General features: G+C 40.5%; 13 protein-coding genes and 2 non-coding genes across 26 annotated transcripts; 4 read left to right on the forward strand and 11 right to left on the reverse strand.

Annotated features, from left to right (window-relative positions):
- Positions 1 to 100,200: 100,200 nt before the first annotated feature.
- On the reverse strand, positions 100,201 to 149,682 carry LOC125882644 (neuroepithelial cell-transforming gene 1 protein-like). 2 transcript variants are annotated; one of them, XM_049566454.1, is made up of 11 exons: positions 149,526 to 149,682; positions 136,525 to 136,588; positions 123,230 to 123,292; positions 104,423 to 104,530; positions 104,139 to 104,303; positions 103,586 to 103,648; positions 103,179 to 103,352; positions 102,818 to 103,075; positions 102,556 to 102,726; positions 102,136 to 102,322; positions 100,201 to 102,027 (listed from the first exon to the last, which is right to left on the reverse strand). In XM_049566454.1, exons 1-11 carry the CDS (start codon positions 149,666 to 149,668, stop codon positions 101,579 to 101,581), a joined length of 1,845 nt encoding a protein of 614 aa, XP_049422411.1. In that variant the 5' UTR covers positions 149,669 to 149,682; the 3' UTR covers positions 100,201 to 101,578. The 2 variants fall into 2 exon arrangements, with proteins under 2 accessions (XP_049422411.1, XP_049422410.1); XM_049566453.1 differs by lacking the exons at positions 123,230 to 123,292; positions 136,525 to 136,588; positions 149,526 to 149,682 and adding an exon at positions 107,313 to 107,631.
- Positions 149,683 to 151,358: 1,676 nt separating this feature from the next.
- Positions 151,359 to 170,054, reverse strand: recql (RecQ helicase-like). 2 transcript variants are annotated; one of them, XM_049566451.1, is made up of 17 exons: positions 169,917 to 170,051; positions 169,625 to 169,789; positions 168,805 to 168,896; positions 167,864 to 168,100; positions 166,302 to 166,481; positions 166,046 to 166,152; positions 162,320 to 162,518; positions 161,536 to 161,702; positions 161,146 to 161,227; positions 160,831 to 160,979; positions 159,676 to 159,793; positions 159,434 to 159,572; positions 159,238 to 159,329; positions 158,909 to 159,125; positions 158,371 to 158,500; positions 155,280 to 155,417; positions 153,510 to 153,649 (listed from the first exon to the last, which is right to left on the reverse strand). In XM_049566451.1, the coding sequence occupies exons 3-16, from the start codon at positions 168,827 to 168,829 to the stop codon at positions 155,313 to 155,315; spliced, it is 1,947 nt and encodes a 648-aa protein (XP_049422408.1). In that variant the 5' UTR covers positions 168,830 to 168,896; positions 169,625 to 169,789; positions 169,917 to 170,051; the 3' UTR covers positions 153,510 to 153,649; positions 155,280 to 155,312. The 2 variants fall into 2 exon arrangements, with proteins under 2 accessions (XP_049422409.1, XP_049422408.1); XM_049566452.1 differs by lacking the exon at positions 155,280 to 155,417 and having other exon boundaries at positions 151,359 to 153,649; positions 169,917 to 170,054.
- A 2,471-nt stretch (positions 170,055 to 172,525) lies between these two features.
- On the forward strand, positions 172,526 to 181,265 carry golt1ba (golgi transport 1Ba). 2 transcript variants are annotated; one of them, XM_049566476.1, is made up of 6 exons: positions 172,526 to 172,698; positions 173,484 to 173,575; positions 175,445 to 175,623; positions 175,838 to 175,919; positions 176,430 to 176,464; positions 178,427 to 181,265. In XM_049566476.1, exons 1-5 carry the CDS (start codon positions 172,674 to 172,676, stop codon positions 176,436 to 176,438), a joined length of 387 nt encoding a protein of 128 aa, XP_049422433.1. In that variant the 5' UTR covers positions 172,526 to 172,673; the 3' UTR covers positions 176,439 to 176,464; positions 178,427 to 181,265. The 2 variants fall into 2 exon arrangements, with proteins under 2 accessions (XP_049422433.1, XP_049422432.1); XM_049566475.1 differs by lacking the exon at positions 176,430 to 176,464 and having other exon boundaries at positions 172,531 to 172,698.
- Positions 181,266 to 185,319: 4,054 nt separating this feature from the next.
- spx (spexin hormone) lies at positions 185,320 to 189,001 on the forward strand. Its single transcript, XM_049566477.1, has 6 exons — positions 185,320 to 185,403; positions 185,808 to 185,891; positions 186,063 to 186,120; positions 187,080 to 187,142; positions 187,320 to 187,406; positions 188,937 to 189,001. Exons 1-6 carry the CDS (start codon positions 185,398 to 185,400, stop codon positions 188,999 to 189,001), a joined length of 363 nt encoding a protein of 120 aa, XP_049422434.1. The 5' UTR covers positions 185,320 to 185,397.
- Positions 189,002 to 190,851: 1,850 nt separating this feature from the next.
- On the reverse strand, positions 190,852 to 211,915 carry gys2 (glycogen synthase 2). Its single transcript, XM_049566450.1, has 16 exons — positions 211,596 to 211,915; positions 209,312 to 209,493; positions 206,801 to 206,992; positions 206,451 to 206,636; positions 202,642 to 202,786; positions 202,375 to 202,492; positions 202,080 to 202,200; positions 201,776 to 201,882; positions 200,701 to 200,760; positions 200,493 to 200,571; positions 196,959 to 197,072; positions 196,728 to 196,854; positions 194,648 to 194,743; positions 194,307 to 194,470; positions 193,766 to 193,846; positions 190,852 to 191,481 (listed from the first exon to the last, which is right to left on the reverse strand). Exons 1-16 carry the CDS (start codon positions 211,717 to 211,719, stop codon positions 191,263 to 191,265), a joined length of 2,115 nt encoding a protein of 704 aa, XP_049422407.1. The 5' UTR covers positions 211,720 to 211,915; the 3' UTR covers positions 190,852 to 191,262.
- A 4,202-nt stretch (positions 211,916 to 216,117) lies between these two features.
- On the forward strand, positions 216,118 to 218,162 carry kiss2 (kisspeptin 2). The gene is made up of 2 exons (XM_049566478.1): positions 216,118 to 216,229; positions 217,897 to 218,162. The coding sequence occupies exons 1-2, from the start codon at positions 216,118 to 216,120 to the stop codon at positions 218,160 to 218,162; spliced, it is 378 nt and encodes a 125-aa protein (XP_049422435.1).
- Positions 218,163 to 219,565: 1,403 nt separating this feature from the next.
- Positions 219,566 to 232,206, reverse strand: ldhba (lactate dehydrogenase Ba). Its single transcript, XM_049566468.1, has 8 exons — positions 232,049 to 232,206; positions 224,749 to 224,885; positions 224,469 to 224,586; positions 224,174 to 224,347; positions 223,910 to 224,083; positions 223,664 to 223,781; positions 222,025 to 222,148; positions 219,566 to 220,507 (listed from the first exon to the last, which is right to left on the reverse strand). Exons 2-8 carry the CDS (start codon positions 224,875 to 224,877, stop codon positions 220,340 to 220,342), a joined length of 1,005 nt encoding a protein of 334 aa, XP_049422425.1. The 5' UTR covers positions 224,878 to 224,885; positions 232,049 to 232,206; the 3' UTR covers positions 219,566 to 220,339.
- Positions 232,207 to 252,973: 20,767 nt separating this feature from the next.
- Positions 252,974 to 263,724, reverse strand: slc25a3a (solute carrier family 25 member 3a). 3 transcript variants are annotated; one of them, XM_049566466.1, is made up of 8 exons: positions 263,572 to 263,724; positions 262,890 to 263,061; positions 260,227 to 260,348; positions 259,314 to 259,493; positions 257,648 to 257,829; positions 256,434 to 256,606; positions 256,039 to 256,149; positions 252,974 to 253,450 (listed from the first exon to the last, which is right to left on the reverse strand). In XM_049566466.1, exons 2-8 carry the CDS (start codon positions 263,029 to 263,031, stop codon positions 253,290 to 253,292), a joined length of 1,071 nt encoding a protein of 356 aa, XP_049422423.1. In that variant the 5' UTR covers positions 263,032 to 263,061; positions 263,572 to 263,724; the 3' UTR covers positions 252,974 to 253,289. The 3 variants fall into 3 exon arrangements, with proteins under 3 accessions (XP_049422423.1, XP_049422422.1, XP_049422424.1); XM_049566465.1 differs by lacking the exon at positions 260,227 to 260,348 and adding an exon at positions 261,578 to 261,699 and having other exon boundaries at positions 263,572 to 263,708; XM_049566467.1 differs by having other exon boundaries at positions 262,890 to 263,056; positions 263,572 to 263,692.
- On the reverse strand, positions 255,773 to 255,974 carry LOC125883254 (small nucleolar RNA SNORA53). The gene has a single exon (XR_007448480.1). It is a non-coding gene; the product is annotated as a small nucleolar RNA SNORA53 (small nucleolar RNA).
- On the reverse strand, positions 257,291 to 257,492 carry LOC125883255 (small nucleolar RNA SNORA53). The gene has a single exon (XR_007448481.1). It is a non-coding gene; the product is annotated as a small nucleolar RNA SNORA53 (small nucleolar RNA).
- Positions 263,725 to 267,320: 3,596 nt separating the features above from the next.
- tmpoa (thymopoietin a) lies at positions 267,321 to 299,186 on the reverse strand. Its single transcript, XM_049566461.1, has 6 exons — positions 298,681 to 299,186; positions 282,139 to 282,256; positions 279,972 to 280,127; positions 279,235 to 279,377; positions 270,491 to 270,591; positions 267,321 to 268,466 (listed from the first exon to the last, which is right to left on the reverse strand). Exons 1-6 carry the CDS (start codon positions 298,921 to 298,923, stop codon positions 268,046 to 268,048), a joined length of 1,182 nt encoding a protein of 393 aa, XP_049422418.1. The 5' UTR covers positions 298,924 to 299,186; the 3' UTR covers positions 267,321 to 268,045.
- Positions 270,622 to 275,966, reverse strand: LOC125882657 (uncharacterized). 4 transcript variants are annotated; one of them, XM_049566472.1, is made up of 6 exons: positions 274,092 to 275,966; positions 273,539 to 273,667; positions 271,921 to 272,013; positions 271,615 to 271,656; positions 271,271 to 271,468; positions 270,622 to 270,981 (listed from the first exon to the last, which is right to left on the reverse strand). In XM_049566472.1, the coding sequence occupies exons 1-6, from the start codon at positions 274,161 to 274,163 to the stop codon at positions 270,739 to 270,741; spliced, it is 777 nt and encodes a 258-aa protein (XP_049422429.1). In that variant the 5' UTR covers positions 274,164 to 275,966; the 3' UTR covers positions 270,622 to 270,738. The 4 variants fall into 4 exon arrangements, 3 of the variants coding, with proteins under 3 accessions (XP_049422429.1, XP_049422428.1, XP_049422427.1); XM_049566471.1 differs by having other exon boundaries at positions 273,539 to 273,670; XM_049566470.1 differs by having other exon boundaries at positions 273,539 to 275,966.
- A 798-nt stretch (positions 299,187 to 299,984) lies between the features above and the next one.
- On the reverse strand, positions 299,985 to 314,725 carry LOC125882656 (serine/threonine kinase receptor associated protein). Its single transcript, XM_049566469.1, has 9 exons — positions 314,272 to 314,725; positions 311,617 to 311,752; positions 310,756 to 310,837; positions 310,573 to 310,645; positions 310,229 to 310,328; positions 308,226 to 308,363; positions 305,520 to 305,656; positions 305,025 to 305,174; positions 299,985 to 300,730 (listed from the first exon to the last, which is right to left on the reverse strand). Exons 1-9 carry the CDS (start codon positions 314,381 to 314,383, stop codon positions 300,669 to 300,671), a joined length of 990 nt encoding a protein of 329 aa, XP_049422426.1. The 5' UTR covers positions 314,384 to 314,725; the 3' UTR covers positions 299,985 to 300,668.
- Positions 314,726 to 317,271: 2,546 nt separating this feature from the next.
- On the forward strand, positions 317,272 to 383,909 carry LOC125882639 (protein bicaudal D homolog 1-like). Of its 4 annotated transcripts, none has more exons than XM_049566445.1 (12): positions 317,272 to 317,902; positions 350,120 to 350,332; positions 350,548 to 350,703; positions 352,645 to 352,949; positions 353,855 to 354,029; positions 357,752 to 358,267; positions 358,352 to 358,530; positions 360,007 to 360,397; positions 360,509 to 360,703; positions 362,465 to 362,616; positions 364,729 to 377,040; positions 378,804 to 383,909. In XM_049566445.1, the coding sequence occupies exons 1-11, from the start codon at positions 317,669 to 317,671 to the stop codon at positions 365,750 to 365,752; spliced, it is 3,540 nt and encodes a 1,179-aa protein (XP_049422402.1). In that variant the 5' UTR covers positions 317,272 to 317,668; the 3' UTR covers positions 365,753 to 377,040; positions 378,804 to 383,909. The 4 variants fall into 4 exon arrangements, with proteins under 4 accessions (XP_049422402.1, XP_049422403.1, XP_049422404.1 ...); XM_049566446.1 differs by having other exon boundaries at positions 350,551 to 350,703; XM_049566447.1 differs by having other exon boundaries at positions 317,272 to 317,887.
- A 19,755-nt stretch (positions 383,910 to 403,664) lies between these two features.
- large1 (LARGE xylosyl- and glucuronyltransferase 1) lies at positions 403,665 to 561,533 on the reverse strand. The gene is made up of 15 exons (XM_049566449.1): positions 560,909 to 561,533; positions 523,142 to 523,328; positions 494,614 to 494,912; positions 488,812 to 488,894; positions 477,405 to 477,528; positions 477,012 to 477,183; positions 445,721 to 445,825; positions 440,750 to 440,862; positions 432,850 to 432,975; positions 428,215 to 428,370; positions 421,348 to 421,511; positions 413,720 to 413,998; positions 413,427 to 413,573; positions 410,689 to 410,884; positions 403,665 to 408,284 (listed from the first exon to the last, which is right to left on the reverse strand). Exons 2-15 carry the CDS (start codon positions 523,245 to 523,247, stop codon positions 408,087 to 408,089), a joined length of 2,268 nt encoding a protein of 755 aa, XP_049422406.1. The 5' UTR covers positions 523,248 to 523,328; positions 560,909 to 561,533; the 3' UTR covers positions 403,665 to 408,086.
- Between the last annotated feature and the right edge of the window lie 15,183 nt (positions 561,534 to 576,716).

A 576,716-nucleotide genomic window follows, 5' to 3' on the forward strand; every position in this document is an offset into this window, starting at 1 on the left:
CTGGCCGCATATCGCAGAGGTAAACCTGGAAACTAGAAACTTTTTGTGCACCAGGTGAAAAAACTCCAGTGGAATGAATGGGCGCTGTCTTGGGTCAGGTATCTAGTAATTATTATACATCTATGGTAGGTACAATCATTGTCAAAAACTCTACTAATCTCTCTATTTCATTACTTTCAAATGTATTAAAAGTGGAAAACCACAAAGTAATAAGAATGTTTAACTGTCAATCGTGTAGTAGCTCTCATTCATCTTCTAATTCATCTTCTAACCGCTTCATCCTCTTGAGGGTCGTGGGGGGGCTGGAGCCTATCCCAGCTGACATCGGGCGAGAGGCAGGGTACACCCTGGACAGGTCGCCAGACTATCGCAGGGCTGACACATAGAGACAAACAACCATTCACGCTCACATTCACACCTACGGACAATTTAGAGTTATCAATTAACCTAGTCCCCAATCTGCATGTCTTTGGACTATGGGAGGAAGCCGGAGTGCCCGGAGAGAACCCACGCTGACACGGGGAGAACATGCAAACTCCGCACAGAAGGGCTCCCACGCCCGGGATCGAACTGCAACCCTCTTGCTGTGAGGCGAGAGTGCTAACCACCACACCACCGTGCCGCCCAGTGTAGTAGCTCTCATTTGTTGCAATTTTGTAGAGTGTAATGTATTGCTGTGCTTACTTATAATAATTAATGTAAAATAATGGGAAATTTTAGGGCGGCACGGTGGTGTGGTGGTTAGCACTCTCACCTCACAGCAAGAGGGTTGCCGGTTCGATCCCGGGCGTGGGAGCCCTTCTGTGCGGAGTTTGCATGTTCTCCCCGTGTCAGCGTGGGTTCTCTCCGGGCACTCCGGCTTCCTCCCACAGTCCAAAGACATGCAGATTGGGGACTAGGTTAATTGATAACTCTAAATTGTCCGTAGGTGTGAATGTGAGCGTGAATGGTTGTTTGTCTCTATGTGTCAGCCCTGCGATAGTCTGGCGACCTGTCCAGGGTGTACCCTGCCTCTCGCCCGATGTAGCTGGGATAGGCTCCAGCCCCCCCGCGACCCTCAAGAGGATGAAGCGGTTAGAAGATGAATGAATGAATGAATAATGGGAAATTTACATCTGGGGGCCCGGACCCCTGGCAGGTCCCTTCCAAATCTGACTTCATGGGTACAACTTCCCTCACTGGTAGGTAGCTTAATGCTACTGTATCCGAGTTTAGAGTAATATTAACAGTATAGTTCTAGCCTCAGTCTTTTAGCATGATATCATGTATCATGAAGCACAGATATTTAAGATATTTTCACATGGTTCTCATTTTGAAACAAGGCAGCTGTAGAAAGCATTTTCAGACAACTCAAGCTAATGATAATTAGCTGGCTAGCTACGGCTACAGGTAGTGACACATCATTTCAGCCAGGAAAATCAGCACTAAACTAGACAAACATAACAAAGAATTGATTGCTAAACCTGCCACCATTATCACTGAGAGAATTAACAAGCAGAGTAACAGTTATACAGGTCAGTTGCCTTGAACGTGGCCCACTCTTTCTGTCCTGTATCTTTCCTTTTCACTTAGGCACCTCCCCCACAACAGTAGACTTACAATACCAACTCCAGCTGCATGAGCTGTGTTCCTAAATCACAAAAAATTGTGTGAATTATGACATCCAAACCTCTGACCTAACCTAATCTTTATTTCAGTTGTGATTCTCGGGCCAACCAACCACCATTCCTCATCAGCTTTGTCAACTTTAAAATGGTCTGTGGTGCAAAAAACGGCTTCTGTATAAAAAACAGGGTGACGTCATAGATTGAGCATACTGTTACATACATCATCACACATCACATGTTCATTATTAGAGGTGTTAATACTTACGCATCGGTTTCTTTTATCAGGTTGCAATCTGATTAACACAGGTACGTGGGTTTTGCAATAGAAACCAAATGTCTTGGCCATGTAAACCCCTAACCAGGATTTTAATGAGAACTTGTGATTGCAACAGTATAGCTGTGGTAGCAGTTGCTATGCCTGGAGGGCAAACCCAAGCACTGACTGTGTAATGAGCTGCTACTTCATAAATCAACTAGTAATTACATGCAGATTTTGAGTGCAAATTGATTAAAGACCCTGCACACATTTCCCCTGTACTTTCTGTACCGCTGCTGTGAACTAAATGAAGCTTTCAGAAAGTGAATTTTGCAGCACTAAATGTACTAAAACCTTCCCTGTCAGTTTTCGTTAGAGAATGATATGAAGAGAACACGCTGAACGCACAAATTGTACCAAATGTTTGCACATTTGGCCAAATGTGCAAACATTTGGCCAAATGGGACATTAGGTACCACGGTTTCCATTTGTAAAATAGTTTTCTGGCAGTGCTGAAAAACAACACTGGTTTTCAAATTTCTTCTTGTGGCCCACACTGTTCACTCATTGCAGTGATTTTGAGACACTCCTGAACTTCTTCCCATTGGTCACTTTGCATTTCTGCTAAATCTTTTCTCTGATAGGGCTGTTCAGCAGATAAATGAACAAACGACTCTGAAAAGCTCTAAATCCTCAAGGTCAACTTAATAGAATAGTAAATTATTTTTGGCACTGACCAAAGAAGAAGCTATTGATTGTTTCTGGCCACCTGATAAATGTAACTGTAGTATTGACTCCTCTTCTATCTCTGCTTTGGTCACCACCAAATCCTGACAAAAATATCTATCTCTTTAGCTGCAAAAGGATCTACTATGTTCACCAGCTAACTGTGTCTGTCTGCTGTTTGGGTGCATCAGAGCTATTTACGAAAAACTTCGGCCTTTAAAATCAAAACAGTGAGCTGAAAGAAGCTAAAATGCTCCATAGACCTGCAGTGTCACAGTGAGTTTGGCACTACAAAGGACAATTTTCACAATATACATACTCATTTCATCTATTGTTGACATAATACAACAGGCCTAGTTTATATTGAATCTAATAAGAATGTTGGAACCAGCAAGACTGACTTAACCACTGAACTGATATCAGTCAGACTGTCATGACATCACCACATTAAAGCTGTTTCACAAGCACAAATTCACATGGAATTATAAAAACTGATCTTGAATACTTGTATACCTCTGCAGAACATTCATGCAGGAGATTAAAATATTCATACAGACCTTTTCAGCGGATTTCCACCTGCAGAAAAATATATTTGACCAACAAAATTCTTTGTTATAGCCAATGTCATACCTCCAGGCTATAGCTAGCTTGCTGCCAAAATCGGGGAACATCTTATCAAATTGGTTTCTCAACACTTTTGTACAATAAAAACTGCAAAATGACACAGTAATGTAATTTTAGTTTTTCATGGTTCTCTCCTGCAACTTGACTGGATGCTGTTGGATTGGTTCAAATCATGTGGATCATCAGGGGAATCGAGTGTTGACTTGCTGGGAATTAAAATGTTAATGTTAGTTGATTCAGGAAATGAAGGGAGATGAATTGACTCATGGCACATGTTTTTAATTACATACTTTTTAATCTTAAGGCTTGGGAAAAGGTATCAAGTATTGTCAAGTAAATAGGTTCAAGTCCAAATGAACTCACTAATCATTGCTGTTAAAGTACGAGTTGAATTGCAAGTCCTGTTTGATTTTCTCAGATCTAAAGTCACCAGATTTGTGACTCGACTCCACACCTCTGACAGCAATGCAGATAATTTGCACCGGACCAAGTGTGCATAGTTGTCCTGTGGAAATTCACATGCAGATTTCTGAACTTCCACAACACATTTTTGCATCACACTTATGAAAAGGCTTTTATAATCAATAACCCAACTGACAAATTTGTGATTCAAAATAGAGAAGTGATTTGTAATTTCCACCTCTTTTTCTGATTAGTATCAAGCTAATTCATCTCTGTCATGGTAAGCAAGGTGGAGATCAGTAAAGATTATGAATTCCTTACTGCCCTTTGTGTTTGTTGACATTGAATTTCTTCTGCCCATGACTTTCCATCAAATGCCTACTGGGATACTTCTCCTTTTTCATTCCTGGCCTCACACCTCTCACTCTGTCTGTTCTGGTGTTTCCACAGTTCAATCTCTCCACTCTACCATGTCCATACCTTAAAGATGGAAAACAGCTGCCCGCCTACTGGATTTCCCAGCATCCCCTTGCTTTTGGAAGACTCCCTGGTCTGTCAGGCCTCACCTGCAGCTTTACACACTTTGCCGTCTGGTCGGAAACAATGACAGAACGCAGACAGATCCGCTGCTGGCCACAGCCTTTGATCCAGGGTTTAGCACCTAATGCCTGACACACATGCACACACACATACACACACACACACACACACACACACGCACACACACACACACACACACACACACACACACACACACACACACACAGAGGCCTGCCTTTCAATTCTCATTAGTCACAGGGAGCACTTTTCTGGAGAATTATGTCCAATGATTCATGGGGACTGGCCTCTTCCACCTCAGATGATTTACCAACATCACCATTTGACCTGATAAGTTGGTTGGTTTAAACTGAACAATCACTGTCGTTTATCTTATTTATGTCCTATGACATCATCATGAAGGCAAATCTGACTGTTGCTCCTCTTAAAATTCATTGTTACCACCTTTTTGTCTCCATGAACTGTTGCATCATATGATGAAGTGGGCTTGGTCAAGATTAATCGGGGCAAGATTTAGGCTACAGCCCCCCCTCCACACACACCCACACACACACACACTCTTCTTCAAGGCAGAGTTCAAAAGTACATGAACAGCGAGACGAAAACTTTGCATGCACAAACACACCTCACATCTAATTTTCTCTCCTTTCCTGTTTAAACTTTTACTTCCAGGCACATGCAGACACAAACAAACACACACACACACACACACACACACACACACACACACACGTCTTTCAGCCTCTGTCCAACATCTGCTTTGGCGAGACATTTAATTTCACTTGTTACGTCAGCCACACACTCCGACTTCCAGGAGAAGCCATTAGAAACATGACACTGGACAAGGTCTGAGGCTGCGAGACAAAGGAGGCTTTTCACTGCAGCATCAGGCCCGTTCACATCTCAGCATTACCTCCGACTGGAGTTGAACATCAGTGTTAGAACAACACTGTGCAGAAAATACACAGAGAGGTTTAACTGCTGCCGGACAGGATGATGAATATTTACTGGACAAAAGCAGAATTTGGAACGTACTCTGTCAGGATTTTAGTTTTCAGGGCTAAGAAGTTTTGGACAGAGGGAGTTTATATCTTTAGCGAATTTGGGATTTGGGACCTTTTAGTCATGCTTCTGTATTGTTTCAGCTTCTCAAAAGATATAAAGGGAGGCTTTCAAAGTACAAAATATTAATTTAATTATTAAATTGGTTTGAGTTGAAGGTGTGAGAAAGAATAGTATCAGTAATATTGTTAACACTGTGCTACATTACAGAGAAATACAAAACCGCACAAATGAACCTTAATTAATATAGGCCTATATTTTATCTACAAGTGCACGTCACACACTGAGCAAGCCGCCTGTTAACGACGCTGTTGGTAAAGCGGTAATGATTGTGCTAAGTGGCTAATGGGCACGTAGCTACTTACATGTTTCAGATGATACGTCATGTTTGTAGTCGACAAATGATGGGCAGATGTTTGCCTGCAGAGTTTACATATCACCATGGGTTTGTCCTTCACCTTCTCAAAATGATCCCACACTTTGGATTCCTGCCCGCCCCTAGCCTGTGTTTGTTTTTTGTTTTTTTTTCTGCGACTAAGCAACCAATTAAATGACCTTTCTGTTTGACTATTAGGGCGCAGCCCTACTAAATATTGAGGGGGATGTGTCCTTTGCATCCCCTGCCAAATCTACGTCTATGGTCATCAGCTGTTTTCAGTTAAAAGCTCTGATAAACTCACAGTGCACTACCTGCCCAGCATCAAACAACAGACACCAGCTGAAGTTGGTGGAGACCAAAACAGAGCAAAAAGGAGAGTAAATTTTGGACTCATATTCATCAGATTGACATAAACACAGTGAATTCTTATGCTGCTCTGTGTCTGCTGAATGTGAAAATATTCAACTGTTTGCTAACACATTTATCAACACAATTTCTTAAGGCAATATGTCAGTGTCATTGGCCAAAACCAAAATGTGTAATACAGGCCTGAAAGGTTAAGTGAGCCTCATTTTAAAAAGAGGTGGTACTGACACATTTTCAGATTTAGTGCTAAAGGAAGCCATAAACACATATCGATGTCATATTTAGTTGAGAGAACAAGTACACCACACAAGCCATTTTGTAGCTGTTCTTGGGCTTTTGATCACATTTCATGACCTTCATCTGCAGCTCAGTTTCCATCAGAATTTCTGGCCCATCATGGGGTTGATGGGCTTCAAAGTCCACAGACGTCCTCTCACCTCAGTGGCAGAGTTTATTCATGTCATATATGTCTTATGCAACTAAATAACTTATAATTAAAATGTTGATAATTTATTATTTTTACCTCTATGCCAACAAATGTGTTTTTGTGTTCCTCTTTTAACAACATCCTAACAAATTTTTGAATACATTGCAAAGCTATTTCATCATACATTATAGGAGCCTTAACTAAAATGACGAAAACATTCCCCAACCTCCACATGGAGCTCTCAGCAGCTCTGTCCATGGTCCCTCTGTGCTGCAGTCACCCCGAAACTTCCAGAGTGGCTTGAAACACAAACTGACTCCTGCTGACACAGTTGAGAAAGACAACACTGACTCAGGATGTGAGTAAACAGAAACATGAGAACACTCGTATGCTGTAAAGGCCTGTGAGGCAAATTGTGATTTGTGATATTGGGCTTTATAAATAAAATTGATTGAATTGATTGACTGGTTTCATGTGTGGATGCAGAGAAGTGGGTCAGGAGAGACTGACTTACACTGTTGGACAGAGGTAGACACTAGGTGAATACAGGTAAAGAGCAGCAGTGGATTGTGCAGCCAGTATCAGAGAGATATCTTTTATACTATTTTCACATTCTTGATCACTCCAAAATTCCTTGTACACCAACATGGTCCTGTTCTGGTTCATGCACCTAGTTTTGAACCGTTCGGAGGATTGTGACCACATAAATTTGTTAGTAACCTAAAAAGCTGGCTCAAAGGTGGCACCAAAAGGTAGCAGGTTTTCTATGACGTGAAGTACAAACTGTGACAACATCAGTGAGCATGTCAAAAGAAGGAAAGAGAAGGCAGCAAAGGAGGAAATTCTTCTTCTTGTCATTAATAGTTGGCCCCCGTTATGTTGGTGAAGATTCTCAGCCATCCTGGTCATGGAAATCCTAAGTGCTATATCATAAGCAACTGGACTTGCTTGAGTTCAGGTTCAAGTTCAACTAGGCAAATCCAGTTGCTTACAATATAGCACTTAGGATTGGGCCACACTTGTTTCTTGGATATAAACAAATGTCTGTGACAACACAAAGGAAGCTTGCAGGGAATCAGTGCTACCAGTCATCTTGCTAGTACTGTTTACTTCTGTTGTGTGTTGTGCAACGCTGTCCATCAGTGACACATCCTTGATTACGATGGTTCTGCTCAAAACTGGTCAAAATATGATCTGGTTTACTAGATAGTACCAAGGCTCAGAAGCTGAAACCGATGCCAGCCACTGAGGTGCAGCATGCCATGTGAGGCTTGTCGTGTCACACGCTGGACGCATTGCGCTGCAGCTCGTCAACAGACAACTACACAAGGTTATTTCTATGTTTACTGAAAGATCTGTATGTCCTTCACTTCTGCATTAGTTTAAAATCATCAAAATCATAATTACATTTGATTTCTCACTTGAAGAGACGATCTTCAGAGCTATGACTCGCCAGGCAATATCTTTTCACCACTGTCTTTATGACGGGATCAGGATATTTCTCGACGTCAACAATGATTTCTCCTCATCCTCTGCTGGTGTGTTTTGGCCTGGAGAAACCTGAACATAACCAGTTCATGACCCAGAGCTAATTTGGAGTAAAAAGGTGCAAGAATACTCCATTCATGGTACTCTGCTCTTTTTCTCTATTCACAAGTCTGTTTAAATGTATTTCATTGTGTGTTAGAAACAGTAAAAATCCTTGGTTTTAGTCTGACATGTATGAATAATGTTATTTTCCCAAATTATTCAAATCACAGTCCAGCCTGCTTGTAATGAGCGTAGCTGGAGAAGATGTTCGTCTCTACATTTGTAGAAAAGTGAATTTTATACACAAACCAATATAAATGGGTTTGTGTATAACTCACACTTCCCCATATCATTGTAAGATTCAGGACATCCCCAATTTGCACAAATCCATCTAGTTGATTTCAGTCATTTTTTCTTTCTTTTTCTTTTTTTTAAAACCAACCTGAGACTCCTGCAGACTTGGGGCCCCGAGGCTACAGCAAACACTGCACCAGAGAAGGATCCACTCTTGTTGGTTGGACCTACTATACTTAGTCTTGGACAACACTGGATAAATTCATGGAGTCTAAGACCTACAGTGGCAACAACTCTGTGTACAATCCCTCAACCGATCTGGCTGAATTTATCAACAACATCTTAAATAAAGTCCATAATATCCACTCTGTCTTACAGTTGTTTGACAGTGTTTTCATTACCAGCCACTGGCAGAAAATAAAGAGTCCGTCCTCCAGATTTTATTTGGAGTGGATTCGCTCGGGACTGGGGCATGTGACACCCAGGGGTGCTGGAACATCTGAGGGGCTGACAAGGGCTTTTTGTGAAGGGGGGGAAGGAGGGCATGTGCTGCTGGATCGAACTGGAAGCTGGAAAAAGACATGGTTGGTAAAAAAGAGGAGAAAGTTCTCAGTGGCGGTTGCGGTGTGGGATGTAACCGCCGTACAAGACGACAGGACTGCGTGTGTGTATGTGTGTGTGAGAGAGTGTGAGTGTTTGATGTGCCAGATCTGTGGGTCTATTAGCTGCTCTCAGAGGAGCAGGAAACCCAATCTTTTCATGGCTGCTGTAAGTCACTTAACCATGTGGAGCTGCCAGGGCCTTTAAACCTGTCTGCTGCATGCATTAGAAACAAGGTCATATAAATAACCCCTGGACCAGTGTTCTCTCTCTCTCTTTTTCTCTCTCTCTCTCTCTGTATGTGTGTGTGTGTGTGTGTGTGTGTCCGTGGTTCCCCAGCCTAGGAAATGAAAGCCCAATTAAAGTGGGCTGCGTCAGGCTTATTAGTGCAAAGTGTGTTTATACAGGGAGTGTTGAAGGGAAAGAAAAACAGAGAGGGAGTGTGAAAAGGAGCTTAGATCAGCAGCTGGGGCGTATTTTGACACAGCAACACATGCACACACACACACACACACACACACAAACATGCATGCACATGCACGTACGTTACTGTAACTGACACACTGATGTTCACTGAGACAAGACACTGCATCTGCGAGAAGATATGAATTTTTCAAAAGGTCTGACTGTTACTGCAGGATGTGTTACTGGTTAACTCATTTAGTAAAAACCTCAGTTTGGAAGTTGCTGTGTGCTTGTTTAATGTGCGTTCACGTCTGCGGTTAATGAGATGATGCCAAATTATGTGCTTTGTATGACTGTATGAATAGGGACTGGACAAAAATTATTAGAGAGAATGTTGATTCAGAAAAGGGGGAGAGCTGTATTTTTTTCTTTCTGCTAAAGAGAGGGTAACCCATTCTCATAACTCCAGGGTGGGTTTTACTTTAAAAAAAAAAAAAAGTCAAACAAAAGTTTGCCCCCCCCTCCTCTCCCCAGTAGTTTTGTACAGTCCATTAAAGATCCAGTTTGTAGGATTAAATGGCATTGCAGCCAAATGAAACTTCTCCTGTTCACCAAGCAGGAGGGAGAACTACAGAGACTGACGCGAAATCATGTATGGCGGACCCAGTGTTTCATTTGTTCGTCTTGGGCTACTGTACAAACAACATGGTGGACTCTGTAGAAGAGGACCTTCTCCATGTTGGGATATAAACTGCTTATTCAGCATTCCAAAATCCTACGCACTGGACCTTTAAAGTAAAAAAAAACAAAAAAAAAAAACAAAAACAGGACTTGGGCGCCCACTAGCTCACCTGGTAGAGTGAGTGCCTCATGTACAAAGGCTGTGTCGTTGCTGCAGCGGCCGCAGGTTCGATTCCAACCCATGGCCCTCTGCTGCATGTCATCCCCACCAAGACAGACACATATAGGAATGGACACAGGTTTAGCCAATGCATTCTCATCCTAACTCATCAAATACTATCATTTTGTCAGTGGACTTTAAAGGGATAGTTCAACATTTTGGCAAATTCGCCTATTGCCGTAATCCCTATAGTCATATGAGTAGGTACATTACCTTTAATTGTCAGTGCGTGCTGTTCTGAGATCGGTGGGGCAGAGCTGCCCGCTGAAATGGAGGTGAACGGTACAGCCCCCTCTCTCCCTCAAAACTAATCAAATACACCATCAAATGACTCCAAAACGCTCTTGTGGACAACTTGTAGCTTACACATTCACCACCTTATGAAATAATAATGTAATATTACGAGACAGAGTTGTTTTGAAGCCAAATGCACAGCTTTAACTACATTCCAGACATACAGTACTTGCTGGGCGGAGTGATTTCAAACAGCGTATGTTTAGTGCAGTTACTTCCGTCATCAAAACAACAAGTTTGTTGAGAAGAAGCCAGAATATACAGAGGAAGAGTTACGGGTTTTGGAAGAAGAGAGAGCAAGAAGAGAGGCTGAGGCTGCCAAGCAACCAGGTGCTGAGGGGAGACCCAGAGCCGGCATGGATTGGTGGTGTAAATGTGGGGCTTACTGGCCACTTTATTAGGTACACCTGTGCAATATAAATATAGAGTACGCCTCAAAATAATCACTGGAACACGGGGAGAACATGCTAACTCCACACTCATAAATCACCACAACTCCTGAGGGAACAACAACATAAAATGTTCCCTAGCAGTCTGTTTATTCCCAACAATGAGAAGTAATGCCAGTCACTTCACTATATGCTCTGGGCAAGCACTTATCCATAACATAACCACAACAACATTTGCATTTCATCCTTATTTACCATGCTTGGGTTATAGGCTAATGTTACTCAACATGGAGGTAACGTTACAGCAGAGAGATTGCTGAGCAAAATACACAACCATCACTTACCACGTCTGCTCGTTTTGTGATGCCGACAGATGGTATGACAGTATCTTTCAAGAAAGGAGTTTGAACCATTCCTGAGCTTCTGCGCTCCATCCTTTCACTGTAGTCCTCCGGTAAAAAATGGCAGGAGCACACAAACATTTTTCGGACCATTTCCACAGGCGTGTTGGGATCGATGTCCAGCACAAATAGCCATTGTCCGTATTACTGGTTGGAACTACGTGAAACTTCACTCTGCTCCATGTCTTCTGCTTGTTACTGCAAACTTTTACAATACATGTGTAAACCATGATTTACAACAACACTCTGTAAACTTTTCTCAAACCTTCTGGTGCGTCCAGCTGACGATACCGCAAATGGCTACAAGCAATAACAACAGCACTGTCTCAGCTGCGCACTGTGTCACTCCGCCCAGTGGTTTACTCAAGAAAGTAGTTCCAAGTATTTGCTTCATGTGTCGTAATGTTACTTAATTATACATTATTATTTCATAGCGTGGGGAATGCGCAAGCCATGTGTTTTCCACTAGAGCGTTTTGGAGTCATTTGATGGTGTATTTGATTAGTTTTGAGGGAGAGAGGGGGCTGTACCGTTCACCTCCATTTCAGCTGGCAGCTATGTCCCACCGATCTCAGAACAGCACGCAATGACAATTAAAGGTAATGTACCTACTCATATGACTATAGGGATTACGGCAATAGGCGAATTTGCCAAAATGTTGAACTATCCCTTTAAGGTCTATATGATGTACTAGGTATCCTCCTGCATCTGTTGCTGACACTCCAGGAGGCCATGTCAATTTTGTTGTCCCATGCATCGTGTCAAAATACAGCTTAGTTTTCACAGGAAATGTTCAGTTTCTGCCTGTTAGATACATAGTCTTTTTCTTACAGTCTAGATAAATCATCTGTTTTTACGTTTATATAACAGCAACAAAAGCATGTGGGTAGGTCTTGAAAAACATCATAGTGTTACCAGCTCACCCTTTTCCCTTTTAAGGGTGGTGGCCTTGTGGGCAACCTGTGAGTGTGTGACATGTGCTTCGTTGGGTGTGGTGTGGGAAGCAGTCCCTCTCTGGTGTGTCATGGTGAACATGGCATGCGTCAACCAGGGATGATAGCAAACAGAGTCAAGTGTCTAGATAGACCTGGGGCTATTGCTTAACCTCATGAAGAGGTGGTAGTCTGTAATGATAATTTTGTATAATTTCTCTGTGGATGCTAACAATAGCCTGTGCATGCCTGAGGTCTTGAGCACCAACAGAATCAGCGCCTATCATCGCTAATAATACCATCGGACTCTCTAAGTTATTGCTGAGGTCTGCACTGTAAAAATTAGTCAGATGGGTCAAGAAACATGAGAAGACAGACAACAAACCTCACAACTAACTTGGTAGAGAAAAGAGAGTTAAGGTTTACCTGTGCAGTTTTACTATCAACAATTCAAGTGCTCTCACTTGGTTGAAGCCCCATTTCCCACTGGACAAAGAACACACTAACACCCACTAATGTCTGGCTTTTGTTTTAAAGGGGAAAGGTTGCAGTACACATTCACTCCAAGGACAAATGACTCTGCAGTAGTCACAGGATTCTGCTCCGAACGTCTCCAATCAGCAGTAATGGAAACATAATACTTGGGTGGACCTTTTCTGGTGCAACTGTCATTAACCTCTGCCGCTCTTGTCATCTCAACCACAAATTCCGTCCATCTCCATCCAAGCAGTGCTCACACATCACTCCAAAATAGTTGGCACTAAGTTCAAAAGACAGGCTGAATTAGTCAGAGATATAAAAAGACATACCCACCATAACGTTTTCACTGGCCTCACTGTGCCTTTTTGCTGTTAACTCTGTTTTCCGGTATGGTTGTGACGTCAAAGGTGACACACCAGAAAGAAAAAAAAAAAAAAAAACAAAAGTAGAAAGGCATACTTGTCTACTGGCAGTGTGAAAGTCTATTGCCTATTTTTAGCTGGTGTTCTCCCACATATTCACAGGAATTTGTGTAGAAAAACTTGTCTGATCATCATAACAGATAGACATTAAGGATATATTGCTGGGACACATGGATGCCTCTGGAGTTTAAGTTCCCATCATGCAACAGATCTGTTAATCCTAAAGTCAAGACAACCTCCCAAACCCTAATGTATGCATCATAGATCCGGCAAAGTTTGCAGAGAGGATAACTGAGAGTGCATGTAAATATGTGAGCTGTGAATGAGTAACAGTAAGATGCAGATGATAAACCTGTCTGGATGACAGCTAGAGAAGAATAAATCTAACAATCCCTTGTGATGTGTTTGAGGGAGTCCGGCATGTTGTTTCGCTCATGTGCAGGCTGAACGCTGGCTGTCTTCCCTCCACCCCAGCCACCAGGGATCACTTTAACTAACTGTCAGCTGGAGGTCTCAGGCTGCCGCTACAACCGGCTACTGTCAGACAGGAGAAAAAAAAATTCCAGTCAGAAGCGGTCATCGCTGCGGGCGCGTTGGATCGGCAAGCCGCGCCGACCTCTAACAGCACTTAGAGAACCCATTTGGGACAGAGTTAAACACCAACACACACATGCTAGCACACGAGCAGATACAGTAGCTTTGAAAACAACTGCTCACACACACATACACAAAAAATGTCTGCCGGGATTACTCCATCCTGTGATTACAGCTCCATAGTCTGCCAGAGCGTGTCGGACGCCAGCCATTGTTCAGTGCTGCATGAGCTCCGTCTGTCAGAGCTCCAAGCCGCACTAACTGAGGACCTGAGGGAGGACGGTGGGGAGGACGAGGAGTGGGGTAGGGGGGTGCATTAAATTGTGCTCCCTGAGAGAGGATGCAGAGTAGAATGGTTGTTTGAGCCAACTGAATGGGGTTTGGGAGAATTCCTAGACATTCATTCCGCGGAGCCACGTGTGTTTAAAGGGAACAGAGAAGAAGAAGAACAGACTGACGAGGTTTGGATCAAAGCTCAGGCCGAGAAGTGCAACGTACTGACTACAGTTGCTTCCAAATAGCCAGAGGAAGCTTTTCTTTTCACAGAGGAAAGGCTTTTCAGACAGTCTAAAAAAAATGTTTCTGGGGTTCTTCAGAGTTGCCAACCTCCACAAAAACTCTTTTATATGAATCAAACTCACCAAACCCTATATTAGTTTGACATGTACTGTTTTTGACATTTTGGGTTTTGTAGTTTACAGCAGAGAGGGTGAGGGGAATGGCATGTGGGGATAAAAGTCAATACAGCTGCTTAAGGCTAGCATGATTCTTTAATGAAACACGTGTACTGTCTACATATGCTGAGGGGTTTCAGGGTAAGTGTGGTTTGGTGAAGCCGATGTGCTTGCCTCAAAAATCTCAGCTGACGCAGGGACCCACACAGTGAAAAACCCAAAGACAATTTGTGTACTTGTTTGAGTTTTCCATGGTTGAAAACAAGATTCATCTGCATTTTATCATCAGTTCTTCTTTATTTCATTTCTTGTTTTCTCATTTGTACTTTGGGCAAATGCAACACTGCCACATACAGTAGATTGAGACATTGACTTTCTCAACTCTGCCAGGTACACCCTTGGGTCCATCTTTACAAGTTCATACTGTGCAGACACTTTTCAATCCTGCAGAGCAGGACAACAATCTCCACTGATTTGCTTGTTCTGGAGCTTTTGACTGTATCACACTGCCTTTATCAGCAGAGGGAGTTCAGCTTTTTAAGCCTTTTATCATTTTTGTGTCAGAGTCATTAGTGATGGGAAAAAATGAACAAACAAATCTTTTTGAAACACTCTTTTTAGTGTCCATTATGTATCATTAAGCATGTTGAACTTCTAAAAGCTAATGAATCCCTAACATTTTGTAATGTAGTGCAGCAACAGTGCTGAATGAACTAGCAAGACGAGACCCCCCAGTTAAGCCTAATGGTGCATTAATGCATTCCTTGGATGGTCGTTCTTACGACTTCAGTGCGTTCAGAAGCTTTACTGTATGTGAAAACAACATAGATGCTCCAAGAAAGTGTTTTGTATTTTCTTGCTAAGAGTGTTTGAACAACAAGTTGATGATGAAGAACTTGGGAATTAGATCAGGTGAGTTACCAAATACAATGTGGAACTTTTTTTTTAATATTATTCCAACACCCCATGAATGCAGCAAAAGGCTGCGGAGGTAACTGGGACATCTGATGCTTGCCCAACAAAGAACGACAGATCAATGGTCAGTGACATTTTGTAAAATTGTATTGCACTTACATAACCTACCTACATACATGTAAGATGCTTAATTAATGCATTAAAATCAATATTTGATATTGATTAACGTAAACTTATACATAATGAAGAAAAATTTTGTGGGGTGGGCGACATTAGCTGTCTAATGTGCATGTGCTATAACGGATTGTCACAGAGCAACAGACACTGTATTTTGCAAAAAGTATCAAAACTCAAAAAGGCTGGATAGATTCACATGTATCAACTCAAAGGAACTGATGCAGTTAAAAGAATGGGACTGCCCATCACTGACAGCCATGGCCATCTCTCCCTTCTGTTTCCTAGTTTTCCACATCCCTGTCGTGTCTCCCATGCCTCCAGTTTGTCCCTCTGGGTGTTTCTCTAAGTCAAGGAAGGATCATCAAAGGCCGAATTTCAAGGAGACTACGTCATCAGACCCCAGCAAAGGACTGTTCCAATGTCAAGGATCCTTTTGAATTTCACAGAGGACTGAGTCCTTCTTTCAGAGAAGTGAAGGCGGGGCCTCTTCAATGAAACTTGTGCAAGTGGAGTTGGCAGGATTTAGATAAATGTGTCATTTATTTGGATTAATGTCTCCAGAAGTTTTTATCATACAAGCGTGAAAAAAAAATACTTTGAACTTTCCAAATAATGAGATTTCTAAAATAACGTGATTTAGATTAACCATAAATTTTTGAAATTGAGAGGCGGAGCGCTACCTCCCCACCTCCCCCCACTATTCACATGATAACCACATGATAATTGCTTTCATTCTGTCAGCTTCAATTGGTGTATTATTTGGGGGCATTGCGGTGAGAATGGCTACAGTAAACACATCAGCATATCCTGCAGATCAAAGCATCACTCATTTGTTCTGAGGTGAAGTATTTTAAAAAGGAGATTACACAGCAGTATCACTAACTATCGGCATGGTCAGCTGTTTCAGAGCAACACAGCTAATCTGTTCTCATTTCTGTAGCAGAGTGTGTGGTGATACACAGATAAAATACGGAAAACTTTGGAATCACAGTGTGAGTCTATGTCTGAGTCTGTGTTCACACTGTTGATGATAATTTATAACTTTTTTTCAGCTTTTGATTTTACTTTATTACACTACTTACTCTTAAGTATGATCCAGAAATATATTCTCCCTAAAAGTCACAAGACTGAAAATACTGCTTATATTTCTTTAAACTGTACAACAACATTAGAGAGTGCCAAAATTATCACAGTACCCTGAATCCCCCTGGAGAGCCTTCCTTGGAAGGACACATCCTACCAAGGATCCCTGACTTACTCTCTGTGTGCGTCTGTGTGTCTCGTTCCTGTCTTGCCGCTCACCTGCACCCTGCCTACCAGCACACCTGCCTGCAATCTGCTCATCACCCCTTCCAGCTCCCAGCTCAACACACCTGGCTACAATCAGCCCATCACCTCTCCTGCATGTCAACCCCAACTCTTCTTCCACGCGTGTACAGATCATTATCTTAACTGCTGTGATAGCAATGCTCTGGCCAAGCTGAATATCTCAGTGAATAGTGTTCCTCGTGTTTTTGTAACCTGTTTGTTACCTGCACTCCAAGATTCCTATTGGCTTGTTCGCCTACTTGCCAACCTACTCTCCCTTGCCTCCTCTGCTTCCATGCTGCTCTGCTGCTCTCCATTCCTCCTCTTTGCTCTGCCATCACAAGCCATCCCTTCTCTTTAATCCATCTCCATCTGCAGTAACATTATGATAAACCTGTCAACCCCCAGTTGCAACATGGTCAGTGCTCAGGTAACTATACAACAACATTTTGGGGAACTTTTGTCTTTATTAGATAGTTGATAGTAAAGAGAAGGACAGAAAATGGGGAAGAGAAAGGGAGAGTATGACATGCAACAAAGATCTCCACCTTGAATCGAGTGATGTTATGTGGCATGCACTCTAACCATTCCACTACCAAGGCACCCCATGAAGCTCATCTGTTTAGCCAATGTGAACTTTAAATCATGTATACTAATAATATTGCAGGCAGCCACTGATTTCCATTTATTCTTGTATGGAATGAAAATTATTAAGCACAGTTGTCTTCATCGTATTTTCTTTTTTTTTTTTTATGGGTTTCATGTCATATGGAAATTAATGAACCAATGAATGCTCGGCATAGTAAACAGGATACATCCAAATTTATAAAACATGGCAGCTTGGCTTGCAAAATGGTTAGTCGTAAGGTAAAGTGAGGGTGATTTGTAGTGAACTGGCCAAAATATGCAAAACACTGGTGCAGACCCTCAGCGTTACTTGCAATATAGTGACTTCAACAGTTGAAAACACCTGTTTACAGACACACTGATGCAGGGACATGGTTGTGATCACTATGGTGATCTGAGACATTTTAGAATTGCTGAAATGAAATGATGAGATACCCTCATCCATCAGACTATTGAATAATAACAGATGATTTGATCTGGTATGTGTATGCTTGTGGGTGTGTGTGTTTGTTTTTTGCTCCTTTTAACATTTGTATTTGTATTTTTAACTTTTTAACATTTGTATTTATCTATTTGTATTTATTTTGTTTAATATGCACTGTCGCTCTTCACAGACGAAGTTCCTAACGGAAAAATAAAGTTCTTTGAACAGAATTGAATTGAACAGTTAAACTTGGGGCTATATGTAGTTACACCTCCAAAAAAGGACCTGTCTGGAGAACTGTAATGGAACAGAAGGCAAAAACACTTCAGCTCCTTCAAGGTGCATAAGTCAGAGTGAACCTAAGCACATTCTGAAGCTGTAATGTGTATTCACTATCATGGTTTTTAAGAACTATTACAGTGAAAACATGCTAGTTTATAACATTACAGCTTTATCTAGAGCTCAGCTCCATGTGTCATGTGCTCTGATTCTACGCTTCGCTCCAGGCTGTCTGTGAAGGAGGCCATTGTTGTCCGAGGTATTTTGGCAGGTCACAATCTGTGCAACGACAGACAAATGGTACCTCTGGCTCACCTGCTTCAGCTGCTCACAAAGGGAGGATTTTGTGCAAGGAGTTGAGCTCCCTGCTTAGTTTACAGCCCCCAGTGGGAATCGGGAGAGTGAAGCAAGAGAGGGGGAGATCAGTAGATGGTATGGAGTAATGCTGCTTATCAGATAAAGCTGCACTTTCTGCCTGCCAGGTCATTACTCAACTGGCACGAAGAGATGCACAAAAACTAACACACACACACACACACACACACACACTGGTTCACGCTGGTTTCCAAAGACTGTATGCAGCTAAAACGATACATCTGCAGGTGGAGTGTATTTTTAAACATACTTATCATTTCTCTCTATCAGTCTCTCAAGAACATAAAAATGTTATATGGACACACAGCATGGAATGAGTCCTGAAATATGGAAATAAGTCATTTCTGCACTTCTGGTTCCCTTTCTCAAAGTCAGTAGGTTTTTTAAATGGGTTTTTGGTTTGTGACCGTGGTTTAGTTTGTTTATAGCCTGAAGTTAACTTTTTACTTCTGCTGATTGCATTTATGTTTTAAAAATAAAAGTGGTGTTCATTTAAGAAGATTATCTTGCTGAACAAAACATTGAAGTATCACAAACGTTTTTGTTTGCAGCATAGTTTATTTTCTGCAATAACCAAGATCAAATTGGGAAAACTCCATTAGGTTCTGACAAAGGAACCAGGGCGATGCTAACTTTCGCCTGTAAAAAAAACAACAATAAACATCCCTGAAGCACTCTATTTGACTCAGAAAGTGGAAGCTAGCACTCAAAAGTTGAAGCTAGTTAGCTTAGCTTGCTAACATTATCAAAGCATTAGCAATCCTGCTTTTGTGAGTTAAGAGGTGGTGAGGACTACACTGTCAGCTCAGCAAGTACAATCAGTCCTGTACCTTCACTCCGTAATTAATGTGATTTGAATTACAACAATGTATGTTGTAACATTACGGGTAACATATGGAGTAACATATGGAGTTACATATGGAGCGCTCAAATTAGTCTACAGCTAGCCTACAACTTTGGTTGGTTAACTGCTGCTGTGATTCGGAGTGTTCCATTTGCCTTGGAAGGTGTTCCCAGTTGTAAATTTTAACTGGACTGCCCCTTGAAATTGGATTTTCAACTCAGAAAGTCAAAGGAATTTCACCAACCCGCACACAGGAGACATGTTCTTTATAGGCTTTCTCAAAGAAAACACTTTCTGACAGGAATCTATTCATTTTAAATCAAACCATGACCTTTTTTTATCTTACCTTAACCAAAAGGTACTCTTTCTGGTAGAAAGCCCTCTAGGAAAATTTCTCCCAACTGCCACCAACCTGACCTTAAAATCCAAGATTGCTGCTTTGCGCATCAACAGTAGTGAACACTGTAGAAATACACCATTTATTAGCACTTATGTCTTAACTGTATCACATTAAATCAAGTAAAACTCCTATCTGTGCGCATCTTGTTTCAGTGTTTATTTGTGAAAAATGACCGACAGCTTAATATGTTGTTATCAACTGGTATCGCTATCAGTGGCTAACCTGGCTAGAACAGGTATTGCAAACAGTATCTTGGTTTTCCGACTTGTTGTACTGGAAGCGGTCAGCTCAGGTGTGATGTCATTCCCAGCTCTAACTTCTGATTTTCCAGGTAAATGCAACGCAGCAATTGAGAGCTATCTTGAAATGAAACACTCTCTAAGCTCAAAGAAGCTGTGACTTAAATAGACAACATTAGGTTTTCAAAGGAGAAACATGTCTGAGAATTCAGGTTCTTCTTGTCTTCCTGACTGAGTGAGAACGAGTCTCCTGACAGATAATTATAATATTTACACCAGAGCACTACCAGTAAAATAAAAGTACATTGAGCCATGCTTCTGCTATATCCTGCTATTATCCCTCAGTCTTGTTTGGCAGGTGTTACTATTTCGTGTTAAGGCTAAATCAGAGGTAATTGCCCTTCATTGTAACCCTGTGAATCACTGCAAACACGGCAAAGTGATGTGAAGTGTGCAGGCAGAGGGTGGCAGGGTTAAAGTTGGGACAACCACCTGTAATGCATCAGGCTAAAGGAGGCAGCAGTGCCTAGAATACTCACAACCCCACACAAATGAGAGGCCGATGAGAGGCCGTGATCTCTGATGAGTGAACAAAGGCAGCGATGTATGTGTGTGTGTGTGTGTGTGTGTGTGTGTGTGTGTGTGTGTGTGCGTGTGTATGAAGGGTGACAGAGTCCATGTGTGCAGTTGGCAGGTCAGAGTGTAGGGGGCAGAGGTCACCTTGACCTGCAGAGAAAGCAACTGATCTACTTAAAGCCCGGACACACACTTCCTGCAGCCAAGTGGGAAAAAATAGACTTCTGCTGTGAGGAGGGCACAAAAGAGAGAGAATCCCCAAAAACAAATATCATAGTGCTGAGCTTGGACAGATTTGAGCTGCCAAATACATGACCGGCTGCAACAAAGGAGAGAAACAGAGAGCAAAACAGCGGTGTGTGAGGATCTGGAAAGACTCAGTGGAGACAGGAGAGCAACACACCGCTCTGCGAGGGGCTGCTCTGAGTGTGTAAACATGCCACCGGCACCTGGATAGATCGATATGAACTTACCCACCAAGAACCCAGTGCTTGTACAACTGTGAACCTCTGTGAATAAATCAACTATGATACATTTGAATGCTTCAGCTGATAGAGATGAGCTCTGGGTCCCTTATTCAGTTCTCAAGAAAGGTAGGAAATTAGTTCTTGTGAACTTGTCTGCTTGGAATAAGGCTACTTCTTCATCTGGATGGCACAGTGTATGATTACTTCTGCAGTCTTCCCAGGAAAAAGAACTGCACAATGACGAAGCTATCCAAAGAACTATAACATTGCACACTCAGTGGTTGGATGCTATTCTTGTCATACTCAGTGACACCTTGTCCTTTACATTGCAAATAAAAATCAAAAAATGCTCAGCCTTGATTGTCTCTGTTGGCCCCACTCAGCCTGTGAACCAGTCAAGTCAAAGTTTGTCATTGGCTGTTGCTGTGTTCACATCATGCGGGAATTACGACATGTAAACACATCAATGTTAAATTTTTACAGATGGGGAAAGTCGCAACCAAGTGTTCTATCAGTGAATAATATGCTAACTAACTAGCTTCAGGTTTGATACACTTCTATGAATTGTTGCTAATGTTTGTGTGACTGTGGGTGCTTTGTCACATGAACTGTGGACAGTGTTCTAAGAATCAGGTCTGGACATTGACTGGAGTTTCTCTTTCACGCGTGTGCACACAACAGGAGAATGTCTGTGTCACAACCATTCTCACCCACTGGAAATACAGTTTGGTTTAGGGGTGGCGCCTGAGGAGAGCATGCTAATTTCATTGGAAATTTGCATGTAGGATGTTGATTGCACCACCGTCATGCAGCAAGTTCGTAATTGGTCATAAACTACATAGTCTCTTGCCACTCTTTGAATTTGTCTGACGAATTTGGCTTCCGCCCTCACTGATAGAAGTTCCCAAATCTTGTCATCTCTTGAATTAGTCATTTTTGTTGTCCGCTTTTGTAAATGACCCTTCATTTCCACCCTTGGATGTTTGCCGTCTTCAGTTTTCGTGCAAGCCACATGATAAAAACAACACACCTACTTGCCTGCTGTGAATTCGGCGGACCTGCACTATTCGCACATTGCATGGACTTTGTACTGGGAAACTGATCAATGGTATAACTTTCCAAAAAGTTCATGAAAAGTTGTCATTATTTGCTTTATTAATGGTGAATATTTACTACTGGAGATTCTATTTATATGACAACTTGTATTTATAACTGCAGACTAGATGGATGGTTCTCTGACAATTCTGACATTCTTTTTTTGAGTTAAGTAGCTTCTGGCAGGTTCTCAGCCTTTTGCTGTCAGACATTATGTTAAAATGAGAGAAGGAGGGGAGTATTGAATAGCACAAATCTCCAAGATCCAAAGTTACAGGTTTGAGTTTTGTGCTAAAAATGTCTGCACTCGTAGTGCACGCAGTCATCTTTGGACAAGTTCCACCAAAATCTACCAAATGCCAGACATTACAGGGAGAATAGGAGAGAAGAAAACGAGTCAGCACAGTCATCATCTCAGACGTACGAGTGGAGCTTAAACATATGGGATTTTTGGCAGTGAAGACAGACAAAGGCTTAGCACATCAGTGAGCCAAATGTGGGCTATTTTCAGGACAGTGTGCAGGAAATTAGAGTGTAAGAGTGAGTGAGGATGGAGGAGATGCAGTCAGGCCAGCATGACTGTCTGAGGCCTCAAGAAGAGGGGAGAAGGCAACAGAAGTAGTCAAAGTTGCGGGGTCTGCTTAAGAGAACTGGGTCGAAAGGAAAGGCCTGGACCACCGCTGTGCAGAGTCAACTCACTTCAGCTTTTCCTCAGGAAACAAGGGAAGGGAGGGAGCAGACATCGACCCTGTGCTCCGGCCTTTAGACGAAGTGCTAATTGAGTCCTGTGGTGGATGACTTTCAAAAATAAGCTTTCCCTTGTTCCAAAAACCCCCCTCAAAGGCTTCCTCACCGCATGGTTCAACAGAGAGTGCGTGTGTGTTCGGGTGAGTGTAAAGGTTATACAACAGCTCTGTAGGTGCAGGAGCCAGGGAGGTTTTTAGAGAGGCTTAGTGAAAACGCTGAGAGAGCTTTTCCTAAAGCTCTGCGCTGAACTACTTTCAAATTTGGCACCCTTCTCTTGTGTCAGCGTTCTCAGCACAGGCGGGGCCCCAGTCATACACCTCTGAAAATGACTTATGGATGATAACATTTTACCTACAGTACTTAATTGTTAATATAATAAAAAATATGTAAATGCCAACTGAATATTTTTAAGAAGTAGTTTTAAATTTCAGTAGTGTTTGGGCCCAGTCAGTTTAACATCTTATCTGCACTAGACTAAAGTCATTTGTTACAGTTACAGACTGTATAAAATAATGGACATAGCCACTGTGATGTCACCGATTGGTTGCAGACTCCCATTTGGAAGCTTTGAGTTTGGCATTTTGGCACCATCTTGTTTTTGTTTTTTTGAGCAAGAAGTTACCATATTTGGACAAGAGAGTTGAGATAACCCTAAAGGCTGTCAGTCAATGTGAGACCACCAGTAATTGTCTGTCACCCTAGCCTTACGGTGTGTCTTACTCCGTTGGCCCTCGTCGCCTTCTTTGTCAGCCGATTCAGCTTGTTGAATCAGCGTTGGAGACAGTGGAGCTACATTTAAATGAAATGAAATAAAATCACTCTGACTGGCAGTTCAGCTCAGTGCAAGAGAAGGGAAATGAAAGTGAGGAAAGTAAACAAAGAGCTAAAGTCAAGAGGGAGTGAAACCAAAAACTTGTTCCATGAAGTCAGATTATTTTTCTTTAGCACTGAGCTCTTTAGTAGAAATGTTTTGTGATGGTTTGTGTTGTTGTTCACTAGTGCATGGTAAATATTCTTTGTTCTTTCCACATTGGATTATATTGTTAATGTGCTAACCGGCATAAATAGCACCACCACAGTATCACGGTTTTCCTTTTTTAACAATTATAGACACTGGTATATCCAGAGATATTTCCTCTCACGCAGGTGCATAACGTACATGCTGGTCGGTTTTTGTTGCAATTAGTTCTTTAATATCACTTTGGTGTTTCTGGGCCTTAAGGCTAGCCACTAACTTAGTTAGCACTGTGCACCTACAGCTATGGTTTACTGTGTTAAAGGGGCAATAAGCGAAATTTATCATTTCTAGATTGAAGGAATTAAAAAATTGTTATGTGAAGAACTAGGGGTGTAATTTCAGAGGTAGAGGGAGGTGTGGCTCATGACACACTTTGTTTTGGTCTACAGGCAGTGCACAACAGCAAACCTAGCGGTGAAACGATTTTGCTTTTTGACCCTTTAATGCTACCGTTAATTTTTTGCTACCGAAATACAGGCTTAAAATAATGAAAACAAAATGGACTCAATAGAAAAACTCAACATCTGACTCCTTACAACATCCTGCTAAGTACAACCAAACACTGAACAAATTTTTTTTGGTCAACTGAAATGTTACAAATCGTTTTCATGAACTGAAAATGCACTGAAACAGTGACAAATATGCCTACATTCTTTGAATTTTGGTTACTCTATGGTTATGTTACATAACATTTAAATAGATGAGTTATATAAAAATTCACCTTCCGTAAAGTTGTCATGAATGACAAAATAAGTTATAGAGACCAAAGGTGTTTTTTTGTACCTGGCTGTAAACATGTTTATTTCTGCTGTAAAGCTGAGCATTTTAACATGGGGCTCTATGGGGATTGTCTCGGTCTTAGAGCCAACCTCAAGTGGCCATTTTAGGAACTGCAGTTTTTGTCGCTTTCGCGTTGGCTTGCCTTTTCAGCTCTGGAAGTTGCTGTTTGACGACAGTATGCAAGGTAAGTTGGTGTGTTTCTCTCTGTGTCACGTGGACGGGGTCGCTGTTAAACAGGACACCAGTTAGAATTAAGGTCTGTGTTTTACATTTACAGTGTTTTCACGTGAGCTCCTTGTATTACAGGCTTTAAAGGATTTGAAAGAACTCATCTCTCTGCCCCCCGGCTTTGTTTACAGAAGTATCATCTGTTTGCAGATGGATCAAGCTGAACTCCGGGTTTTTAAAAAGCTGCATGGCTGCTGCCTGGGTGGTTCGTGTTCGACTGTGTCGTCTACGTGGCCGTTCGTACCCCGTGACAAGAGAGGCCCACTTTGAGATGAGCTGCAAAGGGGGGGGGGGGGGGGGGGAAAACAATTTTCAGCAATAAAAAGTCAGTTACCCCTCAGTTTTCTTTTTCTCTCTACCTCCATCAGCCCGCCTCCAGACCCCCTCCTCTGCCCTTCCTCTCTGTCCTCAGCCTGTGTGTTGTCTTTTGACCCCCTCTGACAGAAAATCAAAGGCAGGCTTTGCTGTGTCAACATCACAGGCAGCAGGAGTATCACTGTTAGGCCGGGCTGAGATGGAAAGAATGAGCCAAAACAGATAAAAGCGGGGATCCTGTGTCAGAGCCATTAGGGCGGCTCTTTTGACAAAAGTCTGAATCACGGTTCAATGAACTCCTAGCCTTAAACATAAAAAACAACAAAAAAAGTCAGAACAATTTGTAGAGTGACTTTAAGTTTGGAAACTGTTTATTAGTCTAGACAGGGCACTATCTCTGCAGACAATTAACACCAAGGCTCACATGTCTGATGGTCAAATGTTTGAAAAGGTGTAATGGTAAGCTGGTATATAGATGTATTTGACCTTAACTTCCTTTACAATAACTTAAACCACAACATTTGGTGTAGTACAACCTCAAGCTTAATTGTATTGCTACATGCATGTTTAATATCCACTGATGTTTTAATTGTATTGATTTATGGCGGCCTTACACATAACAACTTTTCAAGCGATTTCACTGTTGCAGACAAATTTACAACGTCGCAATAAAGTCGTGAAAGTTTTACTTCAGTTGGTGTGCGCTCCTGTAATCTTAATCATTTGGTGTAAGGTGGTCTTAAAACTCAGTGTCTGTCTTAAGTTAGTCTCATGCTTGTCTTGAAATTCCAACAAAAACATGTATAAATGTTATGTAAGTTTTTTAGTTTTGGCTCAAACAAATATTGAAGTTGAAACACTTGAACATTGTCACCGAGAAGTAGGTGCACTTCCTCTGGCACTAGACAGGAAGCAGCTAACCAGGAAGACCATAAACATGGAGGGGGCGCTGGGGAGATGCAAGAACCAGCCCATTTTCTCTCCTAACTTGTCAAACATCACTGGTTCGTTTGGGGGTCTTGGCATCAGACACCAGTGCACGAAAGCACCCTTTGCAGTGTTATGAAACGCACTGGGCGTCGGTGTTACTGATTCAACAGGCTGCAACCCCTCTTGTCAAGTACCGCTGCTTTGTCACTGGACCTCTGCATCAGACACTGCCGCACATAGGCATTGTTTGCAGCGGAATAATACACACCGGGCAGCAGTTTGTGAAGCTGCCGGCCACCACGGTACAATAAAAAGCAAAAAAGTCTGAATGAGTTGGGGGGAGTGAAAATGGATGGGTCAACCTCCGGACTTTCACCCGAGAGCCTGCTGTTCATTTCCTGTGTGAAACTAAGTCAGTAGAGTTATTTTAATAACACCGTCAATATCACGATTGCTTTCTATGCAACCAATCGGCAAATCTCATTCAGGGCCAATTTAAACTGCTTTGACCTGCAACCTGCCTCCACCCCAGCTCCTCCTTCTCATGTTGTGACTTATCAATGTAATTTCTGTTTGTCATTGATGCTGGCTCTGTTCTGTTTCCGGGGGTCTTTGCTGCTGCTCTCCCTGGCTTAGGCCTTTCATATAGCCACATGGAAGAGCATTGAGGTGAGCTCTCTCTGCACCAGGCATTCCTTGTCTGCACGTGGAAGGGCAGGGAGGTTTGCTTTCTCCACATTAGGCTTTCCACCTAGGCCTGAGAAAAGGCAGAGAGGACAGAGCCTTATTGCCAAATATACTACTGTAAATGGAAATAAAGTTTTCTTTTACTAAAATGGTCCTGAACAAATTTTTTTTTAAAAAAAAAAAACAACTTGAATTCTCAAGAGCTTGGTCACATTTTTTTTTATTAGTATGCCAACTTCACCACCAAAACACTGAACAGTGCATCATCATTACAAATTGTGGTATTTGTAAAAGATACATAGGTCTTTTTCCAGACATTTTGACTCATTGTAGGAAAAGTGTAGCTGCAGCTTCAGTTTCAGAGTCCTGGTATCACACTGTCATGCCTTACTGGGACACTTGAATAGAAGAAACCCTATTATTAATGTTGTCTCTTACACCTGTGCTTTTCCTACTATGACAGCTACCTTGGCTGTAAACAAAGGGTCCCATGCTCCTGATACATGGAGGCTAAAAACATGTTGCTTCCTGGATATGCTCTCACCTGACACCGGTGGTACTGTGTATAAACACAAGGCTAATGAATCACTCTTAAACTCAGGTTATTTCCTCTCTCTTCAGCCCTCCCTGTCTGTTTTTCTGCCCTGCCAGGGAAGATCTGAGAGCCTTGCAGAGCAGATCTCCTCTGGATTAGTCAGGAATGCAGCTTCATAAGGGGGCTTCAAACGCACTTTTCATTTCCAGAGCGCTCGGCCTCTATCAATAGCAACCTGCTGTGAACCCAGTGCCTAAAAACAAACTGGACGCTTAGACTGGGGCTTATCACAGCAGTGGCCCGCTACTGTATGTACAACCCCCTGTTGAAATCATTTCTTTAAGCCCTTCAAGCAAAAACACACATTTTCCTCACATGCACACACACATATGGATAAAAAGGTACATGTGGGTGGAAAGAGACACAGTCAGACATTACTTAGACTTAAAGTGCTGTCACATTAAGTACCATTTATTTAAAGCCCAAATGGAATTACACTGCAAAATTTTTGTCTGCTACAGGTCTGCTCTGTAAATAACTTGTTACAGAAATCTCAAGCTCAGAGCTGGTCTTCTTCAAGGTGTGGCTTCTTAAGTGTATATTTAAGTATTGTCTGTGGGACAGATGTAAAGCTGAAGATGATGAACTTTAACTCCATAAAAAGTATAGACTAATATCTATGGAAGAAAGGAGAAATATATGTCAATTGTGATTGGTTGTCACATGACATGCGGTACATAATGCTGCATTTCAAAAGTTGAACTTTGGTTATTTGAGCACACACTTCTGAAAAACAGAAGCTTGAGAGCCACAACAGCGTCACTCTAACTTATGAGCATGTCTTCCATGCATCTATATTGACAATAATGGATTTAAGGGCACAAAAACTGCAGCATGTGTTCAGGCCTGAACACCGGCACACTCTGGTCTTGATGTTGTAACGTCATGTCCTAATGTGACACAGGCAAGCATTAGCAACAAAATCAGTTTGATCGCATGGCTGCAAGCGATGTAGCGCTGCACAGTCTGGTATGGCTAGCCCGTTCTAATCCCCAGGTCATTAAATACAGATTTGTCCTGCCTGGAATTCCAAGGTGGTTGGGTCAAACTAAACAAGATGTTTACCCAGAAGACTGCAGTTCATGTCATGTGTGAAACCAAAAGTCAATGTTGTTTTAATATAACATTATGTGATTTGTGTACCTGCATCCTGCGTAAAACCAAATCCCAATGTTGTTTTATTGTAATGTTATGTAAGGTATACCTAAGGGTTTTGGGCACTGACATCAATTGCGTGATATATTTATGTTGCGTTTTTATTTCGTAAGAAATACACTAATTATGACTCAGGACATGATATCTTTTAAACCTACCAAAGTAGTTTTGTTGCCTAAACCTAACCATGACCGTTTCACCACATTAACAATTTCGTATAATATGCCTCAGCTGTGTGTCATATAGAGACACTAAAGGGTGCTGGTGCATAGCTATAAGACACAGAGGTGCATAATATAGTGACGGTATGTGATGACCTGGGAATAAGAACGGGTTGTTGCAGAGCGTCGTTTCCAGCGGAAGTTTTGTTGGATGCCAGGTGTCTATTTACAGCTGTCCCTCACTCTGAACGCACCACAATGGACGAAGAACAGCTGGTTCATGAAGTTGAAATGAGGAGTTATCTTGAAGATGTCTCCTCATTTCACTACAAAAACCTAGCTAACTGGACTTGAAGTAGGCGAACAGAGGCACATATTTAATTAATTCAGTGAGAAGAGAGAGGGTCTGATGTGTGACGCAATAGTCGGATGCTTGCTTGCTGTCAGGACACAGTGTAACACTGGCACTCTGGCAGCCGGTCCAGCCAGCTGGATGGCTTTCTGGTATTTCCTCAAAGACTTTTTTCTTCCTTTTTAATAATAACTAATTCAACTAATTAATTTATATGAAGTATAAATGATACATGAAATAAACATGTTGGCATTCTTTTTGATTACAAACATGGATGACTGAATACGATTTTATTGGACTTTAAGCAGAAGCTTACCACTTCCTGTCTTGAAAATGACTAAAGGAAAAGTTAACATCAACATAAACAACAACATAAACATTCAAATCCATGGCAACAACATTAGACATACTTTCATTGACTGTATAAAGATGTGTGACAGTGTTACACAATCTCACATTTGTCACACTCCTTTTTACGTATTACAGATTTGTCACTAAGCACTGTTGCTATACACTACTCAGTGTGAGGGCCATCCCCCAGTGAGTGATGTCACTGCAGGTGTTCCCTGTCAGTCAGTCAGTCAAACAGAAAAAAACACCTGCTGTGACTGAATCGCTGTACTTCTGAGTCAGTGTGACTCCAGTCTATTAATTTGTAGTCAGACAGTGTGTACCCAAACATGTAGTAGAACAAACTTTTACACTGCGGTGCAGACCAAAGAAAACACCCTGAGATCAGGTTGAACCTGTAGTTTGACACAATGACTCATAATGTTGTACTGGTTTGATCCCCACAGGATCATCAGATGGGTTTTGCTGTGTAGCACTACTGTGATGCAGTTTTTGAGAATACTGACATGAGTCATTCTGTTTTATTTGGATGCAACAATTGAAAAAAAAAAGTTGTGTGTGGTCTGTCTCCGTGAAGAATGACACGTATGAGCTGTTTAACCATTCAGTGCTATTATTAGTACAAACACAGTTCTTGGGCCTGGTTACTCAAACATTTAAGACAATGACATTTTGTGTCAGAATCAGTTCATTTCAACAAAATCACCACAATCAGTGGAATTTTCTTGCAAAGATGGAGTAAATTTGCATGCACCCTTTGCTTAGAGTTCCACATTTGTAAAAACTGACACATAAATTCTAGCCATAGACCATGGTAAACAGTCAGGACAGTGCTGAACTATTAGGGTATGGAGTGAACCAGAGAGTCCAAAATGGAGGAAACTATCAGCTAAATCACATAATCAACCCTAATTTCAAACCCATTGCTGATTATTTAAGTAAACACACTGAGTTCACATTGTTTGCAATCAGACCACCACAAATATTCACCTAGCATTTTTTGTCAACCCACACTTATATTGGTTAATGTCAAACTGCATCCTCTTTAATGTCACAGCGCGAATACTTTTTCCTACTGTAATCACAGGTGTTACTGGTAGAGTGGAGGTGAAAAATCCATGTTTCTGAAGGACAGGGGGAAGCACACTTTTTAGTTGATATGGGCAATCAGAAGGGGGCGTTGAGAAAAAATAAAGATGTAGACGTATTTGTTCCTCAATATATGAAATGCCAGGTTTGTTCAGTGATTGTATAATGTACACAGCTTATCCAGGTAGCTTTTCCTAAGACTCAAGAAGTCAGCCAAAGTAGAAAGTAGACCAGAGGTACAAACTTATGAAACAATGACACAGAAACAAATGGATCAATCACATTAACCAAACAAACATTTCACCACATTGTTCTCAATACCGTTGGTCAATACAAACCTATTTAGCGGCTACTCCCAGTGTTTGCTTGGTGTGTTTCCTACATTATCAGTGGTGAGACTGTTACATCAGTGACCCAGGTGCTGCCATGCACTGTAAAAACATCTACATTCCCACTTTTCATCCATGTTATTTCAACCAGGCCAACCTATCTGGCTGAAAAATGGATCCAGAAACTTCTTAAAACTAAAGTTCCAAAAACTGCAGTTCCTAAAGTGGCCAGAAATAAACATGTTTATAGCTTGATAGGAAAATGATTTTGGTCCCTATATTTGATTTCCCTGTTCGTGACAACTGTATGGAGTATGAATTTTAATGTAACTCACCTGTTTAAATTTTATCAAGGCTTAAAGTTATGCGTAGTTAAGTTGGTGACTTAACTTTGAGTGGCAAGTGGGTGCTTCTCCATTGACACTTGGCTACCATGGTGAGGTTAGTTGGGTAACAATAACATTACCTCAGATTTACTGAGTATAGACGTAGCCATAGCTGTCGCTTTTTTAGTGTGTTTTCAGTTCATGAAAGTTAATTGTAACACAAGTCTTGTTTGATCGTACTAAAGGACCCTCTAAGGAGTCAGATGTTTCATTTAATGGTTTTAAAGGTAGTTTTTTGCTAGTAAAAATTAGCATTAGTGTTATTACAATTAAGCATAGTTGATGCACTGTGCTAACCAAGCTAGCAGCTAGTATTACAGCTATCTCAACCCTCATATCGAAATATGGTCATGAGGGTCCACAAACTAATGGATGATGTCATGGAGACTAGTATACAATGTCAGCATAGCTAGCTTACTGGTGTGGGTCTGTTGGAATTTCCACCCACAGAGATACTGCACCAATCAAATTACAGCACCAACACCGCAGGCTGTTTTCATACACTGTTTGTTTTCCTTCGAGAAGTAATGCACCTAAAATTCGTACATATCCCACATAATATGAGCCAGTAATTCATGCACAAGTCACACATTTTGGAAGGTTGTGATCACATGACCAATGCACTGATAGGAATAAAGAAGAAAGCCATCCCGAGCAGTCCTGTAAAGAGGCAGGTAGGGGTGATGGATTGGTCACAAAACACGGGACTTTCTCCAGGAGACCAGTATTCTGTCCCATGTGAAGTTTAAACAGTGTGAGGTACATCGTCACCATGTTTCCTTTCCCAAAACCTAACCACAGTAAATTCACTTGCCTAAACCTAACTTCCATAACTTTACATCAATTAAGTAAATTTACGTTAAGGAGGTAACATCATTCTTGGGCCACTAATTCATAGCCTATATGAATCGTTGTGTGTGCATTTATGTAGGGTATCATATGAACCTTTGTATGAGGATATACTGAACACTGTGAGATCCAAGACGTTACAGCGCCTGGGGTACACTAATGTAAGAGGTGTTATCGCTGTAGAAAAATAAGTAAATGGTAAATATAATTCGGACCAAATAAATACAAAAGTCAACAAACGTTAATTATATGTAATTATTTCTCAGCAAAAAATGAATTTTAATTTCACTTTGACTTGAAAGGTAAACAAGACTGTAAGCAATGGTAGCAGATGTTTTAATGTGATATACAAGATATTTTTTGCAGTGTAATGTGTCTTGCTGAGTGCAGCTCAGCTCTCTGTTGGCTCTGCTGCTGTGAAACCCGTTAGCCTTTGGCCCAGTAAGATAAGGGCACACAGGTCAGTTTCCCCTCCAACACTGAAACCTTTTCCTGCTCTCAAAGTAAAAAAAATGGTGAGACTTTGAGAGTCTGCTATTATCTCTGACAGACTTTAAGTAGGCAGTTCACTTAGTTAAACACAGTGCAGGCAAACAACAACGTCACCTCCAAACCTCTTAGAGAAATGTAGTTTCGAGAAACACTTAAGTGCCCCTGGAAGAGAAACTGACTTTCCAGGTTTCTTAAACTTAGACATGGAGAAGCTACACTTTTTTAAGATTGCAAATTTAGCTCTTATAATTGCTTAATGCAAAGATGCTTTTATTAAAGCAATAAGCACAAACAGTGATGTAGAATTGGTATGACTTGCCTGACAAAGACACATGAAAGGCATGTGCTAATTGCTTTAGTCTCTCTTGATTAAAGAATAAAAAAAAGTACGGTTTAAAAATCACAACATACTGGTCTTGGTTATATAGCCATTAGCTAGCACATGAAATGCTTATTAAAAAGTGAATTTCTTTGTCTTCAAATAAAAAGCATGAATTTAAGCCAACTTCTGACCACATGAGAAAGCTCTAAAAGCTTTTCCAAAACTTGGGAATCCATTACTAAAAATTTTCCTCGTATATGTGACATTAAGGAAATGTTCAGGAATCCTGCTTTTTCATTTCAAACCCACAGATGGAAACAAGCTCCATTCTCATTTTAGTGTTGGCAACATTTTACAAGTTGGCATAACATTTACTTGACAGTTGATGAGAAAAACAGGCCAAATTTGGCCTTGAGGAGCTCCACTGTTCTGATTGAAGTGAAGTTTTAAGGGAACCAAACAGGCTGTGTGGAGCTGTTATCCTGCCTTGCAACAGAGAGGGAGCACATGGGTCCAAACATGGCTTTGCTCACCATCACACACCCTCAATATCCACACACAAACACACCCTCCCGTAATTCACTGGAAGAGCTCTGGCAGATTCTCACATGAGAGGGTGGTCCTTCCCTATCACTGTTTGGATTAGCCCCCCATTATGCCGTGGCTCACGCTAATATACAGAGTGTGATGGAGCTGCAGTTTACATGAGCTCATACCTCGCAGATGATCTAAACCTCAGCCTGCTCACGTGAGCGGTGCTCAGGAGAAGGAGGAGGATGACTGAGGGGCAGTGGAGCATGAGGTCACCCAATTCCAAAACTGCACCCACAAACCAGCAGCAGGACACCCAGAGGGCTCTGACATCATCCATGACAAAGGAAGACATCATTTGCATTAAGATATTCACTGACTCTGCACACTTTTATCACCTGGAGCACTGAATATTCGAATTACAGAAGGTCAATGAACTGCAATCTCACACTTCAACCTTTGCTTCTCTGCTTGCCTTGACTAGTTTTCTTAGATGTACATTGCAAAGTTGAACAATATCCCAACGTGACTGAACATAGAAACATGGAAACCTCCCAGGCAATGTACAAATCCTATAGACCTTTTTATAGCCAGCATCATCAAAAATATGCACATGCATGTTTGCATGTTTTACCCCAGCCATCCAGACCAGTTAGGAAACTTAAAACACTGAATTAAGACTAGCAGCAACAGAATATTTGTTGCATGTTTGATTGTCAGGATTGATAGTCCAACAGCAGACTCAAGTTCTACAGAATTCTGATAGGATCAGGATAATTTCAGAGCAACAGGCATGACTCATACATACTCATCTGTATTTATTATCTTTGCCAACCATTTACGTAAGTTACTACGAGTAACCACAGATGTTATCTGGCTAAAAGTCACCAGTTAGCTGCTTCTATGGCTGCAAGCTATTAAACGTGTTGACAACCACTGGACTGAGGACACAATCAAAAATGCTCATGTTACTGCACACCTATATTATCGAGCTCAGTATTGTTCTAGTTAGCAAATCAACAACACAAAATAATACAACCCTGTGCAATTTCTTGTTAGGATGTAACATTAGTTTTCTGGTTTGTTAATTATAACCCAAGCGTCATACAGAGTGGTCTTGTTCTTGAGTCCTTGTCTTTGGCAAGGGAGAATTTCTGATTTCAAGACACAAAACTCTGTGTGGATATTTCATGTCTTGTACATGACCAAAGATTACATAGCATCTAGTGACTTGTATGGTCCTACTTTCTCGCTAGTGTACATACATTTATGTGTACATATCTGGCCACTGCCCCAAGCAATGAAGTTTACAAGAGTCTTGTTTATGAGTGAGGGTTGTATCTAACCATCGTGGTGAAGAGGGAGCTGAGCCGGAAGGCAAAGCTCATGATTTACTGGTCCATCTTTGTTCCGACCCTCACCAAGAGTCGTGAGCATTGGGTGGTGACTGATAGAGTTTCCTCTGGAGGGTGGCTGGCCTCAGTCTTACTGATAGGGTAAAGAGCCCAGACATCTGAGGGGAGCACGAAGTAGAGCTGCTGCTCTTTCGTGTCAAAAGGGGCCAGTTGAAGTAGTTTGAACATCTGATCAGGATGCCTCCTGGGCGCTTCCGGTCAGGTTTTCCGGGCATGTTTAACAAGGAGGAGACCCTAGAGTGGTCATAGATTACGCTAGAGGGATTTTATATCTCATCTGGCCTGGAATGCCTTGAGGTTCCCCAGGAGGAGCTGGAAAATATTGCTGGGGAGAGGGACATCTGGAATACCCTGCTTAGCTTGCTGCCCCCAAGCCCCAGAAAATGGATGGATGGATTAAAGGGTTTTTTTGGGGGGAGTTTTTCCTTATTTACTGTGAGGGTCCTAAGGACAGAGGGATCGTATGTGGTAAAACCCTGAGGCAAATTGTGATTTGTGATATTGGGCTTTATAAATAAAACTGAGTTGAATTGAAATTAAATTGAAATTGAATTGAGTGGATGGATGGATGGATGGATGGATGGATGGATGGCCACTGAATATTCTCAGCCCTGTGAAAGTCTGGCGACCTGTCCAGAGTGTACCCCGCCTCTCGCCCAGTGTCAGCTGGGATAGGCCCCAGCCCCCCCATGATCTCTAACAGAATTAACGGGTAATGAATGTATGAATGATTTAATTAATGTGGGTTTATCAGAAAAACACTGTCAGGACAGTAAGTAGTAAGATTGAGTCCAAAAATGTATAAAAAAAAGTAAACAAGACTAAAAGAGGTTATAACACAACCATACAGTATGTTGACTTTAATACAATATTTCATCTACAACTGAAACCCAAACTGTAACTAAATACAGCAAACCGAAAGCTGGCTGCTACATACAGCTGTGTTGGACGTTCAGAGTTCAGTAGATTTAGAGTAGCTTCGATCTCGACCATATGGAAGTGCCTCCAGCTTTTAGCCCAGTAGGTAAACGTGTGTGTCTGTGTATTAGCACGTAGTACGTGCAGGCAGACATTCTCACTGTAGGTAATAGCAGGCTAATCTCAGTCATATCTTTACACCTGTTGTGTTACAAGATGATGTCACAGTGTGATAGGGCAGGTGTGACTTTTACAACACCTTTAGTGTAGTTCAGCAGCAGCTACTGGGATGATCATCTCTCTTTTCCTGCTCGGAAAATAAACAACAGATAACATCACCTCCTGAAAAGCACAAGCTAAAACAGTATGGGTCAATGAATTTGTGTGAAGGTCATCTTCAGGCCACCTGTACAGAATTAAATTGAGAATGGACTACAGTGTTTGAGAGATAAGGACTGCTAGGCCTCTACTCTTCATCACTTTAACACACACAAACCAGTTGATATTCACTGAATCCACTTTGTCAGTTAAGTAATCCAGCCCTGAGAGAAACCAAATTTGTTAATTAAAGTGGCACATTTTCCCCTCTTCTTTTCTGCCACTTCGGGCAGTAGAATAAGTGGAAAATACAATGTTTGCACATTAGCACGTGCTAGCTATTTACACATCCACTACTCATGGTGCAGCATCAGCATTTATTTAGAGTCATGTCTCTGGCCACCTGATGACTCTAAAGTCCAATGCTGAGTTTTAGTTTTGCTTTTTTGTTCTGCACCAGTCTATCTGACTCTTATGCTGTTAAATGCTCCACTGTGTTTCCCTGTGTTTCACTGTGTTTCAGTGCAGGACAAACCCAGGTAATCCTAATCCTGCTACAATGTACTGTTGTAGTGAATAAATATGAGGCAAAACATAATTAACCCATTTTAAAATGGTTAGCATTTTAATGGATTAAAATGCTAACCTGACCTTAACTGCCTCTCTAATAGACTGTTAGGCTGACCAAATGTCCTCTTTTGCCTGGACATGTCCACTTTTCAAGTCCCGTCCGGGGCGTCCGGGGAGTTTTTATAAACTGATGATAATATCCGGTTTTCCGTGTGTGTGTGTGTGTGTTAGAGTGCGGCACGGGCCGCATGTTTCTGTCCGAACCCGAACCGAGCCCGACATTATTTAATGACCAAAGCACTGAGTTTGTGTCACACAGTTGTTACGGTTACAGGGTATTTAACAGGCCGGGCGTGCACCGTGGGTGCTCAGCAAAGAGGGAGACCTCCATGTTTGAGACGGGAGTGGGAGGCGGGATGTGCGACGCTTCCAGCGAGGGGAGAGGGAGACATAAAATAAGATAAAATAGGAAAAACCTGTCTCCCTCTTTTATTTTATTTTCAGCGTTTAATCAAGGCGGAGGCGGGCGGCTGGAGGTCCGAGGCTTCCAGCGAGGGGAGAGGTAGAAACAAACAGCCAATGTGTGTCTGTGTGTGTTATGTTCAGGTGTTGTCACGTAAATAACAGTGCCCAAGCAATAAACAGGACAGACAATAGGATTTTATTTATTTTTACACTACATTTTCACTGAAAGCTGACTGAACCTGACCCAAGCCCGAATACAATTTATAGCTACATTTTTGACCAAACCCAGCCCGACCTGTCAGGTACCGTCGGGCTTGGATCGCCACACTCTAGTGTGTGTGTGTGTCCCCTATAGAGGCCTATCTGAATTTCTGTCTTTGAGAGATATTATTTTGTAATATAACTGAATACCATACATATAAATTTTAAATATATTGAAATGATAAGGCATCTTTGTGTAAACTGTGAGTATCATTTAAATAGGCTATGTTGTGACCGGGCCGAGTGTCTTCTTTTTTGGAAATCAAAATATGGTCACCCTACTGTATATGAAGATGGACAAAGCGTCTGTACTTGCCCCCATTGTACAGAGGTGAAGCTAAAACATCCCGGATCCAGCTGCTGCCATCCTGCTCTGGTGATGTAATTCGGAGCCAGAATCTGTGCAGTACCGATCCTCATGGTATCAAGCTTCCTACCCATACCCCTGTTCGCGAGCAGCGTCTGGTCGAACAGCATCTCACCTTCAAATGTGAACCCACCAACTGGCTCACACAGTTGACAATCATGATGTCAAATCCCTGTTTTACAGCAACTACCTTATATGACATAAACCGTCTTTGGGAAAAATGTATTTGATGTATACTTTGAGTTTTTAGTTTGGCTCATGTCCCATCCACTAACATGGAGAGGGCAAGCTTCTATACTGCAGCCATTCCACCAGAGGGCAATTGAGGTGGTTTGGCTTCACTTTTGAGGAACTGTCATCCATCTTTATATACAATCTATGGCCTCTCTTTTAACCTAACACTTAAAAGCAAGCTAAATACTAACTAAGCATTCTCTTAAGGGCTTCTGTTAATGGAACAAGGGGTGAAGTGGACTGACATAGGTATGGTGGGCGAGTTATGTCTCTTGTAGTCAGGTCACGTAACTGCCCCAGCTGCACCTATGCCTACTCACTCTAGGGAGTCAGCATATGATTAAGGGCCGCAAAGTAAAATGAAACTACAAAGCTGTTCACCAAAATTGCTAACTTTAGCTAACAGCACTAGCTAGAACGTAATTCTTGCAACACTCATTATGTGCCACTAGTTGTCATGCAACCAGTAGCCCCCTACAAGTTGTAATTTCCTGAAGAGCCATACACATGCTGCATGTATTGTTTATGATGTAGATGCACAGCAGGTGTGTGTACAGACACCAGAGCAATGGCGTTGTGGCGCACATGTTCCAGAGTGCCTATTTTTAAACAGATAAACAGATAACAACTTTTGAAATGCAGCGACGCGCATCGCATGCCATGTGACTCAGTCCAACCAATTACAGTTGACAGATATCATTCCTTTCTTCAGTAAATATCAGTCTGTGATATGGAGAAGATTTTGATCATGTTAGTGCATGGCTGCCAGAGCTTTACATGTGTCCCACGGACAATAGGTTACACACAAACAGCTGAGGGAAGAAGAACAGCCCTGCACTCAGGATTTCAGGTAAATACGCTTTTACGTTGTGCTTGTTGAGGTTGCTTAGCAACCTAAGATGCTAAGAAGCTGGCACAGAAAAGACTACACAAGAGTAGCAGGGGTGCCTGACCTCACGTTTTCCAGGTGGTTGAAGACGTGGCATGTGTGCGGCCCCTAACCTGATAAACAGTGCAGTTTGATGTAGTAGCTGAATAGTGTATTAAATGTAAGTTATTGAAAGTGAAATAATTTAAATGGACAGTTGATGATTAAAATATGATGCATGCATTTCAAGTCTTGTTCGGGGGCCACACAAAATGCCTCTGAGGGCTGCCACTGGCCTGCAGGCCACACTTTGAGCAACTATGCACAATGAGTTTGGTGCTGAGCAATTAGCATACAATCTATTTATCAGCTAAAAATGCAGGCAGTCCAACTAAACAGCTGAAAAACCCGAAAAAGCTGTAGAGCTGAGGGGAAGTCAATCATCTGTGGGTTTGTCATCATAAGTGACACCTTTCAAACTACATATAGTCATTTGATCAATTGCTAATATAATGATATGGATAAGTGTAGCTTTAGAACTTCAAAAATCATGAACTTCTCATCGTCACTGCACTGAAGAGGTGGAAGGAACACAATACATTTTCTCAGCTGTCTGTACTTTACACACGCTCCCTAACTGTCTGGAGTGTCTCACAGTGGTCTCTGTAGTTTCAGGCAGACAGATATCTCGTTTACAAACCCAAATTTTTCAAATGTCTGAAAGGAAACCTATCGACCTCCTTCTGACCCGGCCCGATTCGTCTCGTTAACTCGACTTACAAAGTGAGAGGTGACTTTGTGACAACACAGCAGCTCTCACTGTTCTTCAGGCTTGATGAATGACAGTTCCCCTGCAGAGAGAGGCCACATGTGCATTCAATTCAATCTGCTCTGCTCACGTGAGACACACACAGGAAGGAACGTTAGTACGTGAGTGTGTATATGTGTGTTTCGTGTTTGCACAAGCACAAAAGAGCCTTTGTGGCCCTGCGGCACCACAGGTGAATGACATCATTGGTCCCACTGTGGGACTGCAGAGAGGTGGGATTAGAAGTGTGTGTGCTGTTTTGTGTGTGTGTGTGTGTGTGTGTGTGTGTGTGTGTGTGTGTGTGTGTGTGTGTGTGTGCGTCATTCGCTATCATTTTTCCCATGAGAAAAAATGCAAAGACACACAATCATAACTGATAGGCTCCCTAGTTCTAGTCATATCTCTTCAGGTAATACTAAAAGCGTGAACACATGTACACACAACACAAACAAACATGACTTCATACATGTTAAAGCAGCAGGTTGGGTTACGCACTGTAACTCTAACTCCAAACATGGGCACTGTTTCCTCCAGGCAAACAACAGATATACAATAGAATAAAATGTGAATAAATACATGGAAAAATACAAAGAAATTACTTTCATAAAAGTGAAACATATTTAGTCTTGTGAGTTTAACTCAACTGGTGTACAACTTAGCAGTCAGAGTTCCATGACTGGCTTAGCTTAGCATAAAGACGAAGCAGGAGGAAACAGCTGTCATGGCTCAGGCCAAAGTTCATGCATGCTGTGGAGAAGTAACAACTTGAAAGCTGTGATGCACTCATGGTGATACAGTTTCAAACCCTTTTCTAGCATGTAGGACAGCCTATTTGTGACTGCATCGTGTTTCTCCACTGGTAGCACATTCTGGAGGGCACTTTATCATGTTCTCCTGTACACTGTGCCAACGTAGAGGGCACTTTATGATGTTTATCGACCACAGGGGCATCCAAGAGAGCATCCCCTCCTAGGTCCACCAGTGCATAGGCATATTTCCCACATTAGTTAGAAAAGTTATTTATTAGTATTAGTCAGGTGAAGCAATATTTAAGTAGTTTTTGGGGATGTGCTGGTGCAGCAGCAAGTCTGAGACAAAATCTCTTTGTAATATAAAGCTTTAAACTTGCATCAACTGTCATCAACAACTTCCCAACTCAGAAAATGGGACCATCCAAGGAGCATGTGGATGCAGCATTAGACAAACAATTATTAAATTGACTTTTTCTCAGATTATTTGTGAGGGCTTTTATTTCCTTTATTTCAGACAGAGACACCAGCTAGAGCTAGAGGTAGCCCCAATAACTTTTTATTAAAAATTTACATCACAACGAACAATTGGTATACTGATCATGAATGTGCTACCATTGTGAGTGCTATTTTCCTTAAACATAATTCATAAATAATGTGTAATTATTTCGGCAGCCTAGTCACCTGATTAAACAACAGTGACATTTTCCAGCCACGATACAATATGATGCAATGTCATGTGATACGGTACGATGCGATGCGATACGATACGATACGATACGATACACTTTATTGTCCCAGTAGCAAAATTTGTCTTGGACTCAGGAGCTGCACAAGTTTTGCTGCCTTACAGTAATAGTCCAGAGGAAATAAAAAGCATACACCATAAAAAACAACATAAAAACATACTAGACATAACAGTATTGCACATCAGCCACTCATGTATTGCACATAACACCAGCACACAGCAGAGCACCATAAGCAGAGCATAACACAACCCCTGAAGCATCAAGCAACATATCTGTGGTTTGCAGAAATGTACAATACCAACATTTACTCTCGTGATTGGGTTGGTTTTGGAGTTTGCTGGTGAGGACTGATCTGAACAGAAAAACAGTTTTTACTGAAAAGAAAGGACAAAAATCAATCACAGTCAGCAGAGAACACAAAGAAACATTTGTTCAAACACAACTGTGTATGAATGAATGTAATGTCTTAGAGTCGTACTATCCGAATGACACAACACTAATCACACACTCATTCACACTGGGGTTGCTGCCGTTTATTCAGTTAAACCCTTCCTGTACACCAGACACCATGACACATGTGACTTCACCTATTCAGATACTATAATGCAGACACACCCACACTCACACTGACACACAGTGTCAGTGTCAGAATGAGGTCATCTGCACCTTTGCACATCAGTGCAAATGTTTGTTTTTCTGGGTTAACTCAGCGTGCTTTATTGTGTTAAGGTGTGTGTGGAGTCCACAGAACACACAATGAGATAAATGTGCATACATCCTGTGGTCTGCAGGTGACAATAAGTCAGTCTCAACAGTGAGATTTATGGTGTTTGCTTAGAGGATAGTGGATGAGTTAAGGGAGAATGCCACCATTTTTTTTAGGATTAATACATGGCAGAGCTGACAACTGAATCATGTGACTGGATGTAACCTGGTGTTATCTGAAGGCCTAAATGATTGCTCCACTGTATTGTGTTAAAAGCAAACAAACAATTGTAGCACAATAGTGAGTGAAAAACCTCACAGACCCTGTAACATGAATCATAGTGAGAAAATATCTGGACCAAGTTAACAGGGTTTGTCTGATAAATACAGTTATTCCTCTCCACCTTCTTCTCTTTAAGCACAGCAACCACAGGGAGGGAGGATGGAGCCGCAAGAAGGTCAATCAACGAAATGTCATCCACGCCCTGAGTCTCAACTCCCTGTTACTCCTCAACTTGACCTTCCAGTTTTCATCTTCTCACAACACCCATCTGGCTCTCAGTTCATCCCCAGCTTTCATCCTTAAGCGACAGATCTGTATGACTAAATCACAGTCACTTTGAGAAGCATGCCTGGTCATCCAGAGGGAAAATATTTTTAGATCCATGAAATTAAAGAAATGGAAGGTCGTTGGTGTTTTACTTCACATTAATAACACTATAGGACACAGGGCTGTTGGGCTGTTTCAAGACACTCTGGGGGCCCTAGACAAGAGGCACCTTGGAGCACCCCCCCCAGATACCAGTGAAAGTATGATACATATCACGGTTCTGAGTAGTATCACATACCACAGCAAAAATTAGGCAGATGTGCCTTTTGTCATTTATAAAAAGATAAATCACTTTCCTATAATACATCACTGATATTTCAATGGAATAAATTACTTATTGACTTATTCATACTTCAAAAACAGCATCAATAAGTGATTAACATAGGGGGGATCAAAATAAAATAAATAAATGAAATTAAAATCAACCAGCCACCCTCCTCCCCACAAGTAAAGAACAGTCCTTTCATAAGTAAAGAACAGTCCCTAAAGTGAGGTGACGTTTGTGAGAGAGAGAAATGTGAATGGCTCGTTTCTCCTCTGACACATCAGACCTGTGTGCCGCCACTGCTCGGCTGTTCAGGTACTTCTGGGCAGTCATGAAATCAACAAAGAGGAAATTATTGGACCTGGAGCCAGGCCTCTCCGTTGCCGGTAAGCCTTTTCTGGCAGGAATATGGTGTCTGTGCCCCCGTTCAACCCACAACTGGCAGGATTCGCCTTTAGTTTCTGTTGCTGGTTGAAATCTGTACTTGCTTGCGAAAGAGGGTGAGTGTCCATGCGCAACGGCCCTCTTGCAATTGGACTTTGAACTTATCCCACAGTAGTGGTACCGTGAGGTACCATAGTACTACGGCACTCCAACAATGCTAGCGTGGGTGGCAACCAATCATACGGGACATGGTCTCAATTTGCGTGACGCGTGAAAAGAGACAGAAATGCTGTGCACCCTACTAAGCCACTCGCAAGCAGCAGCTAGTAAGGGGCCCCATTAGGGGGGATTCCAACGTGTCGTTGTTGTTGCAGTGTCTATAGCGGTTCCATCATATTGTCATTGATATGGACCAATGTCAGCCGTCTCTGGGGGCCCCCTTCCAGCTCGGGGCCCTAGGCAATTGCCTAGTTTGCCTGTCTGGTAGCAACGACCCTGATAGGACACACTAACACACCAGTGTTCCTCCAGTTAGTGAAGTTATTTCTGCTGTTGGTGTACAGCATCGAAACACCATCATTTTCATTAATGTTTCCCATTCCCCGTGGTTTCAGAATAAACCTACCAACTTAGAACACCAAGACTGATGTTTATATTATGATGATGAAGTTTATATTACCGCATCATGCATTCAAATAGCCACCATGGGTAAAACATCACTAAAACTGGTACAGCATGTAATGTCAGTAGTAAAAGTAAATGCAAATTTATTTAGAGTTATTAAAGCAAACATATTAGCAAACAATTGCCTATTTATACATCCTGAACTGTGGTATTTTTCAACCTGGACCCTATTTTTGCATGTTTTTGTGTCTAAGTGACTTGTGGCAGGCAACCACTTAAAGCTGGTGCACCCCTTCAGTTTACACTAGAAGTGCCTGTTTTGCCACAGACAGGCTCAGATTGTTATTATGTACGCCGTTCATTTGCTTTCCGACGCAAAGTAATGCACTCAAATTCCTACATTACTCATGTATTGTGGAAGGCTACGATCATGTGACAAATGTGCTGATGGGAGTAAACAAGGAAGTGGTCCCGAGCGACTTCTTAGGGGGCAGGTTGGGGTGAAAATGGTGAATGGATCTGCACTTGTATAGTGCTTTCGAGTCTTCTGGCCACTCAAAGCGCTTTAACACGTCACATTCACCTATTCATACACATTCACACACTGTGGCCGAAGATATCATACAAGGTGCCACATGCTACTCAGTAACCATTCACACACACTCACACACCAATGGAACAACCATTGGCAGCAATTTGGGGTTCAGTATCTTGCCCAAGGATATTTTGACATGCCGGCTCCTCAAGCCGGGGATCCAACCACCGATCTTATGATTAGTGGATGACCCGCTCTAACTCTGAGCCATACCAATTTGGATAGGTCACAAAACCATGGACTTTCTCTAAGGGATGCATGTTTGAAGTCATGTAAACTCTGAGTGCACTTGGGTCATTTTGAGGTACGTCCTCACCAGGTTTCTTTTCTTTAACCTAACCACAGTAACTTTACTTGCCTAAAGCCTAGTTCACATTACATGATTTTCACTGCGATTTTGACATCACAGATGATCTTGAGAGCCACCTTGGGTTGGAGGTGAGTCAGCAGATAGTCTGCCACGTCGAGTCCTCATGTGTGAACAAGCCTATGAGCAAGTCGCCCCCTCGTCTGTGACAGGGACTGGATATCTGGCATGCTAGAAAGGCTGACATGACTGACAAAGAGCACCAGCCAATGAGAGGCGGGATACGTCCCACGTCAGCACGCAGGAGGATGGAAGAAATGTGAGAAAGACAAGCCATGGGGTTGCCACTTGCCAGGTCCGCTTATTAGCCGCGACTTTGGGCTTGTTTCTAAAGAGGAGTTGCTTATTTGGGCTTGCTCTCTAAATGTCACCTTCCTCTATATATATCCGTCTAATAAGTTATTTAAACGCATGATAGTCGCTTCTTTTGGGCTTGTTTCCGTAGCCCTGGATGCTTGTTTCTCTCCCAAGACCTAGCAACACTGACAAGCTGGCAAGCAACAACAACAATGGCAGCGTCCACAGGATCACGGGGGGCACGTTGTGTTTGGACCCAGGCCTGTCTCCAAGTTTGGTGACGTCACCGCCTTATCTGGGGCTTGGTGGAGCAATCTTGTGGTGTGCACACACAGGTTGTAACGCAGTTGGCGAGACTCCCGCTGACAGAAACACACGTCACCAGGTATGAACACTCAAAAGATTACGATAGTCTCCGCGACGCAAAATCAGGGTGAAAATCATGTAATGTGAGCTAGCCTTAAACCTTACCTCCGTGACTTTACGTTAATGTAGTGTCATTTGTGGGGAGAACTGTTATATGACGATATGTTGTACAATGATCGTCTGTGGCATCATTACGTAAAGGACCCTACAGAGAAGTGAAGTGTTTGCTTGATCAGGTCTGTTTTGTGTCCAAGTCTCGCTTACAAGAAGTATCATTCTGAAATTTTGTGAGAGGTGACTTATTGCAGGAAGACAACGGTGGAAACATTTGTGAGAGTGGAAGAGAAGAGTGCCAGGAAAATACTGTTGTGTTGGACTACAGAAAGCATATCTTACTCTTATCTAAAAGATTTTTAGTGACATGGCTGGATTTTTGGATGATTTTGACAAAGTGACAAAACCTGTGAATTTTCAGAATGAGATCTTTCCTTCAGTGGGACTTGGAAACAAAACAAAACGGAACAAGTGAAAGGTATTACTTGGCAGCGTCCTTTCCGTAACGTTTCATCACTAATGGCTGCAGCAGTCCGTCTAACATTGGAACAGTATTAAAAATTACAGCTACATAGAGCTGAGGCATTCTGCAGTTATGGGTGAATTCTCCTTGAGTTTGTCACTGAGTGGCTCTGTCACATTGAACAAAATCTAGAAAAAAAAAAAAGTAAACCAAACTTACATTATGCCCCATAATACTAATGAGTATTCCAGCTTTGTCACAGCAATCTGGTTATTTTTACCTCACAAGCCTCGCAGCAGCGTTTACATGACAATTGTAATGATCGGAATGTTGCCTGAATCAAGTTACTGTGAAAACATTAGCCTGCACGTGAACACACTGAACAGCAGCACACTGTACACAGTGGGCATACAGAGGAGGGATGTGGTTCAGTAAAGCTCCTGATGACAACAACAGCTGCTGCTCTCCTGCGGCTTGTAACCCAGCAGGAGTCACACTGATCCCACATCAAAGGCTGCCCAGGCATACACACACTTTAATCTACTGTATAAGATTCTACAGTGTGACCTCTGCTCGCCTTGCTTTTAAAACCTGCTGTATACGTTAAGCCTTCTTAGACATTGTAATGGCTCTAATCGTTGTTTAAAACCAGATGAGTGAATATGGCTTTGCTAAGTGGCCTAGCAGCACAGAGAGATTTCAAGTACAAAACTGCTTCACCTCAATTCTGTCCTTATTTTTAAATTCTCAAAAATCTCTTGCACCTGGTTAGGAGATTATATCTTCTACTTTGAGAAGTGAGCATGCATTAGCAGCTCAAATGTTTAGTCAATCCAGCTCAAAAAACACTTTTAAATCTTCAACAGGGCTCAACACAAATCACTTAATGTGACAAACTGTTGAAGTGGCTAAGTATCAGCTACAGAGGCTTGAAGCAAAGTGGGGGACAAATTAACTCATAAGTAAAGGTTGAACCTTCAAAAGCAGCAGATTAATGGGAGGAAAGCTGCTCTCCTCTGGCTCAGACCTGCTGGACTGGCTTTATTGATGGCATCCAGGCCTGAAATTCTTGGTTGACATGTCCCCAGCACATTCAGTTCCCACAGAGGTCAGGACAGCCCCATTTCCTCAGGTAGCAGACATGCTTTCAGTGTATATGCAACAGTTTATATGCTACTGCAGAAAATATGCAGGTTAAAGGTACAACCCCCCCCCCCCCCCCCCCAAAAAAAATCAAATAAATATGTTTTTCCCTCTTACCTGTAGTGCTGTTTATGAATCTAGTTTGTTTTGGTGTGAGTTGCTGAGTGTTGGAGAGTTCGGCTGTAGAGCTATCTGCCTTCTCTTCAATATAATGGAACTAGATGGCACTCGGCTTGTGGTGCTCAAAGAGCCAAAAATTGACATTTGAAAAACTCAACAGCAATGTCTCTCTCCAGATATCATGACCTGGTTACTCAAGAAAGTCCACAGACCTTGTTGTGAGCAGTGTCATGTAGGAACTTTTTTCCACCAACAACCATATCACTACGCAAAGGAAGCAGGCATCTACTCATGTATGAGAGACTCATGCTCATGACAGCGTGAGATATAGATAGAAATAATAATGGCATCCTCCTGACAGTGCTGATGAAAAATACTTTTTTTTCATTATGGTTGAACCGTCCTTTTAAAAAGTCCTCTTATCTTCATTATTCAGATATTTACAGTATGATATCTTCTTGGGCTGGTAACTTACTGCAGTAAACATGAGCCGCGGTACTGCTTTTGTGGTTACCTTCATACCACAGTACTCCGGCTACAGCGGCAGAATGGGGCCTGGCGGCCGGCCAGTCGGCTAACGTTTATACATAGCCTACTATATAATGTTTTATACACAATAATAGATGGATTGGCAACCGTTTTACTTCTGACGATAAATAGTTTCCATCCTAGACTTGTATGGCTTTTTAAATTGTTTTATTTAAGGTGCAAAAAAAAAAGAGAGAGAAGACAATACCGTGATATCATACCATCATCTCATCCCCCCAAGTAAAGTTTCTGTGGTTAGGTTTAGGAAAATACACATAGTTAGGACGTATCTTAAAATGACTCAAAGTTCACATGGTTCCAAACTCTGGATTCCCATGGGAAAACTCCTGTGTTTTGTGACCCATTCAGTGCCCCAACCTGCCCCCTAACTGAAACACTCTGGACCGCTTCCTCGTTCACTATCATCAGCACATTGGTCACGGCCAATGATCACAGCCTTCTAAAATATGTTGAATTACTAGCTCATCATCACGTGGGATATGTACAAATTTTGGTGACATTCTTGCATTACAGTCTGAGTTGGAGGACACACATAAAAAAAATGGCAAAAATCCAAGGAGCAGAGGCCAAGATAGCCTGACTTTTAGTCCCTTGGATGGGTTAAGTTCTAAAACTGGTTGATCCTACATTTCCCATAATGCACCTTGATGACATCTTTTGTTGGTAAACGTCCAAGTCTTTTAAAGTCAACGCCTCAGGTTGAAACACAGGCTTTCTTTTAAAATTTTGTAGTTTTCAAGCTCATGCTGAGATAATCATGATGACATCACTATGACATCATCAGTTATTATTTCCAGATTTGACAAAGAAAAAAGACTGTGACATGTAGCACGTCCCATGATGAGCAAACTAAACTTTATAAGTAACATTGGTGTCCCTTTGCGTTAACATGAAAACAATAGACTGCTATGTGAGTAGCATTATGTTGCATTATCATTTTCCAAACATGGTGTTATCTCAGTAGTTTATCACAGAGCAGAGGTTCTCTAACAAACAACAATAAACCATATCACACCTGTACCTTGTAGTATCGGCTGTCTGTGTGGGCTGTTTGTTTCTTAACAGATGATCACAGGTGACAAAGAAAGTTCCTTCGTTTCACCAACATCTCCTTAAAGACTGTACCTATTGTATTATATCTGTGCCCAGAGTTCAGGGCCTGATGGGTACCTGCAGCGACAGCAGCCAGACATTTGCCGAGACAAAAACAGCAGTGGGTCATTTGTTAAGTGGCAGACAGTGGAACGATGGTGGGGAGGATAAGAGACAGAAACCAGGGAGGGGGAAACACATCCTGCCTGGTGACACAGCAGCGACAGAGGATAGCGTGTCCATTTATAAACAATGAACTCATGTGGCTGCTTAGTGTGCGGGCATGGGCGTGCTTGTTAAGCACCCCGTCCTTCGGGACTGCATTGTTCTAAAACACCTTGCTAATACAAGCGGAGAGCTCAGTTGAAAGAAGAAGAAGTTTTCAGTGTGATGTAACCGGCTTTTAAAACACATCACTGACATTTGTGATGCTAAAATCAGTAGATGAGGTGTGTGTGCTCTATTTACGGAAGGTGTATTTCTGCTTGTGTCATCCTGTGTTGAGGTAATGATTCCAAAATAATACAGCAACACTCATTTTATGGGGTGATTATGAGAGGAAAAAGACGCAAAGAGAAACAGCTGCAAATAGATTTGATGTCTGCACTTTCACTGCAAAACAATTCCATCTTCTTAAGCTAGAGGACAGTAACAGGGCCAAAGTCAGGACATAGAACAACGTCAATATATTTTGAGGACAAAGGCAGCATGTGAAGTCATCAAGTGTTAGAGCAAAGGCTATATGTAACAAAATGTTGCATAGATTGTACCTAATGCATGTTCAGTGCATTTCCTGACTGTCCATTAACACTGTACAGTGACCTTTTCTTGCAATATTACAACTTCTATATCCTTTACAATTTTATTTTTTTCTTCTAAATATCTTGACTCCCCAAAATCTCATTTTTTTAATGATGCCTCTGATATAGAACTCTTTTTTTTGTAATAGTGGAAAAAGAATACATTAATGAGTCCTAAATGGTAATCTACTTTTTCCTTTGTTTAGTAGAGCTTTGTTTAGTTTGTTAAATTAACGTCTGTATCTTGAAAAAAGAAAGAATAGGATGCTGCATTATAATCCAAATAATACTTGAAATGAGTCGATTTCCATTAGAAACAAGTTGAAATGTTGCTACTGGTAGATTTTATCACCACTTTTTAAACAGAAGAAAATAAAATGTAAAAGCTGCATTAAAGCAGATCATGTGACCTGAGACATAGGTGTAGACACTGTATCTTGTGCCTTGCCTTGGTGCATTGAAAATAATTAGCCTAATGCTCTGTGCTGTGTTCTTTAACGCATCAATAATACAGTTTTGGCCAACTCAGTGACAGTGGAACAAGGTGTAAACACAGCATTTACATATTCACTAGGGATGCACCAATTACATTCTGGGCCAACATACCAATGTTGCAGATACCAGTGTTTTTTTGTTGTTGTTGATTTTGTTTTTGTTGTTATTCATTCCTCTTTTTGTGACACAGAAACAAAGAAATCATCATCAAATAACTGAATGAGCACAAATTCAATCATACAAATTTATGAAACAACCTTTAATATAATCTTTCACGTGAAAAAAACATCTTAAAAAATAACTGCTTCAAAAGCCTTTTCACTGTATTTATCATAATTCCCCCATAATTCCCTTGCTTAAATGTAATTTTAAGATTACATTTTAAGACATTGTGAGAATGTTATACTTTACTTTCACCCAATTCTTATTTTTACTGATTATAGCTTGAACTCATCATAATGTAACTCAGTGCAACCCCTGTTTGCTGTTAGTTTCGCCCACTGGCTGCTAATAGCTGACAGCTAACATTAACTCCCTCTCTTCCTGCTGATGGCAACACAGATTTGTTGTTCACAATCAGTATGTTTACATGCACAGTTAAGTTGAGCTACAGCTTTACTAGGCCATTTAATTGGACTACTGACCTTGTCCCAGTATACAAGCATGGGACCGGAATCAATTTATTGACCAAGTATGTCCGAGTCTGCTACAATAGGTGACAATATGCCCCCTTTCAGCTTGTTAGTATCGGGCCTTCTTTCTGTTGACCTTCTTTGTTTTCCTTCCATCCATGTATTTTAAAATATTTAACTCTTTCCACTGACACAGCATGAATTGTGTCTCTCCATCCATCCAAAAACGCATAGCTCTGGATGCAGATTTCACCATGCTGTATGGCTTCTCCTTCTGTTACACATTTAATGCTTTTGACTGCTGTGTTAGAGCCCGGGGTGGAAACTGGGGAGCATGTGCAGAGCGCCTCGGACAGTTTGGGTCCTATTGACTGTATACATGCAGGAGTAATTCCACACCTAATCCTGGGTGTGTTAGACCAACTTTAAAAAGTTTCGATTTTCGACCATTTTTAACATGTTTACATGTATTTCAAAAGTGTGGCTTTAGTCGTACTAACACAATCAATCGATTTTCTTTAATGCCATGTAAACGTACTGAATGTAGCATTATCAGGGAAAAGATAGGGTGCGTCCCCTGATACGTCAATAGCGAGTTAACTGTGTCCTTTTGTCCCATCAGCATTCTGATGAAGATCTCTGTTCATCCCAAATATGCTTTAAATTGTCCCCGGGACGATAGGACACTGAGTCTGGAGCCCTACTTTTTATTTGCCTGTGCAAAATTGATTTGACACAACAGAAGAAAACGTTCATTGGCGAATGTCATCTTATTTGCTGAGGTCATAGACAGTCAACAAGGTGAATACTGGCAAATACCGATGGTTAAAAATGTATATAATATTCAAATATATATGTGTATATATATATATATATAGATAGATAGATAGATAGATAGATAGATATAGATATATACACATATAAATTTAAAGGATATAACATGTTAGCAAATAGTTGCTTATATACACACCTAGCAGACACAAAGCAAAGTGAAACATTTATTCTCATTTTAGCTCCATTTTTAGTGAAAGAAGAGATAAATATCTCTTAAGCTGCTAAATGCTCCAGCAGCCTTAACAGCTGGTTGCTAACTCGGCCCATCTGCTGTTGGGTTCAGAGAGCTTTTTCACTGAAAACATCTGCCTGCTGCTGCTGCTGCAAACAAGGTGGGCAAATCAAAAAAGTTGTGGGTCCAGGAACCAAAACAATTATCTGCAAGACACTAAAACGCTCTGTTGATCTGAAAGGAACTGCAGAGTCAGCGATAATTTGATGTGGGTTTGTCACTATGAGCGTCACCCTTCACATAATACATCATCATCTGACCTGCTGTTCATATAAAAATACTGATCCCTGCAGCTTTATAGGATAAAACTTTAAGGACATCAATATTAAAAAAAAGCCTTGATAAGAAGATTTTTGCAGTGCACATGTCCTGCAGCAGAGACCTGAAGTAAAAGTAATATTAACCTGAGCTGTTTCAATATACAGCAGGCTGACAGAGCCTGTAAGCACATTTTCATCCTTTGCTTTGACTCCCGCTTTGATAAGAAATCTTGTGATGTGACAGGGTTAGAGTACAATATTGGTTTCCAGGTTTCCAGCTGATATTGTATGTTGTGTAAGAGTCAGTCGTGTCATCCACTGATATGCTGGAGGCTTTGCTACCAAATCAGACTGTAAACCCTGCAATGAAATTTCATTTTCTTGGGCAATTCGTTCAATTTTGCCACAATGCTCTGCTTTAAAGAGAGGCTGACCCTGAAGCAGTTTCATCAGTCTGGATTTCAGAGGATATCTTTGACCCACAATGGGCTAAAGACTGTTTCATAGGCTTTTCAACCCTGGCAAAAACAAAAACCTAAAACTGTCCTTACTGAAGGGCAAAGAACAGGGAACAACTGAATTATCAACAAATAGATACATAACATGCTACATCAATCTTACAACAATTAATCCATCAGTCATTTATTTGTTGCATGATGTCATCCAAGGTAAAACAACAAAGGTAGTTTTGGGTACAGATGCTTTTACAGTTTTACAAATTAAACCCACCACATTGAATTCATTGGTGCCTTTGGTGACACTGACGGTGGTATCCTGGAACAAACTCCAGACTCCGATTGGCTCCATCTCTCTCTTAGTAGTTTGTTTACACCGCTCTGCAGCCACCTCTGAATGGCATATAGCAGTGATCCAGAGTGTTTATTCCTCTTGTGGAGCAGGGCATGCAGGAACAGGACAGCACCTGACATTACGTTGAGGCTTCAGCCTTCAAATATTCAACAGTATTGGTCTCATTCAACTATTCATTGACATTCATACACATTAAAACCAGCACTGCAGTGTAGTGTCAGCTTTTCAACTACCTTTCATAACACCTTCAAACATTCCTCACATTCATACATGCATGGTGTTATTCAGCCTTTCAAGGTAGCATTGCAGTGTAGCGTAAGCTTTTCCAACAGCCTTCAAATATTCCTCATTCATACGTGCGTTGCATTATTCAACGTTTCAAGCGAGCATTGCAGTGTAGCGTAAGCTTATCAGCTTTCACATTCACACCCGCAATTTCTTCAGAAATTGCATTCTCTAGTTGTTTCTGAGGTCATTTTGAAAACTGAAGCAGGCATGGAGGTTCAGTTTAACGCCTGTGCAATGGCTAGCAGGATGCTAGTTTGGCAGAAAGATCCATGCGATCGGGATCAAGGCCATTGTTTGATTCCTCCAGGCTTGTCACGGTGCTTCCAATGTAGATATGGATGTAGAGATGGACATAGAAATAGTCTTGCTTGTCCATGTGGTCAGGGTTGTAGCTCGTGCCCATCTTCTCCAGCTTTTCCTCAGTGTTTACTGATGTTTACGTTTGAAAACCTCGGCCTGGCCCGCTAGCAGAGTCAGCAGAAGGACAGTTTACAGACTGGTGAGTTGATTTCCTCATCTTCATGAGCATCCCACAGCCACACACTACCACTATTCTATACTAACCACAAAAAGCACAACCAACAATTGTTTAGTGATATTACAGTAAAACTGTGGCTCAAATTTAGTGAAACTGATGGAGTGGTGACTGGAAATGTCCGAGCTTATGTCATAAACACATGTATGTTCCAAGATCTGCCGAGATACTATTTATTACTGCCCAGAATTTTTTAATGCTGGCTTTTTAGGTTGTTTTCATGCAGGGTTTGTACATATTCCTATGAAAAGTTATGCACCAAAATGTATATACTATGTGTCACATATTAGTGAGCCAGTAATGCGTGTATAACCCATGTATTTGGAAAGGCTGCAATCATGTGCAATCACACTGATGTGCGAAAAGAGGGAAACGCAAAACACAGGACTTTCCTGCAGGACACTGGTGTTTAAAACTGTTAATTTTGGTGGTGCGTTTGGAGATCCTCCAAGTGTCAGAGCACACTCTGGCTCAAACTAGACTGTTCGTAAATTGGGAGCACTGTTGAAATGCACCGTTCGGTTATGCAGAACAACACGTCTCAGAGCAGGAGAGATGGAACAGCAGCGCACCAATGAATGTTTGATTCGTCAGAGTAAATTTATGTTTGTACCTTTTGAGTGAACCTAGATTCATTTTACAGTACATCATCGCCATGTTTCTTTTCCTAAACCTAATCTACGTAACTTTACTTGCCTAAACCTAAAGACGCCCAGCCATGTTTCTTTCACTAAACCTAATCACAGTAACTTTGCTTGCCTAAACTTAACCTATGTACATTAAGTACATACTGTCATTTGTGGGGCACCAATTCTGTAGATATCATACAAACCATTGTATGGGGATACGTTGTGGCTTTTTGAGTGTTTCCGCTCTAAAATGAGCTTTAAAAAAACTTGAATATTTGAGTGTCTTTAACACAAAAAACACAGCTAAGATGGTGGAGGTATGTGATTAAAAACAACACCAATACATGCAAATGTGCAACAGCATATCTTTCAGCTTGAGAAAAAGCAAACTAAAAGCCAGATTGATGAACAGATGATTGTATAACCAAACCATTACTACAAAATGACCAAAAAAACAAAGCACAATCCGACAGAAATTAAGACCAAATGATCTAAAATGCAGCTTTGGTAAAAATAAGAATGTCACCAGGAGTTGATGGATGCATATGTGTTTCCATTCTGCATTTCACAGACAGAAAGAACAAAATAACGGCTCTACCTGGCAACCCGGCATGCTGATGTCAGCATGGGCAAAGAACGGTATGCACTCTCCTTTCTGCCAGAGGTAATCACCAAACCACAGCCACCACTCGGGCAGCGAAACGAGTAAATAACACCAGTGTGACGATATGGAAGGCTCAGGCTTTTGGTGCTCTCTGTGAGTATTCGGTCTTAACCTCAAGTAAAAGCAATATTTGACTTGGCTGTGTTTTGGCTTACGCTCGCCCCACTTAAGCCTCCCTGGTGTTACTAAAGCCAACAGTGGAGTGACTCATTGATGGAGGTAAGAAAGGATAAGAACACCACCGCTGCAGGAGAGCTCTTGCTTCACCTTGTGACCTCTCAAACACACAGATGTACTCACACACGCCTGTACAAGCAAGTAGTGGTGTTTAATATGTGGTGGTGAAACTTGGTGTTACTCAGTGTCAGGCAGACTGCAAAAACTCTGTGTCTCTCCTCAGAAGGAGTGCTGATGATCCTCTCACAAGTTACATAACTTAACCTAAAATCGATGAAAAGCATGAAAATGAAAGTGATTTAAAAACCTGAGCTCAATTAGAATGATGCGAAGGGTCCAACCCAAGCAGACAGATGTTATTTAAATGTTTTTAGAAACCTTTATATAATGATTATGAAAACAGAAATCAGGTTATTCCCATTCTTGGCATTTAAAATGTTGGAGCTGATTTCTAAGGAAAAGAAGTAGTGCGAGTGATCACAGGTTATATTCCAGTATATTATTTCATTATATCACACCTTAGTTTTGATATTGTTTAATGCTTTTTTTCAGCAGTGGTCCAACATGCATGCATTCTGTACTTGTTTTGTTTTGACTACCCACCTGACCTGCTGAACCAAAAGAACGATGCTTGCACTGGGAATTAAATGGAAGAAAAAAGCTGGTGCGTTTCATAAAATGGGAAAGCCAAGAAATGTCAGAGTGGGGAAAAGTAACATAGCTGTACGAAGAATAAAAAAAGAGCAACTGAGAGAGAAGTTTAAATCCTGCATTCATCAACACCTCTGCACACTGCTTCCAGTCACTTAATACCAAGATGGATTACCAGCCAAGGAAAGCAGGTAACTGCTCCAGAGCCTCAGACTTCAAGGGCCCCCAAAAGCTTCACTTTGATGACTGACAAATTTGTTTGGAAATTTGCACCACAAAAGTACAGTATCAACTGCATTATGATGTCATTTTGTGCTCAGCTATCTGCTAGAAAGTCACTGTGTGAAAATCAAGTTCCAAAGCATATTTTGTGTGCTCACATAAAATAAAGCTGCTACCCATCGTGTGTGTGTGTGTGTACTGACCTTAAATATATTGACATGACAGCATGAAGAGGGCATTCTTGTTGGAGGTTTTCGTCAATCTGTCAAGCACTCCACGTGGAGCAGTGTCGGGCTCTTTACTCAGAAAATGTAGTTACACATTAGTGGTTACTGTTTTTAAAAAGTAATGCATTAGTTTATGATGACTCCCTGTAGAAATAATTTGTTACACGACTCATAACATTACTTTTGTGTTACTCTGGAACAATGCCTGAGGCGCACTGTCATGTTACTGCTTCAAAGTCTTTGTGTCAAATTTGAAGAAATTCGGCTCTTGAGATGTTCGTTATTGATATCAATTCATTATACTTCTTGTTGCATTACTTTTGTGTTACACTGCAACAATGCCTGAGGCACACTGTCCCCTAATTGCCAGTTAACAATATAGCATTAAATCTTGCATATTGCCATTATGCAGATAATTGAACAATGTATGTAACCCAAGTAATGACATAATTGTTTGATTAGTAACTGTAATGTGATTACTGAACTTGGGAACAGTAGCCCATCACATTACTGCATTTGTGTAATGTGATTACAGTAATGCATTACAGTGGAATGTGTTAAACCCAACACTGGTTTGGAGTAAACTGATGCCTTAAAGATCTGCATCCTGCTGTCAGAACTATCAAACAGCCATTATTATTAGTCTGGAAATGTACGTGTGTAATTTAAACTGTAATAGACAGCCCAGAGCTCAGGTTATGTGCTGACATTGCTGCCAAATGTCTCAGTATAAAAGCACCTCTAATGCAGAAGAGGCTGACCATCAGCCTGTTTTTTCCCCTTCCCATACTCATTGTGAATTCACAACTTGCACTGCTCATCCAGGATATGAAAGCACTTTCATTACCCTACAAAACCGACACAGACCCAGACAGTGGCATCCGTCACCTGAGCAGGCCAGTGGTCCGCCAGCTACTAGAGTGAGACAGCCCAGAGGGAACTTTCTGCCGCCGTAGACTGACGGAGGGAGCAGCCCCTGCTGACTCAGAGTGTGAGGGGAAAACCCAGCCAGACGTGTGACAGCAGCACCCACCACAATCCCCCACTAACTTTAATGAAATCTGTCGGAGGAGATAAACTCTGCTGTTACACAACAGTTACATAAGGTGCACGGAGAAACATAGGTTTTAAATACGTAACTCTCATGAGGATGATTAAAAACATGTCTGCGATAGTTATCCTGCTATACTAAACTCTGCTATAAAATGTCTGCACACACAGGAATGTAATGGTTAATGCATATGTATGGTTTCCAGGCCATTACTTTTTTGCAGCTTTTCTTTTTTTCTACTTTGAATAGAGCCAGGCTAGCTGTTTCCAGTCTTTATGCTAAGCTAGCGTAATCATGTCTCCAGTGCTCCGTATTTGCTCATATTTGAGCGTTCAGTAGACTCTTTAATTGTGCAGTTTTCTTACCTGGAACAAAGTTTTTGGTTAAATATAAAATCTACTTAACCTCACTACCATAAACACACACCCTTCTGCACACACCTCTGCATTAATTAACGGAGCTCCTCGGCAGCCACGTCTCCAATTTAGGCAGCTCACTTCACTGGGGGTCGATGGGGCAACCTCCACTCAGCGCAGCGGGGGTAACATAATATCCGAGCCACCGCCAAGCTCCTTGATCCTCTGGGCCAGTCAGACAGGAAGTGCTTTAATCAAGGCTTCCTGTACTGCCTTGTTTTGTCTGAGAGAGAGAAGGAGAGAGAGGGGAGTAATGCAGCCAGCAGCTGTTGCAGGAGGCTCAGTGTCTTGGCTGAACAAGACAGGAGAGCTTCAACAACTTGAGCAAGAAGCAGACGGTTAAGATTTGTCCAAATGGCAAAAACCTTTCCAACACTGAGTCTCCTTTCTTACTGTAATATGGCCCTATTTTGAAATGTCTGGTGGAATCTATTGTCTACTGAAGAGGACAAACTACACAGACATATAAGACGTAAAACAGGACTCGGTGAATCGCCTGGAGGACCTTGATCCACATTCAAGACAGAGAAAGAGAGGCACAGCTGTGCTTGTGGGACACAAAGTGAATATTAGAGAGATGCAGTGGCTTTCAGTGAGTTTACAGTATTCACGACATCATTCCTCACAAAACTACTTCCTCCACATTTTTGTGTAGTTACATGAAACACCATGAAACGAAAATGTTGCAATTTGTAAGAATGACTGCATTTAAACTACAAAAACAGCAACAACAGATTTCTTGGAGAGAGATCAGAGAGGCATTGGGATGAACCAATGAACTCCACATTCCACTTCCAGTCTAGACATTCACATCAGGTAAAGACACCTGACTTCAGAGCTGTTTTTTAGCTGTTTCTCTCGGACCCTTTATACAATTTGTTCAAGAGATGTATGTAAGATTGACTTATTTCAGCTCAATTTTACTTTGCTTCTGTTAATGGATATACCAGTTCAGCATTCCTCATACAACGGTTTCCATGATTTTTAATGAATTAACACCCCATAAATTAGCGCTCCCACCACCTAATGTGAGGTTAAGGAAAAGAATCATGACTGGGTGTTTTCATGTTAGGTGCTTGACGTAAAGTTACCTTGGTTAGCTGTAGAAAATATTATTATGTTATGTGGGTTAGGGAAAAGAAGCATGGCTGGGCATCCTCATGTCATGTTAAAGTTACGTAGGTTTAGGGAACGCTTATGTAAGTTAGCCTTAGGAAAACATGCATGCTTATGTGTCGTCATGTTTTGTACTAAACATAGAGTTACATAGGTCAAGTGAAGGAAAGTTAAGTTATGAAAGTTAAGAAAAAGAATCATGGTTGGGCATTGTCATGGTATGTACTTTATGTAAAGTTGTGTACTTAACATAAAGGTCCTGTTAATACGACAACGATTTCAACCGAAAACGATAAACTTTAGTTGCGTTTTTAGCTCTTGTGAATGCTGTTTATAAGCTTCAAAATAATGCAGAGAGAAGCTGCAGAACCATGTCTGAGAGAAATCATGATTCTCCACATGGTAGAATGTGATCATAAGAGTCGACATGCACCCCTTGTGACTCTGCATGTGGGCTTTTAGCTTCCTTGTTTTGACTATCAAGTCTTCCCACTGGATCTTCATTGTTTTTTATTCGGCGGCTTGTCTGCAGTTCTGTCTTCAACATCTTACCGCAGTTTAACAACAAGCCCATTATCAGTAATAAATATCTGAGGCTGTGGCGAGACAAACTGGACAATGGACTTATTGTTGAGTGAGACATGAGCTCACGAACAGGCACATTTATCTCCACAAACCGGTTTTCTGACACATGATATGAGAACTTTACAGGGACAGTTAAGGTATGCAGAGAACTATTGCTTTAATAGCTTACAGAGAAAAAACACGTAGAAGTGGAAGGTTTGCTGGTTGAAAAGCTTTGAAGCTTTGGTTTGAGGAAGTGAATGAGAACCACATCTTCCTTCTTTTAAAAACCTACTGAACTCTAGACACGTCTAGTCATAGCCCAAATTTTTCTGACGATGCAGAGCCCAGTTTAACACAAACAACTAATATATTATCAATAATTCAAAAACTCATAAACAGCTAAATGTCAAAACAATTCACCAAATGCTTTATATTTGTTACAGAGCCCAGGAGATGTACTCTAACTCATGGACGTTTATTCAGTCTCCATTTTTAAACCACAAGTACCATTTTATCATCATTTTATCACCAAATGTAGACATTTGTTACCACTGACCATCTAAACAACATAAAATCACTTAACAGGCAGTTACAGTACGTGTCTCACTCAACAGCCAGGCTTGTGGTTTCACATTTCAAACAGTGGAGCAGAGGGAGAGTATTCTCACTCAGTGCAGTTTTGAATTTCAATAGTCATAATCTGCCTCATGCTCATACATACTAAGTTCTGTGGTGTGGCAGTCAGTGAATGGCTTTTAGATGTTGCATGTCTACATGCTGAATCTACGTGGAGAGATCTATACATTTACTCAGTAGCTGTTTTTCTTCCGTGTCTTTATGCTATTGTGTGATTTCAAAGAGCCGTTGAGATGTACGGGGGAGTACCCATTTGATTGACAGATCACTCTATGACACACACATTTGTGGTGGTTGTCGTTTTCTTGTCAGCTCCACCGAGGCTCCACCCTGTCACGCAGATTTTCACCTCAGAGTACATATTCAGTTTCAAAGGTCATGTGCAAAGATTCGTCAGTCCTGTTTATCAGCTGAGAACTACTGTATATCAGCTTGCTTTCTTAACCCTCTGGTTTGGAGGACACAATTTCCCCATGTAGCCTTCTGATGATTATCATTTCCTTTTTTTCTCAATTCTTATCACCAGTTACAGCACAGCTTTTAAAGGTCAATTATATCCATCTTCATTTTGTAATCCAGGCACTGGCTCTAATTTTCTTTTAAAATTTAAAATCAGGTCCATTACTATTAAACATTAATTAAATTATCTCCCGTTTATGTTGCTAAATTGTTTGCCCCCATGTACCAACTTGTTATCTTGAGTTCTGTGATAAACCTGTTTTTATCAGTCCTTACAATGACTCTGAACCAGAGGTGACTGAAACTCTGGAAACATTTGCCAAGAAAATCACGTCATAGATTACCAACTCAGATTTTATGACAGCAGCATCCAACACTTTGGTCCACACCAAAACATCTTTTTGTACAGATATTCATGGTCCCAGGAGAAAGAATCCCACCAAAGTTGGTGAGCCCTTGACTTTTCCTTAAAAGAGCTATATGTAATAAATCTAAAGCAAATAGTCATAAAATCCTCCTAATATGTCACAGAGACTAACTGTGCGTTCACACCAAACGCGAATTCGCAAATTCGCGCGTCAAGATTACATACAAAGTCAATGCAAAGACGCGATTAGACGCGAATTCGCGCCAGGCGACGCGATGGACACGTCTAGCGCGACGCGATGGACACGATAGAGGCGTTCAGCGCGGCGCGATAGACACGAAATTCGCGAGTTGAAAATATTGAACTTTTGAGGCGAATTCGCGTGACGCTGTGCCGCGAAAGCCAATCAGCGTTGAGATTCTCCTGACGTCACTGGCGTGTGTCAACAACAATAAACTGCTACTCACCGGAGACAGATGGACAGGCGCTCTGCAGCTGAAATGGAGCGGCTGTAGTTGGTGTCCTGCCGGGAGATCCTGGCGCCAACCCTCGCCAACAGGTCCTCAAACTGGGCCCCAGTCAGCCTGAAGTACTGCTGAAAGCGGCTATCATCCAGACGGAGTTCCTGGAGGAGGTGGTGAAACTCGCCGAGCTGGATGTGCTTCTGCAGGATAGGGTGAACCCAAAAACGACGGCGTTTGGCCCTCCGACGCATCTGGGACTTCCAGAGGAGGTAAACAACAAAGCAGCGATGGTGGTTATCTTGCCATGATCGTCAGTGACGTCTTGACGCCCCGACGTCCAGTTGTTGATGCCGAGATGAAGGAGAAACTTATCATTGCGGTGTGCAGCTACCCGGAGCTATATGATACTACGTGTCTACTCTGCAGAGACCGCAACAAAAAGGAGCAGGCTTGGGTGAAAGTTGCCAAGGAGACTGGTCTGCTTGGTAAGTTCTGTAAATATGTGTGTTTAATTAGTTTGCAGAATGGTTGTACTATGAACGTTAGCACTAGCTTAGCTCCAGTTAGCACAGCCGGCTTCCCCGCTACTCGCGCGAATGACGCAATGAAACGAAGGAACAAAATGGTCAGGCGTCCAAACTTGGGCGTTACAGGTGGCGCGTTACTCGCGTCACGCGCGTGCAATTCGCTTCACTCGCGTCCGGTGTGAACGCAGGGTAAGGAATAATGTTCTCACCGATCTCACCGACAACAATAGTACAGCCAGAATATTCGCATTTAAAAACATTTTTACAGTGCGCAAATCATGTTTATGTTTTGAATTTGTGTTTTGGCCTGTTGCACCACCCACTGCCGTCTACCAGTCACAGAGTCTCAGCATCAGTTACAGTTAGGATTGAGCTACAGCAGCACGGCAAGCAACGTTAGCAGTGTCCCGGTACATAACATTAGCAGCTGGCTCCTCCTCAGCTGTATCCCAGCAGCAGCGTTAGCAGCAGAAAAGCCGGACTTGCTCGAACGGTCCGCTGGAAAACCGAAGATCAAGGACGCGGTGAAGCAGCCCTGCCACGGCAGCCGCCTGTGGGCAAACAAATCAGTCTCCAGCGTGCTGCTGTCCAGTAACCTTGAATCTGTAGGGGAGGGGGGGCGGACACGACTCACGGCAGTATTTTGAATTTGAGTGCAGTAACCGTTTTGGCCTCTTTCTTACATACAGCGCCTTTAAGCGTAAACGTGAGGTTGACATTTTTGTTTCATGGTGAAATATCTCAACAACTCTTGGATTGATTGCCCTTAAATTTGGTAAAGACATTCATGGTTCTCACAGGATGAATCATAAAGATTTTTGGTGATCCCCTGTTTCTCTAGAACCACCATAAGGTTCATATTGTGATTTTAGAGAACTAGCTTGACAAGTTTATAAGCCTCTGCTGTACTTTGTGTATAATGCTAATTAGCAAACGTTAGCATGCTGACAACTAAGATGATGAGCATGGAAAACACAACACCTGCTTACTCTGGGTTCCAGACAACTTGGAAATTTCCAACTGTAGTCTGCTTGAGGTCTGAGAAGTACTGACCAATCACGTCTGAACAGCAGGTATACAGTTTGTGTGAGGAGATGGAATGCATTGACTGGAATGCCGTCTCAGAACCCATTAGCTAACATCTAAAGATGAGTTAGCCCACAGTTAGCTTTTAAAAAAAATCTGTATTCATATGTAGATATCTGTGTATAGCAATTAGCCAAAATGACCGGCATATGGAAGAGGACGTCTTGGCTGGTTACACCGGATGAGCCCGAAATATTGGCTTATGCTTCCAGAGGCTTATCGTCATCAGACTAACTGCCAGTGGTTTCCAAGCTTGGGTATGTGGTTCCAGTTTAACAATATATTGCCTATGAACTGCTGAGAGTTCAATTGTGTGCACATTTGACATAGAAACAACATTTTGTCACGGAGAGCCATGTTTATTGTTCATGTTTGGCGTTGTGCATCTTGAACACATGGAGATCAGAAGTTAGAATTTTCAACCAGGAAATTCTGACCTCTGACTTTGACTGGAATGCATGTTATTGTGAACGTGTTAGCATGTTGATGTTAGCCTTTAGCTTAAAGCACTGCTGTGCCTATGTACAGCCTCAAGGAGCTGCTAGCATAGCTGTATAAAGAGACCTAGATACCACGCTGAAGGCAGGACCCCTGTCATTCTTTTGAAAATTGGTCAGTGACACATGAAGCCAGAAATTTTTATCTGCCCAGAAATTACCCAGATGATTGGCTCTGCTTATTTATTTATTCATTTATTCATTTATTTATTTATTTATTTATTTATTTATTAGGATCCCCATTAGCTGATGCAGGACATCAGCTACTCTTCCTGGGGTCCACACATAACAAACAAACATGACAGTATACATTTACAATGATAGTGTGATCCACACTAATATTCCCATTGTTTAAGTAAATTTCCGCATCATTAGGCCTGTACTGCAAGCACAGTGCTCTGCTAACTTGAATGGGGATAAAATGATTTAATGTTACAGCTCTTCTAGACTATCTAAATGTTACTGGACCAAATGGATCAAATCCTGATAATGAAACAAGTCATTTCACGGGGGCTGTGACACTCAAAAAATGTATCTACTGATTTACAGATGTCTCTTTCACAATGTAAGTCAGTTTGGGCCCAGTGGCATCACATGATGGGCTTGGAAGTTGTAATTCTACTGTTAAGCCACTACGTAAATTGGCTTCAAAGCCCGGTGCACCTCCTGGGGGCCCGGTAGTATCTCTGTCAAATGCTGACACAGCTAGCCTCAGCATTGTCCCCTTCCTAAATGGAGCATGGATCATCCAAGTGCAGAGGGAAGGGCAGATTAGCATTGACTCAGTTTCTGAGTGCACAAATAGAGGACTGTTTTGGCATCAGCCTTTGACTGTTCTGTTCTCTGTGCGCTGAGAGAATGAAACATGCCGAGAGGTGTTTATCTTATCTAGTGATATGAAGGTTGTGGCCTTTTAATGACTCGTCCTCTTTCTCTCTTTCTCAGTCTTGTTATGTCTTTGTGTCTCTCGCATTGGTCTGAGTCACACCACAGCTCATCCTCCCTCTGTCCTTGCTCTGGAAAAGTTTAGCTCACAATAAAATGTTTTTTTTTTCCTAAATCATACCATTAGTGTAAATTACATTTGATGTGGTCCAGCATAAACCTTTTGTGTGTGTGTTTATTTATCAAATAAAGGCTGTGTTATCAATTGTCCCACATTATGAAAGTTAGAACTCATATTTTGAAGGTATATGGCTAATAATGCCACACGATTAAAGACTTTCAGCTTTAATTTAAGGATGTTTACCTCTACATTAAAGGAATCATCACACTTTTCACAATTTTAGGGAGCTAAATCAAAGACAATGTCAAATGTGCATAAAATAAGTCAATATAATTAATATTTGATTTGTTTTTTTGCCATTAATATCTGTCTAATGATCAACAGAAATCAAAAGATGCATGGCATTTTCCTCAGTACTCTTTATGCCTGTTTTGCTGCACAATTCTTACTTTTTTAAAGAGATTTTTTTAACCTCAGTCTGGTCTACATCTGGTGGTGGTTTAGCCAAAAATAATCCATAAAAACTTGTTTAAATGTTTAGGATCATTGTCCTGTTGCATTGCATTAAAATAATGTAAATGTATTACAATTACATATAATGAGCTACAAATCTAATGTGCTGTAAAAAACAAAACAGTTAAAAAGGTGTCACTAACATACTTCTGCACTGCATCACAAACTCACGTGACTTCTCTTTGTTAACTGTAACCATTGATGACGCACACCTTTGCTTCATATGTGGGAACTTTCCATTGGCTGTACAGTGAAGAGTTAAAGTGTGTGATTTTAATGTTTACATCTAAGCAGCTGATGACCTTCTGGTTTCTGAGAAAAGTTCCCACGCATCAAGTGCTCATATTCCCAGAAATCAGCAGAGTAAAAATATCAGACCATCATGACTCTGTTGACACATCACTGACCATGCAGGTGTCGTCCACATGTTGTCTGTCTCTAAAGCAGCATTAACACTGTCAATAGAAGTGCACTTGTCATGAGGTTTTCTTGGAAAATAGCAACTGAAAAGCACATAACATGAACAGTTTTATCAGGAAGATTGTACTATATTTTTCTAGTCTTTTCAAGACTGTATTCACATATAGTATTATGTCACAGGTAGTGTCGCTTTTTGTGTCTGAATATCAGTGTAGCACAGCATAGTACTCTGTCTGGTTGCAGAACTGATGAATGTTTCAGACACATGCCTGTGCTGACCCGGATCTCTCACCTCCTAAGTGTTACTTGAGCCTGAGCAACCTGAGTGCAGGAAGTAACTGATCCTGCTTGAATAGTTGCAACACTTGTCACCAGGCTCAATCAATGTGTCTGAGGTAAGTTAGTGGAAAAGGTACTGTCTACCTCATATATATCAAACTGAGTACACACATACTTACCCAGCCTTAAACAAGAGCAGTTGTTTCAGTTGTGGACCCAACCGCACACAAAATAGCTACAGTGGCATGCAAACATTTGGCCACGCCTGGTCAACATTTCTTTAACTGTGAATAGTTAAGTGAGTAGATAAATTGATCTCCAAAAAGCATGAAATTAGAGATGGAACATTTTAACATTTTAAACAAGATTACTGTATTAATTTTTGTTTTGTACAATTTTAGAAAGAAAAACAGGAAAGAGGCACCAATGCAAAAGTTTGGAAACCCCAAGACATTTGAGCTCTCAGACAACTTTTACCAGGGTCTCAGATCATAACTAGCTTGTTAGGGCTCTGGCTTGTTTCCAGTCATCATCAGGAAAGGCCAGGTGATTTCCTTCAAGTTTCAAAGCTTCAATAGTTCTCTTAATCCTGAAACCTTGTCCCAACAATCAGCCACCATGGGCTCCTCTAAACAGCTGCCTAACATGCAGGAGAACACTATAAGAAGATAGCAAAGTGTTTTCAGATAGCTGATTCCTCAGTTAGTAATGCAATTATGAAATGACAGTTAACAGGAACTGTGGAGGTCAAGTTGAGGTCTGGAAGACCAAGAAAACTTTCCAAGAGCTGCCTGTAGGATTGTTTGAAAGGCAAATCAAAACCCCTGTTTGACTGCAAAAGACCTGAAGGAAGATTTATTAGAGTCCGGAGTGGTGGTGCACTGTTCTACTGTGCAGTGACAACTGTACAAATATGACCTTCATGAAACAGTCATCAGGGGAAAACCTTTCCTGTGTCCTCACCACAAAATTCAGCATCAGAAGTTTGCAAAGGAACATCTGAACAAGCCTGATGCTTTTTGGAAACAAGTCCTGTGGAGTGATGAAGGTAAAACAGAACTTTTTGGACACAAAGGTATGTTTGGAGAATAAAGGGTGCAGAACTTCATGAAAAGAACAGTCATGCTTTGGGCTTGTGTTGCAGCCAGTGGCACGAGGAACATTTCACAGATAGAGGGAAGAATGGATTCAATTCAATTCCAGTAAATTCTGGAAGTAAACATCACACCATCTGTAAAAAAGCTGAAGATGAAGAGAGGATGGCTTCTACAACAGGAAAATGATCCTAAACACACCTCGAAATCCACAATGGACTACCTCAAGAGGAGCACGCTGAAGGTTTTACCATGGCCCTCACAGTCCCCCGACCTACATCTTTAAAAATCTATGAATAGACCTTTAAAGAGCAGTGCATGCAAGACACCCAAGAATCTCACAGAGCTAGAGGCCATTAGTAGAAAAAACAGGTCATCTTTTACTTGCTTAGCTATACACAGTAAATAACATTTTGACCAGGGTTGCCCAAACTTTTGCATGCCACTGTATCGTACATTGAATAGTATGGTTTCATCTGCTTGCTGTGTAATGTTAGTTATGTTAGGAGTTCTGGAGGACATGGTATTTTGTAACAACAAACATGTCCACAGTGGGCAAATCAGTCAAGTTGCTGGAAAAATCACTTTTCTTCATTTAGTACAGATAACATCCAACTTGAGTTTAAATGTCCTAATGTTACCCTCTGCCTGTTGGTTCATCCAACCCTGTTATGTAGTCATTTCCTCTATATCATATTTGCACAGTATATATATTTTCCATTTCCTTCCCTCAATCTGCATTTTTTGCCCCGTATTAGTCACATGATTACAAACAAGCTTTGGCAACTGCTTTAACAGTTGGCAATGAATACTTGCAGAACAAACATTTGTTCATATGAAACAATGTAGAATAAATGTTTAAATAATCCCTGTTGCAATGTTTTCTTCAGTTTCATGTTGATAGCCAGAAGTTGAGAAATGGCAGCTCAGTTAGCAAGTTAAGCCTGCAGCCAAACTGGGCAGCAATAGACAGATTTATCAACCATTGTTCTTTTGAAATAAAAAGCATCTGCTTTATGAATGCAAAATGTCACATGGTCTACACTAACAAGAAATGGAGCTTTTGTTTAACAAGATACCAGGTAAGACTTACACAACACTGAGGGTGATAAAGCTGAGCAGTAAACACTGATTGAAGCTGTGCCACAGCTGAATCAAATATTGTCACAACCCATCCAGAAGTGACACAATATCCTACCCCACCTTACCACCAACATATCAGCAATCAGTCCATATCAGCTTAACAATAGGCCTACATTCTCCCTCCTTATCCTGACAGTGCATCTGCAACCGCTGCAGGGCTCAACCAACCTGCTCCCTCTATGGTTCTCATAGCAGTGGATAGAGCTGAAAGGGAAAGGGAGTTTTCCCATCGCTTTTCTCACGCCGGTCATATCCACACCATAGAGGATTAGTTTACACCGACCCACCACTGCAACTTGGCTGTGGTGTAGTGCAGATCAGCTGCACCGATCAATCATTGCTCGATTGCTGGCAGTTAATTCAGAACAAAGGAGAGCACAGTGACAGCTCACGAATGAAGGTCACAGGACAGAGCAGAACAACAGCTACACTTCGGGGGAACATAGAGAACACTTACATGACACGCAAACTAGCACCTGTAGGTGAAGGCAGTGGACAACCTTTCTTTTATAGCTGAAAATGAGATCATCTATTACATATTGTGATTTCACTGTCCGTAATAGCATCAATAGATCAGAATGCAATGCAATCATGTGACATTTTTAGGTAAACAGCGTGATTTCTGATTATTCTCCTCTTCTCGTAAGCAGTGTAACCAAGAGCTGAATATAATGCTACATGCACATTCTCACGTTCCCATTCTGGTAAATGTAGGAAACCACTAGCCAAAACAAAAGTAGAGGACAGTTCCCACAGCATTAAGTGGTCACATGCATTAGCTGATTAGCGTCAGCTCCTTCATTCATGCTTCGGCAATTGCAGCTCACTCATCAGCTGTTTGGCTACCAGCTTACTAGAAACCTCCAATTATATTCACACAGGAGTAATTGTTATGACACTTCTCATTATTACTCTGCAGATATTTTCCTCATGACAAAACTGAGGCTGCCACAAGATTTGCAAATACTGCTCATACTGATTTACTCTATATCCTACAGGAAATTTAAATGTATTTAAAAATTCTTTGTATTTCAAAGTGGATCTGTTTTTGCTGTAATTGTTGTCTTATGTATAGTGGTACAGTTACAAATGTATATTAAATGTGGCCAGTGTTTCAAATAATGGAGGATAAGTATCCTACTGTTCTGAATCCTCTGTTTCCAACAGTTGTTTTCTGCTTTGGCTACAGTCAACATATACCCTTCTTTACCAAAATTAAAGTGTGTATGTCTTGCTAAAAATAGCTGACCGAATCCTTTTCCATTGCCAGTGGACTAGAGCTGTGCACACAGCTGAGTATGCCTTTCTGTGTTCATTTTTTTTTTTTTGGTGTGTCATATTCGACGTCATTGGTGGTCTGGAAAGGTTAGTAAACAGAAAGCAGCCTGAAGGTGACACACTTGTGATTTTTCATGTTAGAAAGTGCTGCTATTGGGGCATCGGTGGCTTAGTGGTAGAGCAGGCACCCCATGGACAAGGCTGTTGCCTCAGCGGCCCGGGTTGGACTCCAACCTGTGGCCCTTTGCTGCATGTATCTCCCTCTCTCACTCCACCTTTCACACTTCACTATCCTATCAATTAAAGGCAAAAAAAAAAATGCCCTAAAAAATATTGTTTTTAAAAAAAAAGAAAAAGAAGTGCTGCTATTCTCCGTTACAGTCATTCCCTGTCTGCAAGAACACTTCTAATGTACATTAAGCTACATGCTAATGTCAGAGAAACGTGATCTTGGTTGTTGATGTTGTTCATTTCTCCCTAATTTGGGATCATATTTCTGGTTATGTTTAGAGGCTTTATTGGACATGACTTTTTTCACAGTAGAAAATGCTGCTACTCTCTGTTACAATCATTTCCCAAATGCAGATACACTGCTAATGTAGACGTAGCATGTTAACATGTTGTGGTAGAAACCTTAAATATAAGTATGAACCTGAAAATGAGCAGACTAGATCCTCTTAACAGTTAATGAGGGTTGACTTCTTCTATAAAAGTTTTTTTTTTTTTTCAGATAATCCTGCTCATGTTCAGCCAAATAAAGCCTCTGTCACTTTAAACTGCAAACCTGCTGACTAAATCACAAACTGATGTAAATATGTGGGAGTCTCCCCAAACCCAAATCAGGGCAACGTTGCCAATTTTCTTCCCATGCTGTTGGAAACCAAGAGGAAATGAACAATGACTACTTTTTAATAATTAAAGCTAATAACATCCATCAGCCATGACTTCATCTAATGACCATTTAATGAAAAACAACATAGTGGGTATCGAAGCAATCTGCAAGCAAAGAAATGAAAATCTTAACCTTTCATTGCTGTTTTCCTTTTCCAGTTTTATGAGAATCCTCCAGGCTCCTATGAAAATAGTTTACCCCCACTGTCCACTTTATTAATGAGCCCATACTGTTGTTTTGGGTAGACGAGAGGTCACTGTGATTAGACTGATGAGGAACTAGCAGTGTGCTCATTTTTTTCTTCAATGTTTCCGTTTGATTTTTGCCAAGTTGGCTCAATTGCATCAGATTTCCTGACTAAATACCTGCATTATGTTGTACAGGTAATCAGTTGTGACATTTTGGACCGAGGGGACGGATGTAGAGATGTAGAGATTGTGTATTGATTCAGCCACTTATTTGGGGATGGAATGTGCATGTATGCCCTGTAAACACAACAGGGATGCTATTAGTGTTGTTAGTATTTCAGTACCAGGGCTGAAAAAAAATACACTGCACAGTTACACACAAAGTATTATTTGTTCCCATCTGTTTAGTGATTAAAGACCTTTGCACAATGAGTCTATCTCTTCGTATGTGTTTTTTAAATCTGTCATCTGGGGAAAAAAGCAAAAAACAAACCTGACAAACTAATTGACACAACATGAAGTCATATTTATTTTAAAATGTACAATTTCGCGCAAAAAAAGTAATTAGTATTCCTCTCTACAGTAGGCATAAACAGTCACTCCACTCAAGTATACAGCCTCAAAGTAAACATATTTAAGGAAGCTGTACACTAATGTGGTTTCACCTCTTACCCCTTTACACAAATACATGGTCCCTTATAATACAACGCATTGTTATACATTAAAATACCCAATAGGCAATGGGGTTTTACAGCTAAACCCCAGCCAGCTATAACACCATAATGCTTTTTATATGTTATCAATACATCAATAATAATAGTTCATTAACTATATGATAAAATAATGAAATAACACTCAACATAATAAATACTTTGAATTTTGACATGTTGTAAAATTCATGCTGTTTTCACACACTGTTTTTATGTATTCCTACGAAAAGTAACGCACCACAATTCATATGTATCCCATGTTAACACGAGCCAGCAATTTGTGGATAACCCATGTATTAGGGAAGGTTACAATTACATGACCAATGTGCTGACAGGAGTAAAGAAAAAAGTAGTATAAAAACCGAAAGTCTGTAAGGAGGCAGGTTGTGGTGGTGGATGGGTCAAACAAAACAGGACTTTCCCCCAGGAGACAGGTGTTTGGAACCTTGTGACACCAAGTGAGTTACCGTTAAAGTTCAATTAATATTATTTGCTTAAATCACTGAAATCAACAGGCTTATATTTGGGACATGTGTCTATATGGGACAGGCCTTCCTTTCACACTAAACTATTGTTCAGCAGGTTCAAATATAACTGAATTTTCCTATAAAGGGATTGTTTGGATTTTTGGAGATGAGGTTGTATAAGGTATTTATACATAGTCATTGTATTACCTTTAATAGCTGGTCAGACTTTAAGTGGTTTATGGAACAGACTTCAAATACAAGAAAATAAACACGCATGAATATAGGGTGATCATATTTTGATTTCCAAAAAAGAGGACACGGCCCCTGCCACGAGATAGCCTACTTAAATGATACTCGCAGTTTACTCAAAGATGCCTTATAATTTTAATATATTTAAAATATATATGTATGGATAGAAAATTCAGTTATATTACAAAATAATATCTCTGAAAGACAGAAATTTAGATTGGCTTCTCAGAGGTTACTCAACTTGCTTTTATTATGCCTAAAATAATAATCTTTTTACAAGTTTCAATTGTACAGAAATAAATATAAATGTAAAAATAAATGTAAAATCTCTAGAATTAAATAATGATAGAAATAATGTCTCTTCTGTATTAGAAAAATCAACTTATAAAATAATAGCTATCTTTTCAGGTCTTACTGGACAAATAAATAAATAATATGAAATAATGTTCTAAATAATACCTCTTCTGTATTAGAAAATCCAACTTTTAGCTCCTCGGCACTTTTATTAGACACAGAATCATCTGTGCCAGCTTTGCACACAGTGCACTCAGCCTCCCATGTATCCCGACCGGGTCGGGATGATAAGTTGGAAATGCACTTGCGCTTTGGCATCTTGGAAGCTTAGAATAATGCTGCGCCGCGGGTGTCTGCTGTTTCATTGATGTGAGTGTTGGAGATCCGCCGATAAGGCAGCCTCTAGGGGATTACGCACACACACACACACACACACACACACACACACACACACACACACACACACACACACACACACCACACACACACACACACACACACAAGGAAAACCGGACATTATCATCAATTTATAAACACCCCCCGGACGCCCCGGACAGGAAGTGAAAAGTGGACATGTCTGGGCAAAAGAGGACGTTTGGTCAGCCTACATGAATATGTCAACAATGATAAAATGTTCCCCGTAGAGACAAAAGGATACTTTTGTGAACTGAAGAACTTATATATACGAATACTGTCTGATTAAAAGGTAAAGCAGCAAATTATTGTCAGTATACTGAACACTTACAGTTATTGACTTTTTTAGGTGGGACTTGTTTTTAGGTGATTAAAATATGTTTTGCTGCCACCCCCCCTCCACCACAGTACATTGCTAAGCTTCCGTGGTGGCGCTATACACTGTAATACACTGAATATGGAGAGGCACCTCATACAACCCCACTTCAAGAAATCCAAACTATCCCTTTAAAGGCCCAGATGTGTCCTGGTTCAATTAAGGTTACAACTGTGTATTGTCATTGTAGCTCTGACTTTTGCACTCCCAGCTGCTGGTAGCTTGTGCTTTTGATGATCTTGGATATGAAACATGTTCTTACACCCAAAGACCTGAGTTGTTCTTTTACACTCACTCTAAGCTGCTTTGGCTCAACTCAGTGCTGTTTTTGGGCAAGAAAGGGCCTCAAACTTAAATACAGCAGAGACAGTGTGATCACACATGGACCTCATGACATCCTAGACTTCTCAGACAGATCCTTAACAGCAGTTTCAAAGTCTCGATTGAAAACAACAGTAGATCAATCTTTGTCTCTTAGACTTCGGAACAGTCTTTCTGATGAGCTTACGTTATCTCGGACTCTATCAGTTGTCAATCATTTCTTCAACCTCAGTTATCACTGAAGTATTGCACTGCTAGATTGCAGAAGTAGAGCAATAAAAGCTACAGTCTCCAACATGGCCATAGAGTCAATCAGTACTTCTGTGACACAGTTAGGAGTTATATCAGGACTGTTGTGTTGGACTGGTTTGTACAATTGACATAGAAACTGTTACTGATTGAGACATGATAAAAATTATCCATTAACCACTTCTTTCAAGTCATTTGAGTCAATTTCTTCTCCCATTCAACCCCTCTGCTCTACATTTTGGATGGAGCTAATCTCAGGCTTTCTGTATCTTCCTCCTGGTATTTACCTCATCACCCGTTCTGTCACTTAAGAGAGGCAGAGGAATAGGTGAGCCTGCTGAGAGACAAAGGAGACATTGTTCAAACCTGTCACAGAAACTTGCAGTGACACAAAAAGAGGTTTGCTGGCTAAGATGCAGGATGAGCCAGGTGTGGAGGTAGAGCCAGTGCAGGGTTGTTGAGTTCAACTCATATATGCTTTGAACCTCTCCGTGATATAAGCCTCTGAACGAACAGAAGAAAACACAAACATTTCCCTCAGGCAGAGATGCTCTTTCAGACAGAAAGTATTTCCTTGCTTCACGCAGACATCAACACGATTACCTGCACCTGACTGGATGAAGCAATTTTAAGACTGGAAAAAAAAAATACTTCCTTTGAATTACCCACCCAGTCAATTTCTGAATGTATCTGAGATCACACATACGGCATGTATTATGCTTAATTTATACCTGATTAAACCACAAACTGCTTTAAAGGACTGTACAAAAAATATAATTATCAGTGGGTTTTCAGCGTGACATGGCACTGAGCGAGCAGTAACCAGGTTCATCCAGTGTAGATAGACAGTCACAGCACAGAAGTACCTGCTGATCACAACACAGGGACGTTGATGGATAAAAGTACATCAAGCGACGGAAAAATGTCAACAGAATACAGCATGCAGAGATGAGCTGATATGGCCTGTTAGGATTTGGTGTATTAGCATTTTGCCAAATTCTGCTGGAAGCACAGCAAACACGTCCATCTTGTCAATAAAAGCTTCAAGTGCAAATGACTGTTTTTCTTTGAGCCAAAATATAACATCCAGTTCGCTCAATACTAAAGCAGTAGAGGCATCAACAGAAAGTCCCACATCAGTTGGGTTGTTTTCAAAAATGCTGACTGCTGGAAATTTGTCCAAAGTAGACATGACAGAGAGCACTGATAAACTAAGACGGCCCACTTCAGATCCATTGCCTGTATCTGTGTCACATGGGTTTCACCACTGCCCTGCCCGTGTGGGAGACTAGCGGCAGTCCTGAGTCTCCCCAACTCCTCTAAACATTCAGGAAGACAAATCAGGAGAAAACTAACTTTGTTCAACACATGCCTCTGTTTTAGCAACATACTCAAGTGAAATCTGGCAACAACTGACCTGATCTTACACTTGGATGATATCAGACATTGTAGATAAAAACAAGCAGAAAATAAGGAGCAATCATTAAATTTGTACTATATACAGTGTTGTATTGTTTGAATCTAATTTCATCCATTCACATGATGTTATTAACACTTCCAAATAAAGTTGGGGTATGCAGTGGAGAGACAATCATACCCACTTAGGATACCAGAAGTGTATACTATTTTGTACCACTGGCGCAGCCTGTAATGCCTTATCTTTTCTTAGAGAATATATTTGTCAGTGAGCATGCCAAATTGATTGAGACTTTGCATTTCCTAGGAAACAGAAAGCATAGACTGCCTTACTCTGTCTATCTCTGTCCTGATTGGCTGACTCTAACATTTTTACCCTAACCCTAACCAACCTCTCCTCTTGCCTAAACGTAACCAATCCAATAATGAAGGCAAGAGTACTAGCCAGTCAGAGGGGGTGTAGGGTGGGCCATGTCTTTGCTATCCTAGGAAACAAAAATTTTCTATTGATTTGAATCAAAATGTGCCTCATCTGTGAACAGGTTTACCCCGTGTTTTAACTGCCATACAGAGTGCATGCTTATGGGGTGTGCCATTTATTTTCCTTTGAATGGGTGTGTAATGTAAGTTGGCCCTAAAGGCATGTTCAGCATGTACACAATTGGACAGCTTTATCTGTATGTGTGCAATGCACAGGCACTAACCCTTCTACTGCAAACCAATTACTTCCTACTGGTACAAATAAAGTAACCTTACCTGCCCTTCGTTCATCCTCATGTAGGATCCTATACAGTTGTTAGCTGAAGCTTGCTAGCATTGTGCACACTAACAGTGTGTAAGTTTAATTTGTTCAAGTTTCTCTCCTTTTTCCTTTTAAGTCACCTCATTGCCTTTACATGCAATCGTTCCAAAAAACTGCCTCACATTCAGTCTGAACACGGCGGAACACCTTTGTGCCACACTCACTGTGCTTACGGTGAGGAAAATACCTACATGCCATATCCGGTTGCAGCAGTGACTGTTTCGTGAGAAAGATAATGATTCTATCTTTTTATTCAAAGGACAACATGCCTTGCAAGAGAAAGCTGATATAGCCTATAACATCAGACTGGAGCAGTGATACTCAACCCATATTTGGCCCGCCAATCACATTGTTTCATTGTACATTAACTGTAAATAAGGTGCCAGGGTGCATAAAACAGCTTCAAAATAGAGCTGGTTTGTAAGAAAATATGCCAGGATAATTATTTATATGTATATTAATTATTAATGTTTGTTTGTTATCTGGCACCTGGCCTCCCGTCACGCAAAAGTAGCCCCTGGGCAAGCAGGTGGACTATCCCTGGGTTAGAGGGAAAACAACAGTATTATAGGTTATGTAATGTAGGTTGAATGCAGTCAAATAGATGTACAGAAATCCTTGTTTTCATCATATTACAATCACTATCATCATATTTGTGTAACAGCCTTTAAGGAATCTGATATGTTTGTGGATGAGCTTTTTGATGTGGTAGCGCCTTTATGCTGAACTTGGCTTGTTGTTTTAGAAGTTACATAACTGTTTTGTTGATGGATTATTGTTGATGTGTTTCATTCAGCATCATCTTCGTCACTGGAGGGATGAAAAAAGTCCAGTTTTGTTTCGGCTCATCACCGCAGGCAAGAGGTGTGTTTGTTGGCAGGGATCTGCTCCGGCTGCACCAGCAGCGGCGGGGCTGTCTCACACAAAGATGCTGTCTGGTGTGAAATAAAGCAAGGGAGCAAAGGTGTGAGTAATACAGCGCCGGGGTGAGTAATGGCTTGAATAATATGGCGTGTTCCCTGAGGTGGTGGATGAGGTCCAGGTGGCTTGCAGGAGGCTGACACGCAACAGACTGGAGGAGAGCGCTTCACTGAAGTGAGGTCAGACCAGTAGAGTCAGCTGTAACCTTGCTGACGTCCAGGGTGGCTGCTTCCCAACACTGCACTAATGTGTTAAGACATGTTTACACCAAGAATTTATAGCGCAAGTTTTTTAAAACCTGGAGCGATTTTTCCTTCCCTTTGATTCATTAGAGCAGGTGAGAAAAATGTCATTCAGAGCTCCTGTGGCACTAAATAACTGAACATTCTGTGGGGTGGTTGTACCTAATAAAATGGTCATTTTGGAAGCCATAATCAGTGATAGGTTGTAGTGGACTGTATTATATCAAAAGGTAATTCTGACGTTTTGTACATCTTTATACACTGACAGTCACATGCAATACTAACACTAATGACGTCCAAGATGACTTTAGAGTTGCATCACCATCTCTCTGACACAGTCTAAACAGAAAGTGAACCTAATGAGCTTTATAAAGGGGGATTTATCACTGAGTTGGAAATTACAATGCATTGTAAAAGTATAGTGAATAAACTAATAACTTGGTATGAACTGGAGTCAGATCTGACTCCAACAATCACCAACATCTGCATCCTGACAGATTTAGAAGTTGGCAAAAAATCTGTGGACTAAACAAGTTGCTGATGAGTCAATATCACATGTTTTAAAAAGCCCTGAGTCCTTGGAAACTGGACAATTAACTAAATGAAGCTCAGAAGAAGTTCAGTAAGGAAGATCCTGTGCTCTTTTTTAATTCACAAATCTCTCTCTCTCTTTTTCAAGCTGACGTGACCCTCCTCCACCCCATTTGTCAGCAGTTAACTGTTTATCTGTTAACCGCTGAGAATATTTTTACACACGTTGGTCTATATGTTAATTTTGTTACTTTCATTTTACTGCACTGTGCAACACCTGGGTCTGGTAGGAGCTATCTCGTGTTAGCGGCACTGCTCATTCGGCCATTACTGCTAGTAGTGCCATCCTGACCCCACAGCGTTGCCGTGGAAACATTGTGCTCACCCTTTGGTCTTCCCCCAGCTCAGCCCTGTAAGTAAGCAGCTCAAGGGGAACAACCCAGGGGGAGACCAGAGGGTGGGTACAGTGTTTCCACAGCAGCGTGTTTTGCCACTCGGAAGGCATTACCAGCTGTGATCGCCGAATGAGCAGCGCTGCTAGCGAGCTAACATTAGCTCCCTCCAGAACTAGATAGTGTGCAGCGCAGAGCAGCCAAGGAACCAGTGACAACCAGATGGTGGACAGTGAGTACCATGTATCCACATGTTAACGTGGCAAGCCCGCTGTCTGACAGCAAAGCCAACAGAAAAAAAAAAATAAAAGGCAAAACATTTACATTGCAAAACATTATAATTTCAACATCTCTAACTGTATAGCGCTTTGCAATATGGCGCCAAAGCTCACTAAGTCAATGGAGCACCTGACTGAATGGAAGGGTTTCTGGTGTTTCACGTTTGTTTTTTGTTTTTTTCCTAAAACTTAACTGGTTAGCTACTGGTTAATGGATGTTGGCCTCGAAAACTAACCCTATTCATTGCCAGTGCTTATTATATCCAGCACCCAGGGTTGCTTCCACTGAGCAGAAATCACGCTCCACATCCCATCCATCCAGATCTTCCTCTTGGGAATGTTCCTGTACTATGTTCTGACATCACTGGCCACAAATAATGATGGCGTCGTAATGGGCTCTAATTGCCAAAGACTCTCCACACACAAAAGATCAATAGTACTCAATACTCAACTCATGTTGCACTGAATTTGGCAGGCAAACTTTTTTTTCACATGCCTCCACAATGTAACAACAGTAAACTATATCAAAACATCAATTTACAGTTTCTCATACCACTTGTGCAGTATAATCAAAGGCTCATTTTTCCAGTCATATGCTCAGTACTTTCTAAACACATGCATTTTCACTAAAACCCTAACATTTAAAACCCTTCCACATGAGCTGTGTTACTTGTCCATGAAATAGACTGTATTTTAAATAGTAAGGTTTTAGCAAAAATGCATGTTTTTTGGAAGTACTGAGCATATGACTGGACAAATGACACTTGGACTATACTGCCTGAGTTGTGTGACAGTTGGTAAACCAATGTTTTGATATAGTTTTGCTGTTGTTAAACACAGTCTCCTTTTTTCAATTTCATCACAACTGTTCACCATTTTTTGGATTCCTCATTCACACGTCAAGGCATGCAAGAAAAACAAAAGAAAATTCAAAAATAATCATTTGAGGGGTAAAGTATTTCTTTAAATGTTTTTTTTGCACACCTTTAACAAACTGAACTGATTGAACTATTGCAATCCACCCACATCTATGTTTATACCACAGTTCAGATAGCCAGTTCTGAATTTTTGCCAGTCCACTTAAAAAATGACCCTTTTCCGAGTCCATGTGGTTTTTAGACCAAGTCAAGACCAAAGAAACAAAAGAGTGTTTATTCAATACTTTTCATGCTGTTGTCTTACTGTTGGTCATAATGACAGTCAACTTTGAATGGATTTAGACAAGTCTGAAATGAGACAGGAAAAAGAGACAATCCAAATGTCCAAATGTTACACTATTTGCTTAAATTATTACAAATATTTCTAAGTATATTAGAGATTTTCTTACACAATGTTTGATACTAACTATACCCTCTTTCCCACTGGTCCATCTCCTTCCAAGCAGCGCTTGAACATCATTCCAAATTAGTCAGCACAGAGGTTAAAAGACAGACCAAATTAGTAACAAATATTAAAAAGAAGTAGCATCATAACATTTTCACAGGCCTCAATGCTGCTTTCTACTGTTTACTAACCCTTTTCTCCAGCATGTCCGTGGCATTGAACATGACACACACACACAAAAAAGCATAAAAGCATATTACTGGCAATTGGAAAGTAGTCTATAGCCTTTTTTCAGTGGGGTTTCCTGTGTTTAAAAACCTTTCTGTTCATTCAATATGCAATATATGAAGTGGGCGACTTTTACCAGGCGAAGTGGATGTAGCACAAGTAAAAGAGCCCAAATAAAACACACTGTGGCTGTGACTGAGACTTCTCAACCACACGCTGAACTGCTGACCATCATGACTGATGCTCTGTGTTTTGATTCTTCCACACTACGCACACCCAAACCCACAATCTCTCAAACACATACATGCAAAAACAAACATGACGGCGGCACAAGACAACCACATGTTTTTATGAGGCCAGTAGGTCACGGTGCGGATGCTGAGCTCAGTGTGGTTACTGATTACTGCATTTATCTAAATTCCTGCAGACGTGAGAACTCCTTTGTGGAATCTCAGTTTTGATTTATAAATCACTCATTCTGTAACTGCATAGTGCATACATACAGCTGCTTGCTTTGACTTGAGTCTTGTCCAACATTCCCCATTACTTTACCTTTCTGTCCCGTCAATTAATACCAAACAGTGAGCCTCTAGGCAAGATGACTTCCCACTGACCGTGAAATTGAAAAAACTGGAAAAACTTGCCTCCTGTCCACCTACGCTCCTAAACATCCTACCCTTCTCATATTTCCAGTAAAACCCCAACCCTCACCTCTCCACCTCTGGCCTTGACTCTTGACCTGTGCAGCTGCAGCTACATCCAATACCCCCTGGCCTCATGTGTAGGTGTTATGAAACCAGTCTTTCTGCATCTGTGTCAGTTTCTGACACATTTTAAAAGCAATGGTGACTTAGGTCTCCAGGCTAGCTGCTAGTTTGGACACTGAGTGTTTTGCCCAAGGACACCTCTGCAGGGTGGATGCTTGTAGAAGCCTGAGTTGTCTGGTTGAAGATAACCACCAGACCACCCTGATGTCCCACGATAGCGGGTTATATTCTTTCTTTTTAATGAGCTGGACTTGTTGTCCTGCTGTGCATCAAAGGAGCCTCTGTATTTTTTTTTTAGAAAAAAAAGAGGACAAACAGAGACAACACACTGCGCTAAATAAGTTTCAGTGTTATGTAAATCCCTGTTATGAAATGTAATTACTGCCAGTTTGTACTTTTCCTCTCTCCACACCCTGACAATTGAATATACTGTGTAAATTGGATTCCTGGTGGCTCAGCTGACTGGTGCGGGACAATGCTGATGGAATAAATAACTGACTTTAAAGGTGGAGCTACTGTTTGGCACCAGAGGCAGGTTTGTGAGACAAAGTGTCAGCCATCATTTTCCAATCACTGCTTTCATGAGTGACTGAATGACAGGTGGTATTTTACATCTGCATCTCTGGCATTTAGCTGCAGCTCACAGCAGTGTTCCCACGCTCATTGAGAAGTCTTGAATATACGTCCTGAAAGTGTGTGTTTGAGAAATAACGTAAGGCTTGAAGAGATTTTAAAAGAACAAATATTTTACATTTTATTCATCAGTATGGCTCAGCTCTGTTGGCCCGTGTTGACTTGGGTCCAAACTGAACTAACTGGGTCAGGCAGGGTCTCGTTGTTTGCAGCAGGTCCCAAAGCTGTGTGTCAATATGTCTTATACCTAATATAATATCTCATATTGGACATAAGTAGATCAGCTTTGGATGATTGGATGGGGTGAAATTATCCTAAGCTCTATCAAGATCACGTCTGACTGTCCTCAGGGCTTTTTCAGATGGTCTCCTGTGTTTTTGTCTTCTGCAAAAAAATGTCAGGCATGTCGGGCTTGGGTATGTTTCCCACTGCATCCTTTTAAATTTGAGTTGTAAAATCTTAGTTTAATGAATGAAGACAAACAGATGGAAATGTTTTTATGATACCACGTTTTGCATTTTCACATCGTAGATATATTTATGTTTGTATTTATTGTTACAAGTGTTGTCTTTTCAAAATAAACTTCCCTTTCACAGGAAATTTACAGTTGCTTGTCAAATGCATGCATTCTTTTTCAAAATTAACTTAGAATGTAAGTAAAAAACTTCATTTGTAGGTTTAACTCCTTAAGACGAATTGAGAATGAGACCAGGTTGTGTGGAGCACAGAGGCAGAGAGCATAGGCCAAATTGTAGCCTCTGAGTGCATCGGTTGTTGTGTGACAAAAATTTTGGCCTTTATTAGCTTTACTGGCTATTTGTAAAATAATCTGGTTGTAGACGTCGTCTCTCAACTCCAACTCGTCTCAAGTTGCTAATTGGAGTGTAAACAATTACTATTGCACAGAAGAAGTCTTTGCCAGAACATCCATTATCTGGATATCCACTGTTTACACCAGAACCCCTGAAATATTGGTTGTTGCCCCCAGTTTAAGTTCAATGCAAGCATTGGATACAGCCATATACACACATATAGGCCTACACTTACCCATACCTGGTGGTGATCTCCAATCTGAAAAATTATCTTTTTTAAAGGATACATCTGAGTTCCTTACAATATACGCACATTCATTTCCATGCACATTTTGCAAGAGAAGTTCATTGTAACTTGTTGATGATGTCACTCACAGCAAGGGGCTTGTTGAGAAAATATATTTTCAGGGCCTTTAAGTGACTTATTCAAATTTCACCATATAACCTTTCTCAGCTAATTAAGTTTACATACCTCTTATCTATTAAGCCAAATATGTTTTCAAGGAAACACAATTGTTTGTTTTATGGGTTTTCCCCGTGTAAGCTCCTCCATCTGCTGTAGACGTCACTGAACAAACAGTTGCAGTGATAATCCTGTATTTTAATGACCTTTGCAAGCATTCTACATTTTGACCTGAAGCAGTGATTTCTTGTCTGCCACAATGCAAATTGTGATAAAACTTTGGAGCTTGACCCCGAGTGGCTCGGACATATCTGACATTTCCTTTTTAAATTGTCCCTTGCTCCTAAGCTGGACTCCATTTAGCTGGCCTTGGCAACACGGCATTGCCTGGAAAGCTGATAATGAAACTGAAACAGGCAGAAAGAGAAAAGAGGGACCCATTCAGAGAGAGTGTAAAGACACAGAGAGGATTAGTTCTGCCTGCTGTGGCGTCGTCCTCGGAGACAATATGTCCCCCAGGTTTAATGGAGAATCCGTGGTCTTGAGGGAGGAGAGCACATAGCTTCACTGAAAGGACACCAGTCCGCTTTGATGTTGGAGAATGGAAATGGATCATAGAGTTTATGTAACTTTCAGTCACCTCATTTCACTTAGAACGAGAGGTAGAGTAGGGAGGAAGGAGGGGAAGGATGAGGCTAGTCGTGACAATGAAGACCATGTCCATATAAATACCTCTCTGTCTCTACCCCAGCTGTTTTACTGTCCGATTTAATGTTAAGAACATTTTTTTTTATTTACTTTACCTTAGTTCAGCCAATGGGTCTCTTCCTTCTAAATCAGTCAAATGGTAGCAACCTTTGGAAAACTGCCCTTTAATAAACATGCTTTCTCTTTTATTATTTTACAGTTCCTTTTTTATATTTTATATTGTGTATATTTTTCTATAGTAGCCTATTTTACTGTTAGTTTTACCAGTTTCTATTGATCTTATTGTCTTTTATTGTGTTTGATTTCTTTATGAACATGTGTTAAATATGACCAGTTATGCTCATTTTCAGTTCCATACTTGTATTTTGAGTATCTATTAGAACATGTCTACATGCATTATTTTCCAAAAAAAAGAAAAGAAAAAAAAAACACGACCTGTGTTCACTTTCTGTCTGAGACGCTCTGTTTTAGTGCCTGTCACTTTAAGCCCCCCTCCTAGTCTGCTCTGATTGGTCAGCATTTCTTTCATAGAGCAGATCTTCGTATCTCTGCATCTCTTCTATAGATTTTAATAATAAATAGATGCCAGACACCAAGATGACACCTATTCATGCCAATGGAATTGCTTGCTTGGCGCCTACACCAAAAAAGGTTTTCCAGCTTCTGGGTTTACTTCCGCAGTATGTGGCCAACTGAATATGTGCAGTAGTGTCTAGTGTCCCCCCGACTGGCCCAGCCCGCAAGTTCCCACTTTGTTCATAGGGGGATTTTTAAATCGCTTTTCTTGGCTTAAGGTAGCTTTGGACCAAGACGTTCATTGCATGAACGTCTTGAAAACGAACCCCATTTTTCGTGTGGGGGTTCCCGGTCTAGACCGATTTTGTGTATTGCACATTGATAGTACACCTCCCAACCGCTAACGTGGCGCTGTGGCGCAGTAGAAAGCTGGTGCACTCATTCATTGCAGGATGAAGAAGGGGTGAAGAAAATTTCAAGACATCCTGAGATAAAATGCATGTTTATTGAACAATAACGGATATACAAACATACGGCAACCCCCGTACAACTTCCTAACATCTGTGCCTATGAGGTGAGTACATTACATGTTTGATTTGAAAGTTTATGGAGACGTGAATCGGTCTAGACCGGGAACCCCCACACGAAAAACGGGGTTCGTTTTCAAGACATTCATGCAATGAACGTATTGGTCCAAGGCTAGGCTTAAGGAAAGCTTTATTTAACCATCATGGCTCAAAAATCAGAATAGAAAGAGTCATAATTTATCTTGTTTGCAGTTCAAGGTGTCCTGTCAACAGTTTTACAGACTTTTAGCTGTCTTTTATAATTAATTATTGATAAGGTCAATCATGAAGCTTTTTATTCTGAATATTGGAACTCTGAAGGTTTGAAAAGTAATTTAAAATTCTGTGACGTCATCTCAATGTAAAGATTATGAACCGAGCAGAAACTCACAGATGAGGCTAGCAGGAAAAACACTGTGTATATTCAGTGGGCCGCAAACGTTTTTGGTGTACAGTACAGGCCAAAAGTTTGGACACACCTTCTCATTCAATGCGTTTTCTTTATTTTCATGATTATTTACATTGTAGATTCTCACTGAAGGCATCAAAACTATGAATGAACACATGTGGAGTTATGTACTTAACAAAAAAAGGTGAAATAACTGAAAACATGTTTTATATTCTAGTTTCTTCAAAATAGCCACCCTTTGCTCTGATTGCGGCTTTGCACACTCTTGGCATTCTCTCCATGAGCTTCAAGAGGTAGTCACCTGAAATGGTTTCCACTTCACAGGTGTGCCTTATCAGGGTTAATTAGTGGAATTTCTTGCTTTATCAATGGGGTTGGGACCATCAGTTGTGTTGTGCAGAAGTCAGGTTAATACACAGCTGACAGCCCTATTGGACAACTGTTAAAATTCATATTATGGCAAGAACCAATCAGCTAACTAAAGAAAAACGAGTGGCCATCATTACTTTAAGAAATGAAGGTCAGTCAGTCCAGAAAATTGCAAAAACTTTAAATGTGTCCCCAAGTGGAGTCGCAAAAACCATCAAGCGCTACAACGAAACTGGCACACATGAGGACTGACCCAGGAAAGGAAGACCAAGAGTCACCTCTGCTTCTGAGGATAAGTTCATCCGAGTCACCAGCCTCAGAAATCGCAAGTTAACAGCAGCTCAGATCAGAGACCAGATGAATGCCACACAGAGTTCTAGCAGCAGACCCATCTCTAGAACAACTGTTAAGAGGAGACTGCGCGAATCAGGCCTTCATGGTCAAATAGCTGCTAGGAAACCACTGCTAAGGAGAGGCAACAAGCAGAAGAGATTTGTTTGGGCCAAGAAACACAAGGAATGGACATTAGACCAGTGGAAAGACCGATTTTGGGGATTTATTCAAAATTGATAGTACACCTCCCAACCAGCTAACGTGGCTACCACAGCATAGAAAGCGACATGCACTCATTCATTGCAGGATGAAGAAGGGGTGAGTTTCAAGACATCCTGAGATAAAATGCATGTTTATTGAACAATAACGGATATACAAACATACGGCAACCCCCGTACAACTTCCTAACATCTGTGCCTATGAGGTGAGTACATTACATGTTTGATTTGAAAGTTTATGGGCAGATGAATCGGCCTAGACCGACCTGAACCCAATCGAGATGGTTTGGGGTGAGCTGGACCGCAGAGTGAAGGCAAAGGGGCCAACAAGTGCTAAACACCTCTGGGAACTCCTTCAAGACTGTTGGAAAACCATTTCAGGTGACTACCTCTTGAAGCTCATGGAGAGAATGCCAAGAGTGTGCAAAGCAGTAATCAGAGCAAAGGGTGGCTATTTTGAAGAAACTAGAATATAAAACATGTTTTCAGTTATTTCACCGTTTTTTTGTTAAGTACATAACTCCACATGTGTTCATTCATAGTTTTGATGCCTTCAGTGAGAATCTACAATGTAAATAGTCATAAAAATAAAGAAAACGCATTGAATGAGAAGGTGTGTCCAAACTTTTGGCCTGTACTGTATGTGCCAGGCAAGAAAATCCATTGGAATAAATAGTCACCATCTTGGCATCTTATTCTTAAAATCTATGGTCTCTGCACCGTCACTGCAGCTGGTGAATGATGTAATGGATCATAGGGGTACTTCTTATTGTGAAAAATCACAAATAAAAAACAAACAAAACATGTTCCAGCAGTAATATGAACCAAAACTGTGCCAAAATGAAAAACATCAGCAACTAGGATTACATGTTTCCCTAACGTTAGCATAGCTACATGTGAGTTAGCATTGTACTTGCAGGTGGGGAATGACTGTACCACAGAATAGCAGCACTTTCTACCTAAATAATCACCAATAAAAGCTGCTGAACACAACCAGACTCGTTCCAGCAGGAATATGATCCAAAAACTGTGGTAACTTTACAACATCCGCAACCAAGTTGTGTTTCGCTAACATTAGCATGTAGCTTCATGTAGCAGTGTGGGCTATGTAACGTAAACACTTTGCTCACTGCAATTAGTTCTACATACATTTACCTCATTATCTGAAACTTAGGCCTCATTCAGTATGAACATCAGACGCTGTAACATTATAAGATACTAAATACAGAAAAGCATAAGAGGAAACTTTTGTGCCCCATTTAACTAAAGATCTGTACAAATTATTATTATTCAGTGTTTTGAGCCTGGCCTTTACAGTGCACTTGCAGGCTCTTAATCCATGTCTGTTATACACAAAAGCAAAGCACAGTGTAAGCAGACAAACTGTGGGTGGAGAGCAGAGCTACATGAGATTACAACACAACAATGTTCCCCTGGTTCACTGCCGCTCTACTGTTTTGTCTAACAAGAATACTGTTATGTACTGAGGAGTGGGACGGTGGAGAGGAGGAGAGACGGGGCCTCCAACACATTTTCCATGTTGTTTCCAGGCCTTTATTTGCTAACGGGGTCTGTGGCTTCTGACACGATCTGTGTTGGTGATGGATGAGAATTCGACTCTACCAGATGACTTTTTTGTCTTAATGGGTGACTTAACAATGGGGATATTTAGTGCAAAAATAAAGCCAGTCCTATAGATGTACGTTGGAGCCAACTTCATTTTTGCTAGGAAATCAGACTATATAGATAGCTAGTTTAGCAGTAGACCAGATAACGAGCCAACATTGTTAGATGTTTAAATCTCTTTGTATACTCTATTATTGTGTATTTTTTTGTGGCACAGTCCAATGGGTAAATCTTTTGCCTTTCAGTCTAGGGATGTGGGTTCACTTCCTGCTGAGAGTCAAATTGTCATGCTTTTAAAATCTTCAATGTCTATGAATCAGAAGTTGTCTTACCACTAATAATATAATAATTCTGTATGTAGGTACTGCAATTTTGGCTGAAAGCAACATATTTTTCAGCCAGTGGTGTTGTGGTATCTGATGAGGTGGGTGTACTACGAGGCAGATGGGTAGGTTTCCAGGGACAAAATGGGTATACTCGCCTAAATACTCCAATGGCCCTTTGGTGATAGCTAGGTTTACTGTAAACGGACAGAAAAAGAGGTGAGTATAAACCATATACTCGCATATACCCTCTAATACACCTGTTACTTTGGTTTGTAAGAGTAGCCTGTAGTGATGCTCGGGTCAAGATTTTTTAACACCCGCACCCACCCGACCCATTATAGGAGCCAATCTACACTCATTCACCCACAAACATGCGCGCTAAGCAACCATCTGAACCGCAAACCATCAACTTTATGAATTATAGTATCACATTTGTCAGGACTGTCGACTGAGACAAGGACAGAGACAAAGCCTAAGCAGCAGCATTGATGATAAAGCTACTTGTGTGTGTGTCTTAGAGTGACAGAGAGAGGGGAAGAGAAGGTAGAAGGTGGACTATTGCAATGTTTCTGCAAGTCATTTACAAACCTAATCACAACACTACTTTGTCAATTATTGACCTACCTGCCCAACAACCCCGATATTTTCTGATAAGCTTTCTTGAATTCACCCAACCCAGACACAAAATAGGCTACAAAAGTGATGTCTAGTAGAAATTTGTGTTAATGTAAACATTAGTACGCTAGGCTAATTAGCTTCAGCTTTTTGAGTGAAAACTTGTTAGCCTAGCTTGTTATGGGATGAAGAGGATTTATATTTCAGTTCGACTTAAAGACATGGAAAGTGTTAAACTAATCATCTGTGCTTAGACCTTTCAGACCTGCATGTTCATCCCTGCAGTTATCAGGAAGAGAAAGATAAGAAACTAGAGGCATTAAAGACACAAGAACAACATAGAAGCTTCAGGGCAGGATTTCAGTTGACACGGATCACTCTGGCTCAAGTCTATGCTCTATCCTCTCCCCCTGAACTCCTAACACCAGTTTGGACAACTGGCAAACACTAGGGGGATAAATCAGGCAGAGGGATCAGTGTTGAACATAGCTTGTAATTATGATAATCAGCCCCTGTTTTAGTTATAGATCTCAGTGTTTTGGGGGGACCACACAGCTCGGAGGAAATGCCTCTGGGGGGTTCATGCTTACAGATTTCCTCCTGGATCGAAGCACTCAGTCAGACACGGATCTGTGTGGTCTTGAGAGAGGCTCAAGCTCCCGTACGCATCTGTAAATTCAGCTCCAGATTTTCCACTTGTACCTCTCAGTGTTTTGTCTGTGGAATTATGTTTTAAAAAACATGACAGATGGTACATTTTAAACAACGGATTCCCCATTCCCCCAGACTTCCTTAAGGGGTAAAGCTTCATCTTTTATTTTTTTCCTGTTCTTACCCTATGTATGTTATAAGTCTTTACAGTACTGGATAGCTGTGGATCCCTTGTTTTGAGGTAATATGAGTCTGACCTTTGCCCCCTTGAATGTATTTCAGTGATGTAACAATTTAAACTTATTATACAGCTGCACTCAGACTACGTTACGTCAGGAAAAAGCCTAAAATCCAAATGTTAACCTAACAAACACATATTGTGTTTGGACCCTGCACAAAGGAAAGGATATGAAGACATAAATTGGTATCAAACAATGAAATCATGAAAGATTTACAAAGTGAGGTCAATTTATTACCATCATATAGCACTATAAACTTTAGGAAATATGAGAGTTAGAGTTTTATCAGATAAGCGTGTTTGAGTACTGACATGCTGTGTACACAGACCGAACTGTCATTCAAAACACAGATAAATCTCTTTCCAAATCCTTCTTTTATGAGACCATGTCCTCACAGACCTCCTCGTATATATACACAGCTTGCTCAAATATGAGCACACGCATAATTTTCTTGGAGGCCTTACATAATATCTTGATGCTGAGATAAAAGGAGTGTTCTCACCTCAATGAGTCAAGAGGCAGCTTTGGCCAAGATACTGTAAACAGCAACCTGTAATTAGATTTGAAACCAATTGTGATTAGGCTATCTGATTAGTTAATACGTTTATGCAATGTCAACAAAAACAGGTCAGGGGTGATGTAGACAGATTCTAAAATAAATGAGGTTTTTATATATAAATCAGTAGTTGTACAGTCCAAGTAAGAGTGTGTCAATCCCCATTGACCCGCGTGTTAAAAAGCTAAACTTTACAGCAAACATATTCATGTTTACAGCCTTGTAAACATGACGGGCGGGGGGGGAACAGGGTGACAGGGTGAGCTAGGAGTATAGGTGTAGTTCAAGAAAGACAATTGTGATTTTTGGTTGTCTAAAAGGTCTTGGCTAGCACTTGGTTGTACTAAAGTACCCTTTAAAAAGTAAGATGTTCAGTTTTTCCAGTAAGTACATTCTGTTGTAATGGTTTTTTAGTCTGTTTTTTGCTGGTGTAAATTAGCATTAGCATTATTACAATTAATAGTAGCTGTAAATATATCCTGAAATTCAAGCTGGCAGCTAGCACTAGAACTATCTCTGTCCAAATATGGTGATTTCAGGCCCCAAAACTCAAAGATGGTGACAGCAAAAATGCCAAACTCAAGGCCTCAAAACAGGAGGCCATAAACCAATGGTCATGGTGGCTACATCCATTATTTGAACAGCCTGTGCTTTCACCCCATATTCACCATACATGGTATGGTAGGTATTGATCTTCTTATAGAACTCTCAGCAAGAAAACAAATAAACATATTTCCCAAAATGTGGAATTATTCCTTCAGGCTTTAAGTCCTTGTGGGCAAGTCCAAGTCAGTCCAAGTCTTTGGTCTCTGAATGCTGGCCATCACCAAGTATAACTCCAGTTTATTACAATTTTTGCTCTTATTTTTGTAGTTTGGGTTATCACTTCCATCAGTAATGATAACACTGTACTCATCAGAGTAATTGCTGAAATCCTGGAACAAGGCAATGTCACTGCAATTAAGTGTAACAGGACAAGGCGCTCAAGCAGTCAAGCATTCAGACAGACTGTAAACATGGCAACTGTTTAGCCAAATTATCTTTATCAGTGGCAGTGGAATGTAACTAAGTACATTTACTCAAATATTGTACTGAAGCACAAATTTGAGGTTCTTGTACTTGAGTATTTTCTTTTCATGACACTTCTACTCAACTACATGTAAATACTGTACGTTTATTCAGCTTTAATTATTTCCCAACTGTTGTCAGCTCTTTACAAATTAAGACTTTTGCACACAAAACGTACAAAAATATACAGTTGCAGCTGAAATGATTACTCAGTGAAGCGATAGATTAAATAAATGAGCTATTATACTGATAAGCTTTTTTTGTGTATATGGAAATGATAGACATTCAAATTCTCAAATGAGGATTTGCTGCTTTTGCTTTTTAATATTTTAGCAACTTTATTTTTAATGATGTTGCAGTCTGGATTCTTGGTTGGACAAAACAAATACTGTGAAGGTGTCGCTTTGAGCATTGGGTAAATGTGATGGCATTTCTGACTGTTTTCAGAGGATGGAGGAAATAATCATCAGACTAATCCATAATGAAAACAATCATTAGTTAAAAACTGATTCAAAAAGTTCAAAACCTCAACCTACTGCTACAGGCAAACCCTGCTCTTACATAAATACATTAGTAATAATAATCTATGTCAGGCAGTGGCATCCCCAAAGGGGGGCAAGGCCCCTGATACAAATGTTGGTCCCCCTACTGTTATTACTGTCTTTAGGAGGCTGTAGTGCAAAGGTTATGACATCTAGTGAAACTAGACAACCTAAGGCATCCATTGGTACCAACCATATTGGTATAACTTGTTGGGAATTGGGCTAAATAACGAAATCAAGCAAAATTTCAGCAAGGTAACGACTGGCATGTCCAGTTTCAAAGGGGTCCCCTGCACTCTCACGTCAAGGTATGTGAATGAAAATGGGTTCTATGGGTACCCATGTGTTTCCCCTAAACTTAAAAAGGATTCTTCGCGGTCAATGTCCTGTTCCTCACAGATAATGTTCTTCTTCAATTCAAAGCAGATCAGCTCATTAGTAATATTAACTGTAAAATAAGAAACCAAAGTATTTCATTATACGATTCCTTAACTCTCCATATTGACAAAATTTCATCTAGCCTATAAACTTCCACACTATAACTGAATTTGTGAAATTCAGTTATGGCTTCAGTTATGGCTTTTGGTTTTGGTGTGTCACCTGACAATTTTCAGTGGCCCTATCTGGCCACCCCTATGAAAAATTTCTGGGAGCCCCACTGTCTACAGGGGGTTTTATTTTTAATTCTTTGTACATTTTCCTGATTATAGCCTACTTACATACTTTTAGTAACTGATTGGCTCATTTGTTCTAAGCTATCATATGGAAGAGTTTCATAACCCTAACTATTACCTGGGAATGTTGCTGCTTTAATTCCCACTGGAGCCATTAGCGAATATTTATGGAATTCATACTGTACCAGGTCCTGAGCCAGGATGCTGCTGGAGCGTCTCACATGGAAAATGAACCGTGGCTCCTAATGCAGACATGGAAAATTACAGGACCATTTATGGGTTGTGGTGCAGTGAGAAAGGGGCTATAGAGTACCCAGTCCTCATTACAATCTGAGATAATCTGAGATTCTCGAATTTCCTCTGAACTAGAGAGCTTGGTTTGTTCAGCTAATCTCTTCTCCAACATTTGGAGGCTTGGATGGAGAAGAGAACAGTAAACAAGCAGCTGACAGATTTTAAAACAAAGCGCTCACTCGGGGAGCATTCATACCTGACAGAGTGAGTCAGTCTGGTGAGGCAAGCAAGGAAGAAGCCAACCACTATTTTAGACTTTGCCTAATCTGTTAGTGAATGCTTGATATGTGGAGCAGATTCCTGTTTGATAGCTCTCATGACTGATGCAAAAGCCAAATCAAAGTGGAAGAATTCCACCCGATTATAACCTGCATGTGTGCTCTCACTCAAAGTAATACGAAAAAAAAATGCATCTTAAGGTGTTTGATAACAATCTCGTATGTAAGTTTTTATACCACTCTTGGCGGATCATGTGCCCTCAAAGCACTTCTGCTCTCCACTGCACTTCATCTCAGCCAATGTCAGCATATAAAGAGTGATTACTCACTCCAACAGACTCACAGCATGAAAAACACAGGGAAAGTTTGGCATCACTCATGTCCAAGCAAAACTCCAGTTAGCTCAGAGTGAGTGGTCACTGTCTCATTTCTCCAAAGCCCTGGGCCTCTTCAAGAGGAAATGAAAGAAAGTCTGAATCTCCCTCTTACACTGAAAGCAATATCTTGGAGGATATACCATTTCACTGAAAATCACATGCACTTCTACGCATTTGTTTCACATTTTCTTTCAACTGAAATGCTAGCTTATCTGCTGCGCACAGTAGCTAGCTTGTTAGCTTTAAGCCTCTAAGCAAGGTTAGCCGATGTTTGTTGGCAAACAGCCTTCTTTGGTCTGTTGTGAAGATGTTTTCACATCACATTCACATGTTTTAGTCTCTGGAAACATCTCATTGACCACGTACAGTTGCAAAGGTAGAGAAGAGGCACTAGCTGTGTTTTGGTAAATTTATCTTTATGCACACTCTAAGGTATTGAATAAGAAAAGTTGTCTTGATTAACTCCTTCAGTTGCACAAAATGTTTTTTGCTTGCTTGAGGTGGGTTTTGCCTTTGTTGAAAAAGAGATGATTTGCTAAATATGATGTGGAAATGCCTTTGCCAAATAAATTCAGACCTATTTAACTTACATGACTGATTAACTGTTTTCTATGTTGGCTTCTTCCCGCTTCTTGCCATAATGACATAATTCAACGTAAACTCATACAGCAGTTTGTGTGATATCTTCCGAAAACGTGCACACAATGGTTCATACACTATCTAACAAATTTGTGCCCTAAGAATGTAACATGAAGTTAAATAGATTAGGTTTAGGAAGAGAGACATGGTGACAACTAGGGATAAGTGAATACACCATTATCTGTATCTGTGTCTGTATCTGTAACCAAATAAGTACCGGTACCTGTACTTGGGGTGGGCGGAGTTTAGGCCGGACATTGGTAGGCTTGCCATAATTATTTTGTTTTTAAGAAAGGCATATGCAGAACAGCTACGCAAATGAGAATTTTCCTTCACCACAAATACAGATATTGACACATTTTACTTGTGTGATCCTCAGACTTGTAAAAAAATACATTATCTGTACCAGATACTTGTTTCATCTGAGGAATTCGGCTCAACCCTAGTGACGACGTGCATTAGAATGACTCATTTGGTTTCACATGGTTCTGAACAGTGGTCACCCGGGGAAATGTCCTGGAGCAAAGTCCTGTGGTTTGTGATCTATCCGCCACATCAACCTGCCTCCTTTTGGGGACTACTTACATCTTAACTCCCATCAGAGCACTGGTCATGTGATCACAGCCTACGTGGGTTATATACAAGTTACTGGCTCATGATATTCAAATTATGACCCATTACTTTTTGTAGGTACACAGACGAATAAGGCATAAAAACAGCCTGCATAATTTGTCTTCATCTGCAGCCAGCGTGAAACATGACCAGTAATAGCTGACATGGAAGACCAATTAAAACTTTCCCAGTTGAAACAAATTCCTGAACATAACTTGCATTTTTTTCTCCTAGATGGTGGCAAAGGAGACTTGTTTTGTTTCCTGTTTGCAACCTCTACTTCCTCTACTCTGTTTAGTAGCAGATTACAGCCATGTGTAAAGCGCGGTACTACCAACTTCTGACAAAAATACACTTTGCGTTTAATTAACTGCTCTAAACCAGTTGATGGCAATGCGTCTAATTTAACTTTCTTTCTTTGCCACATTTCAAAAGTTTGCCCGACAACTAAATGGAAACACCAATACTTTGATTAGGTAATGTCAGTTACACAGCAATACTTAGAGAATGTTTGCTAACATTTGCCAGCATTAGCCACAATAAGCTACTGTTCAACCCCTGAGTGTATTGCATGTTTGCAAAAACATGTGCATCCAGATGCAGCCAACTGTCTATAGGAAAAAAGGATAGAACTTTCGCACCCATATGCTACAGTTGTGGAATGATAGCGTAACCCTTCACACCAATACTATTAGCAAACAATGTACTGTACATCACAAGACGGTAGTAAAAGAGATAAAGACTTTGGCTTATGTAAGTTTGAAACAAGTTCTTGTTGTCAAGAACAACTGCCACTTGCAGCTCTGCTTTTGTTTTGTGTAAAACATCCCTGAGGAAAATCTTTTCCATCATCCTTTTAGAACAACCAAATATTTTAGTGAGCCATTAATTGATGTTCAAGGTTTTTTTTCTTTCCCACCCTCACATGTCATCTCCTAAGGCGAAAGGAAATCCATGAGACAAAGTGATATTTGTCTGAGAGTAAAGCACATTGAGCTGACAGCTCCTTTCGGCAGCCTTTGAGTGATGACTGAACAAGTTCCTGGTTTGTCAGGACCAGCAGAACTGAGTGTATTTTGACATAAACATGGAGTCCAGGTATTGATGGAGGGGTGCTGTGAACCTGTTTGACCTCCAGTCTTCTGAGGTTGCCCCCAAGCACTACTTTGCTGGTCAGATTTAATCTGGAGCTTATTGTGTTATTAGCTGTGGGTGTGGATTTGGTAAACTGATCTTAAAGTTTCATATCCAGGGAGTTTCCAGTGCCTTCTAGCATCTAGCCCACCACTAATAAATGGGATGTTGTTGCATTTAAGTGAAGCTTTAGAAGACACAGAGAAGCTACACAGCTTGTAAGTCTTCACATGTCTGCATGTTAATCTCATAGACAATCCCTCTGTTATATTATCTCCACTCTGTGTGGGGCTGTGTGGCCTTTTTACCATGCATGAGCCATGAGTAAATTAATTCATCGCCCACGTGGTCCACCAGCAGTGACAGAGGCCCTTCAACAAGTCGCACTGTGTTGTTGTGCTCTATGAAATATGCTTTAAATTCTTTTTCCGCAGCTGTTTTACTGACCACTTTTGCCAAAACAGTCCTTGCGTGTCAACCTTTTTGTCTGTAATTTTCTTCACTGGCAAGGCCGGCAATGTTGTGGCAGTTTAGACTGGCCTTTGTCCCGGCTAAATTAGCCTCGTGTACCTCTCCAAACAGCAGTATTTTCATGACTATGTGACAAACACATGTTCCTTCCTAATTCTCAGTACTGGATGAAGCCAGAATAATATTTATATGATTTCAGAGAATTTCTTGACAGCATCCTATTGTAGCATAATGACTGGAAACAGGGAAACAGCTAGCCTGGCTCTGTCTAAAGCTGAAACCAATAGATCTGCCTTCCAGTATCTTCGAAGCTTAATAAGTAACACGTTTTATCTTGTTTTATTTAATCTGTGGAATTATTTACTCGTCTAACTCTTGGCAAAAAAATGAGTCAGTGTATTTGTGTTATGTTCTCATTCCGAAGTTGTCAAATACTGCCGCTCTGTCAGGGATTTTGGTGTTAGATGCCATCACCAAAAACTACCTTTTGCAGTGGTATGATACACCGCAGGATGGCATCAATTTGAATGGCTTCTGGTGGCAGCGTTGGAAAGTCCTTATAGGGTGGATGGGAGGGGTGGTGGATGATGCAACAAACCTACCTTGTCACCTGGGAGCCTGGTGTTCAGGTCCCGTATCAATGTAGAGCCAAACCATGATGTTTTTTCCTAAACAGTTGCGACATCCCAGAAAGTCTGCAGCAAATACAGGAAGACACCTAACGCATAATATGTAGACGAAAGTCCACTAACAAAGCGGCGATATGTGACAACTTGGGATAAGAACGTGTTGACTATTCTGTTTATCAGCTGTGACATTTTAAAAACCTGGCAACATTGTTAGACGTTGATATGTCTAATGTCACCACCACAATGAGCGAGGCTGTAAAGCTGTGTTTGGCATGATGATTTTCTGTAGTCTCATTTAGCCACTTGTTAGCAACTGTCTTTTTTACGACCCATAAAAGCTTCAGCCTTCACCAGTGGGGTATTTACTGATGAATCTTATGTTGTAGAACACAACAGTAATATCTCTTAAGTTTGTGTTAACCACAGACCGTATTTCAGGCATCTAACCAAAAACCCATTGACTTTGACACAAGGGAACCAGGAGTGCTAAAATGCTAACTCATTTCTGGGTTTTCAGGACTCACTCCTGGAGCATTCTATTACAAAAGACCAAGCTCAAACATATTGAAAAATAGTAAGGCCACATGTGACTTACAGCCAACAAAGAATACTATATTGGTCCTATTCAAGGAATTCACAGTTTTAAGATGATGAACTGAAATGCTGACTTCATTTGGTGGTGATGTGTCATTTGGTATATCCGGAGGAATTAACCCAGTTCCCCTTATCGTGAATAGCAACTGCAAAGTCGAATAATATGGATGTAGATTTTATTTCTGAAACTAACTGCTTCCGACTGCTCAGAGAGGAGAATTCTGCCACCTCAGCTCAGTGTCACACTGGCCAAAGTCCAGAATTAGGTGTCACTTCCACATTGCATTCAAAAGAAAAACTGGGAGACTGAGTCAGGCCAGTCAGGGAAGTTTATCTGATCCTTTGTGGTGAGTCTCTTCTGCTGGCTGTGGCCATGGGGCAGCTCAGACGCTGAAGCTAAAGTCAGTTTGTAGCTGTCAGGGTGTGTTTGTGGAGTTTTTCAGTGGAGGGAGATAAGTGTCCAAGGATGTGGTGGTGATGGATCACTGACAGGAGGCTCAGCTGTCTGCGTCTGTCAACTCACAGCTCTTTCAATAGGACAGATGAGCTGCTGAGAGGGAAGTTTCTGGTACACTAGAGAAAGTATCTTGTTGTGTTTGTGTCTGAACTGATTCTCAGTTGAGTTATTTTGCTGTTTAAGCTTAAGAGAATGCTATGGTGCTGGTTAAAATCTCCATGTGTTGTTTCATAAAGTAGAAGATCTTCAAAAAAACCGCTTTGTTATGTAACAGCAGCTGCAGTTAATAGAGTATGGCATCCTTAAATCAACCTCAGCCACTTCATTCACTTCCTCAACAACACTTTGATTCAGACTCAACACTAAAATAAACAACCATGTTCTGTGTTTGCGTGGAGGAAAACAAAAGCAACACTAGGTTTAATTTAAGCCAGGTGAACGTTTAGCATGGTCCCTACTCAGTCAAAAGTCTCTGGGTGTTCATAAAAAAATGGTTGTCTTTTACCTTTAAACCACAATCAAGTCAGCCATCTCTTGGTGCTTCTCAAAGTTAAGACAGGATCCTTAAACGGCTGAATTTCAAGGAGGATATGTCCTTGAATCCTGCTGAAGGACTGTTCCAATGTCAAGAATCCTTGAAATTCTACAAAGGACAGAGTCCTTTCTTTAGAGCATTTTCAAGGATACATGAGTGTATCCTCAATGGGCATGAAGTGCCCGTAATTTTTGCTCACGATTTGCTGGAATCCAATTTGTGTTCACTGAACGTTAGGAGGGAGTCTTGCCTAGCCTCTGTAGGACCCAACTTGGAATGACCTCTCCTCCTTAAATCATCGTCATCATTATTAATCTTACATCGTCAGATCTGGCCAGATTATTCCAGGAGATTCAACTGGGAAGATTTGTTTTCCATCCACTGATTTTACTCCTCCACCACCAGTCTAGATTCTGCCAATCTTGGAAACTGTCGGTTGTGAGTCTTGTGACTTCTGTGGCACAGCCAATATTTTGGGGATTCTGACTGTGCACATCCAAGAACTTTTTAAGGCACGTGTTGGACAAAAAGATAGCAGTAAATAACATGAAAAAAGGTCCCCACACCGTAGCTCTCTTAAGTGCAGTTTATTGGCACATCTACCAGTGATGTTTCGAGCTGAATGCTAATTAGACTCCGGGTTCTAGTGTAGCCAGCGGATATCTGGGCCAAGACTTGTGCTTCCGTGCATTGCTTATTTTGGCTTATCTCTACAAACAGATATCTGCATATAAATTTAGATACATTTAAAAAGCTAACAGGCAGATATTTTCCCCCTCCATTTAAAAAAAGAATTATTTCCAGATGATCTTTGTTTCACAAAATATCTCCGTCCACATTTTCTCTTCCATGGCCTGTTTTCATAGGACAACAATCAAATGACAATTCTGGTTTATTATGACTTGGCAGTTTTTTCTTTTCTTTTTCTATTAATCTAATTCTCTTTTTTTTTTTCATTTTTGTTCTTTCAATCAGCCGACAGTCAAGACAAACAAGAAGGTCTTGCAGGCCGAATGGAACCAGGGACTTTGCAGGACACCCCAAGTTAATGTTGTGGTGTTGGTCTTTTTTATCTATTGGTAGTAACAAGATGGTACAGAGCAGCTCAACAGCTCTGATTTTAGGTCAAAGGTCATGTCAATGATATGGATATTTAATTGTATGAAGAATGATACCTATAAACACCATTAAATGACTGACAGTACAATGACTATTGTATTTTCTAAGCTTGCTTATTGACTTTAGTCACAGGCTGAGGTTCTTTGCTGCCCAGGAACTTAACAGTACCCATTTCACTGTAATGCTGGTACATGTTCAACTTACATTAAATTAAATGAACGATTGTGTGGAGAGCATGAGCGAATGTTTGGAGAATGCTCTCAGTTTCTGAGAGGCAGACATGAGGCCATTACTGGGTTCTGCCAAGCAGACAAATTAAAAGGGAAGAAAACCTGCCTCGCTCCAGCAAAGACTTAATGTTTAACAGTTAAAAAGCTCATGATGGCTGAAATGAAGCTGTCCCTCCTTGTTTTCTTTCAAGTGATCACTTTACTTATCTTGCATCATCACCCCGCTATACACCAACTGAGAGGCCTATCCAATTTTAAATCCTTTAAACCCAATCTGTTTATCAAAACCTTCAAGAGGCTCTTGTGGACCATTTGTCAGGTCTTCCAAATGGAAATCACAGACCTGACAAAGTGAGGGTATTCTTTCAAGACTCTCTAAAAACAAATAAGCTCATTCAAACAGGGACCAGGCAGCAATGTCGCAGTTTGAAAAACCAAATCTTGACTAATACCTTCACTGGAAATGTTTTTCTTGGCACCCAGAACTTACTGTTTAGTTAAGAATTAAGCAGAGTCATTAATCAGTGTATCTCCTCCTTCTGCCATCATTTGGTACACTCTTTTATTCAGTGTCATGTAAGCACTGACCTAACCCAATGTGGACGTGCAAGCTGCTGCGTATGTTTCAGAGTCTGTTAAAAGAACAGTTTGACATTTTCGCAAACACAGACAAACAAGTTAACTTGGTTTAGCATGAAAGCTGGCAGCTAGTTAATTCAGTTTAGCATTAAAGCTGGCAGCCGGTTAGGTTAGTTTAGCATGAAAGCTTACAGTCTGTTAGTTTAGTTTAGCATTAAAGCTGGCAGCAGCTCATCTTAGTTTAGCATTAAAGCTGGCAGTCTGTTGGCTTAGTTTAACATGAAAACTTAGTCTGTCAGGTTAGTTTAGCATGAAAGCTTGCGGTCTGTTAGCTTAAATTAGCATGAAAGCAGGCAGTTGGTTAGCTAACTTTAGCATGAGAACACAGTCTGTTAGCTTACATTAACATGAAAACTCAGTCTGTTAGCTTACATTAGCATGGAAGCAGGCAGTTGGTTAGCTTAATTTAGCATAAAGGCTGTGTAGACGGGGAAACAGCTAGCCTGACAGCATGCAGATCACTGATTTACACATTACATCTTGTCTGATTAATCCACTCAAAACTGATTAATGGTTTTACCACAGAACAGCAGAGACTTCATGCGTAACCACAGCTTGTCTTTGTACTTCCATCTACAGATTGAACAAACAAGACTGTAAAATTAATGAGCTTTACAGGTGCTTATATGATTTTGTCACCTTTGGACGGAGCAAGGCTAGCCATTTCTCTCTGCTTCCAGTCTTTATGCTAAGCCAGCTAATCGGCTAATACATCTAGCTTCATGGTCAGCATACAGACAGATATGAGACTAGTATCATTTTACTCATCCAGGTCAGCAAGAAAGCAAATCACCAGTCAGAATGAAAAAGATAAAAGACATGAAACAAAAGTTCAGTTGCAAATCTTACACAGATCTTTATTGTTCTTTTGTTACATACAGTTCGTAGCAGGCAAGTTGCCCTTTTCTCTTTTCTTTTTTCCATCTCAGCAACAACATTTAATGCACACATACAAAAAACCTTCTTGTTTACTTCTCTTCCCCTACGTACTTTTTTCCACCATTAACACTCACTTGATTTTTACCACCTATCATCAATCTGTAAGCAAGATATCACATCAACTTACACAGGAAGTTAATGGAGTTTAACCTCTTGCATTGACAGTCTATTTCAGTTCCAAAACACAGCTTTGTCTATCTTTTCTCTTTTCCCTTCAGCATTCAACAACATTCTCTTATGTCCATCAACCAGTCTTTGACATGTTTAACTGTCCTGTCCCTCAGGACACGTAAATACATCCTGCTGCCTGTACTGGTGCACGCAGTGTCCACAACTAAAGTTCCATGCAAGATGCTACGCTGAAAAGTGGTCTGTATCATTCTGAAAGGTCAGCTTTTTTTTTAAAACCAACATGGCTCAGTTCAAACTTTTGTTTTAAAACAAAACTTCTCATCTCTTGTCTGACATGATTTTGACATCAGATGATTTGCTACCACTATACTTCATAGTGATGTTTGTTCAAACAGAAAGACTGAAGTCTCATCTGTCACTGGATTTTTAAATTAATGCCTCCAACTGCACTACATGCAGAAAAATAAAAAAGATTCCATGTCCTAACATCTGTCATTAAAGGAATGTATAAAAATAAGACGCATTTTCTGATTAATGTAAAAATCAGACTTGTACAGAGACATTTGTAGCTTTGTGTCGTACATTTTATCTTTTTTCAGGGGGATTCTCCTCCTTTCTTGCCTGCTAAACATACTGAAAATTTCAAATTACTTCAACTAAAAACTAAAACAGTGCTCCTTTATGATACCTAAAAAAATACTACAATAAATTTTAAAATATAAAAATGTAAAACTTTCATTAGCCCCCCAAAAAAGGTCTAAAATAATGCTTAAATATCAAATTAATGGTAAACAGGATTGAATGCACCACCTCTATCTTCAAGAAATCAACAAACTCAGGACACACAGATTCATGTGTGAAAAATGGGTTTGCTTCTCATTATGCTTCCCTTTTAAGAGCCTGTGGAAGCCGTGCACGTCTCTCCAGAATACTGTGTCTCTGTGGGATGCACTTGGATGGAGGGGTAAGGTAAATAGCTGCCGAAGAGGACAGTAACACAGAACACTGTTGTAATAATACGCGCACACGCAGACACACATAAATACGAGTCCCACGCTTCTCCGTGTTGTTTTCTTAACATTTATGTACAAAAAACAAAATGTCCACCCAGGAGTCCATTTTCTCCTTTCACCTCAGCTCACACCATAGTCTCTTTTCTCTTCCCTAAAGAACACAAAGATTTCTTGTCCTTTTTGGTTTTGAGCAATGTGGGTGAGGAGAGCGGCGACGTCGAAGATGTCGTCGACAAAGACGATGAGGAGGAGCGAGATGAAGGGGACGTCGTGGTGGGGCTGGGGGTTGTGCTGTTGCTCGGTGAGCTGGGGGCAGACTGAGAAGCCGGCTGTGGGCAGTTCTCGTCTGCTTCCTCCATGTGGACAATGGCAGAGACAGAGGAGGGGCGGCGCTTGAAGCGGGAGTCGCTCACAGGCGGGGAGGGCGTGGAGGGCTCGCTGAGGGGCCGGTGGACGGAAATGGCGCTGCGGAGGCAGTTGAGCCACTGCTGTTTATGGAAAACATCGTTGACCTGCAGCGTGTGGGACTGCGCCTGGCTTGGGTCTTGGGGACGCACGCGGAAAATGTTCTTGGCTGTGGAGAAAGTGGAAAAAAGTTGAATTAGCAAAAAATTTTGACTGAGCACTGTCTATATTCCTATGTTAACCCCTGTAGACTTTTTGACTTGGACACAAGCCTCACCTTTATCTGCATTGCTGAAGGCGCCTCTGAAGGAGCCGCCCATTCTGACGTCTCCGTCCTGCAGGTCCTCCAACACAAGATCGTGCACTGGGATTGGCTGCCGGTAAACCTGGAAACACTGGCGCTCGTTCCTGGTGACAGGGCGGGTCAGAACCAGCAGCTCAGTGAACAGGAACACATGCAACTTCTGGAAAGAAACAAAAAACAATTATTAAAACCAGATATTTTACATAACCACCAATAAAGTTTCCTGCAAGATGTTTACTCTTATCAAAAGTTCATACTCGAATGGTTAAATCATGGGCTGGTTAGGGGTAAGTGAAGCAGACAGTTATAGCCTGATTGCCTTATATGGGATGTGAGGCTTGTGTTGATGAGTGAAGAGGCAGCCAAAGGGGCATTGTGTTGTGTTTTGCTCACCGTGCCGCTCTTGTTCCGCAGCTCCCCGTGACACAGTAGGCTCTTGCATTGCTCGATAAGAGGGTCCCTCTGCCTGTCATCCAGATACTCCAGCTTGTCGATGTAGTACTGGCACTCAGACTCTCCCTTCTTCATATTGATGTCTGACAGCACACCCTGCATGATGGTGATCTGAACACACAAAGGATCAAAATATTAACTTCAGCCATGTTTTATAAGCTCAATCTAAAGATAATGCCACAAATCTGTGTCCTTGACTTACCGCTTCTTCCAGGCTAGCGGCGTCTGGGTGCTCTAGTGGAGTGTGTCTCAGTATCTCTTTAAGCAGCAGTGGGTACTTGACCAGGCGGGAGCGTGGAATGTCCAGGAAGCTCCACAGGTCCAGCTTCCTGCTAAAGGGTGACTCAAGGCAGCGCTGCAGGAAGTCCTGTACCCTGCGGTCCTGCTTCTTCTGGTCCAGCAGCGCCTTGGCTGCCAGCTGTTTGCTGCAGTAGTCCTTGTAGGCGTTAAGCCTGGGCAGCTGGAGGGTGAGAGGAGACACTTACTAATGCTGCCTTTCTTACTGGAAACCAGCTGAACTTTAACAGAGTCAAAGAGGTTGAGGTACTTGACAGGATGCTTACCCAGCTCACGACAATCTGCCCGATCTCGCCCACGGTCCCATCCGGCCCTGTGGCTTTGGAAAGCTGTGCCAGGAGATCCTCGTGCAGAGGGATGTAGGCATCCAGGTTGCCGAAGATGTGAGTGAGCTCCTCCTCAGACATAATGGAGAGCTTCAGCATTGGGTCATGGTACGCCTGTGTACGGGAGAAAAGCCAAACAGTCAAACAACAACATCCCATCATGCCAAAAGGGGGTGGATGCTAAGAATAGCTCGTATAGAGCAGTAGGGGTACAAGAGAAAGACAGCGGAATAATTCCCGTCTTTTTTTAGTTCCTGGCTTGGCTGTGTGGAAGCCCTGCCAGATTTTGATTTAATCTGTTTGCTTAAAATGTACTCCCTCTGCCTCAGAGATTTACAAGTACAAACCTTGCGTGCGAGCTGGAGGTCCTCGATCAGGTCCTGTTCTCCACGAGACAGCTCAAATATGGCCTGAGGAAGGAGAGGAGGAACAAAAAGATACTTTTTTAGCCAAACACATGGATCAGGATGCCAATACATTATTGCAACTGATAGCCATTAGATTACATCTAAAACTGTGCTGGTGCCTAATGACTGAGGTCACCTTTGAAATCTTTCTGGCTGCTCTCTCCCGCTCTGTGTTTAAAACTATAAAAAGTTTATGGCTTCTGACAGTTGGCTAAGATGTCTGACATATGCAGGACAAGTAGGGAGGTAGGGCAGGAGAGCACGAGTTTGTTGGCTTGTCAGGTATATGTGAGACTGGGAAAAAAAGCCTGGGAAGGCTTTTTGCCCCATTTAGACTATTTGACACAAATACTACAGGGTTATGTTAAACTAGTGTGGCAGAATTTACCACCGTCTGGATTCCGTACTGAGCAAACTCATTTACCTGCCCCTGTACCCCTTGGTGTCCTCACCATGCTCTACTGTATGTTCATGTGTCAGTGCTGATTCTCACCTCCTGCCGCTTGATCTCTTTGGTGGAGAAAGTTCCCTTCTGGTGGATGTCTAGCGTCTCTGACCACAGCGTGCTGTTCCTCCTTTTGGGTGGTGTTGGGGCCGCCGCCTTGCTGCAAGGCTTCTGGGGCATGCCCGGCGACTTTCCATCGCCCCTGAAAGAGGCCTGCAGATGGGAAAGAGGAAGCCCCAGATGTCAGACGTGTTGCAACAGGAAGCCAAGTTGTTTGGTGCAAAGAGGTGCCCCTTGGTGTTCCCTTTCTGTGGAGTGTCACAGGAGCTTACCTGGATGGTTTGGCCGAAGCGCCGGACGGCCCCATTCTTCACCGGAGAGATGAGGTTGGCTAGCGACGTCACCCTGCCGAGAGGACGGACACGCTTTGTGCTGGGTTCCTAGAGAACAAGAGAAAAATGGTGGGAAAGATTAGTCAGGCAATGTCATGTCAAAGAAAAGCAGCACAGGGCAAATCCATCAGTAATGCCAACTGTGAGAGACCTCAGCAGTCAGTCCAGATGCTCCCTTGTGACTTCCTTGTGATGAAACACATCAAGTCAAGTCATAAATCCTCATTATTGACTCCACTCCCAGCTTTGGGGTGAGGAAATAGGAGTAGCTGGAGCCGAGGTCGAGCCGCAGCCAGACAGACTGGCGGAACAGTGGACAGACTGAGATACTGAGGAGGAGGAAGCCGCTCCAGCAGCTGTTGGCTCCATCATGTGAATGGTCTTGAGCCAGGCCAGCCCCACTGAGCACAAAGACCCTTTCTGACTGCTGATCTGGAGGGGAAGGGGGTCTGGAGGAATGCCAGGAATGCACGAGACCCTGCTCTCAGCTGTTCAGCACCCCTCCCCGCACACACTCTGCTGCTATCTGGCCTGACAACAGCTACAGCTCCACTTGAGAGTGGATCTGCTCCATCACTCAGTGTGACAGTGTGAGATAAATGCTTCCTGATTGCTGCAGCTCTTTAACTGCCTTTCCCAGGGACACAGTATGGAAAGTGTGGCAGTGTGTCAGGATTGTTCAGTAAAACAGACCACCGCTGTGAGTCGGGCAAAGGAGCAGTAGTCATAAAAAGTCAGTGAATCTGTCCCCTCTCGAGTGCTTACACAGTGCGGCATCGCAGGGGGTGCATGGTGGTGTTTATGGCTGCGAGTCGAGACAGGCTCCTCAACAGGCCTTGCGTGAGAGCAGTGCTACACCTGGGCCAGGTGACCCCCCTTCTCTCCTCCCCTCACCCAGCCCCGAGGCTGAGAGAAAGGAGAGAGCTACCTGGCCCCGTGCCAACAACAACAGGCTGCAGGAATCAAAGAGCTGAAGATCTGAGGTAATGATTTCAGCCCACAGAGCCTCTTCAAAAACATGACACGAGGAGACAGCCATAATTAGCATTCCCAAAGTTTGCACTCCCCGCAAAACATTTTGCATTTTAAGAACTTCACACTAATGAGGGCTTGCTCTCTGAAATTGAGCACCGCACTGCTAAAAGCCGTATGTGTTTTCTCCTGACTTAGGCCAAATTGGGTTTTGCCTTGGCTCAGCGAATCTGGGAAACAGAGCAGCCATTGAGGCTCCGGGCTCTGCGGACACAGCTGTAGAACAGATCCGCTCAGTCTGCTGTGGCCTGGGAGCTGCTGAGGCTGCGGTCGAGTCACCGTCTGCTCTGGGTCTCCAAGTTGGACCAGAGCAGCCTTGAAAACATAGCAAGCCCTCTAGTGGCGGAGTCACTGCTTTGACCGTGTTCCGCATGCAAAGACAGATCTTTCTTTTTTTACCTTGCCTCTGGGGACTTGACTTGCCTGAATCTTATTTTTGACCTTTTAATATCAGCAGACAGAGAGAGTAAAAGAGTTTCAGGTGGGTGGGGGTTCCAATGTCAACACTGGAAACGCATGCTGGTCATTCTGCCCTTCCTGTCCTTTAGGAACCAGCCCCAGAATAACAAAAGCCCACTAGTCCCACTCTTTGTTTATCAGCTGTAAAGTGAAAATGTGCAGACAAACGAGGGAAAGTTGCTATTCATGGCAGTTTGACTCATGCACTCTGTGGAGGTACGACGAATCTGGCTCACTTCAGGAAACCAGACAGATCCGGGGTTTGTAGTGCTGTGTTGGATAACTATTATCAGTGAAACACCGAGCCTCCAGACATACATACTGAACATGTGCAGCGCACTCCTTAAACTCCTGACCCAAGATTACAACCTTATAAACATCAGGAGTTTTTTTCAGGGATCCCACAAGTGATTCCTGTGCTTTCTCTTTGATGTAACCCTGTGTGTGCTGTGAGCTAATACTCCAGATGTGTTCCTGGGATTGCAGCACAGTTTGTGCTGATAGGTGCTGAGAGCAGACCACAAAGGAAAGAGTTGAGGTCACCAGTAAGCCAGCACAGGGTGTAAAACGAAAGGTTCTGTGAGAACAGGACTCACTTCATGAATTGTCCTTCTCCTTTATCATATGGTTTACTGTCAATGAAACCATCTTCCTGAAATCTCTTCCGAAAGAGAACTATGTATGCCTCAGAGAGGGAAGGAAGGAGCTGAAATACTACAGAAGGCACACCTGGGTTTCAACACTAATGTCCCTTTAACTGTGTCTGCAGCTGAAGGAATGCTCTCAGGCTGCTGTGTTGAATTTGCATTTCACTCCAAATATCAGAGTTAAAAAACAAGTAATTCTAGACAGGGTTGTTGACTGAGAGTTTACCCCCTGCTGCTTCAATGTTTGTAGTACTTTGAGTCTACCAACTGTCCCAATCCCTCCAATATCCCATCAAGACTGAGCTCCCTGCTGTGATGCATATTAAAGAACAGAATGGGAATACACAACACTGAGGGGGGTCTGTCCACTGTTTCAACTTCATAGGTACAGTGTAATCCAATGATTAACTTTTCCAGGTTAGGCAGTATCTCAAACCTGCCCAGGGACAAAGTTCAAAGTCTCATCTTACAGGTACAAGGCAATTGAAAGCACATGTACATTATCACACACAAACACTGTGTGCCCAAGTAAGATAAGAGCAGGGTTAGGCGCTGATTCACTCACAATCTGACACAAAGATATGACTTCATCTGAATGAGTTCCGGACAAACAATGACTTGGAGACACAGGCAACAGCTAAACAAAGAAGAAATATCAACCACCACCTTCACAGTGTGTTTTTGCATCTCACCTCTGACTCTTTGTTGGCTTGGTTCTGGTAGTCTATCACTTGCAGAGTCCGTTTGATAGGCACCAAGCTACCCAGTTCATCGTAAGCCACCATAGCTTTCAATAAAAACACAATATCCGTTTTCTTAATCCTGGCGAGTCAGCTTGAAGTAATCCACATGACAGAAAAAAATGTTGATCAAAATCAAGAGCTGTGTGAGTCAAAAAAATAAACTTAAATAAATAAATACACCTTCCCCCCTGTTCTTCTTGCCTCAGGGGCTAGAGCTCTCTGTGCGCTACCCTCAAACACGCTTTCTAATCTTTGGTCTGAGGTAAACTGAGTGAGGGAAGGCTTTATACCGGCAGTCCAGACAGGGGAGGAGCAAGCCTCTGCTCAGCCCTCATAGCTGCAGATGATGCAGGAAAGCTTTCCCTGGAAGTGGGGAGCAGCTGCCCGCAGGCTCTGTTGGTCCATCAACGCAGAATAAAAACAGTAGTGAGAATTTTACGATGACTGGAAGAGCTTACTGCTAGGAAGAGTTGATGTAAACAATTCTGATGAGGGTGCATTGATGTTGGAAAAAGAGTGAACCTTGTCTAACACAATATGGGTTATTCCTCATAGTTAAACTTTTGCTGTAAAGCCTAACAAGCCTTTTTTCGTTTTGACAATAACGCATAAAATATATCTGGAAATGATTCATCACAACTATTATGAAAGAGTACTACAAGGGATAAGCTGTTTTTGCTGCAATTCAGCAACTAGCTTTACAATCAAATTTACTTGGAAATGATTGATGATGTAACTGCTAGAGCTGGAAACAATTAATTGATAACAAATCCCAATAATTCAAACATCTTCAACTTTTTTGGGGAGAACTTGCAACACACACACACACACACACACACACACACACACACACACACACACAATATTAGCCTCTTGATATACCTGCCACAGTTATTTGTTCTTAAGCTTTTAAGTTCAACTGAATTTTAATTGTGAGTTAGACAGCTTAAGTTTTAAGGGCATAGGTTTCAGTTCAACACTGGCGGGGGCATATATAAAATGGCAGGGTTTGGGACCCTTAGTTTTCTCCTTAAGTATGACACTTAGGGCTTAATTCTTCATAGCTTAGGGACTTACACAGTTGCACAGAATCCCATAAAAGGTTTTGTTAGTTAAGAAAAAACGTTAGATTTTACAGTTTAGATTTTACAGAAAGTTTCCATGGAGATTGTATATTTAATTGTGAATTTGATCCCCAAATACCAGAAAACAATTGCAGGAAGAAATTGCGACAAAAATTAATTCAGTCAAATCTAATCAAGTGTAAAATCAAGTGTATCAATCTGGTTCTCCTGGTCCCAGAACACTCTTCTCTGAGAGTGATAAATGAGTTTTTTCATTTATCACCCTAAACTCGGTCATGTTGTAGTTAAGCTAGAGTCAGAGGTACCTCTTTTTTTTTTCTTTAACCTTGCTTTGGTCACTAAGGTCTTTTGTGCAACAGTCTGGGGATTCCTTAAGTAAAAAACCGAGACAAGGAGAAACCATAAACACTAAAGTGAACATATCTAACTATTTTACCACATCACTGTGATCAGTAATGAGTGTTACAGTCATGAGGAGATAAAAGTCCAATCTAGATCAAAAGTTTTAGTCCTAACACAAAAGGGGGATTATTCATTGCAGCTTTTACCGGGTTGGAATCAGGTACTAAAATGTTTGGAACTAAATTACTAATTCTGTACTAATTAATAAACTACAAAGTCATTATTACTTGGCCTCTTCTTGCCGGCTAATTATCAAAGCAGTCTCTGCTTTGGGGGGGGGGCAATGCTCTCTGCTCCCTGCTTTAAACAGAGCTGTTATCAGTCTCATCATTTCAAATGGGGGAGGTAATCAATTAGAATATCAATAGGGGAGCACTGTAACACACTCAGCCAGATGTTGAAACTGAAACCTGTATATTGAGCACCACTGGGGGGGGTGCAAGTGCCACCCATATGTTGATTGATCCAACAGTGGAGGAAAGGGCAACGTGTTGGTCAGTTTCAGCAAAGACAAAGAAGTTGAAATCAAATTTGTGTCTCTTTTTCATGCATGTGTGCACACCCAGACAGGCAGATGGCTGAGGGACAACCACACCTGAAGCCACAGATTCTACACACCCTTGCAGCTGGTGCACAAATGCACAGCAAAAAGTGGAGGTGTTAGGGCCTGATGGAGCAGCTAATGTGGAGGTGCTGCAAGGCAGGGTGTCACAATGTGTGTGTGTGTTTTGGGGCAAATGGACAAGCCTGATCATGGCTCTGCTTCATCCTCCTGGGTCAACATGGGGTGTGAAACAGGACACAGGCTTCATGCTGTTGCTGTGTGTGTGTGTGGGGGGGTGACAAAACACAGATGCTGATGGAGGCGTATGGATGTTGACACCTTGTTCTTTGGGTTTGTTGACGCAGCGGTCAGGAGGTCTCATTTGCTGCAGAACAACAGGACGCCAAGTTGGGATTACGTCACCCACAAACCACCAAAACAAAGTGAAGCGGGATCGGGAATGACTTCAGGCTCAGAGGGGAGAAAGTTCAGGAGCAAAATAAGACAGCAGAGCGAAAAACTTTGCAGACTGAGGAGTCAGAGAGGATCTAATAAAAAATGAATCTGTATGTCTGTGTGTAGTCTATGCGTGTCTTCAGAAGACACTGTGTGCAGTCCTGCTGTTACTCACTCTGTATGGGGAGACCTTGGGCTGATTCAGCTGTACGTCTGCCCCAGCCACTATAAAAACTCAACTCAACATGGCTCAGCCTGCCTGGCCTCGTAGCCTCTAGTCACACTGAGCTGCAGCTGGAGTGCAGCCGTGATTTACACTCCAAAACACACACACATGCCAGTCTGCGCTCAGAGTGCTGGAGTGGGATGAGTAATACAGTTTCACCGCTGTCTAACCTATGCCGTGCCAGGGACGGACTGAGCCCCGAGGCCTAAGGAGCTGAGCTCAACTTAAACTCCACATCAGCAGCAGAGGACAGGACGCACAGGGCCTAATTACAGCTTTAGGGGAAGGCATTAGCAGGCAGCTCTGGGCAAAGAAACACTGCCGAGTGCTGACTGGCTTAAAACAACAAGGAGGAGGTGTTGCCGCCCTCTGCTGATGGAGTTTAGCAACAGGAAGGGGGGGGACGACTGAAAGATTCATCTCTCTGAGTAGCAACAACCGACCTCTCAGATAAGCAACTTTTTATCAAGCCACATGATATCATTTATTTATCTTTCCCTCTGTTTCTGAGTTACAGTAAATTTGGAAATGTGCGTTTCATAAATGTTTGTGATGACTTCATTCAGACATGATAGGACTGTCACAGAAAGACCAGCATTGCCTGCATAACATCTTGCAAAGTATTTTAGTTTCTTGCTATTATTGGAGAAGAGGAGTGTTTACTGCTCTCTTGCAGGTTGCATCAGGCTTATTTTAATACTGATTCTTAAGCCTTAAAGAAATATTTTACTGCTGGAAAGATGGTCTTTTCATTAAACTAGGCTGTTTATGCAGCAGAAAGTAAATCTCCAGAGGCCCCACGATACGATGTTATCACGATAATTAAGTCATCATACAATATGATTGCAATGTAAAATGTTTTGTGATATGCTGGGTATAGCCATAACATATATTGCCATATACTGTAATATGATCTCTTTTGAACTGTAAATTATGTCCCTTATTATGTCATCTCACTTCAATCATGTTAATTCCAGCAAATGTATCAGTGTTAATAAGTTATACAATGAAAATATCAATACTTGTCATCTGTGTGTCCATACAATATTGCTACACAAAATATTGCTATAATGTATTGACTTTTTTGCCCCACCCGGAGAAAGATAAATGGTTTTGAAATTGGTGCTACATGTTCAGAGAAAACATAAAAAAAGACTGTGGCATTTGCTCTTGTTCTAAAGGTAGAAAACCTACAACTACCAGAATGCACTGCGCATTCTCCAAAAACAATGTGGCAGCCAGGTGGTAAGAAGTGACTTTGTATTGCAGCTAAACGGTAATTTGAAATGTTCCTAAAAACACCTGAGGTGAGGAATAGGCAATGCAGAAACAGAATTTCTCATATTTGATCAGCTTTACTGTTTACTGTTGGACCTCATTTTTTTAGCTTCCATTTACACAAAACAGGAAACAGTTTGGCACCCACTTTCTGTTCACAAATTTTTATATTTCAGATAAACAGTACACTACAATATGTTCCTAAAAACATTTTAGGCAAGACAGAGGCAATACAGAAACAGAAACTTGGTTTGTGTTAGATCAGCACTGCCTAGTGTTAAACTCTGACTGGAGTTTGTGTCAGTGGTTGCAGGCATATGAGAATGAGTAAAATCTGTAGTTTGAGCAACATCCTAAGTGACAGCAAAAATCTTCCAGGTGACACGTTTCGCTGGGAGATGAGCAGGGAGATCTGAGTGCTGGCAACATGAAGGGAAGTTTACGCACAATAGTTCATTTACACATACTACCCACATTGTTACAACACAAAGCTGGCCTCTGCTTATCACTGTCATTTAATACATAGTGTCATCCATTCCATCATTTAATATGGTCAGACAACAAACTCAGTCCTATTAGCTCACATTCTATATGAAAAGCATTTTGCTGGATATTCATTTATTTATCCATGCAGCTAAAATTTTGCATAAATTATTTTTTTAAATAATAAGGAATTGTTTGATTGCTATATGATTGAGAAACATTATTTTTTTGTACAGTGGAAGCATCTGCAGTTTATCTGACTTGAATCAGGGCTATGACGAGGAAATCTCTAACTGTCTTTGCCTGTAAAGTTCAAAACCAACCCCACCCCCTGAGGTTAGGGCGTGATTGAGAGAACTACTATTAATCCAGGAAGTTTCTGTTAAGACAACGAGTAACTATAAATACCTCCACTCCTCTGTGGCTGCAATTAAATACAGACTAAAGATGTAGACAGTGATCTAATCACACAAGAGCCTGTAGAAAAACCACAGTTCTCCAACCAGACTAACATGCTAGGGTTACTCAACACTGTTTTCTTTTTGCCAATGTTCACACACCCAGAGCTGCGCTGGTTGCTACCAAACACAGGGCAGTAACTAAGACTCACAGTGATACCGCCGACGCTTTGTGATACTGATAGATCTTCAGCCTACAGACACAAACATAAAAACACAATTTTCCAAGTTAATATGAAGTCCTTTGTCATGGTGGCCCACACACATATGGATAATTCATACTTGGATGTTCTGTAGATATGGCACATGGGTGACACAACACCACTATAGTGCAAAGGGAGACCTTAGCGAACAGTTGCCAGCTGATCATGTGCGTCTATGTTTTTACTGTAAACTACTAAGAGTTCAGCAGAAATATGACAGTGGAAGAGGTTTCATTATCGTTTTGAGGGTTCCAGGGAATTCATGTTCAAGTCACGTCTCATGTGACTCACGTCCATCATGTACAATGAAATTTTCATTGCAACATTCTGGTTCTGAGGCACCCACTCACAGGACACAGTTTGATAGTTCCGCGGTAGAGTGGGATGATAGTTATGATGATAGATTTCGCATCACATGAAATACATCATATTTCCAGTGGTAGTTATACTTCAATACCACACCTCTGGTGGCGGCAGTAGCTCAGTCCATAGGGACCTGGTTTGGGAACCGGAGGGTCGCCTGTTCGAGTCCCCGTCCGGACCAAAATATGGAGCGCGGACTGGTGGCTGGAGAGGTGCCAGTTCACCTCCTGGGCACTGCCGAGGTGCCCTTGAGCAAGACACCAAACCCCCCAACCGCTCGGGGCGCCTCACCAAGGGCAGCCCCCTCACTCTGACATCTCTCCACTTTGTGCATGTATAGGTCCTGTTTGTGCATGTGTGTGTCTTTTGGACCTGTGTGTAATTCACAAGCAAGAGTGAAAACATGTCTGGACTGTTTTATTCACTCACACTGACTCCTACCATTACATCCCTGGTTTCTCTAAGTAATTTAGAACTTAAAACTTCATGTCTGACTGTCCTAGTTCGTATCACCCCCCCTTGAAGATCCGCATATTTATTTGAACCCAACAGCAACAAAAAAAAAGCCTCTCTCTATATGGCTATTTAGCGATTTAGCGTAGCCTCAGTCGGGTCGGACACAGTGGAAGTCAGCAAACCAGAATATGGCACCCGGAGGTGGAAGTAAGTCTGCACACCCGCAGCGGCCCGCAGCCATTAAACCACAGAAGAAGAAGGAGCCGTGTTTACAGAGAGTGTTCTTCGAGTAAGCAGGACGCAACGGGCATTGCTCAACACATAACAGTTTTACCAGATGTATCTATAAGGACTTGGTTGTACTTTCGATGTCATGGCGAATAAAGAAGGAGCACCATCTAAAAGAAAAAGAACAGAAGAACAGAAGAAGGCTAAACAGGACAGTGATAGGGCTTTAGCCCAAACGCTGTAAACCTCGGCTGGGCGTTCACCAAGTGGAGAGAGCTGAGAGATTTGAAAGGTTTTAAAACTGATCCCGAGTTGGCCCTTTTCCTAATCGACAGGTATGTAATTTTTGTTTTTATTTAGAGAATATACCAACTTGTTAGACGTTGTTTCACTTCAATATATGACGACATGGAAGTTGTAAGCAAGCTAAATGTAACGTTAGCTGATGTGAACCGCCTTTGTTTATTAACGTTACAACAAACACCACAAAATTATCTGTGACTGTGACCATGAACACGAATATACAGCAGGCAGTTGTCCTCAGCTTATAAGAAATTCAGAGCTACACCAGAACATTTATGAACAGGTCTTACTTTACTACTAACTTGCGTGTAACGTTAGCATGTTAGCATGTTTCCACTAATTACTTGGACTGACCTAACGTTAGTAACGTAAGCTTTGCAAGCGAAGGCTGCAGCTAACAGCTTTGCTGTGTTAAGATTAGATCAGAACAGAAACATGACAGGAGAATTTACTGATTAATTTTGCTGTTTCCACTTGGACTGACCTGACGTTAGTAACGTTAATCCTCTCGCTCTCCAAAACAAATGCATGCGGTAATTGCCGGTTGCAGTCAAGATTTTACGAATGAAGCAGAATGCCGGTTGTAGTCGGAACAGCTGTGCGGAAGTTCCGCACAGCTGTTTTAAGTAATCCCTGTGAACCAAATAATTCAAGTTGACTTCCCCAAATACAGTCAGATTGAGCCTAAGTGTAAAGCATGTGTAGATCATATCTTTTAAAGTGTTAGTTCCACCTGGAAAGCTTCAGGGGATAGTGCGCCCAAAAATGAAAATTCAGCCATTATCTACTCACCCATATGCCAAGGGAGGCTCAAGATGAAGTTTTAGAGTCCTCACATCACTTGCAGAGATCCAAGGGGAGAGGTGTTAGCAACACAACTCCATCTAATGGAGGCTTATGGCGCTCCAGGACACTTGGATCACTACGGACGAGTAGTATGGAGATATTTTGTGGTTTCAATTATGTGTTTTTGGACGTTTGAATCTGGGGCACCGTAAGCCTCCATTAGGTGGAGTTGTGTTGCTACCCCTCTCCCCTGGGATCTCTGCAAGGGATGTGAGGATTCTAAAACTTCACCTGAGCCTCCCTCGGCATACGGGTGAGTAATGGCTGAATTTTCATTTTTGGGTGCACTATCCCTTTAAGCTGTGCAAAAGTTGTTTGTTAGATAAACCATGCTTGTCGGGTTAGCCTGTGGATGTTTAACAACATCAAAAGTTAAGGGAGTGGAGGCCCAAGTAAGGAAGGTGAGAGGGATGATGGATGGGACCAACATCCACAGGCTTTCACCCAGGAGGCCAGTGTTCACTTCCCGTAAGATTGTAAAGCCAAACCCTGTTATTTGTTATAGTGTACCGTGCTCCTGGCCCGTATTCTGAATTTTTATCTGAATTCTCAGAGTTTTTATCCAGTTTAGTTCTTAAATCAGATAAAGTTATTATTGTAGGCGATTTTAACATTCATGTCGACGTTGATAATGACTCCCTGGCTACCGCGTTTATCTCATTATTAGACTCCATTGGCTTCAGTCAGGGTGTACATGAACCTACTCATTGTTTTAACCATACCCTCGATCTAGTTCTGACGTATGGAATTGAAATTGATAACCTAAAAGTCTTTCCACAGAATCCCTCGCTATCGGATCATTATCTGATTACTTTTGATTTCTTTTTACTCGATTACACGCCACTCAGCAACAGTTACTATACTAGATGTTTATCAGATAGTGCTGTCGCAAAACTTAAGGAAAAGATTACTTCGTCGTTAAATTCAATACCAATACCTTCAGTAACACAGGTTTCCCGTGCCGACTTTAACCTCTCCCGAATTGATCATTTTGTTGATAGTAGGCTCGCACGAACAACGCCGACTCTGTAGCTCCTCTTAAAAGAAGTTAAAAAGCAAAGAAAGTTCGCTCCTTGGTATAACTGTCAAACCCGTAAGTTAAAACAAATATCACGAAAATTTGAAAGGAATTGGCGATTAACCAAACTGGAAGAATCTCGTTTAATCTGGACAGACAGTCTCAAAACTTATAAGAGGGGCCTCCGCAATGCCAGAGCAAACTATTACTCAGCTCTAATAGAAGACAATAAGAACAACCCCAGGTTTCTTTTCAGCACTGTAGCCAGGCTGACTGAGAGTCAAAGCTCTATTGAGCCTTGTATTCCCTTAGCCCTTAGCAGTAATGATTTTATGAGCTTTTTTAATGACAAAATTCTAACTATTAGAGGCAAAATTCATGACCTCCTGCCCTCAGATAGTACCTATCTAACCTCAAACACAGCTGTAAAATCTAATATATATTTAGATTGCTTCTCCCCAGTTTCTCTTCAAGAATTGACTGCAGTGATTTCTTCATCTAAATCATCAACGTGTCTCTTAGACCCCATCCCAACTAGGCTACTTAAGGAGGTCTTTCCTTTAGTTAACACTCATATATTAGATATGATCAATATATCCTTATTAACAGGCTATGTACCACAGTCTTTTAAGGTAGCTGTAATTAAACCTCTACTAAAAAAGCCCACCCTGGATCCAGAGGTGTTAGCCAACTATAGACCAATATCTAATCTTCCCTTTATGTCAAAGATCCTTGAGAAAGTAGTCGCAGCCCAGCTGTGTGATTTTCTCCAGGATAATAATTTATTTGAGGAATTTCAGTCAGGATTTAGAGTGCATCATAGCACTGAGACAGCTCTAGTTAAAATTACAAATGACCTTCTGATTGCTTCAGACAAAGGACTCGTCTCTGTACTTGTTTTATTAGATCTTAGTGCGGCGCTTGACACAATTGACCATCAAATTCTGCTGCAGAGACTGGATCACTTAATTGGCTTAAAAGGTTCAGCACTAAGCTGGTTTAAATCTTATTTATCTGATCGTTTTCAATTTGTTGACGTCAATGAACCATCCTTACGTACTAAAGTTTGTTTTGGAGTTCCGCAAGGTTCTGTGCTCGGACCAATCCTGTTTACTCTATATATGCTTCTTTTAGGTAACATCATTAGAAATCACTCTATAAATTTCCATTGTTATGCGGATGATACTCAGTTGTATTTATCAATAAAGCCAGAAGAAAGCAATCAATTAACTAAACTCCATAATTGCCTTAAAGACATAAAAACTTGGATGAGCACCAATTTCCTGATGTTAAATTCAGACAAAACCGAAGTTATTGTTCTTGGCCCCAAACAACTCAGAGACTCTTTATCTGATGACATAGTTTCTCTAGATGGCATTGCTCTGGCCCCTGCCACTACCATAAGAAACCTCGGAGTAACATTTGATCAAGATTTGTCTTTTAATTCTCATTTAAAGCAAACCTCACGGACTGCATTTTTTCATCTGTGTAACATTGCGAAAATTAGGCCTATCCTGACCCGAAAAGATGCAGAAAAATTGGTCCACGCTTTTGTTACCTCAAGGCTGGATTATTGTAACTCTCTATTATCAGGTAGCTCTAGTAAGTCCTTAAAAACTCTCCAGCTAATTCAGAATGCAGCAGCACGTGTACTAACAGGAACTAAGAAACGTGATCATATCTCTCCTGTTTTAGCTTCTCTGCACTGGCTCCCTGTAAAATCCAGAATTGAATTTAAAATCCTACTGTTAACTTATAAAGCTCTAAATGGTCAAGCTCCGTCATATCTTAGAGAGCTCATAGTACCATATTATCCCACCAGAACACTGCGCTCTGAGAACGCAGGGTTACTCGTGGTCCCTAAAGTCTCCACAAGTAGATCAGGAGCCAGAGCCTTTAGCTATCAGGCTCCTCTCCTGTGGAATCATCTTCCTGTTACGGTCCGGGAGGCAGACACCGTCTCCACATTTAAGACTAGACTTAAGACTTTCCTCTTTGATAAAGCTTATAGTTAGGGCTGGCTCAGGCTTGCCCTGTACCAGCCCTTAGTTAGGCTGACTTAGGCCTAGTCTGCCGGAGGATCCCTCTATAATACACCGGGCCCCTTCTCTCCTTCTCTCTCTCTCTCGTATCCTATTACTGCATCTAGCTAACCCGGCCATTCTGGATGTCACTAACTCGGCTTCTTCTCCGGAGCCTTTGTGCTCCACTGTCTCTCAGATTAACTCATATCACAGCGGTGCCTGGACAGCGTGACGTGTGTGGTTGTGCTGCTGCCGTGGTCCCGCCAGATGCCTCCTGCTGCCATTATTAGTCATTAGTCATACTTCTTCTGTTATTATACACATATGATTATTGTCACACATGTATACTGCCAGATATTAATACATACTTTCAACATATTGTACCGCAGTAACCAGAACTATAACTATAATATTATTACTTTCATTAATGTTGTTGTAAGATACTGTCATTACCTGCATCTCTCTCTCTCTCTCTCTCTCTGTGTGTCATATGGATTACTGTTAATTTATCATGTTGATCTGTTCTGTACGACATCTATTGCACGTCTGTCCATCCTGGAAGAGGGATCCCTCCTCAGTTGCTCTTCCTGAGGTTTCTACCGTTTTTTTTCCCCGTTAAAGGGTTTTTTTTGGGGAGTTTTTCCTTATCCGCTGTGAGGGTCTTAAGGACAGAGGGATGTCGTATGCTGTAAAGCCCTGTGAGGCAAATTGTGATTTGTGATATTGGGCTTTATAAATAAAACTGATTGATTGATTGATTGATATTTTTTCCTAAACCCAACTGTGTGCTTTTGTTGCTGAAGGAAAAAAGTGTTGATTCATGGTGTTATACCTACGTAGTGCATTTATTTTGAAAGAGACTATATGCAAACTGTACAAATCCTGTGAAATGGAAGTGTAGTTTGAAAACAGACAAGGTAAGTAACAGGCTGAAGTTGACATGGCATCCCAGATCGTCAATAACCAATGCAGCCAGGAACTTCGACCTAGACCTCGACATGGAAAATCAATGACCAAACCTTGATAAGTGACAAAATCGGAGTGAGAATATGTTGGCTCTGGATACGGTGATGATGTCCTTACAAAAGTGTTGGGGAGGAACTTCTTCTGGTGGAACATTTTCAAGTGGGGTGGTGAGCACTGTTACTATGTGGCTCTTGCAAAACATTATTTATTCTGACAATATCACAGAAGCTCACGCGAAGAGGAACGGATCGATATATTTGTGAGGTCACTGTCACTGGCACATGCTGCTGTTAGGGTAAGAAGATGGGGTAAATCTGCTCCGACTGGCTGTGTCAGAAAACAGATTAACATCAAGCATCCTGCGAGACGGAGTCTGGGCTTTACCAAGGTGCGTTCACAAGTTGTCTTATTTGTTGCACATCTTTACAATATTTGGCCGAAAGAACAAAGCAGGCATGCTTTACGGCACAATCCAAATCTTCATCACAACTCGCCATTTTCAGAGTGTAGGTTGTTAGTTCTGAGGGTTTTTTTTCCTGTAGCTAAGAGGATTTTGAAAATGTTAACACACACATAGCGCAAGGCAGGGAGAATGCCGACTGAAATCAGCACCTAATGGAAGGCTTATGGCCACAGTTTACATCTTGAGAGTACTAATGTCATAGTCTTCAGGTTTGGGTCTGTTGCTCAGGCAAAATGACTTATGAAGATGCTACTTTGGGCTCTGAGAAATTGTGATGGAAAATAAATCTGCAGACTGATCAGTAAGGACAGTAATTGTTTGTTGTAGCCCTAATCATGGCAAATGTTATTAAACATCACACAAAAATGAGATACTGTAAAAGAACTGTGTTCAAAGACCATTTCTTGCAGCTCTGAACCAAAGAACATCAGCATACCATCAGCCATATGGTTTTCTACTATAACTGCCTCTGAATGTTAAACAGAAAGTGCAGGGATTAGACTGCGCTGGAGGAGAAGAAAGTCAGAGCAGCACACTGAGCGCTGCTCTGATATGAATCAAGGAGTGGCCCCCAGGACTCTCCACAACACTGTTAAAGCTTTGTTTACTTAAATCAGAGCAACTGATCCAACTGGTTACAGAAGTCCAGGCTGTACGTCTCCGCTAATCCCTCTCATGTGGGCGCAGGACAAAAACAGCCTGTATGGAGTCAGAATAGATGGAGAGAGGCCACCGGTTGGCTCTAAACTGTTTGCACCCTCAGCACGAGAGGAGTTTTATACCCAAATATTTCTAAGAAGAGTGAGAGCAACCAAAAAATAAGATTTGAAATGAAGTTAGTCAAGTTTGAGACACTGTCAATGTATCTGGTTAGGCTAGGCTTAGAAAAAGAATCATGAGTTATGTAAGTTATGCAAGTTAGGTTGAGGAAAGAATCATGGTTGGGCTTTGTCACATTACATATTTAAGGTAAAGTTACACTCAAAGTAACGTGATGGCGTACTTTGTTTCACACGGAACATGAACATGTTCTGGTGAAAAGTCCTGTGTTTGTTTGACCTATCCACCATTCCTCATTCTGCATCCTTACAAAGACTTTCGGTCTTTATACTACCTCCTTCTTTACTCCTGTCGGCACATTAATCAACTCATTGCAGCCTTCACGATTATGTGAGTTATATATGAATTCTGACGCATTACTTTTTGTAGATATGCATGCTAACAGTGCATAAGAACAGTCTGCTTTGTACATGCAGAACACTGTCATTCAGATCAGCTGCATTGCTAGTAAAAAGGTGAAATGTGCCTGAAGCTAACTGTGTTCAGTTATGACGAAATTATCCTTCATAAAAATAGCACTGACGGATCTTTGTTCGCATACGTGCTCATTTCACACCCACACACTAAATGAGGTGTATTTTCCAACCGAGCCAGTCCTGCCTTTCAGTTACTCCAAAGCAGGTTCTTCAATTTAGAGATCCTACAACAGACCTCAATGGGCTCTTCACCAGAAAAACACAAGCTTTATCTAGATGTCTCTCTGTGATAAGCTTAGTCATAATGCTGATATGCTCTAAATAAACAGAGCAAGCACTGACTCCAGATACAGCAACACATCAGATATGGCCATCAGTTTTTAGTTACGCAACATGGTTGCTATCAGATGTGTCTTAACAACACAACAAACAAGAGTAACAAACAAGAGGGCAGATAGAGGAATTTATATATTTTACTACACGTGTCTAGAACCCTGCACAAACAACATTTTGTAGCAACTTCTGGTCACACAATTCAATTTCTTTAATCTACAAAGCCCAATATCACAAATCACAATTTGCCTCAGAGGGCTTTACAGCATACGACATCCCTCTGTCCTTTGGACCCTCACAGCGGATAAGGACCCCCCCTCAAAAAAACCCTTTTGGTCCGAAAATAAACACTTTGTTTATTACAGTTAATGATATAATAAGAGAAAAAACAACCCTGGATCTGCCATGACTGATCCAATCTCTTGTCCACTGAGATTTTGTCAGACAGCCGCTGTCATCCAGTCAGCCTCTCAAAAGCTCTCTGTGACTATATTTCCTTTTGGTGTAAGTGTCAAACCAGTTTGTTTGGTTATCCTTATGTTTTTTCTTGTTTATGTCATCCAAAACAAAAAACCTGTTTGCTCACACACTATAATGCACAGTGTTCTGTAGCCTGCAGAAAGACAAAAACCTCTGGTTTGTAGTTGGAGCCTGTTGCAGACAGTGTGGTGGACTACGGCACAGACTTCTGGCACAGATTCATATAACTGTTCTGCATGTGCTGCAGTCTGGATTGTACAAAAGTTTTCCATGAAATAAAATAATTTAAAATAAAGTCTTTGTATCATTTTTTTTTGTTTTTTGACATGTGGCAATACTTTCCTTCCTCTCCAAGTTTACTCACATTCAATAAAGCCCAACAGATGATTTAACAAGATGTATAAACAGTTATTTGATCATGGCTCATTAATGCTAATTAAAAAAAACTATAGATTTACAATAAAAATATTTATGGGTTCATTTTTATTTCATTGTTAATAATGATGTGAATGAGGAAACATCATTAAAAAATATGGGACTACCACTGGGACTTAGATTCATGCTGAGTGGATTGTAAGGGTATCACAAGTGTGTGGAAGAACTTTGTTAGAGAAAAATAACAAGTTTAAACATAATTTTGAAGTACAGCATATTATAGCATATATATACAGTCCTTTTATTCTGATGTAGTGTTTCTATGGCAGAGGGTCCAGCTTTCAAACACGGTAGGAAAGCAGGGTTGCTTGATCAACAGCATGAAAACTGATTAAACTAAGAAATTCTTAAAGGAAAACTTCACCTGCAAAATGACCTTTGTACATTAATTACTCATTGTGGTAATTACTCATTACCAACATTAATATCATGAAGAAAACTTTGTTTCTCTCGCATGCCTTAATGGTGAATGCAGAATCCAACATTCATTTAAAAACTCTCACATATCTCGTGCAGTGTCATCCAAGTCTTATTTATCCAGTTGTATGCTCAGTGCTTCCCAAACACATGTATTTTCACTAAAACATTACAAAATAAAACACTTTCACCTCTGAGTAGCGTGCCTGGACATGTGTGTGCGTATGAGCTCCACTAGGCACACTACTGGGACGTGCGTGAGAGTGTTTATGCTGCCGTGTTCTTAATCATGTTTTTAGCAAAAATGCATATGTTTAGGAAGCACTGAGCATACGACTGGATAAATGACACTTGGATTATACTGCATGAGTTGTGTGAGAGTTTGTAAACCAATGTGTTGAAATAGTTTTGCTATTGTAAACGTTGACCCCATTTACTTTAATTAATGGAGAATGTTCGACTTTTTTGGATTCTTTGTTCATCGTGGAGGCGTGCGAGAAAAACAAAGTTTTCTTTACAAATTCAACATTACACGCAGCGAGTAATTGATATACAAATGATCATTTTACGAGTGAAGTATTCCTTTAAGTTTGTATTGGATAGGACACCATTATAACAAGCCAGCTGTTTGTTAATTTTTGTGCAAAGCAACTGTTCTACTGGCCTGTTGCAATTGGGCCTACTACTGTAAAATGTTAGGCCATTAAAAATGCCTGAATTGGCTCTAATTTTGGATATAATGGCTTTGTTCTAAATTTATAATTTTGTGAAATAAAATGAATGGTTTATAGGTGAATCTTTGAATCCGCTGTGACTTCATGACAAAGAAGAACATGCAGAGCCCATTCACTGGTTCTCAAAGATGGCTTTACAGACACAGGGGTCTTTGACGCATGACAAAGGGGTCCTAGCAAACAAAACATGATTAATTCCTACAAATGCATAGGTTTCACTTTCCCTACTGTGAGTTTCAACTTTCTATAAAACACCATTACAAAAGCTTTCAAAAATAGGAGTTCCTGAAAAAAAAAATCTTACCATGGGTTTTCTCTAAAACACAGTTTTTCCTCTTTGCATCAGAGTGTGGAAAGCCCTGGTGTTTCTAACTGGAAATGAAACTGAATGTCTGCTGATGTGATTTACCTTGAAGTCAAAGCTGCAGAGGCTGACTGCGTCACCGTCATCCTTCTCTCTGCGTTTCCGCTTCTGTGGAGAGATGAGCAGATAGGATGTTAGCTGTAATATTCAACATGCATCACTGGAACATGTTGATGTGTCATTAAACATTCTTATGATGTGGAGTGTGTCAAAGACACAGACACTTACAAAAGTCTGGAAGTCTGGAATAAACACTCTAAACAGAAGAGGATTTTCCTCTCCAGGTCTATAGTAGCATTTTAAGTTGTTGTGCTCTATGCCAAACTTTGTATACAAAATGATCTCAGACTGGGAATATGGGCAAACATTTCTCAAATTCTTCCATTCAGTAACATCAGTATATGTTCTTCACTGTATGCCGGATTACACATCTCTGTCTGGGTGCCAATATGAGACTATCATGAAAAGCGATTTACGGCCACCTAAATCCCTGCTCGTACTTTAGGCCAATTATGCTCATTGCCCCCTTAGCTCCATTGTAAAACTAGACTAGACACTGCTGGAGGTCCTCTTGGGAACAGGAAATGGTTAATTAGGCAGCAGGACACTTTAACACCTGCATGTGGAATGACAGTAGGCTGGGAGAGTCAGTTTAGTTAGCAGGTGAGAACAGTAGTCTGGCCTGCTGAAGCTGAGGGTTGTAATAGCCCTGAGGAGCACTGGTGGCCTCTGGGACCCCTGGGGCTCTGTTACTGCGCTCCATTAACCATGGAGGCCAGACTGCTTCTGGCTGGACACACAGGACGTCAAGACCTGATTGACCAGCGAGGTGAGGAGGGCCAAAATGGACACATAATGGTCAGGGGTGGCTGACGATGAATGACTGAGCTATGTATTTGTTTGTGTTGGTGTAAGGCATTTCCTCTCTGACGGGTGAAACTGTTTGTTTTCCCACATCCGTAAAAACTTTAGAGCTATCTGCTCAACTATTTCTACTGGACAGCTTTAAATATATCCCCTTTGCATGCATTTCAGGTGGTGTTGTGACTGTTAACCTTAACACAGCAATGAATGGTAAGGTTTGTTTAAAGTTGGTTGCATCTCAATAGGAGGCAGAGCTGCAAGTAAGACAAGATTGTGTAATTCACTTCACAGCAACCTTTTATTCAGCGTCACAGCTGAGCACAGCAGAGAGGTTTCACCGATGGTTTTACAGCTAGCTAAGAAATAGACTGACAAGCTAACAGCTGGGGCTGGGCAATTTATCAATATTATATCAATATCATATCAATATCTGCATTTGAAAGTAGTTATCGTCTTATCTTTTGTATATTGTAATACGGTAAGTGTTGTCTTCTCCTGGTTTTAGAGGCTGAATTACAGTAAAGTGATGTAATTTTCTGAGCTTGCCAAACTGTTCTTGCTGTTATATTATATGCATACACCAACTTTGTCATTATATCTACATTACTGATGATTATTTAGCAAAAAGCTCATTGTGTAAACACTTTGTGAAAGCACCAATAGTCAACCCTACAATATTGTCTCAATATTGATATTGAGTACTGTAATTACTACTGTAATTACTAACAAAATTAGTTACGATACGATTTTCCTGATATAATCTTTGGACCAACAGCAGATGGGATTTGATTAAAGATGGGTTCCATCATTTCACGTAATTATGCCTACATAAGCCATTGACGGTGGGCAGTATTGACAAAATAATCTATCGAAACATGTCATTTTTATATCATATTGCAGTGGTTCCCCTGGAAAACCCAATATAGACCCTGTTGGTCAACTCTCAAGTATCTCTTAATTTCCAAAGTTGTAAAAATTCAGGAGACTGTCTTTATTTGCACTACTGCAATATGCTGCTCTGATTAATTACTGTGAAGTTAATGTCCAGTGTGATTGATCAAACAGCTGTTGAACCCAATCAGACAGATCCTGGCACATCAATACATTTACTAGATAGTGCTTTGAACAGTCAATTCAAATTCAAATTTGAAACACAATTTTTTCCTGAGGAGCAATTTGCATCGTCTCACTTATGCCTCGTTCATGCCACACTAGTCTATATAAACAAATAACTGCATATGTATGCAGAATCTGTGGGCAACGAGAAGGATTTTGGCATTAGAAGCAATCTGGTTTGGTTTGTTTGGTTCTGGTGAGCCGTTGCTTACGGTTTCCAAGTAATTTGCCGAGCTCATTGTGGATTTGTGACATACCTATTTACTTTGGCGTATCTGCCTTGACTTTTGGGGGTCATCTGCGCAAATTTTGATATCATTCTGGACACTTGATGTAAGAATAACTTAAATGATTAATGTTAATGCATAATGAATATTGTTGGATAACTACTATTTACAGTAATGATTGAAGCTTCACAGCTTTTGGGTCAGCCCTATAGCTTTTAATTACCTTTTGTCTTATTGATCTGCATTCATGTGCAGATATCTGTTTATAGAGATTGGCCAAAATTATGTCTGGGCCTGTTTCAAGCTGAAAATCGAACTGTTAACAATGTGCGGCGCATGAAAGAGGAAGTCTTGGCCCGGCTATTCACTTTCTACACTGGATCTCCCAAAGTAGTGTTACTTCCAGAGGCTTTATTGCATCAGACTGATATCTGACAAGCTCCGAGACTGACACTACAGGACTTACAAAGTCGTCACACTGATGCACTTTTCACATTACACAACTTGTTGCCTTGTAATTGGGAGTCCTGAAATCGTTGTGTCACACTACATGACTGACCGGTGACAGAAGGTCACACGCTACAAGTTTTCACCAGGAGGAATTATTCTGGTCTCCATAGTATGTGCTGTCACAAAAACACACATGCAAAGTGACACTAGATGGACACTAGGGTTTTTTTCACTTATCATTGGCACACATGTTCACAAAATAGCCTGTTTCCTCATTATCTCCTTTTACACTGCCTCTTCAAGGTGGGAATTTCATGCTGTTACGCTGCCTCACTGTTCTGTTTAAAAGGTACAATCGTGGAACATGGGGACATAGTTATCTTGCCTTTAAGCCAACATTGGAGGTAGTAACAGTGCCACAACGATATCTGTATGCACAGGTGTGTCAAGCCTGTCACCCCGCTTTTGGTTCTGGGATGATGGCGTTCGGTCTAAAATCACACACTGCAGCAACATGATGCTACTATTGCTTTGTTCTGTAGGAAAATCCAAAGGCCGCATATAGAAGGGACTTTGTTGCAGCCTTGTAGCAGGATCTCTGTGTACGTGCATCAAACACTGCTTCACGGAACAGAGTGCTGATTTGCCTGGTGGGGCTTTTGTTGAAAAGCTGCCTTCAAAAGCTGTTGGTGAGTAGAAAATCACAGCTAAAGTCAGGTAGTATGAGCTAGGCAAGTGTTTTTCCCAAAGTTTAACATAGCTCATATTATATTTTATAAAACCCTAATACATTTATTCAGTGTTAACAATGCTATACTTTATTTCAGGTGCCTCCACTATCAAAGAAATATTTCACTGCTGGAAAGATGGTCTTTTCATAAAACTAGGCTGTCTATAGAGAAACAAACTTTTAAAATTGGTGCTACATGACCAGAGGAAACTACGAAAATGGGCTGTGGCATTTGCTTTTGGTCCAGAGGTACAAAACCTACAACTACTAGTACACTGTGAGGTTCAATACCAAGGCCTCCCCAGGTAAACATGTTGTTTTGTACCAGCTCTTTGCAGAACATAGCTACATTTTTTTACATTGCTGATTAGACAGTATTTGTGTGTATGTGCAGGATTTTTATATAGATGAGGAGAATAACAATCAGACTAGGTTAAGAAAACGTCAACTGAGACTAAGAAAAGCCGGAACAGTGGTTGTGGGTACAGATCAGCAGGTCAGCTAAAGTCCGCAGCTTATTGTCCATGAGGTGTGCGTGCTAAGTGTGAATGCTCACTCCAAGTTAAATATTGCCTTAAGCTCGGGTCTTACACATGAGATAAAAATGACACAAGAGTAATCTCTGTGCAAAAACAGACACAGCAGGGTAAAAGAGAAGAAAATTAGCCGTCCTGTTCCTGCCACCTTTGGAAATCCCTCCGTCAGCAGCTCACAGATGGAATAACACACTCCAAGCAACGACTTGTTCAAATGGTAGGCTGGGCTCCTTGTACACACTGGGCTCATTACACACACACTCAGGCTATAGAAAGTGTCGCGACCTGGGCCTGGTTACTCAGTTACTCATCTGGGGAGAGACTGACAGATTTGTATGTTACATAAAAGGATGATGATGTACACAGACAACATAAACACAACAGCCATAATGAACAGCCACAAACACTACAAACAAGTTTCAACACTTTCAGACAGACAATGAGGGGTTTTGCTTTTCTGTCTTTGGATAACAGCCTGCTGATAGAGGCTTGTTCTTCTGTCTGCCAGATTCAAACAATATCACAGTTTCATATTACCATGACATCATGGGCTGAGTGTTCAAAGAAAAATCCATTCTTTGACCTGACAAGCTGCTTGTTCTGACCCAGGCCTAGATGAGACCTGAGCCAAACAAGCCAAGAAATATTTAACTCATAGAGTTTGGTGAAAAGGAAGACAAATATTTACTATATGGACACAGAAAAGTTGGAGGGAGAAAGGGAGAAATAAAAAGAAACACTAAAACAAAGAGCAAGACTCACCTGTGTTTGCAAATCAAATGCAAATGCAAATCAAACACACAGGGCCATTGTTCTGCCCCACCATAGTCACATGTAAATGACAGTAACACTATGAGCTGGTCTGCTGACAGAGTACACAAGCATCCAAACCTCTACAATGGCCTTATGTAGATCAGTGTTCAGACTGACCAGACACCTGGTTAAACATGTGTCCTGGGTGATCGGATCAGAAGTGGACAGCTCTGAGTACAGGTGTGAATGAACCTGAACATCCTCAATGCAACAAGATCTGATAGAGGTGGTCTGAGGCACATGTGGCCACATTTTCTTTAGCAGTGTGAACGCTAATGTGTCCTGGGCCATATTGAAGGACTACCTATTCAGCTGTCATCCTTGCCTATCTAACTCCTCGGCAGAAAAACAAACTGTTAGCAGCTTCAGCACAACAATTAGTACTAAAAGAGTTAACAATGCTAAAGGGGTTTTGCAGCTCAAAATTCAGCAGCTTACTCAATGGGTGCGACCTGGGGGGGCACCATACTTTAGCAGAAATGCAGTCCCACCACCAGGACAACATTATCAACGGGAATTGCTAATGAACGACTCCACTAGCTAGCTCCCACCCACTCTAGGTGGTGCACAGTGCAGAGCAGCCAAGGATTGCTAACCAGTAAAGACCAGAGGAGGGTGGGCAGTGGGCACTATGTTTTGCATGTTAATTAAAAAAAAATAAAGTATAAGTTGAGATATTTACATCACAAAATGTTTAAATTTTACCACCTCTAAATGGATGGCGTTTTGAAATTCAGCACTAACACTTATGGAGTCAATAAAGTGCAGGACTTACAGATAAGGCCTCTTGTATTTTTATGTCATTCTGTGTTAGTTTTCTTCTTAACAATAAGTCCTGTCACTATTTGTGAAGACTCTCACCAACTGTCCCCAGCGCAGAGCTCACAGTCCTGCAGCAATAGTCTCCTAAAGATGGTAAATGAGATGAAGTAGGCTATCATTTTATTTGAATATACTAAAGTAGGAGAGTGAGATCAGATGGCAAATGGTCATTTGAGACACATGTAGACACAAGACAAATTCTAATGCCAGGTGTAAACAGACAAAGTTAGAGCTGTCCACTTGTAATCGAATCACTCAAAATGCATGTTAATAACAGGTAGAAACAGGCTCTGTGTGGGGGACAAAAAAAATGCAGCCAGTCGATTCAGATGCAACAATTCAGATGCAGATGAAAAACACTGAACCAGACTTAACTTTGGTTGTAATGTCATCCAGAAATCAGCTCCTCCAGGATGTTGCAATCGCAACAATGATACAAATTCAACTAGTCTTTTTGAAATCTGTGCAACCTTGCAGTTTTTCTCCAATCACTGCAACTTTTTTTTTTTACAAATCACCAAACTCACTTCCTTGTTTCTGGTTGTTAAGATACAGACATGCAGCATGGATGTCTCACATATACCTACAAAAATTACTGCTAAAAATCATGCAAGGCAATTCCCTTGTGCTCTGCATGAAAGTGGGGGTAACCTATTTTGCACCGCATGCAACATTTTGGTGGAACACAAATAAAACTCATCAACTGACAATCACTTGTCTACCATAAACACACATCCAGAGAATGGCTTTAACACACTGACAACAGACAAATCACCATGACAGAGGCTGTTGCATCCATCTGTTACATGTGCTGAAAGAATCGAGGTTCTTTTAAATATGCATGATCAGTGGTAACTCTCACTAATCAGAGAACTCAGATAATTCCCATGATATTCTCAGTAGAACAAGTTGCCTTCAAGTTTTAATGAATTACACACACACAAAAAAATTGCAACTATTTTTGCAATTTTCACTTGCTTCAATAATTTTCATTGCAAAAAAAATGTCTACAAACATTGCAACATGCATCTTAGTGTTTAAGAAAAGCTGCTGTGAGATTTTAGTCTGCAGTAATCTCCAAAAGCAACACAAAATCCTGGAGTGACTGAGAATTGGATTGCATTGACCGATCTGTGTACTGCACAACTTAATAAGTTATATCCTACTCTCTACAGAGCTGCTTTAAACACAGTAACAAGGGAAAGTGAAGGACAAGTCATACTTCATATATAATGCATTCACGCAGTTGCAAAGTACATGTTTGAAACACATGGATTTTGTGTTTCCGTGAGATAAGCCTGATCACTTATGGTCACTGACAGCAGCATTACAACATACATTTATGATCTCTGTCAAAAGCCTGCAAAACATCACAAAGAACTCGTAAAACCAGCCAAAAAAATTTCTTTTACTTGACACATGTTAGCAGCTATTAAGAGGCATGAATCCAAAACACTGAACAGCTGCAATGTAACATCAAAGTGCTATGTATCTGCAGAGGGATGATACAGCTGTACTGGGTTCTCTTATTGGAATGAATGAATGGCCACTGGGGAGCAGCACGTTAGATGCATTTGCGTGTTATCAAGGGTTCAGTGATATAAATCCCCATCTCTGTGGAATGCTGAGGAATCTTCAGACAGTCAGCGGTTTAAGAAGTCGGTCTTAGTTTGAATATAAATTGCTGTTTATATGGGCAAGGCCTTCCCACAATAATTATCAATGTTTGCATGAAAAAGCCTGATGCGACTCGGCAGCTGACAGCCACATTAAATCACATCATCTGATTAAAGCTGGTCTGGAATGCTACTTATCAGACAGGCCACTCTTGAAGCTGACATCTCTGGCCGCCTGAACTTGTTGCTTGATGATACAGAAAGCTCAGAATCTGACTCTCACTGTTGTTAATTACCTTCACATTCCACCAAAAGGCAGTCTGGTTTGATCTGCTCCACCTTGGCATTGGGTTGGAAACCTGACTCACATTCTTGGCGTGACAGAAAGCCCCTTGCGGCCTTGTACCTGATGTAGTCTGAGAGAATGCACCAAGCGCCCGGGGAATGCTCGCCTCGCCTGCTTCCAAGATTTGCCTGGGGGCAAATACACCCCCACCTATACCTATCCCTCCCCCAGCCCTAGACAGGGGTAAAAAAAAAAATCTCCCCTAACCACTTCAAAGCCCAAAGACTTGGCTAAACCTTCAAGCTTAAAGTGGCAGGGTTGAGATAAGAGGGGCACTGAGACAAAGACACTTCCAGGATTCTTTTATCGCTTGCTGTTTGATAGATTTATAAATGACAGATAAAATGGGGGGAGTAAATTGAAAGGTTGAGCTAACGAGGTCCACATGGTTTGGTGTATGAGCTAAGCGTACCATGTTTTCAAATCAAAGGCAGCAGGCTGGCACGAGATAAAGAGCTGTTGGCCTTCTCTCTTTCTAACCCTGCTTTTATTCCTCGTCCTCGGCCTTCACATGAGCGATGGATTGTGTTTCAGGCAGCTGTAAACCCTGAAATGCCTCCACACTCGTCATGCTGCTCACTGTCTAATCTGCTCGTTCTTTTCTGTTTCTAATCAGCTCTTCTCATTTAAGGCCGACTGTAAACCACAAGCAGGCCAGTCTATTAGAGGGAGCAGTGGTTTGTAGGCCATTATGTTTCTCTGATAGGAGGGGGGATAAGTAATCGGAGCAGGCTGGATTTCCTTTATCCAGCATTTGGTCCCTGGCTACATGAACAGGCCTTGTTCAGCCATGAGGGAGCCACATAAGAACAGTCATCACGGTCCCTTAGCAAGGTATTAGATGAAGATATACGCTCAGTGTTTGGAGCTGCCAAAGGGAAAGCTGGGCTGGAATGTAGAGCCAAGTTCATAGTTTTCACTCCACTGATGGCACTCTGAAACCAAGGTATGAGGATTAAGGCTGGTGATTACTATGAAGGCTGAGTACAGGGGCTCCATTCTGGTTGCACAAAACCACTTTGGCTACGGCTGCCCCTTAATTTCACCTAAGGATGCTTTAAAAAATGTTGCAAAAATTCACCATAAAGATTTCCTAAGGATGTTGTAAAGGAAAACCCTTTGATTACTTGTTTGCCCTTAGCTACTTAAGTATTTTCTTATGCATTGATAAAAGGGCCTCAGTGACCATTTGCCTCAGAAAATTTCAAGGGACTCATAGTCTCTTTAAAGTGAAATAATCTGTGGAACAAATGAAAATGGCTGAATTTATGATGATTGGAAAGGCGGGGGAGATACAAAAACGCATTTTTTCGGGCCGGGGAAAACCTACTGGACACTATGAGCAATGTTAGGGCTCGGACATTTTAAGGCTTGGACATGCTTTCAGTATTGGACGTCAATGGATGGCTGCAGTCACGCAGACATGCATGCGGTTCTATCCACATCAGCCCCCAGCAGTAAATGGGAGGGCCAGGAGGTAAGTTTACTGTCGTCCTGCTGCCAACGTCGGGAGACAGTGAAACTAGCAAGGCTACTGGGTCCGGGACAAATGTCTCTCAAATATCCGACTTAAAACTCTCTTCACTGTGGTTAGTTGGCTGCCACTGACTGAACCACACTGTTTTGGACTGGACTGGAGTTTGGATCAAGAGTTTGTCCGTATGGACTCTCATGGACATGGGAGGAAGATGACATTTATGTCACATAGACCAAAGCGGACCCTCAGGGACATGGAAACTATTTATTGTCCCTTGAAGAGTATACACTGTCTGACTATCTTCAGAATCTCTACAAATCTGAACTGGACCTTAAACACCAAACCAGTACTTTATATTACTGACATTATTGAGGTATTCTGTTGAAATCAGTATTATGTTTCACTCAGTAGAATTCTGATTTAACAAAACAGCAGTCATAAAAATGTGTAAACTGTGTCATTAAGGCAAACGAGTATTAATGCTTTCTGAAAACATGTTTATTCACTTAACATGGAGCTAAAATTAATGTCATCAATGCAGGCGCTAACGCTCTATAACTTGCCCATTTTACAACAAATTGTAGTCTTGTGAAACCGTCCATCATTTTGCCATTAGAAAGGAGACGTGTTGAATTCTGCAGACAGCAATACCTCCAGCTGTACTGACACAAACGCTAATATGTCAAGCAGCTAGCTAGAGTGTGGACATTATAGCTGTGTGTGGGGCCCTTTGACCTTCTCCCGTAATTAAAGTAGGCAGTAAAGAAATCAGAACACAAGTGGTCAGTTGGAGATGCATGACAGATACACATGTGAACCACGATGTGTCTCGGCATTTCTGTTTGGATCAGGAAAGCGCGTGTTAGTACCAGGCGAAAACAGGCTCTATGAGTCATAAGAAATCATAAGTCATCTCTTAAAAGGAGTAGATGTCTACCATAAGCTAGTTCAGCTCTGTTAGATTTAACAGTGTGTTAATGTGGCAAGGCATCTGCATAGCCTGCATATTAGTCCTACCTGTTGTTCTTTCAGCTGTTAACCCTGCAACGCTAGGGTTAACAGTTATTAAATTACCAGCATTGTAGCATTACAGTTTGCACAAGCAACTTTGTAGCTAGCAAGCCACACATTAACATAACTGCCTCATATATTAGCCATATCTATAATGTTTATTCTCATCAGTTTTTGTCAACTCTTGTTGATGTTTGGATATCCCCTTTCTTGTTGTCACAGAAATATTTTCACATCTCTTCATTACCTCTTCTACAGTTTGTCTCACTGCGAGATTTCTCACATTGATTTTGTTCATTATTTCTTGCCACATCTGCTTGTATGTACATGACTGGTTTAAATTTACTTTAGATTATGATTATTATTATTATGATGATGTGAAATAAAACATTATGGCTGTTACTGCTATGAAAGCCTTGGTCTAAACACTTAGGCAAAGAGACAGCCTAAGAGGCATTATGCAACGCTCTCAAATGAACTTCTCACTTTCGGGAAATATTTTGTATAGTGGACAAATTGAAGTTTACATCTTAAGGTAGTTTATGCATCCCAGCGCAGATCTTAAGAAGCCCTGAGTGAAACAAGGCCAAGACTTAAGACTTTGGATGGACAGATCTCTACACAGGACAATAACTCTCAAATGTGTGCTACACTTACAACAATACTGCTATAGATCACACTAACCTAAAAAAGTCACAGAACAAGTGCCAACAACTCTGTAAATCTCAAATAGTGCTACAGGTGCTGCTTGGTGCCAACCAGCACTGTTATATAACCTCTGTTGGTGCAATGAACCTATTGTTGACTTTTTTCCCCCCTTAAAACTCAGACATATGTTTATCAGGCTGGTTAAAGTGACTCAGTAATGTCAGAGTTGTTGTACTTTTTTCCTATTCTAATGTTCTATCTTTTTTTTTCATTCAGTATCAACACATCCATTCATTTGCAAAGGTGTGCATACAAACACTTCTTACCTCAGAAAGTATTTATAAGCTAATATGTCAGCATGATTGTTTGTTAAGTGGACTAGTTCCCCTGCATTTCCCTGTAAACAAATGTATACTAGAATCACTACCCTTTTTATACTGCCTCTTCAAGGCAGGACATTCAAGCTGCTATTCTGCCTCACAGTTCTGTATAAACAGGACTGCCGGCAGGACGGGATTATGGGTGGCACAGGTATGATGTTTTGATGATGTGTTGTGCGTTCGACAAACCCCCGAGAGATTTAAACAGTAGCTGATAGCAGTTAGCAGCGAACTCAAAGAAGAAGAACAGCGGCCAAACCATCCACAAATTGGAAAAACAATGAGGTCCGGGAGCTCCTTACCCTCCGAGCAGAGAATGAAATCAGCCTTCATATAACAGACACGGTAAATGATTGTTATTGACATTTTCGCCATTGTTATTGTTTGGAAAGTACTGTTGATACGTATGCTATACAGTATGTCACACAAGAGACTGATGCTGTTTTGTAACAAGTCACGCCAGTCACATTTCTTTTGCTTCCGTGATGCGCGCATGCTGTCTAAAATCACACACTGGAGCAGCATTATGCTGCCATTGTTTGGTTCTGTGTTAATAAAGGCAGCATAAAGAAAGGACTTTGTTGCAGCACGATCTCTGTGTTAAAAGGGCTACTGTAATTGTTGTTACTGTAACTGTTTCTCCTTGTCTTGTGTAGCCCCCAACATCTATATGTTCACTTACACATTAAAAACGCTGAAAACTTGATTTCAAATCTTATTTCTTTATAACTAGGGATTTGTCCCCAGACAATCCTTAGGATCTGTATAAGGGTTAATCCAGGCTTATTTTAATAACGTAATATCAAATAAAATTATTTCTTCACTGTACTCATTTGTGTTTTGTTGACCTCAGCCTACTGGTTTTGCAGCGCGTATTTGAATGTGAAACATTATTTGACTTAGGACCTTCGGTATTTGGATCAAGTAGCTCTTAAAAAATAAGGTGGGTGAAATTTAGAAGGCTACAGCTGTTCTTTGGATGTGTCATATTGGCCTACATATTTGATCAACATTAGGGTAAATACAAGACTTGCGTCTGCATATACGTAATATTAAAAGGACTATTATTGGGGCCAAAAACACTTAATCAGGACATCCCTATTCGTATATATTTATCACTAAATAAGTGACAATCAAACTTTAATTTGGAAAAACATCGCAAGGTATTACCTGTTACTGTAAGAGTTTATTTTTCAAAAATTCAGTTCATCTGCTTTATCAGTACTGTGTGGGTGTGGTTTGATTCACAGTGCTTGCAACGTTATGCAGACACCCCAACAACTGTCATCAGACTTTGACTCAAATGTTGCTGAATCCTGACTGGAAGGAAATCACCTTTTAACGTCATCTTTTTCCAGTTGAGGCCCACCCACGTCAAGTCATTGAGTGGAGCACTTTGAAAAACACAAACAGAGAAATCTCTTGTGTAAACTAAGCAGAACTGTCGTAATCTTGGGGGAAAATAATGTGTCGTAGGGTCCCCATAGCTCATGATAAGATGTTGACTGAGAAAATAGGTGTATAGGGCTTTTAAATGTACACTTTATATTGTAACACATGTATTTTTTGTTATTGACTCTTTTTTTTTTTTTTTATAAATATCAGCATTTTTGCACACACAGTTTATATCTTGCCCTGAAGTGTTGTTATTGTGGGCAGTCACTGAGTTTTGTTTCTATAACACTGTCTCTCCCCACTTTCACACCCCAAAAGAAATAAACAGAGCCTATGGCATACCACTGGAGCACAAATACTGCCCAGGGACTGGCATTATAAAGAGTTTTTGTATGTAGCAAGATGCATAACGTGCTCACAGTGTAAAGAGGTAAAGTAAATAAGACATTTGTCCTCGGGTCTGGAGTGTTTATCGGGCTTAAAGTGGCTGAGGGCCAACAAAGGACCTGCCTTCCATCGCTGTGACAATGAACAGGGCTACCGTTTCCAAGACTTTGTTGAAAACTCCAAGGCGAGATTTAAAGCCAAAACACATTGTTAAGACGGGAAGCGGTGCTCAAGTGCACTCCCACTTTGCACGACAGGACAGAAGTCAGCCAGGAGCCATCTCAGAGAAATGTGCGGACAGTAAATGTATATATGACAAATGCATACCTCATGCAAGTACTGTATATTTCATATAAAGTAAATAAAGCAGAAATGTCATGTTCTTGCTGCTTGGCACTTGTTTAGGCTGTGGACCACCTTGCACATATTATTCCCTTCTTCCAGGTTGATGGTCGGCACTCTGCTGTAGGTTATTTTGATTAGCATGTGGCCTAATATGATCTGCAAAAGGCCTGTACTTACCAGACTGAAGTCCCATTGTGGTCCTGGGGTGAGGAAGGTGAAGGAGCTTCCTCTTCGCAGTGACCTGAACAACAACCAGAGGGGAGGGTCACAATTAGAACAGAAATACAATGCACCCTCAGCCACAAAAACCAACATGTGTAGGGCCTGTTGAGTATGATGCACTGCTGAGTGTGCAGCCTTGCCCTGAATGTTATTAGAGAAGGTAATCCCTCAAAACCCACTGCTGTGAACAACCATGACTCAGAAGCAACCATGAGAATATTTAAGAAGCACCAGATCAAATTAAACCACCAGTGGAGTCCACTCTGACCTTAAGTCCCAGCCAGAGAGTGAGTAAAGCTGATGACTTAGTGAGTGTAAAGCATTCATAAGTTGATAAGAGGGGAACTGTGACTCATGGAACAGTGGTGTCCTGAGAAAACATTCACCTCCTGTTACCTACCACAGCCTCAGCATGGTGTAGCCACAGCGCTGCCCTCCAGCTCAGACCAGGACTGACAGATAAGGACCCTCCCTGTTAGGGTGGGAAGGGGAACATGACTGTCCTTAGACCTAAGACCCCTGTCAGATTTGAAGGAGGAGTCATTTATTCTACACCGCCTTCCCGCCCAAAGATTTGGACATCGCCCAAACGTCTCTCTTTGTTGGGTTTGTTTTTTTTTTTCAGGGGACAGCTTTGCCTTTTTTGGGACTCCATGCTGGGATTGTCTGGACTAAACACCCCCCCAAACCAGTCACGCATGCTGTGATTCCTTCCTCTGTCAAACAACTTATCCTCAACCCGTGTGATTATTAAAGTATTACAAGGTTCTGCTGGAAAAGGCCACACTGAGGACAATTACACAACAAATCACACTCTGTGAATGGATGGTAACTCAGCAAGAAGAAAAACATCAAAGCAGTACTTAAGATCTGTCTAATACCAACAATTTGGATTTTTATTGAAGCATTATTTCATGAAATATTTTCAGCCAGAACTGTGTTTCATGACTGCCGTACAAGGCTAAGTAACAGTGCAGCTTACGAAACTGAATCTTGACACACACTGTGGAAAAAGACTGTATCCTGTTGCATTTATCTTTGTACTTCTTGTTGATAAAAACATAAAGCCTCAACTTTTTTTAAAAAATGGAAACCACTGGTAGGCAGACTTCTATGCCACTAGTTTTAAACTAGAATTACTGGCTTGCAGTTGTATGCCTCCATCAACCAGTCAAGTTACAGTTTATATCCATGTCTGTCCAGACCATAGAGCAGTTCAGGAATAAGTCCAGAAACCTGGAAATGAGTTAGCATTTTAGCACTCCTGGTTCCCCTGTCTCAAAGTCAATGGATTTTTTTGAATAGGTTGTTGGTTAGAAGCCTGGAATAAGGTCTGTGGCTAACACAAGAGACTTTTACGTTTTGTTTATAAAATATGTCAGTAAGACGGTTGCTAACAAGTGGCTAAATAAAATTACAGAACCACATCATATTGAACACGGCTTTATAGCCTTGTCGTTGTGGCGACACTGAGTCGTGCGACTGTGGTATAGTTCGTTTATAGACTAATTATCTTGCTGAGCAAAACGTGTAAGTATCATAAATTTTGCCACAGAGCTTATTTTCTGCAGTAATCAAAAATCCAATGGCAAAATCCCTTTGGCTTTTTAACAAGGGAACCAGGGTAAAGCTAACTTCCGTGTTGGTCTACATAAAAAAACAGTATCTCTGCAGCACTTTGTTGACTGTATGACAAAGATGGGCATAATTACAGCTCCCCAAAAGACAAGCCAAAGCGTCTCGATTGTGCCCTACTCGCTGGCTTCATTATAGGTCATAATAGGTCATGTTAGCCAGCGGGACATGGGCCAAACTATAAGATCAAAGCATACACCAAATAAATCCCCACGCCGATTTCGTTATTCTGATACATTTGGTTTTAATTAATAATTTACAATCAATGGTTAGACAGACTTTATTTTTGTACAGTGGGAGGAAATGGAGATGTGTTGTCCATCTTTACATAGAGTCATTAGTCCAATGTTTTTTGCAGAACATTATGATTTCACAGTGAAGCTAACCTTTAATCTTAGGATATAAAATGCCATCGCCTAATCATTTTATCCTATTAGACATTTGTTTGAAATGTTGTCATAATTAGTGTATGAATTCCTCAGTTATGGCCTGAAACATGTTTTGTGAGGTCACAGTGACCTTTGACTAATCCATTCATCCTTGAGTCCAAGTGGACGTTTCTGCCAAATTTGAAGAAATTCCTTCAAAGCTTTCCTGAGATATCACGTTCATGAGAATCAGACAGATGGATGACCCTGAAAAAATTATGCTGTTGCCAGTGTGGAAGCATATAATTATGAAAAAAACTACATTTCTAATAAATGCAGATACCACAATTGAACTAATGTAAAATCAGCAAAAGATGAAATGTTAGGACACTGTGGAATATGTTTAAAGGAACTATCATGCAACAGTGCATCACACTCAGCAGACATGACTGCACGATGAATCAAAACCTCCTACGTTCCTCAGTTTTCATAATCCAATCTTACACATGATCATACATGGTGTCAGAGTAGTTGATAATATTAATGATGAATGTCTTGGAGCTGCCTTAGATGGGGGGACCTAAAAAGACTCCAGCATTTGGAGAATGCAGGACTGCTCAGAAACACTTGTTCTGTGTGTGTGTCCGGCAAGTGCTGCTCGTAAGGCTGAGTCATCCCAGTTATCCTACCGGTCTACCACTGTTGCTCCAGTTGGCATTTATCCAGTGACACAGCCAACTGTCCATCTATAGTCAGCACTGCAGGCAGCTGCACCCTCTCACTCTGCTGTGACACCCCATAACAGTGGGTTGTGACTTGTGCAGAAATGATTAGTTGATTCATTTATTAGTCAGAAATTAACCGGTAACCATTTAAAAAAGTGATTCATTGTTGAACTGTTGACGATTTTCAAGCGCAAATGTCAAACATTCTTTGGTTTTACCGTGTCAAATGTGAGGATTTACTGCCTCTCTAGGTTTTCTATCATTATTAATTGAATATTTTTCATATGAGACTTTGAGTCAGATAAAACGAGACATTTGAAGGGATCACATTGGGTTCTTGGGTTCTTTTTTACATTTACATAAACACTAAAATCAAGAAAATTACAGTTAATAATAGAAAATAACTGTCTATGAAGATATTTTTTTGTTCCAGTCTTAGTTGAGGCTACGCAATCATTTACAGTCATTCACTATAAAGTAGTATGTGCACATCACTCCTTTGAACATTGAACATCATGTCTACTATTGCTTAGACAAACTAAGGTCTTAATTAAGGTCAAATCAGGTCAACCTCAGATTAAAGGTATTCTTCTGATTGACTGTTTAATAGAAAAATAATCAATTATTTTGACTATTATATGATAATCAGTTAATCATTTCAGTCATTTAAAAAAAAAAGAGTGAGAGAATGCCAAACATTCTCTAGTTCCAGCTTCATGTGAAAAGATTTCCAACTTTGCTTTGTCATATCACTGTAAACTGTATTTCTTTGAGTTTTGTTTGAACAAAACAAGTCATCTACAGACATCCCCCTGGACTCTGAGGAGTTGTGATGGGAATTTTGGGCTATTTTTGACATTTAACAAGTCCAATGTGTGCAATTTAGGGCCAACTATAGGCAAAATGGTAAATAATATTCTTATTTTCGTTTTCATAACTAACTTAATAATCATCTGTGTTTTTGTTTCCTTAGACTTAGCAGTTTATATCAACATAAAGAATGGGTCGTCTTCCAGAGTGTGCCATGTTGTTCTACAGTAGCCCAGAACGGACAAATTTGAACAATGGTTTTAGACAGGACCATTCACATTTTCGCACCCGCCACTGTAGTTCTCCTACACGCTTGACAAACTGGAGAAGTATCAGTTCTGCATTTCACTACTAGATGCCACTAAATCTGACAGTATGGACCTTTAATGGGCTAAAAAATTAATTAATTATTACTAATAATTAAAAACATTCACTCATTCATTCATCTTCTAACCGCTTCATCCTCTTGAGGATCGCGGGGGGGCTGGAGCCTATCCCAGCTGACATCGGGCGAGAGGCAGGGTACACCCTGGACAGGTCGCCAGACTATCGCAGGGCTGACACATAGAGACAAACAACCATTCACGCTCACATTCACACCTATGGACAATTTAGAGTTATCAATTAACCTAGTCCCCAATCTGCATGTCTTTGGACTATGGGAGGAAGCCGGAGTGCCCGGAGAGAACCCACACTGACACGGGAAGAACATGCAAACTCCACACACACAAAAGGGCTCCCACACCCGGGATCGACCCGGGAACCCTCTTGCTGTGAGGCGAGAGTGCTAACCACCGCACCACCGTGCCGCGCATTAAAAACAGTCATTATTTTCAATTAATTTATTAATTGAAATGAAAATACCTGTTAGTTGCAGCCCTGTATTGATGTAACATGATAGTTAAGTTTTGCAACAGCCTTTGAGATACAGTATCTTTGCTCCAATGTGTTTGCGATAAAAACAATACAATACCGATAAAAACCACAAGGAGCCGTAATGTCTTAAGACACTACAATGATCCAAACATACAATATGACTTATTAACTTGCTGCTTACAACTAGAACTAGTACCTACACTTTGCAATTTGCCTCTCAACCAGTGCCTCATAGGTTGAGTTAATAGTTCAAGTTCAAGTAAATAATGCTGAGAATATGTAGGAATGTCTGTTCATAAATTGTCACATACTCACATATATCACACGTTACATATACTATAGATAAATATACAGACAAAGTAAAACAAAGCTGTTGAGATGTAACAAATACTATCATAGGTGGACTATCCAAATAAGTCCTATCAAAACCAGACTGGCAGATGGCCAGACCTCCTGCCCAGCCTGATGAAGAGGGAATTTCTTCTTTTAATTATTAATTTCATTAAGGGCTAGGCAATATGGAGAAAATCCAATATCATAATGTTTTTGACCAGATACCTCAACATCAATATTGCGATGATATTGTAGGGAATAGAATTTTAATAAATAATCATCAGTAATGTGAATATAATGACTTAGCAGATAAAGGCAAATAATAGAACAGCTAGAACAGTCTGCTAAGTTAAAAAAAAAGTACATCAATTAACTGTAATGCAGCCTTTAAAACCAGGTAAAGACAACACATGATATTATGATATCCAAAATCCAAGACAATATCCAGTCTCAAATCATGATATCAATACAATATTGATAAATTGCCCAGCTCTAGTTTCATTCATTCATTTTTAATTCTAATTAAATATATAGATAATAAGAAAACTTTGAGGTTGACATAATGTCCCTAAATCACGTATCGTTCAAGTATTGCATTTCTGAGAGACAATGCAGACAATAACAGTGTTTAACAAATGTTCGTTTAAGTACAATAGTTTTCTTATCATACTTAAGTTGTTGTATTTTATCAGAAAAAAATAAAAACAAAATATCAGCATTATATATTGGCCATAAGCTGCTTTGCTCTCTAAATATTGTCATCAGCCATTGAAGAACCAATATTGATTGACTAATAGTGATAATGCTCATATATAAACTATCACAGATGGGTTTGGCTGAAGAGACAATAAATGCAAAGGGGAGAAAACTGGAGCAGACAGGTCCTGTGGAGCTCAGTGGGTGAAACAGAGCACCAACACACACCAGTGAACGAAGTTAGAGTTCTTGTTGGGACCACCCATGTTGGAAATGCATGCACTGATGCTACTGTAAGGTGTTTGGGATAAACAGCATGTGTTGTAGGACAACAACAATAGCTCCAGAGAGAAGGAAAATGAGGAGCTCCCTGGGTGTCCTGGAGGCAAGTCAGTGGTCAAAGGTCACTGCAGGTGTTGTTCAGACTTAACTGTCAAAGTGCTGAATTAACTTGAGATACTCCAACAGGACTCCTGTATAGGAGTGTCTCAACCACCCAGCAAACTGGTTGATGGTTTGGAGTAGGGCTGCAACAAACAATTATTTTCACTGTTATTATTTTCTCGACTACTCGATTAGTTGTTTGATCTATGAAATGGCAGAAAATGGTGAAAAATGTTGTTCAGTGTCACTCAAAGCCCAAAATGACCTGCTCAAAGGTCTTGTTTTGTCCACAACCCAAAGATATTCACTATCATAGAGGAGTTAAGAAACCAGAAAATCTCATTTAAGAAGCAGGAATTATCAAGTTAGTGGCCAATTTATTTAATAACTGACAACTAATTGGTTAATTGTTGCAGTCTTAGTTTAAAGATGACAGATCTACGGCACAAAACCAGATTCAAATGTAGCGTGATGAGCTGTCAAAGAAGTTGAACAGAAAGATCAAAATGGTTTCTTTCTGTATCTCTTATCATATACTTCATTACAGTCTTAACACGCTAACATTTTCTGTGACTACATCAGGAGGTAGGCCTATCTACTGATTTACAATACATTTTAAGAGTGTCCACTAAGTTCACGTTATGACAAAACTTACTGACCATGTGCAATACCGTATTGAGTTTGTCATGGAAGACATTCCGTACAAATAAAGTTCCCTTGACTACCCTTACAAATATAAACTGCTCAAACTAATATATATATTTATAGGCCTACTGTCACACTGATATCAACATCTTCAGGTTACAGTGAATAAAGGATAATATATATGCTTCTCTGGTCTCAAGAAAACAGTCATTTGATTGTAGTGCTGTACGCCTACGTTTACAACATCTGTTACAAAAACCAAGCCGCTTATAAACATCAGTGAAAAGCCAAAAGATGTTTACGAAAAAAGAAAATGATAGAAAAAGAAAAGAAAAGAATTAAGAATTAGGCTATATCTATTATGTATGTATACATGTGTATATATAGGCTATATACTGTATATAAAAGGAGATGCACATGCAGGTGAGATTCTTTATGAGGTTGCTTAAAAAAAAAGAAAAGAAATACAGCATTTAAGCAAATGTTCACAGCAGAGTTGCTCCAATACCAGTATTGGAAATGCCTCCGATACTGCCGAAATGCTGGACTGAGGATTGGCAAGTCCGTGAATCTATGCATTGATCTGATACCATGCAATTTATTAAGAAACTGTGAAGTAGTTACACACCTGGATAAATTCATCTCCGCTGTTCTAAAATAGCAGCCTATGCCATTATTAATAACATATTATTGCATAGAAGAGACTAACATGGTACCAGAGGCAGTGAGGTCTAGATTTAATATATTGCTAGAACCAAGCACCATCTCCTAGACTGATAAATGAAACCAATGCAGAGGTGCAAAAAAAACTGCAGTTCACTGAATGGCCACTTGAGGCTGGCTCCAAAATAGAGTCAATCCACACAGACCCCCATGCTTAAATAATCAACTTTACAGCAGAAATTAACATGTTTGCAGCCTGGTCCAAAAAAAGACATTTGGTCTCTATAGTAAATTTCCTCATTCATGACGACTGTACTGGGGATGATTTTTTTTTTTATTAATCACCAGATTATATTTTATTAAGGCCCAAATTTATGCATATTTAAGGGCAGGGCTGCTTGACTGACAGGTGGTCTGCAAAGAGTCGCTACAGTCTATGAGTCAGATCCACCCCTCTCTCTTCCTCAGCTCCCTCTCTTTAATGGCCAAAATGTTGAACTTGAGGCTTCAAACCGCCAGTCCACAAACTAATGAGTGACATCCCTGTAACTATGTCCATTAGCACTGTCTCTCTGGAACACTTTGGTCTCATCATTTTCCACAGCAATTATGTAAAAACTTCTGTGGAATTCATCCATTTAGCTTATTTCAGTAGAAGAAGATATTATATAATTCACCCACAATAAGAGGGTCACTCAATGAAGAGGCATTAAAAGGCTATAAAGTGAAAAGCTGAAACATGACGACACTGACCCAGGATGGAGATGAGCTGAGTAAGAAGCAGAGGCTTCTGTGGAATGGGCACAGTCTCTAGACAGACAGTCATTGTAGCTAAAGGCAAGCACCGGCACAGGAACAGGGTTGGGCTACATGCAGTATCTAATGATTGTTATATCATCGGGCTTTTGGCCAAGGCCGATTTCTCACACTGGTGTAGAGAGACATGCTGGGAATCTCACAGGAGATGAGAGCCTGCAGCAATTCACCATAACCACTCTTCCGCTCATTAACTCAAAGTCTCATTGCTTAATCTAAATTCTTCTACAGAAAATGGTGCCAGATTAGACAAGGATATCTGTAATAAAAGATTGTGAGAAAGAAAGCTTATTAACAACAGATCACCAGTTTAAAAACAAATAAACAAACAAACTAGGAGCTATATTCCCGTAGACATCTTGCCAAGACAATGAAATATGACTGACAGTCCTGAAATCAAATAGGCTGCTTATCAGATGCCAAAACAATGCACAGCAGTTTAACACTACAAGACAAGATTTTACAATTCTAGAAAGTTATCATGCTATAAAGAAGACTTTGTTGCCCAGAGACTGTTATGGGCGGGGCCACTGTGACACCAACCATTGGTTTTTGGACTCCTGTTTTGAAGCCTTGAGTTTGACAGTTTGGCCATCAACATCTTGGATTTTCAAAACAAGAAGTGACCATATATGGACGAGAGGGTGGATCTGACTCAGATTGCAGTGACGCCTTGCAGACAAACTATCACTCAAAGCACCTAAGCCCTTAATTTTGCAAAACTTTAAGGCCTTATGACATTTAAAGAGGTGAATTCCATAAAAATTCAACCCCCAACAGGGGAATTAACTATAGAGTCCAAAAGCGTTATTTGCGCCAGGCTGTAAACATGTTTATTTCTGCTGTAAAGTTGGCCTTTTGGCTCTTGACTCATCTCAAGAGCCAGCCTCAAGTGGCCATTTGAGGTACTGCGGGTTTTGGCATTTTTGAGATGGCTTCATTGTTCAGCCCCTGAGGTTGCCGTCTGGAGTTGCTATGACATTGTATAGAGTGCTGCAAGGATGATTTTTATTTGTAGGCAACAAAGAAGTTAGCATTGAGTATTGGGTGAAGGTAAATATAATGTTCTCATGTGTTCACATGTAATCTTGTAAAATGTAGTTTCTGGTGAGAAACTCAAATAAATACAGCTGTTTGAAGGGCAAATTTGTTGATGTTTTCACAGCAATATAGAATATATGTTAGAGAGGGAATTATGATACATTATTTATAGTAAAAAGGCTTTTGAAGCAGTTATTTTTCCATTAACACATTTTCCTACTTTGACAAGTCAAATAACTGCTGTACAAAGGGATCCAGGATAAAAGGAAATTACTATGTAAAAACAGTAATCTATTCTCACATGAGCTGACTTATTATTTCATGAACCTGCAGGTTCAATCCTTTAAACAGCAACAGTGTGTGCGTCAACAGTTATGTATCCTGTCAAAGTGTCTTTGAGACAGGAACCAAATCTCTGCTTACTCTGTCAGTTACCTGTGGACTAATGAGCAACAGTTAAACATATGAAATATAACTTCTCCAAAAAGAATCAGAGCTCTTACTAATGGCTGAGAATACTTTGGTCGGTTTTATTACCTATTTTGTCTGCAATGTGCAGCATGGGTAACACTGCTGAGGCCATCTCAGCAAATTGTCAGGTCATTAAAACATATTTCTACGTTAAATGAGTCACTGGATGTAGACTTATCCAATGTCATGTTTCCCACAAGATAAGCTATTCTGAAAGCTGATAGCCTCTGTGTGTAGCTTCTTCATAAATTCATGATTAATACCTTCACATGTTTGTCACTGCCGACAGCCAGGGGACAAAGGTCTTTTCTACTCCTGTACCTACTCTTATGTGTCAAGGGAAGAGTGGCTCATGAGTCAGTGGATTAACATCCCAGTTAGCTCTGCCCTTGTTTGTTAAAGCTGACTCTGAAACTGAAGTACCCCAGTGCCAACACCACCTGCACCCACATGTTGCCCTGTATCTCCTTAACTGATACTACAGAGAGCACACACTGCATTCTCATAATGATAACATCATCTCACTGCAGGGTGCTTACATTCTATTGTTGTATGAAGTCTTACATTAAGTGAAGTTTAATGAAAAACATTCCCATTTTTATGAGGTACAAACCCCACCTGCAGAACATTTATACAACCCTGCATCCGCCCGCTCAACGTGCTGTTTGAAACCGTAATGCTTTACATGGACAATGAACTTACAATGCTGAGTTCACAAGCTGTGGATCAACCTTGTTTAGATATGTTGGTTAAATGCTGCACATGCTTGGCAACTCACAAAATAAATAAATTTAAAAAAATTCCACTGCCAGTCTAATATTTAATGCCAATCTCACTTGGGAAATTGAGCCATATTTTCTCTCACTCAACACTTATGCTTTTTTTCCATAAACTTTGTTATGGAGGTCACATACGGGGTGATGGTTTTCCATGTTTGTCTGCAGAGCCGGCTGGGCACTGGGCAGGGCTGGGGCACTTTGGCACACAACATGGAAAGCCTTTGAAAAGAGTCCAATATAAACTCTCGCAGGGGTTTATTACACCAGAACACACTGATTACTATTATTGTACGTTAGTCTGAGAACTTAGATAAATCATTGTATTGATACAAATGAGCTCTGGGATACTTTTTAAGTACCGGTCACATTTATGGCTAATGAATTAAAGAGAATACCTAAAGAGACAGTGATGAGTGCTTGAGTTGCCTGGATGCAGAATAACATGATCTCTAAAGTTATACACAGAGATAGGGATGGAATAACACTCCCTTGATACTAGGTTTACTATTATGGGTACTGTCTTGGGAGTTTTCAAAGTTCACCCGTTACTGGACTGACATTAAAAACATCATGCCAGTTCAGTCTGGGATAAACTTTGAGTTACTGTTCGCTGTAATAACTCCTTCCATCAGTATTACTTGTGACATGATCCCCATCTAGCACAATTCCAATGTAAGTGGGGGGAAAAATCCACAGATCTTTGCAAATATGCAACCTAAAGCTAAACTGAAGCTAGTATGAGTCACATCAAGTGGATATCTTCCAAAGTGAAGTCTTTTTAGTACAAAATACCCTCTTTATCGGACCGTGCAAAGCGGAGTGACAGCAACATAACCGTTCATATGCAAATATGGATGGCCATGTGAGTGTTGTTTTTAGACAGACTTTGAAAAATGAGAAACTATCCTTTGACACATTTTTTGTTTTGTATAAACCACTTCTTCACTATGTGGTTTGTGCATGGATGGGTTACAGAACAGGCCTCCCAGGGACAGGTCCAGGGGCCCAAAGTGTCAGAGCCCCCCTGGCCATCACCTGCAAAATTTCCACTCAAATGAATACACACTGACCAGAGAGAGACTCAAGATGACCACAAACAGATGCAAAGGAACTGCAAACAAATGCAAAAAGACCATAGAGGGATGCAAACGAACAGCTAAGAGACACAAAGACCACGAACAGATGCAAAGGAACTGCAAAGAGACTCAAAATAACTACAAAAACAAGCAAAACCTCAGAGAGCCACAAAATGGCTACAAAGAGACAAAAAGGACCAAAAGAGACACAAAATGACCTCACAAAGACACACATAAGCACATAAAGATGCATCATGATGACGATGAGATGCAAAACCACCACAAAGTCTGTGAGTCTTGTTCCTCTGTAGAAGAGGTGGTGAGGCCTTTTGCATATGCGTGCCCAGAGGGCCAGTGTTTCATAGTGCTCCCATGGGTTTGTGTATCTGAACCCATTTTGCCATATAATTGTGTCAAGACTAAAAAATACAAATTGCTAGATGTAGATGGGATAAAACATATAAGTGCATCTGAATAAAATGCAATGATAATCACAAGGCTGAACCTGAATATAAAAAAGCAGTAATGAAGATTCTTGAGTAAGTCACTGAAACTTGTTTTAGGACAAGAAAACTCTTGTTTGCATTATTGGGGTGACAGTAGCTCATTCCACAGGGACTTGGCTTAGGAACCGGAGGGTCGCTGGCTCAAATCCCCATACAGACCAAGTCTCCATATGCTCCAAGTATGGAGTGTCAACCGGTAGCTAGGGAGGCGTCATTTTGCCTCCTGGGCACTGCTGAGGTACCCTTGACAAAGGCACTAAACCCCCAACTGCTCGGGGCGCCTGTCCAAGGCAGCCCACTCACTCTGATATCTCTCTATTTAATGCAGGTCCTGTTTATGCATGTGTGTGTATTTCGCGCCTGTGTGTATGACAACAGAGTGAAAACAATAATAATTTTCCCTCTGGGATTAATAAAGTATAGCTGCTTCTTCTACTTAATATGTTTAAGTTAATTTGAGATAGCCCTGTTTTTTTATATTATTAAATTTCTATTTCTATAATTTTTTCAACCTGTGGCAGAGTCTACTTGATGAGCAAGGCTTGAGAGAGAATGTGTGCTGATAAAGTTCTCAATAAAAAAGGGGAAAAACAGTACTTCTGTACATCATTAACTAGAAATGCTGAAGGTGTTAAACATAGATTTAAAACTGCTAAGGGAAGCATAAAAATGAAAGCTGAGCAAACATCAGGAAATGTAACACAATGGAAAGGAACAGTGTACAACAAGTGGCAGGCCACACTTTTCTGTACCTGAGGAGGGCCAACTGTGGCGCTTTGCTGACATCTTGTGGCGTTTTGACGCAACGAAACTATCTACACAGTTCAAAACAACGCATTGTATGTATTTAGAGGATTTGTAGCTTGTTTAAAATGACTGCTCATGCTCACTTGGCTGTGTCCAAGTTTAAAGCCATGTAACGTTAACGTAACGCGACTGCTACCTGCAGCAAAGTGCTAGGCTAAAGCATGCTAGCCACAGTTTGTTTAACTGTGAATGTTGTCACGGGCTAACAGCAAAGACTGGTTTGCAAGTGAAGGTTTTTCGGGGTTTTAGTTTTGTGACTTCAGCTTTGTTAACTTTCGTTCCGAGAACCACAGACTGTAGGTCCGAACAGAAAACACCCACTCACCGTCTCAGACTCCTGCTGGTGTTCTCCAGGGAAAACTCTTCTTCATCAGCTGAACACTTCCTCTTCAGGTTGTTAGAGCTCGGTTGTCTCTTAGGTTTCTCTAATGTTGAAACGGGAGCTTGGACTTCACCGGTTTCACCCATTTGAAATGTCACAGAGCGTGTTTTTCTTTAACTACGTGCTACTGAATAGGTTGAACACAATAATAACAATAAATCTTGCTATAATAGCAGGGGCTCGTGACTGTTTTTGAATATGGCGGAAATCCAAAAAACGACCAATGAGGGGAGAACAGAGGAACTCGTTGCTAGGATATTACGCTAAAGGGGCGGGGCCAGGGTAGGTCAACTGCAGGGACGGCGGTGACTGATAAAAACACAACGGTATATTATAATCAGCAGTCTGTAATGATAGTGCAGTCTGTTTATATATTAACAGTTTTACTGAGGGTTTCCGTTCATTCGGTTTATTTAACCAGAGAGAAGCTACACAATCTTCAGTGGTACTCATGGGTTGCCTAAGACACATTTTTAATATTATACCCCATATTAATACTATTTAGAATAGCAAAGTAAACTGTTGAGGGAAATAAGAAATAATTGATTCTACAATCATTTCAATTATATATTTGGAAAAAACAGGCAGACATCCAAAGACAAGTTGTAACTATGTTGCAAATTATGTCAATATTTCTGAGTATTGATGATTGTGGTACAGCTGAAACTGATTCTAAACTGGACTAAAGATAGTTAGAAATGGATTTTTTTTCCCAATATAGGCTGCTTTTAGACTTAATTTTTTGACAGCATTTCATCTTACACACATTAAATTACAGACTAATCATTAAATGCAGTTGAGTTAGATTTTAAAACCTACACACCTTTTCAACTGCTTATCAACAAAATAATTACTGGGTCAGACTAAGAATTTATGTTTTATCTGTACAATCATGTGTTCATCTTCAGTTGCTGTCATCTGTATTTTGTCCCTGTCAGGTTACAGCTGAATACATATATTTAAAAATCAAATGTGCAGTAGGATACCAGCACTTTATCATCCATTAAGTAATCCAAGTCAAGTAACTGATGAATGGCTGAGCTATGCTGAATAAAATGTAATAGTGTCTATAATGTTTCCTTTTTCCACTACTGTATTTGAAGATAGATGTCATGGTCCGTATTCAGTTCAAAACATCAGGCATGAAGACAGGCACATGGTCAGAGAATCAAGGGAAGGAACCAGCCACTAAAATAAGCAGGAATAACAGGAACACGGTTCAGCACAAGCACAGTCAATACCTTATTAGGATGGACAATAAATGGGGGACTGAAATTAACTATGTCAATATACAAACCAAAATACAATACTCCTGGGAGCTGTCCTGCCCCTGCCAAGGTTTTGAGATGAATGGGGGTTTCTAACAATTTCTCAAGAATAGGAGTTTGAGAAATCTGAAAGAAGAAGAACAAGAACAAGAATTCCACCAGGAAAACTTATTGAAGCAACAGAAAGAACCCAATTACCGAAATCTACATCAGAAAAGGGTTGGCAGAAAGTTTCTTTCATTTTTAAATTCTCTCTTTTTTTTTTTTTACCAACAGTGAATCATCAATGCAACAGAAGAAATCCATATTGAATCTCATGATTAATTCCTCACAAGTTGATTAACACACCCTTACAAATGGACCATGACATCTGTCTCTGATGTTGCTTTTCATTACTCCCTGGAGCCGAGGTGTCACAGTAAATAAAGCATTGTTGCACTGATTTGTACAAGCTTGATCCGGCCATGGGCAATGTGAACAGTCCAATAAGATGACAGCAAAAGCAGAGTTTAGAAACCTCGTGCAGTTTTATTTACAGGTCACATTTCCCTCAGGTGTAACTCACACTGCTGTTAGAAATGAAAAATAATAACAAAAATGTAACAAAACTTGGACAGAGTTTACCAAATAGAGATCTGACAGTTCTACAGGTAGTCAACACACAAAAGACATCTAAGGAATGGCATTATGAAACTAACACACACTAACTTTGGCATTTTGGCCATCGTCATATTGGGTTTGTTTTTTTGGGAGCCAGATGTGACCATATTTAAATAAGAGGGTGAAGCTAACCTTAACATTAGCTGCTAGCTTAGTAACTACAGTGCATTTATGGTTAACAGTGATAATTTATTCAATTTCCAGTAAGTACATTTTGTTTTAATGGTTTTAAGGGTCTGTTAATACAACCTAACACTGGGCAAGACTTTTTTTTAGTCGTGTTACAATTAGCTTTTATAAAGTGAAAACACAATGAAATAGGGACAGCTACAAGGTTGTCACAGTGGTAGCAACTTGACAATGGACTACATCCACCTGTCACCTCCTTGATTATGCATAACTTTAATCCATAAGATTGAAAACAGGTGAGTTATATGAAAATTCACCCTTCATACAGATGTCTTGAAATTGTAGATATTAGCTATGGAGACCAAAATTGTTTTTTATACCAGGCTGTAAACATGTTTATTTCTGCTGTAAAGTTGGGCATTTTAACATGGGGGTCAATGGGACTGACTCGCATTTGGAGCCAGTCTCATGTGGCCATTAGGAGAACTGCATTTTTTTCCGGCTGTAGCGTTAGCTGCTGGTTAAACTAACTTTAAAAAGAAACTTTAAAAAGAAATGTTTACAGAGAACCAGCAGGGTTTATGGTATGCAGGCAGCAGGTGCCACTATGAAACAAAATACATACATTTCTTCCTTTGGGATTCTGATTGTGATTGTGATGTGATGTGATTTTCAGATGTGTATGTAGTAGCAGGAAAACATAACATAACATAACTCCACTGCATCTATGTGAATTCATCCAAGTTCCTTTAAATGCCCCAAATCAATCTAAATCTGCAATCATAATCTTTTCCCTTTTTGGGCTGCAGTTAATAAGAACAGATTTTCTAATAACAAAGATTATAGAAAAAAGAAGTGCAAGTTTAAATCAGGGTCCAGAACTTCATATTATATTTATGAACACATTCATCAATTTGCAGAACAGCAGCTGAGGTATGAATTATGAAAAATGTTTATAAACCTATGAAGGGCATTTAAATTTTTTAAGATTTCTTATTTCAGCATCTTTCAAAGTTTTCTTACAGCATATATTTTTGTTTGTAGAAAAATAAAACAATTATGTTTTGTGTTGCTTTCAGTCCATTTATCTTAATGTCCCCAGGTCCGATATGTACCATGATGGGGTTCAATATCTTATAACATACAACCACCGGGTAACTCCAACGTCTGGCATTTTAAATCCCATTAATAGTGGCTTCTTTAACTGGGGCAGCAGATAAAACCTTTGTGATTATAGTACAACAGCAGCAGCAAATATTTCTTGATAATGAACATTAATTCTAACTGCAGCCGACTGCACTCCAAACTATGGTGTCACCGATGGACCAGCTTCCTCCTGCCACTGACTCGTGTCCACAGGCTGCGAGCTGTCTGGGCGATGGTAACCCTGCGGGGCAGGCGGAGGCTCCTAAGAGGCTCCCTGATACATGCCAGTACTCCTGATTCTGAGGGCTGCCCCAGGTATTCATGGGAAATGTAGTTTATTCTCCTCAGCTGTTTGCTGTAGTAGTTCCTCAGGTCACAGAGCTCCTCGGCTGCAGTCTCAGAGATGATGGAGGAGTGTGATGGAGAGCCAGGCACAGTGTTGGTGGCTGTGTCACCACCTGGGGATGGGGAGGAAACTGCTGCTGCCGCTGCATCAGCACGGGGTTTCCTCCTCACTCTCTGAGGGGTGGTGGATTTACGTTTAGAACAAAGTTTAGCTGGATGCGATGGTGTTTTCTGACCATCACTGTTTTCTATAATGTTTATTTCAACATCAACCTCAATTTCATGTTGAGGCATGCGGGCCCTCCTTTTATCCTGCTCTTCCTCTCCATGTCTGTCTGTCGGCAGTTTTTCTGCTTGCTCTGTCTGTTTGTCTGTCTGGCTGACTGGCTTCAGGTCTTGTTTCCTGGACAGGTTCCTCTGTTCTTTAATCAGTTTCTGTTTGGGATGTGGGGGACAGCTGTTGTCCATGCCAGTGGGGTCAAAGGTCACATCAATCCCCTCCTCACTGGCCGATGCGTGCTGTAAACATGTGACAACCAAGTGTCAGTGAACGACAGTAGGAAAGTGACACCAGTTTTAGCAGTCACCATCATATTCATTACTTATTGTTGTTTGAGTAATATGCAATTCAGGTATGTGCCATAACAGATAGGCAAAGGGAGTCTATATTGAAGTTTAGCTGACCTCTCTGTGTAGTCAGTGAGAATAAACTGATTATGTTAGCAGGGCCAGTGTGATGAAATGTTAGTGACAGTTAGTGGCAACATGCTTCTGCTTACGAGCAATAGGCTTGGGCGATACTTTAATTTTTACAGCTATCAGTATTGTCAGTCAGTCGGGATCATTTATGCCCCAAAATATCGAGGAGACTTAATACCTCTAGTATCACTGGGCTGTCTTCTTTGTTATGATTCAATCAACAGTTCACACATTAAAATAAATGACATATTTCAATTTGTCACTATCAGTCAGTGTCTAACCTCAAAGCTGTGCACTGTCCATCTGACACACTGCATATCCTGTTCCTGTGCCAGGCTATTTTCTTCCAGGGTTCCCACACATTTTACCAATGAATTTTTTAAAAAACTTTTCCGTAATATTTTACCCCATTTCCATGACGTTATTTAAGTAAGTTTAGATAGTGTAGGCCTACACTGCGATACAGTAATATTGACACACTTACAGAGTATTTGCAGCTCAGCAAACTGCTCACACTTCCTAACTTTACCCTCTCGTTAGATATTCCTACCACCAATTAGCTGCATATGCTAACAGTCAGACCGGCACATATGGGGGTCTTCAGAAAACGTAAGGGCCACGCCCTTTTTTGGGGGCTAGAAAACTGATCCTATAGATGTCAATGCAATTTGGTGTGTTTGGATAATGATTTTGCTAATGCTAATGTTAGCATTAATAAAACAAATTAAGGTGTTAGTTCTTCACTGTAAAGTAGGCCTAGTTTTTTGAAAAAGTGACAGTGTAGACACAGTCACAGAATAACCTGTGCTTCAGCAGCATAGCTTTTTTTCATCTAGCCTTCATTTAAATGTTAACTATGTGTATACAGTTGTAATGTGCAGTGAATAAGTGAATATTCATATCATAAGACTGTGATTTTTTTTAAATGGGCAGCATCTTTAAAATTTGGCTAGCATGCTATGAACTAATGAAAAATTGTGGAGGAGTTTTAAAGATAAAGATGTTTGGATCTATCAGTTTCCTGTATCCACAGGGCAACACAGCTCCATTTTAAGCAGCCACATACAGCTGCACAACATTTTATCGAGTTAGCTGGCTAGTGAGCTACACCACCCTACATCCATTTGCAGAGTGGCTAAACAAGGGGCACATTAGTTAATCTCATATTTTGTTGCAAATAGTGTCACCAGGAAGATCAAGGCAATCAAACTGAGACAATAATGTCCTTTTATCGCCCAAGCCTGCTGGTTAGAAACAAATAGATGACATCATGCTGATTATTTTAAAACCATTAAGAGCATTATAAATAACTTAAAAAGAGATTTTCTGTGTTGACTAATACTCCTGCACTTAGACTGCCTGATCCACATGTGAAGCATGAAGTAAAGGTCTGGACAGTGCCATGCCAACAGAAGCAGTAGTGAACAGAAGAAAGAATGATGGACTGTACTTTGTCAGCTTGTCTTCTGGACAGGGTGGGGGGTTAGGGGAGCTCTGTCTTGACTTTCTTGGACACAGGGGCGTCTCCACCGCTTTGTACTGATCTCTTTCCCTCTTTGGCTTTGCCCTGGCCACTCACAGCTTTTACCTGCAGGTCATTAACAACAGTCTTTACCTGAGAGGGTTCAAGGACCTACATGGAGTGGACGAGGGAAAACTAGAGGGGAGGACATTCAAGTCTGCACATGGACAAAAACGACAGAATCCTCCGTTCATCATCACACTGGCTGATGCTGGGGATCCCCAGAGGTCTCTGTACTCAGATCATCTTTCAGGTTCTTTGCTGAGTCTTTCCAGATCTACATGGAACTGTTTAGGACCTGAGCTTAAAAATCAAATCAAAAATGCTAGTCAAAAATGCCTATCATAAGTGCTTAAGTGGTCTGAACAACAGTCTAATTACCCCAAATTATTCAATTTAAATAATAATCTATATCAAACCACATCTCATGGTCTTCATCAAAAAATCTGCTGATGAAGACCATGACGGGCATTTAAAAGTCCACAGACAGAAAATATATTAAATGGACTGTGATCTATGAGTGTTTTGTCAAACTACCATTCACAAGGTCAAGAATTAACTTTGGCATTATTAAAAAATGTATCTTCTAAAACTGATCATTTGAAATATGATTTTAAAATCTTTAATTTCTGTTAAATTACTTAACTGACAATCTCAATGGTTATTTAAGCATCACTACCTGTGTAACATGATATAAATATGTAACTCAGGTAAGTAAGTAAAAATCCATATGTCACACCCAGTCACCACAAGAAAATATTGGCATTGTTCATTTGTGCAAACCACGATTATGTTACATTAGTACATTTCATTTGTATCATATGAAAGTTTCTAAAGTGGCGTAGTATCATCAGGAGGTGGAGGGGATGGTGGATAGCAGGACACCTTCGTGACACGCCTGCTGAGCTACAGACCAATGTTCAAGACCAAAACGCAACAAAACCTGTTTTGTTCTAGAAAGCGATCACTGCGTTTCCAGCAGCTATTTAGGCACAAACAGCAGTTGATTTTTTACCAAGACATCACTGTTAATGGATAGCAGGACAATAATAGTGTTACAAAAATTGGCTGGTTTTTTTTTTTTTTTTTTTTTTACTAATATCCCTTTTCCACCAAATTCATGCACGTACGTCAGTTTTTCAAACACGGCCAAACCCGTGAAGAGTAGGCTACAGACTTCTTCTTCCCATTATCAGTAGACAAGAGTGGCTCTGCAGCACATGAGTATGCCTTTCTGTGTATGGGTGGGTTTTTCTGATGTGACACATTCGACATCACAGACAGGCCGGAGAACAGGTAAAAAGAAGAGAGGAGTATGGAAACTTTATGGTGGCTACTTGATGGGGTGGCTGTGGGTCAGGAGGTGGAGTAGGTCATCCCCTAATTGGTTGATCGGCGGCTCTCTGCTCCTTCGGTTTGAAGTATCCTCGGGCAAGATACTGAAGCATGTGAATGGTTACTAAGTAGCAGGTGGCACCATGTACCAAAGTCTTGGCCACCAGAGTGTGAATATGTATGTGTGTGTGTGTGTGTGTGTGTGTGTGTGTGAATGGGTGAATGTGACATAGTTTAAAAATTGATTTGAGTGGTCGGATGACTAGAAAAGTGCTACACAAGTGCAGTCCATTTACCATGTACTTCTTTTTATATCTGTCTTACTTATTTAGTCTCTCTTTCAAACTTGGTTCAGACTAATTTGAATCAATGTTTGAGCGCTGCTTGTGCGGAAACGGATGGTATTTTGTGGGTGGCGTGTCACTGTAACTTGACGGAATAGATTAGCACATTCACCCAGATGTTGTGTTTTCATCAATGACAATCAGAGGTGGAGGCGGTAATACCCATGACATGTTAGCAGTTTCTTTTGTGTAGTGGAAAAGGGGCTTAAGACATCGCTGCTTTTCCTGCCAGGGTGGTGGCACGAAAAGCAATTGTTTTTACTGAGGTATTGCTCTGTTTCTAGCCGGGATTGTGCCCTCCAAACCAAGCATTTTAAGATAAAACATTATTTAACCACAGCATTACACTAAATAATAATGTGTAAATGTAACGTATCTGTGGTTTGCAGAAATGTACAATGCTAGCATTTTGTTTTGCAGGCCACTGGGTTGGTTTAAGTAGTGGTCTATGCCTGTAATAGTTGTTCGACCTCGTACCTTTCGATCAGCTGTGCAAATCATAGTGGCAAAATTAAGAGCAGCAGTGGAATCTACATCAACTACAACTATTTAATCTATGATTAATCATGTTAGAGTACTAATGATCATTATCAGTCATGGTCATGGTGCGAAGGTTACTTTTCTGTGAAATCTTGATAATAAAAACACAAAATCCTCTAATCACTATGTGGACATAAGGCTTTTGTATGTGTTTATAAGTGTGCAGCATAAACACCACAATATTTAGCTTCAATTCAATTTTGACTTACCTTAATGGATTATTAGAAACAATTAGAAAATATCTGACAACATTTAAGGTGACATGGAGGAAAGACACAATAGAAGAAGAAGAAACTGGTTAGAGACTTCACAAAGAGAACACAGAAGATTGAAAGAAAAATCACATTATTACACAAACAGGAGATACAGGAAAATAATATTCAGTGGAGCACTAAAGAGAGAAGAAAACATCTACTGCACTGTACAACATTTGCACCCATTGTTTGCTTGTCACAGATAAACTGTTTTTACAGTGTATGGTGGCCAACATGCATAGCTGAATTGTTTAGGGTGGGTCCTACATTCACACTTGATTCTAATTTCTAAATATGCTTCATAAATATGGACCCTAATCCAAATTGGAGGCGGCTATCAGGCCCCAACCCTACATTGATTTTCTAAACTTAAATACATACTGTGAATAAAATTGTTTTCATATGGTGTTACACCTCTTCCTAACTGGGAACGATGCAAACGAGCGAACATCAGCTTGATTACATGTGTATGATCCAATATAGTAGATCCAGTGAACTTCTGTTTGACTGCTTTGTGATATATCACTGTGGGCAGCATTTACTCACCACAGCAGATCCAGCCCCTGTTGTCCTCATCTTCATACTGACTGTGTGAGTCTGGTTCTTCAGCAGAGGAGCTTTGCGGCCAATCTTCATGTAAAAGTAGGTGGTGTATGGAGTGAAGCTGAAATCCTCTCTGAAGTCAACAGACAGAATCTATGTCAGAGTCTAAACTGTCCAAAGCATGTTCTTATCAACATCTTATTATTGATTTAATTACAATATATATCTTTTAATTAACTGTTAATTATTGTCTGATAGTAACAGATGTTTTTGTATTGCAAAGACCTTAAGGGTAGGGCCGGATCTAAATCGGTTCTGAAAGTCCAGAGTCTTCCATAATTTATTACACAAACTTTCAAGAGGAATGCTCTCTAGCCAAACTGCATCATACCAACCCCAAACTACCAGCCTCCATATGCTTCAAGGGCTAATAAGCCTATTTGTAATAATAAAGACAAAATAAAGAACAAAAAAGTCAGTGTGTTTTGGACCATGGTTGTACTTGTATTTTAAATACAAACCACAGAACATGATGAGTCACCTGAGGTACCCCTTCAGCAGCAGCTGAATTATCACAGCTTCAGCCTGCAGTCGAGACAGTGTGGTGGTCTGGATCATCTTCCTGCGCTTGGCTGGGCCTTTCCCCATCCAGGCCTCAACCAGCTTCAGAGGAGTCAGCTTTTCATCCACTGACCCTGCTATCTCCAGGATCTGCACCACCTGCTTGGCATGCTCGGTAATGTCCACAGTGGTGGAGTCTGCAGGGATAGAGATCAGACTATTACTCACTCAAATTTAGAGAAGATGGCTTTTCACAACCTTGAAGAACACATGCAACCATGATGTTTATTGACACACAGACACACGCACCTTTTGCATGGCGGCAAGTATCACACATCTGGTTGCATCCTTCATCGTCCCACACCTCATCAAAATGAACAGCCATGAGAGAGCGTCGACACCTTCACACAGCAAACATGACACTCAACAGACCTTCGAGTCATGGTACATGAAGAACAAACTGTGCGTGCGTGTGTGTGTGTGTGTGTGTGTGTGTGTGTGTTACCTGTCAATGTTTTGGCAGTAGTCAACCATCTGCAGCAGCTTCTGCTGACCAACGTTCTCCATCACCACCATGGTGCTGATCCGGAAGATATCAGAGAAACCAAAGTAGACGACACAGTCTGCTTGGCGGTCGTCTCGTCCTGAAGATACACAGACATCAGGAATTTAACGAGATGTATCTGCAAAAACACTAGAGCAGTATAAACTAGTATTGTGTCCTGACAGAAGACAAACAGTGTCTACCTGCGCGTCCACTCTCTTGGTAGTAGTTCTCGATGGACTTGCTGATGGTGTGGTGGATGACAAACCGGACGTCAGGCTTGTCGATGCCCATGCCAAACGCCACTGTGGCAACCACCACCTATAGAACAACACAGTCACGTACCGTAACATGTTCAAATATAAGCAGTAAGTGTGTATCTTTTATAAAAGGGCAGTCGTACGTATTGCCCTCATCATCCTTTGTTTTGTTTTGTTTTTTGGCTGGATCAGAGAGGCGAGGCCAGCTCTATAAATGCTTAAAGTCTCTCAATGAGTGAATTATGAGTATGAAGCTAGCTAGCTAACTAGCCAGTCCAATGGCACTTTTTGATGGGGGGGTGGGGGGGGGGGGGGATCAACTCATCAGTCTGTTTGTATTTACATGAGTTTGTAGGCTGGACCACAACAATGGCGCCAGCTCATGCCAGCTCAGTAAAGTACAAGTCAAAGCCAATGAAAGTCCGACTTAAACTTAACTCACATAAAGCCCTCCTAAAGCCGACATTTTGATGTTGCTATTTGCATTCAAAGAGTAGTCCTGTGTCGTTCTAGAATGTAAACATCCATCATGTGTTCCAACAGACATTTAAGGGTTAGTGGGTTAGTGAATTGTATTGCCCTGGGCTTATTTTACCCTGGGTTAACAATCAGTATGTTTGCATGACATTAGAGAAAATCGATTTATTGTGTTAGCCTGACTAATATTGGACTTTTAAAAAATAAAATGTACAGAGCTGTAAAGTTGTCTACCAAGGTACCAGTTTGTCAGTAGCTAACTTGTTTGTTGACTGTTTGGTCTGCAACATAATACGTCAGCCGAATACTAACCAGCTGAAAGGGGGCGTATGGCCACCCATGGTAGTGGAGTCGGACATACTTCGGTCAATAAATTGATTCCACTCCTGTGCTTGTATACTGGGACAAGGACAGGAGTCTAATTAAATGGCCTTGTTGAGCTTTAACTGTGAATGGTACTGACTGTGTGTGTGAAAAGGGGCTAAGTAAGCCCTGGGATAAGAATATGCTGCGTGAAAGACCTCCAGTCACCATAATCAAAGAATTAAAGCAAATTTTGGCCCAATATTCTGGAGTCCCTCCTGTGAAAGAATAATACCAGTACGTGTCACACCCAAATACCTGGATTTTGTTGTTGGTCCATTTGCGGTGAACACGAGACTTATCATTAGGATCCATGTTAGCGTGGTAGGGATAGGCAAGGATGTCTCTCTTCTGGAGTTCAGATGACACTGACTCTGCATCCTTCTGAGAGAACACATACACGATCCCTGTGGCACACACACCAGGAAAAATGACTGCTGAACAAGACTGCTCTGTATGTGAATTTATACACCTTAAATAATCTATTCAGTCTTAAACCTGAGCATATTAGCCTCAGTGTGATGCATTATATTTGCTTTTTCTGAGTCTCATCAGTCTTGTGTGCTGCAGTACCTGACTGATCCTTGTATCTGTTCTTGATCAGAGAGGCAATGTCACTTATTGATACATCATAGTTAGAATCTTTAACACGAACCTGAAAAAAGAGCAGAATTCAGTGTTACTGGAACATTTCCCATAGAGGTGTGAAACTGAGTTGTTAAATTTGTTCAACAGGTGTGAGGTAGTACGTAGAGATGACAGTATGTTTTTTGTAACAGGCTGAACATGCAAAAACACAAAATGGTCATTTGTGTATTATAATTTGTGGATTTTAACTGGTCCGACAGGTGTGTAAGCAGGATTGTGCAGCGCATGTGTGCCTGTGCTTGATGAAGAGACATTCAGTGTGTGTGTTTGTGTAGGAAGCAGGTGGCTGAGAGATGGAGTTGCTGTGGTTACCACCTCGTAGTAGAGGTTAGTTCGGTTGAAGGACGCAGAGAGTGTGATTGGCTTTTGCACACACAGGATCTTCTCACAGTCCTTGAGGACGCTGCTGGTGGCGGTGGCTGTGAGGCCAAGCAGCGGGACTTTGGGGAACTGCCTCTTCAGGATGCCAAGCAGTTTATAATCTGCACAGGATCATACATACAAACACATAATTAGCAACTTTGAAGATAAACCTAGAATTTTGATCAGAAGGGGGTATGGTTGCCTCAAGCCTCCTAGAGACTGTGGGATTTTAACATCATCTAAGTTTAAACGGTGCGACATGGATCTAAAAAATTTGGGTCTATACTGAATCCTAGGCTACAGCATACGTCCATCAGCATCAATACGCAAGAACGAAATATCATCAGCGTGCATCATCCATCTATGTCACTGTGGTGGTAAGAGACAAATGAAAACAAAGTCGAGCCCAATGCATTAGCATTGTTGCGCCGATCAGTGCATCATTTCATGCTGGATTTCTATTGGTTGGTTGGTAGGCATAGGTTGTAACAGCAGTCACACTGTGAGATGGTCATCCCAAATTTCTGACATGATTTTATCCCAGGCTGTCTTTGATTGCAAGACCATGTCAATGGCCATCCTTGAACCTCTCTCACTGGGCAACACAGGACCACCATTTTAGAGCCACGAACAAAGATATCGCCCAAATCTTTCAGATTGGTCATCTTTCTATGAAAAGCCCAAACCAGGCTTTAGAAGCACCATACTTCCACCCCTTCATCCTAGTGAAGCTCACCTGGTCTGAAGTCATGTCCCCACTGGCTGCAGCAGTGCACCTCGTCCACAGCGATGCGACTCAGGCGGTTTGCGTTGTAGGCTTTCTCCAGACGAGACATGAGCAGCTTGCTCTTGGCGATCTTCTCTGGAGTCACGTACACCAGCTTAAAGGGGGCCTTGGGATCAGTCAGTCCATTCATGACGGTCTTGGCGTGCTCCTAAAAAATGTATAAACATTGCTTTTTCATTTTTTTTACACTGTGAAAGCTGACATTTTAAACCACACAAAAACTCTGGTATACCATGATACTACCCAAGCCTGGAGCAGAGTATTTAGAAATCCCGATGGCATTATTTCCATTTCCGTCAAAAATACAAATGCTCCTCTTAATTATTAACTCATAGGATAGGGATAATGTTACAGGACTGAATACAGCCGGGAGCCACGACAGGGAGAGACTGCAGGAAAAACAGCATTTTTTTTTTTTTTTTTTTACATCTTTCTCTGTGAATTAAGGGTTTATTTCAACCACACCTAACTAACTAGATGACTAAGAACACTAACTTAAACGGTTTTGTTTATTTTGTTTCTGTTGAGTTTGGATGAACTGTGTTTAACAATGACTTTACAAGGCAATTAAGCCAGTCTTAGTTTGGTAAAAGAGAGAATCTTAAATTTTAAAAAGGTGTGAAGTTGTATTTCTGTATTTCATAAGGGAAATACAGTCCCTCCAGAAAATTTGCAATCCTGCGATCGCAATAATTAATGCAAATTCAACGCAAGTCCACAATATTTGCAGGGGCTTGCAATTTTTCAAAAGTCCCGCAAATTTTCCACGTTGTTTCACATTTTATGGCTGACCAGAAATCGTCATGCTTACAGTCAAAGTCATTTGAAACGTCAGACGCGTCATCAAATGGCATTGCAGTATGGAGAAACGCTCTGTATTGACATAAGAATTTGCACTGTTTAAATGCATACTTTATGTGTTGAATGTATTAAAATGTTATGTTTACAGAAGATGTAGCTTACATGTTGTTTAACAGTCACATTGTGTGGTTTGAGAGCTACAATATTCACTCAGGATTTTTTGCAACATTATTGGAGTCCATGTTTTGAAAATAATTTAATAAAACTAAAGAAGAGAACTATAAAAAACATTTGCAGCTACTTCTGTAGTATTTGCAATTTCCCGCAAAAAAAAAAAAAAAACATAAAAATGCCGCAATTTTTAAATCGCAATTTTTGACAAAATTGGCCACAAATTCAAGGTTTTTGGGCCGCAAATTCAAGGTCAAGGTTTGCTGCGAGATCCTGGAGGGACTGGAAATAGGTGTAAAGGCCCTGACACACCAAGCCGACAGTCAGCCATGGGTCAATGTTGGATCGTCAGTGAGTGTCTGTCACTGTAGTCAGTGTGATGTGTCCCGCACTGTTGCCCAGTGTCTGCTTTTCTTTTTGATGATTCAGCATGTTGAATCAGCGACAGTGACAGTGGAGCCCGTCGGTGAATGAAATCACTCTGATCAGCAGTTCAGCTCAGCACACGAGACGACAAACGGAAGTGAGGAAAGTAAACAAACTGCTGAAGTCAAGAGGGAGTGAGACTTAAACAAACTTGTAACATAAGGTAAGATTATTTTTCTTGAGCATTGAGCGCTTAAGCAGAAACATTTTAGGATGGTTTGTGTAGTTGCTCACTCCTGCAGAGTAAATATGGTTTGTTCTCATTGGATTGTGTTGTGAATGTGCTAACATGCTAACTAACATCAAGACGGTCTTCCGGTTTTCCTTTCTGAATGACAATAACAGATTTTTAAAACGGTTAATTCACCAAATTAACAAAACCTCTCACTTACTTTTTGTTATATCTGACCAGATAGTTTTGGTTTTACAAGTTTGAGATATCTCACCCTGAGATGTCTACCTCCACCCCAATACTACAGAGGAAAATGAAATAAAGTTTCTAAAGCTCACACCTGTGAAAAAATATTTTTTTAAAAAAAATCAACAGCAACATCTTCCCGAAACAGTGTCCTCATTAATCTAAGTCATCTACAAGTCAAGTCAAGTCAAGTTTATTTATATAGCACATTTCATGCAAGCACAGACTCAATGTGCTTAAAAACAGAAACAAAGGTACATTGTACACGACAAAACATAAACATTATGATAAGAGTGACTAACATTTATAAAAACACACAAGATGTAATCAAAGGTGTTAGTTAAACAAGATAAGAGGATATCTTTCTTATCACGGTTAAAAACAGGAGATAATAACAATAATAATACTAATTCAGTAAACCTAACTAAAAGCTTTTGAGAATAGATATGTTTTAAGTTTGCTTTTAAAAGAAGACACTGAAGTAGCAGACCGTAGTTCAATTGGTAACGAATTCCAGAGAGTGGGACCATAATGACTGAAAGCACCAAAACCTGAATTGGAGTTGATTCTAGGTATTGTGAGGAGACCTTTGTTTGATGATCTAAGGGATCTCTCTGGTACATACTCAGTGAGCATGTCAGAAACGTAGGAGGGAGCTAACCGATTAAAACATTTATAAACAATAAGAAGAACTTTAAAATCAATTATTTGTTTTACTGGGAGCCAGTGTAGTGATGATAAAACCGGGGTAATATGGTCAGACCTTTTGATTTTTGCTAGGACCCTAGCAGCTGCATTCTGAATAAGCTGGAGTTTGTTTAATGTTTCTTTTGGCAGTCCAGCAAAGAGGGCATTGCAGTAGTCTAGTCCACTTGAAATAAAAGCACGAACCAGCTTCTCAGAATCTGATTGGGATAAAAAACATCTAACTTTTGCAATATTTCTCAAGTGATAAAATGCTGTCTTTGATATATTAGAGATGTGCTTGTGAAAGTTGAGGTCAGCATCAAGAACCACACCTAAGTTTTTGACATGATCACATGGTTGAACAGATAAGGGAGTAAGCAGGGATTGAATTTCGTGCCTCAGGGCCCTAGGACCAACAACAAGACTCTCCATCTTGTCCTGATTAAGCTTTTGCTCATCCAGGTACTGATATCTGAGATGCACTGGATGAGATTGTTGAGAGGGTCATATTCATTGGCAGAAACCGATATGTATAGCTGTATATCATCAGCATATGACTGATATTAGACTTTATATTGCTGAATAATGGACCCAAGAGGAAGCATGTATAATAAAAGAGGACCTAAAATCGATCCTTGAGGGACACCATATGGAATGCTTATCTAATCTGAATCAAAATTACCAATGGACACAGAGAAAGATCTTCCATTGAGGTAAGAAGAAAGCCAGTTCAGAGCTGTACCTTTAAGGCTTAAACAGTGTTCAAGACGCTGAATAAGAATTTCATGATCCACAGTATCGAACGCTGCGCTTAGATCAAGAAGTACCAGAACAGAGACTTTATGGTCTGTAGTTGTCAAAAACCAGTGGATCAAGATTATTTTTCTTTAACAGTGGTTTCACAACAGCATGTTTGAGACATGAGGGGAAAGTTCCAGAAAGTAGGGAGACATTAACAATGTCAAGAATATCCTCCACCATACAACTAAAAACATTTTTGAACATTTTAGTTGGCATCATGTCAAGAGCACATATTAAAGAACTGAGCTGCTGCACTACATCATGCATTGGATTGAATCAGGGCAAAGTTGGAGAGTGTTAGCAATGTTACACTGAGTCAAAGAGACATGATCATGTCAACAAATAAGCAGAATATGGCTGCCAGTCATTACCTTGCTACTGGACGCATTCAGCATGACTGCTGACACATTGATGGACGTCAAGCACATGATCTGGTCCTCAATCAGGGACACCAGGGGACTGACAACCAGTGTAAAACCTGACATAAAACACACTCAGGTAATGAGATTACAGTGGGAAAGACTGAGACAGTAAGCATGTATGTACTCATAAGATGAACAGAATTATCTTAGAAACTACAAAAGTGGTATGTGAGCATCAACACTGTATATATGTGTGTCAGTGTACCATTGGAGCAGACTGCAGGCAGCTGGTAGCAGAGGCTTTTTCCTCTTCCTGTAGGCATCACCAGGTACAGATCTTTTCCTGACATGGTCAGGTTGATGGCCCTCAGCTGCAGTGGTCTGAACGTGGAGAGATGGAATGTGTCCTTCAGGTGACGCTCCACTTCTTTGGACCATGGAAAATCTACCAAATCAATAAAGCATGGGGAAATTGTTTGGAGTGTTTGGAAAAACACAGACTTCACTCTAAAGTATTTTGTTAAAAATTACATTTGAATTTTTTCAGGCCTGTCAGATAAATTACAAAATACAGTTTCTCACTGAACTTATAAAAAATAAGAAATATTGCTTACAACACATATAGCTCATCTCCCAGTAAGAAGGGGAAAACACAAAAAGTTTTAACACAAAGTTTTATTTATTTATTTATTTATTTATTCATTTATTTATCAAAAGTATGGTTGTCATAGCACTTGGTTTTAGGAGGTGCTGCAGTCCCCACAGAACCCCTACTTCAGATGCCCACGTTACGCTCATAACATGGGCATAACATATCATTAATACATTGAAGTACTACATTCATTTAAAAGCTCATGGAAAATGACTTTTAAACTGTATCTTTGTATGCTCCAATTCAGATACTGAATAGTCTCTGACTACAGAGGACTGATACTTTTGTACTTGTGCTACAGTTTTCACTCTCTCCAGGATTTCACGGGCTGTTTCTGGGATTGTTGTAGCCTGAAATGTCTGTTTTTACAGCAGCTTTTCTAAAAATCTGCAATGAACGTTGCAATGTTTGAAGGCGATTTTTTTTTTTGCAATTAAATTACAGGGGCAAGTGGAAATTGCAGAAACAGCTGGGATGTTGTCTGGGATTTTGAGTCTTTTATCATGACCATTTAGGGTTTCCCACAGAATTAGAATCTATTTAGAGGGGGGCGGGGGGGGCTGGGGCTGCAAAAGCTGATCGTGACAGATCTGCCATTTCATGCAGTCCTGTAAGACTGTCTCCATGAGCCACTCTCCCAGTTAGCATGAGCTAACACAGCACAAAGAGATCTCATCACTACTCGTCATGTTTTGCTGGCAACATTGCTGGCAGAAGCCGACATTGGAAGGGCTCGACTCTGTTATTCAACCTGTTAATAAACATTGAGTAACGTTAGCTTTGTGATGCTAACAATTAGCCCTGTTGCTGTGTGTGTGTGTGTGTGTGTGTGTGTGTGACTGTCCCAGGCGCAGAGCTCTGATCTGGCAGCAGTCTCTTGATAAAAAGAGAGAGACAGAGGCTAAGTGAATCAATGAGCTGCATGCAGCTCTAAAATAAAAAGAGATTTTACACATTTTAAAAAGTTAAATTTGCAGGAAAGTTGTGGTGACTGGACAACAATGCAGGGTCGCACAGAATTCACCGGGATTTGCTAAACTTGCCTTAATATTTTCACTTACAACATCATGAAATATTAGAGGGACTGAGTTTTGAGGCTCTGCTACAAAACTTTCAACCCAAGTAGCACCAGTGCTGTGCAAAAAAGAAAATGTACAGCTCTGAGTGTAGAGTACCTGTGCCATCATAGAGCTGCATCTCCTTCTTGCTCATTACTGAATCAGCTCCAGATGACTTTGAAGAAGATGAGGATGAAGAGGATGACGGCTGGGCAGCATCACAGGCCTCCTCCAGCTGCTGCAGGAGTGCATTTTTACGAGTAGTCAGCTCGGCCTGCTTCTGCAGGAGCTCTGTGATCTGCAGCTCCACCAACTCCAGCTCTGCCTCCACTGAGTCCAGCTCTGCCTGCACATCTGAGAAGTAACAGACACACCAGGTACACTGTTAGGGACACTGATTCTGAGCAGATACATGGACATGTGAATGGAGATAGGATGGCTGCACTAAGATAGTTGCAAACCCATTTTACTTCTATTTCACTGTTTTATTGGGGAAAAAAGATAAGAAAGAAAATGTTCTTCACTTCTGAATATGTAAAATAAATGTTACTCAAAGTTATAATACATGATTTAGATCAATGAATCCAGTAAACTATAGTCCACTTAGCATTTGTATCAAATTAGTAACAGGCAGGCAGGGACAGACTGCATGATTATAGAGTAACATGTGCAGCAGGTTTTCTCAGTGGAGTTATCCTAAGAGTATGAACAGGGAGGAGACTGTCAGGTCTTGCACCTGCACAGGTTTAAGACCTCTGGGGATCACACCTCCACAGTTAATGATGTCATTCCATCTCTTTGTACCTCCCCTCAGAGTCCCATTAGAGCTGAGGCAGGGTGTGATCTGTCATCAGTCCCCATGAAATCAACCTCCTCTCACAGAAAAACAACAGGGTTATCACAGAGGACTTTCTGTATGTTTACATATTGGCTCTGTTGCCCTGTTTGGTCTCTAATAAGGTTTGGCTCATTTTTCACACAAATAAAACTAATTCAAAGTAGTTAGGTGCCAACATATCTGCACAGTTTGTTTCTTGGCTTGGAAAGAACTGACTTACCATTGCTTCCACCATCACCATCCATGTTTGTCAGACTGATCTGCTCAGAGAAGAGCCAACCTTCAGACTGTAAGAGATGTAAATTTGATTTCCTGTGAAACAGAAAGACATGAAAGTCAGTTTTGCCGTACTGTGAATCTGACTGGGCCCCATTTTTTTCAAATGAGGAACAAACTTAGGTTACTCCTGCATCTACTACAGTTATCTGACTGCATACTAGTTAATGGTGCTGTATAATTTAGTTCTTGATTGTTTATGTGAGTGAATACCCGACTTATTCTTTTAGTTCAGTGTTTTAAGTGTAATAATTTTTTATATAAAAACGTGTCAGTATTAATACATTTTAGTTAGCTAAATTATTAAAGGTACTATCAAGTGGAGCATTCATAATCTAATTTCCAACCACTGCCAGTTCACCTCTAATGGAGCAGTGTAACCAGGACAAACTAAGTAACTATTTCAGGCTACAGCTATATAACGTTACCCATCATTAACTAACGTAACTGTAGTGACTAAGTACATAAATTTCACATAGCGTTAGCCAACCCAAACTACTTATTGTATCTTAACATAAGCTAACTTAGCTAACACTCCACAGCGCCGCACCTGTCTCATCACACAGGGAGCAGCACAGTTAAGTTAGCTGTTAGCTTCTTGATGGATACTCTCACCATACAAACATATTGGAGCATCATGTTTAACCGGCTTCTCACTCTCGTGCCACTGCTACATAAGCTTCCCTACTTGAAACACTTCCTCTCTGCTGTCGGTAAAATGGGTTAACACGTCTGGGACAAAATATCAAATACAAGTGACGAACCATTCACAAACTCTGTCCAGGCCCCTTTCTTGTTGGTGAATCCACTTCACGGTTGCTATAGTAGTGTGGCACCATACAGACACAGACCGCGCCGGGTGCAATGAAGTACTTGAAGTCCTGAATTTTCACCCGGAGTTATGCCTGCTAGGCAACTTCCGCCTCCTGCTGCAGGATTGACAAACATTATTATCAAATATGGCTCGTTTTATAAATGTATAAATGAAGCTTATATAGTCTACGTTTAAAACATAACCTAGAAGGAGCACAATATTGTACTTTTTAAGTTCCATACCAGCGCTGCCTGACAGAATACACACAGGGCAACTATATCTCTTGTATTCAAGCGGACGTTGTACCGAAATGGAAATGATTTTCAGAGTTAAAATGTTTCTCATTTTGAGTTGGCATTCTTGTCATATGCAGTCCAGTAGTAGTGTGTTATACCAGCAGAGAAGCAGTAATGCAGTTGCTGAGAGAATATATATAAATTATAACATTTATTGCGGATGTCTCGTCATCAATGACGTATCCCGCGGTGAACACAAAGCATCCTGGGAACTCGTGTAACATACGAAGAGCAGAGGCGCCAAATATGAATCCAGTGAGAAGAAGAAGATAGTTAGGGAATTTTAGCAAATTGCATAGACCATCTGTGACAAAATTGCTTACCACTTGCTTCTTGCTTCTTCACTAATATGTTCATCTAGGTGTCTACTAACATCTATCAATTTATGCAAACCCAAATCCTTGTGGAAAATTCTGGGGAGCCAATCTAAATCAGGGTGCTCAGAGGACCTAGGCAAAAAATGGGAAAATAAACTTTTGCCAGTAATAGCTTGTGAGATGTCTATCTAGGGTTTTTGGGGGTGCTGAATTGATTCCAGCCATTATTTATCAGAAAAAAATCACTCCCTGATCACATAAAATGTATTCTATTGACATAATTAACTGAACTCAGTGGAAACATTGTTTTATCAGTTTTCTAGTCAATCTTATTTATCAAACTCCACAGCATCTCCCTCACTCATCTTGTCATTTGGCTGGTTAATGTTCTGGCAAAAGTTGCCATGACAGTTGCCACAAGCTGAGATACACCTGACTCCTTGCTTTTTACAGCAGCACCTGAGTGTGCTACAGTCGCCTGCACAGTTGCAGCTGACAGGAGGTAGTCTGGTGCAGTGGGGTCTGTTGAAGGAACCGGTGCATATCCTTGCTCAGTGAGTTGCCATCCATAGTTCAGGGCATCTGACGATAGACTCTGCAGCATGAGCCAGTCCCTAGTCTGGAGGTAAGCCCAGAGAGAGTGTTGTCCTGCAGCTCCTGTTGTCGGGGGGAGTTTCTCAGTTGTGATGCTCCCAGCAGCAGCTCACTTGCTAAAGATGTCAAATCGCGAGTCTTTCAAGTATTTAGGTGGTTTGCCATGTTGAACAAGGTGTGAATGCGAGTGTGAATGGTTGTCACTATGTGTCAGCCCTGTGATGGTCTGCTGTCCTGTCCAGGGTGTACCCTGCCTCTTGTTCAGTGTCAGGTGGGATAGGCAACACATCCACAACCCCCAAGAGGATAAGCAGCTACAGAAAATGAATGAATGAATGAATGAATGATAGCCTATCTATATATATATAAAAAAAAACAATACAGACAAAGAATTGTATAAGTCCCCAAAAGAGTCCCTAAAAAGTATCAGGAAAAGTCATCTCTGGTGCAATATCCAAAAAGAATCTGCTCAAAATTCATACAAATTGCTTGTTTTACACAAACTTCCTGCAGTTACTACATTCACTATTTTGATTGATTGTATAATTTGTCCTTTGCTCTGTAATGTTATTGATATGCATTAAATAAAATATGAAATATGCATAGAATATGTCACTTATGTAGGGGTCATCAGTTGACTAATTGATAGAAAAGGGGTTCCTTAAGGAAATAGGTTGGAGACCGCTGATCTGAATGTATATATTTATTCTGTAAAATATATACTGTACATACTTATTATGTTTATTCTTATTCTTATCTTTATTCTATTGATGTATATGTTGTAGTCAACATTATAGCATAATAAATATTCTATATTTCTGTGACATCATTTTATACAGTGTAATGTAGCACAATGCAGATATTTGTACATGTTTTATACATTAACAAACATATATGTTTTATTCTCAATTTTATATGTACTAGTGTTAAACATTGTAGCATAATGCACATTTGTATATGTATTTATATCTTATTGTACTTTATTGCTTTATATCTACATAGTTCTATTTCATAGTCTTTTCCTACTTATAATTATCTATTCTTTACATTGGGGCGACTGCAATAAATCATAATTTCCCCTCCAGACTCAATAAAGTATTTCTGATTCTATCTCAGTTCATTGTCTGTGGAGCAGTTCCACACTTGAAGACAACATAAATCTGAGTTTTAGCATTCTTGTTTATGGATTTGGGATATAGTTGTTTATATTTGTTTTTTGGATGGTCTCAGACCATAGGAACAACATTTATGAATTTAGAAAATGTGTGTAGTTCTCCTTTAATGCCATGTGAATTTGAAGTTTAGCAGCGCTTGCTCCAGCTCAGCTCTTTCCACGAATACTGATTGGATGTTTCTTGCTGACGAAATGCATCTAGGGAGTCGTAGTTAACATCAACCTCAAAGTTTTTATGTACACCATGATGTACACACACTTCTGGTTTCTTTTCTCAGAGAACTATGCGTTCTCAATCATTTCTCCTGTTGAGTTTCGTACTCATCCAAATAGTACAGTTGGAACTTTCAACTGTGAGTCACACAGGTCACATACCATTGTCCAAATTAGCTCATGATTCACTTCGCAACTCTGTGAAGAACGAAGGTGAAGTTGCCACGTTGAATGCGACACGGCGTTGTTCCGGAAGATGACATCGCGAGAAGGTGTGTTTCCGGAAGACGTGGCTGTTGCTGCAGTGGCAGCTGTCATCCAAATTGTTCCAGGAGGAGTACTTGAATGCCACAATAATATTTTTTCTGTTTCTGTTTAATCTTCACCCGTTTATTCGGCGTCAAGATGATTTCGTTAACGGACTCCCAAAGTAAGACTCCTTGTGTTTGAGCATCTCTGTGAGCTGCTGCTCTCTGTGTGACACCGGCATTATCTCAGCTGCACCACTTGGTTAACTAGCAGTTAGCATTCGTAGCTCGGAAAGTTAGCTTCGTTTTTTTTCTCATGGTGTGTCATAACGATAACCTGTGGCCCAGAAAGCTAATAGCTACCTCCTGCTACTATTTGTGCTGCTCCTGGCAAGCCTTTTACTTGTAGATAACATACGGCCATGTTTTAATTCCGCATTTGAAAAGCTGTAACTAGCTTCAAATACAGAGGGAACAACGGAGGTCTAAAGGAAGCTTCAGTGAAATTACTGTTCAGTTTGAATGTGGTTCAACTTGAAATATTGACCTTTATTTGTTTACCTAACTGTTTTTCCATGTATGAACGGAGTACTTTGAGGTATTGTCAGGTTAAATACTGAAACCATTCAGTTAAGTTGATCATTGACAAGTATGACATACAGGACAAAGTGTGCTGCATTCACCAGATATTTATCTAGATGACAAACTGATTGTGGCCTTGGCTGTGAAACAGCTGGGGACCTGTTAAACCTTACATCATCGCCTATCTCTCTCTATAGCAGCTCTCTGTAACAATAAGTTTAGTTTGAACTGGCCACCCATAACAATACAAATCACACTTTCTAGGTGATTTCCACTTGTTCCTAAGAGTTGAACAGTCAGTGACATGCAAAGCAAGCCTCTACACTTCAGTGGCTATCTCAGATGGAGTAATTAAATTTTACTGTGGTATGTGTGTGTCCTGCAGAGATTGGAATGGGATTAACAGGCTTCGGCGTGTTTTTCCTCTTCTTTGGGATGATCCTCTTCTTCGACAAAGCACTCCTGGCTATTGGGAATGTGAGTATTTCTGCTTCATTGAACTGTTATTATAAGTAATGTTGAGAAACATACAGATGCAGCTATCTTTCCTCCATAAGAGCTTGTGCTGACCCTGGAAAGCACTCTGTCCTCAAGTTATATATTATTAACATGAAGGTCCATCCTCTGCTTTTCACAAAAGAGGAGCAGTTTATCAGGTCTCACCTGGTTGATAGTGCTGATTAAGTCAGTTCAAGACAGATTCAGCGCACTTGTAGAAACAGGTTTGCAAACACTGTGTTTGTTGTACAGTAAAACCACCTGCATGAGTCCTTGATAGTATCAAAACTTGCTGACTGACATGTTCTTGAAATTTTGCTGCACAGCTTTCTCAACAACTCCTAGCTTTGCTGTTCTTCTGTTGTCTCTCACTGTTGGGATTGGGGGACTCACAAGTGACAGATTAAAAACTGAAGCAGCAGATATCATGAGCTCTTACCTTGGTTAGACCTTCAAAATCACTGGCTCACACATTTCCTACAATGCAATTCCATATCATCTCTTTGTTAGCTCCTCCCTGCCATGTAAACTTGGATGTCTTTAAACTCCACACCCCCTATTTCATAATTAATACTTTCTGTTTAATGCTGGGTACACCCTACATGAAAATCAGGCTAGTTTTGGCCCCATTCCACCCTCCCGACAGTAGCCAGCAAAGCCTTGTTTTTTTGATGGCTGCATCGATTTCAAATTGTAAACACATTCAATATGTTTGCTGTTCAGTGTCCCTGTTGTGAGAGTGGAACCCCAAAGACAACCAGCAGTCCTGCAGGTGTCAGAGAGTTTTAATGCAATGTCAAATGGGATTCAACTCAGAATTTACTCACCTCCAACTTGGAGCTGTAACTTGTACAATCCATGTTCATGCTGTCTCCATTACTTTATTCAGATTTTTTTCTTTTGTCTTCCTGAATTTTTTTGTAAAAAGTAGTGCACATACTAACAGTTAGTTCTTCCTGCCTGACTTCTGCCATCTTGTTTGTTCTGAAGTCACATTTAATTGTGAGAAATTTTCAAGATTTCCAGTTTTGAGTCTCCGGACTTTGGTTGTTAGTGAGTGTAATCTGTTAGTGTGTGGTGTGCTGTTTTGGCCAAATCATGGCTGTCGCACACACTATAGGAGCAGAATAGTCAAATTTATCATTACATTTCCAACATCTGTTAAGATTTGAAAAATCTTTTTATGTGGGCCAGTCTGAAGTCCCCAAGCCAAAACTGAAATAACCCCAATGCCGTCACTATGACATCATCTGGGTTATTTTCTCAGATGTGACAAAGCTCCTCCAGAGCAGCACAAGACAGTTTTCACAGGTTCTCACCCTATCTTGATATCAGTTGAGTGCCCCCTCACAGTAGTTATATATATATATATCTTATTTAAGAATAGGTGGTGTAATCCTGCTAAATGTGATCTGCAAAATGTCAGTTGCCAAATACTGGCTATAAAAAGATCAAATTTATTTTGACAACTGGGTCAGATCAAGAGGAGTCTCAGAAATGTGTCTCTAATATTGTTTCTTTGCTAGAATTGTTTCTGACATCGATGTGTCCTCATACCACATTTGTATAATATCCTATGGATTAGCACCCCACGTACTTCATGTAAAATTACAGAATTAAGGTAAACATTAATAACATTAAATTAAATTTTATCCCTAGTTCTACTATACCAGCACTAACCAATGCTTTATTGCAGTCTGATTGGATGCTGCATGCAAGGTGCAGCAGAGAAAGGGGCTAAAATTGAAATAGACTCCTCAATCAGGATAAAGGAAAAGGTGGAGTTGTTCCTGCACTTTCAAAGGACAAATATTGGACCAAATTTGACACCCCCCTCTTACACTGTAGATCCTGTTTGTTGCTGGACTTGCTTTCGTCATTGGCCTGGAGAGGACCTTCCGTTTCTTCTTCCAGAAGCACAAGATGAAAGCCACCAGTTTCTTCCTGGGAGGTGTGTTTGTGGTGCTGATTGGCTGGCCCATCATCGGAGTTGTGCTGGAGGTCTACGGCTTTTTCCTCTTGTTTAGGTAAGGGTAAAGAAACTCTAAATAATAATAAACTACTGTACTTTCTGGACATCATTCTTATTTTACAAGATCCAAATCATTTATACATGTTTAGATGTTATTATTTTTTCATAAATTGTCATCCTCTGTTTAGTGCAGTTCTCTTTATTTGGACTCTGACTTCACTGTCTTTGTCTTTTCTCCTCCCTTTCTCTTTCACTCTCATCCTATCCAGGGGTTTCTTCCCAGTTGTAGTGGGCTTTATCAGAAGAATACCTGTCCTTGGCTCCATCCTAAACCTGCCCTTCATCAGTGCAGTATGTATTACCCAGCACTGCAGCGATCCTGCAGCTCTGCTTCGTCCACACGCAGCATGGCTTTTTCTTGTTTATTAATCACTCTGTTCAAACACCGCAGCTACAACAGATTAACCAAACTGCCCCGATCCAGTGACAGCTCAGCTCCTGCACATTACAGCTGGCTGAAACTGTCAGTTTGTCTGGGTTAGTAAACCACTGGGAAACTCCCTGCAAATCTAGTCAGAGATTAATTCAGTGATCACAAGATCTGAGTATACATGGCAAGAATGTTGTGGTATATCAACATCAAAAAGGTAGTTTCAGAAATGAAGTGATATGAGGGTCATCTGGCCTTTAACCCCAGTCTCATGAGGTCTCCAATTGGGACTGGTACCCATTTACATCTAGAGCTATGAGTTAGCAGACACATAGTTAGTGTTGTGGCTAGTGGACATGCTCCTTCCATGCTGTTGTGTGCGAAGCTTTGTTTTGAGGTGAATGTCTCTCTGTCTTTGTTTTTTATTAAAGCCTTCGTAAGGCTCTGAGGACAATCAGCAGTCGTGGTCAGTCACTGCCGATTTTCCCTTGCATGCTAACATATTTAATACGCTTTACAGTATCTAGTAAACAATTACCTCATGATTAAAGGGGAAATATATACTTTGGTTAGAGATCTGCTAATCCTTTTTTTTTTTTTTTTAAGAATAAACCTTAATGTTCATTTGACTTTAAAGGCACACACCGTAGGTAGAGCAAGATTCAAAGGCAACTACAAAGTCCAGGTTATTTATTTAATGGTACTTTCAACATTTTCTGCAGCCTTTGAACTATTATTGAGACTTTTATTGAGAATATGTGCATGGGAAGTAAATGTTGCACAGAAAAATGTATCTCTTCAGCCTCTCAAAATGGGTCCTGCAGGAAGGGTGATGGCATAGTGACTGTTAGCAGGGGAAGTTTGTGATCTGCTATAGCTGGCAAGCAAACTGGTAACATAGATAAACATAGACGCCTCATTGGCTGCTGGATCATACGTCAACTTTTCCGACACATTGGACAAGACAAGATAAATGCCTGCGTCTGCTAAGTAGACAGTGCTAGCTAGCGCTGGCTGAATAGTTATGTATTTCCGCATTAAGTTATATTATATAGGGATGTCTCCAAAAGTATTAACCAAGGAAAATAAGCCAAATCCATGCTTGACAAACTTGAGTTTTTATAGCCTCTTATAACAATGAATTATTTTCCACCCCGTAAGTAATTGAGTTCATGTAAGCCTATCACACAGAGTTAAAAGTTATTTTTTCACCTCTCTGTATGAATTACAGATGTATTCTTACATATTTTTCTTTAATACATGGGTCTGCCACCCAACAAAAGACTTATTTCCACCAACTCTGTATCCTTTCTAACACTTTTCAGAATAAAAACCATCAGTTTTTAGTAAAATTGCTGAGTCAGGCCTTGTGGGTTTTAGTGTTTGATAAATTCACAAAGTTAAACTCACATATAAAGCTGCGTGCATCGTTATTTCACCTCTGTCAGCAAATCCATTAAACACCGTTTTCCCTCGAAAAGAATTAGCTTTACTCCAGTTTTCTATTCTAAATACTCAGGGTGGGAATGAGCAGAGGCCCCATGATAGGATGTTTTCACGATACTTTTAAATGCTGATTTTAAATGCTTTGTGATGTGCTGAGTATTGTAATTACATACATTGCAATTACTACCTTTTTTCAACTGCAAATTATGTCCCTAAAGCAAAACTTTGTCAACATCTGTTTTATTAAATAAGATAAAGTTTTCAGTCTGTTCATATTTCAGTCATTTTTTTGCAGTAAAGTGGACTGAAGCTATTGATTTTATTATTCTGGTAGGTGCTCTTCTGCAGTGGTACAATGGCACCAGGCTGGAGACTTAGCGCCACCTGTTGCTTATCTTGATGAACCAACTCCTAATTTTCACATAACAGTAGTGGATGGAAAAGTACATAAATTTTCATTTTCTTTCACCAGTTTATTGAACATTGTGATACATATGGATGGAACCCCAACTAAAGTCATTAGGCTTATATGTGAAGTTTAGTTTGTTGTTTTATGAGATATTATCAAAATGAATGAATCAAATTCTTGTGTTCTTTAAATTATAACCTGTTGAATGATTCTTCACAATTAAAACAGAACTCAACCTATGCACAAATTTGCACATTTTCAATGAAAATTTTCATTTCATTTCCAAATTGTAATAAGAATACAACCAAAAGTGACAGAGTAATTCTGTTTGTCCTGTTCACCTGTGGTGTGTCCCCTTAAGTCATGCATGCTTGCCATTATAATATGCTTCAGGATAGCAGGCAGACAATGCAGTCAGTCATCGGATTAATCCACACTAACACTTTGCATCTCATCAAAAGCTCACAAGTGTGTGTGTGTTTGTGTGTGTGTCAGTCAGATCATGCTTTATACATGGGAGAGCTGAAAATCAATCAACTGCCTCTTAACGTGATTTTTTTTCTTTTCTTTCAGTATGTGGATCAAGCGAGCGAGAGCAACACCATGGTATAACAGTGACTCTTTGTACCCAGAGAAGGCTGTTTGAGTACAGCAGGTTTTATAGAGCTACACAATCTCCCATTGGGCTGATTTAAAGCCGCTAAGGTTATACGTTCAGATTCCTCCCCTCCTCCAGCAGGCAAAGACTGCTTTATGTCTGTCTACAGTTTCACTGGTCAGTGCTACCAATCAATGGTTCATCGGAGCGTCGCACCACCAGTCTCTTACTAAAGGGTGGAGTCACTAAGGTCACTACAATAAATATTTCAAATGCTATTGATCCCTTCGCCATTGAGTGCATCTGACATGAAAATGGAGGATGGAAGACTCCCTCAGAGCACCATCGACTCTGTCTACGTGACTTTCTTACTCTGTGGAACAAACAGACAAAACCACTGACCCTCCACAAGGATGAGAAGTGGACCGACAGCCTGTCATGTTGCCATATTTCTGTGCCTGTGCTTTAACTTTATTTGGACAAAAGCTTAAGTCCAGCATTTTGTCTCTTTGCAGTTATTCTGTGACACTTTGTTCATTTTTTGTGGCTGTTGTAATATTTTCCCTTTATTACACGTTATTTCTGTTCACAGTTGGCTAATGAGTACTTCAGTATAAATTATTCTTTAAATGATCTGTGCTTTACTTAATCTATGGTGAGGCGCTATGAGGTCATACTAGTATTTGTCACTAATGCTGCTGTTAAAGGGACAGTTCACCCCCAAATCAAAAATACATGTTTTTCCTCTTACCTGTAGTGCTGTTTATCAGTCTAGTGTGTTTTGGTGTGAGTTGCCGAGTGTTGGAGATAACTGGTGTAGAGATGTCTGCCTTCTCTCTAATATAATGGAACTAGATGGCACTCGGCTTGTGGTGCTCAAAGAGCCAAAAAATAAATAAATTCAAAAACAATGTCTCTTTCCAGAAATCATGACCTGGTTACTCAGGATAATCTGCAGACCTTGTTGTGAGCAGTTTCATGTAGGAACTATTTTCTTTCTAACAACCTACACCTGCCAACGGCATCACTGCATAGAAGAAAGCATGCATCTACTGCTAGCACACCTAGCACTGCTGAGGTAGTTAACTTTACAGCTCACCTGAGGAGAATGCTATTAATGTTTACATTTTGTGCTGTCATAAGCATGAGCCTCCAGTCCATGACTAGTAAAAGGGTTGGCAGGTGTTCGGTAGCGAGGAAATAGTTCCTACATGAAACTGCTCACAACCAGGTCGGTAGATTATTATGAGTAACCACATCATGATTTCTGGAAAGAAACATTGCTGTTGAGTTTTTCCAACTGTATTGTAATTGTAAGCTGCATTCTGGGTCCTCAACACTAGGGGGTCCTCAGACTTACTGTAGGGGGGCTGCCAAATTATTGTTTAAGTTTTAATTTAGTTTATTTTTTAATTAAAATATGCCTGAAAATACACATGAATGTGGGTCAAATATATTAGCTAGGATAAATTAGCCTATTAATAAAAAACATTTAATTTACAGTACAGAGTATTAATGACAGGCTAACTGTAAACCATGAATCTTGTGCAATCATGTTAGATAGCAAACGCTAAGTCACTGTGTGGCACCCTTCCATACAGCGAGGTGAACTACTAAGCTAATGGTTCTTGTGAGCCACAGTGGATTGTTTTGTAACTTTCTGAACAAAAGACTCAAACAGACATACCTCCACCTCAGAAACCAGCGAAAAACCCTTGTTGTTGAAGACCCCTGATCTAGATAATTAAAAAGGAATACAGGAAGGAGGAAAAATATGAAGGCCTAGTTTGGATTTTGGGGTGAACTGTCCCTTTAACAACTGGTCAAATCAGAAAGTGACAACACCTAATTCACAATGACACATGGACGGGGAAGTTTGTTCAGGTGGTTCTAGAAGTGTGGTAATTTATTGACCACTCATAAAGCCACCTCGAACAGTGTTGTAGTTGGTGAGCTAACAGCTAACACACTAGCCAGCCGGAAACATGCTAGCGCTAGTCGGTCACAAAAGCTCTCCAAGCTAGCTGGTTTGCTGTTAGTAGCAAGCTAGGTAGCTTAGTTGTGAAATACTCAAGGTTCAGTTTATTCAATACATGTTTGTACCATCCTGTCTCTCAACCTTTCTGGTGCAACAAGAAGTTTCATAGCTTTTTCATAGCTTACTGAAATGAACCGGTGTCTGCCTGTGAGGTAGAAAACTAGATATACTGTGGAAAATGGTTGGCGATATAAAGTGTACACCTTTTGTTATTAAAGGGTATTATTGCTTTATTTCAACGTGGGTCCTATTAAAGCCAAAACTATGAAAAAAAGAGCCAAATTGTAAAAAACAAAACAATATATGGACTAAAACATGTTAAATACTGGTATGGCCATGATTTCTCACTTAAAGAATGTATTATTTACTCAGAAATATTACTTCAGTGGTTTAGAGCAGTCTGTCCAGTTTTTGTGTAAAAGTCTTTTTAAACCTGAGAACTTTCACTCTGAAGCAGCTGCAGCCTCACGTTCTTGTGGACTTACAGACCCTTTATATCTAAATGAGCATTAGTTTTATAAGATCATACCACTTAGAGAGTCCCTCTGTGTCCTTAAACTCTGTTGAGCTTTAATGTTCAAAGTCTCCTTTTTTTCTTTGAGAGAGAGTTCTTCAGAAGTTCATCAATCGGCCACCACAACCCAGGAACTGAAAAAATGAACTCTTCAGCTGTGGGTTTTTTCTGTTTAGGGTATCCAGAAAATTGAAGTGACCTGTGAAATGACAATGTTTTGCTGTATGGCACTTTTGTAAATAAACTATGGAAGTTAGCTTTGTATCTGCCATCCATATTGTTTCTGTTAATTTCTTCCTGTCTTGCCATTGACCCTTTACATTCACTGTAAATCAGATTTCTCAACATTCACATACCAAATATAGATATACACAGTATATATTTGCATATTGTCTGAGCAGTTTTAGAGTAACCGTTCAAAACTAAACTGAAAAAGTAAAGAACAGATGTAGGTGATGTGAGCCAATCAGTCAGTCAACCCATCCAGCACTTTGGTGCCAGATATAGATGACAAAAAAAAAACCTGAATAAGTAATAAGTAAGTATAAATACACTGCTCAGGAAATTATGAATGTATTATTCCAAGTTGGAAATTTTTTACTGATGTACATTGTATAAGTTATTGAGAACAAATTTACGTGACAATGGTAAACAGAAACCACAATCATCAACCCACTGAGGGCTGGATTCAAAATCACACCGAAAATCAAAGTAAAATATTGAAATCACAGGCCGATCCAACTTGTATCAATTTTATCACGGCAACTTATAATATGACTCAGTAGTGTGCATGAGCCCCGCATGCCTGTATGTACTCCTAACAATGTCTGGGTATGCTCCTGATGAGTTGGCAGATGGTGTCCTGGGGGATCTCCTCCCAGACCTGGATGAGGGCATCAGTGAGCTCCTAGACAGTTTGTGGTTGTACTTGGCGGCGTCGGATGCACCAATACGTCCCATATGTTCTCAATTGGATTTTGGTTGGGGGAATGAGAGGGCCAGTCAATGGCATCAATGTCTTTGTTATCCAGGAACTACCTACACACTGTAGCCACATGAGGCCAGGCATTGTCCTGCACCAGGAAGAGCCCAGGGCCCACTGCACCAGCATAAGGTCTGACAATCGCCATGCCAATTTCATCCCAGTACTTAACAGCAGTCAGAGTATTGTTGGCTATGACATGGAGGTCTGTGTGACCCTCCAAGGATATGCCTCCCCAGACCATCACTAACCCACTGCCAAATCAGTCATGCTAGATGATGTTACAGGCAGCATAATGCTCACCATCGCATCTCCAGAGTCTTTCACTCCTGTCACATGTGCTCAGTGTGAATCTGCGCTCATCTTGAAGAGAACGGTGCGCCAAAGGCGAACCTACCAATTCTGGTGTTCTCTGGTGAATACCAATCGAGCTGCACAGTGCTGGGCGGTGAGCACAGGTCACACTAGAGGACATCGGGCCCACATGCCACCCTCATAGAGTCTGTTTCTGACAGTTTGGTCAGAAACATGTGCACCAGTAGCCTGCTGGAGGTCATTTTGTAGGGCTCTGGCAGTGGTCCTCCTGTTCCTCTTCACACAAAGGAGCAGATAGCGGTCCTGCTGCTGGGTCGATGCCCCTCTATGGCCCTGTCCAGCTCTCCCCGTGTAGCAGCCGTTCTCCTGGTATCTCCTCCATGCTCTTGTACTGGGAGACACAGCAAACCTTCTTGTGACTGCATGTATGTATATGCCATCATGGAGGAGCTGGACTACCTGTGCAACCTGTTTGGGTTGCAGGTACCGCCTCATGCTACAAGGACACTAGAACACAAAACTAGAGAAAAATCAGTCCGGAAAGATAAGGAGAGAGCAACTGTCTGTGGCCACGGCATACAAAACCATTCCCTTTTGATGACTGTCTTGTTTTTGCCTCTCCATTGCACCTGTTTTCACGTTCATTTGCACCAAAGCAGGTGAAACTGATTCACTATCACCTGTGCTTCCTAAATTGACAGAGTGATATCCCTGAAGTTGAACTGACTCGGCGTTATACAGTGCTGTCACAATTTAGTGTTCCATTAATTTTTTAAGTAGTATACATACTGAATTTGTGTGAAAATCATGTAAATCAACAACAAAAGAGAAAATGATAGAATGTCTTTTTTTTTTTTTTAAATATGTTTTTGCCTTTAATGGATAGGACAGCTTAGTGTGAAAGGGGGAGAGAGAGGGGGATGACATGCAGCAAAGGGCCACAGGCTGGACTCGAACCCGGGCCGCTGCGGCAACAGCCTTGTATATGGGGCACCTGCTCTACCACTAAGCCACCGACGCCCCAGAATGTTTTTTTTTTTAAAAAATTCTGTTCATACCTCCAGTAGAGGAGAAGGAGAATCCACATCAAGGAGCACTGAAGGTGTTCTGGAGGCTTGAAGTGGAACACTACATCACTAACACACTTCATATTTATTTTTCCATTCATTTGTCACTCATCCATATCTTGAAAGTACCAGCCAGTTGCTATTTGTATTTATATGTAGGCACTCCACTGGACAAACTCTAAAATCTAGCCCAAAAACCCAAACTGGACATATTTTTTACTGGACAGAGAGCATATAAATTTTGAATTTTGCTATGACTCTCTCTGGAGAATCTTAGTTATTAATTCTGGTAATCCAATGGCCTTTTTAATATCAGCAACAGCTATGGTCGGAGGCATTTTGTTTGTGGGTTGTCTGTCAGTCCATCCATGCATTCCATTCTTGTGAATGTGGTATTTCAAGAGTGGCACAAACATCCACTTGGACTAAAGGATGAACCAATTAGTGTTTGGTGATCAAGGTCAAGGTCATTGTGACCTTATGTCCATCCCGTTTTCATGAACATGATAACTCAATAAGGACTTAATGGATTTTCCTCAAATTTGGCTCAGAAGTCCACTTTGACCCCAGGATGAACTGATTAGATTTTGGTGGTCAAGGGTCAAGGTCACTGTGACCTTGACTCCATCCCCTTCTTGTGAGCATGATGTCTCAATAATGCCTTGAGGGGAATTTCCTCAAGTTTGCACAAACTTCCACTGGAACTCGAGGATGAACTGATTAGCTTTTGATGGCTGAGGTCAAGGTCAATGTAACCTCACAAAACATGTTTTGACCAAAAATCAAGAATTCAAAATTTAATAATTTGGTAATCCAATAGCCTTTTTTATGCCAGCTACATCCATGGACGCAGGCATTTTGTTTTGGGGTTTTCCGTCCATCCATCCATACATTCCATTCACAGGAACATGATATTTTAGGAACGCCTTCGGGGAACTTCCTCAAATTGGCACAAATGCCCATGTGGACTTTGTAATGAATTGTTTGATGTTCAAAGGTCACTGACATTTGGTCAGATACTGAATTGGTGACATTAATCTTGGGTGTCCATCTTGAAACTGTGCTGATCGTATAGATGATTAGATGATCGTAAGATGTGTGTGAAGTATTCACATTTTAGAATTTGTAGCATCTCTGCAGTAACATCCATATTTGACACATTGTTTACAGTCATGGCTACATATGAGTCTAGACAGACATTACTGTAAACTGTTACTGCAAGTTAACTTATTTGTATAGGTATACAATCATGAGGCGGTAATTCTAGTTTGATAAAGAAATGTGGCTTGTGTATGACAGTATAATAAACTAATAAACACTATACATGTTGAGGTAATTCTTCAGTGGGGCAGCAGTGGTAGGCAAACTTGGACTCATGACCTCAGTATTTCTAAAAGTAGCAATCTTCCTGCCTCAGTGTCCGGGGAAGGGGTGGGGGTGCTGCCCTGACAGTTAATGGTATTACTTAGACTGTCTGACATCACTGACAGGAAAATTCAGTGCTCCCAGTCTCACTCACTCATGGATAATTACATTCATAATTGGAAGTGTGGCCTTTTGATTCATAAAATCCAGCTCTCATTCCTTCTCGTCATGCTCCAGTGAGCAAGGTGCAAACATATCAATACTCCCACGGAGGGGGACATATTACCTCTCATATCAACTGTGACAACATCCCCCAGAGCCCATCCACATTTAACAACAATGACCTGCAGCACCAACATGTGTAATTTTGAAAAACTACATCGAGGGAGCTGAATGTGCTTATGGCAGCAGGTTTAATTCAGAAGTATTTACAGGCCAGCTCTCAATGGAAGGAGCTGAATCGATCGATGGATCCGTTCATTCACTCCCCTCACCGCCCCCGATTCAACAAATTGGCGTGACCTATCGCTGCTGGTGTGGTGAAGGAGCGCAGAGCACGGAGGCTTCCCCGTCCTGGAGGATATAAATACAGGGAGAGGGAACACCGCCAGCAAGCATCCTCAACTCTCTCATCCTCTCTGCTGGACACCAGGAGCTCCGACAACATGAAAGTAAGTACAGTGTAGAGATGTGGAGAATATAGTGAGATGCGTTTTTCTCCTACACTTTATTGGAGAAAATAAGCTTAATAATATTTTAATTAAAATGCTTTCTAAAAAAATCGACAATTCTTTGAAACGAAAGAAAGCTTTTCTGGCATTTTACGCACCATTAGACTGCTGCTGATAAAATAAATAATAAAACATGGTTCGTATCTGCATATTTATCAATTATACTATCTCGCACTCAATTTTCAAAGTTACTAAATGAATTCAACGTTTGGTTAATCTTCTTCTAATGCGCGTACCCCGTGCGTAAATTACGCTCCAAAAACGCACATGCCCGATTAAATCTCTCTCTGAGAAGGACGCTGCTGTGTTACAAGTTCCTTCCCATTTGCCTTTATCTCCAACAGGGTTTGAAGGCCGTCACATCAACTTATGTGCTCAGCTTGTTACTGCTAGCATCATTTATCTCGCAGTCGTGGAGCGCACCGAAGGTAAAACTTCTTTTTAAAAATTTTCTTTTTATTAAACTCTCCACAGTGATGTTTTCACTTAATAACTGGAGGAAGAGAGCTCTAAATATGAAATGCGATTGCAAGATTACAGAAGGGCAGGGCTATAAGCATTACATATATGCAGCTTTAAGATTTGTTTCTTTATTAAAGGGCTCTTTCCAACGGAGAAACTGGACGCCGCAGGCTATGCTGTACCTCAAGGGCACTCGTATGTATCTACCTAATGATCCCATGTCTGTATGCAGACTCAAAGTGTTCATTTTTTAGAAAAAAAACAAAAAAAAAAACATTTAAATATGATTAAAGACAGACGCACTATGTAATGCAGTTTTTCCGCAGTCAGTTTTAATTCATAATGTGTCCTTGGGAACCCTTCATCCAGTCAAGACAAGCAATTCAAAGTTTGTGACTTTGAGAATTTTTTTTTTTTTTAAAAACGATCATTGTGAAATAAGAGCTGCTGTTAATTGATAAAACCACTCTTTTATTATGAAAAGAATGAACTGATTTTGAAACACCTTTTGGATTTCTTACAGTGTCATGTGTCAGCCCAGTTGCCAGAATAAGTCTTGGCATTGTACATTTCTGCAAACAACAGATTTGTTACATTTGCATGTTATTATGTAGTTTTGAAGTGTTATGTTTCAACAGTGCTGTGGGTAATGTGTGGTTAGGTTTTGGCACAAAAACAACTTGGTTATGGTTAGGAAAAGATCATGTTTTGGCCTAAAATACCTGATATTGGTGGCACAACCCCTGTTGGAAAAGCAGCAATGTATTGTAAAACCAACAACTGCTTTTTGTGCCGAAAAAGCCTACTGGAAAAACAGTGATGGATCACTTTTTTGCTGCTGGAAACACAGTGGCAGGATGCCACCAAACTCCCATGCTTGGTGCCTTAAAAGCAACTGGAAACAGCAATGATTCACTAAAATACAACAGTTATGTAGTTTGTTGGTCTTGAAACATTTTCCTCTGGCCTCTGGGCTGCATGTTTATTTGACATAATCTATATGCTTATTGATATTATTATTTACTTCATTATATCTAATGTACTTATTTAAGAGCACTCTAGAAGAAAGATGAATCCTTGTGTATCTGTTTCTAGGCATTACCTTCCAAAAAGTGAGTATTAGATGCATCTTTTTATTTTATTTTTTCCCCCAGAGGGACGAAGGTTCATCTCAGAGGACCGAAAAGAAGGAGATGTCTATGACACATTACACTTAGGTACATGAACATTACTAAACAAAAATTCTTTGTGTAGTTTAGAACACACTTTGTTAACCGTCTTTATTTTATTGGAGAAATTTCCCCAAAAGCTTCCTAAAACAGTCTTGAAGCTGGAATCACCTTTGGCACATAAAGCAGACAGATAATCTGTATCTGGTGTTTGTTCCCTGTCAGAGACCCGCAGTCAGAACACAGAGAAGCTCAGCGTGGACCAGGCAGCCACCGTCCTGCTTAACTTCCTGCAACAGGCCAGAGAGGGAGGTGAGAGCAGCATCTGCACCAGCTGCCACACAGCAACTACATCTACACATGCAGGTTGACACAGTTGGTAACTTTGATTTTAAAAAAAGAGCTGTTTGTCATATTAGGTGAAACTGTCGTTATATCCTGAGAGTAGTTCATGAGACAGATAATCTGAAAAAAATCAGGTTCCTTTGCCTCCACATACTGCTCCTGATGGCACCTGTAAGAATCCACAACATGTGAAAGGTTGACGGGCTGTATTTGGTTTTGAGTGGATTTCTAACCAATATGGCAGCCAGGTCACAAACTGTCTTGTTTTACAGCTAAACAGTACACTAAAATATGTTTCTGAAAACTTTTTAGGCGAGAAATAGGCAATGCGGTAACAAAATATTGATCATATTTGATCAGCGCTGCCTAGTTTGACAATTTGACCGCAGTTCACTAGCAGTGATTGTCATGATTGAGAGCTGCGTGAGAGACTCCTCAGCTCTGACTTGTTGTTATTTTTTTTCACATATTATCCGTCTCATGTAGCACTATCAGGATATAGTGACAGTTTCACCAAATATGACACTTTTTAAAACATAAAAGTTGCCAACCATAGCTTTAAGAGCTGAGGTTTGGTTTCAGTAGTAGTAGTTCAGTATGCGGGAGGACAATTAAGCCAATATATTTCTATCAAAAGCAAATAGCAGAGTATGACCAAAATGATTGCAATGATAATAGAAAACAAAGGCTGGAAAGGAAACCAATTTAATTCGTGTGAATTTCTGTATTATTAAGACTGGCTTTAACTTTTTGAAAAAAACACATTGTTAATTTTGATGTTTATATTTCATAAATCAAACTATAGATTGATTTTTAACCCCCCAGAAAAGTATAAGAGGTGACAGTGCTTTCATCACTCCTCAGTAATTCAGCACTGGACAGCGTCCAGTATCAGAGGATATGGGCAGCCTGTATGTAGTCTGTGAGGTGAGACCCAAAGCAAAAAAGTCAACAAATGTTTTCTGTTGCTTATAAAGCTTATTGCTTTGAGCACACAGAAAAATTGGAGGTCACCCAATTGAGCGTATCACCGTTTTTATAAAATCAGAGTTCTGGATTATGACAGCTGGACAGACAAAGGACAATGTTTACAGAGATTTTAGTGAGTTAATCAAACAAACTGGAAATGTAAAACAGTAGGATTTCAAGTTCATCATTTTTGTGACGTTTTCTTTTTTTAAACACAAGAGTATCTTACTGTCCTTTCTCTGAACAACTACTTAGAAATCCAATGTAAGGGTCTTTCCAATACTTTCAAGGTCATTTATTTATGAAATTCAAGGAAACTGGGGTAAAAAAAGAAAACTGCATGTTATGGTCATGAAATTTCTTTCTTTTTTTTTTGTTTTTGTTTTTAAAAAAAAGGGACAAATGAGTACTGAAAAACTTTTGAGGGCATTCAAGGCATCCAGATGAGTGATTGTGTGATTTGCTCTTTCTTTGACTCAAACCTTATATTTGAATTCTATAAGTTAATGGTCATTTTCTCTTATTTAGCAGATGAAAACCCAGATGAAGTGTATTTCCAGGAGCTGCCAGTGTGGAAGAGAGAATACTTCTGACCGTCTTTCATACATTTTTAAAGCTGCCAGACAACACTGTCTTTGTTTTCAGTCGAAGGTGTTCAGCTCTGTGAGAAGAAAAACAACTGTTTTGTAAATACGAATTCTCTGACTATGTTTGAAATGTAATGTTTTAATAAAAAGAGTTTGAATTCATAGCACTACTGGTTTAAGATTGACTGAGTTTTGTAAAGTTCCTTGACAAAATATTGAGGGTTCTACTATTGTGATTACAAAGTAGAACACATACAGCATTTATGATGGCATATCAATTACAATGCATACAAATTAATCAAAATTCTGTAATATAGCCATGTAAATGACAAACGGAACCAAAAAGAGTTGGTGGGGTTTTTTTTGTTTTGTTTGTTTGTTTTAGATGATTTTTTTTTTTTTTTAGTGTACATACACTATTTTTTGGTGGGGAATTATCCTGAGAATGACTCTCTCTTTTTTTTTTTTAAATAACAGGATAGAACATAAGGGAAAGAGACGTTACATGTACAATTACATCTGTCCATAAATATGATACACTGTATGGCCAAAAGTACATGCACGCCAAGAAGAGGGAGTAGATCACACATGCGCAGGTATCAAGCAAGCATCAAATCCTAACCTTCAAGTCACAATTAAGTCCCAAGTCGAGTCAAGTGCCTGCTTTAAGTCAAGCAAGACAAGTAAAGTCATTGCTCAGGTCAAGCAAGTCTCAAGTCAGTTATGATCAGCCAATAAGCTAATAAGTTAACAAAAAAAGACACATTCACCTAACTTTCTTTTTTGATTTTGTAGAGATGCATGACATTGGATGTTGTTGTGGTCATGTCACTTCTCTTCTTACAACCATCATCAACAGCATAATCCTGGATCCAAATTTTACTATTTTTAGACCAGCCCCCTTCATGATAGCTGCCCCGTGTGTAAAGCTAGGCTGGTCTACTGCATCTGAGTAGGTTGCCAAGTTGCACTAGAAATCAGCCAATTGTGTTTCAAAAACAATGGATAACTTTGCAATATCCAGAATAATGCAAATCTTTAATTTTAAAAATCCAAGTCCTTTTGAGTCATCTGTTTCAATACTAATTCAAGTCTCAAGTCATTAATACCAAGTAAAAGTCAAGTCTAGTCTTTTAATAATGTAAGTCAAGCAAGTCTTAAGTCCTCAGATCTGCAACTTGAGTCTGACTCAAGTCATATCTCTCGAGCCCCCGACCTCTACATGCTCCTGTCCACATACATAGCAGACCTTATCGCCCGACATCAGTGTTGGACCTAATTGGTTGATGAGCTATCAGCAGTGAGGTTTAACAGCAAATGATATATATTCTTTTTTTCATTTCACTGTATGCATACATGTGACAAAGCACTTGAACTTGAACTTGAACTTGATTGGTTAGGCTACTAGAATTGCTTGATGCACCAGAACATAACTGTAACTGTATGCCATCTGCATTGTAACTGGGGACAACATCTTTCTTCTGTATATTATGACTGAGAGAACACATGTATATTGAAAACAACAGTGGACCAAGAATGGAGCCTTGGGGAACACCACCACTGAAGCTCAATTAAGAGCTTTACAGGAGAAGTTTGGGTTTTGTGATGGACATGGATCAGGACTAGTATATTCCAAACCAACTCTATCAAGACCATCTATTTTTGTAACACTTTTAGGTCTTTTATCATTTTGTCTCAAATCTATAAATATGCAATGATTTAAGAGAAAAAAAAATATATATCCATACCCAAAATGACTTGTTGACATGTATTTGTCCGAGATAACTGATTAACACAGACACACAGGGTGTGAAATTGTAAAATTGTTTTATTTATTTATCTTTTAATTTCACTGTTATTAAGGCAAACAATTAAATGAATTAGGCTGCTAGAATTACTGGATTGCATTATAACATATAACTGAATATGATCTGCATAGCAACTGAGGACAACATCTTTATTCTGTATGACCTGACTGAGGGGAAGCATGTATACTGAAAACAGTGGACCAAAAATGGAGCCCTGGGGAACCCCACAAAGACAACTTATTTCTTCAGAAGTGAGGTCTGGGATTGTGTTGGACCTAGATCAAGACTAGCACATTTCAAACCAGTGCAATCAAGACCATCCATTTTCATTACACTTTCAGGCCTTTAATGATTTTGTCTCAAAATCCACTAACGTTCAAGAAACTTTATTATTTTTTTAATTTATTCTCCTCACATTCCATTAACCTGTGTATAATCTGCAGCTACTCAAGGTAAATCTCAGTTTCCTGACTCTCCAGGTTGCTTTTTCTTGCCCCCTGGTATGGTACCCAGCACAAAGGGAGACTTGATGTTCAGTCGGTCCCTCTCAGCCTCCTCATCTTCATCATAGGGCTCGTCATCATCATCCTCCACATCACTGTGGTGTGGGGTGGAGTGGATGGAGGCAGAGGGAGAGGGTGGCACTGAGTATGGTCGGGGGTAACGGAAACCCTCAGTCTGAGGAGACAAAAGTATTATTGAAGATTACTCTGCATAAAGTTTTATAAAGTATACCTTAAGATTTTCTGTTTTCCAAATGGCTTACTGTTCACCTCTAAACCACCTAACAGAGACTTCAAATTTTCTGCAAATAAATAATTTATCACTATCAGTTACTTCATAAATTTTATTTAAGTCAGGTCAAGTTTTATTGTCACTCTCTTTCTTTTGTATCCCTCTTTTTTCCCTCCCATCCTTTTTGCAAAATTTGTATCGAACCTGAAAATTGTGTATCAGATATAGTATAAATCACAGTCCTTGAATCAAAAAGGAAGAGCAAAGGTAGAAAGGGGGAGTCTCATTTTATGTAATTCTGCAGGGATCAGCATCAGCACACTCCATGATAATGTCTTGTCATTCATCCAAATGTTAGGCTGTCAATTAAAGTCTGACAAATGTGGGTGAAATCTAAAGTATCCAATGTGTGTGTGTCAGTCAGTACATGAGAGGGATTCTCATGTACATGCATGTGCAGTTAGACTGAGACCCCGTTCTTGGCTCTCAGACAGCAATTCACTGGGAGCTGCTAAAAGATGCTTTTCAGTCTGTAGCACCATTGAGATATTGTGCTTAAAAGTTGTTGTTTGCTTATTTGTCAGTGAGAACTCTTGCTGCATAAAATGAATCAGGGTGGGAAGCATGGTAGTGCCGTAATGCTTTTGAATGGGAGGGGACTGACTGGGGCACATTTGGGAAATGAGAAAATATCTGGTAAGACTCCAATTTAAGTCCCGTTTTTTTGCAGTAATAAACATTTTAGTCATTTTGCGTCTCTTGGATTGACTTTTTAAGGAGTCACATCATTCAAAGGTTCTGATACTAATAAGCCAATTACCTGTCTGTCTGAACCACACCTGGACATCTCTCTGGCCCAGTCTCTGAGCACTCTTAAAGGGATAGTTCATGCCAAAATCAAAAATACATATTTTTCCTCTTATGTAGTGCTATTTATCAGTATAGATTGTTTTGGTGTGAGTTGCAGAGTGTCAGAGATATCACTTACAGATGTCTGCCTTCTCTCCAATATAATGGAACTATTGCCTGTATGATTAGGACCCCCTTGTAAACGAGATGGTTCATCTCAAGGGGCTTATCCTGCTTAATAAACGTACATACTAACTAGATGGCAGAGGTGTGGACTTGAGTCACATAACTTGGACTCAAGTCAGACAGACGAGTCAAAAATTTAATGACTTTAGACTTGTGATATGTTTGGATATCAATAACAGACTTCATCTTCAGTTGAGCTGGCATTAATGCAGAACATCACAACAAGACCATCGTGCGGTTATAGCTTCTTCTCACTCCGCCATATTACCGTCTACTGGGCGTTTCTACATGCTCTCACTATTTCAGTCTCACTGAGGCCCTTTACTGGTCTTGAACTGCCATAGCCTAAGTCAACTTGGACTGAAACACTATTGACTCTTCACCTTACTTGGGCTTGAGCCTTTTGGATTTAAAATACCGGATACCTTCTCCCAAGCCCATTACTTCCAAGCTACATCTACTCATGGATGAGAGGCTTGTGTTCATGACAGCATGAGATGTAAACATTAATGGGTTGAGTTGCAATATTAGCTTGTTCAGTGGTCCTAGGTGACCTGCTTCCTTCTGTGCAGTGATCCGGTTGGTGGGTGTAGTTTAGAAAGAAAACAGTTCCTACATGTCATTGTTCACAACAAGGTCTGTGGATTATCTTGAGTAACCAGGTCATGATTTCTGGAAAGAGACATTGCTGTTTTTTTTTCTTTTTGGTGCTTTGAGCACCACAAGCTCAGTGCCATCTAGTTTCATTATACTGGAAAGACAGCAGACATCTCTATGGCTTATATCTCCGACACTCAGCAACTCACACCAAAACAATCTGGGGAAAATATGTATTTTTGATTTAGGGGTAACCTATCCCTTTAAGCAGTCACAAGAACTGCTGTCAAGGGGCAGTGGGCATTTTAAATGGGAGGCAATATGGGACAAAGCCCCACATCCAAGAATTTAAAAAAAAAATAATCTCTTAACATAGATGGTATTTTACCTAATTTCCCATGAACTACTGCACATAAAGCAGTTGCAATGGATACTAAAGGCATCTGTTTGCAGGTGTAGATCCAAAATGTAAACACAGTTTTTTCATTATTAAAATAACTTATGCTAATGACTCTGGGGCCTTGGCAGAGGTGTTCATTCTCCTGTTCACTCACTCATTCACAAACTTCCAGATTTCTTGGACAGTATTCCTTACCTTCATTGGGGCCATGGGGTCTATCTTGAACTTGTCTGGGAATGCTCTATGAAGTGCCAGATGGCGGGCATGTATGTAGAACTGCAAATGAAAGATCAGCAGAGATGGACATCAAAAACTGAGTAACATTTGACAGAACATCTGGCTAGATCTACATCTTCAGCTCAAGCTTTCGCCTTTGTTTTGAAAATTTTTAAAAGGCATTTTATGATTCTGTTTCAAAACAGTAACATGAAAAAGGAGATGGGTTTACGGAGGGAACACAGTGAAAAGACTTCCTGTTTCTGGCCCATGTTTACATCCAGTACAAGAACTTAACTTCTTGGTCTTGAACTTGTTTACTACTCAAGCTACACTGACTTACAGCTCAGTGTCATACCTAATGTGCATGTTAAACATGGTTTAATGAAAATCTCTTTCTGTTTTATTGATTATTATGATTCCGTTAATATGAACTGTGTGCAGACATGAATAAAGTGTTCTGCCAGATAGATATTGTAAATTGCTAAATTGATAAATTGCTGGTGCAGCAAAGACAGACCCGTCCCAGGTATCTCCAGTCCAGCAGGTCAGACAGCCTCTCAGTTCGGTTCCGTTGGATAATGCGCTGGCGCAGAGACTGCTGACAGAAATTGAACATGAACTGGGTCAGCTGGTTGCAGGACTCCTCAGCTGCACGGAACCGCCGGTCCACGATGTAAACGCCTGATAGAGACAGTGAGGGACAAGATGGGTAGTGCAGGAGGGAAAAGAAAAAACACAGACAGTATCAGTGTCAGCATGTGGATAGTCACATAAATCTCAAAGTGAAAGGGCAGCAATAGTTCTGATTATAAGACAAAATATGTGTGTGTGTGTGTGTGTGTGTGTGTGTGTCCTCACCATAGGCAGCAGGGTCTGACACATGCTCCTCCATAAAGCAGCCAAAACCTGACAGGTTGGTGGTCACACTGGGAATGCCCATTACAGTGCATTCACCTGGGGAGGAACAACACAGCTCAGAAAGAGTATGACGAGATTGTCTCATTGCATTAAATAGTGTGCTGATCAAAGACTACCAGCTGGGTGAATTTCATATACAGAATGTTGAGGTTTAGTGTTATGTTCACACAACGAGCTACACAGCAACAAGCTACAAGTCTTTTTCAATGTAAGCCAGTGACATGCAACTTCAAACCGACACCAAACACTGCATGCTTCAGGGATGACGATCTGTAGGCTGATGTGAATGTAGCATTGCCTTTATTCCCTCGTCAAAAAACCTATGGGATTTTCCCACTGGACTTCGTTTGTCACAGCGCTTATTTTCTGCAATAATCCAAACATTTATGATTCACGGAAGTAAGATAATCTTTACAAATGAACACCACTTTAATGAGTTTTGAAGCCCAAATGCAATCACTACAAGTAAAAAGCTAATGTGGGGCTATAAAGAAATACACCACAGTTGCATAAATTAGCATCCCTACCACAGTGAGGCTGTGAAGCCATGTTTGGCATGATGACGTTCTATCATCTCATTTAGCCACTTGTTAGCAGCCGCCTTTTTTGAGACGCATAAAAGCTTCAAAATTCACAAGTATCCAACGACGCATTTTATACTGTAGAACAAAACATTAAAGTCTCTTAAGCTTGTGTTCAGAACGTCACAGAACGTATTTTGGGCATCTAAGCAAAAACCCATAAAAAAAGAAAACATCAACTTTGAGACGAGGAAACGACGTATTGCAAAAATGCAAAAAACTAATTTCCAAATTTTAGGTCTCATTCCTGGGGCACTCTGTGCAAGCCTTCTATGTATAGGGAGCCGAAGTCTCTCCCCTTTCAGTGAACCACCATGGAACTGGAGAAAATATATGGGTAAAATCCAAAAGTATCCACTTTTGTAGAGAAATTTCAGAGAAAATGTGTACATAGTTAATGGGGAGGGACAAATAATTTTTGATCCGATTTGAATTGCACCGTGAATTACACATACGATGTTTGTCAGTTTAAAAGATCATTCTGCAAGTTAAGAAAGTTTGTCCTAAAATTGTTTAAGTATAAGACTGAAAATATGTAATTACAACATTTACACAAGTCATGTAAATGACATCATAGCTTTGTCTCTCACTGAAGCTACGACGCCTGTGTGTTTTGTATCGTACTCGTTGCTCTTTTCTTTGCTTCCTGGCTGATAAAAAAAACAGGAGTCACTGGATAAAAGACATCAGGTATATTAGATATATAGATATTGTTACATTTGTGCGTGGAACATAAGTAAATTACCCAGATAGCTAGTTAGCTAGCTGGTAAAGGTGATGTATATTGTGCCAGACAACAGATGTACTTCACTGAGCTAAGTTTCACAAAAAACTATAGAGTACGGCGACGAACCCACGACATACATCAACCTTCTTGACTTGCAAAATTAGGTTTTAAATCGCCAAACATCATATGACACAGTTGAATGGGATCAAAAAATTATTTGTCTCTCCCTGTTACTGACTACTGCATGTATTGTTTCGTAAATAAGGTCCAGACATTAATTAAAGCATAAATATTTTTTTGACCAAGTACAAAATTTAGATGACATTCGGTCGGGGTGCTTTGTCGCAAGTAGCAGACACATACAAGCCCAGGATGACATAACTATGCCAATGAGCAACACTTCAAGGGCAATTCAGTGTTAATGCAGCTGGCCACAGTGTTGCTTTGTAGCTCGAAGTGTGAACACAGCATGTCAGCTTATGTAAGGTGCCTTTTTGCACAGCGTGTTCTACAGTTTGCTATACAAAGTATGCGTCATGCATGAATGATATAGCACAACATGCACTGTAAGCCTGAACTGGTTTCCAGGCTTCATGAGCTCATAGACTGCCATATTGTAAAGTGTGCACCGGCTATACAAAATGCTGAAGAACTACTCCGTCATTGCTTCGTGTGTCTGCTGTGGAGATTTATGTCCCAACTGTGAAGTTACCAGGTGTGTATCCCCATGGTTCATAGTAGGAGGGGAACACTCCAAGGTTACAGCCACGAACAAAATCCTCATAGTCCATCGGCAGCAGAGGACTGGTGGAGGACAGGAACTCAGGGTGGAAGATAATCTGATAAATGTAGAGTAGAAACATGAGCTTTAGTCTCCACTTGAACGTGGACTTGTCATTATTTGCAATATGTGAAACAGTAAATACAGGAATATGAGGTCTACCTTGACTCGATCGGTCCTGGAGTTGAAGAGGCCGACGCGTCTAACGTTGGACAGGATGGGATCTTGTGAGTCGTCTTGCATGTTGTGAGTGGTCACTGGAGGAAGGCTGTGTCTCTGTGCATACAGTTTTTTTTAAAAGACAGGCACAGGTCAGTTTGGTGTCTGGATTGTGTGGTTCTGTGATGGAATTTTCAAGCACCACATTTTCATACCTGACAAAGTATATGAAAACACCAGCCCATTCAGAAAATGCTGTATGTTTTGCATGTTGATGCAATATATGTTTCTGCATGCCACATATACATTGCATTTGTATGCTTTATAGTTATCATATCAACATTTATATAGGGAAGCATTACACAAGCTGGGGTGGAGGCAGGGCTGCCCCTGACCAAATTGGGGCCCTAAGCAAAATTTTATTTGGAGGCCCCCATCCCAAATGTATCATAGGTACAAAATGACCGTACAACAACTTGCCATTTAACTTGACAACCTTTATTGGCAATAACAAATGTACTGTAGATACAGTAGTTTGGCTGTATGAGTCAAATAAAATAAAAAATTCAAACTGAAATAAATAAATAAACAAATCTGAGTCACAAATAGCCATCAATTACTCATCAAAAGAAAGTAATTTCCACCACCTCAATCCCTCACCCTTGATTAAACACTGAAAATAAAATAAAAGAGGGAGACAGGTTTTTCCTATTTAATCTTATTTTGTTATATTTCTCCCTCTCCCCTCTCCGGAGGCGTCCGATCTCCCTCAGCCCTCTGCCTCTCCCACCTTAATTAAACACTGAAAACAAAAATAAAAGACAGAGACATTTTTTTTCTATTTTCATCTTATTGAGCTATATTTCTCCCTCTCCCCTCTCCGGAGGCGTCCGATCTCCCTCAGCCCTCCGCCTCTCCCACCTTAATTAAACACTGAAAACAAAAATAAAAGACAGAGACATTTTTTTTCTATTTTCATCTTATTGAGCTATATTTCTCCCTCTCCCCTCTCCGGAGGCGTCCGATCTCCCTCAGCCCTCTGCCTCTCCCACCTTAATTAAACACTGAAAACAAAAATAAAAGACAGAGACATTTTTTTTCTATTTTCATCTTATTGAGCTATATTTCTCTCTCTCCCCTCTCTGGGAGCATCTGACCTCCCGGCCCCGCACATACCCCGGAGGCTCGGGTCTCCCCCTCCCTGGAGCCCGCCCGCCCTCCCGTCCCCGCACACACTCCTGAGGCTCTTTTGGACAACATGTCGACAACTCTTCACCTGCTGCAGCTCTGCAAGTGCCTGCCAGTGCACCCCTCTGATTGGTCAGATGTCAAGTGCTGTCAATCATTGCAGTGACGCATGGGCGGTCAGGTCTCTTCTCTCCTTCCTCGAGCTGATTCTACGCACGCCTCACAGTAGCGCATGTGCGCATCCATTGCGCATATGCGCAAATGCTTCCCCTCGCGCAAAATGTGGCCCCCCATGGAAGATGAGGCCCTACGCACAGCGTGTGTTCTGTGTTTAGGGAGGGGCGGCCCTGGGTGGAGGTGATTGTGGCTGCAGTGACACCTTGGCGAGATGCCTGGGATGTGAGCTGGAATCAAACCCGTGGCTGCTGCAGCGGGAACTGCCCATTGGTCCGACATCCCATTGGTCCGACCATATTAGACGTATTGTTCTGAAGTCCGTTCCGAAATCATCATGATGCCCTGTGGTTAAGGTCTGGTTAGGTTTAGGCACAAAAACCACTTGGTTAGGGTCAGGAAAAGATCATGGTGTGGGTTAAAATGAAAAAGAAAGTGGCAAACACACAAGCTGTGAGCCTGCTTCCCTCAAGCCTTTCCCAGCTGACCCAGAGCCGGTCGTGGCGCACCATCAAGGTAGAAATATGCCCACCGGGAGCCATTCAGCACCGCGGACCATCAGACTAATGGGCTGTCGGACCAATGACATGGACCCACTGCAGCAAGGACAATGTCTTTGTACATGGGGCGCCTCCTCTACCAGGTGAGCTAGTGGGTGCCCCAAAATGTGGTAATTTTTTGCAGAGACATCACTGCGTTTAGAGCTGGATAGTCATGAAAAGCGGTTATCATTTTTACCAAGACACTGCTGTGTTTCCAGCCCCGATAGCACCACAAAAAGCAGTTATTTTTTTATTGTGAAATTGCTGTGTTTTGAACTTGGGACAGTGCCATGAAAAGCGGTTCTTTTTTCTGAGACATCGCTTTTTCTCCAGTTTTTTTCTCTGTTTTTTCTGTCACACAAAGTGGTTGTTTTTGTTATCAAGCCTCCAAAAATGGATATTTCAACGTATCCACTACGTGATAACATATAAATATAATGTACCTGTGGCCTACAGAAACTTATACAATGCCAACATTTTCTTCTGGTGATTGACTTGACAGTCCATGTAAGATCTATATCCTCATAAGGTCAGTTTAATGGGGTCAGGGTCCTGAATGCTGTTGTGATTTCATTTAAATCAATGTCCCTGAAGGATAGTAATGTTAATTAAGCTCATACTCATTGTATCAGGATAAGAGACTGAAACATGATGAAGTCTACTGTGAACACCACTGGACAGAGAAACAATGTGTGTATTCAGTTTGTTTTTCCCCCGTTAAAGGGGGAAAAACAAAGGTGGAGTTTTTCCTTATTCGCTGTGAGGGTCCTAAGGACAGAGGGTTGTTAATGTTTACATAGCTGCATCCATACACTATACGTCACACACATTCAAACCCACATCGCTAAAGCAGCGGAGAGAGGAGAAATGACCTAATGACTGTGAGTCAGTGGTCCGCGTCTCGTAACCTTTCAGAGTGTGATTCTGAGAGGTATTGATCAGTGCAGGCATCATCTGAAACTAATGATATCTGATTACTGGCTCACACCGCATCACAACACAAAACAACACCAGTAATTCTTTGTATTATTTAATGGTTTCCTAGAAAGGAAATGTCAGGTTACAAGAAGGTTCCTGAGAAGGACTTAACTTGAGAAATGCTAATAATATGGAAAACGGGGATTTTACTCAGTACACTTCCAATAAATTGTTATCATTACAGAGGAAGCCTTTTAGTCAGTGCACAACACATTTACTGAACTCGCAAAAATGTAATCTTTGGAAAACACCTACAATAACCATCATTTATAAATGGTAAACTGACAGTTAATTAAACTTCAGTTAATAATTATTTTGTTAAAGAACAATTAAATGATAATTAATAATGTAAATGTTATGTTATAATTTATGTTACTTTAGGAAGAACTCTAGGCAGAGCTGGACCTAGAACACTGGGCGCCACAGGCAAGCTTACCCCAGTCTTATCTAACCCTGATGTTGTTTGCTGTAGTCTCTGCTTCGAGTGTTATTTCATGATAACTCACTTTGTTATGTTCCGTCTTATTAACGTATGTTTTGCCATGTTCCACAAATTTAAAAAAAGAAATCATATGGAAGACACAACAAACAACTCAAACTGATGCCACTACATGTTTACTGTAAACAGAGGAAGAGAAGAGAAAAGCTCCAGTACCTGAGTAGCATAGATGGCTCTCTTCATAATGGTGAGGTCGTCTCGATCCAGAATGGAGCTCATGTCCGGGATCTGCCCTCTGAGGACAGAACAGACCATTAAACACTAACACAGAACATTCACCATTCATCACAGAGAAAGCCGTGTTGATGTACACAGTGTAAAATCAATAAAGCTATAGGTACACTTACAGTGTCCATTTACTTACTTTAACAGAGCATCATACAGCTTTTTACCAAACTTCTCCTTCACAGTGTGAGCTGTATCCCTGTAAAAGCCAAAAGGAAACCTTCTTAAGAACTGTACCTTTATATTTACCATTCACCCCTAACTAATGAACGTCACCAGCACTGCTTAACCACACACATATCATGTCCTAAACAATAATATGAAAATGGAAACATCCATTATTAACTCTCTATGAGGACGACATGAGAGACCATCCTCTCCATCAAGGTCATGCATTTTCAGGTCAAGACTAGAGGTTCAACAAACCAGTGTGGGACTAGAAGCTTGCCTGCTGGTTCCCCAATCCAAAAGTGGTTTATGTTACTATTTTTATCTGCCACTGCTGTGGTTAGTTTAGGCATAAAAACAACTTGGTTAAGGTTGAAGAAAAATCATAGACATGGTAAAACCAATGTTTGCTGATGGTGATAGAAACACTTCATCAGCCTCAATCTCCTCCTTTTTTCGTTTTGCTTTACTACACTGTCATGCCCCCTTTGCATTTGCTTCTTAGGGACAACAGTCATTATTTGACCATAAGAGATCAGTCAGTGCCATTGTTTTTCCATCTATAGGCAAGACGCCTGCCAAGCTGCAGACCATTTTGGAAGACTGTTTGAGACCATCAAACAACAAAAATGGTTGTTTTTTAGCAAGTCATTGCTGCATTTTCAGCAACCATTTGGCCATCGCACATGGGTGTGACACTGCTGTGTCTCCTGCCATGGATAGTGCCATGAAAAGTATTTGACCGGTACTGAGACATCGCTGCATTTCCAGCTGGGATGGCGCAACAAAAAGCAGTTGGTTTTTATAGAGACATTTCTGCATTTCCTGCTGAGGATAGTTTTTTATCCTCAGGAGGAAATACCCAAACCTAACCACATGTTAACCGCACCTTTGCTGAAATGTGAACTTTCAGCTTATCTGCTACATAATAACCTACAAATGTAAAATATCCATGGTTCACAGAAACGTACAATGTCAACATTTATTCTGGCAATGGGGTTGTTCTGCTGGTATTGAACTGTTATATAAACCACATCGGGACATACCAGAGCTGCTTGCGTACTGCCTGTCCCTTCAGTGACTCCACATTGAAGTTGTTGGTTTTAGCTGGCATGATGAAGAAAACTACCACTGTTACATCATTTCTGTGGACCTGTGGATAGAGTGAGGAACGAAAAACAGGGGGATCAGGACAAAGTGGTAGCGTACAGGAATGCATGCTGAAGATTATACTCTCATCTTTTGTCTTTACAAGGTTACAAAATGTTTGAAGGTGTACTTTTTGCGAGGTTTGCACATTTAATGCGTACAGCAAAGTGCTACTGAATGCAAAGGACTAAAGGATCTCACCCGCAGTAGGTAGTTGAGTCTGGAGAGTGACTCAAGGAAAATATCAGCTCCTTTGTTGGAAAACTCATAGCGTCCGGCAATGAAGAAGAAGAGGGTTTTCTCCAGGTTGAAGTCCAGGTGACTGAGAAGAATTAAGAATGACAGAAATTCATAATTTTCTGAAGTACTTTGTCTCAGTTAATATGTGAATGGTCTCTCCTGTAATGAATCAAAACTGGACAGCCCCTTCTAAAACAAAAATCTGGGTTACCTTTAAATGAGATGAATCAGAGCTACATGAATAAACTCCACCCACCCATAGAAGTGTCCTCTGACAAACTCCTTGATGCGGGCCTTGTTGGTGGAATGCAGGTTCTGAAACTCATGCATGGCCGAGAACTTCTTCACATTCAGCCCGTTCGGGGTCACCACATCTGTACCATCAACACAGCAACAGGACAGCTTTAATAGGCAAATGGATGGATGAATAGACTAACTAGCTGTCATCACTGTGCTTAAAACAATCAACTGTTAAAATTCAACTCTGTTAAAATCAAGGTGCAACAGTGGAAAGCTTCCCCACCTGGCTTCCTGTGCAGCATGTGGTTGGCCTCCACAGCGGTGATCTGGGAAACCGTGGTGAAGACGTGAGCACAGTGGACTGCTGCTCTTTCCAGGCAGTAACGATGGTAGATCTGCCTCTCACCCGCCTCCTTGTCGATATTGAACTACAACACACAGGTCAGTACGGTGTGAGGGGCAATTATTCAAGAATTCTCATTTTTAACCTTGTAGTATAAATGTAGGATTAATTCACAAAATGTATTCAAGCACTGAAAGTAAGAAAATTTAATTAAACTGCAAATCTTACTGTTGTGGTCATGTACTTACATAACTCACATACATAATGTATCTATGTTGCATTGTGTTACGTTACAAATGAACCATTCTTGGAACCCATCGGCTAGCACCGGAAACCAGGGCTCTTCCGCTCTTCTTCCAGAGGCAAGATCTCCGGGGTTTGCCTACAGACTCTACATTCACTGAATGTAGAGTCTGTATATAGAGACTACAAACGAACTTATTTCAACCAGGCCTCCAGGAAGTGTGACATAGTGGCCAAACCATGTAACTACAACTTCTGTGTCCACCACTTAGTGTCATTGAGTGCATAACTCCTTTTCCCATAGACTTACATTGGGATGTCCATTATTTCATACAGTCTATGCTCAATGTTCAGTTCAACATTCGACCTGACAGAAGTGCCACAGAGCTTGCAGGTGCATGAAGTGACATGCTATGTATAAGCTAATTTTATTTATTAATTAATTTATTTATTCCGATAGGGTGAAATGTAGAGAAAGAGCATATCACATTGACTCTCAGAAGAGTCAGTTGATTTTTGAAGACACAAAGGAATGTATTTATAATTAAATCTACTTCATTTAAACCTTGTGAATGTGAATGTAAGATCGCAGCTGTAGATGCCTTAAGTCCTGCATGCAACATGCAAAACCACATCCTTATAACAAACAGTATCAAAACACTAGTTTTCAGCTTCTTTTTTTCTTAAATTTGTATTACAGCAGTTTATATGCTTCTGGACAATAAATTGTATTGTGAAACCCTGACCTATGAAATCCAAATCTGAATGACTGCCTTTGAGCTCATGTGCATCTGTGTGTGTTTGCATGATTCTGCATGCGTCTAAAGGTGAGTAGAGGCTGTAAAAGCATTGTTTTTACTAACAGGAAGTGATGTAATGTGAACAAATAAATGTAAATCAAACTGTGACTTTGGCATCCCACTGCTAATTCAACTTCAAATGATGTTTGCTAAACACATACTACTACTATACATGTAAAAAAAAATAAAAAATAAAAAAATAAAAAATAAAATATATATATATATATATATATATATATATATATAGATATAGATATTATATTATATTATATTTTATTTTGATTTCATTTACAATGTGTATCTCTGGTACATAATACAGCTCTCTGGTTCCATATTCTGCTTTGATTCCTCTATTCTGCATGTATAATAAGACACAGTCAATAAAACTGAAAATGCATATTGATATGATTCCTTCAATAGAACAGGCGTGAAGTGCCTCTGGACTTCCTGTTCAAGTCAAGGGTTGCAAACACGATGTCTGTCAATTATCCATTCAGCCAGTGAGTGGCCTTTAGCTGCACGCTGACCTTTAGGATGTGACGAGAGCAGGGCCAATTATAAACCTCACACTGACCCCTCCACACACAACTCAACACCACTGATGATGCTCTAAGTGGCTGTAAAGGACTGCGATTTGTTGACCTGAACCTTTGAATGTGAAAATGAATCTGATGAAACAGAACTATGTGGGATGTGTGCGTGCATGTTCAAAATTGTTTGTGTTTGCATGTGTGTCCCAAATCCAATGCATATTGCTATTATCATGGTTTGTTGATCTTAATATGTTGTTGATATGGACAAGAAGAAATATGTGGGAGATCTTCAGGTCCATATGTGATAATCATGTGCAGTAACTCCCATAGGTGGTGTGAGAATCACATTTTGGTGAAAACATAGAAGATGAATAAAATGGGGATTTCATGTGTTGTTTTTGGGATGGAAGAGTTACATGAGGGAGTATTTTCTAACCTCTTGGACCTTTTCAAAGCCTGGGGAATACTGTAGCTCTAAATGCTAATGAATAACTGTTATCAAGCAATAAACCAGGTGTCTTTGTCTTGGTTCCTGGAATTTTGAAGACACCTTTTTTTCAGCAAGCAGCCACCATGATGACCGACAATTGAAACAAATGACAAAATTCTTAAATTCTTTTACAATTAATCATGCAACTAGTGGCTGCTCAATGCTGGCTCTAAAAATTCGGAATAAAAACCCTTTTAAAATGTCTTAATGTATGCAAGAGTTTTGTCTCTCAAGTGCTCCACTCCACTCCAGTCTTGACTACTCTATCCAGAAGTTAGAAGAAAGAAACATGTTTTATGGTGTGCACTGGAATAAAAGTGTTAGAATGTTTCAAACAAAGTACTTGCTGAATGGTGAAACAGTGTTTAAAAGCCCTGGCCCCAGACACACAGCTGGGTTAGGCCCATTTTATGCAGTAATTGGTCAGGTGTGGAGCAATCTCTATACACAGATTCTGAGTCTATAGGTGATGAGACAAGATTTAGTATTCTGTAGTATTCTGGTTTTTGTTTGGAGTCTATTTGTAGTCGGTGGTCCAGGCTAACAAAGTGCAGGACTCCAGTGGGAAGGGGGAAGGTGGACTCTAACTTTGCATCTGGGATGCTTGATGATCAAGTGTCACTCATTTTTAATGTTAAGATGCCGGCCGTATTATCTTCCCAGAGAATCCACCTGTGTTTTTGTTGCTGCTGCTCCACCTCATGCAAACTACAAAAAATGCACTGCTGTTTTGTGTGTGTGTGTGTGTGTGTGTGTGTGTGTGTGTGTGTGTGTGTGTGTAGCATAGAGGGACTACAGCTGCATTTTGCTGTCCAACCATATATTGTATAATAACCTTTAACCCTGAACCTCGATAACTAAATAGAAATCCTATAGAAATAATCAGCATGTGCAACATGATCTTACAGAAATATGTGAAATGACCGTGACTACTTAACACTGCATTACATGGTGGTGGCACGGTTGGGTTTAGGCACCAAAACTGCTTGGTCAGACTTAGAAAAAGATTGTGTTTTTGGTGAAAATATCTATGTTCATTTTGTACGGGACATAAATACTTTGTAAAGTGGTGTAACTACATAAAGGACGCAAGTATGTAAAGTTAAAAGAGGTCAGCGTTAAGTTTCATTTTAACATAAGACACAAACAGTAGGCTCCTGGCGGAAAGTCCTGTGTTAGGGTATTAGGGTAAGGGTTAGGGTTAGGACATAAACAGCTGTCTCCTGGGTGAAAGTCCTGTATTTATTTGACCCATCCACCATCCTAACCTCCTCCCTACATGGACCTTCCCTCTCTTTATACTACCTGTGGGGTTGTAACATTAACCACCACCCACTGCATGACATCGTTGAGTCAGGGAATTTATGTGCCCATCACAACAAATGATCCTAATTGACTTTCCATTGGCATTGTTTCTGTGGTGCTAAAACCTGCCACCACATAACCACATAATGTGGTGTTAAGAGGTTGTGCTTATTTCATGTATTTCTGTGAGATCAGGTTGCCATGTTCGCACAGTATCAGCTATGCATAAGCTGCATTTAACTCTAAGAATAATACAGGAGCTGCATTGTCGCCTTCAGTGATAATGTGTCCATATCTGTTACAGTGTTGTTTTAGGCAGTGACAGTGTGTGTATGCCTCTGTATACTGCATGACCAACCTGATCTCCTGGTCTCTCACCTTGTCCAAGTTGTTGTAAAAGTCGGCATTCCCAGCACAAAGGTATCTTCCCAGCAGGGTGGCGTGTGTAGTGAAGACCGTTGCCATGGGAATCTTGCGGGAGCGAGAGAGAATAACCCCTGGACCCGCCTGCCACTCATGGAAATGACCAATGACATTGGGATTGTCTCCCAGCTGGTCTGTTAACTGGAAAACAAAGGATGCATCTGAGTTAGAAATAATATTTACTAAATTCATGCGGTCACTTTCGCACTTTTTTAGCCAGAAATGGCAGCAGGAGGTAAAATGTTGAAATTCTGGGAATTTACAGATGAGCAGCGTGCTGAACAGCAGGCTGAACACCACCTCACCTCTTTGAAGAACCAGGTGATCAGGGAGCCCAGGATGAGTGCATCATTAGCCTCTCTGTCATGGTAGGGTAAGCCTATGTGGCAGGTCTCCCACAGATCCCCCTTCCAGCGGTCCAGGTTCCAGGCTGCAGAGCCAATATCGAACAGGATCACAAAGGGGCTGCCCTCAATCAGCCAGCGGCCAAAATAAACCTGCAGCATCAACGTCAGCAAAGGAAGCCCAGTGAGAAACATACCATTTAGAGAGCAATCGGCAAAATGTAATGAGTGTGACTGGGTCCACTAAAAACACACTGAGATGAGAGCCTCTATCAGCGATTTCCTGCTCATACACAGCTGCTGACATTGATATTTTTTTTTGCAAATAATAGTGGTAGAAAATGTTCTCACTGTCTTTACTTAAATAGAAGAATCCCTACATGCAGAAATCCTACATTTAAGGTTCTACTTTAAGGTGCAGTGTGAGGTTTTAGTGGTGTCTACTGGGGAGGTTGCAGAACTGAAACTTCTCCCATGTGCCAAGCATGTAGGAGAACTATGGTAGTGAACATACTTATGGTCCTAACAGGAGCCAATGTTTGGTTTGTGCATCCTGGGCTACTGTAGAAACAACATGGAAGACTCCGTGGAAGAGGACCTGCTTTGTGGGTAGATATAAACGGCTTGTTCTTAGGTAAAGAAATTCTATTTTCAGTTAATTATACACTTAGAACAACATAGTTATGAATATTATATTTCTGCATTTCTGCAGAAGAGCCTAAATCCTGCACACTGGACCTTTAAGGAAAAGAACAATATCACATACAATATTTGTTTCTTTTAGCATTTCTAATTCCAGTTTGCAATTTTGTATAAATGAAATAAATTATTGTGCATCATTTTATGCATGTTTCCCCGCAACTGAGCATATCTTAATTAGATTTCATCTTCGGGTTGTCTTTACGTGGTCAGGCACTGTTCACTCAAATTTTGCAGGCTTGTAACATTACATTTTCTGTTTCTAACACAACATGGACTGGAGTGTAGTGAAGTAAAATATTTTTGACTTAAGTGGTGGCAGTTTTTTTTGTTTTAGCAGACCAATGAGCTACCTATAGCATTTAAATTGGGACAATTTTGGACTGAAATATTTGTCCAGACTTCTGGATCCTCATGGTCTCTGATATATGGTGCCATCTAGTGGCTACTGATTGGTAGCTAGACAATGCACAAATACTATAAGTGAGAGTTTGGTGAATAAGTAAAGTGCATGTACACTGTGACACTGTTGGGGTGGGAAAATAAAGTCAGTGTTAATATATGCATATTTGTGCAATGTACATTTATTTGGTTCCCATGGTGTATTTGAGTGGTAAATTTGAGTCGAGTGGAATTAATTTGGGTTTCTCGGAAAGGGAAAAGCTTGAGTTATGGAAAAAGGGAAGTGTATCAGAGAACTGATACTTAACAAAATACCTTTCATAAAAAATATTTTTTACTTTCATTTTCTAAGCCAGTGACTGTGTCTTTTTGCGTGATGAAGATCTAATTGTTCTAATGTCAACCACCAATCTCCTTATTGAGTCTAGTGAATTTAGTGAACCTCAGAACAAAGTGAATCCTTAACCAGACTGAACTATAAAGATTTTGGATATTTTGAAAAAAAAAAAACAGAGGTCATATTCACAGACATTCTGGGAATACTCTCAGAGAGATCCTCACTTTGTAGCAAGGAGTTCTGGCTTAGGAGTAATTTAGGGAAATTTACAGCACAACTCTGAGCAGCAAAGGGAGAGAAACTTTTACCCTAGAGAGAAGGTGTGGTTGACTGTGTTGCTGGGTATGATGCATTCTTAAAAGGTGTGACTGGTTATTAAAAAAAGATAAGTAGAAATAAAAATGCACTCAGTGATAATAGGCATAGAATTAACTGTGAAACCAGGAGGCCTAACCATAAAATTTAGTGTATTTTAAGAGATAATTATGAACACTATTGGTACTATGTAATAAACATCTCTGTTGAATACATTTTAGTCCATATTTTAAACGTAGCCAAAAAAGTTTTGAAAACACAGGCCTACTAGTGCAGTAGTCAGTTCATATGCTAATAGTTGGGTGTCTTTTTTTGTTTATCCGTTTATGTTTATTTCCCATGCTTAGTGGTGTGATCACTTTAATTTCTGGCATCATGGCCTATTGTGTTGGGTGGGAGATGTGAGCGAGTCTCTTATGAGGGTGGGCGATGTGCTTTATGCAACAACATTCTCTTAATTTTAAGGATATCTCTTATTTCTGTTAAGAGAAAAAATAAGAGGAATCAAGTGCATCAAATTCTTAAACACCCAAATCTGCTCAAACCCAGGTAGCCACCAGTTCTATGAATAATGACGACCTGCTCCAGACACAATCATACGTGTTAGCAATTATTAAAATTAAACTAAAACTAAAATAGCACTCTCAACGTCCTTAATTACATTAGACGTGAGACATTTTGTCTATTTCTAACACACACAAACACTCACTCTCTCCCACCTGGCAGCCATTGTGGATGAGAGCGTCCATGGCCTTCCTGATGGCGGGGTTTGGCGGCTCGCAGCCTTCCACCTGAGTCTTAAAGTTGTGTTCAAAGTAGGGCCCCATCATATAATAGTTCTCCCCCCATTCATCCACTGTGATCTTGGCTTTGGTTTGGATCACCGTGTAGATTCCTCCAACTGCAGGTTCACATACAGAGAGTGAACAGAAGAGACAGCCGTGAAGTTGTGTTTTTAACTTCTCTTCATTTAAATATTAGTGTGACGTCAATGAGTAAGACGAAGGAAATGCTGTTTTAAATTTGGGACCCTGTTCTACCTGAATACACTAATAGAGGTCAAAGGTCAGATAGTCCTCACAAGTCAAAGTGATCAGTTGAGTTATGGTTCTGTATCAGACTCATCTGATACAGTCTATTATAATTAAGTGCATTTTGTAACAATTGTCTCATGGGCTAACCTAAATTGTACATGTACATAATCTGTCATAAATTTTAAATTCAGATGTTTCTTTATTTTTAAGAAGGTTATTCTGAAGAAAGACGTGCATTCATCCATACTTGGAGTTATTAAGAGACTTGGAGAGGCACATCTGTCCCTGAGTATTTATGCAGTTGACTTTGGACTTTGGGATGGATGTATTAATTTTGGATCTTAAAGGTCAGGAAAAATCTAAAAAAAAAAAAAGATGAGTCTGAAATTAAATCAAGACCAGATTGACACAGTTCTAAGAGGGTAATTTCATGCAGATAAACATAAAAAAAAAAAATGTAAAATGTAAATTTAAAGCAGGCTACAAACTGATCTCATCGCTGTTTGGTTTGTGACACAGACAGATTTTTTTTCTTTTTTGTAACAGACCAAAACATGTGGAAATGTTTTCCAAGTCTCTCACGTGGCAGCAAAAAGACAAATATTGATATGAATAACCATCAACAATCAGTGACGTCTAAACTGCATCAGAGAGCAGGCATTATATAAGCGCAGAGGGCAGAGAAAACACCAGAATGGCCAATAACCTCTGAACTGTTTGACAACATGACCATGCACTATATGCACAATATAATATGAATACTGTAATATGTACTCTATGGAAGAAAGACAGAAATTATTTTATGTATTTTCTCAAGTTTACATATTTCAATTACATATAAAATTTCCATCCAGCATTAACATATTTAAAATACTTAGAATATTAACAGTAACTACATAAACTTTATTAAAGTAAATTAGGTAAATTCTGTGAGTTATAGTTAGATAAATTCTTATAGTCTATTAATCTCAGCTTTATTTGATTTAATTCCATAAATGATACTTTTTAGTTTATGTTAGAATTACTTGAGTCAATTGGATGGAAATTGTATGTCGTTGAAATACATGAGCCTGACAAAAAGACTTAATTCAAAAACATTAGAATATTTTGAGTGTATAACATACTGGTGCTGAAACCAATAGTTGATGTCGTCACTAGCAGACCATTTCCACAACTAATCTCCACCTATACTGATTGTTGCAAGTTGCAAAACCTCCACATCCCCCAAAGGGATCATGACCTCGTCATCCTCAGCAGTACGGCTCTGCCTCAGTCAAAGCTAAAGTCAAACTGAGGGTATATACAGTCATAATGAATGCTGACACAGGGTGACACTGTCACCAACACTTAGGATATGTTGACACCTTATCCAGGAATTTATTTATCCAGTTTGTTCACTGTCAGCTTTTGTTTCATGTCTGTGTTATTATACATGCCTTTTTCCTCTTTCACCACTTATCTGCAGTTTAATGTTTAACTCTTAAGAGGGAGCAGACTCTGTGTCTATGCTCACTGGATTTCAATATTTGCTCTTTATGGGGTACAGAGACACAGATTTACACAAAATAAAACCAACACTGCCAAACAGACAGACTTTTTAAGTGCTGAGTCATAAGCATTAATGGACATGCTTCATTTGTTGCTTTTGATAAAATGCCCTGTATGGAATTATTTTACAGTTAATATACAATCTGAGAAATCTCTGGATAAATCATGCAGTTTCCTGCTAAAATCAGACAATGTTTTCCCTTCATTATGGCTGACTTTGATTCAAGTTGCAGGCTATACTATGTTCAAATACTTGAAATGATAAGGCAGCATTGTGAAATATAAAAATGCAATGTTCGCACTGCAGAATTTTGCAATACTTTGGAAGAAAGCCCTCTGTGGCTGAACTCCTGCTTACTGACTGAATGCATCAATTCAAACATCTAATTTCTTCAGAAAATCATTACACTTGTGATCTGACCTTTGTTGGTGACCTCCCAAGCCACCTCAAAGAGCAGCAGATCCTCCACGGGGAGCTCGTCTTCCTCCCAGGCCGGCAGCACCCCGCTCAGGGACGACATGGACAGGGAACGTGACAGCGGCATCTTAAAATATTTGAAGGTCCGACAGAAACTGAATGGAAAAGTGTAACAGTCTGTGGAGAGATCCTTCAAACAGGTCTGCAGGTGGAGGTCCTGGGCTCAGCGGGGACAGACCTCCAGGACAAGATAAAAGGGACAGATGGGGGCAAAGAGCTTCCACCCCGCCTACTGAGGCCGACCTCCAGGAAGGGATGTCAACATTACACACACACAGACACACACAGACACACAGACACACACACACGTAGGGGTGAAAGGTTTAGTAGTGTTGTTGCTGAGCTGAACTGAATGTGATTGTGAAATGTAGATGAATGAAAGCAGGTCTTCCCATTAGTGCACTCCCACTGACTTAAAGTGCCAGAATATTCACAGAGAATGTCACCCTGGCAGTCATAGTAAAAACTTAGCATCATTACTGGCAGCCCAGATGTCAGAAGAAAATGTTTTGGCTTTGTATGTTTTTGCGAACCACGAATATGTTACATTTGTATGTGTCATACGGATCAAATCAGTGTTTCTAAAGTGACGTAGTATATCAATCAATCAATCAATCAATCAATTTTATTTATAAAGCCCAATATCACAAATCACAATTTGCCTCACAGGGCTTTACAGCATACGACATCCCTCTGTCCTTATGACCCTCACAGCGGATAAGGAAAAACTCCCCCAAAAAAACCCTTTAACGGGGGGAAAAAATGGTAGAAACCTCAGGAAGAGCAACTGAGGAGGGATCCCTCTTCCAGGACGGACAGACGTGCAATAGATGTCGTACAGAACAGATCAGCATAATAAATTAACAGTAATCCATATGACACAATATGAGCTGACCTTGTCACCTGGAGGTGGAGGGGATGGTTTAAAGCGACCCATCACTGTTTTTCCACTGAGGATAGTACAACAGAAAGCAGTCATGACATCACTGTGTTTCCTTCTGAGAACATGCCACAAAAGTGGTTTTTTTTTTTTGGTGGCTTCTTCAGCTGTGACTGTGCAACCAAAACTGGGTATTTTAAATCCAGACATGATTTTTTTCCTATCCATAACCAAGTGGTTTTGTGCCTAAACCGGGCTACATGCTAACCACAGTGTTGTTGGAAAAGGAAATGTTAAGTTTCAATGTATCCGCCACATTATGACATACAAATGTGACATATGAGTGGTTAAGAAAGTTATCATGCCGACTTTTTTTAGCTACATTTCTTTGAGATGATTACTTGTGCTATGTTTTGCCTTTATCTTCATTTTTTCATGTTTACTGTAGTTAGTATATTTGACAGGGACAGTGCTTAATGATCAACAGTGGAACACTGTAAATGACCCTGTGTTAATCATTTGCTTCTGTTATTCCTGGTCATACTAAAAAAGGCAACCTGAAAATAGAAATAGAAATAAAAAGACCTAACATAAAATTCATATATGCATTCTAATATGTAATAATTCATATGTGACACTTAAAAGTAAAAATTGACAAGAAATATGAGGAGAGAGGAGGCAGTGACACTGGAGGATCTGGCAGTTGCATGGTTTGCATCAGACCAGACCAGGAGGCCAGAAGGACTGCTGTTATTGTTGCAGTCCTGTGGAGCCCTCTGGCGTGTCATAAGTGTGGTGCAGCAATGTTTTAACCTCTTTTCCCCCACATGAGATCATGCCGAAAACCATATGACCACCTTGAGAGTATTTTGTGAAAAACTGAGAATACTGAAAAATACTTGCTCTGAAAATTCACACAATATGAAAGCAACATTATTCAATTGAGTTAACAACTCATACTTTGGCGATGTATAGCACAAAGTGTATCAAAGTTATATTCATTTTCAGGTTGATAAAAATGTAAATATGGGCTAATTACACTGACACACAAACATGCTTAAGCTTTGTCTGCATCTTCAATTTCATTCAGTACTCTCTGGCTTTAATCAACGCATTGTCAGAGTCATGGCTGTATAACCAAATGGGCCTTAAAGATCCAGGCCCAGATGCTCAAGGGCCTCTCTGCATGAAGTCACTGTTTTTAACTTTGCTTTTTTGTGAAAGGAGTAAGTCATCATGTCAATAACAGAGCCCCAAAAGTGCTGAAACAGAGAAAACCCTGAAGGAAAAACCTACACAATCACATTGAAGGAGGGGCTCTTTCATGTATGAGCCCAAAGGCCCACTGTGTCATAATCCACCTATGGATAACTCTTTTCAGTATTCTCAAGCTTTCATTTAACATCAGTTTTTCATTAAATGTTCTCATAAACAATGCAATTAATCATAGTCATCATCAACCTCATAGTCATCTTCATCATCTCCGTCTTGGTTCACTGTCAGACACCTAATGGAAAGATGTTCAGTGTTTTCACTGATGCCACAGAGAAAGAAAGAAAGAAAACACTTATACTCTGCTCACTTGGTGCATATTCTGAAACAGATCTGTGTTTCATACATTATCACACACTAAGTGGCAGACAGCTAACTTCAGGCAGGGTAATGTTCCAGTGAGGAAATACTGCACAGTTTTTTGCGCTCATCCTGTCTAATAAAGTTTTCTTGCAATACCTGCAAGCCGTTGTCAGGCTTATCATTTCCCTAGGCTGTAATTATAAATCTCTCACACGCATTGAAAAGTGGAAAAATAGAATCTTATATGAGTGTCATGTAGGCTACATCACTGTCACTTGTAGTTTTTGCAAAGTGTTAGCAGAGTGAAGTCTGGTCAGTGGGGACATTTTTTGGTAAGTTATAAAGAAAACTGCCTAAAACTCTGAGGACTACTTTGAATGTTACTTATTTAACTTTATATATTTCTGCTATATTTCTATAAAGAAAATATGTTGCCAAATAAAATAATTTAGAAATGTTGGACATTTAAACACCCTAAGAACTGCTACCTCACTCCACTGACATGCTCAGGTAAAGTGGGACACTCATGCTTGCTTGTTTTTTAAACAATTAAATCCATTTACCAGTTCAGTCACTAATTCGTCAAATCATTAATGTAACCTAACTATTCATTTAAAATATATGTCCAGCTTTTCTGACATGCTTTTCCAGTCCTTTTGTTGTCTGTTTCCTTGTTGCCATATTGTCCACAATGGATTTATTGTGTGTGTGCTTGCATTTGTGTAACGATGATGGCCAATGCCGGACTACTTTGGCTGATGTAAAACTCACTGTATCATCTTTTGCCCCATTTTACCTGAATGCATTAATTACTCACTTAAAACCCTTCCCCATAAAAACTAATGTATAGTAACAAGTCAAACAGTTAATAAAATGCAACATCCCTACCATTTTTGTTGCTACACCCTTTTAGTTTTAGTTTCAGCATTCTTATTACCCCAAATGTTAACTAGATGATTACGGCTCTATAATGTTCTATAAGAAAAATACACGAAGTAACTTAGGTCTAAACATGACTTAGAGACAATTCTCCAAATGCATTCACTTTATTTAATAATCTAAATCTGGTCTATTTTGTATTTTATTTCAATTTATGAAATCCGGTGTGTTCTGGTAGCCACAGGGCTTCAAGACATTAACCACGTGATGTCATCATCCTGGTTCAAGTCTAAGAGCCTATGGTTCCTGTTATCCTACCTATCTCCCCTCTCATTACCTGCATCCTGTCTGGAAGAAATGCCAAAAAAATATGAATGCAAGAAAGACTGTTTAACCCTCCCTGCAATGACAGACCTTTACCAATAGTGGTAATGCTCCTTAGGTATGTACCTATTTATCAGATTGTGTCCCAATTTCATATACAGCTGCATTTCATCCCTGGAAAGTCTACAAGCTCATATCCATACAGCGTGCAGTGGCAAGTCAGTAAATGCTGTTTGTGTAGCCATTTATGCTTTGGGCCTTCCTCCCTCTGCATGGCAACACATTGCTGTATTACACACATGGAAGTCAAGAATTAAAGTAGAATATATATTAAAGAACAGTTTTCTACTATCAACTCAGCCCACCATTCTGCTGCTGTTCTTTGTTTTACTGTCGCCAAACTGGAACCTAATTGGCCAATTACACATCCTGGCGTTTCAGCCTTGTTCCTGTCACTTATTTGATTTTAAAATGCTCAGGACGTCACCATTTTCAACATGCAGTCACACATTATCTTGCAATACCTGAATGATCCCAGCAGCAAACTGAGCTGGCCACATTTCCCAGAAGAGCTGATGAATGATACATTTCAGCACCAGCAGCAGAGGACAGCTCCGCAATTTACAGCTCACAGACGCACATGGCTGTGATTGGCTGTGAGCTGGAGGAGCACAAGGTCACCTGGTGAAAATATAAAACAGGTCTGATAGGAGTGAACATGTTAGTGCCTGCTGAGGAGGTGAACATAAACACTTGAATCAGCACTGTTGGACAGAGAGACAAAGGATTTGTACCTTGTGTCCAAACATGAGACTGGTGACTCTGGTTGTGGTGTGTGGCCTGATTGTTGGACAGGATGGAGACAGTGTGGGAGCAGCTCTGCCGGGATTTGACTCTGCACAGAGGATACGTGCAACAGGTGGGCAAACTGATGAGAATATTTAATCTTATATTATTCTTTATGGAGACAATAGACTGTGACTCGTGGAGGGTAACTACACAGGATACATTTACCCAAGAACTGAATATAATCTTAAGAATTGTTCCTTTTTATGCTAATTTCTACTACAGAGGGAGTTAGCTTACTTTTTACATTAAGTTACTTTGCTGATTATGATTTTGCACTCAAATCATATGATTAACTTGTGAAATCTAATTACACTAACCAAACAGTCTTTGAAGCAAATCAGTTCCACCTTGCCCAGCTACACCACGCTGCACTAATCCAATCCAATAAAATGATATATGTATTATCATCATTATTATTATTATCATTATTTTTTTTATCATCATCATTATTATTATTATTATTATTAGTCCACTACTAAAGGGAAGCATTCTCCACAGTACTTACAGTATACAGCCCCACCAAGTACTTTCACTACCATATGTTTTGATATTTTTAAACTTCCCTTAATGCAGGATTTTTACTTTTAATCTAGGCTGACACTGGACCTGTCTTTTATTCTGGCTGTAGAAACCTAGAGTTTACAGTCTAGAATAATAATTAAGGGTGTCTACAAGTTAAAATATATTTTATACACTGGTCATTTTGAGATTTTGGGTTATTTTACTTCTGTCTTCTTTCAGACTAGTAGAAATAAAGTGTCTAAGAGTTTAGGTGTTTGTTTTAGTTCAGATTTCTGTGTTTGCAAATGAGCATGTATTTTATTAGATAATTCAAATTTATAATACAATTTCAGAGAATTTATAAGATAAAAAATATTGTCTTAATGTAAGTAATAAACTGGGTAAGTTTCATGGTGATATGTATAAGTTTTTTTTGTTTATTTGTTTCTTTTGTTGTTGTTTTTTTACCCTATCCACTGTAGTGTCTTCTTTTTTGTATTTTACAATATTTATCATTACAGGCCATGTTTCTGGTATTGTGATTGTAATACAGAGGAATTTTTTCAAATATTATTTTCAGCCTTACTTTTTATTTCTATAAAAAAAACATGGCAACAGTGGATTTTTTCAATGGCTGCTGACAGTATTTTCAAGTTTATGGAGTTATAAAAAGAGAAATTTAAAATTCCCTTTGTTAAACCTTTGACTCCAACATGTAAACAAAACAAGAATATTGAGAAGAAAGATGTCTTCTGTCTTAATTTGTCTTTTTTTGGTCTAAAAATGTACAGAACCTTACAAAACAAATCTTTTAAAGGCAGTTTTTCCTCAGACTAACTACATCAGTACCACTTTCATACACCAAAGTTCCCAGTTATATTCCTGTCTATATTCTGAAGGTTTTTACAGAAGGGTTTGTCAGTCATGGTCTGATTTATAGGACATTTTATTTCCCAAAAACATGGCAAAAGATATTTTCAATACTAATAAAAGAGATTTTTAGGGCTGTTTTTAGCTGCCTTATTTGCATATTTAAACATACATTTTCAGAAAACAGATATAAAATTGACAGAAAATATGACCAAATATGCCTAAGTAAAATATTAGCTTTAAATAATACTAATGATAGAATTTGTCATTTAGTTTAGTTAACAAACAGTGACGGTGATGGTGTGTTTATGTCGCAGCAGCAGGCTGCAGGTCCATGCACTGAGCTGATGTCCCTGTCCTCCTCAGGATCCATCCTGTCTGCACTGAGGAGAAGGAGCACAGGAGAGTTTGTGGCGGAGGATACCAGCCCGTGTTTGTCCCTGAGGGAGAATGAAGAGCAGCGGCAGCTGCTGTGTAACGACCGTAGGAGTAAATTCAACTTCAACCCGTTCGGCCTCCGCTTCGGGAAACGATACAACGGCTACATTTACAGGAGAGCCGTGAAAACAGCCAGGACAAATAAGTTTTCACCCTTTTCTCTCTTCTCGCGAGAACTGGAGGTGCCTTCTTGAAACAGATGTGTGTCTTCCTTTGAGGACTTGTGTCCCACGGGTGAAAAGTCAACATGACAAGTGTCTGTCTATATGTGTTTGAAAAGGCCTTTTGTCTCAGATGAAATGATGTTTCTGTGAATAAAACTTTTGTACCCACCGTCACTGTGAAATTATTTTAAAACAAGAGTTTGAGAGGTACAAAAAACTACTATACTAGAAAAGGATAATGCCTCAGACAGTAACGTTTTTTTCCTTGCATGTTTGCTTGTAGTCCTCTAGTATTTAAGAAGTTCAACAGTCCATAGGCTTTAGTGATGAGGGGACAATAGAAGAGATGCAATGTTAGAGAAGCTCAATTGGAATTTTATGTAGTGGCTTGATCTGACCATAAGATGTCACTGTGGTGCCTTTTAAAATAAACTGCACGAGTTGTTTAGCAGCCACATTGTTGTGCAAATAATTATCATGTTCATATAATGTGCATCAGCAATCAGGGCCGGCCCTAGACTTTTGGAAGCACTAACCAGGATTTGGTCCCCCCCACCCCTGTGTTAACATGTTAACATGGCACTGAACCAGCTTGTGTATTAAGTATCTAAGCACACACAATAAGCACGCAAAGATTAAAGTTGTTGACAGTGATATAGCCTACGCAACACTCATTATCAATTCTAGTTTTTTGCTTCTTTTTTTAATAAATTTGAAATAGAAGGACAGTACAGTGCTTGGCATTGATTATATCTACCCATTGCAGTCGAGTGCTACCTCGTTTCATATCATAATATCTGTGTTTATCATCCACATCAGTATATTCTTGACATGATCATGAGCAAACCTCAGGTCAAATCTTTAACCAGATTGTCTTCTGTCATTTGAAATACAAAATTTAAAAGGAGCAAACTTAATCGATATTGGCTAATTTGTTGATTCCTAAACGATGTGTACTTAAATATTCTGGATCTGTTATCTTACTCAAAAAGAGGACTCTGTTACAGTAACATGATAACTTCATTTCAATAACTTTTTAATACTTTTAAGAATGGCTTTATTACAGAGATTCATTCTTAAACTTGGAAGAAAATCCTTATTTTTAAGAGATGGCCACTCAAACAACACAGTAACGAATGGTGCATCTGTGCTCTAATAGTTGACAGTAATATTGATGTGGTTCCAAGTAAAACACCATTTCCGAGATAATAAAGCCTGCTGTTGGAATTTTGCAAATGTTACTGACATCTCTTTATCCATTTGATCTTAGAAGTGCATTTCAATTGGACAACCTTCCAGTCGTCCCTCTGCTCTCACGGTGGTGTCTATTATTCCACAAACAAAAAATGAAGGAGCAATGATTTCTCCTCTTGTTAACAAAAGGCGACACTATTTGAGTAATTTGAAAAGGAAAAACACTCACATACACAAACCACTCTTCATCAGATTTATTAAGTTACACACAACACAAGGTCAGACGGTAACAACTGATGTTTAAAAAACAACTCAAGCTGAACGTTCCCACTCCTCCCCTGCTGCTCCATCTCCCTTTGCCAACACTGAGAAAACAGGAGGGGAAGAACAATCCACCATCACACTCACGATGTCACAATTTCACTGCGTGTTGACCTAAGTGTGCAGCTGTCTGCTGCAGAAAACCACTTTTAGACGAAGGCAAGAGGAAAACAGCGTCATTTTGGATTTTTTTGTGTCTTTGCTGAGATGTTTGGGGTCTCTCTCTGAGTGAACTAAAGAAAGGACTCAGTACAGGAAGTGGTGGCGGTGGAGTACAGTGATAGTTTTGGCTTTCTGAGGGTTGTGTTTGATTCTGGTCCAAACAGCTGAAAGAGTACAGTAACACAGGTCAGCTTACATCTCGTTACATAAACACAGTAACACAGCGACTTCAGCCTACTAAGTGCTGGAGAGCAAAACTCTTTATTTTGTTAAAGGAGCATACCAGAGTTTCTCAGACATAAAGGTGAATGACAGGAAGCTGACAGCACAGATTTTAAACAGTCAAATCAGGCTGGATGACGTACAGGTAAAACAAAAAATCTCACTGACACAATCTTTACAAAAAACTCTGGTACTCTCCTTCAAAATAAGAGCGATACGGTCTAAGAGAGGGGGGCGTTATAAAAGGAGTGTGTGCGTGCCGACAGGCCTCTCTGCACCATGGGTGTGTCTTATGTGCGCGGGTGTGTTCAGAGGTCCTTCAGGTCCTTCTGGATGCCCCACAGCGTGTCGGCACTCTTCTTCAGCTGGGCCACCTCGGCCTCCGTCAGGGTCATGTTGACCACGCTGCTCACGCCGGTGCTGTTAAGCACGCAGGGCAGAGACAGGAAGACCTCCTCACTAATCCCATACATGCTCTGAGGAAAAGACACACATACACAGAGTTAGGTGAGGAGGCACAAAGACACACACCATCCAGTGACTTCCAGAGACAGCACTGACTGAGTGATGTTTGGGAAAAAACTGATTACTAAATATTTATATCTAGTACTTATGGTGCTAAATGGTGCTGGAGTCACAATAACTGGTCATCAACACACTAGCTGTAGGAATGCTATTTAAGACAAGTCATACAACTGGAGGCAACTGCAGAAGCCAAGAAAGGGATTTGCTCACAATCAATATTTGCAAATGGGTTGCCGGATGGGCCTCAACCTCCCTGAAACAGTTGCTCCAACTGGCCAAAAAATGATTGCGAAAATGATTAGAGGCTGAAATTACTGTCTTTTACAGGCTGTGGTGCACTTGTTTTTTAAGCTAAGAAGGTAGTGGTATCTTTGGACAACTAGACAATCTAAGGCATACATTGGTACCAACCATATAAGCATAGTTTGAAGGCATGGGGGCTAAATAATGCTCCAAAGTAAGCCTACATTTTGATGAGAGAACAACTGGCATGGCCCTTTTCAGAGGGTTTCCTTGAATTTTCACTTCAAGATATCTGAATGAAAATGGGTTCTAGGGGTACCCATAAGTCTCCTCTAAAGCTGAGAAGGCCTATTTCTAGTAAGTGTTTTATTTACATTCAATGTCCTCCAAATTTAAGCTAACAATACATCACCTAACATGTATAGATACATGAACATAAACTTTCGGTCCAAGAACATGCATTTGTTATCTGATTGGGTTATGGTAAGTTTTCTTACTTTTTAAACCTGTAATCTAGAGATAACAAATTAACCAGCATAAGTTTAGGTTGTTAGAAAAATGAGACAATGATGCAGAACAGTGTGTCTTTTTAACCTCCCTTCTGTCCTTCAATAATAAACAAGGAATGAAAATGGCAGAGGAATGTGAATCATGGTGGGGATCATTTGATAGCAAGACCAAAAAATAATCACGTCACCATGGTTTTTATCAGAAACAATGACTGTATTTAGGATTTAGGTTGTGTGCAAGGTTAGATCACCAACTAGCCATAGCAGGAAGCTATCCCGGGGTCCTGAGAATCCACCTTCATTCTTTTGCAGGTGATTTGTTGTAATTAAATTCACTTAAAATTATTTTGGGAATAAGCACCACTAAGGCACAATAACAGCTTAAATGATGGTAAATGATGGGATATTAAGGCATTACTACCTGTATAACAAAGGGAAACTGTGTCAAAAATTAGCATTGTGGGTAATAAACAACAAAACAAAATTTGTAAATTGGGGGACGGCTTGTGCAACTGGGGACAGAAGTCATGTCCCCAGTCGGCAAGAGGAAGATTATGGGGTCAGCTTCCAGTGGTTATGGTTAGGTTAGCCTGAAGGTTAAGAGGTAAGGGGTTAGTTTCCAGGAAATTAATGTATATGTCTACATAAGTAAACGTATGTACGTATGTACATGTGTTTTTGTTTGTGCTTTTTCATGCATGTGTGTTTTGTCAGACCTTGACCATGGTGGAGACAGGATGGACACGGCTCATGTTCTTGACGATGCTCTCAGTCAGGTCCGCCACGCTCAGACCGATGGCCCAGTTAGTGTAGCCCTTCAGCTTGATCACCTCATAGGCACTGAAACACAAAGTCACACTCTTTTAACATCTATATATATATATATATATAATAGTGTGTGTGTGTGTGTGCGCACACACGCATGTGTACATTGTGTGCAAATACACATATATCAATATATATTTACTAGCAACCACCCACAACACTGTAGCAACCACCTTGTAACATGTAAATTCATATAAAATCTATGATCTGACCATTACCCCGTAAAAAACTGACCTAAATCATTGTAAATCAATTTTATGTTAATATGAAAAGTACACACATAGAACTTTCCATTTTTATAGACATCCTACAGTATAATATATTGCAAGAATACATAAGTCATTATATTCTTAAGAGCCTTTTCTACAGTGAATGAGTCAGGGTTGGGGATCAGGGTTAGGCTAACCCTATTTTAATATGAGTAACAAAACTGATATAACACAGGTTGATGAATAATAGTCAATATACTATGCCATCATAAAAATTTATTATAAAATGTGTAAATGCCGTTTAAGCAGACACAACCTGCTGATTGGTTTTTTATGTACTGTGGATGAACTAACTGTGCTGCTGCCTTTCATGCAGAGTCCTTAATGCACATCCGCTCTGACAGGCTGCTAGTGAGTGAGGCTGGTATTAACACTGCCTGGGTTGGAGGTCACATTCCCTCTGGGCCACTTGAACTAAAACTGTAATCACTCATGCCTCAGATAATAGAAGCACTCACAGTTCTCCCACTGACAGACGAGTTAAATAACAGCACAGAGAATCAATGATCATGTACAGGATAGCAGTTATCGGTCCACTTAATCATATAAAGATGTCGTCAGTCTTGTGGTCTTGTGTTTTGTCTCCATTTAAAAGCCATGACAGGATGCAGCCTGAGCTCTGAGCAGTGGTGCCACCCAAAGGGGGGCAGGGGGGGCTATGGCTGGCCCCCCATTGGACCCCCTCGCAGAAATAACTGGGGGCAAAAACATCTTTCTTTAAGAGGCTGTGACATATCTTTTTTAAGATAGTGCAGAAGTAGTGGGGCATCCTGGAGAACTAGACAGCATAAGGCACCCATTTGTACCAACCATGTCAGCGTAGCTTGTTGCAAAGAGAGCTTAATAATGCTGCTAACTTGTGGCGACGGAAAAACTGGCATGGCCATTTACGAAAGAGTCCCTTGAACTCTTACTTTAAGATATCTGAATGAAAATAGGTTCTATGGGTACCCATGAGTCTCCCCTAAACTTACGATGGCTTGTTCCCAGTAAATGTTTTGCTTCTTGGACGTGCTAAACAGGAAGTGACATCAGGACTTTGGCTCAATAGATATTTGTGTGATGAGATTAGTTCAGCCTACTGGATGTTTTATTAGATGTTTAGCTTAGTTACTGAAAAGATATGAACCCTAATTTTGTGCGTAAATCCCAGATATTAGAGATGAGTTATCAATTCAGTTTTCTGAAACTCAACTTTTCTGTTTTATTATCTGATCATAAGTCTTGCTTTCTCTCATACGTTCACTCACACAAACCGTACCTGTCCACTACAGCCTTGTGTGTGGCCTTCCATTGTTCCTTATCACCATCAGTGCCAATCTCAGGATTCAGCTTCTGCAGGTTGACTCCTGCCACGTTAGCACCGCTCCACACAGGCACTGAAAACAAAAAACACATAAACACATAATTAATACTACACAATGCCCATTTTTTAAGTCCATTCACCTTGTCAGTGTAGACTATTCTTATGATTCTGAAGTGATGATGAATAACAAAGTCTACCCACCACTGGTGTCTCCATGCTCTCCCAGCACCCAGCCGTTAAAGGAGGAGGCATGGATGCCGAGGCGTTCGGCCATCAGGTAGCGGAATCGGGCAGAGTCCAGGTTGGTGCCGCTGCCGATGACACGGTGCTTGGGCAGACCGCTCAGCTTCCAGGTCACATAGGTCAACACGTCAACTGTGGAGGGAGTGTTCCAACCAGGAGTTATTGATATGTAAATACACAACACATGCAAACAAAGCCAAAGGTGTGTATGACTGTATTCACCAGGGTTGGACACCACGATGAGTGTGCAGTTGGGGCTGTACTTGATGATCTGGGGGATGATGGACTTAAAGACGTTGACGTTCCTCTGCACCAGGTTGAGGCGGCTCTCTCCCTCCTGCTGGCGGACACCGGCTGTCACCACGACCAGGCGGGAGTTGGCTGTCACTGCGTAGTCTAGAGGAAGAGGAGAGGAAGTGAAACGAGATCTGATGAGTGATGTCTGCTTTCTCTTTAGGGGAAGATGGGAAATCCTCCTGCGCAGTGCAGCTGCAGCATGTGAACAGCAGATACAGACCTTTGTCGGCGACTATCTTGGAGGTCTTGAGGAAGAGGCTGCCGTGCTGCAGGTCCATCATCTCTCCCTTGAGGCGATCCTCCATCACATCTACCATAGCCAGCTCATCGCACAGGTCCTGTAGAGGAGGAGGAGGAAGACAAGGAGAGGGTGTGACTTGACAAAATCAAAAAGGTTTTGACTCTTCTTGGACTTAACCACCAATGCTATTTCTATTGGCTCATTTCCATTTTGTATTTCTTGTGAGACGGCTCATTCTGAATGTGTTGCTGTGTCTTACCCGCAGCAGGATGCTGACGGCACAGGCCATGCCCACCTGGCCCACCCCGACCACTGTCACCTTGTTCCTGGGAGGCTCAGCGGGGCTGCTGGCCAGAGGGCTGATCAGTTTCTGCAGCACTGAGGACATGATCACAGCTGCAGGGAGACACAGAGGAGACATGTCCTGGTGAGCAGCTCTCAGACAGGAAGCAAGAAAAAAAATCTGGGCTTCAATCCATCTCAACTAGTCCAATCCGAAAAGCAGCCTGCAGACTACAGCAGCGGTTTGCCTAAATGGTTTAGTGTAGCAACACACAGGTCAGAGGTCACAGAGTCTCTCAGGGGGTTGCAATAAATAAGGAAGTGAGTCAGAATTCTGTTTTGATAAAGGGTAAACAGAAGGCTTGAGCGGTGTGAAGGTATACCAGGGTTTTCAGAAATCCTGATGCTATAATTTGTAACCCTTTTAATATAAAACTTGTCTTTCTAATAAACTTATACGGTGATACTGTATTGAGATGATGTATCGTAGTGCACTGCATACACCACCAGAGGTCAGTCTCTACAGGTGGCACAGGCACCTGAGCTGAGAAAGATGGTGACCGCCAGGGGTGGGGATAACGTTACAGGACTGCAAACAAATGGCTACCAACAGTAGAGAGAGACTGCAGGAAAAACAGCATATTTTCACACCTAACTCTGTGAGTTAGGGTTTATTTCAACCAAACCAGAGCTGTTGATTGTTAGAACAGTGGAAAGACTAACTGAGATGATTTTGGTGAGTTTCATTTTGATTTGTCTCGTTTGAATGAAATGTTGAAATGAATTCAGAGGATGTAAGATTGTTGGGTTTTTTTTGTCTGTTTAATAAAGAAAATAAGTTTAAGAATATTACCTCTTGTGACATTTTGTGAGTTCATTTTAGTTTTTATTTGACTAAAAAAGCTAAGAGAGCTTGTGGAACATTGCAAACTCGTCACTTTAAAACTTTTCCCAGCCAAAGCAACGGGGAAGACAGATATCGTCAACAAATTGTCTAAAACTAAAAAGATCTCCATCATATGTTTTCAGAGCTCCAGGTTAGGTCTTAAAATGTATTGTTTTGTCTAATCTACAGTTCACAACCTAAAGATAATCATTTTACAGTGACATCACACAGAGATAAGCCTCATCAAATCATCCCCATGGAAATGCTGGAACCAGACAATGTTTGCTTGATAAATGTCTAAAGTAGCTCATCAGGTTTGTATTGATTCATTTCCTGTCAACTAATCGATGAATTGATGAATCACTTTAGTGCTCAGTTTCTCCAAACAAATAGTTGGAGACTGCATACACAAACATGAATGAAAATGAACAAGCAGTAGCTTCAGTGATTAATCACCCATTAATCTACTGTTCATTTTTTCCCTTAATGTATTTGATTTACAACACTATATAAAAGGAAAGCAAATACTCAGATTGGTAGACGTCACCACCATGTGTGGCAGTTCTGTCCAATGATGACTTAAATATTAACTGATTATTAAAGTATCATTGATTAATAGTTCGAAAAATAATGAACAGCAGTGGATTTTAAAAACAAAGTAGCTCCACAAATAAGGGAATTAGTCTCGATAGAGACTAGATAATGGCAAATAAAGTCTACAACACAACCAATCCTGGTTTGTACGCTGCAGAATAACAAAACACAAGCACGTAAACACGTAAAACCCACATTAAGGGTACGGTAACACTTACAGGAGGATTTGCGGATGGGCATCAGAAAGCGAGACATCGTGGCGAGTGCAGGAACCAAACCCAGAAATCAACAACTGATGACTGACTAAAAGCCAGTGTCCGTTTTAAATAGTAAAGTCTTATCAGGATTTTCACTGTCATAATTTTCTTCACTTTCACTGACAGCATCATCACTGTACGGACATGAACACAAAGTTGTTCAAGCAACATGCTAATCTGAACATACATGATGTGTTTGTTACTGTGGCTGTTATCATATCCATCCTGCACCACTGTATGCATGTATGACACTGACAGCAGTTATCATTTCTGATGCTGTCATCCTCTGATACACAACGGTTGACTCAGAGCTTGACACTTACCACAAGAAGATGGTGTCCTTCATGGATGCCTGATGTTCCAAGAGTGGCTCAACTGGGAACTGAAAAATTCTACTACTGTTTTTATTTATGATCATTGTAGAATGTCAGTATCTTGTACTGATGAGTCATGTTTTCCTCTTGTTTGTTATTATGGGGAAATCTACTACATCTACCTGAAAAAGCAGGAGTGTATCTGACACCAAGAATTGTAAGGTCTGTCAAGTCAATGCCACATTCCTCTCACCAGCCCAGTCACCAGAGGAAAACCTTGGCAGTGACACTTCTGACCTCCACACCCCACACTGCTAATATTAAGTTCATCTTTACTTTGGTCAGATTTGGTCAAATTTGGATTGAAAAAAATTCTTTTGTCAAAATTTGCCTTGGTGTGTTTCTGCTTTGTGGTGGCCATTTGTGCTGGGTCATAAAACCAACAAACAGCAAAACCAGTTGTGTTTTAGTGAATCATCGCTGTGTTTCCAGCTGCTTTTTAGACACCAAACATGGCTGTTTTGTAGTGACCCATCACTGTTTTTCTAGCGGGGATAGAGCCAAAAAATTGCTGTTTTTTTACTGAGAAATCGCTGCGTTTCCAGCCAGGATTGTTACCCCCAAAACCAGGTATTTCAAGCCAAAACATGATTTTCCGAACCATAACAGAGTGGTTTTTGTGCTTAAACAGAACCACGTGCAAACTACAGCGTTGTTGAAACATAAAGTTTCAATGTGTTCAATACATAATAACGTACATATGTAATATAATTGTGGTTTGCAGGGCCGACTGGGTTGTGTTCATGGTCCTCTCAGTTCTTAGTCCTGAGTCAGGTCAGGTACAAATGAGTACAGTTGGATCCTGTTCTATCAGCACATGTCTGAGATCTCTGTGTCAATATGTGTGATACCTACCTGAGTGGATTTAGTGGACTCTGTGCAGGAAAAATAATTCTTTCTCACTACATTTGGATATATCGGGTATGCAAGTTGTGACAAAGGCACAACACCAAGAGGGAAAAAAGAGAAAAGTGAGTCATGCTAATGACTAGTTGCTGTGTTGAGGACTGGGTGTAGCACTGTTCTGTAATATGGGCACCAGGAACAGTACTGAGATGTCCTGTTAGATAGATGTGTTAGCTATCTGCATGAACTAGCAGCTTCTAAGAGGGCTGTGAAACCCACACTTTTCTCATTTTTACAAGATTTAACTTGTATTTATGACATGTTACAGCATGATTACAAGCAAGTTCACAGCCACAGTTTTGTTCACATTGTGGCATTTTTACTACTTTATCAAATTGTTAAATATATTGCAAAATAATACAGGAAATGGTCTTGATACATGCTATGATTATGAGCAAGTTCTTAAATGTGTACAGCTGGCTGCAGCTGTAACAGCTGATTTGTGACGGTCTGGGAAAAAAATGGTGTTGGTGTTTCCATGTGCCCCAGTATTTTCATGGCTTCATGCCATTATTGCAAAAACATATGTAGTGTCTTTTCCTAACTTGTCTCTCTTGACATTTGTCATTGAAGCTTCATCTATGTTTATATTTGTGTGTTTGAAGTACTATTCATATTACTTTCTCAGTTAAAATGAATTATTCAAAGTGTTGATCACAGCATTTTGAGAACTCCTCCCTGGGGACTATGTTGACACATGTTCCCTAATCATTTCAACTGAAAAACACTTGAGTCAAACATGACTGTCCTGACAAACAAACAAACAAACAAAAAATAGAATAAAATAAGATGCACTGGGGCTCTCTGAAAGCCAACAATCCACTTCAGGGTCCCCCAGACTGACAAAGCACCACAGAGGTCTCTCAGTCCTCTATTCATCAACCTTACAATGACACTCAGGACAATGAATCTTATCTGGGTTACAGAATATCAATGAATTCAGTGTATTCAAACTTAACAACAGAACAGCAGGTTTACGTCTGTGTGTTCCTGCACAGAAACATTTTCAACTTGAGTCACAAGTTCATTTTGTCCTTCAGTGTTGTACTTCCTCCTAGACAGCATTGCTCATGTGCTTTCTGTTGACAAGTTACAGTATCAACAGGGAAATGACCTCTCATAGTAACGGTCAAATAGACATTTCAATTACAAATTATAGGAAGCTCAGAGACTGAAAATGATTCCAGGAAAAGCACTAAAACAACCGATCAATTGAGTTGATCTTATTGTGCCTAAATCAGCAGCACTGTTCATTTATATATTATCATGTCATATATCAAGGTCAAATTAGTACTTCAAATGGCAGGATGAAAGTAGGTGCTGTTCACCAAAAGTGGGACACAGCGTACAACTGAAACCAGAGGCCGAATTATGTCTGTCATGAAATGGATGGTCATAAGAACAATATTTTATACAGCAAACAGTGTCACAGTCATTTATAACCTACTTAGTTCAAATTTGCCCTTATGTCTGCCCTACATGAATATCAAAATATGTCATAAAACTAGTTCATAGAGGCCTTTAAATACAAAGCAGTCAGAAATTTCACACAGACACCTTTTTAAAAGAAGGTTACTTTGACATAAGGTGATATATGATGGTATGTTGGCACAGTTTGCACAAAAACAATGATGGTGCAATAAAGCAAAATGTGTCAAGTGAGGAGTGAAATTTATTTTTCTAAGTTAATATTTAACAAAGTATGCAACAATAAACTGTTATTTCTTTCTTAGAAAATAAAATATTAACCCCATTATACCCTTTGGGAGCTCAAGATTTAAAAATGTATCCCCTCTAGCAAGGTTTAAAATAGACACACCGAGCTTCACTCTAATAGATACTGTAAGTACTTTAAAGATTTTACACAGATTTTTGAAATTCTTTTTAGTTTTCAAGTTATTTTAAGGTTATTCTCATTTCCATACTCTCCCTTCATTCTTTTTGTAATTTGCTACAATGTAGGAGTGGGAATCACCAGAGGATCCACAATATGATATTATCACGATACTTAAGTGAAGATGCAGTATTATTGCGATTTTAATTATGTTGCGATATGCTGTGTATTGTGATAAAATATACTGCCATTTATTTCCTTTTTTTCCAATGGTAAATGATGTCCCCAAAGAGAAACTTCAACATCTGTTATCTAATAAAATTCATCTCACTTCAGCCATTTTTTTGCACTAGCAAAATGTATCTAGTGGACCGATAAAGCAATTGATTCTATTATTCTATTAGGCTACCTAAAATTTAATTTGTATTTGTCATAGTAATCATTTCTACAAAAACAAAATAGATACTTGGCACTGCGTGGTGATACGGTATTGCCACACAAAAATATCACAATATAATGCTGTATTGACACATTCCAACTTCCATGCTGTTTTATTTTTGTATAGCATTTTTGGAAACAACAAAAGGCCTTCTGAAAAAGAAAAAGTGCAGGCGACATAACTTTTTTTTGGTTGACCTGTTACGTCACAGACCAAACAATCGACAAGCAAGTTAGCTACAGTTAGCCAGCGGCAAACTGGTACCATGGTGGACGACTTTACAGCTCTGTATATTTCGCCCGTCCAAAAATGCACATCTCTGGATGTAGATTTTGTCATGTTGTCACTGACTTCTTCTATTTTGCATTTAATGCATTCAACTTCTGGTCAAAGCCCGGGGTGGAAACTGTGGAGCATGTGCAGAGCACCTCGGCCAGTTTGGGTCCGATTGACTGTATACATGCAGGAGTAATTCAGCTCCCAGTGGCATTATCAGAGTGTTAGTCTGACTTTGAGAAATTCGATTCAGTACAATGTCAGTCAGACTAACATGTTTAAATGTATTTTAAAAGGCGGGTTTTAGTCTGACTAACACAATAAATTGATTTTCTCTAATGTCATGTAAACGTACTGACTGATCAGGACTTTCCCCCCTTTCGGTCACCTCTAGAAATATAATAGACTGAAGTCTTATTTAATAAAATTGTGTTGAGAGGAAAATCATACTAGTTACTAAATATAACACATCACTATACAGTTAACTTAAGATGGAAAAATGGCACCCTTATATAAAGTAATATATTATGACAAAGAAAACTGAATAAACCACATGTTCAGGACACCCAGTGATCCCAGCAGACACCCCTGCAGGTCCCAGGGCCTCACTTTGGGAACCGATGACCTTATCTATCAGCATGCATGAAGAACAATGCCCTGAGCTCGTGCTGTCCTGTAATATTTAGCCTGCTGGCACACGCTGCCAACAAGTTATGATATCAGCTCATACCAAGGTCATATGGCTACTTGAAATAGGCGGTAGGGGAGGTGGTTTGTGTCCAGAAAGGGATGCACCTCGTGGCTGTGTGTGGGGCTGTGCAGATATCTGCCACTTGTTCAGGAGACAATGGAGTTGCTGAAGCACACAATGCCTCATTTTAGCCTCCAAAAATCAACTCTGTAATGGGTTCAGTAGCCTCATGGCTTACAGGGCAGGTGTCCTACTAACACAGCCTGATGGAGATTTACTTTAATGAGGTGACAGGCTGCTTCTGTTCCTCTTTTTTTTTTATAGTGATTTCAATGGAATTGGGGTTATGTAACAGCCCGGCCTCGGCCCTGCCTGCCGTCGACCTCGATTTTGGTGACCATGAAGACAGACTGTGCAGGCAGAAAGATTTAGATGTGCAGTTAATATAAATACAGCGCTTAATGGCGTCCGAACTCCGAGAGGCGTTCAAGTTCACTGCGAGTTCATTGGCGTGTGGTTTCCTGTCTGTGCGACAATAAGGCACGTCAGTACAAATATATAAGCGCTCTCACAGTCAAGTGCACCTCCGGGAATAACGTTACAATCAAACATGACCGTAAATATAAATATGTCGATATTTATGTGATAGAATGTAAAATAATGGCCCGACATTTTTCTATTAACGAGCTACAGTAGCTGCACTTCCAGCACTTATTAACTCATATGAAAGGCTGAAATTAAATTCGCACGTCATTAAAAATAATAATTCATAATCTTAGCTGCCCGATGGCTGTTGACTTATCCAAAGTGACGCAAAACATTCATGAAACTTTCCTTTAATATAGTTTCAAGCATTTAAATGAGATTCAGTGCAACTTCGCATAAATTGAAAATGGATTCCTGCAGCGGGCATTTCAACTGAGAGCATCCATTGCTGCTGCTGCGCTCAGCACGCAGCTGTGTGCGCCAGCCCCGCACCCGACACAGAGAAATATGAAATATAATAAGCGGGATACTCACGGTTTTACAGACGTTTCTACAAGCTGATATCCGTTATCTGGTCCGGTGGAGGAGACGGTGGAGTCCGGCGGCTGGCACAGAGATGGGGAGAGTGTGGAGCTGAACGGGTTGCAGGAGGAAGAGGAGGAGGAGGTGGAGGATGGATTGCCAATGTGACCAGGATGGCTTCACATGTGAGGAGGAGTGCGGGGCATGATGCCAGACTCTCTGCGAGACATTTACATGTTTGCATCGGGAAATATGGTGGATGTAAAATGCACAACTATATTTCATGATTCCCCCCCCCTGTCTCTTTAAGATACATTTTTATTTTTTAAGTTTCCACTCGTCAGTCAGGCAGCAGCACGGACACCCACCCTGAGTGATGTAGGTTAATGTAACCACACTCCCTGCTCACGTATAATTTCCCCTTCTGACTAAAGTCAGTGAGTTCAGCCACCAGGGTATCTTACTCACACTTTCCCTTTCATTTTCTGAAGTGGGTGACACATTGCATTTTATTTCTATTTAACTGTAACCCAGCAGAGATTCCTAGCTCTGAATGCATTCTTTTACATAAAAGAGAGGTCATTTTAAAGTTAAAAAGTTTAAAATATAAACATCTCTTCATGAACGTGAGAGGAAAGGATGCAAAATGTGATTAAAGATGCTCCACAGTATATAGGACTGTTAAATTAAGGACAGATCCAATAATAACCTCTCCTGGGGGCTTCGGATTTTCTGACCCACACGTTCAGTCTCAGCTGCAGCAGCAGACTTTCAAAAAAGACTAAAATAATATAAATAAAATATGTGCATAATAACCTAACCTATGAACATAGGCTATAGTTTTTATACATAGTTTGAGGAACTACTACTTTGCTTGAGCAGCGTATAAATTTGAATACTTTGTACTTTTGTGTATTTCAGAGAAAACATATTTCTTATTTTACAACATTTATATCAGCTAAAGTTACTTAACAGATTTTTTTTTCATATAACCTCAACTTCTAAATTACTCTGGAAAACCTGACAAGTTAACCTTACTAAAAAATCTAGGATCTAGGAAACCAGTAAATATAACTATAAGTCTTCAGTTATGTTTATTTTACATCCACCAGTAATTATTAAGTTTACTTAAATTAAGTATAGAACCACAGAACTCACGGATATCCTAACTTCACCACATGCAAAATCCTTTTGTCATGATCAAATTAAATCAGACCAACTTGGTTTATTTAAGTTGCCAACACTTGAGAACAACTTGTCATTTTTTAAGCTGCAACAATTAAAGTACATACAAATAAACTGTCAGTACACCTAACATTAGACGTAAAGTAAACATAACTTAAAACAGATTATAAAACTTAACTTTGATAAGTTGTTGCAACTTGAAAATGACAAGAGAAATAAGTTGTTCTTCCTATGTTCTATCAACTTAATTAAACCAAGTTATTTTGACTTAATCTTATCATGACAAAGGGGATTTTGCATGTGGTGGAGTTCAGATATCTCTAAGTTCGGTACCTCTCTACTAAATTTAAAGTAAAGTTATTATTAGATAGAAAGTAAACATAACATAATAATAATAACATTTTACCCTTTTGAAGTCAGTCATTTTCTTTGATTTTTGAAAGTAGATTTTAAAGTGAGGGTTCTCTGTTGTAGTTGAAACTACCCAGCAGAATGTTAAATGGTTCAATCTTTACCAGCTACAACATCAATTATTGCAATAACAGCATTATAATATACAATAATATAACACTGAGAGGGGCTATTGTATTAGCATAATCACTACTTTACTTTACACTACCGACATTATTCGGTACCATTACAAAAGAAACACATTGAATGCAGAACTGTATTACGTGTAGTATCTCTGCTTTCACGGAAGTAAAGGATGTGGTTATTTCCTACTGGTGACCAGACACAGCTTCATCAGCTCTAAAACACAACCCAGTCTTTCACCTTAAGTTATCTGAACTGAGATGGCGTCCAGCCAATAAGTCTCTGTAAACTCCACAGGTGTGTTTACCTTATCTGGGTGGACCCGGACACAAGTGGACCTTGACCTGTAAATAAAGCATTCATAATACTCCAGGGTGAGTCTTACTGTAGCAAATAAAAATATTTAACTCAGCTCAGTGGTGCACTTTGTCCAGTCTGCAGAACATGTGGTTAAAACTCTCAATATAATGTGACCGACATTTTATTATATGATAACATCAGGATTCTTTTACAACTTGTGACACACCATCTGCAGTGATGTCTGCAGCTTCCTTTACTCAGTCATAATTACCTGTGATATTGCATAACAAAATATCCATCAGTCACCTTTGGGCTTTGTGCCTGCTAACGAGGCCTGGAGGTCAGACGAGATTCATCTCAAGCGTTTTATGTCTTCAACGGTCACTGGGTCACAGAGAAGAAGAGAAAGTCTGTGAACAGAGATACAATATTCAACTCCACAGAGCCTCTTCTTTTCTTCTTCACTTTCTTTCTATGGCAGAACAACTCAGGTTGACATTTTTCTTTCTTTTTTTAACATTTACCTTCATTTTTTCACAAAGTGTTAAAGGGACAGTTCAATCCCAAATCAAACATGCATATTTTTCCTCTACCCTGTAGTGCTATTTATCAGTCTCGATTGTTTTGGTGTGGTTGTCTTGAGTAACTGGGTCATGATTTCTGGAAAGAGACATTGCTGTTGAGTTTTTCAAATGTATTTTTTGGCACTTTGAGCACTCGGTGGAGCACCACCAAGTGCCATCTAGTTCCATTATATTGGAGAAAATGCAGATATCTCTACAGCCAGTATCTCCAACACTCGACAACTCACACCAAAACAATCTAGACTGATAAACAGTACTACAGGGGAGAGGAAAAATATTTGTTTTTAATTTTTGGGTGAACTGTCCCTTTAAATGTTTCACTTTCACACATTAAAAGTTAATTATAGGGCATTTATTCCATTTTGCAATGTGAACACATTGCACCTTGCTTCAACAGTAGCCAATGGTGGCCCATATATCCATGTGAACATGTTGTTCTCTGCATCCCCCTGCTGTTGCTGCACATGTCACACATGGTGATGATGGTGGTGGTGATACAGGCTGGCACCCAATAGGACGCTGCGGTCATGCATCTCTCTCCTCCAACGGGGTCGGGAATGTAGATCCCTTAAAGGCGCCCACCCAGCTGCCTCAGGGCCATTGTGTGTGTGTGTGCGTGTGTGTGTGTGTGTGTGTGTGTGTGAGTGAGAGGGCTGGTAAGGCCATTGCGTGTAAAGAGAAAGGAGAGTGACGGGGGGATTAGATTGCCCAGTGTAGGAAGGTGGGGCTAACAGGCTGTTACATAACCAAAGCTGCCTCATTCTCTCTGTCTTTATCAGTGAGCGTCATGCTTTCCTAATCTCTGACATGCAAACACACTTAACGGTTCCGCATATTTCTTACAATATTCCGTATAAACAGCCCTAATGTTTGTCTCAGTGATGAGCAAACAGGCTTGAGGCTGTTGAGTTAAATTTGAGAGAGATACTGAAGCAGACAAAAAGGGTTGAGGCTGCAATCAAAGTGGATGCTAATATTATTTTTAAGTTCAAGTTCACACTATTTTATTCAAAGTCAATTTCAAGTGACTTGATCTGCCATATGCACAGGTAAAGCGTATGAGCACATTGGCATTTCAACAAAGAAAACACCAACAAAGAAAAGAGACGAGTACCAAAAGGGAGACAGGAATTTTATCAAAAAGAAGAAACACAGAAAACACAAGGTCATACACTAAAAATACATTAAATTAAAAATAAAAATACAAAAGTACAGTGCATTTCAAGCAAACTGTTGTGGTAGTTCGACCAATATAAGAATTCATTTTCACTAAATCTTAAGATGCTAAAATCATGTCTTAAAATGTCCATGCAGATGAGCACCACACTGTTTGATACACGGTGACACAGAAAAGGTTTGGCTCAGTAAAAATGTGAAATCATGATGCTTCTGATGCTTGATGATTAATTTGATCCTTTGTTCTTATCATTGATCTAAAGTTTTAGCAGTTTTCACTTGAAATTATTTCATCACCTTATGCCTGCCCTTACACCTGGCTCAGTCCAGCTCGTTGTATAATGACTGTTACATAAATAAACCTTGCTTCTGTGCAGCACCACTGTGCAGCTGCTCATGGCCTTGCAGCTGTGCTGTAGGTTGTGTCTCTTACAATGATTCTGAGGGCACACACTGCAGATTAAGAAAACAAAACACAAGCATCCTTGCTGATCTGACACATGCACAGCATTCATAAAAAACCCACTGCAAACACAGAAAGCAGAAGTGCACCAATCACAGAAAATACAACCAACTACAGAAATGCACTGCAAACAGAGAAAACACAAGCAAATTCAGAAACACGCTGCAAAAACACAGCCAAATACAAAGACGTACTGCAAATACACAAAACAACCAAAGACAGAAATGTGCTGCCAATAGAGAAAACACAACCAAATATAGTAATGCAGTTGCAAAAGCACAACTAAACACAAAAGTGTGGTTATTACAGATCACAAAACCAATTGCAGAAATGCACCGCAAACAGAGAAAACACAACCAAATACATAAGTGCATCGATTACAGAAAATGCAACCAATTGCAGAAATGCATTTCAAATAGAGAAAACACAAGCAAATTCAGAAACACACTGCAAAAACACAACCAAATAGAGAAACAAGCTGGAACTACAGGAAACACAACCAAATACAAATAGTGCTCTAGATGCAGAAAACACTGCCAAATACAGAGACATGCAACATAAATGTGCTGCAATTAGCTGACACAACAATTGTAACTGTGATGCACATTGGTGAAATTCACCTAGCATAAGTGCTTTGCTTAGTATTAACCTGCTCATTTAAATAATTTGACAAAATACACACTCTTAATTGTGAAACAGGCTAACATTATGTTAGCTGGCTATAATGTTGATAGGTACAGTACAGGCCAAAAGTTTGGACACACCTTCTCATTCAATGCGTTTTCTTTATTTTCATGACTATTTACATTGTAGATTCTCACTGAAGGCATCAAAACTATGAATGAACACATGTGGAGTTATGTACTTAACAAAAAAAGGTAAAATAACTGAAAACATGTTTTATATTCTAGTTTCTTCAAAATAGCCACCCTTTGCTCTGATTACTGCTTTGCACACTCTTGGCATTCTCTCCATGAGCTTCAAGAGGTAGTCACCTGAAATGGTTTCCACTTCACAGGTGTGCCTTATCAGGGTTAATTAGTGGAATTTCTTGCTTTATCAATGGGGTTGGGACCATCAGTTGTGTTGTGCAGAAGTCAGGTTAATACACAGCCGACAGCCCTATTGGACAACTGTTAAAATTCATATTATGGCAAGAACCAATCAGCTAACTAAAGAAAAACCAGTGGCCATCATTACTTTAAGAAATGAAGGTCAGTCAGTCTGGAAAATTGGAAAAACTTTAAATGTGTCCCCAGGTGGAGTCGCAAAAACCATCAAGCGCTACAACGAAACTGGCACACATGAGGACCGACCCAGGAAAGGAAGACCAAGAGTCACCTCTGCTTCTGAGGATAAGTTCATCCGAGTCACCAGCCTCAGAAATCGCAAGTTAACAGCAGCTCAGATCAGAGACCAGATGAATGCCACACAGAGTTCTAGCAGCAGACCCATCTCTAGAACAACTGTTAAGAGGAGACTGCGAATCAGGCCTTCATGGTCAAATAGCTGCTAGGAAACCACTGCTAAGGAGAGGCAACAAGCAGAAGAGATTTGTTTGGGCCAAGAAACACAAGGAATGGACATTAGACCAGTGGAAATCTGTGCTTTGGTCTGATGAGTCCAAATTTGAGATCTTTGGTTCCAACCGCCTTGTCTTTGTGAGACGCAGAAAAGGTGAACGGATGGATTCCACATGCCTGGTTCCCACTGTGAAGCATGGAGGAGGAGGTGTGATGGTGTGGGGGTGTTTTGCTGGTGACACTGTTGGGGATTTATTCAAAATTGAAGGCACACTGAACCAGCATGGCTACCACAGCATCCTGCAGCGACATGCCATCCCATCCGGTTTGCGTTTAGTTGGACGATCATTTATTTTTCAACAGGACAATGACCCCAAACACACCTCCAGGCTGTGTAAGGGCTATTTGACCAAGAAGGAGAGTGATGGAGTGCTGCGGCAGATGACCTTCAGTTATTTCACCTTTTTTTGTTAAGTACATAACTCCACATGTGTTCATTCATAGTTTTGATGCCTTCAGTGAGAATCTACAATGTAAATAGTCATGAAAATAAAGAAAACGCATTGAACGAGAAGGTGTGTCCAAACTTTTGGCCTGTACTGTATTTTCAGAACCTGTAATATACAGAAAGAGTCAGTATAAATTTAAACCTTGCAATTTATTTTCATCCATGAACTTGGTGACAATTCATTGACAATGACAAGTCATTGCAACAGTAATGTTTCATAGTATTTCTTGGTCCTAATAGTCTTCTGGAGTGTAGTGTGTTTTTCCACCCAAGAGAGCAGTTGTGTTTTGGCTAGGGAACAACTGAGTTAAAATTACCCACCCAAGAGGGCAGTTTTGCTGTCATGGTAATAAAGAGAAATCTTTCACTTTACTCAGTTTGTTTATCAGTTAACTGCTGCCTGTTGTGTCAATACAGAAAGAGTGTTTTTAAACCTTCAGCAATTTATTTTGGCTCCATGAACTTTAGCGTGACAATTTTGGCTCCAAAGGACACTTCAGCGCATCTGGCTAACACTTTAGCGTGCCTTTTGGCTCCAAAGAGGACACTTTAGCGCGTGTTTTGGCTCCCAGGAAGGCACTTTAGCATGTGTTTTGGCTCCCAGGAGGGCACTTTAGCGTGCGTTTTGGCTCCCAGGAGGGCACTTTGAATTATCTGCTCCCAGGAGGGCACTTTATCGTTATAGGAGGAACTATTTCTTGACAAACATCAGTTTGTTCATCCACCCAGCACTGTGCAGTGTCCTCAGCACTGTGGTCAGTTGCCACGAGGAAGCTTTAGCAAGCATTTTTCAACATCCCCCCTTCCGTGCACACCACTGCTGTGACCTCCTCTGTGCACTTTACCAGCAAGGTCACCAGCAGTGTGAATGTACAAAGTGTGACTGCTGCGTATCAAAACAAAATCACATACAGGCCAGGATTACACAGTGAGAGGTGAGCTGCTGTGTGTGTGCTGAGTTGCTGATTACAACAAGCTGCACTCAGTGCAGTTATTACTGTAAATATGGAAGTGAAATGGACTGTGTGTGTCAATGTTTACATACTACCGACACTGTGCAAGGTCAGCCCGCTGACCCGGAGGGGCCTCTGGCCAATCAGCTCTCAGACAGAGGAAGCAGAAGAAAACCAATCCTAAAGCAGCGTGAAGACAAAAGCACCAATTGTGTTTTTGTCGGTCAGGGATAAAGTCTGGCAGGCCGAGGGGCCAGGTGGAACAATTCCATCACTAGTTAAACAAAGTGACTTCCACAGCTGGAGCTTAGACTGTGAATTTACCTGTGGCTACAGTGCTCATTTAAGTCAAGCTCAAAATGCCATTTCGGGTTCATCAGCAGTCCAAAAAGAATCTGTATTAGCACTTGTGTTTTCTGTTGTGTCATGTTTTCTTCTTTTAATTTCCACCACAAGCTGTAAAGAAACTTAAACATAGCATCTGTCACATCAGCCAAGCAATTCTAAAGGGACATTTATTTTGAAAATTTTGAGTGTTGAGCTCACTGCTCACCACTTTCTCTGTCAGTTACTGCCGCCTGAAAATCCTTATTTGGGCAAAAAAGGACAAACAATGATATGCATGGCTGGATGAACCTGTTAGGGGGTCACAGGGCAAAAATGAGCTGCTAGGCCCCTGTTAACCCCTCATTCCTCCCACTCTCTACAGAGTGAACAGTGTTTCTGGGAGACCACCTGGCCCCAGAGTTACGCTGTTCTATTAAACACATCTTTGAGTTGCCACACATGAGCACAATTCCAACATTATGATGGTCTGAAAACTACATTTTAAAACAGGGACGCTCATCAAGATAAGACCCAATATCAAATGGTAAGGCTTGTAATTTGATATTGTGCTTTACAGGTGCATATTCCTGCAACACATGTTTGGTACTACTTGCAGAATGAAGGCAGATGCTATTAGCATCCAGGTGCCCATAGCCAACAATGCTATTTGAACCTGGGCTGTATGTAGCCAATGTGGCTGTTTACACCAGGGTGCATATTCCTGCGTGTCATAGCAACGTCGAAATATGACGTTGACACTAATGGGTCTATTCAGCTTAAGTTTATGTAGCCTACACAGTGTACATTCAGCAGCTTTATGCGTCCTCAAAACTGACTCTTTACACTACGTCATCTGGTTTTCTAGTCGTACATTTGTGAGTTTTTTTCTCGTACATTTACTGTTTTAATCTGAGATAATTTCCAAGATTGGCTAGAACTAACCTTAACCATGACCCACCGCCCCAACCCTAACTTCTTCCGACCTCGATGCATCGATGTGCTAAGTAGTCACAGCACAGAGTAGGATCCATGATAATGTGATGTAGGAATGTATGTTAATAGCTGAACAGCTGCAATTTGACACCTCTCACCTGGATGCAAATAGACACTCCAATTTATAAATCCCGATGGATGGCTTAATTAATGGTCAATAAATCATTTAGTAATGCTTTATAGATCAGTAATAAGTAAGGATGCACAGTAATATCGGCATGTCATCGGTATCTGCCAATATGGACTTTGAAATGAAATATTAGAAGTGGCCAACATACTTTTTCTTATTTTGTACAATGAATCAGTGTTACATAAGCACTGTATTTCATGTCTCCATCTGCTGGTGGGCCATCATGATAAGAGCATGAATGCATAATATGATGTTAATGCCACTACAGAAGAGACTTAATGATCACTACAGTTAGGTGGGGAAGAAATGAATATAACGATATTGGTATTGGTTATTGGCCAAATTAGTTATATATCAGCACATCGGGGGGAAAAAATCCAATATCATGCATCCCTAGTAATAAGCCACTGATAAGACCTTTTCAGTTGCCAGGTTGTGGGGGAAAAAAAATCACCACTGTTTGTTCTTTCTCTCACATAATAATGCAGTTATACATGCAATTCATTCATTAATAAATGCTTTAAAAGTTAATAAATGGATTTTGGTCCAGATCATCTGCAGTCCTTTTTTAGATGATACATGGTTATATGATGCAATAAATCAAGGGGGATTTCCACAACCTGGCAACCCAAAAGTTTATATTCTGGGTACATAATTGACCAATAAAAATTAGTAGATTGATCATTTGTTCACTTATAACAAACCTTTAGTTACAACTTACGAACCCTTTATAAATGATACCTTATTAGAAAGCTGTACCTAATTGTTTTTTAAATAACAACAAACCTGATTCAGCATTCCTGGCTTTGTCTGGTATATATTTCAACTTTGTTGATGAAGTGGTGGGAAGATGAGAAAGAAGCAGCTGAGTTTGATAGGCTAAGCATGGTAGAAAACTATGACACATGAAGGTGTGTTGTCACAGTTTGATCATTAGAGTCCTTCACACTTGGTATGTTTTCAGTGAGGAGCCTGTGGGTTTCCGAAGGTACAAGATAAGATGAAGACCTTGTGGATGTTCCTGACCTCCATGAAAATGGTTTTGGTTACAATCTTTGTTTTGCTGAGAGGCTCTTTCTGCCTCCGTCTGAGTTGGAGGCTGAATTCCACAGTTTTGCATCTGATAATATTTGCTAAGAAGCCGAAGGCTGAATACCCCAACTGTTTGTAAAAACATTTGCTGTGATGCAGCTTTTAAACACTTTAGCACGGAGTAAACAAAAAAGACTTCTTAGGCAAGTTTTTGCAAGTTCTAATGCACAGTTTGTAAATATACCTATTAAAGTGTTAATGGAATTAATGTTGTTAATGCCATAGGATTTGTGTATAACCCATGTAATCACGAACTAGTAATATGCATATAACCCACATATTTTAAGAAGGGTGTGATCTTATGATCAATTCACTGACAGGAGTAAAGAAAACTATAGTATAAAGAGTGAAAGTCTGCATAAAGAGGCAGTGTGGAGTGTTGGATTGGTCAAACAAACACAGGCCTTACCCCCAGGAGACTGGTCCCATGTAAATTAAGTGAACTTTGAGTTATTTCAAGGTGTGGTGTCAGGTAATCTTAACTACATAACTTTACATTAAGTATGTAACAAGATTCTTCTCCTGAACCTAACCTAACTTGTAGGGGCACTAATTCGTTGAATATGATACTAACCGTTGTATGAGGATATGTTTTGTCAGTATAACATGATAACAAGTGAATAAGGATTCAAACTGCCAATGTGCTGAGCATGTATAATGTTACCTTATGTTTTTGGTATGACTGTGTCCCTGCATACATGCTGATCCAAGATCTTCTCTCACGTCAGATTTGTGTTGTAATATTCAAGTAAGGATGACTGAGGCTCATTGAGTTTGTTCTGTTATTCATAAAAGTGAAGATTGACCAGAAGTTAAAGTCTTCCACATCAGTGAGAAACCTGAAACATAAACTTTAATATCTCCTCAGTCCAATAATGCACATAACAATCACCACCACAGCATTTTAAGAAGTGAAATTACAACCATAGTTTTTGGTAGAAAGGTATGGTAGGTTTTTTAATTTGTAAAAAGAAGTTGCTGTTCTTTATAACGCCACTAATCCATATTCTTTGTATTAACAATGAACTGTTTGCTTGCAGCGGCAAAGCAAATTCGCATTTTTGCGTTGTGTTGAGGTCACCTTTGGTGAACTTTGACCACAAAAATCGTAGCCACAACTAATAGCAGAGAAGTATGTGTGAGGGAGACACTGACTGTTGCCATGTCTAACCTGCTGCTATTGTATGAAAAGAAAAATGAAAAATACAAACCACCTCACATGAGAGGTGCCGCCTGGCTGGCAGTAAGTCGGGAGACAGGCACGCAACGTAAGAAAATCGAAAATGTACCAATAACACAATATTTTTCGGTATTTCTTAGCAAGCTAGCTTTGTGTCACATTAGGGACTGCCCACATTTAGCATGAACATCTCCTTTGAAGGTGATAGTCACTAGCCTAAATAGCTAATGTGTCATCACCCTTAAGCTGCAGGTGGTTCAGCTCACACCACTCAACGAACGACTTCATTGCGTCGCTGTCCACAGCATCCTTCCACTTGCACTTCTGCAGGTGGCAGGACTTGAAGTTGTATATGACATCCAAGGTTTAAAGGGTGAAAAGAAAAGGTGACAGGACCATCCCCTATGCACACTGTACACTATCTGCTCAGCAACAAGCAGCAGACAGACACAGTCGGAGAGTAGCTGCTGAACACAGTGAAACATTTAGCAGCTCAAGAGACAGATATTTCCCTCAGGAGTTGGTGGAGAACAAAAACAGAGCTAAAAGAGAAAGAATAGTGGACTTGCATTCATCAGGTGGATACAAGGTCTGATAACTTTAACAGATTTTAATATGATTTTCTGAAATCAGTGTCTAGGGGCAATAAGAAGAATCGCCGCTTGACAACACACACATATCTGACTTACTCAAATTGTAATAATGCAAAGAGTGATTATCAGTTGCGACAGTGGGGCTTGCTTTATTTTCACCTTGTGAGTTTGTGCATGTGTGTATCATCATGGCAAAATGTGGCCCTTGTGACGCCTATTGTAGTGGGAACTCCCACAGAAGCAGTTTTAAGCCAGGTGTTTTTATGTCTGTCTGTCTGCCGACAGATTGTCACCTTCAATAGCATCACAACCGTGCAAGATGCAGTATCAAAATTGTAGAGGTGTGTAGGATCAAAATGAAAGCCGAGCTCAAAGATGGGTGAGGTTCAAGCAAGAGCACCGAAATTAGAGGGGTAAGAGATAGGAGAGGGGGCATTGCCCCCCCACATTATGGCCCTGGCCCTGCATTTTGGTGGGTTTGCTTATTTTAAGTCATGTATCACTGTATCACAGCTGATGGTCTCTAGTTTTCAAGTGTTTGCAACACTTAGAATGTTGTATTTATTATTTAATAGCCATTTCCAATGGGCATCACAAGACCTGCCACTATACCAACTGTCACTGCACAGCTCAAACCTATCCCTGTGCCCTCTGCTGCCAGCTGCAGTTGTGTAACCAGTTCTTGTCATGTCACATATGGTATCACGTTACATGACCTTCACACAGTACCTGACTACTGCTACTGTTTAATATATTTATCCAGGACTTACTGAAAAGCAGTATTAGTACTAAATGGATTACTTTGGTGAAATCAGTAAAATTAAAAACTACCAATCAGCTGACAGCTGGAACAACAGATATAAAACTGTTTGTAACCCAAGAAAAAACAAATCATTATTTGTTAATGATGTGAGATATGACAGGGTTTACTAAAAATAAAGAATTTGGTCTATAAAATAACCATTATTATCACCATGCAAAAAAACCAAACTGAATTGTTGACAGCTTTTGCAGCAGTACAGTTGACTGAACCTCTCACAATCAACAAACTCAGCAGTGCAACTGTGTAACAGAAGCCTTACATTTCATCCATTTTTACTCATAATGTTTTTGAGTGTTGCTGTCACTGCGGGTCAAAGGTCAGGTCATCAGCTTTTGTTACATAATGAGGCTACAATGAAGTTCTGTGAAACTGTGAATGTAATTCAGAGCTTCATACAAATGGACACACTGGTTACAAAGGTTCACATATCTTAGCTGTGAGAGAGCAGAAGCCCAGCTGTATCCAGTGACAGATGTTGTAACATGGATGTACAAGCTTGTCCTTCTCATGACCTTGCTCAGTCTGTAGTCCAGCTAAGTATTCCAGTAAGTTTTCTCCCTGCTTGGAGAGACTTCCCAGGCCTGCTGTGGAGTGGATTCCGCCCACTGCATATTCCTCACAGCGAGCCAAGCCAGGCCCCCATGTTCATGTGACCAGAAACACTGGCTGCTATTTCAGAGTGACCTCCAAAACCACGCACAGAGCTGGAAGGACAATGGCTAGATGCACGAATGCACGGATGATTACGTTTGCACATGCGCCAATGCTGTCTCCTCAGCCCCTGGTCCTTTTCTCCGTGGAGCGGTGCAGTCAGTGTTGACTCTTCCCCTCCTTCCTGCAAGAGCCAAAAGCAACAGGCTGAGCTCCTACTCTCTCTGAGGCATTACGGTCTGTGCAAACATTTCCAAGGAATGCAAAATGAAAGTCTAACAAATCCAGGAGGACAGTCAAGTAAAGATGGTGAACTTACTGAATGTATACACCACAAAATCAAACAGGTATCTCAAATTATTTGTTCCATCTGCCATTAGGTTTTTAAACAAGCTGTAGGCAAGCTTTTTGGGAATGATACACTGGTTAAACTGTGATGACTGCATTTACTGTATGGATTATATTATTTATATTGTTATGTAAGATTTGTTGTGTTGCTGACATGCAAGATATGCTTGTTGTTACTTCTGTTGGAAACCAAATTGCCCTTTGGGGACATTAAAGATTTTCAGATTTTCAAACATTAAGACCTCTTTGCTTCTTTGACCTGGCTGGATTATTGTTCACTGCATACCAACTGGATTTGGTAATTTCATTAATTTATTACACTCAGGTCAGGCCTGCAGTGCAAAGTCAACCCAAACACCCCAAAAAATGTTGACATTGTGTGTTTCTGCATGTTGAGCGTAAAAAACCCCACTTGATTATAGTTAGGAAAAAATCATTTTCTGGCTGAAAAAGCAGAAAACCATTAGAACTGCAGCGTCTGGAGACACAAAAGCAGCTGCAAAAGCATCAATGGGTCACTAAAAACCATCCATGTTTAACAGCACATAAACTGTTGCAAAAGCAGTGATAGGTCGCTGAAAAACACCTACGTTTAACTGCACAAAAGCCTCTAGAAAAGCGGAAATGAGTCACCAAAAAAATCACCCATGTTCTACAGCACAAATTCCACTGGAATGTTTGCAAATGTACAATGCTAAAAGTTTCCTCTGGCGACTTGGCTGCTCATGTAGGTTGAAAAAGTGCCAGTTCTGAACCCAAGCCATTGTAGGGAAATCCAGGGTCATGTTCCTCACTATTAACTGACATTTTACAGACTGAACAATAAATCAAAAATAATGATAAAAAAAATCAACAATAATAAAATAAGAATCTTTTGTTGCAGGCCTATCTTTTTCTCTTTTTTGGCTGTTGACTTGTACCAGGATCTAAAGTGCTTGTTGTTGCTGCCATGATGAGCCTATTCCTGGACATTTCTTTCTTCCTTGGACACCTCTCTCCTTCTCTCTGCTACTCTTACAGACAGCTGGTTCCACTGACCATTCATCAACACCTGCAGCACACATCAGTCACACCACACACACAGAGGTAGTAGTGAAGGTACAGATACAACAGCTTGCATCCTACAGAAAATGGGACACATTGTGACGCACTGCATTCAGTGAGTCACTGCTGTCACTGAGCCCAAAAACCACAAATCACGTTTATCTTTTTTCTTTACAGAAAAATTGGGCTACAAAAATATTCTCAAATTTACCAATAGCCATTAACGTGTATTTTGATATTCAGCACTGCGTTTTTTGAAACAGCTGTCATCTCCCACACGCCTGGCTCTGCGTCATACTCATCATCAAAAAAAGATAGATAGATAGATAATACTTTGGAAAATAGAGATTGTTGTTTTAGAGATAAATTATTCATCCCCAGAAGCGAGAAAAAATCCTGTTGAAAAAGCATTAACGCTGAAGGTTCATGGGGGTCGTGGTGGTGTCATATCTCACTCTGCCTTGGCACGGTGTGATGGAAACATAGTTTGTATTGGACCTGGTAATAAAGGCCGAAGCCTAACTGTCCCTGATGGAGCCCACAGCTGTTTCCATCAGCAGTCAGTCAGACATGCTGGAGATGAAGCCCTAAAATAGACCACAGAGGGGAAGCTGTGTGGAAGTCAGCTGCAAGAACAATGCTAAAGGCAGAATGGATCGCAAATATGGAACAAATAACTGGACTGCACATATTTACAGGTTATCACTAAATGTGGAAATTACTGCTGTGATGAGACCCAAAAAGAGGAGATGTGCAAACCACAGCTCTGGGAAACCTTTTTATCCCTCATAGTGTCGATGTTTTATTCAATGAGACAGAAATGACATTATGATCTCACAAATAGGCAGCGCATAAATGGAATCCATTTCCCATAACCCCTTGCAACCTTGCCCTGTTAGGTGCAAACACACACCGAGATGTATCCTCTTTCCAACAGGAGACAGCACTATTGTTGCCTGTGTACAAACTGCTCATTTTATAAACAAACAAATGGATTCTAATGACAGCGGTACATCCGCAGACTCTGTGTGTGTGTGTGTGTGTGTGTGTGTGTGTGTTTGCTGTGACCCAGACCAGGCTACAGCACATAAGCTGATGGAGATCTCAGTGTGCAGCAGCAGGTAAACCTGCTCACTTTCCTCTTTCCACATGTGACATTCACACACACTTTAGCTGCTTCTAACCCAGTTTGAAATGTGGTGCATGATTTTCATGATGCCCCTCTCCTAACCTAACTTTGACCAGGAGCTCTGTTAGTACCAGCATCACGTGGATGTGGTGGTATAACACAAAACACACTGGCAGGTACAGTGGATGCATGCAAATCAAAAATACTGACCGAAATTCAGCCAAAGCTACAGAGACCTGAAACAGACCCTTAAATAAGGGTTTGTTGGTGGTTTGACTTTTCATCATTTTGTACCTTCTTCTCTTTTCTTTCAAGAAAGACATGATCACTTTTTAAAAATTCTACATTTTAAAAACAGTTCGGTTATAAAATGTTAATAAAAACAGAAGGCAATGATTCGCCTATCCTTTTTCACCTATATTCAGTTATATGTCCTATATTCATATCAAGGTATTTAATGGTCAAACTGATTAACTTTGTTGTTTTTGTCAATATAAAGTCATTCTGAATTTGACGCCTTCCAAAAAGTTTACACAGGGGCAACAAAAGACTGTGAAAGTTGTGGAATGCACCTGCAACATTTCACAGGTAAACAGGTTTATTAGTAACAGCTTAAAGTATCATGATTGGGTATGAAAGGTGCACCCTCAAAACAAGGTTCAGTTGTTCACAAGCAAGGAAGGCACGAGGCTAACCAAAACTGTGAACTGCATGGCAAAGTAGTCAAAAAACATTGCTCATGAAACAACTCACCAACATCCAGAGACACTGCCGACTTCTCTGGGAATGAGCTCATTTGAGATGTACTGACACAAAGCGGAAACATGCGCTGTGGTCTGATGCGTCCATCATGGACGTCCTGTCCTATGGGCTAAAAAGGAAAAGGACCATCCAGACTGTTACCAACACAAAGTTCAAAGTCAGCATCTGTGATTCTATGGAGGTGTTTTAGTGCCCAAGTTGCACATCTGTGAAGGCACCATGGAAGCTGATACAGGTTTTGGAGCAACATATGCTGCCATCTATCGCTGCTTATTCCAACAAGACAATGAGACACATTCTGCACGTGTTACAACAGTGTGGCTTTGTAGCAAAAGGGAATGCAGGTACTAGACTGGCCTGCCTGTAGTTCAGACCTGTCTCCCATTGAAAGTGTGATGCACACTATGAAGTGCAAAATACGACAATGGAGACCCTGGAGTGTTGAGCAACTAAATTTGTACATTGAGCAAGAATGGCAAAGAATTTCACTTTCAAAACTTCAGCAGTTAGTGTCCTCAGTTCCCAAACACTTACTGAGAGTTGTTAAAAGAAAAGGTGATGTAACACAGTAGTAAACATGTCCCTGTCCCAACTTTTTTGGATCCTGTTGCAGGCATCAAATTCAGACTGAGTGTATATTTACTAAAAACAATTAAGTTTATCAGTTTTAATATTAAACTAGTCCATACCCATTGGTAGCTTTGTCACCTTCTACCTATGCCAATCCTCAATGCCTACGTTCAGTTTCACATAGATTGACCACGTCAGTGAGTAGAAAAACATGGGACAGACAGAATGACTGACTGATAGAATGACACACTGACAGTTTCCGTGATTATGTACAGCATACCATACCATGACTTAGTCATACCAAAAATTAGAAAAAACAAACAAAACATTCGGCCACAGGGGGAGCCACAGCGATCGGTCACATTTTAGCCATTTTAAGCATTTTTCTGTTGTTATAGCGCCACTCAGTTGCCAATTAGAGTTAAATTTCTCCAGTCACTTTGAGGCGTCCTGTTCTACATATCTACCAAGTTTAGTAAAAATCGATGTGGCAGTTAGGCCTAGATAATAAATTAAATCTCTAGCGCCCCCATTTTGTTTGATGGGGTCAATAATGGAGGGGTCCCCTCAGATTATGTGTGGTCATATGCCTACAAAGTTGCGTGGTGATCAGTGAAACCCTTGAGATGTTATACCTTTATGTGATGAGCCACGCCCTCCGCAATATTCATTGCCTTATAGAAGCTCAGTTTTAGGAAGTTTTCCAACTTTTGCCAAGAGGAAACTTTAGATATTGGTCCCTAGATTATCGATTTTAAGTGTTTTTCAAAAAATTCAAAATGGCGGAAAATCTGTATTACCGGAAGTTATGGGTTCTTGAGGCAAATTTGTTCCTTATGAGGAGAGGCATCTCTGTGCAAAGTTTCATGTCTTTACGACATATGGGGCATGAGATATGCCTATTCAAAGTTTGCCATTTCAATTGGTTGCTATAGCGCCCCCCTTTGACCTATGGATGTAATATTGCTTCATTCGCATCCTCCCATGACCCTCTACCACTGTGCCAAATTTCACATGGATTGACCAAGTCAGTGAGGAGAAAAACATGGAACAGACACACAAACACACACACAGAGTTTTCATCATTATTATTATATAGTAAGATAAGATATAGTAAGATATCTTGTCATCGCTGTGTACTGAATATATGTCAAAAAGGATTTGCAAATTATTCCATTCTTTTTTTTATCTGTGTTTTTAACGGACTCAGAGGCTCATTCAGTGAGCGACTCAGGATGTCTGTGTTCTTCTGAACGATGAGTGTCTTCTGTTCAGCAGCTGTCAGATTTTTAATGAAAACTTTTAGTTTCAGCTTCTGATTATGCCTCAAATGGCTTTTTATGGTGTTATTTGATGTATCATGCATTTGTATTTGTTGTGTACTGTGAATGTACTGTGTACACTGTTTGTTGTCTGCAGGAGTTGATTTTGGTGGCAGATGAGTTTCCTCACTGGGGATTAGTAAAGCTTTTTAATGTAATCTTTAACAGCATCCCAACTTTTTAGGGATGAAAGTAAATGCAAGTAAATATTCTTACTGTTCTGATGGATTATTTTTTACATTTTTGCCACTTGGAGAAAGGATCTGAATCCTACTTGTATCTCTGCTCAAGTCAGCTGAATAGTGGAGTTGCATGTCCACTGAACAGTAAACAGTGAGGTACGCACACGCTCTAGTGGTAGAAAATGAGAACAGCCTGTGAGAGCAGGAGCTACACTAGGATGGAAACCAGTTTAGCCCAGTACCGAACTAAATTATCATTTTAAGGCAGTGGTGCTTCACCAGAGAAATTGCATTTGAAATATTCCCACTAAAAGAAGCACAGCCTACACAGTTGTGAAAGTTTTCACCCATAACTACAAGATATGAATACTTAAAGACAATTTTTACGACCATTTTCAAACGCACTCTTGAGTTTTAGATTTTAGATGTATTTACCACCGTTCCTGACAACACGTTTCTGTATGGCATGAAAATCAGACAGCACACTCCTGACACCTGCTTCTACTGGTTGTCATCAGTCCTGGAACCCATCAGCTATCGGTCTGACAACGAGAGGAAGAAAATTTCTGCACACATATGCAGATATGTTTTAAGAGATTAGTTTGCCCTACAAAGTAACACAAAGTCTGCATTCATTTTGTGTTACATTGTAGTTCTTCAGGGACTATTGGTTACTTATGAGGGACAAAGGGTGGTGCAAAAAGGGGGAGGCATATCAAATAATTTTTTTTTAGTGCTGGGGAGGGACTTATGTTTTTTATTTTCATTGAGGGTAAGGGCATAGAAATATAAATGGTTGTAATTTGTATTTATTTATTTTGCCACAGATGTTTACAGAAAAAATGCCTTTAAAACCTGTAGGCAGGTTAAGAAGGCATGTTTTCTTAAAAAAAAAAACAACTACATTATTTATCATAGCCAGAAACTGTAAAAACAAATATTGGATTTACAAATTTCTGAAGGTTCTTCGACACATTATGTGCCACAAACACCTCCATCAGAAAAAAACAAAACAAAACAAAACAAAAAAATCCCAGTTTACAAATGATATTTCACCAAAATCACTTCATTCTATGTCTTATTTAAAATCTGGCAAATATTAAAAGCTTACACTAATTAACCTGCTTCAAGACAAGAGTGAAGAACTGAGGCTTTTTTAAACCAAAGAATTTGTCTTTAACTTTCAAACATCAAGGGTAAGTTTTTAAAAATCTAATGTTTAATTTATGGTGGAGGACGAGTCATGCATTTTCTGCCACTCAGGGAGGCTCACAGAAAAACATCTGTAGTTTTGGGGAGGGTAAAAAAAACACCAAAAAACTAAGTCATACCTTACCCACCTCTCTCCTCTGATAAGTAAAGAACAGTCCCTTAGTAATGCTGTTAATTACAGCCTGATTTGAAGAATCTGTGCTGCATCACCTCACAGCACACGTACAACTATGTATTTTTATGAGTAGATGCCCCCTTTTGTGTGTACACACTCCTGCCAACAGTTTCAGAATGTTCCACTGATCAACTGGTGGCAGTATCATGCCAAGATAAGCTACAATGTGCCAGCACAGATAGGGAGAAAGAAGACTGCAGGCTACCAACATAATAATGAGTTTCAATACAGATACTTATTTCAGCTTTGCAAATGTTTTATAAGAAAGAAAATGCACTCAACATGTTTGTTAAGGATGTACACAGTGTGTCTTAAAGCGTAATACTGACTGTAAAAGCGACAGGATTGACTGATTGTTCAGTCTGATGTATCATACAGCTCCATCAAGTCACACTGGTTTTCCCTGTAAGGTACAGAAACAGCTCTGGCTGCACACAGAAGTCAATGACTGTGTTTACATTCACAAATATTGTTTTTGTTCTTATTCCAAAAAAAAGACAATTTTCTTAGAAAGCTGTTTAAATGGCTAATGAAGTATTATATTCCACTAATATTTCTGTTTATATGCAGCTGTGCATACACAGATTAACCTGCTCTAAACATGTCATTTATCTCATAATATGGAGAAGTGGAACAGCTTCAGCTTGTGTCATTTTGAGTTGGGTGGTGGACTTGTTGGACCGTGCAAACACAGCTTTCCTTTCATTCCTTCAACCACCTTCTTAAAGTAATTGTGACATTAGTGCAGATCCTAAAGTGCTTGTTTCTTTTTCTGATCAGTAATGTCAGCTTTTCTTTGGACGTGTCTCCACCCTTGCACTGCAAACTGTCGGCTAGATGGTTTGTGACACACAGAGCTGACCGTAAACAGAAGAGGTCTTGTGTCACAAACTGCAGTAAAAACCCAAATTGAGAAACATTTCAAATGTGTTGTACACATGCCCAAAAAATTCTATCAAACCCTGAATATCACCACGTCCCTCATCTTCACTGGAAAAAGGTACATTTGGAATATCCACATTCAGAATACTGCCATGTTCAGTGTAAAAGTGGACTGTTGTTAAGTACAGAACAAAGATGCATGACCAGGATTCATCCAAGGCGTGTAATCTATTAAATTGATCAAATGCAATTAAATGTATAAACCAGATATGTTAAAGAAAAGCAAAATGCAAATGTTTTCCAGGGAATTTAAGTCTTTTATTAGAATGTCAACCTTATTCTAATGACAGGAATCAATAAAACCAGAAGGGCATTTCTACAGAGGAATATTTTCTGTCTGACTCATGGAAAGCCCAGAGCATCACATCCATCTTCTTTCCTTGCTTGTTTTTTCTGTTTTTAAATATACATGAGTAGCAGCAGCCCTGCACTCTGCAGAGCAGCAGGAGCTGAGGACATAAATATAGAAAACTGCTGTGTGCGCTGTAGAAGTTGGGGTTCAGATGTGTCGGCTGGAGGCTTCGGCTCAGTGGGGGTGGAGGGAGGGCGAGGTTACTCTGTGAGGCCGAGCTTCTTCTTCAGGGACTCTGGCATCTCGGGGGGAGGGGGGCGGGGCAGGCGGAAGTAGACCTTGACGGAGTCGTAGATGAACCACTGCAGGGCGGTCAGAGTACCGATCATGATGATACGGGCAACCAGACCCTTCCACACACCTGCACAGGACACAAACACATCAGGTTCAGACTCACTGCTGAGCTCACTGTAAACTCAGAAGTTCAGACTACAAGCTGCACAGCACTGGGAGCACTTCACCACTTAAGGATAATGTTATGAGGTTAATAAAACCTCTTTGAAATTAAAGACTCTGCATGTCATTCAACTTATTAATGGAGGACACCTGACTGTGTGTCATCAATTAGTCGACTTGTGGTAACAGTTTTCAGAGTTGGAGGAAAAAAGAAACAAAAAGAACCCCCTAAAGTTTTAGAATGTTGTCCACCTCACAACCTGACAACAGGGGTGAGAATATGGATCAATTTACAGAAAAACTAAAAAACACGTCTATCTTGGTTAATACATTCAATTTAACAAAGGACAAATCAATATACTTCATATCAATGACAAAAACATTGTGAATCCAGCATCACACAGTGGTCCTGTGCACATGGCATGAAGGCAGTGCTGCCACAGTACAGTATAATCTGACAATTTACAAATCCATACATCAAGCCAGAGGCTGACACTTTCAGGAATCCTGTGGGTCATAGGATTTCCATGGGATGGGATGGGATGGGATGGGATTCAATTTCACCATTGATCACATGGCAGGACAGGAAAACAAGTCAATGGGAGCAGGCAAGATGGGAATCATAATAATACTGAGCTAGCAATTGTGAAGCTAGCAACTATTAGCTGGTTTCCACAGAGCATAGCAAGTGTGAGCCCATGTTGTTTTAATCAGATAATATCATGAGTGAGATGCTAATGTTGTAATAATGTGGTAATTCCAATAATGTGTCAGTATCAAGTGAATAAGCTCAGTACTATTTATTTCCTACATGGTTGTAGCCGTTAGAATCAGAATAAGGTTAATTACCAAGCAGGGTTTCACGTACAAGTAATCTCTGCATGTTTAATGTTTTCATTGTATGTTAATTGTATGCAATAAACATACAATAAGTAATTAAATTATTAAATTAAAAAATACAAAAATACAAAAAACTACTTTAAGAATATTGTGACAAATATGTACTATAAAGCTGCTTAGGCCGTTAGGTTAATAGTTACTTCAGCATTAAACTACACTGTATAGTTTATGGAATATGCTAGACCTGTATTTATGCACATGCAGTTCCAATATGAATAAACACTATTTTTTGTTATCAAAAATCACAACATGGAAACTAGCTGGGATGGGGGATATTCTCCCGGGATCATAAAAGTTGTGGATCACCACAACTTTTATGATACTCAAGATGCAATATTATTGCGATTTTAAACATTTTGCTATATGCTGCGTATTGTGATAACACACATTTTGATATACTGCAATTTATTACAATTTTATCAACTAAATTATGTCCTTAAAAAGGAAAACTTGGGCAACATCTGTTTTATCTGATAACTTCTCAATGCTTTCATCTCACTTCAGTCATATTTACTGCGGGAAAATGTATCTAAAGGACTGAAAATGCAATTGATTTGATTCTATTAGGCTTCCAAAGTTAAATTTGTATTCAACAAACTTTTTTTTAATGAAAACCATCAATACCTCACATCTGTGTAGCAACATAATACTGACATGCAAAATATCCCAATACTCTGCTCTATCAGCTTCCCCCACTCCTAATGAGAATCCACTCCTGTGACACCCTTTTCATCACTACACAGCCCCACCTTCTAATATAAACTAACACAAGTTCTCTTATCATGGACTCAAATAATCAATGACAACAATATCTATTATTTCATTACATTCATCCTTAGTTCAGTTTTTATGATGTATTGTGGCTGCTTGTTAGTTACAACATGCTACAGTGTTTCCATTACAGTGACATCAACACAGCATTAAGTTTGTCAGCTGCTCTTAGAGGCCGTTTACACATGGTCGGCTATTCTCAAACGGACATTTCACCGTCTCCGTTTTCAAAAAGATCTTCGTTTACAATTACCCGTGTATATATACACACAAGAGCATGCCAAACCTGTAGGTGGCAGTGTAACGAGAAGCTCAAGCCTTCCATGTATCCATTGTCACCATAGCAGCATAGGTCGCACTTTCGACACAGGCGCAAGTTCTGGCGCAAGTTCTGGCGCATACTGTGATGTCGGCTGCCTATAACTCCATTTATTTCAGTTTACATGCAAACGCGCAACCGGAGTTTTCCAAAATCTCCACTCTGGCCGGAGTTTTTAGAAAGACTTGTTTTCAGAGGAGAAATCTGTTTGCGTGTAAACCAAGGGCACAAACTAAGGAAGATGTCTCCGTTTATCAAAATCACAGCGTACGTGTATACGGCCTCTTAGACCAGCAGCATGTCCGTCCCCCAGGCTTGCAGCAGTGGGAGCTCCCTGTCTGTAGATGACAGGGTTGCCAGTGTTGCGGTGGGCTGGGGGACAGGTAGACTGTTCTCACACGCCAATGACTCAAGCACCTCCAACTGTACAGCCAGCAAGCTGCCGAGGGGCTGTGCTCAGAGCACAGCGCCCTCCAGAGGTGGATCTAAGGAGCGTGTTAATCAAAGCCTTATGCTGCACTATGCTGCTGCTTAAGTTACAGTAAACTGGTGTTGTTACAGACCTTTGGGTCCCAGCCTCTTGAGGACCTGGACAGCAGTGCTACCACTCTCCTTGTTCAGCACAGACACCACAGAGTCAGCAGGGTGAGACACGATGGCACAGAACACACCAGCTGCACACAGAGCAAACAAAAAACACATCAGAGAACTGGAGTCTGCAGCTGTGCAACTCCCCTATCTATACAGTCATACTTAACACAGGTTTAATGATACATTATTGAAACTCATAACATTGCTTATGTGCTTACACAAGAAATATTTGAATATTGCTGGAAAATGTCAAATTTGTGATGATTTCATCACATCCTCATTGTTACAGCATTATTAACTGATTACTTTTCTAGCTTTAATGAGCATCATGATTTGTAGTGACCTTGTCAGATGATCTGTTACTCACCAATGTAACCAGCCACAAAGGTGACCACCAGCTGCTCAGGTTTGCTGCACTCACTGCGGGGCTTGGGAACAATATACTTATAGAGCATCTCCACAGTGCGCTCAAAGCAGGCAAACTTCATCATGGTGTAGGGAATCTGCCTCATCCACAGGGGAACCACACCCTTATAGAAACTGGAGTGAAAGGAAGGAGGAGATGTGAGCTCACAAGGAGTATGAAGTGTCACATATCTACATATTCATGCATCACCATTCTCATACAGATGTCAGAGATGTATGTTTATTTAAAAAAAAAAAAAAAAAAAAAAAAGGGAAGCCATAGGTTCACTCGGAGTCTTTATATGGGCATCAGATTTTTGTGTTCCTTGTAGCCACCTCTATGGACCAGTCTTCCCAACTTTTTCTCCCCAAAACTGCCTTCCTTTAGGGCAATGGTTCTCAACTGGTCCCCCATGGGGTCCAGATTTCTCCTTTGTCATTAGTTCAAGGTCCACACAGTTTAATACATTCAGTGTCGTACTTGTTTTTGGCGATATTGTTGATCAAGTTCGCTGTCTGTCAAGTCGCTGTCCCTTAGTCACTTACTTTACAGCAGGAAATGGCACTTCAAAGTAAAAACTTTGTGCCAGAAATGTACTGTTCTTAAAAATAAAGTGTGCTTTTTTTCAAACTTCACACATTTGAAAGCCACTTGCAGTCCATTCTGAATGGACCCACATTTAATTTCAGAAGAATACATTATGTTTGTGTAAGTTACATTTTATTAGGAGATAAATTAAAACCAAACTTTGATAACCTGAAAAATACCACCCAACCACCCACATTCTTCAATGCTTTTGTTTTATAAACTATGTGAACTGTGTCCGTCCCCCAGGCTTGCAGCAGTGGGAGCTCCCTGTCTGTAGATGACAGGGTTGCCAGTGTTGCGGTGGGCTGGGGGACAGGTAGACTGTTCTCACACGCCAATGACTCAAGCACCTCCAACTGTACAGCCAGCAAGCTGCCGAGGGGCTGTGCTCAGAGCAAAGCGCCCTCCAGAGGTGGATCTAAGGAGCGTGTTGTCATCAGAAATCCATTTTCTATTCATCCATTTTTCAACTACTAATTCAACCATTCCTGTATCTGAATAATGTGGCAGCCGCTCAAAATAACTTACCCACAGTGACTGAAAGCAAAACAGAATGTTGAGGAATTGTAAGAAGGTATTAGACTTACGCCCAGAGTCCCTCCTCTGCAAACATTTTGGGGACACACTGTCTGAGGGTGTTGGCGTAGCCTGGCTGTGTCTGAATACGAACTTTGACAGCCTCCATGGGAGCCAGGGCAATGTCTGCGAAGAACTCTGCACTGGCTGAGGCAGCCAGGTACAGCGATGTCCTCCACAGGTAGGCGTTCTCCTGTGGGGTGAAACCACACAACAAATGGTCAGACAGGTTAGGTGACAGACATATCACTCAGGTCCTCCCCTTTGTCACCCAGCAGCAGGTAAAAACAGTTTTTTTTTTAAAAAAGCAATACTTCTGGCATAATACAGCCTCCAGGCAGTGTTACGACCATAACCTACATACAGCCTTCTGGCTCCATGCAGGTTATGGCCATACTAACAACCCCTCTGATTTACTATGATGACTTTTTCAGACACTGGCCTTAGTAGGTCAGCTTGTGACTCGTGCCCAGAATAGTTACGAGTCAACGTGAACTCAGGGCAACACTTTATCAGATAGTGTCTTAGTTATAAAGTTCACTTTGGACATCAAATGTAATATTAGTAACTCCAAATGGATGTAGAAGCCTGGTGGTCTTCTTGTAGAGAGAATGAAGCAACCTTCAGCTCTTAAATGTTCCACTGTCTCTAAACAGTTGCAGTCTAGAGCCCTTACATTTCTTATCAATATAAGGAGCTGTATCTTATTTTAGTTAAGCTTATGGCAGTAAAGAAGTAATGAAAATTTCAGGTTTTTTAGAGCCAAAAGTATAAATATGTTTCTTTACTTAAAATCACCAAAAGGAACACAAGTAGAAACGGTAAATTGCTTAGAGATATATCAGTGAGAGTACCGATTGGTAAGTGTTAGCACCAATTAAAAAACAAATGTACTAGGGATGGGTCACGATTTTCAAATAGTCGTTTTATTTTTGAAAAATCGATTTTTTAATGCGACTATTACTATTCGCCGTCTTATCCCCCCCCTGTATTAGACATGCAATTCAGCTCCTAACCGCACGAGGGCTATTCGAAAAATTGTCGAATAGTTGCCACGATTTTCGAATAGCGTTTTTGCTTGTGTTGCACATCCCTAAAATGTACCCATCTCTGTAACTGCAGTCTGGTGGAAACCGAATGTGATCCAACAGTTGAGCTGCTTAATGGCAAATCTAAACAACTGTAAAGGCTCTTGATTCTAACAGTTTCAAGTCATGTCACAGTTTTTACCCTTCTTTTCACTCAAAGGATTTTAAACATCGGATGTCTAAATCCTAAACAAGCTGTGTTAATGTTAGTGGCTGCTTGGCTTGCAGTTCAAACTGGTTTGATATTACATCCAACACCGGACTGCAGAATTTTACTGCTAGGTGTCGCACTTGACTCTGCAGCAGCTCCTGAGTGGAACATAATGACAACTTGTCCTACATTGAGTATCAAGGATCACGTCACATCATGTAACGTGGGAGCTCTCTCTCCACATTGAATCCATTAAATATGTGCTTCCGTTACATGATGTAGAGAAACCATGTACCTATCAGCTGCGCTCAAGATAAGACTGGAGACAGAAACCACATAAAAGATGGGCGAGTAGCTATCTAGCTGTTTTTGCACTGTTGTACATTTTAAATAGAAAATATAATATTTATTGGAAATGATGATGGTATCAGGACTCACCTCTCCCAGCAAGTCACTGTAGATGACCTTGAACACTTCGTAGAAGCCAAACTTGCACAGTCCCTGCATGGAGTAGCCGATGAAGGTGGGAGCCCAGCCCTTTGCCAGGCCTCTGACACCATCTTCCCTAACTGTCACTGCAAAGCCGTTGCCAATGCTCTTGTATTTATCAGGGTTTACCTGAGGAGGAGAATTAAAGCTGATGAAGAATGTCATTGAATTATTTGCAACTCTTGGATCTGGTGTCTGGGGCAGATACGTGTAGGCTTATAGGATGGCTAGTCATGAACATGTGCCAATACTTGAAAATATAGTGATTTTCTTGTTTGTGCTGCCAAGGATGCAGTTTCCCTAACTGTTAAATATATTTGCCCTGTAAGTACTTCTTTCTAAACAGCAATTTAGACATTTGAAACTATATTAGCTGAACAGATTTATTAAAGTCATGATGACTCGAAATTCCACCATCAAATTGGGTGCCACGCCTACAAAAGTGTGGTGTAAGAGTGAATTTTTTGTGTGTAACATTTTCTTCCAGTGATTCTGTACTACTTGTTTTTAACTCACTGGGACAAAACTCCAAAAGTTTCCAATTCAAAGCATTTAATTGTTAAATAGGAACTATCTTCTGAACAACTAGGCTACTTTGTGATTTAAAATTGAAATTTAGAAAAACTTCTTAAGTAAAATTTTAAGTATGAATTAACAGTGCCATGAGGCTAGCAACACCAAAATACTGAATAGGGTTTCTTTTGCACAACAAATAGCAAGTTCACTGTTAATTATTTAAGTCATTTCAATGTTGTGCGCAACTACCATTATAGTGATGATCTTACATGACGCCATGGGGCTGAGAGGTTGGAAGAGCTGCTGGCTACATGCTGCTACTGTGTGGTTCAGCTTCCATACAAACCTGCAAGCGGCACTTGACAAGGTCGAGGGGCACCACTGCTGTGTGTGTGAGGCCGCAGCTCAGGATACCCCCAAAGCCACACAGGGCATAGTACTTTTGGGAGCCAAACTCACAGCTGAACTCTGTGGTAGAAGGGAGGGGACACACAACATACATGCAACATGCAGGGTCACATGCAACACAGGACAAAAATCAACACCAAAACAGAGTCACAAATGGGAGACCTGTCACCACTGAAAGAAAACCGCCAAACTTTTTTTGAGGCCAGTTTTCTCATGTCCTAACTGGACTGTTTGAATTCAGTGCCAGGACTCTCCCATTACAGATGACTCTGCCACTAACATGCCACCATTTATTAGGATCACACACCAACGGTTGGTAAAATAATTTTACAAAGTGATTTCAGTATGAAAATTTCATGGACTTAGTGGTGTTTTGCAAGTTTGGCCATTTACTAGAAAAGCAGGCCACAAGTTCCTAGACTTGTTTCTTACCTTACATGCAGCCACATATTTCATTTCACCTCAGTAAACTATGCAACTTAGTTTACTTGAAACTTGACACAAATACCTAATCTGTAATTTTTCCACATTGTTAAGGCAACAATGGCTGCCTAAAAGGAAGAAATCAGCACAAGTTCAAGGGACTGGTAGTAAATGGGCTAAAAATGCAAATCACCACTATGTTCCTACAAATTTGTGATTTAACAATTTATCAAGAAATAAACCTAAGGCTGAGATAAAAGATTACCAGCAATGAATGCATATTTTAATTTTTTCCACACAAATAATATAATAGAAAATAAATATAAATATGAATAACTGTATTGAAGCAAATGTACTTTTTACCAGACAATCATCCCTGACAGTACAATGTTAATCAGTCAGTGTGTTAATGAATATCAATGACTGTCTGATAACATCTGCATTAATTTGCGTCATATCTCATAGGTCATTTATACATTCAGGCAATCCAGAAAGACACCTTGATGCTGTCAAGTAGCACCGTCAACACACAGTACATATTCTCCCTCAGGTCTGACACTCCTGACCTTCACCTACAAAAGTCCTCTACTGTGGAGTGAGTGGGGGCGGCGAGGTGGGTGGAAATCATTGAACACATAGGAACACTGGTGCAAAATCATGCAACCATGTTAGGATCACTCCCACACATTAGATTTATGGGAATCAATACACAATGACAAAAGAAACAACCTACAGCTGGGCTGATGGTATTTCTCCCATGCAAATTGGTGCGTTTTCAAAGGAACACACAAAAAAGAAAAACCATTCATGGGTGGATGGGTCACGACGTTTAAAAAAAACAAGGCGCCGAGCCACAGAAGACAGACCTGCATTCTGCATTTGACCAGATCGAGGGGAACAACAGCTGTGTGTGTGGTGCCACAGCTCAGAATCCCACCAAAGCCACACAGGACGAAATACTTCTGAGAGCCGAACTCACAACTGTCTCCTTTTGAAGAAACACAGGTGAAACTTTAAGAGCAGGGCATCTTTGAGTTTAGAAAGGATGACACTTTGTTTGAGTCTTGAGATGTCTAACTGGCTAGAGTTAGAAACATGCTATCTGTGCTTTCAAACCAGCTAGATGTCTGACAAGCTACAAGCTGTACTAGGAAGGTAACTTATTATTTGACTTGCCCTTGTGTGACAGGTTTAAACCTGCCTAACAGCCACTGTTTAGTCTGAAAACAAAGCCATGTAAGCTCTTTAATATGCTCTCCAAACTTGACAAATTTCATCCACTCCCAAGATGCAAACACAATTAAGATGCATCACTCTCTCGTGAGATAGCTGTGTTGTTACAATAAAGCCAAACTTATAAATGCACTGAACAAACACTAAAGAAAGGAAATGCATTATGAAATAAGTACTGACTTTGTTCCACAACCTGGTATTTTCATGTGATAAATGCTTGACTGAAAGCACAGCCCTGTGTATTCTGAGGCAGAGCAACATAATATCTCTTTAAGAAATGGTTGGGCATAGACTGCCTTAATACCAGGAGGTCAAGAAATTGCAGACTTGTGGCTGAAGCCTGTGGAGCACTGAAAACTTAACAGAACATTTGTGGGGCTCCTTGTTGGCTTTTGACACTTGACACATAGCAGCATAACTGTTGAATAATTAATTCAAATAGTGTTGAGATAGCGCTTTAACAACGTGTGGTAAATATTTCAAGATGGGACATTATGTTCTGGTCAACCCCTGAGCAGCCAACAGTCAGGGGTCACTGCTATTTCTTTACTAGTCTGTAGTTCTGCATATTATTTCCTAGCAGTAATAAACAGTTTCACTCATGTTGCATCCACCGTTAACAAGAAACTACGACATGTCAAGTACAGTTTGCTGCAGTGCAAACTCAAGATACCACTTTGTCCTTCCTTGTCCTCCACGGGCAGCTTGTATGCAGCAAAGGCCTAGCGGCTAACTGCCTCAGCAATCATATCCTTAATCATTTGTAGCCATTTAAAGATTTAACGATAACACACAACTCGTACACTGGGTATTTTACATGACTATACACGTATTTTCACTGAATTACGCAATGAAGTTGGCCGCAACCCGGCGAATCTGGTCGGCTAAGCTAATGCAGCTAACGCTAGCCCTTTAGCCAGCCTACGGACTCTGCGCCAGGGTTACCTTCTGCGGTGGCGGCTGCTGCCAGTCTGCGGGTGCTCTGTCCATGAAGGCTCTGTTGGGGCTCTTCCACTTTCTGGAGGGAGAACAGGGGAGCGCTAAACGGGTTGGCCCGGGCCAGCTGCGTCAAAGAGGTCGGGTACATGGTGGTGTCCTGCCTGCTGGCGGAGCTGCGCTGCAATGAGCAACAAGTTAGCTGAGTGTTAGCTTGAGCTAAGCTGCCGATGTGACTCTCTCTCACACACACACTGACACCTGAACCAAGGGATGCCATGTCACGTGCCTGTTAGCTTAACGTCTGAATGACCGCCGACAGGAAATACTTAGCTAGCTTATTGAATGAAAACACAGCTAACGCTAAGCTACACTAATAAGCACACAACGGCTATGTAAACTCCCGGGCCGTGGTTGTAACACCCAGCTGGAACACTGTGTGCCCACACATTCATGTAACCGTATTCCCCTTGTCCTTTTCTAGCATAGCGGATGCTAAAATGCTATGCTACATTACGTGCTAAGCTAACTTGACCGCTCCACAAGGAGCAAGGTCTCCTTAACAGAAGAGGTAAAAGTCGCATGAACAAAACCGCTAACAGAAGCCACGATTAAGTTAACCATTTCCTCCATTAAGACGTGGTTGTGTTATATTTCATATGTAGTGTTTTAAATGAATAAGTGCACTCACTCTCTCAGTGTCTTAAGATGGCGACTCCGCTTAGCTGCAACCGGCTGCTCGGAGAGGCCGAATGACCTCGCGGTAAACCGATTTGTCCTTTCGTGACGTCACCGAGAAGCCTGGGTGGGTCCTTCAGCCTCTCTGTCCTGTAGGAAAACGCCGCAGAGCTGCCAATCAACATCTCTGGTCCAATCGCACATTAGATCTATGATAAATTAAGGCGGTGCTTGTAGGAACTTGCAATGGAATTCTTTGAACAAAGGTTAAAGTGTACACGTGTAGCAGTCAAAAAATAGGGGAGAGATGTGTGTGTGACGGAGAATGACACCCAGATGACAAACTGTGAGAGGAACACAAATTGGATTACCTGTTAGCAGCTGTCTCTATTCTTGTCCTCAGTAATAAGGCTGAGAGTGAAGCCCCCTCTAGAGGTGATTACTTAGTGACGTCACCGCACACCTGGTTACACGTGAGGTGTGGTTAGTAGCATGAGAATGTCCAAATCCCTGGAGCGTCACCTTTCGAGGGGATTTATTTTGAGAGTGCTTGCTTTTTTTCCTATGTGATGTCCAAATCCCTGCCAAGATTTCACGTATTTCTGGTAGATTTTGATTTGTACATAAATACTTTCAAACTAACACAAAATAAGAAAAATGACTATACGCTGCAATACCTTAGTGACTTGTCATTAATTGATCTCGAGTAAAAGGGAATTTACTCTGCCTTATACTCTTTACTTCTCTTTTCTTTGTTTTAATTTTCATTTTGCAATAATCCTGACAAGACTTGATGTACCCTACATTATATTGATGTAATTATGTGTTCTATTACGTGCCAAATGTCTGCATGTGCCATACACATTGTTTGTATGACCTGAAATTTGAAATTAAAAAAAAAGAAAAGAAAAAAAGGTGTGGTTAGTAGCCTATGAGGTGGAGGATGGGTAAATTCAGTGTCACAGCATGAGTGGAGTGGAGCTCCCTCTTCTCTTCAAAGGAAATGTCATTATGTTTTTTGTCATTCAGAAACAAATAAAATTGCTGACGGTAGACAAAAGACTACCGTCAGCAATTTTATTTGCTGACTGTAGACACAGACAAAGTCTGGAAAATGGCCAAGTTTCACCTTTTCTTAAAACAGAGGTGAGACCAAGTCATTGTTTTGCAAGTTACAAGTAGGTCTCAAGTCTTTGCAAATAAGTCCCAAGTCCAGTACCAAGTCAAGTCTGACAAGTCCTAAGCCCTGAACTTTGAATTTCGAGTGCTGAACAAGTCATAATGTGCTCTTCACCGTATGTAATGCCATTATAACAAGAGTAATAATTTAATTTACAAAAATCAATTTACAAAAGCCTGAATGCTTTTTAAAATGTATGTTTTTTGTTAACAAGATTGTTAAAGTTACTAAGCTGTTAAGCTAATGCATTAGCTTGCTAACTATGTATATATTAACATCGGCTTACTATTCTTTGTGCAACTTCAAATGTTGTACGAAGTTGGACGTTGCTGCGTCTGTCTGTAATTTTTGATCCACACTTTTGCATACTGCTATTTGTTTGTTCTTGATCACCATGTAGTTTTTATACGCAAACAAAATTATCTTTGGCGGGCCTATCACTTTTCCAACTATTCCAACGATTGGATGTTGTGACGTTGGCTCATACAAAGTGGATCTCGGGAATTAAATGTGGACTTCTTGGAAGTGATTAACGTTAACATTAGATGACAGGAAAATAGGTAAATGAATTAATTAGTGGAACATTTTAAATAGCATACTTTTTAATCTTTGGCCTTGGAGGAGGGTATCAGGTGTTTTCAAGTCAATCAGCTCAAGTCCAAGTGAAGTCACAAGACATTGGTGTTAATTCCAAGTCAGGTTGCAAGTCTCTTTCAATTTTGTCGAGTCCAAAGTCATCAAATTTGTGACTCGAGTCTGACTTGAGTCCAAGTCATGTGACCTGAGTCCACACCCTTGTCTTAGGGTGTTTTCACACTTGGTTCTTTTCAAATGAACCAAACTCAGTCCTCTTTAAGTGGACCAAAAAGTGGACCGACAGAAAAGGGACTCAGTTCTTCTTGAGTTCACATTGTCAGTTCATATGAAAGAGGACTCAGATCTCTCTTTGGTCCACTTCAGCTCTGGTGGAGTCTCAGTCCTCTTTCTCACACTTTAGCCTATAATATATATTGATGTTGTTTTGTTTTTACTTTGATGTGGCACTGCAGTGCGGTTATGTACTTAAAAATGGAGGAAAAACTTAGCATTTCTGTGCGTTGCGGACAGTTGCTGTTTGATGTTTTCCTCGTTCCATATCTGAAGGAGTGCAGTTGTTCCATCATCAGACCAAAGTGCTCCTTGTCCACTGGTCGCGCTGTCGTTACCTGTGGCCATTTTGTTCCATTTTGTCTATTATGCGTCCCACTGAAATAGCGTATGATCTGTCTACGGCAAGCCTGGAGGGCTACAATACAATAACAAAAAGGCAAAGTGGAGCGTTTTGTGTTCACAATGCACAGGTGAAGCGAACCGAAACCTGAGTCACAGGTCTGAGTCCGCTTAGAGGGCTGAAAAGGACCAAGTGTGAAAACACCCTTATAGCGTCATGTGGGCCTGACGAAGCCCATCTGGAGATTCAGAATAAACTTTCCGTAGATGGATGCCTCTTGGACTGGAACACACACCTTTGTTGTGGCTGTGTGCAAACGGTGGTCTTTCAATTACAGTTAACATTGACATTAGATAACAAACACTTTTCTTGATGATGACACATTAAAATCTGTTTTGTATTGTTTACAGGAAGAACTACTGGTCATCTAACATGGGGAAAAGTCGTGGGATGTAAGGGGTGTATTGATCTCTTTTTTTCCCCCCTTTAAACAGTAAATTAAAGTCTGTGTAGGGCCCCTGAGGCTGGAATGAGCTGCTGGGCCCCCATTTATACCACATTCCTCTCCCTGTCTGTACACTATGTACAGTATGTCCTTGCTGGAACAGGAGTTAAACATACATTTACTGGAATATACCGTATATAACAGTTTTTGTGTAAAAGATAAAACAAAATGCAAAAGTCTGAGCTTCTGGTGAAGTCATTGTAACATGTATGACATTGTGACATTCTTCTTCTTCACTGAAAAAGAAGAATAAATAGCCCTTCTATAGGTTCTTGCCAGAGGACCTGATGACACTGGTTACCACTAGCTGGTACCAATACCAATCTACCTCAAGCACCTTCTCCAGTTCCCCACCAAAAAGATGATGTTCCATGTCCCTAAGGCCAGTCTATTATGCCAAGGGTCAGCACACCGTCGCCTACATACCCGCTTTTGTCTGCATGTAGGTTTTTCAGGCTGTGTCTGGCTTAGCCCCAAAGGTCAAGACCTGTCCACCAAACACTCACAGCGAGCTCCCTTCCCAAGTCTGGCTCCAGGAGAGGGCCCCAGTTTTTCCTTTTTTCAGCAAAATGCTGCAGCTCTTTTCTGGCTGATTCATGTAGGGTCAGTGAATGGCTCTTAGCCCTGTCCGACCCCTGGCACCTCTTTGCCTTGAGAGTCCGTACCAGGAGCTATTGCCCCTGCCCCTGACCTATACCTTCCAGGGTCACACAAACCCCTTCTCCAATGCTTGGAGAATTCAGTTAAAATGTCTCACTAAAAATGTATTTGTTGCTTTAAAATGTTTACATTTTTGTATTTTTTTTTTTTTTTTTTACAGTGCACACACACACATTTTTGTGAATAAAATGCTCTTACAGGCACAGCAACAACATAATATTTTATTGAGTGGATATTCAGTATTTGTGACAGTGAATACATAATAAAGTAGAATACATAGGGACATTCAGTTTATTAGAAGAGAACATTAAGAAAATATTGGTTTTGGGTTTAAGAATATTCAGAAATATTTGGATTATAATAACAAGCCTCCCTGTCTCATTAACAAAGATGGTCAAGTAAGGTACAAAACAAAAATACAGGTTCAAACTCCATCTTCAAGGCTGTTAATGACCAACAGAGACAGACACTAAGGCAAAGTGTGAAAAAAAAAAATCGCAACCACACGCATTCAATACAAACATACGTACACACACGCACCATGAAAACATGACATAAAAAAACATGGCAATAAAAAGTGAGTTCACATATTTCTATGAAAGCTACTGTGTGTGGCTGGCTTTGTCGTAACCTCACAGACCGACGGCACGGGAGGCACTGTCCTTTCACAACATGTCATGGAGATCACTGAAGTGTCAATGAAACGGCTAAGTCGCGTCTCTTAAGGTATTCACTGAAAACTGATTTAGAAATTGAAAGAAAAAGACAAAATCTTGAGGAAAAAAGGACAAAGATGTCAGATGATTTCACAGCGCCCAGGAACAAAATGGCTACAATGCAGATTCACACTTGGAAAAAAAAAAGAAGAAAAAAAAAAGAAAAAATAGAAGCAGACAGGCTTCCGTTTCTCCCTCAGATTCTTCCTGTGCTCTCTATGCTGTGCTGCCACTGCTGGCCACTTCTGTGTCTGAGGTGCCAAAAGGGTTGATGGAGTTGGTCTCCATGGCTTGGTAAACCAGGAACAGGAAGGCAGCCACAATGGCCAGCAGGAACAGCTTTATCCACAGAGACATGCCACGGGGCGCTGCTTTGGTCTGACCTGCAGGGGGAGCTGCAGACAGAAGCCTGGAGGAAGGGGAGGCGGAGGTGGTAGTGAAAGAGGAGGTGGAGGTAGAAGAGGCAGAGGGTGGCCGGCTGCTGACTCTGTTGACAATGCAGCTCTCTGTGTAGGTGGAGGAGGAGCTGGTTGTCTTGGTGGTTTTTGGAGAGAAGAGGAAGTTTTCGTCGTTCCACAGGTCACTGGACTTGATTGGACGCCGGGCAGCTCCTTTAATGGGTCGTCGACAGGTGGCGCTGCAAAAGACAAGGATTTCACAGTCATTGTTTCTGAGGGTGAGATGAACTGTTTTAGTATCTTAAAGCACAGCAAACAATCTTAAAGATACATTACAGATCCATCATTGTTTATTAGTTCTTGTTCTCACTGACTTATTACCAGAGTTGGGTATAACGTGTTACTTTGTAACGCGTTAGAGTACTTTGATTACTTTTTGCAGTAACAAGTAACCTAACAAGTTAGTTTGCTGTTTGAGTAATCAAATACTTGAGTACATTTTCAAACAAGCCATCAGTTACTTCCGTTACTTTTAGAACGCTGGTCCTTCAGCTCCGAAACAGCAACGGCTGTCGCTTGGTTCTAATAACAGAGATAACGTTAAACCTATCAGTCTGAAAGAAGTCATGAAGCTTGTGGCTCGCTACATGGTCGGAGAAATGCTGCAGTTGTCTACGGTGGAGTATAAAAAAAAGGTGGAGGAGGACTCACTGACAGACAGGTCAGATGGTGTGAAACAGCCTATTTAGAAAATGGAGGGACTCTCTCAGCCGAGGTTATAAGGGGCTTTTAATTTGAAGGAAAATCAGGAAGTGTTGAGTTTGAAATGATGGTGCGATATGTTAACTTAATGAAGACAATGGGAGCGGATAAAAAGTAAATATATAAACACACAGAGGGATTAATAAATAATGGAGCGTCTATAATGTAGTTTGTTTCAAATGAAGCTGGGAGCCTCTGCAGTTGTGGTGAGTAAAAGCCCTGCCGCTATTTGTTAATGTTATTACTTTATGTCCGACTGTGAGGATGTACAGACGACAGAGTAGTTGTGCACACATCCAATCCTGTTTTTGGTCAGGTGCTAGATAATAGGGGTCCATGCAGAAAGAAGAAGAAAATCCGCACACTGAATTAGAGCTCCCAGTTTACTTTACTAACTAAAATGGTCTTCCTCAGGCAACTTCAAAAGACCGTGAGGATGTACCATTGTTTGCTAGCTTGATGCTAATGACAGTAACGTTAACTCAGCATGTTGACCTCAGTGCCTCAGCTGTTTCACACCATCATTTCCCCCTTTTACTCTGTGTGGTAACATCCCTAGAGGAAATATTAAAAATGCTGGGGTGTTGTTGTCATACAGTTGTCTACGGCAGCAGATTGTTCTGTGTTTCTACTGGTCAAAGTGACGGCTGTGATGGGAGAATTGGATCTCAGTGAAGGGCAAGTGGTCCATAACTTTGGTCATTAACTGCTTGAGTTACTTTTCTCAGGGAGTAACACTGGAAGTACTTTAAGAGTACTTGAGTTACTTTACTGAAGGAATAACGCAGTAAAGTAACTGGTTACTTTTTTTTTTTAAAGTAACGCAGTACAGTACTTTGATTACTTTTAAAGTAATCCTTACCCAACTCTGCTTATTACACAAGAACTATAGACATGAAGTCATATGGACTGACAGGTTTGCTCAGGTTTGATGACTGCTCTAACTGCCTCTGTGTACACCAAGCTCACGTGTGCGCGCTTGTGCGCGAAAGCACATGAACACACATGAAGGCGGTGCCCATGTCTCACGGTCTCGCGCAAGCGCACACATGTGAGCGCGGTCCACAGAGAGGCAGTTAGAGCTACAGGCTACAATGAGGCTAAAAACAGAGTTTAGATTACGTTTTTCCAAACAACTTTTTATGTCGGGGCTTCAGGACACTTGGATCACTACGAAAGAGCAATATGGAGATATGTTGTGTTTTCAGTTACGTGTTTTTTGGGCGTTTTAATCTGGGGTGCCATCAGCCTGCAATAGGTGGAGTTTTGTTGCTAGCTCCTCTCCCCTGGGATCTCCGCAAGGGATGTGAGGACTCTAAAACTTCACCTGAGCCTCCCTTGGCATACGGGTGAGTAGATAATGGCTGAATTTTCATTTTTGGGTGCACTATCCCTTTAACTTGAATAGGTTAAGATATCTGACTGCTGGTTGGACACATCACATTAGGGTGACTCATTTTTTGAGACAGGAAAAAAGCATTAATGACTATCAGTTACTTACGTGATTCCTGTTGGACTATTGATGTCATTGGGGAACAGCTCCTTCAGAATGTCAGTCTCCACCACTTTGGGGGCTTGCTCGCTGGCTGCAATTTTCTCAACCTGAAAGACAAAATGAGCACAGAGAGCATGATTTAAAGAGCTAACACAGATGCAAAGGGAAAATCCTCCCAATTACTTCACACTTCAACCACCTGTAGGTGCATGTTTGGACCAGCAGAGGGCGCCCTGCTTGATATTAGACACCTCTCACCATGTGACCACTTCAAACAAAAGGCTGAGCCAACCACCATGTTGACTACTGAAGCACCTTGTGAATGTGACACAGAACAAGGTCCCTGCAGGGTAACAGTCTACCTGTCTCACTAACACATCCTTGGACAGCGTGGACGTGCAGTTGAGTGTCTCCAAAGGGCTGCATGTGGACAGGAAGCTGGTGATTTTCTGCTGCCTCCTTTCATGCAGCAGGACATCTGGAGGGACACACTCCTCCTGCTCACAAACAACGTGTGTGACTGTGTGTCAAGGTTGTTTAACCAGCTAACAGTTCAGCTGTCACACAACTGTTACTGCAAAGAGCCTCAACAGCTGCACACACAACTGAGAGATTGATCATTAACAACCCCATACTGGTACAGACTGAGAGTTTCAACTCTTTATGTTTGACCAGAGACAATGCACAATTCAGATCCAAGTGTCAGAGAGAAGCACGAGTGAAGGACAAGAAAAAAAAGGGAAAGTAGGAAAAGCAGCCACCACATATGTATGAGTAGAGCTGTACCAGTGCTGCAGAGACACCACCGGGCTTAGATCCAAACTGGTCTGACCAGTGGCTCTCTTGTCTCTTAATGGGTGAGATGTTACTCATGGGGCTAAAGGTGACTGCATCGATTTTTGCGAGTTGAACCAAAGGGGAGGAAGGGCACGATGGCTTGGCAGCTGGCCTTGGACTCTGTTTAGTACAAATCAAAGAGCCTGCCTGATGAACACAGACTAGATTATTACACATACATGCTCAGAAATGTGCAAAAATGAGGGAAAGTAGAGGAACTTACCATTATACTAAACACACTAGATATAAATGATTTCAGTGATTAATTCTAGTGTTAAACAAATTCTACGCACCACAGCTGCTGGACGTAAAGGTTTGATACTTGGCTCAGGTTCCTGAGACACCAACACAAATACACAACATCAGAAAGAATGAATCAGAATTCAGGCTGAAGCCTTACACTCTGTCTACATCAGCCACACACACACACACACACACACACACACACACACACACACAGCCATGCTCACCACCCCACTCTGTGCTATTCCCCGAAATTCATCACCACTGTGCTGATTGATTAACTGTTACTCAAGTTTGCTGATATGATGCTGTGGACATGCCAAATGTCATTTTGTGTTAAACAGACAGGTGCTAACCTCTAGCAGAGCGGTGTTGAGCAGAGCGACTGGCTTGTGAGATGAATCCTTGCTGAGTTTAGGAAGACTCAGCTGTGGCTTCTCCTCTCGGAGCTACAGGTTTAAGACAGAAGGTGAGCAAGCAGACACTTTCTTCAAGGACTCTACAAACTGGCTCTCCAACTTCGATCTCCATACACACAAGCATTTCAGCACCGCTGCGGAAATAATCTCCATCCATACTAAGAGGCCTGACAACGCATATCACATGAGTATTCAGGTACACCAGACATGTGCGTGCAGGTGTAAACAGGAAGCAGGTTGTCTTCTCTGTGGTTGGTTGCTTAGTTAAGGAAATACTAGGGATATGGTGAAAAAGTAAGACCAGAGTTTGCTTTGTTTGGACTGATGATGAGGTGGAACCGTTACTGAAAGTAATGTAACTATAGGCCGATCAAGGTGGCGGAAAACAGGTTGGAAGTTGTTGTAAAGCAAATACCTAACATATCAGAGCGGTGCCTGCCAGCAGCATTATCCATCACCAGAGGAAGTCATGGTGATGGGAAAGTACTGCCACACAGGAAGGATACAATCACATAAGATATGTACCCAAGCTATAGTCTCGTGTAGCCAGACCAATCCACACAGCACTTGAGAAAGGTCTACAATCGCCATATAGAAAAAAAACCCTTTGGCTTGTTTTTATTTCTCTAAACCAATCACAATCATCCTGGGTGGCACTAAGCCTGGGATGCAGTAATAGTGCTCTTGTAAAATAGTGTCAGGAGGGAGCGAACACAGTGACAGGGCTAAATTTTTAATGGGTTTCACAAAATTGAGGCGTTCTTGTATCGATGGGTTACCAGCTTAGTGCTGGACTTTAGCCCTGCTGCCGTGTCAACTAATGCTAACTGTGCAGACTCTGGTATGTTGACAAGTTGTTTTATTCGTTGTAGATCTTAACAACAATTCACCGTGGAACAACGCGGGCATGCCTCACTGAACAATCCAAATCTTCGTCAGAACTCTGTTTTCAATGTGTAAGTTGGAGGTTGTTGTTGTTTCCTGTAGCAAAGGAGATTTTGAAAACGGTAACACGCATTTTCTTATCTGTCCAGAATAAAAAGCAACCTGGAAGTTTTCAAACTACAATGGGGTCACTGTGTTTTACAGTGGCTGTTCTAGGGGTTCCAAGTAACTGGAGTAGTGTGCATGCTAGGCAATAATGAAGCAACAGCAATGCATTTTAAAATGAAAATGTATTAGTGTGGATGTAGCCTGAGGCAGTCGTATCAGCAAATTAAACAAACCTGAGAACTTGCAATGACTATCACCAAGGCTTGATACAGGAAAATAAATTGACAAAGCACTAAAAAGCCTCAAAAGTTCCTGAAGGTTGTGCTAGTCCATCACCGTGGCAAAGAAGCAAGTCAAATGTAACCCACATGTGACCAACAACCCGGTTGATTACACACATATTTGTCAACACATGGCTACCCCTAGGTGCAGTTTGAGACAAGATGTTTAAAGAAAAGCACCTATCTCTTCAACAGATCGGTAGATGGTGGAACAGAGCCATGAGTCTGTGCAGTTATCAGTGAGTAAACAAACAGCCACAGTGGCAAAGGCCCAGAGCTACCTGAGCAGGTCTGGATGAAGTAGAGGGAGGTTCAGCCCGAGCTGGACTGTCCAGTCTGTGATGAACCCTGCCTTTGGACTCCGACGGGACCTGATCTGTCAATACAGGCCTGAGATCCTCAGGCACTATCTGCTGGGACAGAAAACCAGAACTATGGACAGAGTATGGGAAGAACGGTGGACAGGAAGTGATAACTGTAGCAAGAGAGGACAAGTGAAACAGAGAGGAGGTGCAAAGCACAGAAAGATGAATAAGTACTTTTGTTGTTTGTAACTTAAGTGAATAAATCAGTATGAAACACATTAGCCAATGAATCCTTGTCTTTTATAGTGCCATGATGAATACCGTTATCACATCTAGGCAGCAGTTATCAGATAACTGCTGCAATTTTGTACTTTGACTCATGGCTAGAGGAGCTAAAATGAAGCCAGGTGTAAAGGTGCACAGGTGGACAAAGATTCCTGACTAGAGAAGTGGGTGTGGAACTGTACACCAGTGGGTTTTATTGGTTACAGCGTGAAAGGAGTGGAGTAAGGGGGGGTATAGTATTCACCATTCTATGGGACAACCTCCTGGATCTGCGCTTTACGTGCAGGGCAGGCTCTTCATCATCTTCATCATCCATCAACTGGTCTCTCTAAACACATGGTATACACATTCCAGCAGACAATAAGAATACCACTCTTTGACTTATAGCCCATATATCACAGTTCATGTCTGCTTCTCCTTCAGTCCAGTGACTCTTCAATGCATACCCATATGTACTGCATCTGATGCTATTAACTTCATGTTTTTTTTGCTTAGTTAAGCGCAGGTTGATCAAAGTCTATATGGCGTGCAATATTAAAGGTGCTGTATGTAAGAATGTGGCCAAAACGTTTACTGCACTCAAATTCAAAATACTGCTGCGAGTCGTGTCCGCCCCCCCTCCCCTACAGATTCGAGGTTGCTAGACAGCGGCACGCTGGAGACTGATTTGTTTGCCCACGGGCGACTGCCGTGGCAGGGCCGCGTTCCTGATCTTCGGTTTTCCAGCGGACCGTTCGAGCAAGTCTGGCTTCTCTGCTGCTAATGCTGCGGGATACAGCGGAGGAGGAGCCGACTGCTAATGCTATGTACCGGGACACTGCTAATGCTGCTGCCGGGATACAGCGGAGGAGGAGCCGGCTGCTAATGCTATGTACCGGGACACTGCTAATGCTGCTTGCCGTGCTGCTGTAGCTCAGTCGTAACTGTAACTGATGCTGAGACTCTACTGACTGTGTGACTGGTAGACGGCGGTGGGTGGTGCAACAGGCCAAAACACAAATTCAAAACATAAACATGATTTGCGGACTGTAAAAATGTTTTTTAAATGCGAATATTCTGGCTGTGCTATTGTTGTCGGTGAGATCAGTATGTTATATGAACATTATTCCTTAGTCTCTGTGACATATTAGGAGGATTTTATGACTATTTGCTTTAGATTTCTTACATATAGCTCTTTTAAGTGCTAATATTAAATATTAAAGTGCTGACATAAATAATCCCTCTGATGGCTCACCCTGCTCAGTTTCAGTAATCCAAAATGTTATATTTAAACATTGTGGTTAGAAACACCAGGAAGTCAGCGATAAATGAGGCTCCAACACTCTTCATAGGGTGGAAAAAAATAACAGGGGCAGCCAAACATCTGAATGCAATCCAATGTGATGGCTCGGCAGCATGTGCTGCCATGTGAGACTTGTGACAGTTTTAGTCGAGACATGGAGGTGCTGCTTTAATCCTGGTAAGGTGTGAGGTTCTATATGGTGGTGTTGTAGTGGATTATACAACACTACAAGATACACTTACTTCACTAACTGTGTTTTTGCACTGTGATGGGCTAATTCCCAACTCAGACACAAATTCATAGAGCCTAAAGTAAAGTGCTCTGACATGAAAACAGCTTACCTGGGGCTCTGTAAAACACCACAGACAGTGCTGAAACAGTTCATTAACCAATTAGCTGATCAACAGGAAAACCAACATCAAGCCTGGAAGTCGTTTATCAAGGTTGATGATTTTGATTAATTTCACAGGGTTGAAAACATTTAAGTGTAATTTCTAACAAGATGCTTTAGAGTGGAGTAATTTTTGTTTTCAAAATGCTCTCTCTGATTTATAAAACATAAAAAACAAGGCCAGGTCAAAACCTAGGATATGATTGGACCGCCTTACGCTAAAGGCCTTTTACTATGAAACAGGAAGTGGTGGCTTTCACTCAGTCACTAATGTTCGCGTGTATATGGCTGTCTCCGCCAAAAACCTTCTGTAAATACCTATCAAAATAAAGAACATACATTGAGACACAGTCACATTGCAAAGGCAACTCCTTTTTGCTCGTTTTATTACCACCTGCCCCACTTCAGCCTCACTGGGTTATATACGTCCCCATGTAACTGGTGGAAGGTGTACAGCCATCGGCCATTATAAGAGGCATGTTACCCTGATAATGATAGTTTGCAAAACGTCCTATTGCCGCTGATTAATCAGCAACCACTACTTTGGACCGTTGCTTGGACTAAACAAGCAATGCAGAGATTCCTCCTGCAGCTCTCATTACTGGATGATTGATTAATTATTGAAAAATACACGGATTAAATTAGGGTGAAAGTTGTTGTCCAAACTAAAGTTGCTTTGATCAAACCAAACTGGGTAATTGCGTATAACATTAAGGGCAAGTCAAGTCTATTTCTACAGCAGAAAAACTTGTCTCTTTACTATTTGTGCAACATATGCCAATCCCTGTCCTCAGAGTGATAAAGAAAAGCAGAAGCAACAGAGGAGGGGATCCCTTTTCCAGGACCAATAGACATCCCATAATTGAATGTAAAGTAGACAGAAGTACCAGGAGGACAATAAGAATTTAGAGGAACAGAAATACAGATTACAGCCAATAACAGCAATGTACTGTAGCCACAATAGAAAAAAAGAACTGCAATATACAACAAAAAAATAAAAGATAAAAGAAGTAGCATCAAAAAAAAGAATATACAACAGATGGCCTGTGTAGAAGATAATTGCTGTTTAGGCTATGTACAACCAAAACCTTCTGAATTAAGAAAACTAGTCCTGATTAAGTATCCAACCAGTTCTCCTTCCCAGGTGTATCTCACCAATCCAAATTTGCAGTGTGTGCGCACATGCACACACAAAAACAAACACCCACACACACACACACACACACAGCTCCTCCTCCGCAGCTCATATCAGTTTATTGTTGGCAGCATTCCTGGAGGCCTGAGTTCAACAGGTGCACGTTCACAGTGAGAACAGCAGGAGGAGCTGCTCACAATCACATTCACAGTAACACTGCTCTATTACACACATGGGAGATGACTTCACATTGCTATTTCCTTAAAGGGGCTATTCAAACACTGGATCTGATAACACTTTGGACTATTTTGAATATCTACAGACAAACAAAACTGGGAGAGGGCCAAGGTTTTATGATTACGGTGACTGTATATAGACCCAGACGTCGAAGGAAGCAGAAGCAAAGTCAGAGAGAACAGATAATGCTACTGAAGAGAAAAGTCAGTGTGTGAAGAGGTCTGAAGCATCCCGCGTGTGCATGGCAGCAGCTAATCCACATCATGTGCTTTGAGTCTGACATGCAGCGAGCAGCACTGATACACTGAACCTACACACTCACACTGAGCTGGGTGTGACTGCGCTCCAATAAAATGAAAAACCGCTTCCGTTGCCAAGGTTAGAGGAAACTGTATAATCAACCCCAGCTGCTGGGTGTCCCATCCTACCTGCTTAAAGGGAAACGTTGCTAGTTTTCAACCTGGGGCCTCATTACAGAGACTTTGCAAGTCTGAAATCCTATCTTATTTCAGTTTCATGTGACATTTCGGTGAAATTTGTTGATGTTATCAAAGCAATATAAAACAGATAGTAAAGAGGGAATTATATATACAGTAAAAAGGCCCTTGAAGCAGTCTTTTTTTTTTAAATGTGTTTTTACGTGTAAGGTTACGTTAAAGGTTGTTTCATAAACTTCTATTATTGAATTTGTGCTGATTTAAAGATAATGTAATGAAAGGCTTAATGACTTTAAAACAGTTCAGTTATTTTTTAATCTTGTAAATTTCTGTTTCCCTGGCACAGAAGGAGTAATAAATAACAACGAAACAAAGTAAATAACAATATAAAAATATCAGTATCAGCTATTGGCCAGAATTGCAAAATCGGTGATCCCTAGTTAGAATGGCATAGACCCTTTCCTAAATTTAAAGTAACTGCCAAAAATGTGTCTGCATGGTGATGATGATGAAGATGGGTAACAACAGGAACACTGAAATACAATGATTGAGAGGATACTCAAACTGTCTGATGGAGTCTTTAAATTTAAATGGTTAATTTAAATAAATAATTTAATGAAAAACAATTGGTTCAATCAAATAATTGATGAGAACACTTAGTAACAGGTGGGGTTTCCTCTCCTCCATCGACACAATTAGTGTCTTCGACCTCTCCTTGCTAAAACTGAACACCTGTCTTTTTTCTTCCATCATAACAAGCTAGCTAGTCACAAGTGAGAGCTGTTGATATTATAGCTTGTCCATCTTCAGATGCCTAGTGGTACATTTTAATCATAGATACAGGTATGACAGGAGGAGTGCTGACTGAAGAATCCATGATGTAGGACACACACTCAGCACATCTCCGGGTTTCCACGCATTCATTTGTGGCGTCCCGCATCGATTTCAATAGCTGCTGCCACATTTTGATTTTCTATTTTTGGAGCTGGACTGTTCATTAGGTACGCTGTTGGATTATATGTGCCGTTAGGTTATTAGTTACTCCATGGAAAGAGCAGTAGTCCACCAGACGCAGTGAAAGTGAAACTTAACCTCAAGTGCACTGGGTCTAAAGTTTGCTTTCACTCACAAACAGCTGCTCCTCTCATCCATCGATCTGATCTGTTTCAGCCTGATCAGATTAACTGATCGGTTAACCACTGCGTGTCTCAAACTCCAAAAACTGCTGCTGAGGAAGAAGAGTTCTGCCTGCGCTGGCTCAACCTCCCCACCCACCCACAATTTCGTGAAGATAATATACCAGATGCCAAAACTATCGGAGCAGATTGCGAGCAGGCCATAGAGCTTTGTGGTGCTTCTGCGTCCACTGTGAAACTGGCGTTAGATTAGCAGCTTTCACAACAGCCTAAACAAACCAAACCAAACAGGGAAACACATCAGACTTCACTTGAACCAAAACACGTTAGGTGTGAGGCGCACCCTTACTGTATGTATGTAGCAGCTCCTACTGAGTAACTTTAAGTAAACATGGTTAAGGAATTAGGTATTACAGAAAACTGTCAGAAGGTGGCAAATTACAAGTGGCTCCAAATGGAAACATTACAACTTGGCTTTCAAACATGGGTTTCCAAACCTGTAATTTCACCAGAAAATATACAGCTCCTCTATCATTGTGGTTTATTATTGCGCTGGAATGACACACTGTCAACACCCAAACTACTGCGATCAGACAGTGCGGCAGACACATCTGTATCGACACATTTACATCACATCAGCAGATTGACGTTATGATCACTATGACAACAGACAGACGATTATTGGAGAAACCAGGAACATCTCTATCAAGTGTCCTCCATTCAAAGGTGCTGCAAGGACAGTCCAGTTTGTTGGAAAGCTGGTTCTCACCGTTTGGTGCTGGCTGCTGCGGGTGCGGGTGGTGACGGGCGTCTTCCCTCTGCTCCTCACCGGTCTCTCCACCACTGGAGCTGGTTCAGGTTCTGGTTCAGGTTCTGCCACAGGTTCTGGTTCTTCTGGTGGGACTGCCACTTCTGACAAAACACAGCACAGTCACACACTGTTACTTGAGGGACATGCAGGTGGGTTTAGTTAACAAATTGTTATTTTACATAGTTAAGGTTTTTATTGTCAGCTCCTCCTCGCCATTAGTTTCCATTCATTTCAGCACAGTGGAAATATCAGACTTGAAACTTTGAAATGCAAGTGGGGACTCTCACACACTGCCTTGCCTTTGCATTTCTTTTTAATGCAAAAAGTACTTTGAAAAACTCCATGTTTGCTAGGTGTTAATAAGCGTAATGTTGTGAGTTACCTATCTGGCCCTATTTAACTAAAAGTTGGGACATGAATCTGAAAATATACCATATGCTTTGGAAAGGTTTTGTCAGTGTAAATGTTTAACAATGTTAAGACAGCTAATCTTCCTAAATAACATTCCACATACAATATATCATTGTGGTTATACATTACATGTATTATAATAAAGCACTTCAAAGTAAAAGTCTTTAGAAAGTGAATACCTACTGCACACATTTAAGATAATCACATTGCTAGTATACAAACCTTAACCCTACCATAGTGTCTGGCATACATAATCAGTATGAATGGTGTAACACTGTTCTTACCATCCTCCTTGTCACTGTACAGGTCTGATTCGGAGTTGCCGTTGTGGTTGTGGTTGACTTGTATCTCAGTGAGAACCAGCTTTGGCTGAGGCAGCTGTGCAGGACCGTCATCCAGGAGCCTCTGCAGCTTCTTCTCATAGACCTTACGGGTGGACGCTGTGAGGATGAGGAGAGGGGAGACGTTCAGTTAAACCTGCACAAGATGACCTGACCTGTTAATTTCTCTGAGTCATTACATCGTATCAGTAGAGTACAGAGAGACTTTTGTGATGATTCCTATAATGACTGAAGACCAGAGAGAGGCCACAGCTACCTCTGGACAGAGAACGAGCTTATTGCTGGTGTCTTTCACTTAGGTTAATTGCAGTATGATTATCAACATTACCATGATATTTACCATTATTAATGCTTTGTTTATATTTTCTTATTAGTGTTTCTGTGCCTTACACCTCATCTGCACTGGCCTTGCAAGAAAAGCAACACGTGAACATCAGCCCAACAGCTGCAGCCACACTTCTGCTTAGCCTCCTAGCCCAATACACAATCAGGCATACACTCAAGACTACACACAGGATGTTACAGGGCCGGCGTGGACAGCTGTATTATTTAAAATGGATGTCTGTTATGTCTGACAGGTGGTTGAAAGTGCAGCTGCCATTTACAAAACCTGGAGTTCTCCTGCATAATCCTACACTGTCATAAAATTTGAACTCAAAAGAAGAATATATAACCCTAACAACAGAGAATACCAGATAAAACAAATGAATTGAATCTCGTTAGATATTCTAGATTGCCATTCAACATTGAGAGCAGTCATTAGTGTCATTATTAAACTTCTCTGATAAATTACTGGTGTGCACAACATCAATTTAGCACATCATTTCAAGGAGGCTTTCACATCAGGAACCTGGGCCCAGATCCAAGTACACTTGACCCCACGGTCCAGTTTTCTTGATTAGTGTGAACACATGTTGATGTGTGCCCGGGTCCAAATGAAAAGGTGGTCCCAACTACACTTAATGTGCACTCAGTTAAGGTACATATCAGGTGTGAATAGCAAGGTAACGGCAACCTTGATCTTTGACCACCAAAATCTAATCAGTTCATTGTTGAGTCCAAGTAGACATTTGTGCCAAATTTGAAAAAACTCTCTCAAGGTGTTCTTGAGACATGTGTTCATAAGAATGAGAGAGATGCAGGGTCACAGTGACCTTGACCTTTGACCACATAAAAGTAATCATTTCATCATTACAGTCCAAGTAGACATTTTTGCCAAATTTGAGGAAATTCCCTCACACCCTTATTGCGATATCGCATTCATAAGAATGAGACGGATGCAAGGTCACAGTGACCTTGACCTCTGACCACCAAATTCTAATCAGTTTATCGCTAAATCCAACATGGATATTTGTGCTGAACTGAGGAAATTCCATCCACAATGTTCTTGACATCTGACACCGAAATCTACTCCATACATTGTTGAGTCCAAAATTCGTGCCAAATATGAAGAAATTCCCTCAAGGTGTTCTTAAGATATGGCATTCACACAAACAAGACGAATGAGGTCACAGTTACCTTGACCTCTGGCCATTAAAATCTTATCAGTTTATTGTTGAGTCCAAGTGGACATTTGTGCCAACTTTTATGAAATTCCCTTTGTGCTTTCTTGAGATATCATGTTCATGAGATTGGGACGGACAACCCAAAAACGTATCGTCTCCAGCCACAGCTATCACTGGGGTGGAGGCATAAAAGTTTTCTGCAGTGTCCATGGTTACATTTGTATAGATTGTTTTGTATGTTTTGATGTTATGAACGCTAATGAAAAATCACCAACAGCGACAAATCCCTGGAACTTCTGTAGGAGCACGCATGCCACAAACTGACGACCAAATACTTTTTACAATGCCTGCCTGTTTTTCCTCCGTCTTGCTATGTTAAACTAATTGACCAGGACATTCCAGAGTGATCACTTACAGAAAGGGTGAAACATGCTATTATCTAACATGTCAAAGCCTCTTGTGAATTCCACCAGTGTGTACCACCAACACACCAAATCCCTGTGTGTGTTAAGTGCAGTCATGTGTCTGTGTCCTGAGGGTAGATGTCACCTCAGTGTTTCACCTCACACGACCCTGCTGCCGGTTCTGCTAATGTGAGCACTCACCCACAATGGGCCCCACGTCCACTCCGTGCTTGAGCAGCTCGTCCTTCAGGCCCTCATCGCTCAGCAGGGTCACATCCAGCTCGTCTGGCAGAACCTTGTCTGTTTTCCTGGTGGCTTTCTGTGGGAGGAGAACAGGCAGCCTGGTTGGTAACTGTACTCTTTACTCATCAGGGTCAGGTCTGGGAGGGTCATGGATTTATTTGTGACCTGAGGCAATGTAATCATCAAGTAATGACAACAGTCAGATGCCAGACTGTTTTGTTTCTGGGTCTTACATTGCTGGCCAAAATAACACAATGTTTGTATTTTTTAAAGCATCGATTCTCACAAAAATAACTTTTTCTCATATCCTGAGGAAGTCCTATGCAAATTCCTGCCCATCTCTAAAGCATTTTGCATTTTCTGTGATGTTGGAATGATTGTATTTTCACTGATTGAGAATACTGAGACTATTGTGACAGTTCACACCCCAAAGTGCAGATAGTCTGTATCCTCCCCTGCCCACCTGTTCCCCTCCAACATCCTCCTGTGAACTCATACCTTTAGCTGAGTTCATTCACTCAGAGCAAAGCTGTATTTGTGGAGTTATCAGTTACAGACAGTTACAGAAACCTGTTCACCAGGTTGCTAATTATACACAACACTGCTATCAGTAATCATAAAGTGACGCCGGTTCAAAAATGTGCAGGAAATGAATGTGAGTGGATTCAGCTTTTTTTTAATCCACAACTGATGGCTTTAATGATGATGATCTCTGAACATATTCCTACACACAAACATATGATGTGGAAGAGAAGCTTTTACTTGAGGAGTTTCCTTCAATTTCCTCAGATGAAGCGAAGCCAGAGAGACAAAAAGGAGGGAAAAAAAGCGGCACTCTCAGCCAACGCTGCAGGCGTTTCATGATAGTAAACAACGCGCTGGGTTAAAGCCGCCCCTCACACTCACAGCCTACAGGAAATTACTCTGAAGCCAGCTGCATCTGAAATGAAGCCTTGTGTCTCCCCGGCTCACAGCCGAAGGAGATCCTGCCTCGGAGTAAATAAAGTAGGCATGCATAAACGTTTTTGTACAAACACAATGTGAGCATACCCATTACACATGCTGTCATACAGGGTTAGGCACTAATATTTCTAAAGGGACGGTTCACCCCAAAATAAAAAAACTGGAAAAACAGCAACGTCTCCAACAGATCAATATATATATCTACCTCTGTACCTGACTCAGTCATGTCTGCAATAAAACACTTCAAAACGCACTAGAAAAACAGCAGCGCACACACAGCAGTACATTACGTGCTTAGATGTGTCGCATCCTTTCCACTTAAACTCCTGTCTCCATTCAATCCTACATGTTTGCTTCATTTAATTTTCTTAAAAGTTTGTCTTCTGTGCCTCTGGTTACTGAGTAAGGATGGCGTTAGTAGTTTGAGTGGGCTTAAGGCCAAAACACACCGGCAGCGTCATATGACGGCGGCGTCACTGACGCGAGTCAAGTGCCGCTCCCAACACACACAAAAAGCATTGCGCTGCGGGGTGTCAACTGGATTTCTATTGCACACTCCAGTCCGCTAGGCTGGGAAGTACAAAATAGCGCTTTTTCAAGGGCGGTGACGCTGGAAAAATAGGACAATAACGTGGGCTGCTTTCACACCTGTGGGGTGGTTCATTTGGTCCGCAGCAGAGGGAAAAAATTATTCATTGTTGTATTTAAGTTTTGGTTTGGTTGCTGTTCACACTGACTTTTTGCAAACAAACCAAGAGGACTAACCATGAAGTTCTACTGACTGACAGGTAACTTACTGATTGGACAGTTTTCCTTTTCCAGCTGTCTCAGGTGAGTTGTTTGGTCCGCATCAGGGTTTGACAGACAGCTTTCACACCAGCTCAAACGAACCGTACTAACGGTGTAAACGGACCTGAGATTGTTATAACTGAACCAAACACATTAGGTGTCAAGTAACCTTAGTATACCCATATTTAAGTAGTCCCAATCTATCAGTGGGTAAGAAGCAACGAGTAGGCCTCCTGATTAATTGTTTTCCCACAGTCTTGAACTAAAAGGCATGAATGAATCGTAATGTTTGTGGAACTGTAACATTGCACTATGGGGATTTTTAAAATTTATCTAACCTTTTTATTGTCGCCAGGTGTCAGCTTGGAGGGGATCATGCATTTGGTCGTGTGTGTGCTTGTGTATGTGTGCATGTAAGTGTGTCTATCTGTCTGTCTGTCTGCAGCTTATCTGGCAAACTACTAGGGCTGCCCCCTGAAAGTTAGAGAGTCGAATTGTTAGTCAGAGACCCCTCAGTCAATGGAGATTGCTTTAAGTTGAGTGGTTGCTTTTTTTTTTTTTTTTTTTAAAGTAGTGTGCTGTTCAGTGTACTTCTGGGAACATTTTGGACCCCAGGTTCTGCTGCAGAGGGAGTGCTTGACTTTCACAATATTCTTTGGTACAGTGGCACAGAGGGGGAGAGACTTCCCCCAAGTACTCTGAAATAACATCATCTTCTCTCTTCTGCTTATTTGCGTATAATTTTCGGCTCATAGCAACTAAATACAACACGGTTCCTGCTTTTTGTTTGATATCTAGTGTTGGCAAAAAATGTTGCATATTTTTGATCCACTGTTAGCCCCATAGGCTTGTTTACTATCTTACATGAATGCGGATGTCACACTGAAAGACCTGCTGAACCCTTTCAAACTTTTAAACTTAATATATTCATATTAAATGGCCAAATCTGATTGGACCAACATAAGGCCTCATTTACACCGCAAGCGATACGTTTGCGTAGCGCTCGCGAAGCGGTCCACAAGCGTAGCGGCAGCACACATGTATTCACACCAAAACCGAACAGCTGTTGTCCGGTCAACATACAAACCACAACCGAACAGTTGGTGGCAGTAACACACCATGTTTACAAATCTCCAATAAACCCCAGTGAAGAAGAAGTGAGTTTGGACCCAAAGCCCAGGGTGGACAAGTTCGTGTGCCAGTGATTATTCCCAACGCTTGGAGAATTAATATTTAGCACTACAAATGGGTAAGTACATGAAACATGTGCCTGTCACATGCAAACTGGTGTTTTTTGTTGAATACTGCAACCATTCCCTCGCGACTTGTGAAAAAAAGGTGTTTCTTCTATTTTCGAGACATTTCAAAACCAGATCATGTCGATGTGTCACATTTTTAGCAGCGAGCAACTGATCCACTTTTTTTTGCATACATATATATACACACAGGCATGGCCCTCCTCAGCATGATACAGAAACAGACTAAAAGAGAGCTATCAATGCACAGAAGCATAATAAGTGACATTAACAGTATCTAACAACACACACTATCTCTCTACCAGCATCTCCCTCTCTCCTCTCCTCCACACATGCACACACATGCACACACCTCACCTCCTGATGCTTTCCTTACAGGTCAGTTACACAGGATATAGTTTTATACAGTCCATGGCAGCAACAGTCATGTTTACAACAACAGAGTCACTATTTAAAACCCAGTAATATCTGACTGGAATATAAATATTCCTCCTGACATCACAATACTGAGTGAAGAAAGTCATGTTATCTCAGCATGAAGACAAACATCAGTATCAGTCATTCATCCTGCTCTCTGTCCCTCCGCTACTGAGGACACTCACTGTCTGCAGGTCGGCTGCCTCAGGTACATGTTCAGATAAAGTGTTAGCCTAAATACAAACAGTTTTCATTTAGTTTGTCTTTAACACTTTGCTGTTAGCACCACAAGCGCGATGTGCTTGTGTCGGCCGCGATCATAAACCATAATAGTGGAGACTGTTGACAGAGCAGACTGAAATATTCTACATGCTGATCACATGTATTGATCAAGTATTGTCTTGGCTGGCAGAGGTTTTTCACTTACTCACAGTAACAAGTGTAGCGTAGTTAACTAGAGTAATCTTGAAGTTATATTCCCTTCATCTGCACCGCGGCCTCTCTGCTGTTGAGTTTTTGTGTCTGTGTGTGCGCGCGCTGTGAGGGGTGACATGCAGAGAGCAGGAGAGAGGCTGCAGAATGATGATACATGAAACCGAAACTTTAAAAAGTAACGCTGATAATGGCGGAGCTTACTATTATTACGGTGTTGATTAAACTTGCCATGGGATGTTTAATACCGGGTCTCGGTACCGATCCCTGCCCGGGCGTTTGATGAAGTCTCTTGGTTGCCCGGTGACAGATTGGTGTCAAACTGTCATCGCAGCCTGTCTGAGCGGTTCATGCCAGGCTTGAATCAAACCCCCCACTGGTGATGTACGCATCGTCTCATTTGATGTTGGCCAATAAGACTCCAGAATGTCATCGCATTATTTTTTTCTCAATAGGTGTCAAAGCTGTGTTGACAGGAAAGAGGCAGAGGAGAAAACCGCAAAATCACCTGGGGCAGTGCAGGCGGGGCATCAAGGCCACTGTGGCCTTAGGGCAGATATTTTTTTCAAGGGCACAGGGCCAAATTGGGAGGGCACGAGAGCCATGGCCCTCTTGGCCCTCGTGAAATTCCTGCCTTGGTGAGCGCTACGCAAACGCACCGTTTGCGGTGTAAATGAGGCCTAACACTGAGGCGGGTACAGCCCTACAAACTACTGGGACAATCAGCCTAACGTTTCATGTGCACATGTAAGACTGTATGCTCAAGGATTTCTTTTGGTTGTGGTGATTCGTAATTGCTGAAAAACCTGTTTAATTGACTGTTTTATACCATCATCAACTGCTGAATCTTCACTTCTCTTAAACAGCTGGTAGGGGCCAAAGTTGTCCAGAAATCAGCCGGCAAAAAATAACATGTACAGAGGATATCTGCTGGCCACTGAGCAATTTTTTTTGCGGCCACCGTTAATGTCGAACCCTGCCATGTTTTGAACCATTATATTTTATAAATAACTGAATTGTGCAAGAGAGAAGTCTAAAAATAATAAAACACCTCCCAGTGCTGCTCACAGCTGCTCAAAGAAAGCACCTTGTACAATTTAAAGCTGAAAAAGGTTCACCTTTATAAAAATGTCCTCTGCCAAGCAGGAGCAGCAACAAAAATGCTTGTTTGAATCCCCAGAGCTTCCAACACGTTTACATTAATAACATTACATGAAAACTTGATCAGGATATAAACTATATTGTCATGCAACAGTAACATAGTGGTGACTTGAGGACATAGCCCATTTAGAGCCAAGTATGTATACTTAAGTAAACATGCCCGAAAGCTTCAGACTCATTAGAGGAGAGCGACAAGCTGCCTTTTTATATCATGTAAACACACTGCAACATGTCTCACTTCAGTAAAAACCTATGCAAGTAGTAAGTAAGTAGTAAGTAGTAAAAGCCATAATCCAGTCTCACTGCTGGAAAGCTTTTACTTTGAAACAGCCACAGGGAGTGTTCATCTCACACTAGTAGAATACCTCCCTCTTTTACTTAGGGTGCTGAAGCATTTTAACCCCCAAGCTGAAGATGGCAGGATGCCAAACACATCCACCAGTGTGGTTTTCCACTTTGTGGGCAGACTGAAGAATGTGATGTTTTCACTTCATTTCCTGCAGAATGTGGCCTCACAGTGACTTTTCCCTGTACCAGCTCTATATGGACATTACATTCAGACTGTCACTGTACCGCCTGTGTTGTTGATGACTGCAATAGTAGGTGAGCTGAGGTTACAAAATGATTTCTCACGAAAGGCACACAAACAAGGTCATCTCATCTACACATGCTGTTGTGAAAAATGATTCAAATCTTTACTGCATCTGTGTTTCTTTAAGAGCCAGAGATTATATTAGGTCCAGTGTGTAGGATTTAGGGGGATATACTGGCAGGAATGGAATATAAAATTCACTGCCATGTTTTCATTAGACTAAGATGTTTAGCTACATATGGAGCAGGGCTTCTTTCTGCCGTGTTCCCCTGCCATGTTTCTACAGCAGGCCAGAATGGACAAACCAAACACTGGCTTTAGACAGGGCCACTCATGTCAGCCACCACATGTTCACCTCCACACTTTGCACATGAGAAGTTTCAATTTGGTTGCAATCTGCAACCTGACCACTGGATGCCACTGAATTCGACACAGTTGAAGTTGATCTGACCCCCCGACTCCCCCCAAAAAACCTTTGAACCAAAGGTCTACTTACTGTTGCCCTCGACTTCTCAACCCTACATCACAATCTCAGTAATAATCTATATACTGTCACATCCTGAGTTGAGAATAATTATCACCAAAATAATCCACCCAGTATCAAGTAAATCAAATGTGATATATGACTGTGATTTGTAATAACTTAAATAAGCAACTGTATAAATCTAATAGTTCACATTTTAAGTAATATGCTTATTCTCTTTTTTTCTGAGAAGAGTTTGAAGTTTTCCTTTCACTCATTGAGACTATGAACAAAATGTAATCTTGTCTTGTGCAATATATAGGATGTATAAGAAAATAAAGGCCACTGGTGAAAATATCTTTTCAACACAGCACTTCCTCTGGTCAGTAAAACATCATCAACTTGTCACAGCAGACACTGCAATGTCAGATAATGGTTATGTCAGTAGTTATATCCTACAACTGGTGAATTTTGGTATGTTTTATGAACCTAAAAATTAGGTTATCATCTACCGGTCCTCAGGGACCACCGTGATGTGCCACTGACACTGCCGCCTCTGCGCACCAAGCTTCAGAGAGCCAGTAATGAGAACAGGTGGGCGGGAGGACTTGTCAGATCAGTGCAGAGCACCACAACAAAAACACTGACACATCGTGGACAGTATGATAACATGCAAAACACAAGTTTCACTCTTACTGGCTTCTGTGACATGAGAAATAATTTCAAAATAAGTCAAATTACACAATGCCACAATTTCTTTGATTTCAACACAAATTTGTTGTTCACAACATAGCATTATCATGAAAAATAATAGGGTGCGTCTCCTGGATGCATCAACAATGAGTTCACTGCGTTCTTTGATATTTTAATACGCCAGGGCTGAGAAACGTACCGAGCAACACCACTGAGCAACAAATACTTATTGGACAGACCTTAACTCCTTTCCTTTAAAAAAGACACTTCAAAGTAAAAGTTAAGTGCCTTTAGCTACTTCCCACTGAAAACTAATTGGCAAGACTGACACCAGACATTGTATAGCCCCTTTCACACTGCCTGTTTAAGACGGGAATGTCACGCCATTATGCCGCCTCGCTGCTCAGCATAAAAGGTATGATTACGGAACAAGGGGACAGAGTTGGACAGAGTAGATGGAGGTATTAACGGCGCCAAAATGATGTCCGTATGAACAGGACAGCCAGCAGGACGGGATCACAGTAAGTGACTTCATAGCTGCCATCTAGCGTGATCTCAGTGTAAAAAGGGCTTTAGTCTGTGGAATGCATGCAAAGACCCTCTGCTGTTTGACTGAGCTCAGCTGATCAGGGTGGGTGGAGGTAGAGCAGCACCCTTTAAGCTAAAACACCAAACCAAAACAACTCATTTTAATTCCTTGTCTGACCGCAAAAGATTCACTCACTCAAAGTGACTGAAAGCTTCAAATCAACATCTGGACCTAAAGTGACTCTGTGCAGCTAATTCAGCTGGAGACAAATCAACGGAAAATGTGAGGAATGCAAAAACAATATGTTCAACTTCAGTGGCGAGGTGCTGCTGTGAGGTTCACAGCGTGCAAAAAATGTGAGAGACACAGACAGAGTTTGACATTACTCTGCGTCTGGCTCTCAGTGGCCCCTCGGCAGGGTTTCGTCTGGATGTGAGCCAGGCTGTTTCATAATAGCAGCAGGCCGAGCTGAAGAGAGCGGGAGGAGAGGAGGAGGGAACAAGGCGTCCGTGCTCCCTCCTCTGCAGACCACACCCTGGCCTTTAAAGGCATAACTGAACTCTGAGCTCACAGCTCCATTCGGCCTGAGCTCAGCGCTGTGGGGTAAACTCACTACAAACACTGTCAGACTTTCCTTTACAACTCCTCACAAAGACTGGATGGAGTAGTTAGAGGGCGAGACGTGCCAGGACCTGTGGCTGTGTGATGTAACCTGCTGCTTGGCTGAGTTACAATGGAGTAAGTGTGGTTAGCCAGAATTTACTCTGCTGAGATTAACAACTGTTTGCATTATTGGTGTCAAACATTCTTCAAACTTTACAGCTCATTCTTCAAAATCTCACCAACACAGGGTGGTACAAGGAGGGAAACTTCAAGCATGAAGACACAGAGCCTCTCTGACTTCACTTAACCATTTCAAAAATGTCAGGAATGAATTTTTTCACCTGCATGGTCGCCTCCACCTGCAGCCTATAATCGAGCTCCACAAGATAAACATCAACACTACAACACTGTACTACCTCAAGAAACAAAGGACACGCTAATTACACACATACCGTGTCTTTCCACAGCCCTTGACTTTTTACTACATACACACGCACACACGTGGTGACAGTCTGTGCACAAATTCCTGTTCCACAGTAAAGTATTTCCTCAATGAAGAGGCCAAGCCCAATAAGATAACAGTACCAGCTGCTCCAAACCTTAAAGCTACACTGAGTACAGTTTGTACAAAAGTGCACTCCTCTATCAGTATCACAATCTTGAGCTAAATATGAAAAGAATCTCATCGCTCTAACGTCAGACACTGTTTGTTTAGCTGTATCATTTCCACATACGCACCATAAACAACAAGCTCAATATCAGAACTTCAGAGGGTAGTTCTTATCTAGAGGTTCACACAACAAACACCAGATATTCAATGAGTAGTGCTATTATTTAGGCTGTCATCTACTACTGTAAACTGACAATGAGACATGGTGCATCAGGGTCCAGTAACTTACCAGCCCTGCTAAACAATTTCCTGGGGAAACACTGTAACAAGCATATGAACAGACAGAGAAAAGGTGCAGGAGTGGTCAGGAAACTTTTATGTACACCTTGATACTTCTTTTTGCTGTAAAACTGGGTCATTGTAACAGCTGTGAATCTCTATTAGGGATGCACCGATTTATTGGCAGATATTTTCCTTGTTGATTGCAATCAGCCTATCACTAATAGGGCTGCGGTGGCGTACCAGTTTTAAAGTATACCATGATATTAAAACTGATGATTATCATACCATGTACATTTGCTTATCTACGATACTGAAAGTAACTTTTTACACAACCTTTTTAAAGAATGGTTTCAAATTTTAATCGTAGCAATAAAATATTTTTTTTCAACCAAAAATATCCCCTCTGTTTTCAGTCCTTAAAGGATCGTTTTGACTGATAATAATAACTCCGTATTACATTACATTATTGTTAATACCATGAAACTGCAATATTTTCTGAGACGTTGTCGTACCATGAAAATCTCATGCCATTGCAACTCTAGCTTATGGATAATTTGTTGAAAGCAAATCAAAGCACCACTGAGTTTCCAGAAGGTTGGGACACTCACACGACACCGATTTTTGAAAGAATAGTTAAAATCCAACATTGTATTTGTTGACCATGCGACTCCAACTAGAAACAAAACTTTGACATTAGAAGACATATCCAGAGGCCTGTACTACAAATGCAAGGTAACTTCAGAGTATCCGATCACAACCTCTCAATGTCCCAACAAATGATCAATCACATCACGGGGGGGAATATAAAAAAATCCTTACATCGATAAAAGCCCCAGGTGAAAGGTTAAAATATATATAGGTCAGTACAATCATTTTATCGTTGCAAGCTTTCTGTTTCCACTCCACTTTTAAGAGAGCTTCTAACAAACAGAGAGATCATTTACAACAATAAACACATGATGATGATTTTTAGCTGAATTTTATTGTATTATGTTTATTTTATCCACGCAGTATTAAACTGACATTGTGTCTTATTTTCAATCAGTGTATCTCAGAATAACAGGACACTGATGAACTGAATTAAAAATAATGTGTTTTATTCTAGAAATAATCCATGTACTGTAAACTGGCTCCTGTTATTATAAATACAACATTTCTGTCAGACAGATCTCATCAGTCATTAACTAGGTGTCTTTTCCACCCTTTACAGAAACAGACTGGTATCACTTTATCGTGTTTTATGTGACATATTCAGGCAAGTTTCTTCATCATCCAACTACATGAAAAAATACTCACTCTATACTTAATACATATTCTATGCTACCTACACGTGTTGATAGCCTTGGCTTATTTTTAATCTTCTCTGTTGTTAGATAACAGGCTATAATTATCATTTCACTCTGATGGATATGACTTCTTGATGTCCCATTATGAGAACATTCTTGTGGTTAATTACTATCATCGTTTCATCTCCTATAATATAATGTGTTTTCTTCATGGTTCTGATAATGTCACTTCTAATTAACAGCTCCACCTCTTTCATATGAGCTCCTGACTGTATGGGAAACGCCAGAGTTGACTGAACTAGTTGATAATCAGCTTCCAGATACCGGTTATCCATGCGGCCAACGTTAGGGTTAGTGCAGATAACCAGATAACCAAAAGATATCCTTGGTATGTTACACTGGCTTTGCAGTACAGGCCTCTGATCACACCGTGTTAAAGTGATGTAAACCAACAGTAAACCTGGGTGGAGCTTCTGTTTAATCACCTTCAGGGTCAGTGCACCAACTCCCCGCTCTTCTTCACCTTTCACTTACCCCCCGTCATATCACATACTTATCAACACGGAGACTTAACCCTCTCTTATGAAACCACACACACATGTATCACTGCCTGAACAACTGGTGAGACTCATCTGGCCCCTTTCCCCATCGGCATACATTCATCTGAAAACTCATGAAAGATTGATTATCTTCACTGTCCACACCTCTCAGCACACAAAGAGCCACAGCTGCCCCCTTAACAAACAAGTCAGGTGACCTTTACCTGACTGCGTGGGCTCAGAAGACATTCACAACTGAAATGAGTTCAGAGGAGACAGCACTGCAAACCCTCTCAGGTGAAGAGAATATGCAACACCTGCACACATAGTCGTTTTTTTTTCCCCCCAATTCAATGAAATGAGAAACATGCAGACCGTCACCTCCCACATGTCGTTTCTCAGTCACCTTTGTTTTGCTCAAAACCCTTCATTCAGTTGTGACTGCCCCCCCAGACAAGTTCAGACCAAACACACGCTGCTCCACACCTGTTAAGAATCACAATCCAAATCAACTTTGGGCGTTTCTCACACACACAGAACATGTAATACACATTTTACACAATTACTACAATGTAACGTTGAACAGAAATTCACAGTGCAAGCCAAGAAGCTCAAATGTTGCAACAACGGATAAATGAAAAAATACAAAAACAAGTCAAAATAAAACAAAATGAAAAATATGAAATGCATTAAATAAACACACAATAAATAAATGATTGGAATAACAGCTAACAAAAAAATAGGGGGAAAAAAGTACTTTTTTAAAAAAGAATCTAAAAGAAAATTCCCACCTCGGGGTTGTATTCCTCCACCAACCAGTTAAACAACGGAGTTTACATCCAAGTCTGTCAAGACTCATGTAGCCATGACAGCTGACAATGCCTCGAATATACACTGAACAAAAATATAAACGCACCACTTTTGTTTTTGCTCCCATTTTTCATGAGCTGAACTCAAAGATCTAAAACATTTTCTATCCACACTAAAGACCATTTCCTCACAAATATTGTTCACAAATCTGTCTAAATCTGTGTTAGTGAGCACTTCTCCTTTGCTGAGATAATCCATCCCACCTCACAGGTGTGGCATATCAAGATGCTGATTAGACAGCATGAATATTGCACAGGTGTGCCTTAGGCTGGCTACAATAAAAGGCCACTCTAAAATGTGCAGTTTTGCTGGGGGGGGGGGTCAGAAAACCAGTCAGTATCTGGTGTGACCACCATTTGCCTCACGCAGTGCAGCACATCTCCTTCGCATAGAGTTGATCAGGTTGTTGATTGTGGCCTGTGGAATGTTGGTCCACTCCTCTTCAATGGCTGCACGAAGTTGCTGGATATTGGCAGGAACTGGAACATGCTGTCGTATACGCCGATCCAGAGCATCCCAAACATGCTCAATGGGTGACATGTCCGGTGAGTATGCTGGCCATGCAAGAACTGGGATGTTTTCAGCTTCCAGGAATTGTGTACAGATCCTTGCAACATGGGCCGTGCATTATCATGCTGCAACATGAGGTGATGGTCGTGGATGAATGGCACAACAATGGGCCTCAGGATCTCGTCACGATATCTCCGTGCATTCAAAATGCCATCAATAAAATGCACCTGTGTTCGTTGTCCATAACATACGCCTGCCCATACCATAACCCCACCGCCACCATGGGCCACTTGATCCACAGCGTTGACATCAGCAAACCGCCCCCCCACACGACGCCTCACATGCTGTCTGCCATCTGCCCTGAACAGTGAAAACTGGGATTCATCCATGAAGAGAACACCTCTCCAACGTGCCAGACGCCATTGAATGTGAGCATTTGCCCACTCGAGTTGGTTACGACGACGAACTGCAGTCAGGTCGAGACCCCGATGAGGACAATGAGCATGCAGATGAGCTTCCCTGAGACGGTTTCTGACAGTTTGTGCAGAAATTCTTTGGTTATGCAAACCGATTGTTGCAGCAGCTGTCCGGGTGGCTGGTCTCAGACGATCTTGGAGGTGAACATGCTGGATGTGGAGGTCCTGGGCTGGTGTGGTTACACGTGGTCTGTGGTTGTGAGGCCGGTTGGATGTACTGCCAAACTGTCTGAAACGCCTTTGGAGATGGCTTATGGTAGAGAGATGAACATTCAATTCACAGGCAACAGCTCTGGTGGACATTCCTGCAATCAGCATGCCAATTGCACGCTCCCTCAAAACTTGCGACATCTGTGGCATTGTGCGGTGTGATAAAACTGCACATTTCAGAGTGGCCTTTTATTGTGGCCAGCCTAACGCACACCTGTGCAATATTCATGCTGTCTAATCAGCATCTTGATATGCCACACCTGTGAGGTGGGATGGATTATTGCGGCAAAGGAGAAGTGCTCACTAACACAGATTTAGACAGATTTGTGAACAATATTTGTGAGGAAATGGTCTTTTGTGTGTATAGAAAATGTTTTAGATCTTTGAGTTCAGCTCATGAAAAATGGGAGCAAAAACAAAAGTGGTGCGTTTATATTTTTGTTCAGTGTAAATGTTGCTGCAAAGAAGCTACAAATACTAAAATGTGGATGCTTCACACAAATATTCAGCCCAGCAGCATGGAAGATCTTTACAATCCACACAGTTTCAAACTGGGCACCCAAGATTAGTCTCACCAATTCAGTATCTGACCTGTCTGACATTTGATCACCAATTTCTTATCAGTTCATCCTCATGTACAGGTGGGTGCTTGTGCCTAATCTGAGGAAATTCCCTCAAGACCTTCTTGTGATATTGCACACATGAGAAGAGGACAGGGGGATGTAAAGATGGACAAACAATCGAAACACATACTGTATCCAGTCATGCTGGTGTAGAAGCTTAAATAACTAAAAATGAAACACCAAAAGTAAAAATGACCAAAAATTATAAGTCTTAGATTTCCACACATCCTTAGGAAAAGGTGAAAATGAAATTACTCTAGTGTGTAAAAAAAAGTGCACATGTTTATGTTCACTTTTTGTCCAGCTACCTCCCTCTGTTCTCAACTGACAGTTTTAATAATTATTTAAGTCATTTAAAATAGACAGAAGTAAGTCAGCAAGCAAAAACATAATTTCCTGTGTATTTCCTATGTGACATTATGAGGGCATTTTTTCATCTGTTTTTGGCTGTCAGTCAAACAAACACAGGCCCACATAGAAGCTACGCCCACAGAATTCTGATGATTTCTCTGCTGATTTTCTTTCTGTCTTTCTACCTTTACTTACTTAGAAATAAAAAAAAAAAAAAAAAAAAAAATTCTACACACGACGGGCGACAATTTAATGAAATAAACTGAATACACAAGTGGTAAAAAAAAATAACAAATGCTGATGCTTCCACACAGGTGCACTGCATGGTACCATTAGGCAATAATGGCATATTATTTCAAAATGTATTATGTATGGCATTATTATATTAAGCTATATATGATAATAGTAATGCTCTGTGGCATGTATAATAATGCTGAGCAGGCCCAGTGGATTCTGATTACATATCAAGATGATAAGAGGAAAAAGCAGATATTTCCCCCCCACGCAAATATTTTTCCCCAAGAATCCCCCCCACAGGATTACTGTTGAACACTGTACAAAATAATCTGCAGATTCTGTTTAGGTCTAAAAATCAATAGCATAAAATAAGCAAATAAAGCAATTTAATAGGCTTTTTGACCACTTACCATAATGTATAAAAAGGTTTATAGTTTATGGGGCAAAATATTCAATAATAAATGACGTTAGAAAATAATTTCTGTACCATGCTGGGCATGGTTCACTTTAGTGTCCAAACAATTTATTACTTAAACTAAAGAGCCAAAATCCTCAATATTTCATCACCATGATGATCCACTGCTGCTTCTTGAATTTTTTAAAGAAGCAAAAATAACTCAAATAAACAAAAATTGTTATCAACTGCCATCATAATGTTTCCTCCACAGTATAATCGTATTCTTCTGAAAGTCAACAGACATTAAGGCTCATGCTTCAGAGGAAATCTCCTGTTTGAAGGCTCTGAAGTATGCAGCCAGTGGCTGGAGTGAGATTATCATTATTAAAACAACAGAGGAATGCTGAGAAACTGAGACCGTACGCCCCCAATGCGGTCTCAACTTGGAAGTTGAGACCGAAGCACTTCTACAAAAGAAACGTAATCCATTCAAACTTCCTTATCTATGCTGTAACAGTTTCTGGGTGTGATTTCATTTTATGTAACAACAGATAGAGCCATGTGTCCACTCAAAATGCTCTCAGAATACACACTGATGAAATTAGCATGTTAAAGAGACAATGATCAAGAGGCTGAGGGAGACAAACCCCTCCTAGCACCAGGTCCACACTTCACACACAGCAAATGCTAACAACCTTTCAATCAGTGCAGAAATCTAAGGTGTCTGCAGTTTGTTGGTGCTAACAGTGAAGGCACAACACCCCCCACTAACCCGCAAGTGAAAGCTGAAACGTGTGAATCTGGTTTGTGGGGCTGAGGTGATCAGGGTTTGGCCACAGATTCATTCATAGGATTTTTATTTAAAGGACCAGTGTGTAAGATTTAGGGGGATATACTAGCAGAAATAGAATACAATAAAATGAGTATGTTTTCTATATTTTATAATGACCTACATATAAGAATTGTTGTGTTCTTTTTACCTTGGAATGAGTTGTTTATATCTACATAGAGAACAGGTTTTCGTTTATGGAGAACACATATTGCATCATCACGTTTCTACAGTAGCCCAGAACTGACAAACCAAACACTGGCTCCAAAGAGTGTCATTTGGGTTTTTGTGTTGGCCATAAAGAAAAGCCCAACTGCAATGAGCTCCGCCAGAGTTACACTAGTTTGTAACGTGAAACTATTTTATTCAGTGTTTCTGTTGGTGTAAACTACCAGTGTGTTTATTGTGGGTAATTTGGCTCACAGTAAAAACCTCCTGAACATCTGGATTATCAGAAAAAAGGTGAGCACACATTAACTTATGGAGAGAAAAGGGGTGTTTGCTGAGTGTAGTTCGGCAGAAAGAAAATAGTTCCTACATGAGACTGCTCAGAACAAAGTCTGTGGATTATCCTGAGTGACACGGTCATGATTTCTGGACAGAGACATTGCTGTTAAGTTTTTCAATTTTTTAAAATTTTTTTTTTTTGCTGCTTTGAGCACCACAAGCTGAGTGCCATCTAGATCCATTATATTAGAGAGAAAGCAGACATCTCTACCGCCAATATGTCCAACACTCAGCAACTCACACCAAAGCAATCTCGACTAATAAACACCACTACAGGTAAGAGAGACAATTTGGATTTGGGGGTGAACTGTCCCTTTAATGATAATAGAATGCTCCCCCTTGAAAATTACTGACAGCCCAATTTCAAAATAATGTCTTTGAGAATAAAATGAATGGTGCAAAGTGAAAGCACATGCTTCTATCCTTGGCTGTGGCACAGAAAGCAACACGAGGACTTTTTTAGGGTGGGGACCCTAGGCAAAAAAAAAACATATGGATGAAGGGAGTCTGTGGTCGGAGCAGATGTTTGTGTATACTGATAAGAATACTTGGTTCATTCATTGATTAGTTCAGATTTATAGCATGATGGTAAAGAAGTTTAAAGCATGTGCCAACTTCCGATGGGCATTTGTTATTTTTTGGACATGACTACAGCAGAGACGAGTTAGCAAAAAGTTGATGAATGAGTAGCTGTAGCCGTGATATGGTGTATCTTTTTATTTGGATACATGAAAGTGTAAAATACAGACGTATTGCATGGAAAACTAATTTTAATTTAAGTTAGCGAAACTTGCACCACCCTACTTTCTACTGCTATGTAACTTCGGCTCCTACAATTTTAATACCGTTAATTCAGACCGGATAAACAAACTCACCCTGCCAGAGGAGCGACTTCTGCTGGAGACGACGGGCGGCGGCAGCTCCTCGTCGCTGGAGAAGGCGTCCAGAGTCGTGGCCGTGACATGTTTTTTGTTGTGAACGGTCAGGTTCTGGAGATAAAGCTGCACATACACGTCCTTGTTCGGGTTACCGCTCGGGAGCTCCACGTTGTGAGCCAGCAGCTCGCTCTTCAGCTTGTCCTTGGTGAGCACAGACGGGTCGTCCAGGTACTCCGGCATGTCGGCGTGCGGGTGGCGGGACAGAGTTACCGTCGCCTGGGTCAGTTAGCTAGCTAACACCGAGGGGGAAAGTGGGAGAAACGGAGAGAAGGTTTGGACTGCGCGGAGCGGCTGACCAGCGCCTCTTACTGGAGTTAATTCGCAAAGCAGATATCAGCTAAGAAGCTGAGCAGCGTGAGTCAAAGGAACAAGGAGGTACGTAAAAAGAAAATATGGCTTATTGTCGTTGCTCTCGTTTCCTCCTCCACAGGAAAATGGAGAAATGAAAGCGGCTAGTGTCCACTGGCTGCGACTGCTCTGGATGAACTCTGCACCGGGCTGCTGCTACTCATGGGGGGACGGCCCGGGCCGGAAGTGGCTGCCGGTAGAAACGGGCTCCTATTGGTCAGACGCTGCTAGAAAGACCTTCCTCATTGGTGGAACAAACGTGCAACTATTGAAAATGAACCGCACGTCATATGGTGGGAATTAAAAGCTATTTTTACAGGATTTTATAGAGTGTATACTTCTAGGGGTATTAATAGTTAAACTATATGTTTTATTATAAATTATTGGTGTTAGTTACTATAGTAATAATAATAATGATGATGCTGTAGAATGATGTAAGTACCATACTATTTATAAATATGATTTTGATCTTTAATAAGCAATGCTCTGCTCAATAAATACAACTCAATAATGAGATATCTTTAAATCTCTGTAGAAGACATTCTGTTTCACTAACTAGAGCTAGGTCCTGTGTGTCGTTGTATTGTATGTTGTATGTTATGGTGATGGGAATTTTTTTGTGAGTATGCACTATTGTGTCAGGATGAACAGCTGCTGCTTTGGCTACAGCTACTGGGGATAATAAATAAAATTAAATTTATCAGCACAAGACAGTATAGCATTATCATTCTAACTTTGTTTTTTCCTTTAGGCTAGTTTTGCGTATTGTGTAAGTGAATGAAAGCTTTTGTTTGCATTTATTTGCAATGTAAGATTAACCTTGTGACCTTATTAATCCTCACTTGGCACAGATGAAGCCAAAGAAAAGAATAAGACACTAAACACAGTTTGTTCCTTGTGCATTACTTACAAATAAAACAGTAATGCGTTTGTTTATTTCATCACTGGACACAAATGAAGACACAAACCAAAACGGAAAAAAGACCAGTGACATTTCTTCCCTTTCCGCCTTGTCACAAAACAATATTTTCTTTCATTTTGACACCAAACTTTTGTATACTTAAACAGTACAACAGCAGAAGAAATTAAAACGCCTTAACTTTAGCACAAACTGTGCAACTAGCGATAGTATTCCCGTAACGATGAACTGAAAACAAAAGCGTTGGTCCAGCTCATTGATCTTATTTTTGAAACCAAAACTGATCGTAGCATCATGTGATTTTAGGGGGGGGAAGTTAAAATAACTTAAGCAGACAGATGTAGGCTGATCAGAGAGAAAGCAGGCAGCAATGAGCTGATACTCACAGCTCTACTGCTTTACTCTGCAGCCCATACTGTCCATATGACTGCATGACATCAGTGTGTGTGTGCGAATGTGTGTGTATGTGCATGTCTGTGTAAGTGTGCACTGGGTTAGTCTATGACAGACAGGGCAGTCATAATATCCACATCAGTCCCCTGATGGATGGAGATGCTCTGGACTCTGCTCCTTGCTGGGGCCAGATAGAACGCTGGAACACCCCTCCGCTCGTTTCCTTCTCTCTTCTCATCCTATTCCAAACAACGCTGCTTTCTCTTCAGGCTTTGATCTCAGGGGGCGCAGTGTACAACTGCTCAGAGTTCTCTGCCCCCAGGTCCTCTGAAGAGTAATCAAAGACAGAAAAAGAGGGAGAATGAGAAGAATCATAGTGATACTTGGATATGTCACAATACAACTTGGTTATAAACCTGGGGACTTTTTGCTTCTCTGAAGCAAAGGATGGAAAGAACAGAAAGTGTCACATGCTGCAAAGCCCTGAGGCAAATTTGTGATTTGTGATAATGAGCTATAAAAATAAAATTGACTTAACTACTGATGTAGAAAACAAGCAAAGCAGCCTGAAATAGCTGCTGATGGCAGGATTCCATCACAGTTTCCATGACATGTTTTAGGCAGAGGTTTCTGAGCCAACGTTTTAAAGCCTTACTGCTCACAATTTCTTCAGTTTTTTGGAACCAGAAAATCCAGAAGCATAAACATGTGGCAACAAACAAGGTTAAATGAAATAGCTTGAGAGATGTCAATTAAGCAGATGCATATACAGTGCTATATGGGTTTCTGTGTACATGTTCCACCACTCATGTAGTCAGCACATGTAGGAGCATGGAGGTGCATACAGACTTCAGACATGAGCAGCTGGAAAAATTTACATCATGTGGGCCCTCTTGTGGGCACACAGAATAAGACTGGCTTTAAATAATGCACTGAGCTTACATGAGTTCATTCATAATGAGGAGTTCTACTCTACAAATTTATAACAGAGAGCCTGGAGACGTGGAGATTGAAAGACTCTAATATTAAGCAAGCTGGGAGATTCCAGCGAATGCCGTCCTTACCAAATGACTTTTCCAGCAATTTCACTACCTCCTTATACACCGACTGTTCAAGGTGGGAATATCCCTCTATAATTCTGCTTCGCCTTTCTTTACAAAACTACTACTATCAAAAAATGGACAGAAGGAAAGTTGGCTCGCCTTCAAGCCAGCAGCAGAAGTAGTAACAGCACCAAATCAACATCTGTGTAATACGGACAGCCTGCAGGATGGGAGCATGGTTGGAATGGTTGGGACATTTTGATGACATGTTGTGTGTGATCAACTGTTGGAGATTTAAAAAGCAGCTAGTAGCTGACTCAAAGAAGAAGAACAGCGGCTAAAAATGTCTGCAAATTGGGGGGTCAATGAGGTCCAGGAGCTCCTTACCTTCTGAGCAAAGAACAAGATCAGCAGCCATGCAACAGCGACGGTAAATGACTGCTTTTGCTATTGTTTAGAAAGCGCTGCCCGATGTCACTGTTATATGTCACACTCAAGCCTGGAAAGGCCAAAAGCCAGGGCAACAAGGCCATGAAATAAAACAATGATTTTAAGTCCACGTCCATAATGAATTTAAGGACTAAGGATGTATGACTATCTGTGAAATGAATAAATAAAACAAGCTCAAGTAATATTAATGAGTATAATAAGTAATAATGGGATTTGTTTAATAGCACTAATAAACCCAATGTGTTTTAAATATAGAACCACCAGATTCATGTTTTTATAAGCGAACAATCTTAAGTATTAGGCCTAAATATTTTTTGAGTGTACATGATAAACTAATTCACTGAACAAGACTCACTTACAATTTTTTTTGATGTGTTGTTAGATAGCTAACAAACAAACAAACTACAGCAGGGCTGTTCAATTAGGCTACTATTTCAACTGGGCTGCATTTCAAAACCAGATCATGTCGATGTGTCACATTTTTAGCAGCGAGCAACTGATCCACTTTTTTTTGCATACATATATATACACACAGGCATGGCCCTCCTGAACATGACGCAGAAACAGACTAAAAGAGAGCTATCAATGCACAGAAGCATAATAAGTGACATTAACAGTATTTAACAACACACACTATCTCTCTAGCAGCATCTCCCTCTCTCCTCTCCTCCACACACACACACACACACACACATGCACACACCTCACCTCCTGATGCTTTCCTTACAGGTCAGTTACACAGGATATAGTTTTATACAGTCCATGGCAGCAACAGTCATGTTTACAACAACAGAGTCACTATTTAAAACCCAGTAATATCTGACTGGAATATAAATATTCCTCCTGACATCACAATACTGAGTGAAGAAAGTCACGTTATCTCAGCATGAAGACAAACATCAGTATCAGTCATTGATCCTGCTCTCTGTCCCTCCGCTACTGAGGACACTCACTGTCTGCAGGTCGGCTGCCTCAGGTACATGTTCAGATAAAGTGTTAGCCTAAATACAAACAGTTTTCATTTAGTTTGTCTTTAACACTTTGCTGTTAGCACCACAAGCGCGATGTGCTTGTGTCGGCCGCGATCATAAACCATAATAGTGGAGACTGTGGACAGAGCAGACTGAAATATTCTACATGCTGATCACATGTATTGATAAAGTATTGGCTTGGCTGGCAGAGGTTTTATCGCACTTACTCACAGTAACAAGTGTAGCGTAGTTAACTAGAGTAATCTTGAAGTTATATTCCCTTCATCTGCACCGCGGCCTCTCTGCTGTTGAGTTTTTGTGTCTGTGTGTGTGCGCGCGCTGTGAGGGGTGACATGCAGAGAGCAGGAGAGAGGCTGCAGAATGATGATACATGAAACCGAAACTTTAAAAAGTAACGCTGGTAATGGCGGAGCTTACTATTATTACGATGTTGATTAAACTTGCCTTGGGTTGTTTAATACCGGGTCTCGGTACCGATCCCTGCCCGGGCGTTTGATGAAGTCTCCTGGTTGGCTGGTGATAGACTGGTGTCAAACTGTCATCGCAGCCTGTCTGAGCGGTTCATGCCAGGCTTGAATCAAACCCCCCACTGGTGATGTACGCATCGTCTCATTTGATGTTGGCCAATAAGACTCCAGAATGTCATCGCATTATTTTTTTTCTCAATAGACACAGGTGTCAAAGCCGTGTTGACAGGAAAGAGGCAGAGGAGAAAACCGCAAAATCACCTGGGACGGTGCGGGCGGGGCATCAAGGCCACTGTGGCCTTAGGGCAGATATTTTTTTCAAGGGCACAGGGCCAAATTGGGAGGGCCACGAGAGCCATGGCCCTCGTGGCCCTCGTGAAATTCCTGCCCTGGTCACACTAGAGGCTAATGCTGTTGTGTTACACATTACGGCTCATTTACATCCAAAATTATTCTGCCGTTGTTAAGTTTTGTATAAAACAGCAAAGCTGGCATAATGAAGGGTTTTCATTGTCGCCTTATCGCCTGATCCCTGTGTAAAAAACGGCTACTGTCCCAGACAATGTTATGTTACAATATTGGAATATATGTTGGAATAAAATCACAAATTTTACCTCAGTTGGTGCACGCTCCTGTGACCTTGATCAATTTGTGAAAGGTGGTCATAAAACTCAGTACAAGCTGTCCTAAGTCAGTCTATTACTAGTCTTGACATTCCGACAAAAATGTAAGGCACTGTTTATATGTCATATTTCTTGAAGCGAGTTTGGCTTAATATTTTCCACCAGGACCAGAATGGGAAATAATGTCAAAATAACGTCTCATAATCTTGCAAACAGTGAGCCAGCAAGATCCCCAGTCTTTGCAAAATCTAACAGTGTGTGACTAAACACTCAGATTGTCTTTAGATGTCCGAGGATGTCAGTCTTTTACAAGTCATTTCAAAGTCTTCTAGTATATAGTAGGCATAAAATGCTATTATGGGAAATAATGAAAAAATAGGATGTAGCAAGTCAGGGTATCTTTGCTGGTTCAATTTGGGCCTTTCTTTTGCTGTCTTGTTGGTAACAAAGCATGGATGAGGAGAGACTCACTGAGTCTCATTCAGCTAAATGACCCATAATCCCATCATTATAAAGACAATGGCCAAATAGACATTGCCTGGCGGCTCACAGCTCTGGAAAGTGGCTCTTCAGGTGAGAAATCAACTTTAATTAGTGGCTCCCCACACATGATTTTCAGCTAATGCAAAGGTGGAGGAGGTGTAGATCTTTCAGTAAAAGCAGTAGAGACGACATGGGACATGACGCGCTGCAGCAGTGCCGGTGTGTTTTCAGCTTAAGTCAAGCCTCCCAACTTTATGAAGAAAAATACTAATTCTCTTGAATACAACTGTAGTATCTCCTTGTCACCATGACAGACTGAGATCCTAACGTCTTGTGAGAAACATCTGGCTTTGTATTTCCAGAGAAAAGGATGTCAGAAGACAACCGTTGTGTTTTTGAAGCCACCATTTTGTGGCAATTACAGGATCTACATTTACTGCCACTTTCACCCTGGCTTCAGGATTTAGCATTTGAGGAAGCTGTTTGCTAAAAAGTAGTGTGCTCAGTGTCATACTGCTTGTCATAGATCAGACTGTGTAAAGTGCTCAAACATGGAGAGTTACCAGGGAGGACACACTTCCACAGGCCATAAGTTTTCCCCACAGCCGTCTGCCACAGTCGCAGCGTGCCGTCCTCAGAGCCGCTGGCGTACAGCTCACCATCCGGACTGAAGCGAACACAGTGCACTGGACCAAAGTGACCCTTATAGGACTCTGCAGACAGGAGGGACAGACACAGCATTAGATGGAAGCAGTAAACACGTGACTCTTTCTGGAAACTGCTTTACAGTTAGGTATGTGTTTTCCTTAGTTTTATATATTTTGTGTTTTATCCCTTAAACAAACTTTATGTTTTCGCATGATCAGTCTAAAATGTAACATGTAGGATTCTTAAGTGTGTTTTTTGGTAAATTATGTACTGAATAAGTCTGTTTTTTAAATAAATGACAATAAACTACATTCAACCTTACACACAGGAGTCATTACCTCAGCTTACAGTCTAACAGGAGTAGTACGCCTCTAAAACAATTCAGAGAAAATCTGATCTCTGCTGCTCACCCAGCTCTTCCTTGGTGCTGTAGTCAAACTTGTAGAGCTTGAAGTCCTCTCCACCGGCAACAAAGAAGTCCTTCTCTGGGTGGAGGGAGGCTGAGTTGATGGGAGCTGGGGCTTCTACGGTCTTGATCAGGTCCAGGCTGGAATACATATAAAAAAAATCATTCTAATGTTATACTGACTTCTCACTGTGGAAAAGCTACATGTCTTGATTAGAAAATGATTCTCCACTGTATAAATAATCTATTTTAGGCTTTAATTACAGCCTACTGTGTGCTGCAACATTGACCTATGTCATTGGTCAAATAGTTAGTTATATAAAATAAAACTGGCAGTTAAAGAAACTTCAAGTCTGAAATCATATCTCACTCCATTTCAGATGACATTTAGGATTTTTGTTTTTCAAGAAACTTATTTTTTTTTTTTAAATCTGAATTGAAAAACAAAACAAACAAAAAACAAACAAACCCTACCTTATCTTAGGATAACAATTTAGCTATTACAAAACTGTCCCTAATGAGATTTTCGATGGAATGATAACCTTCTCAGAAAATATTGCTGTTTCAGTGGTATTACAGAATTTATATTATTATCAGTGTGAATGATCCTTAAAGGAATGAAAATGGAAGGGTTACTGTTGAAACTTCACACCATTTTGTTAATGAAGTATGTGTAAAAATCCTCCTCTTGGAAAATAACGTAATATTGCGAAAATTAGGCCTATCCTGACCCAAAAAGATGCAGAAAAATTGGTCCACGCTTTTGTTACCTCTGGGCTGGATTACTGTAACTCCCTATTATCAGGTAGCTCTAGTAAGTCTAAGAAACTAAGAAACGAGATCATATTTCTCCTGTTTTAGCTTCTCTTCACTGGCTCCCTGTAAAATCCAGAATTTAATTTAAAATCCTACTGTTAACTTATAAAGCTCTAAATGGTCAAGCTCCGTCATATCTTAGAGAGCTCATAGTGCCATATTATCCCACCAGAACACTGCGCTCTGAGAACGCAGGGTTACTCGTGGTCCCTGAAGTCTCCAAAAGTAGATCAGGAGCCAGAGCCTTTAGCTATCAGGCTCCTCTCCTGTGGAATCATCTTCCTGTTGGGGTCCGGGAGGCAGACACCGTCTCCACATTTAAGACTAGACTTAAGACTTTACTCTTTGATAAAGCTTATAGTTAGGGCTGGCTCAGGCTTGCCCTGTACCAGCCCCTAGTTAGGCTGACTTAGGCCTAGTCTGCCGGAGGATCCCCAATAATACACTGGGCACCTTCTTTCTCTCTTTCTTTCGTGTCCTGTTACTGCATGTCACTAACTCGGCTTCTTCTCCGGAGCCTTTGTGCTCCACTGTCTCTCAGGTTAACTCATATTGCAGCGGTGCCTGGATGGTGTGACGTGTGTGGTTGTGCTGCTGCCGTGGTCCTGCCAGATGCCTCCTGCTGCTGCTGCCATCATTAGTCATTAGTCATACTTCTACTGTTATTATACACATATGATTATTGTCATATACGTATACTATCAGATATTAATATTTATTTTCAACATATTGTACCACAGTAGCCAGAACTATAATTATAATATTATTACTTTCATTAATGTTGTTGTAAGCTATTACCGTTACTGTCTGTCCTGCATCTCTCTCTGTCTCTCTCTCTCTGTCTCTTTTTCTGTCTCATTGTGTCATACGGATTACTGTTAATTTATTATGTTGATCTGTTCTGTACGACATCTATTGCATGTCTGTCCATCCTGGAAGAGGGTTCCCTCCTCAGTTGCTCTTCCTGAGGTTTCTGACATTTTTTTCCCCGTTAAAGGGTTTCTGGGGAGTTTTTCCTTATCCGCTGTGAGGGTCATAAGGACAGAGGGATGTCGTATGCTGTAAAGCCCTGTGAGGCAATCTGTGATTTGTAATATTGGACTTATAAATAAAATTGATTGATTGATTAATTGATTGATTACAATATTAGTGAGTGTTAGCAGGGAAAGGGGTCTATGTGGTCTTTGTGTTCTGGAATAAGGGGGTAAAAAAAAAGAAAAAGAAAAGTTGGGCACTCTGCTGTGTTGATAAACATTCTGTCTCCAGTAGTGGAGAGCAGCCTCTCTGTTACAGTGTGAGTATGACTGAAACCCATCATTATCCAAAACACTGTATGAGAGCAGGGCTTGTGTGGTGGTTGGCTGGTATTCACTTGATACTTCAACCCGTCTTGCAAAGCAAATTATTACATTCTTACATCCAAAATGTCTCCAAACACTTGCTTTCTCTGAAGATGAACTACAAAATAACTCAGGTGTATGTGCACTGAACTGTCCAGGTGCTCACACGGTTCAGCTGTGCATATTTTTTCCAGTAAATATTCTGGAAGAATGGCGATCCTTATATGAATCATTTATTCTCCCAAGCCGTATTTCCATGTAGCGGTAATGTTTATTTAAACATAGCTGGTCATTAAGAACAACTGTGGTCACTTTCAGCAGTCCAGACACTACCCATGTAAAATCTGCGTTCTGTTCATTCAGCCACACTTGGCTAAACTCACATTACCTGGCTGTCATAGTTGTTTGCTGACTGAAAAGTTCTTGTGAATGTTCTTATAAATCACAAAAATATATTATGCACAGAATCCCATTTGACATGTCAAATTTAATTCTATTTCCATCAATGTGGACATGTTTGTCTCTGAGATGTGTATGGTGAGAGTAGAGCGTACCTTAGAGCGTTGTAAAAAGCAATTGTCTTTCCATATGTGATCACAAGAATCTCTCCATCAGCCACATACTCCATGCTGCTCACTGACGTGTCGAATGACAGCGTCTTCACCTCCTCCATGGAGCTCCTGTCCCACAGCCTGGACACACAGACACACACAAAAATATAGGCTTTAACATTAAAAAGGTCTGTGGTAAGTTTGCTGGCAGAGAAGTGACTTGTCAGACAGGTGACTGTCTCTGTGGCAGCAGAGTATAGACACAGTCATGATGATGAGTTGAGGTTTGAAGATGTGGGCACTGACGCTCAAACAAAGGTTGGAGCCTATCCCAGCTGACACTGGGTGAGAAGTAGGGTACACCCTGGACAGGTCACCAGACTATCATGGGGCTAATGCTGCATTCTATTGGTAGCCGGAACCGGGATTGATACGGTTTCCGGTCCGGAAAGGTACAAAAGAACACCCGTTCTACCTGGAGGTCTAGTCATCAAACTTGGGCAAGGTCCAGGTAGACCAAGTCGGTAGAAATGATGTCACGATGAAGATGGCTGCGCACACTGTGAATGGTAAACAAAGTTATTTGTCCTCGTATACGCTGTTTAATTAAGCGTTTGTGTTGTAAAAATCATACAAGTGCTTTGCAATGGCATTTCTGTTTCCACTGTTGATTTGTGTTGGAAAAAAAGTCTGTGCAAGCCCGTTGTAGCCTAAAATCGTTTGAACCAGCAAAGTCTCCGTTGCTCAGCAGCCATGCAAACAAAAACAAACTTACGGTGCGCCGCCATGTTTTCCGGACTGTTGCAATGAAACGCTTTCAGATCAGACATGTCATATGGTCATATAAATCCGACAAGGAATGACCGGCCTGGATTGCCAAACGAATGCGGCATAACACACAGAGACAGACAACACCTACGGCGATTCACCAATTAACCTAACCTGAGTGTCTTTGGACTGTGGGAGGAGGCCGTGGCACACACCACACGAGGGGCTCTCCGACCCTGGGTTTGAACGCCCCACCCTGGGCTTAGAACCAGGAACCCTAATGCTCTGAGGCGACAATGCTAACCACTGCACTACTGTGCTGCCTGTTAACCTACCATTAACTGGGAGACAAGACACAGAAACTTTCCTTAGTCTTGAGGAGCTGCAGCATTAATTTATGGACAAACAGAAACCTGCACTGTACATTTAATAACACTTGACAACTTTACAGCCAATTTGTTCTCTGCTCAGACTTGTCTGCTCTGAGCGCATCCACTTTCATGCTTGGTCACACAATCACTACACACATATTACGCCACTCTAACAACATTGTAATATGTTACCATGGGTTGTACTTAAATGCAGCCACTTGTCATTTTCACACAGCAGTACTATGGGCATCCAAGCTTGTGCGTGGCATTTTTCAAGGGCCACCTGTCTCCAACCCTCTGGCCTGGTAGATTATGTAGCATTAAAACAAGGTGTCTACAGGTATCAGAAACTTAAATCTAATGCTTTTTAAGACCTTTTCAAGATAATTTTTTACCAAAATTAAGACTGATATGTTAAGTACATGGTATGTATTAAGTACCATGCAGAGGTAGGTTTTATGCAGAAATATGGTTATTAGAGTGAGTTAGTTTGATCTAATTTTGCCAACAGGTATAAAGTATAAAGTTAACAGACAGTATTAGATTCAGCCGTAGATTTAAAGATTTGGAACATCAGAAATGCCAACTTTCATGCAGAAGAGCTCGACTTATTTTGACAAAAAAATTTAACAATGTATAAATGAAATTAGGTAAAATGTTTGTGGCAATTAAGACCTCAGAAATTCACTATTTAATGATGTTTAAGGCCTAATAATAATAAACCTCAATTTAAGACATTTTAAGGACCTTCAGACACCATGTAAAAAAAATCCCAGCTTTTGCAGTCTGAACATTTCTTTTACATCAGCATACAAAGGTTTGAATTTGATGAATCATTCAGCCCATATGAGAAGCTACTTCACTGACCGTATGGTTTTGTCATCGGCAGCAGAGAGGATCAGCTTGTCGTTGTTACACCACAAGGCTTTTTTTATGGCTGAGGTGTGACCTGCAATCTCCTGAGGGGCTAGAGGACACAGAAAGGCAATCATCAGCTACATTAGAAGATAGAAAATTAAACACAAATGTCAGGGTTCGACTGGCATAACTTTGCATCTTTTAAATGAGATCTGTCTCCTGTAGGGGGCAGGGTTCAGAGATATTCTCAGTGTCATAACTGTCAGAAAATATTACAGAGCAGTGTTGCACCAACCAGAGCAAAATTAACAGCAAATGATGAAGACCTCCAAAAGTGAGGCATGTGTGCTTACCTGCTTCAGGGTTGCTGAGATCATAGATGCGCAGCAGCTTGTCATTTCCTCCAGTCAGCAGGTAGTTGCTGTCCTGAGAGGAGAGGCAGAGCATAATAAGAAGTGATACACCATAATCATACAGGATATGTTCAAAAATTATCAGATTGATTAACATATTATCTTGAGTGATGTTACACTGACCTGAGTAAAGGTGACAGTCTTGACAATGTGTTTGTGTGCCAGTGTGAGGACTTCGTCTCCACTCACTGCATCCCACACCTTTCTGAAAAGCACAGAGGACATCTTTTCATTGATAACAGTTCATGGAGCTTCAGTATTAATATTGCAGATAATGGTTTTGAAAGCAGGACTGGTTCAGTGATTTAAAAACACAACTAAAGAAGATACAGATAAATAAAACAGAGATAGGAGGGTATCGGGTTATCTATGTCAGGATTTTACAGAAAAGACCACTCCACTTTCCCAAGGAGCTGATTTGTCACTACAAGGGCTGTTTAAGTGTTTTGATGCTCTGAAGTTAATCTCCTCCAGAGCATCTGTACAGCACAGGTTACCATGGTGATACACTCTAATTAAAAGTGAACCAACTGTGATGCTAAAAAGTCAAACCCAAGAAGAGTTGGCTAACCCACTAATCTAGCTCTGTGATACAGCCCCCTGGAGACTCAGGACACATGCTTCCTTTTGTAAAACTCAGCTTTATTGCTTTGCTGCAATCTGCAGTATTAATATTAATTGTTCAAATACACTTATGTATAATCTGCATGACTAGAAGGACCACAGCATCATCAAATATCCTTCAAACTACAGTTTCTGGAGGGGTTTGGGTAGACAGATTGTTGACCACTTCACATTTAAACCAAGGCTTTAGAGTAACTCTTATCCTTACAGCTCAAAAAATCTCTCATTACATGAATGGATGGATAAACAGTAAGAGAGAGATGTTTCAGAGATGACAAGATTATTTTAGACATCTTGTTCCCTGACACACAGCTACGCAGGTGTCTGTAGGCCCCATACCGAACAGGACTCCCTACTCACGCTGTGAAGTCAGCTGCGGCGGTGGCTGCCTTGGTGGCGTCTGTGTTCAGAGTGGCTCCCCAGACAGCGCCTTTGTGACCCAGAAACGTTCCTATCCAGTCCCCTGTGTCTCCCTGGCGCAACATGGGCTTGCCATCTGACAAAAGGAAAGCAGAGAGTATACAAAGATTTACTATGCATCTTAGGATGATGTACCACCACATGACAGCTGTGGAAAAACTTGTAGGTAGTGCAGTCAACAGGTGTCTGTTAACAAGCCACAGACTGGCTCACTTTGATACTGTAACATGTGATTTAGCACTGTAATGGTGACTTCAAGGAAGCCAAACACTTCTGAGAACAAATTTTAAATTAGGGGTTTAAGTAAGAGCAGAACAAACTTGTTAAGATATAGTGGGTGGGTCAGCAACAGGGACAGTTCACCCCAAAACCAAATACATATTTTACTCCACCTTGTAGTGCTATTTATCAGTCTAGACTGTTTTGGTGTGAGTTGTTGAAGGTTGGAGTTATCAGCTGTAGAGATTAGGGCTGTCAGCGAATATTCTAAATTCGAATTTGAAAAAAAACAACAGACCTTCGAATGTGAAAATTGATGATTGGGCGAGCGAGAGGTCCGCGGTCGTTTATAACGTAATGTTATAGATAACTGTTTTATGTGTTTTAATGTGTAGGTATGTAAATGTTTTCAAAGACATGTTGAAATAAAAATACTTACAAGTAGTTATGTTTCCTTGTATTAATACATATACAAGTACGTTTCCTTGTATTTGTTTGCCCTCTTGTGGATATAATGCGAAAAAAAAAATTGAATGGTTGAAAGGAATATTCCGACGTCATTTTTGAGCAATTTTGACAGCCCTAGTAGAGATGTCTGCCCTCTCTCCAGTATAATGGAACTAGAAGGCACTCAGCTTATGGTGCTCTAAGCACAAAAAAACAAACAAACAAAAAAAACATCTGAAACACTCAACAACAATGTCTCTTTCCAGAAATGATTTGTCGAGGTTGGTTCGGCTTAGGCATGAGGAGTGAGACTGGTTAGGTTTTGGTAGAAAATCAGGGTAAGCTAATCAGAGGCGGAGTAAGGCAGGTCGAGCTTACCCTAGAAAACAAGGAATTCACATCATGTCAGACTGATAGCAGATGGATTCTGAGATATGGCATCATCAGCCCCTGACCAGTGGCGTCAAAATACAAAGCAAAGATCCCACAGTTCCATGTGACTTTGGATTACACGTTTTTTCTAACTTGGGCTTTCTCATTATATTATTTCATTAAGATGTTCGGTTTTTCAGTCATGTGACGATAAACAAATGGGAAAACTTAAGTCAAATGATAGTGGGCACAACAGGAAAACTTCAGATGTAAAGAAGTGCCTATAAAATTGTTGAAAGTTTCCATGTTTTTTGCAGATTAAGATTTCGGGAAAAATAGTGGATGACCTTATTTGTTAACTTTCCAAAGATCGGAGAATTGTAATGATATGTATATTTTTGAAGAAGATACCTGTGTCTTTGGGTGGGGTGGTCATTCATTGTGGGTCATATGTCTGCTGAATGACTGGTCGTTCTGGTTAATCAAACCACATTCACTCTCTCATATAGGTTAACGCTGGGTCTGGGCAGTACATCAATATTATGTCCATATCCTGATAAGTGACTAGATAAAATCTTGGATATCAAAAAAGTATGGGGGTACTTTTACTAATAAAAGTGTTTTCTTTTCCCGGTGTTAAAGGCTGCATTACAAGAAAGAGATGTAATTTACTTTACTTACTAGACTGCTCTAGCTGCTCCAGTATTTGTCTTTACTCACTTGGTCATTGACTCCACATTACTGGTGGTTATTTGTGAAAATGTCATTGTGTAAATATTTTGTGAAAGCACCAACAGTCAACCCTACAATATCGCTGCAATATCAGTATCAAGATATTTGGTCAAAAATATAGTGGTACCTCCATTACAGCTGGGCAATACATAGGTATTATATCAGTAACATGTGAGACTAGTGCGGTTGCAGCAATATACCGGTTTCAAGGTATACCAAGATATGAAAGTTGACAGTTAACATACTGTGTACATCTATGATATTGAATATAAGGCAACTAGACGGAGAATCTCACCTTTATTTAACTTATTTTCAAACGGGAGACTTCTTAGCACTTAATTAGAAAATGGCTTCAATTATAATAAAAAATCGTTATCCAACCAAAAATAACCCTATCATCTTCATTCCTTTGAGTGATTTGGACTGATAATAATAATTTTGTAATACCGTGATACGTTGCCATGGCGATGGTTTCCGAGACAGTTATTGTACCTGAAAATCTCTTACCATTAACACCCTGATAGATACTAAAAATGTTTTAGATTCTGGATATCGTAATATCATAAAAATTGTCTTTTCATGATTTTAAAAGCTTCATTACAATAAATCGTGACATGTGAGTTTGTCCACGTCACTCAGCCCTACAAAGGCGTGACGTGTGACAGTGATTGATTTCTGACTGTATGCCCCATGATGGAGAGTCAAGTTGCCATCATGTTGTATTAAACTATGTCTTGGAACCATTTCCAGTGTCTGGCATTTAACGTTAGGACCTTTTCCGACCCCTTAAATAAAACTTATCTGAAGGCTGTCTGTTAGTCTCACCCTTGCAGGCGCTGATGAGGAAGTAGCCATAGGGAGTGATTCCACTGAAGGCCAGGTCCACCACAGGCCGGGTGTGACCGGAGCAGGTGAGCGGAGTCTGTCTCATCGCCATGGTCCTCCAGCCGGGCAGGAGACTGTTCGCACTGAGGGAGGAGACGGTTCAACGCTAGCGAGCAGCTAGCTAGCTAGCTAATGGGGTAGGCTAGCGGGCAAGAGAATGACAAAACAAGTTAGCTAGCTAGTAACGTTATTTTGATTATTTATTTCCGTTGGCCAGCAATTGACCGCTGGTTGGGATATAAAGAGTGAGAATTAGTCGGAAGGTTGGTCGAACTAAACGTGGGGTCTCCCTCCCAGCGAAGGAATGGCTGTCGTGCTAATAGCTACAACATTGCAACTATCTAGCAACGTGCAACGCGGCGCAACTACCGCCGAGATGATATAGCCGGTATTCCGTCAGCCACAACAAAGATAACACTTCCGGTGTTATATTTTTCACAATAAAAGTGTCTCATATTCAAATGACTACTGTTCGACTGAAAAATCACAGTTAAATTATAAATGAATGAATGAATGAATGAATAATTGAATAGGATAACACAATAATAATAATAATAACAATAATAATCCCACTTTTTTTTTATATTATTCAGTCTTCATAATAAAATATTATTAAAGCTAGCTTCTTTCCACAATTTGTGGGTCTTTTCCCCCAGTTTCATTTGTTTTTATTTCAAAATATAGATTTTCAAAGTCTGTTTTTTCCCCAAAACGCTGTTACTGTTTTATAACTTTAAATTACTGACTTTATCAGTCAAGTATGTCAAACAGGCCAGAGACAGTCATGCCTTTGGCTGTTGTTTTGGTATGAATCGCAACTAGCTCATATATTTTTATTGCCTATTTTTTGTCTGTTGTATTTATTTTGTTATATAATGTAACGCATATTATCAGACATGTCTTAACACTTTGCAGCTTGTAAGTGATATATATAGTGAATAGTGTACAGTATTTTTCTTTAGTTCTTTTCCCCAAAATTCCAGGTGTTCTACGTTTTTCACACAGTGATGTAATTTATCCTTATGATATGAGCTTTAACGGTAAAAATGTAAAGCGATATCAATTCACCTTGTTTTAAATTAAACTTTTCTTACTTTTACTTTGAAGGCGCGACATCTTCTTCTTGTGTTGCATGGTAGCATTCACGCGTCTCCGGCGTACTGCTGCCCCCTGCAGGAATCGAGCACCTGTTCTTCACATTCTGGTCAATCACACACATTAAGTGTTTATATTTTTGTCAGGCTAGGATTACACAGTAATCCTGTTCTAGAATATTGTTTTGAAGAATAAAATAAAATATTACAGTGAAATGCATTGTCCTGCATGGATATAAATGTTTATAACCTACTACTGTATGTGATAGTAGATTAAGATATCATCAAGGACAAAAAGGTAATGTCTAACTAAACACTGGTAACAGACACACACCCATTAATATCAGTATCCTAGGATTGATGCGGAAATATTATATTTGGCAAGACAAACCTGTCTTTTTCTCTGTCTTAATGCAGGGTGCATATGGAATATTTCCTTATTTTCTATTTATCTAAAGGATTTTTTGGGATACAGTATATTTTACCAAAAGTATACAGTGATGATATAATTTTTTAAGTATAATGTACATTTACATGTAAATATCAATGCAACTAGAAAGTATTATATTAATGTGATCACACAATATAAAGGCAACATATTATTGAGTAGATTGAGTTATACAGATTTAGGCTACTTGCATGCACTAATAGCCCCCATGTCCCACGAATAATATTTAAATATTTTATTATTAAGAATAAACATCCCTAGTCAGCCATCGGACTTATTTGCGTCTATGTTCTCTTTTTTGTGCTAATATAAAATTATACTGATTTCAATGCATAGGAACTTCTATTGTTTATCATATATCTCCAGACCAGAAAACACACACACACACACACACACGCACGCACGCATACACACAACCAAATTGACGAATTACGCACCCTAAGGGCAGCATATAAAATGAAAATGGGTCCTAGAATTGACCCCTGTGGCACCCCATGGGTTAAAGAAGCACAGGTGGATGGATACCTTGTCCAGTGAAGTGCTATACCAGATATCCTAACCCATTTTCCTGATCAATCAGAATAGCATTATCAATTCTGTCAGAGACTGCAGACAAATATAAAAGCCCTGACACTCAAGCCAAGCCAACAGCTGGCTGTCATGAGCCTCTGTCACCTTTGTTGGTGAGGCGTGTCTTGCATCATTGCCCCTTGTTTGCCCCCATAAGCTTAGAAATACGTCTATAGTTTGTTGGTGTGCTAGGAAATGGGTGTGGTGCCTTTAGAATGGGTGAAACTGCTGCCATTTTAAAGGAATCAGGAACATGGCATGACGAGAGTGATCGGTCCATTATAACGAGCAAGGATGTTCCAATAACGCTAATGGCTTCTTTAAGTAATCTGGGAGGAACAATGTCAAAGGGGCACTTGGAAGAGCGAGTGTGGGAAACGTTATTACATCCCTGAGAGAGATGGAAGAAGACTGGTAAAGTAGAAGGAGACAGGTATGAGACAGGGGCTGGGGACAGCATAGATGCTCTTTTTTTTTTTTTTTTTTTTTAACAAAAGTGCTAATAATTTTTCACAATCCTGCAAAAAGGGGAGGAAATGCTGGAGTTATTTACAACCTGTGATCAACCTACTGTTTACATAACCTGAATGGACATTTCAAGTTTATTATCAGTGAATTAAACATTCAAACATATAAAAAAAACCCCTAAAGAAAAATGTTGACGTATTTTATAATAGTAATACAAAAATAAAATGTTGCGTAAAACCAAAGAGAACACTTGTCTATGATGATCAGTCTGATCTCCAGAGGGCGCATACACCTCCTGATACTGTGTGTTTCATTATGTGAGGCAGAGCCGTATCCTCTCACTGAGGATCCAAACCCTGTGAGCCTGCAGCAGGATGACGGAGAGCGGGGAGTGTGCCTTGCCTCACGGCTGCGGGCAGAGATGGCGTCCTGATGCCGGTGAATAAGCAGAAAAACAGAGCAGAGGGAGGGGAGAAGGATGCGGCCAGTTGGAGATGAAGAGCTGCATCATTTAGAGCATCGCATGGCAGAAGATGACTTTCTCTGGTGATGATGTCAACGCTTTTAGGACATTTACGGATGTTTATTTAATGCTATTATTTATTTATTTTTTGGATGAGATTTGAAGCAGCGCTGTGATTTCCTCTGAGGGGAGGCGGTGGGGGTTTGTTGTCTACCTCAGCTGTTTCTCCCTCCGGCGGGGCTCTCTGCTCAGCCGACGCAGGGAGGAGAGGGCAGAGGGAGGGACAGGGGAGCGATGGCTGCCGGTGGAGCAGGATGCGGAGACACGGTGGAACAGTGCCGGGCCGAGGTGGAGCGCCTGACCCGGGAGCTGGCGGAGGCCAACCGCGAGAAGATCCGGGCGGCGGAGTGCGGGCTGGTGGTTCTGGAGGAGAACCAGAGCCTGAAACAGCAGTACGCCGACCTGGAGGCCGAGCAGGAAACGTTGAGGCTGGAGCTGGAGCAGCTGCAGGAGGTGGGCACGGCAGCGGTATGGCTCGTTACATGGAGAAGTAAAACATTGTTAGTTAGGACCTAGAAGTAGCCTACTACATTTGCACTGTTCCAGGGCAGGGCATGTTGTCACTTCACAAGTAAGTTAAAGGGAAATCATTTGTGATGTGTTCATAATACATGTGCATCAGTTGGAAGCCTGCTGACCCACGGCTGTGTGCTGCAGGCCTTATCCCACTCAGTGGGCTGTAGCTACCTGTAGTTACACCTGCTGAACAACACAAAGGCAGGCCCAGCTCATAACATGACTTTTAAAAATAATAGGCTGCTTCTATGGGAGTTCATTGGGAGGAAAATAGTTGGTCTACAGAAAGGCACATTGTTGTAGTTACTCTGTTATTTTTTCATGTTTTATTAGTCTACTTAGCCTCAAATTAACCTGTAGGGGAGGGTGGGGTCAGTTGGAACACTTCAGCCCCCTTTCCATCAAGCAGTTCAGTTCGGTTCAGTTCAGTTCAGTGCACTTTTCCAATGCAAAAAGTTGTGGATGGTACTGATGTAACCATTTGGTACCCCTTCTGTTGCTGTACCTAGCACATAGATCTGGTACTAAAAGGTGGAGCTGTGAACACTGCAATCTGTTGATTAATCAGTAGTGGATGGTCACTCTGCTCAGGGCTGAGTTGTGGCTGGTTTTGAAGCTTATGCAACCACTGTTCATACCATGGAGAGTTTTATTAGTAAACTTTAATTATAAGATGAAAAGATGTTAAGGTGGAAGGTTAACTTGTAATGTTACTCAATGCCGGAGGTGACGACGTGAATCAATCGACACACCTTAAATATTCCATATGACAACTTTGATCATTACTTAAGTTTTTACATGACATACACTTTAGTAATGAGTGGATCTTTAAGCATTTATACATATTAATTTTGGCCTGGTGAACTGCATATATTCTAATCCTCACTTGGAGAAACAAATGGGTTGCTTAGTGTCGGGCTACGGCAACACTAAACCCCTGAGCTTGCCTGAGAGGGACTAAATGCACAAACCCCTATTTTCAAATATCACATGTGCAGACTTCCCTCTGTGTCTCTGGTGATTAGAAATACAGTGACTGCTGGACGGAGCAGTGAGCGACAGCAACCCCGCCCACATTTAAGAGTATGGTTTGCAGTGGAAACACTAGGGTCTAGGAATCACGTCTATTGGGTACTTTTGGTTCCAAAGGTACCATACCAAAAGTGTTTGGTGGAAACGGGGCTTTACATATCAACACAAGATAACCCTCCATCACTATTTATGCCAGGTTCAGACTACGCAACATTTTTGTCTGTTCCGAAGATCACTGTGTCAGACTAGGCGACTGCAGAGTCATACAGTCGTGCTGTGACCTGGCTGACCAACATGACAGACTACACATTGGTCAGCAACCAATCATACCTGTGTGTCTTTTATGATGTGCATGATGCCATTGGGTTGTTTTTGTACTATTTTATCAGCATTACTATTATTTTAGTCACTGTGTCTGTTCAGAGTTCCGGAACTTTTACAGGGGCTAAACAAGTCCCTGCCTCGGAGTAGGTACTCAGAAAGGCCCCGAGAAACTCCTGGCTTGGGGATTACTTGGTGCTGATTGGATATACTCAAGACAGGATGTGACGTCAACAGAAAGCAGCAAAATAAATTTTTAATTTTTAAATTTCAGCAGACGAGGGTTAGCTCGTTCATAACTTAAGTAACTCATTAAACGGTCCTTGAAAAAAATATTTTTCCAGCGGATATCTTAGTTACAACATGATTGAGCTAGCAAAGCAGTTTTGTGTTGCTATGTGTGGTATTTATTCAGTTTTGGGAAATCACGATCAGTGGCTGCTGACAGGGACAGCTAACAGCAGCAGCAAAGCTAACATCAGGACGCCATCTGTTAAAAGCCTCCCCTTGTCGGATACGACATGAAACTACTCCAGTTAGCTCAATCATGTTGTAACTAAGACATCTGCTGGAAAAAAAAAATTCACGGACCGTTTATTGAGTTAATGAGTATTACAGACACCGCTAAGGGCTAGCAGCTAACGGCGTCCCTACGCCCCTACGTCGCCCCGGTCAAAATGGTCGCGCAACAATTACGTCACATCCACAGCCCGGTAACTTTACAGGAACCTTCCTCCTACTCTGCTCTCTCAGTGGAGACACGGCGGTTGAGAGGGCCAAGCGAGAGGGCGTTCCTGTAGTAGTTCCTGCTCCCCAGATAGTACCAGGAACTTCTTAAGTGGAAATGGGCCTTATAAAAGCCTTTTTAGAAAATGAAGGGATTCTCTCAACTGAAATTATAATTGGCTTTTAGTTTTAAACGGATACAGGAAGTGTTGAGTTTGAAATGATGGTATGATGCATTAACTTTGCCAGGGTAAACAGGAAAGGATTAAAAGTAAAATAGAAAAATTCAGAGGGAATGAAAAATAAAGGCCCGTACCTAATGTAGTCTGTTTCAAGTGAAGCTGGTACCCTCTGCAGTTGTGGTCAGTCAGAACCCCTTGCTATTTTTTAATTTTATGACATATTCTCCATTATGAAGAAATAACATTCTTTACGAGCCTGATGCTAATAGCAGCACTCATTGGGTTGCTGAAGTGCCTCTGCTGTTTTACACTCTGTTGTGGTGACATCCCTAGGGAAATGTTAAAAAGGCTGGGCTGTTGTTGTCATACAGTTGTCCGCGGCAGCAGATTGCACAGTGTTCCTACTGGTCAAAGTGGCGGCTGTGATGGGAGAAGTCGTGAACAACATAAAGAAAATCAAACATGCTAGACTTTCTGTCGGGATGTCATGAGGCGTCCCAGACGTGGCGTCGGTTGTCGTTAACTATGACACACTACATTCTCTTTCATGTTCCAAGCTGACACCGTGTTGGGCTATAATCAGGCTGATATTGTGTAGTGTGAGCCTGGCATTACTTACAACAAACTACTTGAACAGTAATGGCAATAGTTTGATCTCTGAACAGATACAGGTGCCTGCTCACAGTTAATCCAAAGTTTTAAAGTTCAACCCAAACATGAAAGGCACAGTTTTGTAAAATTTACAAGGAGTGCCTTTACCCAAAATTCTATTTTTTTTTTATATTTACAGGGTTCCTTGTCCACACATTTCTTTGAAAATAAAACATTTGTAACATCGTTATATTTTCATTAATTAGTGAGATAAGGGATTTGGCTTTCTGCCGTGTCTTCATTTCAGTGGCAACTATCAGCTCAATGTGGTTACCATTATGTTTTCATTTTTGCTTCATTTTGCCAAAAGTTAAAAACCATTTGAGAGTTAAAAAAAGTTAAATATTTGAACTCTGTATATTCAGAAAACTCTCAGGGCTTGAATGTAGGCCTTTACGAAGTTCATGCATTTTTATTACACTCAGTCAGTGACTTCACAGTGGGTCTTCTTCAATTAGAAAAAGCATTTGTCTTGTTTTTTTCTTGTCATGGCACAACTGAAAGGCAACTGGGTTTTCGAATTTTATAAGTCTGGATTCCTTACCCATACTCTAATAACATTGCCTACATAGGGGGTCACGTCAGCATGATTAGGGGCGAAGTTGTGGTTTGATGTGTTTTATTGCTGAAATGATTTGTTGAATAGTAAGTTGTTAAGTGACTTTAAGTAAAAAATAAATAGAAAAATAAATAAAAGCTAACTATAACTTTGACAGGAACATGAAAGTTCATCAGACACTGACTCTTGGTCATGCCATGAAGAGGGGCTATGTGTTAAATCTAGCTTTATAATCTTAATTGTTCGACTTTATGGTGGACTTATGGACTTTATGGTATATTCTAAAATATATTAGTTTAGTCCAAGTGTCAAACAAGCTAACTGATACATAGCAAACCTGGGGCCACTAGCTTGGTTGCTTTTCAGCACAGTGGTAATTGGTTTGGGGAACTAAAAGCAAAATAAAATAGCATGAGTAGTCAGCCTGTTCTCATTAACAGGTATTCAAAGACTGATGCTTTGTCATGCCCCCTCAGCATGTGATATGGAAGCCAAAGGCACCCTTTAGCATGAGATGCACCAGGCTTTAAACCAGGGGTTCCCAATTGGTCCAGCAACAGGATTCAGATTTCTCCTTAGTCAAAAGCTCAAGGTCCACACAGTTTACATTTAGCATCATACTTGCATTTGGCCATGTCATCGAGCTAGTTTGTTGTCTCTGTCAAGTAGGTGTCAGTTAGTCACTCACTCTACAGCTGAAAACATCACTTCAAAGTAAGAGCTCTGTGCCAGAAATTTACTGTACTCAAAAAGAAAATGTATTTTTTTTTTTTTTTACAAACTTTTGCAATCACTTGTGGTCCATTCAGAATGTGCCTGCAACCCACTTTTGTACAGCAACCCACCAGCTGGGAATCACTGGTTTAGACTAACTTCAATGTAAACCCATCTGCGACAATACTTGGAACTCAGAGCAACTGATGTACAAAAAGCAAAAAGTCGGGTCAAACTAACCAAGACTTTCATCCAGGAGACCACAGTTTGTGTCCTGTCACTGTGTAAACCAAAGTTCAATATTTTTTAAATGTGACATTACGTAATTATTGTACAGTCATCACTGTTACATCTTGTTATTGTTGTAACAAATGCACTTTTTTAACCCAAAACATATTTTTTCTAAACCTTACCAAGTAGTTTTGTTGCTAAAATCTAACTGCGACCATTTCACAACATGAACCACATGTTACAATGTATTTCAGTTGTGCGTCACATGAAGATGCTAAAGGGTGTCCTTTCAATGACTATGAACCTAGAGATGCTAAAAGGTGTCCTTTGAATCACTATGAACCTAGAGACGCTAAAGGGTGTCCTTTGAATCACTATGAACCTAGAGATGCTAAAGGGTGTCCTTTGAATCCCTATAAATCTAGAGATGCTAAAGGGTGTGCTTTGAATCACTGTGAACCTGTTTATAGCTGGTATTAACATGCTTCTCATATGATCCGATCACAAGTGGACAGCTCTACATACAAGCGTAAATGACCACCAAGATGCACTGTGATTCAGTCACTCAAACCACATTAAGAGGTGGTCTGGGCCACATATGGCCACATTCTTTTGTGAACACCAACGCTGAGGCCACACTGGTGTTCACACTGCCAGTTCTACAATTAAATTAAATTTTACTAATCCTAAATAATAAAGGCTTCAAGTGTGCATATAGCACTGCAAACCTGCCGCTTATAAAAAACACACAACACATTTGGTCTTTGCAAATGGAAATGATTCACATGTTTATTTGTATATACAGCAGGAAAGTCAGCGACACCTGCGGAGATGCATTCTAATGCCAGACATGAACAGACAGACATAGAGCTGTCCACTTGTGATCAGATCACACAATGTTAATACCAGGTATAAACAGACTCAGAGACATGGAGAGGCATGACAAAATGTTGGCATTTGACGACCTGGGGATGACAACGGTTGCATTCGTTAGTCTGGAGTCAGTAAGGACTTTTAGCTCACCTTAGGGCCCTGCTCATCATCACGCTTGTTTAAAGGAGCTTAACCGATTTTTCTTGCCACGTTAGGGCAGGCAGGCTGAGCATGACACAACACTGACATATTGTTACCTTGTAAACTAGTCATAGCAAACATGTTGGCAAGCAATTGTGTATTTATACATTCCCCAGGCACAGAGCAACATAAGCATTTATTTGTGTTGAACCAGATGAATCTACACTCTTAAAATATATCTCTAGCTGCCAAGTGCTCCACTATGTTCACCAGCTAGTCTGTAACTGTGTCTGTCTGCTGTTTGGTGCTGAGCAGATAGTGTACTGTGGGTTTATATGGGCTTTTCCTCAAACAGCTGCTGCTGGAAACAGGTTTGATGAGAGTGGAGTTAAAGGTCCGGAACACCAAAACTATGAGGTGAAAGATGATAAAAAGCTCATGATGGGAACAATAGAGTTGATGATGATTTTATGTGAGTTCATCATTTTGAAGAAGTAGTTTTACATTACATATTACACATAGTCATGTGATCCATTGTTCATATACAAATATTGATTAGTGCAATTTTAAACATCAACCACTCTCACAGAGACACATCAAACCGCAACACAGGCTGTTAGAATGGGAGAGGGGTCCATTAGAAGATTTTGCAGCCAGCTGCGTGTTGTGTTTGGACAGTATTGTATGATGACACAGGTCAGTATCTGTTAAAGCTTTGGAAATCAGGAAACTCTTGATTCCTGACTGCTAGGCTGTGATCATAACCAGTCTTCCACCATGTGATCATTCATTCATATGCGGCATAAACACATAGCACAATATCTGATCACGTTGTTCCAGAAATTCTGCATAGTGTACTGTCACACCTCTGGCCTCAGGAGGTGATTTATCTCTACTTAGTCTGATAATCGATCTCAGCTAATTAGCTGCGCCAGCCTCACTTGTGATCACCTCATTTTTTCGGATCGATATGCATCAGAGAACAGCATCTTGCAGCATGTATGCATGTATGGAGACACTTATTCACCAGTTTGTTAGATATAATACAGACAGAGGTTGGACTTGGACGCTGACTGTGCAGTTACATCCTGAAGGTCACTGGTGTGTGTGTGTGTGTGTGTGTGTGTGTGTTGTGAAATTGGCTTCGAGGAAGCAGGCAGCAGTGCCAGTTCAAACATATGATGTATGGTAGTTTTATCCGTTACTGAAACAGTCAAGTCAACCATGGACACGTTGTTATTGACAGCAGTGGACTGTGGGAGTAAACAGCAGCAGGGAAGTGAAGCTTGAACACACTCATTGTTGGAGGCTTCCCATTGCAATCATAGTGCTGCACCATTGATCACTGGCAGCTCCACAAATTCTCACTCCCAACTTGTCAAATACCATCACTTGGTCAGTGGCCCTAGATGTCAAATTATGCTGCTCTAGGTACCCCTTCAGAGACAGTTTTGGACACACAGGGACACCATGTCAAGTAACACTTATTAAATGCAGTATCTTTTTAAAATAAACTGTCCATTTTCAGTTTCTATCCTTAAATGCATACAGTTTCTTTTCAAAATAAACTCCAATGGTGTTTACTTTGTTGTTAGATTTACTTCATTAGGTTTAGTCAGCAAAAGCATGTGGTTAGATTAAGACCATAACATAATGGTTTGGCTCAAAATAAGTACATTTGTTACTAACATAACTTAATGTCATGTGACGTATTCCAGCATGTATGCTAGCATACAATAGCACGCTGTTAGTAGAATAACTCGGTTGACTTTTGATTTCACACATGACACAAACAGCGGCCTCCTGGGTGAAAGTCCACGGTTTGTTTGACCCACCCATCCTATGTGGTCTTTCTCACTCTTACACCACAACATTTGTAGTTATGGCCATCATTTAGGTAATAATAGCATTGTACTCTCGAAGCACAGCAACATTGCTACAACAGTCTAAAGGGGCAGTAGGCCTAAAGGTTAGAAAAGTGTTTTTGTATGCTAGTCTATTCTTACCTGCAAACATAGTGATTGAAACAACCTGTCTAAGCAGGCAGTGTGTTACGGGCTGTAAATAATATTGTCATTCTTGATTTATCTGTAGATTCTTTTTTAGATGAATTCACTTATAGTTAAGCCTGTGAAATGTCAAAAAAAAGTGAAAAATGAACATTTCAATTTCCATGAGCTAAGGTACTTTCTTTACCCAACTGCCACCAGATGTCAGTATGCTGTCAGAAAGATGCTAGTCTGAGTGGGCGGAAGTTCGCTGCATAGATCAGCCTCTCAGTGGGCGGAACGAGCCACCCGCTGAAGTCCCGCCCTACCACCTCCGGTTGTGTAGCAGTTTTCAACCGTTTTCAACACGTCCTTTACTAACTTTTGCAGTGTTTGGTCTTGCGGGGATGTAGCCATTTTTCTGCCATGGTTCGCGTCCTGTAGGTGATATTTTTGTGGGCGTGTTACACCAAAACCTGTTTCCCCCCGGCAATATTTTTGCAAGCGCACCATTGCTGTGGCACCTCCCAGAACGATTGTGATTGGTTGAAAGAAATACAAGCAGCTGGGGCGTTTTTTCCTCCAATCTCAAAGTGAGAGTCGGCCCAGCCAGACCTTTCTTTTCTTGAGAAAGGTCTGGTGAGCGAGACTAGAAAGATGCTGAGCTCTTTCATTGGACAGACGTAAAATTTTGGTTGAAATGAAAATCAGGTTGATGGTATTTTAAATGTTATTCAAAAAAGACAAAAATGTCATGCTATGTGGATGTTAACATTATGACGTTTTGCAGGGGTTGGGTTTTGTTCTCCATACCGTATGACGAAATGTCATTATTCTACATCAAGATGATGTTAGCATGAGGCGTTTGTAAGACATTGGATTTGGGTTACTCAACAGCACAGTCTAAAACCAACAAAATATCATCGTCATCTATTCTACATCAATTTGATGTTGGCATTAGATGTTGCCCTGAGTTATTTACCCAACATCACAACCTAGATTCAAATAAATTAAATTTTGTTTGAACAACAGTCTAAAAATCCAAAGATATTTTGTGCTGTGATTAAACAGAGAAACAACGCAAATTGTCATGGAGGAGCTGGAAACACAGTTTTTTTTTTTTAAATCCGTAAAAACAGGGTTTCCTGTCACTTGTCTGTTCAGGGTCAACAAAACACACAGTGGGCGAGCCTGTAAATACAAGCTCTGGCCTTGTTTTAAACTATTCAGGTGTTTTTCAGACACATTTGTCATTGTATCTTGGACAAGCATTTGTAACAAACCAGAAATTACTTTAAAGGGAGGTGAGACTATCTTTTAATTCATCCCCAGTTTGTTACAGTCAAACCATTTATTTAAACCAAGTGGGCAGCACCATGCAGTTTTATAATGGCCACATTTTATTTAGCTAAAATTAACTTCAGCTGTGTTGAAATCAATGGGGAAACTTCCAGTTACTCTCCAGAAATAAATAGTTGTTAATTATTTTCTACGGGACGTTACGGTGTTATTAGTAAATATTATGTTCTCTAATATGTGTCTTGGTTCCATTTGGAAATTATATTATTATTTGATTATTAGGTAAGACTTGGATTTGGGGACAATATTGTTTAACTGAGAAGTTTTTTTAGGCTGTAACTCCATTTTCAATGCTGCCTGGTCATCACCTCAGCTACACCGTGTCCAGTGACCTCTAGTTTTAGCCACCAGCCTGGTTCTCTAACATCATAAACATGTTGGTGCTTGGTGCTGCTCGTTCCTCATAAAGTCCCTCCTGAGTGAGATCCCAGTTCCATCCTTGACCATTTTCACCTTCTATAAACTCTCTCCCATGGGCTACATCTATCTGTACACACATCGCCCTTATCTATACTCCATTCCAGCCCCACCAACTCAGAGTCTCTCCTTTCATGTCATTCCAGCTCATTTCAGCTCACTGGACTGCTATTGATCCTCTCTGTCACGAGGCACACTGCTGGGGGAAAATGGTTACGCTGATGTGAGAGGTCTCATACAGCACTTATTATTCATTTTTTTTCTCATTTTTAGTTTCTTTGAAAGTACAATGCCTCTGTGATTTAGCCATCAAAGAATTCTAAGTGACTCTTTGGTGTACTGATCTGCCACTGTGTCTAAAAACAGATTCTACTGATCCCCCATCTGCTATGTTATTATGCATTGAAAATGAATTAAAGAAATGGTAAATGATTAAAAAAATATATAGTTGTAAAAGCTAAAACTGAGCATCCTGTGTTTCCACATTGCCATCCTTATTGCAGCCTAAATACTCTATAGATGTTACAGCATGCAAGGTCATTTGCATACTACCTTGTGTAGAGGACACCTTCCCCCTGAGTACACAAACTGCAGCCTCCTCAAAAGTGAAATTGTCAATATTGCACATTTGATTTTTTTTCTATTAATGATGCTGGCCTGACTCATCAACCTGAGTCTTTTCTCTTACTCCTCTGTGATGGATAGACATTACATGCAATAGAAACTGCTAAAACTGTTAAAAGCAAGCCCTTATTCATTAAAACCATTGCTTTAATTGACTCAGAGTTATTTAATGGGGAAATTAACACTGTAACCACTACATGTACTTTAAATGTTTTCCCTTCATCTACCATCTACTGAATACCACTATGTGTTTGATTAAAAACTTTACAAGCCAAGAATAAAACGCAGAAAAATGTCCTTGCTGAAATTAATTCAGAATGCCAAAAGAAAACGTTACAAATTGCTAATTTTCACTAAATACAAAGAACAGCGGAGGCTGATGGGAATGTCATTACTTTGGCAGATATTTGGTCACACACTAAAGTTGTAGACACAGTAAAAATTTGACCCACTGATCAAAAGTTGGAAGGCCGCTATTACAGTTCACCCTGAGTATCGCAACCAAATTTCATGACAGTAGCTGTTGAGACATTATACTCTAGGATCTCCAAAATCATTTAGGTTCATTCTCTGGGAGCAATGAATGTGTGCACCAATGTCTTTTACAATCCATCAAGTACATGTTGAGATACTAAACTTGATCATTAAAAACTAAATGGAAGGTCAAGGGGGCAGATAAATCAGTAGGATTCATCCTGTAGGAACCATGAATGTCTGTATCAAATTTGATTACAGTCCATCCAAAAGCTGTTGAGAAATTTCACTCGAAACCAATACTGTAAACCTCAACATCATTACAAGTAACCTTGAGTTTCTACCAATTTGTCATGAATTGATTGATTTAAATCAGGCATAAAGTCTGACCAACACTGCCACCCCCAGAGCCATGCTGCTAATGGCTAAACATACATCTGTGTACACTGGCAGCTCAGTTGCCAGATGAAAATGTTGGCAAACCACGGACTCTTCACATTTATGACACCAAGGTGAGATGCCGGCCAAGCTGCAGACCACTGCAGATGACTGTTCAAGGCCAACCAATAACAAAACTGATTTTATTCAGTCAGTCACTACTGCATTTTAGCAATGTTTTAGCCAACAAATCAGTGTTTGTTAGTGACCTATTGCTGTGTTTCTACAGGGGAATAGCGATATGAAAAGTAGTTGGTTTTTACCAAGGCATTGCTGGGATAGTGGCATGGAAAGCCAAAATATGATATTTTCTAAATGGTAACCAAGTGGTTTTGTGCCTAAATCTAACCATATATTACTACAGTATAGTTGCAATGTACAGAAACATGAAGTTTCAATGCATCTGCAACATAATAATGTACAAATGTAACATATCAATGGTTTACAAAAACATGTACAATGACAATATTTATTCTGGCTATTGGGTTGACCATGGACAACTGCCTACAGTATAAAGTTTGATTCCTTTAACCATATATTATACATTTAGGTTCCAACTGTGAAAGAAATGAGCTCCTTATGAACATATTTGTGTTTTCTACAGAGGCAGCTTCCCTACTGGATGTACAGCAGTCACACCAGGTTATGTTATCTAACATAAAAGCAGCAGTCTGCTGCAGCTGCTGGTTCAGACAGAGTAGTTACCAGCACCTTTTATTTCATGAACAGTGGAACAGACTCATCAGCTTCCTCTGTCTGAGCCTGTCTCTAAGCACAGCTGAATGTAAGGCCACAGAGTGCAAATCTCAAGTTATATAAATAGTTTCTTCTATAAATGATTCACCAAGTGTGTGCTTGACAGAAACATTACTGTTCCATAGCCATGCAAATAACTCAAGCACTACTCACAATATAATTTACTGTCTTTGTGTCTATTGTGTTATTCACCTTGTGAAAAGAGCAATAGTCTCATAAGACTGTGCTGTCATTGTTTACGGTCTTATACTTAGACGATAGCTGAGCGTTTTTTTAAAAATTCTTGACAATATCTTTCAGCATCAGAAACTGGAAGGAAAACAGAAGCAAGGATTCAGTTGTAGCAGATTTGTCTGATAAACATTCATTCAGTGAACACTACCTCAGCAAAGTATTACAAAAATAGGTTTCAAGATTAGTAATGCTGCTTACACCAGATTGCTACTCTGCCTGTTATGTAACTTCAAAGTAACAATATCAGACAGTTTTGCCTCTTTTCAGGTGGCAGGAGTGAAAATTAGCTATCCTCAACATTTGTTGTGTTATGGTTTCAGAATGATGAAGACTGTTGGAGAACAATTTGAGACAAAATAGGATGTAGGTTCTACAGAGGGATTTTTTGTCTAATTTTCAGTGGATTTTAGATGAATTTAGGCCTAGTTCACACAGACATGGGTATTTTTAAAACTTCTAAGAAGAAACAGTCCACACAAGCACTACTATGAAAAAGAAATCTCTCCAAATGACAACACAAAACACAATTGAAGCGCTCTCAAGAGCATGCCACATAAACAGGAACTGGAACCCTAAAGCCACACAAAGAAACATGCAAGGATGTTGGCCAATCAGAAGCCTGAATGAAAGTTATTACCAAAAGACTACCTGAAGCAGTGACCTCTGTAGTGTGTTCTGACCAGACCACCAGGAGATGCACCAGGCTTTGAAGCCAATTTTCGTAGTGGTCAAACAGTGGAATTATAATTTCAGAGCCTGTCATGTGATGCCATCGGGACCAGAAAGACTTTCCTATAGACTTACACTGTATAAGAGATGCCTGTAAACAAGTGGATACCTTTTGTTGCCCATCACAGCCCCCAAAAAATGACTCCAGAGGAGTCTAGACGAGCAGCAAGATGAATCACTTTATTCCAAAGCTAGCACAGCACTAAACTGGGTGTACCAGGCTGAATGCTTTGGTGTGTCTCTTTTATAGGCCCAATGACATGGAAGCAGCGCTGATCGTCCAGGTAATTTTATAGGCAGCAGTTGAACTATTTTGGCTTCATGTGCCCCTGTGCAAATTTAATAGAAATAAACTGAGTACTGCCTCCAACATAGTATCCAGGTCTCTATACATTCATGGTTCTGATGCCTCTGATCCTCAATATAATGAAAGAGTAACTGCACATCAATGTGCAAACATATAAAAAGTCCTGTTAGCAAGGTTAGAGATAACACTATTTTGGTCATGTTGGTAGTGCACAAAATGTTTGACATTTACGATGTCAAAGAAAGGATGTAATGCAACACCGTAAATAGTTCTGAAAATCTTCACCCTGGTCAAAGTTTTACAAATTATCCACTGTCAGTGACCTAAAACACAGTTTGTGTGTGGACAAAAGGCCACAACACATAGAAAAAGCTATGTTTTCAAATATATTCACATACATGAGGACAAGGCATAAGTCCATAAATCTGTTTTCCTTCCATGAACTGGCAACGCTAGCTATCATTACTGCTTATTAGCTCAATTGGCCAAGCAGCTCAATCAGTGTCAATTAGTTCATTAGTCTTGTTGAAGACTGCCCATTGTTCCAATAGCTCGTTATTCCAAAACCTCAATAGTCAGAAAAATGTCCCATTGGCCTGAAAGCCCATTTATCTGACAGCCTGTCATCCTGCATACAAAGGCCAACTGCTCTGAAGGTCTATTGCTCAAAAAATACACAGACACAAACAGATCATCAGACCTTCCCAGGTATCAATTTTTTTTACTTCTATGGCGAAGACATGACCTGCCCTACTCTGCCTCTGATTGGCTAGTACGCGTTGCCTTCATTGTTTGGGTTGATTAGGTTTAGGCATCAGGATTGAGACTGGTTAGGGATAGAGTAAGAATATCAGGGTAAGCCAAACACAGGCACAGTAGAACGGGTCCTGCCTTCGCCATAGAAGTAAAAAAAATATTGCAGCAGGGTTGACTGATTACAGGCCTTGAATCTTTCTACCTACAGGGAGGGTTTGCATTTTCGGCGCAATTGACCTTCAAAGCAACAGACATTTGTTTCGGGATAAGGGGCTGTCTGATGGGACATTTTTTAGACTACTGGGGTTTCGAAATAATGAGCTGTTGGAATAATGGCATTGTACCGTCTTGTTTTGGTTGTTGATAAAAGGTTCTCAACCTTTATTTTTCCCTGTAGTTTTCATTGAGGACATGAACACTATGTTCCTGAAGTAAGAGCTATTTCCTTAATGTCAGTGGAGCGTTTGGGTGCATTCTGCTTGTATTTTCAGAAAAATCTGTGAAACAGACAGGTAGTTGTCTCACCTTATTAGCAAGATTTATAAGTCCAATTATGCCTGTTTGAAAGCACACTCTCTTGCAAAGCAGCCAAGAACGTCATATGTTTTCCCTCATAGCCTGCATGTCACATAGTTATTGTCATGTGCATTAGGTAATTGGGTGACATGGACTGGCTGGTTTGATATAATAATCGTGGGCTTCGCAGCAGGAGGAGGCCTCAGATGGCTCCATCAGCGGGCTGTAAAGAGCGAGCCACAGCTCGCTACTAATTAGCTCTACAGGAGTCCATCACATTGATATGTACAGTGAGCCTCATCTCCACTGTGTGCTGGTTTTAATCAGGCTCGTTGCCAGCTCAGGTGTCCTACAGAGAGGAGCTACAATCATGATTTACGGTAAATTGGTTAAAGCATCTTTTTATTTGTTTACACAAATAGATCCCACATGGACTTTATTCCATCCTTTTAGATTCCTCCACAGTGTGCCTTAACAGTTGATATTAAGCGAGAGCAAGTTTGTTCTTTCCTTATAGGGGTGTGCCATCCTGTTGTTGTAGCACCACTTGGTATCTGCTGTGTCACCACACATCCAGACAGACACAGAGCCAGAGAGATCAGCCCTGGGGTCACTGTCTCTGTTCATGTACTTATGAAGACCAAATTCCCATACAGGTATACAGTAAACTGTTTAAATGAAGGGAAATCTTCCCAGATGGGAACTTTTTGTCTGTCATGAAAGGGAAACCAGTTGTTAATTACCTTGTTTTTAATGAAATAATTTTCAACAGTACAGCGGATACCCATAATAATATTCAACACAGACATGTCAATAATACTTGTTAAATTAATTTACTCAAAGTGCTTTTAGCATTGCAATTAAAACGCACTATGCGTGATAGGGTGGAGGTGGTGGTTATGGTGGTGATGAGATGAGATGAAGAGGGAGCTAAGGATCTGCATGTGAAGAGGAGTGGGCTTTTGATGAGCTTGTCCTAGGATCTGCATGAGGTGACTGGAGGTGAATTGGGTGGAGGAGGGTGTGACAATTCCACCTAAAATGACTGCTGACAGCAGCAGAGAAGAGATTTAAAGTTTGGCAGTAGTAACATAAATGACTGAAAGAGATCGTGGCAAAGTTTGATTGGTTAACTAGAAGAGTGAACACCCATAATCACCCAACTAGAGGAAGCAGTGGAAGTGGGATAGAGAATTGTGAATGATTATAGCATAGAGAAAGTCTTCCTGATTGAACTTATGCTGAGCTTTATTTGCAGAGAGCAAATCTTCTATCAGGAATACAAAGTCTGTTTCATGCACTTAACAAATGAAGTTGTAGGCTATAGTTAACCCTAAAGAGAGTTCACATGGTATAATTATTATTTTGAAATTGTTTTATATTTTAACATTCACCATCTTGGATTTTTGGAGCTTTAAGTGATGATAAGTAACCATATTTGGATGAGAGGGCAGAGCTAACCCAAATGCTAGCTGCTAGCTTGGTTAACGTGGTGGATTTACAGTCCCAAAAAAACAGGCTTAAAACCATCTAAACAAAATGTTCGTACCAGAAAAGTGAACATCTGACTCCTTAGAGGGTCTTTTAGTTCAACCAAATTCCTAACAAAACGTTTTTAGTTACAAAGTGTTACAATAAACTGGAAACACACTAAAAAAGTGACAGCTACGCTGACGCCTATAATCTGAATATGAGACTATGCAATGGTTTTTATCTAACACAAACTTGTCACTGTGGTGGCATCTCGCCAACAAACGGCACCCACCTGTCTCTCAAAGCAACCACACTCTTAATTATGGTGAAATTTAAGCCTTAAAATGTAAACAGGTGAGTTATATGTTCACCCTCTGTACAGCTGTCATGACCAGAAATAAGCTATAGAGACCAAAAGCATTTTTTTGTTACCAGGCAGTAAACATGTTTATTTCTGATGTAAAGTTGGGCATTTTAATGTTGGCGATTATGGGATTTGACTCTTTTGGAGCCAGCCTCAAGTGGCCATTAGAGGAACTACAGTTTTTGGCATTTCCACGTTGCCTTCATTTTTCAGCTATGGAGGTTGCTATTTGCTTGGTTAAATAAATATATACATAGTATGAATATAAAATAAAACAGACCTACATATGCTCATTCATTCATTCATTCATTCATTCATTCATTCATCCATTCATTCGTTATCCATAACCGCTTATCCTTTTTCAGGGTTGCAGGGGGGCCGGAGCCTATCCCAGCTACTAGAGCTACTAGAGAAATAAAATAAGACAACGTAAAGATAAATGTAGATAAGAATAAAGGGAAGTGAAGTGTATACAATGGATGGTGCAAAGCATGAATGAAAATGTGGGCACCAGTTATTAAACCAGTTCAAGTGCGGATATTTGTTGTTCTGTTTTTCTTATGTAATGGTGACAGTAAGTCAGAAAGTTTATGGCCAAACGGCTCACAGAAAGGTAGTGTGTGGCTCCACTCTGAAGCAGTGTTGCGAAGGGATGCATTGGTGGGTGTGATGAGTGGAGCGGTGATGAAAAATGCAGCGAGTGCATCAGTGCATCCGTCAAGGCTAAAAACAGAACGAGACCGAGTGACCCCCAGAGACGCTCTGTTACTCCTCTGTGACGTCACACAGCCAGTGGGACACCTCTCTTCTCATGTTGTTGTCACCACGGATGCAGTGTGTTCAGGGATATTGCTCCTCTGTAGATACTGGGGAAGAAAAAATACAGAGGGCAGCAAAAATTATTAACTGGAAAGTCATTCTGAGTCAAGTGAAATTAGGCCTCTGTGTCACAGATAGTCGATTCAACTGTAATTTCTTAGACTGTAGTTTGTAGTTATGTTGTATGGGATTGTATAAAATATGACAGATATTCTTCCTTTAATCTGTGTGCCTCGACAGACCCTGGATCTGTGGTGTCTGCTCTTTGTTAGTTATGTATGTGACACAGCCACATGCTCTGAAGCACTTAGGGGCAGACTGGCTGTCTGAAAGATGCATGTCTGAAAAAGTGTGTTTCTCTCTCTCTCTCTCTCTCTCTCTCTCTCTCTCTCTCTCACACACACACACACACACACACACACTTAAACAGAGCAGTGCAGGCTTGGTGAATTATTCATTTAGTATGACGTCATGGTGATTTCATAATGATTCCTGATAGGGATGTCAGTTTCTGTTAATATTTGCCTTCAACAGCTCAGTACATATTTTTGCATAACAAACTGCTTAATTTTGAAGTAAAAAACAAAACAAAACAAAAATGTATAATAAAATGAAATACCAGTGGCGCCAGGGCCAAAGAGTAAGACTTGCCCAGGATAAGTAAAGTGTGTGCTCGGGCAAGTGGAATGCCTCATGCAGCTGTCTTATCAGGCAAGTAAAGAAAAATTAATGTGATGTTAATTATATGTTATGTTTAAATACACTGCGGAACTGTGTGTGCCAATCTGTCTCACCTAAAAGCGCTGAACAAGACTGATGAGAAAAATCTGACATAGTAGACAAAATAGAACTTAACTTTGGGGTCTACAGTGTCCCATGTGACATAACCTTTGTGATGATTTATTCATTTTTGTCAGTGTTGGAAACAGTAAAGTTATGTAATTATTGCTATGAAGTTACACAGATAGGTTTAGGAAAGTAAAGTTACTGTGGGTAGATTTAGGAAATGAAACATAGTGAGGACGTACATTAAAATGACTCAGAGTTCACACGGTACTGAACACAAGTCTCCTGGGAAAAGTCCTTTATTTTGTGACCCAACCATGACTCCAGCCTGCCCCCTAGATCGCTCTGGACAGCCTCCTTCTTTATTCCATAAGCTCATTGGTCACGTGATCGCAGTCTTTCAGAACATCCAAGTTATACACTAATTAAAGGCTCACCATTTTATGGGATATATACAAATTTTGGTGCATTACTTTTTGTAGGAAAACATACAAATGGCGATTGAGTACAGCCTGACCACTGACATCCCTAATTCCTGACCACAGAGCTCCATGTTTCAGTGTTTCCTGTATAAGAATTTAGGCTTTTAAAGAAGAGGAAAGAAGCATTAAACACAAGATGAGCTAAAACAGACTGCAGAGTCAGTGTCTGAATAACAAGCCTCAAGATTTTGTAGGTGACCAGTGATTAGATGATGTGTTGGTGACTTCTCTGCCTCCTTGAGAAATGACATAGGATGTGCAACACCTTTATTTAGAGCTGGGGATAGCTGCTGATAGCTACTGGGGAAAATAAAAGCGCTATCTTCTTCCTATTTTGGTTGTGCAATGGTTGACAGACTTCCTTGTGCCCTTAATTCATTTCCCCGGCAGATCATACCCAGCGGCTGACAGAATTTCACAGCGAAAGTGAGGCTTATAGGGAACCAATCTAACCACTGTAGACATTACATTGTGCAATCATCATTTACATCAGAATAATAAGTTAAGGCAAAAAGATGCCTAATTTACCTTTAATTGATTGTCAAAATATGTACTGATTAATATTCTGTGAATCAACTAAGTGATTAATAGACCAACTTTCAGAAAATTAAAATTGCATAACTTTAACATTAAAGTGGAAACTAGTAACTGTGATATGACTATATTATAGACGATATAGACTGATATTGTTCTTTTCATCTCACTTTTGGGAGAAAAAGTGAATAAGGTTATTTCCCAAAATGCTCACTATTCCTTTAAAGCTGAGGTATGTAAATGCTAGACGTTGTGTTGTTTTCGATCACAAAGCACTTGGTTGCTTTTCCCTGTTGGTTTTTTGTCTTCAGTTTTGTTCTGTTGGATGAAAAGGTGGAGTCATCGGAAGGGCGTGGCTTTTTAAACAAAAGAGGGATGAAAAGGTTGGATAGAAAAATAAAACAAAGGACCCCTCCCCCTCACCGTTTACTCCCTCCATCCCTCCTGCTCTCCCTTGCATGCTCTCTCGTTCCTTTCTACCTTTCTTATTCCTGAATTTAATAGAAGGTGACGGGAGGAAAGGAGAGGTTGTTGGACAGCTGTGGACACTACACAGGAAGCTGATGAAAGAGTGATGATGGAGTTAGAGAGGAAGAGATAGATGGAGCGGTGTGTCTATCATTCGTTTTTTCCCACTTTTCCCATTAGGATTACACAATCTTTACTGGATATGAGACGAGTGTGGCCGTTCCCCACCCTCTGTCTTGCTCTTTCTCGCGCGCGCGCACACACACACACACACACACACACACACACACACATACATACACATACACACGCACTCACCCTGGCTGCAATGTCTTGAGAACAAAAGAGGTGGAGAGTGAACTGACAGAAGCCCATGAGGAATATTTGCTGTACCTGATTGTATTTCATTTCCTCTCCACTACACCATGACACTAGACATGTGCCAAGTTGGTCAAGTATAAGTATTGTTGAAGTGAACATCTGATTTATGGAAATTATGCTCTTTATAGCACATTATGTGAAGATGTATTGTACAGCCTTCTTCCAGAATTCTTCATATGGACCTAAGATTTGTTTATATCAGTACATCTTTTTCTGTTCTCCATAAAAGTCAATTTCAACTAGAACAACTATCTATCTGATAAAGCAATGGCCTTTTGGCTTTCACACATACAGGTACTCTATGTGAGATATAAAAATACATGGACGCCACTTCTAATCAGTGATTTTAGCTGCCTCAGCCACCTCCATTGTTAACAGGTGCAGAGAAACAGTGGCACAGTGGTAATTAGGAGGACTGGGAAAAATCTGTTACAGTTTTATGCTGGCATTGTGTTCAGCAATAATAACAATAAAACAATATTAAAGGTTCTGCTTGCGACATTTAGAGCATTAATATAACAGCAAACCCAGCGCTGCTGCTACATACACGTGCATCACACTCTGTGCACAGGGCATCAAGTGCTGGAGGTGGTAAAAAAACTGCTAATGATCATAAATCATAGTCATAATGATGAGCTGTTTAAATTTAAGATAAAGCACAACTACAAAAAGCACTGTTAGAACATTATGGGCAATCTGATATAATTGCTAGATATGTTAAGTTTGCTTCAGGGACATGATGGGACTTCCCTGTCATTATTCTGTGGATTGCATGTGGAAAATTAGAATTTGGGCCAAAAGTTATATTACAATCCCAGAAAGCAAGCAAGGCTGAACTGAAGTGAAATGCTGTCTATCTGTCCTCTGCCCTAATCAGTAGCAGGGACAGTGGTTTGGGCAGGCGAAAAAGCAATTACGCTTAGGGCACCAAAATGGCTGGGGGTGTCGTATGAGCTTCTTTGTGGTTTGTTTTGTTAAGCTGGTTCGGACTTGTGTGCATATGTGTATCCCACTGGCTAGCTCACTGCTGCCGCTTTTCACTATGCTCATATTGCAATAACGGCTAATATCATGAAATCCTAGCGCCCCACCTTCCAGTTTCTCCCTGGACTAACACCATTAGCTCTGTCAGCACAATTGCCATTGTTTAGCATTGTTTATGGAGTTGGCACTGTTAGCCGCTAGCCAAGTCAATGTTGAGAACCATGTCCAGACAACTCATACACTCTAACATAACACATATATATGTGTTACTTTTTAAATAGGCTATAGGCTTTCTACTATATTCATCATTAGTTTTCCAGCTCACCCCTCACACTGTATTAAATAAATTGATCAATTTATATGGCTTTGACAAAGATTTGCGACCATAGCTGATTTAAGCCATTCTAGTACAATAACCGCACCTGGTGAGATTTTCAAAGTCAGTCCCCATAGACCTCCAAGTTAAAATGCCCATCTTAACAGCAGAAATACACATGCTTACAGCCTGGTACAGAAAAGATTCAAGGTCCATATTATTAATTAACCCCTGTTATGACAACGTTTTCTTTAAGGCTTAGGGCTCTAGTTTCCCGGTGCAGCGCAGGGTGGCGCAGGGTGGCGAACCCCGCACAGAGCTAGTTTCAAGCAGCGCAACCCGAGGCACGCTCAGTTTGGTAGTTTGGCAGACCAAGGTGCCATGCCATGGTGACAGTTTCGTGCCAAAAGGCTTCGCCGAAGGTGCCCTAAAAGCTCGCCAGCTGAAACCAGGTCTACTGTCAGTGCAGGCGGAGCGCAGCCGGTGTAAGCCGAAGTTTGGCTGACCGGCGGACAGTGCGCACACGTCACCAAAACCTCACAGGCAGGTTTCCAGAATGTCAGTCACATTAACGATGCAATAAATACCCCAAAAACCACTATTCAATGCAACTATCTGCAATCAGCACATAAATGTATCTCTATATTGACTGTCCCGTCACATCTGATGTCAGATCAAAGGGGATTGGCACCGTTTGGCACGTTTGGCACGCATAATGGAAACCCAACCTGATTTGATTAACACAGCTTGGACCTCCCGGACCAAAACATAAGTTTCTTCCCGGGAGAAGTTTGGCCGTCTGACGCTGCTGCTCCCTTCTGCCATGGCGAATTGAGTGAACTCTCATTACACCTTCGCGCGGCGCATTTAAGGGCGAGGAGAGGGGCTCATTTGATTGGTGTGATGTGTGTAAAACCCAGTCCACGCCTTCTCTCCTCCCTCTTTCCGACTTGCGCAGATAGGAGGGATGGAGGTGGGAAAGACGAGTAGCTGCGCCAGGCGCACGGTGTGCCAAACTTACACTCACTCAGTTGGCAAAGTGCAGGTGCGCTGTGCCCCCGCCTCGCCCGGACTGCGAAACTAGAGCCCTTAAAGTTACTCATAATTATGGGTGGATACGGTTGCTACAGTCTGTGAGTCAAATCCATCCCTTGCTCCCCCTCAGCTCCACCAAATATGGTCACTTCTGGCTCAAAATATCCAAAATGGTAACAGCAAAAATGTCATACTCAAGGCTTAAAAATAGGAGTCCACGAACCAATTGGTGAAATCATGGTGGCTATGTCCAATATTTTTATATAGTCCAGAGCTTTTAGCCTAGCTGATTGCTGGAAATACCTTTTCACCATGTGATTTTGTTGATCACTTGCAGCCACTACTAGCTGGTTAAGAGGAGTGAGGAGTCAGCAGTCATTCATGGTAAAACACTCAAGAAAATAGAATCACTTCAACAACGAGAAGTCCTTTAGCATACAGTCATAAATGTGCACACAAAATATTATAATAACAACATATAATAATAATAGGCTGGCTGGTCCAGTAGATGTGCAAAAATGTGCAGACAAAATATTAAAATAACAAAATATGATAGGAATAGGCTGCTTGGTCCAGTAGCACAGTAGCATGCAAGAATAGCTTTTGACAAACCGACCAAATGCATGATGCTCTCTAGGCTCACACCTAGCAGAGATAATAACCAGAAGAAGAACTGAGCAGTTTTAATGAGCAGACAAGGAAAATAGCCCTACCTACAGAAAATGCTACAGACCATTTAAAGGAAAGGATTGTCACAGTACAGAATACATCACACACATCAGCTCCTCCTGGGTCCATAACACTCTAGCTAAAAGTGCACGTGTCTAGTAGCTAGAATCTCATATTATGTCCTTCTCTCTATGTCTTTCTTCCTCTCCTTGGCTCTCCTTCCCTCCTCCTCTGCTGCTGTCTTTGTCTTTCTCCATCTCTTAGTACCAGATTAAAGAGGACATTGTTCTCATGGCTGCAGGGTTTATATTGATCCATGCGTCTTCGAGCTGTTCACACAGATAACAACTAATGTGGAGAGAGAAAGGACGGGAGGGAAAGATCCTCTCCTTTAGATGAAGGCCATAACTCTGATTATCTCCTTTAGGAGCTCACTAATCACACCACATAGACTTTAGTTTCATCATTTTTAAAGGGAACAGCAACAAATTTTCACCTCCGAATTTTTGTGACACTCAAGTAACTAGGAGGTACAGTATATTTGTCAAATTTTTAAATTTGTCATATTTGTCATTGTCTGTGCGTACCCTCTCAAAATAAGGATTCTTCCTGAAAGGCTGAGGTTTTACCCAGAACCATTTGCTTCTTTAAAAACGCTTTTCGGAACAAAGGTTTCTTTAAGAGATCTTTGTAAAACTGACGGTTCTAAGAACTCTTTTCATCCAAAAACCCCTTTTGGAAAAAAGAGTTTTTCAGTGATGATTGAAAGCATGGGTATTAAAAGATCCACACCCTCAACTATTCAAATTTGTAAACATTTGAATTAACATGTTTCAAATGGTATTTTTACATGTAGATGTATCTTGATTCCCCTTTCAGTTCATTTCACTTGTGTTCTGTCATAGTTAATATCTTTACTATCATTTCATGCCAAAAAACTGTGATGCAGTCGGCCAGAATTCCTCATTTTTTACGGGTACGCAATACTTGGCATTTTGCATTGGGTTAGAGTTTCAGTTCCCAACCCTACTGCCCCACTGAAATAGTAAAGGCTGCAATAGTAGTGATTTCATGAAATCTCCACCCCCTAAAAATGCGACTGTGAACCATGAGTGTTAGGGTTGCGCTTGACCACATCAGCCTTGGCCCAGTAAGAGCTTCATGAAGCTGAAGGCTGCTGGATGTGGTTCTCTTGGCTCCAGGCAGGGTAACCTGTTAAAACTAAAACCATGATTAGTTGGAGAGAGATCTATGGTTAATGTAGTCATTTACTATTTTAGAGCCCCCTGGGTGGATTCTAGAAGAAACACTTGGGATATCAAAAGTTCTTGGTAAAACCCCCTGAATGGCTTGTAAGGTGGAAAGGTTCTGGATAGAACCCTGAGATAAAGTTCTCCATAGAGCCTCTCATAAGGGGATCTGGGTGGAACCTTTCACAGATAGTTTTAGGTTCTAGGTTCTAGGTAGAACCCTCTGAAATTGTTTTGGGTGTAACCCTTATAAAAGGTTCTACCAGGAACGAAAAAAGGGTTCTCCTGTTGGGACTAGCTGAAGAACCCTATATATGTAGTTCTAGTCAGCGCCTTTATTTCTAAGAGTATAAATTTGGCAGATGACAAAGTCCGCGTAGAACAGACCCCTGTGGCCACTTATATAAACGTATAATTTCAGTTGTCAATCTTCAAGCAGATTTTGGAAGCAAAGTCTTGAGGCACTGAATATGTGGGAAGCCAACACAAGTCAATCCCTAGCTGTTATTTTGGATGCCTCTTTATAGGGACAACATCAGCACTCTTCAAGCAAATGCTTAATTATTGGCCCGGAGGCTGGATCTGTCTCCAATGGGAGTCAGATAATTCAGACTTTTTTGAATGTTTGGCAGAAGAGTTCAGTTACAACAGATCTCATTTGCAATTCTGCAGTGAAATTACATTTTAATATTTTGTTCAATTTCTAACTTAAGATCACCAAAGTAGAACTTTTTAAACAAATGATTTTAGATAACAGCTGATGTAAACTTTGTCTAAACCAGTTTTTATCTGAAGCCAGTGATTGAGGTTCTGGGGTGCAGGAAGAGGTTAGAAAGGTTAGGGAATGCCTGCTGTCTGCCTGCTTTTTAAATCAGACTCCCCGCAAGGAGGGAAAGGCTTTAAATAATGATGTGTGAATGTGTGTGTGTTTCTTTGCATCTATTGCACTAGCAATGGCAGTGAACTGACCTTGATTCATATTACTGGCAGCCCATCTGCGTTTACTCACCCAGCAGGGGTTGGATACACACACAACACACTGGCAGTGATATTTAGCATGCGGTGACTATCGATCTGACCAGACGTCATGGTGGGAGGTTCACTGAGAAATGACACAGCAGACTACAGGCCAAAACACCTGCACTCCTCTAACATATCAGTGTCAAGGTTTAGGCTCTGTTACTGTTGTCTGTGGTTCAAAGTAGGTACATAATGAGAGTCTGGAAGTGGACAGTTGCAGGCTTGCTGATCTGCGGCCTCCAGTGTTAGTATAGTTGCACTATCACAAGGTTTTAACGTCCCTTGAAATGTAAAAAGCCTTTCCTTGCAGTTAAGTGTGTCCCAGCTATTTTCATTTGCTATCATCATGTGATAAATGTACTCTCATATATATTTATATGAATTTCACTCACTTTATGTTCCTATAAATTTATCAAGGACATCTTTTCACTGATATGGCAATGTCATGTTGTGTTTCAGAGCCTCACCTTTGTTTGCCACTCAGGTCTGTCTTCAGGGTGATGATATCATGTACCTTTAGGAGTAAAGTGTGAACAGTGACAGAAAGAAGGAAACAAGTGGTTCTCATTCCAGGGTTGTCAAATACCAACACCTGTCCCCTGTGCATTTCATATTGATGTACAAAGCATCCTTTAATGCTTGAATGTGATGCAGCCCATTCTTATTCCCAAGTCTTCAAATACATCAGCCACCGCCACAAAATGGCAACTTTCACGGCAAATCATATGGCAGAGAAAGACACGTCAGCTTTTTAACACCACTCGACAGCGTTAGTTTGAAACGTGGCTGGTAACAAGGTAATATAAGGAGCTGGAAAGTCCGTATAGGGTGGGTGGAAGGGGAGGTGTAGGGGTCCAACAAACCCCAGACTAATACCCAAGAGGTCACTGTTTGCTTCTCATATGAATGATAACCCAAACCATGATGATTTTTTTTTCTAAACCTAACCACATGCTTTTGTTGCACAAGGGCATAAACGTAAATATGAGCTGTTTTACCAATGTTTTAAGTTTATTTTGAAACTGCAGACTGAAGGCTATATGCATCTAACGAGAAGAAACTATACATTTCCTGTGAAAAACGGAAGTGTATTTTGAAAAGACACAATGCATGCAGCAAGCATGAATTGACACAGCTTCCTGGAACATCAACAGCAGATGCAGGAGGATACCTAGCGCGTCACATGTAGATGTGAAAGTTCACCGACCAAGCGGCAATATTTGATGAGTTGGGAAGAGAACATGTTAGACGCACAGCTGTCTCCTGGCTGAAACAGATTGTTACACTGTCAAACAGTTGCAGTGAGGTTTAAGCATCAAAACTACTTGGTTAGGTCCTGAAAAAAAACATCATAACTTTTGCTTTCACATGTGACGTACCTATTTAAGTTACAAAGCACTATGTTAGGTTATTCAGCAACGTTGAATCTTGGATTCACATGGGACACAAACTGTGGTCTCCTGGGTTAAAGTCCATATTTGTTTGACCCATTCACCACCCCTCCCTCCATACCTATGTGGCAACCTGGTGTCACTCCGAAGTCATCAAAACCTGTGCTTAGTCAGTGACTTCTGGCACAGACACAGACGAAAAAAAGCCTCCTTTTCAAGTCCAGCATGATATGTGGCCAGTCGCTTTTATCGTTAAGCCATGCCCAGCAGCATCAGAGTGAAACGCAACAACAACGAAAATGAAGGCAGCCGAAGTCTGAGTAGGGCGGGCGGAAGAGGTGGTGGATCGGTCCCACAACCACCGACTTTCAGCCGCGAGGCCCATGTTCGCTTCATGTAAGATTGTAAACCAGCCACATGCGTGTTGGCAAAACATAACCACGTGTATTTTTTAAATACACATAAAAAAAAAAAAATCACTTCACGGTTTATTTTGACAGAGACTATATGCAAAGTGTACATTTCCTGTGAAAACAGAAGTGTATTTTGAAAGAAAGTTTCTGACTTAAAGTCGATATGTGACAAGGTCGGAGTGAGAACATGTTGATTGCGGAGTTTTTCACTCTTTATACTGTGCCATTTGCTCTCTGCGTCAAATATTGCCACAAACAGGTTTACATTGGAATTAGTTGAAAGCTTGATGCAACTGATATATTATTTTTACACCAAAACTTGTGCGTACATGCAGGATTTTTAAATGTAGGAAAACCCGCTGAAAATAGGCATGACATTTTTATCATTGCCAGTTTATCAAAACTGTGTTCACGGCTCTGTAGTTGATGAGTATACCTTTCTGTTTTTGTTTTATACTGGTGCATGTTTGACATCACAAACATGCTGGAAAACAGGTTAGTAAACAGTAGAAAGCAGCATGGAGCCCAGTGACAATGTTACAGTGAGTCTCTCTTTCAAAGTCAATACAGACTAATTTGGAACCATGTGAAGCAGTGCTTTGATGGAGATGGATGGAACTGGTGGTAGCGCATTATTGCACCACCAAATGGGCGAAAAGTAGCATGTTGACCACAGGGATATGTGTCCATCCCTGCCAGTTGGAGCCAACCAGATCTGGTGCTGATAAATACCCGTGAATACTGTAGAGTCAATGCTGATTGTAACCTTTCCCATTTAAAACAAAGTCAGATGTTAGTGGGTGTAAGTGTTTTTTTGTCCAGGGGCTTTAGAGAGACACCAAAGGCTGCTTTCAGTGTTGGTATCACACGCCAAGGGGGCATGACAAAGCAACAGTACATGACGACCTGGAAATGAAAAGGGGCTGAAGGAAATAGTCAGAGAGCAAGAATGTGAATGAGATCATCAGGATGATGGGGCTAGAAATACCAACTAACTATGCTGCCTTTGTCTGACTCTGGGTCAATCTGTGTGTCTGTGCTGCTGACTCAGATTAAATCAAATGAAGGGCTGCATGATGCTGCTTGGTGTCACACTGGTTTTGATATTTCTGCAAATGAACATCTTGTGAACCAAACAAGTAAAACATTTCTCCAGCAAATGTTCTTTCTCTTGAAATCCTGTCTCTCGAGCTTGCTATTATCTTGTTAAGATAAATGAATAATCCCTGGATGTTGTCTGTGAAAAAAGGACATTGTGGAACAGAAATCCTTGAGCTGATTTTGCAGCATCAACTGTTTGCAAGAGCAGGTATCACTTTTCCCACACAGTGAATACTCTGTTTTAAAACCCAGACTTCCAGCTAGCCTTGGCTGCTGCACCATATACCCACTCTGATGTCTGTGCCACTCCCACAGCATCACTCAGCCAGGGACGGTTTTATGGGAAAATCTTCAGTCCGGCTGCATTAGTATGCTGGCGGAGCAACCGACCGAAGACACAGGGGAGACAGACAGAGATAAATGAGAACAATAGATGGTGTGAAAGAGGGAGGTGAAATAGTGCAATAAAGGTTCGGGAGATGGAAAAATGAAAAGTGTTTTTGTGGGTGTTCTTATGTACGTGAATGAATATGATTAATCCCTTTTTATCACTCTCATCACTCATTGCAGTCCTGTGAGGCCAGTGTGTCCTGTTACAGTGGGCTAGTAGGACACTGTTCCGCTTCTCTGTCCCTGTCCTCTCTCTCTCTCTGTCCTTGTCTCTTTCAGTCTGAGACAGGATGAAGTCACAGTTGGCAGTAAGGCACTGTGTCAGCTAAGTAGGACACTGTTCTCCGAGCTGCAGTGGAAAGAAGCGGTAGATTAACATATCTCTTCTGTAGCCAGGTCATACCTCCAGCTTTTTATCAGCTGAGATAAATGTGCTCATTTCACTCTTGACATGCAAGACCAGAAAGTAAAGGGGGAAATGCCCCTTTTGACAACCCCCAATCCAACAAGTTGTGCTCTTATGCTGAACTACAGCTGTTCCCCAGGTTGTACGTGTCTGTTTATGGTATTTTGAACTCAAAATTTTGATTGAAATATTGTAAAAACAGCAGATTACTAAACATTCCTTCAACCCCCTCTTTATTGTCATGACAGTCTCCACCCCCAGCTGACCAGTCAAGGTTCTTTTAGGCTTCATATGTAATAGAGAGGTAAACCCCCACCTCTCCAGTGTCTGCCATGGGAGCTTATTTACAAATACATCGAATGGAACACAGGCTAAAGTCTAACAAGAATCCTGTTTGATAACTGGGTTAAATTTACAGTCTCTGTAGCTGGCGTTCCTGTGGTGTCCTCTCCTCCACACTGATGTATGGCAGTTGAAAGTGTGTCAGTCGTATTTCACCCTGATGGCATGTTGCAGCCTGAGGTTATTTTTGTGTGTATTGAATGGATGTTGTTATGGTTCTATATGTATTGTTGTTCTGTGTGCTGTGTCAAAGTAATGGCTTGTATGGCAGAGCCATGGCCATGAACAGATGGCTGCACTGCACAGGTCATACATATCTACCGACTCCTCTCCAGTGTATTAGCTGTGGAATGTTACAGAGCGAGTTCATGGGCAAATCAATATTTGTCCCTGTTATGTTGCACTACTGCTTCACTGCCTGCTGTGGGATAAAATGTTTCCAGTTGGATGCTGATGGTGCCTTCATGGATCTTTTTACAGTCATAGCCGTGAGAAATGAAAAATGTTTAATGGCAATGTAATATTATCCTGCTTCTTGTAATGTTTGAAACTGCAGCTCATCTTGGCATCACTTTTGAGGCGATACATTTTTGAACACAAAAATCTGTGCGCTTTGTTCAGCTAACAGTATTCATATTCACATACTTAAAGTCACTATGTGGATAGTTTTTATGCGATTATAACATCTTTCAAGTTATTTTGATGGCATATGGTTTTGTTTGTAGGACATTTAGACAATGGTAGTTAAAATAAGTTATAGGCTATATAGTGTGATCAGCTTATTCATCTGTGTCCACACATCAGATCTGTAGGGTTGTCTGTAGGTGGTAGTAGTGACCTGCTGTCTGCCAAAGTGTCTTGTCTGATACTACTAACTGGGGCAGACAAGTCTGTTTAAATCCACCACATAGGGGCTTTAAACCTGCATTCATTTGCTGGGTAATTTGAGGGCAGCAAAATGAGCTGTAAACAGCAGTCAAATATTGGCGGCATAGACTATATAAAGTCTATGCTGAGTCTATAAAATGTGATGTCACCCATTGGTTTGTGTACTTACGATTTGAAGCCTCAAAATTTGCATTTTGACCATCGCCATCTTGGATTTTTGGAGCCAGGAATTACCATATTTGAATGAGAGGCTGGAGCTAACCCTAATGCTAGCTGCTAATTTGATTAGCATGGTGCATTTACAGCTGTGGTTAACTATAGCCCCTTTTACACTGCCAGATTTTCAGTGTATGTTGGGCTGTTTAGCCGGCAAGTTGCGAGCATTTAGACACACAGAGCCGGATTGGCTGTTGATGATGCCGCACGTGTGACCCATTGGCGCTGGATAAACAGGAAACAGCTGATAGCAGGAATGAGCAGCTAGTAGCAAGAGGGAACGCAAATCTGAAAGACACTGTAAAGATGAGCAACTGGGGAGACAAGGCATTGCGCGCCCTCCTTGCCCTCACAAATGAAGAGGCCATTAACCGTCAAAAGACGGGAATGGTGAAGGATGGGCCAACTTATGAGAGACTCTAATCTCCATTGATTAGTGGACCGTTTACGCTTTTTTTTTGTTTCTCTTCATCAAATGAAAATGCAGAGAACAAAGTACTAACAACTACTGACATTGTACTTCAGACTTTTCACTGCCAGTGTTTTTCAGTCAGCTTTTCACATAATATCTGCGCATAGCAACATAGGGGAAAGATGTCAGGTTATGATTTTTAAAAAGAGATGTCAGAAACAAACAATGAGTGTCACCAGCACATGGTTACATACCCATTTACCTTCAAACCTATCAGACGTCTTCCTGAACTTTGGCCCAAAACAGACTGAGATGCATATGAACATAATTTGTAGGAGACTTTGTGTTTGTGGGCGTAAAAGGTTTCAGTGGAGGCTCATTAATCTCTTAACTAAATACCGCCCAACATGTGTGCATGCATCACTGGCTCAGTGAGCACAGGGACAGAGAACAGTCCTGGGTGTCCAGGTCCCAGCTGACTGTGGTAAACTGTACTTACACTCTGCTCCCATGGGGAAAAGCATGGTCCATTTTTGCCCATGCATAGTGATTCCTGGAGTCATGCCTATAAGCAAAATCACTCATTGACTGGACTTTTCTCCGAGCCAATACATAAGACGAGGAGTTTAAAGCAGAGAGAGAGACTTTCCCACCTACTCTTTCCCTCCTTCTCTCTACACTCTAAGCTCAGCCTAGCGTGGGCCCTCTTATTGATTTTTAGTTCAATACATTTCTCCCCTCGGTGTTCAGTGGAGCAGAGGATGGGCTGCTTGTGTGGAGCAGCTCGGCGATCATGAGGCCACTAACGCTGACTCACCACTCCTTTCATGTTGGACCTCAGCTTCACTGGCTTTCTCTTGTCACTCCTATAGAGCTGCATCTTCAGCTGTCACTAACACAGCCTGGTCTGACTGAAATACATGAGGTGACCACAAACACTGCATTGTGTGGTGGTGGCAAGCAAAAGTTGATATAGAGTTGTGCACAGGCTCTATACAGAGCCTATGTTGTAGTCTACACTAGTGGCTACGCCAATGTGAGTATTTATACTTGTGTGGTGGTGGCACACCAGGCTGTTTTATTGCTGTTCACAGGCTCAACACAGAGCCTACATTGCAGTCTACACTAGTAGCTACGCTGATATGAGCATTTATAGGCTACTTGTGTGGTAGTGCAGCTGCGTCGCTCTGCAGTTACACCTCCAAAACATTTGTTGGTGGTGGGGTTTCTATGCCACTGTGTTGAGTTTCTGTGAGGTGCAGTAAAGCAACTAACACAACTAAAACACGCAAAAATGCTACAGTACCTACATTAGCACCTTTAACTAGTGTGGACTTTAGCTCGCTAGCCATTAGCTAGCTAGGCAGTTGGGTTTACGTCGGTCTGCGGATCCAGAATGGAAACTCTACATCAGAAGAGGACAACACAGCACTGCAGGAGTCATTATTGGACATTGTAGGTTATTTTGGCATTGGCCTTTGAACTTAAAACTGTTTTTTTTCTGTAAAGGACCTTGTTAAGAATAAGAATAAGAATAACTTTATTTATCCCTAAGGGGAAATTCAATTATCTGTCAGCTCATCTATTATATGTCAAAGAGTTATGAAGCCTGATGGCTGTTGGTATATAGAATTTTCTGTATCTCTCTGTCATGCATCGAAGAGAGAGGAGCCGCCCACCACAGCTTTTTTTTTTTGGTCCATCAAGGTGTTGTGGAGTGGATGATCTGGGTTGTTCATGATGGCCTCGAACATCTTCAGTGTGCATCTCACCACCACCTCCTCCAGTGTGTCCAACCTGACTCCAAACACCAGAGCCAGATCTTTTGACTAGTTGTCCAGCCGCCTTGCATCTTTGTGTCTGATGCTTCCTCCCCAGCAGACTTCAGCATAAAACAATACACCTGCCACCACAGACTGATAAAACATCTGCAGAATGAAATGATAAACAACCCATCTCATGTTTAAATGACACATCCTTTTCTCTCCCGCCATGTTCCAGGCATTTGGCCAGGCCTACTCCATCCAGCGTAAGGTGGCAGAAGATGGGGAGACCAACGAGGAAACGCTGCTGCAGGAGTCTGCTTCCAAAGAGGCCTACTACATGGGCCGCCTACTGGAGCTCCAGTCAGCACTGAAGCACAGCCGGGCCACCGCCTCCAGTGCTCAGGCTGACAGTGAACATTTGAGCACACTGCTGCAGGAGCTGAGGGAGGTACAGTAAAGCGTTCAGTGTTAGGATATCATACATTCTTGCTTGACAAGAGGTACTCAGTTTTAGGTGACCATATGGCTTTCTATGAAAGTATCTTATGTCCCAGAAATTAAACTTAATCCCAGCCACTTTCAGTCTGATTCCTGTAATTTTCTTGGGTTATCTCCGTCATAAACAGCATGCAGCTTCAGCTCTGTTTCCTTGAACTGTCTCAGCAGAGTAACGAGATGTTGGAGCTGCAGCGAAGCCGGATGCGAGAGGAGGTCAGAGAGTACAAGTTTCGAGAGACGCGGCTGCTCCAGGACTACACTGAGCTGGAGGAGGAGAACATCTCACTTCAGAAACTGGTGTCGACTCTCAAACAGAATCAGGTACACAAAGATATCATGGCCATGCAATAGAGACTAAATCAGAATAAAACAAGTTACTCAACAAAGTTTTTTTTAACATGGACTTTTTCATTCTAACAATATTATACAGGTTTTAGTGTTTCCCCCACAAGATCTTTCTCCTGTCATCTACTTTTTAAACAGGGGGAATCTGGGGACATGTTTTAAGCCTCTATGTGCCACTATGTATGTAAATGTTTTGCAGAATTTTTAAAGTGTTAATATGTGGTTGGAGGTAGAGCGGGTCGTCCACCAATCCTTTCTCCCAGCCTGTAATGCAGGGAAAGTGTGTTTTTTTTAACTCCCATAAGAGACACTATTATATTTACTACAGATATAAATGATTAGACTTACCTTAATTCCAATCATTTTTTGAAACAGTTAAGAAGTGCTAACATCACAACATGTCATTAGCCTATGTATTGACAATGTGCTATAATGTCATAATGCAGGGATTGACACCGTCAAGAACTACACAGGTCTTTGGAGGCTCACAACTTTTATAGTCTAATACTTTTTTGATAAAGCATAATGTTTTTTGTTTTATCAGAAACAGTCCTGAAATTACCACCGCAAACACACCAGACTCCATTTAAATAAACAGTAATTTTAGTATGAATAGAGACAGTACATTTTCACATCTAACTGGGTGAGTTAAGGTTTTTTTCAGCCAAACCAGAGTTGGTGATTGCTGGAACATTGACAAGATGACCCACAACAGTTTGTCAGAGTTTTATTTTGTTTCTGACACTTGAAATGTAGTGTTTTTTATTATGTTAAAATTACAGTTTATTTAAATGGAGACTGGTGGGTTTGAAAATAGTGATTTTGGTAAAACAAAAAGGATTTCACTCTAACAAAAAAGTCTATCTCTGTAGGATCCTTTCCACTTATATTGACAATTAGCACCTGTCACTGACAAAACCAAGCACTTTTAGTGGATATAAATTTTGTACTTCTGTACGTTATTTTAATGCCTGTTCATATATATATGTATATACCATCAACCTGCCAGGGACTGCAGATGAAAATTAGCCTGTATGGCTAAATCTGGCACAATTACGCGACTTAAGTGGTCATGTCAATTAATGTGTACTGTCCCTTCTTAAATAAAATAAACATAAACATAAACATAAATTGACAGTGCGAAGTGCGAACATGCCTGGTTTACACTGTATGCTTACGCTGTCCGCTGCTCTCATTCAATACTGGACCAGTTTCAAAATAAATATTTTCCCTATAGTCACATAGACACCAAAGCTTGGAAAAATAGGGTCCAGGTAGAAAAATATACTTTAACTCTGGATTTTTAAGCTTATTTGATGTACAGAAAGCCACACAGCAACTCTTTGGTACGGTAGAGATTGCTTTGTTTTCCCCCTCGATGTTTAAGGATGTGACATTTTGTAGGTGTTCCCATAAATGCGGACTATCTCTGACAGTGTTTACAGTCTCTGCTCTATGGAGAAATGTCTTTGTGAATGGGTCACTATTCTGTTTGTATTGTGCAGGACGTAATACACACTCCTATGTTGGTTTCAAGCTATTCTGCTGATCAACAGTTTGTGGCTGTGATCTGCAAAGAAACATACTGCAGTAATGCATCATCAGGAGCTAAGAAGAAGAAGACTGCAAGTTAATATTCGTGGATGCAAACTACACCCAATTAAAAGTATTAAAAAAATCTGCTTTGCAAATGTTTCATGAGATAGGATGTACATTCAGCACACATGACAGGCCTCAAGGATGTAAACACGACTTTGTTTACTGACAAGAAATCTCAACAGGGCACGTTTACTACCCACACAGTGACTTCAAGCTTTAAATGTAGATTAAGAATTTCCATCAGATTTGTGACACACTACATTGGCAATCTTCTGATTTCTTCCCATTAATCGGTTTGTTGCTCCACCCCTGGTTTAGGTGGAATATGAAGGCCTGAAGCATGAGATTAAGGTCCTGGAGGAGGAGACAGAGCTCCTCAACAGCCAGTTACAGGATGCGCTGCGTTTGAAGGACATCTCAGACACCCAGCTGGAGGAGGCGCTTGAGTCGCTGAAGAGCGAGCGTGAACAGAAGAACCACCTGCGCAGGGAGCTGGTCCACCACCTCAGCATGTGTGATGTGGCCTACACAGGCAGTGCCCACCTGACATTCACCTCCGCCCCACCCAGCGGCACCGCCACCCCCACAACTCTGCTTTCTCCACAGACAGATGAGCCAATGAGGTAGATATTACATACACACAAAACATATGTGGAAAGAGAATGTAATTTTTACATGTTTGTAGTTACAAGAGTATTCTTTTGTTTCTCCAGAAATGTCATAGGAAGTATGGCCTGATGGATGGTTTGGCATAAATGCACCCACAAGGATATCTGCAGATCCTTAAAAAGTCTTAAAAACTTTTATATTTTAGGCCTTAAAAGTCATTAAATATTCTTAGCCTCAAATATTTAATCTAATTTCGTCTCCTCCCAAAGGGACAAGGCTGGTAATCTGTATTTTTGCCATTGCTAACAGCAAACCTGTCTGTAGCTCTCTCTTCACAATCAACTCAAAAATATACAGTTTCATTTAAAAAAAAAGGCTCAGTAATTTCCAAAAACAGCTGGGGACTGTGACACAGCTGTGTCATTTGCTGGGGACTATTTTCAGCAGTGGATTAATCCACAAAATTAGTGAGTATTTGTGGCAGCAGGATAGTGCATGTGGGATTGCAATAAACTACAGTGTGTGTTCATAAAAGTGAAGAAACGTGTCACCCTGTGCAACAGTGTGTCTCACTGATGTGTTTTTTATTAGTTCTTGGACAGCAGTGGAGCTCTGTGGCACAGAGGAAGAAGATATATCAGGCTTTGATACACACATTACTTGTTATTGGATACATTCACTCAACATCGGTTTGAGTCTGCACATTTATTGACAGTATGAAAAGATCTTTGAATGTGAACACTGTTTACAAATGATGTATTCTTTGATAAAGATATCATTCTATTACATGTTGGCCTGCAGATTTGTTTCTTTGCAGTCTACTGCACTGGCTATAAACCATTCTAATTTTCCATACTTGACATTTAGGAAGCAAAGTGAGTCTCCTGGATTTTAAAGACGCTCTACTCTTATCTGTAAGGTGTAACGGCCACCTCCAGGGTGGGACAGGAGCAGGGACAGCTGCAGGGTCGGGGCCCAGAGCTAACGGAGAGTGCCGAGGGCCGGGCCGGAAAGCTGAAGGGGCGGCAACAGCGGACCTTTTCAATGAGATGAACATGACAGAAATCCAGAAGCTCAAGCAGCAGCTGATGACGGTGAGTCTACTGCCTTATCACCCATGTATTTACTTGGAGAGAGCCAGCATTAGAGATTTGGGAGCACGGGCACAGTATGAAAGTGTTACATGGAGCAAACAACACACCGATGATGCACTGATTACTGAGTATTGAGTTTTAAAAAGTGATTTAAAAGTTGTTTCTGAAAGTCTCAAGTCTTTAGACAAGGAGTTTCAGAGCAGAGGGGCCAAACTGCAAAAGCCCAGTCACCTTTAGTTTTGAGCTGGGCCTTCCCGAAGATCTGAGGCTGTGCTGTGGCTCATAAGGGAGCAACAAAACTATGAAGTCACAAAATAGTATGCATAGAGTGCTGCTTGGGCGTGAAAAAGGTGTCCCTCTGGTGCACTTCAGTTTGGGGATCCAACTATTTTAGAGGGGAAGAGGGTCATAATTTAAAAGCCTTTATTATCTCATGGCTATTCAGTCATAGTAGCAGTTAAAAACATGCCTACTTGTTTCAGCCATTAAGGACAGCCATTAGGCTGTTTCTTATCCACCAACCGCCACTGGCAGTTCTTTTAGAAAGAAATTTGTCTTCAATTTAGCTAATGCTGTTTTGTTTTTGAAGAATGATAAATTAGCATTTTCTAAATTGTCCTTGCAAAGTGCTGGTACCTATTGCATGGTTTGAGTCTGTAACATTTCTGACAATTGGACTAAGCTAAATGTGAATTAAACAACAGTGTGTTCAACATATACCCAGAACAAAAAGGGTTTTTTCTTATCACCAAAGCCACAGTTTCCATCGCCCATCTACAGAGTTTGATTCTGATTCTGTGCTGGCCTGACTCAATATATAGAAAAGAACAGTTTTCAGAACACAAAGGCAAGACGTCACCCAATGTTTATCGAAGGACCCAGATGCCTCAATTGAAAAAAGTCAAGTGGTGACTGGTCATCACTGAATAGTCAAGATGTTATGATATAAGAGCATATATAACCTTTTTTGAGATTTGTATGAGAGAAGAAAGAGCTGATTTAGGAGATGCTCCTAAGATGGAAGAAACATGATTTCATTATTCTTGTGACTTGTTTGTCAAATTAGAGGTCACTGTCAAAGACTCCACCCAGGTTTCTAGCTGCCAGTTTGATATTTGCTGACAAGGGGCCTGAGACACTTCTCTATAGTGCGGATGGAGTGTGGAGGACCAAATACAATTATCACTGATTTTTTTTTTCCATTTAGCTGAAGAATTTTCTGGGACATGCAATGCTTGGTTTTAGAGAGACATGACTGTAAGCAGGGGGCCTGTTCACACCCCAGAAATTCTGTCTACTTTCAATGAAGCTCACTGATTAACATGTATCTCTAAGAGGTACTCTTCTGACAATAAATCATCAAATAAAACCTTATAAGGGCCTGCCCGGACAAAACCTTAGAAAAACATATGTGAAGGTTCATTATCTGTGATATTGTTATCAAATTTATGATACGCCCCATCGTGTTTCCCACTAAATACCTCCTAGTTCTAGTCATCTGAAGCATCTTTATTCAGAAAATATTCAGGTGAAGATAAAAAAAAAACATTTATTTCAGTGCGTTGAAACTTGTATAACTCTATGACAGAAGCACTTACAGTGATTGTAAGTGACTGTACTGTATTGTAAGTGACTGTTGCCAGCTCAATGTTACCTTTCAAATGAGACCATGCATGTACATATACTAAAAATGGAACAAGAACAGTTTTCAGTCAACCTTAGGTAAGCCTTGAACAGGTGTTTTTTAGGTGAATTTACGTAAATTTTGCAGGATGTTGGTTTAACTCACAGACATGAGATTAATCTTATTTTTCCGTTTCAAAGATGGGATATAAGCATATTTCCTAAAATGTTAAACTATTCCTGTAAATGTCTGGCATGAAGTGTTCACAGCCCAGAAAAAAATAAAATGTATATTTCTGCAAACCATGGATACCTTACATTTGTATGTTATTAAGTAGCAGGTACCTTTAAACTTAACATTTCAACAACACAGTGGTAACATGGGGTTAGGTTTAGGCATAAAAACCCGTTGGTTAGGACTAGAAAAACAATATGTTTTGGCTTAAAATACCCTGCTGTGGGGGCACAGTCCCTGCAGGAAATGCAGCAATATCTCAGTAAAAAAGCAATTGCTTGTGTGGCACTATTCCGGTGGAAAAACAGTGATGAGTCCTTAAAACAGTCCACCATTCCCTCCGCTTCCTGGTGACAAAGTCAGGTCATATACTACATCACTTTAGATATGATATGTATGAAAACGTATGGATGTAACAAATCTGCGGTTTGCCGTTATGTACAGTGCCAACATTTTTCTCTGTTCTTCTTCAATTGTACCAGTGGTTAATTTGTGTCAATTTTGGTATTGATGTAAAAACATCTCACAGTTATTCATTTTCTATGTCTGCTGGATTCATAATCCTGCAGCAGGCTCCTCTTTAAGAAACCAGGGCTTCTGAATCATTTACTGTAAAACCCTGCTGACATACAGTATTCCCAAGGCGTAAAGCTCTCTGTCTCTCACTTTATCCCTTTGTCTCCTCCTCACACAAACACAGTCACATATTCAGTCTTGTTTTCGCTCCTAAAACCTTTCTCTCATATGTTCCCAAACTCTCAGCGCATTCCTCAAAGCATAGAACCAATTACTTAGTGCATCAGGTCATGATCAGATCACCACAAAGCTGTAAAATGTGTGTATACACACATCCATGTATGTGTGCATCTGCTTCAGTTCCTGTCGGTGTAATCCCATCCATTCCTGTCTCCTGCTGCTTCGCTGATAGGTCGAGCTACAGGAAGAGTTTATTTATATCTCAGCTGACACACTACACTATCGACCACTCTCCGGTGGAGGGGTGGGTTTCATCTCTGCTCCTGCTGCTGTCAAGGCCGCTCTTTTAAAATGTTAATGAATCCACTTTTGTGCTACAGTATTGTTTTATTATACCCAATGGAACCTGAAGTATCTACTTTAATGAGGGAAAAACCCTATTTAAAAGACCTGAGACAGTTTTTGATGGTTTAGTGTATGTTAGGTAGTTAGGTCTGGTTATGGAGGTGCTCTGTTTGTAAAGATGGTAAGAGATGTGATCGAGAGTGAGGATGAAGGATGAGCAATGAAGGCCAACGGATGAGGTGAGAAATTAGGGTCATGGGCGGATGGAGGGACAAATGTGATCAACATATTCTCATAGTTCAATTCATATGATATCTCAAAGTTGCTCTGGTTAGGTTTGAGAAGAGAAACATGTACACGTACCTTAAAATGACTTCAAGTTCACAGTTAATACAGGTACAAATCCTCAGAGGAGCTTTTGTTTTTCAGATACCCCTACCCAAGGCAGAACAATACACAACTCTGTATAATGCCAACATTTTCTTTCAACTGGGCTGCATTAGCAGAGATTTGATATGGTCCAGATTTCTCCTTTTGGTTACTGTGATGAATGGTTTGGGGAAAGTTAATGGGGAGTTGGTGCACACTCTCTATTATCTGAACCCAGCCTTTACCAAAAGCAGTTTTCAGAATATTCAAATGACAGTACAATAATTGAAGACAAAGCTGCAGAACGTGATATGGACCCCAGTGGATGCCAATTTCAGACTAACTCTAAATTTCATGTGTTAAATGATATGAGCCTGTACAAAAGTTCTGAAAATTTGTGGGCTCATACTATCAATGCTGTACCTCTCCCTAATCTTGCTGCTGCCCTCTTCAGGTTGAACGTGAGAAGGTCTCACTAATGACCAGTCTGCAGGAGTCTCAGACGCAGCTCCAGCACACCCAAGGGGCCTTGAATGAGCAGCATGAAAAAGTCCTTCGCCTTAGCCGGAGAGTCACCACCCTCCGCCGCCTGCATCGAAGGGCCCGCCTCAACCAGGAAGTCAATGTCAGTGCCACTTCTCAGCTCAATGCTGAGGCTGTGATGGAGCTGGACAAGGATGATGATGAGGCTGAAGATGAAGGAGATACTGATGAGGATAAAAGTGAGACAATGAACAAAAGTCAGGTATTTTCATACCAGACGCCAGGTCTGGAGATCCTGCAATGTAAGTACCGTGTGGCTGTGACAGAGGTGGTGGAGCTCAAAGCGGAGGTGAAAGTCCTCCGTGACAGACTGGCTCAGTGTGTAGAGGGAGCAGCGGAGGAGAGGCCAAGGCGAGGTGGTCAGCTCCAGAAACTGGAGAGACAGGTGGCCTCACTGGAGAAGAGCTGCCGGGAGGGACGGGAGAAGGTAACTTCACTGTCACACTGACTGTGTCTGAATAGAAAGAGAAATAGTTACAGAGATAAAGGACTTCATCTCCTCTTCTCTCAGATTTCCAGCCTGGAGTTGGAGTTGCAGGCTGCTCAGTTAGCAGCCAATGAGAGCCAGGGTGCGTTGACTGCAGCTCAGGATGAGTTGGTGACGCTGAGCGAGGAGCTTGCCCAGCTCTACCACCACGTCTGCCTGTGCAACAATGAGACACCCAACCGTGTCATGCTGGACTACTACAGGTTTGACTCTTGTTTTATTAGTAGGACACAGGCAGCATCAAATGGTAGAGGAAGGTCTCTCAAAGTTAAAGAGATTGAGGCAAAGTTTGTGGAGTCTGCATTAGGGGGAGGGCCCCTTGAGAAATAATCTTTAATTCTTTGTTTTTATCATAACCAAAAAATTAGGAATGGTCAACTTTTCCAGGAACCTGTATTTTTGGTCAGGATGACACAAATTTGCCACTTGATTGGGTCTTATCAGTCACAGTGTGTCAAGCCAAAACGTTATGGCTAGATCTACATACCATATTTGTGATTTCATCCTTCTCATGGGGTAACTCATTTCCCATTGCTATGGATCCCCTCCAGCCATGGATAATGCATTCGGTACTGTTCTGATATGTCGCCATATTTACTTTGCAAGAACTCCCAATCCATTTTCCTGCTACCTTGACTGCCGTATACTCATGTGTTACTTTCAGCAACAGCTCCACCTCTTCGTCGATCCAAGCAAAGAAATCTCTGGTCTTACTTTTCTTCATCCCCATTGTATTTTCCGTTACCAGTCAACCAACCACAGCATAGTCATTCTGCTTCCTGTTTACGTGGGCATGTGCATGCCCAGTGCACATGAATGGTCATGTGATATGAATTTTTAGGCGTGTTAGTATGGACCGAGATTAATCTTGTAACTGTGCTGAAGCGCTCGTGTGTAAGGACATTGTTTTTTGTTTAAAAATGCTGTTTTAAAATGAAAACGTATTAGTGTGGATGTGGCCTATATATTTGGAGCTTACACCCCAGATCTCAACTCCTTCACCCCCAGCTCCTTGTTGTCACAATGCTTACAATTGTCTAGCTTGCTATTGCCTTTGCAGACTAGGGTTTTCCCCAAAACCCTCTCTCTCAGCCTTCTCAATGAAGGATGCATCAGTTGGACTCAGGAGTGTTCCTTCCATTTCCCAATTATATCCTCATTCAGAGTCACCAGGTAGCCTCATCTGCTTAAAAAAATTCTCGCCTCCCCTCTCATGAGCACTGTTGAAAGTCTTGGCATCTTGAACTTTTTCTACATGTAAGTTTTTGCTTACACTAGTACAAAAGCTGCATTTAGGGCCTTCAGAGACTGATAGCTATGCCTAAAAGCCCTTCATGACAGCATCATCCACCACTTGTATCAGCAAGTTCTACCACACTTGCAAGGCATAGCTGAGAAGTTGCCTTGGTCATCCATATGGCAAAATTCTTAGTCTGGCCGTAGCCTGGTTCCTTATCTGGGTCCAGTTTGCCTTGGGAGTCATCGTTTATTTCATTTTTAGAATGCAAAGCTAGTGCATTTCCATCTGGTTGCTGCTGTGGTGGAATGAGTAGAGATGACTGTATTTGAACAGAAAGAGGCTCAAACTCCTGAGTTGGTAAATATATGCTGCAGATATCCACCAATATAATAAAGGTTCTATAGGTTACAAAATCTAATCCACTTTGTCTTTCTTCCAGACAAGGCAGAGGGCTTCGAGGCCTCAGTGCCAGTCTTAAAGCCATGTCTGCGGACAACAGCAAAGTTCTCCTCACACCACGCCTCGCCAGGCGGCTGGCCGCTGTCGCTTCGACAACCTTAACTCCTTCAGAGTCACGGAGCCCCTCACAGTCTCCATCCAAGGAGCCCCTATCTGGGGAGGAGAGAAGAGAGGAGAAGGAGGGGGACAAGGAGGGCCTCCAAGTGCCCTCTGAGCAGAGCCTGCCGCCCTGCACGCCTCCGACCCGCTCACCCAGCATCAGTGCCTCTTCATCATCATCATCATCATCATCGCCTGCCCTGGAGCCAGCTGGTGAGCTACGCAGGGAGCCCATGAATATCTACAACCTCAACGCTATCATCAGAGACCAGGTAGGACAGTATTTTATTATTAGTGTCAGTGCAATGCCTTTTCTCCTTCCTCTCTTCTTGGCTACTCTTGTCCTCACCTCCTACCTCTGCCTCTCTCCTCTCCTCCCCAAGGTGAAGCACCTCCAGCGGGCAGTAGACAGGTCTCTGCAGCTGTCTAGACAGAGAGCTGCAGCCAGGGAACTGGCCCCTCTGCTGGACAAGGACAAAGATGGCTGCATGGAGGAGATCCTGAAGCTCAAGTCTCTGCTCAGCACCAAGAGAGAGCAGATAGCCACCCTCAGACTGGTGCTCAAGGCTAATAAACAGGTGAGACATGTGAGGTGTCCATGTCATGAGCAACACATTACTTTTGTAATGCTTTACTTATAACATGAACACTTTTGTAATGTGATACCCAACTATAAACAAATTATGTCAATAGATATCATTCAGTGAAGTCTCTTAAGAAAATATCAAATAATGGATGTAGCCACAGTGATGTCACCCATTGGTTTGTGGACTCCTGCTTTGAAGCCTCAAGTTTGGCCAAAAGTGACCATGTTTGAATGAGAAGGTGGGGCTGACACTAATGTTAGCTGATTGGTTAGCATGGTGCACCTATGGTTAATTATGATAATGCTAATGTTCACTTGCAAATAACAGGCCTAAAACCATTAAAACAAATGGACATAGAGAAAAAACTGAATACGCGGCTCCTTAGAGCCTCATGTAAACACTGAACAAGACCAAACCATTACCATTAACTTTGTACTGAAAACACACAAAGGTAGCAAAAGCCATGCCTATACTGTTTTAATCTGGGGTTGTTGCTGTGGTAGCGACTCGACAATGGATGTCAACCAATCTTTCTCAAAGCAGCCATGCCCTTAATCATGCATAACTTTAAGCCTCACTAACATTTAAACAAGTGGGTTATACAAAAAAATCACCCCCTGCACAGTTGTCATGAATGGAGAAATTCTCTTTAGAAACCAAAAGTGCTTTTTGTACCAGGCTGTAAAATGTTTATTGCCACTGTAGAGTTGAGTATTTTAGAGCCAGCCTCAAGTTGGCTTTATTTTTCAGCCTCACTTGGTTCAGAGTCTGTAAGAGATAAGAACACATGAGATGGTGGTTGATTGGTAGTGAGTTTCGTCTGGATTTCCCATGAGAAAATGAACAAACATGGTCTTTCCTTGCAGCTGACTTTATTATATGTTGGTCATAGCACCAAGATTCCTACCTAAACCAATTCTCACTAAACAAAGGTTGTATGACCAACAGCAGTGAAGTCACTTGTTCTTTTTCCTATACATCAACCACCAAAAGCAAGAATTTGGACAATTGCTTCCCAGATACTCTTTATTAGTTTAAAAAAACTATATCATCCATATCTAGCTCATTAATATTTTGCCACCAGATAGAGTAGAAATCAACAAAATGCTCATAATACCAAAATAGCCACAGAGTGCTGGGTTTTACAATGCCTTTAGGAAATGAGTCCAGCAGTTTATAGTCTGTTTACAGGCCTACCCTCTCCTGAAACACATCGACCAATACGGTTGATTAAAGGACCCACTTTGCTGTCCCAAACCTTTCCCCCATGGCTGTTAGTTTATATTAAATTGCCTGTTTTATATGACTTCTCCCAGAGGAACGGTGATACAATGCAGAGGCTACTGCTACTATTATGAGCTGAGAGATTTCCACCATTGGAAATACTCTGACACATGTACCAGATTGGGTTTAAAGAGAGTGCAAAGTATTCTTTAGAAAATGACAATGACACTGCCACAATGATTCAGCTTGTACACCTTTTATGAGTCACTTCATGTGCGGACAACTAAAGACTCACTTGAGGAGCTGTTGTAGTGAGCACTTACTGCACTATGCATTGTCATTTGGGTGTGGCACATTCAAGCAAGAATTGAGATCTTGGTTTTTTATAGCGGTAGATTCACACAGTGTAGTCTTCATGTGGTCAAATGTGATAGTGGGTAGTAAACACTGAGGTTAGGAAAGTAAAATTGAAAACAAAGAAAACTTAATTTATGATCTGTGTATGTATGTTTTTGTGTGTTCACCCAGACGGCAGAGGGGGCTCTGGCTAACCTGAAGAGTAAGTATGAGGCGGAAAAGACCATGGTCACTGACACCATGATGAAGCTGAGGAACGAGCTGAAGGCCCTGAAGGAAGATGCAGCCACTTTCTCCTCTGTGCGGGCCATGTTTGCCACCAGGTCAGAAATGAAACAGAAGCATGAAGAAATTATAAACAGCTCATTCTAAGTGAATGAAACAAAAATTCTTAGTTTCTGGTTATTATGCACTAATGCAAACATAGTTATGAATATTCTATTCTATTTCTGCCAATACATGCCCCTAAATCCTAGACACTAAACTTTTAAAGGAATAGGTTAACACTTTAAGAAAAGATTTTTCAGATGAGAAGAAAGAAAGATCAATACCACTTTTCTTTACTATTCTTAGAATAGTATCAATCTTCTCATCCAACTAGTGAGCAAATAATACCCTTTTCCACCAATATTAGTTAGTTAATATTATTTTTTTTTTAACATGGAAAAACACACTAAAACTAGTAGTAATAGTAACTCCTTTCCGAACTGCCAGTAGACCAGAGTCATGTACAGGGCTCTGGTCTACAGGCAATGTATAGATGAGGATATAGACCAGTTTACTTTTCTGTTGTTTTCTTGTACCAGTATGTCGCCAGGGGCCTAAGTATAGACAGTGCAGGCAGTGCAATTACACTGGGGCCCCTGGGGTGGTGGGGCCCGTAAAGAGAGTGGGCCCTTGCAAGTGATTCAGATTTCCACCTTGGACATATACCTGTGTTCAAAAATAAATGATAAAAAATAATATTATTAATTTAAAAAGAGTGCCATTTGCTACGTCCTCGCTATGTCCTTAAAAAGGCAAACTCATGTAGGTCATGGTTTTCTTTTTAGTAGCTATATAAAACAAAATTATATGCCATATGCTATGCTTCTATATAAGTATTAAATCCATAAATATACTATGAAACTATTCAATTAAATGATTCATTTCTTACTTTCTTTGATATATTTGTCAGATATGCTGAATCACATATGATGTGATTGCCGGGTAATATGTATTTTGATGTTGTCTCATGTCAAGTCTCTATTTGTGTCAAGACAATACATGCACGACAGGGCCCATCACAACAGTGTGCACTGGGGCCCATCATAGCTTTCTTACATCACTGTATGTCATGTTGGATGTAACAAATGCTCCAGAATTCAGTATTGGTTAACCGTAGGAAGCAGCATGGAGCCCAGTGAAAATGTTATGGTGGTTACTTCTTTCTATACCGCCACGCCGGTGATAGCCATGGGATTATGTTTTCGGGTTGTCTGTCCATCCGTCCATCCATCTGTACCTATGTACGTCTGTCTGTCCCATTTTCGTCAGTGTGAAATCTCAAGAATGCCTCCGAGGTATTTCTTTAAATTTAGCACAAACTCAATGATAAACCAATTAGATTTCGGTGGTCAAAGGTCAAAGGTCACTGTGACATTACAAACATGTTTTTGGCTATAACTCAAGAATTCATATGCTGATTATGACAGAATTTTACACAAATGTCGAACAGGATATAAAGATGAAGTTATGACATTTATTATCCAAAAGGTCAAAGGTCAACATCACTGTGACATCATAATGTTCTGCAAAAACACTTTTCTGGCTAATATGCAACATCATAACTCAGGAACAGAAGGAGAGACATTTGGTCAGATACTGAATTTGTGACACTAATCTTGGGTGTCCACCTTGAATCTGTGCTGATTGTATAGATCTTCTATGCTGCCGGGGGAAGATGTGTGTGAACCATCCATGTTTTCACAGACATAGATGTAAAGTGTAAGTGCAACTTGAGTGGATCACAAAGGCATACAACTGCAAGGCAGATATTTTTGTTTATACCTGTTATTTATTCAGTTCCTTTTTCAAACTAGGTGCAAACTAATTTTGAATGATGTTCAATCGCTGCGCACTTTGTGATGGCACGACATTGCGCCTCTTTAGAAAACGGGCAAAGATTAGCGCATCCACATGGGCGTCACATTTCCATTAATGCCAGTTGGAGCCCATCCAAACTGAGCGCCCATAAATACCCATGACTACTGCAGTCATTTGTCCCGGGAATGAATGCTGATTGTAACCCTTGCCAATAAAGACAAAAGCCAGATGCCAGGTTTTTTTGTCCACTGGAAAAGGGGCTTAAGTGAATTTTTCGCTTCATTTTAATTTTTTAACCTTGCTTGTCCTGATTTTTTTTTTTTGACCTTGCTTAACCTGGCTCTCCTCAGGTGTGACGAGTATGTGACCCAGCTGGATGAGATGCAGAGGCAGCTGGCTGCGGCCGAAGATGAGAAGAAGACTCTGAACTCCCTCCTGCGTATGGCCATCCAGCAGAAGCTGGCCCTCACCCAGCGCCTGGAAGATTTGGCCTTCGATCAAGAGCAGACCCACCGTACCCGTGGGGGCAGGCTAAACCGCGCGAAGACCAGCACCCCCAAAGTAAGTCAGCCGGCCTCAGCTTCGGCCTCCAACCTAGCCCAAGGCTCCACTTCAGCTTTGGCCCCTGTCAGCCTCCCTCTTTCTGGCCTTCCTAGTCTTTCGTCAGTTCTTTCTGATGATCCCACTGTGCCCCTTAGCCCATCTTTGGTTAGTGCAGCTGCTGCAGCTCTGGCTTCAGCTCTCACCTCCCCTACGTCACACATACCCCCTCGCAGTCCGTCATCACCAGCCTCATTGGCTTGCCCTCCGGCGCCAGAGAGCCCCCCATGTCTGGAGGCCCCCTCCTCTCCCATGACGCGGACCCCACCCACAACCCCTGTGACCCAGTGGACCCTGGGGGTGCGGACGTTTGTGGTTGACTCCCACAGTTTCAGTGTCAACATCTCCCCCGCTCTTCCCCGTAGCTCGGGCCTCTCTAGGCACTGCACCCCCGACACTCATACCTCTCCCCCATCCACCACAACCACCACCACCACCAGGCCCACCCAACCAGGATCTGCCCCCTCCTCTCCCTACCGCTCTCCTATTTTGGGGCTCAGACGCTCCACATGGAGCCCCTCACCCCGAACTCGGCCCTTGTCTAGCTTGTCACGCTCCTCTGTCCTCTACACTCCTTCCTCATCCTCCCCTTACTCTTCCTCCCACTCCCCTTCTCTCTCCCACAACTATTCCTCTGCCTACTACAGTTCCTCTCCTGCTTTTACCCCATCTAGCTCCTACCTGACCTCTGGTACCTCTGCCTCCTACAGCCACTCCTCCAACTACTCGCCCCTTTACCCCAGATACTACAGTTCTTACCGGCCCCGGCACTGACCCCTTGCTATGAATCCTTTACTCGAAGCCTTTTGAAGGCTTCTCCACCAGGCTCCTTATTGACATTGAAACTGCAACTCCCATCATCCTTCTCTTTTGGTCACCTGAGAGAGTGGGGGCTCACAGAGAGGAGGACAGAGTGGTTTCCTGTTTCCCAGTTCCTGTTTTCTTGTGCCTAAGCTTTGGCCAATAGGTTCTGAATGTTCAATGACTTTGCTCAGGGATTTGACTTAAGGAGCACAAGGGGCCCAACCTTCCTTTTATTCTGAGTCTGCTGACTGGTCCACAGAAGGACGTTAATAGAGACTTTTTAATGAGAGTTTTTAGCATTTAGGTTCTTCAGGTTGAGACCACATGTGCATGAAGTGATTAAAACACAGAGACATTTGGACATTGGCTGGACATTTGGCGGACACTTTCATAGGTTTGAATGAGGGCCATGACACATTTAATACTGTCCTCTATATTCAATATAATATCCACTCTGTTTTAAGTGGTTATCTCATATACTGTATACACAACACTGTAAATCACGTCTTTCAGTGCAAGCGTTCCCCTTTGTTGATGAGGTACTTGGATGTCTAAGGGTTCAGTATGATTCAAACAAAGAAGGTTGTTAGTATCGTTCGCACTTGTCTGAAGGTCTCTTGTCCTAGAGTAGTTCTGGGCGGAGTGATTCTTTTCACATTATCGGATTCTTCGAGTTGATACGCGTAAATGTATCCAACCTGTCAAGCATTTTGAGTTTTTAAAAACTTTTGCAATATGTGGTCTCAGCTTCTCTGTGACACTCCCGATACGCCATTCACATGCCATTCAATAGCTAGTGCTGCCCACCTCACAAACTTTTCTTGAATACAATACCAGTAGGAACGTCGATGGTTAACTATTGATTGGTTTAATGCAGAGACTATTTGTGACCTTTTTCACATGTTGATCTTTAGGTTAATTTTATTACTCTTCAGTATAATGGACTGCGCACTACCTGGGTCTGGTGGGAGACAGACAGCCAGCTAGCTGCATTAACGTAAGGAAACTGCCCACCCTCCATGGTCTGCTGGTAAGCTAGCCTTGGTTGCTTTGCACTGCGCACCAGCTGGGTGAGGTAAGGGCTAGCAAGCGGCAGTGCTCATTTCGCGATTACCGCTAGTAACTCCATCCCAACTCAATGGCCTCGCTGTAGAAACACTGTGCTCACCCTTAGTTCTCCCCCCAGGTTGCCCCAGTGAGGAAGCGACTCACTTGAGGTTGGTGTGCAGTGCAGTGCAGAGAAGCCAAAGCTTACGTTTGCTAAACAGTGGAGACTGAAGGGTGGGCAGTAGGCACTATGTTTCTGCATTTTAGCACTGTTAGCTAGCTGTCTTTCAGCAAAACCAACATAAAATAAAATAAAGGCAAAACATTTACATCACAAAACATTCAATTTCACCACCTCTAATGGATAGCATTTTGAAATGTGGTGCTAAAGCTCACTAAGTCAGTGGAGTGCCAGACTAAAAGGAAAGGCCCCTTATATTTCATGCCATCTTGCATTATGTTTCTGAAAAATGTGCTGCTTAGTTACTGGTTCATGGGTGAGGGCTATCGAAAAGCATTACTAGTCATCATGCTCAAGTTTACATCAGTAACAATGACATTTTTATTTCAACGCATTAAACGCTCTGAGCAATAAAATACAACACTCTTTCTTTGTAGCATCCATGTTGTTTCCACTTACAACTTAAAACTAGTGAACACACCGAAGTTGGAGGACAACCATGCAAGGAGCATGTGAATGTACCACTGGCGCAAGTCTCGACTCGAGTCCGGTTCAATCAGTCCTCGCTCTCTCATTCAGTGCCGTTGCTGCATTACCTTTCAACACATTACAGATTCATGAGCACTTGGTACATACTGGACACTAAAAAGAGTTAGAGTTTTGTTTATTTATTTCTGCCCATCACTATGCTGGGGAGGGAGGATAGGATGATCTGTCCTCAAAGGCATTTGTACACCACAGTGCAGTAACTGTGTGAAGAATAATGAGAGCCTGTCATCCTTCACACCTATGCACACCTGGCCAATGGCTGTGACCAAGTCGTCCTCTTTGTTAGATTGTTGTGTTTGAAAAAGTTAGGACATTTTTCTAATGCAGCCTCTTAAATTCCAATGTCGGAAGGGTGTGAGAGCAGGGTGCGCTGTTTGGTCATTTAACAAGAAATTTGTTTGAAGCATACTGAGTCCTTTAGTTTTTCACCTTTGATCTCACCTTATAATATTTCTCGCACACACACTTGTATGATGGGACAGTTGCGGATGAGGTGTGATGGAGAAGTTATTAGTACACAGAGTATATTTTCTGTCACGGGTGCACGTCAGTGAGTATTCTTCATTTCTTGTCCGGGGTTGTTGCCATGATCAGCTCAGCCCTCAGCAATTGTCCATTTCTAGCACCACCCAGTGGTTTGTTCTTATATAGCCATGTACCACGCTATGCATGTTCACGTTTGGATGCTCTTATACTGTACATTTCCTCCCCCTTCCATATGAAGACTTGATCTAAACGAGGTGCAGGTTGCATGGAAGGGTTGAGGCACTGAATAACTCATGAGAGGGAGGAAAGATAGCTCTCAAATATGGCATATGACCAGTGTAAGATCAGCTGAATATCATAGTCTAGTCATTGTACGAGGAAGAAATATGACTTTAAGTTAGCTCTGGGGTGTGTATCATTAGTCTGTACTTTCCTTCTCCTCATTTCTTATTTGAACTTTCTGCAGTATATCAAGTATTAAAAAGCACTGCTAGAGTAACTATGGAATTACAAAACAACAAAGGAAATTCCTCCCACACAGCATCCATTACTTAGAGCTGACCTGCCTTATAGCAAGTTGCAAAAGCCCTCCAGCTACACCGGTTAGGATATATGATATGATTTTTTTTTTTGAAGAAGGGTATAACAATGTGTAATTTTCCTTTTTATGCCTTTGCACCAGTGCCAGCCATGGCTGGAGGCACTATGTTTTCAGGTTGTCTGCTTTGTGGAAATTCTTCAAATTTGGCACAAACGTGTACTTGGGCCCATCAATTAACTGATTAGATTTCGGTGGGCATAGGTCAAAAGTCAAAGTCACTGTGACCTCGTTTGTCTCATTCTTGCAAAAGCAATAGCTCAAGAACACCTTGAGGGAATTTCTTTACATTTGGCACAAACAGCCAATTTGAGTCAAGAAAGAACTGATTAGTATTTGGCGGTCTAAGGTCACTGTGACCTTGTCCATTGCATTCTTGTGAATGCAGTATCTCAAGAACATCTTGAGGGAACTCTTGTAAATTGGCACAAACATCCAATTGGACACAACAATAAACTGATTAGAATTTGGTGGTCAGAGGTCAAAGTTACTGTGACCTTTTGTTCATCTCATTCTCTTAACAGGGTATCTAAGGAAACCTTGAGGGAATTTTGTCAAATGTGGCACAGTCTTCAGACAGGGATGTAAACTGCATGTGCAACTTTATTGGTTAGCCGAGGCATGCAACCCCGAGGCAGTAATTCTGATTTGGTTCTGTACCACATTGACCAGGTTATCAAGAAGCCCGATTTCCATGCAACACAAGATCTGAAGCCTTTTGCAAATCAGCCTCTTTTTTTTTTGCTTTGCTCATTTTCAGACCCTAAAACCGACTGAAGTCTCTTACTGTTACTTTTTTTTAGCTTACTAAAGACGATCACTATAGAGAAACACTGACATATTGGGGTGAGTAAAATCAGTTAAAAGATTAGTCTGTGTATATTTCTCTCAAAACAAATAATAATCCAGCAATTGTGAGTAAATATTTGCTGAAATTAGGGAATTTACTCAACAAACATTATTCAAAAAAGTACTACCACATGACAGCATGACTTAGTATCTTTGTATCCACACATTGGAAGAGAAGGTGATTCAAGACTATTGTGACTCACAGTCATAGCTGACTTCAGAGTTATACTAGTAAACTCACAATGTACAAAAAGTCCTACAACCCATATGACACATAGGTCATTTGTTCGTACCATCTAACATGACTCACAGCATTGTTACCTTAGCGCCCCCAAAAGGCTAGTTTGGGTTTTGTTGATTAGCCAGAACTCCATAGGAGAACTCAGAGTCCATATCTATTGGCCAGTGTAACAAAACCCACCAAGAGTCCCTGAACCCAAACCCTAACCATAACCTAACTGTCCAGGAGAAGTGTTATCATGTTATGTACTTAATGTCACATTGTCACTTTATAGGTTAAGTACTTAACTTGACATTATGTATGTACATAACTTAAAATCACTCGATGACCTTCGGTTTCATCCAGAATACGAATAGCAGTCTCTTGGGTACACCCAGATTTACCCCTGCGAGGACTTTATTGCTCTTTATGCTATATCACCTAACTTCCTCCTTTGCTTCCGTCATAATTGCTTTGTCTACTAGAGATCACGACCTAGACTTAATGTAAATATGGGTCGTAATAATCTGCTTGTGCAAGTGACCTATGGTGTCATTTTTGGGGCAGAGGACAGTCTCTAATGTAGCACCTTCTTGTGCCTCTGAGACCATCTACGGAGGTTCGTCCAGTGACACAGAATGAATGTATTCAGATTATGTTACGGTTTGTTCACGGCACTGCACCAAACTCAGGGAGCGTGACGCACCTCACTCAGCCTGCAATGAGTCAACAAACAAACCAGAATGACTATTAACATCATCATATTTTTTTGACTGAGAGAGATCTCTCAAACTAGAAGGTTAGAATTCATTACTGGTTAAGTTCACAGAGTTAAGTTAAGATCTGTTGGATCAGTGTGTCCAGTACAGAGATAGTTGTGGGCTTTGTGTATCCTGTTTGTCCAACTTGGTAGTGGTCCATGGTGTTCCATGGAAACAGTGAAATGTCGTGAAAACCAGTCCAAGCAATTTTTAACTCATTTTAATTTGCTGAATTAGAGTCAGTATTGGATTTAATTTAGATGCAACCGCCAGTGATGGTGGCTTGCAGCCATTTTGCCACCAGTTTGTTTACACTTTATTCCCAGTGGCAAATACTGTAGCTGCCAGAAATTCCTGATATCTTTGACTTTGTGAATTAGACCTAGAAGGCTGTTGTCGCAGTCTTTCCCACTCTGCTGCCCCTAACATAAGGAGTAGGAACTTACAACTGACAACAAAACTTCTGTGAACTGTTATGTTTACCCATCATATGTGGTTAGCAAGCAAGCTAGTCACCAACACACCTCTGTACTGGATTCACAACTGATGTTGATTCCTGTTTGACCTGAGTTGATAAACAATATTTTTTTCAAACATGTTTTTTTTCTACTTTTAACTGTAGGCTAACATCACATGTGAGGTATATGAGTTCAGCACACATGATACCGTATTCCCTGTGTCTGTGTGTGCCTTACAAAACCTATTATACAACACCTACACAGCGTAGCCTAATAACAAATGCCTGTCTGGAAACCAAACCCTTTTTCAATGTGCTTCCTTTATTTTTCATTTCCAAACCTCCACCTCAGGCTAAAATGCTGGTTTTGTGTGTATTTGTTTTTGGCTTGGATTGCTTTCAGTGAGGTGGGATAGTGACTCAGCAAAGTCTGATAATACTTGTAATTGTCAGTAGATGTTTTTTTGTCTGGGTGCTGTCCAGTATACAGACTTGGCAAAGACTTGCCCACATCCCCTTCAACTTCTTTCCAATGTACCTTCATTTTTTCCCCTATGTATCACTGGAATCTCTGATCATCACTTTTCCTCTTTCTCTCCTTATTTATTGATTCAAACTATCACTGTTGTCTGGTGACTATTGATTCTTGTCTAACACTGTAAATGGATGCACCTTTTGCCTACAATACACACGATTTTTAATATGCAACATGGGGCAAAAACTCATTTGACAGGCACCTTTATTTTCCAGATTTCTGATTGGCTCCTTTGAAAATTGTATTTGCCATAATAGGCAAACAGCTTGCCTTTTTTCTACCTCAAATCATCAAAGCTCTACATCTGAGATCAGAAATTTAATGAGCAAATGGCATATGAACAGGAGTCCTCTTTACATTTTCTGTATACTACTGCTTGGTCAATGATTTCTTAATATATGACCACAACATGTTTTGGACTCACAATGTTGGGCTGGATGGTCATTTACATCTTTCCCTAATCTTTACTGCTCTCAAGCCGATCTGTTTTTTTTTTTTAAGCCTGACCTTGATGTGTAATTTGAAACTGATAGTCAGCAGGAAATGGACATTAGTTCCGTTACGGGACCACACCGGTGTTTTACGTGTTTAAAAAATCTGGCAAAGATCACATGCTTTACTGCTGACCATTTTCTAAAGAATGCTGTTTGGTTTCTGTTTTTCTTTACTCTTGGCTGCTGGTTTCCATTTACTTCACATGGTGTGAACATTTGCAGTGCTGTTGGTTGCAGTGTTCAGTGCTACCACTAATGGCTGGAGACCTTTCTCAATGTAGTAAATGCACTCACATAATGTAGTTTGTTGAGTGTTGTGCAAGTGCATTGCGGTGAGTTGACTGTAAAATCTGTCGAGTTAATTCTACTTTAAAAATTTATAGGAAACTGACTGCCTTGAAGAAGAAAAGTAATTGTAACTTGTAGTCTTAAGTTATGTTTACTTTATATGTCATTGTTAGGTTTACTGAAATTTTAGCTGTATTTACTCATTGCTGGGAAGTTGTTTGTGCATCTCAAAAATTAATTGGGTGGAAATTAACTTGTTCTTTCAAAGTGTTAGCAACTTAAGTAAACCAAGTTAGTTAGACTTAACTAAACAGTTGTTTAAACTTGGTAGAATTAAGGACACTGATTGAGTTAGATAAATGAAGTAAGTACAGCAAGGAAGGATTAGTTTTTAGGATTATGTTTTATTTTAAGGCCAAGCTGCACATCTTAAGGCAGGGCCAGAGTTTGTTGTTGGACTAAATCTTTCCCACTGACTCATGATTTCAGCAGGACAGTGTGGCACTATTTTGTCACAGACACCAATATTCAATCAATCTTAAGCCAACTTGCAAGCTAAATGAAATATATAATCTAAGTATGTATATTATATTGAACTGTTCTAAACAAAAAAACTTTAGGTGTTTATATTCTGCTATTTGCAAACCATCAATAATATTTACATATTCTAAAAATGTTAACAAAGCAGACCTTGCAGATGTCCAAACTCCACCACATGCAAAATATTTTTTGTCGTGACACAAAACACATTCAATTGTTCACTTAAGCCAAACCAACTTGATTTACTAAAGTTGCTAACACTTAGAAAGAACAAGTTACTTTCACTTTTTATTTTTAAGCTACAACAACTTTACAAAATTAAGTTAAATATAGCTAAATTTGAAGTAAACAAGCATTTAGATATTAAGTTAACATAGCTTAAGACTAACAGTTATATTTACTTACCTTTATCAGGGCAATCAGTTTCCTACATTCTTTTAATCAACTTGTCAGATTTTACAGTGTTTGTATTTCCAACATTCTACAAATGTTTACAAATGTTAGTAGCTGCTCAATGACTTAAATGACAGTGATAAAAGAGACAGTAATGAAGAACATCATGTCAGCATTCATTGCTGACAGTTACATTGTTACTGCGTGGCAGAGTTGATTGTAACACAGTAGTGAAATGAAAAATAATGGCCGCTTGGGAAGTAGGAAAAACATTCTCAAATTTTAAACACCACAGTGCAATTTTGAAAGTTGTCAGCAGTGATGTTGATCAGTTTATGGTGAAAATTAGCTAAATCACCAGTACGGTCCCTTAACGAACACTAATAACACACCCTCAACCACGTGGAATTGGTGGAATCTGTTGTCATTTTACATCTCAAATGGACATCCAATGTTTTATTAGCTGAGGCAAAACTGAGGTGATTCATGGGTGGACTCAAATTGAAGGCATGTTAGCATCTTCTGTGGGTGTAACCTGTATTTTGGCTGAGGTAAAAGAAGGAAACCATTGTGATCTCCTCTCTGTGATTCCCTTGCTCTGTCTAAACGGACAAACAAAAACACTGACGCACATATCTCCCAGATTTCCGCTAAAATACCAACTTTTGATCAAGTGAAAATTTAACCTTTGAAAGACAAATTAAAGTCTGTCAAATGTTGTTATCTGCCCCATGGTACACTGACTGGAAAACCAATTGTGCAGTTTCATTTATATACTGTTACAGAGTGATCTCTGTGGGCTTTCTCTCAGATGGCAGCCAAAGGAAGAGATTTCATGCAACATACACATGATAGCTTTGCCAGCCTGGCTGCAGTTTGATTGGTGTACTAACATTAGCAGCCATCTCTGGAGTGAATAATACAGCTAAAAGTAGGTATAAAAGAAAAGTTAAGTACGGTTGGAGAGAACTGTCATAATGTTAAAGGTATTTGTTCAGTCTCCTTGATATACTTCCCCTTATATTATTTTGGTGACAGTATTAAGTTCACAGATTCTTTGATTGTTTTCCCAAAAATGTTCCAATATTGCTTTGAAGCAAGTAGCCCTTATTTTTTGGTGAACATACTGACTTTATAACAGTCAAATGGCAGGAGCTTTTTCCAAACAGACATTTCATCAAGCAGCAGAGCTGGTCTTATTGAACTGGGTTCAACCTTAGTGATGCTGAACCAGAAACAGGGGCCGGTTGTACCAACAGGGCTTACTCCTGGTCTTAAGCCAAGCTGGTTGTTACCTTGGCATTTTAAGTCCAACCTAATCTTACACCTCGTCAGGAACAGGTGTAAAGTCAAAATTTCAGCTGTGTCTACATATCAGCAGCCTGATGCAGGCTGTAACACAAGAGCCACAAACTTTGAAAAACAACTCAGATTAGCTCTCCTGCTAAAGTCTCCTTTATACGGCTAACTTGATTTGAATAACAGGTGAAAGTCAGAGGTATAAGTAAGGGTCTAACTTAAACACATGGCATATTCCCCCTCCTTAGTTTGTGACCGTATTTTGGAAGAGCTCTAGGATAATTTTTTTTATAGGGCAGCTATACTAACTAGATAAACAAGAAACCTTTGTACATCAAGATTGCAGGAGCCACACAGGGAATCAAATGGGTTCAGATTACCTCATGTATGTGGTCCTCCTCAAGGTTGGTCTGTCAGTGGAAGAAACTGAAGCGGTCATTGCTCACAAAGTACCATATATTTCCAAGCTTGGCATCAGTGGAGTGAAAATACATCTTATTTGTAACAATGTGATTTGTAGCCATTAGGATTGAAGATAAAATGATAAATAAGACCAAAAAACACTAAAATTCCTTAAAATGCAAAATCCAAGTGCAGGTAAATGCCTAGATTGTTCGCACCATTGTCAGTGGTTCTCCTCAGCAGGGTTAGGGTAAGTATGGAGTAAGAATGTCTCTCCTGACTTCTGTTGTAGATGTAAGAAAACCCCAGTCATAGTCACACATAACACACATGACTAAATGTCTAGCCCTATAACATAATGTAACCTTGCTCAGCAGTACAGAATGTATATAACAGTGTCTAGACCAGATATTTATGTCCATTTCTGAAAGAGAAGTAACTAAACCCAACTTGCACCTGACACGCATGCTGGGTTTTATGTCCAAACTGGACTCAAGGCCAGTGAAGTTAAGGTAACGTTACTGAAGCTGTTGTTGTTGCGGTTACCATGGCTAAAGCTTGCCTGTATACTGTGATTACCCAAGTGACACCTTGAAAGTAGCCAGCAACTACACCGAGCTTTGGGTAGCATTGTCAAATTTTGTTAGCTAGCTCACATAAATATTTTTCAACTGAAATAGCCTATTTGTCGCATTCAGGTGTTGTCACTTGAATAACATGATTTGTAAATATTTGTCAGAGCCCAGCATGACACCTCGGTCCTGTTGGGTCCCATTGGGTCCATTTGAGTATCCACAATAGTCTAGACAAGGATTAACTTTTTCAGATACATATGTAAAATCATTGTTCGCAGATGTCTTTTGGACAGCAGAGATTCAGTCTTAAAAGTTGGAAAGACATTATCCTTCAAAGGAGAGATATTTACAGTATACAGAGAGTCCAGGTGGATATCATGGGTAAGGGAGAAACCAGCAGTCATGCTGTGTTGCAAAACCTTAATGGAAGCTGTAGTTGTTTGAATACTAGCAAATTACCTGTCGGTTAACTTTATTAAAACCATGAAGGGTTTGAATGGTAAAAGCAATAGAGTGCTGTATGTATTGGAGAATATGCGTACTTAACCTTTCAAAACATGATTCATGCTTTCAAAACCTATGAAAAATCCTAGTGTAAAATATACACTGTAGCTTTTATTGAAATCAGGAAGCTGCCATGTTTGAACTGGAATTGTTGAATACACCCTGATGACTTTAATGGACCAATGATGAGGAGCCCCACCTACCTAAGGGAAATAAATCTATTTGGGTTTCTCTGCGAGACTAACATCTCATAGACTGTAGGTTCCTTCTTTTTGCCTTGTGTCTTTCTTGAACTTCAATCGAATCCGGCTATAGCCAGAGAAAGTGGCTTTGAGGCTCTATCCTAACATTTAAAATCAAATAATTTTCAAGAAATGTCTGTCTGGCTAAAACTCCAGTCTCCTGTCTCTCAGTTTTACTTGATTGTAACTCAAACCTTCCTTGGTCATGCTGAGAGTTAGCGTACTGTAAGCAGCACCTCTGAGCTAACATCCTGCTCTTCAAACATCCAGACTGTTAAACGCCATACCACTAAATGTGTCCGATGCCTGTTTGCTTTCTGATATGCACGTGTACATACCGAGTATTTTAAAGCTTTAACTGTACAGTGTTATGTTAATATATACTGTAAATATCTATATATTAATGCTGTGTGTGTCTTATTTTGTTATTGGGTGACTGATCATCATTCTCCTCCATTATTTTACACTTCGAATATTTAATTCTATAATATCCATTTATAGTTATATGTTCAAGCAGTACACTTACAAGTACCAATATAGCCCTTCAACAGAACAGACTTTCAAAAAAAAAACAAGGAAAAATAACTGCTAAATCCATCCTGACCTTAACCTCACTGATGTGTGGGTAAGTGTGAAGTCCTTGACCTTTTCCCCTCTGGACAAGCTTTTATTATCTTCTATGATTATTATGAAATATTTACAGTGTCTGTCTGTGCTGTGTGTCTGTCTAACAGTGTCAGTCTCTTCCAGATCGTCAGTAGCCTTCTGCCACAGTGCCGCTCCTCCTTCCCTCCTCACAGCTGAGGGTTGGAGTCTCTTCAGCTCCTTTCACACACAGGTAAAAGCAACATCACAGTCACAGCAGACACCAGGGACAGGGAAATATAGTATTAAGCTACTGGAAATGAATGATGGACATTTTTACAGACAATCATGGTCCCTGTAGGAGGAGTCCCTCTGACTATGATGATCCCCTCACTTTACCTCCAGCGCAACGATGAAGTTTGCATTTGTGGTTTTGACTGAAATATCTCAACAACTATTGAAGTATGGTTCAGACATTCCATCGTCTCCAGAGGATGAATTGAGATAGCTTAGTCCCTGCTGTGGGACTGACAGTCACAGTCATTTAAGAGATACTTAGACTATTGTGAGTGGCAACTCACAACCTCTGTGTATCAGCTCTTTCAGACTGTTCAGTCTGTTTAACCACCTCTGGCTGAAATATACAGTATGTGACTGTTTTTGTTTACAACATTAACACCCCTACCATCCTGGCCCTCAGTCAGAAAAGCCAGACAGTGTGTCTATAGTGATGTTTTAGATTTTTTTTAACTCCAAATAACAAAAATAAGGTGTAGCACATGACATGAATAATGTTCCTATATAGGTATACTGCAATAAAACTGAGTAAAGAGTTCAGGGGCCTGTAAGGTAGGGCCTGGAGATATGGCCTATAAATATTATCACATTGTTTTTAGGTGTTATCATGGCACATGATATATATCCCAATATTCTGAAATCCCCTCAAAATCACTGCAGACTACTAAAATACTAAACTATGAAATAAAATACTGTTGCAGAAAAGTTCTCTTCTAATAAAGTTAAATAAGGTACTTTTATAATACAGTTAAAATAAGCACTGTTATAATTATGTTAACTAAAGCACTGTTAAAATAAGATTAAAAAATACTGTTCACTGAAGTACTGTTACAAAGTATTGTTCTTATAAAGTTAAATAAAGCACTGTTCTAATAACTGTAAAAATCACTGTTTTAATAAAGTTAAATAAAGAAACTTTATAATAAAGTTAAAGTACTGTTATAATGAAGTCAAATAAAGAACTGCTATAATAAAGCTGAATAAAGTACTGTTATAATAAAGTTAAACAAAGCTGTTATGATAAATTAAATTAAATACTGTTATACTGAAGTACAACAGTATTTAAGTAAGAAGTAGAGAAGAGTAAAGTAAAGAAGACAGAGAACTTAATAGTGAGTGGACAGATTTGTTTGGCTGCACTGTATAAGTACAAAATAATGATGCATAGCCCACTGCAGAGTAGCCACCCTGTGCTAAAACATATTAACGATTGCTCATTTAGAACTATTAGTAATATTGATAGGCTAATTTAGACCTAATAGGCTATGTTACCTTTTTTATAAAGCACGAATATGTATTGCGACTCCAGACAAATTAAGAAAATAAAAAATCATGCCAAAAATGAGTCTTTTGATAGCAAAGGTTGTTGTCCCCTGAGTTAGATGATAGCAGTCGGTGGAAAGCTAAACCGTCACAACATCATTATACATCCCAAGCAAAGCTACATCAGGTATAATCAATATATCGCCCACCCCTACTATAAAGTAATTACTTTAAAGAAACATATCTTACTACATATGATAATTGTTCACAAAAGTTATTAACTAAAAGTATATTAACATGAACACACACACATGGTATTCCTGTGTTACATGTATCTATCCTGCTTGTGGACAGGTGGCTGCTCAGCATTATGGTCGATGTGAAACCACTGGGCGCCTATATGTCACAGTGTATGTCATCCATGACTTCTGCTTCTTGCTCTCATGTTCTCAGCAGCAGTGCGTCGACCCTCATGGATCACTGACCTTCAGTCCACCCACCACGAGTGCCTCGTGTCAGGCTTCCTCAGTCGTCTCTGTGTCCTCCATCCCTATGGAACACAACCCTTGACCCCTGACCTGTGACACTGTTGACCCTCAAGACTCGCCCAACATTCTGTCCAGAGGACCTTGCCCACTTGAAAACTGTCCCACAATGCCTCAACAGGGAGTACCTGGCTCACACTTCCATTGCTTTGGGGAAGCAGAAATGATGATATGAGCCACATGAACCTACTGACACAGCCATTGCCAGAACTGCACCACCTATTTATCCACATATTCATCCATTGGGGTGTTCTTAATCAAAATCAAATTAATCAAATCCTCTTTTTGTGTCACCCACAGTGGTTATTGTGTGTGTCAGCATAAACATTTATGTGTATCACAAACAGTATTGCACCATACAAGTATGTTAACCCTCATGTGCATTTCATAAAGCATGTGCAGCTGTAGAGGTTCAAGCTTTTCATGCTTCAGTAATTGCTGCTTCTTTTGAACCCATATGTAAATCACTATGCTGCATTTTTTCAGGTATTTCCCTTTTACATGTATTATTCCTAAACATAAGTCTGCATCTTCATTACAAAAATATAAGTCAAGAAAAAACCCTGTAGGATAAGCACAAACTGAAACAATGCATTCCAAGAACTTGTTGTATGTGACTGTTAGCATCATATCAAAAGCTGCAAAAAGCTGACAGTACATCAGTATTCAATATGCTCTCTTTGTGTAGTTGACAGTGCTTGGATGTAACTTCTAACAGAGTGATCACAGTCAGCCTCCTCTGTGCTCTTTCACACTGACTTTGTTATCAATCCACAAATGCTGATTCACTTACAGCGCTCACTCAACTGCCAAATGCTGAAGCCAGCAGGTCCCGACTGGATATGAGCTGAAGTCTGGGCAAAGAATAATGTGTATCATTTGAAAACAACTAGCGATTGCATCATTGAACTTTACTTGACTTCTGGCTCTTAGAAATATAAACCCTCCAGGCTTTTTATGCAGGGTGGAGTTTTTCACTTATGATCAGACTCTGACATAAAGCCGATGACGAGTGGTCATAATGAGGGAGCTCACTCACGGAATGACTTTACCACACTGTGCAGTACTGAAATATAAAGGAGTCACAACATGCAAGTTTGCCTGCATTAGGTCTAAGTACCACTCTGTCTCTGAGGTTACAGATGGAAGCTTTTACAGCCTGAATTCTGCAACACTTCAGTCACAAACAAGAGTGAAAAATGATTCATTTTTATTTCCATGATTTCACAAGACTGTGCTGTACTGTCAGGGTGTTGCTGTTGTTTACTTAAAACAAAACGGACCTGTGGCGAAGAGATTAATCAGCATTGATAAGCAATATTGTTGTTTGTTTCAGACATTTCCCCCTAAAAGCCTGCCTTTCAAGTCAGAAATAAACTACTCATACTCCAATTTGCTTTTGCTTTCCTACGTGTTCTGTATCCAAAGGCTGCAGAACATGGACATTGGTGATATCATCTGGTTGGTGTTTGTGAATGAATATTAAAACTCTGGGTTTGCTTGCTTCCATGTGAAAGGAAGAATATTCAATTTTTGTTAAAGGTGAGGAAGCCTGAGTGGAATTGAGGTGGGGTGAGCAGGCAGTAATTATAATGCCCAGTAGACAGCTGAGACAACTGTCAATGTAGTAAACTCCCAAAATATGATTCTCTTTAAGCCTTAATATCTGGAAAAGGAACAGAGATCCTCAAACCCACCACTAAGGCCACTTAATTAGGTACACCTGTTCAACTGCTCGTAAATGCAAATAATGGGCTAAAGCAGCAGAAGACCACACCAGGTGCCACTCCTGTCAGCTAAGAACAGGAAACTGAGGCTACAATTCACACAGACTCACCAAAACTAGACAATAGAAGATTGGAAAAACATTGCTTGGTCTGATGAGTCTGGATTTCTGCTGCAAACATTCAGATGGTAGGGTCAGAATTTGGTGTAAACAACATGAAAGCATGGATCCATCCTGGCTTTTATGGTGTGGGAGATATTTTATTGACACACTTTAGCACCAACTGAGCATCATTTAAAAGCCACAGCCTACCTGAGTATTATTGCTGACCATGTCCATCCCTTTATGACCACAGTGTACCCATCTTCTGATGGCTACTTCCAGCAGGATAATGTGCCATGTCACAAAACTCAGATCATCTCAAACTGGTTTTTTGAACATGACAATGAGTTCACTGCACTCCAATGGCCTCCACAGTCACCAGATCTCTGTCCAATAGAGCACCTTTTGGATGTTGTGGAATGGGAGATTTGTATCATGGATGTGCAGCAGACAAATCTGCAGCAACTGTGTGATGCTATCATGTCAATATGGAGCAAAATCTCAGAAATTTTTTGCACCTTGTTGAATGTATGCTGCAAAGAAGTAAGGCAGTTCTGAAGGCAAAAAGGGTCCAACCTGGTACTAGTAAGGTGTACATTATAATGTGGCTGGTGAGTGTTAAAGATGAGATGAGACATCACTTTTCTACACTCTTAAAGATAAAGGTGCTAACTAGAACCATAGGGTTCTTTGGCTTGTCCCCTTTGCTAACCGAATGGTGCAGTGGATCTCAAATCTACAGGAACGCTCAGTTGCAGAGCTAATAGCAGGCTATCTTTGTCTGTAATGTGGAAGACCAAGAAAGACAAAAGTTAAAAAGCAGCAGCATTTACTGCACAACATAATGGAGAAATTATGTCATAATACGGTGCTGTGCAGCTGCAGATTGGTTAGAACACGTCTTGTCCACATACCATGCAAAGTCAATGGTTCAACTTCACACTGCTGCTGTGAGCTGTATTTGGGCTTCAGGATTTTTTATGCAATTCATTTCTTATTAAGATAGGTAGAACTTCAGCCCTTCAGGAAGAACTCTTCTGGAACCCTTATTTCTAAGAGCTTAGGCCTGAACTTAAAGAAAACAAGGCTTAACACCTGCAGCCACACTCAAGATCCATTTTGGCAGTAGCATCAGAGGAAAGTATTTGAATGTTCATTCAAGTTTCATGGCAATCAGCTACTGCATTCTGAGGTATTTTGACCACAACTGCAAATGTTGGCCTAAGAGTGGCTCTACATTAAAGACTGAGCTCATTCCAAAATCAAAATATAGCATATAGCAAGATCATGATGCTGATATATTGCAGTTATTCCTGTATATCAGGTGGTGGAAGAGTAAAGGCCAGAATTGTTGTGTATTTGTGTTTAAGCTGCATGTGTGTTTGTCAAATGAATGTGTTTTTATTTATTTGGTTTTTTTGTCTTATTCACTTGCCTTTTATTTCTCTAAATTTGATGTGTCAAAGTGGTGATCATTTGCTTTTGTGCCTTTTTTTTTTTTTTTTTTTTTTTTATAACTGTATGTGATCTGTGAATATACACGTTTTTGACTGAGAGGTAGCAAGTGGCCGACAAGGCAGGTTTGCAGGTCCAATTTTCTTGGATTTCCTGGATTGTTCTGAGAGCAGTAAATAAGTTTGTCAGTCAGGTAGTGTTCTGCTGATGTTTGCCTTTCTCTATCTCTGTCTCTGATATGATACTATGGTATTTCATGATGTCTTAAGATGCCAAAGAGTCAAAGAAGATTCAAGATGAGAGATTTTGGGGTTCAAATTCTAAAAAAACTGAACTGCAAAATGCATTCATATTACTCTGTAACCTTATTTAAATGTTTCTCCTGACCATCCCTTGCTCTGCAGTGCTGAGGCCTTAAATCCAACAGATTTTGTGTTTAGTGTTTTAACCACTAGAGGGAGCAAATGTATCAGGAACAGTGACTCATTGCAGTGGATGTAAAGGGGACCCCAAACCTCTTTAAAGGGGACGTTGTGTTGTTCATTCATTCCCTAACTTTAAGTCTCCCAGTAAACAGGAGTGCCTAACACCAACCACAGACTCAGAGAGGTGACGCTAGGACATATTTGACATCATTTTTTTCACATTCTATCACCCCTGTAACCCAAATATGTGTATTTGCTGACCATAACTGTTGTTATGTTGTTGTATTATTGACAGGGCCGTAACCCCAAAGTGTTTTAACTCTTTCCATTGAGATGTTAACATCCTGCAGCTACTCACAAATCACACATAGTGTGTATTCAAATGCTTATTCCAATATGGTTGTAGATTTTTTTAGCACTGTGGGAAAGTCTTGAAACAGCATTTAGTTCATCATTTTGAAGACAATATTTTTTGTAAAATAATTATAAATATATTTTTTTTTTTCGGTGACCAGATAAATCTTGTGTGAGGATGTGGATTTTCAGGCAGCTGACCACACATAATTACAACCTTGCACTAGCTGTTGGATTTAGGAAAAGGGAACAGCCTTACCTCCACAGGCCTACTCAGCTTGAACTGGTCCTGAGCACCTGGTCGAGTCTTCTCTCTTCATGGCAGTCGACCTTCCCAGTTACTTTGGCAAGCATGGTGTTTCACGCTGACAAGGAAAAGCAATCCTTTTGTTAACAGTTCTTTCTTAGCCAGAAGGAGACACAGACAGCACTCTAGCAAAAACTTAAAAGGGACAGTTCACCCCAAAATCAAAAGCACATATTTTTCCTCTTCCCTGTAGTGCTATTTATCAGTCTAGATAGTTTTGGTGTGAGTTGTTGAGGGTTGGAGAAAGCGGCCTTAGAGATGTCTGCGGTCTCTCAAATATAATGGAACTAGATGGCACTCAGCTTGTGGTTCTCTTATACTAGCTAGCTAACTAGCTCTGTGTGGCTACAAGTTGCAGACTGATTGATTGGTGGATGTTGTGATATTATTGGTTGGTCCTAGCTTATGTAAGTATGTCATATTTTGTTTTACAGGATGACAACATGATTAGATTTTGATGTAAGACAATGAAGAAATTGATTCTTTTGTCTTTTTTTTGGCATAAATCATTAAAATGGTGCAGAAAATGTCTGGGGATGTTATTTAGCCACTCCAAGTATATGATGGTCTGACTAAAACCATGAACACATCATTGCCATTCTCCACCTCAGCAGTGTATGATTTCCATCTAGATGCCCGTGATGATCAAAAAACAAAAAAAAAAGAAGTGAATACTGTATTTAGGCTTGCAATAGACTGGCAGATGTTCAAGGTGTACCCTGCCTCTCACCCAGTGTCAACTTGGATTGCCGCAAGTCCCTCCACTCAAAGGATAGATGGCTGATGGACGAATGGAATGAATACTACTGTATTTTGGTAGTACTATTAAAAAAACACTGAAATAATTTTTTAGTGAGTTACTTGTGGACATATATTTGCATTACAGTGCTCTTGAAAACCATCCCCTGTAGATACAGTTTGTTTGTTTGTAGTTTGTGGATTTTTTTTTTATTGTTTCAGGACATGAGAGTGCATTAGTCTATACCACCATACCACTTTGTAACTGCCCCTGAAAACATAAATAATGTAACACGTTTGATGTCACAGTATGTGTAGCAGTAATGTAGCTCATGGTGATAAACAGGTCTATGTGATATCTTAAGTTCCACATTCAAGTCCAAACCCTGAGCTGAAAAGTCAACATTTTGTACTTGTATAAGTAATTTATTTTTAAGCACCTTCAATTGGTGCTGAGCTGTAGCTCGGTGGTATAAATGTATGCTTCTCATAGACACAGGTAGAAATCAAACAATAATATGTGTGTCGCAGTGTTGCTTTGCTGACTCAGTCCTTGTTGAGGGATTTGCTGTTGGGCAGAAGTATATAGCAAGGCTGATAGCTTAGGTTATTTGAGGGCTGCTTGGAGCTCTTGAGGTTGTAGGTTCGATCCATATCAAAGCGAAGTGAATTTTAAAGGTGCCTGTCCAATGGAAAGCGTGAAAGGCTCCGTTCAACGCAAGTGACACGTGAGGTGAAATAGCTCAGGCTGTTGAAATGCTGCTTGAAGATTCTGAGGTTGACGCCCAAATGAAAAGGTTAATGTCCAACACCTAAATGAAAAGGTTAAATGCACCCAGAGAAAAGGTTCCAGTGGAATGGGTGCTTAATACCATGGTGGGATTGTCTGTGGCATTAAGATGCCGGTTGCCCAAAGTGTGGGTTTGAATCCTGGCCTTTGTTGATTCCTAGAGCAAACCAAACAGTCTCGTAGTAGCGGGGTTAATGCAACAAAAATCTAGGACTGGAAACTAGAATGAAAAGCTTTTGCAAAAACAAATTTGGAGATGAACTGCTTGGAGCTGCTGCTCCTTCTTCTTCTTCATGTGATGTAAAATCTCATCCAGCGAAAGGTGCATCTCAAACCGCAATCTGGTTTGGATTTAATTCACATGTGAACAATTAAAAACAAATCAAACACAGTTTCTTTATATTTTCAGCAGCAATTAATAAATTTACACAGGGAGCAAGTTTTATTGCCATGTTGATTTACACAAACAAGGAATTTGTCTTCATACAATAACCACAGTGCAAAACTCAAGATACATAATATAGAGAAAATTGACAACAGAAGATAAGAAAAATAACACAAGAGAAATCTGTCTGGTTTCTTTTAAATCGCTGTACTGCTGAAGGGCAAAATAATGATCACAGGCCATCACTGATGAACAGTTAAATCAGTCATAAACTGTTAATGACCCATTGATTTTTATGGCATAAAAATTAGTGTAGTAGTATGCCATAAAAATGTCATGGTACAGTGTCCCATAAAATGTCATAGTGTAGTACGCATTTAAATACAGTCACAGTATAGTGTGCCAATAAAATAGTCATACTTTAGTATGCCATAAAAGTGTTACGGCACGCCATAGAAAATATGATAGTACAGCATTACATAAAAGTCATAGTACAGCATGCCATAAAAAGTCCCAGCTGCAAAATGAAAAGAGAGTATAGCAGTGTATGTACAAGAGTATAGTGGTGTATGCATTAAAGTACAGTGGTGTATACGTAAGAGTATACTGGTGTATGCGTTAAAGTACAGTGGTGTATACGTAAGAGTATAGTGGTGTATGAGTAAGAGTATAGTGGTGTATGCGTTAAAGTACAATGGTGTATACGTAAGAGTATAGTGGTGTATGCGTTAAAGTACAGTGGTGTATACGTAAGAGTATAGTGGTGTATGAGTAAGATTATAGTGGTGTATGCGTTAAAGTACAGTGGTGTATACGTAAGAATATAGTGGTGTATGCGTTAAAGTACAGTGGTGTATACATAAGAGTATAGTGGTGTATGCGTTAAAGTACAGTGGTGTATACATAAGAGTATAGTGGTGTATGCGTTAAAGTACAATGGTGTAAACGTAAGAGTATAGTGGTGTATGCGTTAAAGTACAGTGGTGTATACGTAAGAGTACAGTGGTGTATATGTAAGAGTATAGTGGTGTATTCGTTAAAGTACAATGGTGTATACATAAGAGTATAGTGTGTATGCGTTAAAGTACTGTACAGTGGTGTATACGTAAGAGTATAGTGGTGTATGTGTCAAAGTATAGTAGTGTATGCATGAGTATAGTGGTGTATGTGTAAGAGTATAGTGGTGTATTTATAAGAGTATAGTGGTGTATGCATAAAAGTTTAGTAGTGTGTGCGTAAGAGTATAGTGGTGTATGTATAAGACTAGTATAATAGTAGTGTATGTACAAGAGTATAGTACTGTATGCATAGGAGTATAGTAGTGTATGCGTTAAAGTACAGTGGTGTACACGTAAGAATATAGTGGTGTATGTGTAAGAGTATAGTGGTGTATGCGTAAAATGCGTAGGGAAGAAGAAGTAGAAGCGCGTGGGGTCCGCCCATTGGTCCGACATCCCATTGTTCCGACCATATTAAACCCATTGTTCCGAAGTCCCGTTGTTCCGAAATCATCATGATGCCCTGTGGTTAAGGTCTGGTTAGGTTTAGGCACAAAAACCACTTGGTTAGGGTCAGGAAAAGATCATGGTGTGGGTTAAAATGAAAAAGAAAGTGGCAAACACACAAGCCTTTCCCAGCTGACCCAGAGCTGGTCACGGCGCACCATCAAGGCAGAAATACGCCCGCCGGGAGCCGTTCAGCACTGCGGAGAGCTCCTCACACAACCCGGACCCCAGAGTTAATAACAGGACGTTATGGTGTTTCATTCTCTCCTCTCTATGACACTTGTATCTCGACCAGTAGCCTACGTTTATTGCGTTTGCTGATCCTCTATTGTACACAAATACAGTATAGCCTAGTATAATCACATATCGAGACATCGGACTAATGGGCTGTTGGACCAATGACATGGAGTCGTATGCGTAAGAGTATAGTGCTGTATGTGTAAGAGTATAGTGGTGTTTGCGAAAGAGTTTAGTAGTGTATGTATGAGATTATGATGTAATATGTGAAACAAAGTGAGTATGATGGTATGTGAGAGTGTTTGATTGTGTATGTCAGAGGGTACAGTAGTGTTTGCATGAGATTATGATGTCACTTGTAAAACCAATTATGAATTATGTCTCAAGGGGCCTCTCATAAGTGAGTGGTGTCAGTTAAATGCACATAAATGAGATCATCCATGCAATCAATGACCAAGTATCAATTTATTCAGACACGTGAAATAATCCAGAGTGATTAAGGACCTGCTGTACACCATTAGCATGATTGCTGCTACTGGAAGAGCAATCGTGTGATAGGTTATTCATTGTTCATTATTCATATATTTATTTATTTATTTTGTAAGTGGGTCTGAGGCTGAGCTTTGGTTTGCAGCAAACCCCTTTGCACTTTGGATTTCCTGTGGTGATGCTGGCACCACTGCCTTACCACAGTTCAAAAACTGATAGAAAACAGCTCATATAATCCCTGCTAAGGGTTCCTGTCCATGATTACTAATACTGATGCCTGGGATTCTGTAATCCAGATTGGTGATCTCCAGCTACAGTATGTTTATGACATACAGAAGGTACATGTTTAATGTTACAGGAAGTGACACTGTCCTTATAAATCTAGGGCTTTGCCTTGTTGACCTACAAGTGCAATTTAAGTGCATTTTTTGTACTTTTACCAGTATTTTTTACTTGTTTCTGAAAGTTTTGATGTAAGAATTTTAAATCTGGCAAATTATACAATATCAAAATGTGTGAAAATGTCAATCAGCAGATTCAGTACTAAGGAATGTGAATCAGACTTCCATCTTGAAAGTGATGATAGTGAGTAGGAGACTGACTGAATGTAGTAAAGCAGACATATTGTTGAAATTGCACTTACTGTTCTACAAACATCTCAAGCTGTTCATTATCTGTTTGTAAATAGATGAATGTTTTCAGAGCGTACTTTACAGTAAAAGAAAGGAAAAGATTTGCAGATGATGTTATAAAAAGCGATAGTTTTACTGGTGTGGCCCATTTGAGATTAAATTGGGCTGTATGTGGCCTGTGAGCTAAAATGAGTTTAGCAGCCCTGCTTTACCTGATGTTGCTTCCTGGCAATGACATACGTCCAAATATTTTAGATTTTTCATCACTGGCTCCTGCACACTGTGAGTGGCAGAAATTGAGTAATTTCCCTCATACTGTGAAGCAGGTCTCAAAATCACAACAGTAACAAAGAACAGCAGCCTCGGCACACGGAAAGCTATTCATGAAATGCCACAGCAATTTCAAAAATGTCAAAGCAATTTCTCAAACACTGAATACAGGTACAGCGTGTTGTGATGAATGTCTGTAGAATCCTTCCTGCTGAATGTGTGGAAGGCTGATTTTCTTTGCTCTAATCTTACCAATTGTAAAAGCCCATTTGGGATTAAAATCACACACAGCTATTACAGATATTACAAATCAGTGCATCAGGAGGAAACTGTGATCCTGTACTCCCAGGGGATGTGATGTACGAGGAATAGTTTGGCTTTGGTAATGAACTGTGCGCATGTTGCTGCAGGCTGTGCTGTCCATGAGGGAAGCCTGCAGACTGTGATTGATTGCCTCCATCGACCCACTCCAGACAATCTCCATTATGGTTCTACGTGAGGAGACTGCGCTCGGCCCTCTGGGAGACAGTGCCCAGCGTCACGCCACCGTCGCCCTACCTACCTCTGTCACGGCCATCTGTAAACACTTGTCAAGTGAGAAGCGGGGACGCCTGCTGGTGCTAAACCCTCAGCTGCTGGTTGTCTGCTGTTCATCCTCCAGTTCTCTGCTCTCCTTTAGTGGTTCTTCGTCCCTCTGGAGGAAATGTCCCTTTTAAAACTGTGAAATAAAATTTGTTTCCCTACGTCTTCCTCAGTGTTGGGGAGTAGCAAACTACATTCAATTAGACCAGTATTTTGCATTTTGCAGTAGATTGCTGATAGTTCAACTAGATTTATATTTGCATAGTGATATAAGTAGTTAAATTATTTTTTTGCCCTTTGTGTAGTTAACTAGTAAAACAAAACAAAAATTTATATTTATTATTACTATTTATTAACAAATGTTCAGAGAAGTTGTTGCATGTTATTTTAGAGGTTACCTGGATAACTGAGTGATTCTGCTTGGGGAAGTACCTCCTGTTTCAGGAAACACATTTCCTTAAACTATAGCTCAATTTCTCAAAATTCTAAACACAAAACTGAAAAGAGTTTACCATGTTGACAAAACTCCACAAGTCTCTTGAAAAAAAAAAAATGAAACACTGCACTCAAAACCATGTTCTCTCTCCTCAAAACTGATTCTTCATGCCAAAACAATACACACAGCTATCATATGAATATCTCTTATAGAGTGAATTAAACACTGGTGTGATAAATTTAAAACACTACCATTAAAATACTGTTTATGCTTCAGTTTTAACGGCCCTTTTTTTTGAAAGTTTTTTTGTTTGAAATAGTCTGTGATTTTATGGTACACATACAACACTGTGAATATATCATATAAATATCGCATTGACACAATCTTTGCATCACCATAGGATACAAAACAAGTGGATGAGTGTTCCTCATCACTGTGAGGGTCCAAGGACAGAGGGATGTTGTATGCTGTAAAGCCCTCTGAGGCAAATTGTGATTTTTTTTATTGGGCTTTATAAATAAATCTGAATTGAATTGAATTCTTCTTCTTCCTCTTCTTCTTCTTTTTCTTTTTCTTCTTCTTCTTCTTCTTTGAACCCACACCCACTGCGGCAAGGACATAGCCTTTGTACATGGAGTACCCACTCTACCAGGTGATCTACTGGACGACCTAAAGCCATGCTTTTAAATGGTGCTCCTCCTTTACTCAAACTGATTTCATTGCCACATTGTTGCTTATGAAGCACATTACATCATAATAACTGCTTCTGTCTCATATGGGAAGTGTATAAGATAAAATAAGATAAGATAAGATAAGATAAGATAAGATATGCATTCTGCAAGTTATTATTTATTACAACTTGGCTCTTTGACAAAATTACCTTAATTAGGATAAATATACATTTTTGAACTTTGACAAAAGGTCTGCCAAGTCTAAAGGCTCAATCTCTATGACAACTGGGCAAACCAAACCAATTGCCAAAATGTTGATGTATGTTTTTGCAAACCATGGGTATGTTTGTATGTTATTATATGGTGGATAAGTTGAAACCTAACTTTTCTTTATGCGTCAACAACGCTGGCTTATACTCTCTTTTGGTCGCATAATATAGGCAGGAGACGTGGTCATGTCCTGGTAAAAAACAACTCCTATTCACGGCACTATCCTTTTTAATTTATTTGTGTGGTATGTGGACACAGAGTTGTTATTTTGTCTTTTCTGGAGATCAAAAACTGTCATGCTTTCCATCATTTCTATCAACAATAATAATAATATCGCCCTTCTAATCTTAATAGCTGAGATCTGGGAATAATTAAGACGAGAAGTTGAACCCACAACTTAGCCAAACTGCATAACACTTTGATTGTTATAATTTTTCTTACAAAATACAATGACCTGTTATATTACTATAGTATGCTAAAAGAATTGCATAGTGTCCTATAGTAACTAATTTAGTTAGTTATAGGGCTTCACTTAATAAACCACGCCCCCTCCATGTTAGTGGGTGGGACATGGGCTAAACTAAAAAGTCAAAGTACACATCAAATGATTTTTTCCAAAAAATTATGTCTATTAATTTAAGTAGATCTCACCATACTGATATTTGTTCAAGTGTTCATTTCTGATAAGTTTTGGTTTTAATTAGTTGTTTGATGCTATAGAAAAGGTGTTTGCCATCATGATTGACAGCTGTGTGAGCCAATTTGTGTGCATGTGATAAATGGCGCTGCTTGTGGTTGGTCAGACAGCTGGAACTTGACACTATGGAGATAGCTACTGCAGAGACTCTGGCTGCGGCTATATCCAGGATATTTTAGCTTTAGTTTTGTAAAGTGGGAGGAAGCGGAGACGCATTGTCCATCTTTAGTCTCTGGTAGTGTTCTTTATAATTTTTCACCATGGTTTTACTATAGTTTTTTTCTGTAGTGCTATTTTATTAGCTATAGGGGAGTAGGCCTTTGGAGGGAGGTGGAGTTGCAGGAGGAAGGGGATGGGACTTTGGAGGGAGGCGGGAGTTGTGGATGTTCAAATTTTTTCCAAGTGCTGTGTAAAATGCAAAAAAGTAAGAGTAGCTTTAACCGCTGTCTTTTTGGTTTATCTTAGTTTGTATTGTTTGGGATACACCGAAGTGAAAATTTGTGGCCGAAGCTGAATAAAATTAAACACTTGGCCGAATACCAAATACCGTTGTTTAGTTTTTCAGTAGTTTTTGCAGATGAACCCCCTCCAGAGTTGTCACGGTACCAAAATTAGGACCCACGGTACGATACCAGTGAAAGTATCACTGTTCTGAGTAGTATCATGATACCACAGCAAAAATGAGGCAGATGTGCCTTTTGTCATTTATAAAAAGATAAATCCCTTTTGGTAGCACTTTATAATACAGCCCGTGTTTTACGACGTAACTCCCCGTGTCTTACGGCGTAACTCCCCGTGTCTTACGACGTAACTCCCTGTGTCTTATGGCATAACTTCCCGTGTCTTATGGCATAACTTCCCGTGTCTTACGGCATAACTTCCCGTGTCTTACGGCGTAACTCCCCGTGTCTTACCATATACTTATTGGGACTTTCATGGTAACTCTCTGACATCTACATGGCATTTTAGAGGAACCTGTTGTGTAGTTTCGCTTGTCTTACAGTAGACCTGCCGGGGTCTTACAGTGGAACTGCTACTGTCTTATGCTGTCACTCCCAGTGTCTTATAATGGAACTTCATGCGTCTTACCTTGCACTTACTGGGACTTCCCGGGTGACTCTCTGACATCTACCATGACATTTTGGGGGAGCCTATATGGTTTAGTTTCACTTATGACTTACAGTGTAACTCGCTATGTCTTACAGTAAAACGTCTTACAGTCCAACTCCTGATGTCTTACCATGTAGGCCTACTTATTAAAACTTATAACTATAAAATCAGATATGATTTACAGTTTTAAAATACACGAAAATCATACTGCAATATGTAACCTGTTTAATCACACAATGACAACTTCAGAGTTATAAAATATCTTTATTCTTTACCACGCAGACACCTGGTACTTACATGCTAAGTGCCCAAGACTTCCCCTGTAAGTACCAGGGACCGGGCTGTATTGTAAAGTGCACACTGTTCACCCTTCCTTACCATGCAGGTACCTAGTACTTACACTCTAAGCACCCGAGACAGTAGCAGTTCCACTGTAAGACCCCGGCAGGTCTTAGAGAAGTTACGCCGTAAGACACGGGAAGTTACGCCGTAAGACACGGGAAGTTACGCCGTAAGACACGGGGAGTTACGTCGTAAAGCACGGGCTGTATTATAAAGTGCTACCTCACTTTTCTATAATACATCAATGATATTCCAATAGAATAAATTATTTATTGACTTATTCATACTTCAAAAACAGCATCAATAAGTGATTAACATGGGGTGACCAAAATAAAATAGATAAATAAAATAAGAATCAACCAGCCACCCTCCTCCCCTGACAAGTAAAGAACAGTCCCTAAAGTGCAGTGAGGTTTGTGGGTCATTACCTGCCACAAAGACAGAAATGTGAACGGCTCGTTTCTCCTCTGACACGTCACATACCTGTGTGCCGCCACGGCTCGGCTGTCGAGCCCTGCGTTCCAAATCGCATACTTCTATTATATACTTTTAGTATGTACTGCAGCTGCCCTTAAAAAGTATGCAGTGTAGTATGCAGTATGCATACTATTGGGACACACTACATCTGCCATCACATCGCTCCCTGAACTCCGACCCTCTTGCTCACTTCCGCCGCCGTCCGAAGCGCCACATTTGAATATTTTGTTTTGTTGTACTTCGGAGATGCAGCAAATCTCCTCTCGTCGAACTCGCCAGAGTCGTGCATACCATCGGAGGTGCCGGCTCTGTTGCTGTTATGTCGTAATGTATGTTGTTATTTCTAATAAACTGATGTGTTCACGTAAACAGTTCCAAGCCTATTATTAGTGACCTGTCTATTGAACTAGTCACCAGTAGGCACATTAACCCCCTTCACACACAGCTCTCTGTTGCTGGCAGATGTTTGTAGTTAAATATATTTACAGCTATGCAGCTGCTGGCACTATATTCTGTCTGCACGTGAAGCAGCCTTAAATTCACATTACTTATTTGTAGTGTAACATACTTGCACATTCTTACTACATTACTTAATATGTATTTGACTTTTACTATTTATATATTTGCTGGCCTATACTGCTCATACCTGGCCCATAGTGTATTCATATTTAGTCATATTCATTCATTATTTATACCACACTTACACCACTGCCTATACTGGTAGAATCTTCTATATTATAGTCATAGTTGAACCCTAACATTGATTATACTATAATCACAATAAAGTTGAATGTTGTAACTGTGTTCTTGCAAAACTGTATGATATGTAACAGTATATAATCAGATCACTGCAGTCCTAATATGTAGTGTCTTAGTATCTCAAATTAAATAAACCATGTATGAAAGGAAGTGTGGGTGTTGGTTGTACACGCAGCTCAGTCAGTGCGATGTAACTTCCGCTGCACAAAGGATTGTGGGTCAGAATGGCCAAAGAAGCATGCTGACATGCATACTGCGAAATATGACCGGATGTAGTAGAACATCCTGGTACTTTTGGCATACTGCATTTGACATACTATGTATTGGGACACACTAATTCTTTTTCTGGCATACTAAATAGTATGGTAGTATGGGTATTGGAACGTAGGGCAGGTACTTTTGGGCAGTCATGACGCCAAGAAGAGGACATTATTGGAGTCGGACTTCTCCGTCGCCGGTAAGCCTTATCTTGCACCGCGGAGCTATGTCTGCCGTATTTAACAGGAATACATTCCTGTCTGTGTCTGTGACCCCCGTTCAACCCACAACCGGTGGGATTCGCCGTTTCGTTTCTGCTGCTGGTTGAAATCTGTACTCACACAGTGCGCTGAATGATTTATTTTGCTCACACAAAACTATTTTTAGTCGCAAATGTGAGTGCAGTGATGGACAAAATATTGCCACACTGCCGACATTTTACTCCGTCCGTCACCGCACGCCGTTTGATTACGTTATCAAAACATGCTGCTATTATTCGGCCTTGTTTTTCACTTATTCCACCGAATACCGAATGTGTTTTTTTTTGCAATATTCGGCTGAATATATTCGGTTACCGAATATTCGGTGCATCCCTATGATCCACCTTATTCCTGAGGGCACTAGTGTAGAAATTATTATGTAAGCAACTTCCAGTGAGATAGCAGAAGTAGCAGTAAGCTAGTTTGACCCATAGACTGTCTGTGGTTAGTCCCAGTGGCTACTCTTGGTGGCAAACCGCCAACGCTGGTTCCTTTTTGAAAATGATTTTTCTTCAGTTTAGCAAATACTCATTTATTTTTTAACAATATTTAACTAATGTTAACTTAGCATTTTCTAAAATGTCTTTGCGGAGCTCTGGTAGGCTACCTGCTCTGGTACCACAGCCCGTGTCTGTAACGACTAACAACCAGTCTAAGCTAAATTTTTGTCTTCACTTCACCGTACCTCCTCTAAATCATATAAAATAAATGAATGCCAAAAGTTATTTCTTTTACCACTACATTATATTATTATTACTGAAGTCGGCTGCTAAATTCTGCATCACGTTTTGCTCAGAACAGTTTTTAATAAATCAGAAGTTAAAAAGATGTGTAAACTGCGTCGTAAACACAGATGTGCGGAGGATTAGCTGGCAAACATCACATTGATTCACTTTACATGGAGCTACAGTTAATACTGAATTAAGTTAAATGTTTCTCCAATGTGTTAGTTTCTCTTAATAAATCATCATAAACCATAAATCGTCTTTAGATGGAGCAGATGTTTACCTTAAGCTAGCTCGGGCCCTGTTAATGTAAACAATATTTAAAAAGAGCAAGGCAAGCTAATTGCTAGTGTGCTTGGTTGAAAAGGAAAAAACAAACAATGCCTTGAGATGGCTGTCAGAGATGGCAGATGTATGATCACAAAATCCTGTTTGAGTTATAACAAGTGGTGTGTTCCACGTTTTATTTCTCAATTACTCTTGGAAGAATAGAATAGAGTACTATAAACAAACTGTTATTGTTGGAAATCGCCAGTTTCTGTTCAATGCTGGAATTTGCACCCATAATTCACGCAAGGTATCATGGGGGCTAGGAATAAGGTGGACAGTAACCCTTACAAAATACGGGTTACTGTGAAACTTAAATTAAAAGCCTGGTCCCAATTACACACTCAGTCTCTTTTATAAGCCCACTGCGGCTACACATTTTCACAAATAAAGGCGTGTCTCGATTAGACGCCTGGCTGGTTGCTAAGCAGGTTTTTTTTGTTTGTTTTTTGTTTTTCAATTTTTATATAAGTTCTTTGAATGTATAAATGCAGGTTGTTGGCTACCTCAAATAATGTGTCTAGTCCTTGATTACCCATTAAGTTATTCATATTCCTTTAGTCCGTAAGGGTCCTCAGATCAAAAGAAAATTAATGATTCATAACTGATATATTATCTGAAACCAATTTTTTTTATACATAAGTTAGTTCATACTGATTAAAATGAACAATTTGATTTTATTTGCTGCCTATTTTAAAATCACCACCAGCAATGCATCAGAACCATTGTGGCTGATTGCTGAAAAGAATACAGAGGCCTAAAAGATGCCCACTAGGTGTCAGTATGGAACCACGATTCACCATGAACCCAAAAATCCTGGAGAGAACATAAAGACTGACTGCCATTTTCTCATTCAAGACTGAAATAACATTAATTGCAGCATATTAAACATCGTATCAATCAACCTATTTGGCATCTATGAGAAACACTTTTATGCTGGCATATATAAATGACTGACTGGAAACAGTAAAGCTTAAAGTGTGTTTGAAGAAAGCAGGAAATCAATCACTGAGTGCTTCAGTCCTTTATTGAGTTGGTAAACTGATCAATCAGAATTCAGTGTTTTGTCTTGAAGGAACTGCTGAGACCTGTGAATTAATGACATTGTGAGTGTTTGGGTGAGAAACATCCTGTCCTGCTGTTGATCAGCTGCTATCTTAAAGCCACAGTATCTCATTGGCGCTCCACAGCTGTGTGTGTGTGTGTGTGTGTGTGTGTGTGTGTGTGTGTGTGTGTGTGTCCTTGCTGCAGAGTCATCCTTCAGACCACAGCCAGCCTGAGGCTGAAGTGAGCTGAGCATCGGCTGAGGGCCCTGCAGCCACCAGAGACACCACCACATCAAACATGTCATGTCCCTTAGGCTTTTTCTCTTTCCTCATGATTTGAGTTCTGAAGTGTAATCTCATTTTATAGGAGCACTTCTTATAATACAGGGAAAATAGTAATATTAACTGTGGTCAGACTTCATCCTCTTCTTTCTGACGAGACAGTTTGACCTCCCAGATAATAAATGGTCCTGTTCCTGCATGCTAGCCTCCATCATCTGGCTGAAGTATCCAATATTTCAGTGGAGATAGCCGCACTGATACAGTCCTTCATAGGTTCAGGAGTATAATGGGACTAACTTAGACCCAGTCCCATTTCATATTTTTACTCCTACCCTTCATTTATAAGTGCCATCTTGTCACTCAGAACAGAGTCACAAAAGTCAGTGGTTGATAACTTCCCCTGTGAAATCAGACAGCCCCTCAAGACCCTCATCGGTATGCTGGTGATTACGTAAACAGATGTGACCACTGCTGTCGGACTTGTTGACTATGCTGTCTTCTGCAATAATTTCTTCTGCGTGAAAGGCAGTTTGGAAGGTCATTTAGCCCAAACACCTTACCTTACCCTTCTATCCCAACAAGAATCAGGACATACTACCTTCAGACATGAACGGGAAAAAACGGAGGGGTAAGCGCTACGTGGTAGGGGCAAGAGGTGTATCGGATAGGGCCTTTGAGCTCATTTGACTTCCAAGGCGCTGCTCCAGAGGGTTGAGGATCTTCTCCACATGGATGGCTGCTCTATCTGCCCATCCCCAGAAGTCCGCAACCATTCTGGTGTCACTCTGGACTCCACTCTCTCATTTCAGTCACACATCAAATCTATCACCAAATCTGCTTTCTATTACCTCAAAAACATCTCCAGACTCCAGCCATAGCTTACAGACTCTGGGGCAGAGACCCTCATCCATTCATTCATCACCTCCCGTGTGGATTACTGCAATGTAATCCTGACCTGGGTCTCCACTAAAGCCCTAAACAGGCTCCAATGTGCAGAACTCAGCTGCCAGGGTTCTCACCCACACCAAACTCTTGCAGTACATCATCCCTGCCCCCATCCACCTTCACTGAGTATCCACTGAGAGAGAGAGTAAATTTAGCCAAAGAGCAAAGACACACTCTCAACACTTAGGTCAATTTACACAGATGTTTAAACAGCACCTATTATACTCATTTTCAGGTTTATACTTGTATTTTGTGTTTCTACTAGAATATGTTTGCTTTAATAAAAAAAAACCACATTATTTACTCCCACACTGTCTTTGCTGAACACCTGCATTCACCCTGTGTCTCACACACTCCATTCAGCACCTGTGTCTTAAAGCCCCATTCCCGAGAAAGCCCAGTCTGCTCTAGTGTTTCCAGGTCTTCTGCGAGGAACTAGAACAGAAGGAAGGGTCACTACGTTGTGGTGCCAGACTTTGGTGCCACTTCTATTAAAGATAATGGGATGGGCTTGGCAAGTCCCACTATAATCATATTATCATGTCTGAGTTGTTTCCTTTGACTGAAAAATGCTTCCACAAAGTAAAAAAAATCACATTACATGATGCCAAATGATGTTGTTTAATCTATATGTGCATGTTCATTTTCCTTGTTATTAGTCTCCAGACACATCATGGTTCTGTTAAGCAAGCTGAATATCTCACCTCAAGCCTGTTTGGTTAAATACATCATGATAATTCTAACCTTCATTGATGAACAAAGATAGAGGCATATAAAATTTAGCAAGTAGCGCCACCTCCTGATAGTAATGGGAGAAATAAGCTTAAAGGTTATGTAAGTCAATGTCAGTACTTTAATCAATGATTATAGTTGTTAATTGTCATTAAAAAAAAAAAAAAAATCTGACATATATTTTCATCAAATTTTACAAAATAAAAACACAAAAGATATTGATCCAAAAGCTACGTAGCTATTATTGTTCTTATTTTAGATCAGTATACACAGAATTATGCAAACAATCTCTCACGGCCATAACAGGGAAATGCCCAGGGAAATTATGTTACATTTCAAAGGAAATGTACTCTTTTCATGCAATCTCTTTCAAAATAAACGCATTACATCGGTACAACACCGCAAATTGAAGTCTTATTTCCTTCAACAACAAACACGTGGTTATGTTTAGCCAACACATGCATGTAGGTCTGTTTAGGAAAAAAGAACAGGGTCTGGCTTTACAATCTTACGGGAAGCAAACTCCGGCCTCCTGGGTGAACTTCGATTATTGTTGGACCCACTCACCACTCCTCCTGCCCACCCACGCTACTTGGACTTTCGGCACCTTAGATTTCGTTCTTGTCCTGCCACATTTCTACCATGACGCCACTGGGCGCTATTAAAATATAACTGCGACTGGCCACGTAACATGCGTATGCAAAAGGCCAGCTTTTTTCATCAATGCCTGACGCTGGTGGTCACTGCCCATTGGCCAGATTTTTTGGAAAGCTTCTAAACACAACCAGACATGTTCCAGCAGGAAGATGATCTGCAATCGGGGAGAAATTAACATCAGCAGGCAAGATTATATGTTTCCCTGACATCAGCATGTAGCTTCATGTAGCAGTGGAAGCTACATAATGTAAACACTTGCAATAGTGTGCCTGAAGCAGATTACAGTAGCCTGTAAAACATCATCTTGTGACTGCAGGAAAAAAACCCTCTTGGAAACAGAGGTTGAGTTTTTTCTTACAGGGATTATACTTACATAAGGTCTGCCTCATTATCTGAAACTTTTGTAATGTTTATAATGAACATCTGTTATTGTATGACAGAAAATTAACCAGATCTTAGAGCTCTAAGAGTATAATCTCTACTGTATGATGGTTGACCTCTGGCCAATATGTAGTTGTTTTTTAAAAAGCTCTAATAACTTGTTTATGTGCATTGTTCAGTAGAACAAACTCAGCTGTAGGTGCAGCTACACTCTGAAAAATCTCCCCTTGTGGTATCAAAGGCCACAGTACATCACTGCAAGGCTAACTTCATCCAGTCCCCTGAATTTATTATCTAAAAGTCAGCCAAAATTCAAGCATTAAATTTTAAATTGAATTAATGAGCAGCTCTGCTAAAACTTTTAATAGCCTATCCGATAAGAGAAATGGTGTCGTGAGACCTTCATTAAAGGGGAGTAAAGGGATGGCTCTGCTGGGGACAGTCAGACTCCAGGGAGCTGATAAACTGGGTGCTCCTCTCTCCCTGCTCTCATTTCATTTAGTCAGGTCAGCCCACCGTCTCTTCAGCCTCAACCATCCCAACTGCAGGACTATAGCCTGGAGATAATGCTGTGTAAACTTGGAAACAGAGATGGTAAATAAAAACTCAGTCAAATAGTAGAACAAAAGTTCCCATAGTGATCATTGTGAGGAGAATCAATCTAAATGTAAAGTCCCTCTCCTCATAACTGGCATTGCTTTGATACCATTACATTTGATTCATTTGGCAGATACTTTTGTTTAAAGCCATGTGTGTAGATACTGTCCTAAATATGATTTATGAATGATGGGTGATGCAATATGCTGTGACAGGATATTTCAGAATACAAAATAATGAGGATAAGCATCATGGAGCTAAAAAAACGATTGTAATATCAACTGAATCTGATCAATGAAGCCTCTCAAAGGGCACTGTATGTTTTCATTTACACGTAAAATGCTAGTGGACATAATAAAATTACACACATTAAAACCGAGCTGTCAGAGGTCTAAACCATGTGATTTGGTAACACTACATTTAGCAGTGACTGAAAAAACTGACAGGGATTCATACAGTCCAAGTTCATATTCATGTATCATGAATCGAGTTGCCAGAATAAATGTTGGTATTATATGTTTCTGCAAACCATGGATACATCTGTATGTTTCAATGTTATGTTGTAACAATGCTATGGTTAACGTTTAGTTAGGTTTGGGCACAAAACACACTGGGTTATGGGTGGGATAACAACATGTTTTAGCTTGCAAAACCCAGTTAGTGTCGCCACAAACACCGCTCACAATGTGTCATTAAAAAACACGGCTGGTCTGCTGCCTGGATGCTTGGCAGCTGTGTCCCATAGGTCTCATGCCATCCACCTCTTCTTACTCCTGATGAGAAACTACCTCACTTTAGAACATTGATATGATACATATGAAATCTACAAAATGTATTTGTTTTTTGCAGAGATGCACAATACCAACACTTCCTTCTGGCCATTGGGTTTGTATTACTGGAAACTAACCTCCATATTTGTTGAACAGTATGCTGGCCTGTGACTTATAAAAAGAAGTTCACTTTGATCTGCTGTGCGCTGACAAGACACTAGCAATTAATTGGAATGAATCAATAAGATGTACTGTATGCCCCTTTGCACACTGTCTGTATTTTCCCAATAATTAGAACCAATGACATCGACCTTTTCAGGAACCTTACTATGAATTTACAGCACGATATCAGCAGCATGCCACTGCCATGTCAAAGGCTTTCTGATGTTTGGTACTTTAAAAGAAACAGTGTGCCATGAATTTATTAGATGAAGGACATTTTACAAAAGGCTTATAAAAACGAAGAAATGGTTAAAACTGAACAGCTGTCTAAGAGAGAAGAAACATGGACTCCTGTGCATTAAAGTGTGAACCCTGTATTGTGGGGGTGTAATGAAGTGTCGATAGATGTATCGATTCAGTGATCAACGATCCAATATTATCGATGTAAAGTGAAAACACTGATATACTTATCTTTAAGATATGTCCTTGTTTTGAAATTCCCATGGCATGTCTGTGTCACCATTTTTGTTCAAGTACACCTCCTTCCTAAATATTCAAACAGTGCTAACCATGGATGAATATAGAGAAGCTGATGAAGTGTTGGAGGCGGGGCCTCCTTCATTCCTATCGAAGGTGCGCAGCAGTACCCTGGAAATCCAGAGTTCTTGCGAGAGCACAATTTGAATTTGCTCAGTGAGTCACTCTGGCAATCAGTAATGATGCTCATTATCTATGCCCATGAAACCGAGCTGCACCAATTACGTCGGTGTGTCTGATATAGGCGGGCCAGAGGCGAGCTAAACAGATGACGACAGCGCTGTGACGACGAAGTCCAGAATCAGTCAGTAAACATTGCAAGATGGCTACGGATGAACACCAGTTGTTTGAAATGGCTTTGGCCGCTACATAGAACAAGTTAGACTTGGCTTTTTTTCTAAAAGAGGAACTCAAGACGGTGCTTGAGTCTTTCCTTTGCCAGAAGGATGTATTTGCTGTTTTGCCGACCGGATACGGCAAGAGTCTAAAGGCCCGTTTCCACTGAAGAAGTTCCTGGTACTATCTGGGGAGCAGGAACTACTACAGGAACGTCCTCTCGCTCGGCCCTCTCAACCACCGTGTCTCCACTGAGAGAGCGGAGTAGGAGGAAGGTTCCTGTAAAGTTACCGGGCTCTGTGATGTAATCGTTGCGCAACCATTATGACCGGGGCGATGTTGGGGCGTAGGGACGCCGTTAGCCGGTGTCTGTAATAACTCCGGTCACGGTCCGTGAAAAAAATATTTATTCCAGCGGATGTCTTAGTTACAACATGATTGAGCTAACTGGAGTAGTTTCATGTCGTATCCGACAACGGGAGGCTTTTAACAGATGACGTCCTGATGTTAGCTTTGTTGCTGCTGTTAGCTGTCCCTGTTAGCTGCAGCCACTGATGCTTTCTAGATATCGTGATTTCCCAAAACTGAATAAATACCACACATAGCAACACAAAACTGCTTTGCTAGCTCAATCATGTTGTAACTAAGATATCCGCTGGAAAAAATATGTTTTTCACGGACCGTTTATGTAGTTATTACAGACACCGCTAACAGCTAATGGTTAGCCTAGCTAATCTACGATAACCATGTTATTAATTACAAAACGTCACATCCCGCCTTGAGTATATCCAGTCAGCACCAAGTAATCCCCAAGCCAGGAGTTTCTCGGGGCCTTTCTGAGTACCTACTCCGAGGCAGGGACTTGTTTAGCCCCTGTAAAAGTTCCGGAACTCTGTCCTTCGGGGGTGGTTCCTGCGGTGGAGACACGCACCAACAGCCCTGGCCCCATAAAATTACCCCGAAGTTCCTGTGGTGGAAACGGGCCTTAATCTACCAGTTAGCCAGCTGGTAGCTAAGCTCTGGATACGTCACCCCGTGTATTGTTCTGATTGGTTGTAGTGTCATCCAATTGCGTGCAGTAATATTTACAAATGCATGCTTGGTGCCGCCCCTCAAGTTGGGCCATTTGCATTACTCATGGCCAGACCCTAAATCATTCTAGATTTGGGTCTGGATTTCCAGGCTAGCGCAGCGGTGCATAAAGCCAAAAAGGTTCAGCCTCCCTGGCATAAAATTTCTCCGATTTTCCCTATCACTGCTGGGCTCATAGTGCAGGCACGCTAGACACTTTTGTTGACAGAGAAGCTTACTTCCAGTTTTTAGTTCTTCTGGAATTTTGAAATGTTATCGGATTGAATGGCTCAAATGCCATTAGTGAAATGAGTCATTTTGCGAGGGTTGTGAGGCTCAAAAAAATGTACTGATTTACAGATATCTCTTCCGAATGTAAGTCTTTGGGGAAAGTCTTTTTGGACCTAATGGCATCATGTCACAGAGCCCAATTCCACAGTGTGGCCAACATGCCAAATTGGCTTCAAAGCATGGCACTGTTCAGGGCTTGGTGCTGGTGACCTCGCACCAGGCAGATAATGGTGAGCAGCAAAGAAAAGACAATCACAGTATTTTCTGATATCATCTCATATTGATCACAGGCCCCTGAATTAAATCAAAAATCATATTGTGGCAGATTTTGTGATCTCAGTAAATATCAGAACTCTGTCCTAAGGTTCCATATAATACCTTATTATGGTGAAACTTATGATTAACACTCTTATATTTTGTATAGAAGCTTTACAAAACTACATGTGAGTAGTTGCATGTAAGTTTGTTGTCCTTAATATGACACAAGCTACAAAAACACTGGATCCTACATTTCCCATAATGCAGCTTAGTAGCATTTATCCTTAGATGCCCTTTGCCTGACTTGACAGAGCTTCTCCAGAGACACAGAAACATTATATAACTGTTTTTATTGGCTCTTTGATGAGTAAACTGCCTTTGACATGTGAAAACAGCAGAATGCCCCTTTAACTCAGAGAGGCGCTAAACTCTTGGGAATCCCTGGAAGTATAAATACACACAAGTGTACCATTCTGCTGTGTTTGTGTGAAGTGTAACAATGAGTGCTCACATATATCCCTCTTTACTTTGGGTTCACAAGGCTAAATTTATATTCATGAAGAGAAATGATGAAACAAAGTAACAGCAGAGTGTTTGACTCTTTGCTTTTATTCAGGTAGCAGCATCAGTCAGCACTGTCCTACTTACACACTGCAGCTCCTCCCAGCCCTGCAAAGCCACACACACTCACACACACATTCAGAACAGAGTCAAACTTCACACAACTGCATACTGAACACACGCACATGTACAATCACACACTCACTCACACACACAAACACACACACACACACCTGCATGACTGCACCAAACCCCTCTGAAGCTTCCCTGTACAGAGAGAGAGTAAGAGACAGAGAGAGAGGCCTCTAGTTTTAATTTGGTGTGTTGTTGTGCAGTCCTGCAAAATCAATGATTAGCCTAAATGTGAAATTAACTTGACCAAATGATTCCAACTCTAGGTCCACTTACATTTTTTCTAGAGCTTTCAATGATCTTCATCATCAGATGGAGTTTGCTCAGTTGTCATGGAGGTGACTTTGGCCCTCCAACATTTCTTATTTGTACCCCTACCCTCATTTTTGAGTGCCCTTTTGCCCCTCAGAACAGAGTTACACAGGGTAGTGTTTCTGTGCAATGGGACCACCCTTCACAGCCATCTAGTCGAAGATTTCTCCTAAGACTCAGTTTGGAGTGTGCCTCTGAAAAACCTCCACTGGGAGGGCCATGTAGCCCTAACACGTCACCCTTCCTCTAATCCACCAAGGATTGGGACACCCTACCCCCAGACTGAACGCTCAAGAGAGGTAAGGACTTTGTGGTAGGAGCAAGGGGTGTACTGGCATTGAGCCTTTGTTGACATGTAAGCTTTTTAGGACTTGTCATTTGTGTTGGCTTTAAGTTGAGAATGAAAATTCATTCTTCAACTTGGAAACAGTAGTTGGCAGAACAATCGCCAACAGTCACAGCAGTCCTCTTTGATTTTTCAATTGTCTCACATATTATTGATCATATTTCTTGGGCATAAAGTGGCAGGAGATGTGTGACTGAACGGGACTGAAGTCTGATTTCTGTGACACATACTAGTGTGATTTTGAAAAAGGTGTGAATACATCTGTCTCCTTTTGTTTCTTTTTACGTGTCTCCAGTGTAAATACGTCAGTAAGCAATTTGTGGAAATGGACTCTGCAGTCACCTGGGATAATGGCAGCTGAGCTACACTAAAATGAATCTTTCAAGCAAAAGGCAGTAAGCAGCTCTAGTGATTTCTATACATATGATCACAAAGTGAACTGTTGAACACTCTCAGACATAAAGATGCTGTCTACAACCATGTAGAGTTCATCAGCTTGTGCCCATAGAGGTCTTTTTTAGTTCTTGGTCGAACCTTTTAAAAAGGTCCAACCTGGAACCCTTTCAGAGAGTTAAACCCAGAACCCAACATATATGGTTATACCTAGAACCATCTGTAAAAGGTTTAATCCAGAACCGTCTATGAGAAGTTATACAGCAAACCCTTCTATGGTGTAATGGTACCACCCAAAACCCACTCTGGGGGTTCTATCCAGAATCCAGAATCTGACTACATTACCCATAGATCTCTCTACCACTAATCATGCCTGAGGTCAAGGGAACCAGATTTCATGAAATCACTACTGCAGCCTTTAGTATTTCAATAGTGCAGTAGGGCCGAACCGAATCAAGACTAATAAAAGATGCCAAGTACCAGGTACCTGAAAGAAACAACCAATAAAAAAATTTTGGCAGACCATGTGGTTTTGTATGGCATAAAATGATGGTAAAGATATTAACTATGGTAGAGCACAAGTAAAATTAATTAATTAATTAAGGGGATTTAAGGAACATATACATTTACAGTAAAAATCCCATTTGAAACATTGGTAAACTTTCAGTGTTTGAGGGTAAGGATCTTTTAACATCTATGCTTTCACAATCCTTGAAGATCTCTTTCTTGCAAAGAGGGTTCTTTGAATGAAAAGCGTTTTTAAGGGAACCCTTTGTATTACAAAAAACAAAACAAAAACAAAAATCTTGAAGAACCCTTTCTTTAATATTGATTCTTAAGAAGCAAATGGTTCTGGGTAGAGACCCAGCTCTTCAGGAAGAACCCTTGTGGAACCCTTATTTTTAAGAGTGTAGTGGTCAGCTGATCCCTGATCAGTATAAACACTAAATGATGTGTCATCATTTCAAGCCTTTATTATATTTAATATAATATTTCATATCCCAGTAAAATTAAACTTTATATACCAAGGTAAATTAAAAAAAATACTGGTATGGTTTTAAATATTGTCAAAAACACAGAGGCTCATCTTTCTATTGAACTTTAACAGAGATATTGTATTAAAATGCATTGTGTGCAGCTCACATCCTGTGCCACCAGAGGTCAGTCTCTACTGGTGGAACAGGCAACTGAGTTGGCAAACATGGCGACTGCCAGTGATGGGGATAATGTTACAGGACTGTAAACAACTGGCAACAACTGTAAAATTGCTTGAAAAAGCGAAGAGAGCCTGTGGAACACAGAAAACTCCCCGGTCGATGTGGTGGTGGGGGTAGCAGGTAGCGGCACACACATACCATCATACACCATATACCCCGCTTAAATTTCAGGAAGGTATGGAGTAATAGATACCACTAAAGTCTAATTAACATACTTAACATTCTTAAATGTCATTTCTTACATCACTATCGTATTTCTCTGTTATCTGTACTCCCTTCATGACTTTATCAAACTTAAGCTTTATCTTATTATTTAGTAGCATGCTATCCTGATACTCAACAATGATGCTATGATATCTTTATCATATGGTGTGAGTATAATATTATAGCCACTGTCAGTCAGTGTATTCTGTCTTCACACTCTCTAGATAACTGGGTGGATTTGTCAGTCACAGATGCTACAGCAGTTAAACAGAATATGACCACACCCAGCGCGATGATGTTTGACAACATAGACAGGAGAACACACACCACTGCAGCGTTATTGGCTGCTGCTGTAATGTCATTAAACTAGAGGCCAGAGTGAGAAGAAAGAAACAGAGAGAGGGAGGAAAGAAAGAACGTCTCTCCTGACTGCACGTGGTTGACTTTCTCTTTCCTTTCCTCCAGGTCTTTCTGACAGTGAGTGGGGGAGACACCACCCTCCTTGCTTTACCCATCAGGACTGTAAACACGCTGATAAATAATAGTGATTGTTGGAAAGAAAATTAAATGGTGAGCTCAGTGATTGGTGCTTGGCCTGCTCGGTGTGGTGGGGCGGCAGCTTCGCAAGCTGACAGGACTTCCAGCAGGTGTTTGTGCGGACCGGCATCAGTTTAAAACACACAAAATAAAAAGCACACTGCACCAGCTAGTGTCAGATTCTGCGGTCATAACAAAACACTGGAAACAATCTGTAGCAGCACACTCAGGCTGATGTGGAGATACCCTGAATATCAACCGCATGGACGACCTCCAGCCATCTTTGCACTTAACTTCCCTTGTCATACGAGGAGGAGGATTTATTCTGATCTGCATCAGCTATGAAACAAATTAAGCAGCAGCAGATGGTTGGCTGGCTGGCTGGCTGCTCGCCTCAATATCTGAGTGTGTGTCACTCGTCACAATGAGATTTTCAAAATCTGTGTGGACATGTTTACCGCTTTGTCTTATCTCGCCGCCTGGTGACGATTTGCATTTGAGTCGGGGTGTGCTGTCAGTCAGGCTGCTGCTGCTCTTTGTTGGCACTTGGAAGGCGTGCAAACAGAATGTAAGCCCACAACGTTTCACATCTCCTTAAGCTTTTTGCTAAGCACTGTCCTGGAGGAACAAACACACAGTCGCACTTTTCATCTACCTGCACATACACACACTTGCACGCATACATACATAATGTTACACACAGCCCACAACTCTGTCACTGCTCTTACAAATATGGCAAGGCGTTCAATGTATGCCTTTCTTGCCTGCTGTCTGTCAGATTTCAGGGCCAGAGCTCAGGGCCCACACAGTCGGGCTGAGCAGTCACTCATGTCGTCTATCACAGCTTTTACATCCTGGCAGAAATGATCTCCTCCTGGATTATGTCCACCATCCACAGCAGAGGACAAAGAATGGACATAAAGACCCTTACAGTCCCACACTGAGGGTCAAACGTTCTAACAAATTCTGAGGGACTCAAGTCTCAAAGTATCCCGATGGCCTCACATGGGCTGTCCGTTTCCTGTGCCCCCCCTCTTCCCCAGCCCATGGAGTGTGTCAGTAGTTCAGGGCTGGGGACGTGAGGGTCTGCAGTGGTGGCTAGCTGTTGTTCTCAGCCGTCATGTATTTTAGAGCGGCGAAGCCATAGCGCCGCGACATGTTCTGCTGGAACTCCTCCTTCAGGGTCTTGAGGCAGACCCGGTACTGCTTGTTGGAGCGGAACTTGGTGATGTCAAAGCTGGGCGCATGAGGCATGTGGATCATGTAGGCGTTGGGCAGCACCACAAACTCATACTCCTGCAGAGAGAGAGAATGACAGGGAAAACTTTCAGTCTAAATTAGGCATGTCAGTTTCAGTTAATTTTGCTCTACACTGCCCGACACTCGTCAACTGGTAACTAAACAGATCTTTTTTTTTTTTTTTTTTTGGTTGGAAAAAAAAGAAAGAAAAAAACAAAAGCAAAATGACATCAAAATGAAATACAAGAGACCTTTCCGTTTTGTCTGGTGCTAGTGAGCTTTAGCACCACATTTCACTGTATTGCCGCAGAAACATGGTGGCCACCCTCCAGTGTTCCCCCAGGTCACCTGATTGAGTTGGCGGCTTTATTTTGGGCTACAAATCCCCTTTAGCATTGTTAACAATGTTAGCACCACTAGCTGTGCTGACACTGCTAATGGTGCTAACAGAACCAACAGTGATAACATAGTTAGCAATGCTAAAGGGGGTTTGCGGCTAAAAATTGAGCCGCAAACTCACCAGGGTGACCTGGGTGGAGACTGGAGTGTGGGCAAAATGTTTCCATAGCAACGCTGTGGGGTAGGGATGGCGTTACTAGTGGAAATCGCAGAATAAGGAGCACCGTTAGCAAGCTCCCACCAGACCCAGGTGGTGCACAGTACAGTAAACTGAAGAGTAGTAAAATTAACTGATAGACCGACATGCATAACCTGTCACATATATTCTCAGCGGTCACCCTACTAACAGATAACTGCTGAACTGAGAACTTTATTGCTGCACCTCATGTACTATAAAGTTGCATTGGTTGTTTTGTGGCCTCATCCAGCAGACACAGACCAACACCATCATCTATTTGGAATCAATTTTGTCTCCCTCTGAGAGATGTAAGTGCAATCCTTTTAGCTCCTCCAACTCCTGAGAAAAATATGAGAAAGCTGTTGCTGAAAGTTTGACTATGAAATGAACACTCACTGCTGTATTGTAACAATTTCCTTTCACATTGACTCACCCTTTTGTTTCGTCTGTATTCATGCTACAAGTGAACTGTTCTTAACATGTTGTCAGGCTTGGTTTACATCCCAAAAAATCTGTCTTTGTCCTTGTTCTGATATTCCTACTAAGTTGTTTACATGGCTAATGAAAATGAATATTCTGCTAATATTCCCGTTTACATGCAGCTATGCATACTCCGAGTAATGTGCCTTAACATGTTGTTTATCACATCAAAATATGGAAAACTGGAACAGCCGAACACTTGTACCATTTTGCTTCTTTGCATCAAAATAGGATTTTTCTTTTCAAAGTTTCCTGCCGGTGGTGGACTTGCTTGACCATGTCAACACAGCCTCCCTCTTTCATTCCTTCGGCCACCTTTTCGAAAAGGTCGGCGTTGCGATAATCGCATATATCCAAAATCCTGTTGATATCTGAATATTTCATAACATTTAAACACTGATGTTTTTTTGTGTTTTTTCCCTTCTGACCAGAAATGTGGCCCTTTCTTGTGGGCATGCATCTCTACTCAGCCTTGCAAACTGTTAGGTTTGTGTACAACGTATCCATGACAAAGAAAGAAAAAGTCTTCATTCTGGGACATCTGAAGGAATATGCTTCTTACATGACCAGAGTATTATCTTATTTGGAATAGTAGTGAAACATTAGTGTGCATGTAAACATAGTCACAGAGAGCAATGTTTCAGTCCATTAAAACGGGAGGAAAAAGACACTAATGCTAGTGACAGAAATTAAGATTAGACCATAGACTGTTTTTGGGGGGCATTTATGCTTTTCATTGTTTTTTATAATGTTATTACGCTGGATGTTCCTTTTTTAATGTGGCCAAAGATTCAAATAATGAGGTAAAGATATGTAGAAGCAATCCCTGTGAGCAAAAACCTCAGGCTTCAGATTATTCTGCATACTGTGTCCAACAGTTTTTTCTGCTTTCAGGGCCGAGGTCATTGCCTCCAGGCACGCTACCGCTAGTGGCATTTTTTTTCCCCCAAGCATATGGCGTCTAGTCCAACCCTACTGTTCTGTCATTGGCTGGTACTAGCCCTTACCATGACCTCTTTGCCTGAACCACCTCAATGCGTCGATTTGAGCATGTGAAGAGATTAAAGTGAGAGACTGAAGCCATACTAGTGACGGTCTTATGAGGGCAATGGGCTGACAAAATTGCAGACTTTGTCGTGGGGCTGGAGTTGTTGGCCCATGCAGGTCTGTACTGCAGTGGCACTGTTGTACAGCTGTACAATGGCAATTAATATGTAAAGCATTACTTAAAAACACTATGATGTCTGCAGTTGACACAAAAAGTATCAAAAATACCAAAGCTATGAACATTAAGCAGTCATTTCCTGTAAAGTAAAGCATGGAGAAGAAGAATACTGAGGCATTAAGCAGACAGATTAGACAGGTAGATATAAAGTAATAGTTGGGTTAAGTGGAGTAAGGTACCTGTGCGTCCAGCTCCATGATGTGAGCCACCTTGTTCCAGCCGAAGCCCACAAAGCGGCGGTCATACTCAGGACTGTCTCTCCTCACCATGACGTAGGGCTCAAAGTCGGCTTCCCACTGCACCCTGTAAGGCGTGGTGGCTGTCCGCCATTTGGCAAAATTAGTCGGTGCGTGGCCTTTAGTCCACACATGGTACCTGGGAGGAGAGAAGAAAAGGTTTTATCAGACTCCTGCTGGAGGGAGTGTGAACTACGCTCCTACAGCCAGTCTTTGTGAAAAGGGCTGCGATTTATGGTTTCAAAAATATCAGGTGGCATTTTGATTACAAACCTCTCTCTGTCTGTATCATAGAAGGTCTTAAAAGTCTGGACTTTATTTATTGAATGTTTGTTTACCTCACACTGCAGGCCAAATCATTTTTGATGGGAAAAAGTTTGGTTGTCTCTTTTTGTGTCCGTGCCATCATAACACTTCTTTCTCCACCAACCGCCAAGATAAAAGAGGTATTTACTGACTGCAAATTCTGGGTGGGTGAAGCAAAGTGAGTGTGACTGAAGGAAGCGTGACCGCCTGTGAGGGCTGCACACAGACGAGAAAATGAACAACCTCCTTCTCCAACCATACCCGAAAATCTTACCGGCATGTTGTCACTGCAATGATGACTGTGATAAAAACCACAACTATACTATAGCTGGTTTTAATTGAGATATATAGTGAGAGCAAAGGCTAACAGAGCAGAAAACAGAGGCCTTCCCCCTGTTTTTGCTCAGCCTCACACACCAGCAGAGAGAGTTTCCAGTGGCTGCGGTCTTTACTAACCACTGTTCTCCTGCCTGCTCCGAGTCCAACCTGCAAATCATAGAAGACCAGGTGCACCTTAATACATAACAAAGGTAATAGTGATCAGTTTTAAGTTCTAATTTCACCATATGTTTATCATTGACGTTGTAGTCTGTATTGGTGTTATACAGGACTGCATTTTAGTGAGAGGTTTTTCTAATGTTTCCAACAAAAGGTGCTGAATATGAGATACACATATGAATATGATGAGGTCCAGTACAACCCCACCAGTAACTACACCCTCAATAATAAACTTACAGTTGGATTAACGCATGGATTACATTAGGTTGTATCAGTGTGCCAAAAAAAGTTGCTGAGGACTGAGGAGGGTATGTTAAAGGAGGCAAGAACTGTTTTTGATAGTGTTTGTGAAGTGCTAATTCAGTGAGAACTTATTTTTATTCCAAAAAATGTACTGATTGGCTCGTAACCCCAGCCTCAGTTAAATATTTCTGGACTAAGCCCCTAGGCCCAGTTTTTCAAAAGTAATCTGATTGGATTTCGGCTATCAGTTTGGATCACATCTTGAAAATTGGTTGTTCAAAAGGAAAGTGTTGGTGTTGGCAGGGGGTAATAACTAGAGCAATACTATTACTTTTGAAAAAAAAAAAGTAATGAGTAATACATTACATTTTTTGAGTAATGAGCCCGCCCAACACTGACGGACAATGCTTTAAGTATGGATGTTGCTGCAAAGAAACTACAAATTCTAACACATGCATGCTCCCAACATTTGACAAACAAAATCTAATCAATTCAGTCTTGCATCTAGGTGGATGTTTGTGCCAAATTTAAGGAAATTCCATTAGAGTGTTCTTGAGATATCATGTTCAAAAAAATGGGACAGACTTGAGGTCACAGTGACCTTGACCTTTGACCAGCACAACTAATTAGTTAATTGTTGAGTAAAGATAAAGGTAAAGGTTTGTGCCAAATTTGAGGCATCTTGAGATATTGCAATCATGAGAATGAGACAAATGTATGTACAGACGGACAGACAGGCAACCCAAAAACAAAATGCCTCAGACCACGGCTGTCTGAAGTCTTAGGCATTGACCTCATTTAGGATCCTAGTGGCCTAAGGGTAGAAGCTCTCTCAGTACTGGCCTGCCAAGTACTCTTATCTGCTAGTTTGAGATCAAAAGACAAAAACAAGCCTTCACCCACATTAAGTATCTAGAGGAGGAAACACTGTTTTGTAACCCTTACGATTAATTCTTTCAGTTCTTCAAGGTAGGATATCTCTGCTTTACACTGTTTAAGTGGTTTTAACAATCCTCTAATGGGCTCTAGGTGCTAATATACAGCGTTTAAATTCTATGTCAGGTTTGTCCATGCGTAAACAAAGTCCAGCCCACACACAGTCTTGCAGCCATTTTTTGATTGCTGTGGAATCTGATATACATGTTTTTTGACAGATTTTTGTCATATGTTATATGTGTACTTTATATATTTTGTTTTTTGAGACTTCACCTGAGCTGTAGCTTCTTGGTGCTTGTCAGAACTTGTCGAGAAGATACAGTTTGTGTCTTAGGGAAAAGCTGTACATCGATGTCACTCAAGTTATTTTTCATAAGAGAGTTTTCAGTCACATTCCAACAATTGAACATCCCAATATAACTGTCCATCATTTTGATTGCTTATTATCTTTTCTCAGTTTTATAAGATTTTGTGTTTTATCTATTGCTGGCTCAGCACAAGTGAGCCTCTCGCAGTGTGCCCCTGAGGCTTAGATAAAGATCTCAGTCAATGAATGAAAAATAGATTAATCAATATTACTGATTTACACAACTTCTACCACAGACAGGGAAATAAAAAGAGCTGCTGCAGTGTTTTGTTGAATGAAAACCTGACGACTCTTGGATATTACTGGCTTCAGAAACAGAGATGTGACTCACCTGAAGGTGAAGAGTGTGCCCATGTCTAGCTGAGAGAGCAGCTCAGCCTTGGACTTTGGGTATGACAAGCGATATCGCAGCGTCTCAAAGGCTGGAACAACCAGAGCTTTCTTGGCATTGGCCATGTCCAGCTGCACCACTGACTTCCTACAAACACATACAGAGTGGACTGGATTAAATACTGTGTATTACTACAGCCTGCATGTGCATGTTTAAATACCTAAAGACACAACAAGCTAAGTGTAAGGGTGTCAGTAACACTGTCAACTTCGCTGTTTTCCATCTCCACTTACCTGAGGTACTCGTACAGGCCGTACATGGGCAGGAAGTCGATGTCTGATAGGAACATGTAAGGTGTGTTGACCTGCCGCATGGCCACATTACGCAGCAGGTTGACTGGGTAGAACTGTCCCTCTTTGTAGACAATGTGGTAACCAACGTTCCCTCGGCTCATGAGCACCTCGGAGCCCTGCGCATAGCGCAGGAACTGCTGGGCCTCAGCATCGGACAGGTACAAGGCCAAGCTGATGGGGCCTTCCCAGTGCTTACAAATGGCCTCCAACATCTGGAGCCTGTAGAGACAAAGAGACACAGTGACATCACAAAATATATCACATTACAACACCAGATTGGGATGACCGTGGCTTAAGGGTTTGATCCCTGGCCCTTGCAGTATATGTGTTGAAGTGTCCTAGAGCAAAATACTGAACCCCATTCTGCCATGAGGGTGTGTAAGTGTTTATCTGATAAACAAGTAAATGGTAAATGGACCTGCACTTGTAAAGCGCCTTTCGAGTCATCTGACCTCTCAAAGTGCTTTTTACACTACGAGTCACATTCACACATTAGTGAGCCTACCATAAAAGGTGCCATCTGCTATTCAGTTTTTAACACACTCACACAATGATGGAAGCATCATCGGGATGATTTGGGGTTCAGTATCTTCAGGATACTTCGACATGCAGACTGGAAGAACCGGGGATCGAGCCAGTGATCTTTTGATTAGTGGACGATCTGCTCTACCTCTCAGGTGGTAGCATGGTAGTCAGGCCACTAGTGTATGAATGTGTCAATGAGTGAATAGTGTCTGTGTTGTAAACAAATGGCAACCTCCTGAGCTGAAAACTAGTGCCAATGCGTAAGTGCCAAAAACAGTTGCAGTTCCTCAAACGGCCACTTGAGCAAGTCAATCCCAATACACTTCCATGTTAAAATGCAGAACTTTATAGCAGAAATAAACATGTTTACAGCCTGGTACAAAACCGGTTTTGGTCGTTTTTTTCCTCAAGTTAAGCATAACTAAGGGTGTAGCCGCTTTGAGTGACAGGTGGGTGCCATATGTTGACGAGTTGCTACCATGGTGACAATGTTGGTCAGATGACATAACCATGGTGTAACCCCCAATTTACAGTAGCTGTAACTGTTGCTATTTCAGGGTGTTTTCAGCATTTGGTTGTACTAAAGGACCCTCTAAGGAGTCGGATGTTCACTTTTTCAGGTAAGTTTATTTTGTTTGAATGGTTTTAAGGCCATTTTTGCATTGCTTTCAAAATAAGCATTAGCATTATCATAGTTAACTATAGCTATAAATGCACATTGTTAACCAAGGCAGCAGCAAGCATTAGGGTTAGCCACTAATTGTTGTTAAATATGGTCACTTCTGGCTCCAGGTGAGTCCACAAACCACGCTATGTGCATTATTTTACACAATCTATGGTTGTAAAGTGCTTTGAGCGTTTGCAAAGACTAGAAAAGCACTGCATTATGTTTTTAATGCAACATAATGAAAATGGTAGCTACCTCACAAGTATAGATACACTATACTACAAACACATTTTGGTCTGCATTAAAAATGTACTGACACCCAGACCTAACCAACAGGTCTACATAAACATTCTAGTATTTAATAATCGTTTAACTGCACATCCTTGCAATCCCCCTTGAAAATGGCAGGAATAGCAAAACAGAACTTTAAGAATGTGATGATTGTGTTCTGATAAGTACTGAACCCTGTGGCTGTTTCCCACTGTTTGTTTCTCTTTGACTTTAAAAAGTGAGACATGTCAAACAACATAACCATTTACATTAGCTATCATTGCCCACAGCTTTTTTTTTTTCTTCATTAAGATACAGAATAATGAGTGACTCAACATTGACCTTGATATGCAAATTGGGTACTGATATCAATTTTATATTTGTTACAATATAGAGGGCTTGTGACAGCCCGTCTTAGCTTAGATTGGGCTTTACTTTGAAGAGTTCAGCTTTAAAAACAGTTTTATTCAGGCTGGCCTTTGCTCAGTGTCACTCAGTCTGAATATGCATTAGGCATCTGCTGTAAAGTGGTGATGCTCAAGAGGGAAATAAAATTCATAGATGTTATTTTTTTCCACTTTACTGAGTTAGGTATATTTCTGTTTTTTAAACTGAAGCCTCTATGCCTTGATTCGTAAAACCAAGTCCTGTCAATCTCCTTTCCTTCCCCCCTTCAGTTCCTCTGCATGCTTGCCACCACAGCAACTCTACAGTTCATTTGGTATTCTATCTGAAGGTGAGGTTGTGTTATTTTCTGAGTGTCTAACACTGTTTTAGATCTGGAATATTTCCCTCCACAGAGCCACCATGGGCCTTATTAAAACAAGCCACAGTCTAAAGCAAGAAATGTTTCCTATACTTCCAGGATAATACTGAGTAGAAAACACAACATTCTAACAATATTAAAACGGGGCTAAGGTGTTGTTTTTCCTGAGGGTGACTTAATACACCATGAGGTTGTTTAAATCAAAAGGTTATGCTCTTGGGAGCATGAACATGCTCCAAAGCATACTAAACCTCTAATCTGATGGTAGCACTTAGGTCACCAGAGTTATTAGCAACCATCCACTGCCATACATATCCATTAAAATCTAGCTGATGCATGTTATGATATGATTCATATCAAACAGCAACCTCCAGGGCTGAAAAATGACACCAACGCACCAGTGCCAAAGTCTGCAGCTCATCTAATGGGGTTGGCTCCAAGAGCAAGTCAGTCCCCGTAGACCCCCATATTGAAATGCCCAACTTTGAAGCAGAAATAAACATGTTTACAGCCTGGTACAAAAAATGGTTTTGGTCTCTTCAGCTAATATTTTTGTCTTGGCAACTTTGCCAGGGGTGAATTTCTATATAACTCCCCTGTTTAAATGTTATTGAGGGTTATAGTTATAAAGGTGGGTGCCATTTGTTGACAAATTGCTACTCTGGCAATAATGCTGGTTAGGTAACATAACCGTGGCATAACCCCAGATTCACGGAATATAGGTGTAGCCATGGCTATGGAGATTTCAGTGTATTTTCAGTTCATGAAGGTTATTCAAACATTTTGGTCACTTAAAAAAATCTTGTTTAGCCTTTGGTTGTATTAAAAGACCCTCAGAGCTACATAAAGGGACTTCATAAACCAATGGGAGACGTCATGCTGGCTACTTCCATTATTTTATACAGTCTACAGGTGAAGCAATGGTGTGTGGACAGATGGAGGAACCAATGCACCATTCTTATGTTCTTCTATTGGCAGCTAATGTCACATACCTAACTTATTCCACTGAAGTCTACCCCACTATTGTATATTACCTTGAATAATGTGGAAGTTAAATGATTCCCAAGAGGGAACTTTTGTTGTGGCATAGAATTAAAAACAGGTAACATAAGAGCACAAGAAAACAAAGACAGTGAGATTTAATAATATCTTATCAAAAAAAATAATAGGAGAACAAATTTGAAGCCACTGGGAGACGTTTTTCCAATTGTTGTGATGAATGTTCATCTTTCTACTCTTACTTCAATTACTGCTGAGACTCAAAGCTTGCTCAGCCTGGCTCCCAGTCTTGTTTGGGTAAATGCTGCACACCTCGAGGCTTATTTCTGCCCCCTTTTACCATCCTCAAGCCAGCGAGAACTCAAAGAGAGTATAGGAGGACATTTTCAGACATGCAATATCCCCAACTTCATTAACCAAACAAAGCTATTAGTTCAGTCAGGAGACAGGATTAGAGCGGCTGCAGCAAAAAATCATTCTGTTGACTTTGCCAAATTAATCTTAATGAATTCTGCAGGCGATCTCAAAATTCAGGCATTTTCTTTAATAGGGGAGAAAGCTGCAAAAAGCAAAACACTGTCACATCCTGAATCTTAACTGTACCTTTGTACAACAGGTTCTTGAGGCAGGGGTAACGGACATAGAGTCTGTAGCTTTCAAAGACCTTTCCACATTAGTTTCTGTGTATTAGAGCAGTAGCTTATGAGCCAGTTAGAGACCACTATATTTACATTAGAGACACTTTCAATGACACTCCAGCTTTAAAAGTACCCACTCCCAGTAGTTTGCATGGACTTACTTAAAGGGACAGTTCAACACCAAAACAAAAGTACATATTCTCCTCTTACCTGTGGTGCTATGTATCAGTCTAGATTGCTTTGGTGTGAGTTGCTCAGTGATGGAGATATTGGCCGTAGAGATATCTGCCTTCTCTCCAATATAATGGAACTAGATGGCAGTCAGCTTGTGATGGAAAACCTCAGTGAAACCTTGGTTGGAAAACACTACTAAACTAGCTAACTATATGTAAACTAGCTAAAACTAGTTGCACCATTAGCAGCTACAACAGCACAAATGCTGTTTACACATTGATGCAACCTGTATGTCACCATCTATTTTTTACAGATGTGTTCCCTTGAGGTAACTGTGTTGATTTAGCGTCAAACAAGACTGCAAGCAGTCACAATGTTACAAAGCTTTGTGCTTCACAAAGACGTCTAAGGGAGTTTTTCTGTGCCACCCTCTCTTGTGACTAAGCGGAAACATCAAGGGCTGAAAAATGAAGCCAACGTGGAAGTGCCAAAAACTGCAGTTTTCTGAGTGGCCACTTCAGGCTGGCTCTAGAAGCCAGTCAGTCTCCATAGACCCCCATGTTACCACGCCCAACTTTACAGCAGAAATAAACATGTTTACAGCCTGGTACAGATAAAAGTTTGGTCTCTACGGCTAATTTAAACATTCATGACATCTGCAAGGTGGGTTTATTTTAATATAACTTGTTTACATTTTATTAAGGCTTAAAGTTTCGCATAATTAAGGGCCAGCTGCTTTGAGTGACAGCCTATCTGATTACAGTGTCCTCTGCTTCTCAGTCAGATCCATCACTTGCTCTTCCACAGCACCAGCATAACCACCATAAAACCAAGATGGCGATGGCAAGCCTCTCGCCCAAATATGGTTACTTCTGGCTCAAAAAAAAAACAAGATGGAGATGGCCAAAATGCCGAATTTGATGCCTCAAAAAAGTAGCCCACGAACAATGTGTAATGTCAAAGCAGCTACGTCCATTATTTATAAAGTGAATGGATGTGACCAAGGACTACAGCTCTACAAATCTGATGGACCCAAATTGTACTGGTGAGAGCACCGAAATCAATAAAATAAGAGGCCACAAAAATAAAATATATACCAGAGGTGTGGACTTGTGTCATATGACTTGGACTCAAGTCAGAGCTGAGTCACAAATTTGATGAGTTTGGACTTCACTTGGCAAAATGAATATAGACTTGAAACCTGACTTGGACTTTAACACTAATAACTTGTGACTTCATGTGGACTTCAGCCTTTTCACTTGAAAATACTTGATGCTTTTCCCCAAGCCCAAAGATAAAAATGTATGTTATTTAAAAAGTGTTCCATGACTCAATACATGTCTTTTCATTTCCTGAATCCCCTAACATTAACACTATTTATTTGCAGCAAGTCTCCAGATCCACTTTGTTTAAACCAATCTGACAGCGTCCTATCAAGTTGCCGGAGAGAACCATAAAGAACTATTGTTGCGTTGCTGAGCGCCAGCTGGAGAAAATGATACCAAAAATAATTTAGTTTGCGTACAAAAACTATGCAGTAGTCAGCAAAAAATGAATTACAAGACCAGCAGGCTGAAAATTACAGATGGGATTGCAACAACTCCCAACAAAGTTTTCTATACGTAAAAAACAAATTTTTAAAAGCATTAATTAGAAAAAAAAAAACTTAATTCATTATTTCTTAAAATGGCTTCATGTATGAGTTTGGAGAACTAAACAAGTCATAATGTACTCTTCATCAAAGTTTAGGACTGGGACTTGAATGTCTTGATTGTGGATTCGACTTGGGCCTGAGTGCAAAGACTTGAGACTTACTTATATTTTCCAAAACAATGACTTGTTCCCACCTCTGTTATAAATTATAGTCCTCTGATATCATTACTGCTTAGGGCAAATCACAAGCATGGAGGATATTGGAGGACTTTAATCTGGACAGTCATTCAGTCCACTTCAAATGTCTGCAGGGATAACCCTGAGTAACTTTAACAACCCAATCCCATTATAAGAAAAGAAACAGAGAGAGGGAGCAGATATATATAACTACTGAATATATGGACCTTTCAAATGGAGGCGAATATTCTCAGAGGGCTTTCATGTGTGTGCATGTCATGGAAAAGACTCTGGACAGGAAAACTATCAGCGGATACAGCGAAAACATTCAATATGTAACAGCAGCACCATGAAGAGCAAATTGGTTCCAATTCTACTCCACCTCTTCCTCTCTGCACTCCACAGGCTCCCCAGTAATAGCTATGTGATGAGTCTTACAATTGGGGATAAAGGCGTGCACTTTCACAATTTCTCCTTGAAGCTATTTATGGTGAGTGGTTGAGCAGTCACTCTCAAAGGTGGTGAAGTATTTGTGTCACGAGTGACAGAATAGAGATGCAAATTCAGGGAAGGCACTGATATCGGATCCTTTTACCCCGCTGTAAATTCCCATTTCATAGTTTGCGTTCAATGATATCCTCTGTGCTCCTCAACAGTCTCCTGGATAATTTAACCGTTCCACAGGTTTATATTATGAACATAATCAGTTGTAAAAACTTTGTTTCTGAGTAATCCTGCTTTTTGTCTCATTCATAGTTGGTCCATTCTTTTTTTTTGGTGGGTAAAAACAAATATCTCTAATAACAGAGCAAAAGTTTTCTGGTAATCAATGCAATCTATGATTTTATTACTACGGTTTATTTCTGTTGTGCATGATGCAACGCCCTCTGTTGATGAGACATCATTGATAACAGTGTTCAAACTGGTGAAAATGCGGACTGGTTTGCTAAATAGTACAAAGGATTTAAGAATCCTGAATGGAACCAGTTCAAGAACCAGTTAATTTGGTAGAAAAGAGGTGCCAGTGGCTAGGAATTGACTGGTATCTGGCTGAGAACTGACTGCTAGTCGATGTGAATTTTCGCATTGCGTTACTTGCGCAAGTTTGAATGCTGGAAAATGTTGTGTTGACTTGCTTCATACGTGTGAATCGATGAATGAACTTCCACCAGTATGTCCTTGGCGTCACACGTCCTTGGAGGATCTCAATGCTGATTGGCTATCACGACATGAAATGGTCACTCAAGTTCAGATTTTTCAACTCTCGCGAAAACGTGTATGACACAAAATTGCACTATTCACTTAATTCGTGCCCCTTAATTTGCATCAATCGCATCGCGTCCATCACGCTTTACATTGACTGTACTTTTAATTCACTGACACAAATTGTTTTATTCATGTTTGGTGTCAAGTGCCTGCATCTGTAGCACATAGATATTCATAATATGATTTAATAAGGAGAGTTTGATGTTCATCTGTGCCTTGGAACTGCTCTTATTTCCTGTTACTTCACATAATCTATGTGAAAAAGCATATGTAACTTGGACTGCCCTCTTTCACACCTAAGCACACCTGTGTGACAGTTGCAGAACACGGATCTCTCAGAAAGTTCCTCCTTAATATGCAGTGGAGTGTTAACACATTTATAACAGACTATCTTTTTAGCGGACTGAGCTTTGTTACTGGTGTAGAACAGTACCTGTCCATAGAAAGCTGGGCGACCAGAGTGACGTCTGTGTTGTCAGAGCTGGGCTCATACTCATAGTGGAGGAAGTAGAGGTGTGTTCGGTGGACGGTGAATCGCTCTCGACGAAACTCATAGCAGGGATCATCTTCATCCAGCTCTGACAGAGTCTTCTGAAGCTGCAGGCAGAGAGGAGAGGGACACAAACAGTGAGACATTTTATGGACAGAAGGTTAACTACTGAAGGTGACTGCATCACAGTCTGTGTACTGCCAGTGACTTTCTATCTGGAAAACTACCTTCTGCACCATTATCAATATAGGACAAACAGACAGATCATACATCACTTTACATTCACCAAACTGTGCCAGGGCAAATGGGCTGTATTTACAATACTTTCATCCAAAGCTCTCTTATTCATCCATCCACACAGACTGACACACAGATGGCAGAGAGCTGCTGTGCAAGGCCTGACCATCAGGACCAAATTTTTATTTGAGGTTTTTCTTACACTTTGATGTGCTCAGGAAGGATCAAACTGCGGACCTTGCAATTAATTAAACAACCTGCTCTACCTGCTGAACTAAAGCCTACCACAGTAGGGTAAAAACCATATCTGTCTCTGAGAAGCAAGATTTGTTTGTTTGCTTTGTTTGCTCACATTGTCAATGTTGTAAGTCTTCAAAATTTCAATCTCAGAGGCTGCCACAGAGTAACAAAGTTTTGTATGTGATATCATATACCCTTAGCCAACTGGCATAAAATTGCTTCCAAGCCATTCAAATTCACTGTATGCCAACTTGGATAAAAGGCCTTCAAAGGGCTCACAATATTTTAATTAGAGCACCTATAATTCCATGACATCTGATCAAACAAAAATATCATACTATATCATCGAAAGCTCTAGAACATCTACTAAAGGACCTTGAAGAAAGTTATTTATTGTGGCATGTGATGGACAGGGAAAACATTTCTGATCCTTAAAAGCCTGTAAAGTTCAAAGCTAAAGCTAAAAATAGCTATGAGTGGAAAAGGCCAGGCTCATGTCATGTATGACAAATGCCAATAACACCACCTTACATGGATTTTTATATCAAGCAATGTGTGAAGGTGACATCATGGACAATCTATGAGTTGTGTATCTGTTAATCATACAATTTTTATAAAATTAGAAATAATTAACAGGGACATACAAATGCAAACCTTCCTTCTATAGGACGATAAGGCATAATGTCTTTTACCAGTTAGGAACCGATGATACATTTCTTGTTATACATTAAATACTGTGAGTCAAGGCTGTAGCCATGGAGTCAACACCGGGGGGGACCAAATCTGCATGCCCCCCACCCCCCTAAACACACACACCCTTACTTCCTGCCATTGAAATTCTAAAGTAAAATATGTAAAAATTCACTAACACATAAGACATGTTTCTTTTTTGCAAAACAATAACCATTCCCGACATCAAAATTTCATAACACTTTACAAAATCCCAATAAACAGTTACAGTCATTAATATAGCCTATGCAAACTAATTGGTTAGTGTAAGGGAAACAATGTGGTTTGGGAAAAAAAGCAAGCAGCAAACTCTGGGGCTGAAAAATGAAACCAATGTGGAAGGGCCAAAAACTGCAGTTCCTCAAATGACCACTTGAGGCTGGCTCCAAGAGCAAGTCAATTCCCATGCACCCCCATGTTAAAACGCCCAACTTTACAACAGAAATAAACGTGTTTACAGCCTGGTACAAAAAACTATTTTGGTCTCAACAGCTAATTGTGCTTAAGACACCTAGAAACCTTCACAGAGTATAGGTGTAGCTGTAACTGTTGCTTTTTCAGTGGGTTTTCAGTTTATGAAAGTTAACTGTAATGTTTTGGCCACCTAAAAAGTATCGTTCAGGGATTGGTTTTACTGAAAAGACCCTCTAAGGAGTCGGACGTTCAATTTTTTTCAGTGAGCACATTTTCTTAATAGTCAATAGTTTCTTAATAGTCTTCCAAATATGGCCACATCCAAGATAGCAATGGCCAAAATGTCAAATATGAGGCATCCACAAACAAATGGGTAACGTCATGGGGCTCTAGTTTCCCGGCACAGCGCAGGTGGCGCAGGGTGGCAAACCCCGCGCAGAGCTAGTTTCGAGCAGCGCAACCCGAGGCGCGCTCAGTTTGGTAGTTTGGCAGACTGAGGTGCGCTGAGATGGGTGTGGCGGCGCAGCAGGGGGAGGTGTCGACAGATCCAGCTTGGCAAAGTGACAGTTTCATGCCAAAAGGCTTCGCTGAAGGTGCGCTAAAAGCTCGCCAGCTGAAACCAGGTCTACTGTCAGTGCAGGGGGAGCGCAGCCGGTGTTAAGCCGAAGTTTGGCTGACCGGCGGACAGTGCGCACATGTCACCAAAACCTCACAGGCAGGTTTCCATAATGTCAGGCACATTAACAATGCAATAAATAGCCACAAAACCACTATTCATTGCAACTATCTGCAATCAGCACATAAATGTATCTCTATATCGACTGTCCCGTCACATCTGATGTCAGATCAAAGGGGATTGGCACCGTTTGGCACGTTTGGCACGCGTAATGGAAACCCAACCTGATTTGATTAACACAGCTGCAAACTAATGAGTTCACATCCCTCTCAGCCAACCACAAACAGCCACAGCATCAGATAGGGAGTATATATTCAGCATCAGAAACAGAGTGAGACTGCGAGAGAGAAAGAGAGCAGACCTCCCGGACCAAAACATAAGTTTCCTACTGGGAGGAGTTTGGCCGTCTGACGCTGCTGCTCTCTTCTGCCATGGCGAATTGAGTAAACTCTCATTACACCTTCGCGCGGCGCATTTAAGGGCGAGGAGAGGGGCTCATTTGATTGGTGTGATGTGTGTAAAACCCACTCCACGCCTTCTCTCCTCCCTCTTTCTGACTTGCGCCGGTAGGAGGGACAGAGGTGGGAAAGAGGAGTAGCTGCGCCAGGGCGCACGGTGTGCCAAACTTCCAAATCCGCACCCAGTTGGTGAAGCACAGGTGCGCTGCGCCCTCGCTGCGCCTGGTCTGCGAAACTAGAGCCCATGGTGGCTAAGTAAATTATTTTACATGTCTTTAACTGTTGGTACGTAAGAGTAAACAGACCTTTGACTCGAGTGTCACATGCTTTCCTAAATCACCCATCCACCCCAAAGTTCTCCCTACACAGTTTTAACAAGGGTGTACTACAGCGTCATACCACTACAGCCTTTGCTCCTGGCATTAGAGTCATGACTTATATTGCCACTAGAGGTCTTTGTTGGTTACATATAGACCTGCATCATACTTAGGCATTTGAATAAACTACTGATACTGTTGGTTTTCACTGGACAACTTCAGTCTGCTTTGGGGTGGTTATGCTGGAGTAGCATGGATAATAAGTTTTGAGGTTTTCAGGGCTCTTCTGTGTCCCAGTCTGCCACTATGTACCACAGACCCAGGCTTCTAATCCTGTATAAGTCAATTAAGCACCAAGCTGTTACAATTTAATGCAAATAAAATGCAGTTTTCCAATTAATTCTGCCTGATTAGCTCTTGTCATCTTTATTTTGTCACACACGCACAGTGATACAGTATTTGCTGAGCACAAACCTGGGGCCCTCTGCAGAGTGTGTGCATACAGTAAAAGTGATCTGTTAATAGAGCAGCACATCAAGCAAAGTATGAATGGATGTCAGCATTCTGTCCTCAGGTCTATGTAACTTGTTCAAGAATTTAAGTGAAGATGAGCTGAACACTGGAATCACTGAAGCTCAACAAAGCACAGTCGTCTGGTGGAACAGCAGAGAGAAGTGGCTGAGGGGCTGTCAGTAGCAGACTTGGTGTGTGGCATTGCTCTGCTTTGAACAGTGTTATTAGTGGAGCTACAGTGAGTGACTGGGCTGCAGTGGCACTGTGGCCCTGAAGGAGCCCGGTCTTCAATGTGCTGCTGGAGCCAATCCCTCAGTGACTTCATTAGTCTAATCATCACTTTAATGGGATTTAAATCGCTGCTCAAACTCTGAAAAATTGAGTGAGCAAACTATTTCCTGAGTTAAGGACACATTAGAACTGAGTGTTGGTAAAAGCGGCTTTTACATACCATGATGGGAAATTATAGTGTGATTAACTGACCACAGAGCTGACACTTAAATAATTCTACGGCCCATATTGGCTGGTCCATAAAAACCCAACTCCGGACAATGGTGACCTTCAGTAGGTCAGAAGCTGAGGAGGTGTGAAGAATCAACTGCCCAAGTGATAAAACACCAACAGAGAGTTTATACAGTATGCTGGGCACTCACGGGATGTGTCAAAACCTCTGTAAGCTTGTGGTTGTGGTGCAACCACGTCTACAGTCAAAGTGATTCCACCTGTTCTGAATGGGCTAGATTTTTTGTGTTTTTTCAGCCTAGTCACCAGAAGAAAATGTTGGCATTGCATTTCCACAACCCACCAATACTTTTGTAAAATTGTACATACATATCATATCAACTTTTCTAACGTGTCACAGTATATGAGCTGACTTTGTGATCAGTAGGTGAAGGGGATAAAGGATGGTCTAACGTGTAGACAAGATGCCTGCCAAGCTGCAGACCACTGTTCCAGACCAAAAAACAACAAAACCATTTTTTTTTTAGCGATGGCTGTGTTCCAGCAGCTTCTGAGCCACCAAACACAGGTGCGGTGTTTCAACTGGGGATAGTGCCACAAAAGCTGTTGTTTCTTCCGAGACGCTGCTGCCAGGATAACGCAAAGGAATGTTTTTGAACCAAGACATCACTGCATTTCCAGCCAGGATTTTTTTTTTTACTAAGACACTGCTTCACTTCCAGTATGGATAATACCACAAAGCATAGTTCTCTTTTTACTGTGACATGGCTGCATTTCCAGCTGGGATAGCGCCATGAAAAGCTGCTTTTTTTTTTTTTTTTTTTTTTTTAACCAAGACGATGTGTTTCCAGGTAGGATAGTGCCACGAAAAGCGGTTGTCTTTTTACTGAGACACTGCTGCCTTTCTAGCAGGGATGATGCCACAAAGGATTTTATTTTTTATACTGAGACATGGCTTCATTTCCACCCGGGAGGGTGCCATGAAAAGCATTTTTTTCTTTTTGTGTAGACACTGCTGCATTTCCTGCCAGATGATTGTTATGAAAAGCATTTTTTTAAGCAAGACATCACTTTATTTCAAGCCAGGATAGTGCCATGAAAAGCAGTTTCACTGAGACACTGCTTCATTTCCAACTGGGATAATACCACAAAGGTTTTTTTTTTTTTTTTTTGTTTTTTTTTTACTGTGACATGGCTGCATTTATAGATGGGACAGTGCCAAGAAAAGCAGTTGTCTTTTTACTGAGACATGGCTGCATATCCAGCCAGGATAGTGCAATGACAAGAGGCTGTTTTTTTCACTGACACGCTGCTGCATTTCCAGTTTGGATAATGCCTCAAAGGGTTGTTTTTTAACTGAGCCATGGCTTCATTTCCAGCTGGGATAGTTCCATGAAAAGAGAACGCATTGGTTAGAATTTGGTCAAAGGTCATAGATCAAGGTCACTGTGATCTTATCTGTCGCATTCTCATTTACATCGTATCCCAAGAACACCGAAAAGGAATTACCAAGACATTGCATTTCCAGGTAGAATAGTACCATGGAAAATGGTTGTTTTTTTTTACCAAGGCATCCCTGCATTTTTAAATGGGATAGTGCCACGAAATGCCATTGGTATTTTACTAAAACATTGCAGTGTTTTCAGCTCGTCATGCCTTGGTGAGATTAAGTATCCTGTGGAACGTGTTACCGTGATCACACAGAGATTGTGTGTGTTGTTCCTCTATTTAATTGTGTCCTTAGTCCCTCAGGCAGAGTTTGATGGACAGAGTGGATCAACAGGGTCCATAGTTCACCTCATTAACTCCTCCCTTCAACATGTTCCTCCCACCAAGATGGAAATGAAGCATCATACTCCAGCTGACAGAGGAAGCCCCATCAGAGAGACATGGGTTTGGAGCATGTACGGTCTGTGTCTCACAGTGTGGAGTCTACATTACCTCCTGTACCCACAGCTTAATATTAGAGTTGTTTGTTTAGTTCCTTACAAGCTACTATAAAAAGAATGGTAGAGTTTTTAAAATGCCATATATCAATCAGCAGCACATAAAGCAACAATTCTATTTATATGGCAAGAGTCAGTTGGCTTTTGTTTAGGACAAATGTCATTTTAAGAGGCGGTACAAGACAGCTCTCTCCTCAGAAACAAGGGCAGCTCCTATCTAACTGGACAAACAATCCACACACACAAACAGTGCACAACAACTGCAGTGCAGTTGCAGAGTGTTAACGTATTCTTTTATCAGGGAAAAAAATGGATTAAAGCCATATCTATATTCCCCAAACTAGGGTATCCCATAGGAAGGTGTATGGAGCCAGGAGCTAACATTTTCACAAGGTAAAATGCTTTGTGTAAGGGTTTCATTGTACACAGAAGTCACACTTTGGTTCCTATCCCCCTGTAGGAGTCAGGGTCTGGTGCGATTCAGTACAGCAAAAAACATTCTTTCAAACAGATAGTAGTGTGAGTGTTAAAGACAGACACAATCTTCCTGCTGGGGACTGAGGTAACATTTTGCCCACTGGCAACTTTGGAAATGATAAAAATAAGGAACATTTCAAACACTTCCATTCTACACTGATTTAAACATTTTCCCAAAGGGGCAAAAGGTCACAACAGGCTAGAAAACTGTAAAAAAAAAAAAAAAATTGTAGATAGAAACTTCTACAACCCAAAGTTTATCCACTAGTTTACCATCACACTTAATATCTTTGGCACTAAATTCCCACCACAACCAATCATACAGAGGCAGTTCCACCTACGTTCTCACTGTTGTGGTCAGCCTCGCTGGGACAGCCAAACAGCTCTCGCCGCAGCAGATTGCCATCGTACTCCAGGAAAGTCAGATAGAGATTCCGAAAAAACTCCACATGCTTGTTCTTCACTCGCAGCTTCTTGGGAGAATTCCAGTGGATCACCTAGCCAGAAGAACCAAAGAAAATGACAAAGGTTATCAGTTTAATATTATTATTATCATTACTGTTTTTGTTGTCAAGCTCAGATCAATTGACCAAATTAACCAAATCATAAACCAAATTAACCAAATCATAAACATCCTGGTCGTGCTTGGATTTGAGCAACTGTCGTTCTAGCTCAAAGTCTTTTCCCCATATCTCCACTGCTGCTTTGAAGAAAAGCCTTATAGCCACTGTATGTAACAAGTGGCTCACTATTTCTTTCAGAAATGATAATCCTAAAATTCACTTCAAAATATCTTCATACATCAAAGAAGGACATGAGCAGTAGTTAAAAAAAACAGAAATAAAGTTTCCTACAGCAACTTATTTTAAGAAATTAAGGATTCAAATTCATGGACACTCTGAACCACAAACATCCGTAATACCTAGGAATTTTGACCAATTCCCAAATTTTCAGCATAACGTTCAGCACCACCTTCACTTATCCTATTAGTGCTTACACCACATCAGTGTCTTTTAGAAATTAGTTGCCTGCAACTCTAATGCCATTTCAGCTTATTTCAATATTTCCATTGTGCTTGTACCTCACCCTTTACTTCAACATCTTCCAGCACTTATACTGACAAAGGTTACCTCTCAGCTACAATTTTAAACGTCCTGCACTGCTTACACAGATAGTTAACACCTCAACTGCCACTTAAATTCCTTTCAGTACCTGCAGTGACAGTGCTAAACCTTAACTGCTTCAGGTTCTTACAGTGTTTCCATTGATGGTGCTTAGACCTCAGCCTCCACTTCAACTTACTTTTTTCAGCGCTTATCAATTCAATCAATCAATCAATCAATCAATTTTATTTATAAAGCCCAATATCACAAATCACAATTTGCCTCACAGGGCTTTACAGCATACAACATCCCTCTGTCCTTTGGACCCTCACAGCGGATAAAACTCCCCCCAAAAAACCCTTTAACGGGGGGGAAAAAAACACAATATACTTATACTGCTTACACTGAGAGTGCTTACAACTTAACTAGCACTTCAACTTCTTTCAGTACTTCAACTTTAGCTGTTACTCCCTTAAAAATCAAATTTCATGCTCTACAGACTCACATTTAAAACATTCCTTTCAAAGGTTTCAACTGTAGCTTCTCAGCAGATGCAGGCACATGCACATTTTCCTCAGTAAATTTAGCTAATTCTGTATTATGCAAATTGTCTTGTGTTTTAATAACATAAATGGTTCATGTCAAAAGTGTTTAGCTTTTGTTACAGGAAAGGCTTTTATAACAGAAAAGCTTGTGTCTAAAGAGCACTTTACAAACAGACTGCCAACTTTTGGACAAAGTCTAATTTGATTACATCTTGTAGTTTCTATAGGAGTCAAATCCTGTGTCTAATCTAGTTATTGTCATGCAGGAAACTAGAATTACCGCCTCATGGCTATATGCCTCTGCGAACCTGTCAAGTTGCAGAACAGTTTGCATTCATGTCTGTGATAACATGGATGCTTCCCACACATCTTCCCCCGTGAAGCAAAGAAGATCTATGCAATCAGCCCAGCGTCAAGGTGAACACTCAAGATTAGTGTCACCAATTCAGTATCTCACCAAATGTCCTGTTCCTGAGTTATGAAAGTGAGTAATGGCCAAAAAAGTGTTATTGCAGACTATAATGATGTCATGATAAAGCTGACCTTTGACCTTTTGGATGCAAAATGCCATCACTTCATCATTATATCCAATTAGACATTTATGTGAAGTTTTTGTCAGTGTCAGTATGTATTTTTGAGTCATGGCTAAAAACATGTTTTGTGAGGTCACAGTGACCTTGACCTTTGCCCTTTAACCACCAAATTCTAATCAGCTCATTCTTGAGTCCAAATGGACATTTGTGCCAAATTTGAGTAAATTCTATCAAGGCCATCTTGAAATATTGCGTTCATGAGAATGAGACAGATGCAAGATCAAAGTGATCTTGACCTTTGACCACAAAGTTCTGATCACTTTATCCCTGAGTCCAGGTAGATGTCTGTGCCAAACTTGAAGAAATTCCTTATAGGTGTTCTTGGGGTATGATGTTAATGAGAATGCGACAGATGAGGTCACAATGACCTTAATCTTTGACCTTTGACCAAAATTTAACCAATTTGTCCTTGACTCAAAATGGACTTTTGTGCCAAATTAGACGAAATTCCATCAAGGTATTCTTGAGATATCCCCTTCACAAAAATGAGATGGGTACAAAGTCACAGTCACTTTTACCTTTAAACACCAAAATCCAAGTTCATCATTGCTTCAAAGTGGGAGTTTGTGCCAAATTTAAAAAAATTCACTCAAAGTGTTCTTGAGATATGACGTTCACAAGATTGAAACAGCCAAGGTCAATGTGACGTTGACCTTTGAACACCAAATCTTATCAGTTCACTCCAAGTGGACATTTGTGCCAAAATTGAAGAAATTCCCTAAAGGCATTCTTGAGATATCATGTTTATGAGAATGTGACAAACGTACATATGTACGGACATACATATGAACTAGGGATGCACAGAATATTCGGTAACTGAATATATTCGGCCGAATATTGCAAAAAAACACACATTCGGTATTTGGTGGAATAAGTTAAAAGCAAGGCCGAATAATAGCGGCGTTTTGATAACGCAATCAAACGGCGTGCCGTGACGGGCGGAATAAAATGTCGGCAGTGTGGCGATCCATCCGTCACGGCACTCGCATTTGCGACTAAAAATAGTTTGGAGCGAGCAAAATAGGCTTAAATCATTCAGCACGCTGTGCGAGCAGCCTACAGATTTCAACCAGCAGCAGAAACAAAAGGCGAATCTCACCGATTGTGGGTTGAACGGGGGTCACAGACACAGACAGTAACGTTAATGTATTCCTGTCAAATACGGCGGCCATCAGCTTACCAGGCGACGGAGAAGTCGGCTCCAATAATATCCTCTTCTTGGTGTCATGACTGCCCAGAAGTACCTGAACAGCCGAGCCAGCCGAATGTGATGTGTCAGAGGAGAAACGAGCCTTTCACATTTCTCTCTTTCTGGCAGTAACAGCACACAAACCTCACCGCACTTTAGGGACTGTTCTTTACTTATGAAGGGAAGGAGGGTAGTACATCACTTATTGATGCTGTTTTTGAAGTATGAATAAGTCAGTAAGTAATTTATTCCATTGAAATATCATTGATGTATTACAGAAAATTGATTTATCTTTTCATAAAAGACAAAAGGCAAATCTGCCTCATTTTCGCTGTGGTATCGTGATACTACTCAGAACCGTGATATTTTCATTGGTATTGTACAGTGGGATCTAATTTTGGTACCATGACAACACTAATCTGGAGGGGGTTCATCTGCAAAAACTAATGAAAAACTAAACAATGATATTCGGTATTCGGTACTCGGTAATCGGCCAAGCGTTTAATAATATTCGGCTTCGGCCACAAATTTTCATTTCGGTGCATCCCTAATATGAACAGATGGATGAACAAACTGAAAACATAATGCCTCTGGCAACAGCTTTGCTGGCGCAGAGGCTTAAATAAAAGACAGAAAATAGCATCATGTGGGTGTTCCACAGGCCATCCGACAACTGGCTCAGCCCAAAAAGATCTGAATCAAACTAAAAAAGCAACTGCATATCTGCTTTCCTATTTGGCTTCTACTGACTCTAGAAATCTAGTGCTACATCTTGTGTTTATTGCCTCCTCTGATTATTACTTTTTTCTTCATGAGACATTTTGCTGCATTAGACACAAATGTGTCTACAACAATAATTTATTACATGATTCGGCTTTTGGTTTGCTCTCACTGTGTCATGTCTGCTTGGGCAATTTGACAACATAAAGGATTATCCATCCATAACCACTTAGCTGTTAATATTTTGATATCCGCTCATTTGAAAAGCAGTCTAATTTATGCTTGGAGCAATGATATGAAATGAGCTATGACACTGACAAAGCCATTAAAAAACTGCCATTAAAAAACACCTACAGGCATTATTGAACATTACTGGTGTTGGAGCCTAGAGGTATAATAAGGCCAAACTAAATATCTTACAGATGGCTTCCTTTCAGGGAGCCTAATCAGTGCTACCATAGGTGCATATCCTTGTTGGATAACCAGCTGAAATATTTTATCTGATGAAAGGGCACTAAGCCCAACTAGAAATATCTCTGAAGTTCCACATTCTGTATGTTCACACATATTTTGTATGTATACTGCATTATGCTGAACCATCAACTGCTAACAGGCTTGGGCAGCTCTGCACATCTACTGAAACCTTGAAGAGACATGACACTTTTTCAAGGTTAACAAAATCCATAATGCTTTTACTCTGCCGAGAGTAGAACCAAATGTGTGTCACTGAGTGTGTGCTTGGCTTGAGACTCTTGAATAATGCAGGTCAGGTCTTGCATGTCTGAAGTGACTGAGTGTGAGCATAGTAGGGACAGAAGGGTCTCACCTTGAGGTCTGACACGTCTTTGTAGCACTTCTCGGAGCGGGTGTGGTCAGACAGCTGGACATTCCAGAAGCAGGGCAGCTGGTGAACCAGGAATGGGTTCTGTTTGATCACAGCGTTGAAGATGTCCTGCAGACACACACACACACACACACACACACACACACACACACACACACACACACACACACACACACACTGAGCCTTATGCTTTGCCTTATGTTTCATCATCTACAAGCCTGCACTTCGCCATTTAATGTGTCTAATTGATGACCACCAAGTTGTTTAAAACCTTACCCTGGTTATTGCATAAATGTAGGGAAGGGAAGGGTAGGGTAGAATGTTTATTCTATGACCACATAAAGCTGTGTTAAATTTTACCCTGCTTATTGCATGGATTGTGGGTAGGTTGCTAGGATAAGGTAGAGGAGGGTTGGGTAGAGTATTTAGTCAATGACCACACAAAGTTGTGTTAAATCTTACTCTGGTTATTGCAACCTGGTAGATTGGATAGGGTAGAGTAGAGTAGGGTAGGGTAAGGATGTAGGGTAGGGTAGGGATGTAAGGTAGGGTAGAGTGGTAGGGGAGGATAGAGTGTTAATTCGATGACCACACAAAGCTGTGTTAAATCTTATCCTGGTAATTGCATGGGTGATGGGTAAGTAGGGAGGTAGGGCAGACCAGGGCAGAGTGTTTATTTGATGACCAAGCAAAGCTGTGTTACATCTTACCCTGGATATTGCACAGATTGTAGGTAGGTTGTTAGGATAAGGTAGGGTTGGGTAGATAGGGTAGGGATGTGCTTGATGTACAGTGGGGTAGAGTGGGAGGGTAGAGTGTTTATTCGATGACCACACAAAGTTGTGTTAAATCTTACCCTGGTTATTGAATGGATTGTAGGTAGGTCATTAGGATAAGGTAGGGTACGGAGGGTAGGGTAGGGATGAAAGGTAAGGTAGAGTGCCAGGATAGGATAGGGTAGATTGTTTATTTGATGACCAAACAAAGCTATGCTGTATCTTGCCCTGGTTATTGCATAGACAGTAGTAAGGGGAAGGAGGGTAGGTAGGGTAGGATGGTAGGATAAATAGGGAGGTAGAGTAGTTAGAATAAATAGTTGGTAGAGGGTAGGGTAGGGTAGAGAAGGGTATGGTAGTGTGTTTAGGTAGGTAGACAGACGGATGGAAATATGTTTTATACTAAAGACCAATTTAACAAGCACAATAAAACAATGTATTAAAAACACCACATTTTAAACAAAAACACTCTCAAATTACCATAGTGTATGTCTAACATGTCTTTATACTTTATCACAATTTTTAACTGATTCTTTTGATATGGTATTGTGCTCTTGTTTAATCAGCAAATGATGGCAGCACATGGATGCCAAAAACACAGGGTAACACATTTTTGCAGACTGTAGAAGATGGTAATGCATATTACATAAGTCTTTTAACTTGGTAGATGAAGGCATGTACAGAAGGAGACTGGGGTGCCAGAACTGACGGGACACACGAATCTGACGCGTAATTAGCCTCTAATTTGAACACACCTGAGAGACAATGGAGATTTGGGCTACATAGTAATTCCTTTGAATGCATTGTTTCCTTAACTTACATCTTCACCTTGCGTCATGGTTTGGTGTGAGTTTTTACCCATATACGCACTGTCCAGATATAAATAAGAGCATACAGCTTTCACTGTCGGCATAGTTTATAGTCCTCAGTTTGCTTGAATATGTTTGAACTGTTTGACAAATACCTGCACATTTATTTAAACATGCACTCTCTGTTTCTACTGCCCCTTAGATCAGTCAAACCACACTGTGGTAATACCTTTACTGCAAACTGAATGCACAACAACCATTTCTCCTGTCAGCAATGCGTTTTTAAAAAATGCTGTAATTATTTGTATACGCATTTATTGATATTCTCTTAAAGTCATTATTTAATTATCTGGGTTATGACTGGAATGATTTATGCTTTGCAGAAATGATTTATTAGTCCAAATATTTTAAAAGAAAGAAGTGAAAATTACGGAAATATATCTCACATCAATTACGTTTCTACCTGACGTGTTAGACAGTTAAAAAAAATAGCTGAAAAACAGCAGACTCTCTTTCTCTCTCTAACTAGTTATATAACTCATGCTAGAGAGGAAAGGGCAAATAACAGATAATGAAGAGATACTTTTTTGACTTTGGATCTTTGCAGGTGCACGGGACAAAAGTCTCAGTGACAGATTCCAGCTTCCTAATGGTAGACATAAAACTCTACAGCCACATAATGAATGCTGCGATAAAGAGGGCTGACAGTCCATTGGAGGAGCTCATACAGCAGAAGGCAGATGGAATGCTCAAACGATTCTAAAGCCCCGTTCATTCTCCAAACTGCACACCTTGTGGGACTTTACTTAATGAAGGTTTAATTAAAATCTCATAAATGCACTTCTCATATAAATGAGCTCTGAATAGCTCTGAGATAATGGGGAGACCCTTCACCAAGGTCTCAGTGTCTGCCCTTACCATATTAGATATAGATAGATAGAGATATATTGAAGTTAACGCCTCTTTATGACCTTCAGGATACATGTACACTGGAGTGGGATGAACAATTTATAAATGGAATGGTCTGTTGCACTCGCAGATGAAACCAGAAGCAAACACTATTTGTACAGCAGTTGAGGGTTTTGTGTGTTTTTGTTAAAGCTGCTGTGGATACCTTGCAAAAGAACATAACAGTCCAAAACACATCCACCAGCAGCAGACAGGCGTATATACTTGTCATTGCACATATTGACTAACGTGAACATTTGCACAGCCCCTGTTCAATACTTTAGCGTGTCCTGCAGACACAGCTTTCTCACTCTAAAAACTGTTGTATTATACATATTTTTTATGTGTTTTTAAGGGTTCAAGCCTGAAGGGCTGAAACCCTGTTATTTTTGCTTTGACTTCTTCTCTATTTTTCTTCCAAAATGTTTCCGCAAATTCCCATCAGATGGTACACTGTAGAGACATGAATTTTTTATCATTGATTGGAAGTTGTGCACAAATACTGCTCAAGAAGCATGATGCAAATTGGCCAGATGGGGATGCTATAATTAAAGCCTAAAAATTTAATTTTGAAAGGCCACACCCCTTTCATCATAAGTCTGATTGACTTGAAATTTAACACACTAGTGCAGCTCAATGTGCTCTGTGAAAAACACACGGGAGCCATGAAAGGACCACAGTAAAATTTTTAATTTTTTGGAAAATGCATTTTTGACATCGCCTCCTTCACCATAGATCTGATTCTATACAATATATTCAGTGGATCATCATAAAACTGAGCTTATCAAAAGTTATTAAAAGCTTGTTGATATCTCATTGTGATTTCTCAATGATACTGACCAATGAACTTTAGAGAGGGCGTGGCTCAGTACATAAATAGCCCTAACTCCATAAGCATTGAGCCAACTATCACAAATCTTGAAGAAAATGTCAACCTAAGTATCTGAATCATACTCTCAAAGTTTTATCAAAATCAACCACTAGGGTGCGCCACAAATTAAAACAATGGATAAAAGGATATGTTAAATCCTAATGTTTAAACCATGCGTGTAAAATTATTTTAAAATCGGTCAATAGGGGGCTCCACCAGTTCCAAACAAGTGCAATAGCCTTTGCATAATTTAACCATAAATAAATGACAGCTTGTTCAAACATCACCAAACTTGGTGGATTTTTTAAAGTAAGCTTTTAAAGCATCGCCTCAAAATATTTCCGCAAACAACCAATATGAAGCAACAGTGTTTCTTAAGGCCCAGTAGTCATTTGTACATTAATGAATGAGCATCTGTTCAATTGTCGTAAAACCTGTTGGTAATCATTAATGCAGGCATCAAGAACTGTCAAAGATCTTGATCCTATGCAGCTTTCAAGTTTTAAAGGTCTGTGGGGGCTTGAACCCCGGAAATGCCGCTTGAGGCTTTATTTATAATATATTTCTATATTTTAATTTAATTCTATATTTATGTTTTGCCTGTTGCAGTACTTTAGTACCTACAAGAAACATATTAAGATGATATGGAAAAAAAAGACAAACACCAAGGCCAATTTCTTGTGAGTGAAAATCCACACTGATTTTGAATGTAGTTTTCCATTTCTTCTTTCTTTCTTTTTGTTGTTGTTGTCAAAGGCAGTTCAATTACAACTGAGAGGGAACCTTTTGACTGAGCTTTTCATTTGTTGCTCTTTGTCAGTGACATGCACAGATTTCTATTATGAGTTATAAAAACATTATGGAAAGGACCCCACAGAGAAACAAAATGTTTTTCTTCAACTTTATGCTTGGTCAGGTGTGTTTCCTATTGTGTGTAAACATGTCTTGCTCAAGGAGAAGTCTGTTCTGGATAAAAAACTGATTTTCTGACCCCATGTTGACGCTTACTCCAAAAAGGCCAGCAGATTGTTTTTCCAGAGATAAATGAACACTCTTTACATCTCTTCTGAGACGATGACTTTCTCTTACAGATGCTTCTTTGAATCAGTTTTATTTTTTTGTGTTACAGCTTGGTTTGGAAATCTATATCTCTCCAATAAGAACAGATTTGAAAGTCTTGTCAAAATGGCCTAGTAAGTTTTCAGGGAGGAGCCAGGTCAAGCTCTTGGACATTTATAACAGGCAGGTCAATAGAAGGGCTGATGCTATAATGCACTGCCAGGATCATCCACCCCTGGATGAGTTTAAGCTTTTGCCCCTGGATGTCATTTCAGCGTGGGCATTAGGAGGAGCAAGAGATTTATTGTCTCCGTCATCCTAAATGACATTGTAATGGTTAATAGCAAATAGCACTGTGGCTGTATCCCTTGCACTTCCCTTGCACTCTTGCACCTTACACTCTTGCACATGTGTAACCTACTTGGTATGGTATGAATTTCCTTTTCCCTGCTCTAGCTCTGTTGATTTATTGTGATGGTGTGTTGTTGTACTTTGTATTCTGTTCTCTGTATTTATGTGAAGCCTTGCTACAAAACAAATTTACCCTCAGTGGACAATAAAGATAACCTTGAACCTTGATATCATGGTTGAATTTTGAGCTGATTTTGCCAGTGTCAAAAAGTGCATGAGACTTCACAAAAAGTGAAGAGAGTCTCCTCGACTTTCCTAGACACAACAAACAGACCGGATCAAGCGAAAGGTAAAGAAAAACCTTCCATTTCTCTGTAGGGATCCTTTCCATAATTCAATTTCAATTCAATTTTATTTATAAAGCCCAATATCATAAATCACAATTTGCCACAGAGGGCTTTACAGCATACAGCATCCCTCTGTCCACTGGACCCTCACAGCCTGTAAGGAAAAACTCCCCCAAAAAAACCCTTTAACGTGTGTTAACAGTAACACGGAATCTGAGCCTGTCAGTGGCAAAAACAAGTTATAACAGTGCAGCCTGTTTCACAGCTGTACCTGTAGCACTCTCTCTCAGCACGGGACCAGTTTCAAAAATAGTTATCTTCGTTTGTCACTTAGACACAAAAACATGGAAAAATAGTGTCCAGGCTGAATAATACCTAAGTTTCCCTTTAAGAAACAAATTGCTCTCCTCCCACTGAAAAAGAACAGGGGAGAATTTGCATCGCTTCACACCATGTTCAAACAGCACTGTAGCTGGGAAAAAACAAATCTCAAGGGATCTCACTTCAACACATATTGTCGATTTGAAGAGGGGAGCGCTAAGCAGTCAGTATGCTTCATAATCCTTATCCAATTGTTGGACATCATCTAAAACCTCTTGGGAGTTGCAGCTTGACAGTTTTTGTGATTTTCAAACACTGACAATCTGACAAGCACGGCCACTTTCACAAAATAACTGGTCAGTTGTGTGGAGGTGTGAAAGTATGTAGGATTTAAATTTGTCTCTCAAAGTCTTTTTGTTTTCATTCTTCACACATCTACCTCTGTCAGTTTATGTGAGGACAAGTGAGTGCAACCCAGTGGATACCGTTGACAATATTTTGTTCCAAAAATAAATGTGATAAATAATATTATTGTAATTTTGAGACCACTTTATGCCACTATTTTAATAATAATATAATAGAATAATAACGCAAGTGCACTCTTCAAAGATGACTGAACTTTTAATTATTAAGAATGTTCAGTATGTCAAAAGTGAACAAATGATGACTGATATGTGTCTCTTGTATGCCACAGGACTGAATGCAATGTTTTGAAAAAAGGTCTAACAGACCCAGTGTTGAATACTGTGTAACACAAATGCTAATAACTCTTCCTTTAGAAAGAATAACACGAAAAGGGAAACAGGGTATCTCTGAAAAGGTTTGGGAACCTTAGCTTATGTGAAATGTATGGACCTATCAGATGATAAGGAGGAAGAATGAGTACTCCATGATAAAAAACCTCACAATATGGTCACTTTGTGCTTATTTTTTTGTGAAGATAATGAAATAAATGTCTAGTTTTAACAAATGTTTAGTAGTTTTATGTATGTACTTAATATGGCTTTATGTCTGAGTAGTTATTTGTTTGGGTTTTGTGTCTGTGTGTGCCTCAGTGTGTGTGTTTTGGTTGACGAGGCACCCATTTGTTCTATGTATAAAGAAAATTTCTAATAAACATATTGTTAAATTTTTGTTTTTTACACATTTTAATTTGAGTAAGAAAAAATGTGTTATGTTTATGTGTAAGGACATATTTATATTTGGTAAAAATGTCTGTGTTAATATGACATATCATATAGGTTCTGCTATTATTTCAGTTTGCACAACCATTTCTGTATATTTTGAATAATGCCAAGGTTATATTTATATTTACTTTTACTTTGAATATGTGTTAGAATACAGGAACCAGTTACTTATGACAGGTATGGTGCCATAAGGCAGTTTAGTGTGCATGACAAAAGGAGATTGTTGATAACGTCATGCCTAAAGACGATATGAAGTCTGAAGTTTTTGACCATGTTATGCAGTGTTAAAGTGGATAATAACAGGTAATACAGTAAGAATATATAGGAATAGAACGCTGAGCTGAAAGTGGACTGTACGAGATGTGATTTTGGAAGGACTTGGCCTGCCGTTTTGTTTAGTTTTTGCATTCGCAATAAACGTCGTTCAGCTTTTTTCCTACCTCGTGTGAGTACTGTGGCTCTTCCCAAAATGATCAGGAACAGGAGTCACAACTGATGGCCACTATACTTGGAATATATAGGAGAGTATACCCCCTTTCTCCTTGATAACTCACCAATCTACCTAGCAGTACATCCACCTCATCAAATGCCACTACACCACTTCTTACAATGGTCAGGAAAACTCTTTAGTCTGGCATCACTTTGGCTAAAACAAAAACGCGTGTAAGCACAATGGGCAATACTGAAGTCAGCAAAATGATGGCGGTCATGTCCATACATGGTACAAAAAGTTGATACTGTAATAACCATGAATTTGCAAGGTTATCCCCTTTTTGTATGATTTATGGGGCTGGCACTACAAAGACAAACAAAAGATATAAAGTTCTTGGAAAGAGAATCGGGAGGCAGTGTAATGCGACCCGGGGGAGATTATGACGGCACATTTTTCACCTCATTTTCCACTGTGGCCATTTAGAACAAGCAAAAAACACTTTGACCTTTAGATGTGGTCGGTTGACACATTGTACAAAGTAGTTTGTCTTAAGTATACAGAACCTTTACTGTGGCTTAGTTCAACCCCAGCTTTTCAGGTAGCAGTGGCAGAAAACAAAAGGGCTTGCCACAGTTTGCATTACCAACAGAATGTAGAATGTATAGTCAAACAGCCTCCCGCGACCAGTGCAGGCGTTTTTGTGATTTGCTCATGTGAAACGGCAAATTTTGAGTTGGCATGTCTGAGCTGTGAAGATGTGTACGTGTGTGTGTGTGTTACCTGGTCTGCCAGGGAGGTGGACAGCATGCTCATTAGTTCCCTCTCTGCAGTCAACCTCCACATCTGCTCCCATCTCAGCTTCCGCAAACGATCCAGGAGAAGCAAAATCACCCCTGGAAAGTACCATACACACACACACACACACACACACACACACACACACACAAACAGATATGGTAGCTTAAGAAACAGAGAGATTACTATCTAGCTGCCTGGAAAAGGTGATTAAGTCCCATCATGAGGCTTCGAATCACATCCTTGTGTTTTCTGAGATAAAGCTGCAGACTGGGGAAAAAAAAAAAAAAAAAAAAAAAAAAGACAGACCAGACTTTGGGTGGGGAAACATGTTAAAATCCTCCTGGAAGGACAAATAATTCTTAGAAACCCGTGTGCTTGTTTTTTTCTGTTAACTTTCTCCCTCAAACAAACAAGAAAAAAATCAAAAACAAAAACTCCTTCTTCTCAGTTCCCCGGCTAATAAAAGAAATCTTCAGGGCAGCTACAAATAAAATCAAGCAGCCAATTTTCAGAGGGACAGACATGGTGAATATTCTTTTTGCGAATCGGAACAAACAAACCATCTTTCACACCCTGCTGTGCTCCATCTGTTGCCACGGCCACCGCCACAGAGCCGACCGGCCGCAGCTGAACTGGAGGCTTTCTGTCAAATTGCCGTCGTGTTTAAATGCAACACATGCCTTTCGGTTTCTGTTCGGTCACACGGACAGGAAATTTAAGGGCAAAACGCTGAGCCTTTACAAAACCGACGTGTTCAGGTGAGTTTTGCACAGCCCCCGCTGAAATGTGTCTGCTGTGAAATTCACGGAGCTGCTGCAGCGGGTCGTGCTGTTTGTTTTGGGTTATAGTCAACAGAACGATTATCCTCTGGCTCCAAACGGCACAGAGAGAGCTATAAACCCTCCTGAAGGAAAAGACCTGCTGGATTTGATAGAGGAAAAAAATACAGGCAGGGGAAAATAATAACAAGGTGTAATGGAATCCAATCAATTTCACTATCAGCTGCTCGGAGGCTCTGTGAAATTACACCCCACACCTTTTTGAAAATGTTTTTCCATACAACTTTTAACAAGCCTGCTGGATGCCGGCATATGTCATTGATGCCTGTGCAAATGCACCACGTTTTTGCAAGGGGAGAAACTGCCTCGCTGCCGCTTTACTTACACTGTTATACTTTGAAATGAAGCTCTCAGAGGATAAAAGGAACACAGGATATAAAAGTACTTGGACAGCCATCAAATGTTTCTCTATTACAGATGGTAAATGACAATTACCTTGGATGGTTTAAATAACAAGTTATAATCACAGAAAGAGGTCAATGCTAATAAATTAAACTGTTTCAATACAATACAGATATGCTATATACAAGTTATATATACACAGTAGGAGTGGGCAATATGGATAAAACTGTCACTATCATTCAACCAGCCCAGTCACCAGAAGAAAATGTTGTCATTTTGTTTTACACAATTTTAGAGTGAAAAAAGGGAATGAAGCACCCTGCAAAAGTTTGGGCACTATAAGACATTTGAGCTCTCGAACAACTTTTACCAGGATCTCAGACCATAATTAGCTTGTGAGGACCATGGCTGACTCCTGAAACCTTGTCCCAACAATCAGCAGCCATGGGCTCCTCTAAACAGCTGCCTAGCACTCTGAAAACTAAAATAATTGATGCCCACAAAGTAGGAGAAGGTTATAAGAGGATAGCAAAGTGTTTTCAGGTAGCTGTTTCAGTTCATACTGTAATTAAGAAATGGCAGTTAACAGGAACAGCTGAAGACAAGCTGAGGTCTGGAAGACCAAGAAAACTGCTCGTTGGATTGCTAGAATTGTGAATCAAAACCCCCATTTGACTGCAAAAGACCTGCAGGAAGATTTAGCAGACTTTGGATTGGTGGTGCACTGTTGTACTGTGCAGTGACACCTGCACAAATATGACCTTCATGGAAGAGTCATCAGGGGAAAACCTTTCCTGTGTCCTCACCACAAAATTCAGCGTCAGAAGTTTGCAAAGGAACATCTAACATCTAAACAAGTCCTGCAAAGCAAAGGTATGTTTGGAGAAGAAAAGGTGCAGAGTTTCACGAAAAGAACACCTGTCCAACTGTTAAACATGGGGGTAGGTCAATCCTGCTTTGGGTTTGTGTTGCAGCCAGTGGCACAGGCAAAATTTCAAAAGATAGAGGGAAGAATGGACTCAGTTAAAAATTCTGGAAGTAAACATCACACCATCTGTAAAAAAGCTGAAGATGAAGAGAGGATGGCTTTTACAACAGGACAATGATCCTAAACACACCTTGAAATCCACAATGGAGGAGCAAGCTGATGGTTTTGCCATGACCCTCACAGTCCCCTGACCTAAACATCATTATAAATCTGTGGATAGAACTCAGAAGAGCACTGCATGCAAGACAACCCAGGAATCTCACAGAAGTAGAAGCCTTTTGCAGGAAGAATGGGTGAAAATCCTCCAACAAGAACTGAAAGACTCTTTGCTGGTTACAAAAAGGTTTTAAGCGCTTAGATGCTGTGATACTTGCCAAGGGGGCGCTACTAAGTACTGACCACGCAGCACACCAACCAAACTTTTGCTTTAGGCCCTTTTAATTTCTTGTTATTTTAAAACTGTAGAAGACTGAAATGAAAAAGTATTCTTGCTCAAAGTATTTAAGAAATGTGTCATCTTTAACTTTTTACCCTTTGGAAATCAGCTTTTACTTGCTTAGCTATTTACAGTTAACAAAACTTTGACCAGGGGTGCCCAAACTTTGGCATGCAACTGTATGAGCTGATTCTGTCATCGTGGAACAGAGGAGATGATGGATTGCGTGTCAGCCATAGACTGTATATAAAGATGGACAATGCGTTTTCACTCACCCCTACTGTACAAAAATGATGCCAGAACATCTCGCATACGGCTGCTGCCATCTCGTGCTGGTGACATCTTTGGAGTCTGAGTCTGTGCAGTAGCGTTCCCGCCCATACACCTGTCCGACCAATCGTGAGCAGCGCCACTCACAGCAAACATACTGATTGGCACAACGGCTGTCAATCACAACCTCAATACCCCCTTTTTTAACATCAAATTACTAGAAATTATTAGACTTATCAGAATACCGAACACTTGAACAAACATCAGTGTGATAAGAACTACCTAAAATGACAGAAACCATCTTCGGGAAAAATTTATTTGACATGTACTTGGTGTTTTTAGTGTGGCCCATTTCCCACCCACTAACTTAGAGGGGGCAGGGTTTCAGACCTTCAATGCAGATAACCACCAGGAGGCGATCAAGATGTTTTGGTTTCACTTTTGTGGAACTGTCATTTCATCCATCATTATGTACATTCTATGTTGTCACCAAGATGAGACATCTCCAATGCTGCAGACCACTGCTCAAGACCAACAAACAGAAAGTGTTTTTTTTTTCCTGGTGAATCTTTGCAGAATTGACCTATGGCTAAGCCACGCCCCCCTCCACTCACTCGGACAAAATATCAACATTCAGTGACCGGCGCTATGGCAGGTGTCACAGTGCACGGCATTTCGCAGGAGGCAATTGATGATTTCTGGAGACATAACAATCAAATTTTTGTGCATCAAAGTGCCACTGAAGTTAAGGTTTTTGGCTCAGAATATGAGAAAAGGATAACGGCCTTTTTACCATCTTTACCAACAGTGTCTCTCCGTTAGTTTAGCTAGAGATGTCAAAGATAACTTTATATTTCTTTCCAGCACAGTGACAATATGTTCCCTCAAACACAATGTTGACTTACCTTAGAACAGATGTAGACATCCTTGTAAATTTTATCCATGTTGTGGTCTACCGCACAACTTTATCCAAAGGACACTTTTCTCGGTTGAGATGTGGTTTAGGTAAAGGTAAAAAATACACCCTGTTGCCCAGCCTCTCAGCATACCTTGTGTAGTTGCATGTACCCCATGCAAACCGTTTGACCATTTTTAAACTTCAAATCTCAAAAAAAGCTCATAAAACCGAATGAAACTGACTTTCTGTAATGCATTTCAATGGACATCCAGGCAGAGAATGTCTGAGTGTATGGGAATGGCTATATGCACTGTTACTGGCTCATCGCAACTGAGGGTGGGGCTTAGCCATAGGTCAATTTCCAGCAGTGTTTGATCCAAGTGTTTTTCACTGAAAACCCCCGCTTTTTCAGCAGCTTTTGTGTCACCAAACATGGGTGTTTTCAGCAAAAACGTGATCTTTTCCTAACCATAACCAAGTATTTTTTGTGTTTAAACCTAACCACACATTAACCACAGTGTTGTTGAAATGTAAAGTTTTAATATATCCTCTACAAAATAATGTATGTAACATATCTGTCCATCCACCATCCCCTCCACCTAGTGATGACACTCATATACTACATCTCTTTAGAAACACTGATATGATATATATAAAATATAAAACAACATTTTCTTCAGGCGACTGGGCAGGAAACAAATAACAAAACTAGTCTGCTGTTTGCATTTAAAGTCAAAATCAATAACAAATGAAATACATCATTAATTGTTAAGTGACAATAACTATCAACATCTGCATACATTCACAAGAGCATTACACACTTACAAGGTGTGAGCTGCTCTGGCAAAAATAGACCCATCACATAAAGATACACTGTGTTCGTGTTCACAGTGGACATTGGTACAACAATTATAGCGGCAGTAAAATGTCTCTGTCAGCCATAACAGAGCAGTGTGCAATGCAACCACATCTAGAAGGCACTGTAAGTTTTCTGAAATCTTCCTGGAGCTGCCTCAACATCTGCATATGTTTTGAGGTTTTGCAGCACTCTCAAAAATCAAGTAGGGTTTATTTAGCATGCATACTAATTTTCTTAAATATAATTGTGGATATAAGTATCCAACTAAGACACAGTTTCAAATGTAGCCCCAACATGCTAACAACGTCCTCCTGCACTCACCAGTGTTGAAGCCTCTGCCCAGAGCTGGCCAGGGTCGATGGTTCTTCCACAGGTTCCCCAGGTACCAGTCACTCTGGTTCTCCACCAGACCAAGAACCTGCTGACCTGAGCACAGCAAACACAACAACATTACTGCTTTTTATCATATTCTCTACTGTACATCTACTAATTTTCTCTGCACCCTCCATATATATAACTATAATATGCTGTAGAGGGGTATCATTATCCACTTTCTTGAATGTATTATTTTGTAGGTATGTACTGGGTCCAGGGGACGCAACGCAATCGTTTTCAGAAAACATTTGAATTTTATTTCATTGTTGCATATCTTAAATTTGTGGTGTTCAAGGCATTACTCTATGATGAAACATTTTGACTTTTGGTATACACACTGCCATCAACTTAACCTGTCTGCTTTCATATCAGCTAATGATTTTCTTTTTCTCTTTTTGCTTTCACATATTTTCACATATTTTCAAACACATTGTACACCCAGGAAAGGCTGTGGACTTGTTGCTTAAAATCAAATGTGAACATTTGAAGGACAATGCTATGACCTATCCAGGTTAGTTTTAATGAAAGAGTTCTGTCTGCCTTGAGAGAAATAGAACAGAAAGACAACTGGATAACATAGGCCTAACAAACAACATAACGTTCCATTACTTTAGGAAAAACAACTGATAGACCTGAAATTCTCTAATAACAGTCAATATGCACATAATAAGTGTCAAATAGCTGGGGCGTGGCCAGCACAGACAAATAAAGGCCAGTTCAGTCAGGACCACTTTAGTCAATTTCCACTTGCATTACGCCTCTGTTCTGGGCCTCTCTGCCTTTCCTCAGGCCTACGTGGAAAGCCTTAAACCAGAGAGAGCAAACATCTCTGCCCTTCCACGAGCATACGAGGAAAACCTGAGGCAGAGAGAGCAAACCTCCCTGCCCTTCCATGCGCCTAAATGGAAAGCCAAAGGAAGGGAGAGCAGCAGCAAAGACCCTCGGGAACAGAACAGAGCAGCATTAAAGACAAACAGAAATGACACTGATAAGCCAGACACAGCATGAAAAGGAGGAGCTGGGGTAGAGGCGAGTTGCAAAGCTGCTTGCAGAAGAAGCAGCAACAGTAGGCAGGCCAAAGCAGTTTAAACAGGGTGCCCTGAATGAGATTTGCCCATTGGTTGCATAGAAAGAAATCATGTGATCTATCAGCTGACTCCCTTCCATCAACCAGCTGCTCCATCAGAGATCATCTGATGTAGCTGGGATGTGAGCTAAGCTTGACATCATTGAAATGACTAAGGCTGTGCTCAATTTGTTAAAACACAGCATAATGCACATTTCCACATCCAAAGTCCATCAGTACACCAACATAGTCATGTTATTCTCAACAGTTTTCTCCTTCTCCTTTAAAAGAATTGTGCAGAGCTCGACTGATATTAACATTTTACAGAAATATCAGCATGTATATCACTCAATAAATAATAAACTGCAGTCAAAGAAAGGGTTCTATAAAGACAGTGTATCTATTAAATAGTTTGTCTACCAGAAAACACTTGAAGATTTTTTCTCAACTAAAATGTCACCACTGTTGGGCTACAGTCATTGAGAGGCAACACTTGTGAGAACAGTGAGAATATAACATACCTTTTAAATCAATGACAAAAAATAAATGTAATAAATATAATGTGTCCAAACTGACTTACAATGCAGTGAAAAGGAATAAAGGCATGTCCCAAATCAGCCCAGTTACCAAAAGACAATGTTCGCATTGTAGGGACCCACGGCAGTTTTTACAGCAGGGATGTCTTTTTAATGGGACATCCATGTGTTTCCTGCCTGGATAGTGCCCCCAAAACTGGGTATTTCAAGCCAAAATATGATCTTTTAGTAATCATAACCAAGTACTTTCTGTGCCTAAATCTAACCCGATGTTAACCACAGCACTGTTGAAATGTTAAGTAAAGTACATAATAACATACAAATGTAACGTATCCATGGTTTCTGGCGATTGGGTTGCTCAAATATGAGCCAAATAAAGCATGGTTCTTTTTGCAGTTGTGGTAAATAAAAAACAGTATTTGAGAATTTATGGCAATTTTAGGATAGCAGCTTTAAAAACTAATTATAAGCTTAGCAACAACAACCACACACGCATGCACACGCGTGCGCGCGCGCACACACACACACACACACACGCACACATGCACACACACAAAATTAGTATTTTTTGCTGGTTTTATCTTGAGATAAGCAGATAAGGAGATAATTGAGTCATGATCTCCAGCTAAGCAGCTGTTGTTGGCTTCCCTACAGTTTGGACTATGTGCAGACAGAAATAGAGGTCGGAGAGGGATCAGTGGCTGACACTTCAGGGTCAACTGGTTCAACAGCGAGCCAGCAGAAACATAATCCCTTCATAAAGTGGGCTTTTATGTCTGAGTCAACGACAAACCAGGAGAGAACTTTGACTGCCACCTTACAAATGACACACCGCTGCAGTGAGAGGAGGTGCAAATCGAATTCAACACTCAACAATACAATGAATTTAAAGTTTTTAAGTCACTAGACAAAAGGTATAGAGAGGACAGAGGAGGAGGCAGAATCAAATGAAGAGGAGAGATCCAGGAGATGAACGGAGGAGAGGGGAGGGGATGTTACGTGGGCTTTAGGGCGAGAGATTGTGGAAGGCAAGCTGGGTAGAGATAAAGGTCGAGGAGATAGGCATTAAGGAGGAGATAGGAGTCTGGAGAGCGGGCATGGGTGTAGCAGTGGCAGCTTTAATGAAGGCTGTAAGGAAGATTAATGAGAGCTTATTGGAGCAGGCAGCAGAGAGCAGGCAGCCCCTTTAGAAAGGTTCCAAAACAAAGAACAAAGACCTGCCATCAAGGTGATGACTGAGAGGGACAATTAGAGCTCAAAACAAAACAGTGCCCCTTTTACCAGGACAAGCGTCTCAGGTGGTTTCACTTTGGTTTGGGTTCATCAGAAAAAGTGCCTGTTAGCTTAATCTGATCACCAGCTGAGGTAGGGAAGAAAATTTCCACTGCAAATACCTCCTGTTTATATTCTACTCCATACACTCATTAAGGTTAACAATTTTGATTTCAATTAAGCAGTGAACTGGTGTAATTAATTACAGTTAATGACAATTTAATCATAATGAGAGATATAATGAGAAACACACACCGGGACTGTATTAAACACCAGCACAATCACAAGGATTTTTTTTTTTTTACTTTTTACTACTTTCCAAAATCCAGGTTGAATAATAAATTTAACTGTTAATTAATTAATTATTAGTTAATTACAACTTGTGTCTTAGTTTTTTTTAAGCTTTTCCTTTTGTTACCATTCGTTATGACATTGTTTTCACCATATTAATTGCTGTGATATTGAAATGTGGTGACATTGCTACTTCACAGAGGGACTAGGCAGGGCTGCCCACTTTCCCCCCTGCTGTTCACCCTGTTTATTGAACCCCTAGCAATTGCATTACGATCTTCTGGTCAATTTCAGGATATAAGCTCAACCTCTCTCAGAGTGAGCTATTTCCAATCAACATGCCTGCTCAGAGAATATCCTACTCCCAATTTCCATTCAAGGTGGTACAGGGCTCATTTAAACACCTGGGGGTGACGGTTGACAGAACATACTCAGACCTGTTCAAGCTGAACTTTAAGACACTCTTGGAACGTACAGTTAGAGACCTTGGGAGATGGTCTCACCTCACCCTGACCCTGGCAGGAAAAGTGAATATTGTAAAAATGAATGTCCTTCCAAGGTTTATGTTTCTGTTCCAATGTATTCCCATTGTTGTTCTCCCCCTCCCTATACCTCACGACTACACCCAACAGAACCCCGTAGTGGCTCAGTCGCTGCAGATCTGGACCAAGATGAGACACAGTCTTGGTTGGCAGGAGGGATCCCTTTTGGCTCCCCTGTCTCCAAACCATCACTTTGTCCCATCGCTGGAAAGTAACACATTTCAATGATGGTCTGGTAATGGGATCAGAAGAATGAAGGACTTGTACATGGATGGTTTATTTCCCACCTTTGATCAGTTATGTAAAAGATTTAACCTACCACCATCACATTTCTTTGCTTATCTTCAGATCCGGAGCTACATCCAGTCCAACACAGTCACATTCCCAAATATTCCTGATCCTGTTCAATTGGATGTATTATTTTCTGTTGACCCCACGACTAGAGGAGTGATATCGTTCATTTATAACCAATTATCTGCACAGGCAGAGATCACTTTAGAGCATCTAAAAACTGCTTGGGAGGAAGATTTCGGTTTAGAATTGTCCAACGACCAAGAAGGCACAGAGGAATGTCCATACCTCCTCCATATATGCTAGACATGGCCTTATACAGTTTAAGGTGCTGCATAGAGCCCATCTCTCCAAAATAAAAATGAGTAAAATGTAACCCGATACAGATCCACTATGCAACCGATGCAAGGTCCACCCAGCCACACTGGCACACATGTTTTGGTCATGCCCAAAAATGTCACAGTTCTGGACCTCAATATTCAAGATCTTTTCGGACTGCTTTGGGCATGTGCTAGACCCGGACCCTGTGTTGGCTATCTTTGGAGTGGCAGGGGAGAACAGTCCCCTCAGGGGATCTAATCTAATTGTGGCCCTTATTAGCCCGTAGGCTGATTTTGTTAAACTGGAAACAGGCAAACCCACCATCTTACACAATGTGGAGGAGAGATGCTACGCAACACCTTGCATTGGAAAAGATGTAGATTTCAGATTTACCCTTCGGGGCTCTGAAGAGAGTTTCCACAAGACTTGGCGATAAGCTAGTTGCTGGGTAGCCTACTAACTCTTATTGCCTTTTTTCAGCTACTTCCTACCATGTAAACTGTATGGTTCTACTCTTACAAATGAATGAATGACTCATAGTAAAGGATTGATGTATAGGTAACACTGTGGTTATTTTTATAAATTGCTTCTTTTTTTTGTTTGTTGATTATTTATTTATTTATTCTTTTTTCTTTTTTGTTTATATTTCTTGTCTGCGTGCTGTTTTTGTTTTTTTTTTTGTGAATGTGAATGTTCTATGTGGGATGAAAAACAAAAAATAAACCAGGCCGGAAGGCTTTTGAAACTTGAAAAAAAGATATTGCTACAACAACAGATAGGTAGGTTGGCTGGTAGGTTGGTCAGTAACTTTGTCAGTAGGTTAGTTGGGAACCTTTGAGCACCCTTAGGAGTTTGAAAGGTTCTGGGTGCAACCATTAAAACATAGAAGATGATTCACAAAGCATGAGCAGTCAGACACTCTTACAGGTAGGTTGGTTGGTAGGTAGGTTGGTCGGTAAGTTAGTTGGTAAGGTTGTTGGCAGGCTGGTTAGTAGGTAGATAAGTTGGTAGATTGGTCATTAAGTTGGTCAACAGGTTGGTTGAATGGGTGGTCTGTAGATTGGCTGGTAGGTTGGTAGATTGGTCGGTAAGTTGGTTGATCGATCACATAGTAGTTAGGTCGGTAGGTTGGCCGGTAGACTGGTCAATAGACTGGTTGATAGGTTGGTCAGTAGACTGGGCAGTAGGTTGGTTAGTAGGATGGTCAGAAAAGTTGGTTGGTAAGTTGGTCAGTAGACTGGTCGGTAGGTTAGTCGGTAAATTGATTGGTACGTCAGTTGGTAGATTGGAAAGTTGGTTGGCAAGCTGGTTGGGCAGTAGATTGTTCGGTAATATGGTTGGTAGGTTGATAGATCAGCAGGTTTGTTAGGAAACCTTGGAGTATAAAAAGGTTCGGATACCCCCTTAGCACCCTTAGAAGGTGGAAAAGTTCTGGATGGAACCCCCAGAGAGGGCTCTGGGTAAAACCATTAAACCAAAGAGGAATTCTCTGGAGAACCTCTCACAGAGGGTTCCTGGTGGAACCTCTATGAGAATCACAGATGGTTATAGGTACGACCCTTGGTATAGGGCTCTAGGTAGAACCTCTGGAAATTGTTCCAGGTTTAAACCTTTATAAAATGTCCACCTTGCGTGGACTTTTTCTCTCTTTATACTATGTCAGCTGCTCTCAGCGTCAAATACTGCCAAGGTTGTGTTTACATTGGCGTTATCTGAAAGCCCAATGTGTCTCTTAAAGATGCTAAATGTGCCTTTATCATTGATGTCACACGCTGTGGGGCATGACAAAGCCGAAGTATTTGAGGACCTTGGATTGAAAATGGGCCGCATTGACCAACAGGTGATAAAATAAAAGTATTATACTTATGTTTTTAAATGCTGTAGCTATACAAATGAAGTTTAATTCAGGTAAACTGCATTGACTGACATTTGGCTACTTGAGGGCAGTGAAACTAGGCAAAAACCTATCATACCTTATTAAGTTGTTACACAGGACATGTCAGCAAACAGTTGCTTATATATACATTCAGCAGACCCAGAGCAACATTATCATTCATTTAGGGTTGTGTTTGTGTTCCACCTGATGACGGTAAGTCCAATATTACCTCTCTTTTGGCTCTGGTTTTGGCTTCAACCAACTCTTAAACTGCAAAATTCCTTACTAGCTTCACCAGCATGAGTGAGTAGGTAGTGTAAGGTGGGTTCATCTGGTTTTCCACCGAAAACAACTGCCCTCTGCTAAATATGAGGTTAAAGAGGACGGAGATTGAAGGCTAAAGAAAAGAAAATAAAACAATAAGCTGAATGAGGCTAAAACTCTCTATAGAGCTGAAGCAAACTGCAAAATTGGTGATAATTCTATGAGGCTTTGTAACTACAAAAAACCCTTTCACATTAACACTTAATTACACTTTTAAACCAGAACTAAACCAATAATCCTTTCTCCTTTCACAAAAGTGGCACTGTTTATGCTCCACAGTAGAAAAATGTATAAAAAAAACCTGTTGATGCCGTTATAAATAACAAAAATGCTGTTTAAAAAATGCTTTCAAATGACCACAAAGTGTTAACACATTAAGCTTACCAGACCTGCCTTTCTTTAAAAAATCTTTGACTTAATCCAAACATCCACAATGAGAAAAACTGAGGAGCAATTGACCGTGAACGCTCAACCATCGTTTTTCTCAAAAACAGTCAAATACTGGGCTCCAAGTCAGAGAGCCATGACAGGCAAGAAAAAGGAAACTAAATCAATACAGCTCTGCTCTGTTTCGACAAAAAGAATGAAAAAATGAACAGCTCTGGTTTAGAATATCTTAAAGAAAATAGTCCATCAAAGCAAGGCAATTCTTCACACTGTTTTCTATATTCAAACCAAGCTGTCAGCCACAGCCACTGCATCAGCTTTAAGAATCTTCCAAACAGATTCATGCACATCACATTGTTTAGTCGCTATCGATCGTGTAATTTACCGACTGGCTATCTGGCCTGCAAGCCCCTAAAGGATTAAAGCCAATACCTGCTATTCAGCGATTACAGTCTGGTTAGAATATATTATAGTGTTGGGCATAATAGTATGCGTGCATGTCCCACTAAGCAAAGTCCTCACACAGCAAACCTCAGGCCATCTAAAATCTATTTCCCAGCATGCAGGTGGCTGAGGGGGGAGTGAGCAGTTCTTAAATTAGCTGTGGAGAGGTACAAGGAGATCAGTGGGAGTTTTTCCTGCTGAGTCAGTGGTGCTGATACAAGTAAAGATGAATGCCAAGGTCAGCAGGCCCAACATACTCTCTTCACTACACCATTTCATCCTCCTTCTGCACCTCACATGGAGCTTTGATTAAAAATCTCATCAAGAGATACATTCAACTAATTAGAAATGAGAAATCTCTTCAGCTTTTGTTCATGTGGACGTCGTTTTTCTAAGTCACTGACACATTCCACAGTAAGGCTGGGCAATGAGTGGAATCCAGAGTGGCCAGAAGAAAATGTAGGCATTTTACTTTTTTGAAAACCATGGATACGTTACATTTGTACATTTTATGCATATCATCTTAACATTTCTTAAGTGACATAGTGCAACTGGTTGGAACCTTTCGTGGTGTTATGATACACCACCAGTTGGCACCTATTACGGCAGTACCTGTCGCTGATGTATGAAATGCCACAGGACAGTGTTAGTTTGAAACGAAGGAAGGAATCCCATATTGTATTTCGAGTTAAAATATAGTTGGATTGATTAATCAACGTGTCTTCATTAATATGTGCCTTGCCTCAAATACGCCCACTCAACTGGTCGGATTAAAGTACTGAGCTTGGCGCATCTCTGCACTTTTTTTCTTTAGATTTTTTCTTTCCATTTTTGCTTACTTTCTTTTGCCGTCCTTCCTTCTAGCTATACTCTTTATGCTTTAACCAGTTACACTCTTACACTCGGTTCCCACATAACTCTTTCTTGCTCACGATCAAAGTTATTTTATACTTTTAAGTTTTGCTTATCTGTCTTGAGTTTTTCTTTTGTTTCAGTAACATTATACTTGAAGTGACAAAGCCAGGCGATTTCAACATTTTTATACGCGTTAATAATAACTTTGATAATAACATCAAACGGCCAACGCGATTGTTTTCAACCTTATTATAAGCGAATAGCCATAGCCCAATAGAGACCTGCAACTCCATCAAAGATTCATGGGATCCAGTGGCTGCCAACTACTTGTCAAAGTGTCCGCAGAGCAGGGGCTCTTTTGCTGAACCAAGAGACTTTCCACCGCCTAAAAGGACCACCTAAAGTACACTGTCTTCAGGCTCCACCGCCCCTCACTGCTGTGTTCCAGTTTGTATCACCCTTCTGGAAGGCCGCGAAGTGAAGCCGGGAGTCGCCAGCGGCAAGAAACGTCCGGCTGAGTCACCTCTTCTAAAAGTAGGCAAAATCTCCCGCACCTGATGCAGCCACTGTGTTGTGATGTCCAACAGGAGACTTAGGCGGCGGTCTTAGAGCAAAATAAAAATGTTAATCTGGTCTGAAAACGTAGTTAGAGAACTAACATCACTCTCACTGGTGAATGCACAAACAGTGGGCACCTTCATAAGAACAAGTAATTATAAAATAAACATTTCGTCCTTCTGAACACTATTTTACTCTCAAAAGAGTGCCAGTAATGACAATTTACATGGCAGATCTGTATGCTGCAGTAGAAATAACAAGAAAACAAAGCAATTTAATTTCAGTTAGACTTGAAATTGCCCAGATACTGCACAGCAGGATCTGGGTTCAAATTCCATCTCAGACAGTATGGCATTTTTAGTCACACTTTATCATCAATTATGTTCTTGTCCCCAAATAACAGATTTACCTTTTCCCAGCAGGCAATGTAACTTAAGAACTAGCACGAAAAAGCACAGCCGTTAGTAATGGTGTCAACAGTTCTGTTCAAATGTCCGAGCAAACCATGACAGTGTGAAAGTGAGCCAGCACCCTAACCTGCGGCAGCTAAATAGAATTCATCCACAATTTAGAGCTGTGCTTTCGTACAGTACTTTGACATGTCATAATGACACCATACAAGGCAAACAGGCCAATAAGGAGGCTGGTCAGTCAGAGCTAACATGATGAGGAGAGTCACCATCTCTGTTCCGGTGCCTTTGAACGCCAAGTGATCAACTAAAGAGCATTTCTGTCATGAGGTTTGAACTGCTGGAAAGGAGAGAAACGATGTCTCATGCACTTAGAAAACTGTAATACACTTAAGTGTTCCTAATTCAAGGACAGGTAGTTGGTAGGTTATACTGCCAAAGCATCATCTACCATTAGCTCTGTTGATCGCAGAAGGTGGGGGATTGTGGTAAGGCGTTATGTTTCCTTACTCTACACAATGAAGTGTAGGATGTTGTCATGGTGACCACTTCTGACATTAGGGTGGATGCCATTTTGCATATTAAGTGCAGAAGCAGGACAGGTTTGGATTGAGTTGATATCTGATCATCTTTTTGGAAAATGTAATAAGAACAACATTCAGAAACATCATGCATTATACCCTGCAATGTTCCTGCTCTCAACATTTTCCCAGCTGATCTGGATGATTTAGGGAGTAAACTTAGATAAAATCTGAAGGGTGTGACTACCTTTTAATACCCACAATATGGAAGGATTAGGTTTTATGGGGAAGCAGCTTTAGAGACAGTTTTCATAATTCAACACTTTTTAGGTTCTTAACGTCTTGCTGATACCCCGGAGACAACCTACAGAGCTATCTCTCATCTGGAAAGCCTTCCATCATCAATCACACAATTTCCCATGTCCTTCCCCTTGTTCCTCTCTCCTATCTTTGCTGCTGATGTGATTTTAACATTTAGAAAGTGACTGTGCCTGGGAAGCTAAGAAACAGCCAACAGGCACCTGACAGAATGGGTAATTCCTGTTTGTATACACTTAGAAATAAAGGTGCTAACTAGAGACATATAGGTTTCTATGGCTTGCCCCCATAGGAGAACCCTTTTTGGTTCCTGGTACACCCTGTTATGTGTTTTATCACACAACACAATGCTACAGACATCAAACGATTTGAGGGAGCATGTTGTTGGCATGCCTGACTGCAGGAATGTCCACCAGAGTTGATGCCAGTAGTTGTTTTTTTCAATTTAAGATGAAAATGGTTCTTCTTAAACCCCTTAATCTTACAAAGAACCCTTGAAGAACCTTTTCTTCAAAAAAAAAAGGGTTCTTCAGAAGCAAATGATTCTCTGGGTACAGCCTCAGCCCTTCAGAAAGAATCCTTTTTTTTAAGTGTGTAGAAAGTGGGTTTTGGAAGCTGAGACATTTCGGTGCTACTGTTCTGCACAGCTGTTACTTAATGGTGCCTTAGTCTTTCTAGTGTCAACAGTCTTTTGTGGCTCTGACCTCCATTTTCACTGCACAGCACAGCGGTTGGCTCATGGTTAATCTACCTTGTCTGTCAGAAAGAAGTAAAGAAAAGGGAACCACTACATGTACCTGCTGCTTTTACGATGGTGTTTACAACTCTCTCTGAATAAACCTTTACAATGTTACCTTAGACTGGCTGGAGATCTGTCTTTACTGGTTAGATCCATACTTTCATATTTGACATCAGGAGCAATTCTTTTGGAAATCAAACATAATAAAGCTACAAAGTTTATCCTGAAGTTGGTGCTGAAAGCCATGCAATTATTAAAATCAAAGGGTGAGCTGGGGACATTACGAGATATCTTGTGGTCAAAGTTCATCTTTAGATATCCCCTACTTGTCCTAAAGTTTGCACAATAGGAAGCTTGTGGAGTGCCTGAAATGAGAAGGGATCACATTATGAAGCTTAAATGTGCCCACAAGGCAACCCTCTCGTGAGATTTTAAAGGGAGACGCTACAGGTGAAAAGGGTAAAACCTTTAACCAACTGATATCACCATGCAACTTCTCTAATTCATTACTTACACTAAGACTATTATTTTTGTATCACAAGTTTTCAGAAATGCTATGCTTAAATGTGCAAATAAGGCATTGTCTAATTAAATGTGTGTTTGCATACATTTCCACAACAAATATCTGATAGAAGACAAGTTGTGGAAGTTGAATAGCCGAATAGGCTCAAAATTGACAGATGTATGAAAAAATTAGGTTTTCACCTCAACAATAACATTTCTGTAACTCAGTCTGTACATGTATACTTAGATATTATATACACATCTGTCAGTATGAATAAGATTACATTAAAGAATCAGGAAAAAGGCCATGTACATGGCCTTTAGTGAGAGAAGGTGGAAAATTTTTCACTTTATACACTCCTCTCAATTGGCTGCTTTTTTACACATTACTCTCCTGTCATGCTTGAGGTCTAAAATATGTGTGGGCCGTTTGAATTGTAAGTCAAGGTTTGTGAGCTGAGGCTCACAGGATCATGTTGCATGAGGTCAAGCCGTGTACTGCTCCTCTTCCAATGTACCACAATAGCTGTACCGTCCACCCACCAGCCGCCACCCGGCAGAAGCACCTTTTGATTATAATCTTGACATTCCTGGACACAAATGGCATTTTAAGTGGTCTAAAGCATTGACGTCAATCGGTCAGCTCAGTTCATCTGTTTTCCTTTTTCTGTGCATGTTTCTTGTCTTTACACAATTGGTATCTGACTTACTGAAAAGGTAAAGGAGAATAGGGTTTTTATTTTCCAGCACACTACCTCACACTACCTCAAGTGGCACATTGTAGAAATCTTCACCCTCACTAACTCTACAGGACAAGGATGATTTCAACAAATTAAGTTTTGAAATTGCATTTCGGGAAAGTGAAATGTTAATTCATCCCATCCAAACATAAAAGCAGAGCAGAATGAATTGGGTGTTTGGACCTCACTTTGATGTGAGTCTCCTTTTGAAATTCAGATATTTTGTTTTCTCATCTTTTCACTTTTATAATTGCCTTTCCATCTCAAAAATGATCAATGATGTCCACAGGTTTTATGCCTCCATGCTGGCGAAAACTGTGGCTGGAGGCATAATGTTTTCTGGTTGTCTGTCCATCTGTCCATCTGTCCATCCATCCTTCCATTTGTCCATCCATCCATCCATCCATCCCATTTTCATGAACAGGATACCTAAAGAACGCCTTAAGTAAATGTACCTAAATTCATCACAAATGTCCACTTGGACTCAACAATTAACTTTTTAGATTTTGGTGGTTCATGATATGCTGCTGTATATATACATATATAGGCAGAGCGGAGAGGGGATATATTCAGAGGTTGTGGGATATGTGGATGCTTCAAAACCCAACTCCTAGCCCAGTGTTCCAACATCAACAGACAGCAACTGGTATTACAACTACCGATTGATGAGGTACAACAAACATGCTACAGCAAGGGGCAGTCAGAGCAACAGGTCAAAGTGGGGATGTGATCATCAACCCCATGCTCCAGGATTAGGTACCAAGCCCTAACAAGCCCTTATGACACAGATGAGCAAATGACCTGAGACTGAAAAACATGGATAAGCTGGAAACCCGGCAACCCCAAAGCCAATTATCAAGGCTACATGACAAAGTACATTCTGAAAGTCTGCTAAGTAATGTAAATGCAGCACTATATAGTATCCCTATTAGGACCATAACTAACTTTAACTATGATCTCTTCATGAACAAGAATGCTCTGTGGAGTAGTTCCAGTTCAAACTGTGCAAGGTCACTGACAGATTATTTAGTGGAAAGTGAGGTACAGTACTACAACTTAGCGATCTGCCACTTGGGAAAGACATCTGAGAGGGAAAAGCTCCTGTTTGCAGGAGTGTTGGAACTGCTGCAGGATACTTGAAGGGTTACAATCCCAATGTCAGCACATGGCTCTCGTTCCACCTCACCAGCTTTGTGGAATGACTTCATCACACCAGTGATGGGCAATTATTGCTCATGTCATTCAAAATGATATCAAGCAAAGTCCCTGTTCACTGGTAAGGTTCTATTACACTCTCTCTACTTCCATTCCTGTTGTCTCTTACACCAACACAGATTATTGGGGATAAATGGTGTATAACCAAGATAAAACAATGGAAGTAGGACTGCTGGTAAAATGGGTTTCTTAGATGCCATTGTCGAGGTGTCATAAGCTGTTAGAGGGTGATATTTAACTGTGTGATCACACCAGAAGATTTGAGGAACACAAATGGCTGACAGCCTCTCATTTTATTGAGACTTGAATGTGAGAAGCAGCAGTGAGAGCTGAACTGCCCAGAAAGACAACTCCATTTCAAACCGAGGTGGAATTAAATTATCCAGAACATGCTGATGCAGCTACCAATTTCAGATAAGGATTTGATTTTCCTCCCACTGTAACTCTCTATACATGATTAGATACAGAGTCAGTTTGCACTAGTTTAAGCACTTGTTTTCCTATGAAGAGAGCTAAGATGCTGAACCATGTGACAGTGCTAGCTTGAACATAGTATGGTCGGTTTCAACTTTGATCTGTTTGTCAGTGATCTTTTAAAGCAAAACCAGTAATGCCTTTTATACATGAGAAGACTTTAAAAGACTTAAGTCTGACAGCCTCTCACATCTAGAGACAATGTGAACTTTAAATCACATGCAATAAGATTTTGCAAAGACTGGGGATCTTGCAATGTTCATATCATTAAATTTCAGCATGTGATGAGCAAGACTTAAAAGTTATGACTGTATTAAACATGTTTGATTTTGTCGGAACGTCAAGACAAGATAAAAACTGACTTAAGACACCCTAGCCTGGGTTTTAAGACCACCTTATACCAAACAATTGAGATCACAGGAATGCACACCTACTGAGGTAATACTGTCATGATATTATTCTGACATTGGAAATTTGCCTCCAACAGTGAAATCACTTGAAAAGTCATTTGGTGTAAGGCTGGCACAACACAACAGCTGCCTGTGACACAACGTGAAAGCAACCAGAAATGGATAAAAAGCTTCTTTGTTTACTTTAAAGAACAGGATTGTGTGAACCCTCTCCTTTATAGCAGCCTGTATATATATATATATATATATATATATATATATATACACACACACAGTACAGGCAAAAGTTTGGACACACCTTCTCATTCAATGCGTTTTCTTTATTTTCATGACTATTTACATTGTAGATTCTCACTGAAGGCATCAAAACTATGAATGAACACATGTGGAGTTATGTACTTAACAAAAAAAGGTGAAATAACTGAAAACATGTTTTATATTCTAGTTTCTTCAAAATAGCCACCCTTTGCTCTGATTACTGCTTTGCACACTCTTGGCATTCTCTCCATGAGCTTCAAGAGGTAGTCACCTGAAATGGTTTCCACTTCACAGGTGTGCCTTATCAGGGTTAATTAGTGGAATTTCTTGTTTTATCAATGGGGTTGGGACCATCAGTTGTGTTGTGCAGAAGTCAGATTAATACACAGCCGACAGCCCTATTGGACAACTGTTAAAATTCATATTATGGCAAGAACCAATCAGCTAACTAAAGAAAAACCAGTGGCCATCATTACTTTAAGAAATGAAGGTCAGGAAAAGTGCAAAAACTTTAGATGTGTCCCCTAGTGGAGTCGCATAAAAACCATCAAGCGCTACATGAAACTGGCACACATGAGGACCGACCCAGGAAAGGAAGACCAAGAGTCACCTCTGCTTCTGAGGATAAGTTCATCCGAGTCACCAGCCTCAGAAATCGCAAGTTAACAGCAGCTCAGATCAGAGACCAGATGAATGCCACACAGAGTTCTAGCAGCAGACCCATCTCTAGAACAACTGTTAAGAGGAGACTGCTCGAAATCAGGCCTTCATGGTCAAATAGCTGCTAGGAAACCACTGCTAAGGAGAGGCAACAAGCAGAAGAGATTTGTTTGGGCCAAGAAACACAAGGAATGGACATTAGACCAGTGGAAATCTGTGCTTTGGTCTGATGAGTCCAAATTTGAGATCTTTGGTTCCAACCGCCGTGTCTTTGTGAGACGCAGAAAAGGTGAACGGATGGATTCCACATGCCTGGTTCCCACTGTGAAGCATGGAGGAGGAGGTGTGATGGTGTGGGGGTGTTTTGCTGGTGACACTGTTGGGGATTTCTTCAAAATTGAAGGCACACTGAACCAGCATGGCTACCACAGCATCCTGCAGCGACATGCCATCCCATCCGGTTTGCGTTTAGTTGGACGATCATTTATTTTTCAACAGGACAATGACCCCAAACACACCTCCAGGCTGTGTAAGGGCTATTTGACCAAGAAGGAGAGTGATGGAGTGCTGCGGCAGATGACCTGGCCTCCACAGTCACCGGACCTGAACCCAATGGAGATGGTTTGGGGTGAGCTGGACCGCAGAGTGAAGGCAAAGGGGCCAACAAGTGCTAAACACCTCTGGGAACTCCTTCAAGACTGTTGGAAAACCATTTCAGGTGACTACCTCTTGAAGCTCATGGAGAGAATGCCAAGAGTGTGCAAAGCAGTAATCAGAGCAAAGGGTGGCTATTTTGAAGAAACTAGAATATAAAACATGTTTTCAGTTATTTCACCTTTTTTTGTTAAGTACATAACTCCACATGTGTTCATTCATAGTTTTGATGCCTTCAGTGAGAATCTACAATGTAAATAGTCATGAAAATAAAGAAAACGCATTGAATGAGAAGGTGTGTCCAAACTTTTGGCCTGTACTGTATATGGCTGCCGTATAGCTAAACTCTGCCGGTTTTCTACCTAGAAGTATTTGTAAACAACAACAAAAAAACTACAAAAACGCCTCCAGAGGAAGAAAAAAATTCTTTATTTTTTATTTATTTATTTATATTGTAGTGATCTTGACCTTTGACAACCAAACTCTTATCAGTTCAATCAGTCCAAGTGGTCCTTTATGAGATATGAAGATATGACCTGGGATATGAAGTTGAATGTTTACTATAAAAATGTTTTTGCAGAACACTGTGCCACAGTGAAATTGACCTTTGATCTTTTGGATATAAAATGCCATCACTTCATCATCTTATTCTAATAGAAATTTTTAATTTTGTCATAATTTCAGTATGATTTTTTTTGTGAGGTCACAGTGACCTTAACCTTTGACCACCAAATACTAATCAATTCATCCTTGCATCCAAGTGGTTGTTTGTGCCAAATTTGAGGAAATGCCCTCAAGGTGTTCTTGTGATATTGCATTCTCTGAAATGAGATGGATGGACAACCCAAAAACATAATGCCTCGAGCCACAGCTGTCACTGGTGTGGAGGCATAAAAAAATTGTTAGACGATAGCTGATGGGTTCTGAGATTGCATTTCAGCCAATGTATTCTACCCGCCGCTTCATGAGCTTCATGTTTGCATGTTGCTTTGGCTGATGCTTTAGTGTTGAGTGGTGGCTAAAAATAGGTCACCCTCAGCAAATGTATGAAGCCAGCAGGTGTAGTAGCAATCCTGGCCCATGATTTATATAACACTGACAAACTGAGTGTGGTGAAAGACAGGAACGGAGCAGAAGTTGTATTTAATGTATGTCTTTGTAGTGACAGGTGTTTGCAGAACACTGGTTATAGTGGGTAACCTCTTGTGAAATTGTATGGAGGTTTATAAATGTGAAAAAAGAAAGCAAAACTAATTAGCATGTATGTGTAAGCATGCATTGCAAGTACTCACCTGTGCATTTTAGTTAAATGTATGCATTAATATGTCAAAGTAGATGTAGAGAGAGAGAAAGATGCTTAGCCTGTATTTGAATGATAATACTATTCATGAGTGTTGTTTGTTTCAAACATTTGCTCCTTCCTGTAATGAAGACTTCTCCACACTTGGACCAATATTTACCATGCATAGAATTCATTTAGGTGGTGCAAGCAAATAATAATATATATCTTCTAATTTGTTTTTATTTTGTTTAAAGACACTGATTGAGAGAGACTGATTCTGCTGTGTGCATCCCCTTTTTGTCCTCTCTCACAGCAGACAAGCAGCTTTCAACTGCATCTTACAGTCTTAACTAGTGAAGGAAGTGTGCTCGGCTGCCATTGAGGTAGCTCAGCTGTTTCAGTTGACCTCAGATTGGGACTTTGGTTGGGGAAATTGAAGAGCAGTGCTTAGTCCTCATTCATAACTACAGCTGAGGTGTGCGGAGGTGTGCAAGTGGCATATTTTGACACCCCGGAAGTGAGACCAGGCTGATTTGGGATAGGGTTATAAAGAAGACTTTGAAGCATGAGGTGTGCCTAGATATTTGAAAGACTGGCAACATTTTACTGAATTAGCACAAATCAAAATCCCCAGTAAGCTGAATTAGCTATCAGCAGTTACTGTTTGCAGAGCATCCATGGATGGACAAATGACTGTCACTGGATTAGTCAGTCTGGAGACTTTTTTCTATGATTTCTATGCGGATTTATGGATGTTTATTTGGCATGGACATCACCGTTAATCTAGAACTATGTGTATCAGGAGTTATAACTCTAAGAAAGAGAACGAATTTTGACACAATCTGCAGCAAGTGGGTGCTAAAGATTTTAAGGTACCCTAATGAGCTGTGTGTCACTGTCAGTGTCAGTGTGGTGTGTTGGCAAGTGGGCCGAATCATCAGGCCAAACTACAATTACTAACCTCCTGTTGTTTTCAGAACACCAGCATGCACCTGTCCCTTTCACCTCACACAGTTTTTCAGGGGATTTTGGAGGCAGAATGCTGTCTACCATTTATTAGGCAGGTAAAACTAACAAAGAGGTTGCTGAGTTTGACTTAACACTTGATGTTTCTGCTGGATTTTAATTAGCCAGCTAAACTGTGATAACTGTGATTTTGTGATAATCAGACCGTGATGTTTCAGTTAAATTAAGTTAAAAAAAACAACATTTTTTGTTAATATACATTTTGATATTTCTTATATATTATTGGGTTATTGAAAAGCGAACTATAATGCAAGTTAACACTTTTGGGACGTGTAAAGTACCTCATGTCAGTACATAGTATGTCTGTGCATTTACAAAGTTGTGCTGCTGAAGAGAAATGAGCTGGACTCTATACACCACCCCTGAGAGATGTTTAAGAATGAATGAGTTCAAATGTATTACAACACACTAGTCAGTCTCATTCCCACCTCTGCATTATACACCTGACCTTCACCTGCTTGCCTGCCCTCTCCTCCTTGGTTCACACCCTTGCAGGCCTCGAATTTGTCAAAGTTGCAAGGGTCGTGGATTGTACTCCCTGGAGGACATGGTATATGGGAATGAGGTTAAAATGAAATATGAGGTCTTGAGTGGAGCTCTAATTTCCCCGGGGCTCCACACCTAACCTCAGGATATCTACTGATTAGAATTGGAGGGTTAACTCTAATAAATTCCAGGCAGGCACCAGTGGTTTCTGACAATGGATGGATTAATGGTGGACGTCACCATCTCTGAGTGGGCCTGGAGCCCAACAGTGAGAACATACAATCAGTGGTGAGGGGAGGAAGAGTGACATCAACATTTCACCTTCCTGAGTGCTGACAGAGTTGTGTGAAGAACACAGGAGAGGTGAAAGAAAACGCCTACAGGCAAGCAGGGAAAACAATCCCTAAAATAGACACAGCAATTAATTGACAATGTGACCAACCCAGCTGTGAAATATGCGGTCCATTCTGCCAACGATTACACTAGATTGGACAAACATGACCTGCATGCAGAGTTCTGTCACTGCACCACATTTACCATGCTTATCTTTAGTTGGTTATTACATACGGGAGATGCTAGTCAGCACTCCCCCAGTTTGGAGAGCCAGGCTGGAGTCCGATATGGAAGCTAAGCAATGTGCTACTGTGGATGGTGGCATCAGCAAAACGTATTTTAGCAACCTAAAAACTAAAAAGAATGCCCCACAGTTGTATGCCTCTGTGCACCAGCCAAGATTCTCTTACAGTTTACACCCATGTCAGTGAAAACATGGATGCTTCACACACATCACATTTACTGCATGTTACACATTGACTATAGATAAATACCCTTTACAACCCCACTTCAAAAAATCCAAACTATCCCTTTAGGATCTGAGGCTTTAATAAACTTGTACTAGGGCTTTTTTGTGAACACGTTTGTTTGATATAGTCAGAAACAACTAGACATATAGACAGATGATGCAAAACATTTAGACAAAATAAAAGAAAATCAGTGTAGAAAACTTTAAGAAATACAATGTATTACATTCATTTCTAACTGTGTACACAATTTTACCTCCGCTGCAGAAGGATCCAGGACTTTACTGGAAATAGTCTTATATTAGAGACAAGTCTTTTCCACTTGTTTTAAAAGTACATTGTATTATAAGAACAAACTTCCCTGTTTTCTGATCAGCTCCTCTTTTAACTTGCTGTTAATGCAAACTCATCACTGCCGCCATGTTTGTCTTGATAAAGTCAATATAAAGCGCATTTCCACAGCACTAATTTCATCAGTGCAACACGAGTCGTGTCAAACCCCCCACTCTGCTGCTCTTGTTCTCACTTTGTAACACAGACATTTAAATTTACTGATTATTTCCAGTTGCTTCCATTGTGCTGCACTGATTGCTGTTAAGCTACTGTCGATGAAACTGTCACATTAAAGGCCTTCCAGCTACTCAAACAGCATCCCTCCTCTTCTCTGTGGGCTTTTAATTTGAAATGTCTGCAGGACTTGTTGAGTTTCATTAAAGGAAACTCGACCATGCTCCACAAAAGGCAAATGTTAAAGAACAGCAAATGGAATTCATTAGTGAATGAGAACAGAGAATCTCAGAGCAGCAGAATGGTGAGTATATGGCACGACTCTTGTTGCACTAATATACACAGAATTAACGGTGTGTAAATGCACATTTTATTGAATTAACTATGTGAGAAATAACTACTCATTGTATCCACAAAGTCAAGAAAAATATACAGTAGGCATTCATGGCCACCGAAACACAGACCAAGTCATGACCAAGACCAGAGTGTTTTGAGACTGAGACAAGACCAAGACAAAGGCAGGGTGAGACCAAGTCAAGACCAAGACCAGAGTGTTTTGAGACCAAGACAAGACCAAGGCTTTGAGAGGTTAAGGCCATCTCAAGACTCAAGACCAAAACGAAGGCAGGGTGAGACCAAGTAAAGACCAAGACCAGAGTGTTTTGAGACTGAGATAAGACCAGGATTTAGAGGGGTCAAGAGCAAGTCATGACCAAGACCAGACCAGTGTGAGTCCCACACTGCATGACACACTTACAATAAAATGTTGTAAACAATCCATATTCCCATAAAAACACCCACAGAAAACAACTAACAGCTGGTGAGATGGTAATCAAGTTATCAATAACTGAACCAACCTGAGGGTTCTTGATACCTTAGAGAACTCTGTTGGTTGAAAGATTCTACTACCTAAGTTTGAGAGGATTAGATCATTTATGATATAAAGATCCAATACTCTCAAGTCACGACTATGCTAGAGAATAAGAGAGGTGAAAAGGTCAGGAGCAAATGATAGTTTCCACATCTGCGTAGTGACAAAGGCCCCTCCACATGGTATACATTTTGTCAGTTGCTCATGTCTATGTGCATCTTTGTTGACAATTGTACACAAGCCACATTTATAACAGCCTGGACCTTGCACATGCACTGGAAAAGCATAATGGAAAAACCCAATGTAGAATGCAAAGCACAAGGGATGTCACGAAAACTAATACTTCTGTACCATGTCGATGTCAAAATTCTGAAAACATGATGGTACTTGTTTTTCTCCAGTACCATAGGTAGCATGCACACCAGGGATGCAATTCTTGCAGACCTGACAAGGCAGCATATATGCCTTCAAGTGTTCTAGTGTGCCATTAAATCCCATCTTTTCTGCCGTTTTTCTTTTTACAAAGAGTTGAAGATTGTTCACCTTTGGGTAACATGCTGTGCTTGTTACTGTCACTTTTTATCCACCCGTCCAATCACAGTGGAAGAGGGGCGGGACAAACAGCCTACCACAAAGACCAACATTTACATGTTACATGTGCTGAACAACAACAACAGTGGAGGAGAAATATATTAATAAACTGCAGGATACGTATTAATATATTTGTCCTCACGCACAAAATACTAGAAAGACCAGTACTTTGCATTCAAGGTGGATCACCAGGGATAAATAATAAAGCTTTAATAATACATCTGGTAAAGGAGTTATGTCTAGCGCATGGGATTTATTGATTTGTGGTGTGGTATCGAATTGGGTATCAAGAATCATGGAATTTCACTGGTACTGGTATCAACTGATAAATTTGTGTTATTGTGACATACCTACAAAGCACTTCATATGCATATGCCTCTGCTCCCCCTGTCTGTTATGGAGCTTATTAGAGGTCTCACGGTGTGTTCAAACATAACATGAACCCATGTCCGTGGGAGTTGAAAAGGTTCAACTTGAAAAGTTTGCACGTATCTTCAGGCTTTGTGGACCTTCTTCATTAAATGTAGAGAGACGAGAGGAAAAAGGAGAGAGACTGGAGGGAAACAACAGAAAGAACTGGAGTTTTTGCTGAGTTCTGAGATCGGTCAAAGGCTGAGCTGAAAGCAAACACACACAGTTGGCGCCTCTGTTGCTGTTTGAGGCGAATCAACACAGACTGTGCAAACGGTCCAGCAGTCGAATTCGTGTGTAAGAATTTGCATTGCTGTCTGTCTGAATAGACATTCATAGCTGTTTTCAGCTCTGTTCAATTGTAACAATTACCACACTCACTCGAAAAACAAGATTATGAGAATCCCCATCTAAAGACCAGATCAGACATTGTTACTGTTAAGTCTCCCAGTGGGCCTCTGTTACGTGGCTCAACTGTCAGTCTCAAGACTCCAGCATTAACTGAAAACCTTAAAATTTCTGCTGGTACCCTCTAAAGGTAATGGCAATATTGCTTTCATTGAACTGATGTCAGTTATGTTGTTTATCAATTGAAATGAGAAGCTTGGGACTTCAATATGTTCTGAAGAAGTAGTCACAGAATAAAGTTAGGTAACGCTGGATAATTATAGCAATTCTAGGCTTAAATGCAAGAAATAATTCCAATCACAAATATACTCAAGGCAAGAAAGAAACTGTGTTCAAAAGCCATAAAGTTTGAGAGTGGAATGATGGAGACAAAGATGATGAAAAGATGAGGAAGTAATGTTGGTACATGAAAGATGAAGTGAGTGAGGAGGAGCAAAAGAAGTTCCCAGCAGGAGACTGCTGCAGCAGCAGCACTATTACCTGTGCAAGAAAGATCAAGACATGCTGCTGACTGCAGACTGGAGAAGACTTCAATATTTGAATGACAGAGAATCCCAGAGCCTCTCAAACACACACACACACACACACACACACACACACACACACACACACACACACACAGCAAACCAGGCTACTTTTTGAAGCAGCTCAACTGCTACTGTTATTGGCTGTTAGTGCTGCAATGTTATAAATTCACCCTCATTTACAGGGAGCTGATCGCAGCAATAGTGAGACCAGACTCAACAAAAGCACAACAGAAATGTTCAGTTTAGAGTACTCTCATGAAGCCAGATGGGATTCCGTCACTTTGTGATCATGTGGAATTAGGTGGTGGCAAAATCTGTTACTGATACAGTAGGCTTTTGTTCCAATTCTTTTTCTCTTTTAAACCCAACCCAGTTGCCAGAATAAATGCTGCCATTGTGCATTTCTGCAAACCACGGAAATGATACATTTGCACATTACTATGTAGTGGATACAGTGAAACTTTCTTTACGTTTCAACAAATGGTAAATGGACTTACACGTTCCTAGTCTTCCAACTACTCAAGGTGCTTTTTACACTATGGGTTACATTCACCCAATCACACACTCATTCACACACTGGTGGCTGAGGCTACCATACAAGGTGCCACCTGCTGTTGCTTCTTTACAATTCTGGATTCAGTATCTTTCCCAAGGATACTTCGACATGTGGACTGGAGAAGCCAAGAATTGATCCGCCGCCCCAACAATGCTGTGGTTATCATGGTTAGAAATTAAGCACAAAAACCACTTGGTTATGGTAAGAATAAGATCATTTTTCGCTTAAAATACCCGCTTTGGCGGCACAAATGTACAGTGATGTCTTGGTAAGAAACAATTGGTCTTTGTGGCACTATCCCTAATGGTAAAAGAGCAACAGGTTGCTAAAAACACCTGCTGTTTTGTTTGTTGGTTTTGAACAGTGGTCTGCACGCAACTGTCACGCTGTCCCCACCACCTCCTGATGACAAAGTCAGCTCATATATTACATCACTTTAGACAGTATGAAACTCACAAATGTAACATATCTGAGGTTTGTAGTAAAATACAATGTCAATATTTTCTTCTGGTAAGTGGGTTGTTTTAAACCACTGTATGAACACCACCCTTAGTAGGTGTTTCAGCACACTGAATTTAATTGTTTAGAAATTTCATAAATGTTTCATATTTTCCACTTACATTTAAAGGGTCACAGAAGCCCCTTTTACACTGCAACTTCAAGGCAGGAATCTCAGGCTGTTATGCCGCCTCACTGTTCTGTGTAAAAGGTATTGCTGAATTGGGAGACAGAGTTGTCACGCCTTTAAGGTTGCAACAGTGCCTAAACAATGCCTAAACAGGATGGGATCATAGCCAGCACGGGTGTGACATTATGATGGCATGTAATGTACGGGACCAACCATGGTAGATTTAAAACATAGGTGATGGCAGTTAGCAGCTAACTCAAAGAAGAAGAACACCAGCTAAAAATGTCTGCAAATTTGGAAAATAGTGAGGTCCATGAGCTCCTTACACTCCAAGCCATATAACAGGGATGGTAAATGATTGTTACTGCCATGTTAATGTCATTGTTGTTTATAAAGCATTGCCGACATGTATGTCATATGGCACACTAGAGGCTGATGCTTTTGTGTTACATGTCACGCCTCTTTGAATTCCGTGATGTCGGCATGCTGTCTAAAATCACACACTGGAGCAGCATGATCCCACTGTTGTTTGCTTCTATGTAAAGCATGAAGAAAAGACTTTGTACCAGCTCTATGGTGCAATCGCTTTGTAAAAAGGGCTAGAGACAGACCTTGATTATAGTTTAGATATAGCTAACAGTCAGACTTCAGATAGACGTGTCAAGAAATAAGCTGCACAGAGTGGTTAAGTAGAACTAATATGCTATGAATTCTGGGTAAATTATGACTTTTTTTCAAATTAAAAACATGGCAAACAAAGTAACCATGACAGATAGGAGTCACAAAATTATTACCATGGAAACATGGCTCTTATTTCTGTGTTAGGGTGCGTTCAAAAATCCAATCTGACGCTCTATGCTAAAATGAGAGTGCTTTTATTCGTAAGAAAGCGTTCTATTTCTGCATGAATTAACTAACCATTAAGTTAATCACACAGTCACTCTGCTCTGCTGCTTCGTCTCCACGGACAGAGTGCCCACTAGGTGCTCTGCTGCTCTGCAAGTGTGTTGTTCTGAATAACCAAATGGTACATTCCAACTGCACTCCAAATTTAGGAACAGTCCGGTTTGTGCCAGAGTGCACTCTGACACTTAGAGAGAGGTGACACGTCATTTTTTCCCACAACACAGCTGATTCGAGTTTCTCTTTTAAACACAAATGCTTTTACACTAATTACAGTAATTAATACACTTATCAATTTGCAGTCATTTCCATGTTCAATGTTTAACTACCAACAACTTGAATTACCTCCTCACGGTTGTACACCTCCACCAACTAGTTGAGTTGCAGTTTACATCCACATCTGTCCAGTCTCACATTAAATATGTAGTTAAGTCTTTGAAGGAATTTAATAAAAGATAGTAAGTGTATTTATTGGCGAAATGTGGATGCTTCACACACATCTTCAACCCAGCAGCACATAAAACTATACAATCAGCACGGTTTTGAGGTGGACTCCCAGGATTGGTATCTGATTGGTTTCAACGCAGTATCTACACCATGAAAAATGATTCATGGGGTTTACATTTGTTTCATTAATGTGTTTTAGTTGACAGTTATTTTAAGAAACTGGTCTAAATCAAAAAACATTTCTGACATTTTTGAGTAGGATGGAATTAAAACAAATAAGTTAAAATAGCTTAAACAAAATAATTTGGACACTAAATATCAACAAAACTTTTGGATTAATATTTAGTTGGTTCAACTTAATAAAGTGTTTTAAGGTCAAAGCAAATCATGTTTGTTGTACTGAAACAACTGAGTTTGTCAGAATATAAAAGACTCATAGGACTGACTCAATAATGCCAGAGTTGGAACTACTTAAAAAGATGCATGCAAATTGTTACCTTAATCTTTTTAAGCTGAACCAGTGGATTCTTTTTTAGAGTGTGACCAAATGTCTTCTCATCTGTTTCTAAGTTTTGGGGTTTGATGATGGCCACATTCACAAAAATGGAAGTAACAAACTAACAGAAAGATGTACGGATGGACAGACAACCCAAAAACATAATGCCTGTGGCCACAGCTGTCAGAATTTACAGTAGTTACTACTGAAGGCACAGTCCCAGTGATCATACTTAAAGGGCCAGTGTGTAAAATGGGTTGAAAACAGTGACATCAGTGGTCAAATTCTAGATTGCAGGGCTCACTCGCTCACCCCTCCCGTCGGGTAAATGACGGTGGCCTGAAGTTTTTCAGGAGTAGGTCTATCTAGCGATGAGGTGAATATTTATTTAGAAATCTAAACCATGTTACAATATTGTAATGAATCACTTACGAGCAGGAGACCAGAGTGGCGTTCGGGAAAAAGGCCAGTTTATTTGAGCGCTCCAAAAACTCCGGTAACACTCCAGGGGGTAAAAGACTCTGTCCCAAACTCTGACTCTTCTAGCGTAACAGACACACTTCATATACACATACTTGTTTACCATGCCGAGTGGGGACCCCCCTCCCCTCTTTGCTCCACCAATCTCAAGCCCGCACACTGACTGACAGCATAGCCTGTAAACAGAGCTCAGCTGTTTATTTAGCCTAGCGATATCCCCGGACTATAGTAGCTGCAATGGACGACTTTGAACGCGATTTTGAAGAGTTTCTTGTAGCGGACACAGACCCAGAGCCATACCTGTTTGAGCTGGAACATACAGATGAGGAACTCCATGTGTTTGATGCTGAGCGGGCGAGAAGAGAGGCTGAATGCACAGAATGGGATTCGGTGCTACCATCATTGGGGAAATATATCATCAGGAGGAAAAGCGCTGCAGAGAGTGCATCACAAGGAGTGAAGTTGTGTCTTCTTTTCCTCGCAGATGACGGTTCGGGTTCATTCTCTCCTGTTGCGTGGTAAGTGTGGTCCATTCGCAAACTTTATAACTAAAATAACTTTTCACTACTCTCTATCGACGAACTACTAACACTCTCTGCTGTTTCCTCCTCCTTCTTCCTTCCTTCCGCTGTCTTTGTTGGTTCATTTATACACGCGAAACGCGTTCTCTGGCTGGCTGGATTGCCTGCTCGGTCTGCCGTACATAGATGGCGGCGCAAGATGGTGAACTCTCTAAAGCAAGGCCCTTGCTATATATACACACACACATAAAAGCATAATTATAAGGCTACAAAAACCAAAGAAATTTTATTTTATAGCGATTATACACTTGTATAAACATATTAATGGGTAGAATATTCAGATTGACAATAAACCATGCCAAATATTACACACTGGCCCTTTAAGCACAGATTCTGGTTGTGTTGTGTAGTACAGTATGTGGTTACTATATTTAAAGTCCTTGATGACATGTATCAATATATGCCTTCTTTGCATGAATTAACATCTTATCATCCCCCATGTGCTGGTGGCTTATATGAGCCTGATAAAGTTAATGACCAGATAAAATAAGAGCTGTGCTGGCTTAATCATGGCACTGTATCAGCCCTCCTCACCATCTTTATACATCATTTAAAGAAAGCTAAAGCCTGAGAATAACATTTATAGAATGTGTCTTACTGGACTGTTGTGATGCTTTAAAGATAATGGGGCTAGACAGTTCAGCCAGACTGGACAGCAAAGGGAGTGGGTGGCAGAGGTGCTGCATTGGAGTCAACTGCTAATTAAGATTGATCCAAACCCCTGCTGGCTGCGCTGCACTATTGGACAGCACTACCCATAAATCTTTGAAGTGACTCACCGCCGCCTCCTTCCCTCCTCCTGCCTACGTGCCTTCCTCAATCTTTACGCTCTTCTCTGTTCCTTACCTCCCAGTGATGTACTCACAGGACTTTGTGTCCTATCGCCTCCACACTTCCTGCCTGTCCTCTCTCATACTATAAAAGTCTGACTATTCTCAAAGGAAGTGCTTGTCTGATTGTCTCACAGCATCTGAAAGCCCACCTTGATACAATTGCTGGTCCCTCCTGGTGAAAATAATTAGAGGTCGACATTACTATTTCTAAGAGCCTGTGTTCCACTCATTACTTAAGTGAGGTAGAAGGCCGTAGTCGACAACCTAAGGCATCCACTGGTACCAACCATGTCAGAATAGCTTGTCAGGAAGAGGGACTAAATAACACTCCAAATTAGGCTAAATTTCAGCAAGGGGACAATTGGCATGGTCTTTTTTAAAAGGGTCCCTTGAACTCTCGCCTTAAGATATCTGAATGAAAAAGTTTTCAATGGGTACCCACCAGTCTCCCCTAAAAACTTGTTCCAGTAAATGTGTTGTTCCTTCCAATCAATGTACTCCTTCAAATTAAAGCTGTATATTTGTCTTTTCAAAAGGGTACTTGGCCAATTTTCAACCAGCTTTGTATCATAATCATGTGGATAGTAGGTGTAACTAGTGCCTAGATTTCCCTGCTCCCCTCCAAGAGAAACTCTGTTGGATGATGCAAAACACGCCATGCTGTGCTTTTGCAACTTTGTTTTGCCCACCACCCATGCCGCCACCACAGACACAAAAAGTATAGAAATGGATCTACAGACAGACCTGCTCCTCTCTCTTTCTCTCAAACTTAGATCATACTCAGATCAAGCAGTAAAACTAAGCAGTGCTGATAAAACATAAACCAAGATTCTGTAACTGAGTTGCCCATTTCTCAGTGTTTTCAGAAACATGACGAGCTTACCATTGAACAGTAAATACTGTAGTGAAATACTATTTTCAGGAAAAGGACAATCAGCCTATTTGAAGAAGAATGATCAACTCACATGTATAGATACATGACACATTAAAACATGATTGTCGTGGAACTCAAAATGTTAACTGCACCAGTATTACTTTATGCAAATTAGGTAATTTGTAAAATTAAGAAACCAAAGTATCTCAGTATGTGATTCCTAACTTCCTAACTTTCCATATTGATATAGTTTTCAACTAGTCTACATACTACAACAGCTTAATAAAATTTCTGAAATTTAGTTTAGCTTTTGGTTTTAGTGTGCCACCCCAAGACTTTTAGTGGCCCCATCTGGCCACTCCTAAGAAAAATTTCTGGGGGCACCCTTGCACACTAGAAGCCTGAGTGAAAAGCCAGCTGCCATACAGAAGGGTTACATGTCATCTTGTTATGCAATATATCTAACCCGGAAGGCATTCACAGTGTTGCACTCAGTTGTTCACATGACAAGTGACAGGAATAGTTGTGTAACAAATGAAAAGATGAACCTGAGGGAGAAGGTCAAACCCTGGCCCCTTTCTCACCTCCACACAGCCAGCCAATGACAGCGTGAAATGGGTGTGAATGGCGGATTGTCTGATTGGGAAAAATACAAAAAATGTTGGACACAGCCCTACCTATTTTGACGTGGGAAAAGGTGTGGGGAAGACGTAAGCTGTTCCAACATCCAACAAGCAGTTCTGATGAAGCATGCTGGCAGCTCAACTTTCCGGAACAGAACATTCTGCAATCATACCCGCTTCATGCATTGGCCAGTTGTGTAGACATGTGACAGCAGCCAGGGTGTGTTCTCTCTCCAGCTCTCTTTTTCAATTCTCACACCACTACTTTCATTTACAGCACACACACACACACACACTGTAGGTCATGAGAAGATGGAGAGCTACTCCTCGAGGCTTATCACAGGAACACCACCTGTGTAACACACCTTCTATTCAGCTGACCCCAAAGACATATTGATTGAACAAGAACAGTCCTACATGGTGAGTCATGGTAGTGATTTTCTCTACATGAGTGATGAATCAGCCATTGCTGAGAACGAAAGGGGAGAGAAAGCATTACTAAAGGCTAACGGCCCACAGCTGACACGACAGACCTTTAGTCTGACTCTGTACTGCTGTCAACAATGCTGATTATTCTATCGTTTATATTCCAATTAAACAGAATCATTGGTTTGTCTATAAAATACGATGTGCAAAAAATAAATAAATACATAAATTCATGGGGTTAAGTGTCCATTGAATATATGCATGCTACTTCAGAAGCTTTCCACAAGATCAAACTAAAAGTTGATGGGAAACAGTAAAACTTAAACTTCCCCTCCAGACCCAACAGGGCTTAAAAATGAAGCCAAAACTGCAGTTCCTCTAATGGCCACTTGAGGCTGGCTCCAAAAGCGGGTCAATCCCCAAAGTCCTCCATGTTAAAATGCTTTAACTTTACAGCAGAAAGAAACATGTTTACAGCCTGGTACAAAAATGGTTTCAGCCACTATAACTAATTTCCCTATCTGTGACAACTGTACAGGGGGTGAATTAGGTGAAACTCACCTGTTTAAATGTTATTAATACAAATGTAAGTCATGTTTAAGGGCATGGCAGCTTTGAGTGACGGGTTGGTGCCATCCATTGACAAGTCGTTACCACATCAAAATGTTGGTTGGGTAATGTAACCATGGCATAACTCCAGACTCACAGGCTTAGCCATAACTGTCACTATGTCAGTGAGTTTTCAGTTCATTAAAGTTAACTGTTACTTTTGGTCACCTAAAAGAGTTTTGTTGAGCATTTGGTTGTACTAAAAGACCCTCTAAGGAGTCAGGAATTCAGTTTTTCTGCTAGGTACATTTTGTTTTAGTGGTTTTGCGCTTGTGTTTCGCATGCAAAAAGTAGCATTAGCATTATCACAGTTAACCATAGCTGTAAATGCACCATGCTTATCAAACTAGCAGCTAGCTTTAGGTCTTGCTTCGTCCTTCATACAAATATGGTCATTCTCCTAGGGCTAGACTGGTGACCAGTTGACAGGTGAAAGAGCAGGGCACATCCAGATGGCTAGTGTTTACTTTCAAGGAAATATCAGAAAAATCTAGCCATACATGTTTCAGCCTCAGTCAGACCCCGACTCAGATAAGGAGTCTGTTGCACACCAAGTTCAGTGATGGGCAGATATATCAGAATAGTAAGCGTAGTTAGCATCTTTTATTCATTTAAGTTGTTTGTTAGCTTGTTAGCTTGTAATTGGCTGACACAGTGCTAATGCTGTGACACATAAATAATATCTGCTAAGATGTTACAGTATGTTCTCATTGGTCTGGTTAACATCCAGAAACACACTTGACAATGTTAGCATGCAAACTAATGCTAACTCTGTGCTTTGAACGGACAGTCCGCTCTTGTGGTTTCAGGTTTCTTTGCTGGTGTTGCATTGAAGTCTGCTCCCCTGGTGATACATTTTCTGTGTTGGACAGTGATTGCTTTTTCTGTTGTACCTCATCTAGCTTATCCGGTTCATGTTTAAACCTCAAATTTTAGTGAAATGCACCAACATCGCCCCCTTCAGTGGAGAAATGTGAAAACTATTCTCTAGTGCCAAACTTTGCACAGATACAATTCAGTAAAGTCAAAGCCAGGACATTAACAAATGAAAAGCATATTTTTGAGTGGAGAAAGACTTGAAAACACTAGCCCACAAAATGACCATCTTTAGTTTCAAAACTACTAGTAACTGCCATACTGGTCATAGCCTTGGTTTCATGTACATACAGTGAAATGAACAGAGTTCAAAAATAGCAGCTGAGTTACCTTTAAACTTATGGAAGACAGCCCAGAGTTCAGCAATGTCAGTAGCAAATGTAATGTCTGTGTCCAGGACGATGACTCTCTGCAGGTCGGATGGCAGCGTCTTAGTGAGCACCAGCTTCATCAGGCCATAGATTCCAGAGTAATGTTTGTTAGGGATCCATGACACCTCGGACTGAAAGACCACACCACAGCAAGACTGACATTACTTACTGTTTATACAACATCATCCTTAAAGATGGTTTACAAAGCTACTAACTTTTCCAAAGAATTAAAGAAGGTGGCAATCATACTCAATCATAATCAACTACAGAATAAAAAGTGAAGAATGCAGGTCTGAGTATTTCTGAGGGAAGCTGGCAGTCAGTGAGGTGAACGGGAGTCAGGGCTCTTCACCTTCAGCTCGTCTGCGTCGTAGAAGTCGACCCTGACGGCAGGGACCATCCAGGTATGGAAAAGAGAGGACAGGATCTGCTGAGCAATGGAGTCTGTGATGAAATGGAAATGTAGTGGGTTCCGCCTGTGGACACACACACACAACAAATACACAAACATGGATAAGCTCTACGCTCTGACAGCAACATCCTGCTTCAAAGTTACTAAACTTCAACAACTTCACACAGAAAGTTCTTTACAACAACTACATTAAAAGGGCCAGTTTGTCTATTCCACAAAACTGGGAAAACTAACTGTAGATGAACAGTTTGCTTTTCTGCTTAATGATGTATATTTACACTATATGTGGTGAAAAATTTGTTTAATGCAGAACATTATGATGTCACAGTGAAGCTGACCTTTGATCTTTTGGATATAAAATGTCACAACTTCATCTTTTTATCCCATTAGACATTTGTGTGAAATTTTGTCAGCTACAGCCCAAAAAAACATTTTGTGAGATCACACCGACCTTGACCATTGACCTTCAACCACAAAATCATCAACAGTTAATCCTCCAGTTTAAGTGGACCTTTGTGTCAAACTTAAAAAAAATTCCCCTTAGGTGTTCTTGAAATATTGTGCTCACAAGACTGAGACAGATGCGAGGTCACACTGACCTTGACCTTTGCCCACCAAAATCTAATAAATTTATTGTTGAGTCCAAGTGAACATTTGTGCCAAATTTTAAGAAACTCCCTCAAGGTGTTCTAAAGATATCATATCCACACAAATGAAATAGATGAGGCCACATAGAACTTGACCTCTGACCACCAAAATCTAATGAGTTCAATATTGGGTCCAGGGGAATCTATGTGCCAATACCAAGAAATTCGCTCAAGCAAGAATGAGATAGATGCGAGGTCATAGCGACCTTGACCTTTTACCCTTGACTACCAAAATCTAATCAGTTCATCCATGAGTCCAAGTGAACATTTGTGACAAAATTTTAAGAAATTCCCTTTAGGTGTTCTTGAGATACTGCGTTCACATGAATGGGACAGACGAACGGATGGATAGACAACCTCAAAACATAATGCCTCTGGCCACGGCTGTCTCTGGTGCGGAGAAAATAGAATTCCTCTAGTCTAATTTTTTCCCCAAATGTTGTCATGTATGAAAAGACTCGGAATGAACAGAGGACTTCTTGATTACTAAAACAGAGCTTTTAAATAGCATTTGAATAGGAATGATTCAGTTCCAAGCTTTTTGATCCAGTACTGAGAGGCAGACTAACATATTGTTGGTTTGGATGTTTTCATGGATTGCATTGAAAAAAACAAACAAACACAGAATAGCCCCATTCCCAGCCAGTTTAATATGGCATTTTGCTAGATTTGGAAGACTTTTAAGAGACAGATTTTGAAAATGATCAAAAGGTCAAAACTCCTAAAGCTCCTCAACAACCTCAGATGACATACAACTGGTTTCACAGTACTCTTCATCAGTGATGTAGTGGTAGTTGATGAGGTGGATGTACTACTTGGTAGATAAGTAGATTACAGTGGAGGAAGTGGGTGTACTCGTACTCGTACTCGTACTTGTCATCCTCCGCTTATCTGGGTCCGAGTCGCGGGGGCAGCAGCCTCAGCAAAGAAGCCCAGACAGTCCTCTCCCCAGCCACTTCCGTCAGCTCTTCCGCGGGAACCCCGAGGCGTTCCCAGGCCAGCCGGGTGATGTAATCCCTCCAGCGTGTCCTGGGGTGGCCCCGAGGTCTCCTCCCAGTTGGACATGCCCGAAACACCTCCCGAGGGAGGCGTCTGGAAGGCATCCTTACCAGATGCCTGATACACCTCAACTGGCTCCTCTCGATGTGGAGGAGCAGCGGCTCTACTCCGAGTCCCTCCCGGATGTCTGAGCTCCTTACCCTATCTCTAAGGCTGAGCCCAGCTACCCTGCGGAGGAAACTCATTTTGGCCGCTTGTACTCGCGATCTCATCCTTCCGGTCACTACCCAGAGCTCGTGACCATAGGTGAGGGTTGGAATGTAGATCGACCGGTAAATTGAGAGCTTCGCTTTCTGGCTAAGCTCCCTCTTCACCACAACGGACCGGTTAAGCGCCGCATCACTGCTGACACCGCCCCAATCCGCCTGTCAATCTCCCGCTCCATCCTATCCTCACTCGTGAACAAGACCCCGAGATACTTAAACTCCTCCACCTGAGGAAGGACCTCCCCCCTGACCTGGGGTGGGCAATCCACCCTTTTCCAGCTGAGGACCATGGCCTCAGACTTGGAGGTGCTGATTCTCATCCCAGCCGCTTCACACTTGGCTGCGAACCGGCCCGTGGGTGTACTCTCTTCTATATTCCAATGTTTTCTTAGCTGATCTGTTGGTATACTGTAAACGGCCAGAAAAAGAGGTGGGTATACCCAGTATACCTGCTTATACCCTTCACTACATGACAAGTTAATTAACTTTGACTAGGTATCAAACCTCTTGTGTAGACCTTTTGTGTAGACCAAAATGTCTCTGTTGCACAGAGTACAGAAATATGCCATTAAATGCCTGATCAGATTTGTAGTTTTTGTCACTTATTGACAGAACAGATACCTCCTGATTTAAATTAAAATGTTGCCGTATTTAGCAAGATTTTTACTTAGGTAATATTCTGATATAACTGATTGTGCTCAGACAAGATTTAAATATTGAGAACTTTAGCTTATTTTGCTAAAAGAAGAGGAACAACATTCCTAAAAACAAACAAACAATCAAACAAACAAACAAAAAAAAACTCTGGTGTATCATTTCTGATCATACACGCCAGTCCGTCGTGGTGAAGAGGGAGCTGAGCCGGAAAGCAAAGCTTTCGATTTACTGGTCCATCTACGTCCCAACCCTCACCTATGGTCATGAACTCTGGGTAGTGACTGAAGGAATGAGATAGTGTATACAAGCGGGGGAAATGAGTTTCCTCCGTGGTGTGGCTGGGCTCAGTCTTAGAGATAAGGTGACATCCGGAAGGAGCTCAGAGTAAAGCCGCTGCTCCTTTACATTGAAAAGGGTCAGTTGAGGTGGTTCAGGCATCTGACTAGGATGCCTCCTGGGCGCCTCTTGCTGGAGGTATCCTGGGCACGTCCCACTGGTAGGAGGCTCCGGGTCAGACCCAGAACACACTGTAGGGATTACATATCTCGTCTAGCCTGGGAACGCCTTGGGGACCCCAGGAGGAGCTGGAAAGCGTTGCCAGGGAGAGGGATGTCTGGGGTGCTTTGCTCGGCCTGCTGCCCCCGTGACCCGGCCCCAGATACGCAGATGAAAATGGATGGATGGATGGATCATTTTCTGAATATAACTCAGGAATCTTCTTGGCCAAGTACTGAAAATGACATTGAAACAAGCCCTAGTCCTGACTAATAAATTAGTGCAGCACCCATTTCAGTTATCAAGTATGATGGCCACATGCATATTCCAATCTTTTAGGGAGCAACATATTCTTAGTAAAGATATATCACAGCAGCTTTATGATCAAACCCTAACCCTACATCTACAATTTCATCTGTTCATGAAGACCATTGAATTGATTGAAAGCTCCGAAATAAGCAGGTAATTGAAGCTTGAGTCAAGATTGTTTTGTTGACTTCAACTATATAGTTTGGGAATGAGTGTATGCAGTCAGGCCCGAGGCTGGTAAAGCAGACACAGCACAGTGAAGGGGGTGATTCATCAGACACGATGCCTGAAACTTCATCCAGAGAAGCCTGTTCACTCTGTATCTCAGACCTCACACACATAGAAGAGGGGGGAGTGTGCAAAATAGGTATTCAGGACTTCCAAATCAGGTCAAGAAATAGTGACACTGAGCTGAGGATGTGAGCACCCTTGGGTGTCTTGTGCTGAATGACTTTGGGAATGAATGTGTCAGCTGCACTTGCTCAATAAGTACTGGGGGCTGGGAGCTGTCAAAATGTGTTGGAACTCTGGTTCCATACAAGCTGTCAGAAACGGCAGTGCAAATAGAAAGGGTCTTCACATCCTCTGGACAAACAGCAACAAGCCTTTCATTAGATGCTTGGGATTATGCAGATAAGGAAGCAAATATGTCAAGTACATCCTGATTATTAGATCTGTACCCATGATAATCTTATCATGTAATCTTCATAATGATTGTTATCATGTTCCAGTAACGACTTTCTGAGCGGACACAGATACAGATTCATTGTGCTCTCATCTGCTCAGAGTGAGGGGTTGTCCAGAGCTTGAGTATTCACCTCCATGTAAAAAGAAAGTCACTTCCATCATATGTAGAGTAGGGATAAACAGATCCAACTTTTTCTCTCCCAATACTGAATCCAATACCCAAAGACAGGGAACTGGCTGTTGAGATTCTGTTTAAGTTACAGTTTTTGAAGTAGTGTTAATTTTTTGGGCAGCTTTGATGACACCTTTGTGTCTTTGAGGTCATTTTCTCTTATTTTGTTTATTTGTTGTTGATTTGTGTCTCTATGTAGTTGATTTGTTTCTCTTCGTGCTAGATTTGCATCTCTTTGTAGTCACTTTGTTTCTCTTTGTAATCAATTTGCATCTCCTTGTAGTCAAGTTGCATCCCTTGATAGTGCATTTGTTTCTCTTTGTAGTAAATCTGCATCACTTTGTGGTCGAGTTACGTCTCTTTGTAGTCAATTTGCCACTCTTTGTAGTTAGGTTGTGTCTTTTTGTAGCTGACTTACATTTCTTTGTAGTCCAGTTGCATCCCTTGGTAGTAAATTCCTGTCTCTTTTTAGTCAATTTGAATCTTTCTGTAGCCAAGTTGTGTCTCTTTGTAGTTCATTTACATCTCTTTGTAGTCAATTTGCATCTCTTTGGAATCGAGTTGCATCCCTTGGTAGTAAATTTGTGTCTCTTAGTAGCCGATTTGCATCTCTCTGTAGTTGGGTTGTTGTCTCTTTGTAGTCTATATTCTTTAGTTGATTTGCATCTTTTTGTAGCCAAGTTGTGTCTCTTTGTAGTCAATTTACATCTCTCTGTAGTAAATTTGCATCTCTTTGTGGTCGAGTTGTGACCTTGATAGTGTATTTGTTTCTCTTTGTAGTTGATTCATATCTCTTTGTAGTCGATTTGCATCTCTTTTTAGTTGGTTTGGGCCTCTTTGTATTCATTGGATTGACCTTCCAACAATAAACAGTAATTGTCACGTCACACAGAGCAGAGACTCTTGACCAGGGACCACCTGAACCCTTGGGTTCCTGGACCTGTGCCAGGTTTGCCTACTGAGTAATCCAGGATGCTCCACACCACTGTTAAAAGTCTTAATTACATGCTCATGCATTTCTGTACCTAGAACCACTTTAGCTATCTGTGGCTGTGGAAATTAAAACCAACCCCCTCTATAGTTGCTAGAAGGTTTTAGTAGAGCTGATTCAATGACAACTGTTTTACCACACTTTGTTATTTAAACACATAACAAAATCTATTTCATCCATGCACTATTTCTAAGCAACTGTATAGTCAGAGTCAATTTATCTCTGAGTAGCACAGTCATCACTTTTAGTCTGGTGAACACATTTGTTGTGAAGCACATGCAGGAATAGATGAGTAAGTATTGGCAGTAGCTTTACAGACCAAAATTACGTCACCATAAACAGAACTGCATAGAAAACAAAGCTTTTGCTGTGATGATGCCATTCAGGTTAGAGAATGACTGTTGACATATATGCCATAGCAACACATTCTCATCCACGGATGTCAAATAATGACACTCGCAGGTTATCAAATACCAATGCTTCTTGCACCCCTCAGTGTGTGATACTGATGCCAAAGGCTGTGATTAGGTTTAAGCAACAAAATTACTCAGTTACGTTAGTCGTCGTCGTCGTCGTCCTCCGCTTATCCGGGTCCGGGTCGCAGGAGCAGCAGCCTCAGCAAAGAAGCCCAGACAGTCCTCTCCCCAGCCACTTCCATCAGCTCTTCCACGGGACCCCGAGGCGTTCCCAGGCCAGCTGGGTGATGTAGTCCCTCCAGCGTGTCCTGGGGCGGCCCCGAGGTCTCCTCCCGGTTGGACACACCCGAAACACCTCCCAAGGGAGGCGTCCGGAAGGCATCCTTACGGGACAAGATCCCAAGATACTTAAACTCCTCCACCTGAGGAAGGACCTCCCCCCCGACCTGGAGTGGGCAATCCACCCTTTTCCGGCTGAGGGCCATGGCCTCAGACTTGGATAAGACTTAAATAAGTTCTTAACATGAAGTAAATGCCTCATGTGAGTGACGTAAGTATACAATGGAGGTAAGTAAGGTCACGTTATGTTAAAACTACACTGACTTACGTGACATTAGGTAAAACTAAATTGACTTTTGGTTTTATATGGGACACAAACAGCTTTTTTTAGTACGTCAGTTGTTCTAAATGTCAAATATTGCGCGGATGGGTTTCCAGTGGAGTTAGCTGAAAGCCTGGTGCATCTCATAAAGATGACAAAGAGTGCCCTCGGTATCTGTATCAGATGCAGAGAGGCATGACAAAGCATCCGTATCTGATGACTTTGGAATGAAATTTGGGCTGACTGTAAATATGGCAATATTACCAGAAAAGACTTTAGCAATAGAATTTGAGCAATCAGCCAAACTTGACTGAATAAATGTAGCTGATAGCAGAAAGACTGAATCTCACAATGGCACTGATAAAGAAACAATTAAACTACATGAATATTAAGTTACTATTTAATGTGGATCACTCACATTTCAGGCTGTTCATATAAGGTATTTGTACCAGGCTTAAGTACAGTGCACAGTATTCACACTAATCAAATGAACTTGACTTGTGGTCAGCTGTACTTGGATCTGGATCCAAGTCCCTGATGTGAAAGCCTTATTAGTGAACACCCAATCTGCTAAATAAGGTCAGTATCAATGCCGATACCAATGCAGTGGATCACATTGGTGCATCCACAGGGTACAGCAGTGTATTTCTCTGAAACTTGCAGGTGAATCTTTTAGTTGGGCTGTTGTTACCCAGCATGTTTGGTGTGGTTTATATGAACATAGACACAATTATAATTGCTTTCAGTATCACATCATAATGCAGAACAGGAAACCAGAGCACTAGGATAACATCAATTCATGATTGTCAACCTTCACATACATGGCTGAGTACTTCCCCATCAGCAACATTAAAAGCAGCTCTTTCTGTAATGACTTTGTAATGACCTTAACCATTAAATAAGTGGTTTGTCTTTGCCTTCCAAAATGACCTATATGAGCATTTTCTGATCTGGTTCCCCCACCAGCAAGCTGACACAACCAACAATTCAGGTTGTCTGGTAAAGCTTATGCAACTAAAACTACTTTATTCAGCTTAGGGAAAGATTGTGGGCATGACTAAAAGAAATGAATGTTAGCTGTTGGTAGGAGGTGGGAGGCAGACCATGTTCTCCCATTTCAAAGTCAGACACTTTGCATGCCCACCCTACAACCACAAAAAAAGGTTTTGTGGTGTGGAACAATGTCTATTACTAATACTTTTGCTTCTGACAGAAAACATTATCATTTGTACAGCCACAGGTCACTTATTTGGAATAAATACACAAAGGTCATTTAAAACTTTTAAACAGACGCCCAATGCTGTTGTTTTTTTGGTCTGGGATTATCTCGACAGGGACATATACAGCTGCTGTTGGACATATCAGAATGATGAGAAGCCCCGTTGTCTGACTGAATACAGCAGAAAGAGGCCATCTTTCATGCGGGACAGCATCAGTCACACAGTGAGAGCGATTCTACAGGGCTCTCCATCACTGAGGCAAGAGATGAACTGGTGACAAATTTTTGATTTACAGTGTAGGCCAAACAACATACGGCTGCTGGAAATTAACTGACAGTATAGTACAGTAACTACGGCATAGATCATCTAAACCGTGTTTCATAGGAAATTTATAGTATATTCCTTTGAGCACATTCATCACAAATCGACAATACAGGGAAGAAATACAGCTGGAGACTGTTTGATAAAAGCTGCAGGTCAGCTAATCGCAGGGTTAGGTGATGTTTGACAATCAATGTCCCATCCCATCCTCTCTGTCATTCAGCGGTATGCCCAACACTATCAGATGTCAGTCCGACAGGCTGACCTCACCAGCGTCTGTCCGCTCACATATTTGTCACTCAGCGGCAAAACAACAGTGAGTCAACATTTAAACATCCCCCCTGATTAAACAGGGCCTGTAGTGGTTTGCATATTAGCAATGCCGCTGGTGACCTGTCCTCGACAAAAAAAAAAAAAAAAAAGAAAGAAAGAAAAGCCATTTCTGTTCATATCATTGCCAATCACCTGATAAAGGAGGGGGGAGTCTGTAAACACTATTCTGCTGCATGAGTCATCCTTTAGGTAGGCGTCATACTTTTTTCTTTAGACAGCTTTACAAATGGAGCACAATATTGTAAACCTAATCTATGGAAAACAGTGATGCTGAGGTCTAGTCTTTTATCTGACTGTCCTGCAAATTTCTTCACACCTGTTACTATTTTATTCTAGGACTATTTTTCTGAAAAATTCTACATGATTTAAATGAAAATCATCAAACTGATGTGATAGTCTTGTGTATCAAAACTGTAACTATGACGCAGTGCATACATAAGAAAAGAAATACATATAAGAATGTGGACTGTATTTCTTTTTATGTCCTGTATGGATGTTTTAATTTAGACACTGTAGATCTCCCATGTTCACTAGGGAATCAGACATTTAGACAAACATTTTAAAACTAGAATAACTGCCTCATTGTTGTATGCCTATGCCAGCCAGTCAAGTTACAGTTTACATTCATGTCTATCCACACTGTAGCCATGACAGGAGGCAATGCTTAAAATATGGATGTTTGAAGCTGTATGAAGCTACAAATTCTAAAACATTGATGCTACACACACATCTTTAACCCAGCAGCACAGATGATGAATATTTCACTATCAAAGGAGCCCCCCACCCCTAACACACTTTGCAATGTTGGCAATTAAAGCATTCAAATCTGTCAATGGACTAACAAATGCCAGAATTTTCCCCAGGACTTTTTTTTTTTTTTTTGTTTGGATTGGTCTTAGCTAGCCTAGCTGAACCCCAGAATAGATACCACTATTGAGGTTTGGCAAAATTTAGAGGGAAAAGTGCCATGCTGTAGATGTATGGTGTACATTTTATTTGACAAAGCATTGTTGGTCTAAAGGCAACACAATTTTACAGTTGGATAATGTAAGAATTATTCATTTCCATATAATTTTTTGTCAAAGCCACAGGGACCTGGAGAGGAGCTATAGAGCCACATGCGGCTCTGGAGCCACAGCTTGCCTACATCTGATCTATACAATCAGCACATTTCCAAGGTGAACACCTAAGACTAGTGTAACCAATTCAGTATCTGACCAAATGTTTCCCCTTCTGTTCCTGAGTTATGATGCTGAATAATGGCCAGAAAAGTGTTATTGCAGAACATTATGATGTCACAGTAAAATGGCCTTTGACCTTTTGGCTATAAAATGTCATCATTACATTATATTGTATAGGACATATCTGTGAAATTTTGTCATAATTAGCATATAGATTCTTGTATTATGGCCAAAAACATGTTTTGTGAGGTCACAGTGACCTTTGACCACCAAATTCTAATCAGTTCATTCTTGAGTCCAAGGCAATGTTTGTGCCAACATTGAAGAAATTCCTTCAAGGCGTCCTTGAGATATTGCATTTACCAAATTGAGATGGACACAAGGTCACAGTGACCTTAACCTTTGACTACCAAAATCTAATCAGGTCATCTTTAAGTCAAAGTGGACATTTGTGGCAAATCTAAAAAATTCCCCAAAGGTGTTCTTGGGAGAGAGAGTGTTGATGAGAATGGTACGGACATTGTTGTTGTTTTTTTGTTTTGTTTTTTGTTTGTTTTAGCTTTTGGCAAATCTAGACCTTGAAAAGTCATGCAGTATTAGCTGCCTTTAACCATCACCATTCCAACTAGGTGTGTTTACATGCTAAAGACCAATCCAAATTTGAGGATCATGAAGGCAAATCAGTTTTACAAAGCATCTTTTTACATGATTTCTAGCAGATATATGGATATGCCTGGATATCCCATCTGGGACAATGACATCATTACAGAGATTGTAGCAGTAACATTATGGCATTTGATTTGAACGAATTGTGACTGAGAAAAAGGGTTGTGAACTGCATTGTAAATTGCCTCATTTGGTTTCAAAAAGTTGTATATTCACTTATGAGCAAGACCCAGTTGGATTTGATTCTTATTTGAATTCATCATAATAAACATTAGCATGTTTATGAATAAACACAACTGTAGTTAAACCCCTATGGTGCTATCAGAGAGAATAGTTTCAACCTGACAGAAATCTTTAGCCATAAAACAATAGAAAGAGAGTGTGCATCTTAAGTATCTCTGGTCATTAAAAAGAAAAATGACAGTCTAAAGGTGCATCTACCAGCAGGAGTTAAAACTAAGTTTCTAGTAGTATAAAATGGAATTATCATTGTACTTATGATTAACTCACCTGCAACTCCAGAGCTAATTAAGAAGTGGTGCCGTTAGAAGCTGTGATGCTGAATGCACACTGACTGATTACTAATGGCTCCTCCATCTCCAATGTACAATAAACCATTCATTATTCATGTTTACATAAGACTAATGGCACCCGCTGAACATCAAGTGATGTTTCACAGTATTTAAGTGCTCATACGTCAGCTTGAAAGAAATGCAGGTTTGTCTTTTCCATCCTTCAGGTCTAACAGGACACCTACTTTATCACATTAACAGGTTTTCTCATTTGTTCAGAGGTCCTTTGCCTCTCTGACAATAGGTGGTATTTTATGTTTAAGTGCTGAAAGTAATGGCAGAGATGCAACTCATCCATTCAATAGGGAAATGGTTCAGAACATCCATTAAAGAGGCTCCTTTCATTTGGGTAACGCTAGATAGTTGCCAAAATCCAAAGTTGATATCCATCAAATACTTAATCTACAGCACGTTATTGTATAACTACACAGTCTGACAGAAATATGTGAAATGGACACAACCTCATAACAACTCATTATGTGGTGGTGGGCAAGAAATGTGTTAACATGAAAACATGCCAATGCAATGTCAATTACAATCGCAGTTTCATTGTACAACAGTCGCAGTTAGGTTAGATTTAGAGAAAGAAAAACACTTGGTTATAGAAAACTTGGGTAGGTTTCGGAAAAGATCATGGTTTTGGTTAAAATAACTACCTTAAAACTTCAATTAAAAGCCTAGTCCCAGTAGGACGCCCAGTCCTTTTTACTAGCCTGGAAGTTCTTCACATGTATAAAGATGCAAAAAGACTTGTATATAAATGTCATTTTATGGTGTATAAAGGGTAAAATGTAAAAAAAGAGCATTGCTGTACCTGTGGAAAAGGACAGATTTAACCAGTGTCACCACGTCTCGGCTGGCGTTGTAACCTGCACATACGATGGCCACGTGGATGGTCTGTGGAGATGACAAGAAGAGTAAAGGATTAAAGAGAGGGATCACAAGAATACACTGAAACAAAAAAGGTTATGAAAGGGAGAAATTAATTCTGCACTGTGTAGAAATAACAAAAAAGTTTAAAGAAAGTCATTTGAATAAAACACAAAGTACTTTGTATAAAATTCTGATAAACTATAGTCCTAACAGGTCAGCTACTTACGGTCTGTTGCCTTGCAGCCTCACATTCCTGGTAAGTTTAACTATTATGATGCCAACACATTTTAGCCCACAATCCATTGCTGCCTGACTTTTTGTTCATTAACACAAATGCAAAAACTGCTGGGGAAAAGAAACTCCCTTGGGATATCCTTTTGTTGTAAAGTATATCAGTTAGACAGGTTTAAAGGAAAACTTTTTACAACCTAATTAGTATTTTCAAAGCTTTTATCAGAGCAATTATCTGAACCACTTACTTGAAACCAAAAGTGACTGCGCCAGAAATGACCAATATAATTCTTCAATGAGCTACAAAATTGTGCATGCACTATAGAATGTAAAAAGTTGAGCCATAAGTTATGTAGCTCTGCAAGATCTAATGAAGCTTTGCAAAGGACAGTTAGAATATCAACTTTGTTCATACTTTCATTTTCACCCTTTTTAAATTTCAAAATAATTGTTTAAACGTCCAGGGTCTCCCACACCGTCATTTATTTTTGCGGCCCACCATGTGTAAAACATTTGCCACTACGTTTTGATTTTTTGGAACTGGACTGTTCATCAGGTGCACTGTTGAAATACATATACTGCACTGTTATTCTGCAACTCAAAACTCTACAAACTGCTGCTGAGGGAAAAAACACAGGAGCTCTGCCTGTGCTGCGCTCACGGACCCACAAAAAACTCCAAACCAACAGGCAAGAAAAACAAAACAAAACAAAAAAACAAAATGGAAAGTTTGCGACCCCACTGGCTGAAAAAGAATGTGTCAACCCCAAAAATGTACTAATTATTTCAGAAACATAACAGTTTTGTTGTTGTTGAGCCTATTCACTGTCTCCTTCACAGTCTGCTCCATACAGATATATTTCTAAGCAGATTTATGAAGCTTTGTATGCAGTGGACAAAGATAATTAAACCCCTGGAAAGTGTAAGTTACCTGACTCTCAAACAAGAATTACTGCCCCACGGTCGTATGCCTCCGTACACCAGTTAGGTTTCTCTTACAGTTAATACACATGTCTGTGCTTCATACATGTCTTCGAATAATGGTGACCTTGACCTTTAACCTATGACCAAAATCTAATCAGTCCATCGTTGCGTTCAAGTGGACGTTTTTGCCAAATTTGAAGAAATTCCCTTAACGCTTCGCGAAATATTGCGTTCATGAGAATGAGACGAATGCAAGCTCACATTGACCTTTGACCACCAACATCTAATAAGCTCATCCTTCAGTCCAAGTGAACGTTTGAGACAAATTTGGGAAAAAAAAAAAATCTCTAAAGGCTTTCTTGAGATATTGCGTAGACTTAAGACTGAGACATACAAGGTCACACTGACCTTGACCTTTAACATATGACCACCAAAATCTGATCAGTTCATCATTGCATACTATTGGACATTTGAGCTACATTTGAAGAATTTCCCTTAAGGCATTCTTAAGATATGGCATTCACAAGAATGGAAGAAGGACAACTGGAAAACATAATACATAAAAATATGTATCACGTCTCTGTTCAGATTTTACTAAGTTATGACTCCAAGAAGGAGTTGCTTCCATGAGCTGTGTCATAGCCACTGCTGCAGCTACAACTGAGGGGCCAAACTGCACTTACTAACTTTCTGTTGCTCTCAGAACACCAACATCCACCTGTCCGCCTACCAGTTTGAAAACTTTCCCTTGTTTAAAGTGGTACTTCAGCTATTAAGCATTGCATTTCTATAAAGTCTGGGGTCTTCCAAGACAAAGCTAGGTGCTACACTTCCCATAATATTGTCTTTCATTAGACCTTCACTGAACACATCGTTCATTTGTACCACAGCTTTTGTGTTATAAATTTAAAGTTTTTGAGACCAAACACCCATTGTCCTGATGACCTTGCTATGACATCATTAAAATTATTTTTCAGAAACGGAATGAGTTGTACCTCTCATAACTAGGGAATTAATTGTGACATATAAAGTTGGTAACTGCCCTTTTAAATTAAAAATATGGTAGAATCCAAAGTAAAGCTATGTTTAGCAGAGTCACTTTGCCACCCAGCAATGAAGTTTGTCTGTAAAATCTTATCACAGCTGACAGGACTGATGGTCAAAACCACAGAAATAACAGCTAGGTTATTAAAAACTAATTTTTGTTATTCATTAAAGGACTTTATCTTTGATAAAATGCTGTCAGGCATAATTTCCACTGGGGATAGAGGGACATGCCCCCTAAATTTTATAGTCTCCATTTTGTTATTAAAATATATTTAACGGTGTCCTCTGACTGCCCAGCCACCAAAATCCAGACAGAAGATGCTCAGAATTATTTGTATTGCTCACCTGGGTCACCTTCAGTACCACGCTCACAGAGTAATCTCTGTAATAAGCTTTGTGAGAAGAAGTGGGAGATTGAGAAGACTGTAGACGCTAATCAAAGCTGGAAAAACTCCTGTAATTACCTCCGTATTTTGGGGGTAAAACATTAATTAATTCTGTTTTTTTATTTCCAGATAATTCTTCTGGCAAGTGGCTTGGTTTTGCACCTCACCATACAACGATATTTTGCACTACCCTCATTCCTACCATAAACCAAAGTCTATATAAGGACTTGTGTATAAGAAACTGTATAATATGTTTTATTCTATTTCATTTTATTTTATTTGAATTTAAATAGCTGTATATTGGTTGCTATGTTCTGTGTGTGTGTACTGTGAAGGGGGTACTACTTTTATTTTAATGTGCTACCTGTGTTGTAAAATAACAAATAAATGAACCCTGTAGAACTGATCATAAATGAAAGAAAAAACAAACCAGGGATACATTACATCTGTACATAATTATGCAGTGTGTAAACCAAAACGTCACCTTTCAGTAGCGCTGTGGTTAAAGCCCTGTTAGGTTTAGGCACAAAAAAACCCCACTTGGTTATGGTCAGTGAAAGCTTAAAATACAATTCTTGAGGCATAATCTCTGTTGTAAGTGCAGCAATGTCTTGATATAAAATGTCTTTTCATAGCACAATCTCCAGTGGAAACACTGCAATGTCTGAGTGCAAAACAGCTGCGTTTTGTGGCAATATCCCAGCAAGAAACACAGCTAGGTCTTACTATTTTAATGGCTGCTTTTGTGGCAATATCCCAGCAAGAAACATGGCAATATCTCAGTATAGAACAGCTGCATTTGTGGCAATATCCCGGCAAGAAACACAGCTTTGTCTTGGTAAAAAAACAGCCGCTTTTTTTTTTTTTTTTTTTTAGCACTTGTAAAAAAACAACCGCTTTTAGTGGCATTATCCCCAGTGGAAACACAACAATGTCTCACTTTTTGTGCTACTATCCTTGGTGGAGACATAGCGATGTCTCAGAACAAAACAACCATTGTTTGTGGCACTTTCCCCTGCAAGAAACACAGCAATATCTCGGTAAAAGACAACATATTTTTGTGGCACTATGCCGACAACAAACACACCTATGTCTTAGTAAAAAAACAGCCTTTTGTGGCCCTATCCCCGGTGGAAACACAGCGATGTCTCAGGACAAAACAACTGTTGTTTGGGGCAACATCCTGGCAAGAGACGCAGCAATGTCTTGGTAATAACAACTGTTTTTGTGGCACTACCCCTGGTAGAAACATGATAATGTCTCGACAAAAAAAACCTTTTTGTGCTACTATCCTTGGTAGAAACACAGCTATGTCTCTGTACAAAACAATCGTTCTTTGTGGCACTTTCTCCAGCAAGGAATACAGCAATGTCTTGGTAAAAAACAACCTATTTTTTTAATTTATTCCTTAATGTATTTCTTTCATTTACCCTTTCCTTTAGCCTAGTTTTAACATTCTGCTGGTTTAAACAATCTCCTCACAGCCCTTACAGCCCTGGGTTATGGCTCCAATTTTAGCTCTCCCTGATGCCAGCTTGACATGTCAAAACTCCATGTGCATTTTCTTCTCCCCCTCTAAGAGCTTCTGCAGTTATCTCCCTGCAGGGGTCAGGGCAGGCGGGCTAACCCTCCAAATGAGCACGGGTCATGTTCAAGCACTGCTGGAGGGGTGCTACAGTGAGACTGAAGGAGCTCTGCTTTCCCTGCGGTCAGCTGGCTTCTGAACAGCGCCTGGCTCCAGCCAAGAACTGGGAGTGAGTGACAGCTGATGTGGGAGGAAAGTAGAAGGTGGTGATAAGAAACCATCTGAGGGCATATCCTCTCTCCGAGCACTACACCCACATCACACACCTGCCAGTGAGAGAGCACAGGGTGTGTGTCTGTGTTGGAGGACAGTCAGCTCTGAACCTCCTGTTACTACTCTGTGCAGTCTTATTCTGTACAATACAGGAACATGAAAATGTACTATTAAGCAGGGTGCATCTTAATGGTTTTTAGTAAATGTTTGATCAGCACTTACAGTAATTTATCAGATCCATTTAGTTTTGTTTTTGTTCTCTCTTGTATCTTTCTCCTGGTACACAATGTTCTCAAGAGGCCCCGCCACATATTTTTCACTCAATGGCAACACAGTTCACTCTGCAATATCTCATGTATGTACATCAGGCACATGTATGAAAATGCACAGTGTGTTCTCAGATATTAAATCAAGGTTCTGCACTGACTGGATGACCCCATTCCTAATCTAATTACCATATCTAATTTACATAATTGCCCCCTTAAACTTGTTACAAAACAAGTGCCATGTGTCATAAATCCTTTCCTAGTTTTCCATGTGTTTATTACTGGAAAAAAACTATTAGTTTTAAGAAACAGTATTTTACTAACAGAGATACAAGCATTGTGCCTGCTCAGGTTATAGAATATAAGTCACCAAGGGTTTATAACAGAGGGTTTCTGTGAAAATGTGAAGAAATTATAACATTTTTCTAAAACATTATATTAAGTTTTTTAAGCTAGGGAAAACAAACAACAGTTTGATCAATCAATCATGTCACATGAAGTCACACAAGCTACAAGTCCAGTGAAATGCAATCCTGTCAGCTCCTTTTACTTGTGTATTACAATGTGGTCCTTTGTTGCCTATTCTTATATTGTGGACTGCTATTTTATTATTGTCCATGTTTCTGGATTGTTCTGGTAAATTATGGTTTCTAGTTGGTAATGATTTAACTGTAGTTTTGGGTAAAGTGGCATCTATTGTTTTACAAATTAAATCCAATCTGAGCCAATACCCTGAATCTGTACCAATACAACTGACTACCTGTAAGTACAGGCTATTCCTGTCATCCAGACAAACACCCACTGAGCTAAGAGGTGATGTGCTGTGAGGTACTATCAGTGTGGGGATCACAGCATGGCTCTGTTGAAGCGCTCACATTATCCAGCCTTCTGACAGGGAGCCATATCCTGACAGCAAACCAACACCATCACTGCTGAGGATTAGTTTAATAGGAGGCTAAAGCCAAGCTATAATAAGGTCTCACTATGTGCTAATACCTGGTTCCTGGAAAGCATGACTGAAGAAAATAGAATAGAATAGAATTTTTCTCTCTAAAATGTACTATTGCAAATGTACATTAAACATATCTCACTTCACACTTATCCACCACTGGCTGCTGCACACAGTCTGAGCTGTTTCCCACTGCAGCAGCTTTCTGGCCCTCATTGTCGCCGGTGCCTTCCTCTGAATGGGTTCGGCTTTGGTTGCCACGGTGACCACCGCTTGGAAGGCGCGCAGATGGACTCCTGGGTGGCCGGCTCAGCTCCCGGCGCAGTGCCCGGTTCTCTTCCTCTACTGCCCGGACCCGCAGCTCTAAGGCCTGACGCTCACCGGCTCCACCCACCGGCGTTGATGATTGGGCTTCCAATGGAGAAAGGGGGAGGGGCTTCACTGTGGAGCAGAGACAGGAAAAAACTGATTTAACATGACTTTGTTCAGAACTTATTTCATGCATATCTGATAAAACAAAGATAATCTCTACTGTTGGTCTCAAAACAACCTCCTTGGAGATCACAATCTGCGTTAATATGTCTTCAGACATCTCTGAAAAATCTCAAGCTTGTGCTAAATGCCAACAAGACGAAATGTTCTTTATTCTCAAGAACACATCATTCCACTTTGCATAAACAGAATTCCTCATGTCAGAATAAAGCATGTTTCTGTCTTGAGAACAAGAAAATTATTGTACAGTCAAAGATATCCTTTATTCTAATGCAGCTCGCTCCACAAAAGACAAATATTATTATCTGATACTAACAGTAATAGAACTACATTATATCAGTTTTTTTCTGCGAAAAACTCAACATAATTTTTTTCAGATTGAGGACTATTTTCCTGACCTTCACATCACAACTTTAGCCATCAACCAATCATATAGTGTTGAACAGAGTTCACGTCACAACGTCACGACAATGTTGGAACTGTTGATGGTTTGTTTTCCTCAACACTCTGTATTATATAAAAACAGGACTAAAATTTATGAAAGCAATGAACTCAAGGACAACATGTGTGCCTTCACTGAACAACAACACAAAGGCTTTTAGTCCCAACCAAGACAGTACATTTTGTTACTTCTTTCACTCTTTATAATAGTGCATACTAGATCCACTCCTTCTGCTCTTACCTTTCTTATAAAAAATACACACTACATAACTGTTAACCAGATGACGCAAAAAAATTGCAGGCTAGTATTTCGCATTTTCTTGTCATTTATTCATCATACCCCCGGTGTGTGAAGGCCTTAAAGGCCTTTAAATATCACTTTTGATATTTAAAACTACTGTTTACCAGAGCAAATCTCAGGCGTGTCTAACTCTAGTCACCTCTCATGTAAATACTGCACTTTGGATAACTGCCTTCCACTATTTGCACCTTACGATTTAAATAAATTACAGACTATTTTAAAACATGAATGTCACATCCCACTGGTCACTTTTACACCTTTAACTTCCAATCTGTACAGTCTGCTATTTTCTCTGATGCTGTATGTTCTTCATATTCTATGTGCTTTTTGTTTTTCTGGTTATGTTCTCTCTGCTATGCCCAGGTCTCTCTTCATGAGATTACCTGACTGAATATAGCTCATAAAGAACTCAGTTTGCTGCAAGCTCAGTTTGAAAATTATCTGTCCTTGTTTTACCGGCTTTCTTGGCCACAGATCAAAAGGTGATGCAACATGATGTGCTTTATATCACTGTATGAAGAAGACTGACTATTTTTAATGGTTGAAGCACTCAGATTCTTATTGGGGTTCTCTATCAAAGGACAGTCCTTCATATTACTTCAGTATATGGGGCTTTAGTATCAAAGTGTTTTTAGGATCAAAGTGTTTACATATCTCTCAGGGAGCACACAGATATCTTTCAATCAATATTGTCAGTACAGCAGGGAAGCCCACACTCTGTGTATCTAATCCAAGTCAGTAGCAATTTCCTCTGTTCTTCCCTGATTGCTTTAGCAACCAGGATTCAACGCTAAGGTTTTTTTTCACTTGCCCGGTCGGGCGAGTTGGTCAGAGATCTACTTGCCCGAAGTCAGTTTTTACTTGCCCTATAAAAATTGTTTAATTTAAGTGGCTATCAATTAAAAAAGACTGCAGTTATTTTCATGTTATATAATCTTTATTCACACTGTATTTATTAATTAAAACAACATATGTCATGTATTGTAGCTTAATTTCTACACAAAAATGACAGTGTCAGGGCTTAAAGTGAAAAATTTGTCAACCGTTTTCCGTCTATAATTTTGCGCCCTACTTGAGCCATGCCCACCTCTATTTATTTTACACCCCTCTCTCCAGTTCTGCTGTATTAACACTGGGTTTAATATACTTTGCTTCCATCTCTCTGCCCTGTCCTACTGTACTTCAACACTACTTAGCTCTCTCTCTACTCTACCAGTAGACTACCACATCGACCTGTTGCACAAAACGCACACAGCAGTGTTTCCCCTAGGATGGAGTTGTAGCAGGGGAGGTGAAGCACACGCATGAAAAATAATTTTCACATGTGTGAAACTTTTTTGTATGCTTGCAAAGCACAGCCTGCTGGGATGTTTCTGTGTATCTAGGAAAATGTGTCCCGAGCCACTCTAGCATGCTCACCTGTGTGTGTGGTGGAACTCCGCCATGTGCGATACAGAGAGCAGAGCAGAATTGTTAACGCGTGACCATGTAGTGACAGAAATGACACGATGACATAACATCATAAATAGTATATTGTTATGTTATTATATGAAGCGTCCGTCGCACAATATAATATCAATGGGGGCTGTGGGCAGGACATTGTTACACAGCTGTGCCTGTGACTTCAGGCAGAGAGACCGCTGCATCAGAGCAGAAGAGCACGTTTTATAATACATTTATTTTATCAATTAGTTATTAACTTTTACTATTTTTAGCAACTTGCCCGATAAGTGAGGTGTTAGTTTACATGCCCGACCTTGAGTTTTACTTGCCCCGGGCAATCGGGCAATCATTACTGTTGAGCCCTGGCAACCTTGAATCCTGTATACTTATCTGTGTTTCTTAGGGTGGTGAAGGAATGACCCCCCTACACTGCCTTACTCTACCTCTGATTGGCCTACACTAAGAATCTTACCCTGACCATAGCCAAACCTAGTCCTCCTGCCTAAATCTAACCAATCAAACCATTGAAGGCAATTTAATACTAGCCAATCAGAGGGAGAGTGGTGTCAACAAAATGCGTCATATTCTGAAAACCATACACAGTGGAGGGAAAAACTATCAGCGCCACAATTTGCAACTAAGGGCTGACAATCCAACAAAATACTTGTAGCTTTTGGCATGTCAATGGATTATTTTAGCACCTTGTGTCTACTAGAGAGGAAAAGTTACATTTACAAACTCAACATTGTCTATCCGTCTCGGTGTCCTTTCTCGTTACCTTGCTTATCTTGGAGAAATTGTCCCACTACATGGCTGGCAGTGACATACTTCGAAATTTAAAACTATTGGATTGGAACACGGGAAAAGATCTTCAGTTCAGCTAACAAAGTTCAAAACCAGGCCTTACATAGCATTAGCGTTAGCTTCAACCTCAACACTTTGTCTGGCCAAATTAACAAAATGCTTGCTGCACATAGGAATACTGAGTGTTAGAACCGCACAGTTTTCCCACATGTTCCTGCTGATGCCTCATGTCTTATTGCTTAAAAGCTCAGTTTTCAGTTCGGTAGCTTTTAAAAACATAGTTATGTATTCTTTAACATGTTAGCAGTGCATCCCACCGCAAAGCAGCTTTCAGTCATTTTTCTGTTGTTTGCTAGCAGACGTTAATGACAAGGAAGCACCGTCATGCAATAAAAAGTTAATGGGGAGCTATGGATTGTTTTTCCCTCCGGTGGGGGGGAGGACCTAAATGTGCTTTGTCTCTTTCCTTGGAATCGCAAATTGGCATCCTGTAGAGCAGTGGTTCTCAAAAATAATACACAGTCTACCACCTCAGAAAATATTAGGCTCTAAGTACCACCACTATGAAAGATGTTTAAATACTGTAGCATAGGCCTACCCTATTTAACTAGGGACAGTTTATTTATTGATGTATTTTGGAGATTCCTCTGCATATGGTAGAGGGAGTTTGAACCATAGCCTGAGAACTGGTGCTATGGAGAGGCAGAGATGAATTATTTTGAGAGAAGATGAAACTCTCTCTCTTCAGTCGATCTTAGAAACCTCCGCTCCCAAAGGGAAGGGGAAGACCTTGGTTGAAGATCATTAAAGAACACAATAGGTTCTCCTTTGACAATCTCAGTGGGGAAAACAGACAGCCTTGGAGAACTCCAGGTTGTACACTATGGCAAGGACCCAGAGGTGTTATGGCTCGAATTACAAGTATTGATTAGTGCTGGGAAATAGATGATTCTCCAGCATGATACCATCTGTCATCTCAGTTGACAACCAGTTGCTTCCACCCAGCTGCGGGAGTTCTTGCTCCCCTTTTGATACAGGCTGTCAAATAAACATCCCTGTACTGAGCAGGCCTACAGACAAAATGTAAAGAAAAAATAAATTCCAGCACATGTAAATGGTGTTATTTTTCTCACCTTTTTTATGTGTGAAGATGGCTGGACTGGATGGAGGTAATGTTGCAAACCTTCTCATTGGTTATGGTTTTTGTTGTTCTTTAACAAAATGTGTTAATGAATTGACACATTTTTGTTTTCTTCAGGTTTATTGTCCTCTGTGGCCATATGTGAAGGAAGCAAGTGTATACATGGGTCCCTTCAAGCATGGAGGGCCACTAAGCCCTCTCCCACAGAACCAAAGCACCTTCTGGACTCCATTTCAGCCAAGCTGTAATTAATTTGCAGAGTGGATTTGCTGGGCCTAATCCCACTGAACTGGACTCAATGGCCGTTTGTTTGTGCTGCTCAGAGATTGCATATGGCATTTTCAGGGCAGCAGATGCACCTGGTCTTTTATGCAGCCAAGCCAATTCATTTGGCTTTTAGGTATTTGTCATGAAGCTCATCATCTACATGCAAACAAGAGCCTCAGAATTGCATATTAATTAAATTTACCCAGTAGTGAAGGAAAAACAACAATACATTATTTACATGTAAGAGACAACCACAAGCAGGTCATTTACGTTTAATAATACACGCTTAGCCTGCATGTGCTGTAACTGTTAAATTCATAATTTGTATATAATTTGATGTAGGAAACTGTGAGTTTCATCTGCTTCATGTGCTTTATGTCAGAAATGAAAAAGATCTAAATCTTGCAATTAAAAAATACAGACAGTAACCTGCATTCAAAGGAGATTTTGGGGGCGACACAGGGGACATTGATTCATTTTCTGTAACCCTTGTCCTCTTGAGGGTCGCGGGGGGGCTGGAGCCTATCCCAGCTGACATTGGACGAGAGGTGGGGTACACCCTGGACAGGTTGCCAGACTATTGCAGGGCTGACGCATAAAGACAGGCAACCATTCACACTCACATTCACACCTACGGGCAATTTAGAGTTATCAATTAACCTAACCCGTATGTCTTTGGACTGTGGGAGGAAGCTGGAGTAACCGAAGAAAACCCACACTGACACGAGGAGAACATGCAGACTCCGCAGAGGGGGGCTCCCCACCCTGGGTTCAAACCCCCCTCCCTGGATTTGAACCAGGGACCCTCTTAATGCAAGGTGACAGTGCTATCCACTACAACACCGTGCCGCCCACAGCGGACATGTACCCAATAAAATATAAAAGTAGCAAATTACTTTTATTTTGATGAAATTAAAGACCCTTCCAACAAAACAATTATGCAGAAAAGGCAAAAATTGATGCAGAAATATTCACCAGCTTTCAGGGAATTAAGTGCTTATAGAGCTCAACATTTCGTCAGGGTGGATCCAAAACCCCTGGGTTCGTGTTTCTCCCCCAGTGTTCAAATGAAACCCTATGCCCTTGAAACTATGCCCTTCATTTAAGACCTAACTTAAACCTAGGTGCCAATAGGACATTGATTCCTATATGACAGCTACCTAACAGACTGAATTACAACACAGACTTTGGCACCCCATTTTGGAGCCAGATTGTGGGCAATCTTACAATGTGAGTGTAAGATGAAACAACAGAGAGAGAGAGAGAGAGAGAGAGAGAGAGAGGGCACAAGAGAGCATGATGTTAAATGTGGCATAGAACTATTGATGCAGGAACTATTTTCTTTCTCCCAAAGTACACCCACCAACCAAATCATCGCACAGAAGGAAACCTGCATCAACTGCAAGCTCACCTAGTGCCACTGAGCTAGCTCATGTCACAGCTCAGCAGAGGAGGATGCCATTAATGTTTACATCTCACACTGTTGAGAGCATGAGCCTCTCAACCATAAGTAGATGCATGCTTCCTTCTGCACAGTGATAAAGTTGGCAGGTATGGTTTGCTAGAAATAAATTAGTTCCTACATAAAACTGCTCACAACAAAGTCTGTGGATTATTTTATGGATTATCTTAACCCAATCATGATTTCTAGAAAGAGACATTGCCAATGAGTCTTTCACAGAAGTGGAACAAAGTCATTGTTTTGCAAGTCACAAGTATGTCTAAAGTATTGGCACTTAAGTCTTAAATCAAGTGCCAAGTCAAGACAAGCAAGTCTTGAGTCATGTCCCAGGTCAAAACCAACAGGTCCCAAGTCCTAAACTTTGCGTTTCAAGCCTTAAACAAGTCATAATGCACTCATCATCAAATATAATGCCATTTTATAAGCGGATTAATAATTTATTCAATTTACATAAATTATCAATGCTTTTTCAAATTTTTACTTATTTTTTAAAAGGACATTTTTTTTGCACCCAGGTGTGGCTTCTCCCAAATCCACAAATTTCCATCCAACTCACTGTTGAGATTTTGAACTAAAAAATTCAGAGTTGTGACTTTGAGTCACATAATTTGTAGGGAATTGTCTCCTAATCCTTAAAAAGCTGATTTTGCAAAGTATCTAGAGGCAGCAGCTGCCAGATAAACGGGATTAAAATAATAACACAGCAGTCTCAAAAACACCCAGGACCAGCACTTCACAATTATACATGGGCACTTGACTGATGGAGTTACTATACACAGAAGCTCATGTTCCTTTGCTCTTAAAGATAATCAGATGACCTCTCATCCAGCTAACAGAAACACTTGTAGCACTTGCTGAGTGATTCATGGCTGTTTGGATGCCATGCTCCCAGTGTATCCATGTATGTCAGATTTAATTGTCATCAGCTGTAAAGCTCCATCCCCTCCCTCCTGCTCTCAGGCAGATATCTGCTGGGCGGTGGCAACACATCCATCAGGTGATGGCATCTATTCATCTGGCAGACGGCTTGAAAGACCTCCGCACAAGTACAACAGCCAGCCACCATTTTGTCTAATCACTTGGATAAGGCAGATGGAGTGAATAGCATCAAGAAGTACTATTTGCGGGCGGCACGGTGGTGTGGTGGTTAGCACTCTCGCCTCACAGCAAGAGGGTTGCCGGTTCGATCCCGGGCGTGGGAGCCCTTCTGTGCGGAGTTTGCATGTTCTCCCCGTGTCAGCGTGGGTTCTCTCCGGGCACTCCGGCTTCCTCCCACAGTCCAAAGACATGCAGATTGGGGACTAGGTTAATTGATAACTCTAAATTGTCCGTAGGTGTGAATGTGAGCGTGAATGGTTGTCTGTCTCTATGTGTCAGCCCTGCGATAGTCTGGCGACCTGTCCAGGGTGTACCCTGCCTCTCGCCCGATGTCAGCTGGGATAGGCTCCAGCCCCCCCGCGACCCTCAAGAGGATGAAGCGGTTAGAAGATGAATGAATGAAGTACTATTTGCTATTAACTGTAAAGGGTCCTTACCCGTACCCTAGATTGCAGCAAAAGGAGAATAGAGAATTATATATATTATAACATATTGGGGTGATTAGCACCGTCACCTCACAGCAAGACGGTTCCTAGTTCGATCCCGGGTGTGGGAGCCTTTCTGTGCGGAGTTTGCATGTTCTCCCCGTGTCAGCGTGGGTTCTCTCCGGGCACTCCGGCTTCTTCCCACAGTCCAAAGTCATGCAGATTGGGGATAGCTTAATTGGTGACTCTAAATTGTCCGTAGGTGTGAATGTGAGTGTGAATGGTTGTCTGTCTCTATATGTCAGCCCTGTGATAGTCTGGCGACCCTTTCCAGGGTGTACCCCGCCTCTCACGCAATGTCAGCTGGGCTCCAGCCCCCCCGCGACCCTCAAGAGGATAAGCGCTTAGAAAATGGATGGATGGATAACACGTTGGAGACTCTGGAAGACTCCACTTCAATAGATTTGTTGTGGCAGGGACGTGGACTGGGGCTGGTAGTCAGGAAGTTGGGGCTGAGGCTTGGGCGGGTAACCGGGAACCTAGGGCTAAGGCTTGGACGGGTAGCCGGGAACCTTGAGTTGAGCTTTGGACGGGTAGCAGGGAACCTGGGCCTGAGGCTTGGACAAGTATCAGGGAATCTCGGGTTGAGGCTTGGACAGGTATCAGGGAACCACAGGCTGAGGCTTGAACAAGTAGGAGAGAATCTGGGGTTAAGACTTAGATGGATGTCTGTGTTTGCATGGCTTTGTAGTCTCAACACAATTAATTGTACAAACAGAGCACTCTTTCTGATCTCATGGTGCCACACTCTGGTGCACCCGGGTGCAACTTGAAGGAGTTGAAGGAAAATGTCGAAAAAAAAGCTTGAGGGAGACTTTTAGACCCAGCCTTTTTTTCCACACCTAAACATATGACCACTAGCTAGACCACTAGAAGTTACTAAACTGTTGGATGCAGAAGGATGTATCGGTTGAGTTTCAAACAATGTCTGATGATCCGAGAAACCCTTTGTTTCAAGTATACTGACGCTTTTAGTCTTAACAACATGTAGACTATATGTTACATCATTCTGTTAACCAGGAGCAAATTATATCCTTTAAGGTCTTGTTTCTTTAAAGATGTTTACCATCCGCCTGTAGTGATAAAATGGTTGTTTAAGCTATAACCAACATTAAGTCAGGGCAGTGGCTGACACAGTCTGTGCAACTATTAGGGTGAAACGTTGGCTTTGCGCTGGGCAAACATTTTATCCTTCTAGGCAGTTAGGAGACATCTGTGAAATCACATAAATACCTTTGATGATACACTCTGCTGCTGCAGAGAACAGGTAAATAATGTTTGGATTTTCCCCTGAGGTTTCTGTAGGGAACTCTATGAGACAAAGCATGGAGTAATGTCCTGTATGGAGTGCTGAGGTAACAGATGGGGCTAAATTGGGGCAGAAAGTGGATTTTCAGACAGTTTTAGCATTTTCCTTTATTTTCTCTGTCACAGTTTGAGAAATCTGGAGGTTTGTTTTCAACCTGTGTGACTCTCTGACTGCTCTGCTCCTGTGTCTTGACCGGTCAGACTAAATGACTAAATCAATAACTAAATTACCCTTCAATAAAGTTTATTGTCAGAGCATGTGTTTATTGACAAGACTAAGGTACCATGCTACACTAACCAACCAACCTCATGTGTGCTGCCTTACAACAGCCTTACTGATGCACAGCAGGGCTTGTGTGTACCCAACAGGATGTGTGTGTGCGAGGACAGATGGACTGTGTCAGCTGTCTAATCTTGGCATTGACAGTGATGGTATGATCTGGATGGTATCATGCAGGGACTCACCACAGCTGAGCAACAGAAACTGATGAACTGTCTGGGTCAGTGACCTTGAATGTTGTTGAATGGTTAGATAGATGGAAATCTGTATGACAGCTGCTAAAAGGTTTGAGACCCCCACTGTCATTATTCATTAATGCTATATTACATCATGACACGGTGTAACATGTATACAATCAGTCATTTTTTACTTTACTGTACTGGCAACATTAAAGATTCATGTGTAGCCTGACCAATCCACCATATAATCAAGAGTCTGCTGTTGTGCAACTGACAGCAGGCACAACATGGACACTTAAGGAGACAAGTAAGTATCCTTTAACATACTAAAAAATGAAACAAAATTAGGAGTTTACGCATTTTAGAAAAATTAAGATTTAATTATTTTGGACTAAAAGTGTTGAAACAGTGGATAACCTTGTTTGTTAGCTCTCCCATGGTCAGAGGACCATACTGGCGTTGTTATTGAAAATGGCCCTGAGGCTTGGACACACACATGCAGGAGAGTGTCACTTCGCATGACAAATGCCACCAGACTTCGTCACAGACACACATCTTAAAGACGTGTTTCAGGTCATTTGCCTTACTTGACAGTACACGTCCTGTGATATGATTACTGTGCGTGTACATATCGCAATGCCGATGCAGAAATGATACGGTAACAATGTCATACAAACAAAAAATAAGCACTGAAATGGTGCTCTGCCCAAAGCTGAATCCAGACTGCCTGTGTTTCAACACAGAATACGTGGGACTTGGCTTCCTGTGCCTTTTTGAATTGATTCTCAGATTTTACTGATCACATTTAAAGCTCGTCTGAGCTTGGCCCCAAGCTAAAAACAGAAATGTTGACCCCATCTGAGCCAGTTCACAGCCTTACATCCTCAGGTGGAGCCCCTCCGGCCGCTCCTAAATCGAGGCTTATAAAGGTGACCATGCTTTTGCCATCAGGGCCCCTCAGCTTTGGAGCAGCTATTATCAATATTTTAACTATTTTTATTCTTTTTATTGTATTTACTTTTATTGACATGTTTTTTAATCATTTTTAAATCATCTTGCTATATAAATAAAATTATGTGCTATACAAATAAAATTATTATTGTTATTATTAATGTTTTACTGTCCTAAAATGTTGGCAAGGCAGGAAAGATTGGAAACTGGGCAGTAACAATTGTAGTCGGTATGACTGTCTCCTTTTTGCATTGGCATAAATCTGTAGATTGAAAGACAATGGAAATAGTGCTTGTAAGAAAGGACTGATTAAAAATATGTGCCACCTCAAAAAGGTACACCAAAGGACTATATGTCCGAGACATTTGCAAAATGCCAGCAGAAACTGTAACCTATATATCACTTTTCTAGTCTTACCACGTAAGGTGCTTTATAACACAAGCATCGTCCACCCATTCGCACACACATTCATACACTGGTGGTTGAGGCTCCCTTACAAGCTGCCACCCACTCATCACATACCACTGACACAACAACAACAGTGGAGCAATGTGGGTTTCATTATCTTGTCTGTGGACAATTCAACATGACCATTGTTAACATGTGCACATAAATGTGCATCCTTGTGCCCATGTTTGTACAGTACATGATACAGATTACTGTAGATGGAAACCCACTTTTCAAAACTTTGATTCATAATGCCCCTACAGCCAGTATACACTGTGCCATTTTGGGCCCAGATGAAAGATGACCAACATGAAAGAAACGTGGCGATATTTTGGTCTGTATATTTGCATATCGGTGAAAAAAGTCACTGATACCGATAACCCTAAACGTTCATAATATCGGCCCCGATAATCGGCCAGGCCGATTATCTGTCGACCCCTAAACAGAACCATGTTGCACAGTGTAGCTTGCACTAAACTTATAAGATTACTAAAATCTGACATTCTGTAGGAGGCTTACAGTAGTGGTAAATACTCTAAATCACCACCAAGACACTAATTACAAAATGTAAATTAAGCCACCTGCTGGTGCCAGTTGCTCTAGGTGTTGGCAGATGTATCCTATTAGAGCACAAGACATTTTTGGCAAAGTTCTAGTTTGATGACACCAAAAGACACAATAATGACTACTCACTGCAGTGGTGTGAAGTGATTACCTCAAACCTCTCCACTACTGTGAACACCATTTGGGTAAGAGGAATCAGTGGTGCAGTAGATACTGCAGTTAAGTAGAAACCTGCAAAGTTTAACAAGATGATGTGAATTCACAACTTATTTTAAAGGATTATGAGAATAAAGCAAATAGTATGCACTACTTGACTGATCTAACTGAGCACGCCATGCATATGAGCACTAGTCAGTTTTCCGAAGCACACTTTATGATGGTTCTTCTAGAGTTCTGCACTCTCTCTGCTGTGAATGGGACAACATTAGGGTGTACATTTACACTGCAGTTTCCTGGCAGCTTTTCCACAGTAACATGACAAAGTTCCCAGGAACACAAATGTCCTAATTATTGGGCAGAAAAAGGCAAAGTTTTGTTTTGCTTTCGGCATCAGCTTCCTGCATATTCATGAAAAGCATGTAAATAAATTATGAGCTGGAGCTTTCTGTCAGTTCGGCTGGTCACCTCTTCAGTAAGCATATTAGGATTTTTTTCCCTTGAAAAATAACCTGTGCTTCAGTAGGAGCTCGGATTTTGTACATCTGAGCTGAAACTCATCTTCTCCAACTCAATTTCTTATCTCTCTACAAACAACCGCTAGTATCTTTTGAGAAAACACACAGTGCAGACAAAGTGTTTGATTGTTTTTGATTTCCTCCATCACTGGATTTTAAATAAGGTTAGGGTTAGGACTTCCAGCTTTAGGATGTTGATCTTAAACGAACCATTACATTTTTAGGGAAAAACAGCAAAATGTTCCTGACTGACTAGGGTTGCAACAGAATAAGATTTTCTTGGTATGACAATGGTCTTGAAAACAGATGGGTTCTTTGGTTGAACAAATGTTTAATTAAAATTGATACTTGAAATGATTTTTAAATGGATGTGTGTAAAAAGTCTAACAGGTAGTAAAGAAGGGACAGTCCTACAGTAAACACTTTGATAGTACACTGTTGCAAACAATGACTGACAAAGTCAAACATCTGATCTCAGGTCAATCGATCATAGGTTTTACTCGTTTATGACCACTCCAGAGGTAAGAAGCCTCCCAAAAGAGCTAACAGGGAAGATGGCCACAGTACGGCCCTGTCATGATCAACATCAGTCACTGACCGTGGAGGATCTATAATTAAACACTATGGTGGCCTTAAATAGGTTTGTGTTAACTTGCTCAAGTACTCTCTAAACCCTATAAGCTCTATAATTGGTGAACCACAGTATGTATTACAGCTGCTACAGTTACTACGTTCTTCATCTGCTACGGCAGTAAACACATTGTTCTTTTCCTTCAGAATGTGGTCTCAGACAACTGTTTCCCTTCACTTTGTTTATAGCTGTGTTAAAATGCCTACAGTAGAATTAATTTGTTTATAGCATTGGAAAAAAAAATGTTTTGGTCTCTTTAGCTAATTTTAACATTCATGACAACTTTACAGGGGGTGAATTTTTATACAACTCAACTGTTTCCACATTTTGATTTAATGGTTTTTATTTTTCACACATTGTCCTATGTTTGTGTTAAGGACAAATAAAGCCTCCTGTATTACTTTTTTAAGTGGTGAGTTGCAATTAAATTTAATTAAAAGATTATTTATTATTCTTTTATTTTAAACACATTGACACAACCTTAAAAATATTGGTTCTTACTAATGTTAATTAGTTTCAGTACTTGGTGGCACCAAAGTAAACCAGGAAATGCTAAATTACAACAACTCATGAAAAGTAAAGGGAATGACAATTAATCTATTTTTTAATAATTATATTAGTTGATTTATGGAAATGGAAAGAGCAATCCTGGTGAGCCAGGTCTCTGAAATGTTTTCTTCAATCATGGTCAAAAATGCTCAATCGTTATTGTACGGGTGTGCAATTCACAATGCTTAATGAACTTTTGCAAGGTCCCTGCAAGTGTTCAACACTTAAGGCCTGATCAGCAACAGCACCATGGAAAGCTTTCCTCAGTCTCACATAATCTTTGAAAAAGAGAGACCTTTAAAGCTGAATTCCAGCACCTCTCATGTAATAACTAATGCGTCTAAGAAAGACGATGCAAATTATTTTGTGATAACTGGCATCCTTTCCCTTACTCCACCCTTGCCATTGAAAAAAAAAATCTGCAGGAAGTGTTTGTATTGGAAGCTGAGGCCTCATGGTGAGGCAGAGAATTGTGTGTCTTCTCTGAGCCTGTTGATGCAGAGCTAAATCAAGTTACAGAGACCTGAAACTGTCATGTTCTGTATGACTCAAATTACAGTTGTGGAGTGCGCTACACCTTCAAAGATGGTGATTAAATTATAGGAGAACTGGGACGAGTACAAAGGCTGATGGAATTAGATAGTGACTGAAATAGAAATAAGAAAACTTAAAGTTGTGTGAAAGCTATATCACTGTTACTGTATTTTGTGCTAAAGCACATCTAGAATAACTACTCTTCATGCAGCGCTATGAATGAATAAAACATCTCCCAACCAATTGTTTTCTTTTCTTATCAAAGCTAGTTTAGCTGCCTCCTACTCTAGAGATCTTATAACCAGGATACTAATTCCAGGTTCATGTTGAAATCTTTGCCAACAGCTGTGAGCCATTTCAGAGCCAGGGTTTCTCATTCCCATGCGCTGACACTAACAACTGCCAAATCTCCAGACATGCATAATTCTGCAACTGTTCAAGAACAGCTAGATTTACAACCCTGTGGTTGTATGCCTCCACCCACCAGTCAAGGTGCAAGTTACAATTTACATCCATGTCTGTCCAGACTCATATGTAGCTATGACAGTAAACAATGCTTCCAATATGATATAGAAGCTGCAAATTTCATAACATGGTTGCATCACAAAAACCTTAGTGTCACCGTATCAGGTCATATACTGGTCAAATAGTGACCAAATGTCTTCCCTTCCGTTCCTGAGTTATGACATTGAATAATGGCCAGGAAAAGTGTTGCAGAACATTGTGATGTCACAGTGATGTTGATTTTTGACCTTTTGGATATAAAATGTCATCAATTCATTATTTTATCCTATTTGACATTTGTGTGAAATTTTCTCTATAAGTAGCACATGAATTCTTGAGTTATGGCTAAGTTATGCATTTCCTTCTTCAGGTAGTCCTAGGATTTTGACCAGGAAAATCTGTTGTCAAAAAGTCTGACAAATGTAAATATCTACAGTCATAATGTATGTTAATAATAATCTTTTGAGAATAGGCCTCACACGGTGTCCTAACTAAGGATGTGCGCGATTGGTTGACTAGTCGATTAAATGTTGCTACCCTTGCAAGTCAGCACCTTAAATACTAGTCGGTTAAAAATATTATTAAAATTATAATTCAATAAAGTTACATTTACCCAATGAAAATGCTGTTCAAATAATCAGGCATGTTTACTAAAGATTTAGTTTCCTTGTGCAGTGACTATAAATGTTATTTACTAACTTATATTTGGTGAGACATTTGGTTCTTGAAAAATGTGATTAATAATTTCAAACGGCTGCTAAAATACATGCAATACTTTCTCGGACAAAGTATAACCCCATAGATTAAACTGTCCTTGATTTTGACTTGTCTTCTGAGTGTTTTCTTACTTTTAGACAAGTGAAATAGTCCAAGTTTAAATTTACACTTAAACGTCATTGAAATTAGTCATTAGGGAACATCCCTAGTCCTAACAGCAAGTGAACCTCCGACCATCGAGTTGAATCGCATAACATTAGATGCTCTCTGTCCACACTGTATCTGTTAAATCTGCACTTCTATTACGTCATGTAAACCAACCACATGCCTATCAGCTGATTGCTCTGCGCTCAAGCTCAGACTAGAGATGGACTCAATCAAAAGATGAGTCGGTACTTGCTACTGTACCATGTTTATACATTTTAAACAGAAAACAAACGTTACGTGTTGTGATGAAAGGAGGTTCCCACCCGATGACCCCAAAGACATGTTAGTTATCACTGCTCACTGGTCTGTATAGTTAAGCCTTGCCATTTAAGCAATATCACATGAGAAGGAGTGATGTTGTACTGTGATATCATCACGGCTGTGATTCGGTCGTAGGCACGAGGCCGCAGGCCGCTTACTCTTTATACACATATATCTGCATGTTTCCATTAATTGTGCAGCTGGTGAAATAAGTTTCTGGTGACTGCATGGTGGACTGTTGCTTCACAGGCACAGCCGACTCTGCTTTCTGATCTGACAGTATGTTGCTTTTCTCCAAGTCATTGAGCTCCGCTGATGAAACACTGACAAACCTGGATGTGTGCTCAGATGGATTCAGCTTCTCCTCTCCCTCATCTTCCTCTGATGACCATTCATAGTTCAATTCAAAACTTATTTTAGGAAATAAATCCATATTTTTGGCTGTTTGACAGTGGATGAATTAATTAGCCTACAACGCAACTGCTGACCTAACTGACACTAACCGTCAGTTTTGATTTGATTGTTGATTGCAATCAGCTGTGAGGTGGAGTGATACATACACAGTGAAATAACCGTGATGTTGTACTCCAATATCGTCACGGTTTTACTGTCTCTCGACCAATCAGATTGCAGCCCCGGAACTAACTGTTGTATAAAATAGCTTATCATAGGGCTTAGGAGGTTATTCACTGAGTGCTGATCCTTTTCTAGAGCACAAAATTCTTGTGTTTATTTGAATTACTGGACATGACATACAATACAGCCAACAGCAAGTCGTTTGTTATTAACAATGGTCATTTTCCAGAGACTTTCAGCTCCCTGGAGATCTCACTCCAGCCAGCTGTCACCTTATTTCTTTCTTTTTTTTTTTTTCCCAGTAAAATGAGGAGGTATTTGGTGGAGTCAAGGAAGGATCCTTAAACAGCTGAATTTCAAGGAGGCTGCATCATGAAGTCCTGCCTAAGGACTGTTCAATTGCCAAGGATCTTTCAAATCCCACCAAGGACTGAGTCCTTCCTTCAGAGAATTTTCAAGGATACCTGTATGTACCCTCAGTGGGCATTAATTACCCACAATTCTTTGTGTACTATTTGTCGGAATTGAAAGCAGGGCCTCTTCAATGATGCACACCTGGGCACTTCCAGTTCCAATGTGTGTTCACTGAATACAAGGAAAGAGTCTTGTCTAGCCTCTGTAGGACCTGAGTTGGAAGGACCAATTTTCAATAAAAATATAAATCTTCATGCCTTGATGATGTCATGCCTATCAATTATTTTTAAGCTTGATAAACATAAACATTTGACCGGATTTTCACTGATTTGTCTGAGACATTAAAATCTTCCAGAACAGGTGGATTGACAATGGAAACCCTGAGGCATATGTCAACTTTTAGCCTGCATGTGGACTCTTGGCTTGTTGATATGGGTTATGATGATTACCTCAGCAAAGTTTCTTGGTTGATGTGTGTTTTCCCTCATGGGTTTTTGAGAGAATACTGCTGCATAAACTGGCTCCAGGAACAACACAAACCTCTCAGATATCATTTGTTTGATTGTTTCAGGATGTACTTCTCTGTAGTCTAAACAGTAGTGTATGGTTGGATAAAGGCCTTAGTCATGCTGAGGAAGCAGGAACATTCATTTCCACTTCTGAGCTACCAGAGGGAATGTTCTGCATAAATGGAATCCCTGGAGTGGGCATCGCCTTGCTTATGACTATGAAAGACTATTGTCCATTTACGAAAGGAGGACTCACAAGTTCAACTACGCCTTGAAGGAAACTTAAATGAATTTGGCAGAAAGGTCAAAGTAATGAAGTAATGAACAGGCAATGTGATTAATGGCAAAGAGACAATATTTGCATACTGAGCTTTGGGAAAATCAGAGTCACTTCATTTCATTGAGAAATTTCAAATAAATCCTGCATTTTTCAGACCCCATTAAAGCCAATTGGAATTAAATATTTGATTCACTAATCTGGTTTTCTGGGGCCAAGTGTGATTTGTTTTCCAAACTGCACAAGAGTAATTTCCTCATTTATTCATTCACTGGTTTATCCATTCACTAATGCATTCCTTGTTAGACTGTCTGCCCCGGAGCGGTCATTAAGAGGCATGGCAGTGTCTAAACAAAACTTTAAGTGGGAAGCCAAAATGCCCAGTGTCAAAGCATTTGTTATTGTAACCTAAGCCATGTAAGAGTTGGCAACACCAGCATTTGATGGTGCTCTGGGAGAATTTACACCAGAGAGAAAACTGCAACAAGCTGAACAACAATCCAGACATGATGAGATAGAAGCATGAATAACCCTCCTCTCATCTGAGAAAGTGAGGCAAGGTTTAACTTTTGGTTTTAGCCCTGAGCTGAGGAAAAAGGGTTTGCACAACATTGCTTGTATATTTATGATATTTGTGGGAGAAGATGAAAAACAAATTTTTGGCATGTGTCTCAGTATAAGCCATTAGGGGCCTTGTGTTTTTTGGAGATCTAACAGCCTAAGGGAAGGAGCCGAATTGAATAACCTGCTCTGGTCTGTATTCTGAATTTGCAAACACTTCTGCAATAGTGAGGTGTACATCAAACATTTTCTTTAAATGTCAGGTGGAAAAAACACAACATGATCCCATCCCTATTAGTCATGTTTTGATGCTTGGGCAGATGCCCCCGGCATCAGCCTTTTGCATTGTATCACAGGGGTTGACGGCAAGTCAAGTAAGTTGGCCTACGTGACTAGGAAGGGGTTGGTCACTTTAATCTTATTTTACATATATTGGATATTTGAGATTTGACACAGAACCTGTGAATTTGAGTTTGGAAATTGATAAAGTGTCACAAGATATGGCATTCCAACTCCCCAGTCCCGCCCACTGACTCCTAAACAAGGGGGGCAAACCAGCTCCACAAGCAGAAAGAAGAGAGAGGGATGTTACAAAATTTTAAATATTCACAACATAATCACAAATCAACCTTCCTTCTTCAGGTGTACTGTCAAAAAGTTTCAGCACAATTTGTTCCAAAAGTACTTGGCCATCGATGAATTCCTACCCTGACCCCTCTCAATCCCCAGAGAAGGTTACTTACTCACTGTGCTACCAGAAAGACATGGCTTTCTACACACCTTCTTAAAACCTGAAGCAATAATAACATATGCACAAAACTGGGGCATTTTTGTCTTTACAAAATTAAAATACAACAGTCTAAATATTGGCGATAATGTTCAATCACATCATTCTGATGGTTTGGGGTGTATTGCCAGATATTTTGGTGACATCTGGTTGAAAAATAGATGAAACAGAAAATGTACACACAGTACACATCACAGCACAATATTCAGTATCATTCGGGACTCACCGTTTGACTAATCTGAACACCATTTGAAACACTTGATATTGAGAACCAAGAATGTCTAAGTTCTGGTAGCATTTGAATGAAGACTTGTGGAGATATAATCAGTTGACAACTGATTTTGCATTTTATTGTAAAATATAGAGTGAAGGACTTCTGCATAGACTATAGGTTGCAGTGAGGCATTTTTTTTCACAAATCAATGGATGTGCTTAAGAAAATTCCAGCTCTGTAAAATGTACAGGGAATTTATTTTAATCCGTTGAAGGTCTAGAAATTTAGCCATGCCAACTTTAAACAATGACTACTGTATTTTATGCATTGACAGAGTCAAGACCCTAGATTACGCAAATCAAATTTTGTTCAAATCCCTGCAGCAGAACATGAGATTTAAACTTTTCGCATTTGTGCCACCACCCAATGGCTGCATATCTCAAGACTGTGTAGCAAAGCTCGGACGTAACAACCAAACATGTGCACTAAGTTTGGTTAGAATTGTTTTGGCCAATTTTGATTTATGAGCATTTATTTATATCAGGGGTCTGCAACCTGAGCCATTTTTGACCAAAAATAATTTGAAAAAATCTGTGTGGAGCCGCAAAACATGTTTGAGCCTTATAATCAAGGTAAATAGTCTATTAAGTCTAAATTAGCGTATACTTATGGTCTAAATAAGCATTTGTTAATATGTTTTACCACAAGGTGGACACTGTGCAGGGCACTATTAATAATTATCTGGTACTTCAATTTTGCAGAGCTGACAGTGAGAGCAAACAAATCTGTGCACACACTACTACATTCTCTATTTTATTCAATTCACTTTTTTGGATTTGGCATCCATAGCTAACCAGCCACTGCTATCGAGGTTCAGCAACATTTGGATTCATAGAATGAATTTCCATAGACTTCTTTTCTCAAAGGCTCAAGGAGCCACTGGACAGGGGCTAAAGAGCCACATGCGGCTCCAGAGCCACAGGTTGCCTACCCCTGATTTATATTGATCTTTACGACAGATTTGAGAAGTTTAATGATGAACATATCAAAATTTCCTTGGTAACTTTAGATCAGTGATATCCAGTTGATCCTGCCCATGTTTGGTGACAAGTGGCAAAAGGTGTCTGACGAGTTCTCAAAAATAGGATTTAGAGAAAATGTCACAAAAGTTGACATTTTAAAAGCACAAGACCATCAAAGCAAAGACGTATTTTTTTTGTGCCTGAGTAGTGGGTGGAATTTGCAGCCCACCTGCCAATTTTGGTGATTTTTCGTTAAGATTTTTGTTTTTGTCACTTTTAGCTGAGAATAACCAGAGGAAAGAAGAAGAAAAATGAGAACAAAATCAGCAGAGCTCCTACAGCAAATCTGAAGAGTAACTTACATGGCGAAAACTATGTGGACAAAAGAATCCTATTCCTCTTCTGCAATACTTGAACTTGTGACGTCAAAACCCCTGGCCCAAAGTAGGGCTGGGTATCGTCTGACATATTTTGATACTAGTGCTGATATGACACCTAAATTTGGAAATGAATGCTTTTCGATACATTGCTTTGAGTTTTTCAAAGTAAGCCTTTGTTAATTTGACCAAAATTCTAAGATATAAATGTGCCTTTAATACAGGCAGTGCAATATTTTTGCTCGAATAAAAAAAGATATGAAATTAAACACTATTACAAATTACAAATTTCACCAGAAATTGGATGCCAGCTTTTGGTGCTTGAAAGTGTGCAATATGTGAAGCTGAAGATAGGGTTGGGTTTGGACAGTTGGTTTAATTTTGAATCCAGTTCCCAGTTCACTAAATACCCAAATTTGTTTCAGCCTGACGCTAATTACTCTTTTATTGAACCTTTCCAGTCTGGTTAATGTGCTTCCTGCGAGGCAGTGTCTGTGCTTAGCCAAAGATCTTTTGTGAGGAAAAACAAGAACATCACTCTGTAACATCACACTACAGTGGTAAAGGGACTGTACTGGGCTTGCTGAACGACAAAAACACAGAGTGGTAAGTATTCTCTGAAGGAATGATCCAGCTGCATCAACTCAAATTTCAGGATAATCTCCCAATTCAACTTCTATGCTATCATATTAATCAGGCCAATCAACTTAATAATTATTCATGGATGTCCAATACTTGGCACGAGTAGTAATAATAATAAAAAATACATGGGCTACACCTGTTATTTTAATATGACAAGGACAAGTACAAGTAATCAACATTTCAAAACCCTCAGCTGTCTCATTTTAGGTTGCAGGTTGTGAACATTTATAAGGATGCCACGGTCTCTCGCTGCTGAGCAAACAAAAGGTGATTACAGATCTATTTGATAGGGGATTAGAAAGGATTCAGATTTGATCAAACCTCAACCTCAGCTACATACATATTTCATCTGGTACCAGAAGAGTATCCAGGTTTAATACCCAGCCTTTGGCAAGCCCTTTTAATTTTTTTTTTTTTTTAATTCATTTAATCAATAGGGCTTACTACTAGCAATTTAGTTCTCACTAGTGAAAATGACATTTTGACTTGTCAAAATGTGTGACATGGCAAGTAGAAGTGGAGCTACACGACCCAATGGGCCAAACGCAGGCAACAAGATCTGCCAATTCAAACTCGTGCTTTTAGGAGAGTCAGCCGTGGGGAAGTCAAGTCTCGTACTTCGTTACGTCAAGGGACAGTTTCACGAATTCCAAGAGAGCACAATCGGAGCTGCCTTCCTGACTCAGACGGTATGTTTGGACGACACAACAGTCAAGTTTGAAATCTTGACTTGACTTGTCAAAATGTCACCAGATATCTGAAATGCAATTCTTACAATTACATTCTTACTAGTTACAATGGCAAGCCATCATATCACTAATTTCATTTTGACTAATCAGAATTAATTTTAGATATCTAGACTTCCATGTATGATATCTACAATGAACATTGTCACTAGTAAGAATTGTATTGCTGATATCAATAACTGACATTTCAACTAATGAGAATTAAATTGTTGATATCGACAAATAACATTTCCACTACCAAGAATTGATTTGTAGATATTATAAATTATAACTGCAACTAATCAAAATGATATAATAGATGTGTCAGCTTGGAACTACAACACATTGAAATTGATTAATTGATTCTGAATAGAAGTCAGCGGTAAAAGTTGGCTTATTGTGATTAAGTTACAGATATCTGCAATGAACATTTTAGCTGACAAGAAATTGACTGATGATATCAAAATTAACATTTTGACGAGTAAGGGATGAATTGTACGAATCCGTAATCAATTCTGAAAAGAAGTCCATGGTAAAAGTTGATGAGATGTAATTCAATTACAGATATCTACAATTAACATTTACACTCATGTAATTACTTAATAATATGGAGAAATAGCTTTTTACATAGAAGTCATTGGTAAAAGTTAACTACAGGGGTGTAACCATGCATCGATCTGGATCGATATATCGACTTAATGATCATCGTTCCATATCGCCATCTTTAGCACAGGCTTTTATTTTGAAAGTCTGTGTCACTGTCAAACAGCGGCAGGCAGATGGCAAGCAGCCAAGAGACAGATGATGAGGATAACTTTATTTACTCAGGAATAAATCAGCAGTGTGGAAATATTTTGGATTTCAGAGAAAATACAGGACAACAGACAGAGCACATGGCGTATGTAAACAATCATGTTACAAGATAAAACACTAACATAATGTTACCTGCCTGGACGAGCGTCTCACTCCACTAACTTTTTGCTTTAGTAACATTAGCTGCTCTGTTTTAACAATGTTCAGCTGAAAAAACGGACGATACAGGGACTTTAACCACCGGTGAGTAAGAAAAATAATAACGCTGCATGTAATTTGTTAAGCCATGAGAAGAAGAAAAATGTCCACTAGCTCCTAAGCTAATTTATGTAATGTAAACATGCTTAAGCTAATTGTCCAGTGTTTGGAGAAGTTGGCATTCAGGGCATTAAGACAGATATTCCTGAAGTTTTACGAAAAAGATGATGGTTTGGGTTAAAATGAAAAGACTTCTAAGGAAAGCCCTGAAGGTTAACTTTACCATTTGCTGTTTTATTTGTGTTAGTGGAGTCAGTTTAAAGTGAATTTTACTGTACTAGTCATTTATGTGTTGTTTATGTGTTTTATAGCCAAAAGTAAAAAAGAAAGGGGTGGCAGCGTCTTCTGTAATAGACTGTGTTAAATGGGCATTTAATATCGCCTAATATCAATCGCAGACCCCCGAATCGTATCGAATCAAAATTGTATGGTGGTAGACTTAGTAATATCGGAAAATATTGTATTGTTGTCCAAAGAACTGATATAATATCATATCATGATGAAACTGATGATTTACAGCCCTAGTTAACTAGTTGTAATTCAGTTACAGATACCTACTATGAGCATTTCCACTAATAAGAAATTAATTGATGATATCAAGAATTAACATTTTGACTAGTGAGAAACAAATTGTAGATATATGTAATTCATTTTGAATAGAAGTCAATGGTAAAACTTGACTAGTTGTGATTAGGATACAGATATCTACAATGAACATTTCAACTTGTAAGACATTCACAGAGAATATCAAAAATTACCATTTTGACCAGTGAGAAATGAAATTTATATCTTTAATTAGATCTACTAGTCAAAATTTCAATATGGATATGTTGGCTTGGAATTCTAACTAGTCAAAAAACAATTGTTGTTATCCTCGATTGCTATTACCACTACTTATTAGATGTTAAAAGGGCTTGCCAAACCCAGCCCTAGCTCAAACCATGTAAAACAGCTCCAAGCCAGAGTACACATATGTATGTGGACAGGGTACCCATGTACTTCTAGGCTCCCATAGTGTATTTCTCTATCAATTGGACCTTATTTTCTCTGCAGGCTTGCACTATGTGGCAGCTCATTCAGACACAGCACTGAAAACCCCAGAGACTCGCTGTCTCTCTCACTGTGTCAGACAGATAAACACAACACAGAGAGGACAAATAGAAAAAAGACAACAGTGAAGACGGAGACGGAGCAACGAAAAGAGGTTAGAGATGGAGAGAGAGAGAGGGAGTGTAAAAGGGAGAGTCCGAGCCAGTGGAGGCACATTGTTTCTGTCTCACACATTCAGGCCTCACCTACAGCTGACGCTCCCTGCAGCCAGGTCCTTTCACAACTTATCACACTCCCAGGAACTACTCACTACCGCCAGGAATTTACTGCCAAATCCAATAATTACTTTGCCGACTTTGGTGGCTATTGTATTATGGGAGCGTATTCACATACACAGTCTCCAGTGACTGTGACCCCAAGTCAAAATTGTCAATTTAATCATAATTAATAATGGCACTACTGCAGCATTTCAATCCTGCAAGTCAAAGTCATTAAATGGCTCCAAGAACTCCTGGACTACTGTCTGTAGGAAGTAATCAACTTTGGACAGGCCTCAGTAATTCATTAATATAGCACCTCCTGAAGAAAAGGAGGAGAGAAGGGTGACTTTGTCTACAGGAAATTTCTTCTTCAGACTTTCTGGGACAATTCTGGATGTTTGACATTGAGGCGTGGTGTACAGTAGTACCACAATAATGCTGTTGTTTATTCATCGTATATTTTGTAATTCCAACAGTCAGAAATAATTTTTCTTATATATATTTTTTTACATTCTTGAATTTCATCAGTTGATTTCTTATTTGAATTCAATTAGTGACTGAGGACAAATACTGAAGATTATTTATTATTAGAGACAAGGACACAGAAGAGAGAAGCAAGAAGTCACATTCTTTATGTCGAGTGTGATGAATGTACTTGTAGTTTGATTACATTACCTCCATGGGCACAGCTCTACTGCTGAACCTGTGCTCCATGTAATTAAAAAAAATCCAAAGGTACTGATAATGCAAACCCAAGTTTAGTTGATACAGTGGCCAAACATTCACCCCCAGTCACCCAGAAGAAAATGATGGCATTGTACTTTCTGTGAACCATAAATTTGGCTTTATTTCAACAGGCATATTAGGATGAGCTGACTTTCCTGAGACATTGCAGTGTTTCCTGCCATTGTGCCATCATAAAAGGGTATTTTTAGCAAAAGCAAATGGTTTTCCTGATCCTAACCCTAACCCTTACCGTTAGCCTGGAAATCCAGACTCAAATCTAGAAAGATTTTGAGTCTGGCCCTCACTGATACACCCTTCCTACCCAAGGGGCGGCACTAACTGAGGCATGTCAAATGCTGCCGCACGCAATTGGATAGCACGATGGCCAATCACAGCAAAAAACAAGGTGACATATTCATTGCACTGAGCCACATTTGTTTGCCAAACAGTGGGGCTAACTGATATATTATGCTTTTGCCGTATCCCATCGGTGAAACGGCAAAAATGTCCTTCCTGGAAATGAAGGCTTCTAGGGCAGTCTTCTGTTCCTCTCTCAAGGAAAAGATAAGTGTAGTTGGCTTAGCAGTCCTTTGGCAGCTGCCATCTTGGCTGTTTACTTCTCTACTCCTATGACCCAGCGCTGTCGACATCATCTTACGCCCGCCCAGAGCCCACCTCTGTCAGATAGACTGATCTGACTGGTCCGATTGGTGATTCAGCGGGCTCTGCCTGTCAGGGCCAGATTCCCATGCAGTGCAAATTCGAATTTGCCAGGGGCTGGACATCTGGATTTCCAGGTTACCTTACCATGGTTTTTGTGCCTAAACCTAACCACACGTTGACCACAAGATTCTTGAAACATAAGCAACATAATTTTTTAGTGTATCAGCTACAAAATAAATGGATAAAAATGTAAGGTATCTGTGGTTTGCAGAAACATACAATGCTAACATTTATTTTTGCGAATGGGTTAAAAAACATTAACAACAACTAAAGTTTTATTTATCTAATTTATTTTAGTTTGCCTTTTAATACAATGAGGATAGAGATCCTCCTTCTTCCGGACTTAGGGTGAATGGTGGTCTAAGATTGTGGATCAGAGATTTATTTTTAAACCCATCCACAAAGACTGTCCTCAGATGGCAACAATTCAGAACCGACTGTTAAAAACAAAGGTATGCCCCTAGGTACTGCTCTTTTACTTTTATTATTTTTGGTGTATACCAATGAATTCAGAATCCAAGATTCAGATTTTAGCTTATTTCAATATGCTGATGATATGGCTCTCATCAGCCCGTGAAGGGGCACTGCACGGAAGGTCAGTATTCTAATCATGTCGCTTCTTTCTGGAATTGCTGTCAGTGAAGAGCTCTTGAGATACAAAAACCAAAGAAATGCTTATATACAGTAAACATTATATATCGGACTTATTCCAACTGCAGCCCAGTTGCCAGAGGAAAATATTGGCCTTGTACATTTCTGCAAGCCACAGATCTGTTACATTTGCACATTTAATATGTATCATATCAACATTTCTGCAGTGACGTAGTATAAGAGCTGACTTTGTTGTCAGGAAATGAAGTGGAAGGTGAATGGCAGAACACCAAGGTGAGACGCCTGCTGAGCTGTAGATCACTGTTTGAGACCAACAAACAACGGCAGCTTTTAAGGCACCAAACGTGGGTGTTTTGTAGTGATCTAGTCATGATTGTGCCCCCAAAAAAAGGTATTCTCAGCAAAAAACATGATCTTTACCTAACTGTAAGCAAGTGTTTTTTGTGCCTAACCACTTGTTAACCACAGCATTGGCTGCATGATATCTTATTAATGTAAGGTATCTGGAGTTTACAGAAAGGTACAATGCCACAATTTGTTTCTGGTGTTTGGGTTGATAACACCCTAACAATCATAGAGCACCCAGTCATAAAGGTTTGCTGTTTTAAATGCCATAAAACTTGCACAGATAGCAACCTTCATTCTACAAATAACACAGATTATGTTTATAAAAAAACTACTCAAAATGTTTTTGAAATGGGATACCAGATTCTGGTGGAAAGCATCTTGGCTTTTAATATGGTTGCATGGTACGGACACTTACACGTAAAATGTGAGGGGAAACTGCCAAAAGCACTTAACACGGCCAATAAAACCACAGGGAAACCACATACCACTAAATGGCAGGCATGCACTGATTACCATAATGAAAGCTCTTGATCTGTCATAAGTGATCCGTCAAGTTCATTGTACCCACAATTTAAATTGCTTTCCTTAGGAAGACACTTAAGTCTGCCACAAGCCACCAAAATATCTACAAGAAATCATTCATCCCAGACAGAGTTGTAATAGGCCTATTGAACTGTAAGCTTTCGCAGTATTTTTACTGTTTTTTATTACTGTCTTACTTGTAATTCATGTTGATTGACAATATCCCACGTTGTGAATAAAACATTTTGAACCTAACCATTATATCAAAGTCTTATTTTTTGCTTACATAAAACTTGATATGTGAAATAGTTTCAATGTGACTGGTGAAAATATGATCAAAAATAACAAGATTCAGGAGAACAATGTCATCGATGTCTGTATGAGTTTTAATCGTAGCAACCTGAGGTTTGTGTAAGGAAGCCTTCAAGTATGCAACAGCAACAGGGCAACTGTCCAAGACATGAGTCTAACCTTATGCAGTCCTTCAATGTTGCTGGTTTTGTGTTTTTAATTGTGTCCCACTTTTTCTGTTCAAATGAGAGACTCTGAAGTGATGCTCTGTGTCATAATTTATTTTAAAGATACTTGGCTCTGCTATATTGGTTTGCCTTGAGTTATTTTTTTAGATGTTAGAATTATGTTGATTTATCTTGAAAATATTTAGTGTAAACCAATACCTGATTTTTAAAATGTGGTTCAAGGTTCATTTTTCTTAGTATTGGGGTTAGGGTTTAGGGTTAGGGGTATTGTGATATTGAGCCTAGATATTTGGAGGCTGAATATAGTTTGCAATCTGTTTTCCAAACATCAACAGTAAAATGATTGAACTTTACTGTTTACTTGCAGTTTTGGAGGACTATGAGGTGAGTAAGATGATCAAACTGCAGTAAAGAGATAACATGAAGAAACTATGTTACAGTTACTTAAGGTTTACAAAAATGGCAGCTTGCCCTTACAGCTGTCATCATCCTGCATCAGCATTGTTAACCCAAAATCTAACCAATAAAGTGACAACTGCAGCTGGGATGGTAAAGTAGGAGAACAGGGCTGTGTCTAAAGGTGCTAACACTCTTCTCTTATAGGCATCAGCAGGTCAGTGCGGCATTATACAGACTTTATGTGAAGGAACCAATCACTTGAGGGATGCCACAAGTCAAGAAACCTGTCACCCCGGAGGTGAGGCAGGTGCCAATTTCTATTCAAATGCACACACGCCTGGCACAATTTCCATGGTTTGTAAAAATGATCATCACCATTTATTACATTAAAACACACAAAACATGCAGGACACAGAGCCATCAGGACCCCCTGACAAGTCTTCGTCAGGGGGTCAAATCACAGATAACCTGAGTTTGTTATCAATAACACAGTTGACACAATGACAAATCAAAAACACATCCAGATTCCAAAAGGCAGATGATTTAGTAAATGAGTAAAAGCCAGATAATCATATTCCAAAGCACCAGTCCTGATGTGTTAATGTGTTTTCTTGTGTGTTGGAGACCTGCCTTTACCTTGAAAGCTTCCTACTGACAGGTAAAGCCAGGTGAGTGCTGGGATGAAGAGCAGGGCGAGAGAGGCCGCCAGGAACTTCCTGCGCCCGCGACACATTCCCAGCATCCTCTGGACCGAAGCGAATGGAAAGAGAGGTAAAGTGACCTCTATGTAGGTAGCAGCTGTTGTCCAGGCTGATTCATGGCACTAGAGGTGAGAAAAGAGAGGGATAGACCATGTTAGAGAAGGTGCAGACATTTCACATCCTGTGTGGACAGGAATACAGCTCAGCACACAAAATACATTTGAACTTCCTGCACCAAAGGACATATTTTAAATAGCTTACTCGAGAATCTGTATGACTGTTGATCGTTATTCATTCTAGGCTTGAAATGGGCAAGAAAACCATGGAAAAACTAAACATGTAGGCAGGTACACTGGGGTCCAAGTACCCCATGTAATTCAGAACCAAAGGGGTCTGTTTGCTTGCAGGTTATTAGATGGCAGTAGGAGACTATACATGGCAAATATTCCTCTTTAATGTAAAAACTATTAATCATTTCATTTTCAGAACCCTGGAAAAAAGGAAAAAGCCATAACCGTCATCCACATTTTTGCACAAAAATCTACTGAGTCCCATCAGAGTCAATAATTATTAATGCATACAAAAGGATTCACAAATACATTTTGTGAATTGTATAGACTCTCTCCACAAGAAAAAAAAAAAATCAGGCACACAAAAAAAAGTTATTGTTGTACATATATAAAATAAATAAAGCCACAACTAAAAAGCAAGGTTCACAAATGTATTTCTGATGCACAAATATTTCTTGTTTTACATAAATGTAATAGAAATCCACAAATATGATATAGATTTAGTGTAATCACATTGTGTTAAATATGCAAGATCTGCAATTAAGAACAGGAGGATGGAAATCAAACTAATTACATTCAACTGCCCGGAGGTCAGAGGTCAACCTCAACATGGCATCTGGCAGTGGCGCTCCAAGTGTAAATAATACCTGTCTTGGTGTGTATGACTAAATAATAAATAAATAATAATAATAAGTTTTGAATGGTTGCTAGTTAATGATGCAGCATTTCACACTAGTGTTAGCTAACAAGTTAGCTATTTAATGCTAACAGACAATAAAGGATCACTAGTCAGCCATAATGTGATCCTAGTAACATTAGCTAACAGCTGGCTAAGGTCAGCTAGCATTGTATAGCCTATATAGTGAATCAAAACTGCCAAGTGGTCAATGTGTGCAGTCCAGTCTTGCAAACTGGCTACCTATTTACTTATTACGGTTTACTAACTACTTATTTTGTTGCATAGATTTAAACAGATATGTTATATGCAAGAAGGTTACTGTCAAGGTTATACTGTCTAACCTTACTTGGATCATCTTATAGGTAGCTGCATATTAAATCATACCCTCAAATCTATGCTTACATGATTGGCATAGACAGTAGGAGAAATGTGGTTGGCTACAGAAAATTCCTCATTGAAAAAGATGCATTTGTCAATCCAGCCATGGCAGTGGCAGTCTTAAAACACACACACACAGATACTGTGAAGTTCACACATGAGAGGCTGTTCATAAATGCAGGTTAGAAAAAAATCTATATATAAAAAAGAAAAAAAAACCCACTTCAAATATGTTTTCAATCAAAATAGCAAGTACTTTTATACAAATATTAGTGGATCATTTTCCCTGCGTGGGTCGTTTCTTGCTTCCTCCTTCAGTCCAAAGACATGTCGGTTAGGTTAACCAACATGTCTTTGGACTGAAGACATGTCAGTTAGGTTAACTGGTGACTCTAAATTGCCCATAGTGAATGTGAGCATGGTTGTGTGTCTTTACGTGTCAGCCCTGTGATTTCCTGCCAGCCTGTCGATGTTGTACCCCACCTCTCACCCACTGTCAGCCGGGACCAGCATCTTTTATGTTAAAATACAACAATAGCTATTTTTGTGTACACTGGAAGAGAAAATATTTTTGGGACAGTAATGTATATTTAAAATCACGTGATACCGTGAGTCGTTCCTCTTAATGTGTTCATCAAAATTGACCTGACCTTGATGTGATTCTATACAAATCTGTCACGTTAGGTCTGGATAACGGGGTCCCAGCACCATATTAGGTGTCACTTCTTTCAAAGTGCCACTGTGCAAACAAAGACCAAGTTATTTAGCTAGCAAGGAAAGTACAATTATGAAGATCTGCGGCTGATTTAAACTTTCAAAAACAGTTTTGACACAAATTTGGGGTAAAAATCAAAGATGAAAAATCATTTTAGAGCAAAAACCATAGGTTTCCATAACCATAGACCCCTGGTAACACAAAACATGTTTGACATTTGCCACAAAATGGCAGAGTCTCCATGGAGCCAGCTTATCTAGCTAATTAAATCATTCATATATAATTTAAATTAGACACTCCAAACATGACATTTGCAAGCATAAAGCAGCTCAACATTTTTTCTACCTGCCAACCAAGTTTGAAGAGATTCATGTTTCTTAAATCAGGCAGTCACATAATCTGACTTTGATGACCTAAACTAATTTGTCAATTTCCGGTGCGATGCAGGGCAAAGAGTACAGAAGTCTCATTATATGATATTAGTCGAAATCCTCTTTCCGTTACAACCACATTTGTCCAATTACCCTGTTGACCTCAGTCGATTTTTAATCTTCGCCAGAGACTGCCCAGGGATGAAACATAATACCTCTGGCTGACACTGCCGAGGCTGGCACATACACAAGATAGGATGCCAATTATCATAGTGCCACCCGGTAGAATTCAGGAAAAGAGAGCATATTTCAAAAATGGAAGGGTATTTCTAGCACTCTCCCCAGTGCTTACTGAATCTCCAGGGTTTTTCATTGTAGCCTGGGCAAAATGAAGAGCGCAGAGTGAGACGGGGGTTAAATGAGGCTAAAGGAGATTAAACAAGTCTCTCAAGTACAACAACCAGTGCTTTGATAGGCAGACTATGAATCATTTCAGTGGCTCCTTAGCCTTTGACCTCTGTGTGATATTAGCTCTCCACTGGCTACTGTGATTTACATTGCAAATTCTACACTGAAGACATTTATTACCATATTCAAGTGAGGTGACATGCCACCGAAGAAGCACATCCAGTCATGCAGGGATGCAGGGAGAAAAGGCGTTATGTAGCAAAGAGGAGATTGCAGGAAGACTGAAGGAAATGTTTGGCCATAGTTATGAGATATCAGCTTTATTGCTAAGATGTGCAGAGCAGTGGCCAAAAGGAAATGTTGGCATTGTGTATTTCTGCAAACCACAGACATGTTGCACTGACACGTTTCATATGTACCATATCAATGTTGCTAATGTTACTGAGTATACCAGCTGACTTTAGCCTGGCTTCCACCAAACATTTTTAGCATAGTGCCTTTGGAACCAAAAGTAACCCTTCAGACATGGTACCTAGATCCTAGCATTTCCACCACAAACAGTGCCCTTAAATATGGGCAGGTTGTTGTCACTTACTGCCTACACCTCATTTATCGTCCACAGTATGGGGTTTCACACCGACATTTTCAAAACAAAATAGAACAGGCTGGAGTGAGAGTCTCTTGATGGAGTATTTAAAAATAGTGGATAGGTGCATTTAGTTCTTCTCAGACAAGTGCCTGGGCTAAGTGTTGCTGGAGCCCACAGGAACGATGCTCTATGATGCTTTTTTTTCTCCAAGTAAGGATTAGAATACATGCAGTTAATATATATTCTTAAACGCTCGAAGATCCGCTCAGTCTTAAAAGTGTGTGTTGTCCAAGAGAGACAATAAAAACTAATGGAATGGTCAAAGTTGTCAAATTAAGATTTAAGTTGTGCTGATGGATTCACGTCGTCAACTCATGCATTGAGTAATTTTACAAGAAAACATTCCACCTTAAATGTTGCCGGCAGTTGGCCCATTGAATTAAGTATTTTTTTTTTTCAGTCTAAAGCTACTGTGAGAGATAGCAAATCATCATTTATTTTTATAGTTTGAGTTTACTGATGTAGGTAAAACTCTCCACAGTACGAACAGTGGTTGCATAGGCCTCAAAACCAGCCACAACACAGCCCTGAGCAAGAGTGACTGTCCGCTACTGACCAACAGTGGATTGCAATGTTTTTAGCGCCACCAGATCTGTATGCTAGGTACCCCAACAGAAGGGTGACCAAAAATGGGGACGTAAGGAACGGTTCCATCCACGACTTTTCACAGTGGAAACCCAAAAAAATACATACTGAACAGTATCAGGCTGCTTGGTGGAAGTGGGGCTTTTGGCAACAGGAGCTTAAGGGATGGTAGATGCCACAACACCTAGGAGAAACGCCTGCCAAGCTGCGGACCATTGTTCAAGACCAACAAACAACAAAACCACTTGTGTTTTAGCAACCTGTCATCGTTTTTCCACCAGGGATAGTGCCATGAAAAGGGGTTGCGTTTTCAGGAACTGCCTGTTTTTCCAACTGCCGAAGCCCCGATAGTGCAAAAAATGTCCCATCGTACCAAAAGCCATTTCCGGGAGAGCCAATCATCCCCAAAATGAATGTGTGAGGTTTAGGCACCAAAACCAACCACATAAGTTGCAAGAAAAACAGACACTGATTGACCTAGCTATGACAGTTTGATTTATCAAATTGGGACTGATAAGACCCAATCATAAAGTGAACATGGGTGACTGCGTCATTATTTTGAAAAGTTTCTGATTCCACCCATTCAGACTAAAACATAGCACCACAGTTTTTAAACTAAAATGTTGTAAAAGGATTCCCCTTTAGGGACCCCAAAACACCAGAGTAGTACGGACACCAGGCATACACTATCAATGGTTATGCATTTTAAAATCAAAACATATAACTGTGGATGTAGGCATAGTGTTCCTCTAACCATCCCTCCAAATGACCAAGCCACTCCCTCAAACACTGCAGTCCACAAAATGAAAAAGGCATCAATACAAGACCTTAACTTGCACCATTAAAGCCCCAACCCTCCCTAAAACTCACACACATTTATAAGGGGAGGGGGGGGGGGGATATGAGCTCTGAATAACATCCAATCTTTTCTAATCTTGCCCAGTACACAAAGTAATGTGATATCCATCGCCTGGCTTCAAATTTATAGTCATTGCTGGGGATGTCAATGGTGAGCCTTCCCTCATGGCCTAACAATAAGTTAATAGAAAATGGAATTTTATATCCACAGTTCAATAGTAAATTGCTGTGTGTTGACACTAAAAATGATGAGCGATGATTATGGGAGCAGTATTGGTAGAAAAAGGCCATGGGGAAACATGCTGGGAGAGTCTGATTGAATTGTTCTCTGTGAAGGAAGGCTCTGCAGTGGAGCTGGGAAAGATGTTAGATTTACAGAAGTTAGAAATATAACTGGCTCTGGCAGATGTTTTCATTTCATCTGCTAACTTTGTTTTTCACAACACATCTCAAACAGAAACTCCTAATAGACATAGGTACATTTAATACTATTAAAAGTCAAATTGGAGTCAGTTCAAATTAAAAACTTTAGTTTAGTATGCAGACTACCACTTGTTTGCCATACTTCCATAATCCACACACCTTTGTCAGCCATCTTAATTTATGGATCAGTGATTGGAACCACAATTGCCAGAGGTAACGTTAGCCATACAAGAAGGATGAAATCACCAAAGGTATGTAGACTTGTTTATAATGTTTTGATTTGACAAGCTGTCACTGATAAGACCCATTTGGGATGGAATGTGGATGTCTTTGTCATCATTTTCAAAAGTCTCTCTTCCCACTCTCTTCAGAGGTCTCCATTTTAGGCCTCCAAAACACAAGTAGCCTGGACACTAGGCAGCTTTTAGTTTTAAAATGTATTAGAGTGGATGTCACCAAAGACGGGATTTGCAGTTAGGTTTAGGCAACAAAACTGTTCGGTTAGGGTTTGGAAAAGATCATGGTTGATGCTAGTCAGTTACTCATAAGACTAACAGCGGAGTAATGACTGATGCAACCAATGACAGACTAATAAATGGAACAAAATAATTCAACATCAACTATTTGTTTTGCACAGGACACCAACATCGGTCTCATAGGTCAAAGTCCTGTGCTTGTTCAGCCCATACACCTCCACTCCCATCCACCCTAGGAGGACTTTCGCACACTTTATACTACTTCCGCTGCTCTCAGGCTCTAATAATGACACAGATGGGTTTACATTGGAGTTGGTTTAAAGCCCAGTGTGTCTCACACAACTAAATGGTGCCCCCGGCATTATTATAGTGACGCCAGGCACTATAATAATTTGACACTCCATGAGTAAGACCAAGGTACAAACCATGATCTTTTTCTTACACTATCAAAGTTATTAGTTGTCTGAACCTATCCAAACTTTAAATTCAAGTTCAATAAAGATATTTTCCCTTTTGTTCTGCCTCTATGCTAAAATGTCAGCTATTTCCTCATTTTCTAATATCTTAGTTGCTGCTGCTTTCCCACTGTCAAAGTACTAACATTCATAATTCAGATGTCATCATACCTGACCAATGACCTTTCACAAACCAATCAGTCCCTGGATCCTGTTCTTTAAATATCATTGCGAGTCTGTCATTCTGTTCGTCAGACCTACTATTGCACAACCCACCACCATGAGCACCATGAGAAAGTTTCCATTAACCATATGCTGGTTGTACTCCACCACAGACAGACTCCAGGGGTGCCCTGTCCTATTTCTTATCTTTATGTGGGCCTAAACTTAATAAAGATGATTTACACTCATTGAGTTAATCTCCCACAAATTTACTCTGTGGCTAACCTCTGTAAATATTGTTATACACTTAAACAGTTCTCTCCTTTTGAACCATGACTGTAGCAGATTAGGAAATGTGAATCAGGTTTTTTAACAGTGATTTGTCTTGTAAATCGGGAGCAAGATCAGAAATCACTAACATGGGTCATCTTTGATGGCACTGAGACAGCACCATTAGTTTTGTGGAGAGTGTCCTTGCTTTTGATTTTTTTTTAACTATGTGCATGGTTAGATGCCATGTTTGCTGTCATTTGTTTGAAGGCTTAATCACACTTTTATATACATCTGCATTCAAGCACCTGTACACTGGTGTCATTTGGAGACAGTTTTCTTTTATACTTTGATATATTTAAGATGTATAATGATAATGAGCACACCCCAAACCCATCTTCTGAACAACTAGCTGAATCAAAATCATAGAATCATAAACACATTGAGATTTGAAAGGTGTGCAGATATCAGCTCTTTTGGCCTCTGTGACAGTTACCCATAACACCCTTGTCTGCGTAGATATGTTAACATGTAAGTCCCGATTATACCAACCTTTAAATCCTGGAGAATTAGCTCTGATTACCCATCATGTGTATGACACAGTTTGCAGTTTTGAGGATGGGTTTTCTGAGCCTAGTCTTCCAGAATGAGATCTGATTATCTTTGTTAAATGCCCCTAAATATTTATTGTAGTCCTCTCCATCTTACCAGTAAAGTAATCTTCTCACAACTACAATTACCAAATCGCAGTTTTTGAGTCACAGTGACCTTTGACCAAGTTCTAATCATCTTATCCTTGAGTCCAAGTGGATGTTTGTGCCAAATTTGTCGAAATTCCCCCAAAGTGTTCTTATGATATCGGGTTCAAAAGAAAATGGATGGACATATGAAGTGCTGATGGACACCCATAATGGCATAAGAAAAGCAAAGTACATCAAGCAAGGAAAGTGTATGACTGCACAATAAGCTAGTTTGGAGATAGACTCACCTTATTCATGAGCATGATATACAGTAGTTGGGAATAACCTCTAACCTCTGTATTGCCTTTTATGCCATAAATTTGTGAGTGGACAATGTTCATTAATGTTAAAGAGGCTGAAGTAAGAAGATTAGAAGATTATAAATAACTTTAGATGATCGATTATTATTATTGGCCTCACAAACAACATACATTAATATGTGAGGTGATAGGAAGAAATACTGGCAGTAGTAGAGAAAACTGTGTTTGCTGCACAAAGAGAGCTGTCAGTTAAAAGTTTGCCATTCATGTTTTGTCAGAATATGTGGCTTTTTGACTAGATCAAAGATTTCCTGTTTCAATCTTAATTTAAATCATATAACTGGCCCTGTTTGTCTTGACTGTCAAATGAAACTGGGAAAATGTGAAATACAAACACTTTGGACTAAGGACATTTTGAATCAAATACTACTGGAATAAAATTAAATGACCTGAAATGAACTCCATTACTGTGAGAGGGAGCAATATGAAATATTCCATAGTAATGAGCTGAGCTCTCATCATTTATTGGATTATTTCACTACTGGATAGTTATATATTTATCATTTTTTTATGACTGTCTTGTATATTTATTATTGAAGACTTTGGTGTCCAAACACTTAATCACTAATTCAAATATTTTATCAGTGTGATATATTTTGTTAATGATTTTGATTGATGATTTTTTCCAGTACTGATAGTATTTTAATAAATATGTTTGAATAAGTTTTGCCTGATACAAACAGCATCCTCCCATTTCTTGAATAATATCTAAGAAATGGTTCATTCTTGACCTTGAATAGTACGTGGGAAAATTATCTCATCTCACAGTCCACTTCCTGAGTTTTTGTGCGCATTTTTCAGCTCTTTTGCAAACGGTCAAAATCAAGTGACCGATATGAATTAATTATCATGTGACTGAGGGTCTAATAATAGGGGTCACGCGATGACACCTGAAACAGTGCTATTAACTTAAGAGGACAATGAGCAGCAGTTGAAAGCTAAAAAAAAAAGAAAAAAAAGGCAAGTAAGTTGACCATTGGTAGGGGTTTGGTTCTATATGATTCATTACGATATGATGCGGTAGTGTCACGGTACATGTTCGATACAGCAAAAAAAACTAACTATAAAAACTAACATTGTTTGAACTTTTGTTTTTTGTTTAAAACAGGAATTATGGTCTGGCTGAAATGGACTTGTTAAAGTCTGGGACCTCTCTGAGCTGTTTAAGTCTAAATAATACATGAATAATAAACGTCTCTGTTAAATACCAGTCAGATAAACACAAGATAACTAGCAGTCACTAACGTACCTTAAGATGCGTCAACGTATCCTGTAGTTTGTAATGCATACCAAACCGAAACCCTCGTTCCGAATGGTTCAATAAGAATACGTGTATTATTACTCCTCTCGCCATTATTTGAGTATTTTTTGACAAACTCTGAAGATAGCTGAACCTAGGGGTTTTTTTTTTTAATTTATTTTTTTACATTTTGCTGACACATTCCCCCTCCACCATCCACTCCATCCATGCAGGAGCAGCCCATCTTTCCATCAGCGATTAGAGCTGAAAAATACTGATAAAAACAAACTAAGCACGACCGAGCGTGCCTTACTACAGCCACTCAGTCTGGCATGAGCACGAAGATGAAGAGCGGCCTCTGTTCTGTGGAAGCCAGCGGAGAGGAGAGACTTTCTCTCTCAACATGATAATCAAGAGTGGCCACAGGTCAAAACAATCTACATTATCCTGACAGGAGGACGGAGTGTACTGTGGACTAAATGGCTCCTGCCTTACCCACAGAGAGGAGAAAAATGTATTGATTGTGCAGGGGGAATTGCCTTCCATTTCATTATGTTACCTTGGCTATACACTCATTAGTATTCTGTCATAGTGGGGGAGGACGTGTGCACTGCCATGCAAAAGAGGCTCTACAGTATGTATGTCATTGGTGCTATAGAAGCACATGAAAGCATTTAGTGGTGAAATTCACACAAATATTCAGCAGCAAGGTGAAGAGTGTGATGGGCACCAGCTGTTCCTCATGTAAATCAGCTTACTGTGCTGAGGAGGTCTACTTTGGAAATGTTTTCTGATGCAGTAATATGATTTCACATTACCTCAAAACCAACGCGAACAGACACCTTAAGTCAGGATGATTAGTGGTATCATTTAGGAGGATGCCAAATCTGCAATCCCTGCTCAACCCAGCAGTGCCATGGTTTACCAAAGCAGCAAGCTCCATGTCTGAAACAAGGAGCCAATGCAAAAAGTGCCAAAAACTGCAGTTCCTCTAATGGCCCCTTGAGGCTGCAAGTCGATTCCCATGGACCGCCATGTTAAAATACCCAACTTTACAGCAAAAAAGAAATATGTTTAAAACCGATTACAAAAAATAGTTTTGGTTTCTATAGCTAATTCTAACATTCATGACAACTGTACGAGGGATGAATTTTTATATAACTCCATTGTTTAACTGTTATCAAGGCTTAAATCTACACAAAATAAAGGGCGTGGACACTTTGAGTGACAGTGGGTGTTGCATTTTAGCACTCACGGACTCCTCATCTTGATGTAAAAAAATATTAACGGGTATTTGGTTAGATGATATTGATGTTCTACGTCATCAAATATGTCAGAAAATACCCAATTTGTGAATTCTTAAGTCTTTATGTGTTTAAAATGGCAGTTGATAACAAGTGGCTAAATGAGATGACAGATGACAGATGATGTTTAAGCCTGCATTATCACAGATAATATCTGTAAATTAAGGCTGTGCAATTAATCGTCTGGTGATCATGGACCGTCATGGACGCCTGGAGGTGTTATTTTGTCTTCTACGGAAGCCGCGCATGTGCAATTCCGCTCCTTCTCCTCCTCTCCTCTATTCACTTCAAGAGTCAGTCAAGTAGGTGAACTACAAATAATGCGAGGGGCAGGTGATTGCGGAAGATTTCAAAAACAGCGTGCGGAAAATGGCAGAGTGAGAGCGAGAGAGGTTGGTCTGTGTGTGTGTGTGTGTGTGTGTGTGTGTGTGTGTGTGTATCGGGGCCGAACTCCGCCGTGCGCGATACAGAGAGCAGAGAATTGTGAATGTGCGACCATGTAGAGACAGGAATGACGTGCCATCGTGTAAACAATATGGTCATCACGTGTGCACGTGTTTCAGCCCTATTGTAAATGCTAACTGCTACCAGCTACATTTTAAATCTCCCACAGTGGGCCGCACGCATAACACATTGTCAAAACATCACACCCGTGCCGCCCATGCTCCTGTCCTGCCAGCTGTTCCATTCGTTCATTGTTTTGGCTCTGTTACTACTTCTGTTCCCAGGCGAGACAATTCTGTCCCTCGAATCTGCAATTGTACTTTTCATACAGAATGGTAAAGACGCATAATGGTAGGAAACTCCTCCTTTGAAAAGGCAGTGTAAAAGGGGATAATGGGTGGTGTCATTGTGGCTATATTTGTTATTTTATGCAGTCTATGGGTTTACCACAAAGTGTTACAGTGTCTTACAAAAAAGGATCAGATATTAAAGGATAATTTAGGATTGTTACATTTTGGGTCTTGTTAACAGATTTGGCCATCCTCTCTGTCAGTAATATTTAGATGGTAGGTAGCAGGTAATTGCAGAGATGTGGTAAAGCAGCTACACCAGTAGCAAGAACTCAGACAGGGCAAGAAATACAAGCAGTCAAACCTATTTGAAAGAAAGAAAGTTGATGTTGAACAATTCTGCAATACTTCGCAATGCGTTCATTTAGTCATTTTAATCCCTCCAATACCAATGCCAGAAAACTATGGGGGGCTAGGATGGACATTTTTCACTGGTTCTCCTAGAGTGCCCCAGAAATTAGTCCTAAAAACCCAGAAATGAATTAGCATTATTCTCTAACCACTCCTGGTAACCTTGTCTCAAAGTCATTAGGTTTGTGGTTAACACAAGCTTAAGAGACTTTCATGTTTTGTTCTACAACATAACATACATCAGTAAACACCGCACCCTAAAAAAGGGGGTTGCTAACAAGTGGCTAAATGAGACTACAGAATGTCATCACACCAACCACGGCTTCACAGCCTTGTTGTAGGGATGTTAAATCATGCGACTCTAGTATAGTTTGTTTATAGCCTAACGTTAGCTTTTTACATCTGCTGATTGCATTTGGGCTTCAAAAAACATAAAAGAGTTGTTCATTCGTCAAAATCATCGTGCTGAACAAAAGCTGTAAGTACCATAAACATTTGTTTGCCACAGATCTTATTTTCAGCAATAATTTCTGTGTCAGCCTACAGAAAAACATCCTCCCTAGAGCACTCTGTGTTTTATAGTTTAAACAAGCAGTCTGTGAATAAAGAAAATAAGAAAGATATTAATCGATAATAAAAAAATAACACTCAATCAATGCACTAGATGAACAGCATAAGAAAATACCTGGTGCTGTTAAAATCATCAAAAGAAAAAAAATCTGTGCTCATTGGAGGAATCATTTGACTTTTTTTACCTTCATTGTTATATCTGATAAAAATGATGGACAGAACTCCAAAAATAAGACCCACGTTGTGATAAACCACAGCAAGCCTTTGAAACGCCACTCTGCCACTGTTCTTCTCCACCTTTCAAGGTTCAATTTGGGATAAGTGGAGCCTCTGTCACCATGGAGACCAATCTATTCTCTAAGAGTGCACTCAAAAAGAAATTGTTTGTGAGCACTTTGAACTCCGCGTATCCTCCACGTCCGCCTTAAATCTCAGACAGTGTTTCCCTTTAATCGCTGCAGCGGCGTAAACCTCACTCATTGCAGTGACAGGCAATTCTCTGAGTGGAGTGGCTGGTTATCACTCAGTGATCTCCCAGCTACACTTGGCATTTTAGCTCCTCTTCATATAAAGCAGCACTATGCATTTCGACAACAGCTCTATGATGAAGCGCTGTGTAGTTGGGAGGGACGCAGACCTTTAGTGGCCCATATGAAGCAATTAATCACGGCCAACTGTGAGCTGGAGGCTAAGCTGAGGCAAAAGAACACATCCTGCTGAAACATTCATCTTCATGGTGATTTTTTTTCCTGCCTCATCTCTCTCTGGCTCCAAGTTTGTTGTTGTCAAAAGAAAAGTAGCACCATTACTACAGGGAAATTACTACAGGGAAATTTACAACTCCAACACTTTGATATTGGCTGGTTTGTTGAATGCTTACTTTTACAGAATATTTAAAGAAAAACACTTTTTTAATAAATTACCCAGGCTGTTTCCATAATGACTTCTTACATGATGAACCTCCAATACTTTCCTCTTTAGTGAGCAGTAATTTGAGACTCTGGACACATACGACTCATGAGCACTGATAATTATGATTTCCATGAATCAGTCTGGTCTCTTAGGTTGTTAACTTTTGCAAATGATTTTAATAACAAGATTAAAATCAACAATGAGTCATATTCTGTGTGTGGTCGTGTCCTTGGACTGCACTCTTAAACCAACCAATCCACCTCATAACACATACCATTGAGAGGGGTAAGTAGGGCATGGGACTAAAAACAGAAATGGTGTCATCAGTGTCTTCCCTGTGGACGTCGAGGACTGTCATAAACACAGAATACAGCTTCTAATTAGTAATGGCATGAGGGTCCACCAGAGATCAATCCTGCATTGTCTAGATTTTATTCTGAACAGCATGCTGACAAACCACATTAAACACAATCTGTGTAATTACTTTAAATAATTTCTCAGTCCATATCAATCAGAAACAAGACAGAACCATGAAACTCATTATGCAGATGGTCTGTGGTGATCCCTCTCTGCCTACCAAAGGACAATACTCGACAAAGTTTATCTGCCAAGACTCTACATAAAACAACCAAATGGTCATCAAAACTAAACAGATTTAAATTCATAGACATTAAAGGTTAAGACAGCCTAAAAAATAACCAAAATAACACTTAGCCAATTATCAGCTTCCTTGTTCCTAGCCAGTGAGGTAGCTGGTATTAATGGGTGGTACAGTAATGGGCAACTGTAATGAAAACAGATATAGATCCAAAAAAATGTTTTCACACTACAAAGAACCGAATCATGGGTTAGGTTTTACTCCTGTTAATTTGATTTGGATCAAACTGAAAGTCCAGAAAGTCTGGACCAAACATTCAGGTGTGAAAGGCCCCCTAAATATCATAAAAAATATCCACCCATGGTCCATAACCACTGGAGCTGGTTCATAAAAATATATATTGCATAATAATATATATATATATATATATATATATATATATATATATATATATATTATCAGACAATATTCTACTTTTGAGCAAAACATGCCACAAGTCCAAGCATTGCTTTTCTATGTGTGCCCCCTCCCCCACCACCATTAATTCAAAAGTTTCCAAACTCCCAGAGGCTAAAAACTGGCTTAGCTCTGCAGCCCTAGTGTTGTCCATCTCAGCCTGCTAGTGCTGCAGCGCTGCTGGGACACCACATCATTTCATTGCATATGTGCATGAGTGTATGAATGTGAAAAACTATTATTTGGATGAAAAATAAGGTGTGTCAGATTAAGTAGCTACACTTGTTATTTCAATGTGTCACATACATGTGTAATGAACATTGCATATCTTCTTCTGCAATATACAGTGGCATGCAGAAGTTCAGGCACCCCTTGTCCAAATTTCATTTACTATGAGTAGTAAGGTAAGTAGAAGTTGAACTGAAAGTTAAGTTAAAGATGACACATTTCTTCAATATTTAAGCAAGATGACTTTTTAATTTCAATCTTTTACAGTTTCAAAATAACAAAAGGGGAAAAAGGGCCTGAAGCAAAAGTTTGGGCACCCTGCATGGTAAGTACTCAGTAGCGCCCCCTTTGGCAAGTATCACAGCTTCCTAACCCTTTCTGTAGTCAGCTAAGAGTCTTTCAGTTGATGATTCGTCCATGAAAGTCATATTTGTGTCACTGCACAGTAGAACAGTGCACTACCACTCCAGAGTCTGATAAATCTTGCTGCAGGTCTTTTGCAGTCAAACAGGGGATTTGATTTGGCTTTCTAACAATCCTACAAGCACCCGTCTCAAAAGATTTTCTTGGTCTTCCGGACTTCAACTTGACCTCCACAGTTCGTGTTAACTGCCATTTCATAATTACATTATGAACTGAACTTGCTATCTTCTTCTAACCTTCTCCTGCTTTGTGGGCATCAATTATTTTAGTTTTCAGAGTGCTTGGCAGCTGTCGAGAGACTGTTTCATGGCTGCTGATTGTTAGGACAAGGTTTCAGGAGTCAGAGTCTTTATAAAGCTTTAAAATTTGCATCACCTTGGCCTTCCCTAAAGATGACTGTAAACAAGCCATAGCCCCAACAAGCCAGTTATGGTCTGAGACCCTGGTAAAAGTTGTCTGACAGCTCAAATGTCTTGGGGTGCCCAAACTTTTGCATGGTGCTCCTTTCCATTTTTTCACTCTAATATTGTACAAAACAAAAATGATACGCTAATCTTGCTTAAAATGTTGAAAAGCATGTTTTTATCTTAAACTTCATGCCTTTTGGAGATCTGTTCATCTTCTACCCACTTAAATATTCTCAGAAAACAAAATTTTGACCAAGGGTGGCCAGATTTTTGCATGCATCATTTTTAAGTACAGCTCTGGTTGCAGCACCTGGTTGGCCACCAGATTCTTCACAGTTAATGGAAAGAAAAAAAGAGGCTGTGTTAGGATGTGTTCGAAGATCTTAGAGTGAGTTGATAGGATTGAAATATTCCTCTGCACTGCCTTTATGCTATTAGCCACAATGTTTTGTAATGTAAGCATGAGTCTTTTCAACTAAAGATGTTTTTGGATTCATGGGGGGATTGGAAAAAATAAGCATCACTGGTATTCCTGATCTCCTGTCAGATAATATCAGGCTATGCGTTACAAAGCAACATAAGCAAACACAGATGGATCTTTGCTGTTTGTTTGTAAAGCCTCTCTCCTGCCTCCTCCGCTAAAGACAAACTGTTTTATCAAGGCAAATACATCCTGTTGTTTTCTCTGTTCCCTGGAGAAATACTGCAGCTTTGTGGTTTGGTACAAATATTAAAAACAAATATAAAACAACCTTTGTTTAATTCATTTAATTCATTACATTAATGATAATTATCCTCTTGGTATCATTTTCCTCTGTTCTGTTGTTCAATCTAAGCACATGGGGATCGGCAGAAAATACCACTATAATATAATGCAATCCAGTCACTGTCCAACAGCACAATGTACCACTGTGCTTCGAATATACCAGAGCTGAATCAACACCTCTGAGAGTCTCAAAACCAAATAGAACATCATGAGCTTTGCAAGATTTATAGTGTGGCTGCTGTTCATGATACCAAGCCGAGCAGGTAGTTTGGATTTATTTGGTGAAGTTTTAACATCTCTGCCTCTGAGACTTCGGCCGTCACCTCAATACAATGAAGGAAAATGGATTTTTGTTTGTAGTGCTCACAGTGTGACATGACCTTTGAAAAACAAGAGTTATTTATTTTGTTCATACAAAGCCCTCTTCTTCTCTTCCTGGATGCAAAAAAAGAAAGAAAGATCAGTCCTCATAACAGAAAGCAGGCCGTCAGAGCTGCACACTTCCGACTTGGATTTAAGTCAGACATCAGACACAGAGCTGCTGACTTAAGGGTTATGATGGTCTCTGCCTAGACACCTGCATTACAGGTCTGAGTGGGCTTCAAACTGAGACCTGAACCTGTTTTTGAACCTGATCTTACGTAGCCCATCTGCCAATTTTGAAACCTGACACCCTACTTTTGCTTTATTTCATCAAGTCATTACTTACCAATAGCGCTACAGGTTGATGTAACACACTGACTACACTTCTTTTACACTCTGTCACTCTTCCCAATGGGCTTTGCATATACCAAAACACACATGGAGAAAAGAAAATTTCTTGATAATAACATTCGAAAGTTAACCAAATTCCAACAAGAGCATGCAAGCTAAGTGAAGTGGGGAGAATTTCTGCTCCTCCATCGTGGAGCTCTTCTTTCCCTCTGCTTCCCCGCTCAAAGACGTTCTGCCAAGTATCGCTCTGAACTCAACTGAGATTTTCAACCTGCTTCACTCAAATCACTCGCTGCTTGCTCAGTTTCCTTTTGAAAGTACTGTGTACATTCCATTGTTGAGCTCACAGCAGCCAGTTTTTGACAGAAATAATGTGTGCGCTATGAACAGATGCACTCTAGGTAGGCCATGCTTTGAACTCACTGTGTCTGTGGTACCTGAGCGAAATTAGAGCTGGATGCTTCAACTATTTAAAAAACCTGTTCTGTGCTCCATCCAAAAGCCTTCCACCCCCTGCTCTCCACTCATATGCTCTGATCCAAGCTGCAACCTCCAGGGCTGACAAATGAAGCTGACACAGAAGTGCCAAAAACTGCAGTTCCTCTAATGGCCACTTGAGGCTGGCTCCAAGAGTGAGTCCATCGTCATAGACCCCTACGTTAAAAGTTGACATAAACATGACACAAACATGTCTACAGGCTGGCACAAAAACAGTTTGGGTCTCTACAGTTTATTTCAACTTTTTTGACAACTGTTTTTCAAATGAAGGAATTCAAAGGGCTCCGGCAAAAAAAACAGGCACCTAGAGCGCAGAAACACAAGGTGCGTAGCAAGACAAAAACAGCGAGCATATAGCTTCATTCACTTTAAAAACAATTGCAAAAAGCAACCTCCAGCTGCTACAGCACTTTTTGTGTGATCAGGGCTAAAGGTGTAGCCCTTGTTGTTGTTATTTCAGAGTGTTTTTAGATTCTAAAAGTTAATTGTAACATTCTGGTTGCATCAGAAAGTCTTGTTCAGCATTTGGTCAAACTAAATGACCCTCTAAGGAGTTAAATGTTAAGTTTTTCTGTAAGTACATTTTTTAAATGTTTTTAAGCCTGTATTGATTAGCTATCATTAGCATTAGTAAAGTTCACCATAGCTGTAAATGCCCCGTGCTTACCAAGCAAGCAGCTAGCATCCAAATACTCTCATGCAAATACGCTCTATAAAATACTTTTATCCAAATACTCTATCTCTATACTTACTTCTAACTCCAAGAAAAAAAAGAAAACAAGATGCCGGTGGCAAAAATGCCAAATTCCAGGCATCCAAGTTGGGAGTCCTCAAACCAGTGGGTGATGTTACAATGGCTGCATCCATTACTTTATAAAGTTTATGCTTTGACCTCCACTTGGCCCAAACTTTAAGTTTTATGTAACAAAAAAGTAGGTCAGACAGCAGAACCTTTGTTAGGATTCTCCTGCTGCAACATTACAATACCTTTCCTGGGGCTAGTATGTAGAAACGATGTGTACTCACACAAAAAGGCATACGCCATTTTCCCCACACAAACTGGAATCTTTTAAAAGAGGCAGGTTTTTTACTAATGTGTGCACCTCACACAGACTTCAGACTAAACTTTGTGTATGCACACTTTATACATTTAGTCCCATCTTATTTCTTATCTCTATACTGTTCCACACTCATGAAATGAGGAATCCCGTTTAGCATTATGTCCACAGGAAGTCATCATTCAGGCCTGTATGTCACCCTACCATGACTAAAAAGGTTTTAGTCTCTTCACAGGTTACAATATCTGTACAAAACAATAATGTGAGCTTAACGGAGAGAAAAATCAAAACACTGTGTGAGCAGCAGAGAAGCACAATGGAAAACTTAGTGGAACAGGCCAATTCAGAGACAGAAAGAAAGCTCTGGAGGCCTACAGCTGGGTGTCAGATGGTTGTAATGCCTTTCTCCAGACGTACAACTGGAACAATATCTAGTCTACTCTTTTAAAAAAAAAAAAAAAAATCAATAGCACTGCACCGTGACAGTGATAAACTTTATGCCAAAATAGCAAAGGATTTTTGGAATACACCTGATATGAAGAGGAAATGTTTCTCACATGTTGCAACACAAGACTTTGATATGTGGATAATAACTGTCTTACTGGATTGCATCTGCTTACATGAGTGAGCTGTGTCAGGTACACAAGGTAATGACCAACATATCCGCACTGATACAAGCAACCGATGACATGCGTCTGAGGAGCAGGAAGTTATTTTTGGGCAAAGCAACCAGCAGCCACATTTAGACAATTTCACAGTTCCTTCTTGGCGTGTCAGTGTTATGGCCTTTATCTAATATCTACTGATTACGACTACACAGACAAATGGAACAGCAGCACAGTGGCAGTACACAAAGGAATATCTAGATGATTAGAATGAATCAAATTCAATCAATGAGAAATAATGAATAACCAATTACATCTATAATCAGTAAGCCACTGAAACATTCTTTGTTTACTCAATAAATCAATGGTTGTAATGAAGGAATATTAAGGTTTAGTGACATTTCAGTAAGAGACTCTGAGCTAATTACTGCATAAGTGCTCAGAAGAAAACTAGAAAACTAGAATTACCACCTTGTTTACATGCCTCTGCGAACTAGCCAAGTTGCAGTAACAGTTTACATCCATGTCCGACCAGTCACATGTAGTCATGACAGTAGACAGTGCTTTAGATATGAATGTTGCTGCAAAGAAGCTGCATATTCTAAAACGTGTAGATGCTTCACACGTATTTAACCCAGCAGCACAGAGGAGCTATACCACCTTGCAGTTCGATTCACACTGGGATGTTTTTTTGTCCTTTGAAGGCAGATAAGGTGTCAGAGTGCATTAAAAAAAGCATCAAAATTAAGCTTTTTTATCCAGTTAAAAAAAATGCCAAGGGGTGATCCCCCACAACCCCACAAAACCCTGACAGATGTCCAGGCTAAGCGCTAAATGTCCTCGAATTCTAGAAACAACCCTCGTCACCTGACCTGCAGGGCTGCTGAGACTGGATTTGCCACTTGACAAAGATGAATGAAGACAGCAAACAACTAAAGGCTGAAAACAGGCAGTTCATACTGATAGATATTATTAACATCTCTTTATTAATTGGCCCCGGTCATTTTGCAAAAGTGGCCCACGGGCAAAGCCAGCTGTGTATCCCTAATCTATACACTCATCACAGATTCAAGGTGGCCACTGAAGATTAGTGTCATCGATTCAGTATCTGACCAAATGTCTCTCCTTCTGTTCCCGAGTTAGGGTGTTGAATAATGGCAAGAAAAGGTTTTTGCAGAACATTATGTTGTAGCAGTGAAGTTGACCTTTGACTTTTTGGATATAAAATGTCATCACTTCACTTAATCCTCTTGGACATTTTTTCTAAGTTGCGTATTAATCTTTGAGTTATGGCCAAAACTATACTTTGTGAGGTCACAGTGACCTTGACCACCAAATTCTTATTAGTTAATGTATGAGTCCAGGTGCACACTTGGGGCCAAATTGGAGGGATTGGCATATTGTGTTCATGAAAATGAGATGAACTCAAGATTATAGTGATCTTGACCTCTGACCTTTGACCACCAAAATTTAATCAGTTCATCGCTGAGTCCAAATGGACATGGTGCCAAATTTGAGGAAATTCCCTCAAGTCCTTCTTGAGATAGCACACTCATGAGAATGAGTTGGCATACTTGTATTCAAAAGTATTTAAGAATATTTAAGAATTATGTATTTAAAAATATTTTACTTCTATTTTTAAGAAGTTTTTTCCATGTTGGCGACATGTGCTCTTACACTCTTGAATTAATATTTCTATGCATGTCTCTATGTATTTTTCTATGCATTTCTATATACCTTTTTCCATGTATTTTTGCCAAATTGGTTAATTGGAGATGTTCAAAACAACACAAGTGCTTTTAATGTTTGGCCACACCTGTCATCACTTTGACAGCTCATTGGTGAGCAAAAAGATATGTATAAATATGGGTGTGTGCATCATATGAACACTGTTTGACCTGATGAAGACCCAGAAGGGATCAAAATGTTGTCCTAATAAACCACAGTTGTGACTTGGAGCAGTGTGCAGGCTTTTTTTCCTTTTCTTGGACGCTTGTTAACAGCCTTGCACCAACCGGTGATGTGCATATATCTCCTCCTCCCCTACTAATGAGTTGGATATGGTCAGATTGACCTTGACCTTTGACAACCAAAATCTAATAAATTTATTGCGAAAGCCCGAATAGACTTTTCTGCCAAATTTGAGAAAATTCCCTCAAGGCCGTTTTCGGATAACGCACTCACAAGAATGAGACTGACATGAGGCCATAGTCACCTTGACCTTTGACCACCAAAATCGAATCAGTCCACCCTTAAGTCCATGTGTACAATTGTGCCAAATTTGAGGAAATTCCCTGAAGGCCTTCTTGAGATATCCCATTCAAAAGAATGAGACAAGCCAGGTAACAATGACCTTGACCTTTGCCCCCCATTGTCTTATTAGTTAATTACTGAATCCAAGCAGACGCCTGTGCCATATTTTAAGTAATTCCCTTAAGGTGTTCTTGAAGTATCACATTTAAAAGAATGGGATGGAGGGACTGACAAACAACCCGCAAACATAATTCCCCTGGCTACAGCTGTCATGAGTAAGGTAGCGTAAAAATACAGTGTCCCAGTAGTCATTGCAGAATGTACAATATCCAAGTGTTGTGGACATACAGTGAAAGAATATTGCCAGTGCAAATTTATTAGGCCAATTGAGGGAAACACTCAGCCTTCACAAAAAATGTATAAAAGCTCTACTAAAAATGCCAATACAACAGCTGACACATTCAATTTCTTCAGAGCTGCTGTTTACTTGAACTTTATTATCAACATCTGCTGAACAATACTGCTGCTGAATATGTGTTTTATTTGGTTTGCCAACATTTGTGCATTACATTTATATTAGATGATTTGCAATCAATGCTGATGTTAAATGCGATGAAGGATGTGCCCTTAAAGAGTAACTTAACACTTGTTACACTTTTTTGAGTTGGTAAATTACATAAGTCATTTTATTACACTACACTATTACTCTTGATTAGGGATGTCCCGATAACATTTTTTTTGCATCCGGTCCGATACCGAGTCCTTTATTTTGAAACCAAGTCCGACACCAAGTCTGATCCGATGCTTTGCAAAGCATTAAGAAAGAAAAAAAGAATGCATCCAAGTTGTCCCATAAGGTTTGTTTTTTATTTAAATAGTATCCAAAAAGCTTATCGGTGGTTCAGCAGCACAAAATGTAAACAAATTCAATATCTTCTTCTCGTCTTCAACAAACAAAATAGGCCTATATCTTTTGTAGCGGTTTGACACATGAAACAAATATTTTTCTTTTACTCAGTCAGTCAAACCCCACAGAAAAACCATAAAACCCATAAAACAGGTCCCTTAACACCAAAATTAAATTGTTTTTACCTGGTTTCTGTAGAAGAAAAGAATTATACTCAATTTTCAAAAATACAAATACAACCGTATCAGTTTCAAGAAACTATATTTTTTTTTCACCAAAGAAAAGAAATGGTCCAGTCCATTCAGTCAGTTCAATCCAGTGCAAACAAAAAACTTCACTCTGGGATATCCAAATAACATACCACAGTTCAATTCAGTTCAATCCACACAGTTCTCTAAACAAAAGAAAACTCCACCCCAGGTTTTCTCATAAACAAGGAAGTAAAGAAAATCCACTGTTGGCTCCGACTCAGTTCAGTTTCAAAACAATAAATCAACCCGGCCTGAAGGTTCCAAATAAGGAATAATGAAACGAAAAGTAACTCCCAGCTTTTGCTAGCTCACGGGACCGTGGGTGAATGCCGTAATGCTCCGGCGTTGTTTCGGGCGTGGAGGCTCTGTAGGATCCCTTGATATCTGTGGCGGGGAATCTGAGATGAGGCCAGTGGCAGGATGGATGATACGCCACAGGGAGGCGCACCTATTTTGCGGACTTTGCATATTTGGTCTACCACAGCATTTTACACCGCTCAGAGGACTTCTGGCTCATTTCTCACTCACCGGCGTCTCTTGCCATACTGCCAGGAGCGGCATAATGTCGGGCCAGTTGACCTGGGCTCAGCTGATCGAGCCATCCCACTGGCCGATAGCACCGGTGGGTGTGTCTGGAGGTGAGCAAGCCATCAGCTGATAACCACTGTCTTATAAAAATAATATATTTATAAAATATACAGGATCGCCACATTTTATACATTGGAAAGTGGAGGCAACAGTGATCAAAATAGATGAAAAACCTGGCCATTTTTATTGTTTTGATTCCTCCAATCTTTTATTACAGATTCCGATTTTGTAAAAATAACGTGATCAGCGCCGATCAATTGGGACATCCCTACTCTTGATGTTATTACTGTAGCAACAACTTGAATTAGCTATGTGTGCTGTGATATGGTTCTTATGCAGGCATGTCAGCGATCAAGACCTGGCACACCAAGCTTATACAGCACCTTATCTCAAATAAAATCTGCAATCCTACCTACAATAACAGATAAAAAATGTGGTTTTCAAGGCACTTTTGAGGTTCCAAAAATGCTCATTAAAACCCTTTGATGATATTATTTCACGTGTGCACATCTTTTTTAAAAAAAGAGAGAAATGAGTGGTCCCTCAGCTGGTACATCTCTGATATCCAACCACCATTCAAAACAACTCTGACATGCATGTTAAAAGAAATACAGAGAGGCAGAGCACCATGGGACATGCATCTCAGCCAGTGTTCAGTGTTAACAATGTTAAATGGGTTGTAGCTGTCTGACTGCGGTACAGCTCTTCATTAGTGTCCAAATACAAAATGATCTGATTTGTTCATCCACCATGTGGCTTGCTAACTCTGATCCAGGTGCGTCTGGGTGCCTGACGGGCCTCACTTTACATTTGCATTCAAACTAAGCTGCTTTTAATCACATTCACCACCACTCATTGCTGTTAAAGTGTCTGTCTTTATCAGTTAAATCCAGCAGACAACACTGAGCCACCTGGGAATCGACTCCTGCCAAAGGCTATTTTAACATTTCCATTTGTCTTCTCAAAGTACGACATAATGGAAGTCATTTAACTTGGTACTGTGCAGTCTCACTGCGCTGATATATTAGTGGGTCACTCTGCATCGAAGAAAGATGATCACAGAAAACTGCAACCTTTAGACACTGACAAACAAATGACTCAGGACAAATATGTGATTGGATATTTTTGGGGTGTGGCATTAAAAAACAACAAAAATCAATGTACATGAGAATCACCATTCTTATCCTGTACAATGAACTGATCAACTCATGTTTATAACCTTAAAAATGCAGAATCCACCTACAATGGCACAGTGCAACAGTCTGACATTAGGCAGTAATATAATATATATTGAGGGGGACACATCCCTCCACTATGCAAATATTCTCAAAAATTCCTTCCAATATATTGATAAAAGAATAAAGAAAAAAATGCTGTGCTATGTATAAGACAATAATGCATTGCCACCAGAAATAATCATTGGTGAATGTAATCAGAATCATAAATAAACTTAACAAATTGCCATTATTATTACTACAGGTTCTAGTATGGCGCTTCACTGCAGTTCTTTGTGTGTTTTTTGCAAGTGGTGTTGCCATACCCCAGCAGAGGTCATTCCTCAACTGCTGTGGGTAGGTACAATCAGTATCACTCCACTCCATATTTCATTACTTTCAACTGTATTTAAAAGTGGAAAATTAGAGGGTAATATGAGGGTTATGTAGGATTTATCACTGTCGATTGGTAGAGTTTTTGTTAAGTGTCATAAACAATGTCATCAAAAGGTCATAAAAATGTCATAGTACAGTTTATCATAGGTAAAAAGTGGACATTTGTGCCAAGAATGAGACAGAAGCAAGGTCACAGTGACCTTGACCTTTATACACCAAAATCTAGTCAGTTCATCTTTGAGTCCAAGTAGATGTTTGTGCCAAATTTCAGGGAATTTACTTAAGATGTTCTTGAGAGACAGCATTCACAAGAATGAGAAAGATGAGTTGACATTGACCTTCACTTTGACCACCAAAATCTACTAAGTTCATCATTAAAGTCCAAGTGGATGTTTATGCCAAATTTGAAGAAACTCCCTCAAGGTGTCCTTGAGATATTGCGTTCATGAGAATGGATGGATGGATGTATGAATAGACAGACAACCTGAAAACATAAACCAGGGCTATCGGTGGCACAGTTCACAGTGACTGTGACCTTTGACAGCCAAAATCAAATCAATTCATCCTTGAGTCCAAGTGGATATCTGTGAAAAAATTGAGGAGATTCTCTTAGTGTTATTGAGATACCACATTCACGGGAATGAGACATATGAGTTCACATATTAAAATGCTCAAAAATGGTCAATTTAGCTTTTTAGTTTTTCCAAAAATTTCTCCTGGGTAGAATTCTTCCAGACCCCGAATGGAGGGTTGGTTCACAGAAAGTGCTGATTGAAAAGGGTCCCCCCAGTGTTCAGTAAGTGATCACAACCCTGAGATGGTGTAGACCACGCACACTAGACTTATTCTTTTCATCTTTAAAAACGGAAAGCTTTTGGGCACATTCTGGATTTATTAACTTAATTATTAAGTTTGCAAGATGGAGAAGTATTATATGAATACACTGAAAAAACACTGAGAGAAGCATCTGCCAACACTCTTGTACTACAGTTCGCTAACTAAAAAGATTTTTGCACAGTGAGCAGACACTTTTTTCATCCAGCTTGAGCAGAAATAACATGGAGCTGTGGGCCCTTTTCAAAAGGTGTAATACTGTCTGCTACAGGTGATGAGACGTCAGGAAAGAGTGCATAATGCTTGCATGATATTTGGCACAAGGAGGAGCAGTGGTGATGCTGGAGAACAGCTGTGACATAAAAAGTCATGATATCAAGAAGGGCTGTCGAGGATTCAGATTATCAGTAGAGGAGCCTGCTGCATGTTATCAGCTGAATCATCAGCCTCCTATTTTTTTGTAGCATCATTGTACACAGAGAAACACAGGAAAACAACATGGCAGGCTACAAAGTTTTACAAGCCTAATGTTGTCTCATGATCACCAAACCAAATCTGTACTGAGGACAGAGAGGGCTGATGGAGAAACAGGGCAGAGTGAAGCAGTACATCAGTGCACCGTTTCTTTACCCTTGTTTTTGCTCACTGCTGAATGCTGCTGAAGTCAATTTAACTCATGAACATACTTATAAGGAAGCTCAGGGGAAACATTAAAATTAGATCATAAGGATCATAAAGACGTATGTAAAGAGGTTTACTGCAAGTATTAATATGAAAAACAGGGGAAAAAAATATAATTTAAAATGACACATTTAAATATGGAAACCTTCACCCAACTCTATATCTCTGTCAGGGCTCATTATCATAGACAGGTCTGAGCTCAGCATCTCGATATCTAACTCTTAGCTAGTGGCTGATAGACAGTCCAGGGTTTTTGCTGCAGAGAGAAATATGAGACAGCAGCCTCCAGCTTCTTCATGGAAAACACTCTTTTCTAACAAGTGTTGCACTTGATGGATTTCTGTAATTTGTAACTGCAATTGCAGCATTACGCTGATGTGGTGGCCCTGTATCATAATCAGCACAGTTCACAGAGACAGGCGCTGCCAAATCTGCCAAAGAGGAAGAAAAGAACCATTTGTGTTTGGCTGGACCACAGGAGAGTGGGGGCCGTTCACGGGGCCGGTGCACTTTCAAAATGAATTGGCGCGGCAGTGTTTCTGCTGCTTTTGCCACAACAGCAGAAAAATAATCACTGTAGAAAACAAACTACTTTTGCTTGCCATTCGTTGTTTTACCACAGTTTTATATGCTAGCTGGTGTTTATAAATGCCTTTGCAAATAGCAGACAGTGTTTGTGAATGCAGCTCAATGCACCTCTACATGTGTGCTTTATCTGGTACTGCAACAACATTAATCAGTGAAATGTAAGGAAATAATGTAGATTTTTTTATATCTAATTTTCGCTACTTTATCGAATACATAAAACATATCAGGTCATGACAATACATCTGAAAACTTGATATATACTACTACTACTATACTATACAGTTAAAACTTTAAGGGTCGACACTACAAGTTTTCTGAAATTTTATTTCTGTATATATTCAAATGAGTCATAATCTAGGTAAGCGCTGATTTGCATACATTGCCAGAACAGAAATCTGAACACTGGATAAGGCCTGGTTCAAAGCTCTTGTTTCATTTTGTTGAAATATTAAGAGTTAAGGTTTTAGAGAGGGGATTTTGGATATTTCTTTTTATCAGTCCATAAAGAAAGAAAACACTGTTTTCAGCTACATGACAATCAACTGTCACCATATTTTTAGAAATAAAATGTTCTATAAACCAGGCTACAACGGCTATATCAACAAATCCCTCTGTAAAAACCTTCAGAATATATATATTCCCCCATAGGTGAATGTAAAGCTAGCTTGTGCTGTGCTGCTTATCAGGCATTCTGGGCCTAAACTTAAGCTCCTCCTCCCCTCTCTGGTGCCATTGGCTGGTAGAAGCTGGGCACCTGCAACAATCAGTCTGTCTTGGGTATATAAAGGCTGAGGAGCTGCTCTTATGTCTCTTGGTTTTGTTGCCATGTGTTGCTTTGCTGGTGTGTTGGTAAGCCACTTTGTGCTGATAGTCCAGAGCAGGGGTCACGTTAACCGGATATTCTCGGTCATTGACCGGTATTTTACAACAATAACCGGAAAATCTGAAGGCCGTCGGTCATTTTGACCGGTTGCAATTACCACCCCTGCCCACTTGGCGGCGGAGTGCACAGTCAGTGGTTTAATTGGCTGCCATTTTCACACTGCAGAGAAAAAGTCATTCATCTCCTTCATGTAGCGTTGATGACATAACGCCCTGGACACACCGGACGCGGAACCAAAGCACGTAGCCCAGCAGCAGATGCAGTTTTCAGTCAGCGCCCATGTTAACCTATATGACTGTCCACACAGGCCGCTGAGCAGAGCGGAGTGCCCGCGGAGGCAGCGCTTCAGTTCGGCATCTGGTCTATTTTTGACGGGAGCCGCGAGCGCTTCTGTCAAGCTGGATCGAGCGGATCGTACCAAACAGGAAGTCGGACACAGAAAAGATGAGAGAATCCGGCCAATTTTCAAAACAAAATAACAACAGTACGCACTGAAGAACATGCGGAGAAAATACCGTGTTTGTGTGGATGTCTGTTTATCTTTTCGTTCATGTCCTTATTAATGCACACTTTATAACTTGCTTGTTGGATTTATTAAAAACAAATGAATTAAAACTAAATGTCTTTGAATATCTTTATTATCATTTAAAAACTAAAATTAAAATGACCGGTAAAAATAGATTATGACCGGATTTTTATGACCCTGTCGGTCAAAATGACCGGCGACGAAAAAGTCTAGCGCAACGTCTGGTCCAGAGCTCTCTGTAACTTGAAAAGGCAGATTGTTGTTAGATTTATCTGTGTCAAAGTACAATCTTGTTGTTGTCAGCCACATCGTTGTCAAACTACACTGAACTGTAAAACAAGCATGGTTGTTGTTAAATTTAGTTCGTAAGAAGTCTGTCACCTGTTGAACTAATTCAACCCTAAGGGACAACCTGCCTGTTTTTTCATGTTTGGTTAGTGAGTTAGCTAAAAGATTGTACTTTTCTCCTGGCAGTTAGTCAGCTCTGTGTATTGAGGGCTATTTTGTTTGTCATTTTGGCCTGGGCTCCCCCTTGTATGCTTCCATAACTGGCAATAAAAGGGAGTCCAAACGGACATTTGTGCCAAACTTGAAGAAATTCCCTCAAGGTGTTCTTGAGGTATCATGTTCATGAGAAACTTGATGGACCAGGTCACAGTGACCTTGACCTCTGAGCACAAAAATGACGACCAAAATCTTATCAGTTCATCTTTCAGTCCAAATGGATAAAACTCCCTCAAGAGATTCTTGCCTATATCATGAATCATGTTTACAGTAACGGGACATATGTACGACAGTACAGACAGTACAGACAGATAAACCAAAAACATAATGCCTCTGGCCATGGCCATCGCTGGCACAGAGGCATAACCAACCTCAATGGGTATTTTGGACATTTTCTTTTCATTAGTCCCGAGATTACAGGTACTATGACAGAAAATCAGATAATCACTAATATCCAGGAGTTCACATTAAACACACTACCATATAATTATTAGAACTAGTAAAATATGTTGTTTGTAAAACTTGCTTGCCTGAGCCAGCTGAAGACACCGCACACATGCATGTGTGTGCACACTATCAGAATGCTACCAACTCCACCTCATTTGGAGCCAGGAAAAAGCCTGCAGTCAACTCGCCGTTGCATGAAACAGACAAATGTTGGTGGTAAGCAGCCATGTAACCAGCCTCTGAATTACTCCCACATGACTGCCCACTGAGGATGGAGAGAGAAGGGCTGGTCCATTCAGTCTGAATGTCAAAGGTTATTTCAGCAGCATCTCTGCAGGGCGGTGAACACTCACCCCGCTGCCTCTCTACATCTGGGAAACACTGCACAACAATCACACAGTAACGTTTCACTGCATTTCTCCTGACGAACATTCACTCTTTACAACATCACACAAACATAGACACAGATCCCACATAGGTTAACTGATCAGCAGACTGATAAATTGGTATGCTGGTGAGGTACTGCGTGTCAGTCAATCCAAATCCATCCATTTTGTTATACTGACTGTGGCAACATTTACAATAAATGTTATCCTAATAAATAACTTCAAACCAAAATCAGGCTAAGTCAAGTTTAACATGGCAGCTGATGACATCAAAAATCGAAATTTCTAGTCTTTTTAGTTATTAGAATTATTCGATATTTAATAGCTATTGACAGATATAAAACTGCAAAAAAAAAAAAAAAAAAAATTATCAGGTAGAATGTCGGTAGGATTACATTGGGTGCCATAATCCTTGCATGCCGTAACTTAGTCTGTCTCTCTGATACGCTGTCTATCGGAGCTAGATCAGATTACTGATTAAAATTTAATGTTATCTGAAGCCTCATTTTTATACACATACTATTCATACTGGTTTAAATAAACAATTGGAGTTTAAAAGGAATTAAAGTCTTGTCCCATATACATGCCTGTCACAAATATAAGCCTTTTGATTTTGAAGTTTTATGGTAATACTATAGGGATTACTGTAGCAGCAGTCCCCATGCGCTATCCTGACTACACATTAGTTATGTCATAATGCCAGTGACACCATAATGAGGTAGCAACTTGTGTGAAATAGACTTTATCCTGCATCATGTCAACATATCTGAAGGTGGAATTACTAAGTTGCTTATGTAGTTAAAAATATGCTCAGTGGTTTAAGTATCTGCAGTTACTATGGAGACTGTACTGCATCTATGATGAGTTTGCTTAAAAATACATTTTCTATACACAGCATTGCATAGTGATGACTAGATTAGCTCTAGTTTCACTTTGAGTGTGGATAAGGACAAAATGAATAATGGTTTCCTAATGCTGAAGCCACGGTGTAAATGTAAATAGCATCAATGCAAATCAGCGGCGATGAATAATGGGAAAATAACGCCAGAAACTGAAGTTCTAACGAAATTCAATGTTACATACAAGGATCTCTATCCACCTGATTAAATGCATAGATAATCAGGATGCAGAGGCAAGCACACGACATGGTTGTATTCTGTGTGTGCCACTGTTTTTAATGGAGTGACACGAGTGCCCTGATGGGAATCTGTAGGTGCAATAAATCCAGTGAGGGACACACAGTTCCAATTAACTCCAGTAAATGACTTGTTTATCATCTTTTCTTCAGTGTAGAAGCACTGGATCAGCAGACAGTAGGAGCATACACAGCCTGAGTATTGAGGAATATTATTGATGAGGCCTTTTTTAATTATTTCTCCAAAATTTAGTGAAGTCTAAAGACAGTTTTTCACGTTGCATGTCATAATGCAAAAAGGCAGATCTGTTGGGAATATTTTAGGGGCACAATACTAAGTAATAGTCCAACAGTGTCTACATCTAACATGTCCAGAATTACTTGTGGATCTCACCTGGCTCTCTCCACAGGTCAAAAGGTTCTTTCAGCTTCATCACTCATTAAGGTAGTAGTTTCAGTCTGAGCTTATCTCCGGTGGAGGGGCATTAACTTCCAGAATATCTCCAGTGATTACATCGTGATGAGTGCATCACCTCAAATGTGGCTGTTTAATGCCGCCGGGCCCGAATGGGGAAATCAATGAAGCGGTGGACAGAACAGGCTTGTTTGCTGTTCCACCATACACATCCCTTGAGAGTCAGCCTCCGAGCTCATTAATGAAGACAAACAGACATAATAGTGATACACTATGTACCCAGGGACAGATGGAGATATTGATTGTCTTCTGATTGTCTAAAGGTTATTGACTCATTAGGTGTAAATGTCTATATCTAAATGCTTAATTCTCTAAGGTGAAATGAACTTGAGGTGTCTACAGGTATGAACAAGTTAAATTTAAGACTTGAAGACATCTTTAAAACCACTTTAAATGAAATTTAATTAAGACCGAACTTGCAATGGAAATACACACCAAAAGTGAAAATATACTCCTTCCAAGTAAACGCACTAATGTCAGTTCAAAATGAACAGCAACGTAAAATGACACTCAGTGCATTTACATGACATTCAAGAAAAATCGATTTATTGTGTTAGTACAACTATAACCAGAATTTTAAAATACATGTAAATAAGGTTTTCCGACTGAAATCGTACTAAAACAAATTTTTCAAAGTTGGACTATCACACCTAGATAATACGACTGGGTGTCACAAATTACCCCTACATATATACAGTCAATCTGACCCACACTGGCCAAGGAGCTCTGCACGTGCTCCACAGTTTCCATCCCGGGCTTTGACCTGGAAGTTGGATAGCGTTAAATGTGTAAAAGAAGAAGAAGCTGCTAACATGACAAAATCTACATCCAGAGCAGTGCATCTGTGGACGGACGAGGAGACACAGTCCATACTATGTCAGCTGAAAGAGCATACAGCAAGCACGAAATGTACACAGCCATTAACTTTCCCACCATGGTACCAGTCTGCCAGTAGCTAACCATAGCTAACTTGTTTGTCAACTGCTTGGTCTGTGACGTAACAGGTGAACTGGAAAGGTCCAACACTAACAAGCTGAGAGGGGGCATATCGCCACCTATCGTAGCAGACTCGGACATACTCGGTCAATAAACTGATTCCACTCCCGTGCTTGTAGACTGGGACAAGGACATAAGTCCAATTAAATGGCCTCTTCAAGCTGTAGCTTGACTTAACTGTGCATGTAAAATCACAGACTGAAGATACTCTGTGCTAACCACTCAGAACAGAAAAAAATATACTACTGCGCAGGCTGGCTAGCAAGGTCTTATGTTGCATTCATATAGAAGCAGGCAGACAGTAGATGGCAGATGTGCAACACCTTCTTTACAGCATGAGAAACAAAAAAACAACAGTCCGACAGCATGGCAGGACGGTAAGACTAAGCATATATGAGGATATGTTGTGATGGTGATGTCATATTGTAAAAAAAGAAACCAGCTGGCCACTAACGTCATAAGATGTTGATATTTGATCAACTTGAGGTTGTGATGTAGGGTGACCAAAATTCAATGTTTACGTAGAATACTGACAACAAATTATTTTGATATTTTGTTGGTTTCAAGTTTTGTTATCAATAACCAAAATCCAACTTCTTCCTTACGTCTTATGCTAATGTCATTTGATGTAGAATATCAACATATAATCCTAAGGTACGGAGAACAAAACCCAACATATGCAAATCATTCTAATGTTAACGTCCACACAACGTGAAAATCTAGGGTTGTTAGATATTTAAAACATCATCAACCTAATTTTTATTCCAACGCAAATTTTATGTCTGTCTGACATAAAACTACATCTTTCTGATGTCATACTGACGTCTGATGCCAGCAGGGATGGAATAAAACATATTAAAACAGTTATTCTAATAATGTCCAATAATTGTCCAGATTGCCATCATTTCTCCTTATATGTGGGACCTATGTAACATCTGGTTGTAAATTTAAGTTAAAACATAAAATATTTTCACTTTGGACAGCAGTGATGTCCACCCTTACAGTTGCTGGTATTATCTGCCAGCCTCATCTTAGTTTACCAATGCAGCAATAAGGCTCATGAAGTGATGTACCCTTTAACTGAGGCACCACTGTAGACGGCAGTGGTCAATACATTGTGACATGTGGAAGGACAATTCTTTTCAATATATTACCGATTCGTTCCGCCATAATTTAAATTTCTTTGGTCATGTCCTGTGGTTATACCTCACTTGAACTACACTACACTGCCTCCATGATCTCTTGTGGTACTGCCCCATTGCATCTATATCAGTAAGCACTCAGAAAATGCACACAAATACAGATGAAATAAACGCAGAATATGGATAGAAGCCCCATCCCTTAGTTTAACTCTTCTGTTGAAGGGGCACAAATAGGGGCATTACCCACATACACATGTTGTGTCAAAGTCTGTCCCCTCATCAAATAGTTTCCCTCCTGTTTAAATGTTTCACGTAGCGCCAACACTGGAAATTCTCACAGTGACATGACTAAAATTATTTAAGACCAATCCAATGAAGATATTTAAAGACTTTTTATGGACCTTTGACCACCCTGGAACTTACTCACCACGCTTCCAATATAGGTGGGCATATTTACGGTCAAGATAGATTTAAGCAAAAGGTCAGAACCTGTTTTTTTGTATTCTTTGCTTGAAATTTGTTGTGATCAGCTGGTGTAAACCATGTGCAAACTCTATATTATTCTGCACTCAACATAGATTTCACCCCACTTCACTCAAATTGCTCACTGCTCACTCTTAAAACAACTTGGCAATTGACATTTTCCATCTGAAAGCTGCAACAGGGTAATGGACTTTGGTTTGGTTTGGTTTGATCTCACTATATGTTTAATTCGGACTCAATACACAAGAGAACTTCAAGTTACCAAATATTACCTAGTTAGTTTCAAAAACATGAGAATTTGCTGCTTTTTTATGTTTTAAATAGTTAGAAACTGATTCCCTATGGTTTTTGGACTGTAGTCCAAAAAAGAAGCCGATTGAAAATTTGTCAATTAATCATTAAGTTAATTGACAGAAAATTAATGATTAAAGTCCTTTTCAAGCAAAAGCAAATTGCAAATATCTTTGGATTTTAAATTGTGAGACAAAACAATTAATCTAAAGACATCCCCTTTGACTTTGAGAAACCTTGATAGTATTTCCACTTTTATCTGACATTTTATAGACCAATGATTAATGACAAAGTATCATCAACAGTGACAATAATCACTGGTACCAGCCCTACTCTGGGGCTTGGCACCTGTCATTATTTTTTTGTTGTTGGCATTTTTAGACTAAAGGCTTAGTTGAATAAATTAATAAAATCAAGTTAAGTTGCTGCCCTGTGATGAAGACTGTCATGTCAGAGTGTTATATTAGAAAAACTATTGCATCGGACTGTGTGAAAATGTAACGTCACAAAGCTGCAAACACGGCTGTCCTGATGATTTGTATATTGAAAAGAAGAACAACGGATTTATTTTTTACTAGGCTGAAATTATTCGTATAATTAAAGCTGGGTTGATCTAGGCAACAAAGTAATTTGTGGTCAAAGGGAAAATGTTTTTTTTAAAAAACTGTCCTAAAAGGCATATTAAGCATAACTACAACAACTATAGCAGCATCAGTTCACTAATTCGTAAGAGTTGGGACAAAACCTTTTTTGGGGGTTTATTGTTTTTGCTCTTCAATTAGGCTGGAAAATTATATTTTAAAAGATCAAGGTCTTGACTATTAAACCTTGTAATGGGCCAACCTCCAAGGTTTTTTGGGGCGGGGGGGTTTTGGAATAGCATACATAATGGATGTTAGAGGTAAGATCTGACAGGAGTTGAAAAAAAGAGATTGTGAGTAGCCATTTTATTTTTTCAAAATTGAAAAGTGTTTGCTGAATGCTAATCAAAAAAACAATATTTAATTAACTTTTTAATTAAATCTAATTGAATTTGGATTTAGATGGGCTATGGTGTTGACCTGTTATGGCTGAGACAAACCCAGTCGCAAAATGATTCAATTATTCTATCAAAAAAATAGAAAACCTCTCAGCACTGGAACAGTATTACCGCCTTTTAGGAAATCAAGACTAACACTTCTCCACCAACATGGAATCAGTTCCATTCTGGTTCCTGCACCTAATTTTGAACAGTTCAGAGCATTTTGATCAAAAATAGAACCCAAAAAGTTGGTTCTCAGCTGGAACCAAAAAGTAGCAGGTTTCTCTTGACCTAAAGTGTGAACCGTGACAAAATCAGTGGGCATGTAAAATCCTACAGGTTGGAGGGATGGAGAAGGCAATAACAGAAGTCATGTAAGAAATCATTAGGAAAAAAAAGAGTGGATGTTGGTCTCATTATTAGTTGGTCCATGCATGTTTTTTGGGTAAAAACAATTATGTGTAATAACGGAACCAAAGTATGCACGTGACTGAGGTAATCATTTTGCTTCCACTGTTTAATTCGGTTGTGCGTTGTGCAACACCCTCCATTAATGACACATCCGTGGGATACGTGATACCAAATTTTTGCCCATGTCCAATAAGCCGATTTTTAACAACTCATTTGGCCAATAGCTGATACTGATGCCGATATATCCACTTTTGTCCCTACCTAATTTTATTGATCATCAAGTCTCTTCTGTAGTGGAATTAACATCATGTTATGCATGGATACTCTCAGTGTGATGGCCCACCAGCAGATGGAGACATGAAACAGAATTCTTGAAATGTAAGTTATACTCACTAATTATGCAAGATAACAAAAAGCATGTTGGCCGATTCTCACACTTTATTTTAAAGCTGATATCAACCGATACCAAAGACATGCCGATATTATCGTGCATCCCTATCCCTGATTACAATGCCTCCTCCCAAAATTGGTGGAAACATAGGCTGGTTCACTTGATAGCACCAAGGTTCAAAGAATTGAAGACTGGATTTTCAAGAGCAGAATCGGTTCAAGAACCAGAGCCATTTTGGAGGAAAAGGGGTAGAAGTGAGACAGTAGTCTCTGGGATATAGCAAATCCCTTTCATGCACTATTAAATGATGTTCTAGTAGAAATCTGATGGAGTTGACAAAAATCTGGGACACATCTTTAAAAAGTCAACATTTTCACACACAAAAAAAAATGAAACAAAGATTATTATAGCAGTACATTTTTGACCAATGTAAGCAGTACTTACTGTTAGTTTTAGATTTTGAAGGCTTTTAACACAGTTTTTTTATTGTTTTAAGTTGTGAATTCTTGTCTGGGACAGCACTGCAAACCCTAATCCATCCATGACACAATATTTTAATGTAAAGTCTACACAAACGTTCAGATTGTGTAAATGATAGAAACAATTTATGACCACTTGACACAAAAACTCATCCCATGTGAGCCTGACTTTTTTTAATGTTAATTCAACAATTTTTGAGTTTTGAGTTAATGACAAAAATTTATAAAGCTGATTTTGCCTAATTAGTTCAAGGCCGGTAAACAACCCTATAATTGTGCACATAACATATTGTTATTAAGGCCAAAAAATGTGTTTAAATGTGTTCCAAAACGCTCATGTTACCTATTACGCAGTGATTAATGTTTATGTATTTCATAATGGTTCTAACGGGATGCAGTTAATGATGTGGTAAAAGACATTTTACACCATGAGTTAAGTCATATACACAGTTAATAACCTCCCGCTTGTGTGGATATAAGTGTCTCACAATAAGTGGTGCTGAGGTGAAAAAAAGAGCACGCCCTGGTTCAGAATTCATCTCTTTGTGTTATTCTAGCAATCGAGAAACTTAAGCTTGCCACAATACATTTTTATAGTAAAATGAAATTGTTTTAAATGGTATGCTCATATGCTCATCTGACACAGAATTAAATGCTCAAACAACACACAAAAAATTGGTTAAACTGACATGAAATTCCTATAAGACAAGGGTCATGTGACATTTATTTAGTGCCTGGTGTACTTAAAACATTTATGTTAGTGTATTGTATTAAGCTAAAAGTTTTGAGTTCAAGCTGTTTTCAAAAAAATTCAAGTTGAGTGAGCAAATTGGGGTTTACAGTGAGCACAGGGCAAGTTTAAAAGTAAAAAAAATGAAAGCAGATCAAAATATTTGGTAAGTCGTGTTTATTTCATACATATAATTCCTTTAAAAATAACTTTCCACCCCAGGAATGGGGGTTTTTGGTAGGACATGATTTGTCCCAGTTCAAGAATGGGTGGTTTATAGCTTTATATGAATCTAACTTAATATCATTTCGTGGTAAATGTGTTATAATTAGCTTAATAACTTGTTAAACAGAGTAGGCCTAGTATAGACTAACAATGCCAGGCAGGGTTTTATTTTGTGCTGTCACTTCTTGCTACATAGTGCCATTCCCGCTGTTACAGTGTGTCTGTGTTCAACTGTTGCCACTCAGCTCGCTCCACTGTTACGTATGGCTGTTGATGCACCCGCGTGCTCTCTGACAGCGCGAGCGAGGACTGGAAAGAGACAAGAATTAGCATACTTAGAAAAGACAAAAGAGAAAGAATTTTCGCGCTGTCTTTCCTACATTTCTCAACATAACGAGTCAGAGTGCGACAGCTGGGAAACTCAGGAGGGCTGACCGAGCCCAGGTGCTGTTAATCCTCTCTGCCTCCGTTATTTAGTGTTGTTTGAGGGGAATTAAAGGATCGTTTTTGCCCTGGTTTCTGTACGTTTGGAGGATATAGAGCATAAATGTGCTACGTTGCTGCCTGGACTTTGGTGTAACACAACACTTATATTAAGGCCTTAATGGAAATTTAAAGACTTTAGGGTTATAATAGCAAGTGAATAGTACACAAGTCGTGCCAAAAATATCACGGAGCAGGCGGTTTAAGGCAGCTACAGTGAGGCTGGTGAGGTAAGGTCGCCGTGCTAGTCAGACGTGAATAACTGCGGATTCCACTCACCTGATGCAGAGGCTTCAAACTGCTGCTCTTAGGATGCCTTAATCAAATATATCCCCAGTGATAAATCCCACCGTGCTGCTACAGAGAGACACTGGTGTCTATAGGTCTGTCATAACAGTTCTTCTAGCGCAAAATGAGACGGTGCTCCGCCGCTGACTTGTTCCATGTAGTTGGAGCTTTATCGGGATGTTTATCCGGTCCGGCAGCCTCAGCTGTTGGCCCCGTCTAACCAGCAGCAACAGCTGAGTCCTTATGTTTCCTCCGGGCTGGATAAAGACTTAAATCTCAGACAGGTTCGTGGCGTCTGCGTCGCCACACAGCGGCTTCAGTCTCCTCTCAATCTCATTAATAGCAGCGGGTTTGGATTACTGTGACCAGCAGGCAGCGACACACAGTCGGAGGGAAGATACACAACCGCGGCGGCCTCGACAGCAGGAGCTCGGAGACTCGGTGGTAGCTCCGCTGAAGCTCGGCTAGTTAAAATGCCGTCCTAGCGTCCAGTACTGTATATATCCCTTCCTCAGAGGCACTCCAGTGTCGTCCAGGTCCTGCTTGAGTCTGAGTTTTCGGCCTCAACACAGCAGCTCTTTCTTCCTGACAAGCAGCAACCGTCCAATCACAGCGCTGCATTGAGAGAGGGGACGGAGGATAAAAAGGAGTGGATTCTAACGGACTGGAGTCTGGACTGGACCACAGCACCAGTGGACTGAGGACATGAGCAGTCTGAAGCAGGGCTGTAGCAAACCACAAACTTGCTCTGAGGCTATAAGTGAGCATTGGGCCCCAGTTGGACCCCTGTGTTCCCTAACTCAGTTTCATCATAGGTTGATTACATGCACATTTATTTAAAGGTTCAGTGTGGATAATGCAGTGGAATATATTGGTACAAATTAAATATAATATAATTAGATAAACAAGTAAGTCAGAATGAGCCATACATAGGGTTTCCATGGATGTATTAAGAGACCTTGGACCAGTCGCACAAAACACCTTAAGATTTCTCCCTCCCTATGACACTTAAGGCTTAATTTTTCCTCAGCCGAGAGACTTACACAGTTGCACAGAATCCCTTACAAGGTTTCCTTAGTTAAGGAAAAACGTTAACTCATTTACTGCGTCGTAAGAGATTTTACAGCGGTAACAGTTTCCATGGAGATTGTTTGTTTGCTTGGACTCACACTTATGATGCCTGTTATCGTCTCACAAGGTTGCCTCATAGTTAGATAGTGACAAAATGGTAGAGGAAAAAACAAGAAAACCATATTGGTCAGAGGAGGAAAAGATTATACCTCCGGAGGAATACAATCATAGAAAGCACATCTTACAAAGTAAATTTGATCCCCCAAATACCAGAAAACAGAAAATGATTGCTGGAGGAAATTGTGATGAAAATTAATTCAGTCAAATCTAAAATGTAAAATCAAAAGTGTATCCACTCTCCTGGTCGCAGAACACTCTTCTGGGGGGTGTTTGTTTTTTCATTTATTATCTTGAATTCGGTCATGTTATAGTTAAGATAGAGTCAGAGGAACTTTATGTTTGTTAGTTTTTCTTATCTTGCTTTTGTTGCTAAGGTCTTTAGTGCAACGGTCTAGAGATTCCTTAAGTATAAAACCAAGACAAGGAGAAAACCATAAAAACTTAAGTGAACATTTTAAGGAAACCTTATGGAGAAGACTTAAGGGTGTTTTGTGCAACCAATTTTATTTTGACAGAAACCTTAACTAGGACTCAAAGGAAAATCTTAACCTAAGGTGTTTTGTGCAACCAGCCCCTGGATAAAATGTTGGAGGCAGGACTCCATTCATTCGTTCATCAAGTTGCTTGGTGGCACCTGAAGCCAAGAAAGCTTTATATACACAATATGAAACCCGTCTTAGCTCCGCCCTCATAGGACATTGGGGAGAGCTGCAAGGATAAGATGCAAGGAGTGTAGAAACAAGGAAACATGCCTTTGGCGAAATGACATGCCTTTTCCTCTGAAGCGTGAAGCGTTTCTGATGATGGCGGCAGCTGATCACAGCTAGATCAGCTATCAGTAGGCTTTATTAACAGCTCTAGGAACTTTTAATGAAGTTTGTGTCTGAAGAATGTTAATGAAGAATGCTATGTATATGTGTGTGTGTGTGTGTGTGTGTGTTTTTTTGTTTTGTTTTTTTTTTCAGTGTCCATGATGTTCCTTCCACAGGTTCACCTACGGAAACCTTGTTTCAACTTTTACTTCCTCTAGATAGTCAGGTTTGATCACTCATCGTGTGTTTTTTCTCTGCACATGAGTAACAACATGTGTTCCATAATCATACTGTGTAGTGTGTCTTGCTCTGAGGTCTTCCCTCTGGTGTGAAACGCCAGTGATGTGGTGATGTATCAGATCGATCCGATCAATCCGATCAGCTGCAGTGCTGCGCTGTTCCATCAATAACTCATATCCAATGCGGGTGGTGTGTGGTCAGTAAAGGACTTCAGCGAAGGTTGCGCTCGTGTATACTCGCTTCCCTCTCCACTGAAATCCTCCTCTCTCCTCATCCTCTCCGAGTGCATTTAATGAATTAGGACATCCTACAAGATGGCAAGTCTCAACTGATTTTGCGGGTCAAGTGATCAAGGAAAGAGGATAGAGGAGTCAAGGAGGGATACTGGAGTGAAACCCTGGAACAGTAAAGTGAGGGAATTTCAACCGGGAGAAGTTTCAGCTGTTTGCAATCTGCAATCCTTACTGCTAGATGCCACTAAATCCCCCTAAATCTTACACACTGTCCCTTTAACAATAGGCAGCATGTGTGCATAATATCGACTGAAGTATTTAAAATGGATACAAGCAGGGCTTGACATTAACTTTTTTGTTAACTTTGTTTTCCGAAGTTACTAGCCACCCAGCATTTAGCTGCAGTTTTGTTGTTGGGAAATTATGCTTCATTTGATTAAAGTTAACTATGGAGTGCTACAATTTACTCCAAGAACTAGATTTACAACCCATTAAAACGTAAACACCCAAATAAAGACCACATAAAATGAAATAATAATGAAATAATCACAGAAATGAAATTCACAAAGTGCTTCACAAAAAAAACAAACAAAAAAAAAACACTACAGTAATCAAATATCCAGGTCTTCCAAGGCTGTGAGTAAAGCTCCTTTAGTATGAAAGCATGACAACCAATTAAGACAAAGACATTATATATTTATAGGTAAGTGTCAGACAGACGGACGAAATGTTCTTGCTGGGGAGGACTCAGGTAACATTTTGACCACTGGCAACTTTGGTAAACTATTTTAATTATAAAAATGCAGATTGTTTTAAACACTTGTGTATTACACTGTATGAACACTGAACAAACACTTTCCCCAAAAGGAAACAGGTTGCAACAGGCTATAAAACTGAAAAGTATCTCTTATGCTATCAAATTAAAATACTAAATAAACAGAATGATAAAAAATAAATAAATAAAACTTGTGGATTAGAAGGAGTGTTTCAATTAGTTCCACCTTGGCTATATGCAAATGTAAATGTCAACTGCTTCAGTAATTGTTTTACCCCATTCTGCTTTTGCATCTAATCAGCTGCTTAAATGCAGCAGGGATAAGGAGTTGCACTCTAGAATGTTTGTCTTTTTTCTTGTCCTGGTGATCAGAACATCTGGGTGATGCCGTTGAATGTGCGTTAGCATGTCAGATGTGTTTCCATCACATACCCTTCAACACTGGAGCAACACTGACACATTGTCCTCATCTTATACATAGCTCTCTCTGCTGTCGTAGCTGACCAGGGCTCCACAGGCGTTTTGTTTTTGGGGTTTTTTTCCCAGCCCCAGCATTTTATTTGCTCCACTGTGACTAACACACAAGCCAGTCAGCCGCTTGTTGTGCCAAACTCACAACTTTCCATGCAGTACTTGCAGTTGTGTACTCTTGTTCGGCATTACATCCATTAATCTACATATAATTGTTGTTAACGAGGATCTGAATACTTTTGGAAACAAACAATCTAGTTTTCCCTATCCCCCATCCCTATACACTTTGATCTGCTTTAGGAAACACACAGTGTCTTCAGTAATTAAACTAACGTGATTTAAAATACAGTCTGGTATTTACTGAACATGGTGAGGCAGGTGGTACACCGCTTCTGGTTTACCCGACAGACAATGACACTGACAAATAGGTTGGATGGTGTTCTTGTTCCAGAGTTGTCTGTCTTTATCAAGTTCTTTCTGTGAGACACTCAAGAAGACAGACTGTGGGAGGCACTTGTGCTCATGGCTGCCATTGAAAAGGTCTCTCTCTCTCAGATCACTGAAGAGATCAATCCAGAACTGAGTCCTAATGGTGGAATGACAAAATACACAGTGTTAAACCAGTGCTAAACAAATGAATCAGTTATATGGAAGCAATTTCGAAAACAAATGCTTTCTAAAGGTAATTATTTAAACACGAAGCCTGGTTGTAAACCAGGCTTCGTGTTTAAATGTCAGTGTTTGGCTTCCCCTGTTCATAATATTAGAAAGCATACTTAAAATGTTTAAAATCTGTACAATTATGTCATTTATTACAATATTTTCATCATGTTTCTCTTATAATGTTGCTGGTTTCTGTATTTGTTTGGAACTACACTGCAAACATAATCTGACATAGCAAGATAGCGCAGCAGTATAACATACCTGGCCACGGCTGTTACTGTGTTTTTGTTGTTTTTTTAATTGAATGTTAAGAGATGCAAAAGCATGAAATGTCCAGCCAATTTATTGTACAATGTGAAAGATTATTTGAATGGGCAGGCCACTAATAAGCGAAAGGATAATGCTCAGTTAACAGCAGGCATCTACAATAATATTTGACTCATATGATCCCAATGTTAAAACAAACAAACAAAAAGGCATTGTAGGTGAATTTCTAAGACCACTGATGGCTAGTCAACGTATATATCTTTGTAAACTACAAACCATGGCGACAACAAGCATGTTCATAGTCTGTATAAAAAATAATGGACAAAGCTGCCGTGTCACCACCCATGTGTTTGTGGATTTCCATTTTGAAGCCTCGAGCTGGCATTTTGACTGTTGCTATCTTTGATATTTGGAATCAGACGTGACCATATTTGGACAAGAGGGTCGAGAAAACTCTAATGCTACCTGATAGCTTGGTTAGCAAAGTGCATTTACAGCCATTGTCAACTGTTAACCACATGTTAGCCTAGTGCTAATGCTAATGAAAAAAGGCACCAGAGGTAGGCGCTTTGTCTTGACGAGAGTAACCCAGGCGCTAGCCACTAGCTTAGTTTGCACGGTGGATTTATAGCTAAGGTTAACTGTAATGATGCTAATGCTAGCAAAAAAGGTTTAAAAACCCTTAAAACAAAATGTACATCTCAGAAAAATTTGACATTCGACTCCTTTTAGGGTCTTTTAGTACAACTAAATTTTCAACTTTTTCAACTTTCAACTGAGAATACATTGAAATAACAACAGCTGCGACTACACAGGTACTCTATGAATCTGGGGTAATGCCATGGTTATGTTACCTAATCACTGTTGTCGCCATGGTAGTGACTTGTTAACGGATGGCACCCACCTGTCACTCAAAGTATCCACGTACTTAATTATGCAGGCAATACTCTGATAACATTTTAATGGGTTATATATATTTCTGCTTTAAAGCTGGGCATTTTAACAGAGTGTTCTATGGGGATTGACTCGATCTTGGAGCTAGCCTCAAGGGGCCATTTTAGGAACTGCAGTTTTTGGCACTTCCATATCTGCTTCGTTATTCAGCACCAGAGGTTACCCCTTGAGTGTTTTCCAGTTGTATGTGTTTTTTCCAGTTTCTGTTGTGTTGTGAGCTATTTGCAGCATTTTCTCTTATTGTATTGTGACATTGGTGAAGGTGTTCTCTAAATGCTGCATATGTTGTGTCTATTTGCATGTCTTCTCTTAATCTGCAGTGAGTTTAGCTCTCAGGGCCACCAAATTTATGCCCTCCCCTGACCTAAAAGTAGCACTTGTTGCTCAAGTATCGACTCACTAGTAAGTGATTCAAGTAATTTTTTTGGCAGTTACAGTAGGACAAAAGTGAGCCTGATCCTTTGTCTGCCCTTGTGTCCTCCACTGCACACCATTATTCAGTGCTGATAGTCTGACACCTTCCAACAATAATCCATAACGGTGAGGTGAGTTTGGTTCAGCACGTACACACACACTGCTACTGCCTGACAGTCTACAAGGTAACTCATTAATTATCTAGACTGCAGACTGATAAGGGCAATCATTACTGTCTGTGTACATGTATATTTGATACAATATATATATTCATTCAGACCAATGGTCACATTTATGTAAAAAATATCCTCAGTGTGTGCATGACAAATTCACTTCTTTACCAGAGTTACTCCACTAACCCCAAGTAGTTCCAGCATGGTGTTACTAGGTTACACAACCCTCTATATACATGAATTTTTTTCAGAGCCGTACATTACATTATTATTATTATTATTATTATCATTATTTATTATTTTTAAAATGTCAGTTTTCCTGTTTTGTTTTGTATTTTCATGTCCTGTATTGATCCATATTCCTTATATCCCATACCCCATATCCACTTTTTACCTACACTAGAGATATGGCTCCATAGATAGCAATACTGGTTTGCTGATTGGTTGCGCCGTCCACCACTTTGATCCAGACTGAAATATCTCAACAACTATTGGACCCATTGCCCTGAAATATTATTAATAATAATAATAATAATAATAATAATAATAATAATAAATTATATAAATAGTTTCATGGTCCCCAGAGGATGAATCCTACTAATTTTGGCATACTTCTATGTGTTTTCCATAGTTGTTTTTTTCGCTTATTCATTTAAATATGTCAGTGTTTATTAGATAAATTAGCAACACATTCTCAGTCTGACCTTGTCACACATTGATGTTTTGGTCATGGACTTTCCAAGTCCACATACAACGTGCAAGTTACCTTTGGTGCAATGGTTGCTGACGTTCTGGGACACTGTGTCAAGTTCTCTTCTTTCACGATACACTTTCGTTTTCACAGGAAATTTAACTTCTACATAGAATCTCTTTCGAAATAAACACACTACAAAAGTACAACACCGCAAATTGACGTTTTTTTTTTCTGCTTCAACAGCAAACACATAATGTACAGACAGTCATGCTCCCAGAGGATGAATCCTGCTGACTTTTTCATACCTCTGTTTGTTTGTTGTTTCACATCTGTAAGATTAATTAGCACAAAATATATAGACAGTCATGCTCCCAGAGTGTGAATCCTACTGACTTTAATGATCCCCTGACTTTTCCTTCATTACCACCATTAGGTTCACATTTGTCGTTTTAAGTGCAATATGTCAAAAGGATTTGAATGAATGTGAGTTTTTGTTTTTAAATGGAAAAAATGACTTTTTTTAGCCTATGAATTGGTTCACATTTTTTTGAATTTCTAAAATGCAGCAGGTAGCAAGGCTGCAGGGATCAAACTTAATAACTGGCCCATATTTATTCATTCATTCATCTTCTAACCGCTTCATCCTCTTGAGGGTCGTGGGGGGGCTGGAGCCTATCCCAGCTGACATCGGGCGAGAGGCGGCCCATATTTATACTTTGCACAAATTTGGGCAATTGATTTTTGGTATACACATTTTTCTTCAGTATAATGGAAATTGCTATATTACATTTAAAATAATATCTCTTTTCATAGATCATCCAGTGAGCTGACACCATTTATCTATCATTCTGCATCCCTGGTTTCTTTTCTAAAAGTAGCAAACTTGTAAGTCCTGTGCACACAAAACATGCTGGCATTTGTCTCTGAAATTGTATACATACTTACATACAGTAGCTAGTCAGCTGCTACTATGTACTCACATAATATGGCAGCACTTCCCATTATTTACATAAACAGTTGGCAGTGTGTGAATATCCTGTGAATTGCATCTCTTGTAAAATGCCACAGATTGCATTTAACAGATAAAGCTGATGATATCTAATATTTTTCTTACCACCATAAATTCCATGAAAAGCCCCATACCAACAACATATTAGTCTGTTTCTCAGTACTTTCTGACTTCACTGCCCTGTCTGTGGCCTTCAGTTCCAAGCCTATGATTCCAAAGCACATCTTTAGGTAGGATTCACACTTTGTTATCTTTATTTTTACTTGTACATATTGTTTTTATTGTATTATTATTATTCCAATTTAGCTGTCTTTTAGCTCTTATATTGTAAGACATTATATTAGGTGAGAGGGAAACAGCATTTCGATTCCCTGTATGTCCTGCACATAAAGCAATTGACAATAAAAACCTTTTGAACTCTGAACTTTGAAACACATCGCAAATACATAGGCCTAGTCTCATAAAAATTAATAAATAAATAAAAGTTAGGGACAATTTTCAGTGGTGGATTAATCCTATATGGTTCTCTAGTGAGTAATTTGGGCAAGCAGCAACCTCTAAGGCTGAAAAATTAAGACAACGCAACAAGTGCCAAAGACTGCAGTTCCTCTAATGGCCACTTGAGGCTGGCTCCAATGACTCAATCCCCCACAGACCACCTTGTGACAATGCCCAACTTTACAGCAGAAACAAACATGTTTACAGCCTGGTACAGAAAATGGTTTTGGTTTTTTGATTTTAGACAGCATGCTGGTATCACAGAATCAGAAGAGGAGTGACGAATGTGACATGTAACACAACAGCATCGGCCTCTAGTGTGACAGTTAACATACATGTTGGCAGTGCTTTCTAGACATAACAGTAGCATAATATGGTAATAACAATCATTTATTGTCCCTGTTAAATGGCGGCCAATCTCGTCCTCTGCTCAGAGGGTAAGGAGCTCCTGGAACTCAATGTTTTCCCAATTTAGACAGTTTTGGCCACTGTTCTTTTTCTTCTTCGAGTTAGCCACTTACTGCCAACAGCTACTTTTTAAATCTCCTGGGGTGGGCCGTATGCACAACACGACATCAAAACGACTCATGCATGCCGCCCATGATCCTGTCGCACCGACATCGTCTGGGCACTGTTATTACCTACAATGCTGGTTTAAAGGGGAGACCACTCCCCTCTACAGAACAGCGAGGCGGCATAACAGCGTAAAATCCCTGCCTTGGAGGGGCAGTGTAACAGGGGCTCATGAGTCAGATCCATCCTTCGCTCTTTGACATGTCCGCTCACTTGTCAAAACATGGTTCCAAAAATCTAAGATGGTGATGACCAAAATTACAAACTCCAGGCTTCAACACGACAGTCCACAAATCAAACATCACGGTGGCTACATCCTGGAACTCTATGGCACAGAGGAGAAGATATATCAGGCTTTGATACGCACAGTGCAAGATAGTAGAAACATTAATTATTGGTTTAGGTCTTTTGATGAGTTTTGTTGACAATGAGAAAACTGATTTTTACTGGGCAAATGGATAAGGGTAGAGAATAACAGTTTGACAATTACATGCAAATAAACCTTATAGGTAAATTCAATATAATTAGACAAAGTGAAAATTAGATTTTGAAATTGTTGTTCTGGGTGTCAATTATTGGCCCAATACCCTTTTAGAATAACTTGATTGTCTCTGCCTGATAGGAACTGTATTAAATACAGTTGCAAAAATGAGCTTGACAGTCAGGCTGTGCCTGGTAATTACTATTTTCCTCTATGATGTTGTTTGTTTCTTGAAGGGCTATTCCACCAGTTTTAAACAACCTATATTAGATTTTCTAGATTAAGTCTGAATACACACTAAATCCCTCAGAGCCTGAGTTTGTAACAGTTTTTTTCCTCGCTTCTCAGCCTACCCCAGCTTTAATCAATTAAACCTGAACCACAGTGTGTTTTCTAACTCTCTTTGCATTGCATTACTTTCCTACTTCACTCCAATTTTACCCTGGTGTGATGACATTTTTTAGAGGATTTCAAAGAGGGTTAGAATGTTTCTGCCGGCTCCTGGTTGTGTATTGATGACCTCAAAATCCTAGCAGTGGGATCAGTGGTGGCAGGCTACTTTAAAGCTGCCCCCAGCAGGGAGTCGGTCTCTTGAGCTGCACTGCTGGCTGGCAGGGGCTCAGGACTCTAACCCTGGAAATCCTCATGGAGATCCATCCATGCTTTACTCTGCTCAGCCCCACTCTGTCCAAGTGATCAGCCCCTTGGATACATTGTCATATGATTCTGTTCTTGCTTTGAAGGAAACATCAAAGAATAGTTTTGGATGAGAAACTAATCATTCTATTCATCCTGTGAAAGACTATTAAAGAAAAAGATGGCAGTAACTATCATTTTTCTCATGGCAAATCAATACTAATTTACACTTTTTTTCAGTATGTGTATGAAAAATTATGGTCTGCTTGAAATGGCAGATGACAGCCAAATATCCACTCTTCCACGAGTCCCCACTGATTGACTCATAGACTGCAAAATAAGCTTTTAGTGACCTAATTTGCACTTGATTCAAATGGATGTGTCTTCACAAAGGACAATACAAAACAAGCATAAATTACAAGATTAGAAGCGAGACTGTAAATTTGGCTGAGCAGCAGCCACTGTAGCACCAGTAGAGCCAGTAGTATAGTGGCCCTGAAAGCTCAACACACTGCAGAACAAGAAAACATGCAAAAAGTCAAAACACAATAAAAGACAGAACATTTTTACTAATTTGACAAATCATGTACACGTCTGTATTTGATTGTTTTTTCTCTTTTGGCAGTGTGTTTCTGTACTGCTGTTGTTCTGTATTGGGGTTGTTTTTTCTGTATTTGCAGCCTTGCAGTCCTGTTCAGTTGTGTTTCTGAACCAGGTTTTAATGATCCCTATCAGGATGCTCTTAATGGTCAAGGAGTAGACATTCATCAATATTTGCAACCTCTTCTCACTCCGAAGCTGTCAAAATGCGGCACTGACGAGAAAAGCTATCCTCCAACATCGGCATAATATGAAGCTGGTTGCCCTTATAGTTTAGCATCATCCTTTCTTCCTAAACCCAACCATGTGCTTTTGTTACCTAAACCCAGCCACGTGCATTAAACAGGATTAATATTTCTGCGTCGAATCAATGCCATCGACGTAGCGTTGACACAGACCTCCTGGGTATTTTTGTAAGCTGAAACCATTTCCCTCAGTGGAAACAAAGCTTTTAATTACTTTCATTTCACAGATAAGAAACAATAAATTGTGAAGACAATAAAGCCCCCACAAAATAGTATTTTAAGTCTTGTGTGAGATTTATCCTGGCTTCATATGAGTAGAGGAACTGTTTGCTAATCGTTAGGCAGTTTTTTACAATGTAAAATACCGTAGGCTTGTGCTAATAATATGTTTAAAAAACAATTGTTTTGTCAGTGAACCTTGTGAGCTCTAATGGAGCTGAATTTTGTAACGTTACCTCTGTTAAATGTTGCTGTTGTTCCGGGCTCCATGTGAAGAGAGAAAATGTCCGCTAGCCGCTAATTTATACAATGTAAAATGCCATAGGCTTGTGCTAATAATGTTAGCATGTTCTATTTGTGGGGAAATGTGTGTGTATGTGTGTCCAGCAAAACACAGCCATGTTATTAAGCCATATTTAAAGTGTGTTTGGGGTTGTTTTGAATCAACTCAACTTTACAGCACTTCACAGAAATCCCACCGCTGGCTACTGGTTTGTAGGTGTAACTGTAGAGTGACACAGACACACCACTGTACAAGTATTAATGCTCACAACAACGTAGGCCACGTGCGTAGGCTACGGTGTAGGCTCTACATAGAGCTAACAAACAAGAATAAATCCACCTGAAGTTGTTTAGGGAACAGATAGGGTGTTGTGCCGACATTATGCATTGATTTTGAAAGAGAGTGTAAATGAAAGTGTGTTTTGAAAGAAGACAATGCATGTAACAGGCAGAACTTGACATGGCATACCAGAACGTCAACAACTAACGCACCCAAGGTACCTTGCACATCGTAACCAGATGTGTGAGTTCCATGATGAAAGGTCAATATGTGATGACGTCGGAGTGAGAATGTGTTTGCATTTGAAGGATACCCAGAATTTCCTAAAGCATCTGAGGTGAAACCGTCTTTGCTTTGCCTTCTTCACCACTGAGTCAGTATCAGGCATCCTCAGTGACGTAGGCACCAAGGTACTTAAAGCTATCCACCCTCTCCATTGAAGAGAAGTTGATTTGAAGGAGGGTGTGGTTTCTTTTCTGCCTGTTCTTCAAGTTTGGAGGAGGGGATGGGGTGCGTTCATTGGTGTGTTTGAAATCGAGAACAGACAACCAGGGACCATCTAACTAGCAGTACATTTATCCAATCAGGGGCATTCCTAGATAGGGTCCAGGAGAAATTTGAAATCCACCTACTTTTTTAGTGGGTACAGCCATCATGTGGCCAGTTGACTGGAGCAGTGTGTCCCCTAGTATCCGAGCCAGATCTGATGGAAATGCACCGTTAGTCTTGCTGATGTTCAGGAGTAGGTCATTGTCCTGACACCAGTGGGTCAGGTGGCTCTGCTTCTTTCAGGTAGGCCTTTTCATTATTATTTGTAATCAGGCCCACAACAGCTGTTTGTATTCCATGTATTTGATGGTGTTTCTGTATTTTGTTGTGTTTTTTTTTGTATTTGTAGTGCATTTCTGTATTTGGTTGTGTTTTATTTATTTGCAGCATTTTATCTAAATGGTGTGCACGTGCTGTCAAATTGGTGAAGATGTTTTCTTAATTTGCTTGTGTTTTGTCTGCGTGTGTTTTCTTAATTTGAAGTGCATTCAGCTGTCAGGGCCAACGTATAAAAGGTTTTTATTTACAGCAGACTTCAGACATGTGACAGGTGGAAAAGCACAGGTGTAAATAACAAAATAAATGATGGCTGAATTTAATTTAGCTGCTTCTGTTTCAGGGTCCTGGTGTTATTCATGCTGGCTCACTGTCACACTGTCATGGCTTAGTGGGACACTTGAATAAAACAGAGTCACCTCAAGTCAAAATGTTTGCTGTAAAAAAAGCACCCATTACAGAATAATGGAGGAAAATTACAAATATGTCTCCTGGTGAAGTACGGCATGTTTAATTCTTTTTTACTTTGAAATGAGGATGACAATGAGTTTGTGAATTTAGCAAACTGACTCAGTATTGTCTGTTAAAAAGCAAAATCTGTCTGAAATTTGCAAAAAAAAATTAGTTAATGTAAGGGCGTGCAGGTTGGGATGATGTTTTAGGCTTATCATTAACAATTCCTTCAAGCCCCTGAAAACGCTTCCTTAATCTTGTTCCAAATCTTAAGTATTTGTCTTTAATGTTAAATATGTATGACTACTTAAGCTATAATCAGAGTTAAAGTTTAAATAAAAAACTGCTTAGGTATTCATTAAAAGTTTAACCATCAAAAACTCTGCTTTAATCTACTTTATTACAACTGTGCATGTGGTTATGTAAGTACGTGACATCATTCACAAAGGAGCTCCGATCCCTTCAACACATCATAATATACAAGTTGATTATATTTTGTATGAATAACTTAAATTTGTAATTGGGGTTGGAGGAAAGGTCATTGGGGTCATGAATTTGTATACCAGATCTAACAATAGTTTAACCAGTAGTTGTTGTGCTTTCTTGTTCTGGACCAAAGCTGCTAGTGGGGTAAAAAAAAAAAGAGATAGGATATAGAGGAAGAGGCAGTGACAGAGGAGTGTCGTCAGTAGAGTGCCCGGTACCGAGTCAGCATAAAGGCAGACATGCTCCTGCTGATTTACTGCAGGACTTCACAGGGCTACAGCCTCATTAGCCCACCAAACCCCCATGGTTGGGATCACACAGAGCTAATACATGTTAAACACTATTACATTATTTTGTCATACATAATTGAACTTGTTCAGAGGGGGCCCATTTATCGTTCACCAATGATACATCAGTGTCAGTTCCCATATAAAGCCCTCAGCAGGTGTAATAGACCTGTGCCTTATATATGATGGAATCTGATTTGATGGTGTTGATATGAGAAGCATTCAGAGCGTTCATGTACATATGATAACTTGGTTACTGCTGCTGTAGCTTGTAAAGTGATGAACTCTGACCATTACATCTATCTCACAGCAGTGAGTGTGATAGTTAAGTATTCAGTTGAATGGGAACAAGGTAAATGGCATCTATCAGTTTAAGGGTAATACACTGTTTATTTTTCCTGTTTCAAAAAGGAAAAACATGCTCTACTCTGGTCTAAGAATCCAATCTGAGTTTCTAGTTTTTGAGCCTTTCATAGGACAGAACTTGCACAACAATATTTCCGTAGTTATAATGCCTTGTTGTTTGTAGTAGTTTGGATTATGCGCTTGGAATGTTACTGCGACAGAAATAGGACCTGCCAGATACATGGCATGTTTTGTGAAATATTTAATCAAAAAGATGTATGAACGGCTTAACGAGTCATAATGACAATCTGACTGTGTATAATGTATAACCATATTTTAGCAGAATAACATTACTCAGATTCACAATGTGTTAAAACTAGATAAACATCCATCCATTTCCTAACTGCTTATCCTCTTGAGGGTTGCAGGAGTGGATAAATCAATAGTTTGAGCTCTTGTGAAATACACTTTGTCATTTGCTTTGAAGTTTGCTAATAAATATTTTTTAAATGTACAGTGGATTCAGTGACTATATCAGTGGTGTAGTGTCACAAAGTAACAATACTTCATTGCAGTATTTAACTATTTTTTGGGAGTATCTGTACTTCACTTGAGTTTTTATATTTCTTTCGCTTTTACTCCATTACATATTCAAAATAAAACACACTTTACTCCAATACAAGGGATGCATGATAATATCAGCACATCATTGGTATCAGTTGATATCAGAATCAGCCAACATGCTTTTTCTTATTTTGCACAAGGAATTAATATTACATACATTTAAAAGCATTCTATTTAATGTCTCCATCTGCTGGTGGGCCATCACGATAAGAGTATGCATATATAATACGATGTTGATTCCACTACAGAGGAGACTTGATGATCACAAAAATTAGGTGGGGAAAAAAAGTGGATATATATCTAAATATACGTATCGGCCAAATAAGTTGTTATAGATCGGCATATTGCATATCAGTAAAAATCCAATATTGTGCATCCCCATCTAATACATTTCCCCAAGCATCTTAGTTAGCTGTCACCAAATAGGGAAAGAACGGAGGAAGGAAGGAGGGAGGAAGGGATGGACAGACAGATAATTGAAGGAATCGGAGGGAAGAAAAAACTAGATTTTATTCTTTAGACCGTCTAAGTTGTGAAAAGACCTATTTTTCTCGTCATGTGTAATGTACACACCATTTTTGAGGTATGTACATATTACAAAGACATACACTTTATAATTCTCAAAATTCCGACTGCTTGCTTTTTTTTTTAACAGCATTTACTTTACTTCTAATACTTAATTATTCAGGTCCTCTACATTTTCAGGTTGGCCTTTTCATTGTTATGTGTGATCAGGTCCATAACAGTGGTGTTCTCAGCAAACTTGATAATAGCATTGGAGTTCTAAGAGGCTACGCAGTTGTGTGTGTACAGGGAGTACAGCAGGGGACTCAAAACGGAGCCCTGGGGTGTTCCGCTGTTAAGGATGAGGGTGGAAGAGGTGAGTCCGCCCACTCTCACTACCTGAGATCTGCCTGTCAGGAAGACAAGGAGCCACATGCACAGTGAGGTGTTGATCCCAGCTCCTTGAGCTTTTTTTAAGGAGCATGGAGGGAACTATAGGCTGAACTGTAACCAGTGAACAGCTGTCTTGCATAGCTCCCTTTCTTTTCCAGATGAGAGGGTAGTG

The sequence above is a fragment of the Epinephelus fuscoguttatus genome, linkage group LG22 (assembly GCF_011397635.1).
Source record: "Epinephelus fuscoguttatus linkage group LG22, E.fuscoguttatus.final_Chr_v1".
Classification (NCBI taxonomy): domain Eukaryota; kingdom Metazoa; phylum Chordata; class Actinopteri; order Perciformes; family Serranidae; genus Epinephelus; species Epinephelus fuscoguttatus.

Bases quoted from the DNA above. Each gene is read 5' to 3' on its own strand.
- large1 (XM_049566449.1), bottom strand. From the start codon at position 523,247: ATGCTGGGAATGTGTCGCGGGCGCAGGAAGTTCCTGGCGGCCTCTCTC. The intron at 494,913-523,141 runs GTAAAGGCAGGT...TCTGCTCCACAG, and splicing joins GTCAGTAGGAAGCTTTCAAG to TGAAGCCCCTCCCCCTTTCT. The intron at 421,512-428,214 runs GTAGGTGGAACT...CTCTGCCTGCAG, and splicing joins CTGACCACAACAGTGAGAAC to CTTCAGAAGACTCTGTCAGA.
- LOC125882639 (XM_049566445.1), top strand. From the start codon at position 317,669: ATGGCTGCCGGTGGAGCAGGATGCGGAGACACGGTGGAACAGTGCCGG. The intron at 354,030-357,751 runs GTGAGTCTACTG...TGCCCTCTTCAG, and splicing joins TCAAGCAGCAGCTGATGACG to GTTGAACGTGAGAAGGTCTC. The intron at 362,617-364,728 runs GTCAGAAATGAA...GGCTCTCCTCAG, and splicing joins CGGGCCATGTTTGCCACCAG to GTGTGACGAGTATGTGACCC.
- LOC125882657 (XM_049566470.1), bottom strand. From the start codon at position 273,841: ATGTGTTTCATACTGATTTATTCACTTAAGTTACAAACAACAAAAGTA. The intron at 272,014-273,538 runs GTAGCTCTGGGC...TTAAACCTGTAG, and splicing joins CTTCATCCAGACCTGCTCAG to CTCCGAGAGGAGAAGCCACA. The intron at 271,469-271,614 runs GTGCGTAGAATT...TGTGTTCATCAG, and splicing joins CTTTACGTCCAGCAGCTGTG to GCAGGCTCTTTGATTTGTAC.
- kiss2 (XM_049566478.1), top strand. From the start codon at position 216,118: ATGAGACTGGTGACTCTGGTTGTGGTGTGTGGCCTGATTGTTGGACAG. The intron at 216,230-217,896 runs GTGGGCAAACTG...TGTCCTCCTCAG, and splicing joins ACAGAGGATACGTGCAACAG to GATCCATCCTGTCTGCACTG.
- gys2 (XM_049566450.1), bottom strand. From the start codon at position 211,719: ATGCCGCTGTCACGTTCCCTGTCCATGTCGTCCCTGAGCGGGGTGCTG. The intron at 202,787-206,450 runs GTGAGAGACCAG...TGTGTGTTGTAG, and splicing joins TTTACAACAACTTGGACAAG to TTCAATATCGACAAGGAGGC. The intron at 201,883-202,079 runs GTGAGATCCTTT...CTCTATCCACAG, and splicing joins GACTCAACTACCTACTGCGG to GTCCACAGAAATGATGTAAC.
- tmpoa (XM_049566461.1), bottom strand. From the start codon at position 298,923: ATGCCGGAGTACCTGGACGACCCGTCTGTGCTCACCAAGGACAAGCTG. The intron at 282,257-298,680 runs GTGAGTTTGTTT...CTCCTCCCACAG, and splicing joins GAAGTCGCTCCTCTGGCAGG to AAAGCCACCAGGAAAACAGA. The intron at 280,128-282,138 runs GTGAGTGCTCAC...TCATCCTCACAG, and splicing joins GGACGTGGGGCCCATTGTGG to CGTCCACCCGTAAGGTCTAT.
- recql (XM_049566452.1), bottom strand. From the start codon at position 168,829: ATGGATGGTGATGGTGGAAGCAATG. The intron at 168,101-168,804 runs GTAAGTCAGTTC...GTTACTTCTCAG, and splicing joins TGGTGATGGTGGAAGCAATG to ATGTGCAGGCAGAGCTGGAC. The intron at 159,794-160,830 runs GTATTTGGGTGT...GTTGTTCTATAG, and splicing joins GGACCAACAACAAAATCCAG to GTGGTGGTTGCCACAGTGGC.
- golt1ba (XM_049566475.1), top strand. From the start codon at position 172,674: ATGATTTCGTTAACGGACTCCCAAA. The intron at 175,624-175,837 runs GTAAGGGTAAAG...CATCCTATCCAG, and splicing joins GGCTTTTTCCTCTTGTTTAG to GGGTTTCTTCCCAGTTGTAG. The intron at 175,920-178,426 runs GTATGTATTACC...CTTTTCTTTCAG, and splicing joins ACCTGCCCTTCATCAGTGCA to TATGTGGATCAAGCGAGCGA.
- LOC125882656 (XM_049566469.1), bottom strand. From the start codon at position 314,383: ATGGCGATGAGACAGACTCCGCTCACCTGCTCCGGTCACACCCGGCCT. The intron at 305,657-308,225 runs GTACGCTCTACT...TATGTATTCCAG, and splicing joins GCTTTTTACAACGCTCTAAG to CCTGGACCTGATCAAGACCG. The intron at 305,175-305,519 runs GTGAGCAGCAGA...TCCTGTCTGCAG, and splicing joins CAGCACCAAGGAAGAGCTGG to AGTCCTATAAGGGTCACTTT.
- slc25a3a (XM_049566466.1), bottom strand. From the start codon at position 263,031: ATGTACCCGACCTCTTTGACGCAGCTGGCCCGGGCCAACCCGTTTAGC. The intron at 259,494-260,226 runs GTTTGTATGGAA...TCTCCTCCTCAG, and splicing joins TTGTCAAGTGCCGCTTGCAG to GTAAACCCTGATAAATACAA. The intron at 256,607-257,647 runs GTAAGTCTAATA...CTTTCACTCCAG, and splicing joins GCAGAGGAGGGACTCTGGGC to TTTCTATAAGGGTGTGGTTC.
- ldhba (XM_049566468.1), bottom strand. From the start codon at position 224,877: ATGTCCTCAGTGCTGCAGAAACTGATCAGCCCTCTGGCCAGCAGCCCC. The intron at 224,084-224,173 runs GTGAATACAGTC...CTCCCTCCACAG, and splicing joins CATCGTGGTGTCCAACCCTG to TTGACGTGTTGACCTATGTG. The intron at 220,508-222,024 runs GTCTGACAAAAC...TCTTTTCCTCAG, and splicing joins CTGTCTCCACCATGGTCAAG to AGCATGTATGGGATTAGTGA.
- spx (XM_049566477.1), top strand. The intron at 185,892-186,062 runs GTAAAACTTCTT...TCTTTATTAAAG, and splicing joins AGTCGTGGAGCGCACCGAAG to GGCTCTTTCCAACGGAGAAA. The intron at 187,143-187,319 runs GTACATGAACAT...GTTCCCTGTCAG, and splicing joins CTATGACACATTACACTTAG to AGACCCGCAGTCAGAACACA.
- LOC125882644 (XM_049566454.1), bottom strand. From the start codon at position 149,668: ATGGGTGAAACCGGTGAAGTCCAAGCTCCCGTTTCAACATTAGAGAAA. The intron at 123,293-136,524 runs GTAAGTACAGGC...ATCTCTCCACAG, and splicing joins CACAATGGGACTTCAGTCTG to AAGCGGAAACGCAGAGAGAA. The intron at 103,353-103,585 runs GTTTGTACTTGT...TCCCGTACACAG, and splicing joins ACCTCCAGCTCGCACGCAAG to GCGTACCATGACCCAATGCT.